Source organism: Stegostoma tigrinum, chromosome 4 (assembly GCF_030684315.1).
Source record: "Stegostoma tigrinum isolate sSteTig4 chromosome 4, sSteTig4.hap1, whole genome shotgun sequence".
NCBI lineage: Eukaryota > Metazoa > Chordata > Chondrichthyes > Orectolobiformes > Stegostomatidae > Stegostoma > Stegostoma tigrinum.
Window position 1 is genome coordinate 73,553,182 of NC_081357.1, and position 576,716 is coordinate 74,129,897.

Consider the following 576,716-nt stretch of genomic DNA (forward strand, 5'->3'; position numbering starts at 1 on the left):
TTTGAATAACCAGGGCAGGTTAGAGTTTTCAAGTTTCAAATTTTCAAGTGCCAGAAAATGGGATTAGAATAGGTGGAGATAACAAGGTGTACAGCTGGATGAACACAGCAGGCCAAGCAGCATCAGAAGAGCAGGAAAGTTGATAGAAAAGTCTGAATCCTTCTTCAGAAATGGGAGAGGGGAAGAGGGTTCTGAAATAAATAGAGAGAGAGGGGGATGTGGATAGAAGATGGATAAAGGAGCAGACAGGTGGACAGGTCAAAGAGGCGGGGATGGAACAAGTAAAGATGAGTGTAGGTGGGGAATTAGGGTAGGCGTTGGTCAGTCAAGGGAAGATGGACAGGTCAAGGAAGCAGGATGAGGCTAGTAGGTAGGAGGTGGGGGTGGGGGTTGAGGTGGGAGGATTGGATAGGTGGAGAAAGGAGGACAGGTTAGGGAGGCAGGGACAAGCTGGGCTGGCTTTGGGATGCAGCCAGGGGAGAGGAGATTTTGAAGCTTGTGAAGTCCAAATTGATTCCATTGGGCTGCAGGGTTCCCAAATGGAATGTGAGTTGCTGGTCCTGCAACCTTCAGGTGGCATCGTTGTGGCACTGGCCCCAACTGTGATGACCAGCGCTGTGAGTGGCGTTTATCATTTTATACTTACATATAGTTTTTAACACCAGGAAACTATATTTACAAGAAAATTTTGTTAAGGGCAATGTTAACAATAAAAAGTGAATGGGGAGTTGGTAAGAAGAGAGGAGGGTGACGGGAAATTGAACAGGTAATAAAGCACTGTACCACCTCCCCCCACCCCACTGTGGTGCCCACCTGTGTCTAAAGGCATCAGGCATATAGTTGGACACTACATGCTCTCTCTCCAATGACACCTAAGCACAAACATATCTGCAGAAAAGTGGAAGACAGTCAGTAGATATCACCTCCTTCACTGCAACTTCTTTTTAATCATACAGCAACCAATCATTTCAGGTGGGCCCAGGGAAATTGGTGTTGTGGAAATAGCCAATGAATCCAAGTGACATCCCACTTTGGGTAAGCAACTTGAGCATGTCACCCTGTTCCCTCCTCTGACCTTATTGTGCATGGATTTCTTGTTGCTGGCACATTGAAGCACAGCCTCCCTTATAATGCTCTCTGATGAAGGGTCTAGGCCCGAAACGTCAGCTTTTGTGCTCCTGAGATGCTGCTTGGCCTGCTGTGTTCATTCAGCCTCACATTTTATTATCTTGGAATTCTCCAGCATCTGCAGTTCCCATTATCTCTCCCTTATAATTTAATGGTCACTGTTGCCATATTGTCTGCTGTGAAGCACTGGATTAAATTCCACCAAAATTGGGTAAACCTTAGAGCGGGTGGGTGGGGTCTTCTTCCTCATGACATAGGCTAGTGGGAAGAGAATTCTGAAGAAATGTTATATCAGACTTTAAAAGTTAACACTGTGTTTCTGTCTCCTCATGTACTGCCAGACACATTGAGTTTCTTCAACACTTTCTGTTTTTTGTTATTTTAGACAAAACTATCTATGTGATACTAAAAATGCACAGAAAATAGCCTTCAAAATTCTCATATTAAATCTAGCCTCTTGGGCAAGTTTTAAATTCATTGGCATCAATGGAAGTATAGTGCAAAGTGAGTCACAAGTTTCAGGAGAAAATTGTAGAAAAATAGGAGGAGAAAAAGTAACATAGAGTACAAGGTTAAATAAATATTCTGAAGGTTTTTTTGTCCATTAGAATGGATAAGGGAGACGTCTTTGTTCTAATTTCTGAAAAGCTTCTTTCTACTCACTTAAATTTTCTCAGGGCATTGAATAATATCAAATCAGGGGTTTGAAAAGGTAAAAATGATTTTAAATAATGAGAACCATCATATATAAAGTGTATTCTATTGAACTATATTGATTTATAGTGTTATTAATCTTCTTGCAATCTTTCTTGTTCTAATTATTGCTTATTTAGAGAATTACAGGAATAACCTTTACATAGAACTATCCCGATGTAACATTGACAAATTCAGCTGAAATCAAAAATGAGGGTTTTTTCCTGGACACCAGTATTCCATGCATAATAGCAATGAAGCAGAATCTCACAATGTCATATCAAAACAAAAGTTCTACTCCTATGTATCTCTTATTAAGCACAATAAAGCAGAAAAAAAACACATAAAAGAACCAGCATTGTTTACAAATATCTCCACTTTTAAACACTCATTAGACTTGGTCAACTGGAAAATTTAAATTGAATTGGGAGTTTGTTCACTGTGCGTACTATTGCAAAGAAATGCTGTCCTATCACATCTGATATCCACGTAAATGCTTTGAGGAGCAGAAATTATGATCCATGTAAATGGTAGTCTCAATTCTTAAAGACAATAGCAGCTTTCTAAGTTTTACATGCTGTGACATAATGAGAATGTCATACAGCAAGTATATTCTGTTGAACTGTGTCGCATAACATTACAGTGTCTATGATTTTCCACCTCCCCTTTAATGAGCAGTCACTGAACAGCAGTCAGGCTGTGGATCAGCAATTTTCTCAGTTTTTCTGCATTCGGCTTCTTGTTGTTTTAACCAGTTGAGTAGTCATGAAAATTTGAGGGAAATATGTAAGACTTATAACCACGTGTTATTCATAATTGAATTTTCTACTTACACTGTTTTATCCTGGTAAGGATTGATGGTACCATTAGTCAACTGGCCTTTTCCTCTGAGGGTAAAAAAAACAACAAAATGTTGCTACATGAATTTATTCATAGTACATAGAACAGTACAGCACAGAAATGGGCCATTCAGCCCAAAATATCATGCTAAACATGATGCCAAATTAAACCAATCCCTTCTGCTTTTCCTTGGTCCATATTCCTCCACTCTTTGCATTTCATGTGCTTATCTAAAAGCCCCTGAAACACCCCTATCATCTCTGCCTCCACCATTACCCTTGGCAGCGCATTCGCCCTCAGCCACTCTCTGTGTAAAAAACTTAACTCTTGCCATCACCTTTGAACTTTCCCCCTCATAACTTAAATGCATGCCCCCTGGTATATGACATTTCAACTCTGGGAAATAAAGATTCTGACTGTCAACCCTACGCATGCATTTCATAATTTTATAGCCTTTCATCAAGTCTCCCCTCAGCCTCCATCACTCCAGAGAAAACAATGGGGGGTTTTCTAGCTCTCCTTATAGCTCATAACCTCTAATCCAGGCAGCACCCTGGTGAACCTCTTCTGCAGACTCTCCATAGCCTCCACATCATTCATGTAATTTGGCGTCCATAATTAAACGCAATACTCTCAGTGCGGCTGAACTAAAGTTTTTTAAAGCTGTAACATGTCATCCTGACTCTTGTCCTCAATACCCTGACCAATAAAGGCAAGTATGCCATTTGCTGCTTTACTACCCTATCTACTTGTGTGGCCGCTTTCAGGGAGCCATTGTCTTGAACCCCAAGATCCCTCTGTACATCAATGCTGCCCAGCAACGTTGTCGACAGGGTCCTCGACCAGGTCTGACCCATCTCCTGCACTTCCACCCTCAGCCCTTACCTTTTTTTCCCACAACTGTGATAGGGTTCCCCTTGTCCTTACCTACCATCCCACCAGCAACCACATCCTGAAGATCATCAGATGCCATATCTGCCACCTCCAGCGAGATGCCACCACCAGACACATATTCCTGCCCCCACCCTTGTCCACATTCCACAGGGACCATTCCCTCCGGGCACCCCGGTTCACCCTTCTTTCACCCCAACAGCCCTACGGCGTCTTCCCCTGTAACCAGCGAAGGTGCAACCCCTGCCCATTTACCTCCTCCCTCCCAGTATCCAAGGGCCCAAACACACCTTCCAGGTGAAGCAACACTCCACTTGTACTTTCCAGAATCTAGTCAACTGCATTCGCTGCTCATAATGTGGTCTCCTATACATTGGTGAAACAAAGCGTAGACTGGGTGACCATTTCACAGAACATCTACGTTCTACTTGCAAAAAAGACTCTGAGCTACCTGTGCCTGCTACTTTAACACACCACCTTGTTCCCTGGCTAACATCTCTGTCTCTGGCTTGCAGCAGTGTACCAAAGAAGCTCAATGCAAGCTGGAAGAACAACACCTCATTTTCCGCAAGGAGACCCTGCAGCCCTCTGGTCTCAATACTGAGTTTAATAATCTGAGGGCCTAAACTCTCCCATGCCCTTGTCCCCAACCCCACACACCAGGCCTTGTTATCACATAGCCTGCCATTACACACCACCTGTGATTAGCCACTAACAGTCCCCATTAACAATTTATTCACTGCCCCCCCCCCCAACCTCCCAGCCAGATCATCATCAACTCCTTTGTCTATCCAACTGCTCTTCTCTCTCTTTGGCTCTAACCTATCATTTACTCCCTATTCCATCTCCATCCCTATTTTCTACATTTAAGCTGACGTTTTTCCAGCTACAATCAGTTCTGAGAAAGGGTCACCGGAGCAAAATGTTAACTCTGATTTCTTCTTCACAGATGCTGCCTGACCTGCTGAGCTTTTCCAGCAACTTCTGTTTTTGTTCCTGCCTTTATCTGTACACTTTCCTTAACATATGATCTCCCAAAGCGCAGCACCTCACATTTGCCTGGATTTAAATCCATCTGTCATTTCTCTACCCATATCTGCAACTGATCTGTACCCCACGGTATCCTTTGACAACCTACTACACTACCCACAACTCCACAGATCTTTGTATTGTCTGCAAACTTACTAAGCCAATTCATCTACATTTTCATCCAAGTTACTTACATGTACTACAAACAGCAGAGGTCCCAGCACTTAACTTTGTGGAACACCACTAGTCACTAGTCACTAGTCACAGACTATCAGCCAGGAAAGCACCCTTCCACCACTACCCTCTATCTTTTATAGGCAAACCAATTCTGAATCCAAGGGATCAAATCTCTGTGGATCTTATACATCTTAATTCTCCGAATGAGCCTACCTTATCAAAAGCCTTTCTAAAATCCATATGGACAACATCCACTCCTCTACCCCTATCAATCACCTTCATCACCTCCTCAAAAATTTTATCAAATTATGAATACATGACTGCACCACAAAGCCCAGCTGACTGTCCCTAATTAGACCACGCTTTTCCAAATAGGGTGTAAATTTTATCCCTAATAATTCTCTCCAATAGCTTCTCAACCATTGGTCTATAATTTCCTGGATTATCCCAACTTCCCTTACAGTTACTGAGATATACAGCACAGAAACAGACCCTTCACTCCAGCTTGTCTATGCCGACCAGATAGGCTAAATTAATCTAGTCCCATTTGCCAGCATTTGGTCCATATCCCTCTAAACCCTTCCTATTCATACACCCATCCAGATGCCTTTTAGATGTTGTTGCTGCAGCAGCCTCTACCACTTCTTCAGGCAGCTTATTCCAGACACGCTCCACCCTCTATGTGAAAATGTTGCCCCTTAGGTTCTCTCACCCTAAACCTATGGCCTCTGGTTTTGGTCTCACCCACACCAGGATAAAGACCTTGTCTATTTACCCTGTCCATGACCCTCATAATTTTATAAGCCTCTATAAAGTCACCTCTCAGCCTGCAACACTTTAGGAAAATAGTTCTAGTCGATTCAACTTCTGCCAGCAGTGCAAACCCCTCAACCCTGGCAACATCCTTGTTAGTCCATTCTAATCTCTTTCAAGTTTCACAACATCCTTCCTACAGCAGAGAGAATAGAATTGCACACATTATTCCAATAGTGGCCTAACCAATGTCTTGTACAGCCCTAACATGACATTGCAACTCCTACACTCAATGCACTGACCAATAAAGACAAGCATACCAAACACCTTCTTCACTATCCTATCGACCTGCAACTCGACTTTCAAGGAACTATGAGCCTGCACAACAAAGTCTTTTCGTTTGGCTACAATCCCTAGGACCTTAGCATTAAGCGTATGCGTCCTGCCCTGATTTGCCTTTCCAAAATGCAGTACCTCACATTTATCAAAATAAAACTCCATCTGCCACTCCTCTGTTCATTGGCATATATGATCAAGATCCCATTGTGCTCTAATTACTGTATTATAAGATGTTGTATTGTTTTGGCACTTTGGGAAAGACCTACCTTCTTGATCAGAGGAACAACATTTGCTACTTGCCAGTCTTCCAGGATTTCTCCAGTGGCTAGCAAGGATACAAAGGTCTTGGTCAAAGCCCCAGCAATCTCCTCTCTTGACGCTCTCAGTAATGTGGTGTAGGAACCATCAGGCCCTGGGGACTTATCCATCTTAATACTCTTCAAGAGATCCAGCACTACTTCTTTCTTGATCTCAAAATGCCCTATCATATTAGATCATATTAGCATGCTTTACTCTAATGGCCATGGCCTTCTCCTGGGTGAATATCAACACAAAGTATTCATTTAAGATCTCATCCATACCCTCTACCTCCTTTGTTCTTGAGTGGTCCCAACCTTCTATAAGGAATTTATCCCATATTGAAAATAATGAACATACAATAACATTGTGGCATTGTATAGATATATAAAATTAATTATATAAAATTCAGTGTTGGCACATAAAATCTGCATCTGCCTTAGATACTATTGTTTGACAACCTGTAAATTTAGATGTAACTAATTACAAACAGTGCTGTATTTTTTGTTCCAAAAATTGCAAATTTACTATTCTTGAGAGCAGAATCGTTTTATATTCTATAAGTGCTTTTAGTTCCATGTGCATGATATCCCACTGTGATCATCGTACAGGAAGTAAATACAGGATGCAATGTACTGAGAAAAGCACCTGGTATTTTCTGCTGATTTACAGTGAATCATTTACTTGTAATATTGGAAATTCACCAAACAATCCACTGTCCAAGCTCACAATCAGTATTAAGTTATTTGCATAAATATAAATGAAATGTTTAAATAGACTGGTGCAAAAACAAATACTTTGATTATTTATCTTGACAAGTGATTCAGATACTCAACTATGTCAAGCAGTTTGAATGTTCTTCCAGAGCATGTAAGATTGCTATACAAAAGTAACCAATTTGATATGTTTAGCAACAAATTGATTATTTCTTACATAATAAGACTGACTCAAATTACAAATGATCTCAGCTAACTTATGTAACTGCAGATTTACCTACCGAGATATTATCTTATATACCAATTCTTCTCAATTTTTGCATCTAGTGACATCTTTTCAAGCAAATCAGTAATCCAGAAGAAGCTCTCCACCAGAGTGAAAACCCCAGAAATCTGGAATCACAGCCCTGGTGCTAACATGTCTCATCTTTGAGCGGTTAGAATCAACACAAGTGGAGTTTGCAGACATGCAGTCCCTGGAGGCAACTGGCTATTTAAACAGCCCAATTGAAATCAGATATTGGAGACCCTGGGGGCTGAATCCCATAGTGTGGAGAACAGATCACTCAGCTTACTCAGTGCATGGATATAGCCTCTGGAACATTGGGGGTGGAGATGAAGATCTGAGGCAGGGTGGGGTCAGGTGTCCTTCAGGACTGTTGAATTTCAAGAAGAATGTGTGTAAAAGATGCATAAATCCTTGTCTAATTTGTCGAGACTTATGAAGTACTGTCAAGAAAAGTGCATCAGTGCAGAAGGATCTAGGTGTCCCTGTGCATGGTTCATAGAAAGTGAGTATGCAGGTGCAGCATAAAATTAAAAAAGGCAAATGCAATCTTGGCATTTATTGCAAAAGGTCTGGACTATGGAATTAAAGAAGTGTAATTATATAAAGCATTGGTGAGACCATACCTTGAATATTGCATCCAGTTTTGGTTTCCTTACTTGAAGAATGATGTGGTGGCACTGGAGGCAGATCAGAGGAGATTCATTAGGTTGATTCCAGAGATGAAAAGTTTATTGTATGAGGAGCAATGGAATAGCTTAGGCTTGTACTTGCTGGAGTTCAGAAGGATGAGGGTGGGTCTGATTGAGGTATATAAGATGCTAAAGGGAATTGATGTGTGGACGTTGAACCCATTTGTATGACAATTTCGAACAAGAGGGCTTAGATAGAGAATGAGAGGAGGCAGTTTGAAAACTGATATGAGGAGAAACTATTTCTCCCAGAAGGTTATAAATCTGTGGAACTCACTGATCCAAAGTGCAATAGAGGCAGCATCAATCCACAGATTCAAGAAAGAAATAGATATGTTTCTGATGAAATGGGGACAAAGAGCTATTGGGAGCATGCAGGAAAGTGGAGTTGAGACTGGGGTAAGAGCAGCCATGATCATGTTAAATAGTGGAGTGAGCTTGAAGGGCGCAATTGTTTACTCCTGCTCCTAAATCATATGTTCTTATGTTCCCATGTCGTGGATAAAGAGTGCCAGGTTTATGATAGTGTTGAGTGCCAGGTGGGTGAGGAGGTAGGGTGCCAGGCAGGTGAAGGTTTAGGATGCCAAGTAGATGAGGGATTAGTTTCCCAGTGGGAGAGGCCATATGGCGTCAGGTAAGTAGATGAGTGCTTTGGTGTGTTGCTGGTTGAAGTTCATGGGTTTCTTTTCTTTATTTATGAGATTTTGGTAACGTTGACTGGTCAGTATTCACTGTCCATCCCTGCGTGCCTTTACTAAGGTGGTGGTGAGCTGCCTGCTTGAACTACTGCAGTCTACATGCAATAGGTTGACCCCAATGCCCTGAGGGTGGGAAATCCAGGATTTTGACCCAGCAACAGTGAAGGAACAGTAATATATTTCCAAGTCAGGATGGTGAATGGCTTGCAGTTGTTGGAGTCCCCATGTATCTCCTCTTCTTGTACTTCTGGATGGAAGTGGTTATGGGTTTGGAAGGTGCTGTCTAAGAATCTTTCATTAATTTCTGCAGTACGTGTTGCAGATAGGACACACCACTGCAACTGATCTTCAGTAATGGAGGAAGTGGATGCATGTGGATGTAGTGCCAGTCAAGCTGGCTGCTTTAGCCTGAATGGTGTCAAGCTTCTTGAGTGTTGTCGGAGCTGCATCCACCTAGAAAACTCCTGAGTTGTGTCTTGTAGATGATGGACAGTTTCTGGGGAGTTAGAAGGTGAGTTACTCGCCGCAGTATTCCTAAGCTCTGACCTGCTCTTGTAGCTACATTGTTTATGTGTTGAGTCCAGCTGCATTTCTGGTAAATTGTAATGCCAAGGATGTTGATAGTGGGATATGATAACACCAGCAAATGTCTAGAGGAGGTGGCTAGATTGTGTCATATTGGAAATGGTCATTGCCTGGCAATTGTGTGACCCAAATGTTACTTGCTATTTGCCAACCCAAAACTAGAAATTGTCCAGATCATGTTGAAGTTGAATATGGGCTGCTTCAGTAACTGAGGAGTCATGAATGGTGCTGAATATTGTGCAATCACTGGCGAACATCCTCGCTGGTGGAAGGAAGATCATTGATGAAGCAACTGAAGATGGTTGGGTCTAGAACATTACCCTGAAGAATACCTACAGAGCTGTTCTGGGGCTGGGATGACTGATCTCCGGCAACCACAATTGTCATCCTATGTGCCAGCTATGACTTCAACCACTGGAGAGTTTGTGCCCAATACCCATTAATTCCAGTTTTGCTAGGGTTCCTTGATGCTGCACTGAATTGAATGCAGCTGTGATGTCAAGGGCTGTCACTCTCACCTCACCTCTGGAATTCAGTGCTTTTGTCTATGCTTGAACCAAAGCTATAATGAGGTAAAGAGCTGAGTGGCCCTGACACATCCCCCAAACTGGGCATCACTGAGCAGGTTATTGCTGAGCAGGTACTACTTGAGAGCACTATTTGAGGCATCTTTCATCAAAGAGAGTAGACTATGCAGTGGTAATTAGCCGCCTGGATTTATCCTGCTTTTTGCATACAGGATATACCTGGGCAATGCTCCACATTGTTTGGTAAATGCCAAAGTTAAGACCATAAGTCCAGAAGACATAGGATGGAAGTAAGGCCATTTGGCCCATCATGTCCACTCCGCTATTTAAATCATGGGTGATGGGCATTTCAACTCCACTTCCCTACACTCTCCCCACAGTCCTTGATTCCTTGTGAGATCAAGAATTTATCTATCTCTGCCTTGAAAGCATTTAACGTCCCGGCCTCCACTGCACTCTGTGGCAATGAATTCCACAGGCCCACCACTCTCTGGCTGAAGAAATGTCTCCTCATTTCTGTTTTAAATTTACCCCTTCTAATTTTAAGCTTGTGCCCACGAATCCTAGTCTCCCCGCCTAACGGAAACAACTTCCCAGCATCCACCCTTTCTAAGCCATACATTATCTTGTAAGTTTCTATCAGATCTCCCCTCAACCTTCTAAACTCTAATGAGTACAATCCCAGGATCCTTAGCCATTCATCACACGTACCATTCCAGGGATCATCCCTGTGAATCTCGGCTGGACACACTCTAGCCCTAGTATGTCCTTCCTGAGGTGCGGGGCCCAAAATTGGACACAGTATTCTAAATGGGGCCTAACTAGAGCTTTATAAAGTCTCAGAAGCACATCACTGCTTTTATATTCCAACCCTCGAGACAAACGACAACATTACATTCGCTTTCTTAATCACGGGCTCTACCTGCAAGTTAACCTTTAGAGAATCCTGGACCAACACTCCCAGATCCGTTTGTACTTCTGCTTTACGAATTTTCTCAACATTTAGAAAATAGCCCGTGCCTGTATTCTTTTTTCAAAAGTGCAAAACCTCGCATTTGCTCCCGTTGAATTTCATCAGCCATTTCCTGGACCACTCTCCTAAACTGTCTAAATTTTTCTGCAGCCTCCCCACCTCCTCAGCACTACCTGCCTGTACACCTATCTTTGTATCATTGGCAAACTTCGCCAGAATGCCCCCAGTCCCTTCATCCAGATCATTAATATATAAGGTGAACAGCTACGGCCCAAACTGAACCCCGTGGGACACCACTTGTCACCGGATGCCATTCCGAAAAAGAGCCATTTATCCCAACTCTCTGCCTTCTGTCAGGCAGCCAATCCTCAATCCAAGCCAGTAGCTCACCTCGAACACCATGGGCCCTCACCTTACTTAGCAGCCTCCCATGAAGCACCTTATCAAAGGCCTTTTGGAAATCTAGGTAGATAACGTCCACTGGGTTTCCCTGGTCTAACCTACTTGTTACCGCTTCAAAGAATTCTAACAGGTTTGTCAGGCATGACGTCCCTTTACTAAATCCATGCTGACTTGTTCTAACCTGACCCTGCACTTCCAGGAATTTAGAAATCTCATCCTTAACAATGGATTTTAGAATTTTACAAACCACTGAGGTTAGGCTAATCAGCCTATAATTTTCCATCTTTTGCCTTGATCCTTTCTTAAACAAGGGGGTTACAACAGCAACTTTCCAATCATCTGGGACTTTCCCAGGCTCCAGTGACTTCTGAAAAATCACAACCAAAGCCTTCGCTATTTCCTCAGCCACCTCCCTCAGAATTCTAGGACGTAGCTCATCGGGGCCAGGAGATTTATCAATTTTTAGACCTTTTAGCTTTTCTGACACTTTCTCTTTTGTAATGCCTACCATACTCAACTCTGCCCCTGACTCTCCCTAATTATTGGCATGCTACTCATGTCTTCCACTGTGAAGACTGACACAAAGTACTTATTAAGTTCTTCAGCAATTTCCTTATCTCCCATTACTAGCCTTCCAGCATCAATTTGGAGTGGCCCAATGTCTACTTTGGCCTCACCTTTGTTTCTTAGGTATTGAAAGAAACTTTTACTATCATTTCTAATATTACTAACTAGCCTACCTTCATATTTGATCCTCTCCTTCCTTATTTCTTTCTTTGTTATCCTCTGTTTGTTTTTGTAGCCTTCCCAATCTTCTGATTTCCCAGTGCTCTTGGCCACTTTATAGGCTGTCTCTTTTTCTTTGATACATTTCCTGACTTCCTTTGTAAATCATGGCTGTCTAATCCCACCCTGGATAATCTTTCTTTTTTATGGGATGAACATCTGTACTGCGTCCGCAATTACACCCAGAAACTCCTGCCGTTGTTGCTCAACCGTTTTCCCTGCTCGGCTCTGCTTCCAGTCGATTTTCGTCAATTCCTCTCTCATGCCCCTGTAATTATCTTTATTTAACTGTAACACCATTACATCCGATTTTGCCTTCTCTCTTTCAAACTGCAGACTAAACTCTACCATATTATGATCGCTGCCTCCTAATTGTTCCCTTACTTTAAGATCTTTTATAAAGTCAGGCTCAATACATTTCACTAAGTCCAGAATAGCCTGCTTCCTTATAGGCTCCATCACAAGCTGTTCCAAAAAGCCGTCCTGTAAACATTCCATGAATTCTCTTTCTTTGGATCCACCGGCAACATTATTCACCCAGTCCACCTGCATATTGAAGTCCCCTATGATCACAGTGACCTTCCCTTTCTGACATGCCATATCTATTGCCCAGTGCATCTTGCACCCCGGTCCTGATCACTGTTAAGAGGTCTGTACATAACTCCCATTATGGTTTTTTTGCCTTTGTGGTTCCTCAACTCCACCCACACAGACTCCACATCCTCTGACCCTATGTCATTCAGTGCCGTAGATTTAATTTGATTCTAATTTCATTCTTAATTTAAGTCCAAAGATGTGCCGGCTAGGTGGACTGGCTATGCTAAATTCCCTGCAGTGTTCAGGGGTGTGTGGGTTATTGGGGGATGGGTTTGGGTGGTCTGCTCCAAGGGGCGGTGTGGACTTGTTGGGCCGAAGGGCCTGTGTCCACACTGTTTGGAATCTAATCGAATCTAATTTAACTAACAAGGCAGCCCATCCTCCTCTGCCCACTTCCCTGTCTTTTCGATAAGTTGTGAATCCTTGGATGTTTAACTGCCAGTCCTAAACTCCCCGCAACCATGTCTCTGTAATACCTACCACATCATAATCATTCAAGATGATTTGTGCTGTTAATTCATCTACTTTGTTGCGAATACTACGAGCATTTAGGTAAAGTGCCTTAATGCTAACTTTCGTATTATTAGAGATATTGGAGATATTGGAAATCCTAAGATATCTTAAGCTATCCTTCCTGTTTGCTATATCCCAAGTCTGCCTCGAGCTTAAACCCACATGTACACGTGCTATGTACACGTTGCTTATCTTTCCATTTAACTCCATACTCCCTGTCACTTTCGCTTTCCCTTCCCCCCAACTCAGAAGTGTAAAGTCCTACTTACCACCCTATTTATCCTTTTTGCTAGAACACTGGTTCTAGATCTGTTCAGGTGGAGACCGTCCCAATGGTACAGATACTGTGCCTCCCCCGCCGGTTCCAAAACTGATGCCAATGCCCCATGAAATGTAATCCCTCTTTCCCTCACCAATTCCTTAGCCACATGTTTACTTCCCTCACTTTGTTTTCCCTGTGCCAATTGGGAAAAGAATATGTTGTTACTAAACTGAAGCAGCTTGGCTAGCGAAGCAACCAGTCTGGAGCACAAGCCTTCAGTACTATTGCTAGAATGTTGCCAATTGCCAATAGCCTTTACAATATCCAAAGCCTCCAACTATTTCTTGTTATCACATGGAGTGAACCAAATTGGTTGAAGACTGGTAACTGTGCTGATGCTAGGGACCATCCACTTAGATCACCCACATATTTCTAGCTGAAGATTGTTGCGAAAGAAATCATAGAATCCCTACAACATGGAAGCAGGCTATTTGCCTCATCAAGTCCACACCAACCCTCCAAACAGCATCCTACCCCCTACCCTCTCCCTGCTTTTCCCACCCTAGACATTATCACAATTTAGCATGGCCAATGCACCTAACCTGCACATCATTGGACTGCAGGATGAAACCAGAGCACCCACAGGAAGTCCACACAGACACAGGGAAAATGTGCAAACTCCATATAGACAGTTACCTGAGGCTGGGATCAAACCCAGGCCCCTGGTGCTGTGAGGCAGCAGTGCTAAACACTGAACCACTGTGCTGGCCAGAAGAAGCACCCAGCTTCATTTTTGTGATAAAGCAAGGAAACACTTGTGCTAAAATTTGACCTAATGCCAAATCTAAAGTCCAAATTGGTTGGATAATTGATAGAGGTGGGGGCTTAAAAGGATTCATACTGTTAAAATGTTGCATACAATTTATAGTCTAAGAATGAGTTTTTCTGGGTCATAAATTGTGTGTGATATTGAACATTTTTAGGTCACTACAAATAAGGTTTTATTAATCCCACCTTAGATATGATGAATTTGCAGTAGAAACACAACAACTTATCTTTATCAGATGAAATAGCATTTTCCATGTAATGTTATTAAACCACAAATTTATCATTAATTTATGAAGCATAGATATACCTTCTAGTTCATTGTATTTGTGAACAAGTGATTGTCAACATTTAGTGTATGAAGAAATATGTTCAATTTTCTGCAGACATTGTTACATTAGGAACATTTTGATATAAATACATTGTACACTTTCCATTTCTCTGGCAGATTTTCTCATGACAGAATGAGAAACATCTTCAGTTGATTGAAGAAAAGGAAATTAAAATTGTTTTATGAATCATCAGAACAGTGAAATCAGACCAAGAAACACCATGTAGTAACTACGTGAGCATCATCTCTCAACCTCAAACTGAAAAGCAACCTTAATCAGAGGATGGCAGTGAGTACTGTGAAGAAATGAAGGGAAAAAATGACTGGAATGACACCAGAACTGGGAGGTTCAACCTGTCAGGAAAGGTTGAACAAGACTGAGGTTCTTTGTTCTATAGAAAGCAAAGATGTAGTCTGATAGAGGTCTTAATATTGTGAAAGAGTAAAATTACAGGACCTCCATTTGTGGAGAGAGACCAGAACTAGGGGCCATAAGTACAAGATAGTCAAATCCAAAAGGCAATTCAGAAGAAATAAATTTTCCCAGAGAATGTTTAATATGTGAAATCTCTGCCACATTGAGACATGGTCATAAATAAGTGGAATGAAAATAACATGAGGTAGAAAAAATAAAATTTCACGTTGATAGGGTTAGACAAAGAGTGATGGAGAGGTTCGAATGGAGCATTAACATTGGCATAGATCTTTTTTACCCAAATGCCTGCTTTCTGGTCTGTAAATATTATGGAGAGCATGAGGATACCATGCTCATCCCTCATCACTAGTTCAAGGAGGACATAGATAGGAATCAATGGATATTATAAGTCTGAAGAAATGTTATCATAAGGCAAGTCTCCACTGACATGAGGTGAAGAGAGACACAGCACAAATCTGGTGTCTACTTATCTTTTACAGCAACTTCTTATGTGCCACTTTTTCAATAGGTTCTGGAAATTTAAATCCACAGATTATTACCTTTTAGGATTTGCCTATTAATTTAGACCCAAGCTTCTCAGGTTTTCACAACAGAAAGGTGGAAGATCCTACATACCGGAGGCTGACTGGGGAAATACGGATACTCACATCCAAATTTTAACTGGAACAAATATTTCATCAACTGGGTAATTAACTCATTGCTTGGCAAATATTAAAGTGCATGATAGTCTTAAAGTAAGTGCAGTAGCTATGCACCAATTCTTTCTGGCATGAAGGGATACTTGACTAAAAGTATCTCTGAGGATGTTCAGCAATTTTAGAAAATTAGCCTTAACAGCCAATATAACCAGAAAGGGTGAAAGCCAGATGAGACATTTGAGCCACGGGAACGAGCAGAGGCAAGGCCATAAGTTGAGATGAAAAGGAACATCTGCTGAGCCTACATAATTTAATTTACTCATCAGGTTGTAAAAGTTAACATACAAAGAAAATTCATACCAAACTCAAATTGTTAACGCTGTTTCTCTCCCTGCAGATGCTGCCAAGCCTACTGACTTTCTCTAGCATTCTCTGTGTTTCATATCTGCAGTATTTTTCCTTTATGCAAAACTTGACATGTGATGTAAGTGCCAAAGTATTGTGGTGAATTATTAACAGCTGCAGTAAAATGTTGTAGCAAAGCTAGCTTAAATAAGAGTTTTGCTTTTTTTAAAAAATAGAATCCTTACAGAGTGGAACCAAGCCAATCAGCCCGACAAGTCCATACCAACTCTCTGAAAAGCATCCCACTCAGACTCAGCCTCCTATCGTATAACTCTTTATTTCCCATGGCTAATCCACACATCTCTGGGCACAGTGGAAAATCCATCTAAACTGCACATCCTTTGACCTTGGGATGGAATCCACAGAGGCGAAGGGAGAATGTGCAAATTCCACGCAGTCACCTGAGGGTGAAATTGAACATGCAACCCTGGCACTGTGAAGCAGCAAGTGCTAGCCACTGAGCGACTTTGCCACCCTACTTTGACTTACATAGACTGGAGGGCGGCCCTTTTCTACGCCACAACTTAACATTGATGCTGGATTCAATGTGAACTGCTAAAATTAATATTGTAAGGCCAAAAATTAGTTTGTTTATACTGCCGCTAGAAAAAAGCAACATTAAAATTCATATCAGCAATGGTTTGAAATTATTTAAATTTGATTCCCCACAGTGATGCCTATTAAAATTAATGAGGGGTGGAATTTTAACCATGTTACATATTTCCAGGAAGTGCAACAGGAAGTGGCACCATTTCACCTTCTTGCTGTTTGCTAATTACCTTGTAATTACCATTCAAATTTAAAGTGGTGGTTTACTCAAGAGTCATAGGCAAAAGCACAGTAAGGGGAGATTTTCAGTGGAGAACTGACTGTTAGCTAACAATACAGTAGAGACCGTCAGCCTATAAAAGAGCTTCTTGGTCAAACAGGGAGACTACATAGCATGGACCCAACATTCCTATCAACTCCATTGGTATTAACACGGGACATATTGAGACCAAAAAGATGACATGGGCATTTTAAAAATTTAAATTGCTGTTCTAATCACGTCACATTACATTGAATTCAGTTTATTCAACTGAGCATCATTGATATCTGTTGAGCCTAGCTGAATCAGAGATCTTAGATTTGGCATGCATTGATGGCTACAGGGATATTAGATACAATTCCTTTATTATGGAAAATTTGGTTTTAGGTTTTGCATGCACTCTTTATTGAATTGTTCATGTTAGTGTCCAGTGTTGTGCTAATCAGTCAATACAACATAGTTGAACTCACAGGCTCGGCTGGCCCTCCTTTTTATGCATTATAAAGGAGATTGTCCAAGATCACTCTGGATGGAGATAATTGAAATGTTGAAGGCACACCCTCAAGGACTCTGCCAACCAATACCCTGGGGTGACCCTACATATGGACTGACATGTGGGCAGTTACGACATTATCCTTTAGACTCATCCCCACATTTACTGATAATAAAATGTGAGGCTGGATGAACACAGCAGGCCAAGCAGCATCTCAGGAGCACAAAAGCTGACGTTTCGGGCCTAGACCCTTCATCAGAGAGGGGGATGGGGGGAGGGAACTGGAATAAATAGGGAGAGAGGGGGAGGCGGACCGAAGATGGAGAGTAAAGAAGATAGGTGGAGAGAGTGTAGGTGGGGAGGTAGGGAGGGGATAGGTCAGTCCAGGGAAGACGGACAGGTCAAGGAGGTGGGATGAGGTTAGTAGGTAGCGGGGGGTGCGGCTTGGGGTGGGAGGAAGGGATGGGTGAGAGGAAGAACCGGTTAGGGAGGCAGAGACAGGTTGGACTGGTTTTGGGATGCAGTGGGTGGGGGGGAAGAGCTGGGCTGGTTGTGTGGTGCAGTGGGGGGAGGGGATGAACTGGGCTGGTTTAGGGATGCAGTAGGGGAAGGGGAGATTTTGAAACTGGTGAAGTCCACATTGATACCATATGGCTGCAGGGTTCCCAGGCGGAATATGAGTTGCTGTTCCTGCAACCTTCGGGTGGCATCATTGTGGCAGTGCAGGAGGCCCATGATGAACATGTCATCAAGAGAATGGGAGGGGGAGTGGAAATGGTTTGCGAGTGGGAGTTGCAGTTGTTTGTTGCAAACTGAGCGGAGGTGTTCTGCAAAGCGGTCCCCTCCCATTCTCTTGATGGCATGTCCATCCCAAAACCAGTCCAACCTGTCTCTGCCTCCCTAACCGGTTCTTCCTCTCACCCATCCCTTCCTCCCACCCCAAGCCGCACCCCCCACTACCTACTAACCTCATCCCACCTCCTTGACCTGTCCGTCTTCCCTGGACTGACCTATCCCCTCCCTACCTCCCCACCTACACTCTCTCCACCTATCTTCTTTACTCTCCATCTTCGGTCCGCCTCCCCCTCTCTCCCTATTTATTCCAGTTCCCTCCCCCCATCCCCCTCTCTGATGAAGGGTCTAGGCCCGAAATGTCAGCTTTTGTGCTCCTGAGATGCTGCTTGGCCTGCTGTGTTCATCCAGCCTCACATTTTATTATCTTGGAATCTCCAGCATCTGCAGTTCCCATTATCTCCCACATTTACTGACCCTGACAGACACCAACCTCCTCAATGCCACCAAGCCCAGGACTCCACATGCTTGATGTTTCCATGTAACCAACTCAAACTTACATCTTACCTTGGACAGCTTATTCCAATTCTTCTTGCTCAAACACACTCCGCACAACCCCCACACACTGACTAATACTTGTGATTCTGATCCTGAATGGAGGTTTCCAGTTTTCAGTTCCTCTGCCTCGTGCCAAGGAGTTCAACAAGGATAGCTGATGATCTGGAGGCCTTGCACAAAGTGGACTATTGCATTAAGCAACATAAACTGGTTGCCAAGTGATTCTTATGTGCTGCTGACTTTATCAAGAAGATCAGGCCTGAATATAAGAAGTTTACTGAATCAATCTTCATGGCATAAAAATACATTATAAGGAGAAAGGAACCCATTGCAGAACTGCCTGAGAGCTGACATGCCACAAACATGTTGATAAGTTAATCCCAAAATTTGAATCAACGACCCTACAAAATTTAGCCACCCTACATGTCACATTTCATGCTCTTGAAGGCCCAATAAAATCAAGTAAATATTTAGAATTTAGTGCATTATGTGTCTGATTGATACAATGTGCCAAGTGAACTGGTGCAGTGAGTGGCTTATTGTGGTTAGGGGTCTGCTTATCAGCTCTTATTTTCAGGTCTTACTACTGCCTGTCATAAATATTGTGAGAAAGAGTGCTGAGTACACAGTGTTCTCCTGTCAATTCATAGCCTCTCCATTAATAGTATCTCCAATAGGCAATATATATAAACTAGATATCGTCTGCTCTCAAACTAAACTACAAGAATCTTACAGGCCACCTGGTTTTTGCTCTAAGTTCAGGTCTGCACTTATGTAAGTGAATGCTAACAGACTTTATTAAGCATAACTATTTTCAAGGGTTAGTAAAAGACAACATCTGTGGAATTTTTAGACTCTAGTTCCAGTTCTATGTGACCTGATATCATCATGACATAATTCCTTCTGCACATGCTCAGCAGCTATTAATCAAATAGGATATATTTATCCCTTTATTACACAGCTTCCCCCTACATATCCCATCATCAAAGTCTGCAGAGCAGTTTCAGATGTATGGACTTCATTTTGAGGTGTTGGAGGGTTTTTCATGCCAAAAACTTGCACTAAGTTTCTTCATCCATTTCCTATCTCATCAGCAGTATTGTCGTAGTTTTACTCTTGAGATTCAGGTCTCCAACCATTTTGGCAATTGGCTTCTATTTTAAGGAAATTCAAAGCACTTCTGTTTCTTGAGCAATGCCATTTGGTGTTTGGATAATGTGAGGTCTTGTTGATGCTACCTCACAATTACTGTACTCTTGTGCTGCCAGTCCCTGAACCAAATGTAGGGTCTCTTTTCCAATGTGAGTAAGTTGTGAATCCTGTGTTTCTATTTGAAGATGCAAGCTTAGTTTATTACTGGCCTGGCCATCCTTACTCATGGTCTTAACGTGCAACACTTAGTAATATAACATTGTAAAGGGAGAGAAATTGTGTTTTCAGCTTGCAGCCCATTGTAAGTTGTTAAGGGGTGGAAGTGTTTTATAATGAGGTAGAGTTATAGTTGTGTAGAGCTACATGAAAATATCATTCTTTCTCGAAAGATTATTTTTATGGCATGTTCCCCTCTCTCGACCTTTATCATTTTCTTGAGGTTCCTCTGCGACAACATAGGCCTCAACATAAACAAATCCATTTGAAGCTGCAAAGGATTGAAACATTTGTCATCTAGTTGGAGCCCAATATCAGACATGACTATATCTGGGATTTCATGCATAAAAAATATCTTCTTCAAAGAGATTGTAACAACCTCTGAAGCAGGTTGACTTGAGCTTCTAGACTTCAACCCATCGGGATTAGTCATCAACAAGGATTAGAAAAACCATTCTCTTAAATTCAAATGGATGAAAGTCAAGGAACCCCATGGCCTACTTGGAAATGTGGAGGGCAGAAGTTGTAGTTTCTTCTCCAGTCTGTGAGGTTTAGGTGCACATTTGTAGACCATGATCTCAAGGGAATATGAGTTATCTGGCCACTATGTAGATTGTTGCACTCTGACCCAACATTTGGGAATCCTAAGACATCCCTGGCAGATCTTCTAGAAGATGGAGATCTCATTGGACCATCATCCTTTCATCATATATCAAAAAGTATCAATAATACTGATGTGATGGAATTAAAATAACTTTAAGGCTTCCTTCCAGCTCCAAAACCCTGGACTCCCACAAATATCTGTTTGTAGGAAACAGTTTTCTTTAACTTCAACCTGATTGTGGCCCCTGGCCTGATTTTCTGTGTGTAATAAATTTCAACTTCATAAATATTTCATCAATTCGCTTTCCTGATAGTTCATCTAGTGGTTCAGCCATTGTCACCTGTTTTTCTTTTTGGAAACTGTGATCAAACTGACTGCACAAAAGTGATTTTCTGACCTTTAAAAGAACAAATCAGCAACCTTCGTAAAACTAAAACCAAAAACCCATGTACTTCCAGTTTAAATTGCAAATTCCGGAATAATAACAATATTTTATAGACCTTTACCATAAGAGTAATTCCAGGCCCAAAATGTTTTGATTGACTGCCAAATGAATGCCACTGACGATCAACAGGACCCATATGATTTCCATCTCCATTGCAGCTCTCCCAATAAGCATTTTGTTGATGTAATATAATTTTTGATGTATAAAAATCATATCTGACATCAAGTTAGTAAAATTCTCAAAAAAGAAGTAGCAAACCTGAAGTTCAGTAGATGTCCAGTTGAACCAGTTGTGGAATTTGGACCTGTGTTCTTGATAGGTCTAGTTCCATGATGAGATGGCTTTGAGTCCATTCCTGAAATCAGTAATGGTGGCTTGTAGACATTTGAAAGACAAATTTGGGTTGATAGTTAAAATACCTCGTTAAGTACATGTTGCGGCCTCCCTAGTGGTGAGATTGGTGTTGCAAACTATTTAATCAGTCAAGATGTTGGCATGTGGGCAACCCACCTTGTTCTTACCTCCACTCTAATTGTGTCCAGTGTGTAGTGGTGGACCATGAATAAACTTCCTATCCTACCACCAATTGAGTCCCTTACATGAACAATTAATCTCCACTTAAGGTTCTCTTCGTCCCACTACTTGTAATAACTCAGTGGTGTGTGGAAGATTTGCCATGTGGGGAGGCATGACAAAGAAACATTGGTTTACTTGTTTTTGCCTCCCATGGGAGTTACTCTGTCTAAATCACACTGTGTTTGATCAGGAGACCTAACATTGGGAAGGACATGAGGTCTGCTGATATTCACCTACATAACCTTACTACTGACATTCTTCCCCCACCAACATCCCCCCCCCCCCCCCCCCCCACAATCAGTCACTAATGTCTGCATTCTGCCTCAATCCAAGACATTGGGTGGGTATCACCAAAGAAAACTCCAGCACCTCCTCAGTCACACTGGTGAGTGCAAAAAACCTGGGTTCTCAGTGGGCAGGACTTTCACAATCCACCACCTGGGGTCTCTCCTTTGAACCCAGGGAGTCGTTCTGGTGCTGGATTATTAAGTGCTTGAGTGGCAGTAGATGTGAGAAATTATTTTTTGACTCAAACTTAATCATCATTTTTATGCTTTTCACAAGCAGCTACTGCCAACATAACCAAGTGAAAAATATAATATGATACAAAAGCAGAAGTTTAAAAGCAAATGCTTCAGTCCTTATCTGTTATAAAGGTGCTTAAATGACCTAATGCCAACATTTACATGCTCAGTTGTCCACTGCATTGGTTTTACAGAAAAGCATACTTAAAAACAAGAGTAAAATGAACTAAAACTTGGCTGAAAGATTTTTTAAGCCATTCTTTGGAACACCACCGTGGAGGATACCAGTAACCAATGAATGATGACAACTACACTGACAGGTCAATTTTTGATTGGCACAATATGACCATATGTTTTACTAGTCACAATACCCATCTGACTACTAAAACAGTTTCATTAATACTTTTCTGTCTCAAATATGTCATGTAAAATTATTCTTTTAAATAGATGCTTGCTGTATTTATTAATTACTGTGGTGACTTTGATTTAGCTTCATGTAAGCGACAGAGGTGAGAAACATGAATGGAATACAATTGAAGAGTCACCATCACCACTAGTATAATGGGCTAAATGGACACATTCCGTGCTAGAATTGCTACAGTTCTTTGATCTATGTGACTCCATTAAAGCGAGACGAAAATGAACACTGGATTCTATCATTATCATTAATTTATTACCTGTGACCTGTGCTGTTGTCACACCTAAGTGCCAGTCACACTCAGGTCAGAACAATTAACAGGAAATTGCCAACTCTGTTTTAAAGCGGACAGATACCAGTGTCAGGCCATTCATTAACCACAATATAACTGCAATGTTAATACGCATCCTTGTGGGCAATTTTTTCTATTTTCAACCATCTATTGTTTTGACACTAAAACAACAGCTAAGGAATTTTAACAGTTCTGCACCATTTTTCATCAAGATTCTGTTTCATCTGTGAATAACTAGATCATCCTTGCGAGCACAGACAGAATTTTGAACTCTTGGGTAATCTTGTCTAATAGTACAGATATCCACGTAGGCGTTCTGACTTAAATTGCTTTCATGCTACTTCGTCTTAGAGACAGCTGAAGTTGTCAGATTTAACAAGTCATGTCAAAACATTGCTTACATCAGTATCCAGTTTGTAATTTTTTTGTTTGTTGTTTTGTTTACAATTTAACCCGTTATTCTCATTTATCTCCTTCAGTCATCATAGTTCAATATTCATGGCCTACACATTGGGGGGCCATACAAATCTAAATTAAAAATCCTAACATTCCCAACATTTCTATTATATATCATCAAGAGCATACACTTTGCAAAGATCTGAGGCAATGTTCTGGTTAGGTACAAGTTCTATTGAGTTTTTATGGAAGGGGTCCTCGCCTTGTGGCCCAATCATGTTTCTCTCCATATTTTACCAAACATGCCCTATTAACTACCTGTGCCACATGTACTCTGACTCTCACATCTGATTTTAGTCCTATCTTACCTTGTGCCCTTCCTGAAACAACTTGCCATTTGTGGATATCTGCTAAAATATTAACATGCCCTGTGTCTGCACCATATTTAAATGGTCACTGTGCAGCTAAACAAGTGTGATATTCCAGCATCACCTCCCCTCACTCCTCCCCACTTAGCTATCAGCAATAAAGTGGCACTGCAGGCATGAAGCCACACTGATTGTGGCACTTAGTTGGCACTCCCTGTCATGTACCATTCCAATCTCTCACCCTAGTCCCTGTTCAGCCATTACGTTTGCCTATCCTTAGCTACATTCCATTTAAACACCCTCTCTAAGTCACCACTATTCTTTTTTCACTGTCTACTAGACAGCTGTGTCTTGTCACCATCCAACAGGGAAACATTATACACAGGCAAGCAATTAGACAATTCCAGACATGAGCTTTTACTGATAGCCAGCAAAAGTGAACATAGATGCATAGTTTTTTGGCAGTCCATGTTGGTCTATTACATCCTGCCAGCATCTATCAGGAATTAGTCAGGTCCTGTCTGCCTTGTAGGACCCAATATAGCTGAACTCCAGCATCCTCAAGGACATCATCCTAGAGCGTCAATGCCCTCATCCTTCTTCTCGGACAACTGTCCCACTTCCCCAGTTCCTCAGCATCAGTCATATTGGCTCATTGCCTAGTCCAATTGTGCAGGGAGCAGCACACCAGGATGGTGCAATACGCTCTGTCCGGTTCATACTGGTGCCTCCTCCCTCACCCCAAAGACTGTTCCAAGCTGCAAAACCATATCTCTATCATCCCTGTCATCTGCTCCACTATGGCTGTGACCACAGGATGTGTACCAATTTGGTAAACGTCCTGCACTGACTGAGTGCTCAACACATTACATTAAAAAAAAGAGTATTTGCTGCACTGTGACCCCTTTCCCATTCCATACCAATTCAACTATGAAACTGGTCACTAAATTCAGTACAGCCTATCCTCATACTTACATGAGATATGAAACAGCAATGTACCCCTCAATCCTTGGCACCCTTGGAAGCGCTACAAGTGCTGGGACAGTTTGGGCCAACATTCACTTCCTTTTAAGTCATTGCTATTAACTTCTGCATTGCTGAGGTGACAATGTTTGGTTTGCCAGAACTGATCGCAAATTGCAATCTGCCTTTGAGCTGCAATATTGCCTAGATATGTTCACTACGCAACATTGCATATGGGTAAAGAAAAGATTGTAAAAGAAATGCTGCTGGAGTTGACAAATACACACTTCACATATTTGACCCTGCGATGTCCTAGCATCCTGCAGACACGGATCCCATACTTTCACCCTCAAACTAACACTGACTGTAACTACCCTGAGTATTGCCCCACCATTGTCTAGGTGCATTTCACATCTAGAGACTTGTAAGTGATGACAGGGAATGCATCTTATGGTGGACACAGTCGGCATGGACGTCTGCCCAGTGTCGAGGTATCTGTCAGAGCCTCCACATCTCCTTTTATCCCCTTCTAGCCCAACAGCCCATTTCCACCCATTCCTCCATGTGGAGACTGACCACATTTTGTCTCCAACTGACATTCCTCCCGCCAGAATATAAAATATTAATGGCCTCCCTGCTCCTCTATGCTCCTCCTGCAGGAATGGTCACTGCTAATGTGGCCTACCAACCCCTCTCATGTTATTCTGCACACACGCCCATACACTTTGAGACTCTCCTCTATCACTGTCCTTGTTCCCAGCTCTTCAAATCCCTCTACTTTCCCTGAAATTCTCAACATACCAACTACTTCAGGCAAAGAACACCCATTGCCCCGACAGATCCTCCTTTCACCTTCCTTCAGCAGAGACCCCTGGGATTGTTTTCACTCCAGACCCCAGACTGCCTTCAATGGCCAGTCCCTAGGATGTCTGACCAGAAATGCCCACCCCTGCCCCTACACTCTACCCTCAACCACTATCTCACTATCTTCTGACAACAACATGGAATTCCCCTGACTGCTGGTGCTGGCCCTGGGCCATATCCCTTGACACGAGCATCCCAAGCAGATAATTGGCCATTGCTAAACCCTCGAACTGTCTGAAGGTTGTGGCACTGATTGACAATGCTGGCATGCCCTCAGTGACAATGTCCATCCCTCTCTTGAATGGATTGAGGTTTAGCCTCCCACTTATATTCCAACATGGCTACTTTGTTGAATAAATGTACAGAGTGTTTGCCACACAGGTACCTAGCACATGCTATAGGTGTTAGCCTGGTGTCTGAGTGTTCCATACAGTAACATATTATATTCCACCTGCACCCACACACTCATTCCCAATCCAGACAGATCCCTACAAACAAACTTTAGAAGCAGAGATAATGGGAACTGCAGATGCTGGAGAATTCCAAGATAATACAATGTGAGGCTGGATGAACACAGCAGGCCAAGCAGCATCTCAGGAGCACAAAAGCACATAAACTTTAGAAGCAGCCTATCTGTGTTTCTGCACAAAAGAGAACATTAATAAAACAACACTGATGATATTTGGCTCTAACTGATGTGTAAACACACCAACAAGCAAGACAAGACAGAGATGCTGAGTGCATGCAGGTAGCCATTAAATGAGTGAGTGCTCAGCAAGTGAACTTCCAAGGTTCTGCTCACAACACTTGGTGTGTGACCACGTGGCATTCCATTCCCAGGCCGCAAAGTCCACGTTTTGAAAAAATTTTAGAGGATGCATTGCAAGCAAGCAGCCCTGAGATGCCACCTGGTCTATTCCATTAGCGACCTGCCTGTTCCTGTACGTAAACTGCCCCACTAAATTTTCTTGTATTGCCGATGCACACTGCACAACAGGTTGCACTTCCTAAGCAGCCTGTATGTGGATGAGAGAAGTGCCATGATGGTCATGAGCGACTAGCAAAAGTCCAATGCTAAATGTGTGTTGATATGAGGTGCATACAGCTGATGGCCATGAATTGTGCCGAGAGACATTGTTCGGTGCTTATGCTGAGCCAGGCACTTGCTCCAAATTCCAAGATCAAGCTTGTTTGGTAAAATAGGAAGCTGAATATTAATTGCACCATTAGTAAAGTGTTTAACAGCTTTAATTCCCCTTAATTGGCAACTCAGCACTGCCTAGCCAGAAACTTGACATGCTTCTTGTCAAATACATGAAAGATGCAGCGAGTTGCTCTTAACATCAAAACAGGCCTCACTGGACTTCTTACCTGATTCTGCCTCAAACCTTACAAATAGCTCACATGGCTGAGACCACCGACAAGGTACCACACATAATTTTTACATTTTTAACTGGCTTGGTTTTACATTGGATGTCCATGCAGATAATTATGTGTTCTTTAAAGTAGCCACCCTGATTTGTCATGCTGCTCTAAAATACAACTTAGCATTTCACAAATTTGAGGCCAAGATAGACAATCAACCCTGGGGACCATGAAAGATCCTATCTCCTGATTTTTCACACCACAATGAGGCTTTTCAAATGTTTGCGAGATGAAGCATCAACATTCAATTACTTGTTCTTAAACAACGAATGCAGCAGGCTTGAACTGATCAAGTCTTTCTGAAATATAGAATCAGCAAGCAAGGTATTACAGGGAAAGAATTAACAAGTAGGAGGGGAAAGAATGAATCAGGAAAAAATCAGCTTTGATGAAGAGCCATACAGACTCAAAATGTCAGCTGCTCTCGATCCATTGAAGCAGCTTGACCTGTTGAGATTTCCAGCATTTGTTGTTTTCAATGAAAAGACAATGCTGTACTGAAACAGGCTCTGGAAGTTGAAATTGTATATGGTGAGCAAGTGAGCAGCACGGTGATAGATAAAAGGCAGCACACCAGGTAGAGGGTGCCGAGAGAGATGAGGGAGCAAATTGCAAGGACATTGACAGAAATCTTCCAGGTGACTGGAAGCCTGCAAATGTGTCATCATTGTTTAAGAAACGAACAATGGATAACCACAGAAGCTACAGACTTGTCAGCTTGACATCAATAGTGGGAAAACCAAGAGAAAACATGATGTGGAGTAAGTAAATATGCACTTGGAAAGAAATAAATTGATACTAGACAATCATTGTGGATTTGTCAAGGGCAAATCATAGCTGAGAAAATTTAATTAAGTGTTTTGAGGAGGTGACTCAGTAAGTGGATAATGGTACTGCTGTGGATGCTGTAAATTTGGACTTTTGGTGGTGGCAGGTTGGTTAGCAAATTAGAAATGTTTGGGATTGATTGATTGGCCTTTGGCAGCATGGATTAGATGTTGGCTAAAAGATAGGAAACAGAGATAGGTCTAGGTGTGCATTTCTCAGACTGGAGACAAAAGTGATATTCCCCGCAGATCGGTTCAGGTCCTGTTTTTCCTGATTTATTTAAACAATTTGAAGACAGGTGTTAAGGGAAAACCTCTAAATTTACAGATCATACTAAACAAGGGAGAATGGTGAAATGTGAAGATGATGCTGAGTGACTTCAGATGGACATTAACAAGTTGGCCAAATGGGCAAACACTTGGGCAGATGAATCATAATGCAGAGAAATGTGAGAAAATGGATTTTGTCAAAGGAAAGCAGAGAGATAGTATAGGCTCAATGGTACAACTTTGAGGGGAGTACAGGAGCAGACGGACCTTGGGGCCTACGTGAATAATCCTCTGAAGGTGCCAAGAAAGTGATCCTACACCTTTTCAAATCATTGTCAGACCATATTTGTGGGATTCAGTGTTCAGCTCTGGACATTTTATTTAATGTTAAGGGATGTTAAAGCCCTGAAGAGAGTTCAAAGGAGATATATGAAAATGATACCTGGAATGGGGGATTTTGCATCCAAAGAAAGATTAAAGAAATTGTGTTTATCTTCTTCAAAGCAGAGAAGATTAAGAAGTGATCATACATAGGTATTCAAAATTATGAACAATTTTGTCAGGATGAAGAAGGATATTCTGTTTCCAATAGTTGGTATGTCAGTAATTTGAGATCACAATTTCAATATTGTCAACAAGAGAGCTCGGAGCAAGATGAAGATAAACTCGGCTTGATGTGGAGAGCTTTTAGGATTTGGAATGAGCTGCCTGGGTGAATGGTGGAGGCAAATTCAGTAGGAATTTTCAGAAGACAGCTGGATATATATTTGAAGGTGATGAATTTAGAGGGCTAGGGAGATAGAATGGGACTAGCTGAGTAGCTCTTTCAGGAGCCAGTACTGACATGACAGGTTGAATGGTCTCTGTCTGTTCTATAAAATTCTATGATTCTAAGATAATAAAAGCAAAACTGAAATGTGGAAACATAGACAATGTGGAAAATTGTTCTGTGCAACTGCATCCAGATGAAAAGTTAAACTAAATGGCCATGAGAATTATCACCCCTCCAAGACGAACGAACAACCATCTAGCCATACTCCATTTATTTTTCATGGAATCTCAAAACCTTATAAGCCTATTTTCTTGTTTTGTCATCTATATCACCATGAGTGTGGGCCCAGATTAATGTGTGTGACCTTATAAATGATGCTGTGTTTTATGATTGTTCAACCTGGAAATAGTTGCCTCTTTCATAGGTTTTCTTAAGTTAAACAATCTGGGTAAATCTTTACAACTTCCTCATGTTAACAGTGGGCAATTTACAATATTGGAAAAATTCATCTCCTCTAATTTATTTCTAAAATCCTGCTTCAGTCAAGGCATGATTGGGTGAACTGGCAATTCATTTCATCCCTCCTCACCAGCTATAACAACAAGCAGAAAAATGCATGCTTTTCAACAACCAATCATTTTTAATTTCTTGCTAAGTTGTTTGAGTACCAGTGCACAAAGAGTTGTTTCTGATTTGTGGATTACAAAGCTTCCATCATGTTACCTATTTCTTAGCCCAAATTGGAAAGAGCTTCATAGTCTGGGTGTGTTTAATTGTCCAGAACTTCCAATTATTGTCGGAACAGATCCAGCTGATGATAATCACATCAAGACAAAAACTCACTTATCTTTCCATGCTTTTTTGCACCCAGTCATCTGTGCATAGCTTCTCCCAGATGCCTCCATCACAGTACAGGAGAGGTGAAACCAAACCACTCAACCCACTGACACCAGAAGATGTGGGCAGGTCCTCTAAGGGTAGCAAGAACTAGAATAGAGTTTAACTCCAAAAGCCTAATGTAATGTATTTTCTCTAGGCATTATATAACACTTTTCTGTTCCTTTTAAACATTTAGTACTGTCTTTCTTGACTAATTCTCAGTGACTTTATAGCTTTAGAAGATTTATTTTCACTGTTGGTGTGATTTTGTACTTTTGACGGCCTGTAATGCTGGACTTTTCACTTCTTTATTCTTCTATGTCTTTTTCCTAAGTATTTGCACCAAGAATTTGTACCTAGGTACCTTTGTACCTAAGATTGTAATGCAAATGGTGACTTGTAAGCTTTTCACTGTACTCGTGTGAGTACATGACAATAAAGCTAATTCAATAATGCTCAATGTAATTAGGTTTTTCTTATCACTTTCAACATGCAATGTTGTTGGATGTTTTCTAGAAAATGAATGCAATGAGTCCAGCAAGCCAGTAAGGGGTAGGGTTGAGGTAAGTGAGTTAGGAATGGGGAGTGAGATAAATATGCATTGTGATGTGTAGGTAGAGTGGTCAGGGGCTAAGGTGTCAAACAGGCAAGGTACAAGGGAAGCAGTGAGGGCCTGGAGTAGGTTGGAGTAGTTGAGGTAGGCCTGGACATTGTTTCTTTTTATTCATTCAGGGATGTCACTTTGCTGAATGCATCAGTATTTGTTGCCGACTTCTAATTTCTCTTGTTAAGATGGTGGTGTGCTGCCTTCTTGAATGACTGCAGTCAATTTGGTGAAGTTACCATCACCATGCTGTGTAGAATGAAATTCCAAGGATTTTGATCCAGTGACAGCAATGGAATGGCACTATATTTCCAAATGAGGATGGTGAGTGGCTTAGGCCACAAGATATTGGAGCAGTATTAGGCCATTCAGCCCATCAAGTCTGCTCTGTCATTAAATGAAATTTTGGCTACTTTGGTAATCATTAACTCCACTTTCCAGCCTTTACCCATGGACCATGATTCCCTTACTGATTAAAAGTCTGACTACCTCAGTCTTGAATATACTTAATAATTCCTCCTCAACAGCACTCTGAGGTAACAAAAATCCCCCATTGCACAAATCACAAAAAGCTAGCATCCAACTTCAGTAGGTAATAAGGAAGGCAAACGGACTGCTGGCCTTTCTTGCAAAGGAGTTTGAAAGTAAGGGCCCAAAGCTGTTCACATTTTTCCAGCGATGGTCTGACTGGTGACTTGTATAGTTTTAGCAAGGCTTCCTTACTTTTAAACTCGTTTGCAAGAAAGTCCATTCCACCACTCTTTGAGAGAAAAGAAAATTCCCCCTATTTCTGTCTTAAGTAGGCAATCCTTTATTCTGAGATAATGGCTCTGATCCCCAGGCTCAGATCAAGATGGCAGTGGAGTGGCAACACTGTGTTCGATTTCCTGAGCTCATTGGCTTTTATCTGCTTTTCTGTTTTTATACTTGCTTTTTGCTTTAGCTTTTTCTTTTCTCTTCCTTTTTGTTTACAGCCTTTTCCTTCAGTGACGCATTAGTAATGGGCCCTGCCTGAGCATGTTCCAAGACCCGGTTATGGTACCAGTACTTATAGAATGGGAAGTGGCAATGGCTACAGTAGGAGGAGATTGGAGGCAGTAGTGTCAGCAGCAGCAAGCACTCAGCTCCTCCTGAGAATTCAGGCTGTGGTGTGGCCCAGGTGCCTGCATGGAGAAAAGACTTAAATAAGTCTTTAATATCTGGATATTTCTCATTCCTTTTGGCTTTGTTTCTTTTATTTCTTCTGTTCTTTTTATTCTTTTTATTTGTAATCAAGTGTGTAACCAAAGTGGTGCCAAAGAGCAGATCAACTTTTGTTGCAGCAACAGTAGCGCAGTGAAGAGGAATTGTGCCTGGCCACCAGGCCCATTGCTCATGATGGAGCTCTTAACAAAAAGGACTATAACGTTGTACTCTTTTTCTTTATTTCTTCATTCCTCTGCGTTTACGTTGAATGTTTTGATTTATATTAATGTGTTTTAAGATGGTGCCGGAGATTGGCAATACTCTCCAAAACTTTTCACTATATTTTGTAACAAGGCACATGTGAAAATAAATAAACTAAACAAATCAAATAGACTCTCACACAAGGGCAAACAAGCTCTCCACATCTGCCCTGTCAAGCCCCTTAAGAATTATATGCATTTTTAAAAGGTCACCTCTCGTTTTTCTAAACTCCAATGAGCACAAAGGCCAGCCTACTCAAACTCCATATTATTAAAAAATACAAACCCAGGATCAACTGAGTGGACTTTATCTGGGCTACCTCCAACACCAGCATACCTATTCTTAGATAAGGGACCCAAAGCTGTTCAGTTTTCCAGCTATGGTCTGACTGGTGACTTGTATAGTTTTAGCAAGGCTTCCTTACTTTTAAACTCCTTTGCAAGAAAGGCCAGCAGTCCATTTGCCTTCCTTATTACCTACTGAAGTTGGATGCTAGTTTTTTGTGATTTGTGCATGGCGACCCCCACACCCCTCTTTCCTGTTGCTTTATGAAGTCCTTTCTCTATTTAAATCATATTGCGCTTTCCTTATTTTTCCTACCAAAGTACATTACCTTACATTTTCACATATCACGTTCCAACTGCCAAGTCTTTCTGCCCACTCACATAATCTGTCCATATCCCTCTGCAGCCTTTTTATGTCACCCACACTACCTGGCTTCCGAAAATATTTTGTCATTTCCAAACTTTGCAACAGTCCGTTCACTTCTGTCATCAAAGTCATTAATATATTGCAAATAATTATTCCCCAACACTGATCCTTGTGGCATTCAAAGAATGGAAACATTCCTTTATCCCATCTACCTATCAGTTAGCCAATCCTCTACTCATGCTCATGTACTACCTCCTACACATTGACTCATCTTATTAAATATTCTTATTGTGGAACTTATCTAACGCCTTTTGGAAATCTAAATAGGCAATATTTTGATCTATTTTTGTCTCCTTCACTTTTAATCAAGGTTTGCATTGGTGTTTTTCCAGTCCTCCAGGACTTTTCCATAATCTAAGCGTTCTTGAAAGATGTCCATCAGTGAATCTATTGTCGCTGTAGCTACTTTGTATAAAATTTTACAATGCAAGCCGTCAGTTATTACTTTTCTGACCTAACAGATTACCTTTATTTCTAATGGTAGTTATTATAATTAATTTCTCCCCCATCTCCTTTAGTCCCTTGATTATTTCGTATGTTTTGATGTAAAGTGTTCAATTCCTTTGCCATTTCCTCGTTCCCCTTTTTTTTTCCCCCAGTCTCATTTTGGAAGGTGCCTATATTTACTTTGACCTCTCGTTTCCTTTTTATGTAATTAGTGATCTTACTGCCTATTTTTATATCTCATTGAATGTCAATGTAGGCTTGATGAATAATTGATCTGCTTCGACCCATATATCTTATGGTCTTATGCCTCCATAGGAAGCATTTCTTCCTTGAAAATGCTTCAGTCTTATCTTTTGCATTGATGTGCTGGGCTCCCCCATCATTGAGAGTAGTCACATTTTGCAGAGCTACCTTCCCAGTGAGTTATTTACTTCTTTGCCACCATTCAAGACTGGGTGTAGCTGGACTACAGAGCTTAGATCTGATCCATTGGATTGTAGAATCTCTTAGACCTGTCATTCATTTGGTGCTCAGCATGCAAGTAATCCTGTGAAATAGTGTCACCGAAAATAACAAAGTGTAGAGCTGGATGAACACAGCAGGCCAAGCAGCACCAGAAGAGCAGGAAGGCTGACGTTTCAGGCCAAGACCCTTAGTTTCATGCCTTGATATATTATTTTTATTATGTCTGGTGCTGCTCTTGACATGCCCTCCTGCACTCTCCACTGAACCAGCGTTGATCCCCTGGCTTGATGGTAATGGTAAAGTGGGACCATGAGGTTGAAAGTTATTTTGATATCCATTCCACTATGACTTGTGGCCCACGGCCCCTCATGAATCCCCAGTCTTGAGCTGCTAGATTAGTTCATATTCTGTTCAATTTAGCAGTGATGGTGGCACACAACACAATGGATGGTATCCCTGGAATCTTCTATTCTTCTTTTCTCTCCATCTTCGGTCGGCCTCCCCCTCTCTCCCTATTTATTCCAGAACCCTCACCCCATCCCCCTCTCTGATGAAGGGTCTAGGCCTGAAACATCAGCTTTTGTGCTCCTGAGATGCTGCTGGGCCTACTGTGTTCATCCAGCCTCACATTTCGTTACAATGGATGGTATCCTCATTGTGAAAACAAACCTTGGTCTCCAAAAGGACTGTGCAGTGATTACTCTTATCGATACAGACATGAACAATGCATTTGCCATGATTAAATCATGAGGATGAAGTCAAATAGGTTTATTCATCCTGTTGGTTCTCTCAAACTTGCATAGTCCTGGTTTAGCAGTTATGCCCTTAAAGACTCAACTAGCTCAGTGAGAAAATGATGTTGTTGGGGCACCATCAGTAATAGATGTTGAAGCCTGAGTGCATTCTGTACCTGTGCCATCTTCCAAGTGGTATTCAACATGTAGCAGCACTAATTCATTATCTGAGAGAGAGCAGTACATGGTAATCAGCGGGAGGTTGCCCATATTTGAGCTGATGCCATCACACTTCATGAGACTTGAAGTCAATATTGAAGACTCAGATGCCAACTCTCTTCCTTCCACATGCCATTATTCTGCCACCTTTGCTGAATGTGTCCTGCAAGTGGGCAGATTATATCCAGGGACAGTGATAGTAGTGTCTGAAACATTATCTGTAGGGTACAACTCAATGATTGTTGTTTGACTGGTCTGAATATAAGAAATAAAAGCAGGAACGGGAGATTGAAAGGCTTGAGCCTCCCTCAAGATTCTATAAGATCATAGCTGGTCTGCCCAATGCGTCACCTCTTCTTTTGTGCGAGCCCTCAACATCTCTAAGGACCAGCAGGATAAAAATCTATAAAAGGTTGAAGCAGAAAGAACACAGAAAAACAGATTTATTCACTTCAGAATGCCATTGTCGAAAACCTGTCACCAATGGCAGAGGTGATCGTTGGCATTACTGGCAGACAATGGAAATGTAGCTTTGGAAATTATGTTCCAGAAGACAAAGCAGCACTGACTTTTGGTGATCTTATCTTTCTTACCTACTTCTGCTTAGTCTTTCTCTCTCTCACACACACACACACACACACACACACCTGCCACTTATCTATTACAGCATACGCCTGATATTGCATTTTAACTGTCAGCACTTTCTCTTTCTTCTGTGCCTAGCAACAGAGATATGGTCAGACAGTCAGAGGAGAGCACAACAGAAAATGAAGCATCACTCCCCTTCACCATTCCAACCACCAGAATAAATAGTAAGCTAATGAATCTCTACAGAGTAAATCAGAGCACTAATAAGAATTTCAGTGATCCTTTTAAAGAAAAACAATGTCATTCATCAGTATATCTAGAATGAATTAGACTTCCAAGTCATAGCAGATAGTTTAGAGGAGTGAACAATGAGGTCAGACTCTGGCAGTAACATCCGTAATTTAGTCATGCTTTATGGAATGCTGCAATTGGACACATCCATTGAGTCTGTGACACCACCAGTGGCATCCCTCTAAAATATTGTTACCGAAGCCATTCAGCCTCTGGGTTTAACTACTTCTTAAACCTTTGCAACTAACATTGATATCACCTATGAGTTCCTAAAAGGAGCCACTGACAAAGTTCAGGACTGCAATAACCTTGATTACAAATGTTTTACTAACTGAAGTGCTCAATCTGTCACATCCTTTCTAGTGGAACAAATCTCTTCAGCAAGCTGTGTATACGTCCCTGAGTCTGTAAACTTTGTTATAAGTTAAAGGATTTCTCTGAATACATTTTCTTCCATTTGCCTTTCCTTTTGATTCAGCACTGCTTGCTCCTTTGTTCTGCTACAAAGCCTACCTGTATGCCAAAGTGAAATTGCTAGAAATGTCATCATAAAGAAATATGTAGCGAACCATAAACCATTGAACAGTTCAGAATGTGCAATAAGAATGAGCATTCTGAAATTGCTTTCATGAAAACCTCAAATCCATTTTAAAGAAAATCTCCTTTCCTGCTGTGTTTTAAATTGACTGCCATCAATATTAGGCAGTGGCAGAAACCCACAGAAGTTAATTCTGCCCCAAATTCTTTCCCTTTTCCCCACAACAGACCCCTCCCTCTTCACACCAACCACTCTAATTATACAAAAACATGCTCAAAACAGAATTTCTGGCCTAACTCTTCTCTAAATATATCTCCAGGTTAAGGTGATAACATTAGAAAGACTGTGTTCTTTGAAGAGGAAGTACTTGCCTGGATGAATAGTCCTCACTCCATTACTCTTCAAACTGGGGACAGTCTGAGTGGGGAAAACAATACTCAGCCTGCAGCAAATGTGACATCACAGTGATACATGACATCACACAGCAGACCTTGAGAAATTCAGAAAATGCACTCTAACTTCTTTTCCTTTACAGTTGATTGCAACGTTCTCCCCTTTATTCCACAAAAATTGATTGATGTACTGAAGTAGAGCTCGAGTAAAAGACTTTTTGAACTGGTGCCATGCTGCTTTAAGTATTCTAAGAAGTATTTATGCAGTTGAATAATCACTTAAACTGCACTCTTTTTGATTCTTTGGCAGCATAGTTAGCATTCTTTGGCAGCATATGTTGTTATGCCAATGCTGCTCAAGCTGAGAAAGTAGGTTTAAGATGAGAAAGGAGAAAGTTTTTGACACAGATTAGTAGGTACCTGTGTGAGAGATTAAACATGTTGTTTCTGCAGGTAAGGATGAATGGTGGGGTCTTGCAAAAGCAGACCATTATAGTCACAAGATTTTATAGCAGAAAGTCACAAGATTTGTAGCAGAAGTTTATCATTAACCAGAGATTAGGTTCTGCAAAGATGGCAGTTAGCACGACCAGAAACATTCTTTCTGCAGACAAGGACATGGTAGAGATAAGGGTGTTGTAGCAGAGGCTTATTTCTCCAAACCTGACGATTCGCACGTACAGCATGTCTAGTGCTCTTTAGGATAGCCAAATAAGGATTGCAGTAAAAAAGGGAATGGGGCCTTCGGCCGGCAGAAAAGAGAACAATAAACAAGGGCGGTCCGACAGGACGGGGAATGATAGGATAAGACCAATGGGAGCAGGGAGGTGTGATTCTGCAACTTGTAAATTGTATAAGAATGTTTGGCATTCTTTGTGTGTGTGTGCCTGTCTAGCAGACACCCTTTCTTGCAAGATCGTACAGAATAAAATTGTCTTGTTTCCAAGGCTTTGTCTCAGGCTGAATTTGTGAGCAGGGACTGTTTCTCACACCTGGAATATGTCACCTGGAGAGGTGATAGGATCAGATATGATCGCAAACTTAAGGAGCATTCAGATAAACACACAAACGGGCATAGAATAGAGAGATATGGTCCATGAGCAGATAGGTGGGATTAGTTCAGAACAGCATTGACTTTGTGGGCTGAAGGGCCTGTTCCTCTACTGTATGGTGTTATGTTCTATGTATTATATTGGTGCTGAGGGAAAGGAAACAGCTTCAGCTCCAAAATATGAACCAGATGTAAAGTGATAGACTCGTTGACCAATGTCCAGGAATCTCTCAGAGCTGGTCCCAATCCACCATCAAAACTTCATTACATTTGCTATTCATAAGAATGGCCTTAGATGGTACAACCTCTGATTTGTCTTCCCATGTCTATTTGACAAAGAGTATATGAGTTAGGCCTATTTGTAAAAGACAACAAAACTGCAGATGCTAGAATCCAAGGCAGACCAACAGAAGGCTGGAAGAACACTGCAGGCCAGCCAGCATTGGGGGAAAGACACAGTCAACATTTTGGGTATTACCCTCCTTCAGGACTTGTCCTGAACTATCCACTATTTTTCACTAGAACAGGTGACATTTACAACGGCATGCTCACCCTTGTCCCAGTTGAGACTGTTAAGTGAGTAATAGCATAAAAAGGAACTGTTCCCACACAGCCTAAATCTCGCCTGGTTGAGTTCAAGAGCAATGGGAGAAAGCCAGAAAGTCACTCTTTTCAAGTGTCAAGCCTTAAGCAGGAAGCAGGAAGGTGAATGTCTTCCTCAACAATCCCCTACACGAATCCATGTTCCCACCACTACTACAAAGCTTGTGTCCTCCGGGTGCTCCCTGGCCTCTAGTTCAAAACTCCTTTTCTGATGAAGGGTCTAGGCCCGAAACATCAGCTTTTGTGCTCCTAAGATGCTGCTTGGCCTACTGTGTTCTTCCAGCCCCACACTTTGTTATCTTGGATTCTCCAGCATCTGCAGTTCCCATTACCTCCTTCAAAACTCCCCAACTGTTTTTCATCATCTCCCCAAGCCTCACTACCCTTCCCCCACCTTGAAACCAGTACATTGATATGGCCCTGGACTCCAGCTCTCTACACTACTGATGCTGCCACTGCTGGGAATGCAGAGCTGCTAGACAATAAGCTTTACCATGCAGCAGCTCTCTGAGACAGAACTTTCTCCCGAGTGAAGCGTGGACCCACATTTCCAGCCAAGTAACCTTCCTTGGGGCATTAAATGTCTGCATGGCCTTTCCTAAATTGTGAAAAATTGCAGAATTCTGAGATATGGAGTGATTCAAGTGCCTTCCTGCACAAATTGCAAGTGTTTAATATGCAAATACAACAAATAATTAGGAAAGCTAATTCTAAAGCTAGAATTCCATCATGTTAAATGTCAACATAAAATTATTCATTTTAGCATTATCCAATGAAATTCTTTGAAAGAATCAAATTGATTCCTATGAATCAATATCTTCAGATGTCTTATGTATAGTCAGAACGTGATTATTTCAATGTCATTTAACCAGTCAAGTTCTGCATATCATCAAAAATATATTTAGGCAATATTTTTCAACAAGTTTACTGTTCTAAGGATACTGCCATACAATGGATACTGCCACAAAAGATCCGATCTCTTCAGAAGGATCTCTCACATTACATTGAATTTTCTCTCTATCATTGGCTAACTTCTTCCCTGCTTTTAAAACATATTTTTTAGGCACACTTTTTAATTAAACTTTGGCTACTCATCCTAATGTTTTCTTGGCTCAGTGTCAGATCTTGACTGTGAAGTTTTATCATGTTGTACTCTGGATTCTGGTTTATCTCCCCTCGTGCCCTCACAAAATGTATCTTATCATGTGATGAGCCTTAATCCTAATGCCAGCAAATTGTAAACCATCAAATTTCCCTTCCTGGTCCCTTCATTCGTTGAGATTAAGAATTGCCTTATAACAGGCATCATCTCTCTCCTATGCAAAGTTATCGTTATCGCCTACCTCCCTGGAAAGTCTACCATGATTCCTCTGCCTTTACAAAGCATTCACATTTATAATCTCATTCTTCTCCAAAGTCCTTGAGCACGTTATTAACTATGAAATCCGTGTCCATCTTTCTCTCAACTTCAATCAGTTTCCACCCCTGTCACAGCTCTGAACTAGCCTTCACCAAATTATAAATTACATGAAATTAACTCTGATGAACAATCTCACATCATGATCAATATCCTAAGTATTGGGAGGGCTGAAGCTATTGTCTTCAGTCCCGGCTGCTAACTTTATTCTCTCATCATTCACTCTATCCCTCTCCCTAGCCACTGTGAGGTTGAAGCAGAGTTGTCTTCACCATCAATGGCCTTTGTAAGGCTGAGCTGTGTTTCCAAATTCACTTCTATTTCATTTCAAAGAATACCAACTTCCACCTCAATGATATCACACACTTTCATCCTTGCTTCAGCCCATCTGCTGCTCATACTGTTCAGGCCTGATTCTCTTCCTGCTCTCTTGACTGGTTTCACTGTAAACCTGAGAACCACCAAATTCCTGCTGCTTATATCCTAATTTGCTTGATTTTGGAGCCACTGTTGCTTCAATTTTAACATTTCCATCCTCATGCTCAAATCCTTTCATAGCTTTGAATTTCCATTTGGTCTATAACCTTCACCAATCCTATGTCCAACCAAGATGTCTGCATTCTGCAACTTTCATTGCTCCACTCTAATTGATGATACCTTTAACTGTCTACATAAGCCCTAAACCCTGGTATTTCCTTGCTAAGAATCTTTGCATCACTACCTCTACCTCCCGTGTAGGTTGCTCCTGAAAACCTCAGTCTTTGTGGTCTAACTTTGGATAATCAAGGACCAGACTGACCATGATAGATATGCATTAGGACCTTGCAGAAGTCCCAACACACTGGCCACATGGCAATTTTTACCAGGAAGTTTAAAGTTTCATAAAATTTCTCAGTTTCATAGAATCCCTCTAGTGTGGAAACAGGCCCTTCGGCCCAACAAACCCACAACAACCTACAGAGCATCCAACCCAAACCCATTCCCCTATAAACCCACCTAATTTACACATTCCTGAGCACAATGGGCAATTTAGCATGGGCAATTCACCTAGCCTGTACATCTTTGGACCGTGGGAAGAAACCCGAGCACCTGGAGAAAACCCACGCAGACACGGGGAGAATGTCCAAACTCCACACACAGTTGCCCAAGGGTAAAATCGAACCTGGGTCCCTGGTGCTGTGAGGCAGCAGTGCTAACCACTGAGCCGCCCAAAAGCTCTGGGGGATAATTACCTACCATCTGAAACAATCTGAAAAATATTCCCGAAGCCTGAGATAGAGTCTGAGACTTCGAAAATTTCCACCTAACTCAGCAGCCAAGAAAAATTAAAGGATTAAACCCTCTTGCAATGCCAGTCTAATTATAAAACTGACCACCAAATCACTCACTCAGACCAGCCCTCTCCAAAACTAAACTAACCCCCAGCACATATGGACCATAGCAGATTCAACAGAGTCACAACCAACCAGCTCCCCCTCCACACACACAGACATTGAACTGCTCCACACCCTGGGCACCCAGATGACTCCCCAGACACCTTACACTTCCAGGCCCCGGACTCCAGACACACAATAACCCCTCATGCACCTGGCACCTTGCCTCCTCACAAACATGGTAATCTACCCCATCACCACATGCCACCTGACCTCATCTGGAACATTCTTTCTTAACCACTCTCCCACCTCCTCACCAACCACCCCCCCCCCCCCCCCCCCCGCCACCCGACCCATCACCCACTTACAAGACTTACTTAACTTCTTTCAGTAGCTGTCAAAGTGACCTTGGAACTTTTCAATGTTTTATTGGAGTAAGGCAAGTGGGCATGGAATTAAGGATTCTGACCTACATTCAGGGCCCATAGTAGAGCTTCAGTTTTAGTTCCTTTGAAGCAACTTTCCACTTTGCTAAAAAGTTCTACAAATCTAATTTGTTGCTGTCAAAAACATTCCACCCTCTCATCATGTGGCTGGTTAATGACTTCAGACAGTAAATGATCCAGGTCAGTGCCCCATTTCATTCAGTAATTGTCTTTGCTGCCTTTATTCCAAACAAGTCAAAAAGTTCTGAACTCATTACGAGCAACCAGGTACTATCACTCCCGATATAAATCAGGAATCTTTTCAGGGACCTAGATACTGCTACAGTGCAGGTCTATGATTGAGACATGATTCCACCAGAAAAATGATCGAGCAAACAATAGTCATGCTCAAGCAGCACTTTTACTTCCAAAGTGTATTTCATGCAATTGCTGGGACTAAGTGCACTACAGCATGAATTCCTAAACGCACCATGAGCACGCATTTTGCGTACATTGACCTTCTAATTCAGAAACATGTTCAACTATTTCTGAGTGCTGATTTTACATAGATTAAACCCATTTCATTTACTTTAGCAGCACAATTGCACCTTCAAGTGGTCAGCTATGAAGTAGCATATGAAAACAATAAAGTGCTAAGTCCAAATTGTGTCAAATATTTGGAGCAATTTCTCCTGCATGGACTAATGATTTTACTCACTGTGTTTTACTAAATTCACCTGTTAACTACCCACGCTACTGTTATGATAGGCATCACGTTCAAATTTGGCCCCACCTTACCAGCACCTTTTTCAGAACAACTTGTCACTCATCAGATATTCAGAATTCACTGGCATTCCTTTCTCCTGAGTGGGCCTTTAAAAGCCCATTGTGTGCCCAGAGAAACGTTGTCAGTCTGAAGTTGCCCTGCAAAGTTCCTGACACTTGTCCAAGGCATGGCAGACAAGGGGAAATCAGTTCCTCACTTTGCAGGCAGAGACGTGGAAGTCATGCTGAACAAAATGGTGCAGAAGCGTGACTACCTCCTACCCTAGGGTCTGCAGAGGAGGTCACAACACCAGACAATGCCAGCCTGCTGTGAGGTTGTAAACTGATTTAAAACAGCTGCAGGTATTCATGCCCAGTACTGTCTGAAAAATATCAATGATTTTCTCCAATATGCCAACATATGTGTCATAGTCTTTTCTCCTTTACCACACACTCCCTATCTCTGCTGCTGTATCCACCTCCCAACAAGGCTCATGTTCCACATCCCTCACTAAAGTATACAGCGTCTTCCCTCACTTGCTGTCATCCATCCCACCTTCCTTTCTCCGGAGGTTTAGGAAATTTGGCATGTCAGTAAGGACCCTCGCCAACTTTTACAGAAGCACTATGGAAAGCATTCTGCCTAGATGCATCATGGCTGAATGTGGCAACCGCTCTGCCCAGGAATGTAAGAACCTGCAGAAAGTCGTGTACACAGCCCAGGCCATCACGGAAGCCAACCTCCCATCCACGAACTCCATCGACCTTTCTTGTTGTCATGGAAAGGGTGCCAAAATCGTCAAAGACGCCTCCCACTCCAGTAACACTCACTCATAATCTCTTCCATCAGGCAGAAGATACAAAAGCTTAAATATACATACCAACAGGTTCAAGAACAGCTTCTTCCCTTCTGTATTAGACTTCTAAATGGACCTCTGTAATTTCAAATCTAATGTAGATCTTGCTTCTGTGCACCTCCTGTGCAGTCATAACTTTGTGTGCCTCTTCTGTCTAAATGCCCTATGAGCTGTATGTAATGATCTGCTGTACTGAACACAAAACAAAACTTTTCACTGTACTTGGGTAAATGTGACAACAATAAATCAAATCAAATTGTAGTAACCCTGAATGCCATGTGCTTTGTCTAATCAGTTGCTCAGCATTCCCACCTGCACCAGAAGTAACAACTGTGCCCCTTACTTTCATTTCCCTTTACACCCACCTCTCTCAATAGCGCAGAAGGACTCAAGATCGGTACTGGGCTACCCAAGCTTTAGGTCCTCACCCCTAACATAAAAAGCATCCTGACTGACTGCCTCAGGGGGTTGACTGCCTCCTTTTAAGCCTCTGGATTGGGTTTGAAGCCTGCCCTTGACTTACAGTGCAACCACCTCAGGGAAGGCTATACCCCTTGACTTAACTGAAGCCTGTTGATGGTCATGATAAGCTTCCTTGTTTTGTGTCTGCGGTAAATGTCAAGGCAATACAATAGTAATATGATCCTGGTATCACAGGATGAGGGGGGAAAGCAATAAAAGGCAGGGATTTTGTGCACATCTGGGTAATCTCAGAGTGAGTGAGCACGACCACTGCAAGGAAGAGCCTGAAAGATGCAACCTGATCCAATCCATGAACTGTGTGGATGCCCCTGAATACATAGTGCCCTTGCTCTAGCATTATAATGATAGTTAGCAGTACAGCCTAACATACAGCACTAAAGTGCAAAAACATCCAGTAAGTGGATCAAACGTGTTGCAAGAGCGTTCTTAAAGGCTGACACATATTGAATGCCAATGTCTGTGCAATGGATTGCATGTGCCAGTGCCATAGAGCAAGCCCTCAGATGTTAGTGCCCGGTCTCCAACATTGGAGAACTTTGGAGTAAGCAGCGAGCTGAATTCATCAGCTACTGCTCTGGTTTCCATGTTGATTTTTCTCATCAGCTCCTTGTTTGGCAAGCTACATACTAATGTTGCAATATGGGCAATGATCAAAACACCTAACAAACAATGATTCACTTCAAATTGTGACTCACTGTGGCCTAATTCGAAATTGCAGAAAAGCTTAAAAAATGCAGTGTGATACTTCAATGTCAATATTTGGGTGGCACGGTGGCTCAGTCGTTAGCACTGCAGCCTCTCAGCGCCAGGGACCCGGGTTCAATTCCAGCCTTGGGTAGCTGTCTATGTGGATTTTGCACATTCTCCCAGTGTCTGCGTGAGTTTCCTCCAGGAGTTCCAGTTTCTTCCCACAGTCCAAAGATGTGGAGGCTAGGTGGATTGTCCATGCTAAATTGCCCATAGTGTTCAGGGGTGCATGGGTTATAGGGGGATGGGTCTGGGTGGGATGCTTCAAGGGGCAGTGTGGACTTGCTCAGCTGAAGGGCCTGTTTCCACACTGTAGGGAATCTAATCTAATATGGTCTCATCAGATTTCTCATACAATTCTGCCACAAATCTTGCCGTAGCCTAAATCACTCAGACCCTTGTAAGATTCCATCCAGGGTGCTGAAATTTACCAGAAATCAGCTCAGAGTAAAGATTTTGCAAGTTTTATTAAGGGTTTCACTCCAAACTTCTCTCATTGCCTGTGCATCACATCCGTCTGGCACCCTACTCATTGTATTCTTCAACTTGGCTTAAGCAGTACTGATCACTACTTGAATCTCTCAGGATTCCAGGGGCTGATGCCATCTTTAAAACCCAACCTGGCATCAAGACAAAAGTTATTAATCCACAGTTGTCATGTGTGGTTCCTGACAATTGTCCCGGACGTATTGGACAGAGGAAACTTGGCACCCCTCTTTGCCAATACAGGAACCTGGAGGCCCTGGTGGACAGGAAGGGGGCCTGGGGATGGGGTCATGTGTTCACTGACCTTGCAATGATGCCCAGTATCCAACGTGGATAGCTGGAGGAGCAAACAGTGAGCTGGAGTCACCAGATTGCTGCTCTGACTTTCATAGTTGGAATTGTTGCCTTCAAGCTCCTATTCAACAAGTGTGAGAACAGGAAGCTTCATGCCATTGAGGTGAGAGATATAGTAATGGTAACACCAGCACATGTAATTTGATCTCCTGATGCTCATTGGTAAGAATTTCATTTCAGCATTCAGCACCTGGTTTGGAAGATGGGACATTTTGTTCCAGACATCAGGAATATCCTTATTGCTGATCATGTAAAATTCTCCTAATTTTTCTCAATGCCTATGCTTTTCAATGGCTGAGAAGATTCCACCTCAAGGTTGCTTTCCTCGCCCAAGGTAGTATCAAAACTTCACAGTGTACAAAAAAAACAGATGGCTTCCAGGCAAGATAGCAGCAGATTAGGGCTCCTCACCAGAGCTCATTTGCTCTGACCACTTTTCTTTTTTTCCTTGTTTTCTTGCATTATTTATTTCATTCTTTTAATTCTTTTTCTCTTTCTCCACTCGCCTTCTGGAGAGAGCTCGGCCATGGAGGCAGGAGCAGTGATGGCAGCTGCTGAGGGACTTTGACCGTCAACCATGAGGCAGCTGGTCACAGTCAGCAGCATTGTGGTTTCATTGATGTCTGGAGCAATACCAGGCTAGGGTTCTGCAGCGAGTTGGCTAACATGGCAATGTAGAGTGGCAGTGACTGGCAGCTGGGGCCCAACATGAGCCTGGCTAGTGATGGCAACGAGGCAGTGGCTGGCAGCAAAGGATGGCAGCAGCAACAGAAATGAAGCAGCTGTCGGGACTGAAGCCTGGTGTGCCCAATGGGGGTCAGCAGTGGCAGTTGACAGCAGAAATGGCTGGCAAGCCCAGACAGATCTTAGGAGGTGAAAGCATGTCCAGTGCAGGGGAGAGCGACCTCTCTTGGGAAAAGCCCAGCTTGGAGCATCAGCAGGCCCAAGGCTTCAGAAATGACTGTAATGTTTGACTGTTAAACTATATTTCTTTTTTTTCCTACTTTTATAAAAAGAAAGAAGTACAGCTGAATTTCTTCACTTATTTATTTCTTTTTCTCCTTCAGTTATGAACATTTTGTACTTTGTACTTCAAATAGTGCCATGTGTGGCGCCATTGTACACTTTTCACTGTATTCTTGTACCCTGTATTTGAGTACACATAACAATGAAACCTAAATCTACATCTAAATCTGAATCAGAAAAACAAGTGTCTCATAAGATTAAATATGTTACAAAAAAAACTGTATGTTACAAAGAAAGGTTCTTATCAATCAAGCTTCCTCAGAACTGGCATTAATAACAGAACGTGCAACAGATGAGAGTGAAACTCAAACCTCCCAGGTAATCTTCACATCCAGACTCAGACAAAAAAAAAGACGATGTTACATCAGAATTGACAGATTTTCTTCATTTCTTATCTGCACTAGGGTCTAAATTTGCCATTTCTGGAAAAAAATTGCTTTAATTGAAACAATGTTTTTTTTAATGAAAAAGCTTTCCAGTACTGTAATGCACTGACAAGGAGGTAGTACAATGGAGTTATACAATAATATATGCTTGTTTCATCTCAAAATGTGTGTTTTCATGTGCAAAAGAGTTTGATTTGGCTCATGAATGGGATAAGATAATTTAACAAAGATGCTTAATCTGTACTTTATTTTTGAATCTTCACAAAGTGTAAAACTGTAAATCCAAACATCAAGACACAACCAAAGAGTGATCATTTCCTCTGTACACTTTTTGCTGTATTTTCTGTTTAGAGACTTTGATTTGTTTGGTCATCATCAAATGAGCAGGAAGGGGGAAACACTAAGAGACAGAATTCATTGGAAGGCATGATGGCTCAGTGGTTAGCACTGTTACTTACGGTGCTAGGAACCTGCGTTTGTTTTCTGGTTTGGGTGACTGTCTGCGTAGAGTTTGATATTCTCCCTATGTCTGCATGAGTTTTCTCCCACAGTCCAAATATATACAACTTAAGTAGATTGGGCATGTTAAATTGCCCATAGGGATGTACAGGTTTGGTGAGTTAGCCATGGTAACTGCAGAGGGTAGCTGGTTGAGACTGGGTGGGATGCTCTGTGGAGGTTTGGTATGGGGCTGAATGGCTGTTTCTTCACTGTATGGATTCTATTAAAAACTTGTTGCCAATCCATTCACATTAAGGTTCCGCAAACCACAGTGAGATAATGGTTCAGAATATCCAGCAAAATTTAATAGCTCTGGCTGATGAATAAATTTTACTCCAGGACAACTCCCAGGGTTCAGATACATAATTCATTGAAGTTTGCATCACATATAGATAGGGTGGTTAAGAAGGCATTTAGCATATTTGTCTTCATTTCTCAGACATTTGAGTATAGGAGTTAAGACGTTATGTTGAGGTTATATAGGATGTTGGTGAGGCCTCTTCTGGAATACTGTGTCCAGTTCAATCCTCATATTATAGGAAGGATATTATTAAGGTGGAGAGGTTCATAGAGTCATGGTTATTGAGTCATAGAGACGTACAACATGGAAACAGACCATTCAGTCCAACTCTTCCATGCCGACTAAATATTTTAGATAAATCTAGTCCCACTTGCCAGCGTTTAGCCCATATCCCTCTAAATTCTTCCTATTCATATTCACATTCGGATGCTTTTTAAGTATTGTAATTCTACCAGAAGAGATTTACCAGGATGTTGCTGGGATTGGAGAGTTTGAATTAAAAGAAGTGGCTGGATAGACTGGAATTAAGGAAGTTGAGAGGTGGCCTTATGGAGACTTATAAAATCATAAGGTGTATAAACAAGGTGAATGACCGGTGCCTTTTCCTTAGGTGGGGCAAGTCAAACTTAGAAGGCATATTTTTAAGGTGAGAAGAGAAAGATGTAAAAAGGCATGAAGAGCATTTTATCACACAAAGAGTGGCTCATGTGGTGAAATGGACCTCCAGAGGAAGTATTGGATGCAGGTACGGTTGCAATGTTTACAAGGCATTTAGAAATGTACATGAATAAGAAATGCTTGGAGGGATATGGGCAAAGTACAGGCAGGTGGGACTACTTTAGTTTGGGATTATGGTTGGCATAGACAAGTTGGACCAAAGGGTCTGTTTCCATGCTGTATGACTCTATGACTCTGTGACTCAGCTGCCTTTGATAATTTAAGTTTATTGAGAAAAAATCTTGGTGATGACAAATAACACTGAAGCATTGTTAAAGTTAAACCCCTGCCTGTCATTTACATGGTGCTGCTGATTCTTTGTAAAGTTTCACTGAAGAACTATTCTGCGTAGGAATAAGAATAATTTATCCTGGAGGACACATCTAACAATGGAAATTTAGAGCCAAGTTAATCTTCATGGCTGATTTGTTAGCCTGATGCCTTAACTCATGGGTCTTTAGTACTCCTGTTATCGATTGGTTGTCCAGTCTGACTTACTAATGGAACATGCATGAGTTGAACTGTAATTGGACCGGAGATTCTACGGTCTTGAGACATGGAGTCCCATATGATATCAAGCAAGTAGTAACAAATAGTAACAACATCAACCGCTCCTCAAGGACCGTCAACTCAGTTCAAGACCCTCTTTGCCCGAAACAAGTTGGTCTTCCAGAACAAGGAGTTGACCTCAACCAAGTATTGCAGACTGACACATTCAAACTTTCAGGGCTACACGCTGAGGAATATACTAAAGTTTGGGGCATCTGCCGCCAAGGTGCAGTGGGGAAAGACCACTGACTGGTGTCTTCCTGCTGAAGGTAAATGGGGATATGTTCAGTTAATAAACCCTCCTAGTGCCTTAAATGTATGTAAGTATTAGCATTGTATGTATAAGTGAGATCTTTGTTTTTTTTTTGGATAGGGTCAAAAATCCAATATTTTGTTTGTACTTGATATGCAACTGTGCAGAGCCGAACTGCATTTGTGACAGCATATATTTACAAAGAGATATTTTTCAAATATTAAAATAGTAGAAACAGTACAACTCTAGTTGTAGATTATCAGAGGTTTTGGTCAAAGGTTTGTAAATATAATGAGATAGTAAGAACTGCCAATGCAGGGGTCAGAGATAACACAGTATGGATCTGGAGGAGTACCACAGGCGAGGCAGCATCAGAGGAGCAGGAAATCAGAAATTTCTGAAGAAGGGTCCTGGCCCAAAACATCAACTTTCCTGCTTATCTGATGCTGAATGGCCTGCTGTGTTCCCTTAGCTTGACACTTTGTTATCTCTTGTAAATATGATGATTGTTTTCTTCCTGTTTCAGCAATTTCAACGTTATGTGGTCAGTCTCTTGGGATTTATTCTTGTGAATCTGTGTAATTTAAAGTTTATAGTCAACTTTTATTGTCAATTTATTTCCAAAATGTTCTTCCACTGCTTCTGAACTTGATGACTGAATCAAAACTGTTGCTCCGCAAATACCTCAATCAACATGCTTATTTAATATTCATGAAAAGAAATGAGGTAGAGCCCCTGGCTGAGTCTTTTCTTGATCTTTCCACTAAGATAGAAGTAACTGACTTGACTGACACGCAAATTCAGGAGGTGTCCTGTTTTCTACCTGAAATCACATTGAAAAATGTATCTCGGCTTATAATTGCTTAGATATACAAGAGTACGACCAGATTCTGTTCAGCTAGCTGAAACAATCAGAAACATACCATAATGTTTAAAAGCCTTTACAACCACAGATAGGAGCAACAGTTCTGGTGTTGAACAATGTAATGGTATTTTCTCCAGCTCCTGTCCCTATCCCTGCATTGCTTTTGTGCCGTCAAGGCTATATGTCCACCATGCTGCTATGCCCAGTTGTTAACAGTGATGGACAATTAAACAAGTAACAGGAGAAAACATGAACAACCACATCAATGACTAATCTTTCATGTGGGAAAATTAAGGCTGGAGGTGTCAAGAGCATAATCCTACTTAGGATCTTCCTGAGTTTTCCATCATCACAAGTGTCAGTCAGTCTGATTCACTCTGCATAATATTAAGAAATGGTTGAAGGCACCATATGCAGAAACGGCCACAGACCAGTCTATATTTGAGTTGCAATACTGAAGATATTTGATCTAGTTCAGTCAAATTGTTCATCTACAGATTTAGCACTAACATCTAACAAACAATGTGAAAAGTTGTCCAAGTTATTTCTGTCGACAAAAATAAGTCAAATCCAATCCAGCTAATGACTACCCTGTTAGATTACTCTCAATCCTGAAGAAAGTAATAGAAATTTCATTTTCAGCACTATCAATTGACACTGGCATAATCTGCTCAACATTACTCATTATGTGCTCCACTCCTCTTAAGACCTCATTGCCCTTGGCATCAAGTTAGCATTTGAACCTAATGACAATCAGCTCTAATGCAATTGAAGTGAATGAAAATTGGGGGAACTCTCCATGCATTGGGGTCACTAAGGAAAATTTTCTATTAATTGGATATTGATCATCCGAGAAGATTTCGGCTGGAATTCTTCATGGCAATGTCTGAATCCCACCATCTTCAGCTGCTTCATTCATAAGTTTCTCTCCTACATGAGATCAAGAGTAGTGATATTCACTGATGTTACAGTTTTTGGTCTATTTGCAAATCTTCAGATAATGAAGCAGTCTATGTCTACCTACTGTAATATCTGGACAATATTCAGACTTGGTCGATCAATGGTAGGCAACATCCATGTCAGACAAGTGCCAAAAAATGACTATCTCCATCAAGGTCGATGCTAATCACCTCCACTTTACAGTCAATGGTATTCCCATTGTTGAATCCCCATCAAAAACATCTAGGGCTTAACATTGATCAGAAAGTTAATGGGACCACCCTCAAAAATGTTACAACCAGAAGAGCAAGCCGGTGATTGGGAATTCTGCAGCATGGCCTGATTCTCAAAGCCTATCCACTAACTGATGAGCATAGGTCAGTTGGGGGCAGGTGCATTCTCCATGTGCCTCAATGTGTGTGCTCCAATAGTACTCAAAAAGTTCAGCACCAACCAGGACAAATCAACCTGTTCAATTAACTCCCTATCCCCAATTTTACATTTTTACTTTCTTCATGACTAAGGCAGCAGTGCACGCAGAATACAAACTATATTGCATCAATTCTCCAAGACTTCTCTGACAGTGCTTCCCGAACCTATGGCCTCTAATAACCAGCTTAACAAGGACAGCAGACATATTGAAACAACACTTTGAGTTCCCAAGTCATGGGCCTCCTCATTTGAAATTAGATCCCTGCTCCTTCATTGTCGTTGGATTAAAATACTGAGAGTTCTATCACTAACAGCACAGTGGGTGTACCTATTCCACAGGGGGCTGCAGTGATTTAGGAAGACAGGTCTGTACCACCTTCTCAATGGTAGCTAGAGATAGATAATAATGTAAGCCTTGCTCATGATGTTCACATTCCATGACAAATGAAAAAGTTGCAAATGTACCATAATTTTCTCTAGTTAAGTACTCAAACTTAACATCTTCACTGTTGCACAAATTTCAAGCTCTCAGCATTGACTGCATTTCTATCTCCAGTTAAAACAAATTTCTCATACCTTGATCATCCTGTTCAATGTTGAACTGAGTTCCAGACTGTACATCCTATCCGCCACAAAAGCTATTGATTCCTCTTCCATAAATTCCCCCTGTCCATCACCACCTTAACACACATATAGTTAAAACTCTGATTCCTGTGAGGTCCAGATTTAATGGCCCCAAAATTCCATGGCATTTCCATGGTGTAAAATGAGGCAACTCACTCAAGTGGCCAGCAAATTGTGGAAAGAGCAATTCTCAGCTTTCCATCCTAAAAATGAAGCACACAATTTTTTTTTTGAAGTTATGTTTCTTTCTCCTCAAGTACCATTTGACTTGCTAAGTGTTTGCAACTTTTTTTGACTTTTTTGATTTTCACAAACATATAGTATATGCAGTCTTCCACCTGACACAATGAATTTGATGTTTCTGAAATCCATGATTAGTATGTTCCGTAAAATTGTAGTATTTCAATTTTGATGCAAACCTTCTGCAGCCTTTTAGTTAACCCACTAATGTACTGCTTGTATTTTTTAGTTTGTGGATATGGTCTGTCAATACTCAGATTTATTTTTAAATCTCATAGCTGTAGTCATTCAATTTTGAATAATGAAAGAAAAATCTTGGATATCATTGCATTTCATTTAATTGATTTTGTTTTAAACATGATGCCTTATAGCTGATCATTTCAAGTGTCTGTTATTCCATTTCATTTACAGCAAAGCTATTGCAGTTCTTGTCACTTTGTCAACTCTGAAATGTCAACAAGTATAACATTGCTCTGCTGAAAAGTTGAAATAAAACAGAAATTGCTGAAAATCTCAGCAGATCTGAAAGCATCTATGGACAGAAGTCAGAGTTAACATTTCAGGTCCACTGGTCCTTCTCCAAAACTGATTGTAACTGGGAAAAGATGGGTATATGTACTAAAGAGCAGGTCAAGGAGGAAGGGAGGAGTAAACTATTGATAGAGATGGAGCCCAGAGAGAGAAAAACAATTGGGCCAACAAAGGAATGTGAAAAGGTCAGCCCGAGAGAATGAATAGCTGCTAATAGGGGCCATTAGTAGCTGACAATGGGTTGTTTGTGGTAGCAGCCCATGTGATGTTAATACCTAACATGTTAGGCTTGGAGAAGATGCTCAAGCCCTAAAATCATCGAACATAATATTCAGTCCAGAAGGCTGTGGGGTTCCATCTCTCCACAGAAGCCAGTATCCTGTTACCAAGTCATCGTTTATTTGTACAGGCAGGTGTTATACCTTCTGCAATTGCATGAGAAGGTACCATGAGACTGTGAGGATGTTTGGAAGAGAAGAGGAATGGACCAAGATATTCTGAAGGGAACAGTCCCTGCAGAAGGTTGACAAGGGAGGGGAGGGAAATATTTGTCTGGTGGTGGTGAAAATGGCGCCTAATGATCCTTTGGATGTGGAGATTGTTGGGATGGTGGATGAGGACAAGGCAGACACTATCACTGTTTGGGAGAGAAGAGAGGGGGCGAGGGCCAAGGTGCAGGAGACAGGTTGGACCCTGCGGAGGGCCCTGTCAACCTCAGTGATGGGGAATCCTTGGTAGAGGGAGAAGGTGGGCATTTTGAGGCCCTCTTTTTGAAGTTGGCATCAGCAGAACAGTGGCAAGGGAGATGGTGAAACTGAGAATGGAATAGAGCCTTTATAGGAAGCAGAGTGTGAGGACTTATAGCCAAGGTAACTGTGGGTGTCGGTGGGTTTATGATGGATATTGGAGGCCAGCCCACCCCAGAAATGGAAACAGAGATGTCAAGGATGTGAAGGGATCAGATGAACAGCAACCAGCATCCAGTTGCCTGCCACTTCAACACACCACGGTGTTCCTAAGCCAACATCTCTTGGCTCAGGTTTCTACAGTGTTTGAGTGAAGCTCAGTGCAAGCTGGAAGAACGGCACCTGATTTTCCATTTGGAGACCTTGCAGCCTTGTGGCCTCAATATCGACTTCAATGATTTTAGGGCCTGAAAAATTTCTCCCATGTCCTTGTCCCAAACCCCACATACCAGGTCTTGTTATCACATGGGTTGTCAGCCATTAGTGGCTGACCTTTACCCACTCCATCTGTCCAACAGTTTTTGTCTCTCTCCGTGCTCCGTCTCCATCTCCTCCTCCCTGATCTGGTCTTTAATATATATACCCGCCTTGCCCCAGCTACAATCAGCTCTGCAGAAAGGTCACTGGACCCAAAGCATTAACATTAACAAGGATTATAAAGTGTGAAGCTGGATGAACACAGCAGGCCAAGCAGCATCTCAGGAGCACTGAGATGCTGCTTGGCTTGCTGTGTTCGTCCAGCTTCACACTTTATCATCTTGGATTCTCCAGCATCTGCAGTTCCCATTATCTCTGATACAACATTAACAAAGAATCTGCCTGGCCTGCTGAATTTTTCCAGCAATTCTTGTTCTTGTTTCCAATTTCCAGCATCCATAATTCCGTTTGTGTTGAAAAGCTGTTGCATTAAAAATGATATGGTTAAACCAACTTATTTTTAGAACTGTGAAAGTTTATGTAAACTTTGTGTTATTTGAAAATGTTTTTAAACTTGTTTAATTTTCAACCATCTTTTTGATCATTCAGAGTGAAAAATAAGCACTATCAGAAAGTTTTGATATCATTTTGCTTTCAATGCCTTAAAAGCAATACAGTTATCAAATGCTCTCATTTGGATATCTCAGAGATATTTAAATGCTGGTTCAGCATTTAAACATTGAATAAGCTTTCAAAGTTCTCAAAGATATTGAGCAGTTAATGCAGCAAAAGCTCTGAAAGTTATTGAAACAAAACCCTTAAAGGCATTGCTGAAGCTGTCAAAGGCATCAATTGACATCAAATGCAATCAGCAAACTGCATATTGAAAAAAAGCAATTAAAAACGCAACGTAAGGAAACCAAAGCCAGGTAGGGTCTGAATTTATTAATCTTTCAAAATAGTTCAAAACTTCATTCCACTATACTTGGCATATGACTTATAAAGCCATAAAACTGTAAATACAATAAACTATAAAAACCATGAGAACCATAAAAAGTGATGAGGTCCATAAAATGATAAAACCAATGACAACAATAAACTTGAGAACTTGAATGAAGAGAGCCATAAAACTGAAGATGAACACAAAATCAAAGAAGAATCTAAAAATGGCAAGCGCTGTAAAGCAAATACTGAATCCAGATCCTCAGTGCTTCTTAATTAACTGCACACCTCCCATTACTTGGCCCTGATCATGTTAGATCCTGGACAGCTACCTTGCATTTGTGCAATACCTGTTGATGCACGTTGGGTCCACTCACTGGTGATCTCAGATGCTGGGAATATAGTGCCAAATGTCAAGATCGTAGGTTCATTTCCCATGTTAGTGAATCTGCTGGATTTCAAATGAGACTTTTCAGATGACAGCTAAGAGCCCCCTCTGGAGTTACACTGTTGGCCAGACCATGGAAAGAAGGACAGATATATAACTGGTGATCTCACACTGAATCTCAATAACCAGTGTCTATTTCCTTTGTTTATTTTATGGGCCATCTTGTGGTGCAGAGGTAGTGTCCCTACCACTGGACTGAGGCCTGGGTTCAAGTCCCACCTGCTCTAGAGGCATGTAATAACATCTCTGAGCAAGCTGATTAGGAAAAGTTGGATTTTTTTTTAAATGGAGCTAACTGCTGGTGTCTCTGGTACAATGGCAATTAATAGGTTGATGGCACAGAAAAGGGGCCCTCTTGTGGTGCAGCGGTAATGCCCCTAACTCTGGACTGGAAGGCCCAAGTTCACATCCAACCTTCTCCAGAGGTGTGTAATTACATCCCAGAACAGGTTGATTAGGGGGAAAAACAGGTTGATTGCATGCTGGGGGCCATCTTGTTATGCTGAGGTAGCATGCCCTATACCTGGACCAGGAGGCCTGGATTCAGGTCCCCCTTGCTCCAGAGGTTGTAATAATATCACTGAACAGGTTGATAAGAAGAAGAGGTTAATTTTTTTTTAATGTGATGGCACAGAGGTGAGCTGTTATCTCACATTGTTAATGAACACTGTAAGTAAAACTACGGCCATAAGCTCATTCCTGAGATAATGGGAACTGCAGATGCTGGAGAATCCAAGATAATAAAATGTGAGGCTGGATGAACACAGCAGACCAAGCATCTCAGGAGCACAAAAGCTGACGTTTCGGGCCTAGACCCTTCATCAGAGAGGTTCCTGATGCTGGATTTCAACCAGTAGCTTAAAGAGGGCCCTCTTGTGGCACAGTGGTAGTGAAGCACCTCTGAGCTTATAGGGAAGAGTTCAAGTCCCAGCTGCCCCAGAGGTGCATACTAACAATGCTGGGAAATATTTTGATGGTTTGCCAGGCTGTGAGTAATTCTTCACTAACACACAATCATTTTATGGTGCTGTCTCATGAACCCTGCAAATGGAACATGTACCCTTTTGATCATTTCATTTTCTCTACCTCCCCCTGTACCCACTACCCCCAAACCCCCAAGCCTCTCGTCAGCCTCAACCCGATCCTCCTCCACCTCCATGACTGACAACTCATCCTTCTCTTTGCCTGCCCCCACCTCAGCCTCTTCCTCTGCCGATGCAAGCTCCTCCTGCAACTCCTCAGTTACCTCAACCACCTCCTCTTACTCCCCACCTGCTCACCTCCACAACCTCCTCCACTGCCTCAGCCCTGCCACCTCTGCCATTTCCTCCTCAGATGCTGACTCTGCAACTGTTGCCATTTTGCCAGACCAGGATAATTATCACTCATTGTAGTAGTGGGGGTAGGAGATCTGCAGCAGCTTTGTGCTTTTCTCTCTCTTTTGCCTTTCTGCCGCTCTGCATCTCTCACGACCTTGAAGATTCCCACTCCCATTATTTATTTCACGTGGAAATAACCAGTCTGGCGAGTCAAAATATCCGTCTCCAGACGTTCACTCCTGTGACAAAAAAAAGCAGGTGAAATGTCAGGAATCCAGCAGTGAGTAATTCACTGCCGGACTCCCCAAAGTCTGTCCGTCACCTACAAGGTCAAGTTAGGAATGTGATGGAATAGTGTCCGCTTGCCTGAGTGGGTGTAACTCCAACAACACTCAAGAAATATGTCACCATCCAGGATAAATCAGTGCATTTGATTGGCATTCTCAGGCATTCATTCCTTTCATCACCAACACACAGTAGGGGCAATGTGTACCATCTCCAAGATACACTTCAGAAATACACAGCACCTCCCAAATGCATGATGATTACTATACAGAAGGACAAGAGCAGTAAACCCATGGGAACATTGCTAGCACCTGGAATTCCCTTCTTAATGGCATTGTGAATGTACCTACACCAAACCAATGCGTCAGTTTGAGTCAGCAGCTCACCATCACCTTGAAGGGAAACTTTGGGATAGCCGATAAATGCTTGCTACCAACAATATCCACAACTGCTGAATGAATAAGAGGAACTCAACACAAACTGTAGTGAATGTCACACTAAGGAATAATATATTTCTGTGGTTAATGTGATGTAAAACTGTAAATGCGTTAGGGCAAAATTCCCTTTACATGTCATAATATATTAATTTTGTGAAAATTAGAAAAGCATTTGCTGCTCCTTGAATCCTAAAGTTTGACTTTCAACAGAATATCTGTTTTATACCCATTCCAGAGACACCTAAAGCTGTCAAAATAGAGAAGTGCCCTACAAGCTGCAAATGTGGATTTAGCTCTTTGAAGCATCTGACATTGTCAATGTCAAAATCGTAAGTTTCTGTGTTACAGTTTAATTTGACACAAGAAGTAAGATGTCCTATCAGAAAGCTCTATCCATTGTCAGCACTATCAGGATTCCAAACAGAATTTACAGTCACTCAGATGGACAGGAATCTCACACTGAACTAACTGCTCAGAGGCCGGCATCCCATCACCAAGTCACCATTTATTTACATGTGCATCATACTTGCCACTTGCCACTTGTCCGGCTTCCTCAGATCCAGCTGTCAGAGTGAACAGAATCTTTGACACTTGTGTTTATATCCATCAGCCAGGACTCCCAGATTGGACCTGATTAACAGCCCCAGTCAGGGAACTCATATTTTATGAGATTCACCTGGCTGACCTCATCAGAATCACCACACACACCAAATCTCAGGAAAACGGTTACTTTCATAATCCAGGTGTATTGACGATCCCCTGGGAATCTGTGTTCAGGTGAAATGCATCTCACATAATCTTGGATTGTACACCCATTTCAATGCAAAGTGCAACCGTCATGAGGGACAGATCTACTCCAGTCCCTGTTTCCTTGTTAATTAATTACCGTTGCATGGTGTTGAATTATTGTGCTATTTTGATTAAATTAAGGAGTTATTGGTTTGTGACAGAAATAACCATCAAGACAGAGAGAGAGAGAGTCTGCTGAAATTGTCAGTTTATGGAAAAAATGTTTTGAGGATATAAATCAATATAATCAGCTTCTAATACAATTGTTTTGCTCCAAAGTATAAACCAAAATGTCAGGAGAAAAAGAACTGCCTTGGCAAGGTAAAAGGTAATGACTAATCCTATATCGCTGAAATGATGGGGAGGAAAAGAATAGTCTAATTTATTTAAATGACAGTAGTGATGAAATGTGTAATAGATTTGTGATACGTCCAATTTGTAAATGTAAATTAAACCCAAAAAATACGTCACCCTCACAAACATACACACACGCACACATAAACATCCAAGCTGTGTGCATAATTTTTTGAATTTTGAAATGCATCTGGAATCAGGCTTTCTGAAGGTATTGGAACAGGACAGTAACTAACAAGTGGTAGGCTTGTTTGAAACATTTTGATCTAAATGACAATGTACTAAAAGGTTTGATCAGCCTACAAGGAAATTACAACTTGTAAAGTATGAAAACACTAGAGCACACATTTGAACACCTTGTTTTGTTAAAGTCAATGCTGACATAAGCAGTTGGTGCATCAGTTGCAATGTAGGTTTTTGAACATGTCTTTGCATGAATCTACAGACTAGTCATGATTAATAATAACATTATGTTGAACATGAGATATTTCTTCGATGACCCCAGTTAAAATATGACCAACCATTGAAGAGATGCCAAGATTTTCTTTGCAGTAACAATCAAAGATGAATTCTCGTAAATTGTATTTTTAAATTACTTACAGATATAAACATATTAAAATATATTATCTGTTTTCCAGAGCTCATAAATCAGGGATGAAAAATGCCTTGTCCGGAAAATAGGGTTTGTTATGTAAAAAGCTTTTGCAAATTTGCATTACACTGATCTCAAAATATATCACCTGTAAGAGTGATTAAAGCTGAATCAATGATGATTATCAGAAGGAAATTGATAAATTTCAACACTCAAAGGGAAGAATTTGAGTTGCCAGGGAGCAAATGCAGTGGACTGAGATTAATTGACTAGGTCTTTCAACGATTTCACAGGAGCACCATGGCTTGAATGAATCACAGAATCATGCTACACAAGTAAAAGCCAAAGTTGCTATAAAAAGTGGTAAATAGTGGTTTTGTAGTGTGTAATGAAGCTGGTGGGAAAGGGAAGGACCAGTTGAATTTGAATTTCGGATGAAGTTGCTGCAGAAAAGAACATTTCAACCTCTCTCCTTTTAGATCTTCTGATGATCTTGCAGAATCAACACTTTTCCTCACGTGTGGCAGAATTTTCTAACATTGGAACATAAAGTCAAAGATCAGGAGGAACCTGGCTTTACCCCAAATTTATAACACCAACTAGGCTCAAGAAATTCGTGGACTTTGTCCACAGGACCAAGCCAGGTGATTGATCCGGATGTTAGTCTGTTTATGACATTTTGTTCTAGGTGTTGGGACAAGTTCTTTTGTAATGGAATTATCAGTCAAATGCCTGAAACACTTTCCCTAAGAATGTTGCATGTCTACCCACACCACATGGACTATAGTGGTTCAAGAAGCTGATTCATCGCCATCTTCTCAGTGAAATGGTGGTTCAGTGATCAGCACTGCTGCCTCATAGTGCCAGCAACCTGGGTTTGATTCCACCCTCGGTCTGTGTGGAGTTTGCATATTCTCCTTGTGTCTATGTGGGTTTGCTCCCACAGTCCAAAAGTGTAGGCTAGGTGGGTTAGCCATGCTAAATTGCCCATAGTGTTCAGGGATGTGTAGAATAGGTGGGTTATAGGGGAATGGATCTGGGGTCGGTGTGGATTTGTTAGGCCGAAGGGCCTGTTTCCGATCTGTGGGGGATTCCATAATAAATACTGCCTTATATAAGCCAACACTTACATACAGTGTGTAAAAAAACTCCTAAACCAAACAATATACAAGCATCTACTCATTTGTTCATAACATTATTTGTGTCAATGACACAGAAAACTAACAATTAATAATTCTGTTGCTTTTAGCCTGAATTTTTCCATGGTTTTACAACGAACAAAGAAAATTACAGCACAGGAACAGGCCCTTTAGCCCTCCAAGCCTGCACCGATCGAGATCGTCCATCTAAATCTGTCATCTATTTTATAAGGGTCTGTATCCCTTTGCTCCTTGCCCATCCATGTGCCTGTCCAGATACATCTTAAAAGACACTATTGTGTCTGCATCCACCACCTCCGCTGGCAATGCGTTCCAGGCACCCACCCTCTGCGTAAAGAACTTTCCAAACATATCTCCCATAAACTTTCCTCCTTTAAGATCTCAGCTGGGAGAAAATTGGATCTCATGGGTGAAGTCTTTCATTTGCAGTACAAGTCTGGCAATGGAAGTAGTAGTGGGCATCACTTCTGCTCAGACGTGTGTTGGCATTTCTCGTACAGACAAGTGTGGGGGCAAGCAGCATGGCAATCCTTGAAGCAGGGTTAGCAGGAAATCAACACTAGATCAAAGGTCCAGGCGTCATATACACTGGGTACAAGGCAGGCAACACCCTACAAGCTAGGAGCATCACTGGGGCTGTTGCATGCAATTTCATGTCTTGTTTCCTCAATAAAAGAACAGTTCAAAAGAATTGAGTTCCCAATTTCGATTAAATCCTGCAAGTGCCTTTCAATTCAGGATAATCTGCAACTAAACCTTCTGGCCCCTCCACTCCCCTGCTCATCGCACCTACCTTCCCCAGAAAAACTTCCTCCTTAGGCCAGGCAGACTACTACACTTAGACAAAGAGACAGCTGTTTACTCCTGACAAACCTCTTTGATCTGTGTGCATTACATTGCAGCGTCTCTTCTTTCCATCCAAGCTACTTAAACAACTGCCATCCAAATCTTACCCATGGTATTGCATAGACATACACACCCCAAAGAGGATAAAGCAGTGGTTACTCCAAATTCAATAAAGAGGACTAGCTCACCTGCTACACACCACTGATAAGCTGCCCTGAATTGAAAGGCACATATAGGGAACTCAATTCTGATGGGCCGGCCTTTCAATGAGGATGCAAGACATGGAAATGTATGGAAAAGTGCTTCCCAAAGTTTGCCATCTGGAAAGTTGACACTCGCCTAAGGTTTTTGATTATTACCCTGGTGATATTAACTCTAAGCCACCACCTCCTCTATTTGGCTAGTTCCAAATACCATGTAAATTGGTATGGAGATGGGAAAATCTGCCTCTAAAAATATAGAGATCAAAATAGATAAATTGAAATAAAGAAACCACTGTACAGATGAGTATGGCCAAGTGTTTTATTGAAAGTGAGAAATATTTCTACTTTCCTCATAACATTTAAAGAATGTTTACCACCTTTTCGGAAACAGTTAAATTTCCAGAGGCTTAATAGCATACGTCCTTACAGTATTTTATACAACTTCTATTAATCCATTCAAATTTTCCTTTAAATAGGCTACTTTAATATCATGATCCAGGCCAAGGTGCCTTCCCAACTGTTGGAGTTAGGGCTTCATTTACTATGGCAAACATTTTGAAATATTTAACTTGCTTATAGATTCTACTGTTTAAATTTGCTCTTGACTCTCAAAAGTATGACTAATATTTGGATTGATTCTAGATACGTAAACATTTTACTTTTACACTGTCAAGACTGTTATCATTCATAAAAAATAAAATTGTTGGCTGCCTGCCAGAATGGATTGAAATTATGAATCATTTTTAAAACCTTTAAATCAAGTTCAGGGTCGCTTACTTTATCCGACCTCTTGTTCTAATTGCCAAAATAGCTGGTCAAAAATTATTTTGATGCTATTTTCATAAGGCACCAAACTTGTCAATTGTGCAAAATGGCAACAGGCATAATTCGTGGCCACAGGAATTTTAGCACTATAGCAAGGCCGTGAGGGAAATGCATTGAATTAGGCTTTGAAATAAATAAGAATCTGCAACAATAGCATTTTCTTTGATTATCCAGCTGTTACCATGCAATCCAAAAACCAGCAAGTAGGAATAATAAATTGCTAAATTGTTCCATTGTAGGTAAAATGAAAGGTCACAGAATAAGCAATTACATTTTGGTTTATGAGCAGCAGGACAATGTTCTGAGGTTGTAAATCTGTCTTTGAAACTTTATCCTTATACTTGCATGTGTTTGATAGACAATTGACTGCTCGAGGAGAATAAATCCAAGCTACTGGCATTTTACGCACCAGACAAAAGGTTATATAGCATTTTTTCCTATTGAATGGAATATTTATTTTAGTGTAAATTGAGATCGTCTGGCGTACATAGGAATCAGCTTGCAATTTTCAGGTTGCACTTACTTCAAAAGGCTTTCTGAAAGTTATTGAGAAAATAGCTAGGTTTTGTTTGAAGTTTTTACTTGTTGACGGAAAAGCAAAACAGAGGTGCTCATAAAAACTTCCACCCATTGACAGCTTAAGTGAGCATCCACCCAGCTATGTCTCAAATGAAACAGCCCCATTCAGTTTTGTTGTCTTTCAGTTTTAGGAGTGCATTGCAGTAATTTTTCAGTTATTAGTTCTGACAAAATCAGGCTCATTGGTTGTCTTTTGATTTGAGGATGTTCCTGCTCAAGAGTTAGAGTTTTTATGATTGGATCTTCATGCGACTGAACAGCCGAATCTTGACCAACAGATCTTTGAGCAGATTGGGCAGGATATTTCATAAAGCAGTGGTCCTAGAGTACAAGTCTAGTCTCCTTTTCTGTCATCCACTGGTAACATTCTGCCTCATCAATAAAATGTTGTGACCCAAAGCATGAAGCAGCATAAAACCATAAGACGAGTTATAAAAAAAAGTGGGCTGGCTAGGCTGGGCCTTCTTTCACCGGAGGGTAGGAGATGTTTATAAAATTATGAGGGCATAGATAAAGCAAAAATATTTTCCATAGGGCGGGGAAGTTCAAAACTAGTGGGCAAATTTTTAAGATGAGAGGAGAAAGCTTTAGAAAGGACATGAGTGACAATGTTTTTACACAGAGAATGGTTAGTGTGCAGAATGATTGTCAAAGGAAGTGGTGGATGCAGGCACAGTTACAACATTTAAAAGATGTTTAGCTAAGTACATGAATAGTAAATGTTTAGAAGGATATGGGCCAAATGCGGGAAAGTGGGACTAGTTTACTTTGGGAGCATGGTCAGCATGGAGTATTTGGGCCAAAGGGTCTGTTTCCATGCAGTGCGACTCTACGACTCCATGTAGAAACAGATGTAGGCCAAGCAATCCATCAAGTCTGATGGAGAAGTTGATTCAATTTGAGCAATTACCGGAGAGTCCTCCCAGTCTTTAATGCCAATACTGCTGCACTTCAAGGGGAGCTTTAGAATGTCACTGAATTTTTTCTTTTTTGTCTCCTGGAACTCTGGCCATTTGAGAGATGATAAAACAAGACATGTCATGGGAAGGTGCACATCAGTCAACCGATCACAGGGTCCAATATATTGAGGGTGATTTTGAAGGAGTTTTGCTTAAAAGTTTGATTCAAGAAGGACACTGGTATTCACTCAATGGTCCTATCAATGAATCTGGGGATGTAGTTGAAGCATTCTGACTGGAATTATTTACTGCTGTTCTGTGTACTGGTTTCACTCATACACAGTCCAGAGCTGACTACAGTGACAGAAAATATTCTGTACATTAGAATTATTGTTGACTTGTGAAAGTCTTTAATGTGAAACAGTCATTTTTGTAGTTTGTAGAAGGCTGAACTGAGACAGCTGATCCACTGTTGGATTTTCTTGTTAATGCGAGAGAGAGAGAAGGTATATGCATTCTCAACATATTCTAGAGTCTTTCTTTTAATGTATGAATGAGGTGACTGACCAAATTTGTTTTATAGAGTTTCTACCATTGGATCTTCATGTGATTTATGAAATTGTTTTAGCAAGCAAAAAAGACAGGTCATGTTTTCTGTATGTAGAATTGAGGAGTTTGAGAGTGGTACCCACACCTGGTGTAGAGTGGACAACAATGCTACAATCATCCACAAACTGTTGGCCACGTATATCAATAGTGGTGATGTTAGTTCTGACATAAGAGCATCAGCGTTAAAATGTTTTACATCTAGATGGTAACCTTTTATGAGTTGAATATCTACTGTAAATTAGATTGCAAACAGTATGGAGCAGTCATTCAGCCTTCTTTGACACGGATCTGGATTTTGAAGGCATATGTTGCTGATTTCACACCAAATTCATATCATCATGAATCAGTTGCAGAATTATGATGACATTTCTTGGATGCCCAAATCTTTGGAGCACAATCCCAGATCTTCATGACTTACTGAGTCAAATGCTTTGATTAGGTCAATGAATGCAACAAACAGTTCCTACTGCAGTCTTGAGATCACGAAATGAAAAGACATAATAGTTAACATACAACTTTAGTAAGATACTGTCCAACTAATTTCTTAAGCCAGTAGCATCACTCAATATAGCAAATGGTACGAATACCTCTGTTTCCTCTTTCGCCTAGTTTATTTCCAGCTTTCTTTCCCGTCACATTAATTTTGAGTTGTACTTGGGTACAGATTCAAGGCCTTGTCAATCTATTCCAATTTCTTCCCAAAGTGGCAAGTATTGACTTACAATTGTGCACATCAAGGGCTGGCCAACAAATTTTACACAAATGGGGATATAGGGTTAAAATCCCAAATATTTTGGCTCTGTTATTTTCAGGGAGTTTCCTGGAAGATTTCCATTGTAACAGCTCTCGTGCAATCTTCCTCTGTTCATCTTGCTAATTATAGATCTGGGCCCCACAGTTCCTAATCATTTAGATATGTAGTTTCACAATGGAAATGTTCCCTGCTGCTGGGATCTTACAGTATTCCCTAAATGCTCACCATTTTTAGACCCCAGCTGGGAAACAGCTACTGCAAGCCAGGACCTGCCATTCAATGTTTACTCTTCGCCCGTTCGAGGAGGTGACCAAGAAAAGGAATTTGCCAGCCTAGTTTGCAGATTCAGGCCTGTTGGACACTGCGTGGTGGAGAGGCAGGCTTCCTGTCTCTTTTGGACTGCTAAAGGAAGCTATAGCAATAGAAGATGCCAGCTTGGAAAGAGATAGAATTAGAATTAGAATTAGAATTAGACTTAGACTTAGACTTAGAATTAGAATTAGATTTTTATTGTCACACCTTCTCAGTTAAAAGTATACAAAGTTGCTATGCTCTGGCACTATCTTGGTTACAAAACCAGAATTCTTAAAAAATCAACAGAAATAAAAGAAAGCCAAAAGATAACCTTAAAGTCTAAGTCTTAACTCCATTTACGTTTTTGGAACCACCAATGCAGGAACCCAGGCCCAGCCACCATCCGAAGTCTTGGTCATCCTCTATCTCATCGATCACTAGGAGAAGCCACATTCATGCTGCCTCTAAACACTGCTGCCATTCCATACATGGCCCACTCTCGACACTGTGCTGAAACTACTGATTAACCCATTGTAAAGGACTTTTAAAAGAAGAATGACGAAGAAAACAAGAAGTGAAGAGCAAAAGTAAAAAGAAGAAAAAAAGAAAGAAAGCGGATGGAAGCAGATAAATCCTGGGCTCAGGAGTCCACAGACAGCTCTGCTACCCTACTACCATCTAGACAAACAACTGGGTAGGTGCAGTGTCTCCAGTGAGAAGCAGTATCCACAGAAAGATGGTCACTGACCTTTCACAATTCACAAGAGTAAGTACTACCGTTGTCTCTCTGCTATGGAAGAGGCCACATGTTTTTCATTTACTGGGATATAAACTGAAATGGAAATTGAACTGCTATAACTGGAATACCAGGAAAGTTGTTTGCAACTTGAAAATTAAGTGTTGATTATTGTTATTGAGCTATACAATGCAATATTAATTATCAGAAGCAACAAGAGGAAAAAGTTGAAACAGAAAGACAGCAAGAATCCTCTGAGCTAAGGAAATGTGTTCTGCTTCCAGCCCTCCAATTTCTTCAGCTGCAGTATGATAAAAATCCACTAAGTGCCAAGAGAGTGGATAACATCTGGAGCTGGATGACAGATGTTAGCTCACACTCATTTTCTTTCATTCCCCATAAGGATGGAAAGATAGAAAATCCGAGCAAACCTGACGGAAAGAAATCAGCCAAGAAAAGACCCAAGACCACCTGCTCAGTCATCAAACTGAAGATGACTATCACAGATCAGAAAACATTGCCTCATCACTGCAAAGATCAAAAAGAGTGCAAAGGTAAAATGGCTTTCCACCTTGTAGTCTAGGCGTTAGAGTTCAAAATTTTATTTACACTGTTTATATTCTCTCAACCATAGAATATGTGTTAAACCTTGTCTTTTGTTTGTGGTCAAATGTATTTAAGGGGGAGGAGTGGAAGCAGCATAGTTTAGGTTGCACAAATTATTTCATTTTAAATAAAATAATTTATTTCTCTGCTCTTGCTAAAGCTCTGTGTTACAACAAATATAGTTTTTACCTTGTTACAATAAATAAAGTTTGTACTGTTACTGAAGGAAACTGGGTGTAGTTTACTTTTAGAGATAATGGGAACTGCAGATGCTGGAGAATCCAATATAACAAAGTGTGGGGCTGAATGAACACAGCAGGCCAAGCAGCATCTTAGGAGCATATTAAGCAGAGGCTTTCATATATTATGGTTTTCCATATTAAGCAGAGGTTCACCTGCACATCTGCCAATGTGGTGTACTGTATCCATTGTACCCGGTGTGGCTTCCTCTACATTGGGGAAACCAAGTGGAGGCTTGGGGACCGCTTTGCAGAACACCTCCGCTCGGTTCGCAATAAACAACTGCACCTCCCAGTCGCAAACCATTTCAACTCCCCCTCCCATTCTTTAGATGACATGTCCATCATGGGCCTCCTGCACTGCCATAATGATGCCACCCAAAGGTTGCAGCAACAGCAACTCATATTTCGCTTGGGAACCCTGCAGCCCAATGGTATCAATGTGGACTTCACCAGCTTCAAAATCTCCCCTTCCCCCATCGCATCCCAAAACCAGCCCAGTTCATCCCCTCCCCCTACTACATCACACAAGCAGCCCAGCTCATCCCCTCCACCCACTGCATCCCAAAACCAGCCCAGCCTGTCTCTGCCTCCCTAACCTGTTCTTCCTCTCACCCATCCCTTCCTCCCACCCCAAGCCGAACCTCCATTTCCTACCTACTAACCTCATCCCACCTCCTTGACCTGTCCATCTTCCCTGGACTGACCTATCCCCTCCCTACCTCCCCACCTATACACTCCTCTCCACCTATCTTCTTTTCTCTCCATCTTCGGTCCACCTCCCCCTCTCTCCCTATTTATTCCAGAATCCTCACCCCATCCCCCTCTCTGATGAAGGGTCTAGGCCCGAAACGCCAGCTTTTGTGCTCCTGAGATGCTGCTTGGCCTGCTGTGTTCATTCAGTTTCACACTTTATTATCTCAGGAGCACTGCTGCTTGGCCTAATGTGTTCATCCAGCCCCACACTTTGTTATCGTGGTTTACTTTTATATTGAGTAGCAGTCAGTCAAATTGTTCTATGGTGGTCCTATTTGAATTTTTATACATTTATATGATTTGTCATGACTTGTAGAACAGTGGGACGTGACAATTAGTGCACTCTTCCCAGTTAAATCATGATAGCAAGTGCATATTCATCTAACTCTGCCACTGTACACACCTCCCACCAGGCTAATGAATTATTGCTCTTAGTATTGCATGCAGCACCTTCATTCAATGGCTCTTAATCTACTTCATCTTCCCTTCTTGTCCTCAGCGCTTCCTATTCATTCACTGTGGAGACCTCACCACTTCTCCTACTCCAGCAGTAATTGCTCTTCCAGTTAGTTTCACCCCTCTCAATTCTTTTAAAAAAATGTCACACAACAGGACTGAGAGGGCATTGACAGGTAGTAGTGTCATTGACTTTCATGTCCTCACTCCCTACAAGGAGAAGAGCCTCAAACTTACTGGAGAGAATCAGGACTGCTTATATGAGGATAGTCATACATCCATGTCAAGGCAACCCAATAAGCTGCATTGTGTTATGCTGCTGTCCCATTACCATCATTGTGAACATATTCTTAACTTGCCACTCCTATTGCACAACCAGCAGCCTCTTTCCATTTATTCCGGCACCAACATAGTTTAGAGATAGGATCTCAACAGTATGGAAGCAGGCCATTCAGCCCATTAGAATCACACTGACTCTCTAAAGAGCATCCCACCTCATGTTGTCTCCCTACCCTATCTCTGTAACCCTGCATTCCTCATTGCTAACCCACCTAGCTTGCACATTATCAGCAATTTAGCATGGCCAATCCACCTAACCTGCTCATCTTTGAACAGTGGGAGGAAACTGGAGAAAGCCCACACAGACACAGGGAGAATGTGCAAACTCCACACAGAAAATCATCTGAGGTGGAATCGAACCCAGGTCACCTGGCACTGTGAGGCTGCAGTGCTCACCACTGAGCCAGCATGCCACCTGCGAAGAGTTTCTGCCTGAAAGAAGCTAAACATCAGCCTATTAGTTCCTCCTCCACTTCTGAGAAAGAAGCCACACATCCTTTAGCGGGGGCATCAGCAAGGCTTTCTCCTGCACCCTCTAGCAGCTCAGGTACTTTCATCTCGGTAGGTTCTCTATCTAGATTAGTCTCAGGAGCCCTCTACTGATCAGTCATTGGTATATCCCTGCAGCTGATCAAGGGAGAAACATCCCAGGTCACTGGCACATAGAACTCTGCCAGAAACCAGACACTGGCTCAGGCCCATGAAAATGTTGAAAATGGTGTGAGCCATTAATAACAAAATGCAAATACACTGACAGGCACAGAAGCATCAAGCAGGTTTGTGCGAGACACTCAGTAAACTGAATGGAATATTGGAGGAGTTTGTCAATGTTCTCAGTAATATCTTCGCTCCAGTATTCATGCACGTAACTGCCTGTCATAGGCAGGTTAGTGGCCATCATTGGAAAGCCAAATCTGCTAGACTGCTCAATGACTACTGGAAATGCAGAGCTACAGTCCACCTCTTTTAGCCATTCAGTATCAGTGGTAAAGCATGGAGGAACAATCAACTCCAAATGGCCCCACCTAACGGAGGCAGGATGGTGCCAACATTCATCCAAACAGAGGAGAAATCACACACAGGGTCTCTGCAGAGGTTTCCTCTCTGTACAGTCTAGAAGTGCCCATGCCCAACACTTCCATTTTGCCTGAGATTCCCAATCCTGTGGAAGTTTCAGCTGATGTGGTCAGGAGCTCCTCGGTACGTTTGGGTCTTCTAACCACAAATTCTCACAGTGTCCTCCACAGATCATGTTCCTTCTGTCTTAGCTGTGGTCCCCAGGACCACATCCAGGCCTAATGGGGGTAGGAATGCACTGAGGGCACCTTGGTGACAAGGATAAATACTCTCACATGTTTGAATGGTTGTCATTTTGGTAGTAGGACTTACTGACCATGGCCCAAACCTTGGACTGGATGGACATGGATTGCCAAGCACATGACTGATCATGACAAGCCCTTTGGATTGACATCGGAAAATGCTCTTGTCTGAGGTGACCAGGCCCCCTCACAAGCCATAATCCCCTATCACTGCACTAAAGACCATGCCCTTTAAGCTTTCCAATTTGCCCATTTGGTTGAAGCACACACAGTCTGTTTGCAACTTAAGTTGCTGTCACCTATTGTAGATGTGGCATTGATGTAACACATACAGCAACATGTCTGCCCCTTTGACTGTTCAGTGCTAACAAATATGACAGGCTAACTGGCTGCCTGTGCAATAAGGCAGAAATGCTTTGAGTGTCCAAGTAAGTGCAAAGCCATCGGGAATGAAAAAGGCAATCTAAGGGCTATAAGCTGTATCTTGTGCAGATGCATGAGATAGGTGTTTATCACTGCAACCTGGCAGGAAGATTGTACTATATGATGAGCTCCAAAGTGCAGCGGTGAAACACTGAGGTGAGTTTTCAGTGAATCCCAAGATCAGCCACAATGATGTGTTGAGACTGATGTTTTTATTGTTGCTTACATCTGTGGCTTAAGGATGGAGCTACCCATGGAGTATGCCATGAGATGTTGGTGAATGAAGGCAAACATGAATTCCTGGAGACCCAATCTGTAAGCTTCATCCACCAGGTACTGTCTGACATTCATAAGGGGAATCAGTGCCTTCTAGATTCTCATCAGTGCCCAGGCGAATCATGAACAATGTAGAAATGAGATGAGATTGGTTAACAATGGAATGATAATTCATGAAAATAAGGTCCTTCCCACTTACTCACAATATTGTCCAAGTGAAAGCACTGAGCATGGTGGTTCAGTGGCTAGCACTGTTGCCTCACAGTGCCAGAGGCCAGGGTTTGATTCCAGCCATGGGTGACTGTCTGTGTGGAATTTGCACATTCACTCTGTGTCTGCGTGGGTTTCCTCTGGGTGCTCCAGTTTCCTCCCACAGTCTAAAGATGAGCAGGCTAGGTGGATTGGCCATGCTAAATTGCCTGTACTGTTCAGGGATGTGCAGATTAGGTGGGTTATAGGGGGACAGGTCGGGGTGGGATGCTCTGAAGGTCAGTGCAGACTTGTTGGACCGAAGGGTCTGTTTCCACGCTGTAAGGATTCTATGATGATCGAAAACCATAAAGACAAAATCAGATTTTTCTTTCCTCAACATCAAGAGTCTGATTTGTTCATCTCAAGGGCTGGGAAAATTCCGCCAATAGAATCTACAGTAATGGAATGAGTCACCATGTATGGGTAATGATGTTCAAGACCAACCATCTGCTACTCTGAATTCCAGCTTCTCTTGCAGTATCTGATGACCCAGACATTAGGGCCCCACTTACCAATGGAGTCAAGTATGCTGACAGAATATTCACTGCAAGCTTTTAGGAGAAGTCTACAATTCAAATCTGCATGGTCTGAGATGAACCAGTGTTGACATTGTTGTCTGCCAAGTAAAATATCCTGCGGTATCTACAGTGCAAGCTTCACCATTAGTCCTGGGCATAGTTAGATAACTCTCATGAACGTTCATAATTCTCTTTGCAAGCTTTAGGCTCAGATTTTTAAAATGTGCAGTTATTACTTTCAATGTGTTAGAATACAGAGAGTAGAGATTCCAACTTCGTTGACTCACTGAGTTTGACTTGCGACCAAATCAGTCTGCTCATTGATGGAGCTCACAGCAACAAAAACATTTTCGGAGTAATTACAGGTCAGGGTCTGAAAGTGCATCTAAAGTCTAAAAAAAATCACCAGAATTATCACTGGAGAACTGGACTCTGATTGGCAATGCCTCCACATACTCTAAAATGAAAGGATGTAGCTTTAGGCTAAGCGGTGGCAGATCTAAAATGGAGATGAGGAGGAATTACTTCTCACAAAGGGTCATGAGTCTGTGAAATTTACCACCCCAGAGTGGACATTGGAGACTGAATAAATTTGAAGAGGAGACAGACAGATTTTTAACTTGTAACATGTTAAAGTGTTATGAGGAATGGTAAGAAAAATTGGAGTTGAGGCTGAGATGAGATCAGCCATGATCATTTTAAATGGTGAAGCAGCTTTGAGGGGCTGAATTGTTTACTCTTGCTCCTATCTCAATCAGCACTCTTCTCTCATACATTACAAATAATGTTTTTTTTCCTTTCCTTTGGTATTTACATTGAATTTTCAGAAGACGAAAGGCTTTGACAAGATGACTTTTTCTCAATCAATGTATCAATTGTTAATATTTTTCATGCCCATTACAATTTCAAAGTTTCATTTTATTCCTTTCATGTCACTTAGTGTGAAACAACAAATTGTCTCAGGCACGTTCCTCAACAGGAAATATACTGTTTTGCAATTTCGTTTGATTTACTCGACAATCTAATGGAAATAGTTTGCAATTCATGTAATTAGAGATTGACGTTTCAATTGAAACAATGGTATTTCAAATAGAGCATTGTTTGTTTATCTGGTGACAAATTGTGATTAGGAAGAATAGGTTAATTTATGTTTGTATTCAAGAACAACAGAAAGTTTCACTTGATGGAAACCAACTGGCATTCCCAGAAGAATTGGATCATCTTTCAAGAAAGATCTTTATTTTTCAAGACTGTCTCCAGTTTACCCAATTATTGTAACCACAGCACAATTTCCCTCATTGACCTTCTGCCCTTTCATCCTGATTGACAATGGCATTCTAAGAATACTGCAAAACTCAGGGATATCCTCAATTTAAACAAAAATGTTAATCCTTACATTCTGAAAAATCCTTCCATCAAAGATAACACATTCAGAGATTCCGATAGAGGCAGGTGTCTATCCTTCATTAACGCTCTGAGCCCAAGCTGACAGAGGTCCCCCTCAAAGCTCCAGTACAACAGACTGATTAATGAGCAAGATAGCTGAAAACACCTCAAAACCCGGTGATTTCAAACAGCATGCCCTTCCTCAAAACTCAAGCTCTGGAAAGGAGAAAGGTAAGGAACATCAAATTGATAGTCTTTTTTTGTCAAGCTAATTAAAATCTGGCAATTACTATCGCTCACACAGATGTAAACTTTGAGTTTACACAAGTCATCTTGATTGCTTAATTTTGAGAACCACCTTTATGGTAACATGCACTCGAATGAATGCAGTGAAAAGCTTGTAATGTTGCCTCTGTGCGCCATCTTAGGTACCTAGGTACAGCAACTTTAAACTTTTTTTAGAATTTTAAGATTCCCTTTGTGATGTTTTTAGCTTGCAAGACTGAATTGTCACCTTTCAAATAATTAAAGTAATTTTTTTGTAATGTTGCTAAGTGAAACACATATATTGGGATATACTTTGTGTATACAACATTGTACCTAAAATGATTTAGGTGGCACTTACTTATGTTAAAGATTTAATTTTTCTTTGTAATCTCGCTGAAATCAGGCAGAATCATGGCAGAAATACCAGAAAAGTGCAGCACTGAGGGACTTAATAGTAGCTTGATTTTGCATATTTGAGACTGTATCTCCTGATGATACACACTTTTGCAGTCTTTTGTCTCAGGTGACAGCTACAATTTCCACAGTTCTGTCTTATTCAAGTATCTTTAAACCCTTAGCAGTCCCTCACTAACACCGTATGCTTTCATGGTATCCTTACTGCAGAATTGGAACGTTACCAGATTTCCGCAACTTGTACAGCTGAGCTCTCTTTCGATATGCGAAGTACAACTTTAAGTAAGTTTCTTTTGCTTAAGCATCCAGTATGTAATCTTGAGAATATATTAACTTTATTACCATCTATGCTAAGTATATAATGCTAGTTTCTCTGCTTCTAGAAAACAATCAATAAATTGAGTATCATTCATTGATTAACTTAAGCCTGAATTGACCTGGCTTTATGTTTTTCTATTTTTTCCGATGAATATTTTTGGATATGAATTATATTTGAGTGGTGTGCTTTAAATGAAATTGTGTTCACACTGTTTTTTTCTTTACAGGCACATACGCCTGCCTGTGTAAAAGGAGACCACAAGACAATAAGATAAAGGAGCAGAATTAGACCATTCAGCTCAGTGAGTCTGCTCTGCAGTTCAATCATGCCCAAAATGTTTTTCAATCTCATTTTCCTGCCTTCCCCCTGTTACCCTTGATCCCCTATGCTAATCAAAAACCTATCTATTTCTGTCCGAAAGGCTCTCAATGACTTGACCCCCGCAGCCTTCTGAGGCAGTGAGTTCTACAGATTCACCGTCTTCTTGCTGAAGAAATTCCTCCTCATATCAGATCTAAGGAGTCATCTTTTCACTCTGAGGCTGTGCCCTTGGGTCCTAATCTCCCCTACTAGTTGAAATATCTTCTCCACATCCAGTCTAGCCTGCTCTCAGTATCTATAAGTTTCAGTTGAATTCTCTCTTAACCACCTAAACTCTATCGATCCAGAGACCTCAACTGTTCCTCATAAGACAAGCTCTGTATTCCCAGGATCATTCCTGTGAACCTCTTCTGGACCCCTTCCATATCCTTCCTTAAATGCGGGACCCAAAACTGCTCACAGTATTAAAAATGCAGTCTGACCAGAGTTTTATACTGCCTCAGCAATGTCTCTCTCTCTCTTGCATTCTAGCCCTTTTGAAATGAATAACATTGCATTTGTCTTCCTAACCACCAACTAAACCTGCATATTAACCTTAAAAGAATCTTGAATTAGGATTCCTAAGCCACTCTATGCTTCAGGTTTCCAAAGGCTTTCCCCAATTAGAAAGTAGTCTATGCCTCTATTTTTCCTACAAATGTGCACAACCTCGCACTTTTTCATACTGTATTCCACTTGCCACTTCTTGCCCACACTCCTAGCCTATCCAAGTCCTTCTGCAGCCTCATTTCCTCAAAACTACTTGTCTCTCCCCCTATGTTTGTGTCATCTGCAAACTTAGCAACAATGCCTTATTTCCTTCAGCCAGATTGTTAATGTATAACTTGAAGAGTTGTGGTCCTAACACTGACGCTTGTGGAACCCCACTCGTTACCAGCTGTCTTCCTGAAAAAGACCCTATATCCCCAGTCTCTACCTTCTGCCAATCAGCCAAACCTGTATCCATGCCAATGCCTTTCCCCTAAAACCATGGGTTCTTATCTTATTGAGCAGTGTCTTATGCAGCACCTTGTCAAAAGCCTTCTGGAAATCCAAATACATCACATCTACTGGCTCTCCTTTATCAAACTTGCCCATTACTTCCTCAAATAATTCTAATCAGTTAGTCAGGCATGACATCCCCCTGAGGAAGCAATGCTGACTAGTTTACCATGCACTTCCAAATACTCAGCAATCTCTACCTTAATGATGGACTCTAAAATCTTACCAACAGCCGAGTTCAGGGTAACCGGCCTATAATTTCCTGTCTTCTGCCACCCTCCTTTCTTAAAGAGGGATGCTACAATACCCATGTTCTAGTCCTCTGGGAATCTCCCCGACTCCAGTGATTTTTGAAACATTGCTACCAATGCTTCCACCATGTCCTCAACTATCTCCTTCAGAACCCAGGGGTATGGTCAATCAGGGCCAGGTGATTTATCCTTCAGACCCTTCAACTTCAGCATCTTATCCTTAGTGACGGCCACTTTGCTAAACTCTAGACCCTGACTCTCTTGAAATTCTTATATGCCACAAGGGTCTTCCACCATGGAGGCTGATGCAAACTTCCTATTCGGTTTCTCCATTTCTTTGTTCCTCATTACTCTTTCTCCAGCCTGATTTTCTAGCCGTCCAGTGTCCATGTTTGCCTCTCTCTTACTTTTTATATATCTAAAACATCCTTTGCAATCTTCTTGTGCATTACATGCTAGTTTACCCTCATATCTCACTTTATCCCCACTTTTTGCTTTTTTGGTTTTGCTCTGCTGGTTTTTAAAGGCTTCCCATTCTTCTGGATTCCCACTCATCTTCACCATATTGCACGCTTTTTCTTTTGCTTTCATGCTGTCCCTAACTTTCTTTGTCAGATGTGGTTGTCTCATCTTCCTCTTCACACATGTCTACTTCCTTGGGATGAATTTCTGCTGTGCATTCAGAATTACCACCCTGCCCCAAAGCTCCTGCCATTGCTGCTCCACTTTCCTCCCTGCCAGAGGTGGTCTTCAATGTCTCTGCTGGTTTTTAATTGGTTGATCCAGATTGAGAATCAATTATAGAACTCACCTATTTGATTGAGTCAATGTGGGGCAGGAAGGAGGATTAACTGGTTTGGTAGGTTCTTAAGGTGAAAGTTACCTTTGACACATTTATGTATTAGTTGGCCACGTGTTAAAGACATGTTTGCGCATTCTAAAGCTTCCTGTCGGGATAATGGGAATGTCCTTTTTTTTATAGCCTAGGACACCAATCTGCTGTAATTTCAATTTATTAGAGTTGGTGGCAGAGGAGAATGTGGATAGTTTTGAGGGCTGGGATGGTGACAGGAAGATTGCCAGTTCAATTCATGCAGAGCGATTGTCATTAGAGGCCTTGATCACATTCGTCATATACTTACATATTATGCAGAATGAATATGTGAGTGAAATTCGATGTGGGAGCTGCTTATCGGAGAATATCCAGAGCAGAGTGAACATTCGTAATATTTATCTAATTAGCAAAAGATTTTGGCCTATGGGAAGCCAATATAAGCAAATATATGTATCTTATTAAAGCCATCTAATTATCAAAGTTAAATTCCAGTTCACTTTTACCATGTGCATTAGGAAATGGGAGGGTTTGTCTGAAAACCTGCAACTCATCTAGGCTTTGTATTAGAATTTCCAATATAATATTTTTTACAGATTTGAGGGCACCTGGTGTTGATTTATCTTCTACCATTGTCTTCCAGCAGCTTTCCATCATGATTCTCCTTTACACAACATCTCATGTTTTCTGTCCTTGATCCTGGACTGAATTGTTTCATATTTTAGCTCTGTGTTATTTCATAGTGGTGCTAAATTGAAACCCCAATTGCACACCACCTTCAAATGATGCAAGTCAGTGTGCCCCTCCACCATTTTTTGGCATGAAATAGTGCTGAAAGAGAAGTTGGCAGCCCATTCTGGAAAATCAGACACCTCACAACCTCTGCACCATTTCTAATGTTCGTCCATCCACTTTAATCTCACTAAATCCCCCTTCTTGTTTCACTGAGGAAAAAATGTCTTAAAACTGGGTAGTGAAGGCCAGTGTGAGAAGCAGTGTACGTGGCACTTGGTAAGTGCTCCTGCTTTGAATGAAAATCCTTAGGTAAGTACAGAGACCACTTGTACGGGATGCTGAGGTCTCGATGCCTAGGCAGCCTAGTAGACTTCAATATGCAGTTCTAGGCTGTTTTCTCATCATTACTACTGTTAATGCACTACTAAGGGGCTCCAGCTTCAATCCCTGTTGCATTGCGAATGGCCTCTCTTTTCTTAAGCAGACAATATTGGCACCCATACAGACACTGATACAGATACAGGGCAGCCTCTCCATCAATTAGGTCCACCGCTACTTCTAAGGAAGAAGCGACAGGTTATCTCCTGCGCCCTTCACCAGCTCAGATACGTTTACCTTGGCTGGTTCTCTTTTGAGATTAGACTCAAGCAAAATCTAGTGAATGCATTACTGGCATGTCTCCATAGCTGGTTGAGAAAGAAATGCCCCAGGTCACTGGAACTTGGAGAAAGCAAGACATCAGCTCAACCCTGGGCAGCAGAAGAACCTCATGATGTCAGCCTTTAATAATCTTGTTCAAATGCATAGGCAGTCATAGGAACATCAGGCAGGATTGTCAGAAAGAGTAGGTAAACCAAATTAGAGGTTGGAGACGCCTATCAACTTTATTGATTAAGATGCCATGTGTGCATCTGGCTGTTGTCGTTGGTAGGTTGGCAACTGCCAAGGAAATCTAAGTCCAGCAGATTGGTCATCGGCTGCTAAAATAGACATACACCTGCATTTCAACCTCAGTAGCAAAGCAAGAGACGGACAAGAGATCCTGATCTCACGCCTTGTGCCATTTCCTTTCAAGGAGATTGTATGGTGCTGTTAGACAACCAGAAGGAAGAGAACCTACACACAGGCCATGCCAGTAGAAGTTTCATCTCCAAAACCCAAGGGATGCCTGACATGTCCATCTCCACCATGCCTGTGATCTTCAACCAATTAGAGTTTGCACCAAAGGAGGCAAGCCTGGATTTGAGCAAGACTCTTCTCAACATAGCTGGTGAATGTGATTGTTAATAATGGGGCACAGCCATCAGAAGAAGTAATGGCTATTTTGAATTATTTAACTGATCCATTAAGCCTAGCAACAAAGATTTCCCAACACAGTCAGAAATTTGAACAGTGATCTTGATTTTTGCCCTATTTGCTGATTTAAAACATATAATTAAAATTGTACATATCTATTTACTGCTTTAAATCTGAAAGTTAAAAAAAATTCTTCATCCAAGAAATAATGTTCCCAAGGTTTTTGGATTAGGAATACCAGGCTTGTAATTGACCCTGGGAAATTTATACTTCACGCTTACAGCCACATTTCCATAGAGGTAAAATTCACTTTCCCTAAATGCTTAATAAGGAAGCACAGACTCATGACAATGGATGATGGCCAATACTCAGCCATTCAAGCCTGGTCTCATTGCATAGACATGTATACACCACTCCTGCAGACCAGAAAAACAGAAACTTTGTCCATCCATTCTGAAACTGTGTGCTGCCATATTTGTTCCTTATTGTAGTTATTGTTGTAGAAGCAACATAGTTGCTAAAATACATGTAGATTGCCAACTTGGCCAAACAGCAAGGGATGCTGGGTATGGGATACATTGGTCATGAAAAGCTCTGCAAATTGCAAACCCCTAAACTGACACAGTGCATACACAGCAACCAGGTGGTAATGATATTAGATTAGTGTAAAAGGACACATTTCATCAAAAGTTTAAACAAACAATGGAGGAATGCATATTTTCAAACAAAACCAGACAGTAAGGCACCTAGAAAAAAAATGAAAAAAATGTGGATGCTGTAAATGGGAACAAAAACAGAATTTGCCAGAAAAGCTCAGCAGGTCTGGCAGCATCTGTGAAGAAAAAATCAAAGTTAACACTTCAGGTCCAGTGACCCTTCCTCAGGTACCCAGACCCTGCTGCAACAAGGAACAAACATTAGCTAGCCATCCAAATGAATGACAATGTTTCAAACCATTAAGCAAGTCTCCCCAGTTGAAAAGAACCATAGAAAATTTCAGAATTGAGATTTTTGAAGAAGTGACAAAGAGGACTGATGAATGCAGATAAGGTTAGTGGATAACTTGTTGGGAGTGTCTGTGCAGAATTAGTGTTTCCTTTTATATTATGCTAATATCATTAGCACCTGGCTGTGTGTTTGCACTGTATCTTGTCTGTGGAGTTTGTGATTTCTAAGTTTCACTTGGCCAATGTACCCAGCATGCCTTGCTGTTTGGTGAAGTTGGCAATCTGTATACACCTGTGCCCTCATCAACTGTGTCAAATCCCATTCTCATATTTGAAGTTGACCCCTTCACTATCATTATCCCCTCAGTGTTGTAGCATAGACCTGAGTTAACACTTCTGCATGGACTGCCTACTGACAAGCCCCCTTTGATGTTTACTGCCCAAACCCCTCAGACTGAGCACAGCCCACCCCACAGATTGTGAGAACCGCCCTGCCTGATGACAGCCCAGCTCTCAGCTGATGTCTCCACAGCTCCACAACTAACTGATTGATTAGAATCAAGAGTTGACCATTGTACTGACTGTGTCCCAATCTTTGCACTGTGAGGGGAACAGGATATTGGCTTGGATGATCAGCCATGACCATACTGAATGGTGGAGCAGGCTCAAAGGCCTACTCCTGCTTCTATCTTCTATATTTCAGAGCAAATCTCCACACCCTGATTGTGCCAAGCTCCTGACTGTACGTGGCCAAATCCGGATCAGATGATATCCTTTGCTAAGTTTTGAAGCAACCTCTGACCGATCATAGCCCCCGTCACTCAAGTAGATACTATCTCCCTTTGACGTTTAGCCATATTTGTTGCATAAGCTGCTGGTGCATGCTGTAGGTGTGACAATGAGGTAGCATAGTGCCATAAAGCAGTATATCCACACATTGTGCTCAAATCTGATAGCTATGTCAAACTGCCTACTTTCTGTCTCAGCCAAAAAGGTAAGTCAAGCCAGGGATGCTATAAACCTGTAAGTTTTCACTGAAGCGGCAAAATTTAGTATTAGTATTATGCAATGAAATTATTTTTGCAGATCATGCGAAACAATTGTTTGCATTCTACCTTTAAAACAGAAAGGAAATTCAATACAACGATAACAAAGTGTGGGGCTGGATGAACATAGCAGGCCAAGTAGTATCTTAGGAGCACAAAAGCTGACGTTTCGGGCCTAGACCCTTGTCAGCTTTTGTGCTCCTAATATGCTGCTTGGCCTGCTGTGTTCAACCACCCCTATACTTTGTTATCTTGGATTCTCCAGCATCTGCAGTTCCCATTATCTCTCAATACAACGATATGTGTTTTATAGAAATTGACCACCAGAGGGCGAAGGTCATCCACAGGATTTCAAATATACAGCAGTGAATGCTCTCTTGACGGATGGCCTGAAATCGTCAGTTGATGAACATCTGATCATGTCATGCTTTGCAAACAATAAATCTTTCAGTTCTGAGTGCCTCGGTTTAATTTTTCACTTTGTTGTCATATGGCTCAAATCAGTTAAATATAGGCTTGTGAAAGATCACAAAGATCTGAAAGAAATATTTCGAAAGAGGATCCTGATTTACTCAAAAATTTTGAATATGAACTGTGAAGTATAATTCAAATGTACATAAACTGTGATTTATGATTATTTACAATTAAGTTGCTCATACTTTCTCTAATGTTACTGGTTATTTTCTATTTTAAAAAGAGAAAAACCTCCTTCAAAGGCTAAGCTGTCGAAGATAAGTATTTATCGTCAAAGACTGCTAAGTACCCTGGCATAATGGCTCACCAATCCATTGAGGAATCTACTTGATTTCCATTCCAATAATTCTTATGGATTTTCTGCTGGGCAACTGCTGGGGTAGGAAAGACCAAAATTTGTTTGATAGTATTAGTGAACTGTCTTACCACAAACACATTTTTAAAACTCCTTTTCATAGGGTTTTGGTGGCAAGGACAGGGTTTTTTTTTCTCCCATATCTGAATTATATTTGAACTGTGACCTGCCACTTGGGGGACAGCTGAGACTCAATTACATGGCTGTGGATCTGGAGTCACATAGAGTCCAGACCCAGTCAGGATGGCAGATTTCCATCTCTGAAGGACATGAGTGAACCAGATTGGGCTTGTGCAACAATCACTGAAGGCTGTATGACCTTTCAATTTTATTGGTGGCATTTAAGACAATGCCACTAAAGCCATAATAACCCATGTCTCTGGATTATTTGTCCTTGAACATTTCAACGGCACTATCATTTCCCCATGTCATGATGGCATTGCTCTTCTCTACAGATGCCCACATACATGCGCGTATCAGTATCTGGATATTGATCAGGAGCGAGAAACTAGTTTATTCCAACTCCCTCCAACCCCAGCCCTATCATATTCTACTACAGAGAGATTATGTGCTGTTGTAGCGGCCCTAGACAACATCATATCTCAATGCAGACCAAAGATCTTTCCTGTGCGTTTTGTACAGTTAATCAACAGTTGAATTAGTTTCACAAACAGTATGTAAGTTTATTCTGAAACATTTGTTCAGGTGATTTTGCAAAGAGGCAAAATATTTCTTTAGTGCAAAGTAGTCAACTAAGTAACTACGTGGTGACGGCATTTAGGAGCAGAATTGGCAAAGGTGTCAGCAGAGGTCATTTACACCACACTTTATCTGCTGTGCACAAATGACAATAAGTCAAAAAAAAGAAAAAGATGCACTTCAAAAAGTGTAATGGAGCAAATAAGTAGCTAACAAATAGAAGCAAGTGTAGATTATCTGGCTTCCCCACACTGTCATTCAATAGGGTTCTGGCTGATTTTCTGCCTCATCTTTCCATTTATAGATGAGAAGTCTTTGAAGGATGTGCAAGCTGAATTCTAAACATTTAAATATATCCTGAGGCAATATTGAATGAGGTCATTTTGGTGAACACGACTTCAATGGATCCAGATCAATCACTAGTGGATCTGGACAAATCCCCACAACTGAATGTAGAAGTTGCAGGAGCAGAACTCTTTTGTTTCAGCTGTCAACTCTCAAATGGAAACAAGTCACAGAACAGTCAAAAGTTGTTGGCCACAACCCCATTGCTCCAGCACTGGGAGGCAGCAGTAGTATTCTGGGAACAAGAGTTTGGGCTGCACCTCCTCAAATGGTAAAATTTGAGTTCAATTATTTTAAAAGTCTGTCATTAGAAGCTAGTCCAATGGTGACCATGAAACAATTGTCATAAAAACCCAACCAGTTCACCCCTATCCCAGGCCCCAAGATGACATTCCACATTAAGCAGAGGTTCACCTGCACATCTGCCAATGTGGTATACTGCATCCACTGTACCCGGTGTGGCTTCCTCTACATTGGGGAAACCAAGTGGAGGCTTGGGGACCGCTTTGCAGAACACCTCCGCTCGGTTCGCAATAAACAACTGCACCTCCCAGTCGTAAACCATTTCCACTCCCCCTCCCATTCTTTAGATGACATGTCCATTATGGGCCTCCTGCACTGCCACGATGATGCCACCCGAAGGTTGCAGCAACAGCAACTCATATTCCGCTTGGGAGCCCTGCAGCCCAATGGTATCAATGTGGACTTCACCAGCTTCAAAATCTCCGCTTACCCCACCGCATCCCAAAACCAGCCCAGTTCGTCCCCTCCCGCCACGGCACCACACAAGCAGCCCAGCTCTTCCCCTCCACCCACTGCATCCCAAAACCAGTCCAACCTGTCTCTGCCTCCCTAACCTGTTCTTCCTCTCACCCATCCCTTCCTCCCACCCCAAGCCGCACCTCCATCTCCTACCTACTAACCTCATCACACCTCCTTGACCTGTCCATCTTCCCTGGACTGACCTATCCCCTCCCTACCTCCCCACCTATACTCTTCTCTCCACCTATCTTTTTTTCTCTCCATCTTCAGTCGGCCTCCCCCTCTCTCCCTATTTATTCCAGAACCCTCACCCCATCCCCCTCTCTGATGAAGGGTCTAGGCCCGAAACGTCAGCTTTTGTGCTCCTGAGATGCTGCTGGGCCTGCTGTGTTCATCCAGCCTCACATTTAATTATCTTCGATTCTCCAGCATCTGCAGTTCCCATTATCACAGTTCATGAAATGTCCTTTGGGGAAGGAAAATTTCCCATCCTCACCTGCTTTGGCTGACATATGACTTCAGGTCCAGAGCAATGTGATTGGTTATTAAATGCCCTGTGAAATGGCTTCACAAGCCACTCAATTGCTAACTGTTTCAAAATCTGATGAAAGGTATGAAAATGGGTGGATCATCCAGCATATGAGTTAGGAGCAGAAGTAGCCATTCAGACCTTTGAGCCTGCTCCACCAAACGAGAAGAACATGACTGATCTGATTATTCTATATTCCTGTCTTTTACCAAAAGCCTTGCATCTCCTCATTTAGGAAGAATGTCTACTTCTCGCCTTCAAGCATTCAAGCTCTCTGCTTCCATTGCCTTTTGAGAAAGTGTGCTCTGAAGAAATACAACCCCCTGTGAGAAGAAATGTTCTCCTCATTTGTATCTTAGATGAACAACAGTGTTTAAAAACAGTTGTTAAACAGTGACACCTCATTTCAGATTTCCACGTGCGTCCTGGCAAGACATGGATATTATATGTTTCAAATAAATCACATCTTGCTAGTCCAAACTACTGTTCAACCTTTTCTCAAAGGGTAATCCACCCTTTCCACATATTAGTCTGGTACTGCTTCCAAAACAGTTACATCCTTCCCCAGATAGGGGGGCCAATATTGTACACAACACTTCACATTTGATCTCACTTTGAATAACATCTGAAACATTAACTAACTGCACATTGAACATTTCTGGAGTTCATTCTGTTACTATATACATTGTGTTTATATTGTAATTTTTCAAAATTATCAAGAGCATTCTTGTCTTCATTTCTGTTAGAGGTTACAGTTCTCCTTTTATACTGTTGTCTGCGACCTGTATTGACACAGTCTCAAATAGTTAACATTGTGTCCTCTATTTTCTCTAAAATCACCAAAATTTACTTTCTTTGCGCAGCAAACATTGCTGGGAAGGAATGCTGTCTTTGAAAAAAAATGGTTTTTAGTGTTTCTGACATTTGTTCTGGATGTCTATGTTTATCCACAAATTTAATTCCTGTCAAAACTAGAAACCTATCCAACTTGATACTTTGACACAGCCCAATAACTTAAATGTCAGCATAGAATGGGGACTTTACGAGTCATGCATACAATCTACTAAATTCTAATTTGTGTCTTTTATGGTATTATCTCTGGCCTTTCTAAATTAGTCAGAATCTGACCACACTTCATCAGCAGTCAAAAGATCTGAAAAATCTTTGCTTTTTATCCTGCTTGTGTATGGGGATGAAAGTACTGAAGCCAAACCTTGTTATTTGGTAAAGAAATAACTCAAGTCCCAATGTAGCTTCAAACTCCCACTGGTCATTAGGCTCAATTTCAGAAAACAGGGGTGAGTATTTATACCCTAAACTTTTACATTTTGACTCAATTGACCTCTGCAATGAATGTTAAACATAGACGATAGCAGCCTTTAAACAGAGTCCATAAACAGAGATTTATTTCAATATCCATTCTCTTTAAAACACAGACTCTACTGAATATTACATCCCCATATTTATATAACCAATTTACATCCAATCAACCCTTAATTAATATATCCATTCCTTCTTCTGTCAATCCATTAGGTCTCAGGCATCTCTTCAGTATATGGACAGCCTTATTATCTAATAATAAGGCTGTCCATATACAGTTGATGAATCAGTATTCCTCCTCATTGAACACCACACAGAGGAAGCATGAGGATGGTAAAGCCACAGAATATGCTCTTCAATGTCCATCACCAAGAATAGCCTGGTACCACCACCATTGACCAGGCTGGTCAAGTTCTAAAGGCCATTGCTGCTCGACTGGGCCTGTGACAAGTGATGTGGGGATCTACAAGAGAGAAGAAACAGATGTGTCATCATCCTCCCCAATCTGCCTTCTCTCCATCTCAATATCACACAGTCTTTATGGAGCCAAATTCACTCGTACACATTGAGAATCTTTTCCATTGTGTAGCACTACCACTGTGCTGAATTGAGTGGACTTTGAACAGATATAGCAACCAAGACTGGGATTTCCATGAGCCACAGTGGGCTATAAGCAGCAGAATTGTATTTAGTTACAATCTGTAACATCATGGCTCAGCCCACTCACTCTACGATTACCACCAAGCCCAGGGTTCAACCCTGGTTCAATGAAAAATACAGGACAGCATGCTCAGAGCAGCATGAGGCAAACCTAAAAGTGAGGTCTTAACTTGGTGAAACTACAAGACCACTTGTGTGATAAGCAGTATAAGTAACGTGTGAAAAACAGAGCGAAGCAATTCTTAAACTAATGAGTCAGATCCACATCCTGCAGTCCTGCCATACCTAGTTACAAGTGGTGGTGGACTATTACACGACTCGCTGAAGGAGGCATCTTCATAAATAACTGCATCCTCACTAATGGTGGGAGCCTAGCACATCAGTCTAAAAACCAAGGCTTTGGCATTTACATGTATCTTCAGTCATAAGTGCTGAGTAAACGATTCACCTCAGCTTCCCTTGACGTTGTCAGCATCACAGTCAATTCAAATCACTCCACATAATATCAAGAAACAGCTGGAACCATTGGATACTACAAAGGGTATGAACCTGACAACATTTTGGCAATGGTACTGAAAACATGTGCTCCCACACCAAGTTATGCCCTCCAGCCAAGCTGTTCCAGTAAATCTAGAACACTGATATCTAACCACGAATGTGGGAAATTGGTTAGGCATGTACTGTATACAAAAAACAGGACAAATCCACGACGGATAATTATCACTCTAATCGTCAGCAAACTGATAGAAGGGATTCACCACATTACTATCAAGTAGTAATTACTCAAAAAAAACCTGTTCAATATCACTCAGTTTGAATTTTGCCACATGTCTCATCTCTGATCATATTTCAGTTTTGGATCAAGCAAGGATAAAAATTTGAACTCAAAGTGGGGAAGAGAGGGCAAGAGCCCTCGACATCAAGGCAGCATTTACCTAAATACAACATCAAAAGACCACAGCAAAACTGAAGTCAATGAGAATCGGGGGGAATCTCTTTGCTGGTTGATGTCATACCTTGTACAAAGGAAGATGGGTGTGGTTTTTTTTCAATCAATCATCTCAGGTTTAGGACATCACTGCAGGGTTCCTCAGGTCCAAAACTCCAATATACTCAGTTACTCCATCATGAGGTCAGTATGGAGATGTTTGCTGATGAATGCACAATGTTCAGCACCATTCATGATTTCTCAGACACTGAAACAGTCCTTGCCCAAATGCAACAAGACCTGCACAACCTTCAGTTAGCAAGAACTGATGCTGGGGTCAGAGTCAATACAGTGTGGAACTGAAGGAACACAGCTGGCCAAGCAGCATCAGAGGAGCAGAAACAGCAACCGATAAAGGGTGTAAATCTGAAACATTGATTTTCCTGCTTCTCTAATGATGCCTGACCTGTTGTGTTTCTCCAGCTCCATGCTGGGCAGCTTTCAATCTGCACTGATAAGTGTCAAATAATGTTTGTTCTACACAAGCACCAAGCAGTCACCATCTCCAATGAGACACAATTGAGCTTTCACCTCTTTATATTATGTGGAGCTGGAGGAACACAGCAGGCCAGGCAGCATCAGAGGGGCAGGAAAGCAGGCGTTTTGGGTCAGGACCCTTCTTCAGAAATGGGGGAGGAGAAGGGGACTCTGAAATAAACAGAGAGGAGGGGTGGCGCTGGGGAAGGTAGGTGGAATGGTGATAGCAGGTAGGCAGTGGTGGGGATTGGTCAGTGAGGTAGGAGGAGCAGATAGGTGGGAGAGAAGATGGACAGATCAAAGAGGCGGGGATGAGAGGGATGGTTGGTCTTGGGATGAGGCCGGGGCAGGCTCACTGATCTCAGTGACCAATCCCCACCACTACCTACCTGCACTCACCTATCACCGTCCCACCTTTACGAGCTTCAAAATCTCCCCACCCCCAGCTTCATCCCAAGACCAACCCTCCCCCTCTATTTATTTCAGAGCCCCCTTCCTCTTCCCCATTTCTGAAGAAGGGTCCCGACCCGAAACATCAGTTTTCCAGCTCCTCTGATGCTGCCTGGCCTGTTGTGTTCCTCCAGCTCCATACTTTATTATCTCTGACTCCAGCATCGGCAGCTCTTACTATCTCTTTACATTATCTTCTTTGAAATCCAACTCTCAACATTGTGGCATTACCATTGACCAGAAACTGAACTGGACCAGCCATGTAATTACTACAACTAAAAGAGCAGATCAGAGGCTGGAAATGCTGCAATGAGTAACTCACTTTCTGACTCTTCAAAGACTGTCCACCATCTGCAAGGTACAAATCGAGATTATGATGGAATATCCTGTACTTGCCTGGATAACTGCAGATTCAACGTGCAAAAAAAGCAGTCTGGATGATTGGCATCTCATCCATCATCTTCAATATTCACTCTGTTCACCACCAATAAATGATGGATGAGGTGTGTACCAATGACAAAGCACTGCAGCAACTCACCAAGGTTCCTTCAGCCTTGACCACTGTCACCTAGGAAGATAGATTCCACAAATTCAATTTCCCCCTGAGGCAATTGTCTCTGTGGAGTTTGCACCTCCTCCCCAGTCTGGCCGGGTTTCATCCAGGTGCTACAGTTTCCTCCCAAAGTCTAAAGATGTGCAGGCTAGGTGGATTGGCCATGCTAAATTGCCCATAGTGTTCAGGGGCGTGTAGATTAGGTGGGTTTGGGGAATGGGTCTGGACGGGGTTCTCTGAGGGTCAGTGAGGAGTTGTTGGGCAAATGGCCTGTTTCCATACAGTAGGGATTCTGTGGATCTATGGATCTATGGATACATAGGAACACCACCACCTACAAATTCTCTTCTAAACCACACCCGCATCCTGACTTTGAACCATATCACTATTCCTTCAGAATCGCTGTCTCAAAATTACTTTCTAACAGGAGTGTGAGTGCTCCCCAAACAAGTGGACTGCAGTGGTTTAAGAAAGCAGCTCTAGAGCAGTTATGGATGAGTAATAAATGCTAGCCTAACCAGCAACCTTGATATCCTGGGAATGAACTTTTTATAAAGTTGCTGCTAAAAATTGTTCTTGGATCATCAGTTGAAGAAACTGAGAATGACCTCCCTAATTAGGGTCAAATCAATCAAGATTTGACCTACCCTGGCCTTGAATCATGTACATTTTTGCCCCACTGAAACCTGCTGGTGATGTTGAACCTTCTCCAATAATAGAGTCAAATTCTGTAGCTAATAATTTTAGAGATCTGCACCCACATACATTTCTGTAATCAGAAATTTTCAACATGGTTTATTTCTGTTATTTAATATTCTTCTCTCAGGAGTGGGAATTAGTAATCAACTATTAATTTCCTCAGACAACTGCCATATTTAAACCAGTCCTTACAGGATCCATTTTCAACAAAGATTAGTTCTGGTTGGTCATTGAATGTGGAAGTATCCTCACATTGAAACATTTCACATCAGCTATATCATGAGTGCAACTGTCTTGAAACCACCTTTCTAACTACAAGCATAAGTGACAATGCCACTGAAAATGACATGAAAATTGTTGCTCGGATTTGCTTGTGGATTGGTAGAGTTTTCACTTACCATTTAGAGCTCAATTTCCCCAATTTGGAAACAATGTAGAGCTGCAATATTTGCAATATGAAGAGATATTCCACATGCAGACATTGAAATGCATTCACAACAGCAGCTGATAAATGTGATTCTCTTGTTATTTTGGCTGTAACTGTTGGAACCACTTTAAGTTTTTAGTCTTAGGTCATTGTAGTGTGATTGTAGTTGCTAGAACATCAGTTGTTTTCTGGCTGACTTTCTGTCATATGTTAACAAAGTGAAGTTACAGCTTAAGAAATGGAGTATCTGTTATCCCATATAAAAAATGAATAATTTTCTGAAGGCGGGTCTAGACCCGAAACGTTAGCCTTCCTGCTCCTCTGATACTGCTTGGCTTGCTGTGTTCATCCAGCTCTACACCTTGTTATCTATGAAATGACAGTGCTACCCCCAGGCTGAACAATGCAGGCCGTGACATAAATCAAGTTACAGTGGATCTCCCTCAGTGTAACACAACTTTTACGATCGAAGTGGCAAGACTCTTCTGCTTGCCCTGAAGAGAACAATGAAATAAATATTTAGATATTTTGGGATGGCTTATAATTTACATAGAATTATTAAAACCACATTTTCTTTCAATGCAGTTACCGACATTAAATTCAGTAAAATATTTATTTGTCTTCATAGAAGAATTTCAACAAATACACATTTGCTACATTTGTACAGCAGTTAAACAGCAGAGCAGGACTGTTGACCTGCAATGTTTACAAGAATATTAAAGCTGGAAAACAGGCATCTACAAGTCACGTTTACTACTGAATCTGAAAATCATGCCACTTCCAGAATTCTGGGTAGAAAGGAAAGGCTATCAGCCAACACTTCATCAAAGATGTGCAGGTTCACACCTTTGCAGCATTTCAAAACTGGTGCTTAGGAGACTTGTGGGCCATATGCAAACCATGTTTCCTTTAAGGTGCCCAGCTAACCTGGCAATCTTATAGGGATATGCAGTGAAACAAATGGGCCACATGTGGCAAAAGGAAATTATAGACAGCATTAGTATTGACAGTGATTATTACAGAATATTCTGTCATTCTTGTTTGTGCACAGTGGTTAAAAATCTACCACCACTGATGTTTCTGTTAAACCTCAAGACACCTTGTGGGATGGAAGAAAAAAAATTCTGCCCTTATCAAATCTTAGATGATTTCTTTTCAAATCTCAATGTAAAGCAGTTCACATGTGCGCAGCTGCTGTTGCAAAATTCCATTTGAGATGGAATACAAGTAACACAGGGGCAAGTACAATATAGAAGCTGATTCATGTCAGTATTAACTTATATACGGTCTTTCCTGAGCCATATGTTATGTTCACTTCAAAGTTATGGTTCAGTGCATATACAGACCTTCGATCAGCATAACTGCATGCCCAGATTGGCACCGTCAATGAACTAACAATTCTTCAGTTCCCAGACTGTTAACAAAGTTCAAGCAATAATGCGCATTAAACCTCCCGAGAAAGTGATGCTTGCCACCAATTGAACAGAACACTGCAAGGTATTGTCAACATTTGTCTCTGCCCTGTTAATCTCATAAAACCTTTAAAAGGTCCTTTGGAGCAATGGCATCCAATACTGACTGTCAATCCAAGTTCAAAGCTGACACAGCTCTTCAAGTATGTGCAATTCTTGTATCATTTGGTGAATAGCTGATTGTGTGTGAAGGTTTTACAACTAAATACATTGCAGAGGCCATTGCCCAAAGGCTTAAGTTTTAAATACTGTTGTGTATTCAAGAAGGTCACAAAGTAAGGATTAAAGGACACTGCTGGCTTTTCCATATCTTTTAAGGCCAGACAAAAAGCAAGCAGACTCAAGATTATATAGAACATGAACTATTTTATACTAATAATCATTTGGCTGTACAGAATTTAAGTATTGACAAATGAAGACAACACCTATCCTCTTGCTCCTCATCAGGACCATTCACAAGAAATACAAATGCAAAACATTCATACTGTATGAGAGGAGAGTGCTGATTGGTTGGTAAGTGGTCTCCAATTAATGCAAGTTGTCATTGATAAAGCATCCATTAGATGATGACAGATTTTGTTTAAATTTTAAATCAATCAAGGTAACTCTGATTAGTCAAGAAAAAAAATCAAAGAAATTAACCACAAAACGGCTGTCACTATATTGAGTTGAGATGAAACAAGTCCATGTTCTGTTTGTAAAGATCAGGATCTTGAATATTAATAAATGTAACTTTCAGTACACGCAAGTGTGCTGCACATTGAGTCCATCTGACAAACTAAATTGGTTATCAGCACAATTCTTTGCACACTCAGATTGTTGATTACATATTGATTGATTTATTTATCACATTAAATGTTGAACACTGTCTTTTGAATTTTGCAAGCATGGGCTGGCTGAAAATGGTCAGTGCCTTGCCAGCTGCAAACAGCCAAAAGAATTCTATCAGCCTTTGGTTAAGCAGTTCTTTTTCCTCTTTCATTCATTCACAGGTTGAGGGCATTGCAGGCTAAGCAGCATTTATTGCCCAGAGGGCAGTTCAGAATCAACCACATTGCTGTGGGTCTGAAGTCACATGCAAGCCAGACCAGGTAAGGATAGCAGTTTCCTTCCCTAAAGGACGTTAGTGAATCAGATGGTTTTTCCCCCCAACAATGGCCATCACTAGACTCTTAATTCCAGATATTATTTTCAAATTCCACCATCTGCGATGACAGGATTTGAACCCAAGCCCCTGATCATTATCTGGGTCTCTGGTCCAGTGATAATACCACTTCGCCATCACTTCCCCATTGATTGTTAACCCAGAAGACCTTCCAATATACTTGATAAGAGGCGGTAAGAGTGGGAGAGTTTCCTGGTCAGGCATCCTGCAGAAGGAAATAGTAAACTGAAGCAGACTTAGCCCAGAAAGATCAAGGATAGTCCATGACCCAAAATCCTTGGAGATAAAGAAGAGAGAAAAGACAGGCACACAATAAATGATATCTAAAACCTCTGCCCTCTGGTCTTTAATAATTATTGACATGATTTTTCATATCCATCAATATGATAAGTCTGGTAACATCGGTTTTGTTCTCCATTACTACCAATTCATAGTTGCCATAAAAAATGATATCCTATCTTCCAGAGTTGAATAGATTTCTATATCACTTCAGTGAATACAATCCAATTCTGTGATACGAATTAAAGTCCTGCTTCCACTTCATTAGTAAGCCTATTGGTTGTTGATGATCATTAAGTATCTTTGATATTTATGTTTCCTGATGCTTATTCATACTTGATAGATTTAGAAAATTCAATATAATACAATGAAACTTGCACTGAGTGTTCAAAGTTGTTCATTACATATAGACAGCAAAATGGTACTGGATTTGTAAGCATGCTTGCGCATATCGCCTGCAGCTTGAGGAATCTCAACTCAGAATTGTAAGCTGGAATCTGAACTTGGGACATATCACGGAGGGAGAAAATTGTCTGAACACTTTGATTCAGGGAACAGTCATACCACCTCTGCTCGGTACTTTAGATTCAGTCCATTGTCTGCTCGGTTTTTTTTCCCATTTGCAGTATGCCTAATAGTAACCATTATCAACGAATGGTAAACTGTGCACTAAACATGCTATCTTCCTGATTTGCCATTGCTGCTAATTAAGAATGGTAAATCTAAAGCTAATTGTGATAAATATGTTGAAGGCTGTAAATAACTGTATGCAAGAGGCTTGACCACATATCATTACTCCCTACTACTGACATCTGAAACAGATGGAAAGAAATAGTTGATTTAATTAGCTTTCAGAAAGTTTCTAGCAATTTATCATGTTAAGTCATGATGTAACAAAAACTCCCTTAGCACATTGATGGAGAGTCAGCAGGCCTTCCAGTGACCAACATTCTTGTCACAGACATCTCTGTCAAAACAGATTTCATGGTTATTTACTGTCTATGTGGTCTTCTTGGCTGACACATTTGTTTGGATTAAAACAGACAATATTTTAAATCCAATACTTTTATACTACATAGGAATGCACTGAAGATGTGATATTATTACTTCTGTCTGATTGGAAAATGTTATAGCAAGATGACCAGTTTGGCTATCCATTCATCGTCTTAGAATATCTGGCAAAGAAATGAGGTGCCTCATTCAACAGATCTTAGTGGAAAGACTAATGTGATGTTTTCCATGATTATGTGCTCTTGGCCACTCAATACACTTTGCGAAACTCCTCAACATCTACTACTGGAATAGACACTGCCCACTTCCCGCACAGGTTCAGTTGAACCCAGTGAAAACAAATAAGGTAACATGGGGCAGCTCTGGAAACCACATGGCTGGAGGAGCTTAAGCAACCTGACTCTGTTGCCTTCATGGCAGAAATTGCTGGACACCCAAGATCTTTGTGTATATAGGTATATCAATAAAATTTCTTCCTTTATTTTTATGTTGTAGCACAATACCTTCAGTTTATTCCAGGTGCATCTTACTGAAACATCACAAGCCAATGCTTATCACATGGGCTTGTAACCTAAACAGAGGGTGAACCCTAGAATTGTTGGAAGACAGGCAAGTAGAAGTGTCAAAGTTGTAAGAGTTGCCCCTAACTAAACAGAGAACACCGTTTAAAATCCACTACTCAATGTAGAAGAGTGAGAAATTGAGAGAGAAGAATGGGCAGATAGGAAAAGTGTTCCCTTTTGTTTAATATTGTGGTTAAAGTGCTTGTTTTTGTAATCTTGGGTGAAAAATGCATCAATGTCTGCCTAACATTAACTTTATTTTAACTTTATTATTGCAAAATCAGAGTTTATTGCATCACTGCATCTCGTGAGCTGAAAACTTGAAAAACACCTCATTTGTTTCCTTAAAGTACCTGGCAGATCAAAGGTTAATGAAGGAGAAACATGTGAAGCTTAAGCTGCTTTGATAATGGATGAAATGCTCCACAAAAGAGCTAAACTTTTCGGTTGATATCTGAGAAGTGCTTTCGCACAACAGAAACAATACTCCCACACATAGTGATCTCATTAAAGTGTAGGGCATGACTCCTCAGATAAAAATAATTTCTGAAGATTCTAGAGTTTCTGACATTTGATTTTGACAGCTTCTTAAAATAATATTTGACTTAGCCCTGTGCAATTAATTTTCATTTATACAAAATTGGCTTCATAGTAGGAGACAGAGGGTGCTGGTGAAGGATTGCTTTATTGACTGGAGACCTGTGACCGGCGGTGTTTTGCAGAGATTGGTGCTGGGCCCCCTCATTTGCGTAAAGGATTTGGATGAGAATTTAGGAGGGATGGTTAATGAGCTTGTGGATGACACCAAAATTGGTGGTATAGTTGGCAGTGAAGGAGCTTAACTGAGATTACAAAGGGATCTTGATAAATTGGGCCAATGGTCTGAGGTGTGCCGGATGGAGTTTAATTTGAATAAATGCAATGTGTTGCAAACAAGGACAGTACTTATACAGTTACTGGTGTGGCCCTGGATTGTGCTGTTTAACAGAGACCTCAGTGTTCAGGGACATGGCTCTTTGAAAGCTGCAGCATAGTAGATAGTGTAGTTCAGAAGATATTTAGTGTGTTTGCCTTCATTGTTTCAGAACATTGAGTATCGGAGTTGGGAAGGCATGTTGAGGTTGTACAGGATGTTGCTGAGGTCACTTTTAGCATGTTGTGTACAGCTCTGGTTGCCCTGCTGTAGGAAGGATAGTATTAAATTGGAGAGGGCTCAAAAAGGATTTACCAGGATGTTGACCGGAATGGACGGTTAGACTTACAAGGAGAGATTGGATTGGCTCGAACTTTTTCACTGGAGCATAGGAGGTTGTGGGTTGCTGTCATAGAGGTTAATAAAAATCATGAGGGCATAGATAAAGTGAATAGCAAAGGTCTTTTCCCCGGACAGGGAAGTTCAAATTTTTAAGCTGAAAAGAGAAATATTTAAGAGGGTCCTGAGGGGCAAATGTTTTCACACAGAAGGTGGTTCCTATGTGGAATAAAATACCAAAGGATGTGATAGATGCAGGTACAGTTACAACATTTAAAAGACATTGTCTGAGGACATGAATAGGAAAGGTTTGGAGGGATGTGAGACCAAATGCAGGCAAGTGGGACTAGTTTAGTTTGGGAAACTTGGGTCAGTACGGGCGAGTTGGAGAAGTTTCCATGCTATAAGACTCAATGAATCTAAGTCACGTACAGTGGGTCTCCCACTATTTATTGATAATAAAATGTGAGGCTGGATGAACACAGCAGGCCAAGCAGCATCTCAGGAGCACAAGCTTTTGTGCTCCTGAGATGCTGCTTGGCCTGCTGTGTTCATCCAGCCTCACATTTTATTATCTTGGAATCTCCAGCATCTGCAGTTCCCATTATCTCTCCCACTATTTATTGTTGCTTTTAGAGTAGAATCATTGAACACCATAAACTCATCTCTAAACTCCAAGACTTAGGACTCAGCTCCCCCTTCAGTAACTGGATCCTCAACTTCCTGACCCATAGACCACAATCAGAAAGAATAGGCGCTAACACCTTCTCCACTATAATCCCCAACACCAGTGTTCCACAAGGCTATGTATTCAGCCTCCTATATACTTCTTTTGCACTTACAACTGTGTGGTCAAACTCCACTTACATGTTAGCTGACAGCAAAACCATCGTATGCCTGATTTCAAACAATGAGACAGAATACAGGAAAGAGATTGAGTGCTTCATGGCATTGTGTAAAGACAACAAACTCTATCAATGTCAGCAAAATTAAGGAGCTGGTCATTGACTTCAGGAAGCAGAGTGGAGGGCATGCTGCTGTCTGTATCAATGGTGCTGAGTTGGAGATGCTCAAGAGTGTCAAATTCTTGGGAGTGATGATCACCAACAATCTGTCCTGGTCCACCTACATCATCACAACAGTTAAGAGAACATAATAATACCTCTACTTCCTCAGGAGGCTTAGGAAATTCGGCACCTCCAGAAGGACTGTTACCATTTTTTATAGATACACCATAGAGAAACCTTGTCTAGATGCATCACAGCTTGGTGTTGCAACTTCTTTTTCCAAGACCACAATAACTACAAACAGCCATAAACACAGTGCAGTACATCACACAAACCAGCCTTCCACTCAGTGTCTCTATGTTTATTTCCCACTGCCTCGGGAAAGCAGCCAACATAATGAAAAACCCCTCCCAAAGCTGTTATAGTCTCTTCTACCCTCTTCTGTCAGGCAGAGGATACAAAAGTATGAATACATGTACGAACAGATTCAAGAACAGCTTCTTCCCCACTGTCAGCAGATCTTTCAACAGAACTTTCAAATGTTAATTTTGACCTCTCTCTCTGTGTGGCTGTAACACTGTATTCTGCGTTCTGTTCTGCTACCCTGATGCACATTGTATAGTACATTTTTCACTGTACATGTGACAACAATAAATCAATCAATATATAATCAATATGAAGAATCAAAAGCAGACTCCTGCATTGTGTTGTAGCAGGAATAACTTATGATGTAATCACATATCTACAATTCTTTTCAAAGTTGAATATTATTAGCTTTTAACTCTTACTAAATTATTTCCATAGTGCAAATTTCTTTAGAATCCATGGTTAACACAGATGGATTCTAGAATCAGTCTAATTCACTGGGGAAATAATCTATAGAAACTGTTATTTATATCTGCTTATGAAATAATCATAATCTATTTAAATCAAATATCCTATTAGTCATGTCAGAGTAATCTTTTATTTGAGAGTACATCAAGCTTCTGATATTAGAGATATCGATCATGATAGAACAGTTTTGTACCAAATAACATTCTTTTGAATATTTAAGGCCAGATATCGGGGCATTCTACATTCAGTACAATTTTATATTCAGTAAAATACAGATACACCCCAAAATGTTTCCAGTACAAAGCAAATCAATCAGCATCTGAAAGATAATTAGTTAGCATTTCAAGTGGGACACAGTAAGCATTATAAATCCAATTGTTTACTGTAAAGGCTTTATGTGCATTTCTTGCACTCATGCATTTGTACTCAGTTTCACAATCAATTTAGAATGGTTTATTTATTAACTAAAATAGATCAAATGCATATAGTTACAATTACCACAAAACTGCTGTAACTACTTTAAGAACTGTTTCACGTATTGACAATATTGTTTCTTTTAAGAATGTACCTATCACAGAATCCCTACAGTGCTGAGAGAGGTCATTCGGCCCATCAAACAGCACTCCCTAACCCTTTAATCCCACATGTTCACCGTAGCTGGGCCACCTAGCCTGCACAACCCTGGACATTACAAGACAATTTAACACGGCCAATCCACCTAACCTGCACATATTTGGACTGTAGGAGGAAACCATACTACCCAGAGGAAACCCTGAAGACTCAGGAAGAACAGTATTCAGTATTGATGATCCTGATAGTGCTGAGGAACATGCTGATGTAATTTCTGCACGGTACATTGTGTTATGTCCTATTATATCAAAACTCTTGAACTTCATTCATAGCAACGCTGTACATGTATCTACCCCTCATGGACTACATCAATTCAAAAAGGCAGATCACCATCTTCTCAAGAGCAATTAGGGATATGCAATAAATGCTGCCCTGGCCAGTGTCGCTTACACTAATGAACAATTTAAAATTGGCCTCTGAGTAATCAGAAAAGAACTTTAGAATTTATCTTTCCATTTGCAAAAAAAAAAGTAAAATATACTGAGAAGTATTGATGATGTTGATTTAATCAGAATGTTTGATCTGCCTGTAGGTACAGCTTGGAGGGCTAAAGGTACAGACAATTATATCGAAAATATGGTGCTGCAACAGGCCATTTGGCGTATTGAGTCTATGCCAATGTTTATGTTCAACTTGATCCTCCACCCATCTTTGCTCAACTAAAATTATTATTGTCACCCACAAAAGTCTTCTCCCACAGCAAGTTAACGTCCCCATCACACATTGGACAAAGGAAGTTTCTTCTGAACCACTAATGGATTTTTTAGTGATGATCTTATATTGATGGCCTCTATTGTTAGGCATTTCTGCACAACATGGAACATTCTCTGTAAGCAAGCATTCAAAACAATTCATAATTTTATAGATCTCTATCCGATCATTGTTCCAGTCTCCTTTTTCAAGGAAACAGAAGCACAGCAAGTCAATCAATTCCTGATATGCATAGTTATGCATTCCTGATGAGGCCCCCGTAATTCTTCTTTGTATCCAATCCAATGCCTCTATATCTCTTTAAATACAAAGCGAGGTGACCAGAATTACAAACAGTATTCCGTGTGCTCAGACTAAAGATTGATACAGGTCTAGCATAGGTTCTCCACTTTTTAATTGTATTCCTTATTAGGATCTTTGCCAAGGCTTCCAAATTTATTTAAGAATCTAGTTTGTGGGTTTCTTTCGTTTAAAGTAGTCTTTAGTTTGATATACCAGGTACATACGAAGTGAAGAGAGCCAAAAGATTCTGTGCTTTTAAACAAACAAATTGAACTTTCCTACATATAAAAGAATGTAATGTAGATACGGAACTTATACTCCAATATTCAGAATTAGCAAGAGGTAAATATGAGTTAACATACTGAGTTTGAATGCCTGTAAATAGCCAGTCAAGACAAATTGTACTCACGCATCACATCATATTCAAGCTTTGTCACCTTTGAAAGGAATTTGAATTCTCACTTCTAAAGATTTATTCTTGGAACATGTCAAAAGCCCCTTCATTCTGGACTGCATCAATAACTGTTTATGTCTTGGTAGTTCAATCATCTCCCAAACCATGTTCCACAAGACTCACAAAGGTGCCAAGATTCTAATTGCCAGTATAAATTCAACTTTTTATCAAATAGCTTCACCAAATGGTGCTGAACTTCTGTCAGTTCCAACTTTTGCAGCTGCATCAAGTAAATACCGTTTAGGGCTTCCTTCACCACACTCTCAACTGCACTGTACTATTAAAAGTTCCCAGGGTTTCTTTCTTGCCCTAACCATTTCCCACAACACAAAACCACCATTTCTTGAGACTTCTCCTGACCCTTAACTACATCAATTCAGTTAACAGAAGCATTGTGCTGTCTTGAACTATTTCTTCTACTTCAGCACTCTTCTAATTCCAAACTGCAAGTAGTTTCTCCCAGCAAAAACACAATGATAAATTTAACTTAGAGAACTTTCTTGAGTTCTACCCGTCTCCATGATGATGTAATCCATTGAAAGCAGTCTATATGTAGATTCTTTGGACTTTCTAAATATTTTAAAGCTGTTTTAACTCTAACATCTCAGCACAATCATTGCTGCGAGCTTTGCAGATTCAACATTTCTACCTAAGTAAGCACCATTGTTCTTTTCACAGCTCCATCTCTTCTATTCTGATTCCATCAAACAATATGGGTAACCTTCTGAACTGCCATTGTCTTCAGTTGTTCTGGTAATCACTAAAACCCAGCATTTTAATTAATTTTGCTTCCTAGCTGTTAAATTCTTAAAGCAAGATTATCACAAATTTTTAAGTATTCAGTTTCACTTCCTACTTTATGCTGTTAGATTTTAATTTCTGAAACTAATAAACAAGTACAAAAACTCATGCATATTGCTAACTTATTGTGAAACTTTTAATGATTAGCGCACTTATGGTTCAGATTACTTTGTTTCTGTAATCTACTTTTGCAATGTCTTTGCAACACAGAACAACCCCATTCTTTCTAGCAAAACATACTACCTCACATTTGATTGTTTTGAATTTCATTTGTCACCAATTTGGATAATCTACAAGTTTATTCTGATAACAATGGCAAGACAAGCTATAGACACTTATTTCATAAAATATTGAATTCTACACATTTTAATTGAACTTTATAGGAATAAAGGGACTGAGACAAGATTGCCATGAAATTGGCAAAGGCAGACAAACCTTGTTAAAAAAAATGTATTCATGGGTGCTAATGTGAAACACCATCTGGAAAATGACTCATAGAAATGAACACCTGAAACCAGAGAAAGCTTGTCAAACTGCTGTTTTTCACATTGTAATGAAGTATTTTGCAGTATTCCTAAATGATTCCTACGACCATGTTTTTATGTATATTAGTAGCCTGGACAAAAACATCCAGGGCTTAATGTCAAAGTTTGCTAATGGCACAAAACTCAAAAATGTAGTAAACAATTTGTATAATTATGCCCATTCAGGTGAGGAGGTCAAATCCAAGTGTTTGGTTAGGGGAAAGTGGTGGTAGAATAAATGTTGATGTGCTTTTCTTGTGGCATGATAATGGGATACATACATTTCTTTGATTAATGAACCTGTCAGACATAGAGGAACCAGTTATTAATTCTAGAATTAAAGTTAAATAACAATTTCCTTTGTATTATAGCAATGGAATACATTGATATATCCTAGAATCTGTGTGGTAGAAATATATGTTTTTGTCTTTCATTTAAATTCTGGGATTACTCAAATGTGTGTCTTCCAAAGCCAAAATTAAATCCCAATTAAGCATAACTTGATGCTATTATTTAACATTTGGCAAGTGCTCAATAACAAGGCCTTCTCCTAAGTCTGTTGGTTGATCAAAGAGCGTTATTGATGATATTGTGGTCACCTAGCTAAGGACTTTTCTGAACAGACATAAATACATTATGAAGATTTATGTGTTAATTTCTTTGAGCTGTTTTTCACATGGCATTTCACATTAGCACCCATGAACATATTTTTCTGGTTCAGGCGGCCTCACAATCATTTTGAATGACTTGTCAAAATTAATTAGCTTTTCAGCAGCTAATTAAGCTCCCACCTTAGTAAGTTTTAGTTTGTCAGCAATGTGACAAAGATTTGGAGCAGGGACTTAACATACACAGACATGCAGATTTTAGTCAGAGGTTGGTGATGACACTTGGCAGCCAGCTGGTGTTGAGAAAGAAACCATTTTCACTGGTAAAGTCTGTTGGAATTACAAGTGAGACTTAAAAAATGGCTGCTAACATTTGTTCTGGCAGAGTAAATCACTATGAGCTAAATAAAAACCGAAAGAACTGCGGATGCCGTGAAACAAAAACAGCAGTTGCTGGAAAAGCTCAGCAGGTCTGGCAGCATCAGTGAAGAGAAAATCAGAGTTAATGTTTCGGGTCCAATGACCCTTCCTCAGAACTGAACTACGAGTTAATACTCTTTACTGGAAGTTTAAACAGGCAGCAAATTCATGAAAAAAGCAGTTGACAGATTTTTTCATAAGTTTAGAAACACAGGATAAATACCACTGAAATGCATTGATGCATTATTTAAGTATGGCATAAATACACTGAATATAATACGACATTCCTGGATCTCTAATTTTTCTCCAGAATGAAAGTGTTAACATTTTGCTCTGTTTTAATGATGTCTGTGCTACTTTACATGTTACAGCAGTGAAATGAGCATGGCTTTGAAGCAAAGATCATTCACATTGACAACTATTCCCAAAGACCTTAACCCCAATAGTTCAAGAAAAGGATGTTTGCTTTATGAAGTGAATTATGAGTTTATGAGTTATACCTTATATATGTGTATGTGTGTCTCTAATGTGCTACCTTAACACTAGATCACCCCTGTATCCTGATGGCTCTCAAGCAAGCCTGTTTGATTGCGCTGTGTGATCTCTTCAATAACCACCTCAGTATGGTCATGGAACTCATCCATGATGAACTACCTTGGAGGACTATGATGAAGATTCAGCACATCAGGAAGATTTTCAATCTCAGCAAATTGAAAATGGACATAAAGGTGACCCTTCCGCAGTCTGAATGCTGCACCTCCATGCCAAATAGTCAGCTTCCAGAGCAGAAACTCTTTTCATAACTTGAAGATGGCACTGATCTCAAGGAGGTCAAGGTAAATGTGTTAAGGACATTCTTAAGACCACAGTGAAAAGGGAACTAATAAATGTTGGTGTACAGGAAGAACTTGTTAACCATGCCATATGCAGCACTGAATCCAATTATCTATGAGACATTTGGAAATTAACAGCATGGTAATCTTTTCTGCAAGGAACAAACAGAAGTGGAAAGATAGGCAGCAGAACTCCAGCTGAAACAATGCCAAAGAATCCTTACAGTGTGGAAGCAGACCATTCAGCCCATCAAGTTCACACCAACCCTCCAAAGAGCATCCCTGTAACCCTGCACTTCCCACAGCCTATCCACCTAACCTGTGCATTTTTGGACTGTGGGAGGAAACCACAGCACCCGGACGAAACCCACACAGACGCGGGGAGAATGTGCAAACTCCACACAGACAGTCATCAAAGACTGGAATCAAACATGGCTCCTTGGGGCTGTGAGGCAGCAGAGCTAACCACTGAGACACTGTGCCACTTAAATTTTTGTTTTTTGGTTCATTAAAGGAACCATCTTATTGAGTCACAAGTATAGGCTTGTAAGAGCCTAGATTTGAAAAAGAGTTTAATGACTTTCGGCAAATCTTAATTTATACCAGTTGGAATTCAGGCTAATTTGCACACATATCGCAAAAATGTGTTTTGCTCGTCGGGAAAAATCCTACTGGAGGGGGGCATCAAGAGGGGGAGGGGAGAAATCTTCAAGAAATGCTCTGGATGTGGCACGCATAAATAAAATTTAAAATGACCAATAATTTATAAAGCAAACAAAATTATTTTTTTCCCTTTTCACAAGTGGCACTTCATGAGTGGCACAGTGGCACAATGGTTAACACTGCTGTCCCAAAGCGCCACAGACCGAGGTTCAATTCCAGCCTCAGGCAAGTGTCTGTGTGGAGTTTGTATATTCTCTCCATTTCCGCCCCGTGCTTTGGTTTCCTCCCAAGTTAGGTAGATTATCCACAGGATGTGCAGGGTTACAGGGACACGGTTGGGGCTTGATTGGGTCAGATGCCCTTCTGATGGTTGGTGCAGACTTGATGGGCTGAATGGCCTCTTTCAGCACTCTAGGGATTCTATGATTCTACCCAGACAGACAAAGAGTGCCTGTGAACTTGTTAACAGCATTGCCACTTGAGTCTGCTGCTGCCTGCCCATCTCCAGGTCGGTTAAATTGCCTCATACTGCATCAGTAATTTTGAGGCTGTCTGGAAAATCCTAATCGGTTGCCAACACCAGCCTTTTTAACAAGGCTGTTGATGTGTCTAACTGGCTGCCTGCCTTGTGGGTGACGGTAGCTCTGTCACCCCGAACCTACCTTGTTCAAAATGGTCAACTGCCAGGAACCAGCGCATCAGTCAATTCTAGCTCCAATACTCGATCTTGCAGTCTCTGGTTCATTCACACTATCTCATACTTTGGATCACTTTCTCTCTAGAGCTATCTGTTCTCATTCATTCTCCCTCCCATTCCCAGTATCTGGTTATTTTCTCTCTCTCTCTCATTCTCTGCTTCATCTCTTCATGTTTATTGCTTTTTTAGTTACCCTCTGCTGTTTTTAAAGGGGGCTGAATCCTCTGGCTTCCATTAATCTTCATCCAAACAGGTAGATGACAGTAAACCAGTTGAGGTGGTGTATATGGATTTCAGCAAGGCGTTCGATAAGGTTCCCACAGTAGGCTATTGTACAAAATGCAGAGGAACGGGATTGTGGGAGATATAGCAGTTTGGATCAGAAATTGGCTTGCTGAAAGAAGACAGAGGGTGGTGGTTGATGGGAAATGTTCATCCTGGAGACCAGTTACGAGTGGTGTACCGCAAGGGTCGGTGTTGGGTCCACTGCCGTTTGTCATTTTTATAAATGACCTGGATGCGGGCGTAGAAGGATGGGTTAGTAAATTTGCAGACGACATTAAGGTCGGTGGAGTTGTGGATAGTGAAGAAGGATGTTGTAGGTTACAGAGAGACATAGATAATCTGCAGAGCTAGGCTGAGAGGTGGCAAGTGGAGTTTAATGCAGACAAGTGTGAGGTGATGCACTTTGGTAGGAGTAACCGGAATGCAAAGTACTGGGTTAATGGTAAGATTCTTGGTAGGGTACATGAGCAGAGAGATCTCGGTGTCCATGTACACAGATCCTTGACAGTTGCCACCCTGGTTGACAGGGTTGTTAAGAAGGCATACAGTGTTTTAGCTTTTATTAATAGAGGGATCAAGTTCTCGAACCATGAGGTTATGCCACAGCTGTACAAAGCTCTGGTGAGGCTGCACTTGGAGTATTGCATACAGTTCTGGTCACCACCTTATAAGAAGGAAGTGGAAGCTTTGGAAAGGGTGCAGAGGAGATTTACTAGGATGTTGCCTGGTATGGAGGGAAGGTCTTACGAGGAACGGCTGAGGGACTTGAGGCTGTTTTCGTTAGAGACAAGAAGGTTGAGAGGTGACTTAATTGAGACATATAAAATAATCAGAGGGTTAGATAGGGTGGATAGGGAGAGCCTTTTTCCTAGGATGGTGACGGCGAGCTCAAGGGGGCATAGCTTTAGATTGAGGGGTGAAAGATATAGGACAGATGTGAGAGGTAGTTTCTTTACTCAGAGAGTAGTAAGGGAACGAAACGCTTTGCCTGCAACGATAGTAGATTCACCAACTTTAAGTACATTTAAGTCGTCATTGGACAAGAATATGGATGTACATGGAATAGTGTAGGTTAGATGGGCTTCAGATTGGTATGACAGGTCAGCACAACATTGAAGGCCGAAGGGCCTGTACTGTGCTGTAATGTTCTATGTTCTATATTGTATGGTTTTACTTTTGCTTTTTTGCTGCGCCCGATTTCTCTTGTCAGCCACGGTTGCCTCCTCCTCCCATTAGTATGATTCTTATTCCTTGTAACGAATTTCTGTTGAAATTCTCCTGAAATGCTCCAAAGAACTCCATCATCTTCCCTGTTAGCGACCCCTCCAATTATCTCTGGCCAGCTCCTCCCTAGTGTATTTGTAGTTATCTTTACTCAATTGTAGTACCATTACATTTGATTCCAGCTTCTCCCCCTTGTACTGCAGGATGAATTCTATCATATTGCCTCCTAGGAGTTCCTTCACTTTAAGCTCCCTAAATTAAGTCTGCCTCATTACACATCATCACATCAAGAATTGCCCGTTGCCTAGTGGGTTCTACCATAAGTTACTCTATAAAACTATCTTGTAGATATTCTACAAATTCCTTTTATTGTGATTTGTTACCAACCTAATTCTGCATATTGAACTCCCCCATGATTATTGTAATAGTACCTTTCTTACATTACTATTCTATCTGCTGATTTGTTTTCTTCTACTCATCCTGACTACTGCAAGGAGGCCTGTACACAGTTCCCAACAGGATCATTTTCCTTTGCAATTCCTCAACTCTACCCAAACAGATTCTACACCTTCTGATTCAGTATCACTTCTTGCCATCGATTTAATTTAATTTCATACCATCCCATCCACTCTGCTAATCTGTCCTTTCGATAAACCAGGAATATTGAAGGTTTTTGGTGACATTAAGCTTGAATGTCAGAAGGAAAAATCCACAGCCTGATTTCCAGGAACATTTTAGAGTACTGTCTACCACATAATATTTCATAAATTTAAAAATTATTGGCTTGCTGAAACTATTTTCAGGTATTCCATTACCTTGATTAACACTATTTTTGGTTCTGTTACTGAAAACCAGAAGGGACGTTTTTAATATAATAAAATGTGAGGCTGGATGAACACAGCAGGCCCAGCAGCATCTCAGTAGCACAAAAGCTGACGTTTCGGGCCTAGACCCTACATCAGAGAGGGGGATGGGGTGAGGGTTCTGGAATTAATAGGGAGAGAGGGGGAGGCGGACCGAAGATGGAGAGAAAAGAAGATAGGTGGAGAGAGATAATAAAATGTGAGGCTGGATGAACACAGCAGGCCAAGCAGCATCTCAGGAGTACAAAAGCTGACGTTTGGGGCCTAGACCCTTCACCTCTCTGATGAAGGGTCTAGGCCCGAAACGTCAGCTTTTGTGCTCCTGAGATGCTGCTTGGCCTGCTGCGTTCATCCAGCCTCACATTTTATTATCTTGGAATTCTCCAGCATCTGCAGTTCCCATTATCTCTGATACTAGGTGGAGAGAGTATAGGTGGGGAGGTAGGGAGGGGATAGGTCAGTCCAGGGAAGACGGACAGGTCAAGGAGGTGGGATGAGGTTAGTAGGTAGATGGGGGTGCGGCTTGGGGTGGGAGGAAGGGATGGGTAAGAGGAAGAACAGGTTAGGGAGGCAGAGACAGGTTGGACTGGTTTTGGGATGCAGTGGGTGGGGGGGAAGAGCTGGGCTGGTTGTGTGGTGCAGTGGGGGGAGGGGACGAACTGGGCTGGTTTAGGGATGCAGTTGGGGAAGGGGAGATTTTGAAACTGGTGAAGTCCACATTGATACCATTAGGCTGCAGGGTTCCCAGGCGGAATATGAGTTGCAGTTCCTGCAACCTTTGGGTGGCATCATTGTGGCAGTGCAGGAGGCCCATGATGGACATGTCATCTAAAGAATGCGACGGCCTCCTACCCTCCCTCGACCTCTTCATCTCCAACTGCCGTCCAGACATTAACCGCCTCAACCTCTCCACCCCTCTCACCCACTCCAACCTCTCCCCCGCAGAACGGGCAGCCCTCCGCTCCCTCCGCTCCAACCCCAACCTCACCATCAAACCCGCAGACAAGGATGGCGCAGTGGTAGTATGGCGCACTGACCTCTACATCGCCGAGGCCAGACGCCAACTCTCCAACACCACCTCCTACTGCCCCCTCGATCATGACCCCACACCCGAGCACCAAACCATCATCTCCAACACCATTCATGACCTCATCACCTCAGGGGACCTCCCACCCACAGCCTCCAACCTCATTGTTCCCCAACCCCGCACGGCCCATTTCTGTTTCCTTCCGAAAATCCACAAACCTGCCTGCCCTGGTCGATCCATCGTCTCAACCGTGGAACAGTCCCTCTTCCGCACCAACACAGGCCCCAAACCCCACCTCTTCCTCCGGTTCATTGATGACTGTATCGGCGCCGCCTCTTGCTCCCCAGATGAGCTCGAATAGTTCATCCACTTCACCAACACCTTCCACCCCAACCTTCAGTTCACCTGGGCCATCTCCAGCACATCCCTCACCTTCTTGGACCTCTCAGTCTCCATCTCAGGCAACCAGCTTGTAACTGATGTCCATTTCAAGCCCACCGACTCCCACCACTACCTAGAATACACCTCCTCCCACCCACCCTCCTGCAAAAATTCCATCCCCTATTCCCAATTCCTCCGCCTCCGCCGCATCTGCTCCCACGATAAGACATTCCACTCCCGCACATCCCAGATGTCCAAGTTCTTCAAGGACCGCAACTTTCCCCCCACAGTGATCGAGAACGCCCTTGACCACGTCTCCCGCATTTCCCGCAACACATCCCTCACACCCCGCCCCTGCCACAACCGCCCAAAGAGGATCCCCCTCGTTCTCACACACCACCCCACCAACCTCCGGATACATCGCATCATCCTCCGACACTTCCGCCATCTACAATCCGCCCCCACCACCCAAGACATTTTTCCATCCCCACCCCTGTCTGCTTTCCGGAGAGACCACTCTCTCTGTGACTCCCTTGTTTGCTCCACACTGCCCTCCAACACCACCACACCCGGCACCTTCCCCTGCAACCGCAGGAAATGCTACACTTGCCCCCACACCTCCTCCCTCACCCCTATCCCAGGCCCCAAGATGACATTCCACATTAAGCAGAGGTTCACCTGCACATCTGCCAATGTGGTATACTGCATCCACTGTACCCAGTGTGGCTACCTCTACATTGGGGAAACCAAGCGGAGGCTTGGAGACCGCTTTGCAGAACACCTCCGCTCAGTTCGCAACAAACAACTGCACCTCCCAGTCGCAAACCATTTCCACTCCTCCTCCCATTCTTTAGAAGACATGTCCATCATGGGCCTCCTGCACTGCCACAATGATGCCACCCGAAGGTTGCAGGAACAGCAACTCATGTTCCGCCTGGAACCCTGCAGCCTAATGGTATCAATGTGGACTTCACCAGTTTCAAAATCTCCCCTTCCCCTACTGCATCCCTAAACCAGCCCAGTTCGTCCCCTCCCCCCACTGCACCACACAACCAGCCCAGCTCTTCCCCTCCACCCACTGCATCCCAAAACCAGTCCAACCTGTCTCTGCCTCCCTAACCGGTTCTTCCTCTCACCCATCCCTTCCTCCCACCCCAAGCCGCACCCCCATCTACCTACTAACCTCATCCCACCTCCTTGACCTGTCCGTCTTCCCTGGACTGACCTATCCCCTCCCTACCTCCCCACCTATACTCTCTCCACCTATCTTCTTTTCTCTCCATCTTCGGTCCGCCTCCCCCTCTCTCCCTATTAATTCCAGAACCCTCACCCCATCCCCCTCTCTGATGAAGGGTCTAGGCCCGAAACGTCAGCTTTTGTGCTCCTGAGATGCTGCCTGGCCTGCTGTGTTCATCCAGCCTCACATTTTATTATCTTGGATTCTCCAGCATCTGCAGTTCCCATTATCTCTGGGACGTTTTTAATAATCAGGTTTGATAAAATTGCTGTATGCAGGCACCAAAGCTGCTTCAAAAAATTGAAAGGCCAAGTCACAAAGTCATAGAGATGTACAGCACAGAAACAGACCCTTCTCTCTAACTTGTCCATGCTGACCAGATATCCTAAATAAATCTAGTTCCGTCGGCAAGCATTTTGCCCATTTCCCTCTAAACCCTTTCTATTCATGTGCCTATACAGGAACCTTCTAAATGTTGTAATTGTACCCACTTCCACTACTTCCTCTGGCAGCTCATTCCATACAAACACCACCTTCTTCATGAAAAAGATATCCTGAGGTCCCTTTTAAATCTTTTTCCTCTCACCTTTAACCTGTGCTGTCTAGTTTTGGACTCCTTTACCCTGGGAAAAAGACCATGTCCATGCCCCTCGTGATTTTGTAAACCCCCAAAAGTCACTCCCCAGCCTCCAATGCTGCATGGATAAAAGCCCCAGCCTTTTCAGCCTCTCCCTACAGCTAAAACTCTCTAATCCTGGCAAGGCTCTTGCAAATCATTTCTGAACGCTTTCAAGTGTAACAATATCTTTCCTATAGCAGAGAGACCAGAATTAAACACAACATTCTAAAAGTAGCCTAACCAATGTCCTGTGACATGACATTCCAACTCTTATACTCAATGCACTGGCCAATGAAGGTAAGCATGCCAAATGCCTTCTTCACTACCCTGTCCACCTGTGAGTCCAATTTCAAGGAACAAAGCAGCAGCACCCCAATGTCGCCTTGATCAGCAGCAGTCGCCAGGGCCCTAGCATTAAGTATATAAATCCTGCCCTGATTTGCCTTTCCAAAATATAACTCCTCACATTTATCTAAATTAAATTCCACCTGCCAGCCCTCTGCGATCAGTCCATCTGATCACGGCCCCATTGTATTCTGAGATAATTTTCTTCATTGTACATTACACCACCAATTTTGATGTCATCTGCAAACTTACTAACCACACTTCCTAGTTTCACATCCAAATCATTTATATAAATGATGGAAAGCAGTGGACCCGGCATCAATCCTTGTGGCACACCACTGGTCACAGGCCTCCAGTTCAAAATCAACCCATCGCCACCACCCTCTGTCTCTTACCTTCAAGCCAATTTTGTATCTAGTTGGTTAGCTCCCCCCGGATTCCATGTGATCTAACCTTGATAACCAACCTACTACGCAGAACCTTGTCAAATGCTTTGCTGAAGTCCATGTAGGCAATATATACTGCTTTGCCTTGATCAACCTTCTTTGTCACTTCTTAAGAAAAACTCAATCAAGTTACTGAGACATGATTTCATTTTCGTACACAGCAACATTCACAGTACCTAATTCTATATTTTCCTTTGTTTCCTATGGAGACTAGCTACCAAGTGTGGAGTGGAATTTTTCCAAAAGAAATTCTCAGAGCAACACACGTGTGTTTTGGCAGTTTACAAGAGTTCTGACAGAGGGCAGCAACTGCAGTTAATTCAATCCATATCTCTTTTTTGGCGGAATCTTATACATTTCATCAGATGTCTCAATCAATGTTTCAAAAAATGTGACAAAACATCTGAAATACTTGCAGCCCAAGCTGATATAGGCCTTTAAGTGGTTCCCAGAGGCACAGGATGGTCAAATTTGAACCTTCCCACTAAAAGTTAATCCCAGTAGCGTGAGAAGGTTGGCTCAATTCTGGTACATCACAGCGCCAGCTAATTACATGGCCTTCCCATCTCCAAGCCTATTGCCTCTAGGACTAGAAGACTTCATTGCAATGAATTAGGAGCAGGAGTAGGCTATTCAACCCCTCTAGCCTGCTCCATCATTTAATAAGTTCAGAACTGATCTGATTATGGCTTCAACTCTACATTCCTGCCACCCCAACAACCTTCAACTCCCTTGTTAGTCAAAAAGTCTATCTCCCTCTGTTTTAGAAATATTAAATGACTACCTCAACCACTCTTTGAGGAAGAATTTTTCAAAGACTGTTAATATTCTGAGAGAATAAACATTCCCTCAGCTCTGTCTTAGACCCTTTGATACTATCTCCCTAATTCCAGAGTCCCTTTCACAAGGTAGCAAGTTGTTTGGTCTAAATTCCAATAGATGTAGGCCCAGACTGTACAACCTTTCCTCATAAAATAAACATGCTCCCAACTTGCCCCTTATTGCTTTTTGATTAATGTTATGCACATGTTAATTCCTAATTTTGTGCCCTTGTCTTATTTTTAAAGGCATTGACTGTTATTGAGATATAATTCTGCAGTGAATATCAGCCACCTTCTCCTTCCTCATCCAAGCAGCATTTCTTCTTCTGTGATCCTCAAAAGTCATAGTCTTCATGGTGTCTAAATAGCAAAAACAGCATACATGTGTTAACCACCCCCATTGCTTGATGTTCACTCATGCTCCTTCCTAAAATGACCTGACATTTTCTCTTCCCAGGCCCAAGTATACGCATTGTGTTGTTGGGTGTCAGAAAATCTATGGAATAGTTGATCTTAGAATAAATGCCAAAGGCATCCTCACTTTCCTTGACATCCAAAGTTTGCAGAGTCAGGAAAAGATCACTTGTTTTGAACTACAGTATACATACTTGACCCCCAGTTATATTGTGGGATTTGCACATGCCTAACATGACTGGAAGTCTGGTGCAATTTGACAGCACTAAGTAACCTCCAGAAATTATTTAGACATAAATAGACAAACATTTAATCGAGGGGTCATTATCCTAACCACAGACTCATATATGTTTCAATGGACATGATACACTTGAGTATCCAGCCCTCACCAGTTGTACAGTCACCAATAAAGATCAAGTCTCGGTGACAGCAGGTGATACAGAAGGCATTAGAGGGTCTTGACTTTAATGACATTATAATTTACAAGCAGGGTATTGCAGATATTATGGCATCAGCCTCAGGATATCTAGTCCAGGTTTATTTCTGTTTCTTCCAGCACACTTTGGAGAAGAAATGGTCAAAGAAAATATCCTCAATGTTTATCTTACTGATGTACTTGCAAGCTGCTAGCCAGAATTTGTCTGCCAGAACTGTCCAGAACCTGCTTACCTAATCCCCACCCACCATCTACAGGTTCAGATCATTACACTTGTGGGTGTGTTAATTTGGCACAACCAAATAAGCACATTTTTTTTGTAAATGTTTTCAGAAACGATACTGATAAATCAAAGCAAAGACAGATTCTACAGCTGAGCCATAATCAAGATTCATAACCAAATGTTTATCTGTCATTTATTTTTTGTAAATGGTTACTTATTCTTATATTGATGGTATGGACTAAGTAGATCCTGTACTGTAACAAAGGGCCACCCACCATTAGCAAAGAAACTTTATAAAATTAACAAGCTAACAGGCTTTTTCACTTGCCAAAAAAAAAGTCCACTGCACAGATACTGTTAAAACCTTCAATATCATAACCTCAGTGTGGTCTACTTCTCTGCTGGGATACGATTTTCAAATGTGTTGAAGAGATTTGCTGAACGTAAATCAGCAATCTTTTTACATGGGCCAGGGACATGACAGCATGTGTTCCTTTTCCAACTGGGTCATTAACAGAAGCCAAGATAACAAAGTGTGGAGCTGGATGAACACAGCAGGCCAAGCAGCATCTCAGGAGCACAAAAGCTGACGTTTCAGGCCTAGACCCTTCATCAGAGAGCTATCTTGGATTCTCCAGCATCTGCAGTTCCCATTATCACATTAACAGAAGCCAGCCTGATTAACAGGCTTGGCTCCCTGCCAGGAAAGGAATGTGTCAGAAGATTCAGCAGCCTCAGGGTAGGTTGGTTTCTGCTGGTAGGGTGTAGGTTATAGGAATGGGTACATGTAGCATTGTGGAGGGCTGGGAATAACAGGCTATGCACTCACATTTTTTCCTGAAACAAAGGAAGCTGAGAAGTAAGCTTATAGAGGTTATTGAAATCATGACGGGCATGATAAAGTGAATAGTCAAGGTCTTTTTCCCAGGGTAGAGGAAGCCCAAAACTAGAGGGCACAGGTTGAAGGGGAGCAGGGAGAGATTTTAAATGGACCTGAGGAGCTACTTTTTCACGCAGATACTGATGCATATATGGACACAGTTTCTAGAGACAGTGGTTGAAGTGAGTACATTTTAAATGACATTTGGACAGGTACATTGATAGTAAAGGTTTAGAGGGGTTTGAGGGGCGGCATAATGGCTCAGTGGTTAGCACTGAAGCCTCACAGCGCCAGGGACCCGGGTTCAATTCCAGCCTCAGGTGACTGTCCATGTGGAGTTTGCACATTCTCCTCGCGTCTGCATGGGTTTCCTCCGGGTGCTCCAGTTTCCTCCCACAGTCCAAAGATGTGCAGGCTAGGTGGATTGGCCGTGCTAAATTGCCCATGGTGTTCAGGGGTGTGTGGGTTATGGGGGATGGGTCTGGGTGGGATGCTCCAAGGGGCAGTGTGAACTTGTTGGGCTGAAGGGCCTGTTTCCACACTGCAGGGAATCTAATTTGTGCCAAATACAGGCACATGCGACTAGTTATGTTTTGGAAACCTCATCGGCATGAACAGGTTTGGCCAAAGGGCCTGTTTCCATGCTGTATGACTCTATTTACAGAGCAAGGAGATGACAGGAACTGCAATCCAAACAAGAGGGTTAAATTTCCATTGAATCCAACAGACCCAAGGCTGCAGATAGAGGGAAGAGGGACCTGAGTGAGGTTGAAAATTGTAAGTATGTTCTAAAAACTCTGAATTTTTGAGAACTTTTTTTAGGCAATGAAGATAACCTCCTATCCCATATGTCTGCTTAAAGGTAAATCGGAGATAGCAAGAACTGCAGATGCTGGGGTCAGAGATAACACAGTGTAGAGCTGGAGGAACACAGCAGACCAGGCAGCATCAGAAGAACAGGAAAGCTGATGTTTCAGGTCGGGGTCCTTCTTCAGAATTGAGTTCTAAATGTTTTAGTGGACATGGTACACTTGAGGACCCATCACTCACCAGTCATACTGCTGCCAATAAAGGTCAACTGTAAGTGACAGCAGGTGATACAGAAGGCATTGGGAGGGCTTGTGTTTACTGACATTATAATGTACAGGCAAGGCCTTGCAGATATTGTGAGTTCTGAAGAAGGGTCCCAACCTGAAACGTCAACTTTCCTGCTCCTCTGATGCTACGTGACCTGCTGTGCTCCTCTAGCTCCACACTGCATTTGCTCAAATATATATGCTGCCTGCTTGAACCGCTCAGATCCAAGAGCAATTATTTTAACCCCAGCTTCTTCTTTCCCTCTACAATATGATCCCTCAGTTTTATGATTAAAAGTGTTCTTTACAGCCTTTGGCGAATCCTGAAAGTAAATCAGCAATCTTTTTATGTGAGCCAGGGACATGTCAGTATAATGGTGTTGGCCAGGACTGCTGCTTGTTATCATAATTCTAATGAAGCCATTGGAATTATAAGTTTCATGACATCAAACAACTCAATTAACTGCTAAAGGCTCTAAACCATATAGGTGGAATTTTTAGTTTGGGTGCAATCAGAAATCTAGGCACAAATTATGCTCCATGTTGCACTAGTTTTCTAAAGTGAAGTGTGATTCATTTAATCAGAAAGTTAACTTCTTCCAGGATCAAACATTTTAAGAATGTGATTCGTCACTTATTTATCCCTCACATTGTAAATGATATTTTGATATATTTGAGGGTGGTAATCTGGTAGAGTGTCATGAATTGGTTTTTCAGAAGCGGAGTAACTTTATTCAGAATGTCCAATCTACCATCTGTACCACAATTTAAATAATTGAAGAGGACTTTTTGATAAACTCTATAGAACTGTGCATTAATTTCATTTGTGTGCACCAGTAAGCTGCTTTCTGAAAGCTGCATTTCAAAAACTAAAATGTTAAAAAGTTAGTCCACTTTCACACAAAGACTGGCTAATTTCAACAGACTCTTTGGAAATTTGCAAATGTTGCCAACTTTATAGACAGGGCTTGCTACTGTGACAGTATGTTTGTGAAAACTAGCATAAAGGTTTACGGAAACTCAGTTTGCACTGAACAAAATTGGGCTTGAAACTTTTGAATCTTTTATGCTGGTTTGGCTGATTCTGAACTGGTTGTACTGTGAAAACCAACCAGCTAAATTTAATTGAACACCTACCCTACAATGAGACTTCATAAAGCTAAAATCGTTCAATTTTCACATATTTATTGGTCTTTGTGCACCACCTTCAAAAGAAAACTTTCTAACACTTTGCTTTTGACAGCAGAGCATAGCATGGTAGAATTTCATCATATAGTGTATCCTGAATTCAGTTGGTAAAAGTTGATCCACGCCTCACCCAAAGCTGCTTTACAAAGTCTAAGGATTAAGTAAGTGTGCTTTCAACATGTTTGATCTTGAAGTTATTTGAAATTAACCTAGAGGAGATCAGACCTTGGAATGTGCACAGCATTATTTATAAATGGCTTTGACAGATCATGCACTACATCTTCTTGGCCCCATGATTATAATCATTGCATAATCAGAAAATAAAACAGCAAGTATCTCCAATTACAAGCAACTAAAACTGATTAAAATAACTGTTTAATGTCTGATTTTCAAACCATAAGACTGTATGATCGTAAGAATGCGAATGGTGTGGGAATTTCTCCATCAGAATCACTTCTAAAAATTAAAACAAGAATCTAGGAATATTGTTTTCTCCTTTTTCATCTATGTTTTTACATTCTACACTTAGGACTAGTGGCACCATCAAGGATACTAGCTTCTGAAAGTCAATGCAGCCAACAGTGCAGAAAGATGAATTAGAATACAGAGGTGAAGTGACACAACATCTGAGTTAATGGTTGATACTTTGAAAGATGTCAAATTAGGATGTACATTTACAAACTAGTTGGTCTGGGATTAGTGATTATGTTTTGGGTTCCAGACAGTAAGACCTTGTTTACATTTCTTGGCTCCTGGTTGGCTGGCACTTTCACTGACTTGTTTAGGAGAGAGTCTTATTTACAATTAGCTACATGGTTGACCCTTTCTCAAATGTTAGATTGTGTTTAGAAGGGAGAATCTGCATTTTCTAAACAGTTAAATTAAGGTCAATTAGATTTATAAAGTGTCTGCTAAATACCTAGAACCCACTGGGAACATTATAAGCTATGCTTGACTCTGCGCTGGATTTATATTCTGTGGGACAATTTTAAACTTGAGCTGTGAAAAACTGGGAATATCAATTCTGTTGAGTATTAGTGCTGTAAAAATATTTTAAATCGGAAATTGTTAGGTAGCATAAATACTGGGGGCTGAAACATGGCTAGATGCACTGAGAGGAGTCAAAACACATTTAACCTGGAATCAGAGATAATAAAATGTGAGGCTGGATGAACACAGCAGGCCAAGCAGCATCTCAGGAGCACAAAAGCTGACGTTTCGGGCCTAGACCCTTCATCAGAGAGGGGGATGGGGAGAGGGAACTGGAATAAATAGGGAGCGAGGGGGAGGCGGACCGAAGATGGAGAGTAAAGAAGATAGGTGGAGAGAGTGTAGGTGGGGAGGTAGGGAGGGGATAGGTCAGTCCAGGGAAGACGGACAGGTCAAGGAGGTGGGATGAGGTTAGTAGGTAGCTGGGGGTGCGGCTTGGGGTGGGAGGAAGGGATGGGTGAGAGGAAGAACCGGTTAGGGAGGCAGAGACAGGTTGGACTGGTTTTGGGATGCAGTGGGTGGGGGGGAAGAGCTGGGCTGGTTGTGTGGTGCAGTGGGGGGAGGGGACGAACTGGGCTGGTTTAGGGATGCAGTAGGGGAAGGGGAGATTTTGAAACTGGTGAAGTCCACATTGATACCATATGGCTGCAGGGTTCCCAGGCGGAATATGAGTTGCTGTTCCTGCAACCTTCGGGTGGCATCATTGTGGCACTGCAGGAGGCCCATGATGGACATGTCATCTAGAGAATGGGAGGGGGAGTGGAAATGGTTTGCGACTGGGAGGTGCAGTTGTTTGTTGCGAATTGAGCGGAGGTGTTCTGCAAAGCGGTCCCCAAGCCTCCACTTGGTTTCCCCAATGTAGAGGAAGCCGCACCGGGTACAGTGGATGCAGTATACCACATTGGCAGATGTGCAGGTGAACCTCTGCTTAATGTGGAATGTCATCTTGGGGCCTGGGATGAGGGTGAGGGAGGAGGTGTGGGGACAAGTGTAGCATTTCCTGCGGTTGCAGGGGAAGGTGCCGGGTGTGGTGGGGTTGGAGGGCAGTGTGGAGCGAACAAGGGAGTCACGGAGAGAGTGGTCTCTCCGGAAAGCAGACAGGGAAGGGGATGGAAAAATGTCTTGGGTGGTGGGGTTGGATTGTAAATGGCGGAAGTGTCGGAGGATAATGCGTTGTATCCGGAGGTTGGTAGGGTGGTGTGTGAGAACGAGAGGGATCCTCTTGGGGCGGTTGTGGCGGGGGCGGGATGTGAGGGATGTGTTGCGGGAAATACGGGAGACGCGGTCAAGGGCGTTCTCGATCACTGTGGGGGAAAGTTGCGGTCCTTAAAGAACTTGGACATCTGGGATGTGCGGGAGTGGAATGCCTTATCGTGGGAGCAGATGCGGCGGAGGCGGAGGAATTGGGAATAGGGGATGGAATATGGTATCAATGTGGACTTCACCAGTTTCAAAATCTCCCCTTCCCCTACTGCATCCCTAAACCAGCCCAGTTCGTCCCCTCCCCCCACTGCACCACACAACCAGCCCAGCTCTTCCCCCCCACCCACTGCATCCCAAAACCAGTCCAACCTGTCTCTGCCTCCCTAACCGGTTCTTCCTCTCACCCATCCCTTCCTCCCACCCCAAGCCGCACCCCCAGCTACCTACTAACCTCATCCCACCTCCTTGACCTGTCCGTCTTCCCTGGACTGACCTAAACCCTCCCTACCTCCCCACCTACACTCTCTCCACCTATTTTCTTTACTCTCCATCTTCGGTCCGCCTCCCCCTCTCTCCCTATTAATTCCAGAACCCTCACCCCATCCCCCTCTCTGATGAAGGGTCTAGGCCCGAAACGTCAGCTTTTGTGCTCCTGAGATGCTGCTTGGCCTGCTGTGTTCATCCAGCCTCACATTTTATAATCTTGGAATTCTCCAGCATCTGCAGTTCCCATTATCTCTAACCTGGAATCAGGATCTGAAAGCAGACTGAGAGGAAATCATTTTCTCACAAAAAAGGGATAGTACCACTGTAATGTCTGTAAAATAGAAGAACTGTTGTTCATCTTGTTAAGCATTAATAGAGGGAGACAAAGTAAGGGGAAACTATTCCATGCCATAAAACCAAGACCACAATAATGTTGCAAAGTTCAAAAGAAGTTTAACCTGGGAATGAAACAGTTTCTGCAATTAGTAATATGGACACCTGGTTTTAAACACAAAGGAAACCAAGGTCGCAAAATTAGCACGTTTGGGGACTTGATAAGTGTGATGTAAACTGTGTGATTGATATTCATTGTTAAAAGTTTGGGTTTTGCATCTCAAGTGAGTAACCTAAGTCTTTTCTGCATATCAGATGTTAATAGTGAACTTGTAAGTATCTCTGTAACCAAGGTGATTAATTTTAAAACACTTTTTGATATCTGGAGTCAGAGTGAACCTATTTTGTGTACAACTTTTGGATTTTTTTTTGTTTACATTAGACTATTTTACGAAACAGCAAAGTAAATACTGAGCCTTCAAAATTTATTAGAAACTTCTGGAGCTTGTGTTTTTTTAAGTTTAAAAGAGATACCTGTACCTTAGAGAGGAAGATTTGATTTTAGTTTTACTTTGAGTTTTGAGCAGTCCTGTGAAGTCTTTGGAATAGGATGGCTGCAGAGACCAGGTCTGCTGAGAAGGGAAGGATATTTCATGAATTAGTTTACCTTTCTGGATTTTATTTTGATTTTATTGTCACCTGTACCAAACTACAATGAAAAGCTTTGTTTACAAGCGATGCAGGCAGATCACAGTAAGCAAAAGATCTACAGATCAAAAAGACTTAGAGGCATACAGATTACATTGCAGGTTACATTATTTGAGGCTAGAATCCACTCAACCGTCTGGTAATGGCTGGAAAGAAGCTGTTTCTGAACCTGTTCATGCATGTGTTCAGACTTCTGTATCTTTTGCCTCATGGAAGGGGTTGTAGGAGATCATTGATGTTGGCTGTCTTCCCAGGCCATGTAAATAGAGTCCATTGATGGAAGATTGGCTTTTGTCTGGGCTGTGCAAATCACCTTCTATAGTTTCTTACAGTCCTGGGCAGAGCAGTTGCTGTACCAGGGCATTATGCACCCGGACATATGCTTTCAATGGTGCATCTGTAGAAATCAGTGAGGGACCTTCTGGACATGCCAAATTTCCTGAGACGCCTGAGGAAGAGGCGTTGTTGTGCCTTCTTGACTGTCACATCTACATGGGAAGTCCAGGACAGGCTGTTGGTTATCACCACTTAAAGGACCTTGATGTTCTTCACCCTTTCAACCTCAGTTCTGTTGATGTAGATGAGAGTGAGTTCTCCTCTCTTCTTTCTGAAGTCAATGATCAGTTCTTTAGTTTGACTGACATTGAGAGACAGTTGTTTTCATTGCACCATGTCACCAAGCCCTCTATCTCCCTTCTGTATTTGACATGTTGTTGTTAGATATCTGTCCCACTACAATGATGTCATTAGTGAACTTATAGATAGCATTCTTTCAGAATTTGGCAACACAGTCATAGGTGTACAGGGAGTACTGTAGGGAATGAGAACACATCCTTGGGGGAGGGAGCTCCAGGGTTGAGTGTTATTGTGGAGGAGGTATCCTCACTGCTTGTGGTCTGCAGGTCAGAAAGCTGAGGATCCAGTTGCAGAGGGCGGAGCCGAGACCAAGGTCATACAGTTTTGAGATCAGTCTGGAGGGGCTAATGGTGTTGAAGATGGAGCTGTAGTCAACGAGCAGGAATCTGACATAGGTGTCTATGTTGTCCAGATGTTCCACGGATGAGTGCAGGGCTAGGGATATGACACTTCCTGTGGATCTGTTATGTTGGTTGGCAAATTGTAGGGGATCAAGGCAGGCTGGGAGCATGGAGTCATGTGGGCCATGACAAGCCTCTCAAAGCACTTCACAATTATTGAAGTCAGAGCTATTGGGTGGTAGTCATTAAGGCACACTTCATGTGCTTTCTTGGGTACAGGAATGATGGTGGTCTTCTTGAAGCAGGAGAATTTGAAGATGTCAGTGAATACCTCCCACAGTTGGTCTGCACAGGATCTGAGTGCTCGGCTGGGGACACTGTCCAGGACAGGAGCTTTCCTTGGGTTAATTCACAGAAAGACTGATCTGACGTTTAAAGCAGTGACAGAGGGAACAGGTGTGTCTGGGGCTGTTGGGGCAGGTGTCACCATGCCGGTGGTACTGGTACTCTGTCAAACTGAGCGTAGAAAGCATTGAGCGTGTCAGAGAGGAATGTGTCATTGCCCACTATCTTACACTGTTTTATTTTTAATTCCATAATGTAATTTAGGCTTTGCCATTGATGGTGGGAGTCTGTTTGGCAGGTCTGGACCTCCAACTTGGTCCGGTACAAATTTCTGGCCTCCGTGATGGTTTTGCGGAGGTCAGATCTGGATTTTCTGTATGGTCCAGGTCGTCCGACTTGAATGCTGCACATCTGTCTTCAGCAGGGAGTGGATTTCCTGGTTCATCCAAGGTTTACCGTTTTGGATACTGCTGGAGGGGATGACCTACCAGAGGAAAGCCATAATAGTCAGTTCTCTGGCACTGAGCCTGACACTGTGGCAAAGAAGGGAAGGGGGCAGAATAGAAAAGGACTCGTGGTAGGGGACTCGATAGTTAGGGGAATTGACAGGAGATTTTGTGGTCAGGATCGGGATTCCCGGAAGGTATGTTGCCTCCCTGGTGCCAGGGTCCGGGACGTCTCCGATCGGGTGTATAAGGTTCTAAAAGGGGAGGGCGAACAGCCAGAAATCGTGTTACATATTGGCACTAATGATATAGCCAGAAATAGGATTGAGGATATAAAAAGTGATTTCAGGGAGTTAGGATGGAAGCTGCAGAGCAGGACGAACACAGTAGTGTTCTCTGGTTTACTACCGGTGCCACGAGATAGCGAGGCGAGGAACAGGGAGCGGGCGCAGCTTAACACGTGGCTACGCAGCTGATGTAGGAGGGAGGGCTTCAGATATGTAGATAATTGGGATGCCTTCTGGGGAAGGTGGGACCTGTACAAGAAGGACGGGTTGCATCTGAACTGGAAGGGGACCAATGTCCTGGGTGGAAAGTTTGCTCGAGTAGTTCAAGAGGGTTTAAACTAGTATGGCAGGGGGGTGGGAACCTGAGCTGTATACCGGAGGTGAGAGTTGATGCAGGTGAGGCAGTAGCAAGAGGTAGACCAGCTAGTGGGAAGGAACCAAGGGATCGGTTAAAGTGTGTTTGCTTTAATGCAAGGAGTATCAGGAATAAAAGTGATGAACTTAGAGCATGGATCAGTACCTGGTGCTATGATGTTGTGGCCATAACAGAGACATGGGTTTCTCATGGGCAGGAATGGTTGCTGGACGTTCCAGAGTTTAGAACATTTAAAAAGAATAGGGGGGGGAGAAAAAGAGGAGGGGGTGTAGCGCTACTAATCAGAGAGGGTATCACAGCTACAGAAGCTTCCATTGTCGAGGAAGATCTGCCTACTGAGTCAGTATGGGTGGAAATTAGGAACAGCAAGGGAGTAGTCACCTCGTTAGGGGTTTACTACAGGCCCCCCAATAGCAGCAGTGAGATTGAAGAAAGCATAGGTCGCCAGATCTTGGAAAAGTGTGGACGCAGTAGGGTTGTTGTAATGGGTGACTTTAACTTTCCTAATATTGATTGGAACCTCCTTCGAGCAGAAGATTTGGATGGAGCTGTTTTTGTAAGGTGTGTTCAGGAGGGTTTCCTAATGCAGTACGTTGACAGGCTGACGAGGGGAGAGGCCATTCTAGACTTGGTGCTCGGAAACGAGCCGGGGCGGGTATCAGATCTTGTGGTGGGAGAGCATTTTGGTGATAGTGACCATAACTGCCTCACATTCTACATTGCTATGGAGAAGGAGAGGATTAGGCAAAATGAAGGATATTTAATCGGGGAAGAGGAAACTATGACGCGATTAGACATGAGTTAGGAAGCATGGACTGGGAGCAATTGTTCCATGGTAAGGGAACTATAGACATGTGGAGACTGTTTAAGGAACAGTTGTTGCGAGTAATGAGTAAATATGTCCCTCTGAGACAGGCAAGAAGGGGTAAGATAAAGGAGTCTTGGATGACGAGAGCGGTGGAGCTTCTTGTGAAAAGGAAGAAGGTAGCTTACATAAGGTGGAGGTCAAGTTCAGCTAGAGAGGATTACATGCAGGCAAGGAAGGAGCTCAAAAATGGTCTGAGGAGAGCCAGGAGGGGGCACGAGAAAGGCTTGGCAGAACGAATTAGGGAAAACACAAAGGCATTTTACACGTACATGAGGAATAAGAGAATGGTCAAAGAAAGAGTAGGACCGATCAGGGATAGCATAGGGAACTTGTGTGTGGAGTCTGAGGAGGTAGGGGAAGCCCTAAATGAGTTTTTTGCTTCTGTCTTTACGAAAGAAACGAACTTTGTAGTGAATGAAACCTTTGAAGAGCAGGTGTGCATGCTGGAATGGATAGAGATAGAGGAAGCTGATGTGGTGAAAATTTTGTCAAACATTAAGATTGACAAGTCACCAGGCCCGGACCAGATTTGTCCTTGGCTGCTTTGGGAAGCGAGAAATGCAATTGCTTCGCCACTTGCGAAGATCTTTGCATCCTCGCTCTCCACTGGAGTCGTACCTGAGGACTGGAGAGAGGCAAATGTAATTCCTCTCTTCAAGAAAGGAAATAGGGAAATCCCCGGCAATTACAGACCGGTAAGTCTCACGTCTGTCGTCTGCAAGGTGTTAGAAAGGATTCTGAGGGATAGGATTTAAGACCATCTGGAAGAGCATGGCTTGATCAAATGCAGTCAACATGGCTTTGTGAGGGGCAGGTCATGCCTCACAAACCTTATCGAGTTCTTTGAGGATGTGACTAGAAAAGTTGATGAGGGTCGAGCTGTGGATGTGGTGTATATGGACTTCAGTAAGGCATTTGATACGGTTCCCCATGGTAGGCTCATTCAGAAGGTCAGGAGGAATGGGATACAGGGGAACTTAGCTGCCTGGATACATAATTGGCTGGCGAACAGAAGACAGCGAGTGGTAGTAGAAGGAAAATATTCTGCCTGGAAGTCAGTGGTGAGTGGAGTTCCACAGGGCTCTGTCCCTGGGCCTCTACTGTTTGTAATTTTTATTAATGACTTGGATGAGGAGATTGAAGGATGGGTCAGCAAGTTTGCAGACGACACAAAGGTCGGAGGTGTCGTTGACAGTGTAGAGGGCTGTTGTAGGCTGCAGCGGGACATTGACTGGATGCAGAGATGGGCTGAGAGGTGGCAGATGGAGTTCAACCTGGATAAATGTGAGGTGATGCATTTTGGAAGGTCGAATTTGAAAGCTGAGTACAGGATTAAGGATAGGATTCTTGGCAGTGTGGAGGAACAGAGGGATCTTGGTGTGCAGATACATAGATCCCTTAAAATGGCCACCCAAGTGGACAGGGTTGTTAAGAAAGCATATAGTGTTTTGGCTTTCATTAACAGGGCGATTGAGTTTAAGAGTCGTGAGATCTTGTTGCAGCTCTATAAAACTTTGGTTAGACCGCACTTGGAATACTGCATTCAGTTCTGGTCGCCCTATTATAGGAAAGATGTGGATGCTTTGGAGAGGGTTCAGAGGAGGTTTACCAGGATGCTGCCTGGACTGGAGGGCTTATCTTATGAAGAGAGGTTGACTGAGCTTGGTCTCTTTTCATTGGAGAAAAGGAGGAGGAGAGGGGACCTAATTGAGGTATACAAGATAATGAGAGGCATAGATAGAGTTGATAGCCAGAGACTATTTCCTAGGGCAGAAATGGCTAGCACGAGGGGTCATAGTTTTAAGCTGGTTGGAGGAAAGTATAGAGGGGATGTCAGAGGCGGGTTCTTTACACAGAGGGGTGTGAGAGCATGGAATGCGTTGCCAGCAGCAGTTGTGGAAGTAAGGTCATTGGGGTCATTTAAGAGACTGCTGGACATGCATATGGTCACAGAAATTTGAGGGTGCATACATGAGGATCAATGGTTGGCACAACATTGTGGGCTGAAGGGCCTGTTCTGTGCTGTACTGTTCTATGTTCTATGTTTACGTTTAGGGAATGCTCAGACTGATTTATTTGTTACACAGTCCTCCACACATTTGCTCAAGAAGTCTGTGATGGCAGTGGTATATTCGTCCAGGTTTTTCAGTGAACGCTTGAACATGGTTCAGTCCACCGAGTCCAAGAAGTGCCAGAGACATTCTTCTACTGCCTCAGATCAGCACTGTACTTCGTTTTGTGAAGGTTCTCCTGTTTCAGCTTCAGCTTGTAAGCTGGGAGCAGGAACACAGCGCTGTGGTCGGATTGTCCAAAGTTGGATAGGGAATTGAGCAGGTGGCATCTTTGATGATTGTATAGCAGTGGTCCAGAATGTTGGGTTCTCTGTTGGGGCAGGAGATATGTTGGTGGTATTTTGGCATCACCTGCTTGAGGGTGGCTTGGTTGAAGTCGCCAGTTTCAATGAATAGGACCTTAGGAATTTTGTCTGTCAAGTCTTTGTGGCAGTTCAATTCTCATCTAGGGCAATTGTCACATATGCATGGGGTGGTATATAGACAGCTGTCAGGATCGCAAAGGTGACCTATCATGGTAGGTAGTAGGGACAGTATTTTACTATAAGGTATTTTAGATCCGAGGAGCAGTGGCTTGCCAGGGCCGCTACATCCACAGCGATCGGATCACGACCCGGAGTGGAATTGGCTCCGACAACTACTTGGCCCACTGGAATTCCGACCGACCCGAGACCAACATCAGCACAACCCCGAGGAGACCTGACTGGCCTAGGCCTGATCCCAGATCTCCCGGATACCAGACCCACGGAGGCCTGGCCCGACCAGGCCCGACTCACTTACCTGCAAGCAAAGAAGTTTCACTCTACAAGCACCCAGGAATGTCCAGAAATTCCACCTCAGAGTAAAGACATAATGTTAGTGGCAGAGATAATGGGAACTGCAGATGTTGGAGAATTCCAAGATAATAAAATGTGAGGCTGGATGAACACAGCAGGCCAAGCAGCATCTCAGGAGCACAAAAGCTGACATTTCGGGCCTAGACCCTTCATCAGAGAGGGGGATGGGGAGAGGGAACTGGAATAAATAGGGAGAGGGGGAGGCGGACTGAAGATGGAGAGTAAAGAAGATAGGTGGAGAGAGTATATGTGGGGAGGTAGGGAGGGGATAGTTCAGTCCAGGGAAGACGGACAGGTCAAGGAGGTGGGATGAGGTTAGTAGGTAGATGGGGGTGCGGCTTGGGGTGGGAGGAAGGGATGGGTGAGAGGAAGAACTGGTTAGGGAGGCAGAGGCAGGTTGGACTGGTTTTGGGATGCAGTGGGTGCGGGGGAAGAGCTGGGCAGGTTGTGTGGTGCGGTGGGGGGAGGGGCAAACTGGGCTGGTTTAGGGATGCAGTAGGGGAAGGGGAGATTTTGAAACTGGTGAAGTCCAAATTGATACCATTAGGCTGCAGGGTTCCCAGGCGGAATATGAGTTGCTGTTCCTGCAAGCTTCGTGCGGCATCATTGTGGCACTGCAGGAGGCCCTTGATGGACATGTCATCTAGAGAATGGGAGGGGGAGTGGAAATGGTTTGCGACTGGGAGGTGCAGTTGTTTGTTGCGAACTGAGCGGAGGTGTTCTGCAAAGCGGTCTCCAAGCCTCCGCTTGGTTTCCCCAATGTAGAGGAAGCCACACCGGGTACAGTGGATGCAGTATACCACATTGGCAGATGTGCAGGTGAACCTTTGCTTAATATGGAAAGTCATCTTGGGGCCTGGGATAGGGGTGAGGTAGGAGGTGTGGGGCATGTGTAGCATTTCCTGCGGTTGCAGGGGAAGGTGCCGGATGTGGTGGGGTTGGAGGGCAGTGTGGAGCGAACAAGGGAGTCACGGAGAGAGTGGTCTCTCTGGAAAGCAGACAGGGGTGAGGATGGTAAAATGTCTTGGGTGGTGGGGTCGGATTGTAGATGGCGGAAGTGTTGGAGGATGATGCGTTATATCCGGAGGTTGGTGGGGTGGTGTGTGAGAATGAGGGGGATCCTCTTGGGGCGGTTGTGGCGGGGGCGGGGTGTGAAGGATGTGTTGCGGGAAATGCGGGAGACGCGGTCAAGGGCGTTCTCGATCACTGTGGGGGGAAAGTTGCGGTCCTTGAAGAACTTGGACATCTGGGATGTGCGGGAGTGGGATGTCTTATCGTGGGAGCAGATGCGGCGGAGGCGGAGGAATTGGGAATAGGGGATGGAATTTTTGAAGGAGGAGGTGTATTCTAGGTAGTGGTGGGAGTCGGTGGGCTTGAAATGGACATCAGTTACAAGCTGGTTGCCTGAGATGGAGACTGAGAGGTCCAGGAAGGTGAGGGATGTGCTGGAGATGGCCCAGGTGAACTGAAGGTTGGGGTGGAAGGTGTTGGTGAAGTGGATGAACTGTTCGAGCTCATCTGGGGAGCAAGAGGCGGCGCCGATACAGTCATCAATGTACCGGAAGAAGAGGTGGGGTTTGGGGCCTGTGTAGGCGCGGAAGAGGGACTGTTCCACGTAACCTACAAAGAGGCAGGCATAGCTGGGGCCCATGCGGGTGCCCATGGCCACCTCCTTAGTCTGTAGGAAGTGGGAGGAGTCAAAAGAGAAGTTGTTGAGGGTGAGGACGAGTTTGACTAGGCGGATGAGAGTGTCGGTGGAGGAGGACTGGTCGGGCCTGCGGGACAGGAAGAAGCGGAGGCCTTGAGGCCATCTGCATGCGGAATGCAGGTGTATAGGGACTGGACGTCCATGGTTAATATGAGGTGTTGGGGGCCAGGGAATTGGAAGTCCTGGACGAGGTGAAGCGCGTGGGTGGTGTCACGGACATAGGTGGGGAGTTCCTGGACCAAAGGGGAGAAAATGGAGTCCAGATAGGTGGAGCTGAGTTCGGTGGGGCAGGAGCGGGCTGAGACGATGGGTCGACCAGGGCAGAAAGGTTTGTGGATTTTGGGAAGGAGATAGAAACGAGTTGGGGAACAATGAGGTTGGAGGCTGTGGGTGGGAGGTCCCCTGAGGTGATGAGGTCTTGAATGGTGTTGGAGATGATGGTTTGGTGCTCGGGTGTGGGGTCATGATCAAGGGGGCGGTAGGAGGTGGTGTCGGAGAGTTGGCGTCTGGCCTCGGCGATGTAGAGGTCAGTGCGCCATACTACCACTGCGCCACCCTTGTCTGCGGCTTTGATGTTGAGGTTGGGGTTGGAGCGGAGGGCTGCCCGTTCTGCGGGGAAGAGGTTGGAGTGGGTGAGAGGGGTGGAGAGGTTGAGGCGGTTAATGTCTCGACGGCAGTTGGAGATGAAGAGGTCGAGGGAGGGTAGGAGGCCTGGGGGTGGTGTCCAGGAGGAGGACTTGTGTTGGAAGCGGGTGAAGGGGTCTGTGGAAGGAGGGTTAGGTTCCCGGTTGAAGAAGTAGGCATTAAATCCTGAAGAACTTACTTAAAACTAAAAATATTTAAGCTCAGGTGTATAACAGCCTCAGGAAGAAACTACCTGCAGTTCTAGCCTAAATTTGTAAGTGACTTAAGCCTGCAGATGTCTTAGATACAGTGACTCTGGTGTGAGAAATGTATGAGTGGTGCTTTTGATACTGCACCACAGATGTGTTTTGGGTACTGCAAAAGAATGCTTCCCATTCTTTTCAATTTATGAAGGAGTGTTTTTGGATTTATTAGATAATACTTTCAACGTGTGTCTAAAAATCTTTGAAATTGTAATTTAAGTTGATGGTGTGGATTCTTTTATTCTACGTCAGAGCTTTTTTTTGTTTGTAAACTTCTGCTTTACTGTTTAATCAAAAGGTTTCAGCAAGAGGCCACTTCATTAAAACCATATCCAATAAAATGTAATCTATCAAGCCATATTTGTATCTTGGATCTGATTGTCTTGGAATAAAATCAGCTGGGATCATAACATTAGTTAAATAAAGAACACAAGAAATACAAAATGTGTGCTGGAGTCGAACTGAATTTATTAAACTTATTTGGTAAATTTGATCATTGTTCATAATCAATAATGAGTTTTTAGAAGCATGCAATGCAATTATTTTCAAATTTTCTCAATTAAGTCAGTAAAGTATTTTGGGAAATCGCCATAAAATGACTGGAGGAACTTATACAAAACATTTCAAATAATCTTTTCAAAACCTCAATCCTGGTGAGAAACTAAGACAATTTGTTTTGGGGCATTTGTAGGATTGACTGGTAAAATAAATACCAAAATTAATTGCTCCAAGTCTTTTAAAAACATGTAGTTTATGGACCAGACCTTGTGTTAGTGTGCATGGTATATTTAAAACTATTAATGGGCAAAGGTTTAAGTTGAGCATTTGTTCACTGCAAGGTTTTCTCTGAGTGAAATTATACATTTTTAGGCTAAAAATCATTTTTCTGGTGCATCTATGCTGTAACCCATTGGAAAAGAGACATTTGAGAGGAGATTTGATAGAGCTATTCCAATTCATGAGGGAGTGGGACCCATTGATGGAAGGATTAGGCACCAGACAGTAAAATGTGTGGTTAGGACCTAAAACACTTTGCCTAAGGGAATGGTAGAGGCAGGGTCAATGAGGCTTTCAAAAGGGCATTGGATCATTATCCAAAAAGGAACAAAATGCACAACTTTTGGAAAATGGCAGAGGGATGGCTTTAAGGGAATTGCTCCTTCAGAAGGCCAGTAGAGGAATGATGGGCCAAATGACTTTCTCCTGTGCTGTTATCATTGGATCATTCCAGCATCACCAATGTGAGATCAATGAAAAAGCTACAAATTATTCTGGAACTCAGCCATTAAAAGTCCCAGCCTTAAATTAAGGATTTTGGCAGGGTGACTAGTGGTTACCACAGCTGCCTCATTGCACCAGGGTCCCATATTTGATTCCAACCCTAGGTGGCTGTGTGGAATTTGCATGTTCTCCCGTGCCTACTTGGGTTTTATCTGAGTGCTCTAGTTTCTTCATACATCCAAAGATATGCAGGATATGTCATTTGGCCATGCTAAATTGTCCTGTAATATCCAGGGCTCGATCTGGGTAGGATGCTCGTCAGAAGATCAGTGCAGACTGAATGGGTTGAATGGCCTCTATCTGCACTGTAGGAATTTTATGATTCCTCATGGCCAAATAAGGGCAGGAGCCACCAACTGAGTGAAGGTAGGCATTTGATGACAAAGCAGACTCTCAACACTTTTCGTTGAATTTTCTTGAGAGCCATAAACTCGAGACTATCCAAGGCAGTGCTACTGATCTATAACAAACATCAAATCCGAATTGAACTCCCCTTTGCTTGCTAATCTATATTTTCTCCTGGTCAAGCAAAGTTTTAATTTTGACATTTTTATAGTTCCTTTCAGATCCTTCCATTGCCTCATCCCTTCTATTACTGCAATCTCCCTCCAGCATCTCAATAATCTTCCGACTGACATTCGGTTCAGGGTCACTCAATTCCTTACTTTGTTACAACCTCAGATCAAATATGGACAAAAAAGCTGAAATCCAGAGGGGAGGTGAGTGACTGGTCTCTAGAGTCAGTTAAAAATGGGGAAGGGTCTCCACTGTTTGGATCCATATTTAGCACAAAGAAAGATGGTTGTGATTGTTGGAGATTAGTCGTCTCGGCTCCAGGACATCTCTGCAGGTGTTTCTCAGGGGAATACCCTGGATCCAATCATCTTTGGCTGCTTCAATGACCTTTTCTCCAATATAAGGTCAGATATGGGGATGTCTGCTGATCATTCAGATACTGAAGTAGTCCATGTTCAAATGAAACAAGAATTGGGCATTTACATTTACTCCTTCCACTAACACATGTACAAATGCATAAGATGCCATGCAGAAATTCACCAAGTCTCCTTATATGTCATTTCCAAATCCCAAACCACTGCCATTTTGAAGAACGAAGGCAGCAAATACATTTGAACCACTTGAAAACGCTTGTCCTAATCTATAAATATATTGCAGTTCCTTCAAGGTTGCTGGGGCAATTGGATTGCATCAATCAAGGTGACACTACCTTCTCAATGGCAACTAGGAATTGGCAATAAAGTGTTGGGCTGGATGAACACAGCAGGCCAAGCAGCATCTTAGGAGCACAAAAGCTGACGTTTCGGGCCTAGACCCTTCATCAGAAAAGCTCTTGATGAAGGGTGTAGGCCCGAAACATCAGCTTTTGTGCTCCTAAGATGCTGTTTGGCCTGTTGTGTTCACCCAGCTCCACACTTTGTTATCTCAGATTCTCCAGCATCTGCAGTTCCCAATACCTCTGAAAGGAATTGACAATGCTAGCACAGGGAACAATGTCCTCATCTGTAAATTAATTTTTAAAAATGTTAAGGACAGTGGTCTATCTTCGCAAGTTGCTGGCCCAGGCAGAGGAATAGCCCACCATATGTGTGAAAAATTGCACAACAGATGTCCTATAAAGGAAAATTGGGGCCCTGTTTGGTTGACAGGGACTTGGAGGTCTTGGCAAATAGAGTGATGGACAGGAGATCCATTCTCTCTGTCCGGACCACCAAATGGCAGCACGGCATCAGACTCTGCCCATCTGGTCCCAAATTTCCTTCTGGATCAGTGCCCATAATCCAGAGGAACATCCAGAAGTGCAGGAAGAAGGTTAAAGGCCTTCTGAACTCTGCAAGAATAAGTGCCATTATCCCCTCTCAGTCACTCCACACACACACTAACTCTGCTATTGCGCTCAATTCCTACCAAGGGTTAAGGTCTATTATTCCCACTGTTATATGAGCATCTTCCCTCAATAGCTCCTCAGCCATCCCATCCCCCATTTGAGTATTAACCCTTCGTACCTCCTGCACTTCCCATTCCCTCGCTCTGGACTCCTCACTAACTTTGCTCCAACATTAACAGCTGTGCCAGAAACTTTCATCTCACCCAATCTCTGCCATTTTCTCATTCCAGGAGGAGGTAATCTTAACACCCACAACATTCAACACTGACCATCTCAAAGGGCAAGTACAGCAGATGCATCAGGATATCACTACTTGCACATTCTCCCTCAAGTCTCACATTATAAATCTCTATTCTTTCAGTGTCACTGGATCAAATTGCTGGAACTCCATTCATTACAGCAACATGGGACACACCAAGAACAGCAGCATCTTAAAAAAGTAGCTCACGAGCATTTTCTCAAATGCAATTAGGTGGGTAATAAATGCTGACTTGGCTAACAACGCTACAGACAATGAATGAATAAATAAAATCTCCCTCATCAATATTAATTGGACAGGGCTCCCAAAGATGACAGCTTAAACTGGGTTGGGATGGGCTGTTCTTGAGGTCCCAAAACATAAATGATGAGACCTGCCCTTTGCAGAAGGGAAGAACTCTTTCCAAGGATGTCCATACCACCCAGACTGCTAAGAATATAAGACATGGAGCTGAACTTTACAAAATTTTACATAAGCAGCAAGGCTGCTACAACCAGGGCCAGAGTAAATAGCAAACCCATTTCCACAAGCAATAATGCCTACAGAACCTAGTCACTGGTGTTTTCTTTAAGTTTATTCCTTGATTGAATGTGGGTGCCACCAAAAAGGCAAGTATATTGTTGCCCATCCTTAATTGCCCATGAACTGAATAGTTAGGTCATTTTAGGCTTGACAACATTGCTGTGATGCTGGAATCACATGTAGGTAAAATCACGTAAAGATGGCTGCTTTCTTTGCCCAAGCTACAAAAGTGAACCAGGTGGTTGAGAAGACAGCTTTCAATTAATAAAACCTGAAGTTGAAAGCTAAGTACCACTAGTTGCTACGGTGGAATTTTTATTTTTTCTTATTTATTCATTCATGAGATAAAGATGCCACTGGCTAGGCAGTATTTACAGCCCATCCCTAATTACCCAGAGGGCAGTTCAGAGTCAACCACATTGCTGTGGGTCTGGAGCCACATGTAGGCCAGACCTTCTCTAAAGGTCATTAGTGAACCAGATGGATTTTTTCCCCTGCCAATCAGCAATGGATTCATAGTCATCATTAGATTCTTAATTCTAGATATTTATTGTATTCAAATTCCACCATCTGCTGTGATGGGATTTGAATCTAGGTCCCCAGAATGTTATCCAGATCTCTGGATTAACAGTCCAGTGATAATATCACTAGGCCACTGCCTCCCCATAAACTCCTGGCCCCAGAGCACTAAGCATTACCAATCCATTATACCACCTTATGCTCCTGTTGCTGTTTGTGGAGGGAAGGATGAGCTTGATTGACAAAGAAGTGCCCAACATTCCCCCAACCCACCCCTCTTTCCCTGCCAATGCCTGAGAGGAGGTTGCCAGGTTGACCTGGTAAAATGCCAGCAAAATCAGAATAGGTCTTTAATTGTTCACTTAAAGTGACTAAATTAGACTCTGGGCAAGAGGGCCATCTGCCACTTTTCCAATTGTGGGCAAAATAGGAAGGAGTCATATATTGTCAACTGACACCTTACTGCACTATTTTCACAGCCTTCTTATCTCCCAAACCATCTCAAATGTCTGGTAAACTTCAGCCTCTGGATTCTACATGCTTCAAACTCAATGGATCAACTGTGATTTGCATTAACTGATAACATAGATGCTTATGATTTTATCAACTGAAACCAGTGGATTTTGAAATGATCTTTCTTTAGAATCATTTAACAGTCATTATTCTTTTGCTAAATCACATCTCTTATTCATGCACAGTTAGAAGTGAGGATTGTTTTGACAGTATAATAAGAATATTACACCTCATGCTGACAGGATGCAATACAATTAAAGACTGCAGGATTCTACATTTTTTAACAATCTTTAATGTTCAGCAAAACTAGCAATAAAGAGAATCATGATACTCATCACACTGTGAAAAGAATTGCTCCTGAAATTCCCCAGGATATATTCCTGAAAGCTTCATTAAAAACTTGCCAACTTAGTCCAAAGATGTGCACATTAAGTGGACTGGCCATGCTAAATTGCTTGGATTGTCTGGAAATGTGTACATTAGGTGGGTTAGTCATGAAGAATGCAGGGTTACAGGGATAGGGGAAGAATGGGGTATAGTTGGGGTGCACTTCAGAGATTCAGTGTGGACTTCATGGGTTGAATGGCCTACAGTCATACTATAGGGATTCTATGCTTGTGCCCTCCTGTATGGACCTTGCTAAATTGAGCAGAGTCGGTCTGAAGATGTTATATTGTGGACACATCCCTGAAGTCCACCTGTATCAGGCAATGGCGAAATCTGACAAATTAAATGGACTGTTTAGCCTTTTCTCAATCACCCACCCTCCCTACAGTTCCTGACACCCACAATTCCAGCTAGGTTTGTGGTTAAAAGAATGCACTCTGGATCTTAACAGTGAGGTTCATTTCTTGTCAAAGGAAACTGAATGGCCATTTCTTATTGAGCTTTATAGAATTTAAGTTCTGTCCTGAATAAACTGGAGAAAAGAAAATGAAGTGTAGGGTGCATCTGCTCCTGACTTCAGAGCCATGTGCAGTTTGTACCCGATACAAGTCAGAACAGAGGGTATTAGAAACAATGGATTTCCAGTCCAACTGAGTCACTGAATTGGATTGGACTGAACTCTCACTGAATTATTCCACTGGGACTCTGATCCCCAAGGACTGGCAGACTTCATTGTTTCCCCTGGTCAATGCTGCAGCAGTTGCAATAACTGTTTCAGTTTGCATGCCTCTGCAGCATAAAGCAAATTGATGCAACAGGCAATCATCTTGAAACATCTGGATCCAAGTTGTCATTTAGGAATTTTGTTCTATGATATTATGATACATCTACATGACTCCTTCCCAAGAGATAAATGCAAATGAAAATGAAGTTATTGTAAAATTCATAAGATTATATTTGCTGGATGAAAATGGTTTTTAAGAATATTACCAGTCCATGGGTAGCTCCCATTGTCGTGCAACACAGGGGATTCTTAATTGCAATGCTGTTTCTTTACAGACTTAATTATGTTCAGCCAGATTAGTGCTTATGGATGTTTTAGATTCCCCAAGCTCAGGCAATAAAATAAACTGAAATCCAGTGTCCCCTGTGATAATAAATGTTTATGGATTTTGGATAACAACAGGGAATCCACACACATGAATAGCCTACGATCTCACCGTTTAGGTTTTGGTGAATTACTGATGAACTATTAGAATCTGTATCACAGAAACCAGTGCGAAGGAAAGCAATGGTGAAGTTATGTTGCTATGTTAAGTTGGCTCTTGAAACCTGTCCTACTTTTAAGAGTACCTGGTCAAGTGCCATTTCATTCATCATAATTCCCTGAGGTATAAAACGTGGCTGCTAGAGCTGAACGCAACTAAGAAGCTATTGTCTTACCGCTCGAGTAAATTGAATGGAATGAAGCAGGAGAAACCATATAGATCATGACTGTGGGTGCAGCAGTCCTTCAATACCAATTCAAGTCATGCTGCTGCCACCCCCTACTATGGACTTCTTTTCAGTCATTTTCTAATTGCTTGCTAGATGACAGTGAATTCCTGTGGCCTATTCTTATTACAATGTCTCACAGCAATTTGGAATAAAATCTAATTTGTAAAGAAAGTATGTTTTCTGAAGGCATTGGTTCTTTTTCATGCTTTCAGTTAAAACAATGTGAGGCGAACATTTTACATCATAGAATTATGTAACCTTTTCATATGCTTTCAAATTTATGGGTGTTCAACTTCTCTGCTCTAACTTATTCTGGAAAAGTTCTTGAACCCACTAACTTGCCATTTTTTTCAAGGCAAAGAATCCCTCTATTCAACAAGGGGGTGAAGGAGATGACAGAAAATTATGGGCCAGTTAGCTGAATACATGTCATGAGGAAGGTGTTAAAATCGATCATTAGAGAGATTACAACTATTGCACTTAGAAAACTGGAACATAACTGAATGAGTCAGAATGGCTGTGTCAAAGAGAAATCATAATTTAATTGATTTACTGGAGTTCTTGGAATGTACAATATACACTCTGAATAAAGGGCAGCCTGTACATGTACAGTACTTGGAATTGCAGAAGGCATTTGATAAAGGTACCACTTCAAAGATTATTGAAGAAAATAGAGGCTCATGGTGTAAGGGGTAATGCATTAGCAAAGATAGAAAATTGGCTGGCTAGCAGGAAACAGCATAAATGGAAATGGAGAATTGACCACCAACTGGCAGCCCAGATGAGCCACTTAATTGTAAACTGCAGGTTCTGCTTCAAATGTGCTGTTATCTCACACACATTAGCAGTGTCAGCTGGCATGTGAAGAAATTATCCAATCAAACCAATACCGCCAAGATGACTGTGCCTTATTATTTATGGCCCATTGAAGATCCACCTGGTAGCAATGGCTGCCCTGGCATTGTTGGGGACAGGCTGTCTGATCCAGTGTTTTTCAACTTAACTGAAGACCATTTTAGTGTGTCAATTCCTTTTAGCCATGAAATTGGTGATGGTCACTGGAAACGGGTGAGTGAGGCTGCGTGGCACAGCTCGGCTGTAAATATAATGCTGGCAGCGGGAAAGCTAGAAAAAAAGCACTCACATATTCTACTCCTCAGTCATTAGGGTTGTCGGGAGTGAGTCTGAAACATTTCATCTTTCAGAAAGTAATGCTAACGTTATGTCAATGACAAAACTTTTTATGCAAATTTTTCATTTCTTTTCAAACTCAGCATAAAAGGGTCTTTCCTCTGATGAAGGGTCTAGGCCCAAAACATCAGCTTTTGTGCTCCCGAGATGCTGCTTGGCCTGCTGTGTTCATGCAGCTTCACGCTTTATTATAAAAGGGTCTTTGATTAGCATAAAGACCAAAAGAACTGCGGACTCTGCGGAACAAAAACAGAAGTTTCTGAGAAATCTCAGCAGGTCTGGCTGCATCTGTAAGAAGAAAGTCATCCTGTCACCAGACCCAAAATGTTAACACATTTTTTCTTCACAAAAAGTTGCCAAACCTGCTGAGCTTTTCCAGCAACTTCTGTTTTGTGTCTTTGATTGGCATAATGTGATAAGAGTATCCCTTCAGGAATGTGTTTTGACACCTTATATTTTTGTAATTTGCATCAATGACTTGGATAAAGGAAGGAAAGACATGGTAGCTAAACCACAGATAACACCAACATAGCAAAACATGTTGTAAAAAAGGCATAAAAGGTGGCTCAGTGGTTAGCACTGCTGCCTTACAGCACCAGGGAACTAGGTTCAATTCCACCCTTCGGTGATTGTGCAGACTCCACACTGACATTCTCCCTGTGTCTGCGTGGGTTCCCCCCTGGTGCTCTGGTTTCCTCCCACAGTCCAAAGATGTGCAGGCTAGGTGGATTGGCCATACTAAATTGCCTGTGGCTTTCAGGGATGTGTAGTTTAGGTTGGTTATAGGGGGAATGAGTCTGGGTGGGATGCTCTGAGGGTTGGTGTGGACTTGTTGGGCTGAAGGGCCTGTTTCCATGCTGTAGGGATTCTATGATCTCATGCCCAAATCCCTTGCCTTTCATGATTTTGCAGTTCTCCATTTATGCAACACACTGATTTTTCATTCTTTCTGCCAAAGTGAACAACTTCAGTTTCCCACATTATATTTTATTTCAAGGTTTTCTGTTGTCTACTTAACTTGTCTACAGCTTCTTTATGCTTTTTTTACAACATACTTTACTATAGAGAGGGTTTCTTTCTATGAGCTCAAGCACATTTTCAATTAATCTGTACCCTGTATTCTCACATATGGATCAAAAAGTTTTAGTTTGCAAGTAATCGATGTAACCAATAAGGCAGATGGACTGCTATCTTTATTACAAGAGGAGTTGAACATCAAAATATGGGCAACACAGTGTGGAGCTGGAGGAACACTGAAGGCCAGGCAGCACCACAGGAGCAGGAAAGTTGACATTTCAGGTCAGGATCCTTCAGAAACATTTTCCAGCCTTGGGCCACTGTCTGCGTGGAGTTTGCATGTTTTCACCATATGAGCATGGATTTCCACTGGGTGCTCCAGTTTCTTCCACAATCCAAAGATGTGCAGTTTAGATGGATTAACCACGGTAAATGCAGTTTTATAGATTATAGGATGGGGTGGTTGGGTCTGTGTGGGATGCTCTTCAGAGGATCAGTACAGGTTCAATAGACTAAATGGCCCTTTTCCACAATGTAGGGATTCTATGATTCTATGGAAGAAATGAGGCATGAATGAAAAAACAAAAAACAGCTAAGTTGTAGTGTTCCTCAAACAAAATCAAGTATACACTTTCAAAAAGTGAACAAAAAAAAATCAAATCTATTATTTTAAAACATTTGTAGTTCCCTTGCAGACAAAAAGCAAGAAACATTGCATTTAGACTCAAATCTGTGCCTCAACCTAACACATATCTCCAACTTAGGCCCAAAATACAGGTGTAATCATTCGACCCTTAAAGCATTTGTCGGCTGTTTGACCCTGAATCAGGACATAAAACTAACATCATTTCTCATACTGTGAAGGATTCACCGACTGCCTAATTAAGTTCCCGATTCTGGTCCTATCACTTCAAGTACAAAATAGAATTTCAGTGCATTGTACATATAACATGCATTCTTCAATTCATTGATAGATTTTGGAGGTAAATTTAAATATCTCACCTCTTGAATCATAAGTAGGAAGCGACTACCGAGCCAAAGGGTCGTTTTGATTGTCAGATAGCACACCGTAACATATTCCAGAGTTGTGGCAATAAACTAAATTTAAAAACAGCACCAAGTGTTTCAACAGCCAATTTATTACAAAAACATACAGATGCACATAAGTTGGAGAACAATTTGTATTTTTATAGCTTTAATAGTGTTCTTTTGTGTTTTAAAATTACAACTTTTTTTACATAGTAAAATATCAAGTATTTTGTCATGGTTTTGTGGTTTGAGTTTCTGAACATATAAAAATCTTTAGTGGAATGTCAAAGAGAGATTCTAGTCACAATTAGATGAAATAGATTTTCTCATTTCTTAAAAAAAATTGGAGCCAAGTTCTATAGCAGTAACAAATAAAATCAAACTGCATGACTATATGCTCAGTTCGCCTGCATGTCAAAAAAACTGAGCATAAATTGCCTTACAAAACTTCATTAAGTAAACTGAAGTATCAGTGTGACTCATACCACTAATAGAAAATACCAGAAATACAAAGCAAGTAGGAAAAACAGTTTGATTTCTTGAACATTTCTGCTTTTTTATAAGACATCTAACATATGCAGTATTTCTTTATATTACCACATGGATAACATGGGACTAAAAAGAAACTCAAACAAATGCTAAGAAAACTGGGCAAACTGATTTGATTATTTTTCAGCATCTTGTCAAAGGTCCCGACTATCTCAATGCTGAGATCCAAGAAGAATGACAACATTCAGAATTAGAGTGACATTTGTTTCACATTGTAAATTATCCAAGAAAAGATAATGGTTTTGGTTTTGGTCAAACAAGCTTCGGTACATTACATTCATGCATCCTGATTTTGTAATTTATAATGTTTTCAATATAATAAAATGTTGGCTGCAGGACTTTCCAATTACCACATTAAACAAGTTGGAAAGGCAAAGGCACTTGCATGAATTTTTCTCTTAAAATTACTAATTAACTTCTTTGAGACTTTTCCTTTCTCCCAAATATTGTGTGTAATCAGTGATGCATCCTGAAAAATATGAAAACTCTCAATTAAACTTTAACAAATAAAATAGCAGGATTTTATCCCTGAGGCACCAGTTCAGTTTTGCCACTGGAGAATAGATCTACAAATTTGTTAAATAAAAGGTAAATTCCTTAATGAATTAAGGATGAGATTATTCAGTGGATATGGTAACAATTCATTCTTCAGATATTAAGGAGAACAAATTGATTTTAATACTTGAAGTTCTTTCAAATGCTTAGTGAAATTAAAGTTCTTTATTCCATTATTACCTGCAAGTGCACCCAGAGCTGAGGATAACTATAGCTCCAGTCACATATAACCATTGGATGCCAAAAGCACCATCATGTCTTTCATTTCATTACCATATCATCACTTTGGATCCAGATAACATATTAGTAATAGCGATTCAAACTTCTTGTGGCAGGAATATCTGGCTGGCCATTCATCCAAATCTCCCGAATTATCCGTTCTCTCTCTTCCAATCTCTGCGCCCGTTCCAATTCTTCAGCCGAGGTAAAAACATTCATATTTAAAGTTCTCTCAAAACGGCGATGCCGCCTTGCAGATAGATCAGAGGTAGTATCAGAGTTATCATCATCACTGTCATCGTCATCGTTACTATCCCCATCAACTGCATTTTTTACCCCTGACTTTTTAAAATCTGTCCGGCAGGATATCCGCACGACCAGAGCGCACAGTGTTAAAATCAGTCCAATACACACACCAGACACAAAATACAAAGCAGTTTTCTCAGGATTGTCTGTAAAGGAAACAGAATTGATTTGTTATACAATTGTTTCATTTAGAAACATATTGTAACCTCCTTAAATGTATGTGTGCCCATCCTTCTTTCCTGCATCAATCATGAACCACACACAAATTTTCTTTTTCAGTTCACCAGAAGGACATGATAGTCCAGTCCCACACTTCTCAATAGGAGCAATGAAACTGCATTATTCATGACAGCAATGCATATATTTATATTCATATCATTCTGTTTTGTGTTAAGCATCACAGCTAGTACACTAAATAACTTTAATAGACGTGCTCATGGTATCTTCACTGCAACATGTTCTGTGACCTGATGGGAGAAAGGGCTCACACACCAACATATTGGGGTCACTTGCAGAATTACACACTAACAGAAACATGCAATAGTTTGTAACCAAATTGCTCAGTACTATTCCAGACAAGGCAGTGCCTGAGATTGTAACATATATGTAGATACAAGGAACTACATCAAAAGCTAATTGAATCTTTCAGGACTACATCCATTTCTTATACAATGGGAACCAATATAAATATCATCTCATCAGGTACCAATACTCTGAGGGTTAAAAGCCCAGCTACCTGCAATGATTAGATCGTGTCCCCCCTGTTTTCCATGTTCTACAGTTGTATTTGTTTCGCTAATGTAATAACAGAAATGTTTCTAGTACTCCCAAATGCCCTTCTAAACATTTTGTTAAAATGTCTTCTGATTGATAATAGTTGAGAAATAACAACTATTTTCTGTTAATGGTCTTCAAAATAACTGTTAAAGTGTGTATCTTTGAATTCTTTTAATTTTAATGTTCATTAAAATTCCACTCTCCATTCTTCCTGAGCCCTCATCGAAGCTGACCTAATTCAAGCAGCCCAGGAATTCCTATCATTTTCAGCAGCATAATATAAATTCCAGTGTTTAATACAAAAAAGTAATAACTTCTTAACGGTTCAAAAGTCAGTCTATACTTCTTAATTGTGAGCTTCAATTGGCGCCAACCCTTCCATGTTTGCCAAAAGGCTTATGTACCCTTCAAGTTGTTGGTCAGATAAAACTTTTACTTATTTGGCCATTCACTGAAGCCCATGCTGTCACTCTTGTTGACAAATTTATTGACTCACTGTTGTTATGAATATTTTCAAATTATCCTTTCATTTAAATCAATGGTAACCTAAGTGATAGGGTAGGTTTCTACAGATAAACTTCAGTTTCATTATTGGTAGTGGTTAATGTTTAACACATATAATAATTCATCAATCAAAATGAAATTCTCCTCTTTGTAGCCAAGTGTCCTGCCATGCTGCCTTGTTAAACTTTAACTTCTTGAGCCTAAATTTATTCTATTGCCTGTAGCCAACATAATCCTCAAGTACCACAAGACATAGAAATTGAAACTGAGGAAGCATATTCAGTTACTTTTGTTTTAAGATACAACAAAGTTCATATGTAAGAAAATATAATTGAACATATTTAAATACATCAGTATTTCCTGTAAGTGGTCATTTTAAGTTCAAATTTGTTTCATTTATATTACTTGATTTTCTTGCTGAAGCTACAGATCAAACCCTAGCAAATTTTGTGATGTAAAGGCTTGCTTAGCCCAGCTATTTGTAAATTGTCCAACAGATTTGCTTTCATTCAGTTACCATGTGAAATTGATTAAAGCGCCTGGTTAATACATGGAGATGGAAGAGGTCAGATGTCAGTGGGAGGGCATTTACAGCTTTCCACCCGTTGTTTCTAACTGTACTCTTGCTGGCTGTCCAAGCCGAGCAGCAGTAAAAGGCATAGCACCTTCTAATGAAATAACAAGACTACAAATAAACATTAACTTTAAGTGACTCTTAGTGCATATTTCAGGCTTCATCTTTTTTCCAGCTTTATTTATGCAGGAAAATTAACTAGATTAAAACTCCAACATTTGTTTTCATGACTAATGAATGACATGCTTCAAAAACCAATTTGTTGGAATAAAAAGAACTACCAACAAAAACTTTCAGGCCTGCAAAACTCCTTATAAAAGTTACACATCTGAAGTTTTTTTTCCTAAATGGATACCCTGTCATCAGACAACTGTTCAAAATGGGGAATCAATCCGTAGTTACCTATCTTTTATTTCTAAGTTCTATTTACAAGGTTGACTTTGGAGAGAGAGAAAAACATTATAATACAGATAAATATCCACTAACATATGGTTAGATATAATCAGTTTATAATTCAACAAGGTACGCAGCTTGACAAAACAGGATATTTAATTATTAACTACTGCTTGCAGATGGACATTTCTGTTCTATATTAAGCAATACTTTTGTATAAAATTTAGTCTTAAGGTTCTTGTGTGACATTGGCACTAAAATAAAAAGTACACCTTTTTCTGTTTTATTACACAATATTTATTATACATTGCATATTGAATATCTTAATAATTATGAAATAGTTAGACAAGCTGTATTCAACATTCTTTTGTTTCTTCTTGATTGTTCAAGGGAGCAGGGTCTCCACTGACTACTGAAAAATCCAGGCACTGTTATAGCCAACATCCATTTGTTAAAATACTACTACAGACTGAGCATACTGTTGATTGCCTAGCCTTATGCCTCACTAATGTGAAACTCCAGGGCTTGCTGTAATGTCTGGCCCTTTGCAGGCCTCTCAAGTATTTTAGTTATTATGACTTTTGAATGTAAAGTAGGTCTCCACCTGACTGAGGGAACAAAAGAACCATGATCTGAGTTGAAATGATAGAATGGGGAGATGGGGGTGGGAGGGGAAGGGTTTTGACAGGCAGGAATTCAGTACAACATCCTCGCCACCTGTCTGTATCTTTTCCACTGGGTCTGCAGATGTAAATTTGACGAAGATCACCCTGAAGAACCCTAGGCTAACAGAAGATGGGTGTTATTGCAGCTTTTGCACTATTTAGTGTGTTCAACACATTAGCAGTCTAATCATCACCAATAATATTAGAATAATTTTAAATGCAAATAAAAGTCCTCAAAAATTTAATGCATTTGGCACCTGTATTATAGCCATCACTTATGAAGGGGATCAAGGGTTACGGGGAGAAAGCAGGAGAATGGGGTTGAGAAACTTATCAGCCATGATAGAATGGCAGAGCAGACCCGATGGGCCGAATGGCCTAATTTCTGCTCCTATGTCTTGTTTTGAAGGATCAGTTTCAGCATGTTACAGTGGCATTTAAAATTTTGTCAATTTATTTTTTTCACTGCCATTATACTTTTAAACAAAACCGTCGTTAACATATTTTAGCAAAAAGCACCAATAAAAGTTGCGACAGTTCCCCACACCCCAATATTAACTTCTAAACTTATGACATAATTAACAAAATAATCAAAAATATTTTACAAGCATAACCATAAACCAGCCCCAAAAGCTGTGTTTCCATCAGAAGCAGCTCTCCTGATTTGTGCTCATTCATCCCCTCAAACCACAGGTACCGTAAATAACACTGCATTTGTATTTTCTTCAATGTCTCCAGACCTAGAATTCCCAAAGCTTTTATTGACCTCCAAAGCAGAAAAACCTCTAATAATTAATTTTCCTACAATACACAGAGTAACGATAGAAAATTATGGAAATGCTCCACAAGCATGGCAGCATCCTTGATGAGAGAAACACAGTTAACAGACATATCTTTACTACAACGGGTTGGTGGTCCAAGTTGAGGCGTTTACTTATTCAGCAGACCCGTCTTGGTATAAAATACCCTTTATACACAATGTTCACTCTGGGTAGAGAGCATAGGGTCAGACCCGCTGCCCCTAAAAGCAGATCGGAAGCTTCATGCTGAGGTGGGCTGGTTAAAATGCTGTCCTCTGTCCCATGTGCTTAATTACATTTTAGGACCTCCAGCCCTCATGTCTCTCATTCCATTTTTCAATCCCCCTCCCACCAATTCCTTTACCACCATCATGCAACTTCCCCCATGCCAAATCAATGCCCTCATAACACCAATGACCCTCCACATTCTCCATGACAACTCATGGCCCTTCTGTGCCCATTCATACAATGTACACTATGCACAGTATCAATTAACCCTCCAGCAAAAATAGCATATGGGAAACTGCTTAGAAGAAAACATATATTCACATTCTTTTGAAAAAATACCTTGTAAGCAGCCCAACCTGGCTTGTCCTGAGGAAGGGTCACCGGACCCAAAACGTGAACTCTGTTTTTTCCTTCACAGATGCAGCCAGACCTGCTGAGCTTTTCCAACAACTTTGTTGTTGTTAGCTCATTAATATTCTACTTCTTCGTACTGAACACACCAAATAATCCTTATGTTGAAAAATTTCAATATGGAAACCAATGTATGTATCAATGACTTCAGCTTGTCACTAGCTCTGAACCGGGGTAAAATCAAACAACATCTCAGAACATGATCCGCAGGCACACCAGATATTGATAACTGGCTTTTGTCTCATGAATCTTGTGGTATTTCTCTGATCCATCAGCAGGCCATTCAGTAACCACAGTCTTGCATTGCAGAGAGCATCAGTAACTGGCATTGAAAGGCTACAGCAGGGCTCTTACTGCACAGGAACAGGTACCCAGCTCATGGATTGGATCAGGCTGCATCTCAGGGCTGCTTGTTTGGTCTCTTAGCACTTGCACAATGATAGCCTAATGGCATGCTTGCAACCCTGCCTTAGAATGCTGGCACTTCAGCCAGAGCCAAAGGTTATCAGTATGCTACACTGATGTGTTCTTTCAAACAGACAGATAGTCTGGCCAGGATTGGCTGTAATGATTGGTCTGGGAGCATGGGTGTCTTGCTGCACAGCACAAGGAGATGTCAATCTAATACCTGCAGCATGTGACAGCTGCTTATGCGGAAATGCATTGCTGCCTGTAAGGGGATGGGGTAGTCTTCAGTCTAGAAAAGGCAGGGACCATGGTTGTTTGGGAGTCTTGGTACTGTCAGTCATGGGGAGAGTTCATGCACAATATAGGGACTGTAATGGTCAGTCATCGGCTTGAGATGTTCATCTTCAGGCAAACGGTCTAGCAGCACTTCAGGGAGTGGGCAACGGTCTGTACTTTTGAATCCAGGCAGAGCAGTCAGGGGAATTGTATCTGATTTGTTGAGGAGCTGGAAGAACAACTATCAAGGTTTTCTCAGTCATGCCTATGGGTTGCTTGTCAAAGTTAGTCAGAGGTCTGGGCAAACATCATCCCGGGGTGCGTTCATTGATCATTAAGGAGGGTGCAAGGGGATCTTGCACAGGTAGCAGGGAGAAATCGCTGCAAAAAGTGCTGGGGACTGGGTCCAGCATGAAGGGTGGTGGGTGGGGGGGGGGGGGGGGGGGGGAGGTGGAAACAAAAGGTATTGTTGGAGGTGGGAACAAGGACAGTGACAGAGCAAAACTGGAGGATGCGTGAGGATGTGCAGAACAGCAACAGACGGCATGATAGGCTGAAGGAGATAGGGGAGTTATTGGTAGTGGCTTTGATCATGGCCTCAGAGGAGCAGTGAAGCAGCAGGGTGGGCATCATGAAGGTGTAATGATTGGGACCAAGTGGCACCGAGGAGAATTAAAAGCGAAATTCAGTGTGGTGGATGTCCATATTGTGAAAATGGGTTGTGATTGTGGCAGTGAAGTGCGCGAGTGGTATGAGGTGTGCACGTGTGCACATTTGTACCTGGAAATGAGGCAGAGTGCTGACTGCTGCCATGCCTGACATTACTTGCTGTTCTCTAAATATGGAATACAACTTACAAATGGCTTGAATAATGCCCTGGGAGAACAAAGTCACAGTGACTTTGATGGGTGAAAGCGCAGAATCCACATCTGTTGGACATTAGGAAATTAGAGTGGCAAATACATGAGGCATAGGTTTGCAAACTCCAGCAACATTTCATCACACAAGTGCAATGTATGTTGTGTCAACATGCTTAAGCATCAAATGATTGTCAAAAGGAAGAATGAACCATGTAATTGATGCCAATTCAACTAATATTGTCATCTCAATGGAGCAAAAATTAGCAACAACAGCTTTAAAGGAGGTGAATGATAGGCAAAAGTGCCCCATTATTTATGGAGGTTCTAATGGTTCTATCTGGAACTAGGGGATCATTTCTGCCTCAGAACTCAGGTAAGTAAGTATGATGATAGAAATCAAAATAGTTGATGTGGGTCTGGGATGGGAAGGAGATTGGCGTGCATAGGCAGTCCTTTTTGGATGTTGAATATTTAGCCAGCATGGGATCTTTACTAAGTTGGACACATGCTCTGTTCAAGGCGAAGGTGGAACAGACAATAGGACTGAAGATATAGTTCCACTGCTTGGAGTAGACTGAGAGGGAATCCAGTACAGTCCACACAGAATATGCTACACCATCTTGGCTTGCTGTATTCTGCAGTTGAGCAGTACACAATTGGAGTAGGCAAAAAAGGAATGTAATAGATGCTGAGGACCAGGGAATAGGAGCAGCCATCTGAGAAGAAGGATAAGTACATTGAGCTGGCAGGAGCTCTCCGAGCATTTCAGAGCTCACCTGCATCAGACACTACAAGACAGACAGGAACTGACTGGGATCCAGTACGTGCTTGCTAGTTGCAGAAGACAATCATAGACCTTGACTATTCTTTGTTTCTCATTGTGGATGCAAACCATATCTTGTTTACTTCCTTTATGTTCTCTTTTTATGGCTGCCAATAAATTATCATATTTGGACTTGTCCAAATGCGTGCCTGCAGGTGCTGATCCCCTAATGGACAAATTCAAGGTACAGGCAAGCAATGGGTATTGGGGAAAGAGTAAAAGTAAAATTGCCAGAGGGCCATAGCCCTGATCTCTCATTAGAAAGACTGGTGGTGAGTTTAACCTGATGGTCACCATACCTCAGGTGAGGGGTGAAATTGATAGGTGATCTTCATGGTGACCTCAGCCAGTGCCAAAATTGAACCCAAGCTGTTTGCATCAATCTGCATCATGAACCAGCCATCCAATCAACAGAACTAACCAATACCCATGTGGAAAGAGAATCAGGGACTCAGTCTTCAGATGGATGCATTAAAGACCAGGTAGATACTCTGTGGTCTGGTGGTTGAGAGAATGGGCTCTATGAGGGAGTGTCAGTCATGTCCCTTTGTCCAATGGAGAGCATGACTTTGTAACTGCTACACCATTATGTTGCTTGTGAGAGGCAACGCAGGATTGTCACCACTTGGCTGTACGCACAGCTGTCTCTCAAAGATTGCATGGATGCAAGGGTACAGGTCTTTTGTCAGACATCCATTAAGTGGTGACTTATCCTGGGAATAGCATGTGGTAAGATGGGGATAGAATCAGTCATGAAAGACACCATAGGATCAAAGCAAGTTGTTAGTGAGGTGCATTTGGGAAAATACGACATGAAATCGTTCAGCCTCGCAGAAAGAATTTCTCCAAAGAAATCAATAGAACTCCCATGTAGCCAAAGATAGATAAGATTCGGCCCTTAACGTTAGGGGTGAAGCCTGACCAGTCAATAAGCCTGCCTAATGAGACTGCTATTTTGGTTGATGAGACTAAACCTGGCTGGGGACCAAGGAGGGCTCAGGTCAAAAGGCCATCTTTTGTAATTGTGTCCTGTCCCATGCAAGCCTTTGGTGAAAAGCTGTGTACATTCCCTTAACTGTGATGAAAGATCAGTAGTCTGGGACAATATGAGCTGCTGAATGCTGAAGGCAGTTTTAGGTTTTAAATGTGAACACTAGCTGATGTTTGAGAGAAAGCATCCATTATGGTGCCAGTTGGCGTTCATTGCTAACTGCAAAGTAGCGACAGAGATGCCTGGCATTCAGCTTCCTACTCTGCAGTCTTTTGCAGTGGCAACCTTCCAATGCTAGCTCACACCCACAGGAGTATGACGCATTGTGTAGGCACTGGTAAATGCCGTGGCAGAGCACAGAAGTTTATTCATCCTCTTACGACACTGGAACCAGGACAAATCACTACTTTCATCAATGAAGACAGCTTCTTGTTAATATTCATAGATAAATGAACTTCCTTTCTCTCTTGGGCAGTATTGAGGATAAACTCGAGCAATGATTGGCTAACTTGCTTTGGTCTGTGCAGGCCTCCAAGGACTATGCATGGCAGTGACTTGGCAAGAGTCAATGCTGTGAATGATAAATGCACACCAATTGTGTCTATGTCGGTGGCAGTGATGAGCAAAGGTTGAGTGATATTCCAGGATTGCGATGAGTGAAATATTGGGCTAAATGAAGTGTTGGCAAAATATGATGTATAAGGTACATGATTTTCATCATTTCTTCAGGGAGGGAAATACACAAATATCAAAATAACTGATTCTTTTGCACAATTAGGCTGGTCACTACTGTCCATCAATAAAGTCTGTTACATATACATCAGGTTCAAATATCTTTTGTTCACTGAAGATGCATGATTCTGAATATGAACGCTCAGTTCCTTCTAACTCAATATTAAAACTTTTTTTAAAAAAGGCCATCCCTTCAGTGGCATCTACTTGCAAGGCCATTTTGATATGTGGAAAACCTGACTGGACCAATGTGGCAATTTCAATGTCCAGGGCAGCCCAATTTCTCAAAGAGATTCTAAAACATATGTTTGATATCTAATTGCAACATGCCACCCTGACACTTGAGGAAATACCTGGTGTCAATAGCAGATCAAACATCATAGACACACACACATGACACTAAAGATACAGATGCAACCACAGCATAGCCTTGACCATAGCAGCTCTGATTTCTCCTAATTTCAACACCAATCACTAAGGTTTCATTTTTCTGATTGTGCTTCTTAAAATTTCATTGGTTTATGTTACTACTGACAGCAAAACTTTCAACTGATGTAAGGCTTAATCTCTGCAATGCCTTCCATAGAGTCTTTGCGTTTCTACATCTCCCTCCTCACTAAAAACCTTCATAGAACCCATTCTCTGACAAAGATTTCAAATACTAGGGTCTGTTTTTTAAAAAATTCTGCATGCATTTTCTTCATAATTATATATGAAGCACATTAGGTTACCCTTTATCTTTAAAGAAAGTTCCTTCCACCACCATGTTTTTTTTTTACAGTGAGTTATAAAAAATGGAATTATTGACCTACCTATGACATAAGTATAGGTTTCCAAAAGGTTGCTTAATAATGCCATCTCAGTCCGAATGCCCCTTGTTTCAACCAGTTGCTTGTCAATCTTATCCACTGGGGCTGGTAATGGTTTGGCATCTATTGGGTAATCAGAAGCGGATCTTTCTTTCTTCTTTTCTTCTACATAAATACAGTAAAACACAAGTTAAGTACTGCCTAGTAAATAGCATTCAATGCTACAAAACATTCTTAACCATTGGAAAACCATAAAGTTACAACGTACTTAACGAAAAAAACTTCAAACAATAACTTAAAATCATATAGGTGAAAGAGCATAGATATATAGGTGTATTTATGAGCAACAATCCACCACGTGTGATTTCAATGTAATAGTAACTTTTTCTAGACTTTTGACCAGGCAAATTAAACCACTGCTCACTATTTTGCTGTAACAAAAAGACTGAGCTGATGCATTTTATTACTACTTCAAAGGGTCTTTTATTATATTTATCCAAGACAAGATATAACTTCCTCTCAAGTTATAGATAAGGAATGTTAATAATTTAATTGAATTTTGCTCAGGGTTGCCAATACTTCTGTAAAAGAAGCATTGAGATGTTATCTGCTGCTTCCCAGGCTTTGCCTCCAGCTGTTAAATTTTAATATGTTCTAAAACAAGTTAGCCAAGAAATCCCGATTGTGGTTGAAACAACAAACACTTAATTTGATTGTTACAAAGGAGCTGAAATAAATCTCACTACATTTCAGTTCTTAATAAAATTAGGTACAATGGAGGCAATGATCTCTAATCCTTCCAATTTACTCCTATTGTAACACAGCAAGAGTTTGCAGAAGGGTTGAGCATTAGGCCAGGACACTGATGCTGTTTCTCAGGAGATATCACGAGATCGATTCAGACTGCACAAGACTGGTAGTCAGAATGGCATCAATAATTCCTAACACGGGATTTCCCACATGTCCAGCTTCCCAACATTCGAGTGTATCACAGGCACTGGAATGCTTGAAGACAACAGGCCATCAAATGGCACAATTGAGAATGCTGAGGCCTGATTAAATAAAGCTCTTTAAAATTATGAAAGGTTTTAATAAAGCTGAGAAAGGGGATTTTTACTTGAGGGGAATAGCAAAGATAATCATTGTCAAAGTGTCAAAATCATCAATAAAAAATGGAATACTCTCCACTTGCCTCGATGAGTGCAGAACTAACACTCAAGAATTTGAGTATTACTGAAAAATGACATTTTGTCAAAACATTTCCCCATGCACTCATCAGGTGTTGCCTCTGCCAGAGAGTCTATTTGCCAACTATTCAGCACTTTTTTTTCTTCTGCTGTATAAACATTATTGTCCATTTACATTGGTATTCTTGCAAATTATCCTGGAGTGCAAAACAAAAAGTTTTTACAAAACGTGTCTTTTTGCAATGATACTCACTAAGCTCAACACAATCTAAGATAAAGTTGTCCAACTGATTAGCACTCTTAAAAGCCCACTTGCACCAATGCATAGTAGTAGCAGTGTGTACCATCTACAAGGTACACTGCAACAACTCACCTAGCCTCCCGCAAGTTTACCTATAAGACCCACAATCCTTACTACCTAGAAAGACAAGGGCAGCAGATGTATGAAAGCCCCACCAAGCCACATGCCATCCTGAATTGAAACTACATCACTGCTCCTTCACTCACACTGGGGCAAGATCATAGAATTCTCTTCCTACCAGCAGTGTGTTGTACCTACTCACCATGGACTGCAGTAGTTCAATAATGTTACTCACTGTCACCTTCTCAAGGATAATAAACAAATTGCAGAGAGGCATTTAAGAGTCAACTACATTGCTGTGGGTCTGGAGTCACGAGTAGACCAGACCAGGTAGGGATGGCAGATTTCCTTCCCTAAAAGGATATTATTGATTCAAATGGGTTTTTATGATATTTGACAGTGTTCACACTTACAGGCCTGGGATTCTGGATTGTTAGTGTGGTGACGTTACCATTTTATCAGTATCTTCTCTATGGATGGGGTTGGATAATGAGTCTAGATAGTTACAAGGAAGCCACAGAATGGTAGATGGAGAATACTGCCAAACTCTGTGCTAAGGTAGTTAAGCCACTAACTACAGGTAATACAATATTCTCAGGTGAAATTTGATAACGAACAGTAATGTTTGTAATCACCCAATTGTTAGTAACTTGCTTAGAGTTGTATGTGCCAAACAAAATTAAATTTTGGAGATTGCAAACCAATTTATGCACTATCTTCAAAAATGTAGCTTGAGCAGTCTGTGATAAAGACACAGGATTATCAGTGAAATAACTAAACAATGGATTATCAACAATGTTCAAAATTTTAAAAAGAATGTTACTTTGAAAGCTGCAATGATCTCTGGTTACCTATTTATAGGTTTAAGATGATGTATCCTCATATATATCCTGTCAACCTTTCCACCATAAATTCCTATATAAACTCATTGCAATGGAAGTGGTTTTTATAAACTTAATACATTGCATGATAACAGTGATAACAATAGAATACCAGCTTCAGATTTGTCAGCTGCTCACCCATCATATGGCCTATCCAACTCCACTTCCCAAACTTCTGAAAATTCTATTAACTGTAAATATTAATATTTAATTAGTTTTACATAAAAATAGGAACAGAGTTGACTTCACATTGTATCTCAATTACACCTTGCATAATTACAATTATCCTCTAATTCCTACATTACCCGAAAGGTACAGCTATTATGAGCTCATGTGTGTGCTCACAATACTGCATATCTATTATAGTAACCTACATCTTTACACATGTTCTGACTATAAAACTTTTCACACTGTAAATATTTATGATTCCAATCTGATTGGCATCAGTTCTGTACTCACAGCAATGTCAGATTCCAGTGGTGGCCAATACTGGAGTCCTTGGCAGTCCCTAAAGAAGTGAAAGTTAAGGAGCCAGACTTCAAGGTAGATTCAGTATATTGGTGGACCTGGCTGACAGCCTACTGCTGTGAGGAGTTGATTGGGGAATGGGGAGGATTTAGTTTGAGAAGCTAGAGGAAAAAGTTAAAGGGGGAAGTATGGATTCGGAGTGTCCTGTGCACGGGGTACTACAAATGAAGTCCCGATTCCCTTCACACTAATGGCTATTGGGCCATCCAAGTGGCAGAGGCCTCCCTTAGCCATGTGTGAAACAGCAATGGAGGCCGAATGAGAAATTTGAGCGTCCCATGGTCAAGTTGGCAAACTGGTTTCTCCCCGACACTGTAAAATGGTATACAAGGAAGCAGGTGGGAAGAACTTGCACAACCATATTAAGAGTGCATCAGAGATAATGGGAACTGCAGATGCTGCAGAATCCAAGATAATAAAATGTGAGGCTGGATGAACACAGCAGGCCCAGCAGCATCTCAGGAGCACAAAAGCTGATGTTTCGGGCCTGGACCCTTCATCGCTCGATGTTTGTGTACTCTCTAGCATCACCACAGACCAAAGAACCAGGTGATACTGGTGTTTTGAGAGGCTGGTTGTTATTGTCATTAGCAGCGGGGCCTTGAGGACCTTGAGCTCCCGCAGTCCCGCAACGGTCTCAGTGTTGCTCTCTCCTTTATATTGAAAGGAGGCCCAAATGAAGGGTCTAGGCCCGAAACGTCAGCTTTTATGCTCCTGAGATGATGCTGGGCCTGCTGTGTTCATCCAGCCTCACATTTTATTATCTCATATTAAGAGTTCGTTGTGTTTGATATTCAAACATGGCTGAAGGAGGTGGGTGGGAGGAATTTTCTGTGCCACCTTCTTCTTTTCCCATGTGTTTTTCTTTAATATTCAATCTACTGCGCTGTTCTTAGTAGCTGAAATTTGTATTAGAATCCCTACAGTGTGGAAACAGGCCCTTTGGCCCAACAAGTCCACACCAACATTCAGAGAATCCCACCCAGACCCATCCCCCTGTAACCCACCTAATCTACACATCCCTGAACACTATGGGCAATTTAACATGGCTAATCAACCTAACCTGCACATCTTTGGACTGTGGGAGGAAACCGGAGCACGAGGATGAAGCCCGCACAGACACGGGGAGAATGTGCAAACTCCACACAGACAGTTGCCCGAGAGTGGAATCAAACATGAGGCCCTGACGCTGTGAGGCAGCAGTGCTAACCACTGAGCCACCATGCTGCCCCAAATTGTCTTGTTCAAATAAAATACAAACTATGTCATTGATTGTATGATACAGGGTTAGCTTAAGATAATCATTTTATTGTTTCCATTAAAGTTTTGTTTGAACATTACAGCCTCTCTGAAATGACTGGGATTAAGTTTGATACCTTTCTCCAAATAGCTACACCGTTAGCTAAACGCAGCTCAGGTGCCCACTTCCTGCGAAACTGCTCAATCATTGAAAATATAAAAGATATTGGATTTTCATTGGCCAAAAAATCATTTATGTTGTGTAGGTTCTAAGTTGCATATGGTGATCCTGCGGAATCCGTGAACTCCGAAGGATCTACTTAAGAAATTTAGGATTCTGCAGGACAGTTTCCCTGCACCTTGAACTCTCAAATGCTATCTATTTAAATTAGAGTTTTTGGAGGGTTTTGCTGCATTAAGTAATAGGTACTCAGGAAGCTAGAAACATCAATAAATATCTAGTCTAACTTCTCAGTAGCCATTGAACCGAACATCTCAAATCCAATATAATCTCTCACAGTCTCATCTACACCTTCCTAAGCCTCCCTACAATTCCCAGACTCTGACCCAACACCACATCTCCTCCTTGGACTAACACATACCGCACCTCTGGGACTCAGCAGCTCCTCTTTCTCTGTCACCAGACCTGTCACACCTATCCCATCCCAGGATCCTGACAGACATCCCCATTCCCCAATACCAGACTTCTCCCCCATCTCAGCATCTCTCCTGCCTTTAGATCCGATAGCCGCATCCTCCCTTAGACCAGGCAGAAAATCACACTCCACCAACCCAATATATCCCACTTGCAGTGACTTGTGCAAAACACATCAAGACATATATGCCCCTTGCACCCTGCCTCTTCACTCACCTGACATTGAGTGTTCTAAGGAAGGATCATTAACCCAAAATGTTAACTCTGACTTCTCTCCACAGATGCTGCCAGACCTGCTGAGCTTTTCCAACAAATTCTGTTTTTGTTGACGTCTAACATACCTGGTATGCTGCCCCTACCCACCTGACACCCTTTTACACTAAACACTTACCTGATGTATTTACCCTTTCATAGGACCTGTCAAATTGACTGTGATACTGGACATTTAAATTACAGAACATAGCCACTGACTGCTGCAAGAGGGGGTGTGGTTTGCTTTCCCCAACTGTTCTATGCAATGAGAGACCTGTCAGAATGAAAGTATGGTTCTGCATTTCTAAAGGAGCTCTGACCAGAACTTCCTGTCAGAAATAGGGAGCGATTTTTTAAAACAAAGGAGCTGAGTGGCAAACTGCCCAGGATTGCAATTTCATGGAAAGCTCCAGCCCAATATTTGTTTGTTGGTAGAGTGCCTCAATTCAGTTGTAGCAACAGGTGATGTAGGCACAAGCTTCCTTGATGAAAATTGACTCCAATATATATTGTTTTAAATGAACAAAATAGTATCCATTTAAATCACAGTATATGGTCGGGTTTTGGTTTCGGGTTTTTAAGTTAATAGTTACTCAGGAACCGTTAGAAACATTAATATCTAGTCTAACTTCTAGCTAACCATTCAACAGAACAACCCACCCCACATCTACTCTCACCACTTTCAACTACGCCTTTCCAAGACCCCTTGCAATTCCCAGACCCTGATCCAACACTAGTGTAGTTCCCCCACTACTGGAACTCAGCACCCCTACCTCCCTGTCACCAGACCTGCACCCTTACCCCTCATGGGCCTCGGTACTAATAAGCTTTTGTGATGACAAAACATTAACAAAGAGCATTTTTTGAAAGAAGTTAAACTGACAGTTTCCCAGAGGTCACCATTAATATTTCTTTATAAAATAATGGAAAACGGCATACCTGGTAAAGACACTTCTGTTATAAAGGGTAGCACATCATGGGGGAAGACACCATCACCTATAATGTTAGGATCGTACGGTTTAGGGTGTGGTGGAAAATTGGGGTGGTGAATTCCTTTGTAATGAGTTGGCTTGGAGTTGGTTTCACCCAACAGTTTCTTAGGAACTGTAATACAAAGTAAGTAACATTGTATTCAGTCACAATTAACACTCAAGAAAATTAATCACATGGAAACAATATCAATTTGTAAGTCTAAAGCAACTAAATTAAAACCATAAATCAAATATGATTATCATTTTTTATTAAAGATCCTGACATTCTCAGAAAGACGTGATTTCCTAAACACAATGACAATATCATATGGACAAACTAACAACTGATTTAATCCAACTAGACTGCCTCAATAATTTTCATGTACAGAAAAAAATGAAATTTCATTCTCGACTTGAATTTGTATTAAGATTCACTGGAACTTGTGAGACAGGAAATTTCTGTTGACAATTAAAAGCAGATGAATACTTAACTTCTGCGCATTTGACCATCTAAGCTGTACTTCTTAGAGCAGTTACCACATTGATTTGAAAGGATTAATACCTCTTTTAAAAAAAGACAGACAATGGAATATAAATCAATGCATTGATTATTATTCTGCTACTGCAGACAGCAACAAATTCTATTTTACTTTTGAAGTTAGATTATAACAACTTGAAGTGCCAAATTTCAAATTTAAAAATGATTATTCGTATGTGTGTTTGTTTGTTAATTTATGAAAATTAGTCAGACTACTAGAGGTAAGTATTGAAATTAAGCTTAAGTATTGCCTCTGATCATTATCTGGTGATGTCTGCTTAACATAGGCATGACATGCAAGTTCAGTATTAAGTTCTATTTGATGCCATAAAGTGATCAAATAGACTGCCACTTCCTGTTAAGGTTCACTCTGCAGGGCAAATAGAAATCAGGAGGGTCTATGACAACATAAGTTTTTGACTGCTTCATTTTAAAAATTAAGCAAAGTAAATTTAAAAACAAATGGGAATAAGCCATTATCAAGGACCACAAGGCAAGGTTCCAAGCCACAAGCATGGAAAGCACTGGTCATTTGGGTTAGAAAGACAAGGCAGAAAATTAGAAATGCAAAATACTTTGTTTTGTAGGGAATACAGAAATTAAGACTAACCACAGTTCCAGAAATAATATACAATTTCAAATTGCTGACTACTAAAGAAAATTGTTCAATTATAGAAACAGATGATTTCTATTTCAAGTTATCTTAAACTGTTTGTCAATGTTGTCTATTGGAAGATAAAATGTTTTGTAACGTTTTAAGGACTTGAAAAATTATTTAGCTTGCAAATAGCTTTTCTTCTGAAATTGGACATCCTTTTGTTACCTCCACATTTCTGTTAATGCAGTATTCTCTAACTAATAGCACAAGCAAGTAAGCTGCTCCTGGTAGTAATGTGGCATTCTTTATCTTTCAGATATTGGAGATACTTATTTTATCACAAATTGTGGCTGTGAGAATATGAATTCGAATTCAGCAAAGAAAATTCAGGTTTGGGGTATTACTTAAGATAAAGAGCACACAGTTAATTACTGCACATGAGTTTACAATTCACTTGTTACAATAATGGTATCCCAAACTAATTTTAAACAACCAGCGCTTACATATCAACAACAATCTAATGACTCTTGCCAGCAAGTGCATGTGAATGTATGCCAGTCGAGGACAGAATTTTGTGGTAGCAAACACTATAAATCAGCTTTACGTATGAATTATTTGCACTTTTCTAGGTACCAAACCGCAGTCAACGCCCTTACAAGGAATTAGAATGCTCAGCAAGGAGGGGAGAAAAATGCAGGACGATGAAGGAAAAAAATGGTCTCTTGCTTGCAAGTCCCACTGCTCCACAAACTGTATTCTTTCAAAAGCAAAATACATTATGCACAGATGTTTTCTTTCCAATTTAAAGCAAACCATTCAAATAAAATTTTATAGTCAACATGCCTTTGAAAAGAAATAAGAAGAATGCAGCTTTTTATGTTCATGTAGTTTCTGTGATGTTGTACTCTTTATATATTAGTTGATCAAGCTATTAATAATGGATTTTTTTGTGAAGCTAACATCTGTCATGATGTGAGTTTCTTTTTTAGGTACTTTGTCCTTCAAAAGAGACACATGCACAAATTCTCTATTTTTATTATCAGAATATTGATTCAGATAAATAATGAAACCGAGAAAAATCCAACATTTAGATTAGGATTCTGTTTCAGACCTTTCAAGTAAACCAAAATAAACCTGTAGGTTCTCCTTCAATTTGTAAAGCATGTTCATGTTTTCAGAGTGAACTGAAAGAGTGAACAATGATAATTGTGGTTTTAACTTGGCTTGAATTTAATTTTACAACAATTAAGCTACCACATGACTAAATGTGATTTGACAGGAAGCCAGTCACTACCTGGAAACGGATTGGATTCCAACAGGAATAAAGACACTGATTAAAATTTAGATTGGAACTACTCAGGATCTCTTCTTTTGGTGGAATCAAGTCAACAAGAAATTAGTCACCTCCTGTATATGTTTAGATTCATGATAGCCCCAACAAATGCTCAATGTTTGGCTTAACTTTGATTTTACTTGTGTTTGATTTAATCAGAATTTCATTTTCAGTGCATTTCAAATCACAATAATGTTTGAATAATGGCACCAAAGTAATAACATAATGACATAAAACAAAGCATTGCAAAGATTTTGTCAAGTGGAGTTAATTTAAATTGGTGTTGATGTCCAAAACTGTTATAATCCAGCAACAGAAATGTAGGAAGTGAAAGCGAGTAATATAAAATCATTTACTTTCTGCTGCTTGACAATCTCAAATGCAGTAACATTAGTTTCAGTCCAAGACCACATTCTCTTACAATTCAGAACATTATTGCATTCATACAAGTTACAAACAAGGTGCGAGCTTTAAAACCGATGTAACATTCATCTTGAAGAGGCTCCTTTGTCAGAATCCCTAGGATGAACTAAAATTGATAGTTTAAGGATTGTTTCAAATTAAATCACTACACTAGCTACCAATAGAAATTAGTGATTTTGTCCTTCAGCTGGTGCACTCAGCTTAAAAATGAGAAAAAAAACTTACCTAAGGATTTTAGCAATTGATGAAATTTGAGGTTGAAGTAATCAGCAAGTTCTGGAATAGGTTTTATGAATTGCATTCAAAATTCAGCTTAAACAAGTCAATTCAAAAAAGCATCACGTTACACACTGCCCCGGTATTGTTCATAATGACTGAACAAATGGACTTTTTGGCTTGACATAAAATATTCATGATGATGTAATCAATTGATTCAGCTAGCCACAGATTTAGTTTTAATAAACTGCTCATTATATCACTCGGATGTCACCTTGCCATGCTAACTTTTTAAATTTTTACAAATTTTTTTTTGGACACCCCACAAATTGATGTTATAGCACAAATTTGTTTATTCGATTCAACAAATGTAGAATCAATACTCATCTGTGAGACAGACAGCTACCAAATATTAACACAAGGTATTGCTGTGCAGTTAACAGATAGGGTGCTAATATCCATGAATTCCAATGGAAGAAGTCAAGGTCACAATTTCTTTCATCTATTGCTACAAAACTATTGCATATTCATGGTAGGTATATTGCCAGCTGATAAAAGACAGATGCAAGAGCAAAATACTTCTGACGAAAGATCATTGACCTTAGATATTGGCAGTAAGGCTGTGAAGTACATTTGGTGGCTATAGTGGTGGGAAGGAGGTGGAAATGTGCAGACAGTTCACTGTACTGCCCTCTCTCCTAAACTGGGCCTGTGCCACTTCATTGATAATTTTTTTTGATTTTCCCAACCTATAATATTTGTTTCTTGTTGTGTCTTTGTGTTTCTGCTTTTATGTGCTTGAACTTCTCTTTTAAAAAAAGGGTAGAGTTTTATTTATTCATTCGTGGGATCTGAGTATCTCCACAAAGTAGGTCATTGATGAAATTAACTTCATATAGGAAGATGGCTGTGATTGTTGGAGGTCAGTTTATTCTACAGTGAGAGATAAGTTACCAATTTATGACACTTTTCTGCCTTTGGTGAAAGAGAGGTTGTTCGCAATAAAAACAATTTTCTTGTGAAGTACAGGAAACGTGTCTTTTTTATAACTTGGGACTAGCAGTCAGGTAAATTGGGGCTTTGGGTGATTTAATTAAATCTTTTCACATTTATGACCATTCCAGGAATAGTTGGAAACAATTTTCAGCATTCTACATCCCAGTGTTTCATGACAGAAAATGCAGAGTTGGTTAATATCCACAGATTGCAATATATAAATGTAAATATCTACCCCCATATGACTCAAAATACACAAATACACATATACTTGGAGTAAAGATAAACAATAGATTTCTCTCTGCAGAGTTTCACTTTTAAAAAAAATTCTGGTCAACAGAGGTTATTCTGGAAGGAAGAAAATGGACAGACATGGAATATTCCATAGTCTGTTGATTTAGTGCTCTTGCACATGCACTCAGGTCACTAATCACAAATGGCTGTCTCTGAGATCTTGGCAGGCACTGCTGCTCGGTGAAGTACAGTATTGAGAAGTGGGTTAGTTACACTTTCAGAAGAATAATTGAGTTTTACATTGAATCCACCACAAAGCTGCTTCAGAAACAGGAATTATGAGCCTGTCCTACAGCAGGCTTTCTTCAATTAAAAGTCCAAGTACAAACTCTTAGCCAGTAAATACTGTTCAAACAGACCAGCCATAAAACCCAATCTGCAGCAATCAAGTATTTTCCTGATAAAGTGTGAAGCTGGATGAACACAGCAGGCCAAGCAGCATCTCAGGAACACAAAAGCTGACATTTCGGGCCTAGAAGGGTCTAGGCCTGAAACGTCAGCTTTTGTGCTCCTGAGGTGCTGCTTGGCCTGCTGTGTTCATCCAGCTTCACACTTTGTTATCTTGGATTCTCCAGCATCTGAGGTTCCCTTTATCACTGATACAGTATTTTCCTGAAGTGACTTCAAGCAACAAAAACTAGTCAGACTAATTATCTGGAAGCATGTGATTTCTAGGAAATACCATGCTTATTAAAAAAAAATCCTTTTTGACCTTTTCAAGAAACAATCTGGGCACCTCTACAAACCTTCAAACTCAAATCCACAAAATTATAAATATTATGCTTCTTGGTTGATTGTGACAGATGAGGAATGCTTGATGTTTGCAACATTTTACATCCTTGAGGGTATGAAGAGACTCCTCATGTCTCATTTAGGTCTGATTTAACCTAGTTCTATAACAAAATAATACTATAAGAGATACGTGTAATTGATACTGATAAATGCGATGGCTTATTTATTACCATTTACCTGTAGCATAGGCTGCAGCATTATGTAATTAATGTGATCACCAGATTGCTCCCCCGAGTTTAATCTAGATTGAGTCCCTATGCTTGTGAAGTCTGCAGAAAAATGCTTTACTCATTCATATTTGGAGGCATCACAAACTTCTTTCTCAGAAGTGGAGCAATCAGTGAGGGGTTGAGACTTCGGCCTTTTCTTTCCATGTATTCTCCTACTATTTGCACAACAGAAGAGCAGGGATTAGTTGGAGAAGTTAGATAACAGCTTGTGTAGAACAAGAAAGAGTTAGCAATGGTGGTAACTGGAGGGGAATGACTCCCTATCACCAGATGACTGATCCTGGTCTTTTCCAGGCATACTCCCTCATCTCATAAGGAATGAGAAGCCTGATATCTGCCAAACTCCCCACTTTTCTTCTTTAGACCTTTTGACCCATTTGTGGGCTTATCTTCCTCCATGAGAGCAAGGAGAGGACCAAGAACGATTGAAACAGGTGCAAGATCAGTAAATTATCACACATGAGCACAAGTGGTAAAATGCCTTTAATGAGTAAGTAGGAACCACAGAGGGCTGCAAAGGTCCTTTGTTCTTAAAAGATAAGCTGGTTGAGAATATGATGCATGTAGTCAATTGCCCTCAGTGAGATCGGTTTGTAGCGTCACAATGAGTGATGGATTGCCTTTACGTGTGAGGTAGCAGAGAGAAGTTGGTATCGCCTACCCTTTTTTGCACTGCTGGTTGTCCATTTTCACAGGAGAGGTAACACTTTTTTTTAAAATTTATTCATTCGTGTGATGCAGGCATCCCTGGTTTGCCAGCTTTTATTGCCCATCCCTAGTTGCCCTTCAGAAGGTGGTGGTGCTTCTGGAACAGCTACAGTCCACTTGCTGTGGGTTGACCCACAATGCCATTAAAGGAGGGAAATTCAAGATGTTGATCCAGTGGCAGTGAAGGAGCAGCGAAATATTTCCAAGTCAGGGCGGTGAGAGGCTTGGAGGGAAACTTGAAGGAGATGGTGTTCCCATATATCTGCTGCCCTCGTCCTTCTCGATAGAAGTGTTTGTGGGTTTGGAAGATGGTGTTTGAGGATCCTTGGTGAATTCTGCAATGCATCTTGTAGATAGTTCACACTGCTGCTACTGAATGTCAGAGGTGAAGGGAGTGGATGTAATGCCAATTAAGTGAGCTACTTAGACCTAGATAGTGTAAAAATTCTTAAGTATTATTGGAGCTGCACTCATCCAGGAAAGTGGGGAGTATTCCATCACACTCCTGACTTGTGCCCTTTAGATGATGGAAAGGCTTTGGGGAGTCAGGAGGTGAGAGTTACACGCCTTGGTATTCCTAGCTTCTGACCTGTTCTTGTAGCCACAATGGTTATGCGAGTTGAGTTTCTGGTCAACAGTAACTCCAAAGATGTTGGGGGTCTCAGTGATGGTAACACCATTAAAATATCATGGGATGGTGGTTAGATTGTTTCTTAACAGTGACAGTCACTGTCTGGCATTCGTGTGGTGCAAATGTCACTTGCCACTTGTCAACCTAAGCCTGGGTTTTGTCCAGATCATGTTGCATTTGAACATGGACTGCTTCAGTATCCGAGGAGTCGCGAATGGTGCTGAACATTGTGAAATCATCAGCACACATCCCCACTTCAGGCCTTATGATGGACAGAAGGTTGTTGACGAAGCAGCTGGCTTAGGACACTACCCTGAGGAACTCCTGCAGCGAAGAGACTAATCTCCAACAACAATGACCACCTTCCTATATGCCAAGTATGATTCTGTCCAGCAGATATTTTTCTCCAAATACCCACTTACAGTTTTTCTAGGGCTCCTTATGCCCGACTTGGGCAAATGCTTCCTTGATGACAAGCACTGTCACTCTCACCTCACCCCTAGAATTCAGCTCTTTTGTCCATGTTTGAACCAAGGCTAGAATGAGGTCAGGAAAATCAGAATCCCTACAGCGCGAAGGAGGCCATTCAGCCCATCGAGTTTGCAACGACTTATTGAAGAGCATCACACCCAGGCCCACATTCCCTACCCTATCCCCGTAACCCTGCATTTGCCATGGCTAGTCCAAATGGCCTTCACATCTTTGGACTGTGGGAGGTAACAGGAGCACCTGGAGGAAATCCACACAGACAAGGGGAGAATGTGCAAACTGCACACAGACAGACAGACAGACAGACAGTCATCCAATGCTGGCACTGAGCCAAGGTTCGTGGCACTCTGAGGCAGCAGTGCCAGCCACTGAGCCATCCATGCCATCTAGTGGCCCTGGCAGAACCCAAACTTAGTATCAGATAGCAAGTAATTGCTGAGCAAGTAATGTTCAATAGCACCTTTGATGACCACCTTCCATCACTTTACTGATGATCGAGAGAAGACTGATTGTGGGATAGATTTATCCTGCATTTTATATACAGGAGCAATTTTCCACATTGTCGGGTCAATGTCAGTAACTCCACTGGAAGAGCCTGACTAGGGGCACGGCAAGTTCTGGGACACAAGCCTTCAGGACTATTGTTAGAATGTTGTCAGGTCTAAAGCCTTTGCAGTATCCAGTGCCTCCAACTGTTTTTTTTTTGATACCACATGGAGCAAGTTGAATTGACTGCATTGGATGACTGTCTGTGTGCAGTTTGCACATTCTCCCCTTGTCTGTGTGGATTTCCTCCAGGTGCTCCTGTTACCTCCCACAGTCCAAAGATGTGAAGACTGGTATCTGTAAATACAGGGGACCACTGGAGGATGCAGCAGTGGATCATCCACAGATTACTGGAAACGCTTCAGCCTTAGCTTTTACACTGATGTGCTGGGAGAGAGATTAAAAAAACAAACATAAAAACACAACTAGAACATTTATTGTATAAAATCCCTAAAAGCATAATAAGATTCTACTTAAGTTGCAGTGCCACACAGACATTTTAAATAGAATTTAGATTATTTAAATAGAATGTTTCTTAAAATACTGTTCCAGATGAGCAAAACTGCTTCCCCAACTTTGCAGGCAACCCAATTCACTCGACCTGAACACCACTCCAAGTTCATTCCAGGATTTACTGAAGCGTCAGGGAGACAGATAGTAACAAATGAAGTTTTTGCTTGGAAGAACTGCAAAGGCATGAGCTGTTCTGCTGGTCACGCCAAGTATGTTGATGAGGTCTAAAGATCATGTTCTATTGATCCTTATGTTTCTTGTTTCAGGAGTACATTCACCGTCCAGCACTGAATCAAAATCTGGAAAGAGGTCTGGACTAATTAACATTGAGCGATTTTGTAGTTTCAAAAAATTAAATAAGTTATTGTTCCAAGGCCAATGTTACAAATTCTTGTTTAATATGAAGGCAACAGTAAAAGATGGGCTGTTTTTGTTTAAGCCACTAACCCTGACGTATAATTGTAATGCTGAGTTGCTGCCAGCTTTAAAACATATGTTTGCAATTAACATAGGGTTTCCTTAGAAGCCAATAGTGGAGTAAATTCTCAGGCTGCTCTATATTTAGCCTCCAGTAATAATATGCATTTCTATCGACAAAAGTAACTGAAGTGGAGAACTGGATATTTGTTGCTGATTTTTTAAAATTATAGTTGTCTTTAAATTTAAGGAACTTCCATATTACCTTCCAGGAAATGACCCTTTAAGCACTTAATTTCCTTTGCAGTTTTGTGAAAACAGCACCTGCTTCCTATTATATTTCATCTGCCACAGTAACTTTGTTGTTAATTTTGTATATTGTAATCATTAAAATGCACACAGATGCAGACAGTTACACATACACCAATTTTTGAAATTAAAAACAGTCCCAAGAAATAGTTAGGAATACATTTCCTTTTCATTGTCACCTTAAATAAAGCATTTCAAAGAATGTACATGTTGGTGGAGAATACAGCCCATGGCTGGAAAATGCCACTCATTGCTCTCAATTTTAGCCTTATTTATTTTTTCCGAATATTGATGGTATATTTGTCCGAAACAAAGTAAGGAAGTTTTTAAAAACTCATACCTATATACATCAGAGTTCAATACTATGAATTTTGAGCAGAGTTTTAGGTGCTCCTCCTGTGGGTGTGCAGGTAAGTGGAACTTGTACTCCCATCTCCCTACCTACTTCAGCCTACCAGCGATTTTTCAGCTGGTATGGGGAAGGGGATTTTGCATGTTGGTGGCTAATTGTTGGCCATTTAAAGGCCTTCCTATCCACTGCAATTCTAAGGTCAATGGGAAGAGGTCCAGGATGAAAAAAAAATGTGCGGATTGTGAAAGGGTGGGAGAAGAGTAAATGTGGGGGGGATCCCTAGTGGTAACCCTGCTCAGGTCTTCGGCTGCGAAAAAAAAAACTGGGTGAGGTGGGGAGGACCTGCTTCAAAGGTGCGGTTTTCTGATCAGGAGACCCCCAGTCCACAAGGTTTGTTCTCAATGCTCCCTATGCCTTTGGCTTTTGCATCCCAATCTCTTGTGGGCCACCCAGTCTATATTGTGGCACTTGACCACTACGGGACCCTAGGACTCCCAGTATTTAGACGCATGGGATTGCATGTAATCCTATCAATGGCTATGTGTACTAGAGGCACTGCTGCAAATACAGATCTACCAGTCAGTCAGTCAATCTGATTGGTTGGCAAATGAAGTGCTTCTGTCAGTTAATGTTAAATAGATGTGTGCCTATCAACATTTGAGAGGGTCCATACTCTTCCAACTTTTTCAACCATCCAAATTAATTTTTAATCATATTCAGTGTTGCTTAATTACCTGGTGGTCAATTCTCTACCGTAAATCCATTCAAACAATTCAATAATGCACGGCAAAAGGAGTTTGTGACAATCAAAATTGAAGTACGTGTTAGAGGACAATGTCAAAACTGAAAACTGCCTCTTAAATTCTCCAATAAATGGAACGGCTGTGTACTAAAACAGACAGATTGGCTAGTGCCGTACAATGCAAGTACATCTGATCAATTGCCCTTTTCCAATTGTAACCTAATCACTATCCATAATTGTAAATGTGGCAAACAATCTTGGTTCAGGTAATAAGCATGATATACATCAAACTACAATCCAGCATCAACACTGATGTTAGCATGACATTGATGTCAGTACTGTTTGTTTTAAGAGTTACAATGCTGAGAATATGGTCAACTGGCACCAAAACCCAATAGAAAAAAGATTAGGCAATTTAGTTTTGTTGATCACAAAAGTAAGGACTCTAAAGTGATTTTGGACTGTTATTCACTTGAATTACTTGAAAGAAAAACACTTGATTCAGTACTGAGGAACTTGATCTTAAATAAGAGCTGTAAAAGACCTTTTAAAAAGAGATGGATGGTTGTTAAATTTGCTGATGTTACTAACATAAATAGAAAAGTAAGTTGTGAAGGTGGTATAAGAAAGTTGCAAAACAAAAAGGTAAATGTGTGGCCATGATCAGGTAAATAGAATAAGTTGTGGAAAAATTATCCATTTTGGCACAAAGGAGTAAAACAAAGCATAATATCTATATGGTGGGAGATTGCAGAGCTGTGAGATGCAGATGGATCTGATTGTCCTAGTGCATGAATCATAAAAGGTTGGCACTCAATAACGGCAAGCCCCTGTGATGGTACGAGAAAGGTTCACAGACAAAATGCCGCCTTGGCCATATTGCCCTAAAGCTATCCTGCAAAATTAGCAGTTGTTTTACGTCTGTAGTCACTTAAAAAAACCTGCATTAAAAAAAAAACTACAGGGCAACTACTCTTACACAGGATATCACCATCTTTTCGGAAATCAGACAATTGAGGTCAACATCAGAGTACTAATATCAAATGACTCAAAGACTTTAATTAGATGCTAGCTGTTTGCATTGAACTAAATAGCTGCGGAAATAATTATCTTGCAGTTTTTAATCTATCAAGCTTCAAGGTTCAGGAGGGATTAGCCTCAGTTAAAAGTCAGTTTCACACAACATTAAGACAAAAAAAAGACTGCATATGGTCACAGAAATTTGAGGGTGCATACATGAGGATCAATGGTCGGCACAACATCGTGGGCTGAAGGGCCTTTTCTGTGCTGTACTGTTCTATGTTCTATGTTCTATGTTCTATAATACTATGTTATCAATAACCATTCAAGTTCGCTGCATGCAAGAGAACTTGTATTGGTCTCAACATTATTCTTCAAGTGGAGGTCAACAAATAGAAACTAGTAAATGAATTTAAACAACAGTCCCTAAAATTCTTCACAAGGTCTGAGAAAACTGAATTGTGAACCATAACACACTGAAAGCATATGCCAAACCCAAATGCTTGTTCACTCCTAGGAAGGTTCCATACTCATTAAGATTGAGATGAGGAGGAATTACCTCACTTTACCAGACCTATTGTGTCTCACCAGCAATTTCTGTTTTTGAGACAAGAATGAATGAAAGGATAAACTTACCTTCCAAAATCTCAAAGAATTCATGTTCGGGGAGCTTGGCAAACACCCTGCAGACTTTTCCTGTTGAAATAACTGCAGAGAGGCTAGTATCTTGTCACCAAGTCACCCTTTACTTGTGCACACTACTTTGAGCTGGCTGGCCACAGCCAGAGGCAGTCCTCAGAACTGAGGAGATTCTAATCTCCTAGTTATATTAGTCAGCCAGGTCTTTCCTGATTGATTGGGGTTGTTAATGACCTTGTAGTCAACGAAGTCAAACTGGTTTTAATCGCTACCTCCCTCACCCCCTAAGTCCTAGGATGTAGGCCTAGTCTTTGGTTTGTAGATTGTCCTGCAATGTTTTTGCCCCAAGTATGATTCTTCTGATTCGGAATCTGACGTGGATGGCATGTACTGGATCGTAATCCACCTTTTGCATCCAGAGCTTTTTTGGGAGAGCTTCCTCCTCTTCTTCAGATATTAAGAGTATCGAGCTGTGTCCATCTCAGACTCTGAGGATTACTGGACACAAGATTGAGGGGGAGAATGCACGGTTTCTGACAGGCCATCTGCCTATTCTGAGGGGCCAGGTATGTTTTGTTCCTGGCCTGTTTGCAAGGTAACAGCTTTCAGGAGATCTACATGTTAGTTCAAGACTTCCTCACCTACCTAAAAACTTTGTAAGTGACAGGACCTGACCCCGTTTCAAACTTGCGTCATACCCATACTGGGCCATTTCCATGGTTCTAGCATCAAAAACTTTGTCCCCTGAATTAAACTGCCTCCCTCATTTAGGAGGGGGGATGTGGCTGGCATTGGCATTCCTCCCACCATCCCTCCCAAGGCCTGGAAATATAAGGTTTAACCTGGAGCGGCATCTTCTGCCCATCTGCAACTCTGCTGGAGCTATCCTTGTTGCTGCATGTAGGGTGGTCCAATAATCAAACAGGAACTAGGACAGTTTGGCATCAATTGACACTGTAGGCTTTAAGCCTGCCTTCAACTGTTGGACCATTCTTTCTATTAGACCATTGGACAATAGATGGTATGGAGCTGTCCTTATGTGTGAATACCATTCGACTTTAGGAAGTACTTGAATTCCTTGCTGGTGAATGATGTTCCACTGTCCATGACCAAATGTTCCAGGAGTCCTTATATCACAAACGATGCTTGCAGCTTCTCAATCATCATCCAAGTTTGCCGAACGAACTTTATGCATATCCAACCAACTTTGAACGGGTGCCCAACAATGAACAGGAATATTGAGTCCATGAAAGGACAGGCATAATCAACGAGCAACTGAAGCGAGGGTTTTCCTGGCCATTCCCACAAATGTGGGGGTGTTGCTGATGGCAATTTTTGACCTTGTTGGCACTCTGGGCACTGGCCTACCAATGCACTTATGTCAGCATCCAACCCTGGCCACCAGACAGTTTCTTGTCAGCATCTTCATCTTGGAAACCCCTGGATGACCCTGGTGGAGCTCAGCCAGTTTTTGGCAGCAGCCTTTACTAAGTGAGGACAATCACCACTGCTCCCCACAGTAGTATGCCATCCTCTACGGTGATGTGGTTTGCCAGGTCCAGAAAGGTTTCAATCCTTGTTGTGGTAGTTCTGTTTCCCCCACTACCACCAACTGCTTTAGTTTCGCTAGAACAGGATCTTTTGTATGTCCACAGTCAGCAGTGACTGGAAGTGTCCAGGAAGTTTAAAACCAAAACAGACTCTAAGAGAGGCATCACCAGTAGAGTATCTGCTAGTGGGAGGCAGCTCAAGGCATCTTCATTAGCCACTTGGCTCCCTGGACGATGTCCTAACTTGTAAGTGCTGAAAATAAGAGCTCAACGCTGAATTCTACCCGAAGTTACAGACAGCACTGCCTTGTCTTCCTTCAGTAGTTCTAGCAGGATTTTGTGATTGTTACTATGGCAAATTCCTGCCTGTAAAGGTACTGGTGGAACTTCCTCATACCAAAGATGGCCATTCCTTCTCTATTTGGACATACCTGCATTCAGCTTCAGCCAAAGTCTGGGAAGCCTACCCTATTGGATATTCTTCTCCATTGGGCCACCAGTGAACCAACAATACCTCAATACTGTATGGGAAGGCACTGCATATCAGCCCTACCTCTTGCTTCAGATGATAGTGGGGCAACACCTTAGATGACGGTAGTGGCTTTTTCACTTCCCTAAAGGCCACTTCTTGGCTACGCGACCATTTCCTAGGCTGACCCTTTTTCAATAGCAGGTGTCAGGGTGCCAAGATGGAGGCCAAGTTATGTATGAATTTTCCATAATAATTCACTAAACCAAGGAAAGTCCTAAGCTCCAGTACGGGCATGGAAGCAGGGGCTCCTTCGACTGTCCTCCCTTTCTCTTCCAGCAAGTGTAATCTGGTTCTGTCAACCGTGTAATCTAATTAGGTCACTTGGGGTGTCTGAAACACACATTTTTCCCTTGTAAGGCATTTTTCCCCAGGAGAAACAGTAAAGCACTATGTCCAAGTTCCTCAAGGGCTCTTTATTGGTCTTTGTTATTATTGCCATTTATCTGGATGATGCAATCTGGAGTAGCCCTTCTAAAAATATTCTCTATGGTCCATTGGAAAAGGGTGCAGGCTGATAATACCCCAAATGGCAATTAATATAAACCCTTATGTATCAATTGTAGTGTTATTCTGGGACTCCCCATTCAGTCGCAATTGCAGGTAGGTGTGGCTCATGCCCAGCTTTGTAAAGGATAGCAACCCCTCGTCAACTCTGCATACAAGTCTGCATGCGAGGGATTGGGTACTTATCCAGCTGTAAGAAGTGGTTTATCATTTGTATAAAATCCACACAAAGTTGAATTGAACTGTCAGTCTTCACAATCAGTATGACTGGTGTTGCCCATTCTGCAAACTGCACTGGTTTAATGATTCTTTCACTCTCCAGCCTCCTGATTTCCACCTCTAATTCTGCCCACAAGGCAAATGGCATGAGGTGGGTTTTATAAACTCTTGGAGCTGCCTCCTGGTCAACGTGTAAAGTGGCTTTGGTCTCTTTGATAGTTCCAAGCCCTTCCTGATACACTCCTAGGTATTTTACTAGGACTTCACTGAGGCAACCATTTTCTAATCAAAAAAATGTTGAGCCAATCCAGATGAATCTTTCTCAACCAGTGCTGCCCCAATAGGCTTGGGCCTGAGCCTCTTACTACCATCAGTGGTAACTGCACCAATTGCTTCTCATAGGAGACTGGAATCGAAGTCATATTCATAATCTGCAACGGTTCCCCAGTGTGTTCTCTGTCTGGCTGAGGTCACGTGCAAACGTAAGGGTTGGAATTCCAAGCAAATCTTGTTAAAGACAGATTCTGCAAACAAAGATACAGTTGTACCAGTATCAACCTCATGGGAACTGGGTGACATTAATTTTAATCAATGACTGAGATAGTAAGAACTGCCGATGCTGGAATCAGAGATAACATGGGTGGAGCTGGATGAACACCAGACAGCAGAGGAGGAGGAAAGCTGATGTTTCAGATGGCCAGCTGTGTTCCTCTCACTCTGCACTTTGTTATCTATTAATTTTAATCAGTTCCTATTTGGATGTCACTAAGCAATTTAGTTGTTCCAATCTATATGTAGCAGGACTTTCCAGGGTGTGCACTCTCCTGGGTGCTGGCCTACAAATTTTCTTACTCTAACCAAGCCGTCTAGGGCTCCTTTGCTGTCACAAGTTTGCATACCAACAGCAACTACAATGGCTTGCCAGTCCAGGCCTGGCTTTGTTGTGGGGCTCTGCTGTGGGCTGGCCTAGGGTCCCTCTGCTCAGAATATGCATTGCCTGAGGCATAGCTATTGGCTACACTTAAGTGATGTTCTCCAAGCTCAGTCTGATAGGTGTGGGAGTCCGCTTCCATTGGGATGCCCTATAGCTTCCCTGCTCCACTTGCTGCATTTTCTAATGACTGTTTGAAGTCCAGTTGGGCTTCAGCTAGTAGGTGGTTCTTCATGGTTATGTCATTAATCCAAATGGTCTCTCAGCATCTCATCCAGTGTTAACCCAAAAATCACATTGCCTCTGCCAGCCTTGTCAACATCATCAAAAATCTCAATACTGATTCTGTTGGTTCTCAAACAGCCAAATTAAACTGATAATGTCCCAGAATTTGAGGAGGTTTGGGGTCAGAATATTCCTTAACCAACTCCATCAACTCTTAGAAGGTTCTAGTGTCTGGTGTCTCTGGGAAAGTTAAGCTCTTCATAACTGAGAATGCTGTGGGTCCACAAGCAGTCAGAAGGATTACTCATTGCTTTTCATCTGCCCCAGTGTCATTTCCAGAAAATAGTCACATTCTTTCCACATATTGGGCCCAATCTTTGACAGCAGAATCAAATGAGTCAAGCTTCCCAAGTAAAGGCATGATGCTAGAAACACTTACCCAACTCCAAGATGTCTGTTGCAGTGAAAGTTCTTCAGATTCGTCCTGTTTTCTCTTGTCATCACTGAAATAACTGCACAGATGCTGGTATCCTGTCACCAAATCATTCCTTATTTACTTGTGCACAGTACATTGGCTGTGGCTAGCCAGCTCAGAGTCAATCACCTGAGCTGAGGAGATTCTCATCCCCTGGTTAATTTTTTTTTCTTTTTAGCAGTAGTGCAGGCATGAGACACAGTAAAAAACACCAGGTGTGCAAATAACTTTATTAACAAACCCCTACCAGGAAAACCACCCATGTGACCAAACCATCAGTATCAAGCAGTGCCCCTGTTGGTGATCTCCTGGTTATATTGGTCAGCCTGTTTTTTCCTGATTAGCCCAGGTTGACAACACCACTCAACAACCTCAGTTAACAATGTCAAACTGGTTTCAATAACTACACCTGTAAAGCTCAAAGAATTCAGGCATGGAGAGCAAGATATGGAAAAAAGTATAAAGATAAAGATTGGGTTAAAGGCTTGCAGACAGGATTAACTAATTCTGACAATAACTACTGACAATAACCAGCAGAGAGAGCTATATCATTAAGGGGCAGCAACAGCCTAGTGGTATTATTGCTGGACAATGAATCTGGAAATCTGGGTAATATTCTGGGGACTTAGGTTCGAATCCCATAATAGCAGATGGTAGAATTTGAATTCAATAAATATCTGGAATTAAGAGTCTAATGATGACTGTGAATCCATTCTCAATTGTTGGAAAAACCCATCTGGTTCACTAATGTCCCTTAGGAAAGGAAGCTGCCATCCTTACCTGGTCTTGCCTACACGTGACTCAATTCTGACTCTTAACTGCTTTCGGGCAATAAATGCTGCCCGGCCAGTGATGCCCTCATCCCGTGAATGAACAATTAAAAAGAAAGCTGCTAGCTCATATAGAACAAGGATCCAAATGTATGGTGTTCCAGGGATGTTCTGTTTTATCCTCTCCTGTATTAAGTATATGTACATCAAATGAAGTTTTTAGTTTTCACTAACATGGGTAGGGACTTTTCTCTCAATCAGCCAGACGTGATTTACTAGGGTGGAAAATCTTTGAAAGAACTATCCAGTTCATCTCAATCTTTGCCTTCCTCCCCAAAGTCCTGCAATTTTGTTTTGAAGATAACATTTTGCCTTGTATTACGCCAAGAATAGCAGTGATAAAGGGAGATCTTATCAGCATAACAAAAAATAATTTTCCAAGTTTTGCCTTACAATTCATTCAACTTAAATATGTTTTTCCTTCTGATATACATTAGTCATTGGGCAAAACAATTCAATCTCTATCAAATTACTTATTTGTTTCAGACATATATTCAACACATATATACAAAACATAACTTTTGTTTACAATACTGCTAAGTACTTATTACTTATCGAAATCCATTATTAATATGTAGAGATAGAAGCCAATTCCATTATTATATGGAGATAAGAGCCAAGGTCTCCATTATTCTTTAAGTTGTAGTGCAAACCTTAGATATCGAAATATAATTACATGATCTAGAAAACATCCAAAAAAGGCAACCATATATTAGCAGTTAAATATTTTTCTATTAAACAAATTTTAAAGAGTCACAACGATGTGATAAATAGTACAACAAACCTGTATTAACACACAGTTGACCAATATGGTGAAAAATAAAGGGTAGATTGTTAATATAAATAATATTTAAGCAACATTCACACTACACAAATGCCAGGCAATGACAATATTCGACAAGAGAGGCTCTAACAATTGTCCCCTTGACATTCAACGGTGTTACCATTACTGAATCCCCTACTATCAGCACACTAGGGGTTACCATTGACTAGAAACTAAACTGAACTAACCATATAAACGCAGTGGCTACAAGAGCCAGACACCGACTAGGAATCCTGCAGACAGTAACTTACCTCCTGACTCCCCAAAGCCTGACCCCATCAACAATGTACTCAAAAGGTGTGTGTGACAGAATACTTAATTGCCTGAATGAATGCAATTCCAATAACGTTAAAGAGGCCTGACACCATACAGGACAAAGCTGTTCACTTGATTGGCACCACATCCACAATCATAGACTCCCTCCACCGTATTCACTTCAAGAGGACTGGAATACAAGAGTAGGGATCTTCTGCTTAGGCTATAGAAAACCTCTGATCAGACTGCATTTGGAGTAGTATGAGTGGTTTTATGCCTGAATCGAAGGAAGGGTGTGCTGCTTTGGAGTGGTTGCAGAGGTAGTTGACAACAAACATCCTGGGGATGGAGGGCCTGTCATTTGAAGAGCAGTTCGGCACTCTGGGTCTGTACTTGATCAAGTTTAGAAGGATGGGGTATCTCATTGAAACATTCAGAATACTGAGGCGCCTGGGCGAAGTGGAAGTGGAAAAAAATTGTTTTTAATAGTAGGAGACACTAGGACCTGAGGGTACAGTCTCCAAGTGAAACGATGACCCTTGAGATGAGGAGATTCTCTTCAGACAGAGGTTTCTGCATCTGTGAAACTCATCATCTCAGATGGCTGTGGAGATCGAGTCATTGAGTATATTTGAGGCAGAGAGATCAGGGGATTAAAGATCATAGGGAGAAGGCAGGACAACGAGGTTGAGACAGATATTAGCCATGATTGAATGGTGGATCAGACTCCATGGGTCATATTTCTGCTCATATACCTTACAGTTAGTCTTATGGAGATCATGGCTGCTCTGTGGCTTAACTCTGTACCAGCCTTTGGTCCATATCCCTTAATATCTTTGCTGAATAAATATGTATCTGTCTCATTTAAAATTACCAACTGATCCTGCATCCTCTGTTGTTTGCGGTGGTAAGTTCCAAATAGCTACCATTCTTTGTGTGTACAAGCACTCTTGAATATCTCTCCTGAATGATCTGGCCCTAATTTTCAGTCTACACTCCCTAGTTCTAGAATCCCCATCCAGAAGAAACTGTTTATCTTATCTATCCTGAAATTTCCTGTTAACATCTGGAAGACTTCACTCAGATCACCCCTCAACTTTCTAAATTCCAGAGAAAACAGACCTACTTTGTGTAATGTCTCCTCATAACTTAAGCTCTTAAGTCTGGTACTGTTCTTATAGACCTACGTTGTACACCCTCCAATGTCAATATATCCTTCGTAAAGTGCAGGTTCCAGATGTGCTCACAATAGGGTCCAACCAGAGTTTGCAAAACTGCAGCATAACCGCTGTATCCTTGTTCTCCAATCCTCTACATATAAAGGTTAGAATTTCATTAGATTTCTTAATTATTTTTTGCATTTGTTTTTGACATAAAGATTTCTGCACCTGAAACTCCAAGTCTCTTTGGATATCAACTGTATTTTCCTTCATACCATCGAGAAGGTACCATGATCTATCCATTTTCAGTCCTCACACTTGCTTACATTGAAATCGATCTGCCATAATTTTGCCCATTCACTGACCATCTACACTAACTTTATGCCATCAACAAATTTGGATGTATAACTTTCTATTTCATTATCCAAGTTATAAGTAATGTGAATAATTGAGGCCCAAACACACCATCCCGCTAATATGATTAGCTATCCATTATCCTTACTTTCTGTCACCTGCCACTCAACCAACATCCCAGCCATGTCAGAAAATTACTGACTTCTTGATTCGATTTGATTCATTATTGTCACACACACCAAGATACAATGAAAAATATTGTATTGCGTATTAACCAGGCCTTACATAAAAGTATATCAGGGTAATAGAACAGATTGCAAATATAGGGTTGCAGTTATAGAGAAAAATCAACTCTAATATATGACAGGTCCATTCGTAAGTCCGATTACAGTAGGGAAGAAGTTGCTCTTAAATCTGTTGGTATGTGTTTTCAAACTTTTGTATTTTCAGCCACATGGAAGAGGCCATAAAAGAGTATAACCAGGGTGGGAGGGGAATTATGTTAGCTACAAATGTGGAGGTGCCATTATTGGACTACGGTGGACAAGGTGTGCTATTTTCCAATCCAGAGGGACAAATCCTGTATTTAGGGAAGTCTGAAAGATTGTAGGTAGGGAATCTACAATGTGCTCCCCTATTTCTTTTAATACATTAAGATGTAAACCGTTACGTCCTGGAGATGCGTCATTCTTTAATTCAATTCATTTCCTCATTACTGATGTTTTGTTTATGTTAATTTTATTCAGTTCCTGATCTACTAATGGGACTTTTGGGAAGCTAAATTCATTTTCTATTGTAAATACTGAGGCAAATTAATTAGTCAACATGTCTGCCATTTCCCCATTGTCATTGACCATATCTCCACCTGCAGGCCTTAGCGGGCTAACATTGCTCCTGACCACCCACTATCCTTGTACATAACAATAAAATTTCTTCTTACTGATTTTAATGTCTCTGGTAAGTTTCCTTCCATAATCCCCTTTAGTAGCTCTTAGAAACTGTTTTGTGGCCCTTTGTTGGTCTTATCTTTCACTTCAGCAGGATTTGTGTTGCTTTTTGCACTTCTATAATCCCTTTCCTTTAGCTTTATACTGTCCCTTCTCTCTTCAGGTGTCTATTGCTGTGTTTTTTTCTGTGAAGTGATGCTTTTCCCTCTCAGGGGTTAAACTTTCTTTTTTAAAAATTGTGTTACTTGTTTCTTTAAACATCCTCTGCGATTCTTTAATTGTTTCACCCCTTTGCAGATTTTCTCAGTTTGCAGTCTCATCTTGTTAGTGTTGGCCTTATCCAAATTTAAAATTCTTGTAGCAGATTCATGCTTTTTGCTTTCAAATCTTGTAGTGAACCCAATCATGTTATAGAACATAGAAGAATGCAGCGCAGAACAGGCCCTTCGGTCCTCGATGTTGCGCCAGCCTGTGAACTAATCTAAGCCCCTCCCCCTACACTATCCCATCATTATCCATATGCTTATCCAAGGACTGTTTAAATGCCCGTAATGTGGCTGAGTTAACTGCATTGGCAGGCAGGGCATTCCACACCCTTACCACTCAGATGATCACTATTTGATAAATGTTCACACTCAATTAGCTTAAGAATTAAATCTAGTTCACTACTCATGACTAAATTCAATAATGCTTTTGAACTGAAGGCCTATTGCTGTAGAAAACTAGCTTGGGCACACTTCAGAAATTCACTACCCTTCTGACAGGTGCTTGTCTGCTTCTCCCAATCTATGTTACATATAAAATCCCCAGTAATGCTACCCTGGTTTTCCTATGCACTTACCTAATTTCTGTATTTATACAATCTAGGTCCTTTATTGCTCTTCAGTTCCACCAGTATGGTCTCCACTGAATGTTTTGCTCTCTTTATACCCTCCCTTACTATTGAAGCAATTTTTTTCTAATTATAAAGGCTATTCCACCTCCTCTGCCTTTTTCTTATATGTCCTATAAACCTTATAACTTAACATATGTAGCTCCCAATCAAAATCATCCTGCAGCCAAGTCTCAATAATGTCTACCATATCATAATCTCCAATTTGTATTTGCACCTGCTGTTCATTTGCTTATGTCATATGCTGTAACCTGTCTCTCAGCACTGATGTTTATTCACCTGTTCATTACATCTTTCGCTTTAATCAATAAACTTCTAATAGTTTTCCCATTTCCTACGGCATCTAAATAATTCTTGCACCACCACTCCCCCCACTTGTCTCAGTGTTCAAACCTTAGACTCCAGTTCATCAACTCTGTTAGAGCTCCTCAAGAGCCAATACTTGCTACAAATGTGGTGACTATAAACCGCAAATGGGGTCCCACCAAGTCCAAAATCATGCAAATATAACCTACAGCTCGGACTCCCCATCTCTAAATTGTTTAATTAGTTTTTACTTTGTATTTTTAAATTTCCTACTTGTCTTTAATTTTTAATTGTAAAATATTTCTCCAATTTACCTTTAATCTGAAAGCAATTTAGCATACTTTTTTGAATTAGCAGTTTCTTACCAACAAAATTAACCTATGGCTTTTTCCTGTGATGTCACTTTTTCATTGTTTCTAATCCATGACTCTTCTCTTTCACTGGCGCTCTCTCTCTCTCTCTCTCTCTCGCTACAGATTCCCAGATAACAATGTAGGCCTCAAGCCTCAATTTTTAGTTCCTGCCCAGTCTCAGTGCCCCCCTGCTGGTTTCTCTTTCCAATGGCAAGGCAGTGGAGAAAGGATGGAGGCTCTGGTGTCATTGATGAGGAGCGAGTTCAGGAATGATGGACTCTAATCTATATCTTTCTTTTTTTCCCTTATTCTTAAATTATTCAAAATGGTATCTGATCACAGTGGCAATGGAAAAGCTTTTCCACAGTATTCTACTGCTTTTCACACTATAAAGTACACATGACAATAAAATCACACATATTCCTTATGCCCAAATTCCCTATGACTTTATTTGGATATTAGAGTAAAAGGTACTCACCAATGAGAGAAAAGAAGGGGCTGAATCGGCTCCTTCCTCATTCACAAAACTCAAATTCCACACTACTGCAACAAAACAGCACCGCAGTCTAAGGCACTGAAGCATACCACAAAGAACAAGGGACTTAACTGGACCATGAGGAATCCCACTGGAAACAGTGCTCCAATCACAAAAATACCCATTGACCATTACAGTTTACTTACAGCTACTGAACCAATTTGAGATAAGTATATGATATCCAATGGATAGTTGAGTTTTACTGACAAGCCTGTTATGTGGGAACTTGGCAAAAAAGTCTTGCTAAAATCTCTGTACACTACATCAAATGCAATATCCTCATCCTTCATGTCCTTGATCAAGCCTTATTGGTCTTTCTTGATTCTTACAAGTTCTGGCAAGAATTTTGTCACCATTAAACTTGGGTTTTAAAAAACTATTGCTGGAAATTTGAAATAAAAACAGAAGGTGCTTGAAATACTCAGGAGGTTAAGATCAAGAGAGATGGAAAAAAGTCAGTTTATATTTGATTTCCAGCCTTGGAATGATATTATGTTGAATGGTCAGCCTGTATTCTTTTTCAGTCTCTTCCTTTTACAACAAACTTAGCATTTCTCTAGCTCTCTGCAGAGGGCATTGGAAAAGAATAGTATGGGATTCCTTGATTTTACTCTTTTGCATTCCTTAGCTCCTGAAATATCATTCACCCAGGATTGTTAATTTATTTACCTTTGCCATGCTTTATATTCTTCTCTTACTGTATTTATCCCATCCACTATTGTACATGGCTGGTCTTTATCTACAATGTCTGAAAATGTCACCCTCTCTAGGAGAAGGCAGACACAAAGTATAGTATTCACTAAAAACTATTTCCATGTCGTATGCCTTCACACATCAATAACTTTGAGAAAAATAATACTATATTTTCCTAATACCATCTTGCTCTTTATGTATGTATAAAACATAATTGGGCTTTTCTTGATTTTACTTGGCCATTTTATTTTCATGTCCTCGCACTTACTTTGTATAGAGACTACAAGTGCATAAAAATCACCCTTCCACTGCATTAAGTCCTCCTAAGACCACACCTGGAGTACTTTGAGCAGGGTGTTTCTAGCTACCACACCTTAGCAAGAACATATTGACCTTGCGGGGAGTGCAGTGTAGATTTCCTAAAATGATACACAGATTCCAAGGGTTACATTACAAGGACAGGTTATGCAAACTACTATAATATTCCCTGATACATTCACTCCCTTCAATCGCTGAAACATTAAGGCAGCAGTGTGCACCATCTACAAGATATAGCAGGTTATGGAAAGTCATTTGTTAGCACCTTCCAAGACTCAACATTTTGTTTTCTTTATTCATTCACATGAGGGCATAGCTGGCCAGGCAGCATTTATTGCTCATCCCTAATTGCCAAGAGGGCAGTTAAGAGTTAACCACATTGCTGTGGGTCAGGAGATACATCTAGGCCAAACCAGATAAGAATAACAGTTTCCTTCCCCAGAGGACATTAGTAAAACAGGTGAGTTTTCTTGACAATTGACAATGAATTCATGGTCAACATTAGATCTTTAATTCCAGATGTTTATTGAATTCAAATTGCACCGTCAGCCATGACAGAATTCAAACCTGGGTCTCCAAAACACTGAGCCTCTGACGAACAGTGCCTTCCCCATTCCCCATTCAAACACTGAAACCTCTACCACTTAAAAAAAGGCAATATCAGAAGATGCATGGGCACACCCTCACGTACAAGGGCCCTGCAAGCCACATACCATTCTTAGAACTGTATCACTATTCCTTCACTGTCATTAGGTTAAAATCCCAGAACTCCCTCCCTAACACTAGACGCATCTAATCCCATGGACTCTAGCTGTTCAAGGAGGTAGCTGACCCCGCTCTTTCTCAGGGCAATGAGGGATAGGCAACAAATGTTAAATTTAGCCAGTAATGCCCATATCTCATGAATGAATAACACAAAAAAGATTAAGGGCGAATTCAGTCAAAATCTTTGAGAGAAGAAAAAGACAAACAGAGGAATTGATAGGTCACAAAGAACATGTTTTTCTCCCCAGTTCCAGAGTCTAAGTATACACAGCACAGTCTAAATAATAAAGACATATCTTTCAGGAGCACAATTAATGAATGCTTCTGGAAGCAAAGAATGGTAGCAGTTTGGGAATCTGTTCCTCAATTGATGCTAGATCAATTACCAATATTAATTCTGAGATTAATAGACTCTTGTTACAAAGAGATATGGACCAAGGTCAAATATACGGAGTTAGATCTCAGATCAAAGCCATGATCTTATTGAGTGGTGGAACAGGTCAAGGAGATAAATTGGAAGTATGTGTTCCAATACTTCCTTGATTTATGCTTTAATTTCATTCTTTTACTTTCTAACTCCACTAAACTTATCCTACCCATTCCCTTTCTGGGAATATATTTGTGCTGAGCTCTTGCCTCCTTAAATGCCTCCCATTGCTCTGGCAGTGAATTTCTTTCCAGTAGTTGTTTGCTGTCCATTTTTGCTAACTGATATCTCACCTACAAAAATTGGTCTTTCTCCAGTTTAAAGCTGTTTATTATTGGGTTCCTGTCTTAAATTTCGCTGGGAATCATGATGCCATCTTTCTGTGGCACTTTACACCACCTGTATTTGCACCAAACAGAATTTTAAAAGTTGGCTTCCAGGTGACGTGGATTAGTCACTGAATCATGTGGCTGACTACTGTTGCACAACCTGTGTGCACCCAGCTTGCATTCTATGTATGCTGCCTATGTTGCCACATGAGATTTTGGCATAAGGAATAAAAAGGAATGGAAGGGGAGAAGGCAAGCCACATTGCTCTTTCTGTAGGGAAGAATGTGACAGGCTCTTCTCCCTGCAATACCAGTTCCCCGTTCAACATTCCAGCAATTAGCTTCCCTCCACTGCTGATCAGGTCTTGATCGCGATGTTAAAAGACACCACAAAATAAACATTGCAAGACAAATTTATAAATGAACTTTCATATTACAGAAAGCTAAAATCACTCTTATCTATTCCTTAAATGCCAATTTTCTGTATGTCTGCCCAAATACTCCAATGTTGTGGCTGCAACATGGCTGGTAAGAGGCTATTGACTTTCAGCAGAGGAGAGTACAGATAACCTCTGAGGGTGACACTGAGCAGTTCCAAGCGGAGGAAACCCACTTTCGGACTGCACTATCACAACACTGGCTGCAGCAATCTCAGTTGACTGGCAGACAGGCAATACTACGCACTTTGGTGCTATGGTAGTGATGGAAGTACAAATGTTATCTTTGCAAGGCAAATAGGGGGTTCATGCTCATGAAACAACCACCCTTACATAGTCCGTTGAGGGACAGATTTCTGGACTGCAAGCCCCTTTGCACACTAATAAACACTCATGATGGCAGCAGTCTAAGCTTGCAAGGCAGGGACTGAGCTTCCACTGTAGAGCTCAGACTCCTGATGGAAGCTTTCTGTTCTGCAGTAGAGGTTTAAATGTCAGCCATATGTTGCATTATGATTGGATCTACCTGTGCTGACAGATACTGAAAGAATAGGTTCAATCCCATGCCCTGGATTCTTCGACACTCCTGGGCATGGACCACAGGCTTTCTCATATGTCTGTATGCTTTGGGAAGCTTAGAATACAAACTAGGGGAGCAGTTAGCCATTCACCCCCTTGAGCCTCCTCCACCATTTATTAAGATCGTGGATGATCTGATTGCAACCAAAGATCAACATTCCCACTTATCCCCTGATAATTTTCACCCTTTTGCTCATTGAGAATCTATCCACTTCAGCCTTACAAATATTCAAGAACTCTGCTTCTACTACACATCGCAGAAGATTTTGCCTCATTTCTGCTTTAAATGTGCTAGCACTTATTTTAAAACAGCATTTTGGGTGACATGGCTATCACTGAATATCTGCCAGTGCATTTGAAATGTAAGATATAGGCGTGAGACTTGCTGAAGTGCCAAGTAAGTAAGAATGTGGAGTTGTATATGATGCCAAGTATGAGTCCTAAATGGTGGAGATGGTTGGCAGAAAAGGGATAGGAATGTGGTGCATTGAGGAGTGGTTGAGGTGAGCTGTGCAGAAGATGGCAGTGGAGGACACATGAACTGACTTTCTTCACTGATGAAATGAACTTCTTCCAATACTGCTTCCCAGCCTTGGGTTTAACCCCCAGCATTGATATCATTCTAATAGGTTCCACTATTTTCTGAACATGTATCTCCTCGACTCTAGGGATATAGACTATTGCACTTATTTCCCCCCTTCTCTGCCAAGTTCTCCAGTTAAGCATCTGATAAGCTCTCTCTCTCTCTCTCTCTGTGTTGTGTTTTAATCTAATGTTTCACATATCAGAATCACATTCTGTATAATTTCCATTGGCTGCTAGTCACAATGTACTTCCTTTTTAAGAATTGCAGGGAATTTTTGGCACCTCATCTTCACAGGCATTTACAAACTTCTAGTCTCAATATTTAAGTTCCATTTCAGATTAAAACCTTTGTTTCCCATTTTGGTATTGCCGGTATCATGTGTCAGTCTTAGCCTTGTTTTTCCTTTAGCTTTGGATGTAACCATTCATTATTCTATGATTTACACTGACTTTGAATGAATTTTCTTTTTTTTAAAACTATAGTCATTGTGACTACCTATACCTTTGTTCCATGATATTTCGGTCATCTCCCTTACATTCTACTTTATCCCAGATTGTCACTTTTGTACTTCCCCCAAGTAACTTTTCATGGCACTTTCTTCAGTTCTGAAAAAGAGTCGTGCCTGATGCAAAACATTGGCTTTATTTTACTCTCCATAGATGCTGCCTGAGCTTCTGAGGATCTGAACCAATTTATTTTCCAGTTTTGAGATCTAGAGTATCTTACTTTTAAAAAACTTTAAGCACTGTGGGCCAACTTAATGTAATACTAGTTACTCATAGTATTGAAGTCTTTCTCAGGCATCTAGTCAATTAGAAACAGGATAATTCTATGGATATCTGAAATTAAGAGAAATAGTAAACAATAAGAAGCAGCCATGTTGCCTAAATTAGAATCAGTGCAGATTAATTTTCCATGATGCTCCCTGTGACACAACGGGAATAATGAATTTGGGCTACTTTGTAGGTTGTTTCCTCACCATAAAGGTAAATGAAGAATAAGCCGTACAACAAAAGTAAGTACAGATTTTAAAATACAAGGTCTCAGAGGCTGAAGAAATCCTGTAATTTCTCACTAGTGTTTAAACTTTCACCTATTGCCCCAGGCAATCTGAGATACTGATGACTCCCAGTAACTTGGAAGATTTATCCAAACCACGACAAGTATAAACTTCCTTTTAATCAATTGCAGGCGCAAGACTCTTCCTTTCTGGGGGCAATTACAGCGAGATATTTCGTGCAATTTTAGATGCTCCCCTGTGTCAAGGAAAGAACCTGACAACTGAAATGTGATTTTGCAGCGCAATTTACTTTAGAACAAATGTTCAAACTTATCCTCCATTCCACATGGCAGTGTTACATTCTGCTGTTGAGAAACTTGACTATTTCTTCAGAGTTAATTTCACTAGGGCCTGAATACTATTCCTCTAAAACTACGCTTGAAGAAAATCAAATTTTTGTGACTCCATAATTATGTGAGCAGCGCAAATTGCTTTAGGACATATCTGAACACAACTGTGACCACTTCCTGCATAAACTAATTCAAATAAAACAAACTTGCCCAGTGAATGCATGTATTTACCATGGACATTCACGTTCACTTCTCCATGAGTGAAATATACCTGCACAACAGCATGTGAAATAATATTATTCAAACATATTCCAGGTTTCAAGTTTAACAATTCGAGTTTGACAGGCATTGTGCAGCTTCACATAACAGACATGTTTTTATTTCAAAGCTCTGTTTATTTTCTCATCTGTTAGGACAGGAAGCATGCAATAATAACCTGCCTGACAGCCATTATCTCTTAGTTGTCAACAATGGAAGCTTCAAATATTTGCCCCAATATAACAAACAAAATAAAGTATGTAGGAGCACAAAGCATAGCAAATTTTCTATTCAGTATTCACAGCAAATACTTCCTTAAAGAAATCAACATAATATCCCCAATAGCTGAGAATGTAAATTCATACGGGGTAGCGTTTCAAACTTCCCTTTATAAAAACTACTTAATTTATACAACTTCCTGCAAACAAAAATGTGAAAATCAACCTCATGGTATAACAGACTCATGAAAATCAGTAAAGACAAAACCTGTAACCCATGTTCCTGAGTTGTTGATATGCAGAGTGAAGCAAACACAATCAACTGCAACTTTAAACAACTACAAAAGTGACAAATGTGGACACTGCATGATGATAAAGATTTGGATTGAAATTCAATCACATATAAATGTCACTCCTAGTCTGCCACAGTTGTGTGACATCTGTAATGGCACTGAAGTGACTAGTAACAATGTAAAAAAACACAAGTACTGACAAGAGGGCACAGCCAGGTACAGTGCTGACAGCCACCATTAAAATAAACAAAACCACAGTTAAAATACATGTGCAGAGAAAATGGCTGCAAGTTTTTGCCTATTTCCAGTTCCTGTGCAAATGACATGGTTTTCTCAGATAACAAGATGAACACAGCAGGCCAAGCAGCATCTTAGGAGCAGAAAAGCTGCCATTTCAGGCCTAGACCCTTCATCAGAAATGGGGGAGGGGGAAGAAGGTTCTGAAATAAATAGGGAGAGAGGCGGAGGCAGATTGAAGATGGATAGAGATCCCCTGAGGTTTGTCTGAAGGGAGGAGGGTAACTTCTTCAGGTTAGGCACCCTGAGAAGAGGCTTCGCAGTGAGGTTAAAATTGTATCAGAGATAATAGGAACTGCAGATAAGCTGCAGGGAATCTCTATCCATCTTCGATCCGCCCCCCATTTCTGATAAAGGGTCTAGGCCCAAAATGTCAGCTTTTCTGCTCCTAAAATGCTGGTTGTCCTCTTGTGTTCATCCAGCACTACACTTTGTTACCTCGGATTCTCCAGCATCTGCAGTTCCTGCAGTTTACTTAGCATTTCTCTTGCTCCAGAAAAATATCAATACAGACAATAAGAGACAGTTAATGATCTTCCAAGAGTGAAGCTACAGTGGACAATCTGATATCTTAATGATGCGCCGACACAATAGGAGAAGCCATTGATGACCACAACCACAATCTAGCATGAATACTTATAGTGCTTGCCAGGTGAATCTGAAGTTGAATAAGAAAAAAATGCAATTTACGCTGCCCAAAGTCACATATACCTCTGTACTGTCTGGAGTCTGAAAAGGTGAGAGCTGTAACAGCAATGCAGCAATCAGATGTAAGAGCAGTCTGATGATCTGCCTGATTTGTCAATTATTTGGCAAAATTCTTTCCCATTTCGTCAGAGAGTGTGCACCATTGCACAACTCATTGTCAAGGATTAGTAGTGGTATTGAGGTTTAAAACAAGAAACAGCATTCATTAAAATGCAAATAGTGTCAGTAAAACCAGTGCTGAAATAGTATGACTTAAATGAAGAAGTCATCCTCCAGTGTGATGGCAGTGAGACAGGAGTGAGTGCAACCGACTGCACTAAGAACAACTAATTATATTTGCATCCAGGGTGTTAACACAAATGCAGCAACACTGCTCAGATCAGTGTCAATGCTTGTGAACATTGACATTGATACCGACTTGGAAGACAGAGTGACAGCTAAATCCACCCACAAACCACTTTAATGTATTTACTTCAAACAGTTATTATCTGCTCCAAAGCATTTCTTTTACAGTGTGGAAGCAGGCCCTTCAGCCCAACAAGTCCACACCACCCCTTGAAGCATCCCACCCAGACCCATTCCCCTACAACCCACACGCCCCTGAACACTGCAGGTAATTTAGCGTCGCCGATCCACCTAGCCTGCACATTTTTGGATTGTGGGAGGAAACCGAGCACCCGGAGGAAACCCATGCAGACACGGGGAGAATGTGCAAACTCCACACAGACAGTCGCCCGAGGCTGGAATCGAACTTGGGTGCCTGGCGCTGTGAGGCTGCAGTGCTAACCATTGAGCCACCGTTTCTTCAAAGAAAGTTACTCTGGTTACAGAGGTACCATCTGGATATGACAAACAAGCAAGGGAAGCAGATGTACATCGCAAACGTGATACCGAGAGCAGCACTTCCAAGGAAGAAAACAGAGGATGCTGCAACACGTTGAAATCTTCCAGACTTAATGCGAAACAGCAGTTCTGGAAGTTATTAACCAGCAGAGACATTTCATGTAACAGGCAAGCACCGTAGTTAAATCAAGCAAATTACCCAACGAGATGCAAATCTTCAAGTGTTGCAAGAAGTAGTGCTAAGCAGATGTCCAAGATTGTCAAGGACATAAACAAAGTGTCTGGAGAAGCTCAGCAGGCCTGGCAGCATCTGTGAAGGAAAAAAATCAGAGTTAACATTTTGGGTCCGGTGACCCTTCCTCAGAACTGATGGTGGCTAGGAAAACATCAGTTTATATGCAGAAAATAGGGAAGTGGGTGTAAACAATAGGGTAGAGCCCAGAGAGAAAATCATTTGGACAGATAAAGGAGTTGCTAACGATCAGGCTCGGAGGATGAATAGTTGTTAATGGGGACTGTTAGTGGCAGTGTTACGGGCATGAAGTGCTAAAGTGCTAAATATTAGCAAATAAAAAAAGGCACCATATCAGCCAGTGCAGTGATTATAATAAGTACCAAGATAAACAAGTTAGAAAGTCGCTGACAACACACAAGATCCCAGACAGACCATGGATGAAGCTCAGGGTAGATCTCTTCACACTCATAGGAACTAATTATCTTATCATAGTAGATCACTATTCTGACTACTAGGAGGTTGCCTAATTGTCTTCAATGAATACAGATGAGATTGTCAAACAACTAAAAGCACATTTCAGCCATTATGACAGTCTGGACGTTCAAATGAGTGACAATCACCCTGACTTCACAGGTGAAGACTTCAGACACACCAGAAAATGGTTGGGAAATTCAACATCACACAATATCTCCACAGTATCCCCAATCAAATGGAAAGGCTGAGACAGCAGTGAAAATAAAAAAAAGGAATCAGAAAGAAATTGACCAAATCCCACAAAGATGTATACAAGGCAATCATTGATTAGAGGAATACACCTACTGAAGTCATAGAAAGTCATCTACTACACAGACTAGTGTCACAATGCACACAAACTATTCTTCTACTAACAAAATACTGCTTAAGCCAGAAGTAACGACGTGCGACCGACAAAGGTGAAATGACAGAAAATCCGATTTTATTTTGACAAGATTGCTGAGCCATTGCTAGAATTGAGCTTTGGACAGTCAGGGTACAAATCTTCAATACTCTCCGGAAAAGCCTAGTTGCTGCTTGGACCTGCATGGAGCAGTTATTGCCTTGATCATATGCAGAAGTAAATGCTCAGATATACAATCACAACCACAGCCCAACTAAAGATGATGTTCCTCAGTTGAAGGAAGAGGTGAATGCACCACCTACGCAAATTACACATCAATCATCAGACCCTGAGGTCCACAGCAACCCAACAGCCAAAATAGAACAATAGCGAAAAGAGTAATAATAAATGGCATAGGAACAACACTCTCCGTCTGGAAGCTGCAACAATGACAGGAACCCATACTATTAGGAGACCAGCACTACTTAAATGAGCATATGTGCAAATGTGTGTGTGTAGACTAACGAGTATATCAAACTGCTAAGGAATGAGAACAGTTGTATATATTTGGTAACTTGGATAACTCAAACTGTACGTTATTTTGTTTTGAAATTAAAGATATTTGAATTGCAATTCAATAATGTCCCTTCTGGTCTTCCATACTCATTTGAACTCCACCATGAGCATATACATTGTAGATAGTCATCTTAAGCTCACTTCACGAAAGGCCTCATGTTGAACACAATGCTATGTTATACACTCAAACCAACAATTGACTGGCCACCCAAGTGAGGTTTTACAGAAAACGCAGAATTGCAATCAGCTGTTCAGGAAAGAAAGAAAACCGTACTGATATTTTCAAATCTACAAAACTGGATTAAAATGTTACAGATGCTAACAATTTGATATAAAAGCAGAAAATGCAGGCCAGGCAGTATCTGAAGGGAGAGAAACAGAGTTTAATATTTCAAGTCAAATGACCTTTGTCTCTCTCTCTCTACACAGATGCTACCTGGCCTGTTGAGCATTTTAGCATTTGCTTTTGGATCAAGAGTTTGTTCTGTGTACTATTTAATTTGTATACTTCTTACAGTTGGTCTCTTGTCTCAGGATATTTCATTTTTTTGAGATTCTATGAAGCACTACATTAACAGATGTCCTATTTGGCTGCAGAATATGCAGAACAATGTCAATGAGCAATTAACCTTGCCACAAATTCAAACCAAAGGGAAGCCAATCATTATCATTGCACTACTTCAGCTCAAAATTAGAAACAAAATGTCATTTTGATGATAGCCACAAATTAGTCTGAAAAATGAAATCATTATCACTTGAAAAGACCTAATTGACAATTAGTACAACCATGTACGAAGCTGCAAACCATAGCCACGAGTTGACATTTAATTTTGACTGACCTCAGAAAGCAACTTTTACAAGAAGAATCAAGCAACAAAATACTTCCAGCTAAACAGAACGAAATGTCTAATAAACCACCATGTCACACACTCTGGACACGACTCTGCATTCTACTTTTAAGAAGTTAATGGATTTTAAGTGAGATCAGACACAAAGTATAAGCCAAACACAGTGAAGTATCAGACGCAGTAGTAGATTGAACATCATTCTTCAAAGCACCTCGGTCCTTACCAGCAGCTGCCAAAGAATCAGGGGAATTAATACAACTGCTGGGATGCAGAAGTCAGATGCATCGCACAGACGGAACGGTACTTCTCAGTTTCGTAGATGAGCTGTCAGAGAGCTTCTTTTTCAGGCAGTCTGGATTCCAAAGTCGAAATTCAGTGGTAAATCCAATTTTCTCCCAATATTGCCTATTGACAGTAGTGACACAGCAGCAGACAAAGCGATGTCTTGTCGCAAGCACAGAGGAAGTGAATAACATCTGCTTTCCTATTTAAGCACAAGAGCATCTGTGTTTAAAAACCAGGCACTCTTTACAGCAAAGAAGGAGCAGCCCACCTTCAGAATGGCTTCAACAGCACACACATAAGCCTGAAGTTAAAGTATTTAGTGAAAAGCAGTTCAGTCGGAGCAGAAAGGTGGTCCCATTTCCTCCAACTTCAGAAATTTGCGGGTGCTGACAGGATTAAAGCATGAACCAGCAGTTTTTCATTGTACAGAAGATCAACTATAACTGACTGAGTGCACAGTTTGATCAGCCAGATCTTATTATGTGTTTTTTTTAACGTTTGCCTCCTGTTTTCTAGGAGCTCCACTTCCTGTAGGGAGCTACGGGTGGAATGTGATATAGAGAGAACAAGAGGAGATTGAGGTACACCCACAGACCCAGACAAAGCAAAATTGAGAGAGAGAGAGAATTCAAGGAAACATAATGAAAATTCTCGATGCTCAAATACAACTTTAGATCTCTGATATGGAGCTTATTTTAAACTGCATAATTACTAAAACCGCTGGCTGCAGTTAGGCCAGGAAAGTCAGCACATGACATAAAATTGAAAGGGAGGAAATAAAAACAGTTCACAATATAGTTTTATCTTTATGACCGTGAACAATGGATTAATGTTATGGCTTGCTGCGTTGTCAGGAAAGTATACAATATTACAAAATTTTTCTACCAAATCAACACAGCCACTAATTTGACATACAAACCAATATCATCTTTTATTTGTACTCATGGATACATCCTCTACCATATTCAAACAAAACACTGGAATGAATAGCATGCCTTGGAGTTTCAAATTTGCTGAGCAGTTTATGGCAAAAATGTTGCAGGTCATGCATTGGAAACAGTCAGTTCATTCATACCTCAAACAAATGCTCAATTCTATGTGAAATAGCATACCTGTATGCTTCATTTGCTTTTTTCAAAGACACACTACCATTATTTTCCTTGGCAGACCTAGTCACTTGTGACAAACTGAGTTTTACAATAAAAGAAAAACAGATTTGCGCATATTATTGCAATGCTCAATGCCTACAAAAGGATTATTATTTAATATGCTGTAAGTAAATTTTTTTAAGTATTCTCTAAAAATAAAGTTCTCACCCAGTCTTGTATTTCTGCTTTCATTTTTGCAAACTGAACTTGATTCAAACAGTTTGAAGGTTTCCAACAAAACAGGCTTGTAGATGAGAATTAATGCAGCTACAGTATAGTGGTTTGCAAGGTTCTCTCTCTCTATAGACCAACAAAAAAAGTCCAAACCCTTCATGCAGGAAAACAACTGTGATTTATAACTTGTTAAACTAAGCTTGATCCTTTGTGCCAACTAGCTAATATTTTTGTATAAATATTACATAGTCTAAGGGTAGAAAGTTTGATGCTCTAGGTTTGGAGAAGAAATGCTGAAAACATTTCTTGCAATACTAATATTTCATCTACTGATTTTTCCCTTATTTCAATGCTCATCAATATGTCTGGAACTCCTTTCCTGATGACACTCAAATGCATCTGTGCAGAAAAACAGTTCATCACCACCTTCTCGACAGCAGTTAGGGACGGAAGAAAAGATGGCCTAGTAAATGATGCCAACATTCCATGAAAGAGTAAAATCAAATATCTGAGGCAATTCTGCAATACAGCTGTATTACCAATAATTGGCAGATGATGTTGTTTATGCTCTTTATTATTCACAAGTGATTAAATCTATAAGCATAAGCAAAATCACGTCACATATGCAATCTTGATAACCTATGTTAATCTAAGGACCTTGGTGATAGCATGGACATACCATGGAAGGAAAGTCCTTAAGTTTTGTTAAGCAAGAACTGAGCTGGAAGCAATCATGAAGATTTGGTTCATGTAGGTCTATTTCTGTTCCTTTTACTTTTCTTCTGGTTAAATTTCATTTTATTTCCTTCCTTCGGTCTCCCTAATGATTAAGGAGAATGCTGTCAGCTTTTGAGAAGCCAAAGACAAACTTTAGAATGGCTCAAGTTCTTTCTTTGCTTTACAATTACGGAATTGTTGAGAATTTTATGGAACAAAATGGTGAATAATTAATGTTTCCTTATCCTGAGAGGAGAAAGTGGCAAAAAAATTTAGTATTTTTTCTAAAAAAAAGTTGCTTGAAAAAAAAGAATGTCAATGTTCAAAAATCAATGCCTGACTTTGTTAATATCATTGTGTCCAAAAATCCTTTAAATTTTATTTCAGTACAAATATTGTTTACCAGTTTATATTTGGAACTTTAAGTAAAACTGATGCATCCCAGCTCAAGTCAATGTACTTTTTAAAAAAAGTTATGAATGGAACAGGTTACATTACACTGAAACAAAATAAAGAAGAATACCAAAATTTGCATGAGAGATTTTGAACCACTGTGTCAGCAGTCCGAGAGTTAAGCTAAATTGTAATTACATACATGTTAACAGATAAAAATGCATCCCACGTTTGCATAGCTGCACCAGTAACATACCCAGCAAACTATGACTGTGTTGCAGTCTTCCCAATTCACCTCAAATAAATGACACCAATGACATTATAAAATGACAAATGTTTTCCTCTAGAAGGAAAATGATGGGTAGGGAGGAAAAGAAAGCCTTAGATATAGCTGACCTTGAATATTTCCACATAAAATGTCCTCTAATTTTACAAGTAAAGGATTCAGCTTAATTGAGCTCCTGTTTCCCAGCTCTGTTGGAGGAGGAACAACATAACCAGGTGGTTCTCATTCAGTTGAAAATGGCTGCAGTTAAGCTAATAAATATCATTTATAGATGACAAGATGATTAGGTAATTATAATAGGCATGTTACAGAGTGAATCCAGACTATTGAGACTCCATTTAATGCTGAGCACAAAATGTTGCTAACCTTCATTACAGGATTGTGAAACATATGTTCAGCACAACATGTATTAAACAAATGTCAGTCAGTTAAATACAAAGAATATTTTATTCTATAGCATTGCAAAAATCATAAACAACATTATTTCAATTTTTACACCATTACTTTTCCGACTGTGCCCCAACTCCATTGGTACTACTCCCCTTCAAACGCTAATCACCCCTGCATGCCCAAAATCTCATCCAAAATAGGCAACCTATTTCCAAGGCTCTAACAATCCTGGTATACAACTAAGTTTGAGAATAGCTGCTCAGATATCCACAGGATCTCTCCGTCTGATATTTCCTCTATTTTGCCATGGTGTATTGACCAATGAGATAGCTGAGTTCGGGGAATGTGATAGCAGGAGAATTTGAGTCTCAATATCCAAGCCTTCTGCTACATATTGCTATTAATTTTAATCACAAAGTATTATTTCAGCAATATCAACATTTACTTGGCATTCTAATCCTTTCTGTAAGTTGTTCAGGCCTTAGATATACTCGGGCCCGCTGCTAATCTTGTATCATTCCTTTGAAAAGTTGGAGGCTGTTTTGCTAAAAGTGCAAAAAAAACTATTATTCCATCAGCTAAGATCATTTCACTGATCACCTATAGACCGATGATCTAAACTATTGGCTTGGATAAAAAAACCAGAGTAAAGGAAAGCAAAGTTTATTGCTTATGTTACAAATAAACAGATAGACTTATAGAAAGAAGAGATATTAGATTATCAGAATTATATCACATTATTGTACAGTGCTCATACCTTTTGTACAATAAGGCAAAATATGGAAGCAATTATAGCAAACTAGCCACAAGACTGGATTAAACAAAAAAAACACTTAATGCTAAAATTGATCCTGTCAATTTTTTGATTGCTGATACATTCCCCAATGCCATTTACTGAAAAATAACAGGCGTATCGAATGAAAAGTCACTGTTTCACAATTCACTGGGTGGTTTATTTATGTATTTGCATAGACATGCAGTAAAATACAATGTGTAACACAACAACACTGTGCTTGTTGCAAGAACACGGAGGGCTCAGAGGTACTAACCTTGCATGCTTTTGTGCTGTCTACTCTGCCTACAGAAGGAGGAGAAACTCAAAGGGTTGTGAATCTGTGGAATTCGTTACCCCACCATGCAGTGAATGTTGGGACATTGGGTAAATTTAACAAGGAAGTAGACAGTTTTTATATACTAGTGGGTTGAAGGGTTAGGAAGACCGGACAGGAAAGCAGAGCTTGAAGCTGAGATGAGATTAGCCATGACTGTATTAATTGGTGGAGCAGGCTCGAGGGGCCAAATTACTTACTCCTGCTGCTAGTTCTAATGTACATTTAGCACAAAGCCAGGAAGCTTGACTGGTTGTCAGAAGGCCTCAGTCAAGATTAAGGGAGATGGCTTTCTGTCAGGGGGTCCAGCACAATAAGTCAAAGATAGCCTCCCATACCAGACTGGCAGAACGGACAGTGAGTCAGCCACTTGGGCCCGTCAAATTCAGATGCTTTCCACATAAGGAACGAGAAATCAAAAATTGGGAAGCCCACCATCTGTCTTGGATCCTTCAACCCTATCTTGAGCTGCTTTCTTCCTGGAATGAAAGAAAGGCACATATTATGGGAGATCAAAGTGAGTGGCACAGCTGCTACTTTTGGTGCAGGTCAAGAGGTGTCCTTAGCGAATGAGTAGCAGTGAGTAGCACACTGGGTAGTGTCTCTAAGAACACAATGTCCTTAAAATAGCATTACAATAATAGTTACCAGTGCAGCTCTAAAGTGCAAAAGTGTATGGTAAGTAGATCAGAGATGTGCCATGAGGGTTCTTAGAGGTTACCACATGTCAGATTCCAATGTCAATAGGTGTGGGGTGTCATTAGATCTTAAAGCTGACGACACCTGGGATGTTTATTCTCACCAGTCATGTTTCACTCAATTGAATGATTTAATTGCCCAGTTGGGCAGCTATTGCAGACTGTGTTAGGAAACTGATTTTTTTTTGCATAAACAGTTATCATTTGGTTCATGATTACTGAACTGAATTTTAAGATTCTGCTGTGCAGCTCCACTTATTTAATGCAGCATGCCCGATATGTTGGCACCTGTTGTCAAACTTGGAGATCCTTCAGAGCAAGCAGTGAGCCGAAGACACCAAGTACCTGTTCTCACACCAATGTCAAGAATTCTCAATGTGTGGCTTATTTGCTCTTCAGTACGATGAGAAGCTGAATATTAATGAGGCAAGTTGTGCCATTCCTAAGATAATAAAATGTGAGGCTGGATGAACACAGCAGGCCAAGCAGCATCTCAGGAGCACAAAAGCTGACGTTTCAGGCCTAGACCCTTCATCAGAGAGGGGGATGGGGGGAGGGAACTGGAATAAATAGGGAGAGAGGGGGAGGCGGACCGAAGATGGAGAGTAAAGAAGATAGGTGGAGAGAGTGTAGGTGGGGAGGTAGGGAGGGGATAGGTCCGTCCAGGGAAGACGGACAGGTCAAGGAGGTGGGATGAGGTTAGTAGGTAGCTGGGGGTGCGGCTTGGGGTGGGAGGAAGGGATGGGTGAGAGGAAGAACCGGTTAGGGAGGCAGAGACAGGTTGGACTGGTTTTGGGATGCAGTGGGTGGGGGGGAAGAGCTGGGCTGGTTGTGTGGTGCAGTGGGGGGAGGGGATGAACTGGGCTGGTTTAGGGATGCAGTAGGGGAAGGGGAGATTTTGAAACTGGTGAAGTCCACATTGATACCATATGGCTGCAGGGTTCCCAGGCGGAATATGAGTTGCTGTTCGTGCAACCTTCGGCTGGCATCATTGTGGCAGTGCAGGAGGCCCATGATGGACATGTCATCAAGAGAATGGGAGGGGGAGTGGAAATGGTTTGCGACTGGGAGGTGCAGTTGTTTGTTGCGAACTGAGCGGAGGTGTTCTGCAAAGCGGTCCCCAAGCCTCCGCTTGGTTTCCCCAATGTAGAGGAAGCCGCACCGGGTACAGTGGATGCAGTATACCACATTGGCAGATGTGCAGGTGAACCTCTGCTTGATGTGGAATGTCATCTTGGGGCCTGGGATGGGGGTGAGGGAGGAGGTGTGGGGACAAGTGTAGCATTTCCTGCGGTTGCAGGGGAAGGTGCCGGGTGTGGTGGGGTTGGAGGGCAGTGTGGAGCGAACAAGGGAGTCACGGAGAGAGTGGTCTCTCCGGAAAGCAGACAGGGGAGGGGATGGAAAAATGTCTTGGGTGGTGGGGTCGGATTGTAAATGGCGGAAGTGTCGGAGGATAATGTGTTGTATCCGGAGGTTGGTAGGGTGGTGTGTGAGAACGAGGGGGATCCTCTTGGGGCGGTTGTGGCGGGGGCGGGGTGTGAGGGATGTGTCGCGGGAAATGCGGGAGACGCGGTCAAGGGCGTTCTCGATCACCGTGGGGGGAAAGTTGCGGTCCTTAAAGAACTTGGACATCTGGGATGTGCGGGAGTGGAATGTCTTATCGTGGGAGCAGATGCGGCGGAGGCGGAGGAATTGGGAATAGGGGATGGAATTTTTGCAGGAGGGTGGGTGGGAGGAGGTGTATTCTGTGCCATTCCTAAGTTGTTTACCTAGAACTAGTCTCCCTTAATTGATGGTTCACCCCTGTCTAGCAAAAAAGTTTGTCTTACTGCTTGGCAGATACATAAAAGATGCAGCAAGATGCTCTCGACATATGGATTGGCCTTGCCAAACGTCTCTCCCAATTCTGCCACATAACCTGCCATAGCCCATGTCCCTCAGGATTCCCATTGATTCTGCCAGGTGTTGAGAACTGCCTCCATGCAGTTGAATGTCAATTGGAAAGTTCAAGCCAATGTCCTTTACTGTCCTAAAGTATTCTGTTAAAGAACCGGATTGGTTTCCTGTTGCCTCCCAGCAAACTGACATGTGGTGCAGTGATGCTCTCAGTTCCACTCCTGCCCGTACATGGGGCACAAAGCAACTCAACACAAACCCCAAATTTCAACCCCATGCCAAAGCAGAAATCAAGGAGTAAAAACTAAAGTAGAATTTCAAGATTCCCCCAACACATCGATCAGTGCCACAGCAGAACCATTTCTGCATTTTTTCCCTGAAGCCCACAGAAACCCAGATTTGCCTGAATAGTTGTTGCATCTCCCCCCCATGCGCCACCACACCAAAATGATCTAAGTGTGGACTGCTGTGTGTTATTCAGGTTGTTTATTGAGCACTATTAAATGCCAGTGTTTATTCAACTAGAGATTTCATTGAAGCTTTAAACAGATCAGTCAAAGAAATGTTGTTACAAATCCTGAGAAAGGGTATAGGTTATGCAGTAACAACAGGATGAAGCCCACAAGCCGAATTTTAAACTCAAACATAGTTCCTTCAAAATTTTATTGCCTAAGATGAATCCAAATTCTCAAGACCAAGGAAAGCTTTTCAACAAGGAACATAGTCTTGAGTTATTCTATCATTCAATCTCTAAATACAAGGTGTAATTCCATCTCTAAACTGCAATGAAAACACTGATCTAATCTTGTTACTGAACAATAATGTAAACTTGTTTTAAAATAACTGCTTTGGTCAACTTCCACAGATTACCACATTTCCCATCTACTGCTATAATAGGTGAATTGTCCACCAGAGATAATGGGAACTGCAGATGCTGGAGAATTCCAAGATAATAAAATGTGAGGCTGGATGAACACAGCAGGCCAAGCAGCATCTCAGGAGCACAAAAGCTGACGTTTCGGGCCTAGACCCTTCATCAGAGAGGGGGATGGGGAGAGGGAACTGGAATAAATAGGGAGAGAGGGGGAGGCGGACCGAAGATGGAGAGTAAAGAAGATAGGTGGAGAGAGTGTAGGTGGGGAGGTAGGGAGGGGATAGGTCAGTCCAGGGTGCAATGGGAGAGAGATTCCCTGAGGTTGGTCCGGAGGGAGGAGGGTAAATTCTTCAAATTAGGAATCTCTCTCCCATTGCACCCTGGACGGACCTATCCCCTCCCTACCTCCCCACCTACACTCTCTCCACCTATCTTCTTTACTCCCCATCTTCGGTCCGCCTCCCCCTCTCTGCCTATTTATTCCAGTTCCCTCTCCCCATCCCCCTCTCTGATGAAGGGTCTAGGCCCGAAACGTCAGCTTTTGTGCTCCTGACATGCTGCTTGACCTGCTGTGTTCATCCAGCCTCACATTTTATTATCTTGGAATTCTCCAGCATCTGCAGTTCCCATTATCTCTGATACTATTTTAACCTCACTGCGAAGCCTCTTCCAGGGATGCCTAACCTGAAGAAGTTACCCTCCGGACCAACCTCAGGGAATCTCTCTCCCATTGCACCCTGGACTGACCTATCCCCTCCCTACCTCCCCACCTACACTCTCTCCACCTATCTTCTTTACTCTCCATCTTCGGTCCGCCTCCCCCTCTCTCCCTATTTATTCCAGTTCCCTCTCCCCATCCCCCTCTCTGATGAAGGGTCTAGGCCCGAAACGTCAGCTTTTGTGCTCCTGAGATGCTGCTTGGCCTGCTGTGTTCATCCAGCCTCACATTGAATTGTCCACCAACTTGTTTATATAGTAATAAATCATGCCTGCCATCTGCTGCCTTTATGACAACATTTAAACCTTCTGCTTTCATCCTGCAAGGAGAATTTTGTCTTGCTCCCATTGTGAGGTACTGCACTGATTACATTTTCAATTCCCTAACTCTAAAAGAGCCTATGCTAGATATTGGTATCATAGAATACACTGGATTCACAGATCATTGTGAATGGCTGAAGGAAAAGGATTTTGACCTGCTTAGATTAATTTCACTGGAGTTGAGAATTTTTACACAGACTTCTCACCAGATCAAACTGAAACATTAACTGTTTCTCTCTCCAAAGATGCTACCTGAGTGGCTGAGCATTTTATTCCATCATTCTGGGGTTAGACTTAACATTCATATATCATACACAAGCCTACTTAAATTATTTAGCCGTGGAGTAATGATGTTCAAGTGTTTAACAATGTATGTACATATAGAAGAGCTAAAAATTTTAGGCACTGAGAAGTAAAATCTCAGGCCTAAAAAGATGGAAAATAATAACTCTGAGGCATGAATGGGGTTTAAGTGAGAGCTGAAAGCCATTGCAACAGTTAGTGTTTGATGAACTCAAAGCCTTCACCTCAATGAGATTTCTCATCACAGAAACCCATCATTTATATCACACTTCCATCCTAACCATTATATCAATGTTACATCTACCTTCCTAAAATACATTTCAATTTTCCACCCATTTTCTATTATATAAATCCAAAGGTACAGCTGCCTTCTAGGCAAAGGATTCTGTATTCCACCGACCTGGTATTGATAATAAAAAGGACTGTAACATCTGAAAAAGCACATCAAATTCAGTTGAAGGTTTATCTTGTTTATCTAGTTTTTTTTAAATCCTGTGTCTTATGTCGTATTATTTTAGGCTCAGAAAATCCTTTTTGATCTCTCAAAACAAAGATTTCACAGATGTTAATTTATAAATGCTAAACACTTATGACATTGTTAAAAAACTTAAATTTAGATTGAAAAGCATTAAACCAAAGAACCCTCACCCCATCCCCCTCTCTGATGAAGGGTCTAGGCCCGAAACGTCAGCTTTTGTGCTCCCGAGATGCTGCTGGGCCTGCTGTGTTCATCCAGCCTCACATTTTACTATCTTGGATTCTCCAGCATCTACAGTTCCCATTATCACTCACCCAAACCAAAGTTGTAAATTAATTTGATAAACTAACGCAATTTATAGAGTTAAAACAACATTTAATTTCAACATTTCCTTTAGATTTATAACTGAATGAGTTGAACAAAATACTTTCTGGGTGTCCTGAATTTTAGTATGTGTTGCTTTCATCTGATTAATTGCACATTTAAGCCATAAAACATCATTAAACATTCAGACGTGGATGATTTCCAACATGCACTGAAGTGGTATGGCATTCTAACAATTAAATAAAAAACAAAACAGATGTAATCCAGCATATTTAGAAAGCCAAACATCATTCATTTTGCAAAGAAAAAATATGAAAAATAAAGTATCTTTGCGGTAACCATTAACTTTCACATAACCACAAGATAATGAATAGTATTAAAATTATATAGTGAAAACGTCAAACATATCCAACAATATAACAAACTGTTGAAACAGAAAACAAATCATAGAATGATTTTATCTCAGCAGGAGGCCACTTGGCCTACCACATGTGTGCTGCTTCTCTGCAACAGTAATGAATTAGCTCCAGGGCCCAGCTTGTGCCCCATTATAAGGAAAAATGCACTCCGTTGAAGAGTTTGTAAACCCTTACTCAATGTATATGACTGAAAAATGTCTGAGTTCAAAGGAATAGATTTAGATTTTTGTCACGTTTGTAGGAAATATAGTGAAAAGTGTTTTCCTACATGTTATATGCAAAGTGTCACTATCTTGAAACGCAGAATAGAATGCAAGAATTTACTGCAATAGAATTCATCTTTCACTTTTCTTGCTCCTCCTCCAGTTGCTGTTTGACATTAGCCAGAGTCTCTGAAATGGGATCATGGCTGTCTGTAAAGGGCTCCGTCGTCTGGATTGCTGGCCTCCGCCACTGCCACAATCGTGACTGTGGAGTCCAAGCTGGAGCTGGAGATGCATGGGCTCCCTACCTCTCATTCATCTGATGCTCCTCTCATCGCTGCTGCTAGTCGTCAGGGTCCTCTGTTGTCCCTTTCACCAACACTACTGCTCCTTCAGGTGTTCAGGTTTCACCGCAGATCTGAAGACCTGGGTCAGTCTGCGATTCCAGGCCAGTGGAATCAGCCTGGGATCTGCTCTCAATCACCGGGCGACCTCAGGCTGGGATGGAGCCATGTCCGGTTTGCCCTGGCATTGCTGCTGCTGCTGCCGCCAGAGGTCTCCTCCTTCATCTGCCACTTTCAAAGCTTTAAAGAGAAGGAAAGAAAGAGCAAAAGCAGCAAGACAAGAAAAAGAGAAAGAAAGCAGATGGGAGTGGATGAGCCCTGGGTTCAGCCACCATCTTGAACATCTTTTGTAGACTTTTGGGAGTTATCTACAAAAAAAAAATTGATTTCAAGACCAGAAATACAGCCCTTTTCAGCTGGAAGTACATCATTCAGTTTCCCAAATATGAAAGAATTAGCTTTCATTATTCATTAGTTGTTTTTTTTATTTGCTTGATGTTAGTGCATTAAGTTAACTTAATAGGGAATGTCCATGATCCTCCATTACTATACAGAGCTACACTACAATGAATTGTGATCTTTTTTATTCACTTATGGGGCACAGTTGTCACTAGCTGGTCAGCATTTATTACCCATTCCTAGCTGCTCGAGAAGGTGGTGATGACCTGCCTGCTTGAACCACTGTAATACATGTGCTTTAGGTGGATCCACAATACCCTTAGGAAGGGAATTCCATGATTTTGACACAATGACATTGAACAAACCAGAAGGATACTTTCTCAAGTCAGTGGCATAGAGGGCAACATGCAGGTAGTGTTATTCCCCTATATCTGCTATCCTTGTCTTTCTCGACAGAGTCATACGGCATGAAGACAGACCCTTCAGTCCAACTGGTCCATGCTTAACGTAATCCCAAACTAAGATAGTCCAGCCTACCTGGTCCTGGTGCATATTCCTCCAAACTTTTGTATTGATGTACCTATCAAAATGACTTTTAAATGTTGTAATTGTATCCGCATTCACCACTTCCTCGGGAAGTTCATTCCACATGCAAAAAACCCAGTGTAAACATTTTGCCTCTTGTCTTTTTTGAATCTCTCTCCTTAAAACTATGCCCCCTACTCTGGAAATCCCTGTTCTAGGGAAAAGACAACTATTAACTCTATCTATACCTCTTATTATTTAAAAAACTTCTGTGAGGTCACCTCTCAGCCTCCGATGCTCCAGTGGAAGATGTTTCAGCCTATCCAGCCTTTGAAAACTCAAAACTTCCATACACAACAACACCCTGGTAAATCTCTTCTGAACCTTCTCCAGTTTGATAATGTCCTTCCTATAACTGAAGGAATGTTTGTGGATTTGGAAGGTGCTGTCTCACGATCTTGGGTGAATGTCTGTACTGCATCTTGTAAATTATACACATACTGCTACTGAAGGTTAGTGAAAGGACTGAATGTTGGTGGGTATGGTGCCAATCAAGTGGCTGCTTTGTCCTGAATGAAGGTTAGTGGGGAATATTTCATTATACTCCTGACTTCTGCCTTGTAGATAATGGGCTAGCTGGAGAATCAGGTGCTGAGTTACAGTATTCCTGGATTCTTACCTGCTCTTGTAGTCATTGTACTTATAAAGTTCAGTTTCTGGTCAATGGTAACCCCCACCCTAGATGTTGACAAGGGTGATTCAGGGAAGGCAAAACCATTGAATGTAAAGGGGTGGTTGCTTGATTGTCCTTTACTGGAGATGGTCATCGCCTGGCATTTGTGCGGTGCGAACGTTACTTGCCACTTTTCGGCCCAAGCCTGGATATATTCGGCATCTTGCTGCATTTGGACTTGTACTTGGCCATTTAAATCATCACAACCTTGCACAGAAGTGGGATTTTGGTGACATTGGTGTATGAAACCCAAAAGTATGCAAATTAAACCTGATGGAAGTCCAGGGCTGTACTTCCAGCATAATTTGGATAGCCAGTATATCTTTTTGAAGCAGTGTGGTACTCTTTCAGATAGCGTCAGGGACTCACTTGCGGGAGGTCATTTGCCTTTTGCAATTGTCCAAAATCAAAAATTTGTGCAATAGCCTAATCTCATTGCCAAATGTTCCAAGTGTAATTGCCACTAGGAGAATCGGATCGATAAAACAACGCTTACATTCTAAAAATCAAGTAGGTCTTGCTGGAATATAACAAACTAAAATGGACAGCAAACAAGGGAAAAGCTTAATGCAGTAAAACAAACCATACTATCCATCAACATCAGACTTAATCACTGATAATGGGAACTGCAGATGCTGGAGAATCCAAGATAATAAAGTGTGAAGCTGGATGAACACAGCAGGCCAAGCAGCATCTCAGGAGCACAAAAGGTGACGTTTCGGGCCTAGACCCGTCAGAGAGTCTCCGATAAAGGGTCTAGGCCTGAAACATCAGCTTTTGTGCTCCTGAGATGCTGCTTGGCCTGCCGTGTTCATCCAGCTCCACAATTTATTATCTTAGACTTAATCACTGCTGTTTTCTGGAAATGGTATCAAATGTAAAGTTGCCATGTCAGCTAGGTATTGACTTTGTAATGCTGGCATTGCAAAACATAAAGATTGTAAACTATTTCTCATCACTCATGCGATATTTTGAACCATTGTTTTAACGAGAAAATTTTTGCAACGTAACAAGAAGGAACACTAAAGCAGATTCTGCTGACTCTGCTGCGTTAAGGAGTATCAAGAAATGGCATCTGTCAAATTCTCAACTGTCCTCTTACACTGTTTGAATTAATTAAAAAGCTATTGCAAAATAGCTTTCAGCGATTAAAATCTAGCTAGTGATGGGAAACAGATTTCTTTTAAATTGTGACTATGTGTCTATTTCCAAAATCACTCTTAGCTGCTGAATACGCTTGGAAATTTGTGAAATACCTTTCAGAAGAGTGTGAATCTACTGCATGGATTACATGAGCTAAGTAAGGAATGCATTCATTTTCCAATAGCAGAACATTGAGTATATCCAAGATCAGTGTATTGAAAGGAACAAGCTCTTTTGAGTGCAATTTTGCACTCTTGGTAGTTGGCACGAGAGGTGGTGAAATGGGAAATAAAATGGACAATTTGGACCCAGAGAGGTACTTACACTTTACTTGCCCCCTCACAAATTAACTGCTGCCCGAAAGGATCCATCAGGGATTTCTTTGATTTGCCAGTAAATTAAAATGCTAATGTGGTCAATAGCCACTTAAGAGCCTCCACTTACTGCCACCCCAAATACCTTCCCAGCAGACAAGAAAAGTAACTGGTCTCCCAACCAGGTAAGTAGGGCAACCTACATATCAGGTTGAGGGGAGTGAGGCGGTGAGGACCTTTATTTGCCTCAGTCCAGAGGCAATCAGGGGTACAGATGAAGAAGCTGGAGGGTAGCCTCTGGCAGCCTTAAACCCCACTGAGCTCGCTTCTCTATACAATCCCACCCTTTGCAAACAATGTATCCCTTGAAGTATAGGCCTTAACTGACAGTCTGAAAGCTCCAGACCATTTTCACTGACCATCAGCTTCTGTCAGGTCCTGTTGAGCCTACAATATAGGCCAAGATGCTCATTGATCAAATCTTAAAGATGATCAGTGCACAAAACAACAAACCTTTCTCAGTAGTGCGAACAGTAAGTCAGTCAACACATGAAACATCCAAATGCGGATTTAGCTTGAAACATGAAAAGCCTCAGCCATTGTCATTCATACCTACAATAGAGTTAAATCTTTTAATTTTATCATTCATACATCATGAGCACTGGCATTGTAACCAGAAAGGGTGCAAAGCGTTAGATTTAAGTCCTGCTCCCATTTCTGAAAAATGCTATTTTCACCAGTGGGGGAAAATAGGGGATGTTGTGACTATCACATGAGGGAAATCAAAACTCAGCAGGACCATCTGAACTCTGTACTGAGTTTAAGCAGCTCATTTTCACTGCAGCAAAAGCTTCAACTCATACTGCGATATTACAAACCTCTAGAAAGGTCATAAATGCTCCAGGCTGGTGGATAATATATGCCAAACTGTTAAAGCTGTCAAAATATCTAAATGGTCAGCTTTTAAACTTTGAAATAAAGGCACTTAGCAGAGCCTGAGAGTTGAAAAAGATCTGCTCTTTGTTGATAAAACTCCATGGTGTTATCTGCTGCTTTCCACAACCTATCATTATCACTGTTTGTAAAGGTGGGCGGTTGGAATAGGAGAGAATGAGCTGCAGGCTCACAGTTTGAGTGACAGTTCAAATAGGTTAATAAAAGGAATAGCAGTATTTGAAGTGGGGTTAGGAACTATAGATATTTTTATGAGGCAATAAGTACTTGAGTGGACCAAACTGTATTGGATGGACTTCCATGAATGTGCGCTCAATTAAAAAAGTCACAATGTAATTGATATTTAGAGTTTTATTTTGTTGCAACTCAGCATGGTCTCTGATATCGGATGGTGGATATTAGATACGTTAGCATATAGGGTGTGAAAGCAAAGAGTGGCAATGGGGGTATTGGATCATATATTAGCACTTTGGAGTAGGGCTGTAAGGTCATGGTGATTGGCAGGAGTTATGGGTTGGCACAAAGAACATACAAGCTACTGTGAGTGGATTGAAGTGAAGAATATGGTAATTAGGGCTTGTGGAATGGATGGGAATACTGAGGAGTTATGAGAGTTTGAAGGCCTAGTATAAAGAAATACCACTGGGGCATATTACAAACAACTGGGGCAGGCCTTATCAGTTTGGCATTCAGTGGTCCATAGCCACCTGTAATCTGTACCAGCAAAGGAGGTTGCCCGATCCACACCACACTTCACCTCCCACAACAAAATCATACCATTAAGAGCACTTTTTTCCTATCACAAGTCCATCAAGCTGGGATCATTCTCACTTAAGCTGTGTGAGAAGTGTCAAAAATATGGCCAATTAATGACAAGGGAGCTGCTATTCTGAGAGGCTAGGCAAAAAGGAAAATGTTCACTAAATAACCACTGCGTTTATGTGGAGAAATAAGCACTAGCATACCATCAATGTCTTCTCATATGTCTAAAATTCGACATGACTGCTTCTAAGTAATACCACACTAGCAACTGTTAGTATGCCTGTAGTATAATCAGTTAGATAGTACAGTATAAGAGCAGCAATAATAAGTTGGCAACCTAATCTGCATCACTCAATTCTTATTTCGATTGAAGCCCTCTGCAGCAGCAATGAAGCAATAACTGACCCACATTATGTGTAAAACATTACTGCCCTAAAACATTTACTTACATATAATTACAAAGCTCACGTACAGTATGCCATTGTTTAGATAAATATATTTTAGAAAAACAATCATATTTACCACAGCTTGTAAAATAAATTGAACACATCATGAAGTTAAAAATGAAAGATCAACTCTTCACTGTACAAGTTATGGTACCTACTTATAATTCCTCAACATTCTTTTGGTTTTGGAATTTTTCTTTTCAAATGCCCATAGTTTTATTGTTTTCATTGTATATTTCCTTGGACTGTGTCTGTGTGTACTCCATTCCATCAGTTATTGTCAGACTGTCTCTCCTCATTTTTAGTACACAGGCAAGGAATGAAACAATTGTGATTTCAAAACAGCTTCTAAAGTTATAGGCAAACTGCTGAGAGTGAATAAGTTAATGATTGATTGGCTGAAATAAAGCCAAGAGTCTTCAGGGAATGTGATGACTGGTTTTGCTGCGATTTTATAATCTGTAACAGTTTAACCATCTTGAAAAGATTTCATGTAAAATTCCACAAACATTTCAGAGACAAAACAAAACACCTCATCCTAGAGGTCTAAAATAGTAACATTAAATGCAAGATATGTACAACAAATCAATCAGCATCTGAGAGATTAAACATGTAACTCCCACAGAATCAGCTTTCAACAAAGGCTACATGTAACAAATCTTTCATAAATTCCAGAAGCTTGTTTTTATGTCATTTAATCTTATATTCCAGCTGTCTTTTCTCTGTGATGTTCACATGTTCCTCGTCACTTTTAAACTTTGAGTTTTGCTTTTGTTTCAGTAAGCATTATGCTCCTCATTTTAAAGGTCCATGCAACCAAATGCTATTATTTGGACAAGGCTGCACTGAAAGGGCCAAAAATTAAGCTAGGTTGTGGACATGCTAAGAAATTGCTCTAAGTAAACTAATTAAGGCAGGAGACATGGGGACTGAACAGAGAGGGGGTTCTTTTTCAGTCTCTGGCTTCTCAGAAGCCTGGCTGAATACTGTCAGTCTGCTATAGTTCATTAAATGAGGCACACCAACCTGTCAAATGACAGATAATAAAGTGTGAAGCTGGATGAACACAGCAGGCCAAACAGCATCTTAGGAATAGATACAAGTTTCACTTTGAAAACCAAAACTTGCACACAATGTTTTTATATATACTGACTTATGGGATGTGGGCATCACTGGATGGGCCAGCATTTATTATCCTTACAGAGACACCTTTGACAAAGTGGTGGTGAGCTGTCTTCTTGAACTTCTACATTCCATTTGCTATAGGTACAATACAATGCAGTTAGGGAGAGAATTCCAGGATTTTAAACCAGCACTGAAGAAACAGTGATATATTTCCAAGTCAGGATGTTGAGGAACTTGGAGTAGAGCCTGCACATGGTGGTGTTCTCATATTTATTGCACTTATCCTTCTAAACAGTAGCAGTTGTGGGTTTGGAAGGTGATGTCCTTGGTGAATGTCTGCAGTACATCCTGTAAATGGTGCACTACATTTCTGACTGGTCTTGTAGACAGTGGACAGGGAATCAAGAGGCAAGTCATTCACTGGAAGATTCCCAGATCTTGACCTGCTCTCGTAACCACAGTATTTATATGACTAGCCCAGTTCAGTTTCTGATCAATGGAATACCCAAAGATATCAATAGTGAAGGATTCAGTAATGATTATACTATTGAATGTGGGGTGATGGTATAGATTCCGTTTTGTTTGAGATGGTAATGCCTGGCACTTGTGTGGTGCAAATGTTACTTGCCAAATCTGGATATTGTCCACATTTTGCTGCATTTGGACTTGGACTCCTTCAGTATCTGAGAAGTCACAAATGGCATGGAACATTGTGCAGTCAAGAGCAAACATCCCCAGTTCTGACTATACAATGGAAGGAAGGAATAGGAATCCTGACAATCGGGTTCAAATACAGGTCTCAACCCCTGATCAATTGACCAACTAGAGTCATCAAATGACTGCTGACTGTCCACTGAAAATTCTAGTAAACCCTCTTTGCACCCTCTCAAATGCCTTCACTCCTTCATAGATCTGATGACCACAGCCGGACACAAGACTCCAGTTGTCGACTAACTGCAGTTTTACAAAATTTCAGATTAACTTCCCTATTTTTGTGGTCAAAGCCACTTTTAATGAAGCCCAATATTCCATATGTTTTGGGGACCATACGTATGTGAACACCTTGATCCTCTGTCACTGTACACTTTTGAACTAGGTGATTAAGTCCCTTTGCCTCTTCTTATGCCTTCTTCCAAAGTGTGTCAATTGATACCTCTGTTAAATTGCACCACTACATGTGCCTATTATGCTAACTTACCCATGCCATGTTGCAGTCAATAACTATCACCCCAGTGCTTACCACTATTCCAAGTTTGAAAATTTTGTTCAGTCTATCAACATTCAAGTCATTTAAAAATTTAGTATTCAACAAGATGTAATATGAGCACTAACCCTCAAAAAAGGTATCACAGTCTACCATTCTCCAGCCTGAAAAATAACCATTTTCCATAGATCAGTGTCCTTGGTCTTTAAGCCTTTTTTAAAATAATCTAATTTGACAGTGACCGGGTAATTGAAAACCTTCAAATTTGTTAATCAATCCTTTATAGGTTATTTTGTCAAACACTTTAAATCTCATAAAGACAGCATCCACAGCATTCCCTTCATCAACCTTCTCCATCACTTGATCAAACAAATTAGGAAGCACAGTCAGCCTTCTGCAAATCTATGCTGGCTACTCTTACTTAACTGTTCCTAAAATTCTGGACTCTATTAATATCAAACTTACTGGCCTTTCAAAGCTACGACTGTGCCCATATCCGTGCTTGAACAGGAGTGGCACATTCCAATTCTCTGGCACATTCCCCATACCTTGGGAAGATTGGATGATTAGCAAGCCTCTCATCTAACTCCATCCCATTTCCTTTACCTATCAAGCAAGCCAAGTACTTGCCTAGTAATCCACTCATTTCCCCAGTTTTCCAATTGGATTTTGTTCCAAATAATTAAAAGCAAGAGAAGCAGTCACTTTTAAACTAAGGTTGCATGCCCGACAATGGAGAGAAAGCAGAATGTCTTCTAGCAGTGAAAGCGCTACAACTGTCTGGTACAGGCAAGTTCAAACCTTGAGGCACATTTTCAACACTTCCAAAGTTTATAAATGCAAAAATGCTCACATCTGCTGGACTTTCAAATGAGCTTCAGCTAACTGTTTAGCCAGAGTACATCCTCAACTGCAGGGGTAGTGATTGAGGGTATGAGAAGGTGTTAGAAGCAATGGAGCACTTACCACCTGATCTGTGCACATAGGTTTCAGCCTCTCTGACCTCGTTTCAGGCAGAGTGAGAAAATGCCTAATAACTGCAACTTGCCAGTTCACCTGGAGGAGCAGACTCTGTCTAAATAACCCAGTTAGTTAAAGTACACACAAACTGCCTGCAGCCATAAGGTGTTGTAGAACCATCCTGACCTCCCAGAAAATGGCCAAGCATCTAGAATCAGCACATGACAAGTAGTGGGAAATTCTGAGCCTGAACACCCAACTTGCCGTGGAAATCCTGCCTCTGCTCTCTCCACAGACTTTAAGTAATCCAGCAGCTATCAATGAACAATGTTTCCAGACAACATTTTTGAGACTTTATAGATCATTGATTTACTGTCAGTTGGCTGATTTGAGAGAACAGTTAAAACCAGAAAAACGACGACATATCTGCAGCTAGTTGCACTCTGATACTGTAAAAGTGTCTAAAATGTGACTTGTGATAGTCTATTTTATCAGGTCTCAAACAATGGCTGTAACTCATCTGTGCAGCAATTTTGATTGAGCAATTCATTTCACAAGGTCCTGACATAACACATCAAACACAGGTAAGTATTCAGACTGGACTTCACTATTGATTTTCTCCGTTCTATCTTAAAGTTGCTGTCTCAGACTTGGATAAAATTCCAAAGGATCAGCAAGCAGCGAAAACAGAACAGCAAGTCAAGAATGTCCTCAGTTACATCAAGGTCATAACATGATAATCAAAAATGGGAACATTAGTTGATCTTGGTCTGTCAACAACAAACTTCTGACCTAAACCTCTAAGTGATATACACTCATTTATGTCAGGGCAGTTTTGTTTACTCAAATTTATGGCAAAAAGATGTAATTTTTATGACATAGAATACTAACTGAATCATGCCTATACCACTGCACATACCATACATCATTTCAAAACTAACAATGTTATGACCCATGATTTATAGTAGCAAATTAAAGATGCATATGATGTGAGCAATATAGTATTAATGAGTTACTTTAATTTACATTAAGACAGGGTAAACCTGATCAGCATAATGCAGTAGAGGATAGTTCATATTTGTAGAAAATAGAGCTTAGAGCAATATGTTGAAGAAACAAAGGTTCAGGTTACTTGGATTTAATATTATGTCATAAAAAAGGGGTGATTGGGAACCTTGCATTAATCGGAGCCATTAGGAAATAGCAACCATAATATGATTGAATTTCATGTTACATATGAATATGATATAGTTCTTTCTGAAATTAGCATTTTAAATCTGCACATTGGAAATTATGAAGGTATGGGGATCAATTTAGTTATGATGAATTTGGAAAATATGCTAAAAGATTTGGCAGAGATAATAGGAACTGCAGATGCTGGAGAATCCAAGATAATAAAGTGTGAAGCTGGATGAACACAGCAGGCCAAGCAGCATCTCAGGAGCACAAAAGCTGACGTTTCAGGCCTAGACCCTTCAGAGAGGGGGATGGGGTGAGGGTTCTGGAATAAATAGAGAGAGAGGGGGAGGTGGACCAAAGATGGAGAGAAAAGAGGATAGGTGGGGAGGTAGGGAGGGGATAGGTCAGTCCAGGGAAGACGGACAGGTCAAGGAGGTGAGATGAGGTTAGTAGGTAGGAGATGGAGGCGTGGCTTGGGGTGGGAAGAGGAAGAGGAAGAAGAGGAGACAGACCAGCCTGTCTCCGCCTCCCTAACCTGTTCTTCCTCTCACCCATCCCTTCCTCCCACCCCAAGCCGCACCTCCATCTCCTACCTACTAACCTCATCCCACCTCCTTGACCTGTCCGTCTTCCCTGGACTGACCTATCCCCTCCCTACCTATACTCTCCCATCCACCTATCTTCTTTTCTCTCATATTGGTATTTCTTGACAAACAGTAAGGACATACAGTAGGATATATACGACACAATATCAAAATTAAGATGGCACAAAATTGGAAGCATTGTAAAGTATTAGGAAGAGTGTTTAACACCAAAACGCTGATGATGTACTGTTGGACAGTGCTGACAATCAGCAGATGAAATTTAACAAAGCTAAGCAAAATTATTCATTTTGGTAGGAAGAACAAGAAAATGTGATACAAAGTTAACATTCAATTTCTAGAGTAGGTGCTGGAAGTGGAACATAGTTGTAGATGTGTGCAAACTACTGAAGTGACAGAGCAAGTTGAAAGAGCCATGTGTACAGGATGCTGAGATTTATCAAAAGGAGAATACAACATGTGAGCAAGGGAGTTATAAATAAAACTGTGTAAAACTCTTCAGTATGAGGCATACCAATCATGCCTTTTTAAAATAAATTTAGATACAGAAAACATTTTAATGCTTATTCACTGTTAGTATCAGCACAAACCCAGCAAAATGGGCAAGCAGGAATTTTTTTGGTTTATTCTTTCATGGAATGTGGGCATTGCTAGCAAGACTGGCATTTATTGCTCATCCCTAATGCCCCTTGAGCTGAGTGGCTTAGCAGCTTTGCTGCAACCTTCAGACACGTGTCTCCCAGACTTCTGGTTCTATGGTTTCTGCTTTGTGTCAAAATTGGTGTCTATAGCAGCATATTCACCCAATGAATCAAGCTACACCAGGCAATTTCAGTGAGATTGAGATGGCAGATGTTGAGACTATGAAACAGAAGTATGCAGAGTGGGCTGATCATAATACCAGTCAGCACATTACACTTATTTGCCTCTACATGCATTGGTTTCAGACAATTCTTTCTCTTATTCTCACACAACTGAATGTGTTCTGCAGCAATAAGGATGCCCAGCCCCACACCCAAAGAGTGTTGTTGAAGAAATCACACTCTCATTTTAAGATTAGTTGCTGAATTAATAGAAGTGTTTAGAGACATGCACTGCTGTTCAATTGGTAAAGTCTGTAGGGAATGGTGTGGCACATGGTGAAGTCTTTATATTTTATCTCTACAAAGAATCTGCTCAAAGACCACATGCTATAACTCATGGGTGGGCAATAGTTTCCAGGCCTGCAACCTGAAATATGGCAGATATCATGCTGAGGGGATCAACAAAGGAGGAAAACCTGTTCTAAGAGATAGGAGGGGAAGGAAAGATAAAGGTTCTCAGCAGAAGGCCATCAACCCAGGCCTCCGCAGCTTGCTCCCACCTCAACTGAAACAACCTCTGCCAAAGTTCAGTGTCTTGACAGAAGTCATGTGGTTTTTACTTTATGCCAATTCAACATAGGAAACCAGAGTATGGCTACAACTTAGTCATGATTCTGTTTGCAACCCATGTATATATGGGCAGTATAGGCATAATGAAAGCCATGTTGCAATATGCCTGTGACTGAACAGACTACTGAGTTGCATCAGTAATACTTCTGCCTGAACAACTGGATAATTCCTACCGTTCTCACCAGAGCACAGGTCATGGCCTATTATGGTCTGCTGCATCATGCTTAGGGCAGGGCTAATGTTACTACCACCAACATGTGCTAGTAGCATTAAGCTTATTTCCTGCCTTATTCAGAAAGAACATGCATAAGTTAATCTCACATCACAATAACCCTCTCATGTTTTTGGAGGTTACTGAATTTTGATCCCTGGTCTCTCTTTGCACTCGCCCGCTCCTACAGATACATCCACTTTATTTTGTCATGCCCCACTGTAAACCACTGACAATCGAATAAAGGATTCTGCTTTAGAACAAGACAGGTTGAGGGCCATTATAATGTTACAGTTGCAAAATTGATAACAATTTCTTTAAGCCTAGAATGGACTGTTGTCATGAGTACACAAAATACTAATGTATTCATGTGAATTTCTACATCTTATTTACGCAGACCTTAACTAAAAACAAAACTGAGATTTAGCTGTGCTAAGACCAGAGGTAGAGGTATGTCAAATCAATAATTTATTCTAAAATTTCCCAGAACATGCGATGACAAGAAGTCTTGTCCACTAGTAGTATATGACAATAATCTGTAGGCAATGTTCCCAAAATTTTCAAACTTGTACTCTTTCAGGAATTGTGCCCATCAAAAAACTTCTACTAAAACTATATATAATCATCCATGAAAAACTGTTTTGTGACCTTTTTCTACTGCATTTCAGTTCTGTAGTTGTTCATTTAAAAACAGCACATATATTAAATTAATTTTCATACTCAAAGTAATTCAAAGGTATTGCATAAATCGAGTCATACTGAGTATTAAGTATACATCATCTGGATACAACTACCTTCTTTAAGTACTCAAATTTGATTTGTTATTACAGATTGCACTTCCCTAGTATGGTACTCTCTGATCCAGCATATTCTGTCGACACAAGTTCCACAATACTTCCGGTTTTCCAAACAAGCAGACTGCTTCTGAAATTACAGCATTGAACTGACAGGTAAATAGATCATCCATATTTTCTACAATGATTGCTTTCCAAGTCACTTAAATGTTGCACAGCACTTTTTAAACATTTAAAAACTTCCATGCTAACACATGAACTCCTGTGACCCAGCAAGAATGTCAGGTTGCAGAGGTACAATCTGTAAATGAAATTTAAAGGGGTCAAAATAATTCACTGTGCGTGCAAATGGTTTAGTTTAGGAGGTGCTAGTCTAGCAACACTGTAGCCAGCAGGTGGGAAAAGCTTGGATAGGCATGATATAGTGACACCTCAGCCACTTTAAGCCCTGGATCTCAGTTATTCTGAAGGGAAGTCTTACATCTGAATCAGCTGGGAGCAGGAGGTGGGATAAGAGGAGGCTGCTTTGAGGGCTATGTGGGAACAAATCTGATCCCTTTCGGCACTCCAAGGAAGATGAAAAACACAAGCATTGCGAAGCTTCTTATGACCACAATCCTTTCATTATCCAGCACCAGCCGTTGTTGTGGTGAATGGCATTAAAAATCATATCAAGATCCAGATCATGTCAATAGATCCCAAAGTTTACAAATTAAAGAATCCCCTTACCTTCCAAGCACAGTTTCCTTCTATAGGAGTGGAATGGTTCCACATGCAAGCATGTCAGGAATGCAATGAATGAACCACTTTCAAGCAGGGTTGATGTTGAATAAGGAATAGCAAATGTGATTGTATATAAATGAAACTGAAGTTACAGTTCGGCGTCCTTAGAAATGTTTTTGTAACTGTATCAAAATGTTCTTCACACAGGAATTTCCTGTATTCAAGTATAACCGACCCATAACTGATCCTACTTCAATAAAGTATGAGATCAAAAGAACACACCCCCCATTCCTTCCTGGTCACAGGAGACGGAAGGGGTTTCAGTAAACCATCGTGAGTCATCGGAGAAATTTTATTTCACCCATTGTGAAAAAACATTAAGTGAATCAGTGGTGCAATGTTAAAAGGCTTTGATCAATGAAGGTTAAGAAATCTATGCTTCCATGGTTGAGTTAACAATGCTTTGAGTCTTAGTCAATAGTGTAACTTCTACTGGCATCTGTATGGAGAAAATTCACTAAAATTGGCAAATGAAGAATTTCCCCACCTACACAGAATATTTGTTGGAAGTCCACTTTCATTACATTTTAGCTCCACATTGCCAGGATGTTTACTCACTTGAGAAACGAATTGCCTCAGAGTATTTGGTGGTGGTTGAGTTTCCAAAATCTCCTCCTACTCTAATATGTAATGCTTGTGTTGCAAGAGAACAGCAATTGCAACATTTCAATTTACTACATTAACTGTAGGGAACCAAAGTAAATTATTGATGTCATTAACAAAGAAGTACCCTACAATGATCAGGAATTTCTGCTTTCAAGTTGACAGGACTCAGTGGTAGCTCACAGTTTTGTGTAGTACTCTGTAATTACACTATCTTTCTTTAAATATAGCTACAAATGAAGAAGTGATGGTTGGTTTGTTTACATTTTGAGTCACTGCAAGATTGGTGAGTAAAGGGCTGTATTTGTTTAAAAATTCTCATAAAATCAAGCATTGTTTGCTAGCAATTAGCATCTTACTTAAAATATTACTTTAAGTTTACAATTCTTCCATACTTGGGTGGGGCTAATCAAGCTCTCTGCTGGGAGAAGGTGAGACCAGATTATTAAGTAACTGCACTAAAAAGTGTTGCATAACTGTCAGATAGTAGACTTGTTTTAAACCACAGAAGCATAAATAAACGATTTTAAGTGAAGTGTACAGAATGTAGTGGAAAAGAATGAAATCATTGCAGTTTGGTGAGAACAGGAGGTCAGTGAGGGATCTTTATTCTTTATCCTTTTTCTACCTTTGTCAGCCTCCAGGTGGCAAAGAGTTGAAAAAATGCTGAGAAGGCTGAGTTTAAAAAAAGGAGTAATGTTACAGGTGAATTGCTTTCTCGAATCTTCAGTTTGAGTACAAAAGGCAGCTTACTTTATGGCAGGACAGCTCAGCCAGGTGGAATTCCCATCCTGTGGCAGGTGGAAATCATTGACGTATCACAATCTAAATGAATATAGATGCGTGAAGAATCGAGAGGAACTTGGGCTTTAGTGACCAGGATCAACTCTGGTTCATCGACAAAATGGAGAGTTATATGGATAGCATGTTCAGAGAGGCAGTCACACCGCAGGTCAGGCGCTTACAGGCAAGTGTGGAATATCTAACTGCCAGACAGTACAGGAGTCTCCTGAAGTTACACTTGAGCATCAGTTTCCATTCTGGATACTGGTGAGGGTTACAGTCCCTCAGCAAAGTACATGATGCATCAAGCCTATGGCACCACTTGTAGATCACCTGTACAGCAGGGAAAGAAGGAGAATGAAGCACAGTAGTGAAAATGCTTTGTTAGATATGCAATAGAAAGGAGGATGTGGTCCTTCAGTCAGAATTGAGGGAGCTACATAGATTAGCATACAGAACCTCAAATAGCAGTTTCCAGAATACTCCTACAGCCACAGACTAGTGAGTAAGGAATTAGTAGGAGGATGAATGTGTTGATGGAAATATGATGCAAGAGGGAGGGCTTCCAAGCTGAACAGATTGCACTTGAACAAAGTTGGGATTAAATTCCATGGCAGAGCATTTTGTTGGTGCTGTTAGAAGGTTTTAAACTAGCTCTGCTGTGTATAGGAAACAGGGAAGCATATTACAGCATAATACCAGGTTATTAATAACTGGAGTTGGAGTAAGGGAGCAAGTAAAACTTTCTAAATCAGGGTTACTGCAGTTATGTGAAGGGAAAATGTAGTTACCCAAATATGGACTAGGATAATGTAAGCACTGAAGACAGAGAGGGCCAAGTATTCTTAGATTTTGTTCAGGTGAATTTTCTACAGTAGTATGTGGTATGTCCAATAAGAAAGGATTTACTGTTGGACCTGGTTCTTGGAGATGAATTGGATCCAGTAGATTGAGTGCCAGTGGGGACATGCTTAGAGAGTAGTGATCATTAGTATAAAATTTAGAATGGTGGTGGAAAGGAATAGACAATCCAGAAGAAGAATAATTAACTGTGGGAACAGTCAATTTCAATGAGCAAGAGTAGAGTTGGCCAAAAGTTAGTGGAAAATACTGTAGTTGAACAATGTGCATGTGAAAAGAATATTTACTCTTGTAGGTAGTCTAGATCTAGGGAGTGCTGTTTTCAAATTCAGGATTGCCTTCAATGAAGGAATAGTTTGAATACAATTTTTGTATATTTCCTCAAAAGGAAAAGTAGTGCAAACAAATGCAAAACTCACGAGATGAGAAAAAACAAGATAGAAAAATCAAGACGATGAAAAACTGTGCACTTAAGACAGGTGTCAGGTAAAAAAATACAAATCAGAGCCAAACTAAACACAAATATCCACCGCACATAGTTATGAAGTAGGAGCAATGGGCTATTCAGTCCTTTAAGCCTGCTCCATCATTCATAATGACCACAGCTGTCTCACTTGTATTTAAAATTTCACATTCCATCTATCCCCTATAATCTGATTCCACGCCTAACAAGATTTTGCATCCGAGATAATGGGAACTACAAATGCTGGATAATCCGAGATAACAAATTGTGGAGCTGGATGAACACAGCAGGCCAAGCAGCATCTTAGGAGCACAAAAGCTGATGTTTCAGGCCTAGACCCATCAGAAAAGGGGGATGGGGAGAGGAATCTGAAATAAATAGGGAGAGAGGGGGAGGCGGACCAAAGATGGATAGAGGAGAACATAGGTGGAGAGGAGAGTGTAGGTTGGGAGGTAAGGACGGGATAGGTCAGCCTGGGGAGGACAGGCAGGTCCAGGGTGTGGAAGAGGTTAGTAGGTAGGAAATAGAGGTGCGACTTGAGGTAGGAGGAGGGGATAGGTGAGAGGCAGAACAGGTTAGGGAGGCGGGGTCGAGCTGGGCTGGTTTTGGGATGCAGAGGGGAGGGAAGCCTGTGAAGTCCACTTGGGAACCCTGCAGCCCAATGGTATCAAAGTGGAATATGAGTTGCTGTTCCTGCAACTTTTGGGTGGCATCATTATGGCACTGCAGGAGGCCCAGGATGGACATGTCGTCTAAGGAATGGGAGAGGGAGTTAAAGTGGTTTACGACTGAGAGGTGCAGTTGTTTATCCAACCCCAAAGACATTTTTCCTTCCCCACCCTTGTCTGCCTTCCGGAGAGATCACTCTCTCCGGGACTCCCTTGTCTGCTCCACACTCCCCTCCAACCCCACCACACCCGGCACTTTCCCCTGCAACTGCAGGAAGGGTTACACTTGCCCCCACACCACCTCCCTCACCCCCATCCCAGGCCCCAAGATGACTTTCCACATCAAGCAGATGTTCACCTGCACATTTGGTATACTGCATCCACTGTACCCATTGTGGGATCCTCTACATTGGGGAAACCAAGCAGAGGCTTGGAGACCGCTTTGCAGATTCTGTATTCCTCTGCCTTAAAAATATTCAATGACCTTGATAACAAATGGAAGGGTCCCGATCCGAAACATCAGCTTTCCTATTCTTCTGATGCTCCTGGCCTGCTGTGCTCCTCCAGCACCAAACTTTGTTATCTCTGACTTCAGCGTCTGTAATTCTTGTTATTTCAATGACCCTGTTTGCACCGCCTTCTGAGACAGTTTTCCAAAGTCGCACAACTTTGAGACAAAGAAATCTCTAATTTCTTTCCTAAAAGGGCAATCTCTAATTTGAAAACTGCGCTTCCTCGATCTGGACTGCCAAGCGTAAATATTCTTTGTTTTGATCAGATATTAAATTCTTCATAAGTATTAAAATGTAAGTGTCTCATCAAGGAGGCATTATTGTCACTGCAGAGTCATTACATTTTATAAGTGGCTCAGCATCCCAAATTATGAGACAACGAAGTGTAGAGCTGGATGAACATAGCAGGCCAAGCAGCATCTTAGGAGCACAAAAGCTGACATTTCAGGTCTGGACCCTTCATCAGAAAAGGGGGAGGGGGAGAGGGTTCTGCAATAAAATAGGGAGAGTGGGGGAGGCGGATCAAAGATGAATAGAGGAGAAGATAGGTGGAGAGAAGATAGACAAGATTCTCCTCTATCCATCTTCGATCCGCCTCCCCCTCACTCCCTATTTATTTCAGAACCCTCTCCCCCTCCCCCTTTTGTGATAAAGGGTCTAGGCCCGAAATGTCAGCTTCTGTGCTCCTAAGATGCTGCTTGGCCTGCTGTGTTCATCCAGCTCCACACTTTGTTATCTCAGATTCTCCAGCATCTGCAGTTCCCATTATCCCAAATTATGATCTGACTATTAATTTCCTTTTGTTATTCATGCTATCTTCATATCACTGCCAAGGCCAAGATTTCTCAAATATCTCTAATTAAATTTGTAAAGTTATTTGCAAGACACGTTTTTAAATAGTGGCAGTGCCTGTAGTGTAGATATTTTCCCAATGCATGTAAAAGGAAGGAGATCCAGAGAGACTGAAGAAATGGTGTGATCACTCCAAGTCACGATGAGGTGGTGGTGCTGCCATGCACCTGCAGTCCTTGTCCTTTTCTAAATAACAGAAATAGCAGATTTGGAACATGCTAATAAAGAACACTTTGGGAGTTACTGCACTGCATCTTATATATAGTATGCACCTACCACCTCTGCCAGTGGTGGATGGGTTGCTGATCAAACATAGTGTTTGCGTGGAATGATGTTGAGTGTTGTTGGAGCAGCACTACTCCAGAAAAGTGGGGAATACTTCATAATACTCCTTAATGCGTCTTGTAGATGATAGAAGGCCTGAGTTGAATTCAAGGTAACAGCTCATTGCCACATTCACAGAGTAATCATGGATGCAAAACAAATCCTGATATTGCCAAGATACTCTCACTCATGGAATGATTTTTTAAAAATTAATTGTTTGCTGGAAAGAAATGAGAAAAACTGTAGAAAAACCAGGTGAGTGAGATATTCACATTATCCTACAAATGAAAAGAATGCATAAATCACTGGCCAGATCTTCTGGTATCTGAATACTGCTAGATATGTATTAGATTCCCTGGAAGTCTGAATGCAATGACTGCAGGAATTGGCTGTGAAATCTGAACTTCTAACAGGAAATTCCTCTGCACCAAAACATCCTCCAAAAAGCAGTCTCTGAATCTGAGTTAGGTTAAAGACTTCAGATGGTTCCAACTTACATGGGTGGATATCCTGGAAATGTTATCAGAAAATGCTAACCTAACTCCCAAGTAGCTACTGACCCCACTCCCATCCCGACTCCCTGCAACTCTCCAACTCCACCCTGACCCTCAACTGTTCAACACAACTTCCCTATCCGACTTCCCTCTGACCACAACCTTCCCCTTTGAAATGCTGCCTCTAAGTCTCTCACTCCACCTCAATTTTCTTCCTGATTTGACTCAATCTCACCTTTTTAGTAACCTGGCACCCTTCGCACTTGCCACCTTATCATGTGATTCTCCCTGAAACTCTACCCAACTGTTGCTCTAATCCCTTACCTCACCCATTCTGGAACTTACTAGAATACAGCGGTTGCTTTCATAAAATGGGAGCAGGGCTTTTGTGCAGATTCTCTCCTCAGGCAATTATTCTGACTGGTCAGCATCAGAAAGAAGGGACTGAAAGCTGACAGTAGAATTTGAGATAATGAACTGTGAGGCTGGATGAACACAGCAGGCCCAGCATCTCAGGAGCACAAGAGCTGACGTTTCGGGCCTAGACCCTTCAGAGAGGGGGCTGGGGTGAGGGTTCTGGAATAAATAGAGAGAGAGAGGGGGAGGCGGACCGAAGATGGAGAGAAGAGAAGATAGGTGGAGAGGAGAGTATAGGTGGGGAGGTAGGGAGGGGATAGGTCAGTCCAGGGAAGACGGACAGGTCAAGGAGATGGGATAAGGTTGGCCATTGTTTACTGCACCATCCGACTAATATGTTTTAGACTTGTAGCTTGATCCTTTCTAACAATTATTCTTTTTACAAAAGTATCATAATTGCTCATTTTACAACTTTAGAGAGAAGGATACTACATCTTTTTAACCAATCAGCCATACAACTATTTTGTCAGCTGGATGAAAAAATGGAGAAGGAAATGACTTTCAGTCTATCTCCTGTCAACTGTCAAATGGTAGCTGGCCTTGCCTGCAGTAAGTCAGCTCATTGAAATCAAAAAAAAATGCAACTGATTGACAGTCACAAGGAGCTAGGCTGTTTTTAGCCCTAAGTCATATCTTTACTTACCAAAAACAATGCTTGCTTTCCCCAGTATCACAGACCTCTTACCAGTGAAAAGATGCAAGCTACATTGTGGAAAAGCAATAAAACGATCCATCCGGTTAGGGGGCAAACTTCAATCAACACAGCAGGAGAGTTAATGAGTTAACAAAACCTAGATCAATCTTTTCCCATGGGATCATGTTTTAGTGGCTTATTATTAGCATATTTGTCATTCAAAGCAAAAGCTTGCTATGCCTTGAAACTAGTTGCCTCTAAAACAGTTGGCATTTGAGAGATTGATTTCGGTTGGCATAATAACTAAAAGTGTTTTTTCATCACAAAGTAATGCCTTCTATCGAAACAGCCTGACACTTCCAACGATTTACTGGCAGCAGCATAACCCAAGATGGGACAGACAAGAACACCGGTAGACAGTGCTATAATTAATCAGGGCTTTCAGCTAAATGTGCAGTAACTTAATCCTGCACATTACAAGCAAGCCATTCATTTATACTTTATAACAACCACCAAGATATCAAAGGCATATAACTTTTATGTTGATATTTTTGTTCAGCCCAGTCAACTCCTTACAGGGTGAAATTAATTATCCTGCACTCCTACACAGTTCTCAAAAGGGAGCACAGGCTGGAGATAAGGGTATGACATTGTAGCTCATTATTCGGCCTATAATCCCTTTGAACACAGTTCCCTAATGGAAGCGTGGGATCAGTGATTTTCGTGTTATGATTTTACACCCAATGCTCCCAGAGGAAGAAGCCGAACTCTGCCCACAGACATATGTGAAAACTATTCAAGTATTTTTGAGTCAGAGTAGATAGAGAGGAGTGGAGGAATAAGGAGCAAAGGACACAGATTTAAGATGATTAAGAAAAGAATCAAAGGTGAGGTTTTATTTTTATGCAGTGAGTGGTTAGAAACAGTAATGTGCTGGTTAAAAGTAGTTGGAATCAGAATTATGTCTAACTTCTAAACTGGAACTGGACACACACCTGAAGATAAAATACTTGCAAGGAAAGTGTAGAGGATAGGAACAAGTTGAAATACTAGAACGTGGTTTAGACGAGACAAGCCGAATAGCCCCCTTCTATGCTGTAACTATGATTCAGTGCGTTGCACTGTAGTAACTTTTGCACAAGAATATTAGGACTTTGGATGATGTCCTGGAGCTGCTCCACACCAGTTCAAAATAGGACACTGCAAATACTCAAGGAAAAGGCTATCAAACTCTGAAGACTGGAAATTGAAAGCAATAGTTAAGTCAAACCTGTAGATGTTATAGATATGTACAATTTATAAAGAAATGCTTACAGGTTAAATAAGTGGACAAAAGGTTGGCAGAATATAATGAAGGAAAATATCAAGTTCTTCATTTTGGAAGGGAGAACAAAAGACCAGAGTGTTAATTGAATGGAAAACAACTGCAAGAAGTTTTAACACAAGGATTATGCACCGCGAAGAAGGTTACTTCAGAATACAACTGGTTCTTGAAAGATGGGCCAATGGGCAGAGGAATGGTAGGTGAAATCTAATTTAGATAAATGTGAGGTGCTAGATTTCAGAAAGGCAGGAACAGGATACTGAGTGTGGATGATCAGCCATGATCATAATGAATGGTGGTGCTGGCTAGAAGGGCCAAATGGCCTACTCCTGCACCTATTGTCTAAATCAAGACAGGACTCATCACCTAATGGTAGGGTCCTGGAATGTGTTGCTGAACAAAGAGACCTTGGAGTGCAGGTTCATAGTCCCTTGAAAGTAGGGTCGCAGATAGATAGGACAGTGAAGGCAGCATTTGGTATGTTTCTCTGATGAAGGGTCTAGGCCCAAAACATCAGCTTTTGTGCTCTTGAGATGCTGCTTGGCCTGCTGTGTTCATCCAGCTCCACACTTTATTATCTTTATTTGGTACGTTTGCCTTTATTGGTCACTGCGTTGAGTATGGGAATTGGGATGTCATATTGTGGATGCATGGGACATTGCTTAGGCCACTTTTGAAATACTGCATGCAATTCTGGTGTCTCTGCTACAGGAAGGATGTTGTGACACTTGAAAGGATGCAGAAAAGATTTACAAGGATGTTGCTGGGGCTGGTCGGTTTGAGCTATAGGGAGAGGCTGAATAGACTGGGGCTACTTTCCCTGGTGTGTCAGAGGCTGAGGGGTGACCTTATGGAGGTTTATAAAATCATTATGGGCATGAATAGGGTGAAAAAACAAGGTTTTGTCCCCAGGAAAGGGGAGTCCAAAATTTAAGGACGTACGTTTAAGGTGAGAGGGGAAAGATATAAAAGGGATCTAAGGTGCAATGTTTTCATGCAGAGGTTGATGCAAGCATGGATCGAACTGTTAGATGAAGTGCCACAGGCATCTGAAATTCCTAAAGCAGCCAGTTTTAATTTGCTCAGAAACTGAGTGGTACATGCAGTTCCAGCATCAGAGTTAGCTCAGACTGACCTGGCGGAAACCTGCCTGGAGATTTTCAGAGTAATTTTACATATAAGTTAGATTGGGGTTATCATACTTGCAATTAATGAGATCGAGGGGACATCTGATAGAGGTGTGGAATATGAAACCAAATTTAGATAAAGTTGATAAAGAAAGTCTGTTTCAATTGACTGATAGTAGGACTGAGACAGAGAGGTTCTTGATTACCAAGAAGATCAAGGGTTACAGGGAGAAAGCAGGAGAATGGTGAGGAACTTATCAGCCATGATCAAACAGTGGAGAAGACATGATGGGCCAAATGGCATAATTTCTGCTCCTATGTCTTCTGGTCTTAAAAGAGATAGCTATGAAGTTTTCAAGATGATTTGTAGCTCATTTTGTGGATGAGGTTGTAGACATGCCTGACGAGCCAGTGGGTTTGGTTGCAAATGTTTGTCATCCTGCTAGGTAACATCAGTGAAGCATTTTCAAATTATACATTTTCAACCAAACCCACAGCTCACCATGATAGCTCTGAGATTTGTGACCGAACATACAGGGTTACACGAAGAAGGCCTTTATGAAACAAATGGTAATGGCATGGAACTCACTACCTGTGAGGAAGATGGCAGTGGTGATCATGAATGATAGTAAAATGAAACTGCATGGAATCTTGAAGGAGTGAATAAGAAAACCTGTGAGGATTGACTAAAGCTCCACAGAGACCAAGAAAGAATTCAATGGACCAATTTTTTCTTTTGCGCTAATATGATTATATAACCCCGAAACTCACCAGAATTATTCTGTGTCCCAAGGCCTAATTTCTGAACGTTATGGCCTGAACATGAGCCTAAATATTTTCTACCCCTTCTCATATTCATCATAGGTACATACTTTTGTATCTTAAACATAATGTACATTGAATCTAAGGTTAAGTGAAGTTTTAGTGGATTCAGGTACGACATTTTGAAAAATATAAAGCATAGATTTTATTTTGCCATAATTTTGAACTTGTGAACACATTCACCAGTGGAATTATTTTATAGCCTAAATGTTGCTGAGAGAAATCTAGTCTATCTAAACCCATCAATTTGCAATCCCTTGTGTTTAGTGAGTGGGCAGAGCTATATCAATCTCAAAGATTTGGCAAAGATATTGGCACAACATGAAACTCAGTCACACCATTACTTTGTGGGAATTGTGCAGCATAAATAAAGTCCACACCAGACATGTGGTATTTCAGTATGAGTCTCCAAGTATCATTATAATAAAAGGAATTTCCCATCAAATCTGAACCAACTCCTATCTCCTGGGTCAACAGAAAAACTGGGCTTAGTATCAAGTTTCCATCTGCTCATTTAAAATAGAATGAAGGCTTGTCCCAGCATTTAAATCATTTCTCAACTTTGACCAGGATTTGCATAATTGCTATCAGCAATATTTATCTCTAATACCTAACAGTTTTGTGCATCTAGGTGAAAATCATAATACACATCTGCACAAAGACTGTCACTTTTCTGTTTACCCAGAAGTCCAAGTATAGCATCCCAGGGGCAAACAGACAGGATTCATATCAGTCATGTGTGCCTGAGATCTTACTGATCTGCACGTACTTTTTCCAGTGACTCACATGATGCTACGCAAGACGTTCCACACCTTTAAACTAAACAACAGATGAATATAATTATCCCTTCAACATTCCTCAACAACAATGAAGTAGGTTACCTTCCAGTGGTTAGAATAAGGGCCCTGCCACAGCCAACTTGCCCATAGGAACAGAAAAACTAGAAGACATTGTAACACAGTCATAGGATTTAATGCAAACAATGCAGTAAATTAATTTATATTCTCATCTTTGATGGTGTCCTTTATATCAAAGATAATAAATTGATCTTGCATTGATAATGCAACCTCAGGGTATTCCAAGTGCTTTACATCTGATGGATTACTTTTGAAGTATAGTCACTGCTGCAAGATAGGAAACATGACCACCAGTTTAGTGCACAGCAGACTTCTACTGACCACCATTGTGACAATAACAGGCAATTTGCTTCATTTGGTTGGCATGTAATCTCTCATTTCTTCCTTGACAGTATAGTGTGGAAGTTTGGGACGGATGGCAGGCTGAAAAATAACCTTTAAAATTACAGTATGAACACTATTTCCGAGATTAATAATTCCTGGAATTGGACTTGATTCCAGGGCTTTCTGGTTCAGAGGCAGGGGTGTTGAGCCACAAGGCCTCCTTTAGCAATAGTGGTTGAGGAGTGAAAAGCAACCAGTTTGCTGGGGATAACTCATCTGGCATACTTTTAAATACTGTGATGGGATCTTTTACAGGATCTTTACTGCCTTTCCATCTGAAAAATGTAGATGGGGTCTCAAGTTAATATCTAGCCAGAAAGATGGTGCCTCTAACATCGAGTATTTATCTTGACTTTTGTGCTCAGGTCCAGAAGTTGAACTTGAGGTCCCAACTTCTGCCTCAGGGGTGAGCATATTACCAACTGAGCCACGGCCAATGGTAATTGTCCTCAAATTTGGAATAGGGCAAGAGTATTTTTAGATGATTATATGTCTTTGTGTTGATATATTGTGTTGTGGGTGACCATGTGTGACTAGTAAACATCAAATTAGTACATGAGAAGGGTGAAAGCAAACTGATCTCTATAAATTAGAGGCATTGTCTGCTCCAGAAGTCCAACCTTCAAAGCCCAGCAAATTCAGCAACTAGTCATCAGAAACACAATTACAAAGCCTAAATTAGGATTACATTTAGTGCTCACAGCTTGAGAATTGTCCATGTTAGTGAATTAAATGTCATATATGAACTCTATGATATGCATATGATGAGAAAAAGCTCAAATACTCTCAGTATATGGTTTTATTTAGTTCAGTAAAGCAATGGATAACAATAGGGTCTTCATAATTCTCATGTTCTTGTTGTTCATCCTATGAACTTGATCAAACTCAGGTTACATTTCATTTCTATGCTCAGAGGACAAAGAGCTAGTATTAATTCACACGTAACATAAAATTTTGGAGTACAAGTGCTGTGCAACTGAATAAGTTCTTGGCAAATCTGATGCAATCTCAAGTCCAGGTTCCCACCTATCCCCCCAAAACTTTTTACCCCCTTGTTTATCATGAAGTTATCTCTGCTTGAAAAATATTCAATGATCCTGCACGAGCATATTTTGAGGAAGAGCTCCAAAATCTCAAACCTCAAAAAATTATCCTCATAACCGGCTTATAAAGGGTGACCTCTTATTTTACATGGCAACCCCTAGTTCTGGATCATCTCAAGTTGAAATAGCCTTTACACCTTCACCTTGTTATACCCCAACAGGATATTAGACACCAACAGGTACAATCCTAGTCCGCCTGACTTTTCCTTGCAAGACAACCTGCCATTCCAGGTCCAGTCAACATTTTCTGAAATGCTTCCAAAGAATTTACATATTTCCTTAAATAAAGTGACCAATACTGTACACGGTGAGATGTATCATTAACACCTCACATAACCAAGGCACAATCTCCCACTTCTGTGTAGAATTTCACACAGGAAAACAATAACTTTCTTGCTGTACTTGAAAACAAGTATTTTGTGATCCATGCGCTAGGACACCCACATTCCTCTTAATCTCAGAGCAATGCAATTGGTCACTGTTTAGACAATGTGAATTTTTTTTGTGAAAATGCCAAAATGGACAATATCACAATTTACCCATATTATACTCCATTTGCTATATCATCTTTACTCACTTAACCTATTTTAGTAACTGCATTATCTCCTCTTCATAACTTACTTTCCAACCCATCTTTGCTTCATCAATATAGTTAGTATATCTTCAGTTCCTTCATTATTTGTGCAAAACACTGAGGGTCAGCACTGGTCCCAGTGGCACACCACTTATTAGATTTTGCTAACCAAAAAATGATCCATTTATACCTACTCTGTTTACAGTTTGCTAGCTAACCTTCTAATATGCCAATATATTATCTGTTTCATATCATGAGCATTTTTTTGCAACAATCTTTTATGTAACACCTTTTGACAGCCATCTAGAAATCAAAGTGCAGTGCATCCTCTGGCTCTCCTTTGTCCACACCACTTTACATCTGCATAGAACTTCAATAAATTGGTCAAATGTGATTTAATTATTCAATTAAATAATTATTCAACTATTCAAATTCAATTGATTTCATTTTCTGATATTTTAATTACCATTATCACATGCATCATTCCCCTCCATATATCAACACTTCAAAACCACCAATTCTCAGTTTAAAGTTTGCAACTGTACTAGAGAAAATGTTGTTTTGTCAACAGGGTGGAACTTTACCTCCTAACTACTTTAGTAACTTCAGTGTGAGATTCATGCCAAAGAAAGACTCAGCAAGATCAGTTTACTCTGAAATTCCTCCTTGTTAAAATCTGGCCATTTGTGCCAAACTAGGAGAACTGTATCACGGACAGCAAGGGAAAATAATGGATTTCAATGACCAGTACCAAGATTGCCTTAGTAGCATCCCTACTGACCAAGCTGGACGAGTACTGAATGATATACAAAAACATCAGTGAAAAGAAATCAGAGTTAACATTTCAGGTCCAGTGACCCTTCCACAGATGCTGCCAGACCTGCTAAGCTTTTCCAGCAACTTCTGATTTACAGCATCCACAATTCTTTCAGTTTTTACTGAATGATATAGTTGAGCTTGCAACAGGTAGTGACAGGAGCAACACAAGGGAAATGCTTGCAAGTCTATAAACTTAAACAGAGTAGTAACAATTTGCAACAATATGCAAACAAGATGGTACCTGTTTTTAGCAGCACCTTATGTCACACAGTGGGTCAGAATCTGAGCAATAAGCAAATATCTGGGGGAGGTCTGACCTCATCCTCACTTACCCCAAGCCCCTTTGTAAATATATTTTAGACAGTGATCACAACTTAGTCTTTATGGAGCCAAAATGCCTTCTTCACATGAGGATACTTTCCATCATTTTACAGCATCATGGAGTCATACAGGACAGAAACAGGCTGTTTGGCCCAACTCGTCCTGCCAATCAGCTTTCTTAAATTAAACTAGTCCAATTTGCCTGTGTTTAGCCTGTATCCCTCTAAACCCCTCCATTCCATATACCTGCCCAAAAATGTCTTTTAAATGTTGTAAATGCACCCACCTCTAAAGCTTCCTCTGGCAGCTTGTTCCAGATATGCACCACCCTCTGTGTGAAAAAGTTGCCGCTCAGATCCCTTTTAAATCCTTCCCCTCTCACCTTAAATCTAATCCCTCTAGTTTTAGGCTGACCTACCCTAGGAAAAACACCTGGGCTATTCACTTCATCTACGCCCCTCATGATTTTATAAACTTCTACAAGGTCACTCCTCAGCCTCCGACACTCCAGGAAGAAAAGACCCAGTCTCTCCTTACAATTCAAACCTTTCAATCTTGGTAACATCCTTCCGAGAGATGGGTGGCTAGCATTGTATGCAGAATTTCAAGTGTGGCCTTACCAATGTCTTGTACAGCTGCAACATGAAGTCCCAACCCCTGTACTCAGTGCTATGATTGATGAAGGTAAGTATGCCAAATGCCTTCTCCACCGCCTTGTCTACCTGTGGCATGACTTTCAAGGAACCATGCACCCCTCAGTGTCTCTGCTCAACAACACTTCCCAGGGCCTACCATTAACTGTGTAAGTCTTGCCCTGGTTTGTCCTACCAAAATGCAACACCTCACATTTATCTGAATTAAACTCTATTTACCATTCCTTGGGCCACTGGCCTAGTTGATCATGATCCCACTGTACGCTTGGTTAACCTTCACTGTCCACTATACCACCAATTTTAGTGTCATCCGCAAACTTACACACCATGCTTCCTATATGCTCATCCAAATCCTTTAAATAAATTACATGCAACAACGGACCCAGCACCGATCTTTGTAACACTGCTGGTCACAAGCCGACCATCTGAACAACAGCCCTCTGTCACCATCCTGAATATCCTACAATCAAACCAATTTTATACCCACTGGCTCATTCTCCCTGGATCCCATATGATCTAACCTTACTAAGCAGTCTACCAGTGGAATCTTGTCAAAAGCCTTGCTAAAGTTCATGTAGAAACATCTACTGATTGACCTTTATCTATCTTCTTGACCTCCTCTTCAAAAAACTCAAATTTGAGAGACACAAATTCCCATAGAGAAAGCCATGCTGATTATCCCTAATCAATTCTTGCCTTTCCAAATGCATACAGATCCTGTCTCTCAGAATCCCCTTTAGCAACGTACCCACCAGTGACATCAGGCTCATTGATCTGTAATTCCCTGGCTTTTCCTTGCAGCCTTTCCTAACTAATGGTACAGCGTTAGCCACCCTCCAGTCTTATGGACTCTCACCATGGCTGTTGATGATGGAAATATCACTGCTAGGGGCCTCAATTTCTTCCCTAGCTTTCCACAGTGTACCGGGATACCTATCATCAGGTGCTGGAGATTTATCTATCATGTGCATTTTAAGACCTCAACTTCTCTTCCTTAATGTGGATTATTTTCATGACATCACTATTTCCCAGAGTTGCGTAGCTTCCATTTCTTTCTTCAGTAAATACAGACGCAAAATATTCATTTAGGATCTCACCCGTCTCTTGTGGTTCCATACCTAGATGACCTTAAAGATCTTTAAAGGACACTTTTTTCTCTCCCGAGTTACTCTTTTGCCCTTAATATTCTTGTAGAATTTCTTTGGATTCTCCTTTATTTTATCTGCCAAAGCTATCTTATGTCCCCTTTTTGCCCTTCTGATTTCCTCTTCACTGCACTCTTATACTCCTCCTATACTCAAGGGAGTCACTTGATCTCAGCTTTCTACACCTGATATATGCCTTCTTCTTTTTCTTAATATCTCTCATCATCCAGTGTTCCCTACTCCTGCCAGCCTTGCCCTTCACACTAGCAGAAACATGCCCCTGAACACTCATCTCTGTTGAAAGCCTTCCACTTGCCAAATATCCCTTTACCTGCGAAAAGCCTCCCACAATCAACTTTTGTAAATTCCTTCAAAATTGGCCTTGCCCAATTTTGAATTTTAACTTGTGAACCATGCATATCATTTTCCATAACTATAATAAAGCTAGTATAATAATGATCACTAGTCCCGAGTCACTGGCCCAGACTTACTTTCTAATAGGAGGTCAAGTTTTGCCCTTTCTCGTCGGGCCATCTACATATTAATTCAGAAAGTTTTCTTGAACACGCTTAACAAATTCCTCCCCATCCAAGCTCTCAACACTATTGACAATCCCAGTCTATGTTTAGAAAGTTAAAATCCCTTACTATTACAATTCTACTGTTCTTACAGCTATCTGATCTCCCTACACATTCATTCCCAAATTTTCCACCGAATATTGGGGGCCATATAGTACAATCTCAAAGTGATCACAATTTCTTATTTCTCAATTCCATCCATATAGCTTTACTGGACAATGTCAGGAATATTCTCTAAGTATTGTTGTGATGTTTTCCTTAATCAAAGATGTCATTCTGCCTCCTTCCTTGCCTCCCCTTCTATAGTCATCTGTATCCCAGAATATTGAGCTGCCAATTCTGTCCCCTCCCTCAGCCACATTACTTAGGAATAATGCTGTTCTAAATAGGACGTATCCAGAAGACATCTGGCAACTCAAAACTGCATATGTACATGGTACTGTCAGTCATGATCTGGAGCAAATATATACTTAATTACAATCAGCAACATTGCATCCTGGCATAGGCCTCATTCTACCATTATCATCAACCCAGGACACCAATCCTGCTTCAATAAACAATGTAGGTGAGCATGTGTTAAGCAGCCAGAGGAATACTTAAAAATTAAGGTATCAATCTTATCAAGCTAAACATAGGACTGCATGTATTGCAGGCAGTGAAAGCAATGGACAGAGCTAAGCCATTCCACAACCAATAACCCAGATCAAAGCTCTGCAGTCTTGCTACATGCAGTGAATGAGGTGAACAATAGAATAACTGAAAGGAAACAAATTACCATGAATAGTCACAACAATGACAGAGTCCAAAACATAGTGCAAAATGAAAGATTCATGTATTCATAGCCATCTTCAACCAATGCTACCTGTTCTAAACAGGGAAAACTCCAGAGCATCTCTCTAAGCTGGACATCCATCTTGTTCTATGCCTGATGGTCCCAGAATCTTAGATGCCATTCTTTAGGTAATTCAATTCACTCCATACAGTATCACAAAAATGGCTGAGTGCATTGCATACAGGAAAGGATATGGGCTCCAACACTGCAATCCAACTAAAATCACCCATTCCCACTTTCCTGCCTTATTCACAGAGCCCTGCATTTTTTTTTGTTTCCAGATAATTATTTAATTCACTTTTCAAAGCCTCTAATAAATCTGCTTCCATCACTCTCAACCTGTTATTCCAGATCCTAATCACGTACTGTGTAAATGTGCTTTTGTCATGTTGTGTTAGATCAGTGTTCTCTGGTTCTGGGGTTCTGGAGGCGGGGTGGGGGCTTCTCTGCAAGACAAGCTCATTCAATTGCCCTACTCTATCTCCCCCAGCTTAATAATTCTGTATCAATCCAAATTAACTCTTTATCAAAGTGAACAATGCCCACTGTCTTCCCATAATCTGGACCAGTTTATCTAAATTTCAAATATCAAAATGCATGTCTTCAATAAATCTATATGTTCATTAACACATAATAATCATTCAGAACCAATAATTACAATAAGAATGGGATTCCAAAACTGGAACCACCAGGAATCAAGGAACAGACTGGACATAGCAAGGCAAAAAACAGTTTGACAAGATGGTTCACCACCACCACAGTTTTCCTTGCGTATAACTGCTCTTGGTCCTTCAAAAACCACAACGATTACAAATTTGAGTGCTTTTAGCACAGGTTACTATGACTAATGTTCTGTTCTGCGGAGTCAATGAATGTTAACCATTTTTACGCACTGCTTTTGGCTTGGCTTCACCAGTCAGGCATTATTTCAAGCTGCAAACCAATGAACCTTTTCCAATGTGCATTTACTATTCAATTCTCTCAATTAAATGTCACTGCACCAACAGGCGATTTAAAGTGTTAATTACAAATTAATTCACATTTGAGGATATACAAAGCAAATGTGACATTTTAATCCGTACAGCTCTGGGAAATAAAGCAGCATGACACAAAAAACATTAATTCCAAAATATTGATGTTTTATAAACAAAAAAGTAAATTCTTCAAAGAAACAAAAATAAATCGCCACAAGATATTTGTATAGATATCCACCTTTCTCTGAAGAATTATTCTTGGGCTCAATTCTGGCCATGAGAAATTGCAGCATTCAATTAGATCATTCAGAGCCTACTTCCCAAGAATCTACAGCACAGAACAGTCTTGAACTCTTTTCACCTAAGCAAAGTAAAGCTTACTTTTAGTGCAAATAGACTGTTGAATTAATGAGCTGAATAAAAGATTCTGCATTGGTGAGAACTCAGGAATCTTGCTCTCTGCAACCAAACTCTTTTCAATCCACTTCTGAATACACTCAACAAGCTAATTCTGATCTTACTAACATTTTCTGACACTTCTTAGTTTCCTTACAAATCAAACAAGACATAATGTGCTTCACAGTGATAATGAATAACATTGTACAATTTTGAAACATGTTAGGCATGTCATTGACTATCATCTCCTCTTTGGAGAGAAGAATTAAACATCTCTGTATTTACTTTCAGAAACATGAGACACCGCAGCACCTCAGGGTAAGGTTTCATGTGATTATTAATTCCATTAAACTTCACTATTTCTGTTTTACAGTTGCATTAAAATCTAATCAAAATTTTCCCTGAATTTCCTTGAAATCCTAGGGGAAACACATTTATTATAGTGTGCCTTTAGTTTACCTACAGTCGCATTCTTGGATCATGGTAAATTACAAGCTCATCTTCATGCACACAAAAATAAATCATTGGAGGTTTTTTTCTTAAAATTTGAATTTGTGGTAGTACAGCAAGTTTGACACAAAAAGTGAACATGGGAAGTTTCGGAGCTTTGAAGAATTCTCATTTCTGACCTTACAACTCAGTTCTTCTACAGTTTTACCAAGACATATACATGAGCATCCTTACACAGTGCCAGTGTTTCACCTCAGCCTTACACATTTTGACCACCACAAGGTCATCTACACATTCAGAATGATATGATACAATTTGACATTCTGCAAGGCATACCCCTCCATGGCAATCCTTATGAGGATGAAAGATGGACGAAACAAGACGTCAAGAGAGTAAGACTTGGCAAGACTGTTTCCAGTGTGGTTCCAGAAAGTATATTGCAAATTATGATACGTAGCAATAATTTATACGTATGAGGCACGATCAAGAGGTTTGCAAAGGATACGAAAATTTGCCATGTAATTGAAAAGATAGTAAAGAGGGAAGCTACAGATTACAGGATGATATCAACAGATCAAATTACAGAAAAGTAGTAACCAACCAACCAATAAGAGCCTGGCCAATTAGGAAAATACCCAACTATCTAGTATCTCAGTACTATTCAAGTTGTTTTGCTGTTTTTAGATTATTTCAGCCACTCGCTTAGTATCTCCAAGAGCTCCTGTCTCTTCCTGCAAAACAGAAAAACTGCCTTCATCGCAAGAATTCCACTTTTTTGGCACTGTCTGCATCTCATTGTGATATCTGCGAACAAATCACTTTCACTCTGCAATTCTTCTGCTTGTAATATTCGTGTGACTAAAATTCTCCTTTTTCTCTGGCTAAAAAATGTCCATATTCTGCTGGTATTCTTCCAGATAAATAGTCTTCCAGGTCACATGGATCAGTATTTTTTTAATTACCTGAAGTCTTAAAAATCTTTGACAAATATCCTTCAAGATAATTACAGTTTACAAGGAAATTTTTCTTTAAAACACACACTTTTTCCCAATTCCCCAACATGGGATGTGGGTGCCACTGGCTAGGTCAGCATTTATTGCACATCCCTAATTGCCCTGGAGAAGGTAATGGTAAGCTGCCATCTTGAACTGCTGAATATCTTGGGGAATAGGCATACCCACAGTCCTGTTAGGGAGAGGTACAGAATTTTAACTTAACAACAGTGAAGGAATATTACATATATTTCCAAGTCAAGGTAATATGGAACTCTGCAGGAAACGTGTGTTTTTCATTTCTACATGCTGCTCTTATCCTTTTAGGTTGTAGACGTTATGGGGTTAAAAAGTATTGCCAAAGCGGTCTTGGTGAATTACTGAGTGCATTTTTTAGATAGTGCACACTGCTACGATTTTGATGAGGAAACTGGATATTGGAGGTGGTGGACACAGTGCTAATCAAGCAAGTTGTTTTTGTCCTGTACAGTATCAAGTTGAGTGTTGTTGAACGTGCATTCATTTAGGCAAGTGGGGTGTATTCAATCACTTGTAGATGGGGAGATGGGTGATGAGTTACTCACCATAGAATTCCTAGTCTCTGATCTGCTCTACGTCATACTTCGTCCAAGTCAAAGGCAATCACAACAGGCTGTGTCCAGTTGTGGAACTGAGTAGGCTGATGGGGGATTTAAGTGAGGTGCATAAACTTAAGGAACTTAAACAGAAAGGACTTGTTTCCATTTTCCAAGAGGTCAATAACCAGGGCCACTGATAGCGCATTTAGAATCAGATTCATACAACACAGAAACGGACTCTTCAGTCCAAATCATCTATGTCTACCAGACATCACAATCTAATCTAGGATAACAAAGTGTGGAGCTGGATGAACACAGCAGGCCAAGCAGCATCTCAGGAACACAATCTAATCTAGTCCCATTTGCCAGCATTTTGCCTTTATCCCTCTAAAGCCTTCCCTACATATACCATCCAGATGCCAGTTAAGTGTTGTAACTGTACTCACCTCCATTACTTCCTCTAGCAGCTTATTCCAGACACGTATCACCTTTTGCATGAAAAAGTTACCCCTCAGGTTTGTTCTTAAATTTTTTCTTTCTCAACATTAAATCAATGTTTTGGATTCCCCTATTTTAGGAAAAAGACCTTGGCTACTCACCCTATCCATGCCCCTCATGAGTATATAAACCTCTATTAGGCCACCCCTCAGCCTCCAACACCCCAAGGGAAAAAGTCCCAGTCTATTCAGTCTCTGCCAACAGATCAAACCCTCCAGTTTCAGAAACATCCTTGTAAGTCTTTTCTGCACCCCCCAAAGTAAAACAACATCCTTCCAACAGAAGGGCGACAAGGATTGTACTTGGTAGAAGGAATTCAAGGAGTTTAGGAGTGCATGTTTCACCTAGAAGCTACCTATCCAAAAAGGACGCAAAACTCACCATCTGAAAAGTTGGTAGAGACAGAAAGCATCAGCATATTTGATTAACCATTGGATCTGCGCCTGTATTGCTCCAAACTACATACCAAGAGTTAGAAGGTGGGATTATACTAGACAGCTCTTTTTTGTATGGCATAGCCATGATGGACAAATGGCTTATTCTGTCCTGCAAGCCTTTGTGATTCAATGTTCCTATACAATTGAAAGTAACACCAAATGCCACTCCCCTCCAGCCAGGAAGTCCAATACACCTGGACGGCTTGATGTCCATTTCTTCTGCTCTCCACCTCTTCCAGGAGGGCGGGGATCTTCATCTGATAAATTCACATCCCAGCTGTGCTGTCATGATATCCTTTGGGCACATCTGGCCAGTAACAGCTCAATGTTCTGACAAAAGGCACTTCAGATAAGGGTGACAGTCACCTTGAAAATGCATTCAAAGAATAAACTCCACTGCTACCTCTTACTATGTAAAGACTTTTCAGCGAAGTTGTCACTTTGGCACTGAAGTTCCCTGGAGCCTAAAAACCTTTACAGCACAATTATGGCAAAACGAATATTACTTCATATGCAAACTAATTTACCCAGAAACATGTGTGGAACTCCCTCTGCTGGTGAATGAAATAACTTTATAAAAACAGAAAGACCTGTGGATGATGCAAGTCAGGAACAAAAACAGAAGTTCCTGGAGAAACTCAGCAGGTCTGGCAGCATCGGTGGAGAAAAATCAGTGTTAATATTTCGGGTCTGGTGACCCTTCCTCCAAACCAGTCTTGAGGAAGGGTCACTGGACCTGAAATGTTAACTGATTTTTCTTCACAGATGCTACCAGACCTGCTGAACTTTTCCAGAAACTTCTGGTTTTGTTTGAGAATGAAACAACTTCTTGGTTTAACAGCAACGCAACAGATATAGTGAGGACAATCAGACATCTTGATCATACAACCATTTATTTTAAATTACTTTCTTTGGAAGAAGAAAGCAGGGTATTGTTCTACTAAAGGAATCTAGAGTGGCATGGCAATTTTGCATTATTCTGACCAGAAATCATAGTTTCCAAAATTAGACTAATATTGATACTGGTTAAGTTGTACATGATGAACATTTTATAATAGTATAGATTGGGAACCCCACGTTGGGACATACAGACAGAAGCTAAACTGGCCTCTGGTAGTTTCAGATGAAGCACAGAGGTGATACATAATACAGACCATGAATCAAACCCAATATGTTTGGTCTACCACAAATCTAAGGATTTGGGCACCATTAGACAAAAACCATGGATTTGGAATGATTCAGAAGCAGTTCTCAAAGGAAACTTTGTGGATTGAGTGACCAGAGAATGGTCTGTACACAATGATATATTTTTCACTGGAATAGGAATGAGTTTATGTTGATCAAGCATAGAAATCAAAGGAATATCTCTCGTATCAGATAGATTTCACAATTCCATGCAACCAGTATGGCTCTGCTTAAATATTACTAGATAAGATATTAATCAGCAAGCAGTTACTTTATTTACTGAAACGAATTGAGATCGATCAACAGAACACAGTTCTCTGCTGATTTCTTACCATACTTTATGCCATAAATAAGACAGACCAAAGGTGACAATTTGATGCTAAGAGTCAAGTCACACATGATTAATCAGTTAATCAATGTCAGTCAGATTTTTGCTTTCAGTTCCAGATGTACTCTGGCAATTAGGACAACAGAACCTTTCTGATTATTCATTCTTACATGCTCGAGTTCTGATTGATCCCATACTCAAATAATAGAAATATAAATAGTCATTGACTGTGATTCAAAACACGATACATCTGGACCAACGATACATTTTGTGTCTGCTTTTGCAAAGAAACACGGTAAATGTTATACGTATGATTTTTGTCTTTCCCTTTTAAGTTTTAATCTATCAATGACACCATTAATTAATAGTCTGGCAAACATATGACTTGTCAGACTAGGTAAATAATAGTGGATAATGAAGAGCTGTAAATTAATAACCAAAGATAATTAAAGTTGAAAACAGATCATAAACCCTTCAATGCACTGCTCTGTCTGATGCTGATATTAGTAGGGCATGCGGCAATCATAATGGACTGAGAAACAGAGCAAGCCTCACAATACAATTCTGGAAGGGATGGGAGAATAACCTGCTAATTTAAGGCCTAACTTGAGTCAGAGTCATTCATAAACTTGAGCCATTGTAGTTATTGTATTTAAATTGATAGGCTCCAAAATAGGGAGGCAACATGTTGATTCTTTCTCAGTTCTTCATTCTATCTCTGGTTCTAACATGGGAAATTCTCATTTTTTTTAGCATTACTAAAGTAAATGGTAAGTGGTAATTGAAATAACTCCACAGAGGCTGATATCCCACCACTAAGCTACCCTTTATTTACACAGAGAATCCTTGACACTGATCCAGCTCCTGCAAAGCCAGGTCCCAAAGTAAACTCATGTTCTAATCTGTCAGCAAGGGCTCCCTGATTGGACCAGATTAATAGCCTCAGTCAGCTGGAACATTTTTTCTATGAAATCCTCCTGGCTCCCCTCATTACTCACTACATCCTTCCCCCTCTGAATCCAACACATTTGCTGGTAGTTTTTTTTCAATGACTCCTCTGGAAGTGTCTTAGCACTGGGTCACGTTCCTCCAGCTCTGCCTCTGATACAGGCAGTGTGTAACATACAGTAGGCTGCCTCTTGTATCTAGATCCTTGAAGAAATTCATTCCCTTCTTCAAAGCAATGACATCCACCATGTCCATCTCAGATTTCAAGGTATCTTTGATGTTTGACAAACCCATGGATTCCGGAATAGTTGGAAAGGCCATTGAGGGACCAAGAATGTTTTGCTCCCATACCATTTGCAGCTTTCATATGGTCCTTGTGTTTGTTCAGGACCGTCATACCTACCCAAAACTTTATACTTCACTTGATGTGACCTTGTGTTGATCATGCCTCTTACCCAAGCAGGGCCTTTCCCATGGTTCCTACACCAAACTTCATCCCCTGAAACTGTTTCCCTCACTTAGCAGAGTCTTGCTTTAGACATTGTTATTCCTGATGCTGTTTCACATTCCCAACCCTATCCACAAAGGTCTGGGAAGACCACATTTAACCTGATGTGGCGTCTTCTCCCCACTTTTGCTGGAACTATCCCTGAAGTTGCATGAAGGGTGGTCTCATAAGCAAATAGGAACTAGGACAGTTCGCTATTGAGTGAAGCTATAGACTGTTTCTTCAAGCCTGTTTTCAAAGTTTGGACAGCTCTTTCTGCCAAACTATTGGATAATGGATGGCGTAGAGATGTAAGGACATAAGTATTTCTTACACATCGATTCGATTTTAAAATCATTCAATTTTAGGAATTACACAAACTCCCTGCTAGTAATCAATGGACCATCATCTATGAACAACACTTCCAGGAGTCGATCTATTGCAAAAGATGTACATCATTTTTCTAACATTGCCCCTCTGTTTGATAAAAGTCTTCTATGTACACCCGGCCACTTTGAGAGGTTGTCCATAACGACCAAAAGCATTGAGGCCACGAAAGCACCTGCATAGCCGACGTGCAACTGAGTTCAGGGTTTACCCAGCCATTCCCAATGTGTTGGGGGGGGGGGCGCGCGGATGTTGCTGGCAATAAGTTTTGTCCTTGATGGCACTTTGGGCACTGCCCCACCAACGTGGCTATATCTGCATCCAATCCTAGCCACCCAACATAACTTCTCACCAACATTTCCATTTTGGAACTGCCTGGAAGACACTGGTGGAGCTCAGACAGTATCTCGCAACAACCTTTGCTCAGAACAATCAATCTTGCTCCCCATAATAAATACACTATTGTCTACTGTGATCTGGTCTTTCCGAGTCCAAAATGGTTCCAATCGTGGTCATGGCAGCCCTCGGCTTCCCTCATCACCACCAGCTATTTCAGTTTTGTTTCGACCAAATGTTTTGGTGTCCAAAGACTGATATTGTCAGCTGTGGTGGTGTGTCCAGAAAATTTAAACCTATTGATAGAGATTTTTCCAGTGACAGTACCACCAGTGGTGCATCTGCCAGCAGGGAGGTGGCGCAATGCATCAGCATTTGCTGCTTGGCCATGACAGTGTTCCGACTTGTAATTATACACATTTTGTATTACAGCCAGTCACTAAATTTGGCCTGAAGCCGAAGGCAGCAATGTCTTGTCTGCTCAAAGGAGGCCTAGCAGGGGTTTGTGGTACGTTATCAACAAACTTATGCCCATAAAGGTATTGGTGGAACTTACTGACTCCACATATGACCACCAAACCTTCCTTTTCTATTTGGGTATATTTATGCTCTGCATTACCTAGGTCCTCGATGTGTGCACTATTGGGTATTCCACTCCACTGGGATACCTATGAGCTAATAATACCCCCATGATATATGAAGAGGCATAGCACGTTGATACCAGATCTCACCTGGGATCTGAATGTGGCACAGAGAATAATAGCTGTTTCTTCATTTCCCTGAAAGCTATGGCTTGGCTTGCAACCATTACAAAGACTGACCCTGTTTTAAGAGTTGATGCAAAGTTTAGATCAGAGGACAGGTCATAAATGAACTTTCCATAATAATTCACCAGCCCAAGGAAAGACCTAAGCTCTGGTACAGACGTAAGAGCCAGGTCACTGTTGATCCACCTCACTTTAACTGCCAACGGGTGAAACCTAGTCTTGTCGATTCTGTAGCCCAAGTAGGTCACTTGGGTGCTGGAACGCATGTTTTCCCTTCTGAGACATACACCAGCTTGGGAGAATTGTCAAGGACTGTGTCCAAGGTCTTTAAGTGTTTCTTATTGTTCTTTTCTATTATTAGTAGATCATTTAGATAAATGTGACTTAGATCCTGTAAAATTTTCTCTATTGCCTGCAGAAAAATTGCACAGGCTCATGATACCCCAAATGGCAGTCTCATATACTGGTACAATTAAAACACGTCAGGGTTTGTATCATGCTTCTGGGAAATCTCATCTAACTACAACTGCAAGTAGACATGGCTCATGTCTTGTTGGCTTTGTGTATAAATCCTCTACGCAAAGGACTGGGTATTCATTCAGCTATAAAAAGCAGTTTACCATTTGTTGAAAATTCCTGCAAAGGCAAACGAACCTGTCAGGCTTCACAATCTGTATGATTAGAGCTACCCATTCCACAAACTGGACTGGTTTGATGATCCTTTGCTTTCCAGCCTCCTGATTTCTGCCTCTACCTTTGCCCATTCAGCAAATGGCACCAGGTGGGCCTTGCAGAATCATGGAATCAGTTCCTGGTCAACATGCAAGTTGGCCTTGGCTCCTTTGATAGTTCCTAGGCCTTCAAAAGAAACTTCTAGGTATTTAGTTAGAATTTCACTCAGGCAGTCATTTTCTAATTCAGAAATGTTCAGCTAATCCAGGTAAATCTTTCTAAACCAAATTCACACTATCAAGATTGGGTTTGAGCCTTTTATTCCAGTTAGTGATAACTGAGCCAGCTGTTTCTCATAAGAAGCCAGAACCAACATTTACTCATAATTTGTAGAGGCTCCCCGGTATACATTCTCAGTTTGACCGAGGTCTAGCATAAACTGGAGGGTTAGACTCTCAGTTCAGGAGGAAAATCTAGGCCATATAAACCTGTAAGAATTTTATAAGTTTTAATTAGGTCATTCCTCATTCTACAAAATTCCAGAGAATATAGACTCAGTCTCAGTCTTTCCTGAGATGACAACCTGCATCTCAGGGACTAATCTAGTAACTCTCCATTTCACTTCCGCTATGGCAAGTATATTCATCCTTAGAAAATGAGTCTACAACTGAACACTCCAGGTGAAATCTTGCCAAGGTTCTGAACAACTGCAGCAAAGCATCATTATTCCTATATTGAAATCAACCAGTAGTGAAGGCCAATATACCGTTTGTCTTCCCACTAGTTTGCTACTAACTTCAAGTGCCTTTGTAACCTCACATTATTTAAGAAATATGCTATCTTTCTGATTTTACTATTCCACATTTATTCACATTACATTCCACCTGCCATGCTTTAGCTTATTCGTTTAGCCAGTCCAAGTCCTTTTGAAACTTCCTTGTACCCTCAACCTGCATTCCCACCTTTATGTCCTTCAATTCCATGCATCCTGATTTTACTTACTAACATCCCATGTGAAACTTTATCAAAAGTCTTCTGATATACACCACATTCAATGTGCTTTAGAAGACTTATTCTCCTTTATCAATGCTAGAAATAATATCTTCATAAAATTCCAACAAGTTCCTCAAACATGATTTTCCTTTTGTGAATCCATGAAGACTGTCCAAATTTACTATTCTTTCTGAAGTATTGAGTTATCAAATCCTTTGTAACTGATTCTAATATTTTTGTTACTGCAGATGTCAAACTAGCAGGTCTATAGTTCTCCATTCTCCTTTTCCCTCCTTTCTTACATGGTGGGGATAAATTTGCTATTCTTTAGCCCTTCGAAACATTTTCAGTATCTGTTGAATTGGAAGGTACATAGAACAATACAGCGCAGAACAGGCCCTTCAGCCCTCGATGTTGCGCTGACCTGTGAACTAATCTAAGCCACTCCCCCTACACTATCCCATCATCATCCGCACGCTTATCCAAGGACTGCAACTTTCCCCCACAGTGATCGAGAACGCCCTTGACCGCGTCTCCCGCATTTCCTGCAACACATCAATCACACCCCGCCCCCGCCACAACCGCCCAAAGAGGATCCCCCTTGATCTCACACACCACCCCACCAGCCTCCGGATACAATGCATCATCCTCCGACACTTCCGCCATCTACAATCCGACCCCACCACCCAAGACATTTTTCCATCCCCACCCTTGTCTGCTTTCCGGAGAGACCACTCTCTCCGTGACTCCCTTGTTCGCTCCACACTGCCCTCCAACCCCACCACACCCGGCACCTTCCCCTGCAACCACGGGAAGTGCTACACTTGCCCCCACACCTCCTCCCTCACCCCTATCCCAGGCCTCAAGATGACATTTCACATTAAGCAGAGGTTCACCTGCACATCTGCCAATGTGGTATACTGCATCCACTGTACCCGGTGTGGCTTCCTCTACATTGGGGAAACCAAGCGGAGGCTTGGAGACCGCTTTGCAGAACACCTCCGCTCAGTTCACAACAAACAACTACACCTCCCAGTCGCAAACCATTTCCACTCCCCCTCCCATTCTTTAGATGGCATGTCCATCATGGGCCTCCTGCAGTGCCACAATGATGCCACCCAAAGGTTGCAGGAACAGCAACTCATATTGCGCCTGGGAACCCTGCAGCCTAATGGTATCAATGTGGACTTCACCAGTTTCAAAATCTCCCCTTCCCCAACTGCATCCCTAAACCAGCCCAGTTCGTCCCCTCCCCCCACTGCACCACACAACCAGCCCAGCTCTTCCCCTCCACCCACTGCATCCCAAAACCAGTCCAACCTGTCTCTGCCTTCCTAACCAGTTCTTCCTCTCACCCATCCCTTCCTCCCACCCCAAGCCGCATCCCCATCTACCTACTAACCTCATCCAACCTCCTTGACCTGCCCGTCTTCCCTGGACTGACCTATCCCCTCCCTACCTCCCCACCTATACTCTCTCCACCTATCTTCTTTTCTCTCCATCTTCGGTCCGCCTTCCCCTCTCTCCCTATTTATTCCGGAACCCTCACCCCATCCCCCTCTCTGATGAAGGGTCTAGGCCCGAAACGTCAGCTTCTGTGCTCCTGAGATGCTGCTTGGCCTGCTGTGTTCATCCAGCCTCACATTTTATTATCATGGATTCTCCAGCATCTGCAGTTCCTATTATCTCTTTCATTAACCATCCTGTTTCTTTTGGGTGTTTGTATCTCAGAGGAAATTAAATATGTTTTAGACATGTCGTACTCCTCTAATTATCAGCCATTGCTATTCGTTGTCAAAGGATTTACCAGCTCAAAGATATTGGAGTACAAATACAAGAAAATTATTCAAACCACCCAAGTTCAATTACTGACATATGGAATTTGGAACCATTGTGAATACTCATTTCAACATTACAGGAGCTACTATATAAAAGCTCAATAATTCTATTTAAGTGAAAGAAATTCTCATTTAAAAAACATTCACATTCATGCTCAATTTCAACCATTCTTTATCAAATAAAGTTTGTTTCAATCACAGGAAGTGCTATTTCAGGCCTTGATTTAGTATCAATGCATTATTGTCCAAGGATGTCCATATATATTGGAAGAGAATTTCCACATTGGTTCCCCAATCTGCTTCAGTATTGCTTAAAGATCTACCGAAGCCCTCAGGAAAAAAAACATAAGCCATAATTTTTAGCTATTTATGTTGTTTCAAGTAGGCCAGCAAGTCTTAAAACTCTTTAAGACCTTTGTCAAGGTCCCACATGAGAAGTTGGCCTAAGAGGTAAAAGCCTGTGGGATTCAAGGCATTTGTCAAACTGGATTCAAAATTGGCTTACAAATAGAAGGCAAAAGGTGATGGAAGTTTGTTTATATAATTGGAGGCCTGTGACCAGTGATGTTCCACAAGGTTTGGTGCTGGGACCCCTGCTGTTTGTTATGTGAATGTCGAAGGTATAATTAAGGTTTGCTGATGGCGAGAAAATTGGGGGTATTGTTGACAGTGAGGAGGATGGTCTTAGGCTGCTGTCTGATATTGATCAGCAATTGAACTGGGCAGAGCAGTGGCAGATGTAATTTAATAACGATAAGTGTAAAGTAATGTACTTTGGGACATCTAATAAGGGAAGGTCATACACATACATGAGTGGTAGCCTCCTAGGAAGTACTGAGGAGCAAAGAGACCTTGCTGTGTAAGTCCATTGATCCCAGAAGTATCAGCAATGGTAGACAGGCTGGCGAAGAAGGCATATGGATACTTGCCCTCTTTAGCCAGGGCATAGAATATAGGAGCACGGAAGTCTAGTTATTTAAAAATTGGCTAAGCCACAGATGGAATACTGTGTGCAGTTCTTATCACCATACTGGTCAGAAAGACAAATTGGCACTGAAGATGGTGCAGAGGGATTACCAGATGTTGTCTTGGATGAAAAGTCTCAGTCATGAGGAGATGCTGGATAGGCTAGTTTGCATTCCTTGGAGCAGAAGAGGCCAGGGGGAATCTGACTGAAATATACTAAATTATAAGGGATATAGACAGACTAAGTCATGAGAATTTCTTTCCCATGCAGTGGTGTTTAAGATGAGACAGTATAAGTTTAAGGCTAGGAGCAAGTAACTTATGAGGAGATCTAATAAATTTTTTCTCACCCAAAGAGGGATTAAAAAAAGATTGTGCTGCCTGACAGGACAGTACTCTCGCAACATTTAAGAAGGATCTGGATGAGTCCTTAATATGGGCCAAGTGCGGGTTAGTCGGATTAATAAAGCTTGGTGTTTGTTGTTCGACAAAGACATGGCGGCAAAAAGGCCTGTTTCTATGCTGTATGAAAAACTTGCTCTCGGTGATTCTTTATTCCATATCAAATTCAGATTTAGCTTCACATTTGGACTGCAATAGCTCAGCATTATTTCCACTTACATTAAACTGAATATTCAAATAATTTAGTATTTTGCCACACTTCATTTCAACATTAACATTACAAAAGTTCACAAAATTATTCTTGAATTAATTTTGACTTATCTATCATCGCAATTTCAAACTTACATTACATTTGGAAAACTAAACACCAATTACAGTAAATGTACAAATAGCATGAGATGATTGTGTAAAGTTCAATCAAATAATGAACCAATCCTACCTGAACTTTGAGAAAATCATGCAGCAAAGTAATTTGTTTGAATACAGAAATGGTGAAGCATATTTTGTTTCTCTATAATGGAGTAACAGATACATGTTTTACGATTTGGGAAATGTCTGGACAGCTGAACTTGAAAATTAAATCAGTTGAGAATAAGAATTCAATCCACCATAAAAGTCAACACTTCCTTTTAAAAGTTTTGCATTGATTTTATCCTTGCATCTCTTTTTCCTGAAGTAATGACTTCCAAGTGAAGCTTAATTACTTTCCACAGTACAATTCTGATATTTCCAACCTTAACAGTAGTCTTTCTGAATTAGTTGCTGATATTCGTAACTTTACAGCTAAGTTACGTAAGTATATTCAGACTCATTTCATGTGGTAATGTCCGAAAGATTTAACTTCCATGCCAATAAGCCTGACGGACAACAATTACAGGTTGAAGGCCCGGTGGCTCAGTGGTTAGCACTGCAGCCTCACAGCGCCAGGGACCCAGGTTCGATTCCAGCCTCAGGTAACTGTCCGTGTGGAGTTTACACGTTCTCCCCGTGTCTGTGTGGGTTTCCTCCGGGTGCTCCGGTTTCCTCCCACAGTCCAAAGATGTGCAGGCTAGGTGGACTGGCCATGCTAAATTGCCCGTAGTGTTCAGGGGTGTGTAGGTTATGGGGGATGGGTCTGGGTGGGATGCTTCAAGGGGCGGTGTAAACTTGTTGGGCCAAAGGGCCTGTTTCCCCACAGTTGGGAATCTAATCTGAACTAAATGCAGATATAGTTAAAAAATATAAAATCCATTATGCCACATACTGTCGTTCCTGACGGACAACAATTACAGGTTGATCTGTTAACCTTGCTTTGCATCATGACAGCACAGCATCATGACTAATTAATTATTCTATTTCCCAACATTACCTTCATACCTACAGCATTCAAGGTCCTTGGAGAGACAAAAGCTCAGTGATCCAAAGTTTAAAAAAAGCTCATGGATCACTATCTTTAATCTCCCTGGGTGATCAAAACTAGCTCAGCAGATTATCCTATGTCACCCTTTAAATTATATTTACAAGAGTTAAATAATGAGCCTCTGGATGACGACAAGTTGAAAGAGTGAATTCCACTGTCTTACCACATGTGTAGATGACATTGAGGAATTTGCGGATGCCTGGATAACAGGGATCACCAAACTCATAGGAACTTGCATATACATTGCAGCTTCTCTTCCCATGGCATCTTTTAGTCATAATCTGTAAAGCTAAGGTTGACTGGCAGTCTGGAAGAAACATAATAATGTGGCATAAGTAATAATTCTGACAGCTGCATATCCCTCTGTTTAATTGTTTCTGCAGCTAATGGTCAAAAGTAGCTGTCTGTTTGGACAAAATGCACCGGCAATATTAAATCAATTTTCAAACTTTATTTTACATGCTCAGTATTTCTAAGTTTCAGTCCACCATAGCACAGAATATTTACATTGTTGTACATTTTAGTCTTGCACACATGATATTTGATTCCTTTGAACAGCAAGGAACGTACACAGCTAAGGATAAAAGCCAGATTTAAAAGGTAGGTATTGCTAGCACAAACCAAAGAATTCTTCCTTGCTTGCACTGTTGTCAGCCACACAGGTCTGCAATCAGGCTGCCCAGTCACAGTACAACACACAAGAGATGACTATGAATGTAGAAACAGCCATTTTCAATAATGAAGGGAAACTGACAATTATTTGCTTACAGTATACATTTAAAAATCAAAATCTTCTCCTATTAAGTGAGAATGTATAGCACTTACTGTGTTGAAATATGTCATATTTATCACCCTGTCCAGTTTCTTACAAACATTTAACATTTATCCAATGATGAATTTATGTGATGGTTGTACTACTTGACTAGTGATCCATGAGCTTTGAACTAATAATCCAGAAAATGAGAGTTAAAATCCCATGACTACAGTCTGAGGTTTCAAATTTAGTGTTGCTTTTAAATATAGAGAAACAAATAGTTGCTTTCATTAAAAATGTTTTGAGGCATAAAAGTGCAGCTGGTTTAGTAACAATCTGAATCTGCTGTCCCTACTAAATCTGTGCATGACTAGTCCCATACTGGTGTGGTTAAATCTTAATTGGTGTTTGAAATGTTATAGTAAACTATTTAAGTGTAACACTTTCACCATGATCAAATGGATCTGCAGCTGTTTCAGAGGGCAGCCCATTACCATTTTCTCAGGGTAATAAGGAATAAGCGGTAAATGCTGGCCTTTCCAGTAATGTCAACAGGTTAACTAAATGTGACAATAATTTGGTTGGCAACATTTCAAAAAATATAAGAGATGTATGGGATGCAGGAGATACATGAGGGGTCAATATGGTTATTTTGTTGTGTGTTGAAGAAAAATGTTGATAGGTTTCATTATTTTTCCTTCTACACTACCATGAGTCATATCACGTCAACCTGAACTACTACAGATAATTCAGGTTAACAATGTTTTCAAATAACAGCACTTCTAACAATGCACTACTCTATCAATAATGGACTCAAATGGTAGGCTCGATATCACGATCAATCCTTGAAGTGAGACCTGAATCATTGACCATCTGACTCAGGGTTCTCAGTGCTGCCTTGAATCACATTGGTACCTGACACTATACATTATGAGTCCTATGGACAGTAAAATCAGTTCAGTGTTAAATCCCTCTTTGTGCTAAATTAAATAATAGGACTACTAGTTAGGTTCATTATACCTAAAAAAGAAGCTACCAGCCAAGTACCTGATTCCTGAGTGCTAATTGCAAACCGGTAAGTTGACATGAGAGTTTGTGTGAACGTAAAGTTAAAACCAGGTTCAACCATGATGTCATTAAGAAAAAATTATTCATAAATGCTTACTAAGATCACAATTTTAGTGACAATGGTGAGTTCTTATATTTGATTTAATTGGATTTATTACTTTCATGTATACTGAGTTACAGTGAAAAGTGTTGTCTTACATGCTTTACAGGCAGATTGTGCTATACAAGTGCATCAGGATAACAAAGTGCAGGATACAATGTTGCAGTTAGCAAGAAGGTACAGAGACCGATCAACATTAACATTTAAGAGGTCCATTCATTATTCTTTAAATTCAGGTTTCACTTCAAGGATTGATCATGATATCTAGCCTGCCATTTGAATGCATTATTGATAGAGTAGTGCATTGTCAGAGGTGCTGTTATTTGAAAAAGTTGTTAACCTGAATTATGTGTGGTAGCTCAGGTGGATGTGAAATGACTCATGGTCATATAGAAGGAAGAATAATAAAAAGAAGAAGCTGTTCTTAAATCTGATCATTCATGTATTCAAACTTTTATACCTTCTGTCCGACAGAAGAGGAAGGAAGAAAATATAAGTGGGGTTGGAGGAGTCTTGAATTATTTTCATTATTTCCTGCTACATCGGGAAAGCATAGATGAAGCCAATGGATGGAAGGCTGGTCTGCATGCACAACTCTGACATTCCAGTCAGTGATTATCACTGAAGCCACCACTTGTCTCAGTCATTCACAAACTCAAGAGGACAGAGAGTCAACCCAAATGGAACATTGCAGTTAGATTTAAACTCATACACAGACTTGAAGAGTATGATGTAACAGTTTATCACATTAGATAGATACTGAAACAACAGAAATACTGCTATGGCAAAATGTAATAAAGTCTGATGTTTCCACAAAGTTTATTCATATATATTCATTAGCTGGGAATTCCACTGTCTCAACACTCTCTGGGTAAAGAAATTTCTCCTCCTTTCAGTCTTACAAGGTTTACCCCTTAAATTATGACCCCGGCAGCAGACTCTCCCACCATTGGGAACATTATTCCTCATCTAACCTGCTTAGTCCTGTTAGAATTTTATAGGTTCCTATGAAACCCAACTCATTCTTCTAAATGTCAGTGAATACTATCCCAGCCAACTCAATCTCTCCTCATATGTCAGTCCTGCCAGGAATCCATTTGGTAAACCTTTGCTGCACTCCCTCTATAGCATGTACATCATACCCCAAATAAGGAGACCAAAATTGCACACACTATTCCAGGGGTGACTTCAGCAATGCCTGAGATTATTGTAGCAAGACATCCTTGTTCCTGTACTCAAATCCTCTTGCTATTGAGGCCAACATATAGTTTGCCTTCTTTACTGCCAGCTGCACCTGCACACTAACTAACAGCGACTGGTGCACAAGGGCACCCGGGTCTTCTTGAACATTCCCATCTCTCAATTTACAGCCTAATAATAATCTGCTACCAAAGTGGATAACCTCACATTTATCCACATTACACTGAATCTGCTACGCATTTGCCCACTCACTCAGTCTGTTCAAATCACACTGCAACATTTCTGCATTCTCCTCACAGCTTTGAGTTACCTGCAAATTTGGACATCAAAAGATCATAGCCGGGATCTAGCTGTAGAGGAAACAGAGGCAAGGACAAGGGACAGTTTTCTGTTCCAGCCCGCACTTCCTGATACTAGATTCAGTAATCAGACAGAGTCTGAAGTGAAGGACCACCCTGCCATCCCCTCCAGCCCCCACATCTACCCAACTTGCTTGCAGCCTTCAGGAGCTACAGGACAACTGTGCAACTCCCACTAATCCCTATGCTTCCAAATTCTGGTGAGTGCTTAATTGGTGATAATTTGTGCCAACTGGCTCATTAATCAGTCCAAACTACATCCTCAGCCAGTGAATGAGTTTTTCACACTCTGAATTTAAGAACAGTTTTTTCATCTCCAGGAATCTGCTTTGGTGTACTTGTGCCTGATTCTCCTGTCCTACCTAAGGTATCATGCCTGCTCTGTTGGACTCAATTAGAGTTCCCCAAAGACTTGGAATGCAACTTTCACAAGAATCAAAATGCTCTTTCAACAGACCTCAAAGGCTAAGCTGTAAAAATGTACACTTACAGCCCAGTCCTTCACCAGAAAAGATTTTTATAGATCATCAACAAGAAAGTGGTGTCAGAGGTAAGGGTATAATTTGTTGCTCATCTCTAATTTACTTTTGAAAAGGTGGCGGTAAACAATATTTTGAACGCAGCTCGATGCTGTATTCAACTACAGAGAGCAGTTAAAAGTCAACCACATTGTGGTAATCAAGAGTCAAATATCTTGCTTCTTGTCCTAAACAACATATTTTCATCTGCCAATCTTGTCCGGTCTGGCCGATTTTCTTCTCTAAAGCAGAGGTGGGTTTTTACAACAATCTGGTAGTTTCAGTATTTACTGAGACCAACATTTTTTCCAGTTTGATTTAATTAATTTAGTTTAAATTCCTCAGCTGCTCAATTATGCCTCTGCTTCTAGATTGCTAGCCAGTACAATAACCCCTAAGATTATATATCAAGAAATTATATGCTCATATTCTGCAAAAGCAAAAAACAACAGATTAAAGAACAGTGGGTGGTAGAAATACTCTGCAGATCAGGTAGCATCTGCAGATACAGAAACAGGTTGAACATTTAAAGTCAAATATGACTTTTCCTGAGCTGCAGCCTATTGTATCTTGTGTTTTTGAAGTTTGCTGACCTCCTCCCTTACACTCTTAACACACATTCAGCTTGGGTTCATCTGGGAACCTCTGGAAGCGAATACTTGTCAAAAATCTACCATTAACCTCAAATACTAAAAAAGAATGAAGCTCAGAAATGAACAGCAAGTCATAGCCATAAGAAGATTGAGTGCCTAAATTTCAAATTGCTTGTCAGAATGCCACCAGAAGGGTGGGTGCTTTAAAACATAAACAATCATCTATTTTTATAAACATTATTGAACCCACCTAATACTTATGATGTAATCTCAGTATATAAATTTCATTTATATCAAAGTCCATAGGGCTTTAAAGAGATAGCCAGCAAAATTTGACTGAAATTTTAATGGAAGTTAGAGCAGCTAAATGTTACATCAGGAATGAAGAGTTTGTTAAGTACCACTAATCAAATTTTTAAACTGATAATGGCAAGAGTAGTAATTGGTTTAAGAGTTAATACAGGCAAAATACTTTTTTGCCAGATTAAAGTTTGTATTAAAACAAATATTCATGTACAATAAATTGTACTAATATGCCATAACATATTGCTCAGAAATATTATGCTGAGAGATTCTTCAAGAAATTATTCTTGCTTCTTGCAAGCGAGATTCCGTCCTTTAAAGAAGGCAGCTCTTCAGTCTTAAGTTTCTTTTTGACACAAGTAAGAGGAAGTGAAGCACAGCTTCCTCAACAATAATTGCATCATTCTGAAGTTTATAATGAGGCATACTTGTGGAGATTTCATGATGGGTAAGATGACACCTTCTCCTCTTCAGAGAAACATTTCTCCTTAGGCTTCTTCACAGGGCAATTTTTGCAGTGGGTCCTATTGATGAGTGTCAACCCATTTCAGGGAAAGAGTGAAAATTACATTACTCTGATATTCTGATCTATTGTACTTTGGGAAGAAGTTCCTCACTACCTGTATGTATTTAGCAAATCAGCTTCAAACCACAAGTATTATAATATTTCTCAGCCAGTTTGTGTTGCGTGATACACCCAGATGTTACAAATATCAAAAGCCATAAATGCCAATATGTTTATGGATTTTAAGCTCTAGACCTTTCAATTAGTTCCTTTTAAATTCTAGTGCTGTCTCTTTGCATCCATAAAAATGCAATGTTACCATTGCTTTGGGTCAAATCACCTCAAAAGTATCTATATTAACTGCTATTAGATATGATTCAAGGATTATAATCAATTCAAAACAGGATAATAATCATTTTGCATTTCTCACAGCTTATGACCATGAATTTTATCCATTCTTCTTTCGCTTCAAAAAAGCAAAAATTTGGTGAACTTGGATAGTTATAGCCGAAGTTTAGGCCCTTCCTGTTACAGGAAACTGTACCAGGGAATGAGCAGAAATACAGATGCAACACCAGGCCTGGTTACCTGAGGGCTTAGCCCTAGGCCTTGGTGTTTTCTGGTATTGTGAGGAAAGCAACATCCATGAAGTCTTCAGGCTCAAAGTTTGTTCAGGAAGGTTAAATAAATTAGAATCAAAACTTCAGCTTCAGGTGTGAGACGGCAGAGATTGATCAGAGCCCTGGAATGAAGCTTAGTGACAGCTTCATTGTTGGTGATTTTTTTTGCCTTGGCAAAGAAACCCGCTCATCTAATATCTAGGCATATCGTTGGTCCATGTCTGCTGCTGGCATTTGCCCACAGACTGGTCAATTTAAGTAGTGCAAATCCTGGAGCAAGGCAAAGAGGTAGCAGAGACCCTATGTGACACATTTGTCTCCCTTTCTTCTCCTGAGAAAGCCCTAAAGGGAGTGTTGAGCCCTACACTTCCTTCATCCATCCCATAATTAGACTAAATTTCCAAATTTCCTTCCCTTCTGTTTACACTTACTCAGTAATCAGTTCCTGACCCTTTCTTATATTACATATAACTGATAAACTTCCACATTCCAGAAAATTGTAATATATAATCAAATTATTTTCTTCTGGAGTGTTATGTCATCTAGACTAAGCACAATTTCAATGTTGTATAAACATGCATCACTGTGACTCATTCAAGCTTACTTCATTGACAGATCAGGTAATAGGTTCAAAGTAAATTTGTAATCCATATAGATCATTGTCAGCAATATGAAAGAAAACATTATTTTAAGAATTAGAAAGTATATCCCAAATGGAAAAGCTTAAATGCACAAGGCAGAAAACATACTGGTAAATCAAAGAAAGGTGGCAGGGTAGTATAGTGGATATAGTGCTGCTGCCTCTCAGCACCAGGAACCTGGGTTCAATTCTGCTTTGGATGATTATGTGGGGAGTTTGCACATTCTCCCTGTCTCTGCACAGATTTCCTCCAGTTTCCTCCCACAGTCTAAAGAAGTGCAGAGATAATGGGAACTGCAGAGGCTGGAGAATCTGAGATAACAAAGTGTGGAGCTGGATGAACACAGCAGGCCAAGCAGCATCTCAGGAGCACAAAAGTTGACGTTTTGGGCCTAGACCTTTCATCAGAAAAGGGGGAGGGGGAGAGGGTTCTGAAATAAATAGGAAGGGGGGGGGGGGGGGGGGAAGGCTGATCGAAGATGGACAGAGGAGAAGATAGGTGGACAGGAGACAGACAAGTTTAAGGGGCGGGGATGGAGCCTGTAGAGGTGAGTATAGGTGGGGAGTTAGGGAGGGGAAAAGGTCAGTCCGGGGAGGACGGACAGGTCAAGATGGGATGAGGTTAATAGGTAGGAAAGGGAGGCGCGGCTTGAGGTGGGAGGAAGGGATAGTTGAGAGGAAGGACAGGTTAGGGATGTGGGGATGAGCTGGGCTGGTTTTGGGATGTGGGGTGGCGGGGGGGCGGGGGGGGGGGGGGGAGAGAGATTTTGAAGCTTGTGAAATCCACATTGATACCATTGGGCTGCAGGGTTCCCAAGCAGAATATGAATTGCTGTTGCTGCAACCTTCAGGTGGCTTCGGCATGGCACCGCAGGAGGCCCAGGATGGAGATGTCATCTATGGAATGGGATGGGGAGTTGAAATGGTTCGTTACTGGGAGGTGCAGTTGTTTACTGCGAACCGAACATAGGCGTTCTGCAAAGCGGTCGTCAAGCCTCCACTTGGTTTCCCCAATGTAGAGGAAGCCACAACAGGAACAGCGGATGCAGTATACCACCTTGGCAGATGAACAGCTGCATGATGTGGAAAGTCTTCTTGGGGCCTGGGATGGGGGTGACGGAGGTGGTTTGGGGGCAAGTGTAGCACTTCCCGCGGTTGCAGGGGAAGGTGCCGGGTGTGGTGGGGTTGGAGGCGAGTGTGGAGCGGACAAGGGAGTGCCGGAGAGAGTGGTCTCTCCGGAAGGCAGACAAGGGTGGGGATGGAAAAATACCTTTGGTGGTGGGGTTGGATTGTAGATGGCGGAAGTGTCGGAGGACGATGCGTTGTATCCGGAGGTTGGTGGGGTGGTATTGGAGGATGATGGGGGTTCTCTTTTGGCAGTTATTGCGGGGACAGGGTGTGAGGGATGAGTTACGGGAAATGCAGAAGACACAGTCGAGGGAGTTCTTGACCACTGCGGGGGTGGGGGGGTGCGGGGGGAGGTTCAGGTGTTTAAAAAGAGGACAACGTGCAGGTTAGGTGTATTGCCAAGCTAAATTGCCCTGTAGTATCCATGGATGTGCAAGCTAGATGGATTAGCCACGGTAAATGTAGTGTCATAGGAATGGTGGAGGGGGGGTGGTGGTGTTGCTCAGAGGGTCAGTGCGGATGCAGTGGGTCAAATGGCCTCCATCTTCACTGTATGGATTCCATGATTTTAACTGTAGATGCTGGAACACTGAAATTGCTGAAGAAACCCAGCAGGTCTGGCAGCATCATAGAATCCCTACAGTGTGGATACAGGCCCTTTGGCCCAACAAGTCCACACTGACCCTTGCAGCATCCCACCCAGATCCAGGCCCATTCCCCTATAACCCACACGCCCCTGAACACTGTGGGCAATTCAGCACAGCCAATCCACCTAGCCTGCACATCTTTGGAGTGTGGGTGGAAAACACAGCACCTGGCTAAAACCCCTGCAGACACAGAGAGAATGTGCAAACTCCACAGACAGTCACTCGAGGCTGGAATTGAGCCTAGGTCCCTGGTGCTGTGAAGCTGCAGTGCTAACCACTGAGCCACCGTGCCACTCCTCCATAGCATCTGTGGGGAGAGAATGAAGTTAATGTTTTGAGTCCAGTGATTCTTCATCAAAAGAGTGCTTAAGGTTCTCAAGCCATTGCTTTTTTATCCAAACAGGATTTTTTTTGCATTTTGTTATCAGCAAAACATGAAACGTGAAGGAAATCCCAACACTGCAACAGAAACAGACACGAAGAACCCTTGTAAACATAAGTATGTTGTGAAAAAGTGTTTCAATGAGCTAAAGAGTTAAATCAAGTGTCTGAAAACAGATACTTTTATATTCTTCTTATCCAGTATGAAAGATTCATGCCTCGTACCTTGGAGACAGTTGTAGTGATTGATGAGCAGTTTATCAGTACAATGGATCCCACTGTCATTCTGTTAATTGACAAGAACTCTTAAATAACTTTGCCAAACCATATGTGCTCAGATTTCACACACATGTACTTGGTTACTTACTATTATAATCAAAATTACAGCATGTATTAGTACTAGGGAATGTAGCCTCAGGTTACAAAAACAATACACTTCATTCAAAGTATAACATAAATGTATAAATCATTTAAATAATACTAGCACAATGACAGTTCGACTCAATACATAAGGTCAGAGGAGGGGGAGCAGTGTGTGTAGAATTCCCAGGGTAATCTTCCGACTTGCCCTGACCTGTCTGCAATGCCGTACGGGAGGGGTAAGGGAGGGGTGGCGCCAGGTGGTGAGGTTTAGGGAAACCTGCCCATCCTTAACATCAGATATAATAGGAACTGCAAATGATGGAGAATCTGAAATAACAAGGTTTTAATGTGGACTTCACAAGCTTCAAAATCATTGGGCTGCAGGATTCCCGAGTAGAATATGAGTTGCTGTAAGCTTCAAAATCTTCCCTCCCCCTACTGCACCCCAAAACCAGCCCAGCTCATCCCCGCCTCCCTAACCTGTCCTTCCTCCCACCTATCCCTTCCTCTCACCTCAAGCCCCACCCCCAAGTCCTACCTACTAATCTCATCCCGCTCCCTTGACCTGTTCGTCCTCCCTGGACTGACCAATCACCTCCCTACCTACACTCACTTTTACTGGCTCCATCCCTGCCTCTTTGACCTGTCTGTCTCCTATCCACCTATCTTCTCTATCCATCTTCTATCCGCCTCCCCCTGTCTCCTTATTTATTTCAGAACCCCCTTCCTATACCCCATTTCGGAAGAAGGGTCTGGGCTTGAAACATCAGCCTTCCTGCTCCTCTGATGCTTAACATCAATTGCTGCCCTTAAATGGCCAATTATTAACCAACAAAAGCTCACTTCATGAATCGCTGCAAATTCAGGTTACGCTATGGTGGCCTTGGAGGGGAATGTGGTGGAGCTTGCCCTCATTACTGTCTCCTTTCAAAATTACGTATCCCTCTCTCCTTCATGATCTACCTAACCTCTTAAGCGCCCCCTCCCTCCCTGTCTGGCCTTACCATCATGAATCCACATCCCCTCTCTTCCCAAACCATTCCATGTGCTTCTCGTCCCCATGATCAGAGCCCAGACTTAACTCCATTCTATGATTTGAAATTAAGAATCCCAGGATGACTTATTTCCCATCAGTGGCCACTGTTCTCTGTGATGCTCATGAAACAACAGCCAATATAATTGGAATTTCTTCCCAAATGAGGAGTGAAAATTTTGCAACCGACCAGAGCATTAAGTGACTGCAAGACAGTTGGCATTGGCAAGGATGCATAAATTCTGCCAATGTACTATTGGTTTTACCTTCGGTATCTCAAAAAAATGCCAAACGGAGACAAAGATGTCCAAAGCTGAGGAAAAGGGGTAACAATCAAAGATCATCACCTCAGAAACATTTGTGCATTTCCCCATCATTCATTTAAGATGTTTACACAAATATTTGGATAAAATATGCATGCTTTCTTTGTCAGTTGAAATGTTACATGGCTAAAGGTGCTTGAAAAAATTAACTGTACAACAACCAACATCTTAAAAAGAACATTACATTGATCAGAACAAAAGCTACTCACTGTAGAACACTTAGCTCTGGCCTGCTCTTGTAGCCAAAGAAGCAGAAGAAATAGGAGCAGGAGTAGGCCAATTGGCTCATCAAACCTGCTCAGCAAGCCATTCAATGTAGTCATGTCTGGTCATCTCGGTGCAATACTCCCACCCTGTCCCCAAACCCCTCATCACCTTTAGCTCCTAGCTTCCTTGCTGTAATATATTCAATACATTGACCTCCACAGCCTTCTACAGGTTCACCACTGAAATAGCTGCACAGAGCCCAGCATGCCATTACCAAGTCACTCCTCTTGTGCATGTGCATGTGCATGTGCATGTGACACTGGCTGTAGCCAACCATGTTGGAATCAGTCCCTCAAGTGAGTATATTCTATGTCCCCTGTTTATATTGGTCAGTCAGAGATCCTTAATTGGTCCAGGTTAAGAAAACCAAATCAAGGATCTCATAGTCAATAAGATCCACCTGGTTCCAATCAGTACACTCTCCCACCCGAAGTCTGTGTCTTTCTTTGGTAACTTCTCCTGGGATGTTTTTGCCCCAGGTCTGGTTCCCCTGACTCAGACTCAAACACAGGTGGCATGTACCGGACCGTAGCCTGTCTCTCGTGTCCAGAGTGTCTCGGGAGAGTTTCCATCTCTTCTTCCTGAGGTTTCCTCTCCACAAAGGCAGAAGGGGAGAACCCACGGTTTCTTACAGGTTTTCAGGCTGTTTTGAGTTGCCAGGTACCTGCATGGGCCCCAGCTATGTCTGCCTCTTTGTAGGTTACGTGGAACAGTCCCTCTTCCGCACCTACACAGGCCTCAAACCCCACCTCTTCCTCCGTTACATTGATGACTGTATCGGCGCTGCCTCTTGCTCCCCAGAGGAGCTCGAACAGTTCATCCACTTCACCAACACCTTCCACCCCAACCTCAAGTTCACCTGGGCCATCTCCAACACATCCCTCGCCTTCCTGGACCTCTCAGTCTCCATCTCAGGCAACCAGCTTGTAACTGATGTCCATTTCCAGCCCACCGACTCCCACAGCTACCTAGAATACACCTCCTCCCACCCACCCTCCTGCAAAAATTCCATCCCCTATTCCGCCACCTCCGCCGCATCTGCTCCCGTGATGAGGCATTCCACTCCCGCACATCCCAGATGTCCAAGTTCTTCAAGGACCGCAACTTTCCCCCCACAGTGGTCGAGAACGCCCTTGACCGTGTCTCCCACATTTCCCGCAACACATCCCTCACAACCCGCCCCCGCCACAACCGCCCAAAGAGGATCCCCCTCGTTCTCACACACCACCCCACCAACCTCCGGATACAACGCATCACCCTCCGACACTTCCGCCATCTACAATCCGACCCCACCACCCAAGACATTTTTCCATCCCCATCCTTGTCTGCTTTCCGGAGAGACCACTCTCTCCGTGACTCCCTTGTTCGCTCCACACTGCCCTCCAACCCCACCACACCCGGCACCGTCCCCTGCAACCACAGCAAATGCTACACATGCCCCACACATCCTACCTCACCCCTATCCCAGGCCCCAAGATGACTTTCCATATTAAGCAAAGGTTCACCTGCACATCTGCCAATGTGGTATACTGTATCCATTGTACCCGGTGTTGGCTTCCTCTACATTGGGGAAACCAAGCGGAGGCTTGGGGACCGCTTTGCAGAACAACTCCCTCGGTTCGCAATAAACAACTGCACCTTCCAGTCACGAACCATTTCAACTCCCCCTCCCATTCTTTAGATAACATGTCCATCATGGGCCTCCTGCAGTGCCACAATGATGCCACCCGAAGGCTGCAGGAACAGCAACTCCTATTCTGCTTGGGAATCCTGCAGCCCAATGGTATCAATGTGGACTTCACCAGCTTCAAAATCTCCCCTTCCCCCACCGCATCCCAAAACCAGCCCAGTTCGTCCCCTCCCCCCACTGCACCACACAACCAGCCCAGCTCTTCCCCCCACCCACTGCATCCCAAAACCAGCCCAGCCTGTCTCTGCCTCCCTAACCTGTTCTTCCTCTCACCCATCTCTTCCTCCCACCCCAAGCCGCACCTCCATTTCCTACCTACTAACCTAATCCCACCTCCTTGACCTGTCCGTCTTCCCTGGACTGACCTATCCCCTCCCTACCTTCCCACCTATACTCTCCTCTCCACCTAGCTTCTTTTTTCTCCATCTTCGGTCCGCCTCCCCTTCTCTCCCTATTTATTCCAGAACCCTCACCCCAACCCCCTCTCTAATGAAGGGTCCAGGACCGAAACATCAGCTTTTGTGCTCCTGAGATGCTGCTTGGCCTGCTGTGTTCATCCAGCTTCACACTTTATTATCTTGGATTCTCCAGCATCTGCAGTTCCCATTATCTCTTATCTATGTTTTGCTCCTTCCCTGTTTGCAAGGTAGCAGTTTTCAGATGATCCACATGTTTGTTCAGGACCGTATCAGGTCTGGGACTATCAGGTTTAACCTGGTGCGGGGTCTTCTCCCCATTAGCAACTCTGCTGGAGCTATGCAAGGGGTGGTCCTATGATCGAACAGATACCAGGACAGTTTCATGTCGAGTGACACTGTAAGCTGTTTCTTTAAGACTGCCTTCAATGCTTGGACCGCTCTTTACGCCTGACCACTGGAAAATGAACAGTATGGGGCTGTCCTTATACATTGAATGTCATTTTATAACCCTTGATTCACTTAGTGATTAAAAATCTGTCTATCTTATCCTTAATAACACTTAACAATGCAGCCATGTCAACCTTTATATCGAAGAATTCCACAAATTCACTACCTTGTTCACTGTTTACCATGCTACCAATTTTCATGTCATCCACAATCTTTTTGATCATACCCAACCCACATCATTAATGTACATCACAAACAGCAAAGGCCTGTCAACAAACTCTGCAAAAATCATTAGAACAGACTTCCAATCACAGAATTTTCCCTCAACACTCCTGCCTTGCATGTGCTGCAACTCTGTCTTGGATCCCATGAGCTCTTTTTTGATCAATCTGAACTCACCAAGCACTACCTAAACTTTACAACCTACAGGCAGAATTCTGTGCATCCGAACTTGGCAGAGTTCCTGTCAAGATAATAAAGTTAGGTGTGGTTATGTTTCATATTCATTTCAGACTACTACTAAGAAAATCAGCAACATTCCAATCAGTTGCCCACAGAGTTACTCAGCAGGCTATTACTTCATCTGGCAGCCGTGAAACAAGAAACTAAACGCCAAACTTTTACGTAATCCTGGATTTATTTACAGAATGAGTCAACATAAATGTCTGCCTTGTCATAGGTATTTCTTTATAATTTAAGAAACCTTTGAGAAATCTATGAAAAATAAACAATCCTTTTGAAAGGGACACTTTTGCATTATTCTACTAAAAATGAAGATTTCAGGGGAAGTTTATCAAACTAAGGTCATATTTCCACAGATAATGATACCCACCGACCACACCCACCCTGAGGCCCATTGGTAAACGAAGGCCTCTAGTGTACCAGTGGACATTGTGAGCTCCCTCTCCAGGGACATTACTGTGGACATTGATCTGGAAAAGATACAAATAGACATATTCAACAACTCACTCAACTGCATGTTGTGGACTTGTGTTTATAACAAGGCTGATGGAATCTAGCAACAGGCCAGTAAGAAGGTCCTCTGGCCTACCTATCTTCTAACTGTACCAGCCCATCAAAAATCTTTTGTAAAGTGCTGAAGTGAAACCAAAAATTTATGCTTTCAAAGAATTCATTTAGGGGTGTAGGCTTCTCTAGCTGGGCCAGCATTTATTGCTCATCACCAGCTACTGTTTAAAAGTTGGTGGTGAGCTCCCTTCTTGAACTGCAGCAGTCTATTTGGTGTAAGTAGACTCAAAATACTGTTAGGGAGGGATTTCCAGGATTTGGGCCCAACAACAGTGAAGGAACAGTGTTATAGCTCCTAGTCAGGATGGTGAGTGGCTTGTGGGGAATTTGCAAGGCGGGGATGTTTCCCTGTATCTGCTGTCCTTGTCATTCTGGATTGTAATGGTCAAGTATTTAAAAGTTACGATTGATTAATTTTCTGCAGTTCATTTTGTAGATGGTATACACTGCTGCTACTGAGAACTGGTGGTGAACAGAGGATATTTGTGGATGTGGTGCAAAACAAGCAGGCTGCTTTGTCCTGTTGGCAAGCTTCTTAAGTGTCACTGGAGCTGCACACAAAACAGTCAAGAGATGTGGGACCCCCTTAGATTCAGGTGAAGAAGTTATGAACTCACATATTCTGTACAGCCTAGAATACTGTCTCACCAAAGCCACAGAAAATGCAGGTGGCAAGCCTTTTTTGCACCCCTTTGAGCATATTAACAACAATTACCCTAACTAAATTAATATACCACCCTCTTATATCTTTAGACTAGAGTAATTTGAGCAGACTGTACTCAAGTACATTTGGGGTGACATGGTGGCTCAGTTGTTAGTGCTGCCGCCTCACAACACCAGGGACCCAGGTTCGATTCAGCCTTCAAGTATTTGTCTGAGTGGAGTTTGCACATTCTCGACAGTCTAAAGATATGCAGGTCAGGTGGGTTAGGCGTGGTAAATGCAAGATTACAGGGATAGGATTGGGGGCAGGGGGTGGGGCTGGTCTGGCTGGCTGCTCTTCGGAGGGCCGATGTAGACTTAACAGGCTCCATGGCCTGTTTCTGCACTGTAGGGATCCTATGATTCTAATCAATTCAAATATGCAAGTGTTCAACCCTGTAAAGAGACATCATAACAAAAAAGCTTAAAGAAAGCTATATAAATAGAACTATAATGTTATTTTGGTAGTTGACAATGCAGTCCATTCCCTGTAGGTCAACCAGTCAAAGAAGGCACTGAGCTTACCAGTGGACACCACACAAATACTGATAACTGCTAGGCAGAATGTTTTCTTTTTTTTGAACAGATCTAGTTTTGGCTGTAGTAAGCATTACAATATCACTTAACTGAAAGCAACAGTTTAAATTCTAAAGTTCCCAGCTTTAAGTAGGGTTTTAGTAGAGTGTCCATTGGAAGAGCAGTTGGGATAGTTAATTAAATAAGCTGCTGACGCAGGTTCCTCCATAACCGAGACAGATAGGCTTTTTGTGTTTGGAACACACAAAACTAGTTAGCACAGTGCAAGTTAGCAACTGAATGTAACTTACAGTACAGAGCTGCAAGTTAGGTAGTTAGGAGAAGAAAGGAAGGAGGGTCTCCTTTGTTTTTATTTATTCTACCTATTTCAGGCTCCAGGAACTGGGTCTTACTCCATTACAAGAAAACGCAGGAATCATCTGGTCAGTGACTAATATTCATTCTACTCCTTAGGTTCATAATAGTATAGCAACTGATCATAAGGTTGATAATTTTCCTTCATTTGTTCATGTGAAAAGGGCAATCTTTGGCTAAGCCAGTATTTATTATAGAGATCATAATTATTTCTGTCTTTATGCTCTTGTGCACTGCCAATACCAACATGAAGGTATAGCAGTGTGAAACCTTCTGTGCTAGTTTATGTAATCCCATTCCCAATTCTTTCAATGCCTCCAATTTCACGAGATCATCCTGATAATGTTTGATCCATAAATATAAATTTCAGGATTGTTTCTAAATTGTAAGGTCTGTCCTCTACTAGCTTAGCATAGCATCTTAATATAAAACAAAAATAAAACAAAGAACAACAGATGCTGAAGATCTGAAACAAAAACAGAAATTTCTGGAAATATTCAGTAGGTCCAGCAGCATCTTTAGACACAAAGCAAAGCTAGCATTTCAAGTCTAGTGCCCTTTGTTCAGAACATAGCATCTTAGTTCTCCAGTCGAGCAGTGACTACAAGTGTGTTGGCATGTACCAGAAAAATTAATAAGCACATCATTGTCATATTAGTGCAGTTAGACCTTATTGAGAGTGCTGTCTCTTGTTTTGGTTCCCTTATATGGTGGTGGTATTGAAGAAGTACATATGGTGGCTACAAGATTAATTCACAGTTTAAGAACTATTAGAAATGTAGGCTCACAGATTGGTCACAGTTTAGAAAGTAATGAAGCGACCAGATTGTGTTTGCAGAGTTGAACAATTTTAAAGGAACGGTTTGGGAGATCCAGGAATTATCAGAGAGTTACATATTGGGGAGTTTTTTTTCCCAGAGAATTGTAGACTTAGTGTGGTTAACAGTTTGTGTGGTTGAATGCTGATTCATGATATATTGTCAAGAGTGATTATGAGCTCTTTCAGGCTAAAGATTAGTTTAATCATGCAAGAGGTACAGGCCCTCTGTTATAAATTAAGGTCATCCCTTGGACTAGTTTCAAATGTCAAACATGGCCAAATGTCAGGAAGGATTCCTCAAGTTATTCGAGATCCAGAGAGGATACCCTAAATCGTTAAGCTCCATTGTGAGGAGAGATGAACTGGCTTCCTTTCTTTATTCACTCACCCCTTTGGTGGTTACAAGAAGATTAATTTACAAAGCATCTCTTTCATGTGGATACCTTTCTCCATGACCAAATTCATTTATATTTTTTAAAGGAGTCAATTTGTCCAGGTTTTCTTGAGTTAATGAAAGAGTGAGATTATCAATTATTCAACACAAAAATGATCAATAACAGAACATTCTTCATCATGTGCATGCATGTGAGAGGCAGAGAGACAGATAGAGGCATAGATAGAGGGAGAGACAGACAAAGACAGAGAGCCCAAAATTATGGAAGTTAAAAGAAATCCAGATCAGTCTCAATAGCTCTTTTGCAAAGAACAGTTTGAGGAATGTGGCTAGTAGAACAATAGATTTTAGGATTCTCAGTTCATGTCTCAACAGCAGTTCAATATTTTGCAAGTCCTTTGAACTATAACTCAAACCAGTTGTCTTGTGTTTTGAAAAGAAAAGACACAAAACATGCTTCTCACCAAGACTGCTGTCTTTTCTTCCATCATATTCACAATTGGTTCATCGATGTTCTTTACGGAAACAAGTCCACTGTTCTTACCTATCTGGCCTACATACTACTCCAGACCACGGTACTTTGGTTGAAACCTACCTGTATTCTGAGCAATGAGACATAGGTAATAAATTTGAGTATAGTCAGCGATAGCCACAAGTGAATGATTTTTTTAAAAAGACTCGCAAGCAATTACAGTTCAATTTGGAACTATTTCTCCCCTTGCTACATCCTCAAAACCTCGTCAGGCGTAACATTCCAATCTTTCTGCTGATAGCCACTGAATTTACAACCAATAGATGACAACAGATATATGTTCTTCTTTTACAAAAAGCATTGTGATTAAGTAAGTACACCCATAAGTACTCTCAGGTTTCTCCATCAGTGACTGTTAAAGAATTATTCTATTTTCTTTTCCCTGAATTGACCTCGGTTCTCAATCTGATTTGTTTGCATGTGACTCACAAATAGGGGAATGCTTCTATCGTGATAGACTGTTTGGGAAGGTTAAATGAACAAGTTATTCTTTTGCTGTCCAATAGTCTCATAATTGAGAATCCTATAATATAATCTTGCAAAGTAGTACATATACATTGGTGGCACACTGAATTATGATTCCTTAGGTAGTGGCATCATGAAGGCATTAGAAGAAGAAATGTCCCAGCTATATCAAGAGACCAAAAACAGAGTGCAGACTAAAATCAATGCAGACCAGAACAAAACACAAGCTTGGATAGCCATTTAGTGTGCAGAAATGCCAATCACTTTTTGTTTGTTTCCCAATACATACTCACTGCACTAACAATCCAATATATCCTCTCATGCTCTCCAAAAAGAAGCCTTCACTTAAATGGGCTTCAATTTTGCAGGTAACACTCAAATGTCATATCCCTGCCGTTATGAAAACATGCTTGAAGCCTTCTGCAGAAAACTTCATTGAACACTGCTTCAAAAAAGCACTAGTTTTTTCTATCCTGAGAGTCTGCCTGGTCTGAAGATCAGAGGTAGGCACACATACCCTGAAACAAGAGCCTTTTTTATTTTCTCGATGGAACTAGGCCAGGGATAAGTGCCCGAAGTCTTGCGGTTCCAGTGTTTGGACAGCAGCCTGAAGGACCCTGACCAAACAAATCTTTCAGGACAAATTGAACAGAAGACTTTTCTCTCATACTTCCAGACGATAATAGCCCATCATGAGAGTGTGGAAAGGACTCTCATATCCAGGAATGGCATGCGGAGTGTGGACAGTAAAACTAGCTCCATATTGTTGATTCATATACTCTGCATGTGCTTACACTTTTCTATTACTTTGCTTCCCTTATAAGAAATGTATGTTCACGGCCTTAGCTTTGTGTTATATCTAAATATTAGTTCAGTGGCAGGAGGGTGTGAGATAGCTAGCTGTTGCATTTGTAAAGAACCTGAAATCCCAAGATGGGATTACTGACGGCTGTGCGTTTTCTGGCACTCAAAAGCTATTAATAATCACTGCAGAGGTGTTCCAACTTAGCTTACATTCCGATAAATATCACCAACTTTCATTCAGTTCAATCCTACACCTGGGCACTACCTTCCCATGGCCAATGGACATCATGACCACACACCTACTGGCATTGATAATACTAGTAATATGGTTGCCATATGATTCCTGATGCTACCAGACTTGTGGAGTTTTTCCAACAATTTCTGTTTTTGTCTTTGACTCGAAATAGAAATACTTATCCTGCTGAGATCTCAGAAATCAGTATTTCATCTTGGCGTAATTGACTATTGTTTCTAAGAATGACATAAACAAGGGTAAGGTGACTGATCCATACCATATACTCATTTAAGGGTCATTACACTTCCCTCCAGCTTTAAGTCATTTCTACCTTTGTTTAATTTCTCACATTAATCCTGTGGCCAAAGGACTGCCACACTTGTATGGACCCGAGTGTTGAAAGGAATACCTCTGTAGGTGACTGATTATTGCAAATTCCTTTCTACATAGTTTTATACAAGGGGTAACATCTCAATTAGTTCAGGTTTCATATACAATTGTTCAGCAGCAGCTTTGTGGACCTTTCATTGTAAGCAAAATAAAAGCTGTGTATCCACATGCACATGTGGTGAAAGAGACTGTTTTGTTTGTTCTCATCTAGAAAGCCAATCCATCATGGCGTTTTCACACACCATTCATCAGTAGTGTAGATATCAGCACTTATACAAGTTTGGCATACTCTCGCCCATGTTGTGACAATAACAAAACACACCTTTGTTTAGAGATAAAGAAATTTGTGTTTTCTGATTAATGAAGTTCAAGCTATTGTTGTTATCTCTTGTATCACAGAGTCATGCAGCACTGAGCTGCAATGTTTTTATGAAGGATGGTGGTCTCCTTGTCTGTGCCACAATTCTGTGGCGGATTTTCTTTTAAGTGTTTTCAAATGCTGTTCATATTCAGGATAAACTTCAACTAGATTGGTTGGCTTGAAAGAGGTATCTGGATGTTGTAATTTTCATTTATTTTTTATATAAACACGAAAAAGATTATTGGTTTTCAAATTCAACATATGGTTTTCAAAAAGGCTGCAAATCTGAGGCAGATACTGCCTGTTGCTGATGTCCATGGTCCCAGGACCTTGGTTATTTTTTTAAAAATGTAATGTTTTCAAATGATTTAAAATTTTAAAAATAACATTGTACTGGGAAATGGTCTTGATTACACAATGAATTCTTCTTTGTGAAAATCAACTTGGCAGAAGTAGCCACAATCAGTAAGAAGCTTAAGTAACCCATGACTGATGTACTGCCTTTTTTAAAAACACAGCCCTATTATATCCTGATTAATTTTCTGTGCTACAGTAAAATTACTGTTAGAGGGACTACAGACTACTCCCTCCAGGGAATTCTATCCCATGTTATTTCTTACCTCCGAGATAGTAGGAACTGCAGATGCTGGAGAATCTGAGATAACAAAGTATAGAGCTGGATGAATACAGCAGGCCAAGCGGCATCAGAGGAGCAGGGAGGCTGAGGTTTCAGGCCTAGATTCTTCTGAAGAAGGGTTCTTCAGGATTCACAGGTAGAAGGGTCTAGGCCCAAAACCTCAGCCTTCCTGCTCCTCTGATGCTGCTTGGCCTGCTGTGTTCATCCAGCTCTACACCTTGCTATCTCTTATTTCTTACCTCCATTCATTTGGATTCTACATCTTCCAATCCAAAACCATTTTTTGCCATTGTAACCATGGTTCTGTAAAGGCTAAAAGATCATACCCAGTAACCTGCATTTGTGCCATTAATTAATTTGTTTTGCTCTGAATAGAATACAATAGTCGGCCATTCAACCCCCTCACCTGTTACACCACATGATGAGATCATGGCTGACCTGGTGACTAATTCTACATACCTGCCTTTGGCCCATATTCCTTAATCTCTTTGCTTAACAAAAAGTTATATATTGCAGATTTAAAACTAACTGATCTAGCATTAACTGGAGTTTGTGGAAGTTACAAACCACTATCATCTTGTGTGTGTTGAAGTGCTTCCTAACATCTCGCCCAAACAGTGTGGCCCTAAATTTTCAGGCTATGCCACCCAGTTTTAAAATCCCCAACCTGTGCAAATAGAGACAAAAAAGGAATTGCTGGAAAATGTCAGCACGTCTGGCAGCACCTGTGGAGAGAAATCAGAGTTAATACTTTGGGTCCAGTAATGCTTCTTAAGAACTGATAGTAGCTAGGAATAAAACTGATTTTTATGGAGAAGGTAAGATGGCAAAAGAGGATAAGAAGTAAACGATAGGTGGTGATAGAGCCCAAAGAAAAAGAAAAATAGTTGAACAGACAAAGGAGTGGATAACAGTCACATGAGGAGAAAGAATAGCTGCTAACGGGGACTATTAGTGGCTAACAATGGGTTGTGTATAACAGCAGACCTTGCGCCTGATGTGTGGAAGTGGGGGAGAAGTTTGGGGAAGGTACCCCAGCCGTAAGATTGTTGAACTCAATGTTGAGTCCAGAAGGCTGTAGAGTTCCTGAGTGGAAAATAAGGTGCTGGTGCTGATCTTCAGTGGAGCACAGGTAGCCTGACGGCAAGCCTGATACAGAGATGTTAGCCAGGGAAGAAGGTAGCATGTTGAAGCAGCAGGCTTTGGGAATCTTAGGATCTATTTTGCAAACAGAACGTAGGAATCCTGTGATGCGGTCACCCAGTCTATGCTTTGCTTCCCCAGTATAGAGGAGGGCACAATGTAAGCAGCAAATGCAGTAGACAAGATTGAGTGAAGTATAGGTAAAATGCTATTTCCCCTGGAAGGTGCATTTGGGCCATTGGATACAGAGGAGAGAGGCAGCAAACAGGCGGGTGTTACACATTCTGCGGTTGCAGAGGAAGGTGCCATGGGGTAGTGTAGGGAGTGGAGGGAGAGTGGACCAGGGTGTTCCAGAGGGAACAGTCCTGGTGAAAGACTGACAAGGGAAGGGAGGGAAATGTGTGTCTTGTGGTGGCATGTTGATGGAGCTGGCGGAAATAGCTGCTAATGGTCCTCTAGATGTGGAAGCTGGTTGGCTGGTAGGTTAGGGCAAGGGGGATCCTATTGTTGTTGTGGGGGGTTTAGGGCTGAAGTGCAGAAGATTGGTTGGGCCCAGTTGAGGGTCCTGTCAACTGTAGTGCTGAGGAAACTCGGTTGAGGAAAGAGGTGGACAATTCAGAAACCCTCCTGTCGAAGTTGGCAACATTAGAACAGATTAAACTGAGACAGAAGAACTGGGAGAATGCAATAGGAAGCAAGGTGTGAGAATGTATAATCAAGGTAACTGTGGGAATTAGTTGGTTTGTAGTAGATATTCGTGGTCAGCCTACCCTCAGAAATGGAAACGGAAATATCAAGGGAGAGAACAGAAGAGTCAGAGATGGGCCAGGTGAAGGCAAGAGTGGGGAGGAAACTGGAAGCGAAATTCATAAACATTTTCAACTGCAAACGAGAGAAGGAAGCTACACCGATAATATCATCAATATACTGGAGAAAAAGAAGTGGGTGAGGGCCAGAACAGGACTAGAACAAGGAATGCTCCACATACCACACAAAGAGCCAGGCACGTAAGTATGGCTACCACTTTGACTTGAAGGAAGTCAGAGGAGTTAAAACAGAAGCTGGTCAGAATAAGGCTGAGCTCAGCCAGGCAGAGGAAGGTGGTGGTGAATGGGAACTGTTCAGGCATTCTTTCCAGGAAGAAGCATAGGACGTGTAAAGGGATTGCACATCCATGGTAAAGTGGAAGTGGCTAGAGCTGCAAACGGGAAATTCTGAAATTGACTGCTTGAACACATTCCCCATGCTTTAGCCACTCCCATATGCCAGGACTTGTTATCACAAAGTCTGCTATTACACATAACTCATTGTTAGCTACCAATAGTCCCCATTAGCAGCTATTCATTCTTCTAGGCTGAACCTTCCCCATTCCTTTTTCTGTTCAACTATCCTTCTCTTTCTTTGGGTTCCATCTCATCTATCATTTACTCCTCATTCACTCCTCCCACCCTATCTTCTGCATAAAAAACAACTTTTCCCAAGCTACCATCAGCTGTGAAGAAGCATCACTGGACCTGAAACATTAACTCTGATTTGTCCCCATAGAAGCTGCCAGACCTGCTGAAGTATTCCAGAAATTTCTGTTTCTGCAATGGAAATAGTTTATCAATGGGGCAGCCCAGTAGCACGATGGTTAGCATTGCTATCTCGCAGTGCCAGGGACCCACGTTCAATTCCAGCCTTGGGAAGACTGTGTGAAGTCTGCATGTTCTCCCCATGTCTGTGAGGGTATCCTCCCACAGTTCAAAGATATGCAGATGAGATGGATTGGCCATGCTAAATTTCCCCAAAGTGTTCAGGAATTACAGGCTATGTGGTTAAGTATGGTAAATGAGGGCTGACAGGGATAAGGTGGAATGCTCTCCAGAAGGTCAGTGCAGACTTGATGGGCTGAATGGCCTCTATCTGCACAACAGGGATTCTATAATCTTCTGTGATCTACCCAATCTTTGCTGTTAATATCTTGAAGACTTTGAACAGAACTAAATTCTAGAGATAACACATCTAATTTGTGAAATCTCTTCTCATAACTTAACCTTTGAAGTTGTGTATCATTCTTGTAAACTTAGATAGTATTCCCTCCAAGGCCAGCTCACTGTACTCCAATTGGGTTCTAACCGGGGTTTTATACAGCTGCAGCTTAACTTCTGCTGCCTTGTGCTTCTTTTCCCTTTAATTATTTTTTTCTGCTGTGCTGGCCCATACGTAGTAGCAGCCAACAATGAGTTTCTCGCCATTTAATGTGCACAAACCACTGAGCAGCTCCATGGCCATGCATGCATGCAGTTTAGAGGGAACATAGCCGACAGAGTTAACAATATTTCCTTCTCAGATAATAATCCAATTCCCATTTCAAAGCCTCAACTGATCCTATTTCCATCACACTCTTGAGTGGTGCATTCCAAACATAACCATTTACTGGAAACAGTCATTAATTTCATCTTTTGGTCAATTATTCCTCCTCCGATCTTAAGACTGCTTTTTGTGTTTATACACTCTGTCCCTGGTGTTGCTTTCTGGGCATTATTATCTAAATAGCTGCCCAGTATTGTTGCCATATCATCATGTAAGACTACATATAAATAGTAAAAGGCTAGCAAAAGAAGTGGGACTATTTAGGGGCTAAAAATGGGATTTATACACAGGAGCAGTGGCACGTGCAGGATATTAAACTGAATATTTTCCATTTCTCTTTACCCAAAAATAAGATGCTACCCAGATCATGGTGAGAGAAGACAGTTCAGACAAACTGAGGATTGAAATTGACAAGGAGGTAGTATTGGCTAGGCTGTTGGTATTTAAAATCGATAGACACCAGGGCTGGAAGAGGCATATCCAAGGATACTGAGTGTGGAAACTGCAGTGGCAAGAATTCCAAGGCTATAAAAGTAGCTGCCATTAGTTGCATTTTCAGTCCAGACAGGGAGGAAGATGTCAGGAAGCAAGCAAGTCAGGAAGAAGGTCTGTCTCAGGGATCCAACATGTATCCAAAATTTAAATAGAATTTAATATTAAAACATCCTTCTGGCCCTTACCCTTCATACCTTCTCACCCCCACACACTTACCATGCACCATCCATACCATTTTTTTGCCATGTCATGTCCTCTGGACACCCCCACCTCCTCCCCCATAATCTCTCATACCTTCATGTCAAACAATGTCTCTGTAACTATACCCTATGGCTCAAAATTTCCTCAATGCCAATCTTCCTGTACACACCTCTTAACCCTTTATACATCCCATGCCAACTTAGTGCCAAACAATGCCAATCCAAAAAAGTTCTTACTCAAAAACTCATTCAGTGCAGTTATGTTCTTTCAATCGTATAACCCCTATAACAACAAACATTTTATTCAAGTGTGCAATCATCATCAAGCATTGGAATTGTATTCACACTTCAAAAAATCTGTTACCACTTGTAGTTTTCAATTAAACTGAAGGCACCCTATTGCAATACAGGTGGTTGTGAACTTGGTCATTAGCAGTAATCTATTAATGGAAACCCTCAGGCTATGACAACAGACAGTAGCAAACAATGATTTTTTTAAAAAATATCCCAGGCATTCTTTTTCAAAAAGATAAAAAGGCAGCTTGATACTGTAAACTTCAGAAGTTTAATAACTGTTCATGGATTCAAAAAACCAGCAATAACTCTTTCTGGATTTAACTGTTTTCCAAGAAAAATGGACAAGGAATTAAAAACATTATGCCAATTAGCCATCACTAGGAACAGAAGGAGCTGAAGCTACATACACTGTTTTAACAATAGCGGTGTGCCGCAGGAATCAGTGCTGGGTCCATGGCTTTTTGTCATTTATATAAATGATTTGAATGTGAATATAATGGATGTGGCTAGTAAATTTGCAGGTGACACCAAAATAGGTGGTTCAGTGGACAGCGAAGGTGGTTACCTCAGGGTATAAAGGGGCATTGATCAGACGGACCAATGGGCCAAGGAGTGGCAGATGGACATTAATCTAGATAAATGTGAAAACTAGAGGGCATAGGTTTAAGGTGAGAGGGGAAAAATTTAAACGGAACCTAAGGGGCAACATTTTCACTTAGAGGGTAGTGCATGAATGGAATGAGCTGCCAGAAGAAGTGGCAGAGACTGGTACAATAGCAGCATTTAAAAGGCATCTGGATGAATATTTGAATAGAAAGGGTTTAAGAGGGATATCGGCAATGTGCTGGAAAATGGGACTAGATTGCCTAGGATATCTGACTGTCATGGACAAGTTGGACAAAAGGGTCCATTTCGGTACTGTACATATCTATGACTCGATGACTCTAACTGCTTGATAATTTCAGAAGTCACATGACACCACGTTATAATCCAACAGATTTATCTGAAATTACAAACTTTTGGAGCATGGCTCCTTTGTCCAGTGGATTTCACCTGATGAAGGAGCATTGGTTCGAAAGCTTTTGATTTCAAATAAACCTGTTGGACTATAATCTGGTGTCATGAGACTTCTCACTTTGTCCACCCCAGTCCAACACAGCACCTCCACTTCATGCTTGATGTCTGGCTGCCTTATGCCGCAAGGTCAAATAATTGCCCTGCAGAAGAATTTAAGGAGTTAATGGCAGGACAGGCTGCGTTGTGAACAGACAGCTAACACCCAAAGTAATAGGAACGGAAAAGGTTGAGAGCAGATGGCTTTCACTCCCAATAAGAATGCAAGCTACAGACTTGGTGACTTCCGAAGTATCATGAATGATGTCACAACATGAGCTTAATATGACAGAAAATTCTCTAAGAATTCAACTTCAGGATTCTTTAGCAACAGATCCCAAGAGAACAAACTGCACAAAAATAGAACCCTGGACACCCTGGACAAGTTAAATTCCACTGTTAATCAAGTAATAGCTAAGTTGGTAAAATGTGAGGCTGGATGAACACAGCAGGCAAAGCAGCATCTCAGGAGCACAAAAGCTGACGTTTCGGGCCTAGACCCTTCATCAGGGCACCCCGAAACATCAGCTTTTGTGCTCCTGAGATGCTGCTTGGCCTGCTGTGTTCATCCAGCCTCACATTTTATTATCTTGGATTCTCCAGCATCTGCAGTTCCCATCATCTCTAATAGCTAAGTTGGGTTGTCAGGCTTAACTTGCTTCCTTGAGAGGTCTTATTGAGAGGTGTTACATGCAATAAAGTTTAAATAATTGTTTAATTGTCTGCAAGATTTCTTAGTAAATAGACAAATTAAAGGCAGCTTCCAATAATTAACATATGAAAACAGGTCCTTTCTGTGCCTTGACATCATTAACTCTTTCTTTTGCCAAGTTCACTTAAGAGTATTTTGACAGGTCCCAACTTTTACAGACATTCATACCAACTTTTACAATTTCAAAGAACATCTGCCCTCCCACATAAAAACACCTGATCACCTACAAACCTGTATCCAAAGTGTACTTCACCTCTCCAAGGGTACACACTGCCAACCAAAGAAATGTAAAATGTTCAAACCTATTCTTAATGGGTTCACACTGCCGACCACGAGTTTCACATTCTTAGGTACCAAAATCCAATTTGAGTGGAGGTGGTTGATGATTTAAATGCCTAGTTGATTCTCTGAAATCAGCCATGCACAAAATGTAATCTGCCCTACCTCATTCTTCCTGCTGCAAAAAAGTGGGCAGTGTCATGTATCGGAGCAGGAATTCTAAACTCTAGGTTCATGCACAATTTTCATGATGACAAAGAGGCTCCCCCATCATGATGGGAATCTAAGACCATGTGTTCAGTTTCCTTCTGCTTCTTTGTGGATTACCATGGGATTTTTCTTTATTATGTTTGGCAACAAAAGATCTAGCAAGTCAATTGCTTCACTTCACTTTACTGCATGAAACCTCATTTGCCACCCATCTGCCTATTCAACCAATTTAGCAACATCCTCGAACTTCCACAATATCCTCCTCACAGTTTGCAGTACTTTTCAGTGGACCCATCAAAATCAATTAAGACAACTTGTCAAGGTGAATCATTTGAAATACAGCGTGGTGCCAACAACATGTGTTCAATTCCTATACCAGCTGAGGTCACTAGGAAGGTTCCACCTTGTCAACTTCATCCCTTGCCTGAGGCGTGGTGAGCTTAAGGTTAAACCATAACTAATCATCTCTCTCTAATGAGAGGGCAGCCCTACAGTTCTCTGGGACCATGGTGACTTTGCATTTTTACTTTTTACGTCTAATTTATATTTTCTATTTTATCATTTCTGGTTTGGGTGTGTGTATGACTCAGTAAGGATTCATTAACCTGATTAGTTGAAGAGCCAACCAAGTCCACAATTGCCAATATTCCCTGAATTCCCATAGAGCATTGTGTTTTCACAACCTAACATAATTACAGATCAGAAGTTCAAATTACTTCTGGAAATATTGAACATTTTGGCATTTTTTGTTAAAATGAAGACTGCAAACCAAGCTTGGCTGATAATGTTATCTCAAAACACAGAATTCACTGCAGAAAGATTCCTCGTGAGAACCTCTGGAATCTCCAACACGTAGGGTATCATAGAAGCTTTGGAGAAAGAGAGAGAGAGACTGCAACAAAAAAAAGCTGAGGTGCGAGGCAAACTAATTACTTTCTTGAATAAAAATATGGCCTGCAGTTTATAATCTGGATTATACCTTCCAGGAGATTATAAAACAAGGGTAAAAACCCTAACTGGACTGTTTGTGTTGGTACAGTGGTGAATTAAATGAGGATTAATGTGTTGCGAAAGTCACAATTTGAGGACAGCAATAAACAACCACAATCCTACTCCCAGCCAATCACTAATCACCCAGAGTAACAGTAATAATGTTCAACTAACTATTCTTTCTGAAGGTGCTTTGCATGCCCTTCTCATTTCTAATTCTTTGTATGTATATTGCATTACTTCACGCATTTAGCAACTAATAAACCCTCATTCTCTTAATATCAATAAAGCATGATTAAATTGGCACCTTTTAAATCATAAATTCATTTTGTCTGGGAGTAAGGAGGGTTCTTTTTTATTAGCCTAGTTGCAACCAACCAAGGAAGGAAGTTCATCCCTTCTCTCCAGAAAGCATAATAATTTGGGACATCCTGTCTGGAACTGTAATGAATTGGGCAACATCGCTTTGGAACAGGTCGTAACACAGTACCCACTCTAAAGCAGGTCAAATTGCTGGAATCACCTGTCAGCAAAATCTAAGGTAAATGAGTATTAAACTTCACTTCTAAGTCGAAGGGGTGTCAGTTCAAATCTCCTTCCAGTACTTTGAATCACTAAAAAAAATAAGGTGGCAACGAGACAACATTGAGAGAGAGAAAACAATTCACAATCAGTGCTGGTGTCTCTCAGATGAGACACTAAACAGAGAATTCATCTATCCTCTGATCTTGAACAATCTCATAGCCCTATATCAAAAATGAATGGGGTGGTTTCCCCTTGGTGCACAGCCAATATGTATATTAACTAACACCACTACAACAAATTCTCATGTTCACACAGCTAATGGTCCTTATTATGCACAAATTGGCTGCTGTATTCCTTACATTAATACAATGATCTCACTTCAAATAATCAGGTTGATAAATCTTGAGGCTAGAGAAGGATGCTATACAAATTCAATTCTTTCTTTCTGTCTCTTTCTTTCTTTTTTTCATAAATGTTAAAATAAAAACTGGTACCAGTATCAGATATGAAGGAGGTAGCACAAATATCAGTAACATAACTCAAAGAGGCGACACCAATACTGACATGAAATCTGAACTCACTAGCATCAATATAACAATCTTAACTGAGCTGTCACACCAGTATTTGGACTGTTCCAGATTGGGTAACATCAGCACTAGCAGTTCACCCAAAGGAGGATGTACCAGTGCCAACAATAGAGCCAAAGAGTGACAATCAAAGATATTAAGAAGAAAATTTTGGAATAAGATTAAAATAGGTGAAGAATGGCAAAGGATAGGTCAGAACTGGATGACTTTTCCAGCAGATCTAGTTGATCCTCATGTGAGGATTTGTAGAGTTTAGAACAGTTTGTAACTCAACTTTATTTGCAAATAAAGCATCATATGGTTAGTAGTTTCCATTAGCAACTGTAATAGAATACCTTTCATCCTCTGAGTGGTGATCCATAGGCCCTTTTTTCTGCAATCTGCACTAAATTTGCTAATTATAGCCTGTCATGGCTTGCAGGATCTTACCTTTGACTCAGGGGTGTGGAACATCTAATCTAAATCATTTCTTATAGTCTTAAATTTCCTCATAGAAAATGCACAAATGACACTAAAGTGCACATTTAAAGTAAAATGCATTCCTGTCAATTTTGCAATCAATCATGTATGACAGATTCTGGCTTTCTTCAGTTAGTAAGAACAAGGCTACTAAACTTTTTAATTGCTGCATTAATAGTAACTTAAGAAATGAGAGCAAAACAAACTATTATGGAAAATCTAACAAAAACGTAAGTTGTTGGAAAAGCTCAGCAGGTCTCAGCATCTGTGAAGGAAAAAAAGACAGCGTTAACATTTTGTGTCCAGTGACCCTTCCTCAGCCCATAGTCTGAACTGTATATCTCCTAGCTTCCATTTTTCTTTGGACTCCTTCTCATTTCTAATTTTATGTATGTATATTGCATTACTTCTCACATTTAGCAAGTAACAAACCCTCACTCTCTTTATATCAATAACGCCTGATTAAAGTGATTTCTTTTAAATCATAAATTCATTTGGTCTGGGAGTAAGATAAGGGAGAGGATTTTTTTATTAACCTAGTTGCAACCAAGAAAGCAGGTGAATGTCAAAGCTAAGTTCTGAGGAAGGGTCACCAGATCTCAAACACTAATTCTAATTTTTGCTTCACAGATGCTGCCTGACCTGCTGAGCTTTTCCAGCAACTTCTGTTTTTGTATCTGATTTACAACATCCACAGTTCTTTCAGTTTTTATGGAAAACCGAAGTTTGATTCACTTCAGCAGTACAACCAAGGAACTTTAACTCTGCATTCGGAAAGCTCCATGATTTTCTCTTCGTAACTGAACTGAGCAATCAGACAAATAGTGCAGTTGGAAAATGAGGGCTGGCGTCTGACAATCTGTTTGTCTTATTCTTAGTCAAGTTAAGCAATGGTTTTAAGCATTTATCAAGAGTCCACAACTGGTTCTAACAAATGCCTATCGACAGCCATGCTGTCAACTTCAATCAGGCATTGACATCATTTTAAGGCACAAGGCCTTAAGATTTCTCAGACCTAGAGAAGAAACTAGGCATTTTTCGGCTCAACAGCAATGCAAAATGTGGCCAGCCAGAACAGAGATTGTCATCTTTTCTTGGGGGTCATTGACAGACAGCACAAAATACATTCATGTTATCTGCCAATTACATTCTCCAATTGCTATCTTTATGGCATATCCAAATGTATTGAACATGATATAGCCACCAGAACTAAACCTTTAAATCATCACTGTTCAATCCTAAAGCCAGCTTTTGATGTTCATAGACATGCTCTTGTTGACCCTTTATTAAAAGTGAAAGCAAGTTCACAGAAAGCCTGAGTGCCTCATTTTGTATGAGCTGCTGTTAGACTAAAGCTAATGTTAGACCAACACTTGATTAATTGATTTGTGCTCAGATTTATTGCCATATATTACTGTTTCACTACAGAATCTGCACTGATGAAATAAAATTCTACAATGAAACATCTACAGTTTCATCAATAGTTGTGTGGCTTGTTTTAATAAATACACAATTGAGAATGAAAACTTTTTTTTATTATCAGCCATATTACCAGTTAACAAACATTGCATCATTGCACAAAGGAATAATCACCTTTTTGCAAGCTTTATTCATTCAAGGGATGAGGGCATCACCGGCTAGGCAGCATTTATTGCCCATCCTTAATCGCCCAGAGGACAGTTGAGAGTCAACCACATTGCTGTGGGTCTGGAGTCACATATAGACCAGACCAGGTGAGGATGGCAGTTTCCTTTCCTAAAGGACATTAGTGAACCAGATGGGTTTTCCCGACAACTGACAATGCATTCATAGTCATCATTAGATTCTCAATTCCAGATATTTATTGAATTCAAATTCCACCATCTGCCATGGTGGGATTTGAATGCAGGTCCCCAAAACATTGTCTAGGTCTCTGGACTAACAGTCCAGCGATAATACTACTAGGCCATCGCCTCCCCAACTTCCACCAGACAGAGCTGCTAATTTTCCCAAGATAAATGGTTAATGAAATTCCATAAGACTGATAGCTTTGCCATACCCAAACTTATTCCTCAAAAATAAATCCCCATGCTGCCATATGCCAAAGTGTTTACACCATAAACACAACGTTTTTGCTGCTTCATTTATCTATCTATTTATCTGCTATGTTATGGACTAGAACAAATCTCCTCAAAATATTCAGAAGATAATCTGGACCCTAAGTTTTTCTTATTTTAAAGGCAAATGTAAAGTGTTGAATTCCAAATGCAATTCAGTTGGTCAAACTAGCAGATTTAAAGCAAAACACACTTTTTTTTTATCCACTTTAGTTAAAATACAATGAAAGAAAAAAGAATTGGAATAACTTAATTCTATTGGAAAACTTTTAACAGAATAATAGATACAGTAATGATTATTAATCAACTATTCTAATATAGTAAACTGCCATAAACACATCTTTAGCAAAGGGAATTGCCTGATATGCAACTCCCGTCGCAGGAAGAGAACCCGCCTGCTTTTGGCTGTAACTGAGAGAGGGATAAAAATAAGACCCGACAACAAATGCTGAAAGCTAAAACTAAAAATCTGTGGAAGCTTGACCACACCCATTCAGGCTGCTTCTGTTGTTCCAGTGTTTAAAAAGAAATCTTAAGGCCTCATAAATTGTTTATTCTAGTTGCTCTGGTAGACTGCTCATCACCTTCAGCTTTAAGTCTCCCTTCAAAACAAAAACTAGGACAAAATACACCTCTTAAAGCAATAGTGTCATCATAGTTACAATAATTTATATTTAGAATATAACAAGCATACAACAAATAGGAGTCTTACAGTAAAAGAATAACTGCATAATCACATTGCATTACTTTGATAAGAATGGATGATTAGAAGTGCATTCCAAATTGGCATTACGAATGCAAAGGAAGATAGACAGACCACAAGATAATTCCTCAACAGAAATCAAACACAGTTTAGACTCAGATGCACAAATAGAAACTGCTGGAAAAGCTCAACAGGTCCAGCAACATCTGTGGAAAGAATCAGGGTTAATGTTTTGGGTCAAGTGACCTTTTCTCGGAACTAGATATGGTATACTCAGTCTGAGGTCACAGTCTAATTTAATATGAATTAAACAATTCTCAGGTCTGCACACACCAGTCAAATTTCAGTTTTGCACACCTTCTGGACGCTATTCCATATTACATTAAAATGCAAACTTGACACCACCTAACCATTGCTTCTTGACATATTATTTTCTTGTTTACTTTTCAATTTTAGCCATACTGTGCACAAACTATCTTGGTTATTAATATATAAAATTCACAGTCCACGTTTCAAATTAGGTCAGATTATAGTTTTAAAGATTTTCAATGTTGCCGTGAATGGTTTAGGGAAATAAAGTTAACCTATTGGAATCGGACTGATCTATGGGACCCAGTTTCTGATCTTGTCATAATTCTTAAACATGAAAGTTTCAATTCAATACAGTGCAAACTAATACTGCTGGATGGAGGCTAAGAGCTTTTATTTCGGCTCAATCTCAGAGGCAGATCTCCTATTTTTACTATTGAAAGGGCTGTTAGTACCTTTTTTTCCTGTAGGAGTGATTAATTACAAAGTGTCATTCACATACTGAGTAAATGATCAATTACTCCAACATTATTTTTCATAAAATACAATGCAGCTTTCATGACCCCAGGTCTAATGTGAAGGAGATTTCTTGTACAAAATCAGGCTCATTATTTCCTCTCTGTATGAAACAACAGAGTTAAATCAAAAATGCTGCAAGCTATGCCCAAAAGAAGTTTCTAATACTACACAGAGACAGTACTGTTTTGTTTTATTCATTAGGTTCTTGGCAATGTACCAGGAGAAACATCACATTCACCATAACATTGTTCTCAATAATACATCTAGTTCCCACATATCTGTATTGAAGTGAGCGCATTTCTTTTAGTTTAGCTCATGAACATGCCTGATCTTCACAATGTACCACCCAATTTAATTGCAGCAAAAGCAGTTGTGTATCACATTGTGAAAAGTGATGCCATTGAAACTTCCTTAAGTACTTAAGACATATGTTATTGGGAATTCTCACCTGAGAACAGTATTAAAATACAAAAATCAAATGCTTTATGTCTTCAAACTTTTAAATATTTTTGGTACTTATTTTTAATTTCATTTGTGTGAAAAAGAACATGAGATTTTTGTTTGTGTTAATTTTCACATTCAGTGTTATTTTGTTTTGATTTAAAAATCACACACCTATTTATATTTATCTTGGAGATTGTCTTGTATAACTCATACAGCCAGAGGATGAAAATCATGATTCCAATGTACTAAATCCTGAATTATCATAATTCATATTTGGTCAGCATAAGATGTAAAGCATCTTTACAGAAATTTCCAAGTGTCAATTAAGTCAAACTAAACAAACAACCAAGTGAAACTTGGGTAAGTGAAAGGGTGTTTACAGTGATAAAGCTTACACTGCGTACATTTAGTTCAAATAATATTGCATCTACTGAAAAGATCAATATAAATAATTTATCTGACATAGCTGCTACACAACAGTAGTGCTATATCAGTGTATACACTATGACTGAGTTTTGTAGCCTAAAGATGCTGAAGCCAGCATATATTGCAACAAGAAATATGCATTCAATTTTTGCTCACCTAGTGTCAACTAGGCCAAGTAAAATAAAACTTTTACTTCTGCAGTGACACTATTCAAGCTGCTGTAAAAAAAATTCAAATTGTCATCATAATATTGCCCTTCCATGATAATCCAAATAATTTAACGGATGTAACATTAATAGAAGGAAGTGAAAATACATCAGTTCAAATTAGTACAAATTAAAATGAATATAGTATGGATCATAGAAGTTAAGTTCTAGTTCAGGGATATTCAGTCAGTTCGTTTAAAGCAATTTGTGATCGCTGCTTATTGAAAAAGTTAGCAACATTTGATTATTTTGGAATACAAATTACTAAAATATCTGCTATTATGTGCTAAAGCTTTCAGCCACTTCAGGAGATTTTACAAACATCCTTTTGCTTCAGCTTTGCCTCTCATCATCTCATCCGTTGGAATTGTTGTGAAGTGGATCCGTTTAATAGGAAGCAACTACTGAAACCAGATGGTAGAGAAGGGGTAATCTCAGAAGTTCAAGGCCATTTCTCTGTGTCACACTATGAACATTTAAATATGATTGAGTATTATCAATCTAACGCTATGTAATTCCTTACAGAAAGTTGTGCTGATACAAACTAATTATTTATTTCAAAAGCATTTTGAAATAACTTAATATTAACTTTGAAAATTAACCATAACAATGAATCTTGCTATTCTAAAATTTGGCACATTGACACATATTGTTAGGCACTGGGAATAATCTCAATCTGAATTGTATCATTCACTCTTTGAAAACTCATGTCAATCTTGATCCTACAAGAACCGGTGTTTGCAAATCCTGATACACCTGAAGGTGGTGCTGTAATAGTTACATTCAATGTTAAAGATATCATGTCTATACTCCGCACACGCAGGTCTGGTATCATATGATAGTGTAATTTCCTAGTGAGTGGCTATGGCTAAAAATAGCTTGGATGTTAGTGTTAGGATGTAGCTGCAGGCTCTGTTCAGTGGATGTCATTGTGAAGATGTCCCACTCTCTGTACAACCAGAGTGTAAACCATATTGGGGCTGCCAAACATTGTGGAGGTAAGAATTTCCTTCACGTCAGGCTTCCTGAGCATCCCGTGGCAATTTCAGACCAACGCAATGAGCTGAATAGATTCCTTCAGTACCAAAACAATTCAGTGACTCTGTGACTCTGACCCACTATTACCAACAACAAATTACCATCTCCACGATGGAGGTCAGTTAGCTGGAATGCTGATTTACTGTGCAGAGTGACACCAACACTATGCGTTCAATTCCTGTACTGTCTGAGGTCACCATGAGATCCTGCCTTCTCAACGTCACCCCTTCGCCTGAAGCATTGTGACCCTTAGGTTAAACAACCACTAGTCATCTCTGTCTAATGATACAGCAGTCCTCTGGTGCTCTGAGACAATGTCCAACTGAGAAAAAAAACTCCACAACTGATTGTCTTGTCCTACATGACTTGGGGAGGTCTCCAATTGCCTATCTTTTATACGTTTGTTAAGAAAATGAGTCAATAATCAGTATTTCAGTTTACAATTTTCATAAAATCATTGAATTGTTACAGCTTGGCACCAGGCCATTCGGCTCATTGAGTCCACACCAATCCTCCGAGGAGCATCCCCCACAGACCTACCCTCCTCCCCTGTGTAACCGTGCATTTCTCACAGCTAATCCACTAGGTTGCACTTCCCTGGACACTATGGGCAGTTTAACATGGCCAATCCACCTAACCTGCACATCTTTGAACTGTGGGAGGAAACTGGAACACCTCGAGGAAACCCGCACAGACACAGAGAATGTGCAAACTCCACAAAGACAGTTGCTTGAGGGCGAAATCAACCCGGGTCCTTGGTACTGTGAAGCTGCAGCGCTGACCACCGACCCTCCATGCTGCCATTGCAATCTTGCTGTCTAATCCCCAGTATTATTCACTTGCCAAATTATTCCTGCTAATTTGCTCTGCTCTTTTTATTTGTGTCCTTCGATAGTCAAAGGCACATGCTTGGTTGCTCAACTGGGTTCAGAATTATTTCCAGTCTTCAACCAAAAAATGGTCAAGTATCAGTTCCAATTCACTTTGTTTCCTGTTCCAGAATATTTTCCACTACTTCCCTCATTTCCTCCAGCTGCTAATGCTCCCGTGCCTCTCCTATTCCATTCTGCCTTCGACCCCTCTCTGACATATAACTACTTTACTCCCTGCCCAAATCTTTATTAATTTTCTATTTTCCAAGGCCAATCAAAGCCTCTGACCTTCTTCTTCCTTTCACCTTATAGTCTCTGGTATTGCTCCTCCAGCTTTCTTTCCCTTCCTCTTTGGTTTTCTAATAACTGCAGCATCACACCCAAATCTAGATTTTACTCTAATTATACATTCAAAAATGAGCTGCCATCAACAAATTTGAAAGGTAGAGCTACAATTATTATATATTCTAGGTCAGTTACCATCCTTGATATGTAGTTTCCACTGTCTCACTATGGAAACTTTGTATTGTTATCTGATTTTAATTTTTAAAGCTGTCTTACTTTTTCAGCCTTAGTTCATAGCTAAGCCTGAGGCTGTCCTCACGCATACATTTATATTTCCAGTAGGGCTTCACTCAGCAGGATTAGATACTTAGCCATTTTTTCCTTGCTAAATATAGTTTACTTAAACTATTAAACTGGGATTTGCTGACTACACCTTCCCAATTTGTGAAGCTAAGCGACTCACACAGTCACAGTTCAGACATTAAGAGAACTGAATTCACCTTTCTATGCTGAAAAATAGACATTCTAATTGCTTACTTATTGGAACGAATACACAAATGTCCACTGGCAATTAGAAAAGCAATATCCTTCCATTTTGTCAATGTGCATGACTTGCTCAGACTATTTCAGTTGATGTATCTGAATATATTTAGTCAATACTCAGTTTTGTTATTTCTTCACAGGTACTTAAATAAGATAAAAATAAAAAGCAATGCTGGAAATGCACAGCAAAACATTCAACTTACCTATTGCTGGAGCTCCAACATTCTGAAATGGACATTCTAAGCTTCCCTCTTGTGACTGGCCAAAGATGGCAGAATAGATGGCTATTACCATACTTCGTTTACAGTTCAGTCGTAACTTGTCATCTTCACAAGCCACTTTGCTCTTGTATTCATCTGTAATTTCATAAAATGACTTAAGTTATCTCTCTATTCAACCAAATAAGGATTACATGTTACAATTTGTTTCTGGAAATCAAATTAATCTTTTGAAGCCACCTTATTAATTGCTCAAGATCATAGTCATAGTCAATAGATGGTGATGAAATTATCATATTCCCTTCATTGTGCTTTGGCATCAGATTTTGGGACATTTTACGACCTTTCAACAGAAAGAAATTGGAGGAAAATATACCACATTTTATAGTTATAAAGTAAAGTACAAGTTCACATAAAAAAAATACAACAGACAATATGACCATATGAAATAGGAACAGAAGTAGGTTGTTCTGCCCCTTGAACCTGCTCTGCATTCAATACAATCATATCTGATACAAATATAAATTCACGTAAGTTTAAAAACATTGAAATAAAAGGTGATTAAAAACCTGATGTTCTTTGCTTTAATGCTTTTTTTCTCAGAATTATGAGGTGCAATTTGTTCACAATTTGGAAAATCCCTAATACGAGGTACTTCCAAGGTAGTCCATCCATTAAAAGTTCAGAATCTGACAATATTTATTTTCTCCCCAAATCCATTTGAAGAACAAGTGGTCAAAAATAAATCCTACAATGACACAAATCTTCTCCCTCATGTTAGAGCCATACATTGTTAGAGAAACCATGCACTCATTACTACATGTGCCAGTAATACTATCAATGCTACCGAACAGAGATCGTGAGTTGTATGGAAATCTGCCTAAAGGACATGTCACCCCTTCCCTTGGTATCTCAAACTCTTTGTACCAATAGCAGTTCCACTGAGGCAAGGACTGAGAAACCCCTGCAGGTGGACCACTTACACTCAGAAACAACTTGACAACTTCTCTCAATTCTGCCATGAGCTGTTTGTAATTTTCCAGTCCATCACCTAAAAGAGACACCAATGCCCACATGCCTGATCACCTAGATGGATACTTCACCTCCCACATTAACACAGAGAATGATGGAGAAATTCAGCAGGTCCGGCAGCAACTGTGGAACGTCTGGTACGACACTTCTTCAGAACTCTTTATCATTTCCCATGTTACCTCCTTAAGCGGGTAAGACATGGCTACTTCTTCATCCCTGAAATGTGGTGCAAATATACTTCCTGAATTTCCCATGTCCTCCAATGTGGCTCGACAATGTCTCACAATGGACTGCCTTCCTAAAGTCAGTCTGGCTGGTGAGAGGTGAGCTTTCTGCCTTATTCTGAATCCTCAAGTGTGGATAGACTGCTGAATGTCTTTAAAACCCTTGTTTGCATCATCCCCAAATGGGAATAAGTCTTAACAAATCCTGACTCATCAAATGCTCCACACTTTTCCGCATGGTTCTGTACTGACCAAGTAGCACCATTCCCTGAAAAAACACTGTCGTCATGTATGGCCTGTCTTCTTAATGTATGGTACCTCTTTTTTATAAGTGCATTGATGCAAAAGGAACAATATTTGTGCAGTACTTTCCAGGCTGCTTTATGGACACACATGTACAAAGCTCAGTGGGAACACTGTCTGGAATGTGATCCACTTGAAATTCCGCTGGCTCAAGTTTCTTCAATCATGTGAGGCTTCATGTAGTTTTCCAATTTGGTAACTGACTTTGCTATGTGAATCAATAAACAGCAGCCCTGGGCTGTGCCGTTTCTGGAGTTCCGAGTAAAGATCACTGGAGAAGAAGTGTTCGTTCTGATTTCTCTCCACAGATTCTGCCAGACCTGCTGAGCTCTTCCAACAATTTCTGTTTTTATTTCTGATTTCCAGCATCCACAGTTCTTTCGGTTTTTATTTAGTGAAATTGCTGATCTGTTCTTATTTCTATTTAGGGCAGACAGTAGGAAACCACCTACGGCATTTGGAAAAGATAACAGCCATCTCCATGAAACAAATTTCAAAACTTTCTTAAGTCGTCCAAAATTTTCAAGAAACATTTTTAAATTTTGATAATGAGTTGATTACTCTATGCTAAATATTAAGATATGACTAATATTTAGGTATCTGCAAACGCAGCTGTGAAGAAATATACATGCGTACAAGTGTACATGTTAACCTACAATTTGTTTACCTTATGGCAATGTAAAGCCTGTAGTATAAGCCAGTTACAGTTTCCATTGCTTTAAGGCAGGAGTTGCTGTCAAACATTCTGAAACATAACTAAGAATAGGATCTTCTCACTGCAAGGCCTTTGATTATAATCAACATTGTGATATATTTTATATACTTGTAGATTTCTCCTAAACTGTCTCTTGTTGAAAATCTATAATTCCAGTTTGCAGTGCGGGCTTACATGCTTTTATTATCTGGCTATTCTCTTGCTTGTAGTCACACTATTGCCAAATACGAAAGCAAACATTGGGAAGAATGATGATTTGTTGTTATAGATGGATTTTAATGGATTGGGAAGGCCAAATATTCTAAAGGTAAAGAAGTGCACGCAGTCTGAAAGGTTTTTTCAGAATAATGCAACTCTGCATCCCCTGAGGTCAAAGGTGGTGACCTTCACCCTTCCATTCTAAAACTATTTACCCACCTGCCTTGCAAAGAGTGTCTTGGTACAAAAGCTTGTCTCCCTGTGCTGCCCTCCCATCAATACAAAAAGCTGCCTCAAAAGCCATTAGCTTCTATAATGAAATAGTGCCACAAGCACATTACAAAGGCCACGTGCTTAAACAGCACCAGAAAGAAAGCTACTTGTGATGGAGACATGAGTAGTTAAAATTAATCGTAGTCACTCTAGAGGTAAAAGAAATTACTAACTGAAAAGCAAGCAGCTTGCCTGAGGTTAAGCTAAAATTAAAATGCAATCTAATGATAAGCATTTTTTGGTAGAAGATAAATTCAAACTATAGATGATCTCTATTAATCAAAGATGTAACATTTACGTAAAAAAAAGGTAAACTTTGCAGGCAATTTACAAAGAGTTTGACATTAGGGTAGGCAAATCTGAGTTGGAAAACCTCCCAAGTTAAGGTTCTAATAAAAGAAAATTAATTTTCGGATAAATGTGAAAAGCATTATCTAAAACAGCACTTATTTATGTAAGTAAGTATGCAAAGTTAACCAAGAGAACTAGCTACTCAATCTATCCCTGCTTTCTGCATTTAGTGCTTCACCTTAGCTCAGCCATCAGCTCGGTCATCTGACACGATGGAATATTTAATAGTTTTATTTGAAATAAGCTGATTTTATTTGTTCATCTCTGCAGACAAGTGTAATACTTAACTTGGAATGATCAACTGAAGAGATCATTCGAAACAGGAATTTATATTGTATTGAATCTTGTATTCATTGTTTCTTCTAATGTTAACAAACAGAGCTTTTCTCAGGAAAGGTATTATTTCAGTAAACAGCTCGTAAGCAGATAGCAACACATGATAATACTACCAAAAACTCTGAAGATGAGATTTGATATGAGAAACATATTCCAGGGATTCCATTAGTCCTGACAGTTTTGCACAGTGACAAAGGGAGCATCTATCTCCTAAAAACAAGTGGCATCAAAGTTAGAGACAACAAGATGTAGAGCTGGATGAACACAGCAGGCCAAGCAGCATCAGAGGAGCAGGAGGACTGACATTGATGCTGCTTGGCCTGCTGTGTTCATCCAGCTTTATACCTTGTTTATCTCAGATTCTCCAGCATCTGCAGTTCCTACTGTCTCTGGTATCAAAGTTAGCTTTTTTTGGCTTTTGGAAGGACAGGGAACTACATGAGGCTGTCAACTGCTAAACCAATTATTTTTCTACTTGATGAGATTGACAGATGAATTTTCTTTGGGCAAACAGTGCTTTGTCAAATAGGCCCAAAGAATTATGGCTGTTTTACAGATATTCCCTCAATTATCATTCTAATGATTCATAAAAATAATTCATTGTCTAACTAGGATGAAACAAATACAAATGTATTTGTCTAAGAAGTTGCTTGTTTTCCCTGAATGGGATTTGATCATATTGTTGACCATTATATGAAACACAGAAATACAGTAAATATGCAAACTTTCGCTGTGCTCCCACCACAGCTGAATCATCTTCCCTGAGATAAGATGGCCAAAACTGTACATAATATGCCTCACCGATGCCCTAGATAATTCCAGTAACACATCTTTGTCTCCTTGTACTCAAATACTCTTGCTATAAAGGTCAACATACAGTTTGCCTTCTTTACTGTCTGCTGTATATGCATGCTTACTGTGAGCAACTGGTGCACAAGGACACACAGATCTAGTTAAACATTTCCCTTCTTCATTTTCTGTTATCTTAATAATAATCTACCTCCCTATTTTTCCTACCAAAGTGTGTAATCTCACATTTATCGCATTATACTGCCATACATTTGCTCACTCACTCAGTATGTTCAAATCACAGTGCAACATCTCTGCATCCTCCTCATCAGTCACCCTGCCATCGAGATTTGTATCATCTTGAGATATTACATTGAGTTCCCTCGTCTAAATTGTTAATATGTATTGTGAATATCTGGGTCCTTGTCACTGCCCAACATTGAGAAAAAGACACATTTATTTCTATACTTTGTTACCAATTTTCCATCCATCGCAATACAGTAATCCCAATCCCATGCATAAACCTACATGGGACCCTGTTGAAAGCCTTCTGAAGATCCAAATAAACCACATACACCAGCTTCCCCAATTGACTCTACTAGTTACATTCTCGAAGAATTCCAGTAAAATTGTTATGATTTCCCTTTAGTAAATCCATGCTGACTTTGTCTGATTCCACCACTCTTTTTTATTTAAGTGCTCTGCTATAAAATCCTTGATAATGGACTCTAGTACTTTTCCCCACTACCAACGTTAAACTCACTGGTCTATAATTCCCTGTTTTCTCTGTACCACCCTTTTTAAATAATGGGGTTATATTAACTACTCTCCAATCTGTTAGAATTGTTCCAGAGTAGAAAAAATCTTGGAAAATGATCAGCAACGCATCCACCATTTCTAGGGCCGATTCCCTAAGTGTGCTGGGTTGTACATCATCAGGCCCTGAGGATCTATCACCCTTCAAACCCATCAATTTCCCCAACACAATTTCTCTACTAATACAGGTTTTCTTCAGATCCTTCCTCTTACTAAATCCTGTGTTTCTCATCATAGTTAAAAGAGCCATCTATCTGATACATATTCTCATGAATTCAAAACAGGTCATTTTACTCAGAATTTTTAAAATCATTTTGCCATGCTTTCAAACAGGAGTTTGAAGTAAATATTCCTGATTAAAAAGAGCTCTGGAATTTCTACTACACATTATATGTATTATAAATTCAGCTTAGAAAGGTGACATTACGAATTCTTTAAAACCCACAATGTGGATGTGAATAAAGCAGAGAAGTAATCCAAATTAGGCTACTGAATTTTAAAACCACAGTATGCAAACCCATTGAGGGAGGAGGGGAGCAGAATGGTCCACGATTATGTCAGAATTTGAGGACACAGACGCTCTTAAAGCCTACTGTGGGTGTTATATTTCTACATTATTCATAAAGGCTTAGGAACTAATTATTGTGCAGGTTTACATCCAGGCTGCCAAAATTACTGCTGCACTGCAATTAGATCCCAAGGACCAATACATCAGTCCACTAACTAAATGGAAAGTTGTAAAGTAGTATAATCAAAGGAGGATCCAGCACTTTGAGGGGAGATGAGAGTGGCTTCCCTTCAGCTCAAGGCAGCAGTTCACTGGGTGTGATATGATGGGGATCTGGAAAAATTAAAGCCAGTGAGAATCAGGGACACATTCCAATATCTTAGCAGATGATTATGTTTGTTGGAGGCCAAACATCTCACTCCCAGCATATTGCTACAGGAGTTCCTCAAGGCTGTATCCAAGGTCAAGCTATCTTCAGCTGCTTCAGCATTAGTCTCCTTCCATCATAACGTCAGAAGTAGGGATGATCATTATGACAGTATGATGTTCGGCACCATCCATAACTCCTCACATACTGAGGGAGTCTGTGTTCGTTCGCAATAAAACCTGAACAACATTTAGTCTTGAGCTGACAAGTGACAAGTTGCATTTGCGCCATACAAGTGTCAGGTAATGACCATTTAGACAAGACTGAATCCAACCATCACCCATTGACATTCAATGACAATATCATTTAATCCCTGACTATCAACATTCTGAAGGATGGATGCTGGAAACTGAATGAGGTTAAATATATAAACACTTCAGTAGGGTAGAGGTGAAGATTCTTAGGCAAACAACATACAACCTGCTGTAAAATTTTACATCAGAACAAAACAATTGGCATTTGTTAAATTTTTTTCAAAATAACTGTCATTCTTCTACACTCAAAAAGCCATCACATGAATACATTGTTATGATCTCAGCTACTGTATTTCTGTTGCACATACATAATTTAGGGATATTTTAATTTCTACTACATTTCCTTTACTGCAACTGAGATCTCAAACTCTGAATTAAATGTAACAATTGACACAATGCTCTTTACAACTGCATCTGCAACATATTTGCCCTCTATAAATTAGCTCTAATCTTATCCTAAATTCAATCATTTGCAAGGAATTCGGTAATGCAGTGATTTCAAGTTTTTCTGTCTTTCAAATGAATACTTATTTTTTGATAGGTTTAAACTATTCACTCTGTTTTGTAGCCTCCTCCTCCTGCCTCTTTTACACCTTCCTCATCCCATTATCTTTGCAGTCTCCTTCTCACCCTGCTTTTGCAATTTCCCTTTCCCTCCATACTCCATCTCCTTCACCTCCCAAATATCCATCTCTCTTCCCCTCCCAGCACCCACTTGCAGCTTTCCTCTCCCCACAAATTCTATCACAACCTCTTTTGCCTCCACATTAATGTTGTTGCCTCCTTCTCACACTTTCTCCCTTGCAGCTTTCCTATATCACTAAACCTTTGCAGCCTTCCTCCGCCCCAACCCTATTTGTAGCTTCCCTCATCCCTCTTGGAGTGTGTTCTTCCCTGGCAAACTGCCACCAACCCAAAAATGAATTGAATTTTGCACAGTTCCATGTCCAACTGATGATATTGGCCAAGCGTCCCAAACACTGCAGGATTGTGTCAATCATTTTATCCCAACAGCTATTTGCCATATGCACTATCTGTACCCAGACAACCCACATTTGCAAATCTTTCAAAGTGGTATCTAACATTAGATGTGATTCCATAATTGGCAACATTTGAGATAACCCAGATTTGTGAACAACTATATTGAGAACCAATTTAGGATTATCAGTTGGACTTGCAGTGAGACACACTTGTGTGTGCTTTGAAGCTAAGGATATCGATACACAGGAGCCTGCTGAAAACAAAAAGAATATGGGCAGTTTCAATTCAATAAAATAGGTAAGAGCAAATTGCTAGCTCACTTTCTAGGGCAATCATTTGACCAATCATAGTCAACTGGTCTGGTTTAAAATTTAACCAAAACATAATTAACTGGTACATTAACATGGTAATTTCTCTACCACAGGTAAAGGCTGATCTAACAGCTCATTTGATGCTTAGCACATCCTTAGGTAAAAATAGAATTGATTGGAAAGAATTGGTTCATAATCTCAGATACTGCAGACACTGTCAGAAGACAAGTAGACAGACAAAGACGCTGACTGCTCAACTGACTAGCCTTCAGTTAAGTCAAGCAAAAGGCAGTGGGGTTGGTGCAGCAAAACAGCAATAAAAGAACGGACACAAAACAGAGATGTGGAAGAATTGTAGACGGCCACATCCATTCATACAAGAAAATGTCAAATTATATAGATCAAACTGCAAAAGTTTCATTTGGAAAAGAAGGGGTAGAACAAAGAAATAAAATAGTAAGTGAGTTTACAGAAGCAGAATAACAGGGAAAATCAGGAAGAAAGTGAATAAAAACATCCATATCCCAAGAGAAGCTGTTGAGTTTGAGAACACAGTAGGGACAAGAATGATACAGATGCATGAAATGGTTGGATATTACATTCCCCAAAGAAACCAAACTAATTTAACTATTCACATTAGGGAGTGAGCAAGAAATAAACCCATAAACATTCATCGGAAACTGAAGCTTGCTACTGAAGCACAAAGCCACGCCATCCTTCTTAGACCATCCCAAAAGAGCTTTCTTGAAAATTTTAAAGAAAATGATTACGCCACATCTATGCTCTGACACCAAGAAATAGCATGCTAATGGCACAGAGGAAAAGTATGATTAAATAGCTGAAAACAAACCAAATCAGACATCAGAAAGGAAAAGATATCCGTCCTATGTTCTGTGCCCTGAAAACATATGACCGTACAATCTGCGAAGAACTACTGCTTATCTCAATAAACCATGAGTTAAAGAATTAGTTCACCCATCAGGTTAGAAACATCAAGAAATGTGACAAGTTTTTGATCACAAAGATGCAGCCAGTAAATGTAGACATCCAGGGATTCTAAAATTGACTTACATGCTTTTTAATCCCAAAAGAGCTACAAAAGAGATATTGTTGTCTCACAAATAAATATTCATATAAAGGGATCCTGAAAATTCTTATTATTGGCATTGGCAGAGATTTTGTGATAAGCAACAGTGAGACTATCAGCACCTATTGTTTTGAAATAGCAACTTCTGGTAATCACACATGCACCTTTAAACACAGAAATCATGAAGTTACACTTCCAGGAGTTTCACTGAATTGGTATCTCAGTGTGAATTTCCACATTGGAACAGTACTTGTGTTGCAGTACTTGTGTAATAAATATGCACTATGCTTGCCAAAAATACTTTACGACATGTCTATTCCAGCTTGGGTACTTTCTTTTGAAGTGATGCAGGTCTTCATTATGATTAAACAACTTCTCTGAAACTGAAAAATACTTTTTATGAGCTTGTAATCTTATTCCTTCTGATGTTAGCTGGTGTTGGAAATTTTAAAGTTGAACTTTTTTAAAATTATTTTTTCCCTTTTATATCACTCATTTTTCTGTCCATCTCTCGAATTTACTTTCTATACCTGATTTGGAACTGAGCTAACAACGAAATTTCTTCACACCTCAGTAAAGATTCTTCAGTTTGATTGAGGGGGGTATGCACAACTGCCATTGTTTACTCACAGGTCCCAGATCCCCTGTAGCACAAACTGTGCTGAAATGGATTTCTAATCACCACAAGCTATAGCACTACAGCCCATAGAAAGTTTAGGGGGAGGTGTAAGGGTAAACAACAATTAGTAGAGTCTATCTGCCATCACTGCAAAATTCTAGTTCACCTTGCTTGCATATCCTTGAAAATATGCTGCCTATATACACATCGTTAGCAATGCTCGCAGTGACTTACAAACTTTTAACATAAACGACAAAACATTACGAAGCATGTCCAACTTTTACTTGTATAATTGAAATAAATAAAGACCATCTGAAAATCATTGTTAATGATAAGATTGTCACATTATTAAATACAACCTTATTCTAATTTGTGCAATTGCTTTTTGTTTACATATTTACTTTTTCCGACTAGCCATAGTGATTTAATTATTTTGTCATGAATTTCCTGCTGCCGCTCTAACCTAATCCTCTTTACATTGCAGGGCAGATTCAAAGCATCATTCACAACTCATATGACCTCATGAGTATGCTAGCTGCTCGAAGGTCACATTATAGACCTCTCAGTGCAGCCTTGTCCTTTCCTACCAACATCTTAGAACATTTTAAATTGTCACTTATTAGGAACCACATTGGTTCAGCTCAAAATGTTCTCTATCTTTATGGATAAAATCAACAGAAAACAGAAACAAAATAAATTCCCGAGGGATCATGAGGGTAGATATGGAAAGGATGTTCTCCTAAGGGAGAATCAAGAACAAAAAGGGGCCAGTGTTTAAAAATAAGGGTTTGCCCATTTTAAAGCAGATGAGGTGAAGTTTCTTTCTCTCCCAGAAGGTTCTGCACCTTTGGAATTCTGTTTCTGAAAAGGTACTGAAAGCAGAGCCTTGAATAGTTTTAAGGCAGTCATGAAAAGTTGTTTGTTAATCAAGAGGGTGAAAGGTTCTCAGGACAGACAGGAATTTGGAGTTAGGATTACAATCAGATCAGTTGTTACCATCATAAACCTTATTGAATGGCACAGCAGGCTTCAGGGGCTAATGGCCTACTCCTGCTCCTTATCTGTATGCACAAAATCCAAAATAGTGGGGCATCACTGCATGTTTGAAAATCAAAGATTCCTTTATGTCAAAATACCTGCCCTGAACTCAGTAAGGGGAACCATCAGGACAGATAGACAAGGTCTTCAGAAATATACATTTTGAAAGTTGACAAAAATAAGATTCCTCATTACCTTATCTCGAAGTGAAAATTATCTGGTTTATTTTCTGTTTTACAGGAGGAATCTAGTCTCCATTTTAATGCTAGCTATTTTCAAAGTACTGTATAATTTAAAGGTGGGTGCTTATCCAAGCCTAGTGTAGATTTAGAGTAGTGCAAACTTGATGAGCCAAAGCACATCTTTCTGTGCAGTACGATTCTATTATTAACATCAGGATAAAATTTTGTTGTTATCAAATAATGCTTTAAAAAAACAAAATTATCTCCATATTAAATTTCCTGATAATTTTGGTAGAATAGTCAAAACTATCAAAAATATTTCTCATCATTCAAAGTTAATTAAATGCTAAGTGAGCTACTTACTTGGCCGACACTTATACCATACAATGAGGTATTTGCTAGTTCCAGGGCAAGGATCTGTCCCAAATATTCGACTATTGACAAGAAGTTGACAATTTCTTCTGTCCTGACATTCATCCAACATTTTCTAAGGAAACACAAAACACAAATATTGCTCACATCATGCCATTTTGCAATCACGTGTCACTGCTGCTCAGAACACAATGGACGATTATTTGACATATTTCAAACAATAAGAAAACTTTTAAAATAGTTTAAAAGATGTTGGAATACCTTTTCCAATTTTTACAGCATCATTCCAATTTCATTAAAGTCATAGAGATTCATAGTAATACAAAATAGAAAAGGTTCTTTGGCCCATTGAGTCTGTGCCAAGCTATCTACACTACTTCCACTTTCAACTCTGATTGATACTCAGTCTAAATGGTATTCCCTACTTCCATTTATTAGATCATCGCCTGATAAATAATTACTGAGAAATAATGATGGCTCCTGTGATGGTTCAACAAATTACCACACTAAGTAACTGAGCCACACAGAATATCTGAAATCAGCAGCCAGACAATATCAGCACACCAGAATTAGCCATTGAGAAGGAAATACGATCAATAAAATAGCTTTCATTTTCAAAGCTTCTGCATAAGACACTAGCCTCTTGAGATTAATATCAGGGTTTACTCAAGAACTAGGGAGCTGTAACACAGCAACTTGGTCAGGGTGGCCAATAGAAAACATACATCTTGCTGATATTTGGCCACACAATAATCTCATGACATCAGGATTAATAAACATGTTTGCCCATAAGTTATCTACTGCTGAGATAACAAAGTGTGAAGTTGGATGAACACCACAGGCCAAGCAGCATCTTAGGAGCACAAAAGCTGACTTTTCGGGCCTAGATCATTTCGAAACGTCAGCTTTTGTGCTCCTAAGATGCTGTTTGGCCTGCTGTGTTCATCCAGCTTCACACTTTGTTATCTCGGATTCTCCAGCATCTGCAGTTCCCATTATCTGTTATCTACTGCTGAATCAGATTTAGTAATGTTTTTGTCTTCACTGCCTGTATAAGCATAGGACTCAGCAGCTCACATACCTGTTACAGAACACTCTTGATACTCATTCCATTTGATCAATAAAAATCTGGTGAACACCTAAACTATTCAGAAGTTGGTTCCAATTGTGCATCCTCTCAGCAGTGATGATCAAAAATTACCCAGTATTTTTTTTAAACAGTCCTTGAGCTCTACCCATTCCTCAGAAATGTCAACTTCAATTTACAAAATCAATTTAAAATTTGCAACTAGAACAATCATGAGTAAATTTGCACATCTCAATACTAATAAACAGTTAACAAACAAAAAGAAGTTGGCCTGGATTTTATGGCCGCTGACTGGGCATATTTTCAGTGGTGTGAGGGCAGGCTCAAAATGTTGAGCATCCAGCCCACTTCTTTCTAATCGCATGCAACCTGTTCCCAAAATACAAGGGGTCGGGGTGTAATACATCCAGTAGGCTGCCCACCCATATGATATTGATGTCCTCATATTCCCAATTAACTGAAAATTAATGAACCTTTATTTGCCTCCAATTCATATAACACATGGAAGTGGCAGGCATGACAAAGTGGAAAGACCGATTTTTAAAGTTTTCCTTTGAAAAGCTAAAAGGATCAGGAGCAAACCCCTCTGCTGAGATTAATCCCTTTCCCCAATGTTCTTCTTTGCCTAGCATCCAAAATTCACGTGCTTCTCCCAAGGGTCAGCAGATCCAAACCTTTCCCACCCGAAAAGCCAGGACCTAGTTCATTCCAGTAGTCACCGCATTTCTCTGTAGAGATGCCTCCAGTCCCATAGCCTCCATTACTGAGTGCTAGCATTCTGGTACTGGCAGACCTACATGCTGATCAGATTTAAATCCCCTACACCACCTCCCCTGGTAAAATACAGCCGCACATGTTAAAATGGTCAGGAATCGTCCATTCTAATTTCATTGAGAATTTGTATGAGAAATGATATGCTCCCAACACTAAATCATGAAGGCATTCATTGAATCACACACATCACTTCTTAGATTGCATTCTAGTTTGTGAATGTAATGCTAGGGATGTTGAGCTCTCAAAATATACTGTAGTTTCAATTGTTGGTTTATTTTTCTTATTGTGCAAGATTAAGAGGAGAATTTCACTTGCTTTGTGTTTCCTGATTTTATCATGATAATGAGGTGTTGGTGTTGGATTGGGATGGACGAGGTCAGAAATCACATGATTCCAGGTTATAGTCCAACAGCTTTTGGAGCCTCATTCCTTCTTCAGGTGTTAGCAAGAGAGGTAGTTTACACAGAATTTATAAGTAACAGATCAAAGGTTCACACCACTAATGAGGATGTGCTAAACAAACCTAACATGCTGCTAAATCTTTGATCAGTTAGAAGATTAATTGATCAATATGTACATGTAAATCCCTGAATTCCTTTCAAGTCACTGCCCTGAGAGAATTAAAGGTTTTATCGGTATAAAGAAGAGGTGACATTTTAGGTCAGACAATGAATGTTAAGTGTGAGGCCTTGTTTTGAATCTGTTAGTGTCTTAGTTTGGAGTCCTACAGCATGGAGACAGGCCCTTCAGCCCAAACTGATCCATGACAACCAAAAGGTCCATCCCCATTTCCCTGCACTTGGCTCATATCCTTCTAATCCTTTCCTATCCATGTATGCACCTACATGTCTTTTAAATGTTGTTAACATACCCACCTCAACAAAGTGTGGAACTGGATGAACACCGTGGGCCAAGTGGCATGTGAGGAGCACAAAAGCTGAAGTTTCAGGCCTGGACCCTTCATCAGGGGGTCTAGGCCCGAAACGTCAGCTTTTGTGCTCCTAGGATGCTGCTTGGCCTGCTGTGTACATCCAGCTCCACACTTTGTTGTCTCAGATTCTCCAGCATCTGCAGTTCCCATTATCTCTAACATTCCTGCCTCAACTAGTTCTGCTGGTAGCTCATTCCATATGAATTTCACCCTCTGTGTAAAAAAGTTGTCCCTCAGATTCCCATGTATTCTTTCCCATTTACCTAAAACTGATGCACCCTAGTTCTCGATACCCCAGCTCTAGGAAAAAGACTGAGTGCATTCATTCTATCCATGCATCTTATGATCTTATACATTACTATAACATTCCCTCCTCAGTCTATGACGCTCTAAAGAAAAAAGGCAGAGCTTGACCAACCTCTCCCTATAACTCAGTCCCTTGAGCCCTGGCACACACACTCTGTCCCTCCCACACATACAGAAAGACACACACAAACATTCACACACACGGACACTCGCCTTGCCACACACACACACACACTCGCTCTCCCACAAGCACACACACGCACATACACGCACATGCACAGACACACACACACACACACACACACACACACACACACACACACACACACACACACACACACACTCTCTCTCTCTCTCTCTCTCTCTCGCCCTCCCACACACACACACTCTCACCCTTCTACACACAGACGCACTTTCGCCCTCCCAAACACTCACACTCGCCCTCCTACACACACACACAGACACACTCACCCTCCCACACTCACAGACACACACACAAACACACACACACACTCACTTGCCCTCCCACACACACATACATACTCTCCCTCCCACTCACACACAGTCTCCCCTCCCACAGACTCACAGACACGCAACCACTCTTGCTCTCTCACACACACACACACACACACACACACACACACACACACACACACACACACACTTGCCGACCCACACCCATACATGCTCTCGTGCTCCCACACACACACACTCTCGCCCTGCCACACGCACACATGCTCTCGCGCTCTCAAACACACACACACAAACACACATATGCACACACATGCACAGACACACTCGCCCTCCCACAGACACACACACTCTCTCCCTCACAAACACAAACACACACACACACACACACACACACACACACAGACACACACACACACACACACACACACACACACACACATGCCCTCCCACACATGCACACACTCTCGCCCTCACACATACACACATAAGACACTCTCGCCTGCCCACACAGGCACAACACCATACACATTCTCACCCTTACACACACACACACATACGCACTCTTGCCCTCCGACACATACACAAACACACAAATTCTTGCGTACCCACCTGCACACACACTCGCCCTGCCACACATACACACACACACTCACTTGCCCACACACAGACATGCGCCCCGCTACACACACATACACACACTCGCCCTGACACACACACACACTCTCGCCCTGCCACACACACTCATGCTCTCGCGCTCCCACACACACACGCTCTTGCCTACCCACCGACGTGTATATATATATATACATACACGTCCCTCCCACACATACAAAAAGACACACACACAAACATTCACACACACAGACACTTGACCTGCAACACACACACACACACTCACACACACACACACACACACACACACACACACACACACACACACACACACACACACACACACACTCGCCCTCCCACACACACACACTCTCTCTCACCTTACCACACACACACACACACACACACTCTCACCTTACCACAGACACACACACACACTCACTTGCCCTCCCACACACACATACCACACATACACACTCTCCCTCCCACTCACACACAGTCTCGCCCTCCCACAGACACACACACCCACACACACACTCACCCTCCCACAGACTCATACACACGCACCCACTCTTGCTCTCTCTCACACACACACACAAACACACACACACACACACACACACACACACACACAGTCGCCCTCCCACACACACACGCTTGCTCTCCCGCACACCCAGATACTCGCTCTCCCGCACAAGCACACACACACACAATCACTCTCCCCCTCCCTCCCCCCACACCCACACATGCACACACTTTCCCTCCCACATACATATACACGCATACACACGTCCTCCCTCACCCCATACAAACACACACACATGAATCAATGGGATGAATTTGTATTTGCAGCTGCATTTCATTTTGTTCAAGCCTCGCTCAATTTATGGACATTTGTGGCACTTTATAAATTCCTGCTTTAAAATAAAACCAGTCTGACTCCAAACCAAAACACAAACTGACTCTAAACAAGGCCTCACACCTAACATGCATTATCTGGCCTAAAAGATCTCCTTGTCTTTACCTTGATTGAAGCTTTAGTTCTCTCAGGACTGTGACTTCAAAAGAATTCAGGCATTTAGATATGCATTTCCTCAATTTAAACTTTGTAACTGTTTAAAAAATTTAACAGCATCTTAGGTTTTTTTAGTACATGCTCAGCAATGGTATGGCCATTTGATCTTTTACTTATAAATTCCTTGTCTGATACTACCTCTCTCACTAACACCTGAAGGAGGAATAAGGTTACACAAGCTTGTGTTTTCAAATAAACCTGTTGGGCTATAAACCGGTGACTTGTAATTTCTGAACTGATTTAATCATGTGATTGTTGTCGAGGAATTTTTCATTTAGTAAAATGCTCCCTTGGGTCCACTGATCTTCTTAAATACATTTCTCATGTTGTCGCCCCAAAACCCTTTGCCTTTCAGTTCACTGTATAGCTAAAGAATAACAGTTCTCATCATGATAATGAGGATTAGGGCGAGAGTTGGATTAGGTTTTGGAACTGAGCTGAGTTTTGAGGTTACAAATTGGATTAGCATTGCAAGAGAAGTGTTAGCTGGAGTTGAACTAAGCATTAAAACTGATTTGAAAGTCAAAGTTCAACATATGCTTGAAGTTAGATTAAGGATTTGATTTGATGTAAGTAATACATTGAGGATGACGGTAAAGTTTAGGAGTGACTTTGTTTCATTTAAAGGGATGTTTATTTCAACTTTGAGACTGATGATGTACTGTTGGAGCAGAAGCATTCTGTTTCCGGGGTGACAATATATTTCTTGACATTGGGTTTATTACTAGTACAGTGGCTTGCTTGCTGATGATGTGTTTAGAAGTTCTGGATGTAAATAAATAGAATTTACTTAGAATATAGATGCCATTCTATAGTAAATTCAGTTTAACTGGGTCTTTCATTGAAACATATTTACATATAGTTGTAGTGTCTATTATTGATATAGGTGATTCTGTGCAATCTTTTCAATATCGGAGATGTGCTGTGTGGTACAATAATAAGTGCAATTTTAGAGCAACAGTATATCAACTTGTGAAGGCACAATATAGCCACCTGGTTTCTGTAAAAAATTGAAATGTTTTCCAAATTTTTCTAATTGATTGTATTTTTTCAAAAAGAAAGGATTAAATATATATATTCCTCAATAACATCCCACACATTATTCACTAAGTTGAGTTTTATGCTTACAATGCCTCATTAACATTTCAACATCTCTCTGAAACATGGGCTTGGTATCTTTAGTGCTTTGGTGGGGGCGGGGTGAAGATGGGTTTGGAAATGAAAGTGGAAAAATTTCAGACAGGCCAGAGGTAGAAGTAAAGGACTTTGTTGGGGAAGGGGATAGTTGTAAGCATCAAATTTAACCAAGTTTAATTACCAGTCGTTGATTTTACAGTCATATTTTATTTTATTTTATAGCCCTTTTGCTCAGTAGCTTTTCTTCAAAAGCCTTCCATTAACCTTTAAAATTTTTCACAAAGTGTTGTTTGTTTTAAAGAAAAGACACTATCTTCATAAATGCGCAATGTAAAAATACTCTTTTTGTATTTTATTTATCCTACTTTGTCAAGTTCAGAAAATGCATTCAGTCAGGCAGAAGAAAAACAGAAAGATCAAGGTCAAAGACAGAGAGGAAAATGAGAAAAGGGGAAATAGACACGTTGATATTAGTGTGTTCATAAAGAATCAATTGAATTTCTAAGCCAACTAATTATATACGTATGTTTTGCTGTCTGTTGGGAAAAGTAATCAATGATCTTTGCTCCTGCCGAAGAGAGAAATACTTGTTGCCAAGACTCATGACACAGATAAAGTGAGAAGAGGGCAGGTTATTACATCTATTTTCATTCTGTTTTGATTTCCTTCCTGAGGAACACAGATCAGAATGGAGGGGAGGGTAAAACAACGAAGGAAGAAGCTGAGATAACAAGGTATGGAGCTGGATGAACACAGCAGGCCAAGCAGCATCTTAGGAGCAGGAGAGCTGATGTTTCGGGCCTGCTGTGTCCATCCAGCTCCACACCTTGTTATCTTGGATTCTCCAGCATCTGCAGTTCCTATTGTCTCTGAAGGAAGAAACCACTATTATGAAAAACATACGAATGTCAGGAGAAAGAAGATATAAGCAGGAAAAAAAGCAAAAGAAGGTAGAGAAAAGGCAACACTAAGAAAGCAGATCTGTAGGAGTGATTATATTATTGGATTCATTGCACTGGATTTTATGGCAGTAACATGGGTCTCTGCCATCAGTTACATCAAAAGTTACATGTCATCTCTTTCAGGGAATTCTCACCCAATTAGGTGTAATTCAGACTTACTGGACAGTCATGGGCCTTCAAGAATCCCAGAGATGAGGTTCCGCCTTCTGGAGCTGTCAACAAATCACTGTGCTGTTTCCCAGGCCATGGACGAGTGATGACAGGAGACGGATCACCACAGGAAGAAGGTCATGGGGTAGTTGGGCCTGCATCAAGGGCTATGATACCTCTCAGCAGGCATCCCCTTCCTGTACCAAGTCCCTCAGTCAAGCACCTCTGAACAAAGTATCCCTGGAATGGATACCATATAGGTTTGCTTGTCATGCTCCCTGAGTAGCATTTATTAATTCCCTGCTGAAGATCAATCAGTAACACTATGGGAAGGGCCTTCCATTACTGGATTTAACTCATGGTGGACAGAGGAAAGCAGAGGGGATTCTCAACCACCACACTCCTAACTAGTAGGTGCCTCCCTCCAAACTTGCAACAACGGGAGGACATTAAATTCTCTCTATTGTGTGTGATGTCACAGAATATCACATTGTATTTAACATTAGCTTCAAGGGATTTAAAAAAAACTTTTCCAATATTTCATAGAGTATCTTCTCTATGCAGATGGTGTGAAGCTTTGTTAGCTAAAATAAAAGTGATGAGTGCTTGGCATTCCTACACTTGATCTGGAGTCTGGACCTGACGGCATGGATTATCACTGACAGACAAGGCGTTAAATTGACGTGCACTGCCTGCAGCTAGAAACAAGCTGGCTGACTAAAATATTATTGTCAAACTTGAGAGGTTTCTTCAAATTGTGTCACTTCCTTGTTCAGTAAAACAAAAACAAATAAAACCTTTACTTTGATTTTCACAGAATCATGCTTGACTGCACAAACCCATGATTAAGAACATAAGACAGAAATGGCCAAAGAATGTCCTTATCTCATCAGGTTCAATTTATGTCAATCAGCACTTTACATTTCTGCTCCTTTGCCAATTTTTTTTGCACTGGCGAGAGTTAATGTAGAAAATCAACTATCACCACTTTTAATGGATGTGGCAGGACTTTGATCTCCTAAACACAGAAATGAGGAAGTATTCTCCAATCTATTAAAAAAATACTAAATTTGGCTTATGTACACAGTCTTTCAGGAATTTAAACATCTGCTTTGTATGTCTAAACAATCATTTTAATGCCTTCTATTAAAAGGTCATCAGTTATCAGGAATTCTTAATAAGATAAGTATTAGCAAAGATAACAGCAAAATGAAATTTCATTTACAATCTCTACAGTAATTTTGAAAGAGATTTCTGACTTTTCTGCCTGTAAAAGATCTGCGGAATGGATACCACCACTACCATCCCCTTTCCAGTCTCAAATCCCCACTGCAGGCTGCTCTAAACCCTCAAAGGTGGCATAATTTGCAAAACCAGGGATGGTTGCTAACATCTATCTGCAAGATTGCATTAGTAGCACTTTTTCAGATCTGTGTAAGAGACAACTGTCTCCCTACCTGTGGTCCCAATAAGTCTAATGGGTCTAAAGGAAAAGAAATTGGAATCTTTACCTTCAAAAAGAATGATTTAGCCTCGAGGTCCCTCCTGGAATCAACTGACTTACTTTAGGCAAAGTTTAAAACCTCTTTAAAAGCCACGGTGGACTTAAATTGTCACCATATTCCTACTTCGGTACTTGAGGTCTTTCAAGAACATAAAGGCAGAATTCCTGCAGTAGCCTGAAACTCAAGCAAACCTTCTTCTTACATGGAAGATTGGTGTGGAAGTGCTGGTGTTTGATTGGGAGTGGATAAGTTCAGAAGTCACACAACACCATGTTATAGTCCAACAGGTTTATTTGGAATCACACAGGCTTTCGGAGTCTTACTCCTTCTTCAGATGTTAATGATTGAGGTAGTATCAGACAGAAACTTTAAAAAAGTAAACAATGTCACATCACTGCTGAGAATGTACTAAACAAACCTAAGATGTTGTTAAATCTTTAATCTAGAAGGTTTTAATTGATGAATACATATATGTAAATAGCCAAATTCCTTTCAAGTCACTGTCCTGAGAGAACTAAAGGTTTTACCAATGTAAAAGAGGAGGTGACATTTTAGGTCAGACAATGCATTATAGGTGTAAAGCCTTGTTTAGATTCTGTTTGTATTCTGGTTTGGAGTCAGACTGGTTACTTTCTTTATAAAATTCCAGATTGACTATTTACAAATTGTGCGCTTTTTGAACAAAATAAAAATTTACTCCGTAGATTCACATGAGTGTGCATGTATGTTGTGTGTGTAAAAGCGTGACAGTTTGAGTGTGAGTGAGAGAGAGAGTGTGCGTGTGGGGTGGGGAGACAGAAAGTGTGCGTGTGTATGAGAGAGATCTGTGTGAGTGGAGGAGTGGGAGGGTGGGTGTGTGAGAGTGTATAGTGTGGTGGGGACACCTGTAGTGCAACATGAACCCAAGATCCCAGTTGAGGTCATCCACATTGGTACCAAACTTGGTCACCGGCCTCTGATCAGCGACTCTGCAATGTTGTGTATCCCGAAGTTCATCTTAGAGGATGTTTGCCCAAAGATCCAGGGCCGAATGTTCTTGACAGCTGAAGTGTTCCCTCACTGGGAGGGAATATCCCTGTCTGGCAACTGTTGTGTGGTATCCATTCATCCATCGTTGTAGCATCTGCGTGGTTTCACCAGTATGCAATGCCTTGGGGCATCCTTGCCTGCAGCGTATGAGATAGACAACATTGGCCGAGTCACATGAGTATCTGCCATGCACGTGGTGGGTGGTGTCCCCACATGTGATGATAGTATCCATTTCGATGATCTGATGTATCTTGCAGAGGTTGCCATGACAGGGCTGTATAGTGTGGTGAAAGATGTTGTCCTGAAGGCTTGGTAGTTTGCTGCAAGCAATGGTCCGTTTAATGTTTGGTGGTTGTTTGAAGGTGAAAAGCAGAGGTGCAGGAAAGATCTTGGCAAGGTGCTCATAGTCAATGCGTTGAAGGCAGCAAACAACATGGCGTAGTTTCTCCACTTAGTTCTGTACACATGAGAACGGCCTCAACCGGGATCTTGGGTTCATGTCGCACTTCAGGTGGCCACACCACACTATACACTCACTCTGTCTCTCTTCTCTCTCTCTCTCTCTCTCTCTCTCTCACACACACACACACACACACACACACACACACACACACACACACACACACACACACACACACAACATACATGGAAATCTACGGGGTGAATTCATATTTGCTGATACATTCTATTTTGTTCATAAAGCATGCAAATGTATAGAAGTCAGTCAATCCAGCATTTTATAAATAAAACAACAGTTTGACTCCAAAGCAAAACACAAACTGATTCTAAACTGCAAGAACTGAGACAACAGTGTGGAGCTGGAGGAACACATTAGGCCAGGCAGCAGAGGAGCAGGAAATTTTCAAAAGTAACTTAATGGCAAGGATCTCAGCAAAGCTGCATTATGTTTTCGCAATGTCATCTCTGGTTTTAATGTATTAGTCCAAAAGGCTGATCCCTACCTACAGATGCACACAGAACTCTTAAGCAGAAGAAAAAGATGAAATTTGTTTTCTGTTAATCTATGGTGGTATGTTGCATATTCAAATTATGCTTAAAGGATCAGTCCTTTGGTCTTGTCTGGACTGGCCTGCATTTAACAATGAGCGATACTCTTCAGAGTTACTTTCCCTGAGGATTTTTATTTGTCCCAGACTCAAACTGTTATGCTTCCTCCTTTTTTTCCTGACATCTTTTGTCAATGGTTGAATGTAAGCCCTTGGCACAATACTAATAAGCTTTATCCAGAACATGTTATAAGCTTGTTGCCTCTGGTAAGGCACTAATCACATCTACTTTGTTCTAACTTCAGAACTGGAGTTATATGCTGCCAACTGTCTTACTGTGCAACATTGGAAAAGTTAGATGCTTAGTACTAAAGAACTACTCAAAGACATTTTTAAAAATCTGGATGTCTTACTGCAACAAGTCTTTACAAATGTTATTAAAAATTGTGGACAAAATACTGTGCAACTTGTAAATCAGGTGTTTTAGGCAAGAGAATGATTTTGTTAGGGTATCCATTATGACACATGTGATAGCATTGATTTTTGTTTAAGAATTAGAGTAATATATTGCTGACTATATCAAGGGCAACGTATTACAATTCATATTCACAAAGTTCTTTCTTTACAATTCCTCTTGAAAATCTAGGCTTCAACTTGCTCATTGGGCTTTTTTTAAAAAAATTTATTCTTTCATGGACTGTGAGCTGGCCTACAAGGCCTGCATTTACTGCAATTCTCTAATTACTGACTGGCTTATTAGGTCATTTCAGAGGGCAATTATGAGTCAATCATGTGAGATTTGAACGTATGACATCAGCCTGGGCCTCTGGATTACAAAACCAGTGACATAATCACTACACAATCACTACATAACCAATGCCCCCAGTTTGAGCACTTGTGTGGCTGTTGATACCACAATCTCCATATCTAAAAGCTGACTTTCATGCGTTTCCTCTAATAACTGTTTCAATGATAAGTTTGGAGTACTTCATGTTATGTTGACAGTAAAATTAAATGTGGATATCCATGTACTCAAAATAAAATTTAAAACAGGGCTTCACCAATATATTCTGTTTATTATTTAGCTCAATATAACATAAATTATTCAAAATGCATATAGTATTTGGGAGGCAACAACACATCATATTAAATAGTGCTGGTAGGCAGAGATGCATGCTATTCAGGAGAGGACATTGATGGAAAGTTCAGCTCCAACATACTCTATCTGGTACCAAGTCACAAATACATACTGATTGACATCCTGATGAAAACTTAGCATGGGTGCTTTGAACAAATATGAACAAATATGCTAAAATCCTCAAAATGGCATCCCGCCAATGTTTCAGTGGCCATTTTGGACCCAAAATGCCATTCAGAAAACCAAAATAAGGAGAATAGATAACAAGGTGTAGAGCTGGATGAACACAGCAGGCCAAGCAGCATCAGAGGTGCAGGAAAGCTGATATTTCAGGCCTAGACCCTTCTTCAGAAATGGAGGAGGGGAAAGGGGTTCTGAAATAAATAGGGAGAAGAGGAGGCAGATAGAAGAGGATGAAGGAGAAGATAGGTGGAGAGGAGACAGACAGGTCAAAGAGGTGGGGATGGAGCCAGAACTTTGCAGCCTGATTCTATTTTTTTTCATCACATCCTCCATTTTCTCATTGCATTGTTGTATCATTAAAAACAAAAATTTTCTCCCATCTTAAACAATGTATTTGCATAGTTCCAGTACAGATGTTTATTCCTCTAAATGACATTGAGATTCCTACAATCCTAGATGCTAACAAATTCATCCTGTTAGCAGCCTCATGGATAGGACTCTAGCCACCTGCTCACCATGTATGTTTGACACTGAAAAAGGCCATATCAAAACTATCCCATGTGATAATGGATACCCTGACCAAATCATCACCATGTATATTCGGAAAAACCATGAAAGAGCCGATATCCACTATTTTTGGCCCTGAGCAGTGCCCATTCCTCAGACTACCATGGGAGGAGTAAAGTCTCCCAAAGATTTTTACAAGAGTAACTAGCTGTCTCATGCTTCCAATATGCAGTGAATCCACAAGTAGTCTTCTCCACAAATAAAATACTGTTATCAAGCCTAAAACACTTATTGCCTAGCACACAATTGAGCAATGAGATATGAGTTTCAGTGCTGATTTGATGACATGTATGTAGGCTGATCATATCAGACAACACATGCTGCTGGTTGTGCTGTACTAGCACATGCTTTCAAGCCTCAGAGTATACCATTAGATGTGATTCTCCTAAAGGAAATGTATTAAATAATCCAGACTGTCCTTAGAATTACACTGGAAACCAATTTATGACCATTAGCTAAGCCCACAGCATATTTGTGCATGTTAGAAGCTACACATTCGATTAGATTATATTAGATTAGGTTAGATTAGATATAATTACCCAAGTCATTGTCTCATATACGCAAAAGGATTTTGTACAAATATCGCATCTCTTTCAAAAAAAAGTCATGCTCACAGCCAAGCTCTGCTGCAACATATTGGCAAAGCCCTGATCAATCAGATTCTGACTGTCTGATCTGCAAATTACAATTGATAGTAAACTCTTTTGCTGCATCGCTATGTCAATTATGGTCCAATCGATAAGCTCTTTCTTCTCATTTCACAGAAAATAATCTCTTTTATCCAAGTCTGTTTCTTGTGTCCTAGTTCTGATGAGTTCAAGACAAAAATCTTCAACTTCTACTTTGCTTTTAGCGATCTGAAATATTCACTCCGTCCACCACAGCGGTATATGGTATTTATTATATATAAGAGATGCACCGCAGTTACCCATCAAGATTCCTTCAACAACAATTCTAAAACTAGTAAGTAAGAAGAAACAAGGCAGCAGTTACAGGACAGCACCACCACCCACTAGCTCCCCCCAAGCCACATAGTACTCTCACTAGACAAACAGGAGGCTGGAAGAACACAGCTGGCCAGGCAGCATCTGGAGGAAAAGAGCAGTCATCGCCATTCCTTTACCATCACTGAGTCAAAATTCTGGGAATCCTCACTTTCAGCACTGAAGCAGTAGTTGTACCACATGGAATGTAGCAGTTCACAAAAATGGCTTACTATCACTTTCTTAAGGAGTGGACAAGAAATGCTGGCTATACCAGGAATGCTTACATCCATAGACAGAATAAAAAGTCCAAAGAAAGTCCTCCCTGCTGCAAAATCTATGCGTGCCATGTTGAGACAGGATGGAAGCTAGAAAGAGAGTCTCAAAAATAGCAGATTTGGCATCAAATCAAAATTGCCCTCTGATTGCACAGTCTGCCTACTCAGCAAACTCAGAACACGAACGCTCTCATCCAGATTCCACTCTGCACACAATAGATCAGAAGCACACATGGGTGAAGTGGACACCACTTTCATACCAAAACAACATTTGTAGCCCTGAATCCACAGGCAGTTTGAGAAAAGAAAGATGAACTGTAGTTTTAGATGGAATAGGCTTACAGACAAAATCTGAGAATGAAAGAGAAAGAAAGCGTTCTCATATGCTTGGGCTGGTAATAGTTTTCTCACCCCGTAAAGGGACCTACTGCCCTTGGTCCTCCAAGAGTACAAGTTACAGTGCCTTCTAGCACGCCTTAAAAAAACAAGTAACTGGGCCACTCATCATTGATATGAATAGACAGAGGAATTCTTGCCTCATATAACTTTAAAAATACAATTGGACAATGTATCCACAGTTCAGTTTGTATATCACAACTGTTCTCATACCATGAAGTAACCAGACACTAATAGACAAAAGAAAATTAAGGAAAAGAGTATCTATAGAAGGGATGCATAAGATAAGCAAGAATTCCTCCCATCATTTCATAAATTAAATCTGGGATTTACCTGCAGGGATGTAATAGCTGAACAGGACAAATCTTCCACTTCAAGGTCTTTGAAAGTTTGAGGGTAGCGAGATGGGCACATCTGGTGACTAGGTGCTTTTCTGCCATAAAATGAAGACTGGATACTGATGGTTGTTCTATGTGGGCACCGCAGAGAAATATACTCTCCATCACATGCATGCTCCGTATAATTCCTCAGAACCTTTGACATATACCCTGTTAAAACAAGAAAGGAAATTAAAGCCAAAGAAAGCAATATGGTTACTTGGTTCAGTCCTAAAATTATAGCCCAAAGTTCTCTCAGACGCATACTGACCCAGTTTTCAATCACCCCCTTTGTTTAGAGCACATTCTCATAAATACAAGATAACAAACTACTTGCAGTTTACCTCCTCCCTTCCTACCATGCAATCCCAAACATTTATTTTGGTGAAACAGTGATTTACATGTGCTCATTACCAATCTTGTATATTATAGTCATTGCTCACAATGCAGGCTCCTCCACCACAGGGATATCTAAGTGCAGACTGATCGTCATGCGGAACAACTCCACTTGGCCTAGAAACATGATCCCCATCCTGCTCTCATCACTCTGTCCTCGGACGCCAAATGAATTTTAATGAAGTTCAGCAGAAGATTGAGAAATAACACCTTATCTTTGATTCGACGTTTACAATTTCTGGAGTTGACAGTATCCAGTCATTTCAGATCATAGCCTCTTCCTTCATCATTTCAAAACAGCGAGGTGCTGCTTATGGTGATGTTGTTGCAATTTGTAATTTCTCTGGATTTATTTTTTTAAAAGCGCTTGCCCAATTACTATGTAACTTTGCTGATGATGCAAAGCAATTTTGACATCTATTATCCTGCTTATATCTTTCATATCTTTCCCCCTTTTGTTTTCTTTCCCCTTTCTAATCCCTGCACCATGCTGCCTGCCATAAGCTGCATAATACAAATTATTTTCTTCCTCAAACTTTCATCTTCTCTCCACAGATGCTGCTCGCCCTGAATATTAGTAGTACTTTATCATTGTTATAACATTGTTGGTTTCCTATCCTAATGAATACAGGAATGGAGCAATTTCAAAAGCTATATTTTGTGCAGCAGCTGGAGAAAAAAAGATAAAATGAGAAGCAAAATCTTGTAGATGCTGGAAATCTGAGTTGCAAATAGAAAATTCTGCAAATAGTCAACAGGTCAGGTAGCACCATAAAGAATGAAACAGAGTTAAAGTTTTGGATTGCAGCTGGAATAAAATGGAATTGAAGAAATAAACGTGTCAGGTTTTAAGGAAGTTCACAAGAATTGGGGAAGGAATAAAGAACAAAATGGAATATCTGCAGTCAGGTGGATTCAATGACAAAGGGACGATGATACGAGCAAAGAACAGTGCATAATGGGAGCAAAGAAACAAAAAGGCTACATAAGCTAAAATGGAACCAGTAGAATTATTATTGTTATGATCAGAAACTTGGTGTCGAATTTGGAAGTTTTTTTTAGCTTTTCTTATGAAAATTAGTTGTAGTGACTTTATTGATAGAATGTGTTAAGATCACATAAAAATGATAGACCATTTTCTTTTGGAAGTCATGAAGAGCTCAAGTTGTTGCAGAGGTTTGGTAACAAATTTCAACCAGCCACTAAGCTATTCATCAGAAAAGACACATATTGGATTATTAGAAATGGAATTTGTAAATTAGTATTTTTGTTTTACAAAGCCAAACTCTGCCCATGAGCACACTTTGGGTATAATCAGGTGATGAAACTCTATGTTGCCTGTGTGGCCTAATTAGTCAAACATGAAGAACTCTTGCCTGATTGATAGCTCTCGCTTTGCTTACAGATGCTTCAAAGAATAATTTAATAAAGGAAAAATACATCCTGTAAGTGTGATTGATGCCAGGAAGCATCAGGTCTCAGAAGAATATTTAACCTAGTTTGTCGAGGCTTGCCATAAAGGAGATCTCAGTCTCTGACAATCAAAACAACTATCGCATATTCCGGTGATTAAAAACTTTACCTAGAGCACAGGAATACTTAAGGATTCTCATTTACATTACAGTGAACCCATAAGTATGGTGGTTGATTATTATTGGGGCTAACCGAATGAAAAAAATGAGGCAGCTAGTTTAAGCAACTCAATATTTCCCACTCTATGTCAATGCTCTGAAGAGTTGTGCTATTTATTATGTAATTTACACCTAAATTTGATCTTCCAAAATGCATCATCTTACGATTGTCTGGATTGAACTCCATCTGTCATTTCTCTGCCCAACTCTGCATATTCCACCATATTTTTTGACAATCCTCCTCACTATCTGCAACTCCGCAAATTTTGGTGTAATCTGCAAATTTACTAATCAGACCACCCACATATTCCTCTAGATCATATATATGTGTGTGTGTATATATATATATATTTTTTTTTTAAATCACAGCACTAGTTACTGATCTCCATTCTCTGAAGAACCTTTCTAAGCTACTGTCTGTTTTCTATGGCCAAGGGATCTGAGCATACAGGTCCACAGATCCCGTTAAGTGGCATTACTGGTAGATAAGATGACCAGGAAGGCATTTAGCACCCTTTTCCTCAATCGCTGGGGCATCGAATATAAAAGTTGGCAAGTTAAGATACAGTTGTACAAAACTTTAATTTAGAATATTGTGTGCAGTTTTGGTCGTCTCAGTACCACAAGGACATGGATGCTTTGGAGAGGGTGCAGAGAAGATTTACCACAATGTTGCCTGGTCTGGAAGGTTTTAGGTACAAGGAGAGGTTGGATAAACACAGGTTGTTTTCACTGGAAATACATAGGCTGAGAGGCGACAGGACAGAGGTCGACTAAGTTAAGACAGGCATAGAAAGGGTGGATAGTCAGAGGCTTTTTCCCAGGGTGGAAAAGTCAACTAAAATAGAGCACTAATTCAAGGTGAGAGAGGGAATGTTTAGGGGAGACATGCAGGAAAGATTTTTCACCCAAAGGGTGTGGGTGCCTGGAATGCACTGCTGGTGGAAGTGGTAGAAGCGGGCCTGTTAGAAATGTTTAAGGCATGTCTTTCTAGACACATGAAAGGAGGCACTCAGAGGGATAGAAATTGTATGTGGGCAATAGGTACCAAAAACAGAAATTGCTGGAAAACCTCAGCAGGCCTGGCAGCTTCTGTGAAGAGAAGTCAGAGTTTTGGGTCTGGTGACCCTTCCCCAGAACTGATGGTAGCTAGGAAAACATCAGTTTATAAGCAGAAGACACGATGCGGGGAGGGGTTAAGGAGCAAACGATAGGTTGGGATAGAACCCAAAGAGAGAGAACAGTTAGACAGACGAAGGAGTGGATAATGATCTGGCTCAGAGGGTGAATGCCTATGTATGGAGTGGCTAATAACGAGTCAGGTGTAACAGCAGACAATGTGCTAACAAGGTCTAGTATGTGGGAGGTTGGGATAAGAACTTGGGAGAGCTCAAATCCTAAAGTTGTTGAGCTCAGTATTGAGTCCCAATGGCTGCAGAGTCCACAAGCGGAAAATGAGGTCCTGTTCTTCCAGCTTGCACTGAGCTTCACTGGAGAACTGCAGTAGGCCAGAAACAGAGATGTTGGCTAGGGAACAGAGTGGTGTGTTGAAGTTGCAGGCAACTGTAAGTTCATGGTCTTTTTTGAAGACAGAACATAAATGTTCTGTGAAGTGGTCACTCAGTCTATGCTTCATTTCCCCAACGTAGAGGAGACCCGATTGTGAGCAACAAATGCAGGAGGTATGTTTGGGCCCTTGGATACTGACGAGGGAGGAAATAAACTGGCAAGTGTTACACTTTCTGCAGTTGCAGTGGAAGGTGACGTGAGGCTCGGGTTGGTGGTGGTTAGGGAGAGGGGGGATGATGTTTGGAGTGAAGGAAGATTATATCAGGTGTCACAGAGGGAATGGTCCCTGTGCAATGCTGACAAGGGAGGAGAGGGGAATATGTGTCTGGTGTTGGCAACTTGCTGGAGGAGGCAGAAATGGCAGTTAATGATCCTCTGGATGTGGATGCTTATGGGATGGTAAACAAGGACAAGGGGAACCCTATTGCTGTTGGGGGAGAGAAAACAGGGGTGACGGTGGAAGTGCAGGAAATGGGTCTGTCTCAGCTGAGGCCCTGTCACCACGGTGTTGGGAATCCTCAGTTGAGGAAGAACATGGTCATTTTGGAGGTTTCCATGTTTAAGTTGGTATCATCAGAACATCATGGAGAGACAGAAACTGGAAGAATGGAATAGAGTCTTTACAGGCCATGTTATCATATAGTCTGCTATTACTCTCCAGATGCTGCCAGACCTGCTGAGCTTTCCCAGCAATTTCTGTTTTGTTTCTGTAAGTACTTTCAGCTTTTATAGGCAGTAAGTAGTGGGTCTAAATAAGGATTAGGATTTGGCGCAGGTTTGGATGGGCTGAAGAGTCTGTTCCTGTGCTGTATTGTATAATATTGTTGTTTATTAACTAATTTAGCATTTGCTGAAATGAGATGAAAGCTACAATAGTGACGGGGTTCCAGGCTGAGCCCAGTCCAAGTCCAAGTTGCAATAGTTAATCAATTGTTTCTTTCTGCATTCTAGTTGAGTAATTACAACTTCATTCAAGGGCTTAAATATCTTCCAGGCCACAGGATGAACTGTAAAATTTGGCTTCAGTGTTCTTTAGTAAGAACAATCAAGGAGTAGGCAGATTCCTTTTACCTGATTGTTATCACGACTGCTGTCAAAAATTGCATGTGTATTTGCATTGGGAAAGAAAGAATGGAACTGGCTTTGTTGTGAGATGATTCTTACAAGACAGTGCAACATTCACTATGCAAACTCGCATTTAAAAAAATCAATGTATGAGAGGATATTTGAATTAATGCAACAACTTTCCAAGTAGCGTTGGGCACCTTCAGCAGAAAAGAGACTGAATAATTGGGAAATACTTTTTTTTAAAGGATTCAACATTCATTGTCAAAAATATTCATATTTAAGTTCCATTTTTAAAAATTTATATATTAACAACAGGCATTAGTATAATAAGTATCTAATCTACTTAAATGTAGAAAATGTCCCAGGTACATCACAGGAGTGTTACCATTTAACACTGAACCACATAAGGAGATATTGAGATATGATCAAAAACTTGCTAAAAATTGTAGTCTTTAAAAACTGCATATGACAGAAGAGGAAAAGGTTGAGAAGTTTGTGGAAAAAGAAAATTCTAGAGAACAGAAGCTAGTCAATTGGGGCAATTAAAATTGTTATATATGAGTCCAGAATTAAACAAACAAAAAACTTAGGAGATAACAAAGTGTGAAGCTGGATGAACACAGCAGGCCAAGCAGCATCTCAGGAGCACAAAAGCTGACGTTTCGGGCCTAGAGCTCTCTGATGAAGGGTCTAGGCCCGAAACGTCAGCTTTTGTGCTCCTGAGATGCTGCTTGGCCTGCTGTCTTCATCCAGCTTCACACTTTGTTATCTTGGATTCTCCAGCATCTGCAGTTCCCATTATCTCTGATCACAAAAAACTTAGGAGGGTTGCAGAGCTGAACGAGGGTACATATTTTTGGGAGAGGTAAGGCCGTGAAGAAATTAGAAAACAACTTGCATATTTAAAATTGAGACAATGCCAGATATGAAGAAATGTCACTGGACTCAAAATGTTAACTCTTCTTTCTTTCCACAGAAGCCATCAGACCTGCTGAATTTTCCAGCAGTTTCTGTCTTCACGTCAGATGAGAAGTTGATTACAGGCAAAATACTGCAGATACTGGAAATCTGAAACAAACACAGAACGCTGGAGACACTTAAGGGTCATGCAGAGTTAACATTTTAAGTTCAGAAGGCATTGAAAAGCTTTATATATAAATGTTCTCAACAGAGGGAGAGGCCCAGTGCAAAAGACAAAAAAGGGTTGTTAATGAAAAAGAGTAAAAAAAAATGTAAAATGGGTATAAATTGAGGTGTGAAAGGGAAGGAATGCATCCTCTGTGTTAAGAGTAAAGTAAATGAGACACAAATGAGATGTGTTGGCTTTGTGGTATGGTCTGGCTGTGGGAATGACCATGGCCTCCCAATTCCTTGCTATTTCAATAAATCAACTTGTTGTCATGCTAACATTTAAGTCCTGACCTGCTGCACTGTTCCAACGACGCACAATGCAAGCTTGAGGAACAACACTTCATTTTCCACTATTTCAAGACACACAATAATATCAGACTTACAGTATGGGATCAGTCCAGTGTATCATTCCAATGTTTGTATGTCACTAACTGCTTCCCGCATTTGTTCATCTAACCTAATCAGCATACTCTGCTATTCCTTACACCTTCATGTGTTCATCCAGCTTCCCTGTAAATACTTTCATGCTAATGAGGTTACTTATTCCTTGCGATAATGGCACTGCATCCAAACAATTCTCTGAATAAAGATGTTTTTCCTGAAAATTTTTGTTGGATTTATAGTAACCATCTCTTTTATTTTAGTCAAAATTTCTGGTTCTCTACAGTCACACTCTCAAATCGCTTTGTGGCCTTGTCGGCTTCCATCAAGTCTCCATTCCATTTTCTCTTTTGTAGATAACTGAGGTTGTAAAATACAATGATAGGAGAAAAGCTCTTTGGTTCATTCTTTGTATCTTGTCAAACAAAGTTATATTTTTTTTTCTGAAGAAAGGTCTCCACCCAAAATGTCGGCTTTCCTGCTCCTCTGATGCTGCTTGGCCTGCTGTGTTCATCCAGCTCTACAACTTGTTGTCTCAGATTCTCCACATCAGCAGTTCCTACTATCTCTAACATATTTAAGACCTACTTTTTTCCATTTCTATATTAAGAACTTGTAGCTTCACTATGAGTCAAGGTCTGCAATTATGTTAAACATACAGAAATCTTGGACAGAATTTTCCACTCCTGAGAAGTTATGAGAATTGGGCAGGAATGGCAGATACTCAGGCTGGTGGGCACTGGGGAAAGAAAAGATCCTTTTCCATCTCCTCAGAAGTTAAGTTCTGGGTGAGAATACCAACCTTCACCACCTGAGGACAATTAGGGTTAAGTGTTCTAATACTGACTACTTAATAACTTCATTCCGCCTGGCTTCTATTACTTCTGCTCCAGGCAAGATGAGAAAGTGCTGACCTACCCAAAGGTAAAACAATGCAGGCAGTCGGTGCAGTGGGGGAAGTGAGTTCTATGACCCGAACTAATTTGTTCAAGATTGCTTCCAACTTCGTTGTCACAGTGCACCACAACCCCTATCCGCAGAAACTCTCCCTCCCCTTACAAGATTCATTCTTCTCCCATCTAACTCCCATCTGTGGGGTTTAGTGGTGCAGTCCTGGCACCACCCACAGCCTCTCTAAAGGCACTGCTGCCTTTGGTGATGCCAGCTTCCAAAGGGTGGCAGCCCCAGCTGAGCAAAATTTCCCGGTCCAATTTCAAAATTCTCTGAGAAAGACAGCAATCAGCTACCTGTTTGATGTTTGATCTGGCAGGATTTCTGAACAAGATAGAACATAAAACATAGAACATAGAACATTACGGCGCAGAACAGGCTCTTCGACCCTCAATGTTGCTCCGACCTGTGAGCTAATCAAAGCCCATCCCTACACTATCCCATCATTATCCATATGCTTATCCAAGACTGTTTACGTGTCCCTAATGTGGCTGAGTTGACTACATTGGCAGGCAGGGCGTTCCACGCCCTTACCACTCTGAGTAAAGAAACTGCCTCTGACATCTGTCTTAAATCTATCACCCCTCAATTTGTAGCTATGCCCCCTTGTACAAGCTGAAGTCATCATCCTCGGAAAAAGACTCTCACCGGCCACCCTATCTAATCCTCTGATCATCTTGTGTGTCTCTATTAAATCCCCTCTTTTCCTCCTTCTCTCCAATGAGAACAGACTCAAGTCCCTCAGCCTTTCTCCATAGGGCTTGTGCTCCAGACCAGGCAACATCCTGGTAAATCTGCTCTACACCTTTTCCAATGCTTCCACATCCTTCCTGAAATGGGGCAACCTGAACTGCATGCAATATTCCAAATGAGGCCGCACTAGCGTTTTGTACAGTTGCATTATGACATCACGGCTCCGGAACTCAATCCCTCTACCAATAAAACCTAACACACTGTATGCCTTCTTAATGGCACGATCAACCTGGGTGGCAACTTTCAGGGATCTATGTACATGTACACCAAGATCCCTCTGCACATCTACACTACCAAGAATCTTTCCATTTACCCAGTATTCTGCCTTCCTATTATTCCTCCCAAAGTGAATCACCTCACATTTATCCATATTAAACTCCATTTGCCACCTTTCGGCCCAATTCTGCAGTTTGTCCAAGTCTCCCTGCAACCTGCAACATTCTTCCACACTGTCCACCACTCCACCAACTTTAGTGTCATCCGCAAACTTACTAACCCATCCACCAATGCCTGCATCCAAGTCACTTATAAAAATGACAAACAGCAGTGTCCCAAAACAGATCCTTGAGGCACACCACTAGTGACCAGACTCCAGGCTGAATATTTTTCATCAACCACCACTTGTTGCCTTCTTACAGAAAGCCAGTTTCTAATCCAAACTGCTAAATCTCCCTCAATCCCGTGCCTCTGTATTTTCTCCAATAGCCTACCATGTGGAACCGTATCAAAGGCTTTACTGAAGTTCATGTACACCATGTCAACTGCCCTACCCTCATCCACATGCTTGGTCACCTTCTCAAAAAACTCAATGAGGTTTGTGAGACACGACCTGCCCTTGACGAATCCATGCTGACTATCTCCAATCAAATTGTTGCTTGCTAGATAGGTTTTTTATTCTTTTAAAAGAAAAGAGATACAATTTACATGCTTTTAAACAATGGTTCTTTGTCTGAAAAACCAACCTCTGAAAGCTGTGTTAACCAATAACAGACAAACCCCAATAGGATAACAAGGTGTAGAGGTGGATGAACAGACCAGGCCAAGGAGCATCATAACAGCAGGAAAGCTGACGTTTTAGGCCTAGACCCTTCTTCAGAATGGGGGAAGAGAAGGAGGTTCTGAAATAAATAGGGAGAGATGGGGGAGGTGGATAGAAGGTGGATCGAGGAGAAGATAGGTGGAGAGGAGACAGACCGGTCAAAGAGGTGGGGATGGAGCCAGTAAAGGTGAGTGTAGGTGGAGAGGTAGGGAGGAGATAGGTCAGTCCAGGGAGGATGGACAGGTCAGGGGGGCAGGATGAGGTTAGAAGGTAGGAGATGGGGTGGGGTTTGAGGTGGGAGGGGAGGCTAGGTGGGAGGAAGGACAGGTTTGGGAGGCAGGGACAAGCTGGGCTGGTTTTGGGATGAGGTGGGGGGGATTTTGAAGTTTGTGAAACCCCTATGGGAGATGTTTTGTCCGAAATCAACAGTATGTGTTCTCACTATCCATACCAAAACATACCAATTCACATTCAACTTCATTTCGGTTTAATTATCAATTACACTCCTGTTGATAAGGTTCCTGCACTATTACATTCTTGTTATTAACTAAACTGAATAATTGCTGTCACACATTCATTTTGAAATTGTGCTTCTAATTCCTGAGTCTAGGTTGTTCATGTAATTGGTGAGTAACTGTTGTTCCAGTACCATTCCTCATTGAACAATACTTCCCACCTTTTACAAAATGAATAATGATCTTTACCATACAATATGCATGGCAGTTATAGCATCAAGGAAACCACCTCAGTGTAAACAATTCAGGTATAAAAGCAAGCCAACTTCAACATTTTAAAGCTGTGAGAAAGATTTGTGCATAGTTGTGCTCTGGGGTTGCAGAGCTTTAAGTTATTAACTTTTTGACATCTAACTCTTTACAGTCAAAGCATGTTATGTGTCTTATTGCATGTACATCTTTGTGGGACACAGTCAGAATTTGATTGTTGATTCAGTTAAAAAGTAAACGCTGAATTACACCAGTATTTTTAATTAAAAATGCAAGTTCTTTTTTTCAGTGTTCTTTTTGTAAAAACACTGGCTTGTCACAAGAGAAATACACTGCAGTCTTAAAGGCTTGAAGATGTCTGGCAGACTTCCAATTTGAACTTGCTAAACACGTGTACTAGAATTTAAAAACTGCTTATATTAAAGCCTTAAAAAATGTCAAATTAAGGTCACAGTTTATTGATTGTTTCATTCAAATGTAGCTAATAATAAAACATCAGAAATAGTAACTGATTTAAAAGAATGCTAAACAGTGGAAATTTGGGAAGATTCTGTTCACTTTTCTGCTGTTAAAGACTGCATGTTTGTAGTTTTTTGCTTTTGGAGTTTATCAGCTACGAGAAGCTGCCTTTAAAATGAGTTTGTTTAACTGTGAAATATGACTTCTTTAGTTTCATTACGACCATTTGAAACGATACAAGAAAAAAAACAACAGCAAATTATGTAAGAGATAGTAGGAACTTATCTTTTATTCTTAAAGTACGGGCAATTAAGTTCTCTGTTTGGTTGGTAAGTGTTAGTTTGAATTCAATTGGGAGGATTAAGGATAACTGGCTTGTTAAGGTTAAAAACTAGAATTTCATTAGTGGCCATGGTGACATTCAAGTTATTATGTTACACTGTTCATGGGAGTATTTAATTCTGAATAAATAAGACTCATACAGATAACTAAAGGTTGGCAGTTTTGAATTTTAAATGTCTGATTATGTGAATGGAGAATGGCATTTGTTTGGTTAATTATCCTATTCGCGCCAGAAAATGTAATATTAGGTGTTTATTGAAGCTTACTTCACATTCATTTCAAATACGATAAAGTCACTTCATTCTTTGTTGCTTTCAATCCCAGAAAGTTTGTGCTAAATTGATGAAAAGGTAATAAAGAATTGTGAAACTAAACCAGTTTAAAAATAGAGAGGGTTTTGGTTATTTTTCAATGGAGGAAGTTTCTCCAGTAAGTTTACACGACACAAAAAAAACAGTTGTGTGCATCTGGGAATGTTCTGCTCTTCTAATGGAGATCCAGCCGAAACGAAAACACTTCCACTGACAGTCAGTTTTGGGATTAACCACAAACTTTCAGACTGACTAATGCACATGTATTTCATATATTTGACGTAACTAAATCTTAAGTTTCAAAATTGAGAGATGTGATTGAATTTATTAAGTTATTGGGCTCTTAAACAGAGTCACAATGCATTATTGTTTAGTTGTTTCTTTAAAATAAAGTCCATGTCCACATACAGAATCTCTGAGAATTTACCTACAGATAAATACTAAATTTAGACTCAAGGATTTGCCTTTAAAAGCATCAGAATCGTGTCCAATTTGACTCTTTTTCAGAACTAAAGTCCCAGAGTCAAAATGAGCCCTGTTTCTCTATCCACGGATGCTGCCAGACCTGATGACTTTCCCTAGCACTTGGTGTTTGTTTCAGACTTCCACACTATTTTGCTTCTGTTTACTATTAAAAGATTTGGTTTAACGAAGTGCATCATTCATTATCTTTCAAGACACAAGTGCCTGAGAATGGGAGATGTGTAAATGTAATCAAACTTTAAATGGATTTATGAAACAAGTACTTTTATACAACCACCATCTAAAAACCGTTAAGCTGAATGTTGTTCTAAAGGTAGAAATTGAGTTGCTACTCCAGGCACTTAGAGGGAAGTTTACTGGAATAGATGCTGGTCTACTCACATCTGTTGTATTTAAAGTTCAGTGATCCATCTTCTGTTGCTAAAAGTTAAAAATTCTCCCAAATAAGGGTTTTATTCAGATGAAGATGCCACTTTGAAATGCACAGTTGATAATATTAATGCTAACATTATTGAGCCATGTCACCACAAGAGTTAATCCCTACAGCAACTAACATGTTACGACATTTGTATAATTTAAGAAGATACTCCATGAAAGAAAGGAACTCCATAGAGTTCCACAGATTAAGTCTGCAAAAAGGAGTTCTCATGCACATGAATGGTTTCTGCTGCAGGCAGACATTTATTTCCAAATTCCCTGCCTAATCTGAGTACACCTGTCAGCACTCCTCTCTACTCATTTCACGTTTGGAGCCTTAGGCCTGAAATTTTTGATTTTCTGACTTTCTGCTCATTTCAGTTAGAAAATAGACACTGCAAAGAATGCTGTCTATTGGGCCTACAAGGCTGAACATGACTGAATCCATTACAATGTTATATTATGTCCACACAAATACTCTGATTGAAGTAACCATTTTACTTTTCAAGTACTAATATGATAAAGGAATCAAGCTAGATCCATAACACACTGAGCCTGGAAAACCCCTCAACCCCTATGTGGTAGAGAGGTGATGAGAAAGGGAAATAATTGAGTGAGTTGGTCCTGGAGTGATATTAACTCCTTTGACGTGCTGCCTCACCAATTAATGCAACTGGGTGAGAAGAATGGAAATGCTCAATATGCTTGCAATCAGAACACATAAAATGGTCAAGGGGCCATAAGGCCTCAACATACCACCATCAGGACTACCTGCCACCCTAAAGGTACTTTTCTTTTAGAAGAGGGGTCAAAAACCAGGAGCCATAGACTTAAGTCCAAAAGGAAAGTTGAGAATAATTCTTTTTACCTTGTAAGTAGAAGAAGTTTGAAAGTCACTGCCTGAAAAGGGGTCAGAAATTCTCATAACATTTTGGTATTTAGGTATTGGTTTGTATTGCCTGAGCTTCCAGGGCTATGAGCTACAAACTGGAACATGGGATTTGTGTAGTCAAATCTTTGTTGACTAATGAGGTGGGGGGTGTCTCCATATGCCCCAGTCTTGGGATTATGTGGCCTCTGAAAGCCAAAGCCCTGCTCATTCCTCCAACTCCCTGAATTCCTCTTTCCCTACAACCCTATCCCATGTAAAGCAAAACAAAACCACCTACCTTTGGATCCCCTGAAGACTAGGCCTTGACTCTCAGTCTTTAGGGCCTACAAACTGTGAACTCCAACTGGGCAGCAGCTCTGGCAAGGCAGTCCACTGTTAAGGCCTGCAACAGACTGAGGAGCTGGCTGGTCATATCTTACTGAGTGGACTGATTCAGAAACCAGTGGTCTTCCTCCATATTGAGGATGGCAAGTCAGTCACCACTAATTCATCTACCCCCACTCAAAGAGAATCATGGCTTAAGGCTCTGGTTTGTGTGGTTGACGTTAAACTTTGCACCCAACTGGTTTAAAATCAGATGAGTAGCTTATGAAAACCCATAAAAATAGAGTAACAAAACAGTCCCTCGTAACTTTTTCTCCGATAATTACTACCTACACTTTCTCGATGTTTGCCCGCCTTTATAAACATGGCACTTCTTGTTTGGGATTGCAATTATTTTTGGCTCCATACTAATCTTACTTTCTGTTTGATTTACTTGACATTAATTTAAATCTTTTATTTTCATGAATAATCTCCTTCTCCAACAATGATTTTCACACAGAACAACTATTATCTTAAAGCAAAAGACATCAAGAGACTCTCTGTTCTGGCAGGAACTCTTCAGAGCCTGGAACTAACTTCCCTTAGGGAATTTTGTGTATCCACTTCTGAAGCCTGTGGGAATTGTGGCTGCATGTTGAGAGAAAACAGTCTTAGTTCACTGTTTGTCTTTACTAAAATAAACAGAAAAAAAAACAGTACTATGGCCAGATACTGTTACACCATGTGGAATGATTACATAAAAACATAAAAATGCAAACACAATGAGATGTTTTATTATTCCGGTTGAGTCCCGGAGAAACATGTTGTTTTGCCTGAGGTACTTTAAATATGAGAATCAAATTATGGATTTGAATTGTGAATTCTTGCAAAATGCACACTTGATGAACAACGTTTCTAAACAGAATGTTAAATTTATAAGCCAGTTCTATTACAACTTGAATTGACACCTTGAATTTAATATCAATTTGAATAAACTTTCAAAATTGGTACAATTGCTTCCATTGTTTTGATAACTGTTTTCTTCACAATCATTTTTTAGTGCCAACAGACAGGAATGTGGTTGTTTCTTGGATACCATTCATTATTAACTGGCATTTGGATGCAGCCAGGCACAGAGCAAGTTTCATTCTGCCTTGATAAGGGATTTAACTCACATCAACTCTTTGTTGCTCTAGAGATAACAAGGTGTGGAGCTGGATAAAAACACAGCAGGCCAAGCAGCATCAGAGGAGTAGGAAAGCTGACATTTCGGGCCGAGACCCTTCTTCAGAAATGGGGAAGGGGAAAGGAGTTCTGAAATAAATAGGGAGAGAGGGGGAGGCGGATAGAAGATGGTTGGTCGGGTGGTATGTGAGGATGAGAGGGATTCTGTTTTGGTTGTTATTGCAGGGAGGCGGTGTGAGGGATGAGTTGCAGGAAATGCAGGAGACACAGTCAAGGGCATTCTCGACCACTGAGTGGGGGAAGTTGCAGTCCTTGAAAAATGAGGACATCTGAGATGTACGGGAGTGGAATCATCCTGGGAGCAGATGCGGCAGAGGTGAAGGAATTGGGAATAGGGGATGGCATTTTCACAGGAAGATGGGTGGGAGGAGGTGTATTCTAGGTAGCTGTGGGAGTCAGCCGGTTTGATGTTGATATCGATTTCTAGGTGGTTGCCGGAGATGGAGACAGAGCGATCCAGGCAGTTCCTACTATCTCTATGTTGCTCTAAGTAGGTATCACCCATCAATCAGTGCCTATTGTAGTATATTGTTGAACTGCACCTTTTGTTCCACTAAAGAAATGTAAATAAAATTAGTTTGCTAATGGCTGCCTGTGGTTCAGCATACCTAAAGTGGATGCAAGCTGAGTTGCACGCAAGGGGCAACTTTGCAACAAATGAAAAAAAATGACAGAGAAAAAATTGGCTGCCATGAGATGGCACTAAGTAGGCATAGAGCCTTTAAAGGGTCATGGGGATCAATGCAGGGCAGATTGTCCTGAATTCTAAGTAAGTAGTTATATGGCATAGCCCTATTCCAATGAACGTAGTACAGGCTAAATTTATAGTCTAAATTACATGAAGGAGGAAATACAGTCTGGCAAATGGCAGATAAAGGCATCTAGTTCAACACTGGTGAACTTATGACATAAATCAATTTCATTTAGCATGAGTTATCTAAACTTCTAACACTTGGTAATCAGCGTTGATTATATTATTAAACATCACTTTTTAATTTAAGAAAGGGTGCAAGGAAAAATCCATTTCTCCAACCCATTCAAGTAATTCTGAGAAAAGTTAAACTTCTGACTACTAAATAAACAGTGCATCTAAATTAAGGGATGACTTGATCTCTGGAAATTCTTGAGGCAAAAGAAGACTGAGAAATACATGAAACAAATATTATAATGCAGCTCAAAAGCAATTTACTCTTACACGACAAGAGAAAATATTTGCACAGCCATTTGAACTTGAATAACCAAAGAACATTCATAAAAATAACATCGAAATAATAGGGGAAAATGTAAAGAAAAGCAACAATAATGAGGATATAGCCAGGATATATGAATAACATTGGCCAATCCCTCCAGTCTGTATGCTAAGTGAAGTTTGTAGATTACAATGTGTATGTTTATGGTGCTAAAACATTTGTTCAATGTTGCCAACTGTACTCATGTCCCCAGTGCACTCAAAGCAGCAACATCAAATGCACCAGTTGCTATCTAAGAAAGTTTGTTTTTTTTTAAATAATCAAGGATTCCTCAATCAACTATCCATCTTTCGCAAAGTTTGCTGGGCAAAGATATCAGTGTTGATATTCATTTATGTTCCTTTCCAAGAAACACAGTTTTCAGATGAGCACTAAGTGCAATATGGCAATCCTTAATGAGAGAGAAAGTGACAGAACATCTGACTCTTTATTCTGTGCACAAAAGCCCTGAAATTCCAGAATGTAAAGCAGCACAAAACATCTGTGGAACATTCAAGATGTACTTCATCCATGAAAAATATTTATTTTTTCCATGTAAAACACAAAACCTAGAACTTACTGATGTCTGTCTATTTAAATGTGATTTATTAATAATCCAAAATTTCAAGACACAATTTCTTTAACTTTCTGCTTCTTAAAGAGATAACTCACTCAGACAAGAGATGCTTTTTTCACCCCTTTGAAATGCCTCAGCAAGTTATGAAGCTTTGAAAAAGATATTCAAACACCTATTGGTTACTTCAGGAGACAATTCCAGAAAAGAGGGGATTTAAAACTAATTAACCCAGAAATACTCACTGAACCTTGAGGAGGAAGTCTGCAATGTTATGGGATGGTAACATCACTGTGCTTTGTTAGAAGTCAACAAGTGGCATTGCTTTGAAAAATGATGCCATAAGCCTTTGGTAATTTTAGTCAGACACATGAGAAATTGGAGGCTTTCAAACATTTTAGCCTCATTCAGTCCTGGCAGGCCCAAAGGCTGTGACCTAAGTCAGACTTTTAAGAAGTGCCTATTTTCAAAAAACAGGTCATTTTTTCACTGCAAGTGAATAAACATAGAAAAGTACAGCACAGTACAGGCCCTTTGGCCCACGATGTTGTGCCGTGAAGAATAGAACAACATTAAAAAAAACATACTTGACATTGTAAAACAATGTTTGAAAGTTAAAATTTTCCAATTCGTATAGTCTTCACATCACAAAATATTGCTTCAAAAATGAATTTATACAAATCATTTGACCTTGTATAATTTCCATTACAATACTGCATGTGGTCAATTTTCTACATGACATAAAATTGGTTGTGGCAAAGGCTGGTACCTCTGCAATCCTGCTATTATATTTGGTATTCAGTTATGAGAATTCCTAACAGAAGTCAGTGAGCAGACTACCTATCCAATCAGCATGGTGTCGGTAAAGTACACTGTTTTGAGCAAGTTTTTATTTATTCATGTTAAACTACAAGGGAAAACATGTTCATTATAAAGTTGACAAAAAGGAATACTTAAGGTTAGCCAGAACAAAGGGATGAAGTTGATAAGTTTAACAGTCCAGCAGCTTCCTTGTTTCTTCAGCCTCCAAAATGTTTACAGCAGCAGGAATTCTGACAGTTAAAACATTCTTGTATGAATACCCAGCAAAAGTAAATTTTGTTTCTTCTTTATTTATTCTCTATCACAAAAATACATTTTAATGAAATTACTTAGAAATTATTTAAACAAAGGAGTTAACCTGTTCATTACTTGAAAAAGATTAATAATTCCTTTGTTAATATAGTGACAGAAGTATTTCATTTATGTGTGCCTTTGTTACAAAGGAACACCGTGCAACTGCAACCCATTGTTTGCAGTGGCAAATGGTAACTGATACCCTAAATTTTTCTCTGTCCCAATATAGTGTCTATGGGGAGTTCCTTTCACAGTATAATGGAATCATTAGCCAAGGGTGCTATTTAGATAGAATTCTCCAGCCAGTTTGTTGCCTTCATAAATTGTCAACACAAAATAGTCAAAAAAAGGTTAGTTATCTAAGATTCTTTTAAACAAGATCTTTTCTTGCTGCCCTTAATGTCCGGGTTCACAGCCATGGAATCCAGTGGAAACTGATCCAATACATTCTAAGTATGTCTTGCTGATGATCAAGGATCATCTAACCATGCATGCAATCTGTCAAAATTAAATGTACATCATTCACCACTTGGACACAGCTAGGAACTATAGAAACATGAGCCTGAGAACTACTTCTCCAAGATAACCTTTGAGTCACTGGAAAAATACAAAATCAACATAGACAAAGCTATAATGCTTTTCAGTTCAAAGATCCTCAACATTGACAGTTTCCAATTTCTCAGAGGTACCCATATTGCACCTGCGACCTAGATGACTTTTAATCCTAAAACAATTTCATCGGGTAGTTGGAAAATAAACAACAGGAACAAGCTACAAGAAAATGGGGTGCATTTACTTTATATGTCATGATCCACATTAGCAAATAAAAATCAAAAACAATAATATCAATACATTGCGCAAAATAAAATCATTACAAATGATCTTTGGAAACTGACGGCTATAAAGTAACAGACCAACATTTTGAGTGCTAGAGGTGCAATATGGTCTCACCTGCTCCTGTTCAGATTGAGTTGGACAACTTGCTTATAGACAAATTGAGGTTTTAGTCAAGAATAAGAAGGAAGCACAGGTCAGGTATAGACAGCAGAGATTGAGTGAATCCCTAGAAGAGTATAAAGGCACAAGGAGTACACTTAAGAGGGAAATCAGGGGGGCAAAAAGGGGACATGAGATAGTTTGGCAAATAGGGTTAAGGAGAATTCCAAAGGGATTCTACAAATATATTAAGGATGAAAGAGTAACTAGGGAGAGAATAAAGCCCCTTAAAGATCAACAAGGCCGACTATGTGTGGAACCACAAGAGATGGAGGACTTACTAAATGAGTATTTTACTTCAGTGTTTGCCGTGGAGAAGGATATAGAAGATAGAAAACTTGGAGAAATAAATAACAACATCTTGAGAGATGTCCATACTATGGAGGAGGTGGTGCTGAATGTCAAAAGTCGATAAATCCCCAGGACCTGATCAGGTGCATCCTAGAACTCTGTGGGAAGCAGAGGAAGTGATTGCTGGGCCCCTTGCTGAGATATTTGTCTCATCACTAGTCACAGGTGAGGTTACAGAAGACTGGAGGCTGACTTATGGGGCACCACTTTGTAAGGAAGTTGGTAAAGAAATGTAAGGGAACTATAGACTGGTGAGCCAGACATTTGTGGTGAGCAAGTTGTTGGAGGGGATCCTGAGGAACAGGATTTATACATATTTGGAAAGGCAAGGATGATTAGGGATAGTCAACATGGCCTTGTGCACGGGCCATTGTGTCTCACTAACTTGATTGATCTTTGTTGAAGAAGTAACGAAGAGGATTGATGAGGGCAGAGCGATGGATGTGATCTATATGGACTTCAGTAAGGTGTTAGACAAGGTTCCACACGGTAGACTGGTTAGCAAGGTTAGATCACATGGAATACAGGAAGAACCAGCCATTTGGATACAAAACTGGTTTGAAGGTAGATAATAAAGGGTGGTGATGGAGGTTTGCTTTACAGACTGGAGGCCTGTGACCAGCGGTGTGCCACAGGAATCGGTGCTGGGTCCCCTGCTTTTCATCATTTATATAAATGATTTGAATGTGAACATAGGAGGTGTGGTTAGAGGTCTGCACTGGAGTGCTGCCTTGTTGCATTACAGTAGAACTGGAGTTTGTTGCAGACAGGGAGACTCGAGGGGCAAGTATTAAGGAATAGCTTGGTTTAAGGGCTAATTTCAATCTAACATTTAGTCTGTTCTTTAATGTAGCAATTAACTAAAAGTTACACTTTTCATTGGGCACAGTTTAATTGCAGCTTAAAACAGGCATTTAAAGGTACTTAGCTGAAGCTGGTTAATTAGACAACTGGTTTATTCCAGTCCCAGAAGCTTTGAATTAAGGCCTCAACAGGAGGGCTCCTTCTGTGCTGCCTAGTTGCATTAAATTGTAACTGGAATTAGGTCCGTCCCTTTCTCTCATTGTTCAGTACTTCTGCTCATTAATATCCAAGTAAGGTTTTTGGGAATTTTGGGCATAATGGGGAAGAGAAGCCAGCAGGGGAGGAGATTCAGGGATCAGAAACAGTGGGGGTAAAAAGAGTGATGTCACAAGAAAAGCTATAAATTAATTGGCTAGTAAGCAACTTTTCATTTGAATACCTCTTCTAAATTGCTTTTAGAGTGAAATTGCAGAAATATTTTGCACGTGTAAAAACGAGAGACAAGTAGGAATTTGAAAACTACATACTTAAATAAATTAGACAGTTTGGAGAAGCAGGACCAGGTGGTGTGTTGTAACTACATGATGTGAGACCTGTTGGAATCACATAGTGACTACATGTGTAAGTGTTGGTTGCTTGAGGAACTCTGGCATGGAGGTGATGAGATGGAGTCCAAGCTTTGAACACTGTGGCATAATAGGGAGGGGGAAGAGAGTGTAGAACATCTTTGGTCTGTGCGCAAGCATGACCCTGACGTTCCCTGTAGCCAATCATTTTAACACAGCATCCTGCTCACATGCCCACCTATCTGTCTTTGACGTGCTCCTGCAAATCACAGCGCAAACCAGAGGAACAATATCTCATCTTCGGGCTAGTCACTTTTCAGCCTTCTGGGCTTACTATTGAGTTCACGATTTCAGAATGTAAACCCACTTCCATTCGTTGTAGCTTTATTTGTTGCATTCTCTGTCACCATGAGGTTTGGTTGAGCACCCTGTGTCTATACTTAATGGAGGTTAGAAGGAATGGGGCTGGGGGATCTTTTTGAACCTTGTACAATTAATACTAGGGCCCTGGGTAGTGTCATAAAACATAGAGACCCAGGAGATCAGCTCCATAATTCTTTGAAAATTTGTGTCAAAAGCAGGCTGGGTGGTTAAGGATAACAAAGTGTGGAGCTGGATGAACACAGCAGGCCAAGCAGCATCTCAGGAGCACAAAAGCTGATGTTTTGGGCCTAGACCATTCTTCAGAGAGGGGGATGGGGTGAGGTTTCTGGAATAAATAGGGAGAGCGGGGGGATGCGGACCGAAGATGGAGAGAAAAGAAGATAGGTGGAGAGGAGAGTATAGGTGAGGAGGTAGGGAGGGGATAGGTCAGTCCAGGGAAGACGGACAGGTCAAGGAGGCGGGATGAGGTTAGTGGGTAGGAAATGGAGGTGCAGCTTGACGTGGGAGGAAGGGATGGGTGAGAGGAAGAACAAGTTAGGGAAGCGGAGACAGGCGAGGCTGGTTTTGGGACGCGGTGGGGGGAGGGGACGAGCTGGGCTGGTTTTGGCATGCAGTGGGGGAAGGGGAGATTTTGAAGCTTGTGAAGTCCACATTGATACCATTGGGCTGCTGGGTTCCCAAGCGGAACATGAGCTGCTGTTCTTGCAACACTCGGGTGGCATTATTGTGGCACTGCAGGAGGCCCATGATGGACATGTCGTCTGAGAAACGGGAGGGGATGTTAAAATGGTTCGTGACTGGGAGGCGCAGTTGTTTGTTGCGAACTGAGCGGAGGTGTTCTGCAAAGCAATCCCCAAGCCTCCGCTTGGTTTCCCCAATGTAGAGGAAACCACACCGGGTGCAATGGATACAATATACCACATTGGCAGATGTGCAGGTGAACATCTGCTTGATATGAAAGGTCATCTTGGGGCCTGGGATAGGGGTGAAGGAAGAGGTGTGGGGGCAAGTGTAGCATTTCCTGCGGTTGCAGAGGAAGGTGCTGGGTGTGGTGGGGTTGGAGGGGAGTGTGGAGCGGACAAGGGAGTCGTGGACAGAGTGGTCTCTCCTGAAGGCAGACAAGGGTGGGGATGGAAAAATGTCTTGGGTGGTGGGGTCGGATTGTAGATGGCGGAAGTGTCGGAGGATGATGCGTTGTATCCAGAGGTTGGTGGGGTGGTATGTGACAACGAGGGGGGTCCTCTGGGGGCGGTTGTGGCGGGGGCGGGGTGTGAGGGATGTGTTGCGGGAAATGCGGGAGACACGGTTAAGGGCGTTCTCGACCACTGCATGGGGAAAGTTGCAGTCCTTGAAGAACATGGACATCTGGGATGTGCGGGAGTGGAATGCCTCATCCTGGGAGCAGATGCAGCGGGGGCGGAGGAATTGGGAATAGGAAGATGGAATTTTTGCAGGAGGGTGGATGGGAGGAGGTGTATTCTAGGTAGCTGTGGGAGTCCGTGGGCTGGAAATGGACATCAGTTACAAGCTGGTTGCCTGAGATGGAGACTGAGAGGTCCAAGAAGGAGAGGGATGTGTTGGAGGTGTTGGTTAAGGAAGCATTTAGCTTGCCTCCATGGTCAGACCTATTGAGTCTAGGAGTTGGGATGTCATGTCAAAGTTGTACAGGACATTGGTGAGGTCTCTTCTGGAGTACTGTGTGCAGTTCTGGTCACCCTATTACAAGAAGCATAGTGAGGGTTCAGAAAAGATTTACCATGATGTTGCTAGGAATGGAGGGTTTGAGTTATATTAAAAAGAAGGCTGGAGCTTCTTTTTTTCACTGAAGCTTAGGAGTGACCAGTTAGGGTGACCAGAAATTGGTTTATACGAATCATGAGGGACATAGACAAGGTGAATAGGAAAGGCCTTTTCCCAAGGGTGTGTGAGTTCAAAACTAGACACCATATTTTTAATGTGAGAGGAGAAAGATTTTGTAAAGGACGTGAAGAACAACTTTTTTTTTGTAAGAGTGGTTTGTGTGTGGAATGAACTGCCAGAAAAAGTGGTGGATGTAGGTACAGTTACAACATTATAAAGGCTTTTGGATAAGTTCTCAAATAGGAAAGGTTTGGAGGGATTTGGGCAGGGAGGCATGTGACTAGTTTGGTTTGGAAACACGGTTAGTGTGGATTAGTTGGTTTGAAGGGTCTGGTTCCGTGCTGTATGACTCTATAAAGGCTGCTGAGATTTCTGGTTAAAGTGGACATTGAGAAGCCATTTCTACTAGTAGGAGTGACTAGGAAGTGAGGTCCCAGCTTCAGTGATGGGACGAATGTTTAGAACTACAATGAAGAGAAATTTCTTCAGCCCAAATGCTGAATCTGTTAAACTATGCCTCCAGCCTTCTGAGGAAAGACGTCATTGAGTGTATTTAAGATAGCAATAGATTGGTTCTAGATTAATAAGGGAATCTCTGGCTACAGGGAGAAGGCAGGAGAATGGGGTTGAGAAATTTTTCAGTCATGATCAAATGGTGGAGCAGTCTGATGTGCTGAATGGCCTAATTCAGCTCTTGCTTACAACCAACCAGAGGCAACTTGTCTGTCTTCAAAGTTTAAACAAAGCCAGGCAGTTAAATATCAAATCAGCATGAATTGGTGCATTCTCCATGGCAATGAGTCTACCTATCAGAGACCACTCGTCACCTGATCAGCACTCACCCCTCATGCCCTGTAAATATTGGTTTACCCTTTAAGTTAATATTCTTCCAAAATGTTTTGAGTGCATTATGAAAAGATCTGAAAATAAGGATTTTTTTTTCCATGATACTCAAGCGCTGTATTGCCAAATGACTAAAGTTTACTATACATGATATTAATCATGTCCAAGTCATCTTAGTATGAAAGATATGGTAGCTAAGGCCTAGATGATAATGCTATCTCCTTTGAGATCTTGAGCTGTTACCCCATTATATTGGGTGGAGTTTAATGGCCTTCTTCATATTAACACTTGACAGCTTAACATCTTCTCAGCACAGGTGGAGCCTTTTGCAGAAGACTCAGATTCAACCTCAATGGGACAGCATACAGGATAGCATCAATTGGCCAGAGACATGCTGGATGCATTGGCTTGTCTGCCATTAAGATTCAGGTCAATGGTGAGGAGTTTGGAGGAATCAGGCTCCAAGGTGACAGACAGCATGGCACGGAGGTTGTCCCTCTCTCCCATTTCCTGTCACATTGCTATCCAGAACTAAAGCCAATACTCCACAATAGCATTTGCAAAACATTACAAATATGCAACTGTATGAACAAGGAACAAAAGTAGGCCACCTGATCCTTTGAATCTGCTCCACCATCATTAAGGCCACGGCTGATTTGAGTTTAACCTTGATCTAAGTTCTTGCATGTTTTTGGTAGTCTTTCAACTCCTTGATAATCAAGAATCTATCTGCCTCTGCCTTAAAAAAATTTAAAGATATCGTATCTGCTGCTTTTTGAGGAAGGAAGTTCCAAAGACGCTCAATGCTGAAAGAAAAGTCTCATGATTTGTCTTCAATGAGCACCCCATAGTTTTAAACTATTACCCTAATTCTAGGTTCTCCCACAAGAGGAAACATCATTTCAACATCCACCCAGTTAAGTCCATTGTGTGCATAAATCATTTAATTCTCTGCCTTGTCTTTGCAGCAATTGCAATACTGTCTGCAAGTTCAGAAACTCATTGAAATTCCTCCAAAGACACTCAATAACACTTTTAGATATTTTGCAATCAAAACCGGTCAAAAGAATTACTTTCCCATAATGAGGATCTATAGCCCTTTAAGTAAGCACCAACCCAATAGCTCTTTTGTTTTTGCATGCTGAAACAATGCAGATGCTGCTTATAAATTTGTGGTTCAGGTGTGGAATTCTAGAAACACATTATACTGTCAGATCAATGTGTCTAAAACTTCCAATTATAGATTGGAATTCCTCTTTTTAAATTAGACCAAACCCAGCTAAGACAAAAAGTTGTATATTTCCTTACGGGAGATGTTATGGACCTATCTTCCATTGAAGGATCCTGCATAATTTTCCAAGCATAAATCGGCAGCAGCCTAGAAAATCTTTGTAGAGATCATTGGTGATTTTTACAGCACTGCATGCCATTTTGCAATAAAATAGACAGTTCTAACACCAAAAGCCTCTTTGAAAAACTATGAAGGTGAGTTCAAACGGTATGAGGGAAAGGATGTCAGATAGATAAAGGGGTAGGGTAGGTTAGGGGTTTGGCCTATCCAAGTAAGGCCAAGTGTCCAGGGCAATTGACAGTATTGTTATCCAGGGATTAGAAATGGTTTTACACTTTATAACCGTTCCTACGTAATGCTGCAGGAAACTAATTCAGAACCCTCTCAAGTCTCTGTTAGAGTTGAGGACCTTTTAAAATAATTTTCCAAATGTTGGGTAGTTGCCCATTAGAAGTTGAAACTTTCCAGATAGTTACGTTGCAGTCAGCGTATTGGGACTTCTGAGGGTTCCTGATGTTTATCCTTCAGCTAGTTTCTGTCTACCTGGAGATTAGCTGTATTCAGCCATATCTTCCAAGAAGACTTTTTGGACTTCATGGGATGCTGCCAGGAAATGGAGGTAAGCATCATGCCATCACATCACTACTGAATTTCATACCTTTATTTTCAACAAGAACATAAGGTACTAATGTGAGCATATGCCAAGCAAAACAGCTTCAATGCTTTAGTTTTAAGGAAGAGTCACTCAATCCAAACCACTAACTCTTGATTTCTTTCCACAGATGCTGCAAGACCCACTGAGCTTATCCAGCAATTTCTATTTTTGTCATGTTCAAAGCCTCCATTAGCTTTAAAATGAGTTGAGTGGAAACAACTGAAAAATGTTTTCTGTAACAGAAAATTGGATCATAGAATTATTAATCAAGGTACAGGTTTACCGTGGTATATGGCCTCAACAAAAAGGTTTCATTGTGGTCAAGCCTGATATTTTCATTCAGTGTTACACAAACCTATGATTCTAATACTTTTGGTCGTCAGTGCACAGAATTGTGTAACTCATGTTACAAAATGGTGAATAAAATTCTACCCCACTTTAAAAAAAACTACCTTAAAAAGTTTATTGACTGTAGAGTCGTAGATTCACTCCACATGGAAACAGACCATTTGGTCTAATGTGTGTGCTGACCAGCTATCCTAATCTGATCTAGAGCCATCAGCTAGCATTTGGCCCATATCCTTTTTAACCTTTCCTATTCACATACCCAATGGGATGCCTTTTAAATGCTGTCAGTGTACCTGCCTCCACAGCTTCCTCTGGCAGCTCGTTCCATACATGCATTATCCACCTGGTTGGGTTGAGTAGCTAAGGTTATTTTCCTAAGGTGGGACAGATCAAAACTAGAGATCTTAGGTTCAAGGTGAGAGGAGAAAGATTTAAAAAGACCGAGGGGTAACTTTTTCACATATCAATTCTTTGTTTTTTATCCCTCATTAGTAGAAGAGGATTTGCGCAATACATTAAGAAGTTATTGTTTCTAACAGAATGCATGGCCTGCAACAATAAAAGATTTCTACTGTCAAATCTGAAAGTTGAAAAATTACACCAGCTACTTATCAGGGAGATTACAACTGAGAAGTGACACATCCTAAACAATGCTTTGTCCTTTAGAAATAATATAGTTAACTCGAGGGGAATTGTTTTGACACATTACACCATGCTGGTATAATGAAATTGCATATGCTGTGGGTTGTCACTATTACAAAGCATCATTCAAGCACAAATACTGTTGCGTTATTTTGAACTGGTTAGAGCACATGATGTCCCCTGTGTTCTGACAAGAACCCTGCCGTGAAAAATCAGATAAAAGCACAAGGGAATACATGAATTTATGCTGTGCCTCATCATCCTGATGAAATGTTTTCAAGCACTTCACAATTATCTCAGTGCCTTTCACTTAGGCAACTATTGTGGGGGGACACAAGCAAAAGCTAATACATTTGAACTCAACATTCTCAGATCAGTTTTTGATACACTGCATTGGTTGTACTATTTCAGTCTGGCAGAACACTAGGCTTAATGTAGTGATTCTCATATGTTGGAATGATATAGTATACTAGGTTCAGCCATTACAATCTTATTTCAAACAATGAAACTTTATTTTAGATCATAAAATGAAGCATTAGGGAATAATTTTTATTCTTCATTCATTCATGGGATGAGCATGTCACTGGCTAGGTCAGAATTTATTGCCCATCCCTAATGACCCAGAGGACAGTTACGACTGCCAAGACTAATAACCCAGAGGGCAGCAGGCCTCTGACCAGGGAGGCCCGGGTTCAGGTCCCACCTTCTCCAGTGTCTGTCATGAAGCGTCTAAACAGGTTGATTAAAGTTCAAGGTGTTTCTGGTCAGCCTGTTCAGACACATTGTGACATACCACTGGAGAAGGGGCTTGAAACTGGGCTTCTAGGTTTAGTGGTAGGAACCTGCCACTATGTCACAAGAACACTGATGGCTCTCCCTTAAATGTGTGGGGAAATGTGTTGGATATCAAAAACCTACATAACTTAGTCTTGCAATATATTCAATGACCCAGCCTTGACAATCACCTGGAGAAGAAAATAGTAGCACTTTTTGAGAAGGAATTTGTTCTGAATGCTCTTTTTTTTAAACTAGGTCCCCTAACTCTAGATTCTGGAAGGAGAAATATTCTTTCAGCATCTACACTCTAGTCAAATCCCCTCAGCATGAAAGGAGCAGGAAAGTTGACATTTCAGGTTGGGACCATTCTTCAGATATCAACTTTCCTGCTCCTCTGATGCTACCTGGGCTGCTGTTTTCCTCCAGCTCCACACTGTCATGTCTCTGACTCCAGGACCTGCAGTTCTTGCTACCCCCTCAGCCTCAAACATGTTCCAATGAGAACACCACTAATTCTACGAAACTCCATAACAAGCCCAAACTGCTCTACACTTCCTCATAAGGTGAACATGCCAGAATCCATCCAGTCAACCTTCACTAAACTGCTTTCAATACAATAACATGTCTCTTAAGTAAGAAGAGCCAGATGATTCATTTGTGTGCATTATATATAGAAATAGATAGCTATATACACACACAAAACCTTATTCTTTGTAAGTGAAAGGAATTTGTCTATACATTGCCTACATTTTCCCTTGAGGAAGGGGTGACTGAGTTTGCTAATTCCAAATGCCTACACCTGACCAATCAGATTCTACCTGCTGAGTCTGAATTTAATCAGCTATGATTGACAATTAACCATTCCTGTTATATCTCCATAGCAACAATGGTCCAACCAATCAGCACCTGCTTCTCATGTTGTACAAATTGGTATACCTTTGTTAAATCGAGTTTGTTGTACCTGAGTTCCGAATAAGTGTGAAATAAAAGGCTTCAACGTGAGTCTCTTTTTTAACAAGATTTGAGTAAAGGCAAACCAGTGAGATAGTATTTGCCTGTGATTCTATTGTGTTCAATCCCCCTTCAGAACTCCTGCAATAGCAAATTTACAATTGGAGATAAAAACAGAAATGATAAAACACTACATTAGACCCAATCAGAGATAAGAAGAGTGTTGGGTCAAGATTTCAAATCAATAGTGAAATATCAATGATCCAAAATGCTAACTTTATTCTTCCTCTACCCACACTTGCTGATTGATTAAGTAAATGCTTCCTTTTTTTAAATTTTGGATATGGAGTATTGCACTACATTTCGTTTTTGTTTTACATTCGATAATTGGAATTGGAGAACATTCAAATCTGGTCCAGCTACCTATCCTGATGTTCAGTTCCAATTTTGTGAATCTTCCACATCCATGTAGTCACAATTGACCGAATATTTAACTAGAACATTGTAAAAATTGTGGCTGCTAGTTTGGTGTAGAGGTTGACAAGAGGTTGCACGAAGTTCTCCTCCAAAGTAAAATTAAACAAAAATAGCATACATTGTTGGAAACCTGAAATAAGAGCAAAGTGCTGGAAAAGTTCAGCATCCCTGGAAGGAGAAACTGAAGTAACGGCAAGTCAAGTATTACTCCTTTTCTAAATAAGTCATATTCAGTTCAAAGCATTAACTCTGCTTTCTCCCCACATGTGGTACCAGATCTGAGGGTTTCCAGAACTTTGTTTTTATCCCCTGCTAACTCTACAAAGCCTGCTTATTATTCAATTGGAGCTACAATGCTCAAAACTCAATGTCATTCAGAACACAGCAGTTCGCTGGTCTCACTTTTTGTACAACAGGTGCAAAATGATTATAGTTACAAATATCTAAACAATGAACAGTAATAATTGAATGTTCCTGTGACAGAACTGCTTCCGCCTACAAAGAAGGACAAGAAAAACAAAGGCATGTAAATATCCCTTTATGTATTCCCAACTCAACCAACAACTGGCAGACTGTATCAAACAACATGCCCAATTGACCATTCAGTGGGAAGCATGCTGATTGTGCTCAAATGCTTATGCTTGAAAGCACAGAAAGATACGTATAACCAAAATTTGATGTGAATCTTCTGTAGGAAATAATTTATTAAATAATCTAGACTGAGCTAAGAGTTACATCAGAACCAAATTTACGATCATCAGCTGAGCGACAGCGTGATATATTTTCACATGCTCGAAGCTACGAATACAAATATACAGTACTCTGTTTAATGAGGCAAAAGGAATAAAGGCATATGTTGCAGCGATAATGGGAACTGCAGATGCTGGAGAATCCAAATAACAAAGTGTGAAGCTGGATGAACACAGCAGGCCAAGCAGCATCTCAGGAGCACAAAAGCTGATGTTTCGGGCCTAGAACCTTCATCAAAGAGGGGGATGGGGTGAGGGTTCTGGAATAAATAGGGTGAGAGGAGGAGGCAGACTGAAGATGGAGAGAAAAGAAGATAGGTGGAGAGGAGAGTATAGGTGGGAAGGTAGGGAGGGGATAGGTCAGTCCAGGGGAGACGGACAGGTCAAGGAGGTGGGATGAGGTTAGTAGGTAGGAGATGGAGGTGCGGCTTGGGATGGGAGGAAGGGATGGGTGAGAGGAAGAACAAGTTAGGGAAGCAGAGACAGGTTGGACTGGTTTTGGGATGCAGTGGGTGGAGGGGAAGAGCTGGGCTGGTTGTGTGCTGCAGTGGGGGGAAGGGACGATCTGGGCTGGTTTTGGGATGCGGTGGGGGAAGGGGAGATTTTGAAGCTGGTGAAGTCCACATTGATACCATTGGGCTGCAGGGTTCCCAAGCGGAATATGAGTTGCTGTTCCTGCAACCTTCGGGTGGCATCATTGTGGCACTGCAGGAGGCCCATGATGGACATGTCATCTAAAGAATGGGAGGGGGAGTGGATATGGTTTGCGACTGGGAGGTACAGTTGTTTATTGCGAACCGAAGGCATATGTTGCACCTTTTTAAAAGGAGAAAAGACAATAAAGAATGGGCAATAAATACAGGCCTGCCAGCATTACTCATAACTGAAAGGAAATTTAAAAAAAAACTATCACTTGTACTCTCAAAGAAATTTAACTTTTTTAAAATCTGAATTATGTTGCATTGTTTAGTGTTGTATATATTTTAGAAATGGTGAGGGCTTTACCTGATACGTGGCTCGCAAAATAATTCGTCAAGTACAATATTACATATCTTAATACATTCTTCATTTTAAAAATATTTCTGAGGTTTATGAAAGATAACTGGAATTTCCAAGTTCAAAAATCTGTAATTGGGTCAAAACATTCATCTGTACATGGCCCGGAGAGGCCATATAATGTGACGGCTAGATTCTATCACTCTAGTAGATAGAATTGTGAAGAAGCTTGACATAATTTGGAATTTCCTAATTAGTATATGTTGTTATCTCAACAGAAAATGAATAGGTGCCAGTAAAGGCAGACCTCTGCCTGAACAAGAGAAATCCTCATAACGTATAATTGTTCAAAACTTGAACATGTTAACTGCTTTATTTCAAAGAAAATACTTTGGTATTTTCCAAAAAAAGGTACAGTTGAAAAATTGTTTATCAAACCTAATGCCTTATTTAGGGGATCACTGCCATTTGGCTGACCACCATTCCCCTCCAGACCAATATCTTGTACCAAATGAAACATTTTGATATCTTACATTGACACGTGGTTCTCCCACTCAGTTAATGTCTTAGAGTCAGAGTTATAGAGTTGTACAGTACGGTACACTTTTTGGTTCAACTCACCTGCACAAAATGGATATCCTAAACTGATCTAGTCCTATTTGCCAGCCTTTGGCCCATATCTCTCTAAATCTATTCATGTGCCCAACTACATGCCTTTTAAATGCTGTAATTGTACCTGCCTCCACAACCTCTTCCGAAAGCTCATTTCATATATGCACCAGCCTCTGTGTGAAAAAGCTGCTCCTCAGGTCCCTTTTAAATCTTTCTTCATTCAACTTAAACCTGTGCCCTCTAGTTTTGGACACCCCTACCACAGGGAAAAAGACCTTGGCTATTTATTCTATCCACGTCCCTCACTATTTTATAAACTTCTAGAAGGTCACCCCTCAGCCTCTAATATTCCAATCGTTTTCCAAGCACCTACCACTCTAATTTCTGTCCCTCCATCTGCTTATACTCTTCCCATCATAATTTCTCATCTGGCATCAGCAAGTCAAAGCACACCATAAGTAATGGTCTGGAATTAGATTATTTATCCATCATCTCATATCAAAGTATTGTGATTTAGGAAGCCCCACTAGAGAAAAGGAGAATAAACAAGGACATCAAAAATTGTGCATCTTAAGATTTAATATATATCATTTACTAAAATCACAAAAATCTTGACGCCAATAGCTTTGAGAGAGATACTGAAGTTGGAACCCACATTACTAAAATTCAACTAGTGAAGAGGACCAAGAAACCCCTGTCTAGTTGGCAAACCAACACTTCTTGATGTACTAGGTGAACATGCAATGAGAGAAAAGAAAGTTGCACAGAATGGTAGGTCTTTAGGGTAGCACTGATTGACATATTCAAGGGAATGGAGATGATTGCCAAAATGCATTGCTCCGTCCCCTGTAGGGGTCTCCTGGACATGTTCAGTTTTGAAAACAAAAAACCTTTATGCAACTACTAGCTTTATTCCCAATTATGCAACAATGCTATCTTCGTCTATTGAGATACCTATTGCTAGAATGAAAAGGATAATAAATCAAACAGACCTGCGTATTGTTGACAAAACCCATTCTTGTTTGTGGAGTCAAATAACTAAACTAACATATTTGATGCCCATGTAATGTGTTATTTCAAGCATTTCAAAATAAAGGTCATAAGGGAAAATAAATTAAGATTTTAATCTAAGCACCCGAATGAGGCCATTCAAGCTGGATCGTCAATTAAAGTTTTTATTGACAGACTTCAAACTATAAAATAGCACCTTTTTGGAAGATAGTGATGTTAGAACATAGTGACTAAAATGTCAAAGAAACATATCTACAAGTTGATATACATGGTATTAGTTAAATATTTATTACATGCACTCTGCAAAGAATAACACAAATAGATATTTATTTCTCAAATTATTTGTTTAAACTAAGTCCAATAAATGGCATAGAAAATAATTTTAAGAAATACTTGCTTCACATTTATTTTGTCATTCAGATGGGCCACTATTTTTTACAATGGAACTTATTGTTCTCCGCTGTCTTCCAGTACTGTCTCCAATACCATGAGTCGTCCATGCTCCCTTTTTCTCGCAGCTTGATATTATGATGAGATCTAAGACTTACTGCATGAATAGTATCTTGAATTATAATTTCAATTCATTGGTCCTGCACTAATAGCAGGCAACTATTTCAAATGTTAATGTTCTTCAAAACAACATGTTCTAGTTTTTATTCACAGTGCCATGTATCATGGGTTTTGTGTAATATTTTAATCAGTGAATATTGAGTGATTACAGTCAGCTGCATGGAAAAATAAAATCAGTGGCACTAACTTTGAACTAATACCAAAGTATTATACCAAAGTATAAAACTCTCTCCTTAGGCGGCACAGGGCTCAGCGGTTAGCACTGCTGCCCCACAGCACCATAGACCTTGGGTCAATTCCAAACTTGGGCGACTGTCTGCATGGAGTTTGCACGAACTCCTCGCGTGGGTTTCCTGCGGGTGTTCTGGTTTCCTCGCACAATCAAAAGATATGCAGGTCAGGTTGATTGGCTATAGTATCGAGGGACGTTCAAATTATGTGGATTAGACATGGGAAATGCAGAGTTGCAAGGTTAAGGTAGGTGAATAAGTCTGGGTAGAATGCTCTTTGGAGAGTCAGTGTGGACATGTTGGGCCAAGTGCCCTGTTTCCATACTGTGGGGATTCTGTGAAATAAACAAAGACTACCCAAAGGCAAATCCCAGTTTCCACAGGAGAAAACGTGAATATATTGGGTTTAATGAATTTTTTTTAAGAATTGTCGCAGGTTACTTGTATCAAAAAACAGTTGAAATATTATGTGCGTTTAATCAGTGGAATTATATCCAAATGCATTTTACAAAAGTCTGCTATCTGTTTGAAGTTCCTGTTCTTGTAAAAGTAACATTACTTGTGATATATCATGTTAACCCATTCACTTAAATGTCATGAACCCGATGTCTACATTATCCACTCAGTACTTGATGGATCGACTTGTCACTTCAAACTGCAATATGTCATTGCCCAAATTATCTTTCATTACTTTCTTGTTTATCAGCACTGCTGCTGCATTTCAGACATTAACACAACCTCATCTCTGGCTACTGTGACCTGGTTATCTCTAATCCTAATAAAAGTAGAGATTTGATAAACCAAGAAGTTTTCAATTGTCCTGAGCTATAGAAAAACCTGAGCTTATATCATGGTACACGTCATAACAAAGACAACTGCCTTCTTTTAGTGAAGAAATCTAAGTGAAGTGCCACAGACCACTACACCAGCAAGGCTGAAAAAAAAATCAACAAGAAGCCAGTAAATGAATGGATTGCATGAGCAACAGAATAACAAACGAGGCAAAGATTTGCACAATTTAGAGATTCTGGGAAAGGAAAAGTTACGAGTTGGAAAAAAATATAAATTTATATTTATTATAACAAACAAAAAGGCAATCTGCTTGCTTTCTGAACTGCAGCATATGGAGATTCACACCTTCACAGAGAACACATTGAAAATAAAAATCCAACATTTTTACACGCGAAAGATCCACATACTGTGTAGCATAGGTTGTCAGGCAGTTCGTTACAGATCTAAAAAAATCATTCATCTGAAATATAGTTCAGCATGAAGCATGTGGTAAATTCTGGACATCCATTGTGAACTCCCAAATGACAAAATTACTTTGTAGAGTAGGAGATTCTCTTATATACTCAGATTGCTACTGCAAAGTTGCTGGGACATAAACGTCATGAATCAATTCTGCTCAACTTCATCATAATTTGAAATCAGATAGAGACAGCCACTTCACATCATTCGCACTTCATATCATTCACCACTCAGGGATTTGCTCGCAGAAAGATCTCATTAGACAAAAGCTAACGGTGTTCAGCAACAGGGCAAGGCCAGAGCATTTACACTTAAAAGTTGTAGTACCTCAGTACAATTCCATATTTATACCATCCAATAATCCCAAACACCTTTTCAAATGACAAAATGTATCTAGGAATAAATACCACTGTAGCTGCACAGTTTCAAGTAGTATCAAGATGCTTCTGTAGCCCATGACAAATAATCCACAGTAATTTAACCTCTTAATGAAACATACACCATCTTCAAGTGCAAAAAAAGCAACTGGGTTTATCTTAGCACCAGCAATCTAAAGTTAATACACTTATTTCAACGGTGTCCAGTATTTTCTTCTATTGGCACAAAGTAATGGATTAGTTGATCAATAAATTACAACAGATAAATGTAGAGTTGCAAAGGGTATTTAATCAATAAACTATTTGCATACTTGGAAAGGACTTTGGTCCACTGGTGTACGCAGCATTTAGCTGAAGGTTTTATCTCATATAAATGAGGACATGTTTCATATTGCCTTCAAACATTATTCAGAAGAGATGTGTTGATTTATTATTGTGTCCTATTCGGCTTTGTTTTCCATCATAGTCACTTAGTTTAAAAAAAAATTGAGATAAGAAAGTTCTCCTCCCACAGTTTGTTGGCAGCCATTTATGCCTTCCTCTTCTACCGTATAGTCAATGAACACTACATAGGGAAACTATAAAGGCAATGTAAATCTGTAATTAAGACTCTAATGATGACCAGGAAAACATTGTCAACTGTTCGAAAATTCATTTAAAGAAGGAAACAGATGTCCTTTCTGGACTGGCCTACAAGTGATTCCAAATGCAGGTTGGCTTTGATTTGCCATCTGGGCAATTAGGGATTGGCCAAGCCAGCGATGCTCACATCCTAAAAAGAATAAAATTCTAGAATGATATGTGCCCCGGCCCACCTCTGCTGGCATCTACACCACATGGTTAAAAAAATTTGTTCAGTTATGGCCTGTACACAAAAAGCAAGACAAATCCAATCCAGCCAATTACCATCAATGCTACTCTCAATTATTCAACTGATGGCAAGTGTTGGCAACAATGCTACCAAACGACACTCACATAAGAAGAAACTGTACATCAAGAAACTTAGCTCTGGTCCAAACATTGTCAAGAACATACCAGCAGAGGTGGAGTGAGCTAAAATATCCTTGACATCAAGTTGGCATGTGACCACATAGGAGTCAAGAAGCACCAACAAAACTTAAGTCAATGAAAATCCGGGGGAAATTTATCCATAAGTTGGACTTAGCACAAACGAAAATGGTCATGGCTACGGAGGTCAGTCATTTCAGTCTACTAATTTATTTGCAGCGTCCTAGACCCAACCGTGTTCAGCTGCTTCATCAATTCCATTCTCTCCGGTCAGAAGTACAAAATTGAACATAACTGAATATAATTCAAAGTCAGGATGGTGAGTGGGTTGGAGAGAAATTTGTATTGGTGAATTTCTCATGTATCTGCTGCTCTTCTCCTTCCAGATGGTAGTGGTTAGTGATTTGGAATATACCATCTAATGAACTTTGATGGCTTTCTGCAGTGCCCCTTGTAGATGGTATACACTGCTGCTACTGAACTTTGGTGGTAGATTGAGTGAACATTTGAGGATGTGGTGCCAATCAAATGGGCTATTTTGCTTAAAACAGTGTCAAGCTTCTTGAGTATTGTTGGAGCTGCACTCATGCAAACATGTATTCTATCACAGTCCTGACTAAAGTCTTGGAGGTGATGGACAGGCACTAGGGAGATAGGATTGAATCATAGTCTCCAGGGATATGCAGGCTAGATGGGTTAGCTATGGGAAATGGTTTAGAGGGATAGAGTAGGAGGATGGATCTGGGTAATGCTCTTCAAAGGGTCAGTGTGGACTCAGTGGGCCAAATGTCCTGCTTCCACAATGTTGGGATCCTATGCTTCTATGAATAATTAGTCACTGTGGGATTCCTGGCCTCTAATTTGCTCTTATAGCTATTACATTTATATGGCTGGTTCAGTTCCATTTCTAGTCAAAGATAACCCCCAACATGCTTATAGTGGGGAAATCTGTAATGACATTACCATTGCATGTCAAAAGATGACAGATTCCTTCTTATTGGAGATGGTCATTACCGGATATTTATGTGATATGAATGTTAATTGCTAGATCTCAGTCCAAACCTGGATGAAGTCCATGTCCAAGTCTTGCTACCTATGGATATGGACTATATCACTACCTGAGGAGTTGTGATTGGTACTTTATGTTGTGCAGTAATCAGCGAAGATCCCCATTCCTGACGTTATGGTGGAGGGAAGGTCATCGATAACATATCTGAAGATGCTTGGGCCAAGAACACTACCCTGAAAAACTCCTGCAGCGATGTTCCGGGGCAAGATGACTAACTCTAACAAGCAAAATAATCTTCTATTTTGCTAGGTATGTCTTCAACTAGCAGAGTGCTTCTCACCGATTCTCATTGACTCAGCACCGAAGAAGAGTCATTGGACTCCAAAGCGTTAACAATGTTTCTCTCTCCACAAGTGCTATCAGTTCTTTCTTTTCTGTTTTCATCCCATTCACTCTAATTTTGCTAGAGCTCAATGATGCTACATTCAATCAAATGCAGCCTTGATGTGAAGGGCAGTCACTCTCATCTCACCCCTGGGATTTAATTCTTTTTTCCATGTTTGGCAAAGTTTGTAATGAGGTTAGGAGCTGGCCCTGGCAAAATCTAAACAGAGTGTCAATGATCAAGGTATTGATAAGCAAGTGCTGGTTGACCACACTATTGAAGAACCCTTCCATCACTTTCACTGATGATCAGAAGTAGACTTATGGGGCAATAATTTGCTATGTTATTCTGCTTTTTGTGTTCAGGACACACCTTGGTAATTTTCCACATTATCAGAGACAGGCCAAGCTTTTGCACAGTAAGTTTGAGCTTTATCTGTTTTTAAATTACTTTTGGATAAAGGTAAGAGTTGTCCTCAGGTGAAAGCTTCTTCCCCAGTTTAGTCCTAATTACCACGATATCAGGCAAGAAATGGGAATGTAGATAGGTGGTGGCTGTTTTGAGAGTAAATCACATCTAATCTCAGAATCTTTTAAAGGCCAGCTGACTAGAGTTCATGACCAGCATGTTCCTGTGAAAATGAAGGATAAGGATGGCAAGATTTGGGAGCCTTGGATGACAAGAGAAATTGAGAGCTTCATCAAAAAAGAAAAGGAGGCATACATAAGGTTTAGGACACTGAAGACAGCAGAGTCCTTGAAGAATACAAAGATAGCAGGAAAGAACTCAAACAAGGAATTAGAAGTGATGAAATGTCTTTGGCAATTAAGAGTAAAGAAAATCCTAAGGTGTTTATACATGCATAAGGAGCAAGAGGGTAGCTAGGGAAACAGTAGGTCTACTCAAGGGCCAGGAGGGAATTTACGCATGGAGCCACAGGAAGTGGCTTAATGTGTGAATTTTTTGCATCATAATTTACAAAAAAGAAGGAAGCAGTAGATGGTGAGACTCAAGAGGGTATGTTGATATTCTAGGGCATGTCAATATTAAAAAAAAGTGTTGGGTCTTTTGAAATGCATGAAGGTAGACAGGTCCCAAGGATCTGATGGGATCTATCCCTGAATGTTTAGGGAGGCAGGTGAGGAAATTGCTTTAGTCACAGAGAGGTCCTGGAGGACTGTGGAATAGCTAATGTTGTTCCCTTGTTCAAGGAGGGCAACAGGAATAATCTGGGAAATTACAGGCCAGTAAACCTTACGTCAGTGGTAGGAAAATTATTGGAGAAGATTCTTAGGCAAAAGATTTACTCGCATTTGAAAAATTATGGACTTATTAGTGTTAGACAGCATGGTTTTGTGTGGGGAAAGTAATGTCTCACAAACTTGATTGAGTTTTTTGAGGAAGTGACAAAGATGATTGAGGGCCGAGAAGTAGATGTTGTCTGAATGGACTTTAGCAAGGCTTTTAACAAGATCCCGCATGGCAGGTCGATACAAAAGGTGAATTCACATGGAATCAATGGTGAGCTGGTAAGATGGATAACGAACTGACTTAGAAGACAGAGCGTAGTGGTGAACAGTTTAGGGCCCCATATCCAAGGAAGAATTGGAGGAAGTAAACGGTCGGGTGTTGCACCTTCTGCAGTTGCACCAGATGATGCGTGAGGCTGTAGGGGGTTGTTGGGAGTCTTTACCTATCATCACACTAGCATCCACATCCGGAGGATCATTAGCCGCCATTTCTGGCACCTCCAGCAAGATGCCATCACCCTCATATTCCCCTCCCCTCCCTTGTCCATCTTCTGCAGAGACTATTCCCTCTGAGACACCCTGATCTACCCTTCCTTCACTCCATTACAGTTCCTTATTGTGTAATAGACCAGTTATTATTTGAATATATACCAACAACTCAGTAACCCCTTTCTGAAGCTAGACTAACCAACAAAGCAACATGGTGGAAAGGGTCTCTTGTGGTGCAGTGATAGTGCTTCTCAGCCAGAAGGTTCAAATGCCACCTGCTCCAGAGGTATGTCATAACATGTCATATATGTAAAAATACTTACAATATGTGATGGACTCCAAACACTGGAAATTCAACTTTTAAAAGAATATTGAGATGTATAAAATGGCATGAGAACTCCAAAACTACTCAACGGACAAATGGAGAGTCAAAAAATCAACTTTCAAAGTAAGCCAAGGCTGCATGCAAAAGCATGGTAGTTTCAGAACATATCCCAATCTAACACTCGGTCTTTGCGTCAGAGAATCAAATAAAGACTGAGGATCTAATGATCTCATAAATAGGAGGGTGAAAAAGTAATTTTTCCAGCACTCTAGGCAGATCAGATCCCTAGTTTTCAAAAACAATTTCAAATGAAGGAACAGTAAGATTCTTAAAAGGAAACAAAACATCAAAAAATAAACACTTGAACCTTGGGAACCAGTGGATGCTTTTATTAATGATCTTGGCAAGTCTGGCAGCATCCGTTGATAGCCGAACAAAGTTAACATTTGTGTTTTATGACTCTTCTTCGGAACTGTTCTTAAGAGGGATCATTGGATTTGAAATTCTTAATTCTGTCGACCTCTTTATAGATGCAGCCAAGCCTGCTGAGTTTTTCCAACTTTGCTTTAATTTCAGATCTCCAATATCTGTGATATTTTGATTTTTACCTTTATAACCTGGTTGAAGCATGCAAGTTTGGAGACTAAAAAGCAAACTTAAAATTCAGTCACTGTATAGTCAATATTGCCAATGAATCCATCTCAGATTTATTGCAATCTAAGGAAGACTATGGGCTGAACCTTACAGAGGTCTGAGTGATGTAGACTTTGATGGCAGAATCAAACAAAAAGTCGAGTGAGTCTGATCTCAACATAAGTAGCATCTTGTTCCATCTTTTCTGCTTTTCACAAGGGATGTGTTGTTTTTCACTATTCAGAGGTAACTTGCCAACTGAACAGGACTTTTGCTTGTTAAACAACTTCTTAACAGCCCAACTTTTCTCATTAGTATTCAAATTTCTATCTCACCAAATAAGCTTCACATTGAAAAAATTCAACACTAAGCCAGAGCAGGTACCTGAGAGCTTACCACTTGCTCTGAATGACTAGCATGCTGGACATAGGGCAGCAACATCTCTGGACAGCTCCATGGGCACCAACCATGCACCCATGCCCATTGACACTGGCATCTGATGTGTGCCAACCTCTAAAAACCCTCTTGTCACATCTCCCATCTGCTACTACACTGTAATACTGCATTTTTGCCTGCTGTACTGCTGCACCAATGACACTGGGTACTCAGGGACATGTGTCTGGCTCACGGACAGGACATTGCTGCATCTCTGGTCTCCTTACGCACTGTCACTCCTAAACTATCACTCTATTCCACTACAGTGAGAATTACACCATCAGAATTATTGATGGGCAGAAGCTCAGAATACAAATCGTCTTTTTACCTAAAGGATTATTTCTAGGACTACCAGTAGGATCACTGAAAAGTTCAAAATTGAAAACAGGCTTAACAAACACAATAATAATCCTATCATAATTCAATGTGCTGTACTAGGACCTAGTCTGAGTGACAAAAGAAGAAAAGATAATGGAGCAAGAAACAGAAGAAATAATTGTTCAAAAAAAAACCACATGTACAAGCAGGAGGAATCTTATTTCTATTGACAAATCAGTCATACATTTGGATGAATCAAACGTTGAATGATAAATTAGTAAAGAACCAGGTACCAAAAATCTGAATGAAAGCCATCCAAGTCAAGAAAATGAGCTAAGAAAGTGATTGATCTTGGCAGCCCTATTATCCAGTTTGACTATGGTTATTACAATCACTTTCTACTCACTCTATTTGTGTTTTAGGTGCCAGTTGGGTTCCTAAAGACCAACAAGGTACGATCAAATTTCTAGACTATTGAATGGGTTTCTTCACAACAAAAGGAAAATTCATGGAACAGAGGACAAGTAGAATGTGTCCTGTCCCTTGATTCTATCAATGCAAATGATTTAGAATGGTGCAGTCAGGCAAGGCCTATTTTGACATGACTTTTTATAAAGTAGTTTTGATGGGAAGAAAAAGTCATTAAAATTATTAGACAACAATAAGTGTTCATTGTTGCCATCACCTAATGATTGTGCAAATCGTCCTCTGTCGAGTGACACCAAAAAACAACTTTGAAGCAAATTGGACATGTTGCCCGAGAAAGGAAGATCGCAGAGATTGAATAATGGCAGTATTGGCATAAGTCTGACAGAAAGTTACTTGCTTGTCACCATCACTAGAAAATGTTGCTTAGTCAAGACCAATCTATGGAAACCTGCATTTTTACACAGTCCATAAGCTTCCCTACAGAACAATCCCATCTTAGTTGTAAATGATATAATTTTATAGTTGAGAATGATTCTGTTCTTGAAAGGAAATTTAATTTATAATATGAATCTTCCAGGCATGGTGGAATTATTTTACAAAACCACAGCATGTACTTACGGAACACAGGAGTTATTGTTCACGGCTCACTGCATGTTATTATTACAAGCTTCCAATATCTGCTTCACTTATCTGATGTGGGATGCATTCCAAGGAGTACTGTAATACAGTGACATTGTACCATATCCCATTAAACCTCAGCTGGCCTCAATGATATGAATGACATTTTGAAAACTGTTATTTTCCTAAGTTTCTTGGTTTTAGGAAACAAAATAACGCACTATCATACACCATCAACGAATGCTCCTATTTGCTCCCTATAGGTTAAGCAGTGTCAGAATTTTAGTTGAGGTTGTTTTGAAACATTGGTTCTTGATGCAGTAAACTGGCTTATAAATTCTTAATTTGTACAAATGGTAATTAAGCCTTTGCAAAAAATATACTTCAGATATAAACAAAATTATTTGTCATTCTTGTGGGTACATTTTGCACCCATTTAAATGTGACCCAATTATTAAAATATTTAAAGGGGATAAGGAAACCCAAGGTTTTAAATTGAAACGAAGAAACCTTCGATAGAATGAGAATTCTCTGGAGAAATCTGGATTGAACTATTAATGGGTAAACCTACAGGCAAACAGTGTGAAATATTCAAAATAAGAATCTGATTCAATGTAAACCAAGCAAATCCTCCTTAAAGGACCAGACCTCTCTTGGGCATTTCTGCAGTCATTGTGATCAAATGAACTAAAAGGAATATCAAGCTAAGGGACAAAACACAAAAATGTAAGAAAGCCTGGAAGCCCAGTAGACTGTGAGGGTTTAAAGTAAACCACAATGGAACGGGTAACAATTAATAAAATGCAAAGAGATAATGAAAAAAAAATTTACAAGGACTATCAAGGCTGACTTTTTTTCTGATATCTTAAGAGAGTAGTAAAAGGAATGTGGATCAATTTAAATCAACATAAAGACAAGATATTAATGTATAATAAGGAAATGGTAGACTTGTTAAGTGCACATGTGGCCTTGTTGGAAGGGTATTTGTTAATAAAAGGGAAACCTGGGAAGCCTGTAACTCAGAGATCTAATAGAATATAAAATCACTTGTGTTTTTTTCAAATTTTCATCCATTTCCCATCCAGCATCAGCAAGAGCCTAATATAAAGAGATTAATGAAATGTCCCACCTCTTTACTGACATACAGATAATATGAAACCCACTGCATTAAGAGGAAAATAGTCTGCAGAATTTGATAGTTCCATCGTGGGATATTAAAGAAACAGAGAAGAAGCTGCAGATTTGTTCATCAGAATTTTCCAAAAATTTCTAAATTTAAATTGTGCATTCTCTCAATTGTTTGAGAAAGAAGGATGGGAAAATGTAAGGCAGAGATGGGTGCTGGAAGTTATTTGATTATAATTTGACACAGTTCTCTGGACCAATCAGCGACAGCTTATAAGACATCAAAAGAGGAAGAAATCTGAGCCATTGGATGTTCAATGCTTCATTCTGAGACTTGGAATGGGAATTCCTGCTCCTCAGGTCTGTTAAGAAACTCAGAAGGAAATTTCTCAATATTGATCGTAGAATTCCTGTTGTGTGGAAGCAGGCCATTTGGTCTATTGAGCACACATGACCCTCTAAACAGCATCCCACTCAAATTTACTCCCTCTCCCTGTAACTGTGCATTTCCCATGGCTAATCTACCTAACCTACACACCCTTGGATACTATGGGTAGTTTAGCGTGGCCAATCCACCTAGCTTGCCCATCTTTGGATTATAATGGATTTCACTTCATTTGGTCCACGATCTGACTCCCGATACATCTGGCTTGATAGGAAAGCCTCCAATGAAAGAACCACCTTTATATGTTCCCACTCACTTTTTTGTATTAATTACAGGTCAGATCCCAACTAAATTATGGATCCAATCCATGTGCTTATCGAAGGACCCTCCAGCCTTCCTGTTAATGTTCCATTTGCCTGCTCCAAAGTGCAAGTTAAGCCTGAGGAATAGCAGACCTATAGTCGAATTGGAAGCAGGCAAGCCAACTATCCTCAATTTAACAGCTCACATAGCATGAGTTAAATTTGGACCCAACATGACTGAACACTTGGGGAAGCAGATCCAATTTTTAAAAAATTCATTTATGGGACAAAGGCATCGCTGACTAGGTCAGCGTTTATTGCCCATGCCTAATTGCCCAGATGGCAATTAGAAACCAACCACATTGCTGTGGGTCTGGAGTCACATATAGACCAGACCAGGTAAGGATAGTAGTTTCCTTCCCTAAAGGACATTAGTGAACCAGATGGGCTTTTGACAATTAACAATGTATTCATGGTCATTATTAAATTATTTAATTCCAGATATTTCTTGAATTCAAATTCCACCATTTGCTGTCATAAGATTTGAACCTGGATCCTCTGAACATTACCTGGGTTTCTGGGTTAACGGTCCAACAATAATACCAATAGCCATTGCCTCCCCATGAATTAAGAACAGTTAGTGTGGATTTGTAAAAAGGCAGGTCATACATGAACTATTCTCTGTGTAAAAAAGCTACCACTTGTGCCTTTTCTAAATCTCTCTTCTTTCATTTTAAAAATATACCCTGTAGTCTTGAAATCCCTTATCCTAGGGAAAAGACACCTGCCATTCATTTTATCTGTACCCCATTTTATTTTATACTTCTCAACCTCCTATGCTCCAGTGACACAAGTCGCAGCCTATTGGACCTCTCCTTATCTCAAACACTCCGTTCCCAGCAACATCCTGGTATGATATTCCACCTTGCAAGGGATACAGCACAGAGGTATAACATAATGCCAGGTTTGAAAGGATTAAGAGAATATGTTGCACAAATCTGGCTTGTACTCCTTGTATAACAGAATGTGGAGGGATGATCTAATTAGTATATTTAAATAAGAAGTCAGCAGTTTACACACAGATAAATTGGGTCTTTTTAAGTTATCCCCACAAGTAAGCCAAATCATAAACTTATAACCAGACTATTCAATAGCGAAGTCACAAATACTTTTCACAAAAAGGCTTTGAGAAATTTGTAGCAGTTCTATCAAATGCTGGGTCAACTGAAAATTTCAGGATTGAGAATGATAGATTTTTACCAAGTTAGGGTATTCAAGGATATGAAGAAGATCAAGTAAATGGAACTGAGATACAGGTCAGCCATGATTTAAGTGAATGATAAACCAGGTTGAAGTTTGAAATGGTATTATTCTGTTTTTATGTTTTCTGACTACATAAGATGAACAAAAACAAAGTCACTTTATCGCTTAACCCTTTGGGTTCTGAGTTTTATTCAGTTCCTGTTGTTACAGCTAAAATGCTAGCACCAGCCCAAGGAAATAACTACTAGATTACGATCTGTGATCAATATCATTTTCAAGTGATTATTCACTACTTTAAATGAAGACAGGAGTGAGATGATAATTCTCTAAATGGGCTCCAATAGCCTTTGCATTCAGCAGGTTGAATGTTTATTTGCATTGAAAGTTCCAGATAAAATGATGCTGTAAATCAACTGCTTTGTTCATCTACAATAATTTGGTTGCAGAGAAGAAGAGATATAATGGTTATCACTTAGATGAAAGCTTCTGTTAAGAACCTATGAAGTAGAAGCAAGGATGGACCACTGAATTATATCAAGGCTGATCTTTGATCTCAACACCAGTTTCCCAGCTGATCCCTCAGAGTCCAAAAGTCTATACATTGCAACATTGAACATACTTAAAACCTGAGTACCCATACTCCTTTGGGGAGGGGGTTTCACAAAGATTCAAATTCTCAGAATTAAGAAACTCCTCAGGTCAGTACTAAATGGTAGGTTATTAGTATAATTATTAATATTTTTCCTATTCCAGCATATCCCTTCTTCACTACTCTTACATAAACAGATGAGTAATTCCCATTGTCTAGACAAATACATATATATGAACATGCACAAAATCTCAGTATTCCAAATTTGGAAAACTGTTTACAGTTTTCAATCAACAATGTACAAGACAAAGTGTATGGAATAAAGTTGTAGATTTAAGCTCTCAGGATGCTTTTATGAGCTTATATCACAAATCAGATGACAAGGTCAGCCATAGCAGGGAGAGGAGGGTGCCAGGTTGGGAGCAAGGGGAATGCATTGGAATGTGTGTGTGTGTGTGTGTGTGTGTGTGTGTGTGTGTGTATGGTGGTGGAATTGGAGGTTGCGGCGGTGGCAAGAGTTGCTGAAATGTTGTGCAAATGGACAACACCAGCCTGCATAATGATTACGTGGGATTAGGAACAGCTTCAGTGAAGCCTTCAATAAAGTTACACATGGTAGACTGATTAGTAAAGTTAGATGATATGGGATTCAAACAGAGTTTGTCTACTGGATCCAAAATTGGCTTGACAGTAGGAGACATGATAGTGGTGGAGGGTTGCCTTTCGGACTAGAGGCCCATGACCAGTGGAGTTCTGTAGGGATCAGCGCTGGGTCCACTGTTGTTTGTCATTTATCTAAATAATTTGGATGAGAATTTAGGATGCATGATTAGTAAGTTCGTGGCTGTCATAAAAATTGTGGTATAGTTGACAGTGAAGAAGATTATCTAAAACAACAGAGGTCTTGATCAATAGGGCTAGTAGGCTGGGGAGTGGCAGATGGAGTTTAATTTGGATAATGCGAGGTATTGCATTCCAGTAAAACGAACAAAGGCAGGACTTATACAGTTAAATGCAGGGCCTTGGGTAGTATTGTTGTACTGAATGATCTAGGGGTTAAGACACACAATTCTTTGAAAGTTGCAACATAGGTAGACAGGCATTAGCAAGAACTGCAGATACTGGAATCAGAGATTACACAGTGTGAAGCTGGAGGAACATAGCAGGTCAGGCAGCATCAGAGGAACAGGGAAGTTGACATTTTGGGTTAGGACCCTTCTTCAGAAATGGGGAAGGAGAAGGGAGCTGGGAAATAAATAGTGAGAGGAGGGATGGAGATGGACATAGGCAGGTGAGATGGTGATAGATGAATCCAAGTAGGGAGTGGTGGGAATTGGTCAGTGGGGTAGGTGGGGCGGATAGGGAGGAGCAAAGTTGGACAGGTTGAGTCGGGTCAAATAGGCAGGAGGGAGGATGGATGGAGTTGAGGAAAGATAAGCCAGCTGGTGATAGGTTTGATGCAGGTAGGGTATAGTGGGGTTTAGTCAGCAGGAAGGGTGGGGCAGGTAGGTGGGGAAGTAGATGGATAGGTTGTGTCAGGTCAAGGAAGGGGAGATGAGAGGGATGTTTGGAAGTGGGAATGATGCCAGGAGTGGGGAGATTTTAGGACCTGGAGAATTCTATGTTAAGGCCATCAGGCTTTAGGCTACTGAGGTGGAATATGAGGTGTAACTCTCCAGTTTGCTGAAGGTGTCATTGTGGCACTGAAGGAGGCCCAGGATGGACATGTCACCCAGGGAGTGGGAGGGGGAGTTAAAATGGTTGGCAAACAGCAGGCGTTATTGTCTGTTGCATACAGAGCACAGATGCTCTACGAAACAACCCCGGAGTCTATGCGTAGCCTCACTAATGTACAGGAGGCCACATCAGGAGCAACAGATATAGTAGACCAGGTTGGAGCATGCACAAGTGAACACCTGTTGGATATGAAAGGTAGACAGGGTGGTTAAGAAGGCATTTAGTACACTTGCCTTCATTTGATTTGATTTGGTTTACTGCAGCCACATGTACCTAAGTACAGAATTGTTTTGTTTTGTGAGCAGTAGAGGCAGATCATAACAAGACAGATCATAGGGTGCTTAAATACAGCGAGGCATACAGGTAACAACTACACAGGAGGTAGACAAAACAAGATCAACATTATTTGAAGTTAGAGATTTCATTCAGTCTAATAATGCCAGGGATGAAGCTGTTCTTGAACCTGTTTATGCATGTTCAAACTTCTGTATCTTCTGCCTAATGAAAGATATTGTAAGGAGACCATTACTGAGGTGGGAGGGATCTTTGATGATGTTGACAGCCTTTCTGCAGCAATGAGAAGTGTAAACAGAGTCCATATATGGGAGATAACAAGGTGTAGAGCTGGATGAACACAGCAGGCCAAGCAGCATCAGAGGAGCAGGAAGGCTGACGTTTCAGGCCTAGGCCCTTCCTCAGAAATAGGCCGAAAATGTCAGCTTTCCTGCTCGTCAGATGCTGCTTGGACTGCTCTGTTCATCTAGCTCTACATCTTGTTATCTCAGATTCTCCAGCATCTGCAGTCTCTACTATCTCCATATATGGGAGGTTGTATTTCATGATGGTCTGGGCTGTACACACAGTCTTCTGTAGTTTGTATATTCCTGGGCAGAGTTGTTGTCATACCAGGCAGTTATGCACCTGCACCTGCACCTGCTTCAAAATCTCCCCTCCCCCTACCACATCTCAAAACCAGCCCAGCTTGTCCCTGCCTCCCTAACCTGTCCTTCTTCCCACCTATCCCCTCCTCCCACCTCAAGCGCCACCCCCATCTCCTATCTACTAACCTCATACTGCCCCCTTAACCTGTCCTTCCTCCCTGGACTGACCTATCTCCTCCCTACCACCCCAACTACACTTTACTGGCTCCATCCCCGCCTCTTTGACCTGTATGTCTCCTCTGCATCTATCTTCTCATCTATCCATCTTCTATCTGCCTCCCCCTCTCTCCCTATTTATTTCAGAACCCCCTTCCCCTCCTCCATTTCTGAAGAAGGGTCTAGGCCCAAAACGTCAGCCTTCCTGCTCCTCTGATGCTGCTTGGCCTGCTGTGTTCATTCAGGTCTACACCTTGTTATCTCATGCACCTGCATTGAATGCTTTCTATGGAGCATCTGTAAAAATTAGTGAGGGTCATTATGGACATTCTGAATTTCATAGCCCAGACCACTGAGTTTAAGAGTTGGGACATCATGTTGAGGTTGTACAGGACATTGGTGAGGCCACTTTTTGAGTAATGTGTACAGTTCTGGTCACCTTGCTTTAGGAAGGATATTATTAAATTGGAGAGGGTTCAGAAAAGGTTTACCAGGATGTTACTAGGACTGGAAGGTTTGAGTTATCAGGAGAGGTCGGATAGGGTGGGGCTTTTTCCACTGGAGCATAGGAGATTGAAGGGTGACCTTATAGAAATTTATAAAATCATGTGGGGCATAGATTCAGTGATTGGTAAAGGTCTTTGCCCTAGGGTGGGGAGTTCAAAACTAGGGGGCATATTTTTAAGGTGAGAGGATAAAGATTTGAAAGGAACCTGAGCTGCAATTTTATGGTATGTGGAATGAGCAACCAGAGAAAGAAGTAGACAGCAAGTACAGTTACTACATTTAAAATACATTTGGACAGGTGCATGAACAAGAAAGGTTGAGAAGAATATGGGCCAAACACAGTCTAGTGGGATTGGTTTAGTTTGGGAAACATGGTCAGCATGGACAAGTTGAATCAAAGGGTCTGTTTCTGTGCTGTGTGGCTCTAAAAACAGTCTTATCATGTTGGCAGATGGAGGGCAGAGTTTTTCTCTTTAATTGCTTCAGATTCTAGTTTGTGTACATAATTCCTAATGCCAGCCCAGGAATGGTGTCAAACAGAATTGCAGTGATTCTTTAAAAGGAGGGAAGAAACAATGGGAAAGTTACAATGGAACATCTTTGTGCATTTCGCAGCAGCTGCTTTAGAAGTATCATACTTTGCTCTATTCATTATCATTCTGAGGAATAGTACACACAGAAAAGAAATAAAACTGGTTACAGAACAGAAGCAGGTCAATTGCCCCACTCTGGATGTATCGATTCCCTACAGGAGCAAAAGTACAAAATGAAGAGATTTGTCAAGGAAATGCAAATACAACAGGGAGGAAGCCACTGCAAGTAAAACTAATGTAACAGTAAAGTTAATCATCAAAAATTGTAATTTCACAATTGGACTGAATACTGAAACCAGTCCTTGTGTTCCAAAACGGCAGAATGACGTTACGCATGCAAAGCATTAACTTTCAAAAGGAAGCAAAATCAGGGAATAATAAACAACCTCAACCAGATCAAAAATGGCTCATGTATAATAGGCAATGGAGGTGAAAGCTGGAATGTTAAATCTTTAAACTTTCAGCTGTACAAGTAATCCTGAAAGTCATTTTTGCATCAGGCAACCTGATGCTGGAGCCAGGCCACAATGCAAAGCCAGACAGAAGGAAAGTTTCAAGAGATAGAAATGAATTAAATAGCATTGCTTCCACAAATGCACTGAAGCAAGACTTTAACATTCTTTGGTTAAACGTTCAAGTCCCTTAAACAGTATCAGTATAAATCCCTGAAACATTTTTTGGTAAGTGCTTCATAGGTTGTGGAGTGCTTTGAGACATCTGGTAGCTGTGAAAAGCCTAGTATAAATACAAGTCTTTCTTTTTCTTTCAACACTCTAATTCTCTGTAGCATTCCACAATACCAACGTAAATCTCTGAAATATTCCTCAATAGCAGACTAAAATCTATCAAAGATTCCTCAGCAGTGGTTTAAATCCCTAAAATCTTCTTCAGGGGCTAGATAACTGGCAGAAGTATTCTGGCAGTAACAATACAATTCCAAAAAGTTACCAGTCTGCCAACACTAAAAACTCCCATCAAATAACATTTAAAAACTGCTAGGATGCTAATAGGATTTCTACTCTATCATCCTTACAGGCAGAGCATTCCAGATGCCCAGCATACAGTCATAGCTACCCACAGCACAGAAAGAGGCCATATGGCCCATCATGTCCATGCTGGTCAAACACAACCACCTAAATATTCTAATCCCAATATATTCTAATATTTCTGGAGTACCGGAACAAGCCCTGAATCAATCCTCAGATGTTAACAGTATTAATCCCAAAATGCTCCTCAGCAATGCTATAAATTTCTGTCCCAAAAGATATGTTCATCAGAAAGAAAAGGGATACCCTGATTGCTCGCATTCTGTAGAACAACAAGAGAAGTGTCTTACTCGTTCAAAACAAGTTGGCATTGTATAAGTCAACGTTATTCGGAGTCAATCATCCGGGAGATTATCTGTTTCTGAACAAATTTCATAGAACTGCCCAAAAAAACACATAAAATTGTTTTTTTTTCACTACATTTCCTGATGGTATCTGATGCACTTTGCAGTTATTTGTTTGTCTGCATAACATATACCAAAAAGAGTTGGGTTCTTATTTAGACAAATGTCTTGGAGTGTACTGACAACACAAACTATTAACATAGCTACAATATCACAGACTTTCAGATTTTGGGTTCTGTGCTTAGAAATGTTAGAATACGTAATATCCACACAGCTGATTGCCTGAACACACTATACTGACTTCATGACAGAGAATGACTGAAGGGAGGCAGGAACCTATGTATCAGAACATTATACGTCACATAATTGTCTGAGAGGTACAGGCCTGTCATGTCTTGAATCTATAATCGTAATATATCCCCTTTTCCCTTTTAATAATAAGACCTTTTCTTCCTGAAACAAGTACAGGGATGCATGTAGATATGTTCTCTCTGTACATTAAAATAACATATAACATGACTATCACTAGTTCTTATATCATTATCATGATTTGTGCAGTTTTATTCAGCAGTGTGCTATCCATCATCAAGGATTGATGTATATATTTCTTTCTAAATATATTAACTGTTGTCTGGCACATCTTCACAATGCGAGTTGTCATCCTTCTTGATCAGTGGTTGATGCTGTTCAGTTTGGATATGTTGTTTGTTTTTGCAGGACTTGACTAGTGCTCATGACAATGTCATATTATCTAGGCTGAACATAAGAATAAATCTCTATGAGACCAAGATGTCTGCGCAAAAATCTTTAACTCTTGTGCTTTGTCCTGGATAAATTGGCATGCTCATTGATTATTCTATTGTACCATTTTCTTCCTTCTTTCCAACAATGCTTCTTGCACATTTGGTGGGTGATAAGTGAATGTGAGAGAGAACATAAGAACTGTCTCCCAAATCTGAGAGGTGCCGGCAAGCGTAAATCATTGCCTCAAGGAGTAGCACATAGGTTTAATATAGTTGTCTTAGATTGCTGTCCATTTAATGATCATGAATTTTATGGATAATGAACAACACATTGTGTTTTTTTGACTGATGGTATGAAAGAGAAGTAGTATTATATTCAAAACCCCATTTCCTGCTCATAATGGGAAGTGTACATAGATGTACTGGAGACCTTTGCTGGACACATTTTGTAATTGTACAACTGAATATACTGAACATGACAGTCAGACATACAATTGATGCAGTAGTAGTATTTAATCAGTCGTACAAAAAGCAATTTGGTGAAAGTCTCTGATCAAAATGTAATTATGTTATTGGACACAGAAAATATAGTGGCAATGCAATTTTGCGCCATGACTTGGAAATGAATCTTGTGTGGAAGGAGAGATTCTCTTGATTATTGGAGATTAAATGAAATTAACATGTTTTACAGACTTAATTAGTTGATCAATGTCCTTATCAATTCCAGAGCAGTATGAGGATTCACACGGCAATCTCTTGGGCTTTGAAACTACATGACCTATATGTAAATAGTCCAGTGACTGTTGACATGACTCATTCACACTTTAAAATTGTATTCTTAAAGAGTTCTGGTTTGTCTCTAAATGACAAAATTAGTGTAGCAGTTCAGGGGCTCTATTCAGGCCACCTTACAATTTTCTAGAGTTCTCGCAGCTAGTTGTTATCAGGTATAGGTTACTGGATCTGCACTATTTGACTGTGATGAAAATTATATTAATAGTGTGCTCTAGAATTTTCAGTGTTACATCTGATGCATGTTACTTTTTGGAATTTGTTGACATGCCTACAATCACTGGAAGGAACTTTGGAAACTTCTTTAGTGTTTTTCCCTGATTGGTTCTTTAATTACTGCTATGGAGAGCTAGTACTTTGGGAATCTTTGAATAACGGTTTTCTTGCACATTTAGCACATTATCCTCTTATAGAACATAGCTTGCATGTATCACAAGATGCTTGTTGCTGTCTCGGTGGGCAAGACTACTGAACCTCCTGATGGCCGAAATAGTTGCTCCAAAGTCAAGAACTTGCACATGCCACTGGCCTGCTTCAATGACTTTCAACTTGTGTCCTCCTCCTAGTAAGATATCAATAACATACTCTTTGGGTTTATCCAAAAGCCCTTTTCTGGAGGATTTGATGGGGGAAATACCAATTCTACGATTGTTTCAGCTAAGTTAGCTTCAGTGAAGTCACATTCTGTAACTTTGCATTGAGACTTGCCTCCAGACAAAGCTGTATAACACAAATGCAAGCCTGTGTACCCTGAAATTTCCTCAAACAATATGTTAATTTCTTAAAATTTAAGAAACATTGTCAGAATCTTTGTAACCATCATTGAAAATACTGGAGGATTTTATTCTCCATCCCAAAGCAAATAAAAGTTTCACTGCCTGTCAGTTACATACCGATCCATAAAAAAAATTCATTCTTTCTTTAAACAACCGAATTTCTCCAGAACATCAATAGATTGTCAGCGCATAGTGAAATGTTGCTTTTTTTATCTTTAAAATAAGGCAAATTTATGTTCTCTAAAGTGCTATTATAAAGATCAGTACTGCAGTGCTGTGCTTTTCAATTTTTTTGTTCTTGGTATCTTTATTTGTGTCATCATCAGCTGTTGTTCATTGAAAACATGCTGCCCCTGTAAAAAGTTGCTGGGTTATAGCTTTGCAGTCACATCTAAAAAGAGTATCCATATATCTTCTCTGAGGGACAGGATAGTGAAACTAAATACCAAGTGTAAATAGGTAAGATTTTTAAATACAACTCTGTTTCTTTAAGTGGTACTTCTCCAATTTTATATCAGAATCAGCTTAATAGGTTAGGACTGTCCTTGCAGCACCATTTTAAACTCTTGTTTCATTTAATGGCAAAGCTGAGCCTCTTGTAAACTGTCTTATTTTAAAGACAGAAAGAGAGGTAGAAAACTCCCTACACTTCAGTACAGGTTTGTTGTGCTTAGATTTGATTGTAGTTGTAACTAAAACTCTAAACTCTGAAAGATTGATGGCTGACTGTTAAGAAAAAGGCTGTTAGACTCATACAGCATAGAAACGCACCCTTTGGTCCAACTCATACATGCTGACCAAACTTTCCAAACTAAACTAATACCACTTGCTTGTGTTTAGCCCATATTCCTATAAACCTTTCCTATTCACAGACCTATCCGGAAATCGTTTGCATGTTCTAACTGTACATGCAACTTCCAACTTGTCTGGCAATTTGTCCCAAATACAAACCATCCTCTATGTGAAAAAAGTTGCCCCGAGGTACCTTTTAAATGTTTCTCTTCCCATATTAAAAAATGTCTCCTAGGTTTGAATTTCTCCATCCTAGGGAAAAAAAAACTGCTATTCACCTTATCTATGCCCCTCATGTTTTTATAATCCTCTATAAGGTCACCCCTCAACCTCCATGCTCTCCAGTGATAAAAGTCCCAGCCAATCCAACCTCTCCTGATAATGCAAACACTCCAATCCTAGCAACATCTTGGTAAATCTTTTCTGAACCCTCTCCAATTTAATACTATTCTTCCTATAGCAGGGCAGCCAGAACTGTACACAGTACACCAAAAGTGGCCTCACCAACATCCTTCACAACCTCAACATGGCGTGCCAACTCCTATGCTTAGCAACTCAAGACTGGGCATCCAGGAAGCACCGTGGGCCATCAACAGCAGCAGAATTGTGCTCCAGCACAATCTGTAACCTCATGGCCCAGCATATAGCCCCTCAACCATTCCTAACAAGCCAGAGCATCAACCCTGGTTCAATGGAGATTGCAGGCAAGCATGCAAAGAGCGGTACCATGCATACCTGCAGATGAAGTGTCAACTGGTGAAGCTACCAGTCTTATTGTATCCCAAACAGTATAAGCAGAAAGTGATGGACAGAGCTAAACGATCCCATAACCAACAGACCAGATCTAACCTCTGCAGTCCTGCCACATCCAGTCGCAAATGGTGGTGCACGATTAAACAATTTACTGGAGAAGAAGGCTCCATAAATATTCCTCAATGATAGAAGAGCCCAGCACATCAGTGCAAAAGATAAGGCTGAAGCTTTCGCAGCAATCTTCAGCCAGAAGGGCCAAGTGGATGATCCATCTCAGCCTCCTCCAGAGGTCCCCAGCATTACAGTCATCAGTCTTCAGCCAATTCCAATCACTCCACATGATATCAAGAAAAGATTGGGAGGCACTGGATACTGCAAAGGCTGTGGGCTCTGACAACATTTCAGTAACTGCACTGAAGACTTGTGTTCCAGAAATTGCTGCTCCCCTCGACAAGCTATTCTAGTACGGTTACAACACGGGCATCTACCCAACAATGTGGAAAATTGCCCAAGTACATCCTGTACATGAAAAGGGAGAACAAATCCAACCCAGCCAATTACTGCCCCATCAACAGTGCTATCAAGCAAAACCTCCTCAGCAGTAAGCCGCTCAGTGACGCCCAGCTCCTGGCCTCATTATGGCCTTGATACAAATATGGATGAATGAGCTGAATTCCAGTGGTGAGGTGAGAGTTACTGCAGTTGACAAGGCTGCATTTGACTGAGTGTGGCATCAAGGGGCCAAAGCAAACCTGGAATCAATAGGTATTGGGGGTAAACTCTCCAGTGGTTAAAGTTATACCTGACACATAGGAAGATGGTTGTGGTTGCTGGAGGTCAGTCATCTCAGCTCTAGGACATCTGTGTAAGAATTCCTCAGAGTAGTATCCTAGGTCCAGTCATCTTCAGCTGCTTCATCAATGAACTTCCCTCCATCATAAGGTCAAAAGTGAGGATGTTCACCAATGATTGCTTAATGCTCAGCACGATTTGCAGCTCCTTGGACACTGAAGCAGTCCATATCCAAATGCAATAAGAACTGGACAATATGCAGGCTTGATCTGACAAGTGGCAACTAACACTGACACCACACAAATATCAGGCTATGACTGTCTCCAATTAGAGATAATCTAATTACCGCCCTTCGCATTCAATGGTTTTACCAAAACTGAATCCCCCACTTGGATCAACATCCTGGGAGTTATCATTGATCTGAAGCTCACCTGGACTCACCACATAAACACTGGCTACAAGAACAGGTCAGAGGCTGGGAACACTGCAGCGAGTAACTCACCTCCTTACTCCTGGAAGCCTGTCCACCAACTACAAGGCACAAATTAGGAGTGTGATGGAATACTCCCCACTTGCCTGGATGAGAGCAGCCCAAAAACACTCAAGAAGCGTGACATCATCCAGGTCAAAGCAGCCCATTTGATTAAAACTACATCCACAAGCATCCACTTCCTCAACCACTGATGCTTAGTAGCAGCAGTGTGTACTATCTACAGATGCAGAAATTCACCAAAGATCCTGAGACAGCACCTTCCAAATCCATGACAACTTCCATCTAGAAGGACAAGGGCAACAGACATATGGGAACGCCACCACCTTCAAGCTCCCCTCCAAGCCACTCACCAACTTGACCTGGAAATGTATTGCCATTCCTTCACTCATTTTGGGTCCAAATCCCAGAATTCCCTCCCTAATGGCATTGTGGATCAACCCACAGCAGGTGGACTGCAGCAGTTCAAGAAGGTAGCTCACCATCACCTTGTCAAGGGCAACTAGGGACGGACAATAAATGTGGTCCAGCCAGCAATGTTCACGTCCCATAAAATGAATTTTAAAAATAAAAGAACGGCTGAAATAGGGAACTTATTGTGCGTAATTCGTAACGCAGTCCATGGTATGAAAGATCAGAGCTTCAAGAAACTGTAGTATAAGTGTAACCCACTAATGATTTCCATAATTCAGAGCAATTTTTCCATTTTCTGAAATGAAACCCTACATTTCTTATCATGTGTTTATGACATGGAATCTTCCCCAACACCAGCATGCTGTAGAAGGTCACAGGCTGCATAACTAAACAGTTATATTATCTCCATTGACTACATGGAGCGGCATCATTATTATCATCCACTAAAAGAAAGGGAATAATACCTAAGTAAACTCACCACACTAAATCCATACCATATATTATGAAAAATTACAGGAAAATGGATTATGTGCACAGTTCAAAGTTAAAATCATAGTAATTGTACAGAACTTCCATGTTTTATCAGAACATCACAATAACACTCCTTTGTCCACTTGTATGAATCTGTTACTTCCACAAATTTAACTTGTTGCAACTATTCTCTAAATATTACAGTTCTGGAAATAGTCACTTAGAATTTGTGTTTGATTTGCCGTTTGGTCATTCTTTTCTTTGCATGTTGCAATAGATCAAGAACAGATATTGAATATCTGTTAGAGACAAAAAAAACGTGCTGGAGTAACTCAGCAGGTTTGGCAGCATCTGTGGAGAGAGAACCAGAATTAGCATTTCAAGTCTCAGATGACTTCTTCACAACTGAAGAAAGCTCATTTTGGTTTGAAATATTAACTCTTTTACCTCTTTACACAGATGCTGTCAGACCAACTGAGTTTCTCTAGGATTCTCTGTATTTGTTTCAGATTTCCAGCATCCACAGTATTTTGCTTTTATTATTGAACATCTGTTCCCAAACTAACATCCTTTAGGAAAGGAAATCTGCTGCATCTGGTTCTTGGAAACGAAGTGGGCCAAGTAGATCAAGTATCAGTTGGGAACATTTAGGAGATAATCATCATTGTATAGTAAGATTTAAGATGGTGACAGAAAAAGACAATGGTCAATCCAGAGTAAGAATATTTAACGAAGAAAGAGTTCACTTCAATAAGACAAGAATGGAGATAGGCCAGATAGGCTAGAATCAAAGGATGATGGGAAAAACTGTAGCTAAACAATAGGGTGCCTTGAAGAGGAGCTGTTTAAGGCACTGTCACTTCCGCAAAATGGAAAGCAAGGGCAAATAAATTCAGACCTCCCTGAATCAGAAAGGAGATAGAAATTAAAATAAAAAAGAAAAATTGCAGTTATGACAGTTGTCAGGTAGAAAATACAATCGAGAACCAAGAGAAATACAGGAAGTTCACAGGGGAGGTGAAAAAGTATAGGGTATAAGAGGGTCTGTGAGAAAAAAACTGGTGGCCCATAACAAATGGGAACCCCAAAGTCTTCAATAGGCACATTAATAGTAATGGCTGGTAAAAAGGAGGAGTAGGGAAGTTTAGGAACTAAAAAAGGAATTTGTACATCAAGGCAAAAGAAATGGCTGAAGTTTTAGTACTTTTCATCTGTCTTTATGACAGAGAGATATATTATCCAGACCATGCTGACGAACAGTAGCTCAGTCACTAGAAGTATTGGGGGAGCCATTGAATAGGTTATCACTACTTAAAGCTGCCATGGTCCAGAACCAGATGAAATGAATCCAAGAGTTTTGAAGCAAGTAATAATGGAAATTGTAGAGGCATTGGCCACAATCTTATATTCTTTGCTAGACTGAGGGAAGGTACCAGAAGGCTGGAAAATTGCTGATTTCGCACCCTTGTTCAGAAATTGCAGGCCAGTCAGTTTAACCTTGGTGGAGAAACTTCTGAAAAATGCTGAGACAAAACAAAACACCAGGATAGAATTAATAGTCACATAAAGAAAAGGTGGATTTATTTATAAAGAGCCAAGCATGAACTTCTAAGAGGGACAATCATGCTTGACCAACTTGCTGGAGTTTTTGAAGTGTTAACAAAAAGAGTTGATGAAGGTAATGCTATTATTGTGGCATACGCGGACTTTATAAAGGCATTGGATACAGTGCCACACGCTGACTAGTGAAAAAGTTATAGCTCATAAAATAAAAGGGACAGTAGCAACATGGATACAAAATTGACTCAATAATGGGGAATAGAGTAATGGCCAATAGATGTTTCTTGAGCTATAGGAAGGTTCATAGGGGAGTTCCCCAAAAGTTTCTGTTGGGACCCTTGCTTTTCTGGATACAGGTTGGTGACCTGGGTCTTGGTGTACAGGGGACAATTTCAAACTGTGTGGTTCTTATCAAACTTAGAAGCAGTTTGAACAGTAATGAGGTTAGATTAGATTCCCTACAGTGTGGAAACAGGCCCTTTGGCCCAACAAGTCCACACCGCCCCTTGAAGCATCCCCCATAACCCACACACCCCCTGAACACTACGGGAAATTTAGCATGGCCGATCCACCTAGCCTGCACATCTTTGACTGTGGGAGGAAACCGGAGCACCCGGAGGAAACCCACGCAGACAGGGAGAATGTGCAAACTCCACACAGACAGTCACCCGAGGTTGGAATCGAACCCAGGTCCCTGGTGCTGTGAGGCTGTAGTGCTAACCACTGAGCCACTGTGCTGCCACAGTTTAGAACTCCAAAAGTAGCTAGATAATACTTGTCAGAGTGGGCAGAAAGATGGCAGATGAAGTCAAGATGATGCATCTTGGTCAGAATAAAAGGAAAGTTAATAAAACACAGTGATACAATACCTAAGTGGGTGCAGATGCAGTGGGACCTGGGTGTAAACTCACATAGACCGTTGAAGGTGGCAGAACAGAGGACCGGAAGTTAAAAAAGTAAACAGGATCCTGGGCTTTATTAAGAGCCACATTGAGTACAAGAGCAAGGAGACTATACAGAACTTTCTGCTTGCAAGGTGGCAGTGGAGCTTATCTGCTTCTACCACCCTTCTTCTTTTCTTCTTTTTCTTCCTCTTGGAGCTTTCTTTTCTTTTTCATCCTCTTGAATTTCCAGCCTCCAGAGACAATTCTAAACCTCTTGCAAGCGATGATTCCTGCCCCCTGGTGATGATTCCCGGCCTGGCGTGGTAGTGGTGTCCCGGCATGGCAGAGCAGCATCCCAGTGTGTTGCAGCAGTCTCCTGGCGTGGTGTGATGACCTCCTGCAGTGGCATGGCGTGGCAACCTTCCAGTCTCGTATAGCTTTCTCCTGCCAGAGGGGCCTCCTGGCGTGGTGTGGTGTGGTGACCTTCCAGTCTGGTACAGCAGTCTCCTCCCATATGGGCTGCCTGGCATGGCATGGCAACCTTCCAGTCTGATGCTGCGGTGTCCTCCTTTAGGGGCCTCCAAGCATGGTGCGGCAACCTCCCCGGTCTGGCGCAGCCACCTCATCCCGTGTGTTGAGGTTGTCAAGATTTGCCTTAGTCAGCCAGAGCACTGAGCGCAGGAGCCGGGACATCATGTTACAGCTGTACAAGACATTTATAAGGCCACGTTTGGAGTACTGCATACAATTCTGTTCACCCTGCTATAGGAGGGAAGCATGTTATTCAACCAGAAACGGTGCAACAAAGATTTACAAGCATGTTACCAAGGCTGGAAAGTTTGAGTTATAAGGAGAGGCTGGTTACGTTGGGACTTTTTTCCATGGAGCATAGGAAGCTAAGGAGTAACCTTATAGAGGTTTATAAAATCATCAGAGGCATGAATAGGGTGAATAGCCAAGGTTTTATCCATAGTTTGGGGAAGTCTAAAAGTAGAAAGCATAGGCTGAAGATGAGAGGGGAAAGATTTAAAAAGGACCTGAGGAGCAACTTTTTCCATACAGAGGGTCATGCATATATGGAACAACTGCCAGGGGAAGTGGTAGACATGAGTACAATTACAACATTTAAAAGGCACTTGGACAGGTATAGGGATAGGAATGTTTAGAAGGATATTGGCCAATGGGACTAGTTCAGTTTAAGAAATCTAGTTGGCATAAATGAGTTGGGCCAAATGACCTCTTTCTATTCTGTATGACCATCCTGCTATCACAACATTCCAATAAAAGGCAAGGGTCCAAAATTTCCATCTTCAGAACCCTCATAATATGTTGCCTTTACCCATTGCTTGGAAAGAAGGTGGAGCTGTGGATAATATCTAATTTCAATCATCTTAATATTAAGTCCCTACAGAGCCCAGGATTTACACACAACCACAACAGCTGGTATAAAATTTAAAAAGGAAGTATTGCTACTTTCTTAAAAATTCAAAATAAACAAAGTGAAAATTTCTCTGCTGTTTTGTACCAGCATGTCAGTATGCTCACAATTCAGAATGATACCAGCTCAAACATTCAGATCTGACAGTATGATTTGACATTCTAACCAGTGTAGGTGATACTATAGAGTGTTTGTAAGTTTTCCCTTCCAATCGTCCCGTGGACTCTGGCAACTGATCCTTCATGTATTGGGAAAAAAGAGTTGTTTGATCTTGAGTCTTTTTTGCAGGTAGAAAAGTACCAATGGTTTAAGGCCAATCATATTCTCAACAACATGTCACTACAGGTCAGCTGCCTGTGCCTAATACTGATGACAATTACCATATCGTTATGAAGAATCAATCTCAGGGACATCATGCAAATCTGGAAAAAGGTCACAGGGATATTCAAAAAGATTTTTTGTCATTTGCTTTAATGATTTCTCTTCAACAAAAGTAATAAAATTGTGAATTGATGAGTAGAAATGCTTTGCTGACAGTTGATCATCGTACAATTGGTTAATGAGTCTTTTTGTTTTCAGTTGGTTTGTACAGGCAATGCATCAAAAGAATGAATGTGCTAAAATTCTGAAGATTGAATCATTAATTCTGTTCCTCTCTCTATAGATGCTGCCAGGACTGCTGAATTTGTCCAGCTCCCTCCATCCTGATGTCAGATTTTCAGCATTCACAGAACTTTGCTTTTATTAAAAGGATGGATTTGTTGGCCAATTAATGGCTGAAATATGAAGCGAGTCATGTGACGTTACCCCTAGGAATGAACTTAAGCACAGTTGATAATCTTATCCGAGGCAATTTCAAATTACTTGTGCCAAAGATCTATCAACAAGGTGAAATTGCTGGATATCGTACCATCAAGTCAAAACAAGTCAACAAGTCAAGTCAACACAAAGTCAAAAGCTTCTACGATTCTGTGCAAGTACAGTCACAATCAATTTTGTTTTGTTGATGAAAATTGAAAAGAACATACAGGGTAGCTAAAATTAATAGCATTTCAACTTTAATAATTAAAATAACATTTCTGAATCATAATTTCACATTAATATGTTTGTTTTGATATTTGATTTTTATCTTAAAGATCTGGACAAGAGAAATTAATAATCCACAAAATTTGGTTCAGCACTTAGAAACAAAGCAGTTCCTGTGCGAAAGTTCTACCTACTATCAGGACTGCCAAAATTCCAAAAGAATTTACAGTCACTTAGATGGACAGTAATCTCATACCAAATCTCAGGAAAATGGTCGCAGTCCTGGATTCTGTCTGCTGCATAAATAATGTAACTGAACCACCTACCCCATTGATCTGGCAGTCACATTCATGTGAAATTGTGTTTCTGGTTTCACACTCAAATACCAGCTCTGTTTCAAAACTTCGACCCGTTGCTCTGGATCCCTTGACCACAATAAATGTTTTCTGTTATAGAGTCATTTATATATCTACCGATATAAACACCTCAATTAGATCTCCCCTCAATCTTCCATAATACACTTTTGTGTTCCAAATGCTTTCAGGTAGCCACGAGTCCATGCAACTTTTCAATTTTTCTTGGCCTGTTACCAAGCTGAAAAGCTTTGTGCAAGGTATAATATCGATGTAGTTATATATAAAACTGACTTGATCTAACTTAGCAGATCACCTCTTATATCATAATGCTCACAAAAATAAGTACGCAATTAAATTCTTCCTTCTTTGAGTAAACAGGATACCATTATGTAATGTCATTAGGATCCAGGGACAATTTTGTGACGATTTTATGGAGCAGCCCATCACTGAGTATGAACGGTCAGTGTGAGTAGAGTTTGAACACACTAGAAAGTACGCAGCAGAGGTGGGAACTTTGCACCAGATCTGACTACACAGGCCAGAACACATGAAAAAGACAGATCATACCAATAGTCAGAGCCTGGTGTATCAATGATTAACGTGTGCAGCAGTATTCAGTATTAAATATAAGAAATGTTATTTGAAGTGTAAACGTGAAGACAGTTGTTGATTTTGCATTCTCCTCAAATAGTTTGTAAAGAATCCAAAACTTGTAGCATCAAACCACATGATAACGGAGATATCTGTTTATTAACAGGCCTTGAAAGATGAGATCACTATTAAAAGGCTCCACATTCCTTGCTGGTGGCTGCTCTAACAGTAAACTATATCCAAAAAAGTGAATTTAGAAGCAGGAGTAGGGCATTCAATCCCTTCAGCCTGCCCTGTCATATGATAAGATCAAAGTTGATCTGATTGTGGCCTCAATTCTACTTTCCTTTCTTCACCCTTAACCTCTCCTATCAATCAAGTATTTACCTAAAAATATTCAATGCTTTGCCTCCACCACTCTCTGGAGAGCAGAACAACTGGAGTACTAAAACTAGTGTGGATCAAAGCTGCATCTTTTTCTCCTGGCAAGTTATCCAAATTTATTCAACAAGAGTAAAAAAAATTGTACAGTGAAAAAACATGCTACTGATCACATTTGGATATAAATTTCAGGAAATTTGTGCACTTCCACCAAGTCATGAAGCATAATGTGTCTTACTTTTAAAAATATGACAGCCAGAATATTGAAACAAAGATTTACAATGAGTGAACCTAAGGATAAGACTTAACTCCTTGCTTTGATTACTGTTTTATTGAAAAGGCCTTACTGGTCAATTCCTTTAAGTTTTCAGCTTTGCCATTTATAGGCATATTCTATATCAGAAGAGAGAGAGAATATTTAATAACCAAATGCTATGCATAAATCAAGAATAACATTGAAGCCAGTTATAAAGATGTCTGTAGTCATTGTTTCAACTAAGAAAGGAGAAAACAAAGAGGTATCAAAATGGGGCAAGAAATAAAAAACATTTGCATTCACAAAATTTATATGCATATCTGGGAGTCATAGAGGTAAATAAAGGTAAAGCTAGCATATTAGATTGATTAAATAACTCTGCTACGCAAGTAAAAACCAAAAGAACTGTGGATGCAGTAACGGTCACTGGACTCGTTAACTCGTTAAATCATTAACTCTGATCCTTTCTTCACAGATGCTGCCTGACCTGCTGAACTTTTCCAACAACTTCTCTTTTTGTTCTGCAAGGTTTTGCTAACAAAGCAATGAAAATTTTTGAGCATTTATAGAGCTGTTTAATCTACTGTTATGTGCTATTTGCTTCAGTTTAAAGCCTAGCCACTAAAACCACATCAAAAGAAGTATACACCGATAACATTGATATAATTGGCTGACCCTGGGAAGACTAAGAGTGGTAGTGAATGGAAAATATTCAAAATGGTGCTCAGTTACGAGTCGCGTACCACAAGGATCAGTTTTGGGTCCTCTTCTATTTGTGATTTTTGTAAATGATTTCGATGTAGGAGTGGAAGAGTGGATTAGTAAGTTCGCGGACAATATGAAGTTGGTCGAGTTGTAGACAGTGCAAAGGGCTGTTTTAGGTTACAAAGGGCTGAGAAGTGGCAGATGGAGTTTAACCCTGAAAAGTGTGAGGTGATTCATTTTGGAAGGACAAATTTGAAAGCAGAATACAGGATTAACGGAAAGATTCTTGGCAGTGTGGAGGAGCAGAGGCATCTCAGGGTTCATGTCCACAGTTCCCTGAAAGCTGACACCTAGGTGGATAGAGTTGTTAAGAAGGCGTGTGTTGTGTTAGCTTTCATTAATAGAGGGATAGAGTTCAAGAGCCATGAAGTTATGCTCCAGCTATACAAAAGCCTGGTTCAACCACATCTGGAGTATTGTGTCCAGTTCTGGTCACCTCATTACAAGAAAGATATGGAAGCTTGGGAAAAGGTGCAGAGGAGATTTACCAGGATGTTCCCTGAAATGAAGGAAAGGTCTTACGAGGAAAGGTTGAGAGTGCTAGTGCTTTTCTCTTTACAACAATGAAGGATGAGAGGTGACTTGATAGTGGTGTACAAAATGATCAGAGATATAGATAGAGTGGACAGCCAGAGACTTTTTTCCTAGGGTGGAGGTAGCTATTATGAGGGGGCATAGTTTTAAAGTGAGTGGAGGCAGATATAGGGGAGATGTCAGAGGTAGGTTCTTTATTCAGAGAGTGGTAGGGGTGTGGAATGCATTACCAGAGAGGGTAGTGGAGTCAGCCTCATTAGGGGCATTTAAGCATCTATTAGATAGGCATATGGATGATATTATAAGGTAGGGGTGGAGGTTAGATAGACCTTAAGATTAGGGTGAAAGGTCGGTACAACATCGTGGGCTGAAGGGCTTATACTGTGCTGTTCTATGTTCTATGTTCTATCATGCTCCTTCACCTAAAACAAATGTACTGTAACTTACTGAGAAATAAAGTCCTAAATTCCAGAGCAGGGTCGGCAGGACATTTATAGAAACAGAGTGAATGATTTAAATGCAAGCCACACAGGATACTCCGTATGTGTGCCTTTTTACAGTTACTACATCAGAGATTTATGATAGAACTAAAATTTAAACATCTCACAGAATGAATGGATGGTTCCGTGGTTTGCTATCCTGTTTACTTCTTTACAATACAATAAATTACCCAACAATGGTTAGGAGCTATTCCATACGTGATCTTATACAAATGCATTTCTTTTTTGGATTTCCATGTTCTTCTCCTCAAACTATAAAGATATTTTTCAGCTATCTGAAAATTCAATTCGCGGTCCAGGGATGTGCAGGCTAGGTAGGATAGCCATGGGAAATGCAAGGATACAGGAGGTGAGTGTCTGGGTGTGATGCTGTTTGGAGGCGTGGTGTAACTTGATGGGTCGAATGGCCTGTTTCCACACTGTAGGGATTCTCAGAATTCTGAGTGTTGTCCTGTTAATATTTGGTACTTGCTACTTCCAACCACTGTACAACTTCCCCCTTTTAATAAATAAAATGTATTTCCACGCTAACTCCAGTGGTCACAACTATTGCTGATTACATAACTTCAATAATGGTCATAAATCTGATAAATTGGACAAATAGCAGTCTTAATATTCAGTCAAAACTGTTTTAGAGCTGTTCATGAATATTACTTCAATTTGGATCTTTAATTTCTAAGCATGCACTAACTGTTGCTGGAAAAGTTAGGAATAATGCTGAGTTTGATTAAGGTCGCTTTACCTCAGGAGTTTTCAAACCACTGCAACCCACCTGGGATCAATTATATCTTTTACACCATTGTGGTGGCCAAGAGCATTTAACTTCCACAATACAAAGATAAAACCAGGCTATATGTTCCACATGGTGTTACTTATTGAACTACAGAAGGAATGAAAATAACTGAAAGGTCCAACTTTGTTGTGACTACACCACAGATAAGTGATACAAATGTTCCAACATGGTTTACCTGCGGTATATTGTTAAAATGTATATAAACAAATACAAATGTTGCCAAATGTTATTTATGGAGGCTCTATTACTTCAAAGTTACCAATAAATGGCAAATAAAATCAATAACAAATCAAACTGGTTACTGCAAATATATATTTTAAACAATGAGTAGCCAGGAATATCTCTGCTTTGAAAGTTTCACAATTTTTGTAGTGGGTTACAAGCTGTAGTTCAAATTGGTTATCAGAATGCATTTTAACTTTTTATTTGAAGGAATTGTGTTGTTCTTATGAAAAATATTTAAAAGAAATGAGGAAGTTGCATATAAAGAAATCATACTAATCTCTAAACTTAATAATTAATTTAAGAATTTTCCTTGTATTTTTATTTTGTTGATTTAAACTGAATAATTAATTTAAGAATTTTCCTTGTATTTTTATTTTGTTGATTTACAAATCTTGACAAGCTTGTGCTTGAAGGACCTTTCAACAGATTATTTTCTGTCTTTATGAAGCCAAGATTGTGATGTACTTATGTTTGAAAGAGGTGCATTCCTGGAATTGTTGAAAATTACACCAGGTATAGGAGAAATACATAACTGATATACTTCACTGATTAGGTCATGGCAACAAGACCTTAACAACGAGCACATTGGCTAAAGAGAATGGCAAGATATCAAAATATCTAGTACGGCAACATGTTTTCTCTCCTTAATATTCAAGAACGTGTTTGAAATACATTTACTTTACAATTTTTTTTATCTAAAGATCGACTTGCTTAGAATTATTTTGAATGTCAACAAAGAAAACATTACCCAAGTTAGTGTTAGAATAGATATGAAATCTGATTTCTACGAGTGGAATATTCAGATGAAAATCAATTCAGAGGCGTCTAGAGGATAATCAAAGAATGCAGAATGCAATTATTCCAGGTTTGATTGATCAGTGCCGAGTTAACTGGTCTGAACTATTACTGTTGGTCTCCCAGTCAGGATGGACTAGGAGGCTTATGAATACAGCACGCTGCTTCCTTACCCCACTGTAAAGAGAATACGTGTGTACATTGAATAAAGATAGCTTTAATTTTGACAGTGATGCCCCACATAGTCTACCAATGCTCTGTTTAGATTAACAGTGATGTGTTTGCTTCAAACTGGGTATTTTATCCAATGCAGAAATGCTTATGATATCTTCCATGACATAAGAAAATGAAAGTGGTTATCATGGTGTTGAAGAACCCAAGATATTTGTTGCAGCAAAATACAGTACACAAACTTTGCATTCCTCGGACAGAGATTCTGGTATATTATTAACTTAATAGGTTACAGAGGAGCCTGCTTCTTGTATAGTGACATGTTTCAAGTGTTTGGAAATAAGATGAAGTATGAGATTTTAAACCCTCAGGTCACATTAGAAAGCACAGTAATAGCATCATGAGCAAATCTTGTAAAAGGTACACCAGCACATTGACTATGATACATTAAACAAACAGAAGAGAATGACTATGTTACTCTTGCAAACATTTTCTGAGGAGAAATGGAAAAAGTTAAGGCATTAGTGAGAACATGACATTCTGCTACTGGTCACTATCTAATAAGAGTGAGAATGTCTGACAGTGAGTAAGAGGAGACTTCAGAGAAGCCTTGGTTGTGATGGCATTATGTGATTGAACGAAATGGCAACTTTCCCTGTTTAAGTACATTCATTAAGAATGAAGGGCTAGAATGTCAGTGAAACTGTACCCAAGTTGTGTTAGCATCTTCAGGAAATATGGTAAGCAGATTTGGAAAATGATTTTGCCAACAGTCTAGGAAATGTTTTTATTAGATAACAAGAAACTGAAAGATAGGAAGATACAATCTTGATTGGCCAAATCCACATGAACAGAGCAATAAAAGGTCTCAAAAATGGAGCTCAGACACTGCACAGAAATAGTGTGAGTTGCTGCAAGCTTTTTCTTATATTTCTTGTCAACGTACCCATTGATTCCCTGTTAATTCCATTCATGAAACAGAATGGAATAAATTCTTAAATTCCATTTAAAAACAAGAACAGAGACAGCTTTTGACGAAAACTGAAAACTCTTCTAACACTGTTTTTGACTGGATGTGAGTTTGCTCGCTGAGCTGGAAGGTTCGTTTTCGGACGTTTCGTCACCATTCTAGGTAACATCATCAGTGAGCCTCCGATGAAGCACTGGTGTTATGTCCCGCTTTCTATTTATCTGTTTAGGTTTCCTTGGGTTGGTGATGTCATTTCCTGCGTTGGTGACGTCATTTCCTGTTCTTTTTCTCAGAGGATGGTAGATTGGCTCCAAATCAATGTGTTTGTTGATGGAGTTCCAGTTGGAATGCCATGCTTCTAGGAATTCTCGTGCGTGTCTCTGTTTGGCTTGTCCTAGGAAGGATGTGTTGTCCCAATCAAAGTGGTGTCCTTCCTCATCTGTATGTAAGGATACGAGTGATAGTGGATCATGTCTTTTTGCGGCTAGTTGATGTACATGTATCCTGGTGGTTAGCTTTCTGCCTGTTTGTCCAATGTAGTGTTTGTCACAGGGTATATTAGCTGCTGTTTTACTGTGTTGGTGGGTTTGTTGGCTACCCTGATGCCAAGAGGTCCGATTAGTCTGGCAGTCATTTCAGAAATGTCTTTGATGTAGGGGAGAGTGGTTATGGTTTCTGAGCCCATTTTGTCTGTTTGTTTGGGTTTGTTGCTGAGGAATCAGTGGACTGTGTTCATTGGGTACCCGTTCTTTTTGAATACGCTGTATAGGTGATTTTCTTCTGCTTTGCGTAGTTCCTCTGTGCTGCAGTGTGTGGTGGCTCATTGGAATAATGTTCTAATGCAGCTTCGTTTGTGGGTGATGGGATGGTTGCTCCTGTAGTTCAGCATTTGGTCCATATGTGTTGTTTTCCTGTAGACGCTGGTTTGAAGTTCCCCATTGACTGTTCGCTCTACTGTGACATCTAGGAATGGCAGTTTGTTGTTGTTTTCCTCCTCTTTTGTGAATGTTATGCCAGTAAGGGTATTATTGATGGTCTTGAAGGTTTCCTCTAATTTGTTTTGTTTAGTGATGACAAAGGTGTCATCCACATAGCGGACACAAAGTTTGGGTTGGATGATGGCAGAGCTGTTTGTTCGAGTCTCTGCATTACTGCCTCTGCTAAGAACCCTGATATCGGAGATCTCATGGGTGTACCGTTGGTTTGTCTGTAGGTTTTGTTATTGAAAGTGAAGTGGGTGGTAAGGCATAGGTCCACTAGCTTGATGATGTTGTTCTTGCTGATGAGTTTGGTGGTGTCTGGTGTATGTGTCTTTGGTTCTTCTAATAATGTAGTCAGTGTTTCTTTGGCCAGATTGATGTTGATGGATGTGAACAGGGCTGTTACGTCAAAGGAGGCCATTATTTCATCTTCTTCTATCAGAACCTCAACCTGAGCTACAAATCTTCTCAAAACTCACTGTTTTTGGCTTTGCCTCAACTTGTTGGAAATGGCCATGGAAACCATTTGCAAATATAAGTTTTTCAGTATTTGAGAATATTGACCCAAATATACTAAAAAGTGCATTTTCCTGTTAAATCCTAGATATTTCACAAGGTAAAGCAGAGATTTATCTGATTTAGTCCATACCCTAGGGTTTCTAACATCACAGTGAGCTCCCTAAAAACCACTGCTCTGCCCCAAAATTTTGATAGATATTGGTGAATTATCTTGGGTCCATGTGGTGAATATTAACCAAACAGAATAAACAGGGATGGTTAATGAGGTCAATGAATTTTCTCGATTCCCATTTTAGGTAGTGGCTGGCTGCTTATCGTAGCAATCTGTGTTGATAATTTGTAAAACAAAGGGATTACAGTGCTGTGTGATCATGTAAATAAGGATTAAGACCACTCCCACAAACAAAGTTATGCATTAAGAGTGAAATACAAGTCAAAGCAATAGTACTGACACATATCTTACATTAGCCTACAGTTTCTTTGAAAATTAATAGTGTTTACAAGTATGCATGTAATGAAAACGCAGCGCGATTGCTAATATGAATATTTTAACTATAGGAATTAAGGGAAGAAGTGAGTCTGGAACAAATGCAAGATCGTTGCTATGCATTGTTTGCTTTTAAAAAGCTGAGGGGAAGGCCACATCGAGACATGGCGATGAGACAACACTCCATTGTCGTTTGGACCAAGCAAGTGGCTAAATGCTTAAGAATGAGGGAACCCTTTGATGAAGTGGCAAATGTCACCACGCACAAGTCAGACTTCTTTCAGGGCTGGAAAATGGATTATAAAAATTTTGTTTAAGTAAGTGAACATCCAAAAGCTACATGGAACCAGACATGATGATCCTCTAGGACACCAGTAGGAGAGACAGAAAGCTGGGGAGTAGCTCCAAAAGAGAGGGATCAAGGGATCTATCATATGAGAAGAGGACAAGATACAAAGAAATGCGGCAAGGTAAAGGGAAAAGGAGTGTAGGGTCAGGTGAGAAAGTATCTGAACAAAAAAAAAAGGGCAGAGAAAGATTAGGTTTGTAGTGGCATCTCAAATCCAGAAAAGGCTTGATGTATCAGAACAGAGTGCAAATTCAGATCCTGAGGTTGAGATTACATTCCCTGTTGACTGTATTCAATGAAGGGTAGAAAAATATATCCAGTCTACCACTTTCCCAACCACCTGAGCTCAATGCGATAAATATGATGGGTGGGTAATGCTGAAATCAATTGTTCAACTACCATACATATGTAAATAATTCAGGGTTAGTTGTGTTCATTAAAAATTCATCTCAGCCTAGCATTATCTTGCCATGTCATAACATGACAGCCGAGCACAAGTGGGCAGCCTGTCTTCAGGAGGAAAGAAGGAGTCTACTATCCTCAGAGGATGTTGATTGCACATCAAAAGCACCTTTTGAGAAGTTAGTGCATGCCCCAGTATCTCCTCCCATAAATTTAAGCCCTTGGAGTGAGCTTAAGCGCACAACTTTTTAACAAATAGGTAGAATGACTACCAAACAAGCCAATCTGAAAAACATGCATAAAGCAACAAACATAAATGCCTGAGATAATGGGAACTGCAGATGCTGGAGAATTCCAAGATAATAAAATGTGAGGCTGGATGAACACAGCAGGCCCAGCAGCATCTCAGGAGCACAAAAGCTGACGTTTCAGGCCTAGACCCTTCATCAGAGAGCTCTCTGATGAAGGGTCTAGGCCCGAAACGTCAGCTTTTGTGCTCCTGAGATGCTGCTTGGCCTGCTGTGTTCATCCAGCCTCACATTTTATTATCTCTAAACATAAATGCCTTCTTGTTCAGGTGGCTTTTGCAATTTTATTCAAAAGTTAATTATACTAATTTAATCCTACAGCAAAGATAAATTTCACTTTGGGCCAGATTTTGAATCACACTTAGACTGCCACTTCACTCCTTTTTCTCCTTTTTTTACAGTAAGATTGAGCTCTGCATTTCTGATCACGGCTCCTTCAGAAGTACTGAATGAACTTTAAAACTGACAGGTCCCTCATAGAACCAGATAGTTTGGGCAAACCACGCACCATCCTGCACAACAGTAGTTGCCCTTATTTGTGATTTAAAGATCCAGCATTTCAGTCAAATACTTTGCTAGCTCTTGTCAAAGTGCAATGAGATGAGGCAAGTGTAAGGACAGAGTGCCAGGTTGATAAGGTGGCAAGGAGGTCAACTGAGATATGGGCTATTTAAGGAACAGTGAGGTTGGGGGGCACTTTTGGTCTGGTGTTCACATCATGGGGTGCAGCAGGTGAGCATTCAGAGAGAGAGTGAAATGTCAGGGTCTTGCGGCTGAGGCACAGGGGTGGGTGGTTTGGGTCCCACCAGAAGAGGGTGTGTCAGGCCAGGCCCTGGGGTAGGTGTAGTTGAAAGTGTGCTAACTTTGAGGTTAGTTTAATAGTTACCAAGATGTTGGATTAAGTTTTTAATTGCCTAAGTGAAGAAAGAACACTCCAAATTCTTCCATTTAAATTGAAACTTTGGAGTATTCCAGGCATAGGGGAATTGCTCAATCATTTCAATTTCTCCCATTAAGTTTGCTACATCAGGATTTCATGGGGTCACAAATTTGCTGTAGAAACAGTATCTGGTCATTGGAAAATCCTGAACATTAATTAACTTTGCAGATTTGATTTATTTCTAAAATCAACTCTATAATGAGTTTCAGAGATAGCAGGAACTGCAGATGCTGGAGAATCTGAGATAACAAGGTGCAGATAATAAAATGTGAGGCTGGATGAACACAGCAGGCCAAGCAGCATCTCAGGAGCACAAAAGCTGACGTTTTGGGCCTAGACCCTTCATCAGAGAGGGGGATGGGGGGAGGGAACTGGAATAAATAGGGAGAGAGGGGGAGGCGGACCGAAGATGGAGAGTAAAGAAGATAGGTGGAGAGGGTGTAGGTGGGGAGGTAGGGAGGGGATAGGTCAGTCCAGGGAAGACGGACAGGTCAAGGAGGTGGGATGAGGTTAGTAGGTAGCGGGGGGTGCGGCTTGGGGTGGGAGGAAGGGATGGGTGAGAGGAAGAACCGGTTAGGGAGGCAGAGACAGGTTGGACTGGTTTTGGGATGCAGTGGGTGGGGGGGAAGAGCTGGGCTGGTTGTGTGGTGCAGTGGGGGGAGGGGATGAACTGGGCTGGTTTAGGGATGCAGTAGGGGAAGGGGAGATTTTGAAACTGGTGAAGTCCACATTGATACCATATGGCTGCAGGGTTCCCAGGCGGAATATGAGTTGCTGTTCCTGCAACCTTCGGGTGGCATCATTGTGGCACTGCAGGAGGCCCATGATGGACATGTCATCTACAGAATGGGAGCGGGAGTGGAAATGGTTTGCAACTGGGAGGTGCAGTTGTTTGTTGCGAACTGAGCGGAGGTGTTCTGCAAAGCGGTCCCCAAGCCTCCGCTTGGTTTCCCCAATGTAGAGGAAGCCGCACCGGGTACAGTGGATGCAGTATACCACATTGGCAGATGTGCAGGTGAACCTCTGCTTAATGTGGAATGTCATCTTGCGGCCTGGGATGGGGGTGAGGGAGGAGGTGTGGGGACAAGTGTAGCATTTCCTGCGGTTGCAGGGGAAGGTGCCGGGTGTGGTGGGGTTGGAGAGCAGTGTGGAGCGAACAAGGGAGTCACGGAGAGAGTGGTCTCTCCGGAAAGCAGACAGGGGAGGGGATGGAAAAATGTCTTGGGTGGTGGGGTCGGATTGTAAATGGCGGAAGTGTCGGAGGATAATGCGTTGTATCCGGAGGTTGGTAGGGTGGTGTGTGAGAACGAGGGGGATCCTCTTGGGGCGGTTGTGGCGGGGGCGGAGTGTGAGGGATGTATCGCGGGAAATGCGGGAGACGCGGTCAAGGGCGTTCTCAATCACCGTGGGGGGAAAGTTGCGGTCCTTAAAGAACTTGGACATCTGGGATGTGCGGGAGTGGAATGTCTTATCGTGGGAGCAGATGCGGCGGAGGCGGAGGAATTGGGAATAGGGGATGGAATTTTTGCAGGAGGGTGGGTGGGAGGAGGTGTATTCTAGGTAGCTGTGGGAGTCGGTGGGCTTGAAATGGACATCAGTTACAAGCTGGTTGCCTGAGATGGAGACTGAGAGGTCCAGGAAGGTGAGGGATGTGCTGGAGATGGCCCAGGTGAACTGAAGGTTGGGGTGGAAGGTGTTGGTGAAGTGGATGAACTGTTCGAGCTCCTCTGGGGAGCAAGAGGCGGCGCCGATACAGTCATCAATGTACCGGAGGAAGAGGTGGGGTTTGGGGCCTGTGTAGGTGCGGAAGAGGGACTGTTCCACGTAACCTACAAAGAGGCAGGCATAGCTGGGGCCCATGCGGGTGCCCATGGCCACCCCCTTAGTCTGTAGGAAGTGGGAGGAGTCAAAAGAGAAGTTGTTGAGTGTGAGGACGAGTTCAGCTAGGCGGATGAGAGTGTCGGTGGAGGGGGCCTGGTCGGGCCTGCGGGACAGGAAGAAGCGGAGGGCCTTGAGGCCATCTCCATGCGGAATGCAGGTGTACAGGGACTGGACGTCCATGGTGAATATGAGGTGTTGGGGGCCAGGGAATTGGAAGTCCTGGAGGAGGTGGAGGGTGTGGGTGGTGTCACGGACATAGGTGGGGAGTTCCTGGACCAAAGGGGAGAAAATGGAGTCCAGATAGGTGGAGATGAGTTCGGTGGGGCAGGAGCAGGCTGAGACGATGGGTCGACCAGGGCAGGCAGGTTTGTGGATTTTGGGAAGGAGATAGAAACGGGCCGTGCGGGGTTGGGGAACAATGAGGTTGGAGGCTGTGGGTGGGAGGTCCCCTGAGGTGATGAGGTCATGAATGGTGTTGGAGATGATGGTTTGGTGCTCGGGTGTGGGGTCATGATCGAGGAGGCGGTAGGAGGTGGTGTCGGAGAGTTGGCGTCTGGCCTCGGCGATGTAGAGGTCAGTGCGCCATACTACCACTGCATCCCTAAACCAGCCCAGTTCATCCCCTCCCACCACTGCACCACACAACCAGCCCAGCTCTTCCCCCCCACCCACTGCATCCCAAAACCAGTCCAACCTGTCTCTGCCTCCCTAACCGGTTCTTCCTCTCACCCATCCCTTCCTCCCACCCCAAGCCGCACCCCCCGCTACCTACTAACCTCATCCCACCTCCTTGACCTGTCCGTCTTCCCTGGACTGACCTATCCCCTCCCTACCTCCCCACCTACACCCTCTCCACCTATCTTCTTTACTCTCCATCTTCGGTCCGCCTCCCCCTCTCTCCCTATTTATTCCAGTTCCCTCCCCCCATCCCCCTCTCTGATGAAGGGTCTAGGCCCGAAACGTCAGCTTTTGTGCTCCTGAGATGCTGCTTGGCCTGCTGTGTTCATCCAGCCTCACATTTTATTATCTTGGAATCTCCAGCATCTGCAGTTCCCATTATCTCTAACAAGGTGCAGAGCTGGATGAACACCCATTGTGTAAACCCGAGACCCGATCATCGTAGGGCCTCCCACCCATCCACCTACTCTAACCTTATACACCAGGGACAAATCAAGGTAAGCTTCTCTTTTCTTTACTTTCTGTTTAGGGGATTAACAGGGATGGCAGTGCAGGTAGAGGAATGTTCCTCTTGCATGATGTATGAGGTGAGGGATGCCATTAGTGTCCCATCCAAATACGTCTGCAAGAAGTGCACCCAACTCTTGCTCCTCCAAGACCGCATGAGGGAACTAGAGCGGGAGCTGGATGAACTTCGGATCATTCGGGAGGCAGAGTCAGTGATTGACAAGAGTTACAGGGAAGTAGTTACTCCTAAGTGTGAAGAAAGCTGGGTAACTGTTAGAAGGGGGGAAAAGCAGTCAGTGCAGGGATCCCCTGTGGTCATTCCCCTGAAAAACAAGTATACCGTTTTGGATACTGTTGGGGGAGACGACTTACCAGGGGCATGCAGCAGGGTGCAGGTCTCTGGCACAGAGTCTGTCCCTCTTGCACAGAAGGGAAGGGGGTATAGGAAGAGAGTGATAGTCATTGGGGACTCAATAGTTAGAGGGACTGATAGAAGGTTTGCTGGGAACGAAAGAGACTCACGGTTGGTGTGTTGCCTCCAGGTGCCAGGGTCTGTGATGTCTCGGATCGTGTCTTTGGGGTCCTGAAGGGGGTGATGACCCCCAAGTCGTGGTCCACATAGGCACCAATGACATAGGTAGAAAGAGGGATAGGGATGTCAGGCAGGATTTCAGGGAGCTAGGGTGGAAGCTGAGAGCTGGAACAAACAGAGTGGTTATCTCTGGTTTGTTACCCGTGCCACATGATAGCAAGGCAAAGAACAGGGAGAGATTTCAGCTGAACACGTGCTGCAGGGATGTTGCAGGGGGGAGGGCTTCAGATACATGGACAATTGGGTCTCATTCTGAGGAAGGTGGGACCTCTACAAACAGGACAGTCTCAACTTGAACCAGAGGGGCACTAATATCTTGGGTGGGAAATTTGCTAGTGCTATTCGGGTGGATTTAAACCAGCTCAGAAAGGGGATGGGAAACTGAGGTGTAGTCCTAGTACACAGGAGGATGAGCATAGGGAGGACATGGTCAGGACCTCACTGTCATAGGAGCGTGCTGGCAGACAGCAAGCTGGATTGAAGTGTGTCTACTTTAATGCCAGGAGTATCCAGAATAAGGTAGGTGAGCTTGCAGCTTGGATGGGTACCTGGGACTTCGATGTTGTGGCCATTTCAGAGACATGGATAGAGCAGGGTCAAGAATGGATGTTGCAGGTTCCAGGGTTTAGATCTTTCATTAAAGTCAGGGAAGGTGGTAAAAGAGGGGGAGGTGCGGCTTTGTTGGTCAAGGACAGTATAACAGTGGCTGAAAGAACTTTTGATGAGGACTCTTCTACTGAGGTGGTATGGGCTAAGGTTGCCGAGGAAGGTTTATTGACTGAGTCAGTATGGGTGGAGGTCAGGAACAGCAAGGGAGCAGTCACCTCATTGGGGGTTTTCTACACACCCCCAAATAGCAGTAGGGAAATCGAAGAACTCATAGGCCGGCAGATTGTTGAAAAGTGCAAATGTAGCAGGGTTGTTGCTATGGGTGACTTCAACTTTCCCAATATAGATTAGAACCTCCTTAGTGCAGATGGTTTGGATGGAGTCGTTTTTGTCAGGTGTGTTCAGGAGGGTTTCCTTACTCAGTATGTGGACACGCCGACGGGGGGGGCTGGGGCGTGGGGTGGGGGGGGGGGGGGGGGGTGGTGGCCATTTTGGATTTGGTGCTCGGCAATGAGCCAGGACAGCTGTCAGATCTCGTGGTGGGAGAACACTTTGGCGACAGTGACCACAACAGCCTCACATTTACCATTGCCATGGAAAGGGAAAGGAGCAGTTACCAGGGGAAGATATTTAACTGGGGAAAAGGAAACTATGACGCTATCAGACAGGATTTGGGAAGTACAGATTGGGAGCAATTGTTCCACAGAAAGGGTACAGCAGACATGTGGAGGCTGTTTAAGGAGCAGTTGTTGCGACTGATGTATAAATTTGTTCCTCTGAGACAGGTAAGAAGGGATAAGATTAAGGAGCCTTGGATGACAGGTACAGCAGTGCTTCTTGTCAAAAGGAAAAAGGCAGCGTACGTAAGGTGGAGGAAGCAAGGGTCTAGCACAGCTTTACAGGATTACAGGCTTGCTCGGAAGGAGCTCAAAAGTGGACTGAGGAGGGCCAGGAGGTGGCACGATAAAGGCTTGGCAGGAAGGATTAGGGAGAACCCGAAGGCATTTTACTCATACGTGAGGAATAAGAGAATGATCAGGGAGAAGGTAGGGCCAATCAGGGATAGCATAGGGAACTTGTGCGTGGAGTCTGAGCAGATAGGGGAAGCCCTAAATGAGTTTTTTGCTTCGGTTTTCACTAAGGAAAGGGACCTTGTTGTGAATGAGAACTTTGAGTCGCAGGAAAACAGGCTTGAACAGATCAAGATTGAGGAAGTCGATGTGCTGGAAATTTTGGCAAACATTAAGATTGATAAGTCCCCAGAGCCAGACCAGATTTATCCTAGGTTGCTCCAGAAAGCGAGAAAGGAGGTTGCTAAGCCGCTGGCGAAGATCTTTGCTTCCTCACTCTCCACGGGAGTCGTACCGGAAGATTGGAGAGAGGCAAGTGTTGTTCCTCTTTTCAAGAAAGGGAATAGGGAAATCCCTGGAAATTACAGACCAGTCAGTCTTACGTCTGTGGTCAGCAAGGTTTTGGAAAGAATTCTGAGGGATAGGATTTATGACTATTTGGAAAAGCATAGCGTGATTAAAGGGAGTCATCATGGCTTTGTGAGGGGTAGGTCATGCCTTACAAATCTTATTGAGTTCTTTGAGGAAGTCACGAGACAGGTTGACGAGGGTCAAGCAGTGCACATGGTGTACATGGACTTCAGCAAGGCATTTGATAAGGTTCCCCACCGCAGGCTCATTCATAAAGTCAGGAGGTATGGGATACAGGGTGATTTGGCTGTCTGGATTCAGAATTGGGTGGCTGACAGGAGGCAGAGAGTGGTTGTAGATGGTAAGTATTCTGCCTGGAGGTCAGTGCTGAGTGGTGTCCCGCAGGGCTCTGTTCTTGGGCCTCTGCTCTTTGTAGTTTTTATAAATGACTTGGATGAGGAGGTTGAGGGGTGGGTTAGTATGTTTGCTGATGACACAAAGGTTGGAGGTGTCGTTGATAGTATCGAGGGCCACTACAGGCTTCAGCGAGGCATTGACAGAATGCAGAGCTGGGCCGAGAAATGGCAGATGGAGTTCAACCTGGATAAATGCGAAGTGATGCATTTTGGAAGATCGAACTTAAATGCTGAATATAGGATTAAAGGCAGAATTCTCGGCAGTGTGGAGGAACAGCGGGATCTTGGTGGTCAAGTGCATAGCTCCCTCAAAGTTGCCACCCAGGTGGATAAGGTTGTTAAGAAAGCATATGGTGTTTTGGCTTTCATTAACAGGGGGATCGAGTTTAAGAGCCGCGAGGTTACGCTGCAGCTCGACAAAACACTGGTGAGACCACACTTGGAATAGTGTGTCCAGTTCTGGTCGCCCTATTATTGGAAAGATGTGGAGGCTTTGGAGAGGGTGCAAAGGAGGTTTACCAGGATGCTGCCTGGACTGGAGGGCTTGTCTTACAAGGAGAGGTTGACTGAGCTCGGACTTTTCTCACTGGAGAGAAGAAGGAAGAGAGGTGACCTGATCGAGGTGTACAAGGTAATGAGAGGCATGGATAGAGTCGATAGCCAGAGACTCTTCCCCAGGGCAGGATTGACTGCCACGAGGGGTCATAGTTTTAAGGTGTTAGGAGGAAGGTATAGAGGAGACGTCAGAGGGAGGTTTTTCACCCAGAGAGTTGTGAGCGCATGGAATAGTTTGCCAGTGGTAGTCATGGAAGCGGAGTCATTAGTGACATTTAAGCGACTGCTGGACATTCACATGGACAGCAGTGAATTGAGGGGAATGTAGGTTAGGTTATTTTATTTTTGGATTAGGATTATTCCACGGCACAACATCGTGGGCCGAAGGGCCTGTATTGTGCTGTACTTTTCTATGTTCTAACACAGCAGGCCAAGCAGCATCAGGGAGCAGGAAAGCCGACATTTCAGGCCTAGACTCTTCTTCAGAAAAATGTTCTCATTATCTATAATGAGTTACTTCATTTCTCTATGGAGACTTTTCCAGTCACCAATATTTTTCCTAATTTCTTCATGATAATACCACATATGTTTCAAAGCGCACTTTTGAAGAGTGTACTGAAATGCATGTATGTGTAAAAGAATGAAGTACAATCAACAGCAATATAGGAGATTGAATTACATGGAGCCATGTTAATCTTTCGACTGCTCCACGCTTCTCTGCCTATCTGTCAACATCACAACAAAGACTTCATTACTAAATCTAGAAGCAATGCTTATAGTGCACCCTAGGTTAAATGTTACAACAGTCAGGAATTAATTTGATTCAATCCAGTTAAAAGCAGCAGTAGCTCATAAAAGATTAACAGATTACAGACTTAAGAGTTGGCGGCAGAAAAATACCACAATCTCTTGTAATGCTGAGGTCCATTTGAGAAAATGCACTGAACATTTAATTTACATCATCGAAAGCTCATCTTTACTGTTTAATTTCCTTATAATACTTCTTTCATATTACTTACCTTTTTTTTTACTTTTAGCCTTGGTGATGTCTCATACAGTTGTTTTAGGGTGTGTGGTCCAATCAATTTTTTTAAAAGAGTACTGCTCACGAGCCCAAACTAGTCTGGCAGATTCTGTGCCTCCAAATTTCAGTCTAATGCACTGTTTACTCCAACAGATCAAACTGCAGACTCTCAGACAGAAGTCTAAATCTAAAGCACCTGGTAAATGTGAAGCTGAGATAAAAGTACCTGCAGATACAATGAAGACTACTGTGCAATACAAGGAGCTGCACAGACACGTGAAGGTATGTAGGACATTTGGCAAAAACTGAATAAAATGTGCACAAAACTGGAGGGGGCTAAAATCCAGCATCATTACCAAAACAGTTGTAGCTGACAATCAAATAATTTAATCCACGCATTGTTTCATTTTAAAATATTCTACCTGTTAGAAGGTGTTAATTTACTTTGTTGACCATTTTTATTACATTGACATCTCAATCTCCCAGTATGGCACAATGCTTTCACAACACATTATTAAAAGCATCTGCTGCCAGAGAAAGGGGTGACAGGTCCATCCAACAGGTATATTTTATCCTTCTGTTTGTATGTCAGAGGCATTCTGAAGAACAAGAGATGTCATTCTAGAGGTGTCATTGACAACATCATATCTATTTGCTTTTAACAAGGTTGCTCAGAACTTTCCCAGCCCAACATTATCAAGACTAGTGTAATCCAGTTTGGTTCCTGCCAGAACTTCACACCTCAAGAGTTAGTTCCATCCCCCTTTAAGGAAAAATCTAATGATCAGCTAAAAACTTTGTAATCAGACATAATGGGAACTGCTGATGCTGGAGAATCTGAGATAACAAAGTGTGCGGCTGGATGAACACTGCAGGCCAGGCAGCATCTTAGGTGCACAAAAGCTGATGTTTCGGGCCTAGACCCTTCATCAGAAAGGGGGGATGGGGAGAGGGTTCTGAAATAAATAGGGAGAGAGGGGGAGGCGGATCGAAGGTGGATAGAGGAGAAGATAGGTGGAGAGGAGACAGCCAAGTTAAAAAGGTGGGGATGGAGCCTTTAGAGGTGAGCATAGGTGGGTGGGGAGGTAGGGAGAGAATAGGTCAGTCCAGGGAGGACAGACAGGTCAAGGAGGCAGGATGAGGTTAGTAGGTAGGAAATGGGGGTGCGGTTTGAGGTGGGAGGAAGGGATAGGTAGAGGAAGAACAGGTCAGGGAGGCAGGGCGAGCTGGGCTGGTTTTGGGATGCAGTAGGGGGAGGGGAAATTTTGAAGCTTGTGAAATCCACATTGGTACCATTGGGCTGCAGGGTTCCCAAGCAGAACATGAGCTGCTGTTCCTGCAACCTTCGGGTGGCATCGTTGTGGCACTGCAGGAGGCACATGATGGACATGCCGTCTAAGGAACGGGAGTGGGAGTTACCTGCTGAACTTTGAGCTGAGCATAAGTATTTGTATCTAGGCAATTACCAAATTTTGTTTCTGCAATATTTTCTGCTATCATTTCCCCTCCCGATTTGTGAGAGTTTGTCTCAAACAGAGTGTTTAACCTATTGCAAAGACTGTGTTATCTTCCATAACACAGAAAACTAGACATGGATTATTAAAAAAATACCGAACAAGTAAGATCCCAGAATCAAACCTGACGTGATAGATGTTACATATACTATTTGTATTTAGTTACCATCATTGTTATTCACTGAAACATATTCACACAAGAATGTGTGAATGTGTGTTACAACAAAATGCAAGTTTACTACACAAAAACACATTAACAGATAATAAGAACAATCTTAATACAAACAACAAAACAAAAAGCTTCAGCTTGTTTTCCAACAGTAAATTGTTCCAGATACCCAGTACCAGAGGAAATTCACTCCTTGTTCAATGCCAAGATTTTACTTAATTGATCATCTCAATACTTTTTCCTTTAACTACAGAGACAAGTTTACAATTCCTCTGAAATCACTGGTATGAGCTTCACAATTCTGATGGCTTGAACTTTATTCGTTCCGGTAATTTAAAGATTTCAATCCAAAGTCTCCTGGCTTGGAAGTTCCACAAACTAAAGCCTTCAGTAAAAAAGATTAGGCACCTTAAACCAAAACCATGGTTCTTCGCTTGCTTGAACAAAGTCAGAAGTCACACAACACCAGGTTATAGCCCAACAGGTTTATTTGAAATCACAAGGTTTGTAGTGTTGTTTTTTCATCAGGACTATAACCTGGTGTTGTGTGACTTCTGACTTTGTCCACGCCAGTCCAACATTGGCACCTCCACTCTTGCTAGGAGAAACTATTCTCTCTTTTGAGTTGAGCTCTTGATTCTTCTGAACCAAGACCTTGAACCTTCTGTTCTGAAGTCAAAAATTAAACTATTAGCTTTCTCGTTGTTGTAAACTGTGCAGTACAAACATTCCATTCATTCTCCCAGACACTTGGCTATGTCACATATTTTCTTGGAAGTGATGTACTGATTGTGACTTGACTTAGAAAAAAACCTTCACAGGCTTGACATACATCCATCTTCCTCTATTTTAAAATCCAAATCCCAGAAGTCTTATATACTTCTCATTATAATATTTATTACAATTAACCATAATGTATAAACATTTGATTTCTCAGGCACACATGTCGGACATTAACAATATTGCTAACATTAATCTATTATGTTACAACAGAAGAGCATGTTTCCAGTTGAGTCGCACGTTTTACATGTTCCAAAGGTACGACAGAAAACAAGAACCCTCAAGTGACATGTTAAAATGCAAAGATGATATCATGTGCATGTCTCTTGAAGACATACTATCGGTGAGACATAATACTAACTATCCGAAACACCAAATAATCAATTTTCCTGATGCCTGTGCTCTTCAAATGTTTCACCTGATATAAATTCCACATCATTTAAGACTCCACATTTTATGTCGAACCAAGTCTCAATGACCTATTAACCTGGTCCTTGCTGCTACTGGCTCTCCGTTTGCCAAAATGTTATTTTTAAGTTCTGCATTTTCATATACAGCAATTATTCATAGCCTCACTTACCTCTTCCAGAATTACATGTCACTCCTTTGTTGATAGCTCTGACTAACATAACAAATGGATGGAGTAAATGTGAATAATCAGCTTTAGAATAATGATGATAACAAGATATAGTGTACGATTCAAAAATAATGGGTGTGGGAAATTATGAATTTTTTTATTGTTATTCATGAGACATGAGAAGCTGGTTATTATTAATTAGCCCATCCCTAATTGTCCTTGAGAAGGTTGTGAGCCATCTTTTTGAATCACTGAGGTTCATATGGCATTGGAATACCCCAGTGCTACAAGTGATGAAATTCCAGGTTTTTGTTGAAACAGAATAGATAAAAAAGACTGTGTCCAATATTCATGATGGGACACAGCAGAGAAATTCAGTGCATAAAAAAGAATTTCTTTTTCTTGCAAATTATTTTGAGGCTAAAGAATGCATTTGAACAGTTATTGACTGAAACAGAAATCACGACAACATTTAAGTATAGGTGATTAGAGAACAGGTTAAATTTTCTTTTTATTTGCTCATGGAACAGCATTTACTGCCCATCCACAGTTGCTCTTGAGAAGAGCCAATGTGATGTCTAAGGATCTTTGGTGAATTTCTGCACAGTATCTTGTAAATAGCAGACACTGCTGTGATTGAGCGTCAGTGGTGGAGAGAGGGGATGCTTTTGGATGTGGTGCAAATCAAGCAGGCTACTTGTGTAAAGCTTCAAGTACTGTTGGCGCTGCACATATCCAAGCAAGTGGAGAGTATTCTATCATATTCCTGACTTGTGCCTTCTAGATGATCAACAGGCTTTGGGAGAGTCACAAGGTGAATTACTGATGCAGTATTCCTAGCCTCTGACTTGCTCTTGTAGCTACGGTATTTATATACCAAGTCTAGTTGAGTTTCTGGTCAATGGTAATCCAAGGATCTTGATAATGGGGATTCAGTGATAGTAACATTATTGAATTATTGAAAGGGATGTGGGTTAGATTGTCCCTTGTTATTGGAGACGTTCAATGTCTGGCATTTCTGTGACACAAATATTTCTTTCCACTTCTCAGCCTAAACCTGAATATTGTCCAGAAGCTGTTGCATTTAAACGTGGACTACTTCAGTATCTGTATCATCACAAATGATGCTGAATATTGTTCACCGTAGATAACACATCTGCACTTCTAACCTTACAATGGATGGAAGGTCATTGATGAAGCAGCTGAAGACGATTGAACCTGGGACACTGCCCTGAGGAATTCCTGCAGAGATTGCCTGGAGCTGAAATGACTGATCTCCAACAATCACAACAATCTTCCTACGTGCAAGGTATAACTCCAATCAGCAGACAATTTGCCCTCTGATAGTCATTTACTTCAATTTTGCACGGGGTCCTTCATAGCATACTTGTTCAAATGCTGTCTTGATTCAAGAGTTGTCACTCTCATCTCACCTCTGGAGTTCGCCTCTTATGTCTATTTTTAAGCCAAAGCTGTAATGAGGTCGGGAGCTGGGTGGCCCCGGTAGAATGCAAATTGGGCGTCAATAAGCAGCTGGTGCTGCACAACAACACTATTGATAACTTCCTCCACCACTTTACTGATGGTCAAGCGTAGATTGCTGGGGTGGTAATTGGCTGGGTTGGATTTATCCTGCTTTTTGGTATACAGGACATATTTGGCAGTTTTCCACATTGCTGGTAGGTGCCAGTGTTTTAATTGTACTAGAACAGCTTGACTATGGGAACAGCAAGTTTGGAGCACACATCTTCTGTACAATTGCCAGACTGTTGTCAGGGCCCATAGCTTTTGCATTATTCCTTATCCCCAGTCATTTCTTACTATCACATGGAGTGAATTTAAATTGACCGAAGACTAGCCTCTGTGTTGCTGGGAACAATGAGAGGAGGCTGAGGTGCACAAAGGGAAACTGGAAAGGGCAGACATATGAGATTTGGGAACACTGCTCATAAAGAAAATAAATACCAGCACAGATCATATGGGACAAAGATTTCCAAATTGTAATTTCAACATAATTCTTATGGAAGTGATTTAACATCTCCCTCTTCTTTCTCATTAGCATCCACCATTCCTATCAACACTCCCCATGCAAAAACCTCCCTGGAAGGGTGCACAGCACAACATAACCAGCAAGCAAACAGCAGATTGTTTGATACAAAATAAAATCACAACAATGCAGCACTTCAGTTATTCCAGCGTACTTTTAATCTATTCACAAATTGCAAATGGAAGCTAAACTTTTGTGTATAATTTACAAGGTACACAGAAAATAGTTAAATTCTATTGTTGTGAAATTGGAGCAGTGCTTGCAGATTGGGAAGCAGGAACTTAGAATTTGGAGTCTGTAAAATGCTGGGGGTGGGGGGGAAGCATCGTGTGGTCCCTTTAGAAGATCGTGTGCATTTTCTGCGCTTAGAGGTTTAAAAGTGGATGTCTACAAACAGCTTTAAAGTTTGCAGATACACAGAGAGCACCCAAATTGAAACATTTGTAACAAAAGGCCATATGGTTAGCAGGCCAAGCAGCAGTTTTATTTAAACCAAGACAACAGGCTTTGATTTGGCCAATCAACTTGAACCAGGCACTTAGATACCAAACACCAGTTAAATTTAAATCTGATGGTTTTAAACAACACAGGACCAATTCAATTATAAGACATATTGATATGACATTAAGTGTATAAAAGAAGGGGACAGTTAGAAAAAGCGCCACAGCTAACTGCCAACTGCCAGAGCAAATAGCCCCCCGCTCTCGAGAGAGAATCACTAGCCCACTCAGCCTCCACTATGACTTGGAGATAGCACTATCTAAGTAGCTACAGTAACCACAGCACAATTAGTTAACGTTCCTGAAAGAAGACACAATGGAGAAGGCATTGAGCATTCTGGAAGGCAAGCAACCTGGTTGTAAATTTGAGAGACAAAATTCTATCTTTATTTTATACAAGTGGGATTCATATTTATTGGAACAGCATACTATTAACCTACCAGTGGGGTACCACCAGGTTCGATGCTGGGACCACAGCTGTTTACAATATACATTAATGACATAGACAAAGGCATTAAACGTAATATTAGCAAATTTGCTGATTACACAAAGCTGGGTGGCAGGGTGACATGTGAGGAGGATGTTATGAGAATACAGGGTGACTTGGACAGGCTAGGTGAGTGGACCAATGCATGGCAGATGCAGTTTAATGTGGATAAATGTGTGGTTATCCACTTTGGTGGCAAGAACAGGAAGGCAGATTACTATCTAAATGGAGTCAAGTTAGGTAAAGGGGAAGTACAACGAGATCTAGGTGTTCTTGTACATCAGTCAACGAATGCAAGCATGCAGGTACAGCAGGCTGTGAAGAAAGCTAATAGCGTGCTGGCCTTCATAACAAGAGGAATTGAGTATAGGAGCAAAGAGGTCCTTCTGTAGCTGTACAGGGCCCTGGTGAGACCGCACCAGGAGTATGGTGTGCAGTTTTGGTCTCCAAATTTGAGGAAGGACATTCTTGCTATTGAGGGAGTGCAGCGTAGGTTCACGAGATCAATTCCCAGAATGGCGGGACTATCATATGTCGAAAGAATCGAGCGACTGGGCTTGTACACACTTGAGTTTAGAAGGATGAGAGGGGATCTGATTGAGATGTATAAGATTATTAAGGGATTTGACAGTCTGGAGGCAGGAAGCATGTTTCTGCTGATGGGTGAGTCCAGAACCAGAGGACACAGTTTAAAAAATAAGGGGTAGGCCATTTAGTACAGAGTTGAGGAAAAACTTCTTCACCCAGAGAGTGGTGGATACATGGAGTGCTCTGCCCCAGAAGACAGTGGAGGCCAACTCTCTGGATACTTTCAAGAAAGAGATGGATAGAGCTCTTAAAGATAGTGGAATCAAGGGTTATGGGGATAAGGCAGGAACAGTAAACTGATTGTGGATGATCAGCCATGATCATAATGAATGGTGGTGCTGGCTCGAAGGGCTGAATGGCCTACTCCAGCACCTATTGTCTATTAAAATCTTGCTTTATTCAGGAATAGTGTTGCAAAGTTTTGTAGCGTATTTGTGGATTGGAAGGCAAGATGTTAGAATTTGATGTTTATACAATAATAGGGGTTAGAGTGCATGGTCCCTTTAAAAGATTATGTTTTTTTCTAGGCTTGGAGGGAAAAAATGTGCAGATGCACGAAGAACCTCTGAAATTGAAACATTGTTTCAAAAGGGTATGTGGTGATCAACCCAGGCAGATTGTTTTGTTGTTAACGCAACCATTTTGAAAATCGGCCAATTTATTTAAACAGGGCACTTAGAGACTACATACCAATTAAATTTAACATCTGTTGATTTTGACAACTATGAGCAACCCTTGTGTAAGAAATGAAAAGGTCATCAAGGGTATAAAAGAAGAGGACATTTGAAAATCGGTGTGACAGTAACTGTTAACTAATAGAGTTAACAACCCATGAGCTCAAAAGAGAAAGCCACTGGTCCTTGTAGAATTCTATAAGCTCTCAGAGTACCCATCATCTAACAAAAAGGTATAGCGGCACTCTTAGCTAAAATTTCTGACACAAGAATTTGACAGAGAGAAATGTTCTTGAATGGTGAAAGCTGTTCCAGACTGAGAATCAGCAGAGAGGGTGTGGAGCATTCCAGAAGATGCAGCCTGGCTGTAATTTCGAGGGACTAGGTTTTAAGTACTTCTTTTTTATTAAGTTGGTTTATATAAGTGGTACTTATATCAATTGGAACAGCATACCATTAGAACATCATTTTATTTGGGAATGGTAGTTGAGGGGAATTGTTTGGTTTGTTAGTAGTTCAGTTAATTTGTTCATTGTTAAAGTTAGATAAATAAATTGTTACTTGTTGAATATAGAGAAAATGAGAGGATTTTCATTTTATTTAATCACTCCTTTATAACAGATTGGGGGCTGAGAGTCAGGTAATACCCTTTTCACACTTGTTAAAAGATTATGAGGTGAGGCAAGCCTCTCTGGGTGTTTCTGTTTCAGTTATCAGAAGGGGTTTGACCTCTGCTTTATAACAACAATTAATAATTATAAAGGGTTTATTTGATTTGTTAATAGTTTAGTTAATTTGTTCACTACTAGAGTTAGATAAGTAAATCACTACCTGTTGGTTCTAACATCGCTGTCAGAGACTTATTTTACTTAATCACTAAAAGTTGCTGAAAGGCAGGTTACACTACTTTTCACACTCCTTTTACAGATTATGGGGTGAGGTGTTCTTCTTTGGGTGTTTCAGTTTTAGTTCTGGGGGGTCAACCTCCACTTTATAACACTACGGAAAGTTTGCAGAAGTAATATTGTATGTAAGACTTACAGGTGAGAGGACAATTAGATAGTGGCAAGAGTACTGGACCAGTAATCCAAAACCCTAGTCTAATGTTCTGGGGACATGCTTTCAAATCCCATGTGGCAGATAATGAAATCTGAATTCAGTATCAATCCCGAATAAAATGCAAGCCTAATGGCAATGATGTAGACACTGCTGATTGTCATAAAGTCCTTCAGAGAAAGCAACAAGTCATTCTTACCCAGGCTGCCTTACATGCAATGCCAGACCAACAGCAGTATATTGACTCTTACCTGCCCTCCAGGCACTTACAGATGCTCAATGGAATGATGGCCATGTTGTCAATGTTATCATCTCCATATAGATCCCAAAATGACCCAATTCTAAACTTGTGTCCATGGTATGAACAGTACCAATATCTGAGCAAGTATCAGATGAAGCGACCAGGCATCTTCATTGCTGCTGCAGCTCATATTTCTCCTTTGGCTGCTATCACTGGACAGTTCTTGAGTGCATGAAACCTTCACGTCCTCCCTAAAATTTGGCCCCAATTCATTCACTGAATGTAGTTATCACAGACTGGGCCAGCATTTGTTACTCAACCCTACTTACCTTTATGGAGGTGGTAATGAAACCATGGCAATCCATCTGATGTATAAGTACTTCAGATTCTATATTTGGTCCAAGTTGTCTGGATCAATTTGCATTGGCCTCTAAGTTTGTTAATAAGATCATGAACCTTTGCTCTGTTTACTGTCTCAACAATGAAGCAAACTATTCTGCCAATTTTAAGGTCTAGTATCTTCCTGAACAAAGAAAAGTGTACATTCGTCATTAGAAAAAAATTTAACTTTAAAACAGCTTGAATTTTCCAGTCAATAGTTGAGCATCACTGGTATCCATTGGTCCCACTCCCACTGAAGTAACACCAATCAAAATCCAGTAGCTAAAAAACAACTTCTATTTCATTTTGTCTTGAGAAGTATATATCTTTAATCAACAATTTACTTACGCAATTCTATAATCGGTTTTTATAACGGCTAAACTGGTTTGCTAAATTTAGACTTTAGCACAGTATTATGGTCCTTGTGTATTGCAGTCCCATTCCCAGTAGGTATTGGGTAACATCAAATTAAATTTCATATTTATGTTTGACGCTTCATTAGTCAGGCTTGGGTTCCAAGCCAGATCTCAAGTAAAACTTTGTCTGCTAAAGCAGTGCTCTACACAATCACACAGCTTTTACTTGAAACCACAGTTGAATCTTTCGTGATTAATTCTTTGAAAATTATGTTATTTATGCCTACTGAAATGATACACACACTGATAAATATAATCTACTAAAGGATCATGTGATTACCTTCACAAGTACAGACATGTCGAAGGAAAACAAATTTTCAACATGTATCACTTGTCAGTGCCTAAATGCAATTCTGTCTATGCCGAAAAATTATTTTCCTTTTATTAATTTCTGATTTAATTATTTAGTACACATATCACATACATGATATGATCATTAGTTTCTGTGAACAGCTAGATTTATTCAGGCATGACGAAGATTCCCATGCTATTGGTTGATTATAGTGTTTCATTTGTGTAACTAAACTAGGTTTTTAAGCCAAAATTTTCAACATTTTGTTTTACCTGGACTTCCAAAAGCTCAGAAAACTGGTGAGGACCCTACTAAAATTAGACCCAAGAAGTAGCTCCACCCTTTGTCCTTCCAGATGCCGCGGTTCATCTTGGCCTTTGAGAGTTGTTTATGTCTGTGAGTCCCTGCCTGTTCAGCTGTGTCTAAATTATGTATAAGCATCTTAGGAGTATCCAATTTCCCATTCACTGCTAGGTTAGAAAAAAGATGGAATGAAGATCCTATAGATTTCTGCCCCCTCGAGCCTAACCAAAAAGCACTGATATGGAAAGGAGGGGTCAATCTCTTCATTGTTACATTACTAGTTGCATTCAAAAGCTGACTGCCCTGCTTGGTCACAAGCTAATAATGACATTTTGGCTCTTTGTCTCAATGAAGGCTGAAAATGCTTGCTGCTTTTTATTTCCTTGCATGTAATAGACAAATGGCAAATGTGCTTTTTGTAACAAAGTTCACAATCTAAACAATTAATGGTAGTTTAGTTTGTTTGGTGTTTGCTATGCAAATGAATGTCTGATCTCACTCACTAACTCCAGGTATGTAGATAATGCAAGACAACAGGATGAAAAGCCGTTGAAAGCGAAAGTGTAGATTTCAGGCCAGAGAGCTTTACAAGCTGTCAAGTAAAGCCCTTTAAAACAATGCTTCTCAGCCTATGGGCAAACTTTGTGTCATTCCAGCAGAGGCTATTAAATGGGTGTTTATTTATCCTGACTAATTCAAAGCAGGTTTATATTTAAACCCAGTACAAAATGTTATTGTGATGTTAATGAGAAGTCCATCCCCAATTTGGCATTGAATTGTTTAAATCAACCTGGTGTATTAAATAGAAGCAACAAATGCCAGCAGAGTACCACAGTTTCAAATAGTTCTCTGCATTTTGGCTACAAACATTATTGTGTGTGTGCCTAAATGCTGTTTGTACTACTTGCACTGCTTTGAACCGGAACTTCTACACAGGCATCAAGGATTGAATTGTCTACCAGCTTCAATACGGCATGGATGTATTCTTTTCATTCACTTGTAGGACATGGGCATCACTGGCTGGGGAGCAATTATTCTCATCCCTGGCAGCCCTTGTATCTTTCTTACATGAAGTTACATTTTTCCATCATATTTTGCCAACATCTTGAACTTGTATATCAGACATCTCATTTTCAAATGCATGGTGCAGTTCTCAGCTGCTAAGGATCATAAAGGAAACATGTTTTGTGCTCTCAACACAACTTGGCTGGAAAATGAATAAATCCTCAATAGGTAGGACCTTTTGAATTTGGGGATTAAAAGCAGCCAAAAAGAACTGTTTGTTTTCTTCTATTTCTGTGCAGTGCAATAATCTGACCCACTATCATTTGATGTTGACACTAAATTATAAAATCACAGTCATAAATACTCTCACTTTGAAGAGTTTTTTTAAAAAGTCCTGCATTTAAAGGTCCTGTTCAGATGTCAGTTTCTCCTTGTTTCCTTGTTACTACCAATTCATCATCACATGGGCATTATATTACTACAATTACTAGCATAAGAGTTTCAAAGAGTATTTCTGAATTAGTCTAATACGCTGAAATTATGCCAAAAATGTTTTCAGTCCTTGCGAAGTTTGCGTTCTAACAGCACCAACAATCATCCAGGCTTGTTAATATTATAAACAAACAAACAAACAATCTACTGGATGAAAAAATGAAAACAATTGTACAGCATATGCCAAGTGTGTAAACATAAGTAGAGCTGTTTGCTCAAATGCAGGGTAAACAGCAACATAGCCTGGCTGGGTTGAATGACAATCTCTTATGTTGTAACTTGGAGGTCTATGTAATTAGAACTGCAATTTAATTTTATACATCTTCCACTCATCATTAACAATGATATTGGAAGGAAGCATGCATGAGGTCTTTCCACCTGAAAGCAGTAGACCTTGAAAAACAAATACACATTGGTTACATAAATAACAATGTATCATCCAAATGCTTGATATTTCATGATAAAGAACAGTTAATTATCCCCTCCAATGATAAAATCAGAAAAATGGTCTTGCTTATACTTGAAATATATCAGAAATTGTTGATGGCAAAGATCCAAGTATTCCAACTACGATCTTAAACTGAGGTTTTAAATAAACTGTTATAGCCTGAAAATCAATCAAACAAACAGACAAACAAACAATCTCTATTCCCCTCAGCTGCAGATTCTCTCTCTTTGCTTATCTTTCTATCCTTAATCCATAATTTTGCTTCTATTTCTGGGGATTAGACTTTCCTTGAAACCGCTATTTCAAACACTGCATGATATTTTCCTTCTCTCCAGTGACAGTAGGTCCACACAAACAGGTCTACTTATAAGTGAGAAATGGAAGTTGAAGTTATCTCGTGCCATTAACTTCAGCTAAAAACAATTCACATTAAGAAATAGAAATTAAGACAAACACAATGTAAAATGGTCAAAATTGCTATTAAAAAATGTTATATGGTACTGTATACATTGCTTTCCTCATAAGAAATGTCAACACTCTCCAATCTCAACAGCACAAACTGATTTTGAGCTGTAATTGGCATATTTTCAATATCATTGAATTTACCATTGATAGTAAATAGCTCCACGAGAACATAGAAAAAGTTGTTCTTATGGTTCAGATCAGTTACTTTCTCCATCGTGTGTTCTGCCTTAACTCTTTAATTCTCACTTCATATGAGTGATACTCCTAAATGTATTTGTTGAAGATGTTTCCACTAATTGTCCCCCAACATATGTGTGGAAATCAGGACAATTAAAATCAAGGGTAAATATGAATCTTCTAAATTAACTCAACTTTCCTTGTTTTCATGCGAAGCTTACAGTACGGAAGTGTCAATTACACTGTGTAAAGTCAACTTATACTTAAGACAGTAGAGTTACATTGATGTAAAGGAATATCTTGTACTGTACTTCATACCTCCTAGTTTTATGAAGTATCAATTGCTATGGTAGCGTAATAGATTCCAAAACTAAGTAGAATTTTCTAAAGTGATCCAAAGTTACCAAGTTATAATGATTTTCTGGAGATCTGAAGGTAGATTTTCAATATGTCTTTGGAAATCAACTGGCCATCCAGTGGAGATCCTCCTTATTTAAATACTTAATTTGATACCGTATTTCAAGGTTTATTGTTACTTTGGAATCAAATGTTTATGTAGAATTGTGGTCCTAATCAAGAAGTGCCTTTTTTAAAATTGTAATTATACTTAGAAAAGACTACGGAACTTCATGTATATAATTTGGGTTTGATCATTTTTAGCTTTTAATTGAATGTTTTCTTCTCAATGAGCAAAAACCAAGCTGCAGTGATGAATGGAGATTGTAATGACCTAGGTCTTAACTCTGATGAACCCACTAAGAGAAAGTGTGGAGGGGGAGGAGATCACAATAGTGAGCAAGGGAGAAATGCATGTCATCTTTTAAAACCTCCTGTACATTCTAGGATATTTACAAGCAGAGCAGCTTGAATCTATTTGTTATCACACCATGAAAGGTGAGACAGATAGAAAGATACACCATGGAATGTCACATCTAATGACATTTCAAGGAAACTTCAAAGGGATTGACTTGAAAAGGGAAAAATGCACTGCAACGTTGCACTGTAATTTACTGGAAGGCATCTCAGACTGTGAACATGGTGGGATAGAAGATAGAATTCTGGGTGAGACAGGTTTTGTATCCTCCCCTTTCAAAAGTACACGGCAACAGGGATTAAGAAGGGTCTAGGCCCGAAATGTCAGCCTTCCTGTTCCTATGATGCTGCTTGGCCTGCTGTGTTCATCCAGCTCTACACCTTGTTATCAAGGATTAAAGCCCACTTCACCCTTTTCTGTGCATGCACATGACACAGGCATACTAATGAACTGTGATGCTTACCTATGCTAATGAGCTGAGGTATTTGTGTGCTCTAGCCTTGGTTTGAGGGCTTGTATACAGTGACAGTCAAAGAATCACCTATTAATCACTGATAACAAGGTGTGGAGTTGGATGGACACAGTAAGCCAAGCAGCAGTTTAGGAGCAGGAAAGCTGACGTTTTGGGCCTAGACTCTTGAAGACACCTTGTTATCTTGGATTCTCCAGTGTCTGCAGTTCCTATTATCTCTCACCTACTAATCACTTCTCCATTGCAGGTGAAAGTCTCGTCCACAGAGTGCTATAAGCCAGCTACATAGAAACGGGATAAAAAGGACTCTCACTCATTCAGAATGCTGTCAGACAGCCACTATCAAAAAAAACTGAACAAAAGTATTTCAACTAACTACAAAGTGAGAAATCATGCCTAAATTTGGAATCCACTATCTATTCTTAACAAATGACCAACACATACCTTTTGTATAGACTCAGTTCTTATTTTGAAGATGCATCTATGAATGTGGCTACCATTTTTTTCTCACATTCAGTAACTTAAATTTCACTTCTTGTTAACACAAGAAAACCTGGTAAATTAGCTCCTTTTAAAACATAGAACATTACAGCACAGCACAGGCCCTTCGGCCCTCGATGTTGTGCCGACCTGTCCTATCGATCTGAAGCCCATCTAACCTACACTATTACATGTACGTCCATAACTTCATTTGGTCCAGAAGTAAAAGTTATCGTAAGGTCAGGGATAATAAGGTGTAGAGCTGGATGAACACAGCAAGCCAAGCAGCATCATACGAGTAGGAAAGCTGACGTTTCGGGCCTAGACCCTTTTTCAGAAATGGTCAGGGATCCTTTGTCAATTAACTTTCCTGCTAATAATACAAGTAGTCTAGTGAATACAGAGGTTCACCCCTTTCTTCAGAAAATTGACAATTTGGGATATAGCTCTGAAACCATAGTCTCCAAAGTTTTAATTAATTTGCTCAAGATGTGGGTAACACTGGTTGGACCAGCATTTATTGCCCATTCCTAGCTACCCTTGAAAAGGTATTGGTAAGCTGCCTTCTTGAACCACTGCAATCCATTCGGTGCCGGCACAGCCACAATGCGATTGGTACAAGTTCTAGGATTTTATCCCGCCGCATTGAAAGAATGGTGATACCTTACCAAATCAGAATGGTGAGCAGCTTGGAAGGGAACTTGGTGTTGGGGAATTTGGTCTGGTTGTAACACAGTTCTTGAATAATCTAGTTTTTTAAATCACATCAGGCTTTATTCAGAGATAAAACTGGACAACTGGGGATATTCAAAAGCAATTAAATATGAAATTAATGGAAAGATTACAGCTATTTTAAGATATTTATTTGTGTTATTGAAATGTAATGTTTGTATTTCATTGTTAATGACATTGTCAGTATTAATTTTAACTTTTTAATAGCTTAGACAGAATAAAAAATGAACTCAGAATTATCCTGAACATGTTTTATATTCAGCCACCTAATCCAGGGTTTAACAGTTAATATAATGCCTAATTTTGCTAAAAAGGGAAAGCCCATTTCCACCCCCATCCCATCTCCCCTCCTCCATGCAACTATAATTACCAATGCGTTATTCTGATGCTCATGTTACTTCAGAAATCCTCTCCTACAAACTCCCTTCCCAATTGCTCATTCATCATGACACCAGCTTTAGCCCTCTGTCAGATAAATCAGTAATAGAACCATTTTCTAGAAAGGCACATAGGAATGTACAATGAAATTAGGAATTATTATCAAAAATGTTTGTGCTCATAAGAAAATAAACAAACAGTGATGAGTGGAGGCAGATGACAACGCTGAGATGTCATTACAATAATACATTATTAACTTGCGACAGCACTGGACGGGTAGAATTTGCCACAATTTGAAAAGTAAAAAGTATAAATGAAATTGACAGCCAGATATACTTAAAGGCAGTTACCGATCATGATGTTGAGATAAACAATGTTTGTTGTAAAATCCAATGGTTTCCTTTTTTTGCTATCATTTTGGAACATGTGAATAGCTGGTAGTGGATATACCACAATGAATGAGACACCACACTGTCAACATTACCACAATCAATGCTGTCTCTTCCCAAATGATTTGTAACAGCTGACCAAACTTGGTTGCATTTGTCAGAATTCTTCATCACTAGTGCTGACAGTGTTAACGTCAGAAAAGGGCAATTACAAATGCACAATAAATGTTGATCTAAGCATCCAAACCAACAAATTATGAACAAAGTTTTAAAATTTCTCTATACTTCTTGTAATAAAGTAATCTTTGTTATGGCTTCAGATTACTATGTCTCTAGCTCTTCCCCTTTAGGAATTTTGTGGTGGGGCAAGGGTGGTAGTCAAGAGAGAACTGCATACCAGCTGTTAACATTTCCTGTAAATTCTGGAACATTTACTGTTAGACCAGCTAGAATCTATTTCCATGCATGACCAATCCTTTATTTTTAAATTCATATCAGATTTCATTCAGGATAATTGGGTAAATTCAAAAGCATTACAAGAAATAAAGTGCTTTTAATTCTACTTTTCTTTGTCAAAGGTAGACTATGATCCAACCACTTGAAAAGCTTTTCCTACCTCTTACCAACCCAGAGGTAATTGTATAGCCTCATTATGCTGAAATAGTTCTAAATAAGCTTAATATTAATTACAAACAAACAAACAAATTAGGGGCAAAAGTAGACCACTAAATCCATCAGGTCTTCTCTACCTTTCGATAAGATCATGCCTGATCTAATTGTGGATTCAACTTCATCTTCCTGCCTTGTTAGTCATTGAGGTAGATTGAGTATCTACCTCAATCCTAAAATTATTCAATGATTCAACTTTCACCATTCTAGAAAGATACTTCAATGGGCCCATAACGCACTGAGCAAAGAAATTTCTCCTCAGCTCCATCTAAGTGGGAGACCCCTTATTTTCAACCTACCTGCTCTAGTTCTTGTCTCCACCACAATGGGAAACATTCTTTCAGCACTATCCTATCAAGTTCCCTCAGGATCTTGTATGTTTCAATAACATCATCTTCCATTATTTCATATTTCAATGATACAGGCTGAGTCTATCCTCAAAAGAAAATCTTTCTATTGAGAGGGTTGCTTAGTTCAGTTGGCTAGATGGCTGGTTTGCAAAATGAAATGTTGCCAATGCACGAGTTCAATTCTTGTGCTTGCTGAGGTTATCATGAAGAATTCTCCTTCTCAATTCCTCCCCATCATCACCTGAGGCACAGAGACTCTCAGGTTAAAACCCCACCTGTTGTCTGTGTCGAATGAGATAGCAGTCCACTGGTCCAATAGGACTATAGAGACATTACCTTTTACCTTTAACCCTTTCAACCTTGGAATCATTTGAGTGAACCTTCTCCAAACAGTTACTAAAGCAATTAAGACTTCACTGTTTCAGAGTTCTAAATCCCTTGAATAAATCTTAGTGCTCTTTTTATTAACCTATGACACTGACTTTAATTGTAAGAAAATCTGGATCCATGGATTCCTTGGCCCTTCTCCCCATTCTGTTTGTTAGTTTCATAAGTTGAGTTGATATCCAGGCTCAACCTTTTCCACAACTCCACGTCTGAATCCCTCCAATTAGGTTTCTAACTCACCAGTGTTAAAATCATAAAATACATTCTCGTAGTATGACTGTGGTAAGCTCCCAGTCTAGACCTGTTTGCACCTATTAAAATGACTGATAACACCATTATCTTCCTCTTCTCTCCCAGCTGTAAAGGATTACGTTCACTTCTTTCCATTCTTGCTTATTGAGTCACACCCAGAGTCAACTGCAATGGCTTCTCTTTCTGACATCCCAATGTTTATCTCAAGGCCCTCAAAGAACTATCCTTTTGTCTCGCCCTCTTCTTCGTGCTGATTCTTGATGATAGAATTCATAAACATGTCACCAGTTTTCATAGTGACGAGAGCAATGTCGCCAACACCTCATTGAATCTTCCAGTGTCTCCAATTTGTCACATCTGGTCCTGGAGTTTTTTTAAAAAACATGTTAATAGATGTGGGTATTGCTAGCAAGGACAACATTTAATCCTCAACTGAACCATCCTCAAGAAAGCACTTGTGAGCCACGTACTGGAAACTGGCACAGTCCATATGGTACGGGTACACCCACATTGCTGTTAGGAAAGGAGTTGCAGGAATTCAATCCAACGCCAAAGAACAGAACATAAATTTTCCCCAACTGAATATTGGGAAGACTCGAGTCCCATCACAATTCTATTTCCTAGCCACCTATTCCACCCTTCTCCCTCAGAACTGCTTGAGGTTTGACCAGACCATTTGCATCTTTGAGGGTACTACTAGATAAGATTCTAACCATTTATCTACTCCAGCAACAAGACCACATCATTTCACCACGTGTCATTGTTTTTTCTGATACTGAAAAATTCATCGATGTCTCCCAACTTGACTATTGCAATGGCCTCATTTGCCCTGTATTTCCAGCCCTTCATAAGCTCAAACTCACCCATAACTCAATTATTCCCATATTCTAAATTATACCAAACTCACTTATTACTTCTGTGTTTGCTGACCCACATAACTCTCAGTCTAGCAACACATTCATTTTATAATACTGCTGTCTTCAAATCTTCCCCTGGGCTTAATCCTCCCTATCTCTGCAACTTTTTTCAAATGTGCAAACCTTCAAGGTATCTGCACTCTTCAAATTCTAACCTCTTCTGCATCACTAATTTTAATTGCCCCACTATTGCCTGTTTTGCCCATTGTTGCCAAGGCCTAAGAAATGGAATTTCTTCTCTAAACTTCTTGGTCTGCCTATTCTCCCTTTCTTCAAGCCACTCTTGAAAAGTCAGCTCTTTGACCAAGATTCTGGTCATCTATCTTAATACTTCATGTGGTTTGGTGTCAAACTTCGTTTCATAATGGTCCTGTGAAACACTTTGGGCCATGTGGCTATGCTAAGGATAAATGCAAGTTATTGTCATCCAAATAAATTAATCCACTCACATTTGCTGATCTTAATGCCAGTTTGCAACTTAATTGTCTACTTGTAAACTACTTGCTGTCTTTCTGTATAGGTGACATTTCTCCTCAATGTTAGGTTGTATCCTTCGGTTTGGTATCATTGGCAAATGTTGATATCAAATTACGCATTCCAAAGTTCCAATCAATTTTCTAAATTATGAACTGATATTTGTAAAATACTGCTTCCTCTATTACTACATAAATTGTTACCCTTTGACTCTTTGCTTATTTAAAACATCCAATTTGTGGACATTCAGCTGTTTGTCTCCCAGGTGACATGACCTAACTTTTGTGACGAGACAGTAGCTTACTCAGGCCTTTTGAAAACGTATATTGAAAACAATATAACCAAAACCAAATAAAAGCGACACTAAATGTGCCTTCAAAGTGATGAGGTGATCAAACAATTGCTTTAATATAGTGAGTTTGATGACAATTATACATGATATATGTATATATTTGATTAATTATAAATGTAGATCTAATAATGATTTTCTGTTCAGTCTGTTTACTTCCCTCTGTAATTCCCTACCTTTGCAGACAAATTGCTCCAGGTTTAGTGTCTGACTTTCATTAACTTGCACTCAGCATGAAGTGAGGAGGTGGGGGGTGGGGGGGTGTAGAGAAAAAAAACTAAATTGCCAGAAAAACTGAATGTAAAAGTCACCACAAGCAGCTATTAATAGAAATATCATGGTTGCCAGCAGTCGTTTTTTGTATTAGCCCAGGGCACGTTCATCCAGTAACTTGTTTATCTAGTCCAGGATGTCCTTCAGTTCAAAGCATATAAAAACAAAAGAGACTGTGATTCATCACAGCAGTAACTGTACATCACTTTACTGATTGTTTGACAGGCTGAACGAAGCCTTTTAAAGGTTTAACCTAACTACATATTTATTCTGGACTACAAATTTGCTTTGCTGTTATTTTCTTCCGGCCATTTATTTTCAATATTTTATGTTCCCATTTTATCCTGCAAATAATGACTTCTTGATGTGTACAGCTCTGTGGATTTTAGAAACCCTTGGGTACCACAGCCAAAAATGCATTATTCTGGGGTGAGCTTGTAGCACGAATACCTGTAAAGTACTCTCATCTTGGAGTTGGAGGGATTGTACCACTGCAGTGAAATTGAAAGCAAGTCTGATTCTGTTCTCAACCAGCAAAACCAAATTTACTTTACATTCCAGCATGAACAAAACATTAAATAAATTTATCATTTTCTCCATTGTTACGATAACAATAACTTGTAATAATTAATCATCTTTGATTGTAGTAAAATATTTATTGCTACATTTCCCAACATAAAGAAAAATTTGTGCTAAGCCACATATGGAATTTTGTTTTAATTCATTCATGGGATGTGAGCTTTACTAACTGGGCGAGTATTTATTATCTATTCCTAACTGCCCTCGAGGAAGTGGCGGCCAGCTGCTTTCTTGAATGACCACAGTCTCTGATGTAGATACAGCCACAATGCTGTTAGAGAGGGAGTTCTAGAATTTTAGAATCATACAGCAGGGAAACAGATTCTTCAGTCCAACAAGTCCATGCTGACCATAATCCCTAACTAAACTATTCCAACCTGGCTGCTCTTCGCCCATACCCCTTAAAACATTTAGTATTCATGTACTTATCTGAATGTCTTTTAAATGCTGTAACTGTACCCACATCCATCACTTCCTCTGGAAGTTCTACATATGAACCACTCTGTATAAAAAAAAGCCTCGTCTTTTTTTTAATCTTTCTCCTCTCACCTTTAAAGTTTGCCCCATAGTCTTGAAAATTCCCCTCCCTAAGAAAAAGGCACCTGCTATTCATCTAATTAATACCCTCATTATGTCATAAACCTCTATAAGGTTACCTCTGAACCTCCTAAACGCCACTGAAAAAAGTCCCAGCACGATTTGACCCTGCAGCATGAGTAAACTCCAATATATTTCCAATTCAGAATGGTGAATGGCTTGGAAACGAACTTGCAAGAGATGGTGTTGTAATGTTTGTGTTGTCTTTTTCCTCGAGAATAGTGGTCATGGGTTTGGAAGGTGCTGTCTAAGGATCTTTGGTGAATTTTATAAATGATACACTCTGCTGTTACCATGCATTGGAGATGGCGGAGGAGAATGTTTATGGATGTGGTGCCAATCAAGTGGGCTGCTTTGTCCTGAATGGAGACACATTGTTGGAGCTGCTGTAAGAAAGGGTGAGAACTCTCACTAGGCCTCGTGCTGAAAATCCCTCCAAAAACATTCAGCGCAACTTAGATTGAACTAAAAATCAGAAGATCTTCCTGTTTTCTGTTCAAATAGAAGTGAACAAGCAATCTGACAACTGAATGACAATGGCGGAGTTTAGACTTGATATTGAGTTAGTACTGGGAGTCATCTGTGTACATTTAGAATTTCTGATGAAGGGTCTAGGCCCGAAACGTCAGCTTTTCTGCTCCTAAGATGCTGCTTGGCCTGCTGTGTTCATCCAGGTCTACACTTTGTTATCTCAGATTCTCCAGCATCTGCAGTTCCTATTGTCTCTGATACATTTAGAAACTGACATGTTATTGGATGATATCATTCAGGGATAGAACATAAAGGAGAAATAGGAGCAGGACAAGGATAGATCCTTGGGAAAAAGACAGATAGCAGAGAAAATATCAGCAGAACAGGAAAAGACAACATTGTATATTATTCTTTGATCATGATTAAACAGATACAATAAATAAAATGCAGGATCTCCTCTCCCCACCTAACCACTGTCCCCCACAACTCGATGACAGTGAAAATAATGACATAGTAAAACATTTCAAGGGTTATAGATAGCTCATGAAGGATAAAAAGGAATTGATTCTCTTTGAGACAGTCACACGGAATGTCAGTTATTTCTTAGATAAAATCCATTTTGATTTGTAGCAGGAACAAATATCTGATTGGAAAGATACACAACATGTTTGTTGAGAGGAAAGCGCAATTAGAGATTGATAGTTTGAAAAGATAGTGATCTTAAGCATTCTTCTTCTTAGGAGGTGGTGATGGCTGCCGTGAGGAAGGAAATACTAGATGAATAAAAAGAACCATTAATAATTTCACCCAATATGAGGCTAGGAAGGGAACTTGAATAATGAGCACGCTTTAAGTCTTCATAATCAAGAGGACTGAATCTTAGATACGTTTTTGCTATTCTGCTTAAGTTTTCTCAGCAAAGACTAGGGATCAAAACTGATACCATTCTGTTCTCTGGAACAGATGCTTAATTGATAAATCTCCAGAACCATCAAAAACACAAATCACCTCAATTTAACCAACTTATAGAACTTTTTCATCCTTATTTCTTACAATGAAGATCACCTAAAAAACTATGACCTCAAGCAGTCATTCAATGGGACACAAGCTTTCATACTAACCCATTATAATTGACATTCAGTTTATTTACCAGCCCAGATACATGAGTTAAATCTACATGAATCCTGACTGAAAAAATGAGACATTAATATTTTTGAATTTTATGAAGCATTGAACCCTTAATTGTACACTTTACCCCTTCCTAACTTAATGTATCTAAAAAAAGACACATTCCCAAAACTTTCAAGATCCATATACTGTTTTCATTGATGCTTTTAACAGTTCTTAGCCTATTCTTCACCGCACAGTTGTACCCTTTTTCACAGCAGAGAATGAAACATTTCCTTGGCCAGGTGGCTCGAGTGATTCTTGAAGATTGAGCTAAAAAGCAGCTGGAGATTGTGACTAGACAATTAGTTTGTAAGTCACGAACACTTGTTCAATTTTTTGAATGAACCCCTGCTCAGAATACTCTATTTCTGAAAAAAAAGTTAGGGGAGTGGGGGAAAGAAATCAGTGAAATCCGCTGTGAAAGTTGGAGATGCAAACTATTTTTCTCTTCAAATAAAAATATCCCATCAGGAGCCTATTGATCTGCACAGTCAGTTTCCAGCAGAATGTGACTCAGTGGGAAAGGCCCTTATCTTAAATCCATTTACTTTCACTGATTTAATAGCACAGCTGCATTGAATTCTAATCACTTTTCTCTACGGGTTTTCATTCACAACTCTTCTATGGACTGAGCAAGATGATGGGAATGGAGAAAGAAGGAGGCAAAACAAATTGATTGCATTTTAAAAATGAGCTGGTCAAAAATGAAGTTGAAAACAAAGTCACAGGCAACTTTGTTGGAGATGAACAATGGCACAAAGCAACCCACTGGGGTCAAGCACCATATCATTAATATCAGCACAACTCAAAGATAATTCTGCTGTGTCCTTACTAATAACATGTTTTCATGTGCTGAAGAACATGACAGTACTGACTGGGGTTAAGCTAGGTCAACCTATCTTACTTCAACCTCGTCCAAACTACATTGAAGTAAATAGTTCAAGAAATGCACAAGCAAATGCACAAGTTGATAAACGACACCTTTTCCAGGTACTCACTTCTCTGGAAAACTAACCCTGGTCTATAATTATTGCTAACCTTTTGAGTGTCACATTCCCTTTATAGCTTGAAGCAGATCAACAAATTTTTTTTAAAACCTACCCCACCAAAAATTATACTTTAGAGTTGTCATTATCAGTGTGAAAAGTTATCATTATGAATTGAATGTTTAAGCTGGGTGGGGATGTGCTGCTTCAGAACCCAGGTGCTGGTAAATTACTGTCATCTACTTTGCCCCTCTGTTGAGTGATGTTCTTCATAATATATCAGATACTCACATCTTCGTAGGCATCTTAACTGAAGAAACAAAATCAACAAATTCAGACGACATGCTACAAAGATATAGATAAAACTGAGGAAAACGGTGTATAAAAAGACAATAAAACATGTCTGGATTTCAGTTTATCCCCTTACACAGCTTTCAGGAAAATTGTCACAAAACTTGCTTTCTTACACATTTTAATAGTATTCTGCGCCAACTGTGAATTTGTGGCACTACCATAGCAACTGACTGGGACTGAGTTGTGACTTAGTCTGTTTGACTTTTCATTAGTTAAAACACTCTCCCCTTCTATTGGTTGTAAATGACATAGCAAAGCAAGTTACGCACATTTAGGTTGAATATGTTTTCTGTTGAAGATCTTCCTTAAAAAATGAATCCAAATTCCGAAGCAAAGTTATCAACTGACTACAAAATGAAAAGTTGATGCTCAAAATGCATAACTGTTTGCTATTAAAGTTCCATGACAGACTTCAAATTGGTAGTCATAAATGGTAATAGTGGCCAACATACTCAGAACACCGTGACAGAATTGAATAAGATAATCAGCTGAAGGGCAAAGTACACATTTGAATGGAAAAGAATAAATTTGTTAGCACAAATTTTCTGCTTTGAAAACTGCAAATTTTGGACAATTTGATTTGACCAATGGGTCATTGCCTTTGAGAAAACTAGACACCCATCTACTTTTCATTAAGAGGAATTTTACCTCCCCCATTTTTGACATCTTATGCCAGAATTTAGTTGCACTTACAGGTACTCTGTTCTGTCTCCCAGAACATCCATCAATTTAGTCTTTACTCCTCTTTCTTTTGCTGCACAGATATGAAGGGAATTTGAGAATAAAGCTCTTTTCTTCTCGTTCACAGTGGGTAATGAATTTAAACTTCTCATATTTCATAAACCAGACTACCATCGTGCTAGACGTTATTACCCCGTCTTCTGCTGCATAATTCACCAAATAACCCTGAAAGCTTTGGAGCGTTGAATGTGTTTGTGTAATAGTTACCAGAAATGTAGAGTTTTTCTGAATTCCCAATGGAATAAATTTCTTCAGTTTTGTTCACTTAAACACCGCCTTACACAATGGCCCAGATTTTGCCGTAGTAATGTTGGTACACAGTCACTGTTTCTGGTCAGTAGTGAAACTTACAACATCTTCAGGAGCCCACACATGCACAGAATGACATAGAAATCTGGTAACTTTGTTGGAGATGAACATAGAAATCTGATATATTATAAATGAGACAATACTCCCCACAGAATGCACTACAAAGGTTCCCATAGATTGCAGTCTTCATTACAAACATAATTTGCTGAAAATGTACATCTCTATTCAAGGGGAACTCTGTAACAGGTCCGTGTCAGATGCCATCTCTTTGCCCCTACGCTCAACACTGAACATCTGGATAACAACGATACTCACGTCAGATGCCTACTTATTGGCTTTAGCTCCACCTTCAACACCTTAACTCCAACGAAATGTATCTCCAAACTCTGAGACCCTAGTAATCTGCTCCTCTCTCCACAACTGGATACTCGACTTCCTGACCGACAGACTGCAATCTGTAAGGACAGGTAACAACATGTCGTGCATGATAATCCTCAACTTCAGTGCCCTGCAACTCAGCCCCTTACTATACCCTTATACACTTACAACTGGGTGGCCAAATTCTGAGAGTTGTGGTGATACCACCATACTGGGTCAGATCTTAAACAATAACAAAACAGAGTACAGGAAAAAGAGATAGAGAGCTTAGTGACGTGATGTAAGGACAACAATCTCTCCCCCACTGTCACCAAAACACTCGTCATCGACTTCAGGAACATTCGCACCATTAAAAAGAAACTAAACTCAAAGCTGTAAACTATTACTGTGAGCACATGCTTTAAGATGAAATCCCGTCAATTGTCACTGCCCTTGTCAGTATCAATGGTACTGAGGGGGATATGGTCAAGACCTTCCAGTTCCTTGGAGTGAATATCACCAACAATCTGTCTTGGCACATCCACGTCAATACTATAGTCAAGAAAGCACACCAATGTCTCTACTTCCTCAGAGGGCTAAGGAAATTTGGTATGTCCACAATGACTCTTACCAATTTTTATATATGCACTATAAAAAAGACATCCTAACCAAATGCATCACAGATTGGTATAGCAACAGCTCTGCCCATGACTGCAAGAAATTACAGAGAGTTGTGAATGTTTGCCTTCCATCTGTTGACTTTATTTATACATCCTGCTACCTCAGGAAAGCAGCTAACATAACAAAAGATGACTCCTACCCCAGTTATACTCGCTTCAACCTTCTTCCATCAGGCAAAAGATACTAAAGTTTGAAAATACATACCAACAGATTCAAGAACAGCTGTTTCCCTGCTGTTATCAGACTTTTGAATGGATCTCACATATATTAGAGTTGATCTTCCTCTGCAGCTTCTCTGTAGCTGTAGCAATATGTTCTGTATTCAGTTCTTTTTCCCCAATACACTTATGTAAGGTAATGATTTGCCTGGATAGCATGGAAAATGATACTTTTCACTGTGTCTCACAAATAAATCAAATCAAATCAAAACTACACCACTATGAGTGTTAGAACACAGTAGGTACCTTTCTTCAGAGGCTAGTTGTGAGTGCATTTGTCTCACTGAGGACTGCAAAATCCAGGCCATGATTACAATGAAAACAATGTTATCAGAAATTGATGTACAAAAGTAAGAATGATCATTCCTTACACCAAACTGGGAAAATATATTTAGGGGTGTACAGGGGTGTTCAGATAATGGTAGTACTTTTACACCTGCAGTCAGCTACATCCAAATTACATGACAGACTTCAATCACTGGTCCTCATTTATATCCAATTTTTACTGCGAGGTCCAAACAGCACATCCTAGCACATTGTCTCAGCAGAGGTGTCAAAGTGCAGTGAGGACAGAAAGATGAACCTGACACCACTGGATTAAAGTCAACCACCAGGGTGGAAGGATTCTAAGAAACCCAAATGACCAAAATGCTCATTATGCAATGGACCAAAGACATGCCGTGCCATATTTCAGCGTTTACAGTTTCTGGGTTACCTATTGATAAAATGGCAAGAGAAGAGTTCATTCAAGCCTTGGCTAGCAAACCACTTAAGCTGAAATGCATATCTAGAGTTTGGAGATCTCACTACTGTCATTCTAATTTACAGGCTCAAAAGGGAGGACTCAGGTGCCACAAAATGTCCTCCATTTTACAAGTTCCATTGCACAGGTGAGAGGGAAAACCGTCTACCTAACTGTAGTATCAAAGGGAAAGGGCTAAAAATAGCACGTTTAAAAAGCACACTGGCAGCCACAGTTCCAATCCTTCGTGTGGACAGCTCAGGGTATTAATAGTTTTGATGAAGACCTAGAAGTAATATCACCCTGAGAGAGCACACTGCCTTTTTCTAGGATTGAACTGCTTGTTCTTGAAGTGGAGAGGAATCTAGAAGAGGTAGCTTCATGTTCATCTCCGCTCACAATTTGCTTGACATAGCCAACAGATATTTTCTAATGCTGCCAAAATGCAACGGAGGAAAATGCAAATTCTCACTCTCATTTCAAAAACATGGGGAAACAAGAAGCTCGCCTGCTAAAACAAAGAACATAGAACAGTACAGCACAGTACAGCCTTTCAGCCATGATGTTGTGCTAACCTATTATCCTACTCTAAGATCAAACTACCCTACATACCTTACATTTTGTATCATCCATGTACCTATCCAAATGTTTCTTGCCTGTCCCTAATGTATCTGACTCCACTACCACCACCGGGAGGGCATTCCACACACCAACCACTCTCTGTGTAAAGGACCTACCTCTGACATCTCCCCATACCTTCCTCCAATCATCTTAAAATTATGCCACCTCGTAATAGTCATTTCTGCCCTGGGAAAAAGGCTCTGGCTATCCACTCTATCAATGCATCTCATCATATTGTACATTTCTATCAAGTCACCTCTCAGCCTTCTTCGCTCCAATGAGAAAAGCCCTAGCTCCCTCAATCTTTCCTCAGAAGACCTCCAGTCCAGGCAGCATCCTGGTAAAACTCCTCTGCACCCTCTCTAACGCTTCCACATCCTTCCTACAATGAGGCGACCAGAACTGAAAACAATATTCCAAGAATGGTCTAACCAGGGTTTTAGAGAGCTGCAGCATAACTTCATGGCTCTAAAACTCAACTCCCTTGCCAATGAAAACCAACACACCATACACCTTCTAAACAACCCTATCAGCTTGGGTAGCAACTTTGAGGGATCTATGGACATGGACCCCAAGATCCCTCTGTTCCTCCACACTGCCAAGAAACCTGCCATTAACCCTGTATTCTGCATTCAAATTTCACTCTCCAAAATGAATCACTTCACACTTTTCCAGGTTGAATTCCATCTGCCACTTTTTTTGCCCAGCTCTGCATGCTGTCATTGTCCCATTGCAACCTATAACAGGCCTTCGTGCTGTCCACAACTCTACCAACCTTTATGTCATTGGCAAACGTATTAACCCACCTTTCCATTTCCCAATCCAAGCCATTTATAAAAATCACAAAGAGCAGAGATCCCAGAACAGATCCCTGCGGAACACCACCGAGGTCCAAGCTGAATACTTTCCATCTACTACCACCCTCTGTCCTCTATTGGACAGCCAATTCTGTACCCAAACAGGGAAATTTCTCTGAATCCCATGCCTCCTTTCGATCTGAATGAGCCTACCATGGGGAACCTTATCAAATGCCTGGTAAAAATCCATATTCACCACATCCACTGCTCGACTTTCATCAATGTGTTTTGTCACATCCTCAAAGAATTCAATAAGGGGCATGACCTGCCCCTCACAAAGCCATGCTGACTATTTCTAATCAAACTGTTTTTTTCCAAATGATCATAAATATTATTTCTCAGAATCCTTTTCATTATTTTGCCCACCACAGAAGAAAGACTGACTGGTCTGTAATTCCTAGGATTATCCCTATTCCCTTTCTTGAACAATGGAATAACATTTGCCACCCTCCAATCATCTGGTACTACTCCAATAGACAGTGAGGACACGAAGATCATCGCCAAATGCACAGAAATCTCTTCCCTGTTTCCTGTAGAAACCTTGGGTATATCCCATCTGGCCCAAGGGGCTTATCTATACTCATGTTTTTCAAAATTTCCAGCACATCCTCCTTCCTAACATCAATCTGTTTCACCATATCAGCATGTTTCATTCTGTCCTCACACTTCAAGGTCCCTCTCACTGGTGAATACCAAAGCAAAGTATTAATTAAGGACCACCCCCACCTCCTCTGACTCCAGGCACAAGTTCCCTCCAATATCCCTGATTGGTCCTACCCTCACTCTGGCTATCCTCTTGTTCCTCATGTAAGTATAGAAAGCCTTGGGGTTTTCCTTAATCATACCTGCTGAGGCTTTTTCATACCGTCTTCTAGCTCTCTTAAGTCCATTATTCAGTTCATACCTGGCTACCTTGTAGCCTTTTAGAGCCCAGTCTGATCCTTGCTTCCTCAACCTTAAGTAAGCTTCCTTCTTCTTCTTCACTAGGTGTTCCAGATATCTTGTCATCCAAGGTTCCTTCACCTTACCATCCCTTCCTTGCCTCAGTGGGACAAACCAATCCAGAACCCGTGGCAAGTGTTCCCTAGACAATCTCCACATTTCTGTCATGCATTTCCCTGAGAATATCTGTTCCAAATTTATGCTCCGCAGTTCTTGCCAAATAGCATGATAATTCCCCCTCCCTCAATCAAATACTTTCCCTTACCATCTGCTCCTATCTCTCTCCATGACTATAGTAAAGGTCAAGGAGTTGTGATCACTATCACCAAAATGCTCGCCCTCCAAGAGATTGGACACCTGGCCTGGTTCGTTGCCTAGCACTAAATTCAATATGACCTTCCTTCTAATCTGCCTAACTATATATTGAGTCAGAAATCCTTCCTGTATACACCTGAGAAAATCTGCTCCATCCAGACTGTTTGCATTTAGGATGTTCCACTCGATATTAGGAAGTTGTAGTCACCCTATTACTTCTGCACCTTTCCAAAATATACCTCCCAATCTGTTCCTCAGTGTCTCTGTTGCTATTGGGGATCTATAGAAAACTCCCAATAAAGTGACTGCTCTTGTCCTGTTTCTGACTTCCACTCATACTCAGTAGACAAACACTCCTGAATGACCTCACTTTCTGCAGGTGTGATGCCATCCCTGATTAGCAATGCCACTCCCCCGTCCCTTTTACCACCAACAGAAGAACTCTCAATTTTGGTAACAACACCCTCCCGCCAATGATGTTCAATGTTGGTGGCCCATGGGTTAGCCAGACACGACACCAACAGAGCGGCCCAGAGTGAGGTCCACTTCCCAGAACATAGCAGCCAGACAGAAAACATTTCTGGCTCCACAGGTATACCACAAAATCAGCAATGCCTCTTCAATGTGAGTTTTCTTCACCAAGAAGCCATCATTATTAAAACTTTGAAGCCTGCTCTTCAGCCATTACAAAGACACCACGTGGAAACCCTTAAGGCTGGGTGAAGTGCTAGTATGATAGAGAAAAAGAGGAGGATATATCCAATTGTTCCCCAGCAGTGACTCTCGGTTCTTTCATTTCTTGTGGGATAATTTTCATTTCTTGTGGGATAATTTGTGGTCATAAACAAGTAGCTAGTAAGTCTGTAAATGGTGAATATAACCTTTGTGAAATTTTCATCTATGAGGAAATGTCAAGAGAAAACATATTGGATCACCAAGGCTCTGTATCATTCTTATACCTGTTATTTCATTCAATTAAATCCCCCTATTTAGCTATGCCAAAGGAAGAGAGAGCTACTGATTTAACAGATATTCCCAAGTCATTGAGTCATGGGGTGACAGCAACGAAACAGACCCTTTGGTCCAACCAGTCCACACTGAACAGTATTTTCGCTAAAAAAAATTGTCAGCACCCTTCATCGCTGGATTAACTGAAGTCATGCACAAAGCTAGATTCAGCTTCAGCTTCATTAGCTGTTCTTGTTGGAATAAGAAAATAATATTACAAGTATCCATATCGTTACAGAGTGGATTCTAAGAAGAAAAAAATGATAGTCAGAGTTCCGACCTCTGATCCCTATCTAGTTAACTTACTGCTAGAATGTACGTATGCAACAGATGTTGTGTGACTTACTAATACATACCAGCATACCAGCTCAAAGAGATATAATCCCTAAACCACACTCTGATCTCCAAACAAGATCTAGCAGATCACCAATGAATGAAATTAATGATTTTTACTTTTGAGCATCTGCAGACTCTGGTTGTAGTATAAAGTCTTAGTTGGGTTAGCAAATACTCCCAAAGTTGGGCACATCATACAGCAAGCCAATTCATTACTCACTGAATTTCACTCTGAATAAATTGTTTGGGGTTTTGGAGGTTGGTTAAGATTAGAGATGACCAACACAAGTTTGAATAATCCCCAAATTTTATTCAAATTGGATCTAGCAACGTTATCATAACCTCCTTGCTAATATAATGCACACCTATATGAATATTACAGATACAAGGTCCATTGGAGATAACCTTCTAAAATAATGAAAATTATAATTATAATGCCTTCTATGTTGTTTTATATGAATTATCAGCGATACATACATGTTGCTGTCTACATTACTTTTGGGATTTAAAAGGATTATTATTTCCTAGTTCAGTGTTTTACAACAGTTAGCTACTGCTTCATTTGTAATAATCAATGCACGTGGGTTGACAGTTCTTTGCAATTTTTAATGACATTCCTAGATTTGAAGAACAAAGAGGATTAGGAAAGCTGGTGTGGCTGTTCATCAACATATGCAACTATTCATACCACAAGACTTAGATCACCGGTATCTCTTCTGGGGTAGAAGTGGCTTATACAAGAGAGATAGGTTGCACTTCAACCAGAGAAGGTCCAATATCCTTGTGGTGAGATTTGCTGGTGTTACCCGGGTGGGTTTAAACTAGTTTGGCAAGGGTGGGGGGGGGGGAGGGGGTGGTCGGACTCTGAATAAGAGAGGGGCCATTGAGAAGTTAGTGAAAAATACATTAGCCATAAAGAGCAAGTTTACTATTCAGGGTAGCCAGGGGCATAGTAAAGGGAGGGAAAGACCTCTGGTTTAAAATGTATTTATTTCAATGCACGAAGCCTGACTGATAAGGCAAATGCCTCACAACGTGGATTGGCTCTCGGGAATGGGATATTATAGCCATAACAGAAGCCTAGCTGAGAGAATGGCAGGACTGGCAGCTCAATGTTCCAGGATACAGAGGCTATAGGTGTGACAGAAGTACAAGTAAGTGAGGGGGGGAGTTGCCCTTTTGAAAAGGGAGGACACAACAACAGTGCTTAAGAGCATGTTCTTAAGGTGTCATCAAATGGGGCCATATGGTTAGAACACAGAAACAAGAAGGGGTTGGTCACTCTGTTGGGACTGTATTGTAGACCTCCAGTTAGCCAATAGGTATAAGAAGAGCAGATGTGTAGAGTGATTGCAGACACCTCTTGGAATAACAGAGCAGTTTTGGTTGGGGATTTTAATTTCTCCTGTATTGACTGGGCCACCCAGTGTGTAAAAGGCCCAGATGGGGTGGAATTTGTCAAATGTGTATGAGAAAGTTTCCTAAATCAATATGTGGAGGGCCCTACCCCGGGAGGAGCAACACTAGACTTCCTCTTAGGAAATGAAATCAGCGAAGTGTCAGTCGGAGAGCACTTCGGGTCCAGTGACTATAACTCTCGTAGTTTTGATATAGTTATGGAAAATGATAGGCCAGGTCCACAGGTTAAGGTGCTGAACTGGAGCAGGGCCAATTTTGGGGCCATTAGGCAGGATCTAGCAAGGTCGATTGGGTGAGTCTGTTTAAAGGAAAAGGAAAGACTGGCAAATGGGAGACTTTTAAAAGTACAATATCAAGAGTCAGGGGACAATAAAACTCTGTTAGGGTGAAGGGAAAAGCTGGCAGGTTTAGGGATCACTGGCTGACAAGGCATATTGAGGATCTGGTCAGGAGAAAGAAGAAGGCATTCATTAAGTTTAAGCTATCAGGCCCAAGTGAATCCCTCATTGATTACAAGTGTAGGAGCACACTCAAGACGGAAATCAGAAGACCAAAAAGAAGGTATAAGATTGATCTAGCAGATAAGGTTAAAATAATCACAAGAGGTTTTATAGCTATCTTAAGAGTAAAAGGGTAGCTAGGGAGAAAATAGGTTTCCTTAAAGATCAGCATGACCATCTATTTGTGGAGCCACAGGAGATGGGATGATTTTAATGAATATTTCTCCTCAGTGTTTATTGAGGAATCATGGATGCCATGGAAATAAGGGAAACAAGTGGGGATGTTTTGGACTGCATTACCAGAGAGGAGATGTTTGCAGCATTAAAGCACATTAAGGTGGATAAATCGCCTGGGCCTGATCAAGTCCATCCTTGGACATTATGGGAGCCGAGGGAAGAAATTGCTGAGGCCCTTGCAGAGATATTTGCTTCACCTTTAGCCATTGGTGAAGTTCCTGAACATTGGAAGGTGGATAATGTGTTTCCACTGTTTAAGAAAAGTAGCAAAGACAAGCCAGGGATCTACAGGCCAGTGAACCTGACATCAGTGGTAGGCAAGTTATCAGAGAGGATACTGAGGACAGGATCAACCAACATTTGGAATGTCATGGTCTGATTAGGGACAGTTATCATGGATTTGTGCATGAGAAGTCATGTCAGACAGATCTTTTAAAGTTTTTCAAAGAGGTAAGCAAGAGGATGGATGAGGGTAGGGTAATGGATGTTATCTATTGGACTTTAGTAAGGCTTGGACAAGGTCCTGCATGGCAGGCTTGTCATGAAAGTTACATCGCATGGGATTCAGGGAAAGCTAGAGAATTGGATTCAAAATTGCCTCGATGGTAGGAAGCAGAGGGTTGACGATTGAAGGTTGTTTCTCGGACTTGAGAACTGTGACTAGTGGTGTGCCAAAGGGGTTGGTGCAGGTAACTTTGTTATTTACATAAATGATCTGGATGTGAATGTATAAGGCATTAGTAAGTTTGCAGCTGATACAAAATTAGGAGGTTTTGTTGATAGCAAAGAAAGTTATCAAAAATCACAGAGGAATCTTGATCAGATGGGGAAGTGGGTTCAGGATTGGCAAATGCAATTCAATACAAATAAGTGTGAGGTGTTGCATTTTGGAAAGTCAAACCAAGGTAGGACTTATACAGTAAATGATATAAAATGACATAAATGATAAAAAGGTCCTGAGGAGCATTGTGGAACAGAGGGACCTAGGAGAACAAGTACATAGTTCATAGAAAGTAGCATCAAAGGTGGACAGGGTGGTGAAGAAGGCATTTCGCATGCTGGCCTTCATCAGTCGAGGCATTATGTATAAGAGTTGGGATGTTATGTTACAGTGGTATAAGTTGTTGGTGAGGCCGCACTTGGAGTATTGTGTACTGTTTTGGTCACTCTGTTATCGGGAAGTTAAACTGGAAAGTGGACAAAGAAGATTTACGAGGATGTTGCCAGGACTAGTACACCTGAGTTATACGGAGAGGTTGGCCAGGATAGAACTTTATTCCTTGGAACTTAGGAGAATAAGGGGTGACCTTAGTGAGGCGTACAAAATCATGAGGGGCATAGATAGGATGCATGTAGTCTTTTTCCTAGAGTTGGGGAATGAAAAACTAGAGGACATAAGTTTAATGTGAGAGGGGATAGATTTAAGAAGGACCTGAGGGACCAACTTCATCACGCAGAGAGTGTTATCTATATGCAATGGGCTGCCAAAGAAAGCATTTGAAGCAGATACAATAGGAACAAAATTTGGATAGGTACATGGGTAAGAAGAGTTTACAGGGATATAGACCAAATGTAGGCAATTGGAACTAGCTGAATGGGCACCATGGTCAACATGGGCAGTTTGGGCCGAAGGCCCTGTTTCCATGCTGTATTTCTCTATGACTCTAGCACTTACTTGCCCAGACAATCCTCCCCTTTGTTTGCAGGCAAAGCGTCTAAAAGGGTTAATATGAGCAGCACAGCACCACCCACTGTAATGATGTCATATGGAATTATGAGAAGACCTGCTTGGGATCTCAGAACAGTTGGACCCGACTTTCCAGTCCTCTTCATTATTAAAGAGACAATGTAACCTGTAACTAGTTGCATACAGTATTTTTTCACCAGAAGATTTCTTCAGGTTAGACCAGAAAATGTTCTTTTTCATTAGACCAAACAGGCCTACACATTTCTATATTAAAAGAGCATGATGGAAGAATACCGACCCCATGGTGATTTGCAGTCTTAATTTGTCTGCACATGCAACATTTCCTGGGCACGTCAAAAGACACAACTCTTTAGCGTCACTGTTTCACAGCAGTTATACGTAATAACCCAATAAGAGCAGCAACAAATCACTCAGTCCCACAAACTCCTTCATGATACAATAAAATCATGAGCAACACTCTACCTCAGCTGCACCTTTCCTACATTATCCCCATGTGTGTTGATTTGCTTGGTATCCTAAGGGCTATTGATCCCCATCTTGAATATAGTCAATGACTAAGTATCGATAACCCTCTTGGAGAGAGAACTTCAAAGATTTTGAAACCCAGAAAAGAGATTTCTCCTCATCTCAATTCTAAATAGCCAGTCCCTTATTCTAAGATTGTGGCCCTCATTCTAAGCTCTCCAGCTAGGGAAAACAATCTCTCGAGTTTACCCTATCTAGTCCCTTTATATTCACTCAACAATGTTTTTTTTAAACTTTGGTAAGACCAGAACAGTACTCCAGGTATGATCTTACCACCTCAGATTTATAGAATTATAACTTCCCAATCCTTATACCCTAATAGTTTAGTAATACAATCTAACTTTTTATATTGTGCTTTACACCAATACCTGCACACTGACACACTGGGTGGGTGTCTTCACATACACTGACATAAGTAAATTCATGATAAACAGCAATGCCCTGGAAAGCACAGCGGATCAGAGGGACCTTGATCTACATGTACCCTGGTCCTTTAAGGTATCAGGACAGGGGAACAAAGTAAAGGCGTATGGTATATTTGTCTTTATGAGGCACAGAGTTTAAGTTATGAAGTTATGGTGAAACTGTATAAAAAGGTGGTTTGGTAACAGCTAGAGTACTGCGTGCAGTTCTGGAATCCTCATTATAGGAGGGATTGTATTGCACTGGAGAGAGAGTACAGAGGAAATTTACCAGGTTTGGGTTGAAGAGTTTCAGTTATGAAGAGAGATTGAATAGATTGTATTGTTATTCTTAGAGCAGATTATATTGAGAGGGGAAATAACTAAGGTGAATAAAATTATGAGGGGCATAGATAAGAAGAAACCTTTCCCCTTGATGGAGAGATCAATGACAGGGGTTATACATTTAAGGTAAGGGGTGGAAGGTTGAGAGGACATGCGAGAAAAAGGGTATTCACCCAGAGAGTGCTTAAAAACCTTGACCTCAGGGGTGGTACAGTGGTTAGCACTGCTGCTTCACAGTACCAAAGGCCTGGGTTCAATTCCAGCCTTGCATGGCTACCTGGTTGGAATTTGCACATTCTCCCATGTCTGTGTGGATCTCCTCCATGTGCTCTGGTTCTCTCTCACAGTCCAAAGATGGTAAGTTTTTCTTTATATTATTTTTGTCACTTCTGGTCTAACCTTCTAAACTGTCATTAGATCTGCATTCTCTGTCCCAAGCCACTATTATTTATTTATTGTTTCCCACAATAAATAGTAATTCTTGTTAAGTATAGACACCTGGTCCCTGCTTTCTGTCAACCTTGGTTGAAAATACAGATAAATTGGGGAGTTCTGCATACTTTTTAAAATCATTAAATTTTGGGATGACTCCAGGAATAGAAGGGCTTGGTTTTTACCATGCTTCATGAGGGGTAACATTGGGGTGATGTTTTAGAGCCGAATTTGTCTAAGTTTGGAGCAACATCAATAAAATGAGAATGTTGTATTCGGCAAATTCTTGTTAAAAAAATTCAATCCCACAATCATTTCTGTATAAAAGTCTGGGAGTAAAATAATTGCTATAACCAAATTTGCAGGAGTGCACAGATTCCATTCTGGTCCCACTTCTCCACTGGCCACAACAACTTTAAATAAAACCAGACAGGTGAAATGATGAATCGTGTCGGTTTAAGAATGAATCTGGTTCAATACTAGAAAAAGTCAACCAGTTATCTTCATTCAACAAAGAATGATGTGATCACTAAAAGATGCACTACATCCATAAGCATCCACTCCGTCTACCACCTGATACTCAGTAGCAGCAGTATGTACTATCTACAAGATGCACTGCAGAAATTCACCAAACATCCTCAGGCAGCAGCTTCCAAATCCACAAACACTTCCATCTAGAAAGACAAAAGCAGCAGACATATGGGAAAACCACCACCTTCAAGTTCCTCTCCAAGCCACTCACCATCCTGACTTGGGAATATATCGCCATTCCTTCACTGTCACTGGGTCCAAATCCTGGAATTCCCTCCCTAATGGGATTGTAGGTCAACCCACAGCAGATGGACTGCAGCAGCTCAAGAAGGTGGCTCAACATCACCTTCTCAAGGGCAATTAGGGACAGGCATTAAATGTTGGCCAGCCAGCAACACCCACATCCCACAAATGAATAGAAAAAAACTTTCTCAACCAAATATGCAAAGATTGTCGACAACATGGCTAACAGACAAATGCCATTCAATCATCCCATGGAGTGTATGAAACACAAATGTAATCAAGACAGATCTCACAGATTTCTCCCTCTGAGATATTAGTGACACTTTGAGTCACAAAGTCTCATTAGAACTTCATAAGGGGTTATGATTTTTCACTTTTGAAGACCTGGTCTTGAAAAATCTTCAAAAGTCACTCTATCATGGATTGAACCAATGACTAGTCTTGTCATGTGATTCAATTTCCTTTTCTGGTACTGCACTTGACTAGACTCTTTGGAGCTTATATACACTTCAGTATTTACTCGCTGGCATAACATCAGATTTTCTTAAGCAGCAGGCTTCATTAAGCAGGTACTATCCCTGGATTTGTTTCCTGATCTCTCATCTGACTCAGTTGCACAAAGTAAACACGGGAAAGATGTTGTTAAACTTGAAAGCGTTCAGAAAAGATTTGCAAGGATATTGTCAGGTTTGGAGGGTTTGAGCTGTAGGGTGAAGCTGAATAGACGGAGGGTATTTTCCCTGGAGTGGTGGTGCATGTATGGAAAGAGCTGCCACAGGAAGTGGTGGTGGCTGGTACAAGATTTAAAAGGCATGTAGATGGGTATGTGAATAAGAAGGGTTTGAAGGGATATGGGCCAAACGCTGGCAAATGGGACCAGATTAATTTAGGATATTTGGTCGGCATGGATAGGTTGGACCAAAGAGTCTGTTTCCATTCTGTACAGCTCTATGGCTCTTTGCGCAGGTTAGGTAGATTGGCCATACTAAATTGCCCAGTGTCTGGGGATGTGCAGGTTGGATGGATTGTCCCTGGGAATGGGGGGAAACAGGATTACAGGGATACAGTAGGGAGAAAGAGTCTGGTAGGATATCCTTCGGACATTCAGTGTGGACTTGTTGGGTCGAATGGCCTGTTTCAACACTACAGGGATTCTATGGATTCAGTAAGAGTGGTAGAGGCAGAAACCTTCATAACACTTAAGAAATATTTAGATCTGCAATGCAATGCCAAGGCATACAAGGCTATTGGCAAAATGCTGGAAAAATGGGATTAGAATACTTAGAAGGCTGTTTTTGACCAAAGCAGGTGTGATAAGTCTTTTTCTATACCGTAGAATGCTATGACTCTTTGATTCAATGGCCTCTTACAACTCAATACGAACTGCAACACTCCTTTACTCTATGACAGAGTCATAGAGATATACGGCGTGGAAACAGAACCTTTGGTCCAACTCATCCATGCCGACCAGATATCCTAAATAAATCTAGTCCCATTTACCAACATTTGGCCCATATCCCTCTAAACCCTTACAACTCATATACCCATCCAGATGCCTTTTAAATGTTGTCATTGTACCAGCCTCTACCAATTCCTCTGGCAGCTCATTCCATACAGACATCACCCTCTGTATTAAAAAGTTGACCTTTAAGTCTCTTTTAAATCTTACCCCTCTCACCTTAAACCTATGCCTGCTAGTTTTAGCCTCTCCCACCCCAGAAAAAAAAACTTGGTTATTTAGCCATTCATGCCCCTCGGGATTTTATAAGCCTCCATAATGTTACCCCTCGGCCTTGGGTGCTCCAGGGAAAATAGCCCCAGTCTATTCAGCCTCTCCTTACATCGCAAACCCTCCAACCCTGACAATATCCTTGTAAATGTTTTCTGAACCATTTCAAATTTCACAACATCCTTCATATAGCACGGAGACCAGAAATGCATGCAATATTCCAATAATGGCCTAACCAGTGGCAACATGACCTCTCAACTCTTACATTCAATGCACAGACCAATACAGGCAAGCATACCAAACATCTACGTCACTATCCTATCTGTCTGCAACTCCAGTTTCAAGGAACTATGAATCTGCACTCCAAGGTCTCTTTGTTCAGCAACACCCCCCAGAATCCTACCATTAAGTGTACAAATCCTGCCCTGATTTGCTTAAACAAAATGCAGCACCTCACATATATCTAAATTAAACTCCATCTGCAACTCCTCAACCCACTGGCCCATCTGATCAAGGTCCCACTGAACTTTGAGGTAACCTTCTTTGCTGTCCACTACATCACCAATTTTGGCTTCATCTGCGAACTTACTAACCATGCCTCCTATGATCACATCCAAATCATTTATATAATTGACAATTTTTACCTGTATATGGTATTTTTTTCAAATATAACTCTCAAGTGTATTGTTTAAGACCTCTCTCTTCACACATATGTTCTAGGCTGATGTTAATTCTGACATCAGTAACAGACATTTCATCAGTTATACGAATTGCCTTATACCTCTTATTACCGTTTGCTTTAGTAACTATTTTCTGTACCTGTAATATTAACATTCTGTGATTTATGTGTTGGCCCCCAGAACCCAGTCAACATCTCCCATTTTATTACTAATTAAAGTACATTCAGCTTTTCAGCAGATAACTTTGCATGTCTCCGCACTGTGCTGGTCTGCCACCTTCTTGCTCACTCACTTAACTTGTTGCATCCTTTTGCAGCTTGTTTGTATCACAGCTTATTTTCCACTAACTTTGTATTATCAGTAGATTTGGGTGCATTACACTCCATTCCTTCACCTAAGTCTTCGATATTGAATGTGAACAGCTATGGCATGAACACTGATTCCCATGATACTTCATTCCAATGGCCTATTTGTACCCACTCTGAATTCCATTCATGACCCAATCCTCAATCCATGATAATTTATGCACTCAATCCTACAAGCACTAATTTTGTGTAATAACCTCTTGTACACCCTTGATTAAATGCTCTTTCAAATATTACAAGCATGTCCAAATATACCACATCCACTGCTTAATCCTTAGTCACTGTTTGCATCCTCAAAAATTATAACAGATTTGTCAAACACTATTTTCCCTGCATAAATTAGTTGATTCTGCTCAATCATACTTTGATTTTCTAGGGTTATCACTTTAACACCGTCCAATTTTTTACCTGATTATTGATGTCATGTTGACCAGTCTACAGTTCTTGCCTTCTTCATTAACTTTCACACTTGCATGTCCTTATATTCTGACCTACCAGACATGTTTTACAACAAGGTAATTCCATCATTGAGCAAGTATTTAACTTTTGAACTACCTGATTCCTCCAAGCCACCATATTTAATGCATGCAAAATCAAGCACAAGCCATTTATCTTTGACAGTACACAATCAGAAATTCACTTGGTAAGGAACCGCAGTTAGGAATTTGTGCATCCACATTAGAATATGGGTTATGCCATTGAACTGTTCTTTGGCTATTTCTGAAGTCTACTTGAACCAATCAAGTTAAAAGCAACAAAAGCTTAGCAATACTCAGTTTATATGGTTAAGGGTTAAGACATTAAAACAATTAAAATAAGCCAGGATGTTTAGAACGTAATAACTTAAATTTAAAAGATTCCAGTAAAGTAGCTAGAATTGCTTTTGACTTTGACTTATAATGGCTATGAAATGACTAATTATTTGTACCACATCTTGACCAATATTGTACTACCACTAACTTTCTTGCAATAACCTCCAGTCCATCACATTGTACTTATTATTCATCAATATGGCCATTACATGAACTGAAAAGAGTAAATAAAGAAGGACAGATTGTAAGAAAATTTCCAAATAAATCAAAAATCATTTCACAGCTCTTAATCAGTTTTAAGGTTCAGATAACAATTTAAAAAAATCCAAGTTTCAGACAGATAGGTGACAGTATTCATTGGGTTACATAAATTCCTCATTAGACCTCTTGTTCTACTTTTTCAAAATCTCATCCCAAATTTTAAAAAGAGTGTTGTCACAGGAGGCTTCCCACCTAATTTGCTCTTATCCAAAAATATTAGCCCAAAGTATACTGATATAATATGGATTGCAATGAGTGGTTTCAATTCTACAAATTCTCACCAATAAAAATAGGAATTCCAATCTTAAGTAAAGATCTTAAGTTACTTTGTTATTCAATAATAAAATGTATCTGTTCAACTAGGAAGGCCAAAAATAAGGTAGGAAGGAAAATACATTAATTTTCTTAGCAGTTACAAGATATTTCAATTTTAAAAATCACCAGCTATCACCAAGTAACAGAATTCTGTACAGATTTGGAAATATTGACAAATAGATTCGCATTTTTTGCTGCCTTCCTTTATATTTGGCCCACTCTATTAGATTAAATAAATCTGCACATGCCTCCTTCGGTTCGCACTTTACCATGCTGTGTTTGCAAATTTGTGCAATGTCTATTTATTAAAACACACCATTATTTCAAGGGAACAAATTATTTAATAACTTCAAGAAATGATTATACCCTGTACTGCATTTCCAATACTCTTCCTCATTTTTTAAAAAATATCTCATAAACTTGAACCCTAGAACTACAATTCTATGGTGAATAGTGAATCAGAGTTGGCTTCACTTGGCTTTGTAGTCAGATGCCAATCAATTGATAAAGTTGCTCTAATCTTTTCAAATCCATCTGTCCCACGCTCTGTATCAATTATCTTTTACTTTTAGTTACAAAGTCAATCTTTATTTTTCACCTCAAGAAAATACTCAAATATACAGCTTTTTTTCAGTTCCAAAGGAGTTAAGCCCACAATAGCCACAATGAACTCAATTTCTGAGTTTGCTCTATTCACGTAATTCATCAAATGTCTCTGCCAACATGACTATCAGTTAAGCTATTTCCTGTACCATTTATCACAAGCACATTTTTCAAAAATAATGTATATTTATGGTTTGATCACTTCAGTTCCACTCATTGAGTCATGTTAGATTTAGTGAAATTTTAACTTGTAGTTTCTAAGTATTGTTAAATGATTCTGATCAAGACATTTTTTAGATAAACTGGAAATTCTGGAATACCATACATAGTTTCAATATCACATAACGGAAATAATACTGAAGCCACATAAAATGTATAAAATGGATTAACCACCTCGATCAAAGGAGAAGAATAGTTATAATGACAGATTTCAAAAACTGGAGCTGAATTAAGCAAAAGGGCTTAAGGGGAATTCAAACCGATATTTATCTTTTCAAATTGTCTTAATTTCTACATTTATTTCCCCTGGTTACTGACCTTGTAAGAACATACATTTGGGATTAATAGCAAAAGCATAATATGTAAAGCTTACAAAGTGCTATTAAAATACAGAACATATTACAAGGGACCATTGAAGCACAGCCCTTCACAACTGATCATTCACTTGGAGAAAATTAATCAAAGAGCAAAGAAACTGGGTACAATGGATAACAGAAGTAGGAGGTTGCCATATGCTCCATCAATTCAATAGTTGGGAGAGGTTGTGGCATTATGGCAAACACACTGAACTAGTACCCTAGCACCCCAGGAAAATTTTCTAAGGACATAGATTTGAATTCCACCGTGGCAGATGATGAAAATTGAATTCACTAAAATTCTGGAACTAAAGACTGACCTAATGGCGACTGTGTAAAAATCCTAATTCACCATTAGGGAAGGAAATTTGCTGTCCTTGCCTGGTCTACCCTACATGTGATTCCAGGCCAGCAACAATTTGTGAATTGCCCTCTGAAATGGCCTAGCAAGTCACAAGGGTAATTCGGGATGGTCAGCAATTGCTGTCACAGGCAGTGATGTCCACATCCCATGAATGGAAAAAAAATCATCAGCTGACCTTTCATGTCACTTACACTTTCTTGCTAGATCCCAACTTCCCTCAGTTCCTTTACTGTCCAAAGATGTGTTGATCTCAGTCTTAAATACATCCACCCTCGAGTTGCAAACAGGTTTCATTCTGGAATCAGTTTGCAAATCGAATCGTACATAAGTCAGAGCACAATACAGAACAATGGAACACATGCTTAAATACAAGTGTTCAAAACCAAGCATCCATAAATCAGGGACCCCCTGTATACTCAATAACTGTGCATCTAGAGTCTTCTAAAGCAAACATTCCAAAAATTCACAACTGTCCAGGTGGAGTAGCTTCTCATCTCGGTCCTTATTCTGAAGCTATCATCTAGATGCCTCAGGCAAGAGAAACATTATTTTTAGCATCTACCATACCAAATCTTAACAGAATTTCACATGCTTCAATGAGTTTACCTCTCATTCATCTAAACTGAGTAGCTTAATGTGTGATATTTCCAACATGAAATACATAAGAATGTCAAAGAGCCATTCAGCCTTTGGAGCATATTTCACCATGCGGAAACTCACTTCACGAGGTTATAGTCCAACAGATTTATTTAAAAACACAAGCTTTCTGAGCCTCACTCCTTCTTCATGTGTTAGTAAGAGAGGTAGTATCAAACACAGAATTTATAAGTAAAAGGTCAAACGTTCACACTACTGATGAAGATACAGTAAACAAACCTAAGATGCCGTTAAATCTTTAATCAGTTAGAAGGTTCTAATTGATTAATATGTACATGTGAATCCCCAAATTCCTTTCAAGTCACTGTCCTGAGAGAACAGTAGTTTTATCAGTGTAAAGAAGAGGTGAAATTTTAGGTCAGACTATGCATGTTAAGTGTGAAGCCTTGTTTAGAATCTGTTTGTATTTTGGTTTGGAGTTAGACTGGTTTTATTTCTACTTTGTGTTTTCAAATAAACCTGGTAGACTGTAACTTGGTGTTGTGTGATTTCTGACCTTGTCTACCCCAGTTCAACACCAGCAACTCCACCTCATGGTTTTTCACCTTGGAGTGAGATAATAATGATCTGTATCCTAATTCCATATACCATTGCAGCTCCATATGGTATAATAACTTTTTGAGAGCAAATTATCATCATTTAAATCACAGGTTTCAAATCTGTCACGATATGACATTAACAGGAAACAGGCTAATTGCAAGTAACCAGGATACAGAAAATGAGAAGGAACAAAGAACTGCAAATGCTGGAAATCTGAAACAAAAACTAAAAAATGTTGGAGAATCTCAGCAGGTCTGGCAGCATCTATAGAGAAAATATGTGACCAGTACCCGAGCTTGTAGCGTGTAGTATGAAGGGGATGCAGTTGCACTTTCTCATAACAATAGTTGCTGAGTCTTTGTAGTGAATCTGCCTGCAAGGTAGACCTGCAATATACCTTCAAATAAACAGAACCTCTGTCTGGTTTATCCATTTTCATGTGAGGTTAGTAAATTTGTGTCCAGCAAATAGAACTACAACAGCATCTTGAACATTTTTGTGTGTGAGGGGATATCATACTTCTAACTCTTTGTGTAAAACAGTGTATCCTATTTTCTCTGCTTAATGGCCTGGCTTTGACTTTAAGTTTATGTCGTCTTGTCCCCTACTGCAGTAAGAGTTTCTAATTACTCCATAAATTGATTGCAAAATCCGAAAAGTTTCCGGTCAAATCTCCTTTTAATCTTATATATTCCATTGCATACAAGTCTAGATTATGTAACCTCTCTTGAATTTAATGCAAAACTAGATAAATCGAACACAAAATTTATTATCAATATTGCTAATAATGAAACCGAATGATTATTGTAAAAAAAACTACTTTCCTTTAGAGAAGGAAATCCCTTTGTTACCAAGACTTCCCTGTTGTAACTCCAGACTACCAGCAACCATACTTGATTCTGAAATACACTCAAATAGCCCTGCAGCCATTCAGTATCCTAAAAACAATTAAGAATAGGCGGTAATTACTGGCCTTACAGGTGACTAAAAGCAATGTGTTTGTTCTACTACATAAAAGCTATAGAATTCTCGATCATGGAACAACACCACATGACAAAGTGAAGAATTCAACTAGAATTTCTGGGCCCCACCCAGTACCCCCTGCCTCAATCTTATTTTTTATTCAATCATGGAATGTGGACATCATTGTCCAGGCCAACATTTATTACCCAATCCAAACTGGCCAAGCGCAGTTAAGTGTCAACCACATTCCTGTGGATCCGGAGCCACATGGACACCAGGCCAGATAACGAAGGCAATTACCTTCCCTAAAGGACGTGAATGAACCAGATGGGTTTTTCTGACAATCGTCATTTATTGTTCACAACCAGTCTGTCTATAATACTGTCAACAGAAGATCAGACTCCAGGCTGATAGTTTAGCCTTCCTCGATTCTGAGCCTCTTCAGAATCCAGATCCTCTGAATGAAACTTGTATTTGCTGCAAACTTCATATTGTTGCACTTTCATCAACATGAAAAGGAATTCTGTAACTCATGCCTTGGCCACCTGGACCACCTGAATCTGAGTTGCTACAGGTAACAGTAACTACAGGTGGACACTAACTTTCTGGAATCTGACACTCTCTTGAATTAATATCCATATATTTGGTTTTAAACTATTATGAATTATAAACTCTTTCTTTTCCTGTTTTCTTCCTTGTGTGTGTGTATATACACATTGCAACAAATATTCCCTGGGGTTGAATGCAGGAGTACCATACTTCTAGTTTGTTGCAAGTCATTTTAAAATTGGATGTCACAAACAGAAAATTTGGGGCAATACCCATAGCCTGTTCCAAAAGAGAGACAGAAAAAAACTCTAAAGACATCTGCTTTGGGAGATAAGGAAACTAAAAGCCTTTTTTGTTTGAAGCAACATTGTTGGTCTTTTTTAAGAGAAGAATATATTTGCATCAAAAGCAGTTCAGAGGCTGTTCTTTCAACTGATCGCTGGAATGAAGGGGTTATCTAATGAGGAAAGATTAAGCAGGTTGAATTGGATTTTAGAGGAATGAAATGCAATTTTATTGAAACCTGAAAGGTTCAGAGGCAACTTGACAGGGTGAACAAAAAGTGGGGGAAGAATGGAATGAGGCGATACATAGATGAATACATGTATAAGCCATTGTGAGCAGGAAGACTGGTGGAGAGGCCAGTTAATAAAGCATATTTTGTAAGAATTATTACTCGGGGCACAGAGCACAACAGCAGGATGTTATTGTGAAATTATAGAAGAGAACAACTAGATCCCAGCTGGAATATGGAACCACACCTGAAGAAGGTTAAATGCTTAATGAAGACAGCATAGAAGATGTTAATGTAAATGATTCCAGGATGTAAAAACTTCAGTTATGTTGATAGGTTGGAGGGGTTCAGATTTTTTTTTGGACAGCAAAAGCTGAGGAAATTTGAAGTTTTCAAAATCATGACTGGTCCAGACAGAGTAGATAGGGAGTAACTATAAAAGAATTAAAAATGAGAGGGTACAAATTTAAAGTAATTTTCAAAAGCATATGTGATGTGTGAAAAATAATCACACAGTAAGTGCCTGGAAGTGTGGTGAAGGCAGGTTCAATTGAAGCATTCAAGAGGGTATAAGATGACTGTTTAAACTGAAACAATACACAGAGTTACAAGGAAAGGCTGGAGAATAGCAATAACATTCATTCAGAGGCTCCGTACAGGCATAATGGGCCAATTGATCTCCTGCATCATGACAATTTTGAGATGCTTTAAAATGAAAGTTTTACTTCTGATGATAGTTGGAAGTGAAGAAAATTCTCCACAGGATTGAGGCATACTTATGGATGGTGCCTACAGAAGTAAACAACTTGAAAGGTTGAAGTATCATCAGAGAATTCTTGATGAAGTAACCACGTGTAGACCATACATGGTTACAAGCCATATTAAGTTAACAATGCTTGATTTATTTAATTCATTTACATACGTTAAAATTTGTTTCATTAGAAAAAATTAAAATGTTGTGTTGATATTTGGTTAAAAGTGGTTAGATTTCTTTTTAAATGTTAGCAGTTCTTAACCAAATGATAATGGTAGAAGAGATAATGGGAACGGCAGACGCTGGAGAATCCAAGATAATAAAGTGTGAAGCTGGATGAATGCAGCAGGCCAAGCAGCATCTCAGGAGCACAAAAGCTGATGTTTCGGGCCTAGACCCTTCATCTGAGAGGGAGTGGGGTGAGGGTTCTGGAATAAATAGGGAGAGAGGGGGAGGCAGATCGAAGATGGAGAGAAAAGAAGATAGGTGGAGGGGAGAATATAGGTGGGGAGGTAGGGAGGGGATAGGTCAGTCCAGGGAAGACGGACAGGTCAAGGAGGTGGGATGAGGTTAGTAGGTAGGAAATGGAGGTGCGGCTTGGGGTGGGAGGAAGGGATGGGTGAGAGGAAGAACAGGTTAGGAAGGCAGAGACAGGTTGGACTGGTTTTGGGAATGCAGTGGGGGGAGGGGACGAGCTGGGCTGGTTGTGTGATGCAGTGGGGGGAGGGGACGAACTGGGCTGGTTTTGGGATGCCGTGGGGGAAGGGGAGATTTTGAAGCTGGTGAAGTCCACATTGATACCATTGGGCTGCAGGGTTCCCAAGCGGAATATGAGTTGCTGTTCCTGCAACCTTCGGGTGGCATCATTGTGGCACTGCCGGAGGCCCATGATGGACATGTCATCTAAAGAATGGGAGGGGGAGTGGAAATTGTTCACGACTGGGAGGTGCAGTTGTTTACTGCGAACCGAGCGGAGGTGTTCTGCAAAGCGGTGCCCAAGCCTCCGCTTGGTTTCCCCAATGTAGAGGAAGCCACACCGGGTACAATGGATACAGTACACCACATTGGCAGATGTGCAGGTGAACCTCTGCTTAATATGAAAAGTCATCTTGGGGCCTGGGATAGGGTTGAGGGAGGAGGTGTGGGGGCAAGTGTAGCAATTCCTGCGGTTGCAGGGGAAGGTGCCGGGTGTGGTGGGGTTGGAGTGCAGTGTGGAGCGAACAAGGGAGTCATGGAGAGAGTGGTCTCTCCGGAAAGCAGACAAGGGTGGGGATGGAAAAATGTCTTGGGTGGTGGGGTCAGATTGTAGATGGCGGAAGTATCGGAGGATGATGCGTTGCATCCGGATGTTGGTGGGGTGGTGTGTGAGAGAACGCCCTTGACCGTGTCTCCCGCAACACATCCCTCACACCCCGCCCCCACCTCAACCGCCCAAAGAGGATCCCCCTTGTTCTCACACACCACCCCACCAACCTCCGGATACAACGCATCATCCTCCGACACTTCCTCCATCTACAATCCAACCCCACCACCCAAGACATTTTTCCATCCCCACCCTTGTCTGCTTTCCGGAGAGATCACTCTCTCCGTGACTTCCTTGTTCGCTCCACACTGCCCTCCAACCCCACCACACCTGGCAGCTTCCCCTGCAACCGCAGGAAATGCTACACTTGCCCCCACACCTCCTCCCTCACCCCTATCCCAGGCCCCAAAATGACTTTCCATATTAAGCAGAGGTTCACTTGCACATCTGCCAATGTGGTGTACTGTATCCATTGTACCTGGTGTGGCTTCCTCTACATTGGGGAAACCAAGCAGAGGCTTGGGGACAGCTTTGCAGAACACCTCCGCTCGGTTCGCAATAAACAACTGCACCTCCCGGTCGCAAACCATTTCCACTCCCCCTCCCGGTCTTTAGATGACATGTCCATCATGGGCCTCTGGCAGTGCCACAACGATGCCACCCAAAGGTTGCAGGAACAGCAACTCATGTTCCACTTGGGAACCCTGCAGCCCAATGGTATCAATGTGGACTTCACCAGCTTCAAAATCTCCCCTTCCGCCACCGCATCCCTAAACCAGCCCAGTTCGTCCCCTCCCCCCACTGCATCACACAACCAGCCCAGCTCTTCCCCTCCCCCCACTGCATCGCAAAACCCGCCCAACTTGTCTCCGCCTCCCTAACCTGTTCTTCCTCTCGCCCATCCCTTCCTCCCACCCCAAGCCACACCTCCATTTCCTACCTACAAATCTCATCCCACCTCCTTGACCTGTCCGTCTTCCCTGGACTGACCTATCTCCTCCCTACCTCCCCACCTGTACTCTCCTCTCCACCTATCTTCTTTTCTCTCCATCTTTGGTCCACCTCCCCCTCTCTCCCTATTTATTCCGGAACCCTCACCCCATCCCCCTCTCTGATGAAGGGTCTAGGCCCGAAACGTCAGATTTTGTGCTCCTGAGATGCTGCTTGACCTGCTGTGTTCATCCAGCTTCACACCTGATAATGGTAGAATGTGGCCAGATTAGGCATATTTTGACACTTTTCAATCCTAGTGCTGTAGTTGTAGTGGACAGGCTTGGCTAGGGGAATGATTAGTTCTGGATCACATCTTCAGTCCGTAGCTATTGCTGCATCCAGCATGGTCAACCTTTTCTTTATATCAAGGAGAGTGTCAAATTATCTCTGGCATTCATTGTACCAGGGGACCCATGGCATTAAATCACATTTCATATCCTCCCTTCCTTTACCAAGGCCTGTCCAAGTACTCCCAGCTATCCTAGACTCCACTTATCTGACTTTGAGGGCAAATGATCACTGATGTGTCCACTTCCTCAGGTGCAAACCTAGCAGTAGACACTGGTCTCAGTAGCACTCATGACTGTTGATCTTATGATTAGGCTAGCAGTTCTTAGAGGGTGGCCTACCTTCCTGAATAAGGCTGCAGCTACTTAATTGGCTACTGCAAGTGAAATGTGACTCCAGGTACCAACACATGACATAGCAAAACCCTCCCTACTGCTTTCAGCCCTGACAGCAGGACCCCTGCCACTTCTAAAAGATTCCTTCCATTGTCTTAGAACATAGAACATAGAACAGTACAGCACAGAACAGGCCCTTCAGCCCACAATGTTGTGCCGACCATTGATCCTCATGGATGCACCCTCAAATTTCTGTGACCATATGCATGTCTTCTTAAGTCTTCATACCCATTTATTATCCAAGGCTTATACCACAGTATTTATTAGCTTGGAAACTATTAAATATACCTCCCTGTTCTATGGCAGTTGATCATAACAGTCATGTTCCTTCTACTTAAAATGTAACTACATTTGAAAACCTCCTTGTCAAACATCTGCATTTTCTTTATCTAAATGCTAAATTCATCCATTACAAGACTGGGTAATAGTTTTCACGATTTTACCCATATCAAGTTGATTGTTCAGAAAGAAAATTTTGATCCGTTCTATTAACATTCAGCATTCCTGGTTCTGAAACAAAATTAAAGTTACATGCAGGCAAAAATGCGTAATGCCTTGCCTAAACAATCTACCAAAACCTTCAAACCTAGATCATCACCCCTGCTACACCTGTGTTTTTTCCTAGTTTCTGTCACATAAATTCTTCCGAGTGCCCAAAATCAAATCAATTCTCAAAGCCTGCAGAGGCAAAGGGCTTTTCATTTCACTATTTTGGACCGAATTCAAATCCAGGTTTCAATGGTGAAGGTACGCTTTCTACTTAGTGCCTTGTAGTTGCTCAGTTCCTTTCTAGAAATCATTATCCCAGATTTACATTGTACACTTCCAGTTTTTTTTTTCTCTTCACACCGCTGTCAGTGTTAAATCATAGCTGTGCAACACATACTTTTCAAACATAATATCAAAGTGTGTTTAAAGACTATCCAAAAGCGGTGAAAACGTACATCCCTGCGGTAATCATATGAAAACAGCTTGTCAAACGAATTCTGAATAAAAGCAAACGGCGATTTTCGGACTCGCACACAAATGAAATGGTCATTCGAATAAACATACACAGCCAATTAGCAGATAGGTGGCAATGGATTGCTTACATTTGAAACAACTCTGTTAAATTCACCTTCACTCTGCACATCTCATCAGATCCACAAAAGCATGAATGGGACCAAATAGCAAATCTGGTCAATATCTTTTCACAGTTTGACCTTTGTTGCTATTCTGAATAAAAGTATACAATTTTCCATGAGAATGTAAATTTGGGAGGGAAAGAGGATGAACTGGATTTGTTTCATCCTCAGAATATCGAATTGTGAGTCTTAAAAAGTAAAGCAAAACTGAAATGGATTGTAGGATACGATATCCGAATGACAGAATCATCCAATAGCCTGCCTGCCAGACCTGCTGAGTTTCTCCAGCACTTTGTTTTCATCCCGTACCCTTCGTTATATCTAATGCAGAGATTGGTTCGTTAATGCCATTCAAAACTAAATTTAAAACATCACATTCAAGTATTCCAGCTATCAAATTTGATGTTTCAAATCATGTTCTAGCAAGTTCTGGCAACACATTTCTGAAAGAAAACACATTTTGTAACTACATTTGACCAGCAACAAAATAGCATGAATGAAAAGTGGTTAGTCATTTCGAGTCCTTCACAAGTCTAGGAAGATAGGCACTTTGGAAAGTTACTGGAAATTGATCTGACGACACTTTCTAGGTTAACAGCTGAATTATATGATATGTGAATTATCCACTCCCCCTTAAGGACATGTATCTTTAGGTTCCATTGTTTGTCTGTTTCAAAGAAAATGTTACCATGATTTTTAGATTTACTTATAAGACATCCGTTTAAAAATATGTAGGGAATAGATGTCCTCATGTTTCCTGATGCTTAAACTACAGCTAGAACTTTACTATCAACGAGATCATTGCAATTAAAAATCTGTCCGAAGGAGACATTGATGATTTTCGGTTCGCGACATTTTCAACTGAACTTCATTTAATTTTAAAAAAAGGATTGGTGTTTAAAACTGAATGTATTATCTAACTGATCCTCCCACATTAATGTGTTCTTGGTTGGTCAACACCTACCGGAAAAGTCTGAAGAAGTCTTAGCAAAACTGCTCAGCCAAACCAGACCCATCACTCTAAGTAAAATCGCGTCCAAACGTGAGCAACGCGCATCTGGGAGAAACATCCTTGAATCAATCGCAATTTATTTTCCACACTCACGTTCCTCTTCTTTTGTCAGCTACTCATTCCAGAAAGTCATATTTCGAATCTGGTATTTTACTGTTGTGTCCGCAAGTCCCATTGCTGGAACACAGTTCGGTGCCGACTGCTTGGGGCGTGTAGAGAAAGTAAAAGGACGAGTAGCGCAGCTCAGTGACTTGAAGTGAAACTGCCAGGCTCCTACCTGAGACAGCAGTTTCCCGGCAGGTCCTAAAGCCCCTCCTCCTCACACCTTTCCAAGACTTGCCACTTGGCAACTTCCCAAATTAGTTATCCACCTTAACAACTTAAATTAGTTTAGGATTTTTAACTCCTTACATCTGACACTACGATTTTATTCACTGAACAAAATATAGATACCTTCCTCCAATATACAGCAAGTACATTTATGTTAATACAGACTAGTTGATAGAATGAGCAGACAGGTGGAAAACGAGGTTCAATAGTGATGCAAAGTGATTCATTTCTGTCGGAAGAACGTGGAAAGACAATATAAAACAAAGGGTACAACTCTAAAGGTACATATGTGCATAATTCATTGCATAATTCATTCACAACAGTTATTAAAGCATAGAGTATCTTAAACTTTAATAGGTGTAGATAGTACAAGGGCAAATATATTTGGTTTATCTGGCATTAGATACTATTTCGTCGTCAGCTGAAGTATTGTGTACAAATCTGAACATCACATTTCAGAAAGATTTGAAGGTAATGAAAAGGGCGGCACAGTGGTTAGCACTGTTGCGGCACAACACCATAAACCCGGGTTCAATTCCACTCTTGGTCGACTGTGTAGAGTTTGCACATCCTCCCCGTCTCTGCGCGAGTTTCATCCAGGTGCTCTGGTTACCTGTAACAGTCGAAAGACGTGCAAGTTAGGTGGATTGGCTATGTTAAATTACCATAGCGTTCAGGCATGCATCGGGGAGATGCGTTTGCAATGGGAAATGCGGAATACAGGGAAACGGTAGAGGATGGATCTGGGTGGGATGGTCTTCGGAGGGTCAGTGTGGATTTGATGGGCCTAACAGCCTCTACACTGTAGGGATTCTAAGATTTATGAGAATGGTGCCAGAGATGAGGAATTTCGTTTAGAAAATTAGATGAGAAGTCAGAACTGTTTTTGTGTGAGAAGGCTGAGAGGAGATATGATTAAGGTGAAATCAGAGTGGGGTTTGAAAGTAAACGGAGAGAAATTGTTCCACTCATTAGAAGACCGTGAGAGGGCACAGAATTAAATTAATCGACAGAAGAAGCAATGTGTCTTGAGGAAGCTCCGGTATGCACAACCAGAGGCTATGGTGGAAGCAGGCTGAATTGGGATATTCAAGAGGGTACAAACCTTTATCTGTAAAAGAAAAGTGTGTACAGTTGCAGAGAACAGGACAGCACTAGGTGAATTGCTCATTGAAAGTTGTGCAGACACATCACCCAAATAGCCAGCTTCCGCACAGTAACAATTCTGTGATTAAGCCTCATGGATTTGAACATTAATTTTCAATGCTGAAATAATGTTAAATGACATCTCATTAATTCACATATGACAATCTCTTCATAAAATAGGTTTTCTTAACAGAAGCCCTCACTATTAGGCAATGGCATTCCTAAATGATTAGACTTGTTTTAGGGCTTTGATTCACAGAACAAAAAAAGCATTAATTTCAAAAATTGCTGGGCTGCCAATGGGTTCCAAATGTTCATTTAGTTACTCATTCAACCATTTATACATTAATTTTTTTCATAATATCTAATTTATACTGGAGAGGTAGTATATTAGCCATGCAGGAATTGTCATTCTAAGTTTAACATGATAGTGAAGAATGTTACCTTTCATTCATATTTCAGAATATTTTCTGGGGGGAGTCAGCTTAATATTATATGTCATTTCCAGTGCTGCAGAATCCATATATTATAGGTGATTTCCAGAACAAGGCAGCATAATTAATTAATGCAGAAAGTAATTTGATGATCAAGGAATAGTGATAAATTGCCAACTTGTCCAATTACATCAGCCTGGGATGCAGGAGGGCTGATAATGTGATGGGCTCAGGTGCTGGGAGGGGAGATTGTATCTTCCTGTTACATGGCATGTTGCCAGCGACAAGGAATAAGTAAGCTCATCACCCATCAGCTGCTAACTGATTCATCAGTGACCAATTAGGGGACACCTTTTGCCCCTGTGCTGTTTTTTCCACTTGGGGGTGTCCACTGCAGTATTGCTGCCAGGTAAACCTTAATTATTGTCGTAGTATCCCTATAGTTTGGAAACAGGCCCTTCAGTTCAACAAGTCCACACCAACCCTCAGAGCATCCCACTCAAACCCATCCCCCAACCTACACATCCCTGAACACTATGGGCAATTTAGAATGGCTAATCCACCTAGCCTGCACATCTTTGGACTGAGGGAGGAAACCAGAACACCCAGAGGAAACCCATGCAAACATAAGGAGAATATGCAAACTCCACACGGACAGTCAGCTGAGGATGGAATCAAACGTGGGTCCCTGGCGCAGTGGGACAGCAGTGCTAACCACTGAGCGACCATAGTGGCTTTCCAATGTCTTTTATGGGCCATCTACTTTGGTGCTCCATAGACTACAGATGGGTCGCAAGATGTAATGGCTGCCCCTATGACAAGGGTGCTGCTGGTGCTCGCCAACATTCATACCAGTCACCACCACCAACCCCATCCTAGCTCTCCACTGACCTGTCAGGTCCCAGTTCCCTCCCCAGATCCTACCTGATTTTCAACGACGTTTCACAATGGAGATATCTCTTCCTGCTAATTGAGCCAACAGGTCAGAGGCAAGCTGCTATCTTCTGCCTTCAGCCCGTGTTATTCAGCTAGTGCTGTGAAAATACACCAACCAATCTCTTCTTGCCCTGAAAGTTCATCAAAGCCTTAGAAACAATAAACAAAAATATATTGCTGGGAAAACTCAGCAGGTCTGGCAGCATCTGTGGAGAGAAAGCAGAGTTAACGTTTCAGGTCCAGTGATCCTTCTTCAAAAAGGAAATTAGAAATAATGCTCTGCATTACTGATCACCAGAAACAAAGTTAACTGATATTATCTGCAACACCACATACACAGCTATCCCTCGCCCTTCATCTTGACCACTCTGTAGCCTTTTTGAAACATCTGACATTTGCCAACAAGATTCTTCCTTTGTCTAGCTCAGCAAGACTGCCCTTCTTTGATACCTAAGGTTGCTTCTCTCTTCATCTCCATGCAATCCCATTCTCTTTATGAATCATAGGGGATTTTATGTCATCCATGTTCAAGGTCATGCGGATTAATGTCCAAGTAAGTTGTGATTTCTTCATTTCAAATAAATTATCTATGTGTTAGTTATTTCAAGATGAAGCTAAGTAAAAATAGACCCTTCAATGTAGCCCTGGTTAATGACACCAATACGATAACTTTGAAACAGTATTGGAGAAATTCATTGGACCAACTGGTGACAAATCCCCTAGAACTGACAGCCTGCACCTTGAGGTTTTAAAAGATAATGCATTGGTTTTGAATTTCTAGAACTCCTTAGATTCCAGCAAAGTTTCCAAGGATTAGAAGGTAGAAAATATAACTGTTAATTCAAAGAATAAGAAACAAAGCAATAAACTAAAGACCATTTAGGCTAACACTAATACTAAGCAAAATGCTAGCTTCCATTATTACAGAAGTGGTTACTTAACACTTAGAAAATCACAACATCCTTTTGACTTCACTAAATTATCAATTAGGAATGTCGTCATTGACAAAGGATTTTTATTGAGAATTTAACTAGGAGAATGGATAAGGGGGGAGCCATTTAACGTAGTGTACTGGATTTCAAAGGTGCCACAAAAGAGGTAATTATACAATAAACCTGTCTACCTTTCTTCTGGCCTTCAAAATTTTCTCAAAGCCCAACTCTTCAATCCTATGTTCAATCACCCTTCACATCTGTTCATTCTTGGCTCACTATCTTATTTTAATATATATATTGAATGTTTCTGTTAAAAGCAACGTTTAACTCCAGATCTTTGTATTTCCTCACTCTATCCTTACTTTCAATATGCATTTAATTTTATACATTGAACTACAAAATACTTTCTTATTTATACGATGTGTTATTTCTTCAAAAGTATTCAACAATAATAGTGAAGATGAACCAGGCCATTAAAATTTATTCTCTGATTAACTAATGTTTCTCGAAATAATATATCAACTGAGAAAAGATTAAGTAGTCTATAATTTTTCAGGTAATCCTATATCATCTTTTATTGAAATCTTTAAAGTTTCTGGAGGGCTTTTTGATAATCTCCATTCATTGGGATAATTCCACAGCAATTTCCTTAACGTGGATATTTTGTAAGTTGTAGTCACAGACTCCATTATTTTCTCATTAGTCTTCTTCAGGATCTTCAAACATAAATTATAATCTCTCAGTGATCTGTCTACTTCTTATGTGAGTAACTTATAGTTATCATTTTTGGAAAGTATGAGAAACGATAACAAATCAATATTATAGTTAAGGTAGACATGTATTTGGATAAAAAGCACATTCCAAGAGTACAATTTTTACAAGATCAAGACACATGGGGAGACTCCAAGTGCACAAGGGTCATCTCACTCAACACAGAATGATACTCATGAAGGTGAATTTGACTTTCTTCATTCTTTCATGGGTACGGATATGGGCGTTATTTGTTACGCAACCCTAATGGCCTTTTAGCTGATTAATTTGCTATACGATTTTGAGTAATATATACAGTAAAATGCTGGGAATCAATAGATTGCTGAGGATTTGAAATCACAAGTAGGCCAGACTGGATAAGGAAGGCAGATTTCATTACTAAAAGGTATTAGTGAATCAGATGCATTTTTATGTCACGCAATGATAGTTTCACAGTTGCCATTACTGATACCAGCTTTATATTCCAGAATCTTTAATTAAATTTCCACTAGTTGCTTGTGAGATTTTAATCCATATTTACCAACCATTAGCTTCCCCCTCTGGATAACTCGGCCAAGAACATTAGCACTACATCATAACCTTTTTATTTCTAATTAAACAATTGATTTTGCTAAACTACAACATTTGTGATTTAGTCACAGATAACTTCAGAATTAAGAACTGAATTTAATAACTTAATAGACAGTGGATGTACAACAAGTTACAGATGGCCATTGTTTAGAATAGATATTTTGAGGAATAAATTCTTCAGTGAACTCACAAAAAGGGATGTCGTACTAGGTGCCACTTTAAAATGCCAGCCATGACCTCAATGCAAAACTAAGGAGGTAAAAGTATTTGTGAAGCACAGGTTGGGTGATGAATGCCTTCAGATATGTTACATTAGTTTGCTTTAGAAAGCTTTTGATAGGTGTAAATAAGCAGCTGTATTAAAAATGCTTAAAGTAATCAATGTCTAAATAGATGCTTTTTTAAAATCAGAATGGTTAAAAAATGTTTTAAAAGCTTAAGGAAAAATTCTTAAGTCAATTCAAATGTATGATCTTTCACTCAACTATTTTGCAAGCAAATGGAAAAAGAGCAGCCATTAATGCCAAGGATTAAATGAGTTTGTTGCTTCCATGTCCACATACATTTCTCAGTGTGAAAGCCAATTAAGAACAAGAATTGCAATTATTCTGTCGTACCTATTAGACTGAGACTTTTTTTCCCATTTGCGGAGTGCCAATATGGGACACTTAACAGTACAAATAAATAGTATCAGGTTCCATTCATCAGATTTTATTTAAACAATCCGCTTTTCAAATTAACCCGTTAGGCAAATACTGGCATTTTATCATCTTTTCTAAACATCTAAAATACACTTCAATGTTCTTTGCCACCTTAATACACAATAACACTGTGTTTTGCATGGTTTCATTCTCAAAATAACAGAAGTTGACTTTAATTCAATCTATGAGCTGTGTGTTAAAATACAATGATACAAGCATAATACATTAGAATAAATGTCTTCAATACAATAGTTAGTTTATATTCTCAAGGTAAAATAAACCAGGAGGAATCGTCTCTGACCTCTACAATAACACAGTAGCTTATGGTGCAGAGTAAATCCATAAAACATAGAACTAACATAGTTGCAGAACTCAAAAAGACAACCCCCTCAAGATCCTCTCTCCTCCACTTCTTTCCATTTTCTGCATTGCCCAGGTAGTCAATGAAGTCTCCCCTTCAAAAATTAGTAAAGAAAAATATGATCTTCAAATTGATTACCGTGTACACTTGATGATGAAGCAAAAGGTAAGATGCCTGTAGACCTCCTCTGCCTTTGTGTAATATCAATGAAGTCAACAATATTTAAATTATTATTTTTCAACATTATGTAAATTCAAAAGTATAACCTGTATAAGATTAAAAGACATCACTGCATTAAGTCTACATTCCCCCATACATGTGAATTAATTTTATCAACTATTTGATTTAAACTAACTTTATGTTTTCTTTCATCCTAATTACAACTTACTTCATGACATTCCTTTAGGTAATTTCGAAATTTTTTCTGGCTCATTTTTGAAACACCATAATGTCTACTATGGTGTTACATACAATGATTTCATGATCCTTTGAGCTAAATAAATTGATTACAGCTAGGGATGAAGCCAGTTCAGACTGACATAATTGGACTGGGAGTGGTAAAATGTACATTTCCAAATGTTCTTTAGTATTCAATAGCTTCTGCTGAAAAGTGAGCAAGTGTGGATGCTAAAGAAGGGCACAACACAACTGATTGTAATGATTCGATCATCAAATTATACATGGCGCTCCATTCCAACTCAGCTAGGGCAAGGTAAGTAACATAACAACACACTCCTGGCACTTTGGGAATAGTTTTCAAATTCTAATTCTGGACATGAAGAGGAATGAAAAAAAAATTTAAAGAAGGAAAAATACAAAAAAAAAGTTCAATGCCTGTTGCTGCAATAATTTGAATTGATGTGTTTACTTTGAAAACTAAATTTCTACATTTCCTTTTTGATTGCTATTTCAGGCTTGATTTAATTATACAATCTGAAAGCAAAAGAAAAAGCAACGAGAGCCATAAATATATCCTACTACAGTAAATGAAAAAAATGTCATTCTTGAATATAAAACCTCTCCTAAATACCCATAGAATCACAGACATCATTATTTATGAAGAGGCTGAGAAGGAATGATAGGAAGCAGGCAGTTTTGTTCTTAGGATTATGAATGGGCAGGGTTCAATGAGCTCTTGCTGAAATGTGAGCATTTATTGCCCATCCCTCACTGCCTTTGAGAAGGTGGTGATAAATTACCTTGAAGCATTACAGGTCAGATGGAGTAGGTAGGCCCACAAAGCTGTTAGGGAGGGAGTTTCAGGAATTTAATCCAGTCACACTGAAGGAATGGCAGTATACTTCCATGTAAGGATGGTACATTGCTTGGGAGGTGATGGTACTTCTATATGTCTGCTATCCTTGACCTTCTAGATGGAAATGGTCATGAGTTTAAAAGATGCTCCCTAAGGGCCCCCCATAAATTTCAGCAATGTATCCTGTACATGGTATACACTGCTACCATTGTGCATTATTGGCAAAGGAATGGCTGTTTGAGGATGTGGTTGCCAATCAAGTGAGCTATTTTGTCTTGGATAGCATCAAGCTTCTTGAATGTTGCTGAATCTGCAATTATCCAGGTAAGCGGAAAATTATTCTATCATCATCCTGACTTGTACCTTGTAGATGGAGGGCAAGCTTTGGAGCATCAGGAAGTGAGTTCATAGCTGCAGGATTCATTGACTCCGACCTAGTCTTATAGCCACAGTATTTATATGGCTTGTCCACTATCTGGTCATTGGTAACCCTGGGACATTGTTTATGGGGTATTCAATAAAAGTAATGCCATTAAATGTCAAGGGGTAATGGTTGGATTCACTCATTTGAAATAGTCATTTCTTGACACTTGTGTGGTGTAAATATCACTGTCACTTGTTAACCAAAAACTCGATGTTGTCCAGGTCTTGCTGCATTTGGGCATGGACTGTTTCAGTATCTGTCAAGCTGGATGCTGAATATTGTGCAATTACCAGCAAATATCCCCAATTCTGATCTAATGATGAAAAAAAGATCACTGATGAAGCAAGTGAAGATGGTTTGGCCAAGAACACTACCAGCAAGGACTCCTGAAGAGAACATAGAACGTTAGAACGCAGTACAGGCCCTTTGGCCCTCAATGTTGCGGCAACCTGTGAACCCAATCTGAAGCCCATCTAACCTACACTATTCCATTATCATCCATATGTTTATCCAATGACCATTTAAATGCCCTTAAAATTGGCTTCCAAAAGAATCCTACGATAAATTTCATCCGGCCCAGGGGACTTATCTATTTTCACACTTTCCAGAATTGCTAACACCTCCTCCTTATGAACCTCAATCCCGTCAAGTCTAATAGCTTGTATCTCAGTATTCTCCTCTGAAGCTGAGATGATTGACTTCCAACAACAAACATCTTTTGTGATAAGTATAACTCCAACCTGTGGAGAGTTCCCCCGATTCCTGTTAACTCAACTTTTGCTAGTGTTTCTTGATACCATATCCAATCAAATGTGGTCTTGATGTCAAGCGCAGTCTTTCTCACCTTATCTGTTGATGAGTGTATCAGTGGAATTGCTTGGTCTTGAACAATGCCTGCTTCTTAGGCTATTTGGCACACACATAGTCCTGTGTTGTAGCTTCATTTTCAGTTGTGCCTGGTTTTGTTCCTGGCATGTCTTCCTGCACTTCTCATTGGACTAGGATTGATCCCTTCCCTTGATGGTAACGGTAGAGTGGCAGATATGCTGAAGGTGAAGTTGTGGATTGTAGATCTGTTTAGATGTTATACTGTTCAGCATTGCGTTCATACCACAGTACACAATGCACCATTTCCTCAATGTGAAGACAGGACTTTGTCTTCACGAGCAGAATGTCACATCTCACAATACTGTCTAGGAAAGCTTTTGAATCAGATTATTTGATGAGGATGAGGACATGTGTGTATTCCCCTTTTGTTGATTCCCTTATCATCTGCCACATGCCCAGTCTAACATGTCATTCAGGTTTCCGCCAGCGTGGTCAGAAACTGAGCTGTTCAGTCTTGGTGATGGATTTTGAAGTCCCCCCACTGATAATACATTCTGCCTATTTTCCACCCTCAATGCTTCCTCTGAGTGATATTTAACATTGATGGGTATTGGTTTAGTAGCTGTTAGAAGGGGAGGGTAATAGTTGGAGGTTTCTTTGCCTTATGTAATTTGATGCCATGAGACCTGATGAGGTCTGGAATCAACATTAAGGACTCTTAGTGCAATTCCCTCCAGAATGTATACTACTGTACTGCCATTTCTGCTGGGGTGGTGATGGTATCATCTGGCACATTGTGAAATAAGATTCCCTGAGTACTACTGTCAGGCTGTTGCTTGTCAAGTCAATGGGACAGTTCTCCCAATTTTGGCACTGGCCCTCTACATGTTACCAAGGATATTTCGGGGTTGACAAGGTTAAATTTGCTGTGTTTCCTGTGCCTAGATCGATGCCAGGTGGTCCTTCAAGAATTTGTAGTGGTTAGGTGTTGCTGATTGGCTTTCTAAACCTGTTCAGGGGGCTGATAAGAGTTAACCATGCTGTTGTGGGTCTGGATTAGGCTCAGTCAAGATAACTGTTTTCCTTCCTTAAAGGATGTTAGTGAGCCTTTGTTTTCTCTTTCATGACCACAGATTATGGTTTTATTCATCCTTTAATATCAAGGTTTTCTAAAATTCAGTTCCACCTGGGATTTGAATCTGCACTGTCCAGTACATTACCTGGGTCTTCAGGAGGCCCAGAGGGAGGTCAGGCTCAAGAGATCTGGATGGAAGAGATGAGAGGTTGTGAAGCTGAAGCCAGATGAGTGAATGCTTTAGAGCTGTACCGTGGAAATTATGAAGTAGAAGCTCAGAAATGGCATGGGGAATTGAGCTCTATAGTTATGGAGCACAGAGGTTGGGAGGGATAAATCAGATAGACTGGGAATCCAGCATTGATCAGAAAGGCTGGGTCACTGGGAGATCCGAAGGAGCTTGTGCAAGTGGAAGAATGGGGTCTGAAAAACTGGGTCATGGCAGGAGATTGGGAAGGTGGGGCAGTGGAAAACGGGAAGGATCACAGGAATGGGGAATGTAAGTAAGAGGTGGGCCAATTGCGGGACCATAGAGAAGAAAGGGAGGGTGATAGATATTAGGTAATATTGGTGATGCTAGTGGGAGATCACAGCTTGGGTTGGCATGATCAGTTTGAAAGACAGAAGAATAGCTGATTGTACCAAAGAGAAGGTTATCATGATGGGGTTGCGGATGGAAAAGTGAACGCACGCCTTGTCCTCTATAAACAGTGCTGGAGAGGAACATAACTCCTGGATTCAGTAGGTCTTGCCTTCATTTATTTGCCATACTTACAGGGAATTAAAATTCGTGCCACAGAATCTCAGTATTAAATTGAGGGACCAGCTTCCTGGAAGCAGTTGGTCACCTACCCTCCATCCAGCATTTTCTACAAATAAATGGCTGGTTCTTGGAAGGCTGGCTTTAATTTTGTGATGATTAATGTTTTTATATCTTACCTGACCCATGTTACCTGTTATTGGACATTAAAATTCTGGCTACAGAATTAAACAGGAAATAAGGAGGCCACTTGGTCCATTGTAAGCGTATCAACTCTTTGAAAGAGCTGTCTAATCAGTCCCATTCTATGTAACTCTTGCCCCTTGTCCTGTGATTTTTTTTTCTGGTCTAGTGTACACTCAGTTTCTTTTTGAAACTTATTATTGAGTAAGACTGTAAGACCATAAGATGTAGGAGCAGAAATTAGACCATTCAGCCCATCGAGTCTGCTCTGTCATTCTATCATGGCTGATAAGTTTCTCAACCCCACTCTCCTGCTTTCTTTCCGTAACCCTTGATTCCTTTCATAATCAAGAACCTATCTATCTCAGTCTTACATATACTCAATGACCTGGCCTCCACAGCCTTCCGTGGCAGTGAATTCCATAGATTCACCGCTCTCTGGTTGAAGAAATTTCTCCTTCTCTCCATTCTAAAAGGTCTTCCCTTTACTCTAAGGCTGTGCCCTCGGGTTCTAGACTCTCCTACCAGCGGAAGCACCTTCCCAACATTCACTTTTTCCAGGCCATTCAGTATTCTGAAAGTTTCAATTAGATCCCCCCCTCATCCTTCTAAACTCCAATGAGCATAGTCCTCAAATGTTCCTAATTTGTTAAGCTTTCCATTTCTACAGCCATTTTTGAGAACCTCCTCTGAACCCGGCTCCAGGGCCAGTACATCCTTCCTGAGATATGGGGCCCAAAGCTGCACACAATACTCCAAATGTGGCCTGACCTGAGCCTTTTTAAGGCTCAGCAGTACATCCCTGCTTTTATATTCAAGTCCTCTCAAAATAAATGCCAACATTGCATTTGCCTCACTGACTACTAACTCAACCTACAAGTTTACCTCGAGAGAATCCGGAACAATCTATTTCTATAACACCTTTAAGCAGTACATTCCAGATCATAACAACTCAGTGAAGACTAATTTCTCCTCATTTCTTCCATGTTCCTTTTTACCAAATAGCTCAAAGATTTCTATCCTTCAACAGCCTTCCGGTCATGGCAAATGTTCCACCCAAAGTATTTTGCTAAATCCCTCAATTCTGAACACCCCTATTAATCTTGCTGCCAACTCTGCTTTAAGGGGTGCAATCCCAGCTTCTCTAGTCTCTCCATATAACTGAAGTCTCTCATCCCTAGCTTAATTCTATTAAAACATTAATGCTAAGAATATTTGAAGTTATTCTGTTTTACTATGTGTGTGTTTTTACCAAGTCTGACATCAATTTGCATTTCAATTAGGGTTGATGAGTGATCATTGACATCAATTACAGTCAGACAAGACGTTATGTAGCTTGAGGGATTCACTCCAAATCAAACATGGGGCAAGGCAACAAGGTACTATGAACCACCACAGCTAGTTTACAGATTGAACATGTGCCACTGGCATACTTTTACGTCACACTGTAATCATCTAGCCATCTGAGCTAACCAACAATAACAAAAAAAATAGGTTTTGGAAGTATTTTCCTCAATACATTGTGCTTTTAAATTTTATCCTTGTAAGTCTGTTCATCGATGAGACTGTTCAAATGCCAATTGATTTGATTCCATTAAGTGAACTGATGCAATGTTACAGGAAATTAACTAAGTGATCAGTTGTCATTAGCAAGATAGGAAAATTCCAGTAAGGTACAAACTTGAAAAGCAAGCTCTCATTAGGGGGTTACCTTCCCAGCACAACAAAGGTTAGAGTGCCCCCTGGTGAAAGCAAAGCATACAATCAAGACATTTAAGTGACTACTTTTTTGCTTTCAAACAGGACACTTGCTCTGGGCATGTATTTTGTTTCTCCTCCTGTTACATTTTTGCTCCAACAGCATTCTCTTTGAAGGATTTCCTGAAATTTGGATTTCACTGCTGTGCACAAATCTCAGAGGTCTGTGCCTGATTAAAATAAACATTTACAGGAAGAATTATAGATAGAATCCCTACTGTGTGAAAGCAAGCCATTTAGCCAAACAAGTCCACACCAACCCTCTAAAAAGCATTCCATGCAATGTTGATGGTTAATTCACCTGGACACTATGGGCAATTTAGCATGGCCAATCCACCTAACCTGTACATGGATTGTGGGAGAAAACCAGAGCACCTGAAGAAAACCCACACAGACACGAGGAGAACATGTAAATTCCACACAGTTGCCCGAGGGTGGAATGGAACTCGGAACCTCAGATTGATTTTTTTTTTAAATTTGGCTCAATGTCAACTCGGGGAGTTTTATGGAGGGTTGCTCTCTGTGATCTTCAGTAAGTTGCTTCACATGATTTTATACTTGTCACCTCAATAGCTATGCATCATGTTGTCACTCACACTGTTTTGTGTTCACCAACAGTGGAGGTGCTCATTGTTGCCAAACACCATAGTTAAAGACTAGCTATGCACCAGTTGAAAAGCAACAAGCCAGGAATCAGCTTTCAAGGTTCCAGTATGGGAGGAATTGCTCTGGAAATGACTGACAGAGGTAAGATGGCACCTCAATTAGTTGACGGGACCCGAAGGTCCTCGTGGATGGAACAGTTAACACAAGGTTTGTCCTTTTGCCTTTGGTCCACCAAAGTAGACCACAATACCTGACTCTGTAGGCCTGGTCTGAAGGTGTCACCTGGCTTAATGAGGGGTCCACAGTCCAGATGAACGTCTAAAAACGCCACACACAAGTTCATGGCCTCCTGAACTCCACAAAGGTAAGTGCTGTCATCTGCTCTCTGCTACATCACATTGACTTTAACACTGCTGCTACACCTATCACCCACCAAATCACACATCCATACTCCCACTGCTGTATGTGACATGTCTCCCCAATGGCCCTCAATCACCCTATTTCCCTAAACTACTAATGTTTTCTGTCCTCTGTGCATCCTATGCATCAACTCAGGACATCCCATCTTTCCCCACCTACACCAACACAAACAAACAAGTCAGCCACTTTTATCTCATTCAATCCCTCCCTACGTCTTATTCCAGGAGAAACAGCCCTCAATGGGGCAGACAGTGCCAAGGTGGGTCCAATATTTATCTCCTCATCCTACATGAGGGGATCCTTTAGTTCAGAGGAGAGGGTGGAGGCAGTTCATGTGGTGATGCTGAGATCTCCACATTCCAGAATATCATATTTAGGCTACCCTGATTTATTGTCAAGTGGTACACTATTCTCCTATTACCACCATTATGAATATTTTCATAACATAGTCAAGCTTCCACCCGATTTTATTGAATATCATTTCCTGTCACACACATTCAAAATGAAATGCAATGAACAGTATGCAGCGTTGCTCGTACATCAGTGCCATTCACTGAAAAAAAAATTAAAGACAGTCCAACTTTTCTTCTTCGTTGCTATAACCACTGCCAGAGTCAAACTCCGGGCTTTCCAGCCCACGCTACGCTGCCAACATGCTGCTTGCAACAACTTGCTCTGGGCTACACCAGTCTGCGCCATGCCACTGTCGGGGGCCTACTCCATGTGAAAACGAGAGGTCCACTCCAGGCCGAACAACCAACTTAGCTGCTGCCTCCGAAAACACCGCCGGCCCTCTGGAGCCCACGGAAGCTGCTCCCCACCAAAGAGCTCTCTTGGCGGCCCGTCGCTCTGGGACTTGAACCTCACGATGCCCTGAATACACAGCCTCGCTGTCACTCCAGGGATACAGCTCTTCCGGGGCGTAGCCCCTTGGCTCCTCTGTCGCTCCAGTGACTCACTCCGGCCCACATCTCATCCGTCAACATCCCTCTGGCCCACACTCACTCCACTGCCGCTACAGGACACAGCCAAGGTGCTCAGCTCCCGCTTGGTCATCGGAGGTGACTCCTTTCTTCAAGTTTGAATTAAGTAATTGAGGTTAAAAATACTTAAAGGTGGGGGAGGAAATACTGCGAAGGGGATAGGGAGTGAGAAAGAAATGAAAGGAAAAGGGGAAAAGGAACAGACGAAAAGAGAGCTCCAACTGGAGCGTCTTACCCTGCTGCCATCTTCCCATTCTTTTTGCAATTCATTCTCTCTCGTCTTCTGTAGGCACCTTTGGCACCTGCACAATCTCTGCCCTAAAGAGCAATCCTCCAACTAATACCGCCTCCTCACCTCTGTGGAGGAAGACAGACTTCTCAGAGCAAGATCAGCAAGACCTTCTCTTGCATCCTCCCTCAGCTCAGATACTGATATCTTGGAGGGTAGCTCAGCAAGATTAATCTCTGAAAAACATTCTTGGGAGTACATCATTACAATGTTTCTGCAGTTAATTGAGGAGGAAAGGTCACTGACACTCAGGAGACTATCAGAGACTATGCATCTTCTCAGCTCAGACAGGAGACAACCCAATGGTGTTGGCCATTAAAAATATTGTTAAAATAAACAACTGAATCAAAAGTTGCAGGAGTCCGCAAACAACATCTCTGTACCGTGCTAGGTCTGGCAAATGCCTGGCTGTCTTCATGGAAACATTGGTGGCTGCCATGGAAAGCCACGCCATCCCCTGGGTCTGGATATGCACACTGACCTGCACTATATTGCTGCAGCCACCTTTTGCTGAAAACTCTGCATTTAGAGATTGCTGCAAATCTTCTGGTGGTCAAAGCTGGTCCTGGATTTCTGGACACACGTTCACCATCAACTTCTGTGGACACCTGTAGTGCACCAAGTTCACACTTTAACAGCTTGTGTTTTTCGATACATTAGGGACAGTTCTATTGAGCCTACGTGGGCAATATCTGAAACACAGCAGCTCCTCAGTAATGTGATCTGTCAGCAGCCAGAGCACACTCAAATTTAAGCATTGTTATCCAAACATTAGGACATGGAAACCCACACCAAAGACAGCAATAGGATGGCTCTGCATGAACCTTTTACATCATAGATCTGATTCAGAAGTATGATGCACAAGCCACTTGACATACATTAGCATATTCTAAGTGCGGGAGAAAGAATGATAACTTCTTCAATCCACAATACTCAAGAAAGATCACACTGTATTTAAGATAAAAGGGTGGACATTTTACTGTACAAAATGTGAGGCAAACAGTTCCTGGAGCTTGTGCAGCCTACATGGCCTTGGAATGTGTTTGTGAATGTGGAATGTAGGTGAAACTTTACAGTCCAACTGATATTGATTTGCTTCACATTCATTACAAAAATTAATATGTAATGTTTAAAAACATGGTCAATATTCATTGTAGCCAGAAACTGTAATTTACAAAGTTGGTCATTGCACAAGATTCACATTCAGAATTTGATAATAACACATATATTTAACATGTACATGTCTGATTAAAATAACTACCCCTAGAAAGGCTGTATATTGCTCACAAATACAGCCTGTTGCCTCAAAGATGAAAAATAAACACTTATTCCATTCACTCTTGACGTGGTGTAGCCATTTTTAATCTCCATTATGTATTTGTAATTTGGATGCAGATGGAAAGCAACAAAGGTGGCATTTCACAGAGGCTCAGCCTTATTCCTCTCTGCCTTGCTCTCCCTGACAATCCCTTTAGGGTTGATCCTCCCCATGTTCCCACACAATTCCTTTATTTAACTGTACTGTGCTGTGCTTGTTCTATGTTCATCCCTCTGCTTTAGCCCTCAAGTCCCAGGCATAGAGCTTATTTATGCCAAACATTTTTTACACATTGTAGCCAAAGTTGCCAGTGATTATTGACCCCCATCCTGCAGCACTCCAGGCTGTCCCATGCTCTACTCTATCACACCCTTATGCTAGTTTCCTCCACTTCACAATTATTTTCCACTCTACATCACAGCATGCTGCCTCCAATCCCCACAATTGATTTCTCCATCATTGCTATGGCCTCTGACAACATCCAACCTTCAGAAAACACAGTGCCAAGACTTGACTGTGACTCACCCTGCTGAATGACCTGAAATGACAGGCTTGATGACTGCTCAGACCCCTAACTGACATTTGACTTACCTAACTGGCATTTGCCACAATCCCCTGAGTAGTGGCACTGGACTTGTAGGACAGATTGTAGCCCAGTCCCAGGACTGGAATGATCAAGAACCTCTAATGCAGAATCCCTTAGGTAGACCTGGACTAAGATTGGATCTACCCTCGACTTGTTGTATCAGAACCTCATGACAGACGAGCCTTCCTTGACTTGGTTGAAGACCACTGCCCTTAGACTTTGAAACATGACCATTTGATTGAAGCACAATGTGTTTAACATTTAAGCTACTGGCATATGCAGCAAGTACGACACCGATGGAGCACATAACTGTACAGCAACCTGGCTGACCCCTTGGCTGACCACTGCGGGTAAATTTAAGAGACTCGATTGTATCTGTGTTAAAAGGCAACGCAAGACAGAATTCTTGAGTCTGCACTTTCTGAATGAGATGCCATTACAATAAATAAAAAGGCAAGGGAGATATGCTGTAAGCTAAGAATTGTATTCCACAGCTTCTATCCATACAAAGCAAGATTGAGTTTCTTAAGTTTCTTAACAAAACAGACCTTTTATTGGGGGGGGGGGCAGTGGGGAGAGAGTTGGAGGAGAATGTGTGTATGTCGTACAAAGACAAACATAATTAGAGAACCATTACAGCACAGGCCATTAGGCCCATCATGCCTGCACTAGCTCATTAAATGAGCGTCATTACCTACTGCCAGTCTCCCTTTCCCCCAAACTCTTTGCACATTATTTTTTATCCAAATAATCATCCAATGCTCTTTTGAACCTGCCTCAGTCAAACTTCCAGGCGGTGCATTCCATACCCTTGCTACACATTGAGTAAAATAAGTTTTCTCACTTTACCCTTGCTTTGTTTGCAGATCACTTCATAGTGATCGCTTAGTGATAGTAGTCGCTTCTAGTGAGCTGGTATACAAAGTATCTACCACTGGTTTGATACATTCCACTCATGTCTAGTGGGCGACCATATGCTGAACTCAACTCTATACTAGTGTCCAAGCCTTGGTAATTACCAGGATTTGAACTGCTGCTTGAGTGTTGGATCAAGTGACAGGGCTTCTTCTCTCTTGTTCTTCTCTCCTCCACTGCTGGTGGACTAGGCAAGTAGCAGTTCTTGGGTGTCTGAATTCATTAAATCAGAGGGGAAATTTGGTAAATGTGTTTTAGTGGGAAGAAAGAATTCCAGTCAGATCATTAACAGCTTGTTCAATATACCACACAGCAAGACAAAGATGAGCTGGAGAAGGGGCACAAAGCAGGAACTTGCATATTCCTAAATGTTTTGAGTAATCCTGAAATGCAGGAGTCAAGAGTTAAAGGCATTCATGCACTTCTGGCTCTGTTCTAATGTGTGGTACTTTGCTGTTTATAAGTCAGCAGAACAAATGTCAACGACTTAGAAGCACTTACAGAATGGGATCTCCAGCAGCACATGGTGATGGTGATGGATGGCACTAAGCAAGGGAGCTGAGTGCTCCAGGACCTCCACCAGCAGGTAGCTCCAACATCTGAGTGAACGCTTACAGAATTTTTAAAAAGTGGCTTTGGTGGAGAGAGGCCTGATGGGAAGGAAGAATCAGGCAAATGAATTCTTCAGCTGAATATAACTCACATAATCGTTCCATGTACATTGTGTAACTAGCTCCTTGTTTATCATTAACATACATCCAGATTGCGACGGTCCAATTCCAGCAGAATAATGATTCCCTGTATTATTATCTTTCTGTCTGTGTGTTCAAATCTTATATTACATGATTGGCATAGTTGGCTGGATTCCACAGTATCGGCATTGAATTATGGTGAACAATTGCTGAAAAACACCTAGCTGAGATGGAACAGATGGCAAGGGAGTCAAACCTGTCAGTTTCCATGAGAGAGGCTGAAGCAGACCCAAGCTCCTTGGAAGCTCAGGTACTGGCAGTCTGAATCAGATCTTTAGGCCAAACTTTGGCAGAGGCTCCATTTAGGACTTCCCTTGACATAACAGAGGAAAGGAAGTGGAATGTTAGCTCAGAAGTTCTAGTTGCCGATAAGAAGGAAGTTGGAAAGATCAGTTGAAGACCAGAAACATCAGGTGAACCAGTATTAAAGAATGGATTGAGGATACACAGCTGTTTTTGTCATTTCAGGAACCTCAACCCAAATGAGCATGCGGTGTTCATGTTGGCACAAATGTGTAGAAAAATCTCTTTTGGGAAATACTGGATCCCTCCTTCTGATTGATCACAGACAGGATGCTAAACAGCCACCAGCAGAGGCAATGAGAGGTGGGAAATACAAATAGAATTGAGAAAGCTTAACAGTAACAAACTTAAATTGTCATTATTTGAAGTGCAGAACCACCTCATCCAGATCATAGGAAAAACTAGACCTTAATACCTGGAAAAAGGTTACCATCAGGGAGGTGACTGTTGATGCACGAAAACGTAGACCTCAGGCTGAGGAGGCAACATTACGGATGGCTAAACAACAAGTACAGTCCTTGCTGTCCTCATTCTACAGGAAGCCTCAAGGTGTATCCCGCCCAAAGGATACTTTAAAGAGATTTTGGAATTGTATCAGAGTGGGGAATTTTAAACGAGACTACCTTCAATCACTGTTGTCTAGCACAGAGATACCATGCAGTGCAATGGCTTTTGTTTCATAGCAGGTGTTAAACTAGTTGAGCATTCCATTTGAGAGCCGTTGATCTGCCATTTCCTTGTTTCCCAAAACCGTCTCCCCAGACTCATTTTCTAAGGGGCCTATGCTGGTTCGCTCACTGAGCCAGTTTGTTAGTTTGCAGATGTTCATTACTGAGCTGGGTAACATCATCAGTGCAGTCTCCGATGGAGCGCTGTTGTGTTTTCCTGCTTAGTATTTAAACTCTGGGGTCCAGTGGAATTTGTTACCTCATTTCTGGTTTTTCTTTGCAGCAGTGTATATATAGGGTCTAATTCTACTTGTTTATTGATGCCCTTTTGGGTGGAGAACTAAGCATCTAGAAATGCTTTTTATTTCAAATTAATATGCTTATTCAGTTCCTTGGTTTACATTGGTTGGTTTACCCCTCTCTTAGAATCTTTCCTCCTTGCTTAAGTTAAATAAAATTGTTTATGACCCAAGTTTCTTGCTGGCGAACCGAATATTAAATTCCACCATGTTATAATCACTGCATCCTCAGGGATCTTTTACTCCGAGGTCATTTATTAAATCTGCCTCATTATCCTTTATCAGATCCAAGACAGCCTGTTCCTTGGTTGGTTCCATGGCATATTGTTCTAGGAAACTATCCCTAATGCACACTATGAATTTAATGTCATAGTTAGCCTTTCCAATTTGAGTAACTCAATCAACATGAAATTTAAAGTCATTTAGGGCCTACTCCACTGAGAGCCAAAAACAGAGGGTCTCTCTTCAAAGAACATGAGGCAGCCAATGAGAGCATTTGGAGGACCTGCTAAATCAAAATGCAACCTTTGATGCGAGTACTTTCGATACCATCGCACAGCACACTGCCCAGAACCATCTTGGTGCATTTCCAACCTACCATGAGGTTGAAACAACCACCTGACAGCTAAAAAAAAAACAAAGCCTTTGGCGCAGATGGAATTGGCTGAAGTACTATAATACAGCGGACAGACATTTTTGACATGAAGCCATGACCTCATTGCCCTCATTCAGAAAGAAGCATGCCGGGACATCTCAAGAGACACTGTAATTGTGACCATCTTCAAAAAAGACTCAGATCCAATTGTGGAAATTAAAGAGGAAATTCCTACTTCCTGCCACAGGAAAGGTCGCTGTGAGAATGCTCCTCCCAACCACTCAAGAACTCCACCCTGAAACTATGTCCATCAAGGTACTAAGGGCTTCAACTCTGTCAACCATGAGTGATTATGGAATGTTCTCCTCAAATTCGGTTGTCCACAGAAATCCATCACCATTCTATGCCTGCTTCACAATGACAACAACATCCTTACCACTAAAGACCTAATGAGCGCAAACTGGAGTCAAGCAGGGCTGTATCATCTCATCAATGCTTTTTTCCATTTTCTTAGCAGAAACACTCCATCCCATCTCCATGAAGTTCGTCACCAGAGTGAAATGAACTTACAGGATGAGCAGGAGTCTGTTTAGCCTTCAATGCCTCTAGGTCAGAAACAAGATCTTTCGTCATTGAGCTATAGTACGTACATGATGCCTGCGTGCACGCATACTCAGAGACCAAGCTACAAACTACTGGTGACACATTCACCGAGCCATGAGAGAATGGATCTCAGACTAAACATCCAGAAAACAAAGGTTCTCTACAGTCCATTCCTGACACACAACGCTGCTCCCACCATCAAACTTCATGGTGAGTCCCTAGATGTCATGGATCATTCTCTGTACCTTGGGAGCTTTCTCTTGGTGCAGACATTGATGATGCAATATAACAATGACTCAAATGTGCTTGTGCAGCCTTCAGACGTCTGAACAACAAGAGTGTTCAAAGTCCAAGACCTAACACTCAGCACAAAGCTGAGGGTCTACAGAATAGCTGTGACTCCCAACCCTCCAGCATGCATCAGGAACATGCACCACATACAGCAGATGCCTCAAATCCCTGACACAAAATCCTTCATTAGCAGAATCAGCATACCAACATGAACAAACTCTCTCAAATAACATCTCAGTAATGTGCACTGATCACACACAATAAGCTGTGATGAGCTGGCCATATTTCCACCTGTCTGACAGAAGACTCACTATATAAGTGCTCTACTCCACAATCTGCAGTGGTAGGCAATCAGTAGGAGGCCAGAGGAAAGCCTCAAGGACACCCTGAAAGTCTCTCAAAACAAATGCAATATGTTCACCAACATGTGGGAATCATTTGCCTTCGAACACAAGAAGTGGAGAAGTATCCATGATGGTACCAACCACTTTGAGCACCATCAAGTGAAGCACATGGAGACTGTGCACATCCTGAAACTTCCCACCCTTCTGCCTTACCAAACATCACTTGTAGCAGAATCTATGGCTACACGATTGGAGTATTCAAACATTGCAGGATCCCAACTCTTCCTCCTGCCCCATCCTAAACCCTCAAGGTCGACTGAAGAAGAGTAAAACTAGGAAATTCTTGATGCCTCACTGAATTTCAGTGGTTCTTGATTAAACTGGTAGTTCTGAGGCAGCTGCTATTATATATTCTAAATGTGTTGCCTGGATTTATCAGACAATAAGTCAGGAGTGTCCTTTTTAAAACCATTTTTAGTCTATGACAGCTATACAATCATACGAATTAGCAACAGGAATAGGTCACTCAGCCCTTCAAGCCCGGTCCACCGTTCAATTTTATTCAGGTAAAGCTCATCTGAATTTTACCTCAACTCCATATAAAACATTATCAACAATCTTTACCGTAAAAAAAAACTATTCCGCCTCTAATGCCTTTTGAGGAAGACCAGTCCCTCCGCTATTTCCATATTTATTCCGCTGAGCATCCTCACAAATATTTTGCTCACTTCTGATGATTTATCGACCTCTCGTCTTTCTAATATCGTCTCTTCTTTAAATCTTAGTCCATCAACCATCCTCACTTTCATTGTGACTCAGGTAGTATCTTCAGTGGAAAAGACAGGGAGTACACAGGTACTAATTCTTTTTTGGATCCCTTCTATGAGCAGCCAGTCTCTTTCCTTATTCTAATTTACTTTATCACTTTACTTCTGAACTCTATTTGAGGCCCTCAATTTTTTTTTCCTTCTGATCGTATCCTGTATTTCCCCAAATCGATTTTTGGCACAGGTTATTGATATGTTGTAGCCCATAAGCCGGGCCCCTTTCCTCTCTGGTACTTTTACCTTCCTCCTTCGCGCCGCTTCACGTTAGTGCTCGACTTCCCTTTCCGAGTTCGCGCAGTGAAGAATTGTGGGCAAGATGGCGGCTGCTGAAAGGATTGTACGGGGGTCGCGAGTTGCTGCCACCGCCAGTAAACGTGAGTGACAGTTGGGATCAAGCAGCCGCGAGACACCCACTTCACTCCCTCCTCTGGAGACGGAGCGTGTGAGAGGTACCCCCGCCCGCCCGGTTTTGGGCGGCGGTGAGCGGCTGTTCGCTTTGGCTTGAAAACTTGGTACAGATGATTATACGAGCGCAGAAAAAGCGAAGAAACTCGCAGCGCCTATGGGGAGAGAGAAAGTGACGGACAAACAAAAACGCGCGTTTCGCGTCCAGGATGACTTCTTTTCTCCCAGCGTTTTCTGTTTGTTTCAAATTGCCAGCATCTGCGTTATTTTGCCCTTTAATTAAAGAAGTGGGTCCGTCATGTCGGTGTTGCGACCCGTTAGACCATTCCATTCTGTATTTGGATTTGGCCGAACCACTCCGAGGAGTAAGTACTGTCTGAAGGCAGTTTACTTGATGGAGCGGGATCACCTCCCCAAGGTCTTTGGTCGTAAGTCGTAGAACACAGAAGAGGCCTATCGAAACTGCCCCCACCTGTTGTCTGTGTTGTCACTTACTGGCTACAAATCCTGGGATTGTCTTTCCTATTCTTTCTTCTCAGGTTACTGCTCCTGACACCACCTCACCCCATCGCACTTCAGCCTCTTTCCGTTGACTTTGGCACAACTGGGGCAGGTGCTGGCGTAGTAATATTGACACTGGGCTTGGAGTCCAGTTTTGGGGACGGAGGTTTTATTTTCACCAGATGGTGAATTTTGAAATCAGTAAACATCTGTAATAAAATGCTAGCCTAATGATTATATAAACAAAAAACCCTTCTGGTTTGTTAATGTCCTTAAGGGAAGGAAATTTGCTATTCTTGCCCAGTCTGGCCTACAGACAACTCCAGACCTACAGTATGATTGACTCTTATCCCCACTCTGGGCAATTCGGAATAGACGGTAAATACTGACCCATGTAAAAATACCCAGATCCTCTAAATGGTTTAAAACAAAAATCATTGTCCATCTCAGATAACGAAATGTGAGGCTGGATGAACACAGCAGGCCCAGCAGCATCTCAGGAGCACAAAAGCTGACGTTTCGGGCCTAGACCCTTCATCAGAGAGGGGGATGGGGTGAGGGTTCTGGAATAAATAGGGAGAGGGGGGAAGGTGGACCGAAGATGGAGAGAAAAGAAGATAGGTGGAGAGGAGAGCATAGGTGGGGAGGTAGGGAGGGGATAGGTCAGTCCAGGGAAGACGGACAGGTCAAGGAGGTGGGATGAGGTTAGTAGGTAGGAGATGGAGGTGCGGCTTGGGGTGGGAGGAAGGGATGGGTGAGAGGAAGAACAGGTTAGGGAGGCAGAGACAGGTTGGACTGGTTTTGGGATGCAGTGGGTGGGAGGAAGAGCTGGGCTGGTTGTGTGGTGCAGTGGTGGGAGGGGACGAACTGGGCTGGTTTTGGGATGCGGTGGGGGAAGGGGAGATTTTGAAGCTGGTGAAGTCCACATTGATACCATTGGGCTGCAGGGTTCCCAAGCGGAATATGAGTTGCTGTTCCTGCAACCTTCGGGTGGCATCATTGTGGCACTGCAGGAGGCCCATGATGGACATGTCATCTACAGAATGGGAGGGGGAGTGGAAATGGTTTGCGACTGGGAGGTGCAGTTGTTTATTGCGAACCGAGCGGAGGTGTTCTGCAAAGCGGCCCCCAAGCCTCTGCTTGGTTTCCCCAATGTAGAGGAAGCCACACCGGGTACAGTGGATGCAGTATACCACATTGGCAGATGTGCAGGTGAACCTCTGCTTAATGTGGAAAGTCATCTTGGGGCCTGGGATAGGGGTGAGGGAGGAGGTGTGGGGGCAAGTGTAGCATTTCCTGCGGTTGCAGGGGAAGGTGCCGGATGTGGTGGGGTTGGAGTGCAGTGTGGAGCGAACAAGGGAGTCACGGAGAGAGTGGTCTCTCCGGAAAGCAGACAGGGATGGGGATGCAAAAAGGTCTTGGGTGGTGGGGTCGGATTGTAGATGGCGGATGTGTCGGAGGATGATGCGTTGTATCCGGAGGTTGGTGGGGTGGTGTGTGAGAACGAGGGGGATCCTCTTTGGCCGGTTGTGGCGGGGGCGGGGTGTGAGGGATGTGTTGCGGAAAATGCGGGAGACGCGGTCAAGGGCGTTCTCGACCAATGGTGGGGGAAAGTTGCGGTCCTTGAAGAACTTGGACATCTGGGATTCATGGGCCTCCTGCAGTGCCACAATGATGCCACCCGAAGGTTGCAGGAACAGCAACTCGTATTCCGCTTGGGAACCCTGCAGCCCAATGGTATCAATGTGGACTTCACCAGCTTCAAAATCTCCCCTTCCCCCACCGCATCCCAAAACCAGCCCAGTTCGTCCCCTCCCCCCACTGCACCACACAACCAGCCCAGCTCTTCCCCCCCCACCCACTGCATCCCAAAACCAGTCCAACCTGTCTCTGCCTCCCTAACCTGTTCTTCCTCTCACCCATCCCTTCCTCCCACCCCGAGCCGCACCTCCATCTCCTACCTACTAACCTCATCCCACCTCCTTGACCTGTCCGTCTTCCCTGGACTGACCTATCCCCTCCCTTCCTCTCCACCTATCTTCTTTTCTCTCCATCTTCGGTCCTCCTCCCCCTCTCTCCCTATTTATTCCCTCACCCTCACCCCATCCCCCTCTCTGATGAAGGGTCTAGGCCCGAAACGTCAGCTTTTGTGCTCCTGAGATGCTGCTGGGCCTGCTGTGTTCATCCAGCCTCACATTTCGTTATCTTGGATTCTCCAGCATCTGCAGTTCCCATTATCACATCATTGTCCATCTCTCTTATTTTACCTCATTCAATGATTTCAGTGTCATTAGATTTCCACTCTTGCCTCTTGCGTTCTAGTCAATCTGCCCCCGTCTATAACTCCTCTTTCTGCCCCACCTCACTATCTGAGGACTTGGTGTTGTTGTAATTTTCATAGCCATGCCTAATCTCAGCAGTATTCTTTTCAAAGTTATAGGATTAAGTTCAATGTGTGCACTGACATCCAAACACACTTCCCTTTCATCTGTGCTCATATCCTATGTGACTGTGAAAAACTAAACTATCCCTTATCATTCCTAACCTGACTGCAAAAATGCTTTGATCTGTTTTCATTCTTGTTCTTTAAATTGTTGTCTGAATATAAATTGCAATGGCTTTTCTTATTGCTCCCACAAATTCACCTGTGATTTATACTTGGCTGTCTCCCATTTCTCATCTGAATTTTGTCCTGTAGTGACATCATGTGAAACATCTTGTCATTTTTCACACATACAAGAAAAACGCTCAATTCTACCCACCTCCCTCAATTTATTCACTATTACTGTAATTTTAACATCCAGTACAGGATGAGCTGAAATTTTCAACAATTAAATATCAGGATGACCAAAGCCATGGGACAAATATTCTGGTAGCAGGAGTTTAAGTGTACTGAATCTATGTTGCTAGTCAGCGCCTCGAGGAAGTCCTGATTTTTGAATGCGCACTGTAGGAAGTTTAAATTTTAAATTAGCTGAGTTACTTTGCCTGGGACCTTCCCCTCTAATGCTTTCATTAAAGCCTAATGCTTTAACTTTTTGCCATCTGTTAAATATGATCTTCAGTAGTTTGGTGTCCTTAGCTTATAATGCTTCTTCAAAATGCCTCAAGATGGTTTGATTGCATTAAACATGCTATACATCTGCCGTTCCCATTATCACTAAACAATTGCCCCTCTCAGTCGCAAACCATTTCCACTCCCCCTCCCATTCTTTAGATGACATGTCCATCAAGGGCCTCCTGCAGTGCCACAATGATGCCACCCGAAGGTTGCAGGAACAGCAACTCATATTCCGCTTGGGAACCCTGCAGCCCAATGGTATCAATGTGGACTTCACCAGCTTCAAAATCTCCCCTTCCCCCACCACATCCCAAAACCAGCCCAGTTCGTCCCCTCCCCCCACTGCACCACACAACCAGCCCAGCTCTTCCCCTCCACCCACTGCATCCCAAAACCAGTCCAACCTGTCTCTGCCTTCCTGACCTGTTCTTCCTCTCACCCATCCCTTCCTCCCACCCCAAGCCGCACCTCCATCTCCTACCTACTAACCTCATCCCACCTCCTTGACCTGTCCGTCTTCCCTGGACTGACCTATCCCCTCCCTTCCTCTCCACCTATCTTCTTTTCTCTCCATCTTCGGTCCTCCTCCCCCTCTCTCCCTATTTATTCCAGAACCCTCACCCCATCCCCCTCTCTGATGAAGGGTCTAGGCCCGAAACGTCAGCTTTTGTGCTCCTGAGATGCTGCTGGGCCTGCTGTGTTCATCCAGCCTCACATTTTATTATATAAATGCATGTTGTTGTTGCTGCTGCTGCTGTTGAACAGTTTGTCTGACAATCTTATGACAACATTGTATCTAATGTTGTGATAGCATTTTGAATCCTCTTTTATCCTCAAGTGAGAGCTGCCTTTTCTTGGCTGTGTTGGAGATCTCCTTTTAAAATATGCTCCAAATCTTCTTCAGAGGAAAAAGCTCAACCAGCTTTAATTGCCTAAATGGGTTGTAAAGAAATTTCCAGCCTTCTCAATCTTCTTTAGCCTCTCTAAACAGAAGAAATTTGAGTCCATTGGAATACACATATTTTTGGTAAGACTTCTAGTAAGGTGGGGGTGGAATAGGGAGCTCATCCGCTTTTTGTTTATTTTCTCTTTCTTTACCCCCCTCTCTTTTCTCAATTTTCTTTACATTTAAATTTACTTATTTCTAGGCCCAGTAGTATGGACTCACTGCAGAGGTACAGTTCAGTTCCTAGCAGCTTTGGCATCACTAAGGCAGTCTGAGCACCAACTCAAGACTGTTGCAGTGGTGGCGAGTTTGGGTTCCCAATAGCATCTGCGTCTGATGCAGATTCATAGAGGCAGAGATAACAAGTTGTGGAGCTGGCTGAACACATCAGACCAGTTACCTGCATTGGCGAGATCCAGCCAGGGCATCAGTGGTGATATGACATTGAAGAATGGCAACTTTCGATTCAGCGGTGGCGGTGCGATGAAGGGGACTTGTGCCTGGCGACCAAGCACCTGGCTCATGATGGAGCACTTATTGAGAAGGACTGTAAAGTTGAACACCTGCTGTTTATTCATTCATTTTTCTCCCTTTACATTCAATGTTTTGGTTTGCTTTTCTGTGATTTAACATGGTGCCATAGAGTGGTGACACTATACAGCACTTTTCACAGTATTTTGTAATGAAATACATGTGACAATAAAATCAAATTCTACTGCACAGAGTCACAGAGTGTATAAGGCTGGAGGAACCAGAGGATTTTTATCTGTCAGACATTGTAAACAAACTGGTTGAAACAGCGTGGCTTTGGTTAGAAATGGAATATATGCATTTTAAGAGTAGTGTAACATTTAAACTGTAGTTTTAAAATAAATCCCATTCTGTATGTATCAATATCACAATATTGTTCTGCATTTTCCTTTTATGTACAGGCTACACAGACTTATGAATGATCTGTTGCGAGTCATTCAAGTTAGGAAATCAAGCGCTACAATTGTTTGACTTGGATGGGTTACAATATTTTGAGCACCTCACAGTTAAAAGTGGCAGATATTTGATATTTTCAATAAGGTTATGCTTACTGCCTGACTCCTTTTCCTTTATCTTTAGGACTTCTGTTTTCACCAAGAAGGCTTTTAAGTTCTTTAACAGGCGATGACAAACCGGCAAAATTTCAGCCTCCATCAAAACCTGTTATCATAGATAAAACACAGTCCGGAGCAACACAGAGAAGGTAATGTACAGAAGCTGTTCAATACCATGAAAATTAAATAGAGATTGTTTAAGTATGGATATTTTAATGATTACGTTAATCCCAGTAAAATGGATTACAATATTTTTCTGTTCTGAGGGTTCAGAAAGGTGCTAAAAATGGAATGCATTACAAATCAAATGAAATGTGCCATAGAATAATAGAGGATAGTAAATACCTAACAGCATTAAATCTGCTTCTCAAGAAATCATGGGATTTGAGAGGGCTGGCATCTTCTTTCAGAAATGAGAAAGTGATAAATCAAGCAATCCTTGACTGGGTCTTCGATGAATAATTATTAGAGACGAGAGTTAGGTTTACAATAGATAATTACTTGGGGATTATAAGACCCAGAAAACATAGGAGGAGAATTGGGCCATTCAACCATTAAGACTGCACTTCCATTCGATAAGGTCGTGATTGATCTGATGATCCTCAAGTTCACTTTTATGCCTTATCCTCATAACCCATGATTTCCTTACTGATTAAAAATTTATCTGTCTCAGCTTGGAACATACTTAATGACTCAGCCTCCACAACTCTCTTGTAAAGAATTCCATAGATTCACAGCATCTAAGAGAAGAAATTTCTTGTCATCACTGTCTTAAATGGTGACTCCCTATTCTGAGATTATCTTCTCTGGCCCTAGACCTTCCCAGCAGGACAGACTGACCTTTTAAGCCCTCTAAGAATCTTACATATTTAAATGAGCTTGCCTCTCATTTTGCTAAACTCCCATAAGTACAGCCCAACATACTCAAACTTTCCTCACAAGAAAATTCCTTTAAACATAGGCTCTTCCTATGGAACCTACTCTGGATTGTCTCCAATGACAGTATATCTTTCTTTAGTTAAGGGCACCAAAACTGTTCACATGATTCTAGGCATGATCCAACTAATGCCATGTTTGGTTTCAGCAAAACTTACCTTTTTTAAACTCCATTCCCTTTGAAATAGAAGCTGATTTAACATTTGCCATCCTTATTACCCTCTGAATTTATATGTTAACTTGTGATTTATGCATGGGGATGCCTAATTCCATCTGTGCTGCAAATTTGTACTTTTTTTCCCCCATTTAAATCATAAATCAGTTCCTCTACTCTTTCAAAAGTGCATAATCACACACTTTCCCACATTATACTCCTTTTGCCTACTCATTCAACTGCATGCTCACCACTTGCCTTTCTACTTTTTGGTTCATCTGTAAACTTGGGAAAAGAAATATTGTCTTCCCCCGTAAAAATTATTAATATATATTGTAAATATTTAAGGCCTGGAGCACTGATCCCTGTGGCACAACACTAGTTAGTAGTTACCATCCTGAAAGTGGTCCCCTTATCTCAAACCTGTGGCGAGAAAGAATCTGAAAATAATTGCCAGGGCCTGTGTTATCTTCTCCATTGTCTTGCTTAACAGAATGGGATTTACTTCATCTGGGTGATGTTATCCATTTTTAAGGTTGCCAGACCAGTTATTACCTTCTCTCTCTCTCTCTCTGTTAATTTCTTCTAATATTTCATAGTCCTGCACCCTGCTGTCTATACCTTGTTGGCCTTTTTCCATTTAAATGCTAACATGAAGTCATTTCGAGGATTGTGCCCAAGTCTTCTAGGTCCACATACAGATTACCTCTATAGTCCCCTAATGGGCTGTACTCTTTCCTTAATTAATTCTGTTGTTGTTTATATATTTTTTAAAAGTTAGGTTTTCCTTTATTCCGCTAGCCATTACTTTTCCATGCATTCTCTTAACTTTCCTAATTTACTTTTCAAGTTCCTCCTTGTACTTAATATATTCTTGTTGGTATTCTTACACGTCAACAGCAGGGAATTTATGCAGAGCATTTATAAAGCTCTGGGTAGGTATCAACTAGAGCATTGTGCTTAGTTCTGATCAAATGTAAATTCCTAATGGAGTTCAGAGAAAATTTACCAAAATGGTTTCAAGGAGAGGAAATGTTGGAGAAGCCGGGGTTGTTCTCCTTGGAGCAAGGGAGCTTGAAGGGAGATATAAAAGAGGTATTCAGGATTATTAGAGGTTTAGATAAGATAGTCAAAGAGGAATTGTTCCATTGGCATGGGGAATAGTTGACACAAATCGAAGGCTTTGGGGAATGCAGAGGGGATTTTGAAGAAAAACTAATCTTTAATGCAGAGAGTAGTAACAAACTAGAATTCACTCCTTAGACGGATGGTGCAAGTGGACAAGATAAATGTTGTCAGGAGGATATTTGGTGACCATTTCAGTGAAATAAACTTGTAGAGCTTGGTGATGAAATGGGCAGATGGGACTGACAATTGGTCTGCAGTGAACCTGCATGGACCACATTGTATGGTCTTCTTTTGTTCAAAAATGACTCAATGGCTTCAGCAATGTTGTCACGTCTTTATGTGGATGTTTATCAAATACTATTCTATCAAAATCACTCAAGTTGAACTCAGTTTTCTTCACCAAATCTGTATTAGCTTTCCTGAGTTTGGTCACACTGTCAAATGACCTGACTGTCTTTCATTAGTTAATTTTTGAATGTAGTGAGATCTAGACTGATAAGTGAGTGGATTTAAAGAACTTTAAATCTACCTTTGGTTTACATCAGGTGGAATTGAAAAGAAGATAAAATACTGACGTATATACTAATCAAAGGCTCCAACTGGGATTTTGAGTACAGTTTTGGCTTCTTGATGGAATTGGGCTATAACAGTACCCATGTAAAAACTGCACAAGCCTTACAATAACTTGCATGTTCAAGTCGCTGTATAAATGTAAGATGATTCAAGGCATTTGTGAAGTAAGAGGAATAGAATTACAAGTAGAAAGTGAAATCCAGAGGTTTGTTTGCTGAAATAAACCTTTTCATAAGGTTTTGAATGAATGTGAGGAAAATAGGATGCAGAGTTGTCCAGGGAGTGAGTTTCATGGCAGTAAGCAGCTGAAAGCTGAACCACACAGAGAATGGGATGGAGTGACGCACAGGAAATTAGTTTCAGAAGCTTATATTTTATTGAAAAGAAAGCATGGTTGGTGGTTGAGGAGATCACTTGGAGAGATTTGAAAATGAATTGGTATTTTAAGTGTGACACATTGAAGACAGAAAGTTGTGTGGATCATAAAGGCCAGGATGATGGACTTACTGCAGAGCAAGATAGATGTAGTCATAATTTAAGCAAGCTTAGATTTTTTTTTGGATGAGGGAGGACCACAAGGATTTATGGAAGTAATCAACTTTGGAGATGATAAAGATGTTCTTGGAGTTTCAAAATTGGACGTTCTCCAACTGAGGTGGAATTAAATGGTAATGCCCTATTGGTGTCAGGGTTTTGGATTCAGTATTAAGAGTCTGTCACAGATTTAAAAATTGGCATTAGTCTTCTCGGTGTTCACCTGGATTAAAACAAGGGTAAAAGTTTTATGCAAAGCCTGTTGAGGAGGAGTTAATAGAGGATTGAAAATGATAGATGGAGCGGACAAGGTGTTACTTTGATAGGGATCCAAATTAAAGAGGCCACTATAGCATCAAGCATTAACTAACCAGACAGCAGAAAAACATGTATTCAATGCATTATCCCATTGTGGAATGCTTTGCCACTTTTGATCGATGGTGCACTGATTCAGCATTTAAACAGATACAGGACAATTACTTAAAGGTAACAGGGAATGGAGAGAAAGTAGGAAAATTTGAATGAACTTAGGGAAGAAAAAGGACTTGGCAAAATTATCTCCTGGCTGTAGCTGGGAAGAATTGATTGGTCTCTATATGTTGAAAAATTCTTGTTTCCTTACTTATGGAAGTGGACTATATTTAATATTTGATGCTTTAATAGAAAAAATTTTACAGAATCATTATTTTCCATCCTTAAGTCAGATGCTAGATCCTAATTGCTGAATAAATTAGTGTTGTTATATTCTCTTAACAGGTTTGTAAGTCCTGAATTCATAATGAAGAGAGGGAGGACAAATCCCCAAAAATTCAGCATTGAGAGAAAAGATATGATTCAAAGGCGTAAAGTGTTGAATATACCAGAATTCTATGTCGGTTAGTTACATTGCTTGCTAAATAAATTCGACTTATGCATATAAAATAGCTGGAAACATATTGTAGCATTGGGATGTAAAATAATTAAATATAAATACATTTAAATATGGTACAATATAAGCTTCAAAATGAATATGTATTTGTTACATATAATGTAACAACTAAATATAATTTCATTCAGTTACAGATAGAATTTATACTTGCAACAAATCTTTACTTTTTGAACAATTTTAAAGTCAGCTTCCATTTGAAAATGTTTTTATTCCCCCAAAAAAGACAAATAGAGGTGGGAACGTGATGAATTTCCAAGGCAAAGGTTCCCCCAACAGTCCTTACCATAATCGGGGAATGGGGGGTGTTAAAATTGATGATTATTTGATTTGGGAGTACAGGTACTAATAGACTTGCTTATGAATGCTTTCTTAACCATCCTGTCTACCTGTGGTGCGAATTTCAAAGAATTATGTACCTGAATCCCTAGGTCTGTCTGTTCGACAACACCACCCAGGGCCCTACCATTAATTGTATAAGTCCTATCCTTGTTTGATTTATCAAAATGCAATATCTCACATTATCCAAATTAGACTGCATCCACCACTACTCAGCCTATTGATCCAATTGATCAAGATCTCTTTGTAATCTTAGATATGAAGACGGGCATCATTGCTCAGCTATAATAATTAGTCCGCTGGGCCAATCTGCCATCTCCGTCTACCAGACAATAGTTCATAGTCATATAGTATGGAAACAGACTCTTTGGTCAGACCATGTTCCCAAACTAAACTAGTCCCATTGCCTCCACTTGGCCTATATCCCACTAAACCTTTCCAATTCATGAAGTTATCCGTTTAAACATTGTAACTGTACCTGCATCCACCACTTTCTCTGGCAGATCATTCCATACACAAGCCATTCTCTGTGCAAAATAAGGTTGCCCCTTGTGTCCTTTTTCAGTCTTTCTCCTCATACCTTAGAAGTATGCCTGCTGGTTTTGTCATTCACCTTATATTTGCCCCTTATGATTTTACAAGCTTCAATAAGGTCACCCCTTAACCTCCAGCAAAAAAATAGGCTGAGTCTTTCCAGTCTATGTTTATATCTCAAACCTTCCATTTATGGCAACATCATGGTGAATCTTTTCTGAACTCTGTCCAGTTTAATAACATGCTTCTTGTAATAGGGTAACCAGAACTGCACACACTTCTCCAGAAGAAGTCTCACCAATATCCTGTACAACTCAACACAATGTCCTAACTCCCAAATTCAAAGGTCTGAGCAATGAAGGCAAGCATGCTAAATGCCGCCTTAACCACTCTGTCTATGTGTGACGCAAATTTCAGATAATTATGTACCTGAACCCCTCAGTCTCATTGTTTTACAATACTGTCCAAGGCCTTACCATTAATTGTATAAGTCCTGTCCTTGTTTGTATTACCAAAATGCAATACCTCACGTCAGCCAAATTAAACTCCATCTGCCACTCCTCAGGCACTCAATGCAATTGATCAAGATCTCTTTGTAGTCTTAGATAACTTTCTTTACTGTCCACTCTCCCACTAATTTTGGTGTCATCTGCAAACTTAACCATGCTTTCTATATTCTCATCCAAATAAATGACAAACAAAAGCAAACCCAGTATTGATCCCTGTGGAATACCCGTTGGTCTCATGCCTCCAGTCTGAAAAATAACACTCTGAAGAAGGGTCCAGATCCAAAAAAGTCAGCTTTCCTGTTCCTCTGATGCTGCTTGGCCTGCAGTGTTCACCCAGCTCTACACCTTGTTAACTCTACCACCACCCTCTGTCTCCTACCATAAAGCTAATTTTGTATCCAGCTGGCAAGTGCACCATAGATCCCAAGTGATCTAACTTTAATTAGTCTATCATGTGGAACGTTGTCAAAGGCTTTGCTACAGTCTATGTAAACAATGTCTATTGCTCTGCTATCACTCTTTCTAGTTACTTAATTAAAAAAAACTCAAGCAAGTTTGTGAGACATGATTTTCTTCACACAAAACCATGTTGACTATCCCTAATCAATCCTTGCCTTTCCAAACACATGTAAATCTTATCTTTCAGAGTCACCTCCAACAACTTACTCACCATCAATGTCAGACTCTCGTTCTATAGTTTTCAGACTTCTCCTTACAGCCTTTCTTAAACAATGGCACAACATTAGCCACCCTCCAGTCCTCCGATACTTCACCCGTGTTTATAGATATAAATGTGATTCTTGGCTGTGAGGCATCTTGAATTTGTGATCCTGACTGAATACACATTAAGTACTTAAGAACTGGTGCTTATGTAATTTGAAGGAGAGATTGCAAACATTAGCAATTTTATGCAATACAGTCCCCTACTGTCCTTTCACCACACTCTGCTTACTTATAATAAGGAACATCATATTTCATTGCAGCTGTTGTGTTTTATATGACTATAGTGGATAAATTTGAGTTTAAAAAGTAAAGTGCCAGATTAGAGGGCTTATTTGGTACGCTTTAAGTCAAACATTTGAGAATGATATGTCTACACTAATGTTTAACATTTTCCCCTTTTTGCCAACAGGAAGTATCCTTGCTGTTAGTATGGCAGACACAAATGCTAATAGCAAAGTCAACAGATTTGTTGGAATCTGCATCCAACGTTCAGGAAAAGGTTTGGGAGCTACTTTTATCCTTAGAAATGTCATAGATGGACAAGGTATGTTTTTAGTGATTGCTATTAAATGTTTCAGTTGTGAAGATGTTTACAATCTTACAGTTTAAACAATTATTACAATAACAAGGGTACTAATTAGAAAATATCAATGATGCAGCCACATTCTGGAGAAATTAACTAGGACTTAGTAAACGAATAAACTTGCATCTTGATTCGAGCTTGTAATACTACTTAACCTGTAAAATTTCACTTAAACAGGAAAGTGGCTTCAGAAGCTAAGTGCTGGGGTCTGAAAGACTATGGTTGCTTCTAAGTCGTACTTCTACTAGATCTTAAAATTTAGCACAATCGTGTTTTTTTTAAAACTGTCCTTTGTTCTTTACCGTTTTGAGATATTTGAACTAATTTGCGTTTTTTAATTTTTAATGGTAGCTAACTTTCTACCAAAAAGCATTGGAAATCATAACATTATGAACTGGATGCAGAAACATATCTTTCCCCCATTTTTGTTGTTATAAATTCATTATCATTTAAAAAGTAACTTCTGTGATTAATGATATGAAAGCATATCGTATGCTTCTAGGGTAGGCAAGATCATGTTTGCTTTTAATTTTAGGTTGAGCATTGTCACTAGACTTAACCTGCATTAAACTGCAACAGCAATATTGGTGAAATTGCTTTACATTAACACGGAAGTTTTAATGTAAACACACTGGTCCTTGCTTGTGTGAAATTAGAAAATATACTTTTTTTTTCAAAATTTCTGTACATTTGTTTATTTTTATGCCTTTATATATTTTGCCTCTTCGCCAGTACTGCCAAGCGACAGTAATACCAGAATTAATGAAAATATAAAGGAGGTTGCAGGAAATAGCAGCACGATCTTTAAGTATGGGTATATTGGCAATTATCAATGAGGCTTGCTTTGTAGTTATTGCTTTTTATATCTTGATGATTTTTCATTGAAGTTGTCGTGTACTTATTCTTTCGAGGTGTCGAGATCTGCTATGATATGTATAGTCCTCGAATACAGCAGATTGAAGTGCTGAGGCTAGAAAAGAGACTTGACGATAACCTGATGTACCTGCGTGATGCTCTACCGGAATACAGCACTTTCGACTTTGACATGAAACCTGTACCTAAGCCTAATAGTGCCGAGGTCCCTATCAATTTGGTAAGAAACCACATTATCAGAGAAAGTTACACAAGCATTTGATTTTATTATTTAAAAGATAGTATGTATTTTTCATAAACTTTTGAAACTTCCAAGAAAATTCCAGGCTAGATCGTAAATGATTGTCAGTGACAGTATGAGGCACAAGCAGGCTATGATAAGTTGGGAGACATCAATAAAGGGATGACGATGGACAGGCAATAGCAATTTAAAGAAGACATAAATGAATTACAAGCATTGTTCCTTCCTTTCTGGCACAAAAATAAAACTGGAATGGTGATCCAATCATTGCTAGCAAAATAATTTAGGAATGGTATTAGATCCATTGACGGTGCATAAATGTTGGCCAGAAAAAGCAGTAGATCCAAGGCTTGGGAGCAGTTTAAATGTTAGAAAATGAGAACAAAAGGATTGAATATTTTGAGGGAGAAAATAGAGTGAGAGTTAGTTTGTAGGAAACATGCAAACTGGTTCCAAAAGCCTCTATAGCTATAGGAATAAAAAATGTGAGGACAAATGTAGGTCCCTTGTAGTCAGAAACAGGATAAGTATAATGGGCAATAAAGAGATAGCAGACAAATTAAATACATTCATTGGTTCTGGTTTCACAAAGGAGGATGCAACTAACATTCCAAAAATGTTGGGGAACACAGGGTACAGTGAGATGGAGGAACTGAATCTCTATTAGTAAGGAAATGGTGTTGGAAAATTTAGAGATTACAGCCTGATACATTCTCAAGGCCCAATAATCTATATCCCTGAATGTACAACGATGTACCTACAGAAGTAGCCGCAGACTAAGTGGGTGCACAGGTAGTCATCTTCCAAGATTATGCAGACTCTTTTATAGAACAGTTCCTACTTACACTAGGGAGTCAGTAATGTAAACCCACTACTTGAAAAATGGGAAGGGAAATCAAGTAATGGTAGGCTGGTTAACTTTACATTTGGTAGTGGAAAATGCTGGTATCCATTATAAAAGATTTAACAGCAAAGCACTTGGAAACCAGTGACAGGATCAGACAGAGTCAAGATTGATTTACAAAAATAAAATCATGCTTGACGAATCTATTAAAGTTTTCTAGGATGTAACTAGTGGATTTGATAAGGGTAGGCCACTGCATGTGGTTTACTTGGACTGTCAGCAGTCATTCATTAAAGATCCCACATGAAAGATGAGCATATAACATTAAAATGCATGGGATTGGGGAAGTATTTTGACATAGGTAGAGAACTGGTTGGCAGAAAGGAATAAACGTCTTTTTGAGTGGTAGGAAGTGATTAGTCAGATATCGCTGGGATCAGTACTTAGACTCTAGCTATTCACAATATATATAAATAATTTAGGTGACAGAACTAAATATCTTCAAGTTTGTAGATGACACAAAGCTTGGTAGGACATTCAGCTTTGAGTAGGATGCAAATGTGATTAGAGGAGTTGAGTGATTTTAGTACATACATGGCAGATAAATGTTACATGGGTAAGTATGAAATATTCCACTTTGGTAGCAGGCAACAAGTAGCTAGGGTCATTTTTGCTGACAGAACATAGGTGTTCCACAAAGCCATGTGGTATCCTCCTAGAGTGGAGAGATGAACTGCAGACTAGGTGAACACTTTGTAGAATACCTACGTTCTGTTCGCAAACATGACCCTGAGCTTCTGGTTGCCTGCCACTTCAGCACACCATTGTGTTTCCTGGCCAAAATTTTTGTCTCAGGCTTACTGCAAGCTCAGTGCTAGCTGGAAGAATAGCATTTTATTTTCCACTTGGTGATCCTGCAGCCTTCTGGACTCTATAGTTATAGAGTTCCATCTCTACCGCTTGTTTATTCCAGCATCCCCAGCCTGTCGTCAGCACACGTACCAATTTCTCCTAGCTACAATCAGTTTTGAATGAGGGGTTGCTGGACCTAAACATTGACTGTGCTTTCTCTCCATCAATGTCTATTTCAGATTTGCAACATCTGCAGTTTTTTTTTGTTTTTAAGGTAGGATGTTTAAAATTCTACAGTAACTGGGGAGTCCAGAAGCAAGAGTCGTGGTCTCAGGGTATGTGATAGGCTATTTAGAACTAAAATGAGGAGAAATTTTCTTCACCTAGAGTGGAGAACTTGTGGCATTCTCTGCCACAGAAAGCAGTTGAGTTTAAAACATGGAATATGTTGAAGGAGTTAGATATAGTTCTTAAGGCTAAAGATGTCAAAAGGTATGGGGAGAAAGTGAAAACAGGGTACTCTGTATAATCATGTCTGATCATCTAACTAAGTTCTTGCTTTTCTTCAAATGATTATATTGAATGCTCTCCAATTTTCTGTGTCAAATGTGATTAGTGTCCAACTGTAGGGCACAAGTAACAATGTAATCACTAAAATAATTGTGACATGCCCCTTAGCTGCTGTTTTCCCTTTTGTTTTTAAAAACAAAACAGCTGAAAGTAAAAATGAAACCAAAACCATGGTCAAAACGTTGGGAACGTCCACAATTCAAGGTGCAGGGTATACGATTTGATTTATGTCTCACAGAAGAACAAATGGAGGAAGCCAAGAAGCATGATAAACCTTGGCTTGAATATGATATGATGAGAGAATATGACACATCCACAATTGAGAAGAAAATGGAGTTGTGTTTAGAGTGAACTTAATAAATGAGAAGAAATCAAGCACTGCCAATAACATTGGTACCAACATTTTTGGTTTTTTCAGCCTCAATTAGAATAATTATTACATTGTCATAATTGATTTGTTTAGACTTCAACAATGGAATAGTGTAAGTTATGTTCACATTTACTGAAGGCACCTACAGCATTTGGCTCAGAGCATGTGCTGGGGTGATTATTGAATAGAAATAATGTTGAAATCTGAACAGTTTTTTGAAAAGCACCAGTTGTAAATTTCAAAGTATTAAAATGATTTACATTTTCACTTGGCCCTTTTCTTATCATTTTTTACATCTGAATGTGTAGTGCTAGAATTCTTTATCAAAACCAAGAACTACATTGATCCAGATTAAGACTTTTCATGAATCTGCAAAGGAATGTTGGAAAATTGATTTATTGAACAGTAGCATTTTTTACATATAACTAAATAACCTGAAAGTCTGTATGAAGCATTTACACATGTTCATAATCCCCAGTCTTGTAAATACCCCACCACTGATTGCTTTCATGTTTCCCCAATAGTTTTATTTTATTAACAATCAGAGTCCAGACATAAAAGGACAGTAATCCAATACTGAAAAATTGATAATCTCTATTAAGGAAGAAACCAACTATTTCCCGCATGGTATTTTTTCTGGATGAAAAGATTTTATAAGCTTGAGGGCAACCAAATTAGAATTTACAACACTGTTGGCTACATCTTGAAGTGAACACGTTTTTGGGGAAACAGCTTTACGTCAATCGCTGAGAGCACTGCTGCTTTTGCATGTAATGTGACCATTCTGATGCAGGAAATGAAGGCATAAATGCTAGTGATCCCTTAAAGGACATACAACTTTAAAGTTCCTGATCGCAAGTCACCCCCTTTAAATCATTGCACATGCACAGTCATGGAAAGAACCAGTGGGCGACAAAAAAATTGTATGTTGCTGTCAGTAAATTTTCAGGTCTGACTTCCATAAATTTAGAGTAAGAAACTTGTACTTCCTACAAAAAATGCAAAGTATTTTTAACAAATGTGGAATTAAAATGGTTTTCAGTAATTCAATTTTTCCCTAACTTACACGTCAGTCATGGATGAGGATCATAGCACTGTTGAATGCATCATCATGAAAGATCTCATTGCTAAGTTGTAACCTTTAAATGATACATGGCCAGTCAGTTCACATTAATCAGGTTCCTTTGAAAATCCAGTCCAAGTCTTCTAATTTACACTCATTGACAATGATCTCAGCATGATCCAAGGCATGAATTGAGATCAACATATGAATTATTTCTTTTATTTCTTCTCTGGGGAGACAAAAAAATTACAAAATCAAGGACTTATGATGACAAGCTATTTTGTATATTGTGCCTAACAAAAGATTAGTAAATAAAACATTCAGAACTGACCATGCTAGATGGATCTGTTGGGGCAGATGTAATTTTGGTAACTACACATGGACTTTTCAATTTGAGTTAACTGTATTCACTAGACAGCATGTTGAACATGAAAACTAACACTACACAATTAAACAAGTAAACCAACAGGCATGCTGTCCAAGGGGTCTTTCCATGAATGCTGCCTAATTTTGAATCTTGAACAACGGAATCCACAGAATCTACACACACTAAGTTGCTAACAATCTTAAATTTAAGAACTGTTAAAACTTACATTTCTTTCATCCCAGATCTAATCACAATATCCTACAGCAATTTACTACCAATAGGTTGAATTTCATGTACACAGAATATGAATTGTTATTCGGCATTTAATGTGAGCCCCCTTTGTAGCCAAGTGGCCTTGCATTAAGTGGGGTTTGCTGCAATATTTGATTTAAGGATTCAAGATGAGGCAGTTTTTTTTCTAATGTAATGGCCTATTTTAGCTGACAGCTATTATACAAGGGGGTCTCATCCTGGAATTAGATCTTTACAAGGAATATGAACAGATAAATTTTGTAATTAATGACATTGCCATTAATATAGGTGGAAAAATATTATTTATCTCCAGTGGACATCGAAATACCAACTATCAAAACATGGAAAGTCAACCAAAAAAGAATATTTTGGAAGATTTACCTGCCATTGTATTCCATATCTGGATTTGAATTATTTTCTTGTATGGTCCGAATAGATTGCAACAAATATCTACATAGGTTTTCCATTTGGGGGATACTACTCTGTCTTTCAAGATTTTCAAACCAACTTTTGGGAAAGCAAGCAATTATCTGCAAGCAACAGAAGAAAAAGTCAATACATCTTTTCCATTACCAAAAACTTTTATATAAATGTCAATTTTAGGAACAGTATAATGTTAAAATAATTTAAGCCAAGACATTTGCGAAGCAAAAATCCACGTAAGAGGTTAGGTTGTCAGTTCACACCCACGTATTAGAGATGGACAGAATGGAAACAGACCCTTCGGTTCATTTTTTCCATGCCCGTGAGATATCCTAAATTAACGTAGTCCCACTTGCCAACATTTGGTCCATATCCCTCCAAGCCCTTCCAATGCATACACCCCTCCAGATGCCTTTAAATGTTGTAATTGTGCCAACCTCCAGCACTTCTGCATGAAGAAGTTGCCGCTTAGGTTCCTTTCAAATCCTTCCCTTCTTATCTTAAGCACTCTAGTTTTGGACTCCCCGACCCTGAGGAAAAGACCTTGACTATTCACTCAGAGGGTGGTTCATGTGTGAATGAACTTCCAGAGGAAGTGTTAGATGCGGATACGATTACAATGTTTCAAAGACATTTGGTTAAGTACATGATTAGGAAAGACTTGGAGGCATATGGGCCAGGAGCAAGCGAGACTGGTTTAGTTTGGGATTATGATTGGCACAGACCAGTTAGAGCAAAAGGTCTGTTTCCATGCTGTTTGACTCAGAGGCTCTTGTCTGGTTAGACTACTGCAGCTTGGGAATCAAATTCTGGCAGCCACAGCAAATGGTGCCTTCAGCACTTACCACTTGGTTTCACTTAAAATTTCCAGTGACTATTAAAAAAGCTGCATTTATGAAAAAATATAGACATATGCCACTGAAATAAATAGGGAGAGGGGGGAGGCGGATCGAAGATAGATAGAGGAGAAGATAGGTGGAGAGGAGACAGACAAGTTAAACAGGCAGGGATGGAGCCAGTAAAGGTGAATGTAGGTGGGGAGGTCAGTCTGGGGAGGACGGACGGGTCAAGGGGGCGGGATGAGGTTAGTAGGTAGGAGATGGGGGTGCGGTTTGAGGTGGGAGGAGGGGACAGGTGAGAGGAAGAACCCTGCACATCTGCCAATCTGGTATACTGCATCTGCTTTACCCATTGTTCACCTGCACATCTGCTAATCTGGTATACTGCATCTGCTTTACCCATTGTGGCCTTCTCTACATCAGGGAAACCAAGTGGAGACTTGGGGACCACTTTGCAGAACACCTACGCTCGGTTGGCAATAAACAACTGCACCTCCCAGTTCGAGAGGCAGGAATGAGCTGGGCTGGTTTCGGGATACAGTAGGGGGGTAGCGGAAATTTTGAAGCTTGTGAAATCCACATTGATACCATTGGGCTGCAGGGTTCCCAAGCAGAATATGAGTTGCTGTTCCTGCAACCGGGTGGCATCGTTGTGGCACTGCAGGAGGCCCATGGTGGACATGTCGTCTAAGGAATAGATGGGGGAGGTGAAATGGTTCACGACTGGGAGGTGCAGTTGTTTATTGCCAACCGAGCATAGGTGTTCTGCAAAGTGGTCCCCAAGTCTCCACTTGGTTTCCCTGATGTAGAGAAGGCCACGATGGGTAAAGCAGATGCAGTATACCAGATTGGCAGATGTGCAGGTGAACATCTGCTTGATGTGGAAAGTCTTCTTGGTGCCTGGGATGGGAAATTATTTTGTGGATCAGTACTTAAGTCAGCATTAAATCTGATATCCCTCTAAATTGGTACATCACTCCTGATAGCAAAGTTTTGAATGTGTAAATCTTAACACTGGTGTCCATCAAAATACACAGAAGATCAAAATTGGTTATTACACAAAGAGCACACTAGGAAATTTTGAGATAACAAGGTGTGGAGCTGGATGAACACAGCAGGCCAAGCAGCAGCATAGGAGCAGGAAAGCTGACATTTCAGGCCTAGACTCTTCTTCATTTCTGAATGGAACGTCAGCTTTCCTGCTCAGCCTGCTGTGTTCATCCAGCTCTACACCTTGTTATCTCAGATTCTCCAGCATCTGCAGTTCCTACTATCTCTAAAACACTAGGAAATTTTCCTGCATTACAATTTTAAACTTTACAGCCACATTTTTTTTTAAAAAAAGAGCATTGCACTTAGAAGAATCTAAAAGAATATTTATCAACCAACCTAACTAATTTATCAAGTAATATATTCATGAATATTATTTACCTTTTTACACTTCTCTGTACTTCCTGACTGAGTCAGAGAAGTTTGTAGGCTCAGTAAAATGTAACGATTGAGAAGTTTGTTTAAGCCCATGTCCTGAAGAATGTGTTCTGGTAATAGACCATCCCACTGGAGAACATTATCCAAAAGCTAAAAACAGATTAAATATTTATGAAAAAAATTCCATTTGTAAAGCATTTCAGTAATCTAGTCAATTAAACCAACAAGAATAAAATTAGGAGTAAAAGTATGGATTTTGTTCTGTAAGATCTGAATATTATGTAAATTAACTTGAATAAATACATGACTCATAAATAGGTGCTACCAAATTATTTCCTTCAGTGCTCTCCCAACCCCACAGAGACAAAATCAAACTCTTTTTATTCAAGTATTCCTCCTCTGTACTTTTATTTTTCCCCTTCTCTTATCTAAGTATTATTTTATTCAATGCAGATAATTTAGGCCAGGGCACACACATTCCTATTGTTCTTCATGCAGGTTCCACACATGAGCTGAATATGCAGCAATTTTATTTTCGATAACTTAAAGTTAACAGAGAGGCAAGAGTGGGCATTGGGTCACTCGAAAATGGAGGCTAGAGAAGTAGTAATGGGGAACATAGAAAAACGTCAGAGGAACTGAACAGATTCTTTGCATCAGTTTTCACAGTGGAAGATATCAGCAACATAGCAGAACTTCGAGAGTGTCAGGGACCAGAGGGGAATGTAATGGCCGTCACTATGGAGGTGGTGCTGGGGAAACTAAAAAGTGAAGGCAGATAAATCACCTAGACAAGATAGACTATACCCCAGAGTTCTGAAGGAAATAGCTGAGGAGATTGTAGACATTGGCGTGATCTTGCAGGAATCACTGGATAGCTCCCAGAGGACTGGAAAATAACTCATGTAAATACCCCTGCTTGAGGACGGCAGAAGACAGGAAACAAAAGCTGGTTCACCTGACCTCAGTTTTAGGTCAGAGTTTAGAGCCTACTATTCAAAATGAGATTGCGGAATACTTGGAAATGTAACTAAAATAGGGTCGAGTCAGCATAGCTTCATCAAGGGGAGGTCATGCCTGACAAATTTATTAGATTTCTTTAAGAAGGAAATAAGCAAGTCAGAAAAATCAGAGACAGTGAGCATGATCTATTTAAATTTTCAGAAGGCCTTTGACAAAGTGCCACACAGGAGGCTGCTAAATAAGATAAGAGCCCATGAGAGCCAGGTACTGGCTTGGATAGAGGAATGGATGACCAGCGATGGCAGAGAGTGGGGATAAAGGGATCTTTGTCATGACGGCAGCTGGTAAATATTCTGCAAGGGGCAGTATTTGGACCACGATTATTCACGTCATATATTAATGATCTGAACAAAGAAACTGAGAACACGGCTGCTAAGTTGGCAGATGACACGAAGATTGGGGGAAGAGACAGGTAGTGTTGACAAAATCAAAGGCTGCAGAAGGACTGAGACATGCTAAGCAAATGCTATAAAATGTGGCAAAGTATGGGGTTATACATTTTTGTACGAAGAGTAGAGGTGTAGACTTCTAAATGGGGAAAGGCTTCGGAAATCTGAAACAAAGCTTGAAGTGATTTGAGAGTCCTGACTGAGGACTCTCTTCAGGCTAACATGCAGGTTCAGTTGGCAGTTAGAACACCAATGCAATGTTGGCACTCATTTCAAGACAGCTAGAAAACAACAGCAGAGATGTACTGCTGAGATTGTACATAAGGCTGTGGTCAGACCGTATCTGGAATATTGTGAGCAGCTTTCAGTCATGCGTCTAAGGAAAGACTTGCTGGTATTGAAAATGGTCCAGAAGAGATTTACAAGAATGATCCCGGGAATGAAGGGTTTCCCAATGTGAGGTAGTTGATGATTCTGTGTCAGTGTTCAATAGTGTTTAGAAGGATGGCGGGGGTCGGTGGCTCTCATTGAAACTCGTAGGATGCTGAGAGGCCTGGACAGAGTGGACATGGAGAAGATATTTGCACTAGTAGAAGAGACTAGGACCAGAGGGCACAGCCTCAGGGTGAAGAGACAACCAGAGTGAAGGGATGACCATTTAGAAGAGAAATGAAGAGGGATTTCTTCAGCAAGAGTATGGTTAATATGTGGAACTCACTGCAGTAGAGGCCAAATCATTGAGTGTCTTTAAGACAGATACAGATACCTTCTTGATTAGTAGGGGGAAATCATGAGTTACAGGAACAAGGCAGGAGAATGGGACTGAGAAACATATCAGCCATGATCAAATGGCAGAGCAGACTTCATGCACTGAATGGCCTGTGTTATGGCCAGGCAGTTCTAATCAATTGGTTACGAACTATCAAAGTTCTAGGCCCCTTTAATTAACTATAATTATGAACTGATAATAAGGTTAAGAAATGGCAAAGAAATGACTCCAATCAACTACTTCACTAAAAACCTGTGAAATGTTTTCTACAGATACAACATCTTTGTTACCTTCACAGCTGACCAGAATTGCCTTTCCTGAAACTGACGTTGGACTGATGTTCGATCTTCCAGCATACTTGTAAAATTAAATAGATAAATAGAAGTTTTCTTTAATTATTCATAAAACATTAATTACACATGTTCAAGATAATGAAGTGTCTCACAGAAATCTAATGCATATTTGTATACTAACTGCTAGCTCTTCTGTGTTTTTGGAGGAGTAATGAAGGGGTACTCAAATGGTGAATAGAAGAATGGAAGTCTGATTTACAAACAACTCTTTAAAAATGGAAGTAAGTTGATAACATTAATTTAAAAAAACTTCAAAACTTTGTCTTGACAAATTAAGGACATGTAGAAGGCAAAGCAAAACAGAGCTGATAAGCTAATATAAATTATTAGTTACGTCTGTAGTTATTATAGTGTCCCCAGTATTTTTGGATTGATCTCTAGAAAGGATAGCAAGGCCATGGAGAAAATTACTGGAGCTTTGAAAAAGATCCATTAGAATCCGGTCAAAAATTCAATATTAGCAAAAGTGAAAAAGGCCAGGAAAACATTTTCTAACATAAAGAGTTGCGAAAAATAGAAACCCTGACTAGAAACAGTGCTGTATGAGAAATCCATTATAATTTTAAAATAGAAAGGAAAAATGAAAACATCAGGTGGGAAAGTGCAAGTTATAGAATCAGGTGGACAGTTGTTTGAACACTGGCACAGATACAGGTACCTGAAAGGCCTCTTTCCCTGCAATAAAATACTGATACAATATGGCTGGTTGTGTAATTAGTGAAAAAAAAATCATTCAATGTTTTCCTCTGCTAGTTCAACATTTCCAAACCAAATTTAATATCCTGAATTACATTTTGTTCTATTTTTGAGAAAGGGTATAAAATACATTAAATTTATTCAGTTAAATCACAATGGCTACATCATAGAAAGAATCATTAATTAAGAGCCCAGGATTTTAATTTTTCATTTTTTAATCCTAATGCATGAGATTTTTGTTCTAAAGAAGGGTCACTGGATATGAAACGTTAATTCTGCTTTCCCTCCACAGATGCTGATAGACTTGCTGAGTTTCACCAGTACTGAGATACAGGCTACTAGACTAAGTGGGATTGAGGTTCACAAGGAAGGGGTATTAGAAATCCTTCAGAGGGTGAAGACAGATAAATCCCCTGGGCTGGATGGGATTTATCCTCGGATCCTCTGGGAAGCCAGGGAGGAGATTGCCGAGCCTTTGGCATTGATCTTTAACTCGTCATTGTCTACAGGAATAGTGCCAGATGACTGGAGGATAGCAAATGTGGTTCCCCTGTTCAAGAAGGGGAGTAGAGACAACCCTGGTAATTATAAACCAGTAAGCCTTATCTCAGTTGTTGGAAAAGTGTTGGAAAAGGTTATAAGGGATAGGATTTATAATCATCTAGAAAAGAATAAATTGATTAGGGATAGTCAGCACGGTTTTATGAAGGGAAGGTCGTGCCTCACAAACCTTATTGAGTTCTTTGAAAAGGTGACCAAACAGGTAGATGAGATTAAACCGGGTGATGTGGTGTATATGGATTTCAGCAAGGCGTTCGATAAGGTTCCCCACAGTAGGCTATTGTACAAAATGCAGAGGAATGGAATTGTGGGAGATATAGCAGTTTGGATCGGAAATTGGCTTGCTGAAAGAAGACAGAGGGTGGTAGTTGATGGGAAATGTTCATCCTGGAGACCAGTTACTAGTGGTGTACCGCAAGGGTCGGTGTTGGGTCCACTGCTGTTTGTCATTTTTATAGATGACCTGGATGAGGGCGTAGAAGGATGGGTTAGTAAACTTGCAGACAACACTAAGGTCGGTGGAGTTGTGGATAGTGATGAAGGATGCTGTAGGTTGCAGAGAGACAGATAAGCTGCAGAGCTGGGCTAAGAGGTGGCAAATGGAGTTTAATGCAGACAAGTGTGAGGTGATGCACTTTGGTAGGAGTAACCAGAAGGCAAAGTACAGGGCTAATGGTAAGATTCTTAGCAGTGTAGATGAGCAGAGAGATCTCGGTGTCCATGTACACAGATCCTTGAAAGTTGCCACCCAGGTTGACAGGGCTGTTAACAAGGCATACAGTGTTTTAGCTTTTATTAACAGAGGGATCGAGTTCCAGAACCAAGAGGTTATGGTGAAGCTGTACAAAACTCTGGTGCGGCCGCACTTGGAGTATTGTGTACAGTTCTGGTCACCGCATTATAAGAAGGATGTGGAAGCTTTGGAAAGGGTGCAGAGGAGATTTACTAGGATGTTGACTGGTATGGAGGGAAGGTGTTACGAGGAAAGGCTGAGGGACTGGAGGTTGTTTTCGTTAGAGAGAAGGTTGAGAGGTGACTTAATTGAAACATATAAAATAATCAGAGGGTTATATAGGGTGGATAGGGAGAGCCTTTTTCCTAGGATGGTGACGGCGAGCACGAGGGGACATAGCTTTAAATTGAGGGGTGAAAGATATAGGACAGATGTCAGAGGTAGTTTCTTTACTCAGAGAGTAGTAAGGGAATGGAACGCTTTGCCGGCAACAGTAGTAGATTCGCCAACTTTAGGTACATTTAAGTCGCCATTGGACAAGCATATGGACATACATGGAATAGTGTAGGTTCGATGGGCTTGAGATCGGTATGACAGGTCGGCACAACATCGAGGGCCGAAGGGCCTGTACTGTGCTGTGCTGTAATGTTTTATGTTCTATGTGTTTTTGTTTCAAATTTTCAGCATTTATGGTTCTTAGTTTTATTTATCCCTACCTTTCGTGTTCTGTTCCTCCTATCATAAAGGATAACATCCCAATAACTTTCTTGCTTACATACTGCACCCGCATCATACCATTTTTGGTCTTGTGCATAGGCACACCTAAATCCTTCTGGATCTCAGAATTCTGCAATGGTTCTGTGTTTAAAATACACTCTTCTACTCGCGAGTGTTTTTAAATTTCCCCCGAACATATCTGCCATGGTGTCTTTTGATTTATCCATAAGCCTAGCATCCATAAATAATTGCAATAACACAAACCAATCATTGATAACAAGGTGTAGAGCTGGATGAACACAGCAGGCCAAGCAGCATAAGAAAAGGGTCTAGGCCCATTTCTGATGCTGCTTGGCCTGTTGTGTTCATCTAGCTCTACACCTTGTTATCTCAGATTCTCCAGCATCTGCATTCCTACTACCTCCCAAACCAATCATTATTGTTTCTAGCTGAATCTCACCCTGTACACACCTCGTTTCTGTGCTATCTCATCTCACCTACCCCACTATTTACAATGCAATGTTGTAAATATAACTCAAAAGTTCCAGAAATCTGTTTCCAAAATTGCAACAATTCCTGCAATAAGTCCTTGGTTTTGAACTATCCTTTTCTCATTTCATTCCTCAATAAAAAGTGAAGTAAAACGAAAATGTTGCTGACTTCGCAATACCATGTTCTATAAAAAACTTCTTTCTCACCTTCTACGTGGTCTCTGCTCCCTCTCTTGTTTTAAAGTACCTTTTTTGGTCTTTTTCCAAAGGTCCAAAACAATGCAACAGCATATGAAATATTAATTACTGCTCCAAAAAACAAAATCGAAGAGATCAATTCCAATACTGAAAAAACTCCTCAAAACAAAAAGGAGCAACAGTCACCAGCCATAATTTTCTCCTGTCCTCCATCTTGCTCCTGACAGTCCTGTTACATTTTGGTAAGGTAAATCGGGGCAGGACTTATACATTTAATGGTAAGGTCCGGGGAGTGCTGCCAAACAAAGGGACTTTGAAGTGCAGGTTCATAGTTCCTTGAAAATGGAGTCGCAGATAGAGTAGTGAAGGTGGTGTTTGGTACGCTTGCCTGTATTGGTCAGTGCATTGAGTGTAGGAGTTGGGAAGTCACGTTGTTGCGGTAGAGAACATTTGTTTGGCCACTTTTAGAGTACTGCGTTCAGTGTGGTCTCCTTGCCATTGGAAAGATGTTGTTAAAACTAGAAAGGGTTCAGAAAAGATTTACAAGTTGCAAGGGTTGGAGTGTCTGAAGGTTAAATAGGCTGAGGCTATTTTCTCTGGAGCATTAGAGGCAGAGAGGGTGACCTTACAGAGGTGTATAAAATTATGAGGGGCCTGGATAGGGTGAATAGTCAAGGTCCTTTCCCCAAGATAGGAGAGTCCAACACTAGAGGGCATAGGTTTAAAGGTGAGAAGGGAAAGATTTAAAAGGGACCTAAAAGGTAATTTTTTTTATGCAGAGGGTAGTGCGTGTATGGAATGAGCTGCCAGAGGAACTGGTGAAGGCTGGTACACTTACAACATTTAAAAGGCATCTGGATGGATATATAAATAGGAAGGGCTTACAGGGATATGGGCCGAACACTGGCAAATAGACTATATTAATCTAGTCTATCTGATCAGCATGGATGAGTTGCTCTGAAGGGTCGGTGTCCATGCTGTACATCTCTATGACACCATGACTCTAATCTGACTGAAAGAAGCCGAAGATTTGTTATCCAGTGGTGTATATGGGCTGTCACATAGTTTTGTTGTTAATCAATCTGATGGACTGTCACAACAATCACTATTTTAAAATAAAAATAATGTATCTCTTCAACCACCTTTAAATATGATTAAATATCCTTATGGGGCTAACAAAAAATCATTATAAAAGGCAATAATTCCTATTGTGCAACTTTGGAGCACTGGAATGGGATGAAGGAGATATAACAATTTAGAATATATACAACTTACCTTTTTGGATACAGAGGAATGAAAGCATCCTCTTCCACAGACATTGTTATTCTCATAATAATAGCTTTTTTCAGAGCCTGTTAAACAAAAAAAAGTCTATTAAAATAGAACTTTCTTGAAAATGTCTCAATACACAAACATTGATCCTACAGTAAAGAAAATAATTTACTGTATTTGTGTTCAAATAGTGATTTACTTTCAATATATACAAAATAGTTTTTTTAATTCATTCACGGGATGAGGGCATCATTGGCAAGGCCAATTTATTGCCCATCTCGAATATCTCAAGGGGCAGTTAAGAGTCAACCACATTGCTGTAGATCTGGCGTCACATGTAGATCAGACGAGCACATTTGTGAGCCAGACGGGTTTTTCCGACAATCAACGATTTCATGGTCATTATTAGACTCTTAATTCCAGATATTTATTAAATTCAAACTCCACAGTCTGCCATGGCGAGATTCGAACGCTGGTCCCCAGAGTATTACTTGGATTAACAGTCCAGTGATAATGCCACCAGGCCATTGCCTCCCATAGATTAACTAGAGGCTTAAAGCTCCAGAATTATCTAAAAATAGTTAATTTTTGTGTGATTTTGTGAACTTTCCTTTAACAAGCATAATTAATTAATACCCATGGTAAGCTGGCTGTATTAAGGAAGAAACATTTTGCTTCTTATCCTGTTATTTAATACGGTCCTGATAAACTGCTTTGAAGGATTTGAAACTTTATCAGAATGTTAATGTCTTTGTTATCGCCTTTAACTAAACTGGGATACATTGTGTTAATGCAACTAATTTAAGCCTCACCAAAACATGAGCAACTCTCTTTTCTGTCACATCTAGCCATTCAATTGTAATTATTTTTGTTGTTCAATTGCTATCAGCTAATTTAACATTCTACAGAAAGATGGATAATGCTTTGTCCAAACTAACACTTTTGATTTTGGTCTACGATAAATGCTGCCCACTTCACATTTCACATCAGCTCTGATGAAGAGTCATCATAACATTAGCTTGCTCTCTCTCCACGGATGCTGCTTGACCCACTGTGATTTCTTGCATATTTCAGTTTATTTCCCAGTTGCTGTATTAAATGAGCACCATATAAGGCTACTTCCAAAGCATAGGCATAAACCCAATTCTCATGCCATCTATTCAAATACATACCTAAGGAAAATAAATGGGATCAAAATGAAGGGATTAATCCATTTTCCCAGGATAAATGTTAAAAAGCTTCTGGAGGAGGGATTTGCATACCTGGATGGCTTTACTTTGCACATTGTTGAACACATTATATTCCTTGTTTAGCTTTCTGCAAATTTGTACTAAATTCCACGTCTGAGAGGATGACAAAGGGTCCCACACATGAATTGCAAAGCCTGGGAAATAAAATTAAACATGGTTTTCACATCGCTTTTCCTTCAGAAGGCAAACTAAATAAGTGATTTCAATTTTTAAGTAGTGTAACAATAAGATGTGAATCTGTAAAATATTATGACATACATTTCAAGACAATTAAGTTATCATGTCTTTCCGTGAAAAACAACATTTACCGAAGAAACAGGTCTGCTATTTGTGACCAAATCAGAAGTCAGAGAATTTGAATATTGTTGAATTACCCTCAATTTTCGGAATGACTGTTCTCTCAATTACTGTGGGAAGTAATTTTCTATCAGAATTTTCCTTTTTCTTGAATTCTTCATCTTCCATGTGACAGAACTCTTCCAATGGTAAAATCCAGGGCATTTCTGCCAACTCCAAACAGTCAGGCTAGACGGCAATGATTGGTGTTATTAATGTGTTAATTGCAGCATTTACAACTTTAGCTAATTTCAAGTCATTTTACACATTGTGCTTTTTCCACACACAACTGTATTACTTAGGCAGGTTTAAGCAAGAAAGATACACTTTGACTGATAGTGCACTTTTCTGAAGCACTGGACCACTTTGTAATCAACTAAGTACTTCTAAAAAGTGTATAGTAATGCAGGGACTTAAAGCAACTGGCATCAGTGGAGCGATTGTAACGAAGTCAGCCAGGCAGACCTCATGGAATAGGAGTTGTCTGATTGAGGCCGTTAATCTGGTCCAGTCAGAGAGCCCTGGTAAACAGGCATGAACTGGAGTGTGCGACATCCTGTTCACTCAGAGCTGGATAAGTTTCAAGAACTCTCCTGAGGTAAATAAAGGATGACTTGGTGATAGGAAACCGACCTATGTGGAATTTTAAGTAGGTTTTCTTGGCTCAGTTTAAACTGTTAGAAAATAGGAAAAGTAGGCCATTTATCACCACAACCATGTTCATACCAACATTCAGTTGCCTGATCTGGAACCCAACTGAAAATTGCTATACCTTAATATTTTTGGACAACATGACAAAAATCTAATGATGTTTGATTTTTAAAACTTACACCCACAGCCCTTGATAGGTAGAAGTATTTACATGTTTCATGCCCAAAAGGCCTGCCTTTCTTTTGTTGACTATGCTGTTGTTACAATCAACAGAGACGGTTTCTCTTTACCACGTTAAAGTTTTAAACTTAAACTTTTAAGGCTTTTATCAAATCAACCCTTAAACTTAATATTCAAAGTAATGCATCCCTCACGTCTGAATTTTTTCTTCTAATTTAATCCTCAGAATTCATTTATCATTCTGATGAATGTATACTGCACTCCTTCCAAAGCCAATATAAGCTTTCCAACACGTGCTCATTAGAACGCCTGACACAAGTCCAGGTGTGCTACAACCAGGGGTTTTTATACTTGAAGAATAACTTCTAACCTCTTGATCTGATTTACCTTTTTGTATCTTACAAGTTCACCAAACTTTGTATGACTCTATACCTACACCTCAAATCTTTTGGACCTCCACTTTACACTATTTAGAAGTAAGCCTGTTCAATCCTTTATGGATTCAAAAATGGGGAATGACTTCACATTTGCCTACAAAAATCCATTCACTGCAATTTTACCCATTCACTTATTTGTATGTTGCTTTATATCCCATCATAAATAGTAGTGAATAGTTAAACACATATCTTTGGATGTCATCATTAGACATATCCTGCCTGGGACACCTAATCATTATCTCCGTCTCCTGCTGCTCAGCCAATTTTACAACCAGACTTATAATCTTCCTTCAATTCCAAAAGTTTCAACTTTAGCCAACAGTCACCCTGAGAAACTGTATCTAGTGCCTTCCAGAAATTAATTTCAATAGCATTTATAGGCATTTCAACGTCACCTGCTTTAGTCATTTTATTGTGTTCCAATTAATAAAAAATGTGGAAGTTTTTTCACTTTTTTTTTAATTCATTCGTGGGATGTGGGCATCTTTGGCTGGCTAGCATTTTTGCCCATCCCTAGGTGCCCTTGAGAAGGGGGTAGTGAGCTGCCTTCTTGAACCAATGCAGTTCACTTGCTGTGGGCTGACCCATAATGTTGTTAGGGAGGAAATGCCAGAATTCTGACCCAGTGACAGTGAAATTACAGTAATATATTTCCAAGTCAGGATGGTGACTAGCTTGGAGGGGAACTTGAAGGTAGTGGTACTCCCATATATCTGCTGCCCTTGTCCTTCTAGGTGGAAGTGTGTGTGGGTTTGGAAGTTGCTGTCTGAGGATCTTTGGTGAATGTCTGCAGTGCATCTTGTAGATAGTACACACTGCTGCTACTGAGCATCGGTGGTGGAGAAAATGGATGCTTGCAGATGCAGTGCCAAACAAGCACAAGGCCTGGTCCCAGATAGTATCAAGCTTCTTGAATACTGTTGGGGCTACACTCATCCAGGCAACTGGGGAGTATTCCATCACACATCTGACATGCTTTCCGGATGGTGGACAGACTCTGGAGAGTCAGTGGGCAAATTATTTCGTGGCAGTACTCCTAGCCTCTGAACTGCTCTTGTAGCCACTGTGTTTATGTGGTGGGTCCAGTTGAATTTCTGGTCAATTGTAACCCCTGGACATTGATCCAATGGGGGATTCACTAACGGTAACAGCATGGAATGTCAAGGGCAGTGGTTAGATTGTCACTTATTGGTAATGGTCACAGCCTGGCATTTCTGTGGCACGAGTCAGACCAAGCCTGGATATTGTCCAGATCTTGTTGCATTTGAACATGGACGCTTCAGTGCCTGAGAAGTCACACATGGTGCTGAAGATTGTGTAATCATCCCCACTTCTGACCTTAGGAAGGAGGAAAGGTCATTGATGAAGCAGCCGAAGATGGTGTGGACTAGGACACTAACCTGAGGAACTCTTGAAAAGTAGTTCTGGAGCTGAGATGACTGATTTCCAACAACCATGGCCACCATCCTTTGTGCCAGGTATAACTCCAACCACCAGAGTTTTCCCCCAATAACCGCTGATTCCAGTTTTGCCAGGGCTCCTTGATGCCACACTCAGTTGAATGCAGTCTTGATGTCAAGGCCTGTCACTCTCACCTCACCTCTGGAATTCAGCTCTTTTGTCCATGTTTGAACCAAGGCTGTAATGAAGTCAGAAGCTGAGTGGCCCTGGCAGAACCCGAACTAGGCGTCACTGAGCAGGTGCTGCTTGATACACTGTTGAGGACACCTTCTGTCACTTTACTGATGATTGAGAGCAGACTGATGGGGCGGTAATTGGCCAGCTTTGGGTTTGTCTTACTTTTTGTGTACAGGGCACACCTGGGCAATTTTTCCACACTGTCAGATAGATACCAGTGTTGTAACTGTACTGGAACAGCTTGGCTAGGGGAGTGGCAAATTCTGGAGTACAAGTCTACAGTATTATTGTCAGAATGTTGCCAAGCCCCATTGCCTTTGCAGCAAACAGTGTCTCTAACCATTTCTTGATATCACGTGGAGAGAATCAAATTGGTTGAAGACTGGAATCTGCGATGCTGCAGACCACTGGAGGAGACCAAGATGGAACAGGATGGATCATTCTCTCAGCACTTCTGGCAGAAGACGACTGCAAAAGCTTTAGCCTTATCATTTGCACTGATGTGCTGGGCTCTTCCATCACTGAGGATGGGGATATTTGTGGAGCTCCCTCCTCCAGTGAGTGGTTTTATTGTCTGACCACCATTCAGAACTGGATGTGGCAGGACTGCAGAGCTTAGATCTGCTCCATTGGTTGTGGAATTGCTTAGCTCTGTCTATAACTTGCTGCTTATGTTCTTTGGCATGCAAGTAGTCCCTCTGATAGCTTCACTAGGTTGTCACCTCATTTTCAGGTATGCCTAGTGCTGCTCCTGGCATGCTCTTCTGCACTCTCCAGTGAACCAGGGTTGATCCCCTGGCTGATGGTAATGGTTAAGCAGAATATGCTGGGCCATGAGGTTACAGATTGCGCTGGAGTACAATTCTGCTACTTTTCATGGCCCACACCATCTCAAGTAATCCCAGTCGTGCGTTGCATTTAGCACAATGATAGTGCCACACAACATTGTAGAGGTTATTCTCAATGTGAAGGCAGGACTTGCGTTTCCACAAGGACCATGCGATGGTGACTCTTGTCGATACTGTCATTGACAGATGCATTTACAGTTGACAGATTGGTGTGGATGAGGTCAAAGTACTTTCTTTTCACCTGCTGGTTCTCTCAGGGCCCGCTGCAGCTCCAGTCTAGTGGCTACATCCTTTAGGATCTGACCAGCTCGATCTGTAGTTGTGCTGCCGAGCCACTCTTGGCATGGACATTGAAATCCCCCACCCAGAGTATATTTAGTGTTCTTCCCATCCTCAATGCTTCCCCTAAGTATAGTTCAACATAGTGGAGTACTGATTCATCAGCTGAGGGAGAACAGTACATGGCAATCAACAGGAGGTTTCTTTGCCCATTTTTAAGCTGAAGCCAGAAGACTCCATGAGATCCGGAGTCAATGTTGAGAACTTCCAGAGCAATTCCCTCCCAACTATATAACACTGAGCTACTACCCCTGCTGGGTCTTTCCTGCCTGTGGGACAGGACATATCCAGGGATGGCGACGGTCTCAGACATTGTTTGTCAGGTATGATTCTGTGATTATGGTTATTTCAGGCTGTTGCTTGACTAGTCTGAGAAACACTTCTCCCAACTTTGGCACTAGCCCCCAAATGTTAGTGAGGAGAACTTGGCAGGATTTATAAAGCTGTTTGCCGTTGTCTTTTCCGGTGCCCAGGTTGATGTCAGGTGATCCATCCAGTTTTATTTCTTTGAGACATTTGTAGCAATTGGTACAACTGAATGGCTTGCGAGGCTATTTCAGAGTTTAAGAGATCAACCACATTGCTGTGGGTGCAGAGTCACATATAGGCCAAACCAGATGAGGAAGGCAGATTTTCTTCCTTGAAAGACACTGGTGAATCAGACAGTCAACCAGATAACAATAGACAAGGATTTCATGGTCATCAGTAGACTCTTACTTCTAGGTTTCTTTTTAAACTGAATTTAAATCCAATTCAAACCCGGGTCCTCAGAACATTAGCCAAGTTTCTGGAGTATTAGCCCAACAATAATATCACTAGGCCAATGCTTCCCCATCATCAAATTGTGACACAATAACACAGGAAGGTTATTACCAATGTTTGAACCAGCCATTAGATCAAACATTTCCAAAGTGGGATTTAGATCAGCTTGCAAGGTTTGATTTTGGGGTCATGAAATGGGAGAGAAAAATGGCTAACAGGGAGTTCGGACATGGAGTTACAACAGCCTTACTCTCAATTCTCAAATGAGAGGTAATGACAATAATTAAGCCTCAACATGGGTTGACAGTGGGACAAAGTCTTAGCCACCACATTAGATAGATAGTATTTAACTTTCCATATTGAAAGTTACTTTAGATTGCAAATTAATACGTTTGGGTAGCATTGTCTGATGTTTCGTAAATTCCTTAAATCCCGCACTAGGTGTTGCACTTTTCATACAGTGCGTAGAAGTCATCAGCCTCCACGTTACTCAACTGTGAATTATTAACATAGCAATCAATTACTATGCATCCTTGAGTTACAGGGCTCACTTGCACAAAAGTGATATTATTTCATATCTGGATTTTTTAAATATATTATTCAATAATGAATGTAAATTATGCAATATGTAGAGAAAACAATAAATGTACTGTATACCAAAAATTCGAGCTACAAATACTGATTCAACACTTACTCTAAGAGGATTCCAGCCAATCAGCTGCACACGGATTAAAGGAGTCAGAATTTTTTGAAGACAAAGCCCAATATATGCATCATAATATGAATCAGGAAATTTCTGTCGCCACAAACCAAACTTCGCTAAAATTCTGTCGACTCTACAGAAGTCTTCATGCACATCGTCAAAAATCTTCTTGGATTCCTTCAAAATGCGATCTGTGGCAAATTATGGACAAATTTGTGCAAACAAGAAAATAGGATCTAAATCCAGCTATTACATCAGAACAAAAAGAATGACATAATGAAAGATACATAAAATAATAACATTTTTAGATCAAGGCATAAAAGATCCAAGCTATTTCTGAAACACTCAGTAAGTGGTTAGAGTCCAGAATGCTCTGCCCGAAAGAGTGGTGGGGCAGATTTATTGCAGTGTTCAAAAGACTGTTTGATAATTATCTCAACAGAAAACAATTTCAGGGTTATGGGGGAAAAAGCAGAAAAGTGGTACTAGCTCAGTAGTTTTCAGACAGCCAGCCAGGCTATGAGGAGCTGAATGGCCTCCTTCCCAGTTGTAACGATTATCATAATATTAATCATTGGTTTCACTAGTCAAACTTAATGACCGTTGTAGGCTACAGAGAACGAAACAATGGAAAACATAGGAAATACATAGGCCAGGAAACATCCAAAAAAGAAACCAATCAACAGAAGATCTGTACATTTCACTCTCCCTTTCTTAATAATGTTGTTAGCCATGCAGCATATTTTCAATATTATTCGCCACCGGTTAGCTAATCAAATTCACTGAATTCTGCAATCTAAAACAAAACATTCTTCCCACACTCAGATAGCCAAAATAAAAATCTACTACAACGAAGAGAAACTATAACTAGACAGTGAAATGAATCAAACCGTGTTAATTCCCCTCAGCTATTTCCCAAACCTCACCAACAGTAAATGGCAAAAACAAACAAGCTCACAGATATTTGGAACTGACTGTAAAATTTTCTGCAGGTACGCAAAGAGAAAACGGTTGGCACAAACTAACACTGGTCCCTAGTCAGAAACAGAGGAATTTATAATGGGGAACAATAAAATGTTAGATGAACTAAATTCATACTTTGCTCCTCCATCCCCAAAGGGGGGCACAAACAACATTCCAGATATGACAGAGAACACAGCATTTAGTGAGAGGGAGGAATTTAAGCAAATCTATATTCGTACCTACATACCAAGTATTCATACCAGGTTTCGGAGAAATTGATGAAACTGATAAATCCTAGGGTCTGATAACCTACACTGCCGGTTAACTTAAGGAAGTGACCCTAGAAATAATGGATGTATTGATTGTCTTCTTCCAAGATTCTTTAGACTCTGGAAATATTCCTACAAATTGAGGAATTGCTGATGTAACCCCACCATTTAAAAAGGGAGGTAACAGGAAAACAGGGAAATAAAGATCAGCAAGTCCGGGGAAGATGCTCGAGTCCATTATGAAGGAGTCTCTGGTACAGCACTTCGAAACTGTGGTAGAATCAGGCACAGTCAGCATGGATTCACAAAAGGGAAATCATGCTTGACAAATCCACTGGAATTTTTCAATAATGTAACTAGTAGAGTTGATCGGGGTGGTGGGGAAGCCAATACACATTGTTGTGTTTGAACTTTCAGAATGCTGTCAACAGTCTTCCATAAGAGATTAAATTTTAAAACTGAAGCGCATGAGAATGGGGGTAGTCTATTGAAATGGACTGAAAAAAAATGGTTAGCATACAGAAAACAAGCTATTCACTATATATGTTAATGATTTAGATGACAGAGCTAAATGTCATACAGCAAACTTTTTACTAACTGGCACCTAGGGGTCCAGAAACACTGGTTGATCAAGTGGACCACATAATCAACGAAAATACACACACACTAAGTAATAGAATTGTCAGGCAGGGGGTATACAGCATAAATCACTTCAATAAAACTTACCAGCAGAGTACAGCCATCTCACTCACACTCCCAACTGACTACTCAGGACATTGCAGAGATTATGATAATGCAGTAAACATCCAGTACAAGGTAGATAATTTTTGCCAGTTTATCGAGAGTGTTGGTTCATTAAGTGCCAGTTATAACAAAGTTTCCTACATCGCGAAATATGAAGATGACGCAAAGCTGGGTGAAAGAATAAGTGAGGAGGATCCAGAGATGTTACGGACAATTTGGACAGGTCGAATGAATGGACAAACACAGAATGATGCGGATAAATGTGAGGTAATCCACTTTGGTGTGCAAAAATAGGAAAGCATGTTATTATTTGAATGGCTGTAACATGAGAGACGGGAATGTTCAATAAGACCTGGGTGTCCTTGTGTACCAGTTGCTGAAAGTATGCACTCAGGTGGAACAGGCAGTAGAAAAGACAAACTATGTGTTGGCCTTCAAAGCAAGAGGATTCGAGTACTGGAACAAGGATATCTTGCAGCCATTATCCAGGGCATTGATGAGGCCTCACCTGGAGTACTGTGTGCAGTTTTGGTCTCCTTATCTGAGGAATGATGTTCTTGCTATAGAGGGAGAGTAGCGAAAATTTACCAGATGGATTCTTGGCAGGACCGATGTATGAGGAAAGATTAAATCAGTCAGGATTATTTTTACTGGAGTTTAGAAGAATGAGGGTGGATCTCACAGAAATCTATAAAATTCAAATAGAACTAGACAGATTAGATCGGGAAGAATGTACGCAATTGTTGGCGGGGGGGGGCGGTGTTTCAAAATCAGGGATCATAGCTTAATAAGGCATAGACCTTTTAGGACTGAGTTGACAAGAAATTTCTTCACACAGAGAGTTGCAAGTCTGTGGAATTCACTGCCGTAGAGGGTGATTGAGGCCAAAACATTGTGCTTACAAGAAGGGAATAAGTATAAGACCATAAGATATAGGATCAGAGTTAGGAGGTTTGGCCCATCAAGTCAGATCCACCATTTGATCATGCCCAATATACTTCTGAACCCCATTCTCCTGCCCTTTCCTCATAACCCACGATCCCCTTACCAATCAAGGACCTATCTGTTTTAAATGCACTCAATGACTTGGCCTCAACAGCATTCTGTGTGAATGAGTTTCACAGATTAATCACCCTCTGGCTGAAGAAATTCCTCCTTATATCAATTCTGAAGGGTTGTCCCTACACTCTAAGGCTGTGCCCTTGTGTCCTAGTCTCTTCAACTAGTACCTTGTGCACGTCCACTCAATCAAGGTCTCTCAGTATTCTGTAACTTTTGATGAAACTTTCCCCCACCCCTTACACTTCTTCTAAACTCCAACAAGTACACACCCAGAGTCACTTGTGGCTAAAGGGATCGAGAGATATGAAGGGAGGAATTAGACTACTGAGATTGACAGAGATAATGGGAACTGCAGATGCTGGAGAATCCAAGATAACAAAATGTGAGGCTGGATGAACACAGCAGGCCAAGCAGCATCTCAGGAGCACAAAAGCTGACGTTTTGGGCATAGACCCTTCATCAGAGAGGGGGATGGGGTGAGGGTTCTGGAATAAATAGGGAGAGAGGGGGAGGCAGACCGAAGATGGAGAGAAAAGAAGATAGGTGGAGAGAGTATAGGTGGGAAGGTAGGGAGGGGATAGGTCAGGCCAGGGAAGACAGACAGGTCAAGGAGGTGGGATGAGGTTAGTAGGTAGGAGATGGGGGTGCGGCTTGGGAAGGGAGGAAGGGATGGGTGAGAGGAAGAACAGGTCAGGGAGGCAGAGACAGGTTGGACTGGTTTTGGGATGCAGTGGGTGGAGGGGAAGAGCTGGGCTGGTTGTGTGGTGCAATGGGGGGAGGGGACGAACTGGGTTGGTTTAGGGATGCGGTGGGGGAAGGGGAGATTTTGAAGCTGGTGAAGTCCACATTGATACCATTAGGCTGCAGGGTTCCTTAGCGGAATATGAGTTGCTGTTCCTGCAACCTTCGGGTGGCATCATTGTGGCACTGCAGGAGGCCCATGATGGACATGTCATCTAAAGAATGGGAGGGGGAGTGGAAATGGTTTGTGACTGGGAGGTGCAGTTGTTTGTTGCGAACCGAGCGGAGGTGTTCTGCAAAGCGGTCCCCAAGCCTCCGCTTGGTTTCCCCAATGTAGAGGAAGCCACACCGGGTACAGTGGATGCAGTATACCACATTGGCAGATGTGCAGGTGAACCTCTGCTTAATGCGGAATGTCATCTTGGGGCCTGGGATGGGTGTTAGGGAGGAGGTGTGGGGGCAAGTGTAGCATTTCCTGCGGTTGCAGGGGAAGGTGCCGGGTGTGGTGGGGTTGGAGGGCAGTGTGGAGCGAACAAGGGAGTCACAGAGGGAGTGGTCTCTCCGGAAAGCAGACAGGGGTGGGGATGGAAAAATGTCTTGGGTGGTGGGGTTGGATTGTAGATGGCGAAAGTGTCGGAGGATGATGCGTTGTATCCGGAGGTTGGTGGGGTGGTGTGTGAGAACGAGGAGGATCCTCTTTGGGCGGTTGTGGCGGGGGCGGGGTGTGAGGGATGTGTTGCGGGAAATACGGGAGACACGGTCAAGGGCGTTCTCGATCACCGTGGGGGGAAGTTGTGGTCTTGAAGAACTTAGACATCTGGGATGTGCGGAGTGGAATGTCTTATCGTGGGAGCAGATGCGGCGGAGGCGGAGGAATTGGGAATAGGGGATGGAATTTTTGCAGGAGGGTGGGTGGGAGGAGGTGTATTCTAGGTAGCTGTGGGAGTCGGTGGGCTTGAAATGGACATCAGTTACAAGCTGGTTGCCTGAGATGGAGACTGAGAGATCCAGGAAGGTGAGGGATGTGCTGGAGATGGCCCAGGTGAACTGAAGGTTGGGGTGGAAGGTGTTGGTGAAGTGGATGAACTGTTCGAGCTCCTCTGGGGAGCAAGAGGCGGCGCTGATACAGTCATCAATGTACCGGAGGAAGAGGTGGGGTTTGGGGCCTGTGTAGGTGCGGAAGAGGGACTGTTCCATGTAACCTACAAAGGGGCAGGCACAGCTGGGGCTCATGCAGGTGCCCACGGCCACCCCCTTAGTCTATAGGAAGTGGAAGGAGTCAAAAGAGAAGTTGTTGAAGGTGAGGACGAGTTCGGCTAGGCGGATGAGGGTAGGTAGGGAGTTCCTGGACCAAAGGGGAGAAAATGGAAATCTCCCCTTTGGTCCAGGAACTCCCTACCTACATCCGTGACACCACCCACGCCCTCCACCTCCTCCAGGACTTCCAATTCCCTGGCCCCCAACACCTCACCTTCACCATGGACGTCCAGTCCCTATACACCTGCATTCCGCATGCAGATGGCCTCAAGGCCCTCCGCTTCTTCCAGTCCCGCAGGCCCGACCAGACCCCTCCATGACACCCTCATCCGCCTAGCCGAACTCGTCCTCACCCTCAACAACTTCTCTTTTGACTCCTCCCACTTCCTACAGACTAAGGGGGTGGCCATGGGCACCCGCATGGGCCCCAGCTATGCCTGCCTCTTTGTAGGTTACGTGGAACAGTCCCTCTTCCGCACCTACACAGGCCCCAAACCCCACCTCTTCCTTCAGTACATTGATGACTGTATCGGCGCCGCCTCTTGCTCCCCAGAGGAGCTCGAACAGTTCATCCACTTCACCAACACCTTCCACCCCAACCTTCAGTTCACCTGGACCATCTCCAGCACATCCCTCACCTTCCTGGATCTCTCAGTCTCCATCTCAGGCAGCCAGCTTGTAACTGATGTCCATTTCAAGCCAACCGACTCCCACAGCTACCTAGAATACACCTCCTGCCACCCACCCTCCTGCAAAAATTCCATCCCCTATTCCCAATTCCTCCGCCTCCGCCGCATCTGCTCCCACGATAAGACATTCCACTCCCGCACATCCCAGATGTCCAAGTTCTTCAAGGACCGCAACTTTCCCCCCACAGTGATCGAGAACGCCCTTGACTGCATCTCCCGTATTTCCCGCAACACATCCCTCACACCCCGCCCCCGCCACAACCGCCCAAAGAGGATACCTCTCGTTCTCACACACCACCCTACCAACCTCCGGATACAACGCATCATCCTCCGACACTTCCGCCATCTACAATCCGCCCCCACCACCCAAGACATTTTTCCATCCCCACCCCTGTCTGCTTTCCGGAGAGAACACTCTCTCCGTGACTCCCTTGTTCGCTCCACACTGCCCTCCAACCCCACCACACCCGGCACCTTCCCCTGCAACCGCAGGAAGTGCTACACTTGCCCCCACACCTCCTCCCTCACCCCCATCCCAGGCCCCAAGATGACATTCCACATTAAGCAGAGGTTCACCTGCACATCTGCCAATGTGGTATACTGCATCCACTGTACCCGGTGTGGCTTCCTCTACATTGGGGAAACCAAGTGGAGGCTTGGGGACCGCTTTGCAGAACACCTCCGCTCGGTTCGCAACAAACAACTGCACCTCCCAGTCGCAAACCATTTCCACTCCCCCTCCCATTTTTTAGATGGCATGTCCATCATGGGCCTCCTGCAGTGCCACAATGATGCCACCCGAAGGTTGCAGGAACAGCAACTCATATTCCGCTTGGGAACCCTGCAGCCTAAAGGTATCAATGTGGACTTCACCAGCTTCAAAATCTCCCCTTCCACCACCGCATCCCTAAACCAGCCCAGTTCGTCCCCTCCCGCCACGGCACCACACAACCAGCCCAGCTCTTCCCCTCCACCCACTGCATCCCAAAACCAGTCCAACCTGTCTCTGCCTCCCTAACCTGTTCTTCCTCTCACCCATCCCTTCCTCCCACCCCAAGCCGCACCTCCATCTCCTACCTACTAACCTCATCCCACCTCCTTGACCTGTCCGTCTTCCCTGGGCTGACCTATCCCCTCCCTACCTCCCCACCTATACTCTCTCCACCTATCTTTTTTTCCTCTCCATCTTCGGTCCGCCTCCCCCTCTCTCCCTATTTATTCCAGTTCCCTCTCCCCATCCCCCTCTCTGATGAAGGGTCTAGGCCCGAAACGTCAGCTTTTGTGCTCCTGAGATGCTGCTTGGCCTGCTGTGTTCATCCAGCCTCACATTTTGTTAACTGAGATTGACAGTCAGCCGTGATCACACACCAAATGGCAAAACAGACTTGAAAGATCCAATGGCCCATTCCTGCACCAATATTTCTACAGAATTCAACTCTCAATACTCATATTTCAACTGTATACAATACATATCAGACAATACATATCAGTTTAAAAACAAAGTACTTCACCGTCAGCACAAAATTTTGCAGCTGAGACAGGAGTTAATATTTACTTCTTCAGCAACTGAAATTAGGAATTTGTGTGAAGTAATCCTACAATGGAAGTACAGTATACAATGTTCCTAAAACAAGTCATGGCCTAATGAGTGACCATCTACACATGAAAAAGAAGGTATAAAACAAGATTATAATTTACTAAAATATTTTTGTACAGAACATAAATACTAAAATATATAGTGGATTATTCAGCAAAGAAAAAGATCATTAATATTTCACATTTCCTGCTGATAAATACTATCAAATATTAAGCAAGAGGTTGACTATAAGATCACGATAAAACTGTTGCATATTTCCGATGGTTTGCGAAGTCCACTGCCTTGATGTGAAATTTCCCCCAAAGTTCAAAAGAATTTCAGGTACAAGGTTGACTTGGCAGAACTGTTACATCTATGTATTTACACGTTTTGCCTATATGAACACCAAAAACCACTACAAGGTGCCACTTCAGAAGGCTTTTTTTTTAAGAAACATCCTTCAGTTACATACATAAAATATTTTGATGCAAACAGAAGATTTTACTGAAATTTAAGGTTTTTGCAAAGATTTGTAGCTCAGGTTGTGTGAAAGGTTATTGACTTGCTCGCTGAGCTGGCTTGTTTTCGTTCAGGCATTTCGTCATCATGCTAGGTAACATCACCAATGAGGCCTCCGATGAAACAATGTTGTTCCACTGCGCTTGGAATTTATACTGTCCGGTCTGTTATAGTGAGTTATCATTTCTGCTATATGGGGTTCAAATTCTATACGTTTGTTGATTGCATTACAGGTTGAGAACTGTGCCCCTAGAAATTCCTGTGCATGTCTGTGTTTGGCTTGGGTGCTATGGTTACATTGTCCCAGTTAAACTGATGACCTTCATTGTCCAAACGTACTGATATTAGGGAAAGTTCATCGTGTTGGTTTGCTGCTAGCTGATATTCGTGTATTCTGATATTCGTGTATTCTGATGGCTACTTTCCTTCCTGTCTGTCCGATGTAATGTTTGTGACAGTCGGTGCATGGTATTTTGTAAACTATGTTGCTTCTGCATGTTGTGGGTATAGGGTCTTTAATCCTTGTGAGTACTTGTTGTCAAGCGGCTGTGGGCTTGTGTGCTACCATGATTCTTAGTGGTCAGAAATGACACAACTCACCACAACAGACGACACAGTATAAATTTCAAGCAGAGTAGAACAACATTGCTCCGTCAGAGGCCTCACCGATGACGTTACCTAGCTCAGTGAGAAATGTCCGAATGAAAACAAGCCAGCTCGGCAAACAAGTCAACAACCTCGTTTTACTGCAATGACTATTTAAGGGAGTCTAAGTTATCCACCAGATTTTGCAGCACAAGATGACTGCAGGGAAGGAGAAAGTGGAATGTAGCTATACCTTCTTTCTCGTGAAAATCACACATATCAACTGGGGCTACTTCATCATCACTGGACAGGCCTTTGTGATGGTCTGTTTCCTTGCCAGCTGCTTTTCGTAACTGCTCCCTGTGTGCCCTATGTTGGAAAAAGTTAAAATTAATGCTGCTTCAATAAATACTTTACCAATGACATTGAAAGCATGCGTGGACATCCTGTTTCATTACCTTCTTGCCTCTCGTTTTTCAATTCGCTGCTGTTTTGCTTTGGCACGGTCCATGTCACTCACACTGTTGGTATCAGCTTTTTCTACAGAAATAGGCCATTATATGTCATCACTTCAGCATAATGAATTATTGAGGCACCTCAATAACTTATAAACATAATAACTACTTTCTGTGACATACCCCAGGCCGTATGTTTTAATTAATAATGCATTTCAAAATGCAATTTTTCACATTAAACTGCTGTAAGTGCCAAACTCTACTTCTGTATTATATTAAATAAAGGCATAGTATTAAAATATAAATGTAGGTTTGTGCCTCAAATTTAAATGTTATCTCCCAAATTTCAATTGTACGGAAATGTTCATAAGTTGTTGCAAATACATAAACTGACATCACAGTAAAAATTAAATGGTTTAGCTAAAACATACTGAGACTTACTACCCCAATTAAACTCTAATCGTAAAGACTGACGGAAAGATCAGTTCAAAGAGATTAACAGAGCCAGGAATCAGATTAACCATCAATAAATACACTAACTTGAAATTTGTGAAACATCAGTTGACTCATCTTGAACATCATCCTGTCTGCGTTGCAAAAGATTTCTTGCCTGCTGTGCCAATAGCTGATGCATTTCAGATTCTAGTTCATTAATGACAGATATCTAAAAGAAATAATTTACATTAATGTTTTGAAGGCAGCAATGCAACATACAATGCATATTTGCTTTAAATTGTTGCACTACTGAATGTCAGGATACGCAAGTTATTGTTCAACTTTTTAAAATATCTTTTTAGCAAAAGACAATTCCAACAAGTAAATGGAGTCTATTATAAGGTAACTCCTGCACCATTTCAAATGGTGAGATACAGTTTGTGTGCCAAAAAAACCAGCAACAACCCCTGAACAACTATATTTTGCACAAAAACCATGTGGGATGCTGATTACATTGTTCTGTTGGCTCCAAGAGACAGAAAACTAGGCTAAAACTAACAAAAACTTATTTGCACATAAAATTTTGTACAGAATAAGGCTAAAAAAAATCACTAAAGACAGTTTGTGAGTGATTCCAATATCCTCTTTAGGAGTTTTCTACCAAATAATACCTGCAAAGCATCCTGTTGCATTTCTAAAGATCAATCTCGCAAAATACAACCTCACAAGAAATCTACACTAACTTCATGGATGTCAAAATTGAGATATTAACTGTCTCCTCCCAAGAATAACTCCTGATGAGTCAGCCAGAGAGATGATGGCCGTGGAAGTCAGCACGACAAAGACATGTCCTTCATTCCTACAGCTACTGACATGGCCTATGTGACGTTCACCTTTCATAAAATGAAACAGACAATCCTATCTTAATTACACTTCCTTAAAACTCTGTATTAATGTGGTATAGGTGTATCCATAGTTTGGGCATTTTCATAGTGCTGCCCTATTATCAAGACCTTGCTAAGCCACTCCAGTGCAAATTTGAGAGTCAACCAGATTTCTGTGAATTTGGAGTCAAGCATGTGCCTATCTGGGTGGGAAGTGAGGCAGATTACCTTCTCTGAAGGTCAGTGAACCAGAAAGGTCACTGTTAGAAGTGTCATAATGGCACTGAAATTATGCAGATGAGGTGGGTCGACAAATTGCACGCAGAAAACATTATTTTCTAGTCCAATTAACTGATTTACTTCTTCCAATCTGAATACTTACTATATCTATCCAAAAACATAACAAAATAACCAAATCCTGCTTCAAGCCCTATCATGGAACTGCCCAAATTCAGGCATGTTGGGAGCGGAAACAAATGCAAAAGATCAGCTTTTCCATCATAGAGGCGAAAATATAGAGAAGTCACACCTAACAGCTTTTGCGTAAATTCTGTCAGTTCAGTTTTAAAAAGGAAACATCTGGAAGAAAATTGTCCACCTATTATTTTGCTGGAGACAATGCATACAGCAGAGGCAACAGCTCATCTTACTTATGTACAGATAAGCTCACGTTAAAAAACCAATATGAAATCTAATTTCCACAAAACCCACCATATTATATTAAGTTAGTTAGCACAAAGCCATTTCTTAATCCATGAAGAGGATTTCAGTTTTCATGAAACACTGGATTTAAATTTAAATAGGTGATTCTGTGCAGCCATGTCCAAATTACTGAAGTTATAAAGGACAGTAAACTTAATGAGAAGTTAAAGACACGACATTTTGAGCCAAGGAAAAGGTAGATTCAGGGTAAGAAACTTAAGTTTTCCTGCAGATAACCTGATATTAATATTGCTTTTCAGTAAATACAACATACTTGCCAAGCAGAGATAATGGGAACTGCAGATGCTGGAGAATCCAAGATAACAAAGTGTGAAGCTGGATGAACACAGCAGACCAAGCAGCATCTCAGGAGCATAAAAGCTGACGTTTCAGGCCGAGACCCTTCATCAGAGAGGGGAATGGGGAGAGACCCTCCCCCCACTGCATCACACAACCAGCCCAGCTCGTTCCCTCCACCCACTGCATCCCAAAACCAGCCCAGCCTGTCTCCGCCTCCCTAACCGGTTCTTTCTCTCACCCATCCCTTCCTCCCACCTCAAGCCGCACCTCCATTTCCTACCTACTAACCCCATCCCACCTCCTTGACTTGTCCGTCTTCCCTGGACTGACCTATCCCCTCCCTACCTCCCCACCTATACTCTCCTCTCCATCCATCTTCTTTTCTCTCCAACTTGCCAGGCACCCCAATTTCGCCTCCCAATAGCTACAAAGCTGAGAATGCGAATGGAGTGGAGCAGAAACAGTCAACACTATCAACATTGATTAATTAATTGCTCCTAGCAACGTTCATCAATTTATTTCTGAAATAATTTTAATATTATGTTAAATGCTATGATGGGAGGGAGTAATTGTTCAGATTGCCAAGTATGATATAAATATATTTACAGATGTCATCACAAATAGCAACCACAGCAAGTATTCTCTCCAAATATCATATCTTTTGTCAAATTAAACACACAACCAAAAGTTCATTTTTAGAATAATACTAAAACCCCAACTTAAAATATTTAGTTAATCAACTGTTTCCCCAACATCTGCATTACTCTTTTGTCAGAGATATGATTAAGGTAAAAAACTTCTTTTGTATCAACCACAAATGGTTTAAAACATTCTACCCCTATTACGAGCAATGTTAAAGCTGAAACTGGCCTTTAGTAATTTAACGATATGCAAGGATGTAGATCTAGTTAAGCAATTTCCTCTTCTAATTCTAATTCTAATTCTAATTCTATCTGTGCATTCACCTTGAATTTCTAATTATGAAATAGCAGACATGTGCATTGCTGTGTTTAATTAATTAAGTAAAATTGCTATGTTCAGTTTAAGCAACCAAACGTGATTGAACATTTTAAGACACCAATCAATTTGGATTTTTCCAAAATTTTGCCCTGATTTTGTCCAATGAAAAAACAACAATATTACTGTTTAACAGAAGTTAGGCAGTCCGGTTTACTGCTCGTACCTTTTCACTGAAGCAGTTGGTCAGATTTTGAACATAGCTTCGCATTTCTTGATAAAATTTATAACGGTGACCAGAGTCAGAAGTGGCTTCCAAGTGTTCAATTGTATGTTGTGAAGATTCAGCCATCACCTGGATCTTTTCATGTTCTCGCTGATGTGAGCGGTAAACTTCTTGCAGCGACTCCAGTCTGAAGAAAAGATGCTGAATCATTAATAAGCATTACTGAAGAGCTAAAGACAGGGAAAAAAAACAAACACACACCAATCAGCAACTGATAGAAAAAAGGTCATTTTAAGCATGAATTTCACATTATTAGCTGTTTCTGTTCTAAATTCATAGGTTATCTTTACATGTCTATAGAAACGATGTATTTTGAAGAAAAAATAATTCCAAGGGCAAAGCAGAAGTTACTAAAAATAAAAAAAAGAATAATTTGCTTTTCCCACTGCAAGACATCCTATTCGAGTCTACATACATGTAGGGTTAAGATTTGGTTTAATCTCATAAAATTAAGGTTATGATATCTTTGTGGAAAGAATGGACTGAAGCTAGAAATACTGAAGGGGTTCCCAGGATTCTGTAGATTAAGGTGTAGAGATGGTCTGAGTAGACTGATATGCTCTACCTGTCAGCTGTGGGAGATAGAACATAGAACAGTACAGCACAGAACAGGCCCTTCAGCCCACGATGTGCCGACCATTGATCCTCATGTGTGCACCCTCAAATTTCTGTGACCATATGCATGTCCCGCAGTCTCTTAAATGTCCCCAATGACCTTGCTTCCACAACTGCTGCTGGCAACGTATTCCATGCTCTCACAACTCTCTGTGTAAAGAACCCGCCTCTGACATCCCCTCTATACTTTCCTCCAACCAGCTTAAAACTATGAGCCCTCGTGTTAGCCTTTTCTGCCCTGGGAAATAGTCTCTGGCTATCAACTCTATCTATGCCTCTCATTATCTTGTATACCTCAATTAGGTCCCCTCTCCTCCTCCTTTTCTCCAATGAAAAGAGTCTGAGCTCAGTCAACCTCTCTTCATAAGATAAGCCCTCCAGTCCAGGCAGCATCCTGGTAAACCTTCTCTGAACCCTCTCCAAAGCATCCACATCTTTCCTATAATAGGGCGACCAGAACTGGACGCAGTATTCCAAGTGCGGTCTAACCAAAGTTTTATAGAGCTGCAACAAGATCTCACGACTCTTAAACTCAATCCCCCTGTTAATGAAAGCCAAAACACCATATGATTTCTTAACAACCCTGTCCACTTGGGTGGCCATTTTAAGGGATCTATGTATCTGCACGCCAAGATCCCTCTGTTCCTCCACACTGCCAAGAATCCTATCCTTAATCCTGTAGTCAGCTTTCAAATTCGACCTTCCAAAATGCATCACCTCGCATTTATCCAGATTGAACTCCGTCTGCCACCTCTCAGCCCATCTCTGCATCCTGTCAATGTCCCGCTGCAGCCTACAACAGCCCTCTATACTGTCAACGACACCTCCAACCTTTGTGTCGTCTGCAAACTTGCTGACCCATCCTTCAATCCCCTCATCCAAGTCATTAATAAAAATTACAAACAGTAGAGGCCCAAGGACAGAGCCCTGTTTAACACCACTCACCACTGACTTCCAGGCAGAATATTTTCCTTCGACTAACACTCGCTGTCTTCTGTCAGCCAGCCAATTCTGTATCCAGACAGCCGAGTTCCCCTGTATCCCATTCCTCCTGATCTTCTGAATGAGCCTACCATGGGAACTTTATCAAATGCCTTATTGAAGTCCATATACACTACATCCACAGCTCGACCCTCATCAACTTTTCTAGTCACATCCCCTCAAAGAATTCAATAAGGTTTGTGAGGCATGACTTGCCCCTCACAAAGCCGTGTTGACTGCCTTTAATCAAGCCATGATCTTCCAGATGGTCATAAATCCTATCCGTCAGAATCCTTTCTAACACCTTGCAGACGACAGACGTGAGACTTACTGGTCTGTAATTGCCGGGGATTTCCCTATTTCCTTTCTTGAAGAGAGGAATTACATTTGCCTCTCTCCAGTCCTCAGGTACGACTCCAGTGGAGAGCGAGGATGCAAAGATCTTCGCAAGTGGCGAAGCAATTGCATTTCTCGTTTCCCAAAGCAGCCGAGGACAAATCTGGTCCGGGCCTGGCGACTTGTCAATCTTAATGTTTGACAAAATTTTCAGCACATCAGCTTCCTCTATCTCTATCCATTCCAGCATGCACACCTGCTCTTCAAAGTTTTCACTCACTACAAAGTTTGTTTCTTTCATAAAGACAGAAGCAAAAAACTCATTTAGGGCTTCCCCTACCTCCTCAGACTCCACACACAAGTTCCCTATGCTATCCCTGATCGGCCCAACTCTTTCTTTGACCATTCTCTTATTCCTCATGTACGTGTAAAATGCCTTTGTGTTCTCCCTAATCCGTCTGCCAAGTCTTTCTTGTGCCCCCTCCTGGCTCTCCTCAGACCATTTTTGAGCTCTTTCCTCGCCTGCCTGTAATCCTCTAGAGCTGAGCTTGACCCTAGCTTCCTCCACCTTATGTAAGCTACCTTCTTCCTTTTGACGAGAAGCTCTACCGCTCTCGTCATCCAAGGTTCCTTTATCTTACCCCTTCTTGCCTGTCTCAGAGAGACATATTTATTCATCACTCGCAACAACTGTTCCTTAAATAGTCTCCACTGGGAGAATTTTAATGTTCCTGATGACTATGCCGGCAGGAAGTGTGTTTGGTTGCTAATCCTGTTGGATTGCATGGGTTGGTTGGAGCAGCAGTCAGAGGCAATGAGAAATTAACAAGAGCCAGGGGTCTGATGGATGGCATCTACAAGAAGGTAGAAAAAGTAGATACAATTGGGTAGATGGGTTATCTTGAGAAAAGTTAGGAAAACTCTATTGATTAAGTTGAACAAACAATACAAGGCAAGAGTGGACCTCAAGACATCTTTGATATATTTCTAAATGTAACAATTCTGAATCCTATTTGCTTGCAGGAATTTGTCCAGTTCCTGGTTAAACCCAATCACAAATTATTATCTAAAATAAAACAAAGAAAGGGTGAACTCCGGAGATTTGAAACACATAAAAGCAGAAACTGATAGAGAAGATCAGCAGGTCTGGTAGCAACTGTGGAGAGAAACAGAGTTGACATTTCAAGTCCAGTGATCACCCCCTCAAAAGTGAAGAAGGGCCATTGGGACTTGAAACGTTAACTCTGTTTCTCTATCCACAGCAGCTGCCAGATTGCCATGTTTCTCCAACAATTTCTGTTTGCACATTTTTCAAAATTTATTGTTCCAACTTTGCTCCTTGACTTTGTCTATATATCCACTCACTTTGATTTAAAGATTGCAGGAATATGATTTTGTTCCTGAATTCTATGTGCAATAGAATGAAATCCAACCTCCTGTCTTTTAAGCACTTGGTACTGATTCACTCCTCAATTTTGTCCAAGACACTCGATTCCTGCTTTCTCAACACTTTTCCCATTAAACAGGTGATCACCCAACTTTCCCCCTCCTGGTCCCTGTGTTAGCCAGTATTGTTAACAGTCCTCTCTCTAGGTGGTGTCTGTTTTTCCTTTAAATCTGCCACCACCGTCATTATCTTTGTCATCGCCTGAAAGAAATACCCTTGACATTAGTGTCCTTGCCAACTGCCATCTCATCTCCAACACCCCTTCCTTTTTGAAATTCCTTGAAAGTATTGTTACCTCCCAAAAACATTTCCATTTCTACTGCAACTCCGGTGACTGAATCCTTTCAATCAGGTTTCCACCTCTGCTATACTATCAAAATGGCTCATCTCAAAAAGGTAAACTATCCACCTTCAGCCTTCTTGAATTGCTAAATCTTTCGGCAGGGGTGACTGCTTCGCCCAGCCTTCTTACTGTTGTCCAGCTGAATGGGATTGCTCGCACCTGGTTCCAATTTCATCACTCTAATTGTAATCAGGGAATGACTTGCATTGGTTTCTCTTCTTGATCCCACACCATTACTTCAGGTGGCAATGTCATTTGAAAGCACAGTGTTTGTTTTCACATTTATGGCGATGACATTCAGATCCACCTTATCACCATTTTTCTCGATTCCTTCAATGCTGGTAAGTTATCAGACTGGTTATCCAACACCTAGTAGTGGACAAGCCGAAATTTCCTCCAATTAAATTTGTGAAAAGATACGCCCCTGTTTTCGGTCTCCACTTCAAACTCCATTCCCTAGCTACCAAATCCTTCCCTCTCCCTCCTGTCACATCTCAAGTGCTGCTGACACATTTATTCCTCTATGTATGATTACCTCTATATTTGATTATTCGCATGCATTTCTCATTGGTCTGCTACTTTCTCCTCTCAGTTGCTAATGTTTATTCATCACTAATTTTTCAATGACTTACATCAGTCCTCATTCAAATACTGTCTTAGCATTAAAATTGTTTTAAAATCCTTTCATGGTTCTCATCATCCTGATCTCTAATTTCTCTACCATCTCCATAAGATATCCACAGTCATCTAGTTCTGCCCTCGTGAGCATCTGTGTGTGAAATCACTCCATTCAAAGTGGCCAGGGCTTCAATTCCTTTGCCCCAAGTTCTGGAATTCAATTTCAACACCATTTGACCATCTCACCTCCCCACCTCGCTTTCCTCTTTTTAGACATTTCTTAGGATTTGAGCGTAGACGTGTGATCTTCATGTGGCTTACTGGCACGTTTTCTTTCATAACGCTCTTGTACAAAAAGCACAGAAACAGATCCTTCCGTCCAACCTGACCATGCCAAACAGCTTTCCCAAACTAAACTGGTTCCAGTTCCCTGTGTTTAACCCATATGATCCACCTTTCATGACTGTGGCCCTGATTTTTGAGAGTTCAGAAGCCGGAGGGCAAGGGGCGAGCCAACATGGAGAGCTCAGGACCTGGTAGGTGGCGGCACAAGGAGGGCCCTGGAGTTGGCCGACCTTTTTCCTTCTCTCTCCTTTCCCAGATCTGTTCTGGAATCGTCACAATCTCGCCCAGATCCCCATCTCCCACGCCTCCTCCAGCATCCTCCTGATTTCTCTCTCTCTTTCACATCTCCCCCAGCCCCATCCCAATCTCATCCCCTCCCACCCAGTCTTGATCTCCCCAACCACATGCCCCCAAAAATCTGTGCACATGCATTTTATAGTAACATAGCGTATGCCTGCATCAGAGTCAGCCAATATTTATATGTCAACCAACAAAAGCAAATCAAATTATCTCGTCATTACCTCACTGTTGTTTTGGGATCTTGCTCTGTATAATTTAATATCACAATCTCTTCAACAGCGGTTACATTTAAAGTCCACTGGCTGTGAAACCTATTAAGTTACAGTGGTTTTGGAAGACACCATACAAATCAAAAGCAGAACCTAGAATTCAAGTCAGATTTATGATCTGTCTTGGCTGACTAGAGTATTATCACTGATCTCAGCACCTCTGGGATTGGATGCCTAAGATCAACAAGAGTGCTTGTTTCCAGATATTATCGACCTTTGTTCAAATTTCACAGGTTTGTATGTCAGCAGAACGAAAACACTACTGTAATGCTGCCTTCCGTAAGCAACCTACAAGACTCCCTATCTAGGTTTATACATAGAAAATGACCTTTCAATTGAGTTACTAAAAGTTTGGGCACAAATGTTAATGTGTGCAAGCAAGCTGTCATAGTGTGGAAGAGGTAGGAGGTGTAGACGAATGCTGAAGGAAAGGAGTTTGTGTCCAATCCTTTATGATCATTTATTGTAATTCAAAATTTACAAAAGGTTTTTACAGAGTGAAGGGTGCAAAAATATGAGTGATTGAACCAAAAAAGGTCAACTACAAATCAAAAAGCAGAACGAACATACCTAGTGATCAATCGCTTTTTGACAGTTTCCAAGTTGATTGGTGGCAATTTTCTCCAGACTTCCAACTCTGTTCTCTTAATGAGTGCACTTGGCTGACTGGCTGTCTCAATATCTGGTGTCTGAGAAAATAATTCAAGTTCATTCAAAAAGTAAGGTGTGAGAGATACATTATTAAAATGATATTTTAAACAAATGAATTACAATATAATGTGTGTAAATAAAAAAAAATTCATTTTATTCATTCACAAGTGTGGGCATTGCTGACAAGGCCAGCATTTATTGCCCATCCCTAATGCCCAGCATCAATTGCTGTGGGTCTGGAGATACATATAGGCCAAACCAGGTAGGATCAGCAGTTTTCTTCCTTAAAGGACATTAATGAACCACGTGGGAATTTTTCATGATAATTCACAATGGTTTCATGGTCATCATTTGATTCTTCTTTGCAGATTTTAATTGAATTCAAATTCCACCATCTGCCATGATGTGATTCAAACATTACTTGGGTATCTGAAATAATAGTTTAGCAACAATACCAGTGGACCATCACCCTCCTCCACTCTAACAGTTATACTTGGAAAGATGACTAGCAACTTAACAAAAAAGCTGACAAAGCCAAAAGAAAACGAACATCTCAAAACAACATACAGCTGTAATATGGCCCTGATGCAAAGCAGGTGGTCGTGGTCATGGCCATTCGAGTAATTCAGCAACTTTGTCACTGATGCACCAGAATTTTACCGGTATTTGAAATTCCACAATTCAGTAGTTTGAGAAAATGAAACATTAATAACTTTATACATTACATACAAAACCCAATATAAAAGGAAAGCAGTGGAGCGTGAAACCCTTGTGACTTCAGCTGCAGCTACACAGGAGGAACCATCAACTACAGGTGACAAAGTAAAGACCACTGCATAAGTAGCATTTCCTCATGTAGAATGCAGACATTTCTGGAAAGCAATAGTGTACTCATGACAACATTTCCTAGGAAAGTCTGAAGGTGTATCCCCTAGGAAATCTCAACTTGTGACACTCTTTAGATCCATTTTCTAATATATTGAAGTTTCATGTAATTCAGCTTTAAAAAGACGTGGAGAAAGGAGCCAGACATACTCAAAGTAAGCTTTGGCATGCTGAAGCGCAAGTGCTCAGCTCAGCAATACCAACTTGAACCTATCTTTTTCTGCTGTTACCTCACTGGAGTATCTGTGTCACTTGTGTATGTGTATCACTTCAGTCCATCCAAATTCAGTGACTGAAAGGTCATAGTGATTCATATAAAAGCCTGTGAATCCTGGTTTTCATGCCTGAGACAAGAACTCTACAATTCAGAAAATTTGGCTCTATTTCTATGTTATTCCATTTTAAAAATAACTTGTATTTATATAGTGCCCTCTGTGACAATCTCCAAGCACTTTACAACTAATGAAGTACTTTTGAAATATCAATGTTGTAATGTAGAAACATGGCGGCCAAATTGCACACAGTAAGCTCTGACAATTAGCAATTGATAAGGTCAGATAATCAGTTTCAATGCTATTGGTTGGTCAGGATAAAAAAGTCAGGATAATGGAGATAACTCCATTGCTCTTCTTCCAATTGATGACATGGGAATCTTTACAGTCATCTACTCAGGCAGGTAAAGTCTCAGTTTAACAGTTAATCTGAAAAATGGCACTTCTGACAGTTTGCCATTCCCTCAGTCTTGCACTGGAGTGTCTGTCTTCATTGTTGTACTTTAACTCGGACTTGAACGAGAATCTTCTGACAGAGGTGAGAGTGCTTCCAACTCAGCAACAGCTAACACACTCAAAGGATGTCTGAAATCATAAAGGTGTTGGATTCACCTGCATCAGGCATTCACGTGATCTACAAATTTTGACGCCTGATCTCAACTATGCTGCTGGACAACAAATACAGAAGATTAGCCTCAGAAGATTCAAATAATGACCTCTATAAAGATGGAATCCGTATTAGGATGGCAGGGTGGTATGGTAGCACAGTGGTTATCACTGCTGCCTCACAGCGCCAGGAACCCCGGTTCAATTTCAGCCTCAGGTGACTATCAGTGTGGAGTCTGCACGTTCTACCCATGTCTACCTGGATTTACTTCGGATGCTTCGATTTCCTCCAACAATCCAAAGATGTGCAGGCTAGGTGGTTTGGCCATGCTAAATTCTCTTGCAGTATCCAGGGATTATGCAGATTAGGTAGGTTAAATATGGTAAATGTGGGGTTCAGGGGATAGGGTATGATGCTCTTCAGAAGGTCAGTGCAGACTCAATGCACTGTAGAGATTCTAATGAATCTTGGTAAGCCCCACATATTCTGGCTCCCAAATTTAAAAAACTATAAAGGACCTGTACCTTTTTTAATCTGTCAAATTGTTTATTTCATTGTAATGACAAGATTTGAGTAGATTAGTGTGCCATATGCTAGAGTTACAAAGATGAATATCATTTCACCACGCTTATCTTAATTTGGGATTAACATACAGTCGCATAAGCTAAGGAAGATGCTTTAACTAATCCATTCCATTCTAATTAGCTGCAGAATACAATTGCAAACCTTACAGTAAACACTGTGACTCTTTTGATTTGTTGCTGTTCCCACAGTTTCTGATCATCATCCTCCTCTTCGTTTTTTAAACTCTCATCGTCACTTTCATTTACACCTGAAATTGTCAAGGTTATTGATTACTACAGTTAAGAAGAATACAACTAATTAAACCATGAGTAATAACATCATGGCTATATCTGCATATCAACTCCACTTTCCTGCTCCGTCCCTGTTTCCCCTAATTCAGAGTGCCCAATCACACACAAATAAGGCTGACAAAAAAAGACAAAACAGATGGCTTGGCATAAATATTATGGGTGGAAAATATAGACAGGAAAACAAATTCAACATTCAAGAACTTTGACAACATTCAGGATAAAACACTGTTTATTGGTATCCCCCATCATCTGATTGAATATGGATTGCCTTAATTACATTCTTTCGGCACTAGGCACAGCATGTTTTGCAGCAAAATTAGTTGAACAGCAGCCCCCCTCACTGTGACCTCCTCCATGCAGAAGAGTAATGATGTAGTGGGTACACATCATCTCCAAGACACAAGCTATCCTGAACTGGTCATATGCCCTGTTCCTTTCTTAACACTGGCTCAATGTCTTGGAATTCCCTGCCTAACACCACAGTGCAAGTACCACTGCCACAACAAACGTGATGATTCGAGAAGCACCAATGGCCCCTTCTCAATGACTCCAGAAGTGGACAACAAACATGATCTTCCATAATCAAGCACATTCTGAAAAACAATTCACAAATAATGTCAATTTGATCTGAGAAATATTGCTCACATTATCGAAAGTCACCATAAAATATTTCTAGATCAAATAAGCACTGAGGTCCTAACCAGCAGCTAGATATTTAAACCCAACATCCAACAATTTTACTGACCTTCTCAGGAATTGACCAGATTTGACGAGATATAATTTGCTGCCAAACAAACCAAAGAATTGCAGTTGCCAGACATTAGTTAAAAAAAACAGAAATTACCAAAGAAACTCAGCAAGTCTGGCAGCATCTGTGGAGATAATTCTAAAGAAGGGTCACTAGGCCTAAAACATTGATACTGTTTTCTCTCCACAGATGCTGCCAGACCTGCTGAGGTCTTCAAGAAATTCATGACTTGCTCCCACTTTGCTCCCCCAATATGGTCTGTCAGATGCAGCAACTAGCTGTGAACAATATCCCCAGCACAGTACGCCATCCTGAGCATGAAGAATTATCAATCCATAAATGCCATATCCAGAGGGTTAAATCTGACATTACAAAACACACTGACGAAGTTAGACTACAGAATGAGGAGTCTATTGTCATGCAGAAAGATGAACGAACGACCTCAATTATGTTTCACCACATCTATGACGACACCAACTGATTCTCCAGTTCCTTTAGCTGTCGGATCTGTTTTAATGATGCCACCTTCCACCACAATACTTTTGAGGTCTTCTTTCCTCCTTAAACAAAGGTTCTGTTCCCTCCCTTAGCCAGCAAGGTTCTCGACCATATTTAATACATTTCCCATACTTCTGCTCTTACCCACTCTCTCCTTGGTTGGTTCGCCAAGCTGGTTTCTTGTTTCGCAGACGTTTCATTACCATGCTTGGTAACATCCTCAGTGCAGCCTCTGGAAGGGCTTCGGTGTGTTTTCCTACCTAGTTTATAAACTCTGGAGTCTGTGAGCTGGATTGTCTCACTTCCAATTTTCCCTCGTAGTGGAATGTATATGGGGTCGAGTTCAATGTGTTTATTAATAGCGTGCTTCGTGGAGTGCCAGGTTTCTAGGAATTTTCGTGCCTGTCTCTGCCTAGCTTGTCCCAGGATTCTGGTGTTGTCCCAGTCAAAATGGTGGTTCTCCTTAGGATTGAGATGAGTGAGCATAGGTCGTGTCTTTTTGTAGCCAGTTGGTGTTCATGTACTCTTGTTGTTAGTTTCCTTCCTGTTTGTCCGATGTAGTGTTTCTCAGTCTCTACAGGGGATCTTGTAGATGTCACTGGTCCTGTTCATGGCGAGGAGTGAGTCTTTAGTTCTAGTGAGCAGTAGTCGTAGGGTTGACATAGGCTTGTGTGCCACTCTGATGACTAACCGTCATAGGAGTCTTGTGGTGAGTTCCGATGTGTTCCTGATGTAGGGTAGTGGGATGAGTGTGTCAAAGCTTGTAGTATCTTCCTCATGTTGTTCGTGTAGACATCTTCTGACCCAGTATTTTGGATATCCATTCTCCTTGAAAACCTGGAAGAGGGATTCTGCTTCCTCTTGGAGTAGTTCTGTATTGCTCGCACGCAGCTTTGTTTGAACTTGAACAGTAACAATCCCAGCGCACACAAACGAAGTTGCATGCGAACACTATTTAAAAGGGCAACAACACACACTGCGGCAACACAGAAGTACTCCAAGAGGAAGCAGAATAATGGATATCCAATAAACTGCATCAGGAGATGCAGACACAAACCAGGTCAGGAAGATACTACACGCCCCAACACACTCATCACACTACACGACATCAGGAACACATTGGAACTAACCACAAGACTTCTACGACCGCTGGCCATCAGTGGCACACAAGCCCGTGTCAATCCTACAACAACTGCTCACCCAAACAAAAGACCCACTCCCCGCCACAAATAGGACCAATGTCATCTACAAGATCCCCTGTAGAGACTGTGAGAAACACTACATCGGACAAACAGGAAGGAAACTAACAACAAGGGTACACGAACACCAACTGGCTACAAAAAGACATGACCAATACTCACTCATCTCAATCCACATGGACAAGGAGAACCACCACTTCAAGTGGGACAACACCAAGCTCCTGGGACAAGCTGGGCAGAGACAGGCCAGGGAATTCCTAGAAGCCTGGCACTCCACGAAGCATGCTATTAATAAACATATTGAACTTGACCCCATATACATTCCACTACGAAGGAAAACCGGAGTGAGACAATCCAGCTCAACAGACTCCAGAGATTAAAAACCAGGCGGGAAAAACACACCGACACTTCATCGGAGGCTACACTGAGGATGTAACCCAGCAGGGCAACGAAACGTGTGTGAAACAAAAAAGCAGCTCGGCCAGCCAACCATAACCCGAGTGACAATTCTACTCCAAAACCTTAGATACTCTCCTTGTCAGACCATGAAATTGATCCCCTTGTGCTCCCTTTCTGCTGTACCAATATCCACCTTCTAACTCTTCCTAGTTCTGATAAAAAGTCACAGTCTTGAAACATCCTTTCTCTACAGATGCTGCCACAACCTACTGAGTATTTTCAGCATTTTCTGTTCTTCTTGAAGCTTACCAATACATGCAGTACAATTTTTTTTCAACCATTAGACCATGGTCTGTGTTAAGTTTGATTGATAAAACAATTAATAAAGCAGGAAAATTAAGAGAAATCAGGGATTATGTGGTTATACAACTCACTGCTGTTGATGGACTCTTTATGTGTACAATTTAGTTGCAACATTTCCCTTTACTATGTCAGCAGGTAAACTTCAAAAGGTCATGAATCACTTTGGGACACTGTATGATTGTGAAATACATTATAGAAATGCAAGTTCTTCCATTGCTCACCAACCCTTACCACTTGAAGACATGACATCATTTGTAACCCAAGTCTTACCAATTTCTTCTGTCATTCTCTCTCTCTGTGTTTTCAGTTGCTTGGTGAATTCTATTCTCCTTTCATGATTATCAAGCTCATCGTCACTGGGGTCTTCTTCATTCGATTTTGATGGCAAAATACTATCTCTTCCGAACGAATGAAGAGGAACGAAGTCAGCTTGGGCTCTGGCCATCTGACGCTGTTTACGAGCAGCATGGATGTACCTAGTACTTGGAATCACACCTGCAACGAACAGAAAACAGAATGAAGATGAAGCAAAACGAAAGCTGCCGTCTCCCTGTTCAAACTAAAATACTTTAAAGTGAAAAACGTACAAACAGGACATAATTCCTTTGGATCATACTTTGGACACAAATCTACACTGTTAAAACCATAATGGCACCCTTAACTACACTCCTTCCGCTAAAACATGTTTTATTCATTAATGGAATGCAATAACTTCGACCATATTCCACTAGTTGTATCTTTCAGAAATTATCATTTATTTTGTCAATTATTGTCATTTGGCCTAAGCTATAGCAAAAAGTACTCACCAATCCCAACAGAGAACATTAAATTAATTTATTTTCTCCCATATTTTACAGTGAGAAGGGATGCGCCATTCAACAAGATTATAGAATAAAAGCTTGCATTATATAGTACCTTTAACATAGTAAGGCATCCCAGGATCTTCACTGGCTCATATCAAAATATTACTGACTCTGAGCCAAAGTAAGAACCATTTGAAGAAGTAATCAAATGCTGAGTCGAAGAGGTAATTTTAAGCAGGATAGAAAGGGTGGAGAGACAGTAAGGTATTTATAGAGAGATAAATCCAGAGGTAAGGGCTTAGATGACAATACCATAGTCTTCAATTATGGAATAAAGCTAAGAAGGGAACCATAAGAGTCCAGAACACAAAGAATACAGAGATCTCAAAGTTTAGCGGAAGTTGAGGCAATTACAATGGCAGCAAGGAGCAAGGCCATGGACTGAATGTGGTAGTACTTGATCTCATCTGTTGAATGTGGGCTCAATTAGCTTCAATCATAACATGCTGCTTCTACTGTTTAGCCTGTAATTATGTGTTGCAACTTCACCAGGTTGGCAGTTCATTTTTATATTTGCCTAATGCTGGCAACGGGATGTCCTCCTTCATTGAAGAAGGATCAATCCCTTAACTCGGTAGTAGAGTAAGAGAAATAACAGGCTATAAATTTACAGCCTGTTGCTGCTGATGGCCCACACACCTCATGAAGATCACCGTAGTAAATATTTTCTGACTTTGTTCAGTGCTTCCACCTTTTTTAGCAGAGGCAAAACTGTACTCTATGCAAAGTGCTGCCTGATAGATACTAGGGATGATGTGAAGTAGAGAAGCTTGGATTTTTCTCCTTAGAAAGGAAATGATTTCAAGGAGATTTGCTAGACAGGTTAAAAATTATGATGGAGTTTCTTAGAGTTGATGCAGGGAAACTGTTTCCACTGGCAGGGAAGTCAGTAATCAGAGATCTCAAATTTTAAATAATCGACAACAAATATCAAGTAAGCAAATTAACCCTTTTTTAAGCATAGTAAGTCACGTTTTGAATTTGATACCTAAAAAGCTTTTGGAATTTGATTCAACAGCAATATTTTAAAGGAAATTTAGTGTATACTTGAAAAGGGCAACTTGTCAATCTAGAAGAGAAACTTGAGACTAGGATGGGTTTTTGTAAGTGGCACAGACACAAGGGGCTAAGTAGCCTGCTTCAGTGCTTTAGGCTTGTATTCTATGAAGCAGGGCAACTACTTCCTTATGTTGCTTATAAATGCTGTGGAAATGAACACTGCTGCAAACAAGTGCATGTGAGCAATGAACAGACCAGCCGTAGAGAAATAAACGACAAAAGGTCCAGCTGTATAAACACTACTCATGTGCATCCAAGAGCAGCAATTACTGTCCTATTCCCATCTTTTACTGTAACAAACCAAAATAGCCAATAAACATTCAACTTTATTAGCAGTCTTTAAAATTCCAAACCTGGTTCCATTCTGCGCTGATATATCATGGCTGTCTCAGTTTCATTAACTGTTGAATTAGTTTCTTCATTTCCTGTATGAATTTCCAATGTCTCCTCATCTGAACTGCTTCCTTTTCGAAAATCTCTTGGTGTGGAATCATGAAAAATATTCTCATCTAGGCAAAGAGAACATGACATTTATCAGTAACCATAAATCAGCATGTGACTCACAAGGATAGCCAAAGCCTGTCGATTTTTTTTCAAACAGCATTGTATTTTTCAACACGTCACACCTCACTTTCACACTATACTTTCTCCTCTATCTGCAAACTTAACTGAACAGAATAAATCTTCAAACAATCAGTTTTCCTTATATTGTACACTGAGGAAAGTTCCATTCCAATCTGAAGGACAGGACAGAAGTAGGAGCACTATTTGTACTCTGACTTTGTAGTGACCAGAGCAACAATTTTAGAATACAGGCTACTTGACGAAACAGAACTTTATTACAAAAAAGACAGACTTGTTGCCAAAGTTTTAATTTTGCCCTCACTGGGACAAATGAATGAACAACAAATTTTGAACAAAACAATGTATACTACAGCAGAAAAAGCTATTCATTGGTTGGCAAGTTAACTCTCTTGGCCAAGGCATTGACAGAGGGAAAAAGGAATGGGAAACTAAAGGTTCCCCAAGAGAAGGGGAAAAATAGATAAGAGTTTGTGCTCTTGCTGGAATTAACATGTACAGATAAACATCAGACGACTAAGGATCAGAGACAGCTGCAGGACTGAACTTGCAAGCAGCTGTTAATGTGAAGATTCACATTTGGGTAATTAGCAGGTAAAGAACAACCAGTATCCACAGAATTGTATCTAAACAACAGTTAGCAAAAGAGAGAGGTGAGGAAACAAAAATGTGAGAAAAGAAACGTATGTGTATATGTCGCAACAGCATTGTTATGAACTATTAGCAAGCTCTGATTACTCTCATTAAAAACACGGTCATGAGGTTTATTTTGAGTGTGGTGTACTGAGGAGTGCAAAAGTGTCATAAAATATAGAACATTTCACTGAACTATAGAAGTTCAAACACCTGACATAATCTGATAAGAAACACCAACATGAAAATATTATTTATTAAACATTTTCACTGGTGTTCAAATGCATATAACAATTACAAATTCTTTTAGCAATCCTGATAAAGTTTACCTTTAGATATATCCTCAGCTTGTTCAATATTATTCTGCTTTTCCTTTTTCCAATGTGACGAAAATAAAATGGTGTTTCCAGTTTTCTTTACCTTAAATTCTTCTCCATCCTCTACATTCAGAAAAATAATACATATTATAAGTTTATATAGACAGTTTATAAATTAGAAGGGAGTGAGATAGCCAGACAAAGCAATTCGCAGATTCTCCTCATCATAAACCCTGATATCGATAGGGAAAAAGATACAAAACTAAAATAATCAGGATCAGTAAAAACAGATGCCTGACAGTGAAGCAGAAGACTGAATTCAATTACAACAATAAAATTCAGTAAGTGCCTTTCATTCCCTCTTATCAACTACTTTGGATTCTTACTCTTAGACCATTTAATACTTCTGGCTGTTCAAAATTGTTTTGTGTTCAAGTTGCTGATGTTGTATTATATTGCAAATGGGTAAGACCATATTCAATTTCTGGTCAATGTTGGACACTGACACACCAGGGAGATTTACAGAACAACCACTTAAAACTCTGCAACTAAGTTATTCTTTTGATTCATTGGCTTTCATTAGGCAAACACATTCTCACATGACACTAGAAACAAAATAATGCCACATGTAAATTCCATTTATATGGAAGAGAAGAATTACTTAGGACTATTTTAAAATTATTTATGGTCACTACTGTAACCCAAAAGCAAAGCCTCTCATATCTCCAAATTCAAATTAAGCTAGACAGTGGCCCAAACTCGAACTGAATCTGATTAAGTAATTGCTGGGGTGATGACAGCGATTTGGAGACATATTTAGGAGTAGGCAGGAACGTGGACTTGATGATAAAACTGACTATGACCTTATCAAATGGCTGAGCAGGCTCGAAGGGCCAAGGGGCCTACTCCTGTTCCTAATTCACATGTTTATAGAAGTTCAAACTGAATCATTCAATCCAAAGTTTGATTAAATACTTTTGACCAAGTGACTCGAAGACAGGTTTCAATCCAAATGGTCACAACAAATGTAAACTTTCCTTCCTCATCTTGACTTGTCCACACTCTATCACTGCTAACCAACTCATTCCACTACATTTCTCCCTGTTGTCTAGCTGGACTGGGATTTAGCTCACTTGCTTCCATTCTTATCTGAGTAATCAGAGCCAAAGTGTCACTTGCAATGGATTTTCTTCCTAACCCTGCACTGTTACCCGCAATGATCTATCCTTGGCCCTCTCTCTCATCTAAGTGCTTCTCCAAACAACATCAGTAAACACAGCAATAGTTTTTAAGTACATACAGATGACACACAGTTCTAACTTGGCACAAACTCTCTTTGACTCCCACAGTCTCCAGGGAAGTTATCTGGCCTCTAAGGCTTGACTAAAAATTTCTTCCAGATAATTCTTCAACATTTGATTTCAATCCCAGCTTCTTTAAACTCTCTGTTCCATAGCTACTGACACCATCTCTCACCTTGACCACAGGCTGAAATTTAACTAGGCCATTTGCAACCTCAGTATCACACCTGACCACAAAATAAGATTCCAATATCACAAATCGCACCAGCACTAAAGACTGTCTATCTTCACCTCCACAACATCACCTGACTTCACTCAGTCTCTCAAATCCCCTTAATGAAATCCTCATTCAGGCCATTGTTACCTCAAGACTCAATTATTCCAATCTACGCCTCTCGGATCTCACACAGGACATCCTCTATAAATGTGAAAGTCTTGCTTTATGAATTCTCATCTTGCTTTTCAAATTCTTGCATAGCTTGCTCTCCCTAACTCGCCAGTCCCATAAAACAGATATTTGTGCTGCTCTAATTCTGGCCTTTTGTACACCTCCAATTTTGATTGTTCCATCACTGGTAGCAATGCATTCAGTTGCCCAGTTCCCAACTTCTGGAATACCCACCATGCTGCAAAAAACCTTGAGGTATTTACTGAGCTATTGCTATTGCTAGAGGAGCATTATTTCTGAATTTAGCACTATTAGATCTTCAGTATCTTATCCAGAGCTATGCTGTCACAGTTCAGAAGAAATAATGGCAGACTTTAAACATTAACTTTGTTTCTCTTTCCACAGATGCTGCCAAACCTGCTGAGTTTCTCCAACATTCTCCCTGTTTGATTCAGATTTCCAACATTTGCTGTAGTTTGCTTTTATTTGAATGTTTAATTCACTGCCGCTTCTCTTCTTAGACAGAAGTCACACAGCACCGGGTTATCGTCTAATGGGTTTATTTGAAACCACAAGCTTTCAGAGCATTCCACCTGAGAAGGGAACAGCACTCTGAAAGCTTGTAATTTCAAATAACCCTGTTAAGACTATAACCTGGTGTTGCATGACTTCTAACCTTGTCCACCCCAGACCGACACAGCACCTCCACATCATGGCTTCTCTTCCAGGAATGTCTATCTTGAAGTTCTGCTTTTGTCTCCATTGGGATTTCAGTTCTAATCTTTTGGCTTATTCACATTCTTTGCTTTCTATCTCTCTTCTGGTTTGGGATAAAGTGTTAACCAAAATGCACTTTCACAGCCACACTATCTTCCTCAGTGTCTGCCTCTGGTTCCACGTTACCCCTCACAAATTCCAATCGTTCTTCCCACTCTTCATTTTAACCCAACCAGGATTACAGGCATTTCCGAGACAGACAACGCTCCTCAGGTATATTTCTGAAAAAGGGTGCCAACCCGAAACATCAAATTTCCTGCTACTCTGATGCAGCCTGGCCTGCTGTGTTCCTCTAGCTCCACACTTTGTTATCTCCTCAAATATATGCCCCTCGCTGCATTCTGCAGTCCTGAAGGCTCGGCATGGTGGCTCAGAGGTTAGCATTGCTACCTTACAGTGCCAGGGATCCAGGTTCAATTCTAGTTTTAGGTGACCAGCTCTGTGGAATCTGCACATTTGCCCCATGCCTGCATGGGTTTCCTCTTGCTGTTCTGGTTTCCTGCCACAGTCTGAAAATATGCAGATTAGGTGAATTGGCCATACTAAAATGCCTTGTACTATCCAGGATGTGCAAGATAGGTGAATCCTCTGTCTCTGGGGAGAGGGTACTGGGTGGGATGGTCTTCAGAGGGTCAGTGCAGACTTGATGGGTCAAATGGAGTCATTGGGATTCTGTAATCCACACACAATGCGGTGTGCTGTCACATGCAAACTTGACCTCTGTCTCCATTAGCACTGACTCACCATCTCCCAGCTGTCCCAGGCTCCAGTCCGTTTCATGCTTCTCCTCATGTGAAACTTTAACAGGAAACTACCTGCCTTTCAATTGCCAAGGAAGAATGCCGAAGAATTCATACCAGATGAAACATTAACTCTCTTTCTCTCTCCACAGACGCTGCTGAACTGGAGTTTCTCAAGCATTCTCCATACTTGTCTTGACATTATCACTTGCTGTATTCTTTATAGAATACTCCTGATGGTGTATGCCCAGGCACAGAAATTTCCTGTTCAGATCTCTGTATATTGCCCATTCTGTATCAGAAGGTTTTGATCAGTAGAAAAAATGAGCCAATTTGAGTTCTGGAGAATTCAGGTAGATAGGGCACTGGTATTTGGATTGCAATTCCACAAAGCTGTCAACAGATTATCACCTTGAAGTATTAAGAAAGTTAATTGTTTCTATTTCGGATGCTGCCTGACCCAGGTTTTTCAAATATTGTGTGTTTTTAATCAACCTCTCCAATAGAATGAGAGATCTAATTGAGGTATATACGACACTTAAGGTAACTGATGAAGAAGATCAAAAGTAGTTTACTCGTGTGAGACAATGTACAACAATGAGTTTTAAGGAGTAGCAGAATTAAAAGAGATAAGAAGAATTACTTCTCACAACGAGTCATGAATCTGTGGAATTCATTATCTAAGACTGCAGTGAACTGTCAAGCTTCACTGATTTCCATTTGAATGTGTCTGGTTTTATACAATTTCTACAATTTATAAATACTCATTATCTAAGCATATTCCTTCAACAAACGAATCCCTAAAAATTTACAGGAGTTTCAAAAGTATGTATTAAAATGGGTAAAACCTGATCCTGAAACGCTGAGTGGGTAATCTATCTTGGCCTCCTTCTGAGGTGCCCAGCATTACAGATACCAAACTTCAGCCAATTCAACTCACTTCATACGACAGCAAGAAATGGTTGAAGGCCTTGGATACAGTCAAGGTTTTGGGCCTTGAGAATATGACAGCAATAGAATTCTGAACATTTGGCTGCTGAACTTGCCGCATACCTAGTCAAGTTGTTCCAGCACAGGTACAACTTTGACATCTACCCAATGTAGAAAATTGCCCAGATATTTCCTATCTACAAAAGTAAATCAGAAAAATCCGGAAACGTCAGCTTTTGTGCTCCTGAGATGCTGCTTGGCCTGCTGTGTTCATCCAGCCTCACATTTTATTATCTCAGAAAAATCCAAGTTGGCCAATTACTGCACTGAAAGTTTATTCTCAAATTCATTAGAATAATACCATATGGGAAACTGGTAAAAAACGTAAAAACTCATGGGATTCAAGTTAACTTGGCAAGTTGGATCTAGAATTACTGAAGTGACAGGAGACACAGTATGGTAGTGCAACACTGTTTGTGAGATTGGGACCCAGTAGCATACGACAGGGATGTGCTGTGTCCCTCATTGTATGTGATATTCATAAGTGACAAAAATGAGAATGTGGGGTGGATAAGAAGTTACGGATGACATAAAGATTGTGTGGTTGACTGAGGAGAAAGGCGTTAGGTTGCAGGAGAATATAAACAGATTGATCAGAAGGGCAGATAAGTGGCATATGGAATTTAATCCTGATAAATAGGAGGGATTACACTTTGGAAGAAGGAACAAGACAAGTATCCTCAATGAAAGGCAAGACACTAAGAAGCTCAGAGGAACAGATCTTAGCGTGCCTGCCCAAAGATACCTGACGGCGGACTAATATGCAGCATTACCTTCTCTGTCGTAGCCGAAGCTCAGCAGACTGAGGTCACAGTTACGGGTTTGACTGGTGTGCTTTGGAGCGCCCCATTCGACTACAGCTTCCTCGTTGCCACTGTCTGCTGAAGCTGAGCTGGGGCTGGCGGACTGGGCCCTGGCTAAGCCACAGGTTGGTGGAGCGAGTATGACTGCAGCCCTGGTCCTAGCTCCGGGCTGAAGCTGCTCCTGATCATCCTCCTCGCTGGACTCACTCCTCCTGCGGCGGAAATTCCGCTTCGGATTCTTTCCGAACATTCTAAAGACAATTACAGACAGAACACGGCACCCCGCAACGTTCGCGGAACGGACCGGAAAGGAGAGGGAATCTTCCACTTATTGATTGTAAGGGGGGGGTGTGAAGTATGACAAGGAATAAACATTTATCGCAAAGATTCCAGTTTAAGTTTCAATACCAACACAATACGTAAGTGAAGGCTAGAAATGCACGAGCAGTACTATCCTTTTTCCCATCAAAAGATAAACGACGTCCTGTTTTTAAAATCTCACCAAACATCAACCCCTATTAGATTCTGGGTTTGCTTGATATTTGTATCGAAAAGACTGGACGGAGTTCTTTTAAGAACTGTGGAGGGTGATTCAGAGATAACATAGCGAGGAGCTGGAGTAGAAAAGTGGGCCTTTTTCAGGAGGCCAAGCAGCATCTCAGGAGCACAAAAGCTGACGTTTCGGGCTTAGACCCTTCATCAGAAGGGTCGGACCCGAAACGTCAACTTTCCTGTTCCTCTGATGCCGCCTGGCCCGCTGTGCTCCTCCAGCTCCACATTGTGTTATATCTATGGAGCTGCAGTCGGCCAGGCAGCATCAGAGGAGCAGGAAAGCTGACTTGAGATCAGAGATAATAAAATGTGAGGCTGGATGAACACAGCAGGCCAAGCAGCATCTCAGGAGCACAAAAGCTGACGTTTCGGGCCTAGACCCTTCATCAGAGAGGGGGATGGGGGGAGGGAACTGGAATAAATAGGGAGAGAGGGGGAGGCGGACCGAAGATGGAGAGTAAAGAAGATAGGTGGAGAGGGTGTAGGTGGGGAGGTAGGGAGGGGATAGGTCAGTCCAGGGAAGACGGACAGGTCAAGGAGGTGGGATGAGGTTAGTAGGTAGCTGGGGGTGCGGCTTGGGGTGGGAGGAAGGGATGGGTGAGAGGAAGAACCGGTTCGGGAGGCAGAGACAGGTTGGACTGGTTTTGGGATGCAGTGGGTGGGGGGGAAGAGCTGGGCTGGTTGTGTGGTGCAGTGGGGGGAGGGGATGAACTGGGCTGGTTGAGGGATGCAGTGGGGGAAGGGGAGATTTTGAAACTGGTGAAGTCCACATTGATACCATATGGCTGCAGGGTTCCCAGGCGGAATATGAGTTGCTGTTCCTGCAACCTTCGGGTGGCATCATTGTGGCAGTGCAGGAGGCCCATGATGGACATGTCATCAAGAGAATGGGAGGGGGAGTGGAAATGGTTTGCGACTGGGAGGTGCAGTTGTTTGTTGCGAACTGAGCGGAGGTGTTCTGCAAAGCGGTCCCCAAGCCTCCGCTTGGTTTCCCCAATGTAGAGAAAGCCGCACCGGGTACAGTGGATGCAGTATACCACATTGGCAGATGTGCAGGTGAACCTCTGCTTAATGTGGAATGTCATCTTGGGGCCTGGGATGGGGGTGAGGGAGGAGGTGTGGGGACAAGTGTAGCATTTCCTGCGGTTGCAGGGGAAGGTGCCGGGTGTGGTGGGGTTGGAGGGCAGTGTGGAGCGAACAAGGGAGTCACGGAGAGAGTGGTCTCTCCGGAAAGCAGACAGGGGTGGGGATGGAAAAATGTCTTGGGTGGTGGGGTCGGATTGTAAATGGCGGAAGTGTCGGAGGATAATGCGTTGTATCCGGAGGTTGGTAGGGTGGTGTGTGAGAACGAGGGGGATCCTCTTGGGGCGGTTGTGGCGGGGGCGGGGTGTGAGGGATGTGTCGCGGGAAATGCGGGAGACGCGGTCAAGGGCGTTCTCAATCACCGTGGGGGGGAAGTTGCGGTCCTTAAAGAACTTGGACATCTGGGATGTGCGGGAGTGGAATGTCTTATCGTGGGAGCAGATGCGGCGGAGGCGGAGGAATTGGGAATAGGGGATCTCTTGATGACATGTCCATCATGGGCCTCCTGCACTGCCACAATGATGCCACCCGAAGGTTGCAGGAACAGCAACTCATATTCCGCCTGGGAACCCTGCAGCCATATGGTATCAATGTGGACTTCACCAGTTTCAAAATCTCCCCTTCCCCCACTGCATCCCTCAACCAGCCCAGTTCATCCCCTCCCCCCACTGCACCACACAACCAGCCCAGCTCTTCCCCCCCACCCACTGCATCCCAAAACCAGTCCAACCTGTCTCTGCCTCCCGAACCGGTTCTTCCTCTCACCCATCCCTTCCTCCCACCCCAAGCCGCACCCCCAGCTACCTACTAACCTCATCCCACCTCCTTGACCTGTCCGTCTTCCCTGGACTGACCTATCCCCTCCCTACCTCCCCACCTACACCCTCTCCACCTATCTTCTTTACTCTCCATCTTCGGTCCGCCTCCCCCTCTCTCCCTATTTATTCCAGTTCCCTCCCCCCATCCCCCTCTCTGATGAAGGGTCTAGGCCCGAAACGTCAGCTTTTGTGCTCCTGAGATGCTGCTTGGCCTGCTGTGTTCATCCAGCCTCACATTTTATTATCTTGGAATCTCCAGCATCTGCAGTTCCCATTATCTTTGAGATCAGAGATAATGGGAACTGCAGATGCTGGAGAATCCAAGATAACAAAGTGTGAAGCTGGATGAACCCAGCAGGCCAAGCAGCATCTCAGGAGCACAAAAGCTTAGACCCTTCATGGAGAGGGTTCTGAAATAAATAGGGAGAGGCGAACTGAAGATGGATGGTGGAGAGGAGAGTATATGTGGGGAGGGGATAGGTCAGTCCGGGGAGGACAGACACGTCAAGGAGGCGTGTTGAGGTTGGTAGGTGGGAAATGGAGGTGCAGCTTGAGGTCGGAGGAGGAGATAGGTGAGAAAAGAACAGGTTAGGGAGGCGGGGAAAAACTGGGCTGGTTTTGTTATGCCCTGGGGGGCGGGGACGAGCTGGGCTGGTTTTGGGATGCAGTGAGGGAGGGGGAGATTTTGAAGCTTGTGAAGTCCACATTGATACCATCGGGCTGCAGGGTTCCCAAGCGGAATATGAGTTGCTGTTCCTGCAACCTTCGGGTAGCATCATTGTGGCACTCCAAGATGGACATGTCATCTAAGGAATGGGAGGGGGAGTTAAAATGGTTCGTGACTGGGAGGTGCAGTTGTTTATTGCGAACCGAGTGGAAGTGTTCTGCAAAGCGGTCCTCAAGCCTCCGCTTGGTTTCCCCAATGTAGAGGAAGCCACACTGGGTACAGTGGATACAGTATACTACATTGGCAGATGTGCAGGTGAACATCTGCTTAATATGGAAAGTCGTCTTGGGGCCTGGGTTGGGAGTGGGGGAGGAGGTGTGGGGGCAAGTGTAGCACTTCCTGCGGTTGCAGGGGAAGGTGCCGGGTGTGGTTGGGTTGGAGGGGAGTGTGGAGCTGACAAGGGAGTCACGGAGAGAGTGGTCTCGCTGGAAGGCAGACAAGGGTGGGGTGGGAAAAATGTCTTTAGTGGTGGTATCGAATTGTAGGTGGCGGAAGTGTTGAAGGATGATGCGTTGTATCTGGAGGTTGGTGGGGTGTAATGTGAGGACAAGGGGGATTCTCTTAGGGCGGTTATTGAGGGGGCGGGGTGAGAGGGATGTGTTGCGGGAAGTGCGGGAGACACAGTTAAGGACGTTCTCGACCTCCGCGGGGGGGATGTTGTGGTCCTTGAAGAACATGGACATCTGGGATGTGCGGGAGTGGAATGCCTCATCCTGGGAGCAGATGCAGCGGAGGCGAAGGAATTGGGAATAGGGGATGGAATTTTTGCAGGAGGGTGGGTGGGAGGAGGTGTATTCTAGGTAGCTGTACTTTTCTGGTCCGGAATAACCAAGTGTGGAGCTGGATGAACACAGCAAGGCCAAGCAACATCTTGGATCCTTCTTCAAAAATGGAGGAGGGGAAGGGGACCCAAATACGTAAAGAGCGGCAGACGATGATAGAAGGTGGATAGTGGAGCGGATAGGTGGCAAAGAAGACAGACAGGTCAAGGAGGCAGAAATGAGAGCAGGGGCTGGTCCTGGGATGAGGTCAAGGGTAGCAAGTTTTTGAAGCTAGTAAAGTCCATAGGAGACCGTTGGGTTGTAGGGTTCCAAGGCAGAATATGAGGTCCTGTTCCTCCAGTTTCTGGGTGGAGTCGTTGTGACACTGGAGGAGAGAAATTAAAGAAAGCCTGTATAAAGCTAAGGTCCAGGGACTTTTTAGAGTAAGTCTTACAGATAAAGTATGCCCATCTTGAGATCAACTAGATTCTGTCTAGTCCAGGTCATTGCTGATGGAGTCAGCAATGGAGCATTACCTATAATTACTCGTAACATCAAGATTACTGAAACTATCCAAATCAGAAAGACCAACGTATCATGTACAACCTGTGAGTGAGTGCTGTTGTTCGCAATTCGATTAACTTCGTTAGACAAGGTTCTCCTGCTGGCAGGTAAATCTTGAATGGCTCCCTCCGGTGGTGAATACATCTGGAAATTGATGATTGGTGTGCAACGATAACCCATCGCTTTGCTTCATGCTTAATCAAGATTACCAGAAGATCAAAAGGCACTTGTTAATCAACACCAAAACAGATAGCACTAAAGTGGACTTATTAGGGCGACAGTGTGGAACCGGAGGAGCAGGAGTGTTGTTCTTTGGGCCCTTCTTCAGAAGTAGGGAGGGGGCAAGGGTGCTCACAAATAAATAGAGAGGAGGGGTGGGACTGGGGAAGGTAGGTGGAATGGTGATAGGTAAATGCCGGTAGGGAGTGGTGGGGATCGGTCAGTGAGGTGGGGGGGGGCAGATAGGTTGTGTCAGGTCAAGGAGAGGGAGGTTTGGTCATAGGATGAGGCAGAGGTGGATATTAAAACTGGTGAATTTCATGTTTAGGCCATCGGGCTGTTGGCTGGAGAGGCAGAATATGAGGTGCTGATCTTCCAGTTTGTGGGTTGCGACTTGGGACACAGGAGGAGGCCCAGGTTGGACATGTCTCCCAGGGCGTCGGAGTGAGACTTAAAATGGTTGGTGACCGGAAGGTGTTGTTTGTTGTGTACAGAGCACTGATGCTCTACAAAACGATCCCTGAGTCTACACTTGGTCTCACCAATGTAGAGGACGCCACATCGAGAGCAATGGATACCAAGTTGGAGGATATACAGGTGAACCCCTGTCAGGTATGAAAGGTTTGCTTTGGGCCTTGAATGGAGGTGAAGGGCGAGGTGTGGGGCAGGTGTAGCACTTCCTGTGGTTGCAGGGAAAGGTGCCAGGGTTGGTGGGGTTAGTGGGGAGTGTGGAGCAGATGAGGGAGCCGTGGAGTGAGCAGCCCCTACAAAAGGCAGATTGAGGCGGGGAGGGAAGTATCTCTTTGGTCATGGGATTGGATTGTAGGTAGCAGAGAATGATACACTGGATGCAGAGATATTTCCCTCCCCACCCCAATCTGCCTTTTGTAGGGACATCTGTTCCACACTCTCCACTAACCCCATCACACCTGACACCTATCCCTGCAACCGCAGGAAGTGCTGCACCTTCTGCTACACCTCTCCTATCACCTCCATTCAAGGCACAAAATAAACCTTCCATATTAGACAGGGGTTCACCTGCACCTTGTCAACTTGGTCTACAATATCCATTTCTCCCGATGTGGCCCCCTGTACATCAGTGGGACCAAGCGTAGACTCGGGGACCATTTCATAGAGCAACAAACGACAACACCTTCCGGCCGCCAACTATTTTAACTCCTCCTCTCACTCCCTGGGTGACATATCCGTCCTGAGCCTTCTCCTGTGCCGCAATCACACCACATCCAAACTGGAGGAGCAGCACCTCATATTTCACCTTGGGAGCCTACAGCCAAATGGCCAAAACATAGAATTCACCAGTTTTAAAATCTCCCCACCCCCGCTCTCATTCGCATGTCCAACCATCTCTCTCATCCCCACCTCCTTGACCTGACACAACCTGTCCATCTTTTTCCCCAACTATCCACCTCACCGTTCCCACTGACCAAATCCTTGTTACCCCCTACCTGCATTCAACTATCACCCACCGAAGCTACCTTTCTCCAGCTCCACCCATCCTCCCTCCTGCCTTCTTTACTCAACACAACCTGTCCATCTTCTCACCCACCTCACTGACCAATCCCCACCACTCCCTATCTGCATTCACCTATCACCAATCCACCTACCTTCCTCAATCCCACCTCTCCTCTCAATTTATTTCTGAGCTCCCTTTCCCCTCCCCATTTCTGAAGAAGGGTCTCGAACCGAAATGTCAACTTTCCTGTTCTTCTGATGCTGCCTGGCCTGCTGTGCTCCTCCAGCTCCACACTGTTGTCTCTGACTCCAGATTTGCAGTTCTTGCTATCTGCGATTTATTAGGGTGAAGCAGCAGCTAGTGGACTTGACTACACACAGAGCAAGTAAAATTTTCAAATTGTTTGACAGTGTCTGATGGCTGCATACCACTGTGACTTCCATTTTCTGTTTTCACAATGTCTGTGTGGTGTTTGCACATTCTCCCCGTGTCTGCTTGGATCACCTCTGGGTTTCCTCCCACAGTCCAAAAATGTGCAGGCTAGAACATCGAACATTACAGCACAGCACAGTACAGGCCCTTCGGCCCTCGATGTTGTGCTAGGTGGATTGCCTATGCTAAATTGTCCATAGTGTTCAGGGATGTGTAGGTTAGGTGGGTTATAGGGGGATGGGTCTTGGTGGGATGCTCTGAGAGTTGGAGGGGGCTTGTTGGGCCAAATGGATTTCCACACCGTAGGGGTTCTATGATCTAAGATCTAAGACTGCAGCAGGGAAAAAGGGTTTGAAAGAATAATTTGAATGTAATTGACGAGATGATCTCAGAAAAAGAACATTGGAAAGTTGCAATGCAACCGCGATGCCCCAGGTGGAGGCAGTGACTGCCTTGTATGAGCTGAGTAAACTCTGTCATCCTCTGCATCACACCCCTACTCAATTGCAGCTAAGGAACTCTAGGCTGCAGCAGAAAGTGAAAAGGGCAGCTCTGCACCTAAAGATGAGACGGGTCAGCCCAGTAACAGAATGTATAAATCCTCAAACAGCAAAATATCAAACTGGAGAATACACAATGCATTCTCAGCGTGAGGTTAGCTCACTAAAACAAAAATTGCAATGTGGATGGTGGAGATCTGGAGCAAAAAGAAAATTTGCTGGAGAAACTCAACAGTATCAATGGAAGGAAAAGCAGAGTTAACATTTCGAGTCCAGTGACTTTTCTTCAGAATTGACAGCATCTGGGAAAAAGAAGTGTTTATCTTGATGACAGGATTTGGAAGGATCAAGATAAAAATGATGGCATGTGTAATGTAGACATTCTGTCTCAGGCTGTTACCCTGCTCCAGCGAAGGCTGGAGGGAAAGCTCCTCATTTCTTGTTCGGTGACTTTGAAGGCTATAGGACACAACATCGAATTCAATAATTTGAGAACCTGAACCACCACCTCTCTGAAGTCCTGAAGAAGGGTTCCATCTCAAAATGTTGACTTTCCTGCTCCTCAAGTGCTGTCTGACCTGCTGTGCTTTTCCAGCTCCACATGTTTTGACTCTAGCTTTCAGCATCTGCCTCAACCACCTCCCATGTTTTTTTTCCTACCCTACACCATGGGTCCTGTTATGACATGAGTTGCTATCAGCTCAACTAAGCCATTTTCAGCCACGTATAGTCCCCACTATCACCTGTCCAGCTATTCTACTTCACTCAATCTATTCTACTGCATTTGCTGTGTTGGGGAAACAAAGCATAGACTGGGTGACTGCTTCACGGAATAGCTATGTTCTGCCTGCAAAAAGAGACACAGAGCTTCCAGTTGCCTGCCACTTTTAACACAGCACCTCGTTCCCTGGCCAACATCTCTGTCTCAGGCTTACTGCAGCGCTCCAGCAAAGAAGAACAGCACATCATTTTCTGCTTGGGAACGCTACAGCCTTCTGGTCTCAATGTCAAGTTCAACATTTTGAGGGCTTGAGGCACTTTTTCCCCTGTCCTTACCCCAACACCCACAAACCAGGCCTTATTATCAACATGGCCTGCTATTGTTAGCCATGAGTGGTCCCCATTAGCAGCTATTCATTCTCCTAGGCTAACTCTTACCCACTCCTTTGTCTGTCCAACTGTCCTTCTCTCACTTTGGGCTCTATCTCGACATATGATTTACTCATTACCCCTCCTTCCAACCAATCTTCTGCATAAAAAACATTCTGGCTACCATCAGTTCTGAAGAAGGGTCACTAGATTCAAAATGTTGACTGATTTCTCTCCACAGGTCCACAGGTGTTGCCAGGTCGGCTCCCGCCCTGCCCTGCCTCAATACAGTCAAACAGCATGGACACAGACCCTTCAATGAAACTCATCCATGCCAACCAGCTTTCCCAAACTAAACTAGTCCCATTTGCCTGTGTTTGGCCCCTTTCTCTCTAAACAGTTCCTATTCATGCTTTTATCCAAATATCTTTTAAATGTTGTAACTGTACATGCATCTGCAACTTCCTCTGGTAGTTCATTCCAATTAAACACCACCCTCTGTGTGAAAAATTTGCCTCTCAGGTCGCTTTTAAACCTTTCCCTGCTCTGAGCAAAAGACCTTTGCTATTTACCTTTACCTATGCACCTCATGATTTTTTAAACCTCAATAAGGATACTCGTGAGCCTCCTGTGCTCCAAGGAAACAAGTCCCAGCCTCTCCATACAATCCAAACCCTCCAGCCCTGGTAACATTCTTGTTTTATGCACCCTTTCCATCTGTATCTATTTACCCTCCCCCAGTCAAGATAAATTCCACATTTTCTATGATGCTGTCAGTTCTGAAGAAGGGTCATTGGACCTGAAATATTAACTCTGCCTGTCTCTCTGCAGATGCTGCAGACCTGCTGAGTTTTTTTCACCAAGTTCTGCTTTTGTCAGGTTAGCTCAGTTGGCTGGGTAGCTGTTCAGTGATGCCAATAACATTGCTTCAATTCCAGTATTTGCTGAAGTTACCATGAAAGATTCTCCTCTCAACCCCTCCCCTTTCCGAAAATGTTATGACCCCCCCATTAAACCACCATCAGTCATTTTTCTCCCTCTAAATAGAGTGTGGGACATTGGCAACTTTTAGTCAAATCAATACATTTGGATAAAGGTAGGAGAAAAAAAATCAAAGACTATAAGCAGAAAAGATGGGGAAACAATAACTCCTACTAAAATGGTTAGAATTTTTTAAAATGGAAGTTTGCCTCCTCTTGATCATTTCTCTACTTTTTTCCCTAGAGATGGGTTCAGAAGTGCAAATCCGTCAGTTTCTGATTTCAATCAGTAATTAAAATGTTGATTGTTTTTTGTCAAATCTTAAATCATAGGTAACTTGACCCCTTGCATGAGCATAGCAAGGATGAATTACCACAACTTCAGGCGGTTACATGGAGCCCAGGTGCTGTATATAATCAGGGCATTTGTAGATGACACAAAAGGTAATCCTCTGGTAAATAGTGAAGAGGAAAGCCTTAGACCACAGGACAATATAGATGGGCTGAACAGTTGTGAATGAAATTTAATACTGAAAACTTTGAGATGATGCTTTTGGGAGGAACAACAAGGCAAGGGATGCAGGTTGAATGTAGAATCGTAGGAAGTACAGAGGATCAGAAGGACCTTGGTATGCATGTCCCTAAATCCTTGATGGCAGCAGGTAGATAGATAAGGTGGTGTAGGGGGAAAGTGGGACACTTGCCTTTATTAGTCAAGGCATTGTACATAAAAGCAAGGAGGTTATGTCAATTCAGAGATAGTAGAAACTGCTGATGCTGGAGAATCTGAGATAACCAGGTGTAGAGCTGGATGAACACAGCAGGCCAAGCAGCATCAGAGGAGCAGGAAAGCTGACGTTTCAGGTCTGGACCCATTTCTGAAGAAGCTCCTCTGATGCTGCTGGGCCTGCTGTATTCATCCAGCTCTACACCTTGTTTTCTGAGGTTATGTCAAAGCTGTTTATAATGTTAGTTGAGCCATGGCTGGAGTACAATGTGCAGTTATGATGACCATTCTAGAGGATAATTACACAATAGAGACATAAAAGAAATTCAGCAGGATGTTGTCTGGGGTGGAGTGAAAAGGCTGAGGTGAGATCTGATTGAGTTCTGAGAGGCAAAGACATCATAGATAGGGATAAACTTTTCCTCTCATTGGAGGGGTAAATAATTAGGGCCACAGATTTAAGATAGGAAACAGAAGGTTTAGAGCGGTTTTGAAGAAAATTTTTTTCATCTAGAGGATTTTGGGTGTCTGGAACTCTCTGCTTGAAAGAATGGTAGAGGCTGAAACCCTCAGAATATTTAAGTAGTTTTTAGATGAACCCCACTTGAAACACCATAGCAGACAAGACCAAGTGCTGTAAAATGGGATTAGAATATATGAATGTTTAATGACCAGCTGTACACACTTTCCAAGCTGTAAAGATTCTATGACACATATGTTGAACTAGGATTAGAAAGGCAACTTACTATCAAAATTAAGAGAAACTTCAGAGTGCTTTTGTGCAGAGATATCTGTTGCAGAAAACAATATGCAGGTACAGCAAGTAATAAGGAAGGCAAGTAGAATTTTGCCATGTATTGCTAAAGGCAAAGAGTATAATAATAGAGAACTGTTGCTACATTACAAGACATTAGTCAGACTGCACCTGGAGTATTGTGTGCAATTTGGTCCTCTTTCTTGAGGGGAGATGTGATTGTATTAGAGACAGTTCAATGGAAGTTCGTTGGATTGATTCCACAGAAGAAAGTCTTAGGAAGAGAGATTGAGCAGTTTAGGCCTAAATTATCCAGAGTTTTAAAAAAATAACAGGTAGTCTAATTCAGATATATAAGATATTAAAGGGGATTTACAAAATAGACACAGAAAGGATGTTTCCTCATGGCATAATTTAGAATGAGAGGTCATAATTTTAGTATAATGAATAACAGATTTAACACAGAAATGAGGAGACATTACTTTTCCCAAAGGACCATGAATCTGTGGAATTCACTATCCCAGAATTAGATTGATGCTGTAACATTCAACAAATTTAAAGAGGATGTAAACAGATTTTTATTTAGTTATGGGTTGAAGTGTTCTGGAGAGCAGGCCGCAAAGTGAAGTTGAGGCTGAAATAAAATCAGCCATGATTGTATCAAATCCTTGCCTACTCCTGCTTCTAGTTCTTATGTGCTCATGTTCTGGCAACGTCAACCTTAACAGTGTGACGTGAATTGCACTGCACTGCACTAGGCAATCTTGTAGTCGGTTGGCTCACTGAACTGGTTTGTTGTTTCGTAGACGTTTCATTACCCTGCTGGGTAATATCATCAGTGCAGCATCCAATGAAGCGCCCTTGTGTTTCCCCCCCTGTTATGTGAACTGTGGAGTTCATTAAGCTGGATTACGAAATGTCTGCGAAACAACGAACCAACTCGGTGAGCCAACCAACTACATCCACAACCCAAGCTCCAAATCTACTTGAAAACGTAGCAATCTTGTTGAATTCCATGTTAAATATTAGAGCTGCCCACTGCTTCTTACATTTTACCTTGCTTCAGATTACTAAATCATGTTTAAACCTTTTCCAAGTAGACATTAAAGCAAGTATTGACTGCAGTTTATGGTGTAAAAGTGAACTGTGGTTGCTCAGTATACAATGCATATTTGTATGATTTGAACTGTTAATTTGGGAAATGGGTCTTTTTTTGAATTGCAGATGGTTGGTTTCATTGTGTAGTATTATCATTGAATCCCCACTTTTCCCATGACAACTTATTGTCCTTTTTCAGATGGGCTCAACTTTGTGCATCTATCTCTACATGTTTAATGAGATGGCCTGAAGAGGTTAGCTAACTTAAGTAACAAATTGTATGAAAGTATTGTTGCAATATGTATTAATTTTGTAGTCTTGCCAGATGTACAGATGCATCTGACCTACTAAAGTTTTTGCTGCTGTTTTGTTTTGCTTTGCTTCTGATACTCCCTTCCCTGAACTTCTGTAATTTTTCACACTGACTTTGTAATGTTGCTGCTGGCCAGTGTCCTCCCTTTCGGAGTACTGCCCTCTTCTGATGTGTTTTAATCTCTATACATGCTGCTTTAGTCTCTGCACTTTTTTAAAAATACTTTTTCAAAACTTGTTTACTCAATGCTAACTCAGTTTGTGACTTATTTTTCATTGATACACAGTTCTTTCTTTGACTTGCTAATTCTCACTTTGCACACTTCTTTATTTGACACACTCAATTTACTTGGAGGAGCATATTTTCTTTAGCATTGCAGTCTCGCTGTGAACTGATCTTAGCATTCAGAGTCACAGAGATGTATGGCATGGAAAGAGACCCTTCGGTTCAAATCATTCATGCTGATCAGATATCCCAAATTAATCAAGTCTCGTATATTGTAACAGCCTCTGTCACTTCTTATGACAGCTCATACCATCACACATACCACCCTTTGTGTGAAAAAGTTGCACTTCAGGTCCCTTTTATGCCTTTTGCCTCTCAACATAAATCTGTGCCCTCTAGATTTGGACTCCCTAACCTCGGAAAAGACCTTGGCTATGCACCCTATCCACGGCCTCATGATTTTATAAACGTCTTCAAGGTCACCCCTCAGCCTCCGACAGTCCAGGGAAAATAGCCCCAGCCTATTCAGCTCCTCCCTATAATTCAAACCCTCCAATCCCGGCAGTATCCTTGTAAGTCCTTTCTGCACCCATGCGAATTTAGCAACATCTTTCCTATAGCATGGGGACCAGAATTGAATGCAATTCTCCAAAAGTGGCTTAACCAATGTCCTGTAAATTTCTTTTTAAATGTTACTTTTTGTGCTGTGTCTTTTGTTTTCCTGCATTGCTGTCATTGGGCATTATTATTATTCACATCAGTTATGCATTGTCCAAGCAGCCAAATGCTTTTAGCCTATATTTGTTTAGACAGGCAGGTAGAACGATGAGAAAATTGTATAGGTAGTGTCTTATAGTCATACAGCACAGGAACAGACCCTTCAGTCCAACTTGTCTGCATCAACCAGATATTCCAATCTGACCCAGTCCCTTTGCCATCATTTGGCCCATTTCCCTCTACACCCTTCTTATTCATATAACTATCCAGATGCCTTTTAAATATTATCATTGTACCAGCCTTCACCACTTCCTCTGGCAGCGTGTTTCAAATGTTACCCCTCAGGTCCTTTTTAAATCTTTCTCCTCTCGCCTTAGACTTATGCCCTCTAGTTTTGGACTCCCCCATCTAGAAAAAAGACCTTGTCTATTCATCCTATCCATGCTGCTCATGATTTTATAAACTTGTATAAAGTCACTCCACAACCCAAGGAAACCTAACCAGATAAATAGAAAGCGGGACATAACACCAGCGCTTTGTCGGAGGCTCACTGATGATGTTACCTAGAATGGTGACGAAACGTCTGAAAACTAACCTTCCAGCTCAGCGAGCAAACTCACATCCAGAACCTCAACCTGAGCTACAAATCTTCTCAAAACTCGCTATCACTCCACAACCTCTGACACTCCAGGGATTTGGTATGCTTACCTTTATTGGTCAGTGCATTGAGTATTGGAATTGAGAGGTCATGTTGTGGCTCTACAGGACATTGGTTTGACCACTTTTGGAGTATTGCATGCAATTCTGGTCTCTCTCCTGTAGAAAGAATGTTGTGAAACTTGGAAGGGTTCAGAAAATGCGTACGAGGATATAGCTAGGGTCAGAGTGTTTGAGCTATAGGGAGAAGTTGAATAGGCTGGGGCTATTTTTCCTGGAATGTCAGAGACTGAAGGGTGACAATATAAAGGCTTATGAAATCATGAGGTAAGTAGATAGGGTAAATAGGCAAGGTCTTTTCCTGGGATTGGGGGATTCCAAAGCTAGACCTCTAGAGGGCAGAGGTATAAAGTCACGTAGGAAAGATATAAAAGGGTCCTAAGGGGCAGCCTTTTCATGCAGAGACTGGTGTGTGTATGGAATGAGCTGCCAGAGGAACTGGTGGAGGCTGGTATGATTACAATATTTAACAGACATCTGAATGGGTATATAAATAGGAAGTTTAGAGGATGTGAGCCACATGCTGGCAAATGGGATTAGATTTATATAGGATGTCTGGTCAACATGGACGATTCTAGTTCTGTGCTGTATATCTCTATGACAACATTCAACTTCTCCCCAGAGCTCAAACCCTCCAGTCCTACCAACATCCTGGTAAATCATTTTTGCATCCTCTCACGTTCAACAACATCCTTCCTATATTTCAGTGTTTTGTAGTGAGGTTACAGTGATAAGGGGTGAGGTCATGGAGGGATTTGAAAACAGGATGCAAATTTTAAAATTCAACTTTTGCAAAACTGGGGACCAGTGTAGGCTGACCAGCAATGGGCATTATTCTTGAGTGGAAGTTCATGCAAGACAGGACAGAGGCATTAATGTTTTGGAATATCTCAAGATTATGAATTGTAGGTGGGGAGGTGATGGTTTAGTGGTATTATTGCTCAACCGTCAACCCAGAGAGCTAGGTAACGTTCTGGGGACCTGGGTTTGAATCCCACCATAGCAGATGGTGGTATTAGAATTCAATTAAAAAAATCTAGAATGGAGAGTCTAACGATGACCACGAATCCATTTTCGATTGTTGGGGATAAAAAAAACTCATCTGATTCACTGACGTCCTTTAGAGAAGGGAAGTGCCGGCATGTGACACCAGACCCAAGGCGATGTGGTTGACTCTCAACAGCCCTCTGAGCAATTAGGGCTGGGCAATGAATGGGGCAATAAATGAATGCCAGAAAAACAGCATGAGAGGCCAGCCAGAAGTCTCTCTCCCTGTCTCCTCCCTCTGTTTTCTTTCTATCTCCACACGCCTATTCTCTGTATCTCCTCCCATTGCCCCCAACCTCTCGTTATCTCCTCCCCAGCCCCGTCTCTCTCTCTCTGTCCCGCCCACCCCCATCTGTTTGTCTGTATCTCCTTCCCCCTCCTCCTGTTTCTGTGCTGAGTTCTCTTCCTGTCTCTCTGGTTGTCAGCGCCATGTTACTGTTCTGACCGCGGATCAGCAACAAGTCTCCGGAGGAGGGCCGGACAGGAGCCTGCGGGAAGAGGTGAGTGAGACTGGGCACCGGCGCCGGGCCGGAGGGGAGGCTGTGCAGGGAGACCCCGGGGCCGGAGGCTGCCTGCCCGGACACTCCAGGCCTCAGTTTCCCCCTCCCCCGGACGGACCGGACCGTCACCGTCCGGCAGGTGTCGGGGACAGTGACCGTCCTCGGGCCCGACGAAACCACTCCGTATGGCGGATTCCAGCCTTGGATCGTTATCTGGGGCTGGGAATTAAAGGGCAACGACTGGGGCTTGGTTTGTGTATGAACAAGAAATGGTTATTGTTTGGGGTGTACGGGAATAAGTTCAGGCTTGTCATTTCAGTCTGTTTTCTGTTTTGACATTCACAAACGGGCAGCTTGGTCACTCAAGTTCACCGCAGAATCGGCGAGGCTGGTCGTTTTCCCAGGCTGGCCAGTGGCTCAGTATCTTAACCAGCTGGTCAATTTCCTTACAGTATTGTACCTTACCAGATTAGTGAGGACTTAGTACCATTTAAACACTGATCGTACATGTTGAAATGCTACAGTCAGCATACATGAATATTTCAAAATTTGGTATATTTGTATTGATTTTTAGAAAATATGAGCATTCCTGGGCAACATTGTTAGGAAAATGCAGACAGGTTTCTTGGTCACGGATCTTGTTCCATCAGAACAGGATAATTATGAGCCCTGAATTCAAGTCCCACGTGCTACAGAAGTGTGTAATAACATCTCTGAACAGGTTGATTAAAAATATCTACATCTGTGGCCACAAGGGGTCCTGTGGCATTTGACAGTGTCCTTACCTCTGGGACAGAAGGTTCAAGTCCTGCCTGTCCTGGGGGTTTGTCACAACATGTCTGAACAGGATGATTAGAAATAACTACACCTGTGTCCTCAAAGATGGGATCAGACTTGGCTGTGATGCATCACCTGTCCTTTAAGATGTCCCTCCATCCATCCATCTGCAAGGTTGGCATGTAGTATGTGGTCACTCATTTTCTGGCCTTACATGTGATGGAATATCCCCTCGTGTTTTGCTGGAGGTTCCACCACGTGATGAAACTGGCAGTTTTTTGTCATATTAGAAAAGTTCGGACATTTGAAGTCAAGTACCTTGGCTTCAACTATATAGTTTAAAAGTACCTTTTGTTATTAAATACCCATTTCTCACTGTTTATAGTGTAGGAATTTAGAATCCAAGATAGAGAATTCTTAAGAGTGGGAGTAACCGGTCATATATATTGTATTATTAAATTAACTAACCCTGTGAACTGCAAAATTTCTCCCCCTGCTATTTTGTGTGGATTTTCCCAAGTGAAAACATGGAAAAAGTGTCAAATGCTAAAAAAGGCATTGCTGAGCCTTTATTTCTATTTTGAAGTAGCTTACAGTAAGGCTGCCAGCAGCAGTTTTTCTGTGAACAATCACGATATGGAATCAATACAAATTGTGTTTTGTGACGTAGACAATACCTGCCCAGTGGAGGAAGTCTTGTGACATCATGAATTGAAATTTTATTTTCAGTGGCTTAACATCCTGTTTCAAATCCTGAATCTGGCTGAGTTTGTAATATCAGATATTTCCCTATAACCATGATAACCTGAAAGAATGATCGCCATTGTTCAGTAAATTATATAGAGTTCTCTGTGACGGTGTAGAATTGACTTAATCCACTCAACTGTCGTGGCAGTAGGTTAGTTGGAGCTGTCTATGGCTGTTGAATCGTTGTGGGAGGGGCAGGGTTGGAATGCTGGTAAGTTTTCAAGTGCTACTGATTTGGATATTTTGAGTTGTTAAAGTACCAATTAATTGACTCGAATGAGATTTGTAATGTACTAATGAAATTAGGCCTGTAGGTGTCTGAAACTGTAAGTCTAAAGTTGAGCTTGTTTTCTTAAAAATCATGTAAAATCTGAAAATTAGCCTTTTAAAGTGACTTCAAAGCTATTATTTTTCAATAATAATAACATAGCACAAATTGCAATATAAAACTCGTGGATAGAGTAATGATTGGTATTGGCAGAACACAAGATAATTTTGGCTGGATGGCTGATTTGCGATGCACTGTGATGCCAACAGCATTGGTTCAGCTCCCACACTGGCTGACGTTACCGTGAGCAATTCTGCTTCTCGACCTCTCCCTTCATCTGAGACATGCTGACCCTCTGGTTAAATCACCACCAGTCGTCTCTCCCTACTGAGATAATCCTATTGCCTGGTAGGACGACAGCAACTTTATGTTTGCTTGATTTAGACATTGGCAGGAATAATGGAATGTGTACACTAAAACAATGTCAACTGCTCAATCTTCCACAATTTTCCTTTGGTCAAGTAAAGTCAACCAAAACTACTTCACTGTCTACCATTCGATTCTTCATTACATGACTGAGCACTTTGCCAGTGTTTTGAAATTGTACGAAAAAAATTCACTATTTAAGTTGAGATAATCTGCTTAAATTCTTGTTTGAGGTTCTCGAAGATAAGGTTTGATTTTACTTCATGAATGTTGATCTTTGCAGATTCAATTTTACTGTCCTCATAATAGGCTCATGACACTTATTTATGCATTAAAATTCACTTTTGTTTCATTCATATCTCTCTTCTAGCTCTCGATTCAATCCCGCTTTCACCTGAATTCCCTGTACTGGATTCTGTATTGAATCCTATTTTTACTTATTTCCTTTTCAGCTTTTATGCTAAGTTCTCAGTTGTTCAATTTGATTGATTAATGAGCTACCCATCTGCTGGCTCTGTTCACCTACATCTGAGGTGGTCTGCTTGCTTCACTATGCTGTTATCACCTTACTTATTCAATATTATATAAAGAAAGGTGTAAAGTTAGACTAATATCAGGTGTCATTGGGTGTTCGGGTACTAGAAGATTTGTTCCATACTACCATATGTATGACGAAAGGATTTGCATAATTGGTCTTACAAGGATTATTTTTGGAAAGATATGCTGTGATATTCATTAGAATTTGTATGCTACACCAATTCCATGTCTTTCACTGTTCCATTGTCTGTTACAACTTTTCAAAAAAGTTAATGTTCCGGGATAGTACGGTTGGTGTCTCAAATATGTTTGCCTCGGTTCTATATGGCAATATATTTTGTTATAATGTCCATCTGTCATGCAACAGATATTGTGTGTCAGATTCCATACTTTATTACAAGTAATACACCTTTAAGACAAACAAAATAAGCTGTTGACCTGAAAATTTGTTCATGCTCAGAGATAATGGGAACTGCAGATGCTGGAAAATCCAAGATAACAAAGTGTGGGGCTGGATGAACACAGCAGGCCAAGCCTCATCTTAGGAGCACAAAAGCTGACGTTTTTGTGTCCTAGTCCTCACATACCACCCTACCAACCTCCGGATACAACACATCATCCTTCGACACTTCCGCCATCTACAATCCGACCCCACCACTAAAGACGTTTCTCCCACCCCACCCTTGTCTGCCTTCCGGAGAGACCACTCTCTCCGCGACTCCCTTGTCCGCTCCACACTCCCCTCCAACCCCACCACACCCGGCACTTTCCCCTGCAACCGCAGGAAGTGCTACACTTGCCCCCACACCACCCACCTCACCCCATCCCAGGCCCCAAGATTACTTTCCACATCAAGCAGATTTTCACCATGCTCATCTGCCAATGTGGTATACTGCATCCACTGTACATGGTGTGGCTACCTCTACATTGGGGAAACCAAACGTAGCCTTATGGACTGCTTTGCAGAACACCTACGCTCGGTTCGCAGTAAACCACTGCACCTCCCAGTTGCGAACCATTTCAACTCCCCCTCCCATTCCTTAGATGACATGACCATCCTGGGCCTCCTGCAGTGCCACAATGATGCCACCCAAGGTTGCAGGAACAGCAACTCATATTCCACTTGGAACCCTGCAGCCCAATGGTATCAATGTGGATTTCACCAGCTTCAAAATCTCCCCCCACTGCATCACAAAACCAGCCCAGCTCATCCCCGCCTCCCTATCCTGTCGTTCCTCTCACCTATCCCCTCCTCCCACCACAAGCCTCCCCTCCGTTTCCTACCTACTAACCTCATCCCCCCCCCCTTGACCTGTCCGTCCTCCCCAGACTGACCTATCCCCTCCCTGCCTCCCTACCCGTACTCTCCTCTATTCATCTTCAGTCCATCTCCCCCCTCTCCTTATTTATTTCAGAAACCTCTCCCCATCCCCCTTTTTCTGATGAAGGGTCTAGGCCCGAAATGTCAGCTTTTGTGCTCCTGACATGCTGCTTGTGTTCATCCAGCCCCACACTTTGTTAATTTGTTCATGTTCGTCAGGTTAACTTCATTGCTTTCTAAGTAGATTTAATAGTTTGCTCTTGATATGCAAATCGAAATGTCTATAAAAGCCAAGGTCAAATTAACAGCTAAACATGAAATATTGGAGTGTGAAATATGACTCATTTTACCTATGAATATTGCCACTGGAGATCTGTTATTAAAAATGTATGCTTTGAGAAACTTGTAACACAGTTCAGGAGTCATGCATGCAAATTTCTGTCATACGTTTTAGAAATTATAAAAGAAGAAAGTAATCAGTTGGTGATGATTTTGAGGAAATGTTACCTGCAAAAGAGAATACTGCAGTTGACTTCAAGATGTGCTATAGTGTTTTATCCTCTAATTGAAGGATGTGCTTATTTATGACAGTAAGACCTTATTGCCCAAGGGGGCAACTGGTATTGAGCACATCTATCCTGTAACAATATAACAATACACTTTGTGTAATGCTTCTGCTCCATCTCTCAGAATTTTGACAAAAAGCTGTTTAGTCGCTTTCGTCCCCACCCATACCATATTTTCCAGGACTACTTTCACATATATCAGTTGATAAAGACTTCTGACACATGATTGCTCATGAAAAATTGATTTTTGATGTGAGGAAGGAGAGAATAATCAAAATTGGAAAGTGAAGAGACCTTACAGCCCAGTGTAAGTAGATCAAAACTTATGGCAGCAGTAAAACCTTTGTCAATAATTTACAGTTTTATAGCAAAGTAATTATTCCCCTTTTAGTCTAATAGCACAGAGTAAATAAATATTGTTATAACATTAATCATAAGTGGCAATCTGTTGGTGTTTCACATTAGAAGTTGTTAACAAATATTCTCATGTTGCTGCATCCAGTTGTAGCAGTTTTGTATTTTCTGCAGTAATGAGGAAAGTTGTACCATTGATGATTCTTGATTTTTGTATAACTACTGTTAAGAACTGTATAATTTTGAAGTAGGGTGATGCTTTTAAATTACCTTTCTTGTATTTGACGTAACCACACAGGAATTTGCTGCAAATTCCTGTGACAATGAGTACAGAAATTAGTTAGGAGCTTACTGTAACGTACAACTATGAATGATATGTATTGATGCTTTATTTGTATGATGTGAATATGTGAGCATATTTCTCATATGTTTGGACAGGTGCATGTCATCTTTAAACAATAAAGTTAGACTGGTGAATGGTTTGCTAGATCAGAATGTCATCTGTGAATAGAAGGTAATGTAATAGACTCCAAACAAACTGACCTGATAGAAAAGTTCCTTCACAGTGATGTTGCAAAAGTCAAAGTTTCAATCCCACCAGATATAATAGTTGCTGACCAGTTAAATGCCTAACTGCGGCAATGAAGTTCTGGTATGGAATATTGCATCCTGTGGCAAGTATGGACTCCGTTTTCTAAGCATGCAGTCGCATTGATGTGTACACAGTGGTTGCGATCTATAGCAGGTGGTGCATTAACAGTAGTGTATTTAGTGAGACGTTGCAGAAAAAACATAGATTTTTTTTGTTTTCTGAGAATAAGTGTTTATAAAACTATATTTTATTGAACATCTTAGGTTTCAAATATGTGATGCACTCAAATGTTTTAGCTCAAGAGATGAGAGCTTCACCTAAGTTGAAAGTGTTGATGACAGGGAGAAGCAAAAAGCAGTAGGCTACACACCTGTTCTGTTCTATATCTATTGTGTATGGTTTGCCATGATTGTTTACAGTATTTCAGGCCACAGGAGTTCCAAACTGGTGCCCTGCAAACAGATTCTATCACCGCTCAGTCAGATTTTTGTGTTTCTTTACTGATTTAATGCTGTTTTCTGTTGAGTTTTGTATATATTTGTAATACTTTTTTTGGTAATGAAATCTTTTGCAGTTGCACAGGATCACTGGGAATATGTCTGTGCAGCAAAGCTTGAAAAGCATTAATATAGGCAGTATACATACCATTTGTGCACTGATATGTTTCTGACTAAAAGCACTCTGTCTCAGACAAATAGATAAGTTTGAATAAAAATTGCAGTTTTCTTCTTGCATTTTTTTTGGTTTGATCTCTTGCTTGTTTTTGTTATGGTTTATTGTTTCTCATGGTTTAATTTTCCTGTCTGAAAATAAGAGCCACAGCATTGTACATGCAGTATTGTTGGCAGGTTGAATTCTTGCCAAGTGCTCTAATGCTGACTGTACAGGGCTGGTGCAATGTGATGAGTATTTCTTTAAAATTAGAAAAGGAAGCTTAATTCTCTCATTGTGTTTCCATTTTTTATTCTGTGGTTCAGGAGAACACATTTTCTTTCATCTTAAAAATTAAGTGAAACTGTTAGTAGATATGACTTCACTTTTAATCTTTCCTGAGAAACAGCAAACAGTTGGAGTGGAAATGCCGATGTACCAAAATTTCATGTTGAGTATTTCATAGAAGTCCTAAGAACAACAGTATTGTATCCAGGCAGCAATTTGGTTATGATGTTTACACTTGCATCCCCTTCCCATCCAGATTTCCCCATATCTGACAGAAGAACAGAAGCATTGTTTAGATCAAATTGTGGTCTTCCTTCTATTGTACTGATCCAAATAGACTAGGAACTTCCCATGTTTGATGCTGGGACTGTGCAGCATTACTCATTTTTATTTAGAACAGCTTTTGAGTGGAGTTGCAAAGGATGCCATTCTCCTTCTCAGAATTTTCCTTCTTTGGGTAAGAAAGGGAAAAATCAGAAATTTCCTGGTTTGTTACCTAATGCCCTTCGGAGTGAGTGGGTGCTATGTGAAGGGGATTCAATTCATTTGCAGTGGTCCTTGCTGTTGAACAGTTTGCTGACCCTCATGACCGAAGGACAGGATTCATTTGGTGCGTAGGTAGATCCAAAAACATGGAGACGAGAGAAAATAGTTTTTGAAACAAAAAACAAGTTTGTTCAATTTTGAAGTAGCCCTACCATCACAACTAGATTGCTCCTCTGTCTGGTTCAAAAATAGTAAGTAGGTGTCAGTCTTTATGATAGACTTTGAGAATAAAGTCATAAAAATACGAGCAAAATTATAAGTAAATCACATGGAAGAAATAGAAGCTGACTTGATCTAAGTAAAAACATGTTAATAAAGAAATTTGTATCAGTGATAATGGGAACTGCAGATTCTGGGGAATCCAAGATAACAAAGTGTGAAGCTGGATGAATACAGCAGGCCAAGCAGCATCTCAGGAGCACAAAAGCTGACGTTTCGGGCCTGGACCCTTCATCAGAGGGTCAGTTTTTGTGCTCCTGAGATGCTGCTTGGCCTGCTGTGTTCATCCAGCTTCACACTTTGTTATCTTAATAAAGAAATTTGTCTGATTAAAAACAAGGTGCTGGTAAAATTAAACATTTTAATATAGTTTAAGAAAGCCAAATATTTAATTGCTAATATTATGTGTTAAGCAGAGAAGGAATGTACCGTGTAAGTCACTTGACTGACAGTAGCGCACAAAGATTTGACTGACTTCAGAGTAGAGAATTCCATCATTAGTTGCCTGTTCCAGTGCAGCACTTTGTACAAGTAACCTACGTTGTCTGTGGGCATGGCAAGAAACAGCTAGCTCCTTACTCAGTCAGATTACATGTCTTTACTCAGCTGTATAGAGTCCAATCCAAGAAGTATAAAGCATGAAAAACAAGTTGACATCATGGACAGAAAGTTAAATAAAGATTGGGAAATAGGTGGAAGAGAGGACACTTGAAAGAAGAAAAAATATTAAACCCTAATTTTCTTACGAAAGGCCAATACTCCACACTTAAACAGTTATTTTTTTTTCAGGGTTAGAGAGGTTGTTTAACACTACCTATTATTACTAAAATTCAATCTTGGATACATCATCCATCTTCAGTGCAAAATGGTGGGAAAGTTTTTTAATTATTAATGAGATGTGGGCAAGACTGACGAGGCCAACATTTTATTGTCCATCCTGAACTGTCCAAACAGTCAATCACATTGCTGTGGGTCTGGAATCATAAGTAGACCAGACTAAGTAAGGAACACATGTTTCCGTCCATAAAGGACATTGATGAACTTATATGGCTTTTACAACAATGATATGGACAACATTACTGAGACAAACTTTCAATTCCAGATTTGTTTAAATGAATTCAAGTTCTACCAGCTGGTGTGGCATTTGAATCCATGTCCTCAGAGAATTAGCTTGGGCCTCTAAGATTATTAGTCCAGTGACATTATCAATGTGCTATCCATCCCCCAAATACATGCCATTGCTGTCATTTCAATGCTAAGTTTATTAGTGACCTCTCCCTGTTGAGAAGGGTGTATCTGACAGCAGCTTTTGTGTTTCTGTATTTAATTGCATAAGTGAGGATGCCAGAAGTTGCTGTTGAGTTTACACCATAATAATTGTGCATTGAAAGTATCGCTGTATTGATTATAGCAAGTTACTGGTGTGAGTGAGGAAATAACGATCCTGCTGATTTTTCATTAATTTAGGAAAAATTACCAGAGTATTTGGACAGACATGACTGACCAGAGAGAGCTATTGTGAACCTGTAAACAAAACTTGTTGTTTAGTTTTTTTTTCAAACAAAATCAACATTGGTGGCAGTGCGCTGGCTCAGTGGTTAGCACTGCTGCCTCATGGCGCCAGGGACCTGGGCTCAATTCCACCCCTGGGCAACTGTCTGTGTGGAGTTTGCACATTATCCATGTCTGTGTGGGTTTCCTTCAGGTGCACCAGTTTCCTGCCATGATCCAAAAGATGTGCAAGCTAGGTGGTTTGGCCATGGCAAATTGCCCACAGTGTTCAGGAATGTGTAGATTAGGTGGGTTGTGGTGGGGTACTGTGAAGGTCGGTGTAGACTGATTGGGCTGAAGGGCCTGTTTCCACACTGTAGGGATTCTATTGAAAATGGTAGATAATGAAGTGTCCGGAAAAATTCTAATTAAGCTATTTAGAGATGTTATGGCACACCTCTGGAGTAGATGGGACTTGACCTAAATCTCCAAGCTCAGAGATAGGCACGTTACCACAAAGCCACAAGAGCTCTCATAATAGAATGTCTACGGATGTTATTTGCATTGACTTCCAGAGGCTTTGGATAAGGGTCCACTTAACAAAATGGATACTTGTCTCAGAAGTAAGGTGTGGCAACTTAAGACTGAGACAAGGAGGAATTTCTTGTAGGGTTGTGGGTCTTTAGAACTCCTTGCAGCAGAGAGCTTTGGGGACAGAGTCCATGTGTATATTTAAGGCTGAGATAGATGGATTCATGCTCAGTAGGGTCATCAAGGGTTATGGAGAAAGGGCAGGAAAGTGGATGTGAAGAGTGTTAGATCAACCATGATCTTGTTAAAGGCGGAGCAAACTCGAGGGCCGAATGCCTTACTCCTGTTCCTATTTCTGGTGTAATGAAAATGAGCATGCGTGAAATTGGAGGCCGCCTATTCCCTTAGATAAGTGATTACTTTGGATGCAGCCATTAAATGGGACATAATTTAACTAGCTGCCTCTTGGGATTTGTACAAGGTGCACTGAATTTTACCATACTCACTCATAAATAACTTGGATAAAGAAATACCTAGTGTGGAGTGATGGATTCTATATTTTAGTTAAAGAACGCTCGTGAAATACTATAGGTTGAGATAGGAATGTAAGGAACACTGATAGATGAATAGGGAAAACTGGTGGGAGAAGTTCAACATGGTAAACAGTGAACCTAGAAGATGGATGTAACATGTTTTAAATGATATGATTAGGACCTACAGTTCAGTAGAAATAAACACATGTCACTAGTCACAAAAAAAGTAACAAAAGTAATGGAACATTGGCTTTTGTTGCAGAGCTTTAGTAAAAAGTTATGTTAGCATTGAACAGAGCTCTGGTTAAACTCCTATCTGGATTGCAGCATTCTGTTCTGGGCGACATGATCTTGGTCAACCTTGAGGAAGGATTATCCTTCCCATCATTTCCAAATGTTAACTGCAGGGCAGTTTAGCAGGTAATAGGCTAACTCTATAGTTCAAGAGTGAAGAGGTTTTGATTCCCAAAAATAAATTGCTGCCACTGTTTAGTAAGATTAGTTTAGTAACCCTAACCCTAACCATTTTTCAAGAAAAACAATCTTTTATCCCCAATAGAGATGGCCATTATCAAAATGTATTATTTGATCTCTGATTCTTTTTACTCTGTTCAGAGCCTCAGTCCTTGAATGGCCTCTCTGGAAAATTTCTGAAATGCATACCGAAACCAAAAACCTGTTTGATTTTGCAAAAGGAAAGATTTCACCATATTCCCTATTACACGCACATTCATTTAACAGCAAATAAACTGGATAAGTCAGGCCATGCTCTACTCTTATTAAGCCTCCTTCTTTCTCTTCTGATACTTTTGTTTTTAAAAGAAAGGCAAAGCAATTTTTGAGATTGGTAACAAGTTTAATATTTTGAATAATCTTCAAACGTTCATTTTCTAGCAAATTAGAAATGGAACAGTGTCTCTGGATACAGACTAATATGCGTCACTGTAAAAGGTGGACAATGTGTCAGTTTTAAAGTTCTGAGCATCCTTGGTAAATAATGAGATTCTAAGGGGAATTCTAACTGTTGGAACAGCTGAGGCTGTTGGTTGTTAATGGTTATTCACTGTGGGCCCTATGCTTGTCACAGGTAAAATTTGAATTTTATTTTTGAGTTGCCCCAATGTAGGGAAGTAATTTACACTGCAACAGTTTTTTTAAACTTACTTATTTGGAGAACTTTGCCTGACAATATTGGAATATCTAAATAATTCTTTAAAAGATGTGTTTCTCTTGCAAAGTGCAGTTGAGCAGAATACTCTCAAAAGAGCAAACATAACTTATAGAAGTAATGCTTTATCAGTTACTGCAAAGAAAATCCATTATCCCATTGCTGCTTAAACTTGGTTAATAGATAAATAATTTTGAGTAGCTACACTCTTGTACTGTCAGCATGTACTCACTACAAATTGGAGAAATTTGTTGGCAGTTGGGAGCATTGGCATATTCCATGTGTCAGAGGTCAAATCATATGATAACCTGCACTTTCTAGTAATTTCAGCATTTGGCATTACTTTTCATAATTTTATATTCAATCATGTATCACTATTATTTCGCACAATAAAAACAATACGTCATGCAGCCTTAAATTTTTCACTAAATTATCCCTGGATGCTGCCGGGCTTGCAGCTACTGAGGGTAAATGGTTTCTTGTGTTTCGCATATTACCAAGTGACATTTTGGCACTATTTGTGGTCCTGAAAACTGGATGGTTCAGGTTCATAGATGGGACATGAAATTACAGGATTTTTTGTTACTCTTTGAATAGTAACATTGTTTTGCTGGCTTTTAAAGAACTGGATTTTTAAATAAAGCCATTATCTAATTATGCAGAGAAAGATTGTGATGTTCCTGATCCCAGTAAGAATGATGCTGTGAAGCACCTCAAGATGTTTTTACTATGTGTAAGTGAATGCTTTTGTTTTAAATAAGTATGCTGTTGAGCAGTCAGAAGGGACAGAGAGAAGCAACAATAAAAAGAGAATATTACTAATTAATTTTTGCTCATCTGGTTTAATTCTGTTTGAAAATTGTCGATGTGATCTTAGCTGACGTGGGCTGTTGAAATTGCTCCTTTTTCTGTCTCCTTATGAGCAAAAAAGTGATTTTTTTTCATTAAGCATTTTGTCAGTGGAGTGAATTTTTGTTATTGTTGATGTTTTTATAGAACATAGAACATAGAACAGTACAGCACAGAACAGGCCCTTCAGCCCACAATGTTGTGCCGACCATTGATCCTCATGTATGCACCCTCAAATTTCTGTGACCATATACATGTCCAGCAGTCTCTTAAATGACCCCAATGACCTTGCTTCCACAACTGCTGCTGGCAACGCATTCCATGCTCTCACAACTCTCTGCGTAAAGAACCTGCCTCTGACATCCCCTCTATACTTTCCACCAACCAGCTTAAAACTATGACCCCTCGTGCTAGCCATTTCTGCCCTGGGAAATAGTCTCTGGCTATCAACTCTATCTATGCCTCTCATTATCTTGTATACCTCAATTAGGTCCCCTCTCCTCCTCCTTTTCTCCAATGAAAAGAGACCGAGCTCAGTCAACCTCTCTTCATAAGATAAGCCCTCCAGCCCAGGCAGCATCCTGGTAAACCTCCTCTGAACCCTCTCCAAAGCATCCACATCTTTCCTATAATAGGGCGCCCAGAACTGGACGCAGTATTCCAAGTGCGGTCTAACCAAAGTTTTATAGAGCTGCAACAAGATCTCACGACTCTTAAACTCAATCCCCCTGTTAATGAAAGCCAAAACACCATATGCTTTCTTAACAACCCTGTCCACTTGGGTGGCCATTTTAAGGGATCTATGTATCTGCACACCAAGATCCCTCTGTTCCTCCACGCTGCCAAGAATCCTATCCTTAATCCTGTACTCAGCTTTCAAATTCGACCTTCCAAAATGCATCACCTCGCATTTATCCAGGTTGAACTCCATCTGCCACCTCTCAGCCCATCTCTGCATCCTGTCAATGTCCCGCTGCAGCCTACAACAGCCCTCTACACTGTCAACGACACCTCCGACCTTTGTGTCGTCTGCAAACTTGCTGACCCATCCTTCAATTCCCTCGTCCAAGTCATTAATAAAAATTACAAACAGTAGAGGCCCAAGGACAGAGCCCTGTGGAACTCCACTCACCACTGACTTCCAGGCAGAATATTTTCCTTCTACTACCACTCGCTGTCTTCTGTTGGCCAGCCAATTCTGTATCCAAGCAGCTAAGTTCCCCTGTATCCCATTCCTCCTGACCTTCTGAATGAGCCTACCATGGGGAACCGTATCAAATGCCTTACTGAAGTCCATATACACCACATCCACAGCTCGACCCACATCAAATTTTCTAGTCACATCCTCAAAAAACTCGATAAGGTTTGTAAGGCATGACCTACCCCTCACAAAGCCGTGTTGACTGTATTTGATCAAGCCATGCTCTTCCAGATGGTCATAAATCTTATCCCTCAGAATCCTTTCTAACACCTTGCAGACGACAGACGTGAGACTTACCGGTCTATAATTGCCGGGGATTTCCCTATTTCCTTTCTTGAAAGGTCCTAAATCAAAGGTGATGTTCCAATGACTAGAGTTCAGGATGCCATCTGAGGAAAAGTTAGGTCAATAGCAAAGTAGTGCTTAGATGACACCAAATTTAAGTTTCTTAAGATTGGAGGAAGATAACATATCCCATAATTTGTGCTTGGCAGTATCTTTAAACAGTAATGTTGTCAAATGACTTTCAAATCTGCTTACAGAATGGTGAAGCAAGATTGAGCAATGTTAAATCTCCCAGGTTGTTTCATAGTGGTGGGGAGAGTGCAATGTTTAATCATGATGGCCCAGCCACAATCTTGCTACTGCACATCAGTTTTATGTACATCGGTGATTTAAGTGAAATCCATCGAAGTGAGCAATGGATTACACGTTGTAGCCATTTTTATTTTTAATATTGATTAAAATTGATCTGTTAAATTATAATGAGCAATAAAACTGACTACTGAATGTTAATTCACGTTGCAGAACAGCATATAAGAAGCATATCAGAAACTGCAATCAAAGATCTGCTGAATTAGAAAATAGTATGGTTTGTTTCTTGCTGCAGTCTGTGAACCAACATTCTGGAAAAGAAAACTCCACCCAGCATAACAATGCATCAGGCAAAACAATTTTGTTTACAAATTAAAACAAAGAATGCAGGCGTGCAATAACTGTAGCTAGCTTTTGCTTCCCACTGAACAAAATCAAAATTAGTACGTTTAATTTAGCATGCTTCTTAGGATGCTGTGGGCTTCTAGTGTGTACTTATTTTTGAATCTATATATAGGTTTTCCTCAGGTTTTAGTCACTCCTAATTAGCAATTCTGCCTACTGAGAGGAAGAAGTGCTTTGAAAGTTTTATGATTACTGTTCAATTACCTTTTAGCTCCAAGGCAGGGAAAGCAGAATCGGGTACTGAGTTATCTAAACATGTAGTATAATTTTTCCTATAAATATTTGTATTTATAACATCAGACTTGTTGTTTCGACATTTATGAACCAGGTCATTTTGGGTTTCACAATGCATGGTAGAATGACTGACGTGACAATTAACAATTTCAAGTTGCCAACTTCATACGCCTTTGGATAATCTAATGTGAAACATACAGGATGAAAAGATAAACAGTAAACCTGATTCATAAACAATATGTTCGATTAACATGGTTGGTGGGAGCTGTTGTCGGAACTAAATTTGTGTGTCTGGGAGTTGTTATTGTACTGTTTGGAAATGACACATGTTACTGTCCAGAAAATATTCTAAAAGTACTACATTCCTCCAAATGATCCTTAAAGCAATGTTACAGCACTATAGGAATTTCTGTTCTACTTGGATTGGTTCTTTGGTTGAAGAATCAAAACTTAGGTAGTTACAAATAGAAAATTGACAAAAACTCTCCCACTCTGAACCAGAAACAATTTTTCAATCTGACTGCCACTTTTGTAATCATTGTTAAGTTGACGGGACATGATATAAATGTTTTACTTGTGTTACTCCACTGCAGAACATTTCAGATTTTAGCCTTTGGGTTTTTGTCTCATGGAACCATTATGTTATACTTTGCAACATTATAAGAGTTGCAGTCAGGTCTGAGAATTCAGAGTAGTTTTGGTTGAGTGGAAGATTGGGTTAAATCTGATGCATGGGCGATGGAAAAATAAGATATTGAATGACAGCAGAGCTCAGAAAATTGTATACCTGCGTTGCTTCTTAAGATGGTATCTTGACTGATGTGCAGTCTGTGACTTGAGTGCTAGGAGCCTTCCTTGTTCAAATGGTCACTTTTTTTCATGCTTTTGCACAATATCAGAGCCTGGTTTTTGTCCTCATTGGATGACTCATTATGCACACATCCAGACATCCATCAGATTTCTGTTTGTTAATCTGGAAATGATATCAGTGTTGTCAAACTGCAGTGTCTTCCATTATTCATGTGAGACAGAGTCATTGAGAATGATAAGAGTCATACAGCACAGAAACAGAATCTTTGGCTCAACCTGTCCTTGCCGACCAGGTTTCCTAATCTAAACTAAACTAATCCCATTTTCCCGCGTTTGGCCCATATCCCTCTAAATCTTTCCAATCTATGTACCTGCTCAAATGTACTTTAAATTGTATTCGTACCTGCCTCTACCACTTGTTCCATCTATGTGCCACCCTCTTGTGTGGAAAAGTTGCTCCCCAGGTCCCTTTTTTAAATCTTGCCTCTCTCACCTTAAACCTATGCCCTCTAGTTTTGAACTGCCCCCTACCTTGGGGGAAGAGATGTTGACCATTCACTTTATCAATGCCCCTCATGATTTTATAAATCTTTATAATGTCACTCCTTAGCCTCCTATGCTCCAGGGAAACGTCTCAGCCTGTCCAGCCTCAGCTTACTACTCAAACCTTCCACTCTCTGTAATATCCTTGTCAATCTTTTTTTGCACCCTTTGAAGTTTAATGGCATCCTTCCTATAGCAAGGCAGCCAGAATTATAGCAGTACTTCAAATGTGGTCCTACCAATGTCTTGTTCAGCTGTATCATCACATCTGCTCTTGATGCTCTGTTGGAGGCAAGTGTGCCAAACATCGCCTCCATCATCCTGTTAACCTGTGATGCCAACCTGCACCCCAAGGTCACTATTTGACAGCACTCCCCTGGACTCTACCATTGGTGTAAATCCTGTTTTGGTTTGTCTTATTAAAATGCAACTCCTCGCATTTATCTGCATTGAACTCCCATCTGCCATTCCTTGCCCTACTGGCCCAGTTGGTCAAGATGCTTAGATAATTACTTCAGCTGACCACTACACTACCAATTTTGGTATCGTCCACAAACTTACTGGTAGTGCCTCCAATGTTCCCAACCAAATTGTTTATGTAAATGAACAACAACAGAGGACCCAGCACACAGGTCACAGGCCTCCTGTCTGAAAAACAACTGTCTTCTACCACCTTCTGTCTCCTTGGTCAAGCCAATTTTGTACCCAGTTGGCTATTTCCCCCTGGATCCCGTTACTAACCAGTCTACCATGCGGAACCTTGTAAAAGGCCTTGCTAAATCCATACAAATAACATCTACTGCTCTGCCTTCATCTGTTGTTTTCGTCACCTCTTCAGAAGAGCTCAACCAAGTATATGCAACGTGATTTTCTTCACTCAAAGCTATGCTAACTATCCCTAATCAGTCCTTGCCCTTCCAAATGTCTGTCTCTCAGAATCCCCTCCAAAAACTTCCCACCCCTGATGTTAGGCACACCGGTCTGTGTTTCCTGGTTTTTACTTGCAGCCTTTCTTAAATGATGGCACAACATTAGTCACCCTGCATAACAAAGTGTGGGGCTGGATGAACACAGCAGGCCAAGCAGCATCTCAAGAGCACAAAAGCTGGCGTTTCGGGCCCAGCCCCTCCTCTCTGATGAAGGGTCTAGGCCCAAAACGCCAGCTTTTGTGCTCCTGAGATGCTGCTGGGCCTGCTGTGTTCATCCAGCCCCACACTTTGTTATCTTGGGAACTGCAGATGCTGGAGAATCCATTATCATTTGTCACCCTGCAGTCTTCTGGCACCTTACCCGTGGCTGTTGATAACACAAATGTCTCTGCTCGGGCCTTGTAATTACTTCCTAAGTTTCCCACAATGCCCTGGATTACAGTTGATCAGGTTCTGGGCATTTATCTACCTTTTATGCATTTTACAACCTCCAGCACCACCTCTTCTGTAATGTGGACTCTTTTCAAGACATCACTATTTATTTCCCTGAGCTCCCTAGCTTCTATGACTTTTGCCTCGGTAAACACTGATGAGAGATCTTAGTTTAAGATCTCACCTGTCTCCTGTGGTTCCACACGTAACCTGTCTCATTGGCCTTAAAGGGGTCCTATTCTATTCCTAGTTTTTTTTTTGCCCGTTTAACTTACTTGTAAAATTTATTTGGATTCTCCTTTACCCTATCTGCCAAAGATATCTCGTGTCCCTTTTTCGCCCTCCTAATTTCCCTTCTTATGGACCTGCTGGATCATGACAGTATAATGACTAAACCTGGAACTTTTGTAATCTGCATGGATCACTACCATTTTGAGCTGTACATTCACCAGACGAGTTGAAACTTTGAAGTTTAATCTGCCCAGAAGTTGGACTTCACCTACTGACCAGTATTTAAGTGATTCTTGTACTGGATTAGCAACCTCAGTTATTGAGAGTATGAATCCCACTATACCAAATTCTGAACTTGAATTCAATTTATCAATTTATGAACATTTTCTGCTTTCAGTAGAAATACATCCAGAAACTACATCTGCCACATGATTGTAACAACTCATTGGTTGTCCTTTAGGAAAGTGAACTTCTTTCAAAGAACTTATCATATGTCTGTTCTGGGAAAAACCAAGGAAGATTAATTTAAGCAGAAAGAATGCTGGAGAAACTGAGCAGGTCTGGCAGTATTTGTTAAGAGAAAGAAAGAGAATTAATATTTCAAGTCTGATATGACATCAGATTTCTAAATTCCACAGTGCTTTGTCTTTGTTTAACTGAAGCAGGCTTGTAATCTTGTGTATTAGAAGTGAAATTTGAAGTCATTTATCAATTTGCTTTCAAAATGATAATATCCATGAGACCGACATGCCTTGTCTTATTTTCAGGCAAGTGGTTATCAGTGAAAACAAATGGAAGACAAACTTTACAGTACTGTAAACCTGAACTCTCGGATATCTGATATATTTTGAAGAGCAGAATAAATAACTTATTTACATTAACTTTACAATACAGTGGTCTGTAATTGTTCATACTGTCACTTAAACCTGAAGATACTATGTATGCTCTCCTTTGTAATAATGATTTTGATCCAAATCATTTTATCCCCCCCCCGCCAACTCCTGTAGGGATATGAAAAAAAAATCACTTAAAAGTTTTGGATAAAGATCTTTAATGAAAGCAAGAGTTTCAGTGAATCTTTTAACAATACATTAAACAGATGAAGGGTCTAGGCCCGAAACGTCAGCTTTTGTGCTCCTGGGATGCTGCTTGGCCTGCTGTGTTCATCCAGCTTCACACTTTGTTATCTTGGATTCTCCAGCATCTGCAGTTCCCATTATCTCTCATTAAACAGTCCTTCCACTTTGTGTATTGTAATAGTGTCTGTGTATGTCTAGTACGCCCCTCCTCTCCCCAAAAAAGAAGTTTGGCATTTATATTATTGTTACACCTCACTGTGCTCGCACACTGGAACCAAGCTCTGCTATTCCTGAGTCATCACAAAAGTTAAAAGGTTTCAAAAAACACTCAAAATTCCCCAAATGACCTGACTTTCAGACCAGGTTGACCAGATTTCTGTACTTAATAAAAATTATGCATTTATTACAAATGAATAGACTCTAGCTACAAGTAAACAATTATGAACCATCAGCATATAATTTTACTGGTCGAAACTCTATTCCCATTTTAAGCTCCCACTTGGAAGGATGGGGTGGAGGACAGTTCAGTGGTCCTTGTTCATGGGATTTGTGCTGAGCAGAATGCTTCTTCTTGATCTTCCATCGTTTTGCTTTGAAGATTTTATGATTTTTAATTTGTGATCAGAGATTATGGGAACTGCAGATGCTGGAGAATCCAAGATAACAAAGAGTGGGTCTGGATGAACACAGCATGCCCAGCAGCATCTTAGGAGCACAAAAGCTGATGCTTCAGAACTGATAACGGGTCTAGACCCGAAACGTCAGCTTTTGTGCTCCTGAGATGCTGCTTGGCCTGCTGTGTTCACCGAGGCCCACACTTTGTTATCATGTTTTTTAATTTGACCTGTTTGATACGACTTTCTTCCTAGTACACACTGCACCCAGTTAGGAGAGCATACTGATTCTCAAGACCCATGACTGGGTTATTACAAAAGTTAATGATCAAATTAACGTATGCATTGTCCCCTGTTTACCTGTCTGTCAGTATCAAGTTGACAGAAAGCACTAATCGGGATTCCTAACCCGGGACCAAGAACCCGGGTTCAAGTCCCACCTGCTCCAGACTGTGTAATAACATCTCTGAACAGGTTACTTTAGAGGAATTGGCTCAATGAAAAGTACAGTTCCTGGATATGATCCTGTTGCGGTGCAGCTGTAGTGTCCCTACCCCTGGACCAGGAGGCCTGTGTTCAAGCCCCACCTTCTCCAGAAGTGTCTACTAATATCTCTGAACAGGTTGATTTAGACAAATGGGTTATATAAATAAAACAGGCTCCTGCATTTAACAAGAACCACTGTTTCTTATAGACAAGTAAATTCTAATCACAAGTGAAGGCTTACAAATTATCAACCTATGGTTCCACTTGTTAAACTCTACACGCATGTTCAGGCAGGCAAAAGTTTGGTTTATGGATGAAGGTGAAAAAGTACTGGGAATCACAATTCAATGGCACCAGTCTGCAGACTTTCCAGGACATTCTGTTCTTAAATTTCCTTTCTCCAGGTTACTTCATTCCTTCACAGAATGCTCAGAAAATTCATACATTAACTGCACCGTTTCTTAGTTGTTGGTCAACTGCAGCAGTTCACAGTAATTGGTGGGAGAAAATAGCTGGCTAGCTTCAGCCTTCAGGTATTGTACTGCAGAGAGAGAGAGAGAGAGATAGAGAACACCACCTGTCTCCTTCCTTTCCAGCAGTCCAAAAGCTTTCTCACTGCATCGTTCACACACGCATACTATTCTGCCACCCGGGAACCAATCACAGAGTTGTCCTCAAGCTAATGACCTTTTGATATCCACAACTGGTCACAGTTGCACAGCTTCCCCCACTGCTTGAACAAATAAACACCACAGAGTTTCAGTAATTTGCTTTTAAAAGTGCAGCAATTCCTTCTATAACCCTTGGTTTTAAAATAGTCCTCTTGCATTTCAGTCCACGATCAAAACTCCAGAAAATAAAAATATTAATGTTTACACCATATCAGCATGTTTTTCCCTTATTGAAATGCTCTATTGTTTAACTAAATCAGTGTTTTGCATAATGGTCTCATATCCTGGTTCAACTTTTCCTGTACATCACAAATAATATAGGTCTACTCACACTGGCATATATCTAGAAATAAACCAACATAAATAAATTCAATGTATAGAAATACATTGTGTTCTGTCTTTTCTTGCTTACTTTTCATTAGCTTCCTGTATTTTTCCTATATCGCAATATCACTGTAATTAACCTATTATGTGAATTTACTTTAAACATCAAAAATTTATTGTAAATGCTGAATGACTTGCCTGAGGTACAAGATTCAACCTGCATGCAGACTCATCTTTTTTTTATTTCTCGACTGGTTAGGCCTATTTAAAAATGTACAATATGTTAGGAGGGATTAAATAATGAAAGTTTTACAAAAGCATATTTTGTTTGTGTTTATATGCCAGCAGCAAACTGTAAAACAATGGTGACTGTCAGTGAGCATGGAGGTGATGATGAAGCCCTGTAGAACGTTTATTAGGCCATAACTGGAATACCGTGCTGTGATTACATTAAAGAGGGTGTGCCTCCACTAAAGAGGAGATATATCAGGATGTTGCCTGAGCCAGAGCAGTTCATACATTAGAGAAATTAGACAGACTGGGGTTGTTTTCCTGACAGCAGAGAAGGCTGTGGGGGAACCTGGTCGAGATGTACAAAGTTATGAGGGGCATAGTGAGGGAGAAATATTTTCCCTTTCACATAAGGTTCAATAATTAGGGTGCGCAATATTAAAGTAATGAGCAGGGGGGTTTAGTTTGTAACGGATAAGAGAATGGACTATGGAATCATTAAAGCACTTCTACAAATCCCACAATTGCTTGTGATTAAAAATATAATTTAACCAGTCACTAGAAATTAGAAGTAGTGATTATATAGCATTAAGCTTGTTTGTACTTGCAATTTATTAAAATTGAATGTAGCAGTCATGAATTTTATCAGATTTGAAAGCATTTTCATCACTGGAATTTTATTTGAATATAATGTATTAAACTTGCTCCTTGCCTTTGTGTTAGGCTTTACTAAAGCTTCCTGAACCAATAATATCATGAGAATCCTTTGAACGTAGCAAAGTCATGACATTCCCAGAGGAAAATATGGCTGCTGTTTCATAGAGGTAGATGATTGCTGGTATATTTATCCTGAGAGTCACCACACCTCACACAAGGGGCAAGGTTGAGAAGGCAAGACCTTCATGGTGACCTTAGTCAGTGTTGTTGTTGAACCTGTGCTACAGGTGTTACTCTGCATAAACCAGCAAACTGAGCCCAGCACTCCTCCCACTCCCTACAGACTAAGGGGGTGGCCATGGGCACCCGCATGGGCCCCAGCTATGCCTGCCTCTTTGTAGGTTACGTGGAACAGTCCCTCTTCCGCACCTACACAGGCCCCCAAACCCCACCTCTTCCTCCGGTACATTGATGACTGTATCGGCGCCGCCTCTTGCTCCCCAGAGGAGCTCGAACAGTTCATCCACTTCACCAACACCTTCCACCCCAACCTTCAGTTCACCTGGGCCATCTCCAGCACATCCCTCACCTTCCTGGACCTCTCAGTCTCCATCTCAGGCAACCAGCTTGTAACTGATGTCCATTTCAAGCCCACCGACTCCCACAGCTACCTAGAATACTACACCTCCCACCCACCCTCCTGCAAAAATTCCATCCCCTATTCCCAATTCCTCCGCCTCCGCTGCATCTGCTCCCACGATAAGACATTCCACTCCTGCACATCCCAGATGTCCAAGTTCTTTAAGGACCGCAACTTTCCCCCCACAGTGATCGAGAACGCCCTTGACCGCGTCTCCCGTATTTCCCGCAACACATCCCTCACACCCCGCCCCCGCCACAACCGCCCTAAGAGGATCCCCCTCGTTCTCACACACCACCCTACCAACCTCTGGATACAACGCATCATCCTCCGATACTTCCGCCATTTACAATCCGACCCCACCACCCAAGACATTTTTCCATCCCCTCCCCTGTCTGCTTTCCGGAGAGACCACTCTCTCCGTGACTCCCTTGTTCCCTCCACACTGCCCTCCAACCCCACCACACCTGGCACCTTCCCCTGCAACCGCAGGAAATGCTACTCTTGTCCCCACACCACCTCCCTCACCCCTATCCAAGGCCCCAAGATGACATTCCACATTAAGCAGTGGTTCACCTGCACATCTGCCAATGTGGTATACTGCATCCACTGTACCCGGTGTGGCTTCCTCTACATTGGGGAAACCAAGTGGAGGCTTGGGGACCGCTTTGCAGAACACCTCCGCTCAGTTCGCAACAAACAACTGCACCTCCCAGTCGCAAACCATTTCCACTCCCCCTCCCATTCTGTAGATGACATGTCCATCATGGGCCTCCTGCAGTGCCACAATGATGCCACCCGAAGGTTGCAGGAACAGCAACTCATATTCCGCCTGGGAACCCTGCAGCCATACGGTATCAATGTGGACTTCACCAGTTTCAAAATCTCCCCTTCCCCTACTGCATCCCTAAACCAGCCCAGTTCGTCCCCTCCCCCCACTGCACCACACAACCAGCCCAGCTGTTTCCCCCCCCCCCCCCCCCCCCCCACTGCATCCCAAAACCAGTCCAACCTGTCTCTGCCTCCCTAACCGGTTCTTCCTCTCACCCATCCCTTCCTCCCACCCCAAGCCGCACCCCCATCTACCTACTAACCTCATCCCACCTCCTTGACCTGTCCGTCTTCCCTGGACTGACCTATCCCCTCCCTACCTCCCCACCTATACTCTCTCCACCTATCTTCTTTACTCTCCATCTTCGGTCCGCCTCCCCCTCTCTCCCTATTTATTCCAGTTCCCTCCCCCCATCCCCCTCTCTGATGAAGGGTCTAGGCCCGAAACGTCAGCTTTTGTGCTCCTGAGACGCTACTTGGCCTGCTGTGTTCATCCAGCCTCACATTTTGTTATCTTGGAATTCTCCAGCATCTGCAGTTCCCATTATCTCTGAGCTATGAATATAGCATTTTTCGGGTAGAAAATCTAACTTTTGTCTGCTGTTTTACTGTTTTTTTTTGTCTCCACTCATATTAGATTTCAGTGATATTGCAATTAATGCAGGATTTCTTGATTTTTGTTTAAAGTTCATGCCCTTGTTTACTTATCCCTTCATGGTCTCGCCTTTCTGTACTCTAATTTTCTCCAGTCTATCAATAGCCAGCAACTTAGAGAACTCTACTTCTGGCCTCCTGAACATTACTAGTTTTAATCACTCCACTTTTGGCAGCTATGTTTTCAACTGGCTAGGTCTTAACTTCTCAAATTCCCTTGCTACATTTCTGTGTTTCTCTATCTTGCTTTCCTCCTTTTAAGATACTGCTTGAAGTTTATCTCTTTCACAAAGCTTTTGTAAATTTGATCTCATTTCATTGTGTAGCCTGGACCTGTTTTATCTTTTTATTAACGCTCCTCCGAAGTTTATTACATTAAAGCTGCAATAAACATTTGTAGTAATTGCTGTTTTATTGATAATATAGATAAATTGTTGGACAAATGAAGCCAACATGGTAGCATTAGCAAAGTTGAGTAACTCTAACAAAAGCAAACAAAAGGAACAGTGTGACGTCACACGCATGCATGTATGAGAACCTAGTCATGAGGTGTGAAGGCAAGGGATCCCAACTTTCTGGGTGAATCCTCTACCAAGTACTTGGTAGTAGAGCCCTTGATCCCTCCATGATCAGGCAAGCCAACGGATGCTATGGAAGGGAGTTGAAGTCATTTTGCTTCCTCATCGCTTTCATGGCAGTTTGGGGGATAAAAAACAGTAAGCAATTTTTATTGTCTTGTTCTGCATTTCTTCTGTCTGAAAGATGTCCTGAGTCTTTATTCCAAGTATCTGTACAGGGAATTGATCACCGATGTACGGTAAATGATGAATTTTTCAACTTTTAAGTTGTAAGATAGTAGTACTTCACGATGTCATGTGACCATTATACTATGTCCACATGTATGATTCTGTATTCACTTGAAGAGTTGCCACTAATTTTCCATTCTTTAAATATCCCACTGGAGATGGCCACTGAACATTTTTCAAGTGCCAACTGCCAACTTTTTTAAAAAGAAACTGCAACTGTCTTAATCACGCAACCTCCATTATGTGGTTGGTTTCCTGTTGTATAGCTGACTAAGAAATTGTCTGCTTTTAAACGTTTAAATAGTTTAACTACTGCAATGAAATGTTGTGATATAGAACGCTGATAATGTTTCCTACTTATGAAAATTGTCAACATTTCTATTCAAAAATATGTTTTTGCTTCCGACTGAAAATATTTTATGATGCTGTTATTGGAAAGTTTGCAGAACAGTCTGGTTTAATCTATTAATAATTTGGATAATATAAATTGATGTATTCTTCATGCTAGGAAATTTAGTTTGTTCACTAGCACTTAGAATGTAGGTTTCAACTTGGGGTTCCCAGTTTTTAGCAAGTCTGCAAGGTTGTCAGATTTCTGTAATTTATTGTCACATTTCTTTATTTGTTGAGTAAGTACAATGTTATTTCTATTATTTGTGTTGCATGTATTTAATTTGTGCAGCAGATCCAGAATGTTGTAAGTTTAAGGATAATAGGGAGTATATAAATAATTATAGATGAATGTCATTGCAAGCAAATATCTTAGAGTGCTTCATACAATTAGTTTTAGGATTGCAGTGATTGTTGTAATGTGGGCAAATAGACTACATTACAATAGTGAAAACACAAAGGCTGTATTGGTTTTAATTTGGCTTGGTATACCTTGAAATTGTGTAAGATGCATTAATTTTTTGTCTTTTTAATACCAACTGTAGCTGTAAATAATAATGAAATGAATGACTGGTCATTCTGTCTTTTTGTGTGCATTACTCCTCCGACTAATCAAGCTGTTGACAATGATGAAAACATTGGAGTGGACTGAAGAAACAAGCAACTCCCAAGAAATGCATGGGACAAACTGATTTACTCTGTTTCAATGTACAGTCCAAATTATGTTATTGGAAAAAGACATTGACAGAGGTGGGCTTTGGCACCACATCTATTCAAAGTCTTTGCGGAAGCAATGGTCAATAGTGTTTGTGTACGTAGTCTATTGTTTGGTGCGTGGGTTGTGGTGGACATTCATTGTGAATCATAACTTCAGTTAGACTTGCAGGTGACAAACTACTTGTAACAAGCACAGAAGGAGATTACAACAACTAGGACATAAATGAGTAATAAAGAAAATTACAGCACAGGAACAGGCCCTTCGGCCCTCCATGCCTGCGCTGATCCAGATCCTCTATCTAAACCTGTCGCCTATTTTCCAAGGATCTGTATCCCTCTGCTCCCTGCCCATTCGTGTATCTGTCTAGATACATCTTAAATGACGCTGTCGTGCCTGCCTGTACCACCTCCGCTGGCAATGCGTTCCAAGCACCCACCATCCTCTGTGTAAAGAACTTTCCATGCATATCTCCCTTAAACATTTCCTCTCTCACCTTGAAATCATGACCCCTAGTAACTGAGTCCCCAACTCTGGGGAAAAAAGCTTCTTGCTATCCACCCTGTCTATACCTCTAATGATTTTGTAGAGCTCAATCAGGTCCCACCTCTACCTCCGTCTTTCTAATGTAAATTATCCTAATCTACTCAGCCTGTCTTCATAGCTAGTGCCCTCTATACCAGGCAACATCCTGGTGAACTTACTCTGCACCCTCTCCAAAGCATCCACATCCTTTTGGTAATGTGGCGACCAGAACTGTATGCAGTGTTCCAATTGTGGTCAAACCAAGTCCTATACAACTGTAATGTGACTCTTGTACTCAATACCCTGTCCGATGAACGAAAGCATGCCATATGCTGCCTTGACCACTCTGTCAACCTGCTCAACAGCAGGTATGAACTTTGGAATGACAGTGAACATTGAAATGATAGTGAACATTGATAAACTTAAGTGATGGGTACCTCCAATAATTCAAGAAACGACTTGTAAGGAACTTGATTTGCAGTATCATGTATGGATGTGAGAATTGGACATTGTGAAGGTAAGTAACCAATTTACTGAGAAGCTTTGAAACGTAGGTTTGACAGGGATTGGAAAGTATCAGATGAATAGAAAAAGTAACGAATGAAGACAAAAGATAAATTTGCTGAATGTAATTGTGAACAGACTAAGTCTGCACTAAGCATATCTAAAAGGAAATAAACTTGTAAGAAAATTTTAATGGGGGGGAAGATTTAAATAAAAAGAGGAAGGATGAGACTATCAAAGCTGTATAGATTGAAAATTGAAGAAGGTTATTGGCAGATGAGAAGACTGATATAGGGTACAGTGATCACGAAAAGACTGAGCCAAAGACATGCCTTCAAGAAAGGCACAATGTTGATGAATTCTGGTGTGGGGATTGAATACATAACATTTTAGCTACTATAAACTGGTACTATAGCTTCCTACTGTATTTCCCCCTCAAAATAATGAGAAGGATGTTCCTTGAAATTGTCACATCTTATTCCATACCTCCTCCAACCAATCTATTAAACTGCTACTTGACCTTGTGCAGTGATAAGTGAATTTGTGATGGCACAGCAGCATAAAATCATACAAAAAGCTGCCAAACCATTTTTTCATACTAAGTTGTAATTCTGTTTTAACCTCGCTTCAAACTTTTCATCCCTGTGGGGATATTTTAAAGGTCAAAAAGCTTGTGTATGTATAGTGAATGACCAGATTGCATGTTTTACTGAACATAAATAACTGTTAATTTGATCGCTGATAGGTTTCATTATTGGTTATTTCTCATGTTTGCAATTTTCTATTAAGATAAAGCAACTGTCGCAGGTGTGAAATCCCACGTATTTTGGAGTCTGTGCAAATGGGCACGGTTGGTGGTTAGGGCATCAAGGAAAGAATCATAGAATAAAGGAATTATGCTGTACAGAAGAAACCCTTTGGCTCATCCGCACCACCAAAAATACTTTAAGTCTGCACTAGTTCCTCTTTCCAGCATTAGGCCCATAGCCTTGAATGTTATGACACTTCAAGTACTCATCCAAGAATCTTTTGAAAAGGTTGGGGTTGGGAGAAGAATTTCTTCAAGTTACTTCAAAACCTCCTGCTTTTCACCTTAAAAATGTGCTCCCTTGTTATTAACCCTTCAGCTAGGGAGAGCAGCTGCTTTTTCTTCACCCTGTCCATGCCTCTCATAATTTGTACACCTCTATCTGGTACCTGCCTCATTGTTCTGTACTCCAAAGAAAACGACCGAAGCTTATCCAGCTCTCCTAATAGCAAAGATGCTCCAGCTGAGGCAAAATCCTGGTGAATCTTCTCTGTACCTCCTTCAGCACAATCCTATCCTTCTTAGCGTGCACTGAGCAGAACTGTGCACACTACTCCAGTTGTTGCCAAACCAAAGTGTTTTACAGCTCAAACTCCACACCCTTCCTGGCCTTTGTAATCTGAGTTGAATGATTATATGCATTGTTAACTACCCTATTAACCTGACCTGCTACCTTCCGGGATCAGTGAACCCAAAGATCTCTCTGTTCCTCAGAGTTTCCTAGTCTCCTGCCATTTGTTGTGTTTCTCTTGTCACGTTATTTCTTCCAAATCAGTGTTAACTTCCATCCGCCGCTGAAATTCCCAACTGACCAATCCATCTATATTTTCTTGTTACCTAAGACTTTCTGGCTCACTGTCAACCACCTTGCCAATCTTCATGTCATTCGCATACTTGCTTATCAGTCCTCCCACGTTCTCATCTTTGTTAATTTGTAAAATACAAACAATAATGGACCCAACATTGATCCCTATGGTAAGTCGATGGACATCGGCCTCCAGATACACAAACAGCCTTCTATCACCACAAAGCCAATTTTAAATCCAGCTTGCCATATTACCCTAGATACCATGTAGTTATACTTTCTTCATCAGTCTGCAATGTGGGATCCTATCGAAGGTATGCATGGATCCATACATCAACTGTACTACCCTTATCTACATGCTTTATCTCATCAAAAAATTCGATCAGCTTTGTCAGGCATGACCTCCCTCAGACAGAGCCATGCTGACTACCACAGTCAAACCTTGTTTCTCTAAATGGAGATTAATTTTCTCCTTCAGAATTTTCTCAAAGTTTTCCTATCGTGAATGTGAGTGTTGGCCAAAGAGTGAGTGTTATTCTCCTTGTTTCTTTTTGATTATCATTTATGTCTTCAATAATTTGAAAAATTGCACTAGCAGAAACCATTTCAAAGGATGTAATTACCTGGGCTGACATTTACACAGCATGATTTTGTGGTTCTAAAAGTAAACCACTGCAAATTTCTTAACTCCCTCAAACCCTTTTATACTTTGAATGTTTTAGTGTGTTATGACTTGAGAAATGACTGCACTTTGCATCTTTAGAAAATCTTTGCATAGTTTTACATCTGCAATGGATCTCTTGAAGTGTTAACTTGGGCTGTTACTCTGACTTAACATTATTATCTTACAACTGACTTTTTAAGTAGCCTGTCAACTGAAAGCCAAACATTACCAGCTGCAAAATAAAGCTCAAAATAGTTATTATAATTTTTCTAAACAAGTGTGTGTTTTTCTCTCATTTCCTTTTCAGTTTCCTATTCCGTTTTCTGTGCCCCTGTTATAGACCATAACCTAAAAATGTACGATTACACTATACTGTAACATGTTTTTTGCCTTTTTACAATTTCTGTAATTATAAAAACTTGTATATATTTTGAATGTTTCTGATGAAGTATTACAGCATTCTGGGTCGTTCCACATAGTTTATGCTACTTCACTGTTTTTGATATTCGAATGTTCGTGCAAGAAGTGGAGTTTACTGAAGCACAACTGATAAAGCTGGTTGTGTATTGTGACATTTTGGCCAATGAGGAAATGCATCGTTTGTGTACAGCTTGTTGAATTCTCCTTTCTCTGGTTTATTAGCAAGCTGCATTGAGATATATTCTGCCCTGCTTGTTTTATTGTCATTTTAATACTTGAGATCGATACAGATGAATTATTTTGGGTCTTCTCAGAGAGCTTCAATGTCTGGAAGGGAACATGAAATTGTAAAATGAGATCAGAAGAGATGTGTAGATAATAAAATGTGAGGCTGGATGAACACAGCAGGCCAAGCAGCATCTCAGGAGCACAAAAGCTGACGTTTCGGGCCTAGACCCTTCATCAGAGAGGAGGATGGGGAGAGGGAACTGGAATAAATAGGGAGAGAGGGGGAGGAGGACCGAAGATGGAGAGTAAAGAAGATAGGTGGGGAGGTAGGGAGGGGATAGGTCAGTCCAGGGAAGACGGACAGGTTGAGGAGGTGGGATGAGGTTAGTAGGTAGATGGGGGTGCGGCTTGGGGTGGGAGGAAGGGATGGGTGAGAGGAAGAAGTTAGGGAGGCAGAGACAGGTTGGACTGGTTTTGGGATGCAGTGGGTGGAGGGGAAGAGCTGGGCTGGTTGTGAGATGTGTCATGGTTTCCAAATTCTTACTGGAAGTGTTCATGTACTAACTCTCGGTGAGTTGGATATTTCTGATGATCAGTTTTATGTACTCAGGAGCCAGCTTAGAGGAGGGCTGACACAAAGTCAGGAAGACAGGTTAAAAAGTGAGTTATCAAGAGAATGTCAATAGGTTGGGTGAATGGACAAAAAAATTGGCAAAGAACTTTTAAAAAATTCGTTGACAGGATGAGGGTGTTGCTGGCTCGGCAGCATTTATTGTCCATCCCTAATTGCCTAGCAGGCAGCTGAGTCAACCATATTGCTATGGGTCCGTAGTCACATGTAGGCCAGACCAGGTAAGGATGGCAGTTTCCCTTCCTACAGGATGTTAATGATCCACATGGGTTTTTCTGACAATCGACAATAGATTCGTGGTCATCATTACAATCTTAATTCCAGATTTTTTTTTATTGAGTTGAAATTCTACCATTTGTCATGGCTGGATTTGAACCTGGATCCCCAGAATGTTATCTGGGTCTCTGGATTAACAGTCTAGCAATAATACGGCAAGGCCATCGCCTCGCCATATATGTTGTTTATTGCAAAGAAGTAGAATATGAAAGCAGACTTTTGATACTGTTTTACAGGACATTGGCGAGACCACTTCTGGTGCAGTGTGTACAGTTTTGGTTGCCTTATTTAAGAAAGGATATAATTACTTCCAAAGCAGTTCAGAGGTGGTTTGCTTGACTAATTCCTGGGATGAAGAATCTGCCTAATAGAGGGGAAAAATTGGTGAGGTGGGACTCGCAACCATTTTTGGTTTGTGTTTTGGTTGTGGATGTTGCTGGTTGAACCAGCATTTATTGCCTGTCCCTGGTGAGAATGGATGCTGTTGACTGAATGTGCAGGGGTTCAAACAATCTGTGGTGCTCATCATTATATTTTCGTGAAAATATGAAACCATAAGGTCCAGTCCTATTTTCTACTTTCTGCCCTTCCATCAGTAGCAAAGGCTAAAATACTACATTCTGTGAAGCAGGGTTGTTCTAGAAAGAAATGTTTCATGGTTACCTACTTAATACATGTGGAGTTTTGGTAGTCAATAAAACCTCCTTTTATAATTTCTCAATTGATATACAATAGTCATTACCTATATAAGGTGCACCTTTTCAGTAAAATTTTTGACCTTGTTAATTTAAAAAAAGTTACAATGAACATTGTCAGTTGTCAATCAGCTAAAATTGATTGCTTCATTTATAGATTTCAAAGGAATTACAAGTATTTGAAAGACATTTGTTGATTGTTGGTTTAGAGCCTTAGACTTGATTTTAAAACTAGACAAACTTTGTAAGAAAGTGCATCTAAAAACATAAAATAAGATTGTAAGACAGTAGACATTTTTATGTGGGGAAGCAGGATGGTCTGTTCAGTTGCAGGGAGCATATTTCACTAAGGATTTTGTATCTGTCGTAATTGAGACATTGCCAATTTCGAACTGTGACTAGCTTCAGACATTTGAGATAATACTAAGTAAATGTTAAGCTAATGGAACTTTCCTTTGATTGCAGCAAACTTTTGAGATATGGAAACAAGAGAAATTGTTTAAAACTACAAAATGGCTTTCATGTCTAGTCACCATAAATCTTACAGCCAGTAGACGTTTTGGTTCTTACAAACACTAACATCACACATGTAGAAAATGCTCACTCAGATTATACAAAATGAATTTGAAACCAAACATCAATATTTATATGGCACCTGTAACAAATTAAAAAAGCTTCCAAGCCATTTAAATTAAAGCCCAATCAAAGCTATTCAATGCATAGGCACTCAATGGAAGATTTATATTTCTCTGCTGGCTTGAAGCTCATTTTTTACTGTTCTGCTTTAACTGAAATCTCCAGTCCAGGAGATACCTTTGTGAAATTATGCAAGCGCAAGCGTGAGTGTGCAGAGTTGCCCTCCAGGAGGAATGTTGGAGTATCTATACCCTCAGCATTTCAGTTAGCTCCAAGCAAGATTTCAAAATTTTCCAAGGATCTGAGGAATGCTACTGAGCACCTTTCACAATACGAATTGACACTACCCAGGAGTTGTACTCGAGCAATGAAATGCAGCTTCATTAAGGGTTCTCATACATCCTTTCTTTCTTTGAACTGAATTTGATCAAATTGTCAATTTGGAAAAGTTTGAAAGACTTTTTCTTCTGAAGATTATGGGTTCCAGCTCTATTCCTGACTTTGAGTGTGTAGGTCAGTGACCAATCCCCACTACTCCCTACCTGCACTCACCTATTACCATCCCACCTACCTTCCCCAGCCCCATCCCACACCCATTTCTGAAGAAGGGTCCCAAACCGAAACGTCGACTTTCCTGCTCCTCTGCTGCTTGAATGAGAAAACTGGCTCATTTCTGCCGAAAAAGAAAGCAATGCCAATGTTGGAAATCTAAAATGCTGGAAATGTACAGCAGCTCAAACAACTTTTGTGCCAGTTCTATGTATTGATTTAGATTAAAGACCCTTTGTCAGGGAGGGGATCTGACTTTGTCTACATGAAATGCAATTTCTTTTAACAAAGGAAAGGAAGCAATCTAAAGTAATTAGAATATCCTCTACTCAAGTACAGACGTACAGGAATGCAGTGAAACGTTTTACAATGTCGCCTCTTATGGCACCATGTTAGTACCTAGGTACAAATCTTAGATAGAAAGAGGAATAAAAAAAGTAAAAACTAAAAGGTCTACGGATGCTGTAAGTCAGGAACAAAAACAAAGTTGCTGGAAAAGCTCAGCAGGACTGGCAGCAGCTGTGAAGGAAGAAACAATTAACATTTCAGGTCTGGTGACCCTCCCTCAGAACAAAAAGTAGTTGCATTATTTTACAGCAATAAGACATAGTTAATAGGATAGTCATGACTGTCATATAAACAAATCACGCATAAACATTACATTGCAATAGGTGGTTCACGGGCTTCCACATGTGGACTGATGGCCTGTGCCAGACCCCAATCTAACAACCGTCCTCGCTCCAGTCTGCTCCGTACAGGCTCTCGGCTGCTTCAACGTGAGTTTTCTTTGCAACTGCGTTCCACTTGCGGCCTCCGCCCCAGCAGCATACTTGCTTTGAAGTTGTCAAGTAATTGTGACCTGTCAGTTGTTACGCCAGCATTTTCAGGAGAATGATGACATTATTTTCACTGGTTGACGAGAAAATAACAAAAGAGAACCAATTCAAAATAATCAGAAATTGGAACAGAGTTGAAAAAGTCTAATATATACAGAATGGATGGAATATTGAATTCTCCGCCACAAGAAAATGCTTGTTCCATCAGTCTATTAATTATTTTAAAAGAGAATTATTTTGTTGCCTGAAAAGATGATGTGTGTTTGGCATAGAAAATGAATTGGGCTTTAAGGTAGAACTACAGCTTTTGGCTAACATTGGAGCTCTGGCCAAATCATACTGATTTTCAAAGTGAAGTTATGGTCAAAATTCAGTTTGAGTGTATTTGTAGAACTGTAAATGTAAAATGTTTAATGAAACAGTGCAATTGGATAAATTTTGAAACTGTAATTATTTAGGCTTCCCCTTGCATTTGACAGTAACATTTAGAATGGTGACCTGATACAAATTCATTCATTTGGCTGAAATTGGATATATCACAAAATTACAAGCATTCTCAATAAGATTATTTAATCAATCAATCACCTGAATGAGCTGATTTTAATTAACTGAAAATAACTTGCAAAAACTGTACAGAACAATTTACTTCTTTCATTGGTATAAACTAATGAGTTCCATGAAGCCTTCTCTGAAGGCCATAATTGGAAGAAACATGTCATGGTTATTGATTTGAACTTTGGCTATAACACTAACATCTGCCTAACAATGTGAAAGATTGCCCAGTTACGACATGTTCGCAAAATGTAGGACACATCCAAACCAGCAATTATTGCCCTGTGTGTACACTCTGAAAGTATTTGATGCAAAGGGTCATCAACAGTGCCATCAAACAGCACTGGTAAAGGAAAAACCTCCTAATTGCTGCTTTGTTTGGGTTCTGCCAGGGCCACACTGCCACTGACCTTACAACATCTTTTGTTGAAACATGGACAAAATAACTCAACGTG

The 576,716-nt window shown here is 41.0% G+C and overlaps 4 protein-coding genes and 1 long non-coding RNA gene across 17 annotated transcripts in view; 2 read left to right on the top strand and 3 right to left on the bottom strand.

Moving 5' to 3' along the window:
* The window catches only part of LOC125452890 (uncharacterized), an 18,020-nt gene extending 2,155 nt beyond the window's left edge, over positions 1 to 15,865 (bottom strand). Inside the window, exons 1-2 of the long non-coding RNA XR_007247626.2 lie at positions 15,775 to 15,865; positions 2,655 to 2,708 (exon numbers count right to left, since the gene is read on the bottom strand). This is a non-coding gene — a long non-coding RNA (uncharacterized LOC125452890). The remainder of the gene's footprint in view (positions 1 to 2,654; positions 2,709 to 15,774) is intronic.
* Positions 15,866 to 136,232: 120,367 nt separating this feature from the next.
* Positions 136,233 to 437,405, bottom strand: LOC125452228 (protein eva-1 homolog A). 10 transcript variants are annotated; one of them, XM_048530389.2, is made up of 8 exons: positions 437,149 to 437,405; positions 306,605 to 306,819; positions 291,669 to 291,792; positions 280,847 to 280,999; positions 243,383 to 243,526; positions 153,066 to 153,230; positions 147,027 to 147,188; positions 136,233 to 137,918 (listed from the first exon to the last, which is right to left on the bottom strand). In XM_048530389.2, the coding sequence occupies exons 1-8, from the start codon at positions 437,252 to 437,254 to the stop codon at positions 137,551 to 137,553; spliced, it is 1,437 nt and encodes a 478-aa protein (XP_048386346.1). In that variant the 5' UTR covers positions 437,255 to 437,405; the 3' UTR covers positions 136,233 to 137,550. The 10 variants fall into 10 exon arrangements, with proteins under 10 accessions (XP_048386346.1, XP_048386347.1, XP_048386348.1 ...); XM_048530390.2 differs by having other exon boundaries at positions 437,290 to 437,396; XM_048530391.2 differs by lacking the exon at positions 437,149 to 437,405 and adding an exon at positions 385,223 to 385,335.
* A 22,338-nt stretch (positions 437,406 to 459,743) lies between these two features.
* On the top strand, positions 459,744 to 476,415 carry mrpl19 (mitochondrial ribosomal protein L19). Of its 2 annotated transcripts, none has more exons than XM_048530474.2 (6): positions 459,744 to 459,836; positions 465,486 to 465,609; positions 469,542 to 469,660; positions 472,225 to 472,359; positions 473,310 to 473,491; positions 475,923 to 476,415. In XM_048530474.2, exons 1-6 carry the CDS (start codon positions 459,779 to 459,781, stop codon positions 476,127 to 476,129), a joined length of 825 nt encoding a protein of 274 aa, XP_048386431.1. In that variant the 5' UTR covers positions 459,744 to 459,778; the 3' UTR covers positions 476,130 to 476,415. The 2 variants fall into 2 exon arrangements, with proteins under 2 accessions (XP_048386431.1, XP_048386430.1); XM_048530473.2 differs by lacking the exon at positions 459,744 to 459,836 and adding an exon at positions 459,924 to 460,232.
* Positions 476,416 to 476,525: 110 nt separating this feature from the next.
* On the bottom strand, positions 476,526 to 527,955 carry gcfc2 (GC-rich sequence DNA-binding factor 2). Its single transcript, XM_048530472.2, has 18 exons — positions 527,465 to 527,955; positions 522,508 to 522,618; positions 521,317 to 521,472; positions 519,312 to 519,536; positions 515,691 to 515,791; positions 513,115 to 513,233; positions 507,231 to 507,417; positions 504,267 to 504,390; positions 503,730 to 503,811; positions 503,525 to 503,640; positions 494,858 to 495,057; positions 489,347 to 489,497; positions 488,985 to 489,106; positions 487,726 to 487,802; positions 482,992 to 483,058; positions 480,524 to 480,670; positions 478,212 to 478,360; positions 476,526 to 477,440 (listed from the first exon to the last, which is right to left on the bottom strand). Exons 1-18 carry the CDS (start codon positions 527,742 to 527,744, stop codon positions 477,323 to 477,325), a joined length of 2,532 nt encoding a protein of 843 aa, XP_048386429.1. The 5' UTR covers positions 527,745 to 527,955; the 3' UTR covers positions 476,526 to 477,322.
* A 14,681-nt stretch (positions 527,956 to 542,636) lies between these two features.
* Positions 542,637 to 576,716, top strand: part of LOC125452619 (intersectin-2-like) — a 197,084-nt gene continuing 163,004 nt past the window's right edge. For all 3 annotated transcript variants that reach the window (XM_059645418.1, XM_059645419.1, XM_048531276.2), the window contains exon 1: positions 542,637 to 542,791. The gene's annotated coding sequence lies outside the window, so the exon portion shown is untranslated. The remainder of the gene's footprint in view (positions 542,792 to 576,716) is intronic.

Bases quoted from the DNA above. Each gene is read 5' to 3' on its own strand.
- mrpl19 (XM_048530473.2), top strand. From the start codon at position 460,166: ATGTCGGTGTTGCGACCCGTTAGACCATTCCATTCTGTATTTGGATTT. The intron at 460,233-465,485 runs GTAAGTACTGTC...CTTTATCTTTAG, and splicing joins TGGCCGAACCACTCCGAGGA to GACTTCTGTTTTCACCAAGA. The intron at 473,492-475,922 runs GTAAGAAACCAC...AAAACAAAACAG, and splicing joins CCGAGGTCCCTATCAATTTG to CTGAAAGTAAAAATGAAACC.
- LOC125452228 (XM_048530389.2), bottom strand. From the start codon at position 437,254: ATGTTTCTCCCAGATGCGCGTTGCTCACGTTTGGACGCGATTTTACTT. The intron at 243,527-280,846 runs GTAAGTTGAATG...TGTTTCTTCCAG, and splicing joins TGTTGGAGCTCCAGCAATAG to ACTGCCAGTCAACCTTAGCT. The intron at 147,189-153,065 runs GTATGCCGTTTT...GTATTTATGTAG, and splicing joins AACAGAAGTGTCTTTACCAG to AAGAAAAGAAGAAAGAAAGA.
- gcfc2 (XM_048530472.2), bottom strand. From the start codon at position 527,744: ATGTTCGGAAAGAATCCGAAGCGGAATTTCCGCCGCAGGAGGAGTGAG. The intron at 513,234-515,690 runs GTAAGGTTTGCA...TTATTTTCTCAG, and splicing joins AAAGAGTCACAGTGTTTACT to ACACCAGATATTGAGACAGC. The intron at 477,441-478,211 runs GTAAATCTTCCA...TTGTCTCCCCAG, and splicing joins GATATGGAATACAATGGCAG to AGAAGAAATAAAAGAAATAA.